This window comes from Pongo abelii, chromosome 3, assembly GCF_028885655.2.
Source record: "Pongo abelii isolate AG06213 chromosome 3, NHGRI_mPonAbe1-v2.0_pri, whole genome shotgun sequence".
In the NCBI taxonomy this organism is placed as follows: Eukaryota; Metazoa; Chordata; class Mammalia; order Primates; family Hominidae; genus Pongo; species Pongo abelii.
The window spans coordinates 144,985,960-145,562,675 of NC_071988.2; the positions used below are offsets into that span (position 1 = coordinate 144,985,960).

General features: G+C 37.8%; 1 protein-coding gene, 1 long non-coding RNA gene and 1 other non-coding gene across 3 annotated transcripts; 1 reads left to right on the plus strand and 2 right to left on the minus strand.

The window, feature by feature from the left end:
* Window positions 1-3,979: 3,979 nt before the first annotated feature.
* LOC134761297 (uncharacterized) lies at window positions 3,980-424,116 on the plus strand. The gene is made up of 11 exons (XR_010139778.1): window positions 3,980-4,198; window positions 6,997-7,495; window positions 52,992-53,568; window positions 207,727-207,844; window positions 216,712-216,792; window positions 280,749-280,792; window positions 372,408-372,571; window positions 374,710-374,802; window positions 397,208-397,296; window positions 400,852-400,924; window positions 423,108-424,116. It is a non-coding gene; the product is annotated as an uncharacterized LOC134761297 (long non-coding RNA).
* On the minus strand, window positions 65,280-65,351 carry TRNAC-GCA (transfer RNA cysteine (anticodon GCA)). The gene has a single exon. It is a non-coding gene; the product is annotated as a tRNA-Cys (tRNA).
* On the minus strand, window positions 290,143-291,210 carry LOC100451721 (large ribosomal subunit protein eL21-like). The gene is made up of 2 exons (XM_054554466.1): window positions 290,934-291,210; window positions 290,143-290,390 (listed from the first exon to the last, which is right to left on the minus strand). Exons 1-2 carry the CDS (start codon window positions 291,175-291,177, stop codon window positions 290,284-290,286), a joined length of 351 nt encoding a protein of 116 aa, XP_054410441.1. The 5' UTR covers window positions 291,178-291,210; the 3' UTR covers window positions 290,143-290,283.
* Window positions 424,117-576,716: the final 152,600 nt, after the last annotated feature.

Sequence of the window (576,716 nt, forward strand, 5' to 3'; positions counted from 1 at the left end):
TTTGTGCTTTACTAGTTAACTATATTTCTCTCAAAAAAATCAACATGAAACATGCCAAATTTTCTAAAAATAATTTTGAGAATACAGTGATAGGCCAGGCACGGTGGCTCTTGCCTGTAATCCCAGCACTTTGGGAGGCCAAGGCAAGTGGATCACCTGAGGTCGGGAGTTCGAGACCAGCCTGGCCAAGCAACATGGTGAAACCCCGTCTCTACTAAAAATACAAAAATTAGCCAGGTGTGGTGGCAGGCACCTGTAATCCCAGCTGCTTGGGAGGCTGAGGCAGGAGAATAACTTGAACCTGGGAAGTGGAGGTTGCAATGAGCCATTACACTCCAGCCTGGGTGACAAGAGCAAAACTCCGTCTCAAAAAAAAAAAAAAAATACAGTGATACATATATGTGTGTATATATATATGTGTATATATATGTGTATATATATGTGTATATATGTGTGTGTATATATATATATATATATATATATATACACATCTACATCCATGTATTTTAAAAGAGCAATGGATATTGTTGATCAATTATACTAACCGAGAAGGTAAAGAATTTGCCAGATAACTTGCTATTTAGTGGGTTTCCCTGGTTGAGCCTAGGAAATTGGGAAGTGATCAAGGGAAGATCAATGTTGAGAGATCACTGAGTGAAATGAAAACATGCCATTCAAGTGTTGATAGATTTCATTTGGTTTCAATCCATCTTCCTGTTAGCAGGGGCATGCTTCTTTATGTCTCTGTAGGGGTGTGGTGTTAATTTGAGTGGTAGCAACTGAGTTTTGGAAAAATGCCAAAATGGTTCGGAGTTCTTCTTCCACTTTTTTTTTTTTTTTTTTCAAACAAGGGAGTCCTTAGCTTTGGGACTGTTTTGAGAATCGGTCAGCCTGCATGGATGACGAGGGAGGACACTGGAAATCTCCTTTGGGGCTTTTGGGTGGGTAGCAATGAAAATATTGAATCTGTTTATCTTTGTGGCTTACAGACAATAGGAGACTGGGTCATAGCAGTGCCCCTCCCCTCCCTTTCCCTCCTCTCCCCTCCCCCCCCTTCCCCTCCCTTCTTTTTTTTTTTTTTTTTTTTTTTTTTTTGAGACAGGGTCTTTCCCTGTCACCCAGGCTGGAGTGGTGCAGTGGTCTGATTTCAGCCCACTACAGCCTCAGTCTCCCCAGCTCAAGCAATCCTTCTGCCTCAGCCTCCCAAGTAGCTGGGACTATAGGCATACACCACCACACCTGACTAATTTTATTTTTTGTACAGATGAGTTTTATTTTTTGTAGAGAATTTTATTTTTTATAGAGACGAGTTCTCACTATGTTGCCCAGGCGTGGTCTTGAACTCCTGAGCTCAAGCAATCCTCCCGCCTTGGCCTCTCAAAGTGCAGGGAGCTACTGAGCCCAACTTTGTTTTCCTTAAACTCCTCCTTTCTGAAAATGCTTCTCTTTTTATCTCATGGGAATATAGAATAGTAAATTTTTTATTAGAAGAATTTAGCTTATATATGAACTAAAAAAGAGTAGAGATAGGACTCTGGAGACCAAGATTCTTCTGTTGATCATTTCCAAAAGGGGCTAAAAACCTTCCCCTAATTTACTTGGTTGTTAAAGCAGTTAGTTGGATGTATTATATCATATTTCTGACCACCACCACCACCAACAAAAAAGACAACAAACATACAAACAAAAAACTATGTAGTTGTGATGCTCAAGTCAACAAACGTTAGCTTTTTATTAGCATATTAGTATAGCAATGCTATATAAAGTTTAAATATATGTTAAAAATGAAAATATATTCTTTTCTTGTCATGCCTAGGAAGCTAATTTTTCGCATACTTAAGATAGCAATGTCTACTTTTCACTTTTATAGGGAATGATATGTAAATACAAAACATCAAATTATTCTTTCACTGAAAAACATAATATAATAGTAAATTACTGATGAGGTTAATCTTAAAGAGAGCACAGAGGCATCGTAATAAAAGGTCACAAAACCAATTTGATGATTATTATGTATATAATCACAAAAGATAATTAGAGTAAGCCAAAGTAGATTTTTTTTTTCTTTTGGAGACAGTCTTGCTCTTTCTCCCAGGCTGGAGTACAGTTGCGTGATCTCGGCTCACCGTCACTCCTGCCTCCTGGGTTCAAGAAATTCTCCTGCCTCAACCCCTGGAGCAGCTGAGATTACAGGCACGTGCCAGCACGCTTGGCTAATTTTTGTATTTTTGGTAGAGAAGGAGTTTCACTGTGTTGGCCAGGCTGGTCTCAAACTCTTGGCCTCAAGTGATCCGCTCGCCTTGACATGCCAAAGAGTTGGGATTACATTACAGCCACAGCGCCTGGTCAGATTCTTTTAATTAGGAAGAACATTAAAATATTTTCTTAAAAATTTATTGAAAGTTGATTGGGTGTGGTGGCTCACACCTGTAATCCCAGTGCTTTTGGAGGCTGAGACGGGTGGATCACCTGAGGTCAGGAGTTCGAGACCAGCCTGGCCAACATGGCAAAACCCCATCTTTACTAAAACAACAAAATTAGCTGGGCGTGGTGGCACTTTCCTGTAATCCTAGCTGCTTGGGAGGCTGAGGTAGGAGAATCACTTGAACCCAATAGGTAGAGGAGTGAAACTCCGTCTCAAAATAATAATAATAAATAAAGCCATGGTAAACTATCATATGGCAATGGTTGTCTTCAGTCAGTTAACTGGATATTTGTTTTGTCATTAAATAAACAAGAAATTTGTTGAATTATTATATTTGCCAATATTTACTAATATTTAATTTCACCCATGCCACCCTAAAATTTGAGTTTAATTCCCTTGACTGAAATGCAGCTCTCTGAAGTTCTTGAAATTCTTTTGCTGGCACAATCTCAGATCTCTTGGTCTTCAGACATGTGACTCTGGTCTTACCAGCACCAGGGTCTCTGCCTCTTTATAGAACTCAGCTCACACATTCACAGGGGTCTTTCTTGAGCACTGTACTTTCTATAACCTGTTAATGCTGATGACTTCCAAGTCCTGGTCCTTGTCCTTTGTCGTTTTCCTCTGCTACCCCTCCTTTGTGGTATTCATGACTAAAATTCACTACCTTCTTAATTAAAATCATTAAAATGTCTTCCTTGCCTTGCCCCTCTGAGTGCCTTGTATCTAGCTCTGCAAGATGGTGCTGCTCAGATATTTTACTGGTGACTGAAAGAAAACATCCCTGAAATGAAAATTTATCTCCCATGAGAACCTATTCTTACCACTATCATTGTTCATTGAGTGACTTTGCTAAGGGTATTCAATAATTTGCTGGATAGAGGTAGAATTTTTAAAGAACGAACACAAACTTGTCAAATTGTTAATGAACCAGCCTCAAAAGATTGCGGTGGGCTTTGTAGGTGATAAAACCTAGGGATAGTGAAGGAAAGATAGCTCCTCTATGGAGCTTGTTCCAAGCTATGTCCTTTCATCGAATGGAAAGAACACAAGATGGGGGTTGGGGGAATCAGATTTACTTTGTTCAAGCTCTGGTTGGACCACTGACCTTGTAAAGTTCTCTGAATCTTAGTTTCCTGTTTGTCAAGGCTTTTACTTCCTAACTTTTGTGGTTAACATGAAAATGCCACGAAGTACTAAGCAGTATAAATAGAAGGTAATTATACTACAGTGATCATGTTGGGGATTTGTGGTTGCTATGATCACAATGAGAACATACATACCACGGTTGCAGTTAAGTGTTTATTTGCTTGTTCACTTGTTTATTGCCTTTCTCTCTCCTAAATTGTACATTCCATTAGGGTAATGACCATATTTGTTTTATTAATCATTGTAATCCTGTTATATATTAGTTTCTGACTCTGGGAGGCACTCTGTATGTAACTATTATTTGGATGGATGGATGGAATATGATTAATAGCTTTAAGAATACTGGCTTTGTGAAGACTAAAGGGCTATCAGAAAATCCATGTGCCATGGCTTATGAACATTAATATTTATAGAATTTCCCAAAGCTTCACTTCAACTCTAAGTTCACTTAGAGATAATTTTGTTTGTTTGTTTGTTTTAGAGACAGGGTCTTACTCTGTGGTCCAGGCTAGAGTGCAGTGATGAGACCATAGCTCACTGCAGCCTCAAATTCCTGGGCTCAAGGAATTTTCCTGCCTCAGCTTCTGAGTAGCTGGATCTACAAGGCCATGCCACCACACCTGGGTAATTTTATTGTTTTATAGAGATGGGGTCTTGCTGGGTTGCCCAGGCTGTTCTCAAACTCTTGGCCTCAAGTGATCCTCCCTCCTTATCCTCCCAAAGTTCTGGGATTATAGGCATGGGCCACTATGCCCAGCCTATTTTAGAGACAGTTTTAACACATCTGCCTATCTCCTATTTCAAGTTATATAAAACTGGAGACTGATAATTAGAAATCTGTAGGGAGGAACCCAAAGGAGGCACTGTTAGCTGCAAGCAGTGACTGCCAAACAACCTAAAAGCAAATTAGAACGTAGAAAAACTGCTGAAGAAACTAAAAAGTATGGCAGTCTGGAACCACTTAATACAAATTAAATGCACTGATGTGTTCATAACAGTTCTGTGAACTGTGTAATATCACATACATACATGGTGTTATGTAAGGGAAAAACAGTCTACCTGCTCTGGGTCCTGCAGCCATTGTAGTGAAATTGTGTAGGGATGGAGGCTCATGAGGAAATCTCTGAGTCATCAGGAAAATTAAATTATGTTCACTTTCCTTAACAAGGTAGGGAAGTGTGTAGCTTACTTTAGATTTAGATTTAGAAAGAGTTCTCTCAAAATATATAAAATTGAAATATCTTATTTCTGATACTACTAGATAAATGAGATACTATTTTATTCACTAAACCAATGACCTTTAAAGATATATCCAAATCAACCAAACTCGAAAAGTTAGGAAGTTACACTTGCTATATATTAAAACACCTTTAAGGTCTGCATATGTAGATGCTGAATAAATTAGAACAACAGTACTGTAGTAAAATAATGCACCATTGTACTTAGTCAAACTGGTAGGCTCCTTTATTGGCCTAAATTATTAAGATTTTATTTTTACCACAACACTATATTCCTTCGGTATCTGAGTTATGCCTTAAATAATAAATTAGGTATTTAAGATGTTAATATATTTTGGTGATGCTAGGTATTTGGGTTTCCGTTGTCACAGGGAGAATGAAGTTTTATTTTTGTTTTTTTAGTCTGCTATTCACAAGTGGCAAATTTTGAAAGCTTAAAGTTGATTTTAAATTTCATTTGGCCTGGTCATGGCTCACTCCTGTAATCCCAATACTTTGGGAGACCAAAGCGAGAGGATGGCTTGAGCTCAGGAATTTGAGACCAGCCTGGGCAATACAGTGACTACAAAAGAATTTTTAAATTAGCTCGGCATGGTGGTGCACACCTGTGGTCCCAGCTACTAGGGGGGCTGAGGTGGGAGGATCAGTTGAGCCCAGGAGATTGAGACTGCAGTGAGCCATGATGACACCACTGCACTCCAGCCTGGGTGACAGAGCAGTACCCTGTCTTCAAAAAAATTTTCATTTGATTTCAAAAAATATTTATTGACCATCCACTTTGAGTTAGGTGGTACTAGAGACAGATAATGAGTGAGACAATATCCCCTGTCTCAGGGAGCAAATAGTTTTGGTATTTTCAAATGGAGAAAAAAGCCTTGTCTGAATCGCTGGAACTTTAGTGATGTTTGGAGAAGGAAATGCCAGCGGCTACTATTAGTTATAGTGAACAAAGAGTAATTTTAAAATATTCAAAATTTAGAGGCGAAATAAATTAATTTAAACTGTATATCACATTAATAGTTAAACATGTTGGAGAAGTAACATTAATCTTTTAGAACATATTTCAGTTCTATTTGCTGGTGGATTTTTTCCTGATTCTTTTGAATTATAATTACTTTTTTTAAAAAGGAAGAAAAAATTCATAGTTCATAATTACTAAACTCTCCTAAATTAAAAAAAAAAATTAAAGAATCCATGTATAGTTCAGTGGGAAAAAACTCAGATGAAAGTAACTGTAGGAAAGAATTTTTATATATATTTACTTTGAATACTTAATTTTAATTTTCCTTTGTTTTAAATTTTCAAAGTAGGTACATTCAAAGTAGGTGAAACTTTTTTGAAGATCCTTAAGAGCAGGCAATTCTAAATCTTATCATGGGTTAGGTTTTGATGTCCTGGGTTATTCTAATCCATGAAGTCAACCAAGAACAAAATAAAACCATTCAGAATGGAACAAACTGTGTCTGATTAAATGATAATTTCCTAAATTAAAAGACGTTTTGCTACATCAGATAGTATTTGATATCCACACTACCTACTATTAGATAGAGGAACTCACACATGTGCCATTCTGGGAGACTTGCCAATGCTGCTGTCATCACTGGTAGCTAGAAAAAGGCATGATTAAAAGATTTGCTTGTAGTGTTGCTCATCATTAGTAATTTGTATATCTGGTGAGTAGACATAAACAGAAGCAACTCTTTCACTGGTATTTTCATCCTCCTCCATTCTCTCTGATCCCTTCATTTCTCTGGCTCTCCTCAGAGGTGGGCTGGTCTGTTGGAGTTTCTATTTCAGTCTTTGCAGTTGTTGTTATGCATTCTTGGATGTTTGATTTAACTACACATCATAAGCCCATCCAGCCCTCCACGACCATCTAAGCTAAAACAAACAAAAGCTTACTTCTAGCCTATATCACAATCTTCAATTGTCTCCACCTATAATTTATAATGTAATTTAGGTGTTACAGTGTTTTTCAGTCACAAGGCAGATGGAGTGAAAAAGATGACCACAGTGAGGTCAGGCCAGCTGATAGTGACAAACATCATCCTAGAGGAGAGTGTTGTGAATAATTGAAGGGGAGAGACTCACAAGAAGGAAAATGGCCTTATTAAACAATGAGAATGGAGAGATTGTGGTGACTTTAGAATGGCAAAAGTATAGAATGACTTTTTTTTTTTAAAGGCATCCAAATGAAACTGAAAGAAAAATTGAGGAAAAAAGAAGAAAAGTTAAATGAACACATTAAAGAAGGAATCCAGCTTACACACAGCTTAGAGGATGAGGAATGAGCTAATGAACCATTCATCGCTACATGTAAAATGCTGTGTGACGCACCAGGGAACTGCTGTTAGTCACAAAAGGGAAATTATGGTACATCTTTCAGGCTCTGAGGGTCCTGCTGGAGCCCATTAGCTGTGTGCCAGGCTCCCTTGTGGGAGGCAGGAGGCAAACCTATTTAGAATCTTTTTTTTTTTTTTTTTTTTTGGTTTGAGAAATTGGCCCCTGGGACAAGGAATCCCAGTTCCTCCTAGGCACCGTGAAGATGGACAAGAAGGCATTGCCTGGCAGTGCAGCACCTTGTGTACTTACTTCCAGTGTTGCTTTCTGACACAAAAGGCAATCGGGACACTTCTCTGAGTCCACCTAAAATCTAAGTTCATAAGAGGACATCTGAATGAAGGTAAATAAGTGTAAATTTAATAACAGTAGATTTGGTAGCTCAGTTTCCTTCCTCAGCAAAATAAGGCAACCAGTATAAGGAGGAGAACTGCTTTCTATATCTTCTTTTTTTTAACTTCAGAAAGCTCAAAGTCCTTTTCAGAATACTATAGCCCATTGTTTGAAACCATTGTACCTCTATAATCCACATAAATTAAAGTACTAAAGTTAGAAAGAATGGGCTTAGGATTGGACAAATACAGGTTCAATGAGGCAGGTCTCTAACACTGGCAGGGGACACAATCTACTTCCAGTATCGCCCTTAGACCTAGGCAACCAGGCCTTATCCTGGTACGCTGCCCCTCCCTGCTTTAGAGGACCCTGTGCCTCTCCTTCTCTGACTTCATCTTTCCTATGGGGCTGGGAGCCTGCAAGTCCAAGGAGATATGGCCCATCCTCCCAAGGCCTGTGCCTCCCCATGTTCTGGGGATTCTGGAATCCAGAATTTTGGACCCAAACAGCAGGGCCTACTTTCAGGGCCAGTATAGGACGGTTTCTCAGGTTTGTCTTCACAGGGTGGGCCATGGTGCCATAATGGTGCCACTGAGAGAAGGGGTCAGCAAACGAGGATGGAAATTAGATGGAGTAGAGCTGCGCTACAGCGTTCACTCCTGTGTGCGAGATGCCCGTGGCACTGGACAGCGCTGGGTGTGGGAACGGGACCTCCATTTGTGCAGTGGCTCCCGCCTGCAGATGTTAGACGCACACCTGTCCATCTAATGAAGTTACTGAGATGTTTAAATAAGCTAATGTTTGTAAAGTACTCAGCACAGAGATTGGTAGATTGTAGGCATTCTGCATATTTTTGTTCTGGGATGGCTTCTGTTTCAAATTAAATTTGACTTAGCCTCTTCTAAATTTTCATGAAAAACATGTACCCAGAGGCCCAAAATAAAATGAAATCTCTTTAGCAATACTGAAAAATAAGACTAATAGCCATCCTATTGCCAGAATCTGGGAGGAATTTACAAACACCACAAAACTTATAGAACAAAATAAGGAATCAAATTGTCATTTGGGGTCATTTTACATTGATAAAAAGTACTGCTTGTGCTATGGAAAAAGAATCTATAAACCTGCATAAACTGAATCATATAGGTATTATAATAATAGGAGTCAAACTCAATATAAAGTAAAAAATACTGGAAATGCATAGAGCAGTGGACACAAATAAATTATTATGGAATATAATACACCTTTTTTGAGCTTTTGACAAATCAAGTAGGTAATATATAGACATGGAAATTTTGCATGTAATTCAGTTGAGTTTACAGTTAATTGTTGAACTTTTTATAATCCAGAGAACACACTTTTTATATGCTTGTGAAATATTTTCAAAAATTGATTACATTGAGAAAAGAGAATCTCATTAAGTTCTTCCCAAGTAGAAGCTGAATAGACCAGATTGTCTAACCTCAATGCCATAAAATAAAAATGAAATACAAAACCTGAAACAAATGATTGCCTGGGTGTGGTGGCTCACACCTGTAATTTCAGCACTCTGGGAGGTTGAGGTGGGTAGATTACTTGAGCCTAGCAGTTCTGAGAACAGCCTGGGCAACATGGTGAAACACTGTCTCTACAATAAATGCAAAGTTAGCCGGATGTGGTGGTGTGTGCCTGTAGTCCCAGCTATGGGGAAGGCTGAAGTGGAAGGATTGTTTGAGCCCAGGAGAAGCCGAGATTGCATCACTGCACTCCAGTCTGGGCAACAGAGTGAGACCCTGCCTCAAAAAAAGAGAGAGAGAAAAAAGGATTAATTGTAATGGCAATAAATACCATTATCTGTGAAATGGATACACCTTTGATTTTCAGATGCATCTCAACTTCAGAGTTGCAAAATGTGCAAAATAGTGTGTTTGACAATTCATGAAATGCTTTAACTTCTAGGTAAAATGAAAATGAAAAATTTACCAATTATTAGAAAAAGAAACAAAACTGCTATCAGGATGATGGTATATGAACAAAGCTATATAATGAGGCATATTCATAATCTTAAATTGCTTTTGTTATAAACAAGAAAGAAAATAAATGAACTATAATAAATACTTTATTCGAGAATAGTTTTATTTTGTGGTGGAACCACGATTCCTTTTCCTCAGAGACTGTGATTAAATTCAGCCCCCATGCTTCCTCTTTGTAAGTTTCCTTTTTTTTTTGAGACGGAGTCTCAGTCTGTTGCTCGGGCCAGAGTGCAGTGGCGCCATCTCTGCTCACTGCAACCTCTGCCTCCTGGATTCAAATGACTCTCCTGCCTCAGCCTCCCAAGTAGCTGGGATTACAGGCACACGCCACCACGCCCGGCTAATTGTTGTATTTTTAGTAGAGGTGTGGTTTCACCACGTTGGTTAGGCTGGTCTCAATCTCCTGACCTCAGGTGATCTGCCCGCCTCAGCTTCCCGAAGTGCAGGGATTATGGACATGAGCCACCGTGCCTGGCCGAGTTTCTTTAATCTCAGGGCGCCTACTGTCTCTCCCTGAAATTGAGTTTCTGTTGTTTAACTTTTCCTCCTCCCAATCGAGTCCTTCAAGTATATTTGTATACGGTTAGCCTCAATTATATAAAAGGTTTAGTTTTTAAAATCAGATTTCTAGGCCTGATATAAAGCAAACAGTGAGGTTGGATACCATCATAGAATGAATACTGTTTAACACCACATAATGACTTTTCTGAGTTTTGGTCCTGAATCTGTCAGAAACCCTAAATGATGAAGAAAATCCATCCTAACTTAAAATCAAGATTGAGTTTAACAATAAACCACTGGGAAGAAAATCAGGAATAAGATAAGGATTGCATCCATAACTCACTATTTAGCATTATTTCGTCTGAAGTAGAAGTGGGAAGTATATAGAAAAGGAAAAGGCCAAATTATTATTTATGATAATAATTCTTATAATAATTATATTAGTTATTATTATAAGAAATAAGAATAATTTCTGGCTGGGCGCAGTGGCTTATGCCAATGATCCCAGCACTTTGGGAGGCTAATGTGGGCGGATTGCCTGAGCTCAGGAGCTTGAGACCAGCCTGGGCAACATGGCAAAACCGTGTCTCTACTAAAAACACAAAAAATTAGCCAGGCGTGGTGGTGCGTGCCTGTAATCCCAGCTACTTGGGAGGCTGAGGCATGAGAATTGCTTGAACCCAGGAGGTGGAGGTTGCAGTGAGTTAAGATCGTGCCACTGTACTCCAGCCTGGGCGATGGGGCGAGACTGTCTCAAAAAACAAAAAATAATAATTTCTTATAGGCCGGGCACAGTGGCTCATGCCTGTAATCCCAGCACTTTGGGAGGCCAAGGCAAGCAGATCACAAGGGCAAGAGATCGAGACCATCCTGGCTAACATGGTGAAACCCCATCTCTACTAAAATATACAAAAAATTAGTCGGGCGTGGTGGCGGGTGCCTGTAGTCCCAGCTACTTGGGAGGCTGAGGCAGGAGAATGGCATGAACCTGGGAGGCAGAGGTTGCAGTGAGCTGAGATCACGCCACTGCACTCCAGCCTGGGCAACAGAGCGAGACTCCATCTCAAAATAAATAAATAAATAAATAATAATAATAATAATAATAATAATTTTTTATATTTAGAAAAATACAGAGAATCAACTTAGAAATATTTAATTTAGGAAATTTTCATAAAGTGGCCAGGTAATGAATCAATCAAAAATCAATAGACTTTCTATTTTGCAGCAATAACCACCAAGGAGATATACTAGGGGAAAAGATTTAATCAATAATAATAATAAAAATATTTTCTAGAATGTTAGAGAAACATAAAGATGTACTTTACTTATGGACTGAAAGAATGAATATGATGAAATTGACAGTCATTTCCAAATTAGTTTATAGATCTAATGCATTCCTAATCACAGTGCCAACATAGTTTCCTTTAGGAACTTGACCAAATTATTCCAAAGTTTGTCTAGAAGACTAAACATGTGAAAATGTCATGACTTATTTTTTTTTTAAAAGAGTGACTAATGACTTTGTAATTCTCCAAAGAGGAGGGACAAAACTTAAACTGTTTGGTATTGAAATAAGAATAAATAAGCCAATAGTAAAGTAGAGAGCTCTGAAAAAGTTCTTCATATTTATAATGATAGTTCATAATTTAAAAAAAAAAAAGCCTTGGAGTCCAGGTGCGGTGGCTCACACCCGTAATTCCAGCACTTTGGGAGGCCGAGGTGGGTGGATCACCTGAGGGTCAGGAGTTCAAGACCAGCCTGACCAAGATGGTGAAACTCCGTCTCTACTAAAAATACAAAAATTAGCCAGGCACGGTGGCAGGCGCCTGTAATCTCAGCTACTTGGGAGGCTGAGGCAGGAGAATCGCTTCAACTCAGGAGGCTGAGGTTGCAGTGAGCCGGGATCACGCCATTACACTCCAGCCTGGGTGACAAGAGCGAAACTCCATCTCAGAAAAAAATAAAAAATGAAAAAGCCTTGGCTACAGTACAAGTTGGTTGAGAGACCTGACCAAGTAATTGGAGAAAAAAATAGTTTCATTCTTTTACTATACAGTGTAATAAATATTAGATTAAAATTATAAAAATTCCAGAGGAAAAATGTATGTGTTTAATTTTGAGATGGGGATGAACTTTCTTTTCTTTTCTTTTCCTTTTTTGAGATTGGGTCTTGTCTTGCTCTGTTGCCCAGGCTGAAATGCAGTGGCACAATCATGACTCACTGCAGCCTCAGTCTCCCAGGCTCAGGCAATCTTCTTGTCTCAGCCTCCTGAGTAGCTGGGACCACAGGTGCGCACCACCACATCCACCTAATTTTAAAAAATTATTTGAAGAGCTAGGGTCTCCCTATGTTGCCCAGGCTATCTTGAACTTCTAGGCTTAAACCATCCTCCTGCCGTGGCCTCCCAAAGTGTTGGGATTACAAATGTGAGCCACCTTGCCCAGCAAAGGATGAACTTTTTAAGCACGAAAGCAACGTAGTAAATGCAATGGAATAAATTATAGCGGAAATTTTGTTTAAAAAGCATAAGTAAAATGATGCAATAGGAAAAATATTTGCAAAAAACATACTGTCACAATGTTAGTTATAAAAAGAATATAAAGGGACATTATAGATCAATAAGAAAACCATGACTATGAAACCAATACAATATTTCAGTCTCAATAGTAATTAAACAGATTCAGATTAAAGCAAAAATTATGCCTTTAAAATATATAGATATATGATAGCTATACATTATATGTATCTAAGTATAAAATATCTAATAGGCATTATTAGTAAGAAATGAGGCAATATACATAGATAATACTTTTGGAAAGCAATTGCACTTTTGGTAGCAAAACACTAAAAATGTTTATATACTTTAACTCAGTAATTTCTCCTCCCAGAGGAATGATCAGAGATGGACTGGAAAGTGTATGGGAAGCAAGTAGGATGCACAATTATAGAAATAGTATAACCCCCTTGAAAAATGAGTATATTTATTTATTTCTATATGTGCACATATGCACGGTAAAAGCACTGAAAAAGTGGTTATTATATAGATAATTGGGATTTTAAGTTTTGTATTTTTCAAATTTTACATATTCAGCATGTTTTGCTTTTATAATTGGAAAAACAATTGAACATTATATTTAAAAGTTAAAAATATGGCTGGGCATGGTGGCTCATGCCTGTAATCCCAGTGCTTTGGGAAGCTGAGGCAGACCAATCACATGAGGTCAGGAGTTTCAGACCAGCCTGGCCAACATGGTAAAACCCCGTCTCGACTAAAAATGCCAAAATTAGCTGGGTGTGGTGGCATGTGCCTGTAATCCCAGCTACTCAGGACGCTGAGGCAGGAGAATCGCTTGAACCCAGGAAGCAGAGGTTGCAGTGAGCTGAGATCGCGCCACTGCACTCCAGCCTGTGCAGCAGAGCAAAACTCCGTCTTAAAAAAAAGTGAAAGGAATATTCCTTTCCCTTTCCTTGTAATTTAAGGGCTGTGATTAAGTGCTATGATCTTTCTTTTTCTGTTTTTTTCACCTTATCTCCCAAGACATGTGTTACATTTTCTCATAAAGTCCTATAGCGCTTCAGTTAAGAAAAAGAAATGATAATCATATAATTATGAATTTTTGCTTTAACTGCATTGTATAATATGATTATCAAGAGTTCTCGACTCACATTTCAGTTAAATATTGTGTCTTCAGCTAAACACTGAAGTGGTCCCAGAGATAATAGTCACATAAATACTTAGGTGAGATTATTTTGGCAAATATCCAAAATTAGTTATTGCTATTAGAATATTTTTAAAGGTAATTTACACAAATTCTTTTTCCAGACTGGTAAATCTCAATAATGGCAGCTAAGATGAAACTTACCAAAGTTCAGTTTAATCTAAAGTCAATTTCTCAGTTTCTTCCTGGTGTCCATTACAGTTAATATCCATAGAATCTGGATATCATGTAGTTAAAAAGATAGCAACTATGACCTTAAAACTGATCTTTAATAAAAGATATTTTCCTTTACAAGTTCTTGGATTTCATTAAGGATAAAGGAACAATTTAGATATCAGCCACGTGCTGCATAATGACATTTCAAGGTGGGACCACATATATGATGGTGGTCCCATACATAAGGTTGTGATGGAGCGGGAACCCATAGCTGAAGAAGAGGCAAGAGAAAAGAAAACTGCAGGAGAAGAAAAAGAAGAACCCACATGAAAATTCACAGTGAAGGCTTTAGCAGAAGCTTTTGCAGACTTCAACAAACTCCTTAAAGCATTTGAAAGTATAGACCCCCAATGCCGGAAGGTTTTCATTCATAGAGAAGAATGTTCATGGTGCATCATTATCTGTTTACAAGCAAATCTGTCATGAAAAAAGAAACAAACCAAACAAACCACCATGGATGTATTTCTGAAAAGAGTGACACCTCCTCAAGAAGAGCCTCAGGCAGGTCCTTCAGGTGGTATTCCAGAAGAAGGCATTGTTATCATAGGAGATGACAGCTCCATGTGTGTTATTGCCCCTGAAGACCTTCCAGTGGAACAGCATGTGGAGGTGGAAAATAGTGATATCGATGACCTTGTTCCTGTGTAGGCCTAGGCTAATGTGTATGTTTGTGTCTTCATTTTTGACAAAAAAGTTTAAAAAGGAAAAAAATCTTAATAGAAAAAAATATTATAGAATAAGGATAGAAAGAAAATATTTTATGCAACTGTACAATATGTTTGTGTTTTAAGCTAAGTGTCATTACAAAAAAATCAGAAATTTTAATAAGTTAAAAAGTTTATAAAGTAAAAAAGTTATGGTAAGCTAAGGTTAATTTATTATTAAAGAAAAAAAATTTAAATAAATTTAGTGTGGCCTAAGTGTACAGTGTTTGTAAAGTCTACAGTAGTGTACAGTAATGTCCTAGGCCTTCCCATTCACTCACCACTCACTGACTCACTCACAGCAACTTCCAGTCCTGCAAGTTCCATTCATGGTAACTGCCCTATACAAGTGTATCTATTTTTTTTTTTTTTTTTTTTGAGGCAGGCTGGAGTGCAATGACATGAGCTCGGCTCACTGCAACCTCTGCCTCTCAGGCTCAAACCTTCCCACCTCAGCAGCCTCTCGGGTAGCTGGGATTATAGGTGCCATCATGGCTGGCTAATTTTTGTATTTTTTGTAGAGGTGGGGTTTCACCATGTTGCCCGGGCTGGACTGGAATTCCTCAACTTTGGTAAGTTTCATCTTAGCTCAAGAGATCCACTTGCCTTGGCCTCCCAAAGTTGTGGGATTATAAGCATGAGCCACCTGGCCAAGTGTACCATTTTAGGCTTTTTTTTTTTTTTTGAGACGGAGTCTCGCTCTATCGCCAGGCTGGAGTGCGGTGGCGAGATCTCGGCTCACTGCAAGCTCCGCCTCCCGGTTCAAGTGATTCCCCTGCCTCAGCCTCTTGAGTAGCTGGGACTACAGGTGCACGCCACCACACCCAGCTAACTTTTTTGTATTTTTAGTAGAGACGGGGTTTCACCATGTTAGCCAGGATGGTCTCGATCTCCTGACCTCGTGATCTGCCCACCTCAGCCCCCCAAAGTGCTGGGATTACAGGTGTGAGCCACCACGGCACCCAGCCTGTTTTTTTGTTTTGCTTTTTTAAAAACATTGTATACTTTTATATTTATTTTTACTGTACCTTTTCTGTATTTAGTTACATTTAGATACACAAATACCATTGTGTTACAGCTGCCTACAGTCTTCAGTACAGTAATATGCTGTACGGGTGTGTAGCCTAGGAGCAGTAGCCTAGGTGTGTAGTAGGGCGTACACCCTCTAGGTTTTCATAAGAACACTTTGATGTTTATGCAACAACAAAACAGTCTCATGACACGTCTTTCCGGACATAACCCTGTTATAAGGCAATGCATGACTATATTACACTTAATTTGTGAGAATGGAATGTGGTGAAGCATGTTCTAGGCTCAGTGCAGCCAAACTTTGTGGTTGTTGCTTCTGTTTATAGAAGCTCTATCAGTTTGAGATATACGGTCCCTAGGTGCTTACTTAGGTATTTATGAGGGTCTTTGAATGTGTTGCAATAATTTCAAATAACTTAATGGAATCATATATTTCCCCAGGGGAGGGTTGCTTTTTTATTTTTCTCTACTTTTGATTTTGGTTAAAACTCAAAGTAATCTTATACCAGACACTCTGACAACTTGGTTGACTTGTGATTAATAAAATACTGCAAATTACGTCATTTCAATATGGTAGGCAGTTTTAAAACCTGTAGTCACTGGACGAGAGTGAAGTAGAATCTACTGCCCCTACCTCAAACCTCATGTCCCACCATACCATTTCAGGACAGTTCTTCACTTAGAGTTTTAGCTTCTCTAGGGTAGATTGTGATTTTTATTTTTTCCATAGTCAAACGTTCAACAATCTTTTTTTTTTTTTTTTTTTTTTTTTTTGAGACGGAGTCTCACTCAGTTGCCCAGGCTGGAGTGCAGTGGCGTGATCTCGGCTCACTACAAGCTCCGCCTCCCAGATTCATGTTATTCTCCTGCCTCAGCCTCCTGAGTAGCTGGGACTACAGGCGCCGCCACGCCCGGCTAATTTTTTGTATTTTTAGTAGAGATGGGGTTTCACCGTGTTAGCCAGGATGGTCTCGATCTCCTGACCTTGTGATCCACCCGCCTTGGCCTCCCAAAGTGCTGGGATTACAGGCGTGAGCCACTGTGCATGGCCAAGAATCTTAACAAACAATTTGTTTATAGATGAACTTCCCTTTATATATGTCTAATATATTAAAATTGGAATCTACACAGCAGATATGTTTTTCTTGGACTTCTTTGAATAACTGTATACATGCACACTTCTAGAATTTATTTACTCCTCTAAGAATTCTTTGTTTTGGGAATAAACCTGTGTTGGTCTGGCTTACTTTGGGAATGTTGTTAATAGACATACATGTCTCAGTTGTGCGAATGAAGGCGCAAAATTTTGGAGCTGGAAGGCTCATGAATTTTTAGAATCATGCAGTGGGTTCACGGGCAGTCTCCTTTTTGGTGGATGATGTGGAAATCTTCAAGAGGTACTGGTGGATATTGAAGCAGCTTGTAACAGATTTCCTCTTCTAGGTGCCTCCAAATTTTACTTTGGTATCAGATGATTTGGTCAGCTCCTTTAATTTTTAATTTTTATTTTTTTTGAGACAGGGTTTTGGTCTGTTGCCCAGGCTGGAGTTCAGTGGCACAATCATGGCTTGCTGCAGCCTTGACCTGCCAAGATCAAGCGATCCTCCCTCCTCAGCCTCCTGAGTAGCTGTGACCAAGGTGTACACCACAGTGCCTGGCTTTTTAATTTTTTTTTGTAGAGACAGGGTCTCACTTCTTTGGCTAGGTTGGTCTTGAACTCCTGGGCTCAAGAAATTCTCCAGCCTTGGCCTCCCAAAATGTTGGGATTACAAGTGTGAGCCACTGCACCTGGCCAGCTACTTTAATATGAAATGAAAAATTGGGAGATAAAATGTTATCATTATTCTATTATTATTCAGGAGACAGATGGGACAATTTGCAAGTAGAAATGGGGATGACAATGATTAGGGACTAAGTTTTTAAAAATAATGAGAATTTATATATATATGAAAATCAACATGTCCAGATCTTTATGTCACTTCCCCCATCAACTCCATCCTTGGTTTTCTTATGACAAAATAAGGAATGAACTCTTAAAAATAACAAACAACAGAAAACATTTCTCGTGAATTTTTGATGCATGTCTGTTGCTATTATTGTGCTCTATTTCCTATAGTTGCTTGTTTAAGCTTTTAAAAAAACAATTCATTGAAATTTATCATTTTTCTCTTAAACCAACTCAAAATTTCGTGTGTGTGTGTGTGTGTGTGTGTGTGTGTGTGTGTGTGTATGTGTGTGTGAAAAATGTCCCTAGGATCAGCTCTATTTGCATTGGTATTTCCAGTGGAAATGTCAAGTGTGACCTTTTTCTTGTTTCGGTGTCTAATCCTATTTTAAAGCCCTGTCACGCCCCTGCCGAGGGTCAGTGCCCTTGTGAATAGAACTTCAGCACCTGCTACCCCTTTCTTCTCCTCTTCTTCCCCTCTGAGTAGAACTGGAGGATGTTCCGGATGGCAAACAAAACTATACTATGCTTCAATGACTGCAGTGATAGAAAATAATTCCAGACTTGAGAATTTGGTAGAATAAGTTTTGAAACCATGAGAAAATAAACACAAAAATAAGCAAACCTGAAAAGAGGAAAAGAAAAAACGTGCAGGAACATTGCATTTCATTGCTGCAAATATTAAGACTAACACCCCCTTGAACTTTTAAACTGATGAGTTAGGGGCTCTGAAAAAAGACCAGCTCTAGCAAATACAGGCTGCTAAATCAGTGTCATCGACATTTCACCTTTGGAAAAAATTACTAACATAAAAAAATTGTGGGAAATATAATGGAGGAAATTCAGATTATTATAGTAACTGGGTTTGGTTTCTCCATTTCCTAAAGTAGAATTTTGAATAATGATGCTTAGCAGAGCTGAATTAAGCAGTAAATGAATGTAGACAATTTGAATAGCAAAGGGATTGTATGCTGATGCTTATTATCATTTAAAGATAATGTTCTATAAAAGCCAGCTCTGTCTGCCAGTGCTTCAGTTGAATTATAATTTCCCATCACAGAAATTATTAGGGAATTAAAGAATTTTGTGTTGGAACATAGCCATATTTAAATGTGTAGTTTCTCACTAAAGTTCGTTATCAACAGTTTTATCTGACAATATTTCACCACAAAATTCCTAAGGGAACAATCTTTTCTGGCCGCATTAATGTTCTCACTGTTTTTCCTAAAATCATGCTAATTCCCACTTTTTCATATGAAATAAAGCCTTAGTGATGTTTTCTCAGATTGAAATCTAAGTGTATTTTCTCTTTTACTTTGTACCATGCTCCGAAATCTGGTTTGGTACACAGCACTTCAATACACGTATCTCTGCTTTTCCCTCATCACCTTATATTCTGACCCTGCAATAGTTTCTTGTGTGCCACCACAAGAGTAACCATTCTAAGAGATCATATGACACTCTTCCTCAAATACCTCCAAACCCAAAATTAAATATAAAAGTGTAATTGATTTCACAAGGCATAATCAAACTAGTTTGAAGGAAAGTATGTAGAGATAGGGAGTGCCATGACCCAGAAAGCTTCAGAAAGCAATGGAAGTGGGAGTGACCTAGAATTGGGATGAGGTGGGGCTTGAAACAAGCCTTGAAGAAATGGGAGTGTTTGGTGAGAAGTGACAATGGAGCGTGTGTCCTCTTTTAGGGAACAGTGACCAAAGACATAAAAGCATTTTCGAGCATGGCTAATACAGCAGTTTGGCTAGCATGGCATGTCGTAGGAGATGAATCTAAAAAGTAGGTTAGGATTTGCTTGTGGCTGGCCATGATTATCAGTTTACACATCTTTGTCCTCTGGATTTTGGGAAGCCATGAAAGATGTTTGGGCAGGGTAGTGATATTATCATCTAGGAAGACTCACTCACTGGAAATGTACACGACAGACTGGCTGGGGATAGAATGCCTGAGGCAGAGAAACTGATTAGAAGACAGGGATAGAATGCCCGAGGCAGAGAAACTGGTTAGAAGACAGTTGCTGTAATCTAGGTGTGTGTATTAAGGTCCTGATTAGGGTGAAGGCAACGAGAAAAGTGGAGATATCGGGAAGAAATTACTTAGAGAATTAGGAAACTAAACAGGTATGAGGGAAGCATTAAAAACTTACTCTAGAATTTCAAGTTTGAAGAGTAGGAGAAAAAGAGCAGCCAGGAGAAGAATCTGAGGTTTTGTGAGTATGTGATTGGTTTTTACATATGGTGTTTGAAATAGCTGCAGTTCATTTCCTTGAAAACGTCACGTATGTAGTTTGGGATGCAGGATTGGAGTTCCAGAGACAGTCCTGGCTAGAAATGTACATTTGAGAGCCATGTTAATTGAGTGCTAGTTGAAGCCTTGGAAATGAATAAAATTACTCAACAATGACTAGATTTTGGCTAGTACTCTTATTTATGAGATGAGGGAGAAAAAGGAGAAAGCAAGGAAAGATGAGTAAGGTACAACCCAGGTGAGGATTGTTTTATAAAAGGAAAGGGAGACAGTGGCAGAAAGGAGGATGACACCAGCAAAGAACACAGATCTACAAAGAAGTTCACAGTAAAGCAAATGAAGCCTGAGAACAGTCTGCTGGGTTTGTAAAGTGAAAGACCATAGTTGGCTTTTGAAAGCGTGGGGCCTGATGCCACATTACAAGTTGTTGAGGAGAGAATGTGTCATGTGAAAGCAGAGGGGGATATAGTAAAAACTTGTGAATTTTTGTGCTAAATGGAAGGAGAAAAATGGGGGTGGGCAGGATACCCAGCTTGTGGGAAGGATATCAGGTGGGGCAGGCATGTTACCGTTAAAAGGCAGAGTATCAAAAGCCAGGAGAAGTGAAGGACTGAAAGCATTAGAGAAAGAGGCATGGGGTTCAGAAAGCAGGAATGAATAAACGACTGTTTCCTGCATATGAGTAACTGCATATGAGTTTCCTGCCTATGAGTTTGAGGTGACTATTGAAATTTGGCAGGACATGTCCTTGCAGGGGTGTATGTGTGTATATTTTAGTAAAAGCATATTAAATTCATATTAAATTCAAGCAAATTATTTTATTTGCTTGTTTTTTGAGACAGGGTCTCCCTCTGTTGCCCAAGCTGCAGTACAGTGGCGTGACCACATCTTCACTGCAGCGTTGACCTTCCAGACTCAAATGATCCTCCCACCTCAGCCCTCCAAGTAGCTGGGACTACAGGCATGTGCTACCATGCCCAGCTAATTTAAATTTCTTCTTCTTTTTTTGTAGAGACAGGGGTCTCCCTCTGTTGCCAGGGCTGGTCTCAAACTCCTGGCCTCAAGTGATCCTCCTGCCTCAGCCTCCCAAAGTGCTGGGATTATAGGCATGAGCCACCGGGCCTGGCCCAGGAACTTATTTTAAAATTCAACTGAGATGGTAGCACAAATCACTGTGGAATGTTTAGTGATAGGTGGAGCAGGTTTCCTAAGCTTTGAAGAGAGTTAAGACATCATTTGTGCCTACAGATGCCAGTTCTTAGTGCCTTGTGACAATGGCAAGTCTGATGTGTCCTTAGGCTGCAGACAGAATCTGAGTGAGTGGAGGACCCTCAAAGGCAAAAATTTCGTTTGAAGTGATTTTGTGTTTTGGGTGAGATAAGATGGAAGGACAGAACATCATGTTGAATCTCAGTTTGTTTTTTTGGTTCTCTTATGCTCCCCTACTTTCTTATGCGTACCTCACTGTGTGGTGATGGTCCATTTCCTTGCCAATCTGATCTCCCCCAAATAACTGTGAGCTCCTCAAAACCTAAGTCACTCATCTCTGAATCAGAATACCTTATATGTTCCTGGCACATAATAAGCAATCAATATTGCCTGCTAAGTAAATTAGGGAGGGAGTGTGTGTTTGGGGGTTAGCTCTGGAGAGGAGGCGAGCCCCGTCTTCTTGCAAGGCAGGAGAAGAGGGGGTTGTAGAGATATAATTTTAAAAACTCGAATCAAAGGAAGAGGCTATTCAGGCAGGATGATTTCTATTTCTTTAATAAAGTAGTATCCAAGCAGATTTTCTGAGCAGGAGAGATAGCAGGGCCTGAAGAAAGCTATTGAATGTCTTCTATGAGCAGGGTACTGAATAGGCACTTTGCATACACTTCCTTGAAACCCACAATGAAGCACTAGGAAGTTGTTATGATTATTCCCATTTTGCTGATAAGAAAACTGAGGCTGAAATACCTATACACTTATTTATAAGCCCATGTTAAAATTCAAGTCTCTTGACTACAAAACCTACTTCCTTCCATATGCCCCATTATTGGAGTAGTTGTAGGAAGTGTGTAGAGGATTTGAGAGATGAAGACAAATATTTAGCAGCAGCAAGTGTCAAGTGAAGGTGAGTGAGCTTCATCTTGCTTAAACCCGAGGTAGTGTGTTCTACAACTCTGAGAAGAATAGAGCAAGCAAAAACAGTGGAAATCCAGGCTTTGTGCCTGATAAGATAGAGGAAGATTAAGTGAGGAAGGTATAACCAAGGACAGTTGCATTGATGGGGATATTCATTAATTATTTCAGGTTGCTAAATCTAGTCTCTTTAACAAGATTGGAAGCCTCTCCTTGTGCCTTACAAAGTATTAAGGACTGATTCAACACTTAATGACTGCTTGTGAAATGGTCAACACAAAACAATGTGGGAACTGATATTAAAGTGGAGATTTGTGCTAACTAAATCCACCATTGTTTTGGTGTTGATGCACTTTACCTATTAAGATGCTATTAAGCCAAAGGAAGATTTAATTAATAATAATAATAATAATAATAATAATAATGATGATAATGGTAAGGCTCTTTGTGAAGGAAAATCTGGCTTAATAGAAATGCTTGGATCCAACCAACTGCAGGAAATCAAATAGCCAGTCTTTGGTGAAACAAGACTTTTGACTAATTTGCTCCCTTATATTGTGTTGCTCTAGGAAAGAAGATAATAATTATGAGTATTTTGGAGAACAGTACTTATTTGTGTCAGGCAGTGTTCTAAGTACTTCACATGCTCTAGTTCATTTAATCCTCATCAGGACCCTAGAAGTAAGTGCTGTATTGTCATGATTCCCGTTGTACAGATAAGGAACTGAGGACAAAAGAAGTTAAGTATTGTAGCATGCCCAAGAGCAACAGCAAATTAGTGGCAAATTTAGAATTTACACTTGATGGTCAGCTCGTAAGTCCACATTCCTAACTACTTTGCCATTCTCCAAATTCTGACATTTTTGATGTTATGGTATAGGTAGCTTCTTAGTGTTTGATGAGAAATATGAGTAACCCTTAACAAATCTGAAGTGCATCCATTCTTGGTGGTCAGATAAATTTCCTTTTATTCGACACCTGTCCTGTCAATTGTGTTCAGAAGGAAATCCTCTTTCTTACTCATTTGTGTGACATTTGTACTTCAGTGATTCTTTGGCAAAAATGTTCAAACCTAAAGAAAACTACGATGACAAAGGCCGCCTTCATATGTCTTTCCATAAACAACAGCGAGGCTAAGTCTGCGCATTGTCAGATTTCCCCTCTTTCAGCTTTGACCAGTTTCCCCTCATTTGGCTTTAGAAATGGCATTGGTGAAATCTTTTAAAAGAAATTTAATCTGCTGACCATTGTAAAATAATTCCTTATTGAAAGAATAATGAAGCATATCATGTTTACCTAGGACTTAAATTGGAAGAGATATTACAGTTGGATTATCTTCACATTTGTATACTCAAAGAACAGAAGACACGCTGGAGTAGTTCTGAAGGAGCGATACTGTCTCATGTTTAGTTTCTCACATCAATAAGTACAGACTAAGAAATAACTCTTGATGGCTTCTTCCTGTCTTAAGTGTATTATTCAGAGATGACTAAGAGAGACTTAGATTCAGTATGGAACATTAATGTAAAGTTTGTATTTTGTCATGATAATCTGTGAAAGTTTGCCTTTATAGACTGGACTGTAGGAGGCATAATATTAATAAATTTTTTGTTAAAGAATAATTCTCTAAGACTTTTAAAAGCTATGGCTTAAATTTTATCAAATGTTCTTAAATACCTAAGCCAGTGTTCAAAATTCAGTTCATTCTCATTTAAGGACACTAATTTTAATTGCTCACACTACCTTACAGAATGACTGATACATATGAAAACTTATTTCAATTGGAAGTTGCTTGTTGAGTTTCCAAACCAGAGCATTATGTCTGGCATATATAAGGATTTGGTCAGCTGTTATGTAGTTAAGAATTTATGCTGGGCCTGGTGGCTCATGCCTATAATTCCAGCACTTCAGGAGGCCAAGGTGGGCAGATCACTTGAGGCCAGGAGTTCTAGACCAGCCTGGCCAACATGGCAAGACTCCATCTCTACAAAAAAATTTTTTTTTAAATTGTTGGGCATAGTGGTGTGAGAGCGCCTGCAGTCCCAGCTACTTAGGAGGCTGAGGTGGGAGGATAGCTTGAGCCTGGGAGGTCAAGGCTGCAGTGAGCTATGATTATGCCACTGCACTCCAGCCTGGGTGACAGCAGTAAGACCCTGTCTCCAAAAAGAAAAAAAAAAAAAAAGAGAATTTATAATGCCCATAAAATTAAATCCTGTTGGCCAGATTATTGCCCAACAAAAAGTATCTTTTAAAGACCCTTTAACATCTCTTGTTTTGTATTGCTAAGTTTGTACCCTTCTAGAGGAATAGTATAGGACAGATCCTTTTAATGATACAAACATACCAGTCAGTAAGCCCACATGTGCACATATGTTGCTATACTTCCAGTAGGTAGATGTGCACATGCATAATTCTCTCATTCTACATTGTTAATGCATACATTTATCATTTTTATTTGCCCATGTACTTACAATCTCAAAGTAGAATCAATATACTACATCTACATGCTAAAGTTTTGTAATGAGCATTGTGAAGTTTAACATGTATTTAAAATTTTTACTTTAAAATTTCTAAAAAGACAAAATGTTTCAGAAATAGAGCTAGGTAATAGATGGATAAAATAAACATTGAGTTGCCTGACAAGTAAGAATTCCCCACCTCAAGTTTCTGAATTTTATACTAGAATTATTTTAAACATATGTGGTTATAAGCTTATCAGATTTCCAAAAATGAACCTTCTATAAAAATCACACTGGGCCCCTCAGCTGTGTTTTCTTCCATTATTTATAGACAAATTGAAAACAAATGTTTTTTTCAAAAAAATACAATGAACTGAAAACAGCTGTCAGGATGTACTTTTTCTCTAGAATTCATCTGTAATACAGAAGTGTAGTAAACCAGCACTTAAGTCTCCTGAAATCGTGCCATATTTAATGGTTGTTTTAGCATTAATTCAGATATATAAGTATTGACGCTTGCTGCAGCAAGACCTAAATGTCTCATTTAACTCCGTGAAGATTATGATTAAAGCAAGTGACATGGGGCCAAATGCAAATATTACATTCTGGAGCGTCTTAGTTGCAAATATATTTTACAAAGGAGACACTTTTTGAAAATTCATTTGAAGTGTTTTAATGAATATTATAGAGATGATTCTAGACATTTCTCTCCACAGCTACTGAAGCCTGGAGTGAATGCCTGACCACTATACAAGATCATAGAAAAGGCAATGAGCAGAAAAGCTCAGAAAATATGTGCCTCAGAAAATATATGCATAAAATGTAGCATGGCTTATCTATCTGTTGTAAACAAACATTTATTTTATTTAATAAAAACATTTCTCTTAATTTAGTAAAGGTATATTAAATTAACAAGAACTTATTTTAAAATTGAACATTTAGTCTACGAAGACACTATGAACTTTCTCTAACCTAAAATAAAATCATTATTTTTAAATGTGATACCTTAAGAAGGATGTAACATCACTTATGTAGAATTCTTGCCAGAAATGCATAATCTGAGTTCATAAGAAAATATCAGACAACTCTAAATGAGGAACAGTCCACTTAAAAAAGAAAGAAAGAGAGAATGAATTCTTCAAAAATGTTAATGTTGGTCAGGCGTGATGGCTCACATCTATAATCCTGGAGCTTTGAGAGGCTAAGGTCAGAGGATTGCTTGAACTCAGGAGTTTGAGATGAGCCTGGGCAACATAGGGAGACCTCATTTCTATAAAAAATACAAAAAATTAGCCAGGTGTGGTGGTGCACACATGTAGTTCCAACTACTCAGGAGGCTGAGGCAGGAGGATTGCTTGAGCCCAGGAGTTTGAACTGCAGTGAACTGTGATTGCACCACTGTACTCCAGCCTGCGCAACAGAGTGAGACTCTATTTTAAAAAGAAAAAAATAAGCTAATGTCATAAAAGACAAAGAAAAGCTAAGGGAATTTTCAAAATCAAAGGACATTAAAGAGACATGACAACAAAATGCAAGACCTGATCTTAGGCTAGATATAATTCTAAAGGAAAAAATATTATAAAAGATATTATTGGGGTAAAGAGACAAATCTGGAATACACATGATAGATTAGATAGAAGTATTGCATCAATGTTAAATTTACTGAAGTTGGTAACTGCACTGTGGTTATGTAAGGGAATATCCTTATTCTTAGGAAATATGCACTGAAGCTGGGGTAAAGAGCCATGATGAATGCAACTTAGTCTCAAATCTTACAGAATAATAAAGAAAATGAGGCAAAATGTTTACAAGATAATGTGGGTAAAAGGCATATGGGTGTTCTTTGTACTATTGCAACTTTTCTGTAAGTCTGAACTTATTTCCAAACAATAATAGGTCTGAATTTATTTTCCATTAAGTCTGAATTTGTTTCCAAATTTATTTCCGAATATAAAAATTAGCTTACTTGAGAAAGATTGATTTCTGGGGACCATAAACTCTTCTTAGATAAATGCTGTTATAGAAAAAATATGCTAAAACCACCAGGTGTTATTAAATAGCGGTTGAATGATCTCTGACTGAATGAAAGAATACAACTGGTGTGTTGAATTACTTTAGATTTTGGTTTCAAATTCCATGGTAATGGATATGAAAAAATAAGCAGGGTCACTGACTAAGTCTTTTAGTGACCAAGTTTATTGTACTGTACACCTCATTTTGTTGTGCTATGAGTTTCAAAGGATTTGTTTTGTGTGATTTTTTGTTGTTGTTGTTGTTGTTTGTTTTTTTGAGATGGTGTTTGGCTCTTGTCGCCCAGGCTGGAGTGCAGTGGTGCAGATCTCCGCTAACTGCAACCTCTACCTCCTGGGTTCAAGTGATTCTCCTGCCTCAGCCTCCCGAGTAGCTGGGATTACAGATGCCCGCCACTATGCCCAGCTAATTTTTGTATTTTTGGTAGAGACAGGGTTCACCATGTTGGCCAGGCTGGTCTTGAACTCCTGACCTCAGGTGATCCTCCCGCCTTGGCCTTCCAAAGTGCTGGGATTACAGGCGTAAGCCACTGTGCCTGGCTGGATTTTTCCTTTGAAGTCTCACTCAGTTGGTCATCAATCTTGAAAAAGCCTAGTAGCTCACAGATGTCTCTCCAGGGAAAATGGGTAATTTTTTCTTATGGTCACATCTTCTTTACAATTTTATTAAAGTTTTCACCTATAACGTATTTCATGAGAGCACATTTTAAGTATTTTAAATTACTTTGGAATTGCCAATTGAGGAACCCAAAGTCTTTTACTTTACTCTCTTCCCCTAAAAAATATACAGTGTTGTTCCTATTACAAGATGCAAGAAGCGAAGCTCTTCACCTAGCTTCCTTGTTTATCTTTGTTTTACCAATTGCTTCATGCTCAGCTATCTCCTCCCCATTTCTTTCCTATTTTTTTATTTGTGATAAAATTGCTTATAAAGATTCAAGTGCTTTAAACAATATTTTGTGCTTTTTATAAAATCAGCTTAAAATGAGTGATTAAAGGGCTATGAAATGGGAAAAAGTTGTTGGTCTTGACCATGCAATTTTATTTTATTTTTCTTGAATGGATGGGCAGATCATGATGACATGGTCTCTTCTAAAACTTGCTACACAAAATATGATCTATAGACTAGCAGTGTCAGCATCATCTGGGGCCTTTTCGAAGTGCAGAGTCTTAGGTCACAACCCAGATGTAGTGAACAGTAGGCCACAGTTTACCAAGAGCCCCATGTCTTCTGTATGCACATAAAAGTTGAGGAACATGGATTAAACTTCAAAGCTATTCTAAAACAGGTGTTCCTGAGGGCGCTAGAGGATCCGGTGACCTAAATTGCCATCAGCTGTCTCACTACTAGGATCAACTTTGAGAAAAATAAAAATAATGGCTGTTGTGCCTTGTAATACCTTACTTTCTGATTATTTGCTACAATTTTTTTCCATTTGAAGACTCCCCAGTCTTTTTAGTTCTTTTTTTTTCCCCCTTCATTGATTGTTTTTATTGTTTATCCTAATCTTGGTGTTGTTTTTTTCCTAGAAACACTTGTCTTGGATTTTCTCATTATCTGCCCACATAATTACCCAATTTTTCCCCGTTGTAGTCATGGAATATGTGCTTTAAGACTTAAATCCTTTGAAATTTATTGAGTCATATTTATGGCTCAGCATATGGCCTGTCTGGGTGACCATTCTATGTGCACTGGAAAACAAATATGTTTAACAGTTGTTGGGTGTGGCGTTTAGTAAACATCAATTAAGTTGATTTGATCAGTTGTATATTTAGATTGTTTTTATCTATCATGATTTTTTATACTTGTTCTATAAGTACACTGAGAGAGGGGTATGAATTTGTCCCCCTTTGAGTCTTTGCTTCATGAATTTTGATGTTCTGTTATTAGGTACAAACATTTAGGATTGGTGTCTTTCTGACAGATTTCTTCTTTTATTATTACATATAATGTCTTTATTTCTTATAATACTCTTTTAGTAGAAATCTACTTGGTCTGAAATTAACATAGCCACTCTAGCTGTTTTACACTCACTTTTGCATGGTATGTTTTTACCTCCTGTTGCTTCTAAGACATCTGTTTCTTTATATTTAATATGTGTCTTTTGTAGATAGCATAGAGTTGGATCTTGCATTTCTATTTGGTTTGACATCTGCTTTTAAATGGGGGTGCCCAGTCCATTTACATGTAATATGATTATTGACATGATTAGGGTTAAGTCTATCATCTTTCAATTTGTCCCTTCATTGTTATTCTGTTAGTCTTTTCCTACTTCTATTTGGTTAGCCAAAAATACCAAGTTTTACTTGCACTCCCTTTCTCTTCACCCACATCAGGAAATTTTCCTTAGTCAGAGAGCCGAGTGATCACAGGACTCATCCTGTAAGTTTCTGTCCCCTCAGAGATCACTGTCTTGGAATGCTTTTTGACCATTTCCTGAAAACAAATTTTGTTTAATTTTCAAATCGTGTTGATAGGAGGGAAGGCTAGTTTGGTTCCAGTTACTCCATCATGGCTGAAAGGTCCTGTAGTTTTTGTATTGAGGAGTAGAGAGAAAGAGACACTCCTATTTTTATGCTTATTTAAGGATGAGTGACCAAAAATCGGCTGAAGAAGTTTGTTCATTAAAACTCTTGTTTGATGCCTAGAGTTTAATATTAATAATTTTCTATTATTACATATTTGATATTTGTACTCAACTTAGGATATGAGCTTTTCAAAATAATTTTTTTTTTTTTTTTGAGATGGAGTCTCGCTCTGTCACCCAGGCTGGTGTGCAATGGCACGGTCTTGGCTCACTGCAACCTCTGCCTCCCAGGTTCCAGCGATTCTCCTGCCTCAGCCTCCCGAGTAGCTGGGATTACAGGTGCCCACCACCATGCCTGGCTAATTTTTGTATTTTCAGAGACGGGGTTTCACCATGTTGGTCAGGCTGGTCTCGAACTCCTGACCTCGTGATCCTCCCTCCTCGGTCTCCCAAAGTGCTGGCATTACAGGTGTGAGCCACCATGCCCGGCCTCAAAATAATTATTTTATTAGCATGTTGTTCTAATATAAATAATGCTCTATCTAGGTTATTTTTGCTGTTGTCCTCATTAATTTCCTTAGAAATATTATTTAAGAAAAAATAGTTAAATATTTTTGATTAAACAATATTTGCTTTCATTTATTGATACCAAAGAAAAATACCAAACTTTAATGAACTGTCATAGAATAATGTTAGAGGATAAAAAGAATGCTTGCAATTTGCATTTGTATTTTCTTTCTTTCTTTTCTTTTTTTTTTTTAAGAGACAGAGTTTCGCTCTGTCACCCAGGCTGGAATGCACCAGCATGGTCTTGGCTCACTGCAAGTTCCGTCTCCCGGGTTCATGCCATTCTCCTGCCTCAGCCTCCCGAGTAGCTGGGACTACAGGCGCCCACCACCACACCCGTCTTTTTCTATTTTTTTTTTAGCAGAGACGGGGTTTCACCGTGTTAGCCAGGATGGTCTCCATCTCCTGACCTTGTGATCCGCCCACCTCGGCCTCCCAAAGTGCTGAGATTACAGATGTGAGCCACCGCGCCCGGCCTGCATTTGTATTTTCTTGGGATGCTGCCAATGGCTCTGTGAAGTCTAAGGACGATGTTACAACTCATTTATGAATAAAGACGGGCTACAGTTGAATACATATATATTGCATAATGTTTGCAGTTGGGTAAGACATAGGATTTCTGATGCTAAAGTATCCTAAGAACTTCTCATCAAATTATTTTTCTTTTGTTTCTGGGAAAATTTGCAGCCTCACTGTAAAAAATGGATCTCATTGGTAGGCCATTTTTTCCCTTGCCCCTCAACTTTCCCCAGATGAGGGGGAGACTTCTTATTTTTCTAAAAAGAACTGAAAAATCTTGTGTTACGGACCTAGTATCAGGAGCTTTTAAATCTTAATAAAGTATGGCCTAACCTTGACTTGTAACAATTAGGTTTGAATTAGGACTATTGCCCAAGAGTCTCTTCAGAGACAGATGAAGTAGAAGCCTCTAGGGAAAGGCAGGCTCTTCCATTAGCTTTTCCAGGGCAAACCAGGTGTGGGAGATGAATCTATTGAAAAGATTTAGCTTCACTAGTAGTCAAAGATATGGACATTAAAACAACGATGGAATGCCATTTCCCTGTAAAACACAAGGGCAAAAAGCTTTTAAATGCTAATACTCAAACCAGCTGAGGGTAAAGTGAATTGGGTAGCTCTGATTGGAGTGCAACTTGGTATACATTTTCTGGCAAGCAATAGAGTTTCAAAAGTGTTTCTGTCTCAGGGTGTTCACCACACAGTTATTTACAGTAAAGAAAAATCGGAAACAACCAAATAACGTGGGAACATTATATTTTCAGAGAATTTTAAATAACATGGGAAAATGCTTTTGATAAAATACTGGCAAAAACCCAAAACTGTATATTTAGGATTAGAATTTTAATAAAAATTCAAAGTAACATTTTAGACTATTATGTCATATATAGATAGGCATAAATATGTAAAAGTAGATTTGTAGATACATATTTTTTTCAGCCTTAGAATTTTGAAAGTATTTGTTTGTTTAGTAAGAAATACTCCAAAATACGTAGGACAAATAATTATCCATTTGAAGATCTCCAGGGATGGAAATTCCAAAACTGTTAAGAACAGTGTTTTATTACTGTGGTGGCTGAGAATATTTTTTTTCTTAAGTTTAGTTGAAATCTTCCTAATTTAAATCCATGTCTTCTTGTCTGGTCTTTAAAGTTATGAATAAGAATATTTTTCAACACTCTTTTCCTTAGAGAAAAATATGGAGAAACTATTAAAATCACATTAGCCATCTCTTTTATAAGATTAATAACTTTATTTTACTCTTTTCTTATGATTTAACATTTTACTAATTTTTAAATGTTATTTTCTCCCTTGAAACTGTACTGGTAACTGTACCTTAAGAAGCATCAGGAGGAACCTGCAGCAGAAATTTCTGCTGTTTGTCATGAACTCCTTTCCCTTCTTATTCCCTCACATTTATTTCTCACCTTTGATGCAGTATTAAAGACTCTAAGGGGATCCCTGTAATAGCTGCAGTTTTTTTGTTTATCTTGGATGATTTAACTGTCAGAGAGAGATGGGACATATTTATATATGCCAGGAGCATGCCATGTGGTAGCACTGTCCAAGGTACTTGACGTGTGTTACTTCATAGAATTCTGCAAAAACCCTGCCAAGCGGTGATCATTGTTCCCATATTAAGAAAAGGACATTGAGACTTATACAAGTTAAAGAATTTGTCAAAGTCAAATAGTGTGTATACATTAGCTGGATTCAACTCCAGATCTCCCTGAGCTCTTTCTGCTACACAATGTAGTTTTGTTTTACTCTTCTGAAAGAATAAAAGCTCAATTGATTCTTTCTTAGCTTGATCAGGCATATTAGAATTAGCATTTTTATTATGTCATTAATGCTTTCACTTCAGCAGTATTTACTTTTCATTAACTCTCAGAGCAACGACAGTTTTCTGTTTGTATGTCATGGTGGTTACATAGAATTCTGAGGTTCACGTAGAGTAACCTACCTATGTTCACCTCTCGTGGCAAATGGAAAAATACTGATAAACCAGTAGGATCTGAAATATGACTTCTAAACAGCCTGACTGCTGATCTACCAGGAAAGTCATGACCAGTTTCAAGGTAGGGGTGTCACAGATACTAAAGCTATAGAATCCCCTAATTTTTCAGAAGGGGTCATGGTGGTGGGGATAGCAGTGAAGAGTGGGGTCCCTCCCAGGCCACAACACCTGTTCCTTTTCTCTTTTTAATAATTGAGGATGACACTAAAGCTGCAGAAAAAGTACCTTAAAAATTATGTTTTTAAAACTTATTGTGAAATGATTAGGCATATAGAAAAGCATAGATAATATAATAAATCAGGGGTATACAGTCTTTTGACTCCCCTGGGGCACACTGGAAGAAGAATTATCCTGGGCCACACATAAAATACACTAACACTAACAATAGCTGATGAGCTAAAAATCAAAACTTCACAAAAAAAACTCATAATGTTTTAAGAAAGTTTATGAATTTGTGTTTGGCCGCATTCAAAGCCATCCTGGGCTGCATGTGATCCACAGGCTATGGGTTGGACAAGTTTGCAATAAATATTGGCATTCCAGAATTTTGCTTAAGAAATGAAACATTAGAAATACAATGGAAACTCTTTCTATATCCACCCCAATCCTATTCTCATCTTCCCTCTTCCCCAGGGGTGATATGTATTTGAGATTTATGCATGTTAACAATCATGGCTTCAATTCATTTATTTTTACTTCTGTGTAGAATTCCACTATATGAATATAATGTAATTTATTTACCTACTTTCAAATTGATGTGCACTTAGGAGATGGGTGAGGTTGGTAGTGGAATGTGTGATTACATGTGAGTTATTTTCAGGTCCTGTTTTTGCTTTGGGAGAGAGGTACACAGATGCTTATTACATTTTTAAAAGTAAATTAATAATTAAATATAAGTTGAACATTCACAGCCCAATGGTAATATGTGCCATAAACCAATGATCATGATTAATCGAATTAATGCACAACAGATTGATACTAAAAATGGTAATTGTATTAGTTTGCTAGGACTGCTGTAACAAAGTACCACAGACTAGGTGGCTTAAACAACAGACATTTATTTTCTTATGATTCTGGAGGCTAGATGTCTGAGATCAAGATACTGGCAGGGTTGGTTTCTTCTGAGGCCTCTCATTGGCTTGTAGATGGCTATGTCTCTTCCATGCATCTTCCCGTGGTCTTTCCTCTATGCCTGTGTCCTAATCTCCTCTTCTTATAAGGACACCACTGATACTGGATTAGGGCCCACCCCAATCACCTCATTTTAACTTAATTACGTTTCAAAGGCCCTATCTCCAAGTAGAGCCACATTCTGATGTACTGGGAGCTGGGACTTCAACATACACATTTTTGGGGACCCATTTCAGCACGCAACTATTATAGACCATGCTTCAGTGACATCCCCGTAAAGGTCTCCTTGTGCAAATAAGGGAAAGTTCCCTGGATAATCCAGCTAAGTATGGAATTGTCAGGTCATATAACAAAATACTATTAAGTGAATGATGATGTTGATAATCACACAGTGAAAGTTTGAAGAAATAGCAATAGTAGTAGCTAGCACTTTTAAAGTGATGATAACTGATAGAGTTTGGATATCTCTTCCAAATTTCATGTTGAGATGTAATCCTCAGTGTTGAAGGTGGGGCCTGGTGGGGGGTGTTTGGATCATGGCAGCAGATCCCTCATGAATGGTCTGGACATCTCCTTGGTGATAAGTGAGCTCTGGCTCTCACAGCTGGTCATTTAGAGGTAAGTTGCACCCGCTCCCCCTCTTTCTTGCTCCTGCTTTCACCATGTGATATGCCTGCTCCCCCTTTGCCTTCTGCCATGATTGGAAGCTTCCTGAGGCCCCTGAAAGAAACATGCCACACTGCTTCCTGTACAGCCTGCAGAACCATGAGTCAATTAAACCTGTTTTCTTATATATTACCCAGTCTCAGGTATTTCTTTATAGCAATGCAAGAACGGCCTAATACAATAACTGTATATTATATAAAATTATATTTAAAGTCTATAACTTTTTTGAGGTAGGTGTTGCCATTATTTCCATTTTACCGATAAGAAAATTGAGGCTTAAGGAAGTTAAGTCATCTTTCCCAGGGCCCCGAGAAACCAGTGATGAAGCTGAGATTATAGCCTAGAACTGTTGGATTCCAAAACTCATGTTTTTATACACTATAGCAGCTTCTATAGTAGCTTTATTTGGAGAATGCATGCATGCATGTGTGCACGCACACACACATACACACATTCCCTATTTTTATAAAGTGCTGCCCTAGGGCACAATTAGCCACTAGTTGGAAAACTCACTCATCCAGCTGCACTAGATACTAGATGTGGCTGGAAGATGAATGATAACAGTATGTGAGTACAGCCTAGGAAAAAAGAAGGTCCAAATTCCCAGAAAAACAACTCTAAGAAAGGCAGCATCTGTGTTGACTTATAAAAATAGAAAAGTGGGGAAACCTTGTGGTTTAGAAGCAGAGACATGACATCCTGTGACGTGAAGAAGTGGTGGCTGACGTCCCTGTGAACAATGGCCACAGATGCCAGGCCACAGAGAGAACACTGCATGAGGGAAGAACCGTGTGTCACCAGCTGTGGGACGTGCACAGGAAGGAAGCACGGGGCCAACAACAGCCCGGCCTCTGAGGCTGCTGTGAGGAGTAAAGGATTTGATCAATGCAGGATGCATAAAGTGGCGCCTGCACGTAGGGAGCGCTCGGTACAGGTTGTTATTACTGTTGGTATTCTCTTCATGTGGACCATTTCTCCCAGACACACAAGACAGAAACAGTAGCCTTTTTGAAGGAGGAGGTAAGGATTAGATTAACAAGCCCTCCATTTATGGTGGAAGTGCCTGCTCCATTAATCCAATCAACTCAACCTTTAAATAACACTTGTGCAAATATATCCTGGATGACACTTGTGAGGAAAATGTGGTATTCTTTCTGGACTTTTATAACACAAAAAATTGGAATGCGTTTTATCATGCCAAAGCAAGCTGGAAAGGGTAATTTGGATTTCACTTGTGGCATGCTCCATAGTAATTTTCTGTAAACGAATATCCAATTTTTAGGGTGGGGGCAAATATACAAGGTCCAATGATTTGAAAAGATGTTTTATTATTTTTTTCTCCATGCCTTCCATCTTTTCAGCCCAATGGGAATTTCTTCCCTTGAACAGTTCTAAAGAATCACAGCATTAGAGATAGGAATTATTAGGTTATTTAAGCTATCTTTCTGCTGATGAGGAGCTATTCCTGTAGTACAATTTATAATGCTTTTCTGAGTGTGGCTTTGAACAATGTGACTTTTATCAGATGAAGTGTGGTGGAGATGGAGGCCTCTGTTTGTGTTTAGAACAGGTCTGGCCTAGGGAGGAACGAGGAAGACCTCTCAAAGGCACACCTCCGCACAGCAGGCCTGATCTGCTGGCTGGAACTCAGAAGGGCAAAAGGGGAGTGAGGCTCCACTTTGATGTGGTTCGCTTGCAGCCCCGTTGCTGTACTGTGGTGTGCATATGTTGGGGGCAGGGCAAAGGTAATACATACCAGGGACAGTTTTGCAATGCGTGCCTGTCAGCTGAGTGCTGGACAAACATTTTTACCACTGCCTATTTCCCTGAGGCTTCTGACAGTTTGTGCAACTTGTGTAAGACATTCCTGAAAGAGAGGAGCATTTGTTCAACTTATATAACTTCTTTTTACATCATAAGACTAAAGCAGTCCTTCCGGGCTCATGTCCTGTTGAATGTGATCCAATTGAAACTTCTTTCCTCTGCATACTCAGAAACCTGACTACCTGTGTAAATTCCTCCTGATAGCATAGCTTTCTGTTTGTCCTCAGTCCTTCTCTGGCCCTCGCAGACACCCAGGTTCATAATGACGTTCCTTCTTCCTCTTGTAATTCTATTGAATTGTTAAAAAAAAAAAAAAAAAGGAGTAATAGCTGTGATCGATTTCTACAACGTGTTCTTAAATTGTGTATGTGTGTGTGTAAAATGTATATATTTTTGCACTTGATCTTAGCCAAAAGGCTGAGAAGTGACCAAAGATGTGTATTTTTGAATTACTATATAGGAGCATAGGAACTGCTGTGTGATTCTGGAATTGTAACAGAGGAGTAGCTAATGGAGTTTTGAGAGATATTATGATGTGCATATAGCTGGGGAAACTGGGTGCTCCGGAGTATGAACTTTCATTCACTCACTTCCTGCTCCCAGTAGGAGATTAAGAAGGGATGTGCAACTTCTTATATTTGGTATAGCTTTTGTTTCCTGCCAACCTTTTTTTTTTTTTTTTTTGACAAAAATGCTGATTGGTTTTGCCTTGATTTATTTGTATTTAGAGGTTTTCAGAATGAGTTGGTTTAAGGCATTATGATTGAATACAAGTTAATCGATAATCACTATTCTACACCAGTTCTTCCTAATACTTTTTATCCTGTGGCCCTGTAAAATTTCCAATTCACCAAAGCAAGCTTGGTTGGTGAGGGAGTGACTTACACAAGATCTTTTTCGTTTAAGGGTTTGCAACTTACAGTGCACCTTCACATAGGTCTTCTCATTTGACTTGCGCAATAGCCCATGAGTAAGCAGCACAAGTGTTATTAGATTCAGCTGACGATGAGGCCACCACAAGGGCTCAGAGAGGTGAAGGGCTTTGGTCCAAGTCACAGCTAGTAAGTGGCATAGCAAGTCTACTTTCCTGCAAAAAGCATTTATTGCTTAATCATGCTAGTGTCTATTATTGTGGTTGGTTTTTGTGTTTGTTTGTTTTGCTTTCGGGGACAGGGTCTTGCTCTGTTGCCCAGGCTGGAATGCGGTGGCACAAATATGGCTCATTGCAGCCTTGATCTCCCCAGCTTAAGCAATCCACCTGCCTCAGCCTCCGAAATAGCTGGGACTAAAAGCGTGTGCCACCATGCCCAGATAATTTTTTTTTTATTTTTTAATTATTTTATTATTTATTTATTTATTTATTTATTTATTTATTTTTGAGATGATGTCTTGCTCTTGTTGCCCAGGCTGGAGTACAATGGCATAATCTCTGCTCACTGCAACCTCTGCCTCCCAGGTTTAAGTGATTCTCTTGCCTCAGCCTTCCAAGTAGCTGGGATTACAGGCACCCGCCACCACGCCTGGCTAATTTTTTGTATTTTTAGTAGAGATGGGGTTTCGTCATGTTGGCCAGGCTGGTCTCAAACTCCTGACCTCAGGTGATCCACCCACCTCAGCCTCCCAAAGTGCTGGGATTACAGGCATGAGCCACTGTGCCTGGCCCTTTTTTTTTTTTTTTTTTATAGAGACAGTGTCTCACTTTGTTGCCCAGGCTGGTCTTGAACACCTGGACTCAAGTGATCCTCACACTTTGGCCTCCCAAAGTACTGGGATTACAGGCATGAGCCACCGCACCCAGCTATTATAGTTGTTATCCCCATGTGCCAGCCACTGTGCTTGGTGATTTATGTACATGATCTCAATTAATATCCACCACAACTGCAAGAGTTGGCATTAATTACAACAGAAGAGGAAACTGAGACTTATGTCCCCCAGACAGAGTCTTCTCATTTGGAATTGGGTCATTTAATGTAACTCATGCTCCATATACTATACCACATTTAGGAACACCAACCTGCCTCTCTCACTAAATGTTAGATTCGTTTCCTTGTTCTCATATTGCCTGTTGGGGCTGAAATGGGCTCTGCTTGAGCATAATGGAGATGGAATAAAGTGAATAACTTGGGCATAACTCATCAGTGGTGGAGCCTTGGCTGTCACAGAGATGCTTGGTAAGGAGCTCTGAATCATATACATGTGGAAGAAACCACAGCAGAGCCTACGACAAGAAGGTGAGGAACACAGCAGCCGTCTGTTGTCATACAGCAGCTCCCTCGGAGAAGAGGCCAGTGTGGACTCCAGAAAAGCCAGGTTCTCATCGCTGCACTGTTGTGTGTTTATAACACCCTGGTGTTCTTGACATGCTGCCTGGAGAAGCCTACTTCTGATATCCATGATGGGAAGGCCACTCAGCTCTTAACTTGGGGTAATCTTTCTTTTTAAAAAATTGTTGTGGCCGGGCACGGTGGCTCACGCCTGTAATCCCAGCACTTTGGGAGGCCAAGACAGGCAGATTACCTGGGGTCAGGAGTTCAAGACCAGCTTGGCCAACATGGTGAAACTCCGTCTCTACTAAAAATACAAAAATTAGCCTGGCATGGTGGTGCATGCCTGTAGTCCCAGCTACTCAGGCAACTGAGGCAGGAGAATTGCTTGAACTTGGGAGATGGAGGTTGCAGTGAGCCGAGATCTTGCCACTGCACTCCAGCCTGGGAGACAGAGCAAGACTCCGTCTTAAAAAAAAATTGTTGCTACTGCTGCACCTTTCGCATTATCTGCGAGCAATCTTAGTGAACTTGGCAGAGATTAGGACCAGCGTGCATTGGAAAAAACCAGAAGTGGAAAATTTGAGTAAAAATCTTCAGGAAAATACAATAAAATGTTCCTGAAAGTTAAAATTAATCACTTGAATATGTGTGGCTTATATTTTTAAGTTTAAAGTTAAGTTTCAAGGTGTGGCCCCTTGTAACATTCATGAGACTGGCTATAAAAAAATGCCATTATTTTTGAAACTTTCTATTTCAAATGATGTTGGTTTTTAAATGTTATTCCAAAGTAAGGAATGTGATATATGAGACAGAGCTACTATTGGCTCTTACAAGTCTAAGCTTTTCCACCTATAAATGGGGGTAAAAACATACCTGCTAAGAGGTATCATTTTAAGTTATTGGAGATGCTCCAAAAAACTATCATCTTAAAATTAAAATGCATGATTTTCAAAAGTATAGAATGTTTACAAACTTATATCTTGAAGAATAGTTGGCTGAAAATCACTTGGGTCTCGTGAAAATAAAAAGTCATGGCCGGGCACGGTGGCTCATGCCAGTAATCCCAGCTACTTTGGGAGGCCAAGGCAGGCGAATCACTTGAGGTCAGGAGTTCAAGATCAGCCTGACCAACATGATGAAACCCCCTCTCTACTAAAAATACAAAAATTAGCCAGGTGTGGTGGCCTGTAGTCTCAGCTACTTGGGAGGCTGAGGCAGGAGAATTTCTTGAACCTAGAAGGTGGAGGTTGCAGTGAGCTAAGATTAAGCCACTGCACTTCAGCCTGGGTGACAGAGCGAGACTCCATTTCAAAAAAAACCAAAAAGTATTTCTCTATGTCCACTGGTTTCTTTTTGTACAAAAGGAAAGGTAATCTGAAATCACTCAAATGAATTGTCCCAGAGATACAGACTATTCAGGTGAGTGTGGTCAGATGTAGGGACAGGGTAAACTCACACTCCCTAAACGAGTGGACAAATCAGGGCTTGCTCAGGAATACAGAAGCCACTCTACGTATTCCAGATATAAAGAGTTTAATTGAGAATTAGGAATTTATGCAACCTTTGAATAGCTGGGAGGGAGGGCTGCACTGGTGCACAGGTCATAAAACTACCCCTGAAGGTCAGGGGAACAGCCCCAAAGGTCAGAGTGGTTGACACTGAAGCCCACAGCTCCAAACACTTGGAGTAATTTTCAAAAGCTTGTCTGCAAGCTGCTGCACCTCTTGAGAACCTCTGAGAAGTTCTCGCTGTCTCAGTCTGCTGTGCAAACTTGCCTGTGCATTTGTGTACAAATGCCTCCAGAGAATAGGCTTCACACTCCACATCTACCCCAAGTCCTCTCCCGTGAAGTGACTCTGCAAGACGATTGTGTGGAAGTTTCCACACTTAGGAGGAGGTGGTGGTGGTGCCAAGTTAGCAGCAGACTATCCAGCAACAAGGCCTGCTTCTCTAAACTCTCATAGAAAAATGAAACGTGATATAATCACTGAACAAAAATAGATCCCAACATGACTTCATTCCTTCACTCATTCATTCATTTAACAAAGTATCCTTTGAATAGCTGGGCTATGTGGTATGTACTGGGAAAACTATTGTGTAGAGATAGATTCATCCCTGCTTATTCTACCTGGGGAGACAGTGAATATACAAGTAACACCCACAAAAATAATTATAGCTTTTGATGATATGAAGGACACAGGGGCTATGGGGGGCATTTTGGATGGAGTGGCAGCTCTCTGGTAACTATTTTTCATAGTGCCTTGTATTAAACTTATCTGGATATATTCCTTTTTCTTTTTTTTTTGAGACAGAGTCTCGCTCTGTCACCCAGGCTGGAGTGCAATGGTGTGATCTCGGCTCACTGCAACCTGTGCCTCCCAGGTTCAAGCAATTCTCCTGCCTCAGCTTCCTGAGTTGCTGGGACTACAGGCGCCCACCACCACGCCTGGCTAATTTTTGTATTTTTAGTAGAGACGGGGTTTCACCATGTTGGTCAGGCTGGTCTCGAACTCCTGACCTCATGGTCCGCCGGCCTCGGCCTCCCAAAGTGCTGGGATTACAGGCATGAGCCGCCGCGCCCGGCCATCTGGATATATTTCTTTTCTTTTCTTTTCTTTTTGAGATGGAGTCTCACTCTGTTGCCCAGGCTGGAGTGCAGTGGCGCGATCTTGGCTCACTGCAAGCTCCACCTCCCGGGTCCACACCATTCTCCTGCCTCAGCCTCCCAAGTAGCTGGGACTACAGGCGCCTGTCACCACATCTGGCTAATTTTTTTTTTTTGTATTTTTAGTAGAGACAGGTGTTTCACCATGTTAGCCAGGATGGCCTCGATCTCCTGACCTTGTTATCCGCCTGCCTTAGCCTCCCAAAGTGCTAGGATTACAGGTGTAAGCCACCACCACCGTGCCTGGCCCCATCTGGATATATTTCTTATCTCCTCTGTGAGGTTTTAAGCTCTTGGAGAACAGGAAAGATAGATCACTTATAACTATATTTTTTATAAGTCTTGTACAGAGTAGGACAGTAGGCACCAAGTAACTATTAGTTGTACAGATGTGGCCCACGGTTCAGAATTCCAAACATAGGCAGGTGGTTTCATATGAGTCAGATGGCAGACTCTTTTAGTTTTGCATGTGATTCACTGCTCATGTAGACAAGGCTACATTGTAGGGACTGGGCACAGATTCCTCCGATTCTTTTGTCTGATAGCTGGGATCTAGGCCTTGACACTCTGGTTCTAAGAGTTCTGATAAAGCCGCCCTCCTTTGAGGGGATGGATTTCTCCAGTTTAACTGCCTGAAAAGGGCAGGGTCAGGGGTAACAGGACTATCAGAAGGGAAAACATGTCAATTAATATATGCAACTAGGATTACATTACACTTGGCATCCATCCAATCTCTACAGAAAGGTTATCTTCTCAGAGAGGTTTTCCCTGAGCAGCATGCTCCTCAAAAAAGATACATGTGGAAAATTAAACCTCATCACAAATTCCAGAGATACATATTTTAGTTTTTGAGTTATTCAAATTAAAGGTCTACATTGACTGCAGTAATCTATTAGTAGAGTAATTGTTTAACTTTCAGAAAATGACCCATAGGACAAAAGTGATGAATAGGACAAATATAGGTTTGTTCAAGGTTACCTTTTGGGGATGATGTTGAAAGTCCATATCTTCCCAAAAAGCGGATCATATAATGAATCATGCCAATCATGTCCTCTTCCTGGCTTAAGAATCTGTGCAGATGTAAATGGGATTTACAGTTCCTTACTCTTTTTTTGTATTTTATCAAAATTGAAACAATCGGAAGGGAAGCTATGCCAAGTGTTAAGTTTCTAGTCTTTTGGGTATCTCTCAATAGAAACCTATCCCAAATTGGCCAGGCGCAGTGGCTCATGCCTGTAATCCCAGCACTTTGGAAAGCTGAGGCAGGCGAATCACTTGAGGTCAGGAGTTAGAGACCGCCCTGGCCAACATGGTGAAACCCCATCTCTACTAATAAATACAAAAGTTAGCCAGGTGTGGTGGCGCACGCTTGTAATCCCAGCTACTCGGGAGGCAGAGGCAAGATAATTGCTTGAACCCAGGAGGCAGAGGTTGCAGTGAACAGAGATCGTGCGGCTGCCCTCCAGCCTGGACAGCAGAGTAAGACTCCATCTCAAAAAACAAAACAAAGCAAAGCAAAGCAAAACAAAACAAACAAGAAACCTATCCCAAATTATGTCTTCTCCCTGTGTTTGAGTCCCTTTGGTAAGAAACAGTCTTGGTGCCCAGATTGACAGGGGAGACTAGGTAGCAAATTTTACTGTTGCCTGTCAACATATAGTTAAATGTCGGTAGTTAGAAGCCAGCTAATTCTAAGGGACCTTTCTGTGTTTCACCATTTCCCCTTCCTACTTCCCACCTCCCCAAAGCTGTTAATGGCACATTTTGGCCCAGCCTGTGTTGCAGCCAGTGTTGAACAGATGGATCCCAGCGGCAGCCTGAAGATGGGAAATCTGTTTGGGCACAAAAGGGCTCAGATTCTTCCCCAGCTCCTGATTCCATCTTTATAAAGCCTGCTGAAAATTCAGGTCTTCTCATTGTAATCTAGAAGACATGTTCTTGGTTTTTTGCTCCTTTCTTCCACTGTGGCTGTAAATTATTTTCCCATCAGTGATTTATGTAGTGTCTTTAAAGAAGAAAAACCTGTCTCAGACTGAAGAGACAGTCTGGGAGAGCCACAAGAGCTTCCTCCATGCCACCAGGAGAGGGTCTTGGAGCATTAAACCATGGTTTTCTTTGATTTTTTGACTGTGAAAGAAAAAAAGCTTATTCCCTCTCCCACATCTTTCTCCCTACTTCAGTCCAAAGTGCATTTAATTACCTCTCAGTGTCATGTTAAGATGTGCTGATAATTATGCTGAAAAAGATCACCTTAGACACAAAAGCAGCAGTCACTCGAGTAGGCCCTTGCATCCCTGTGCTGCGTGTCTCATTGAGCCATGCTGAACTACGTAATCTATTCATTTGGCTTGACTTAATTTGTCTTACCAGGCATATGATGGGGGTAATATGGTAAGGACACATTCTGGGGAATTTTAATATCAAAAAATTATGGAGTACTGGTTTTATTGTTTGCTGTGATAACCAATTAATCAAAATATTTATCAGGCATCTACTCTAGGCAAAGCATACTGCCACATGCTATTGTGAAAACAGCACCAACCCCCAGAACCCTGAAATGGCAGCGATCATTTAGTTACCTAGTATATTCTTTCTTTTTTCTTTATGACATGTAAAAACTCACAGTCCCTGGCCTCCCAACTTTGGAACAGTGTCTAGCACATAGTTAGGAATTTTGATTGGAAAGTACCACACAAGATGAAGAAATAATCTTCCTTTATGTAGATTAATATGGGAAGCTGAGTTTCAAATCAGAAGGACAGTGAATAATCATGGAATTGGTATAAGGGGATTTATTTCTAAAATGGAAGGGCTCAAATGTGGCAAAGTAGAAGAGTAGCTTCCTGAAGAAGATCAAATGGTTGTCTATCAAGTGGCCTTACAGAATGGTCTTTACTTTCATGAATTCATAATAATCTGATCTTGTAGGATCAGAAACTTAAAATTTATCACTGGGTAAAATGGTTCCTTCTATAGGAGTTGACTCATTAGTCAAGATCGTACAGATTGATGTGTAACCACAATATCAGTTTATTAATTAACATTCAGAAATAATTGCTGCTGGGCACAGTGGCTCATGCCTGTAATCCCAGCACTTTGGGAGGCTTGAGATAGGAGAATCACTTGAGCCCAGGAGTTGGAGACCAGACTGGGCAATGTGGCAAAACCCCATCTCTACAAAAAATTTTTTAAAAAATTAGCTGTGCATGGTGGTACACACCTGTAGTTCCAACTACTTGGGAGGCTGAGGCAGGAGGATCCCTTGAGCTGGGAGTTTGAGGCTGCAGTGAGCCATGATTGCACCACTGTACTCCAGCCTGGGTAACAGAGTGAGACCCTTTTATTTTTTTGAGATGGAGTCTCACTCTGTCACCCAGGCTGGAGTGCAGTGGCATGATCTCGGCTCACTGCAAGCTCTGCCTCCTGGGTTCATGCCATTCTCCTGCCTCAGCCTCCAGAATAGCTGGGACTACAGGCGCCTGCCCCAACACCCGGCTAACTTTTTTGTGTTTTTAGTAGAGACAGGGTTTCACCATGTTAGCCAGGATGGTCTCAATCTCCTGACCTTGTGATCTGCCTGCCTCAGCCTCCCAAAGTGCTGGGATTACAGGTGTCAGCCACCGTGCCCGGCTGAGACCCTGTTTCTAAAGAAAAAAAAAAAAAGTAGAAAAAAAGAAATAATTAGCTGGGCATAGTGGCGTGTGCCTGTAGTCCTAGCTACTCAGGAGGCTGAGGCAGGAGGATTGCTTGGGCCCAGTAGTTTGAGGCTGCAGGGAGCCGTGATCACACCACTGTGCTCCAGCATGGGTGACAGAATGAGACCCTGTCTCTAAAAAATAAAATTCAATAAAAATAAAAGAAATAATAGGCAGGTAGAACAAATCCAATAATTGGCACGTAGAACAAATTCAGAAGGCAGGTAGAACAACAAATGCTACCTGGAAATATAAATATCCAAGTAGCATATTTTTATCTTTTCTCATTATAGGTGAATGTTCTTTTGTTATGTGATGCAAATAATACCCTATTGTTTAATCCATTGTAGATGATTTCTTTTCTTTGTTACTCTGTAGCTGAATATAATCCTAATATTTCTGTGTTATCTTTTGACTTAAAAATTTTTTCTTGGATCTTTGCTCTTCCATATGAATTTTAGTAACAGCTGAAGAAGTTATACACATGTACATCAAGGAAAAAAAAGAAAGAAATCTAGGTTTTTTTTTTTGAGAGGGAATCTCACTCTGTCACCAGGCTGGAGTGCAGTGGCACGATCTCAGCTCACTGCAACCTCCGCCTCCTGAGTTCAAGCGATTCCCCTGCCTCAGCCTCCTGAGAAGCTGGGACTACAGGCGCGCGCCACCACACCCAGCTAATTTTTGTATTTTTAGTAGAGTCGGGGTTTCACCATGTTGGCCAGGATGATCTGGATCTCCTGACCTCATGATCCACCTGCCTAGGCCTCCCAAAGTGCTGGGATTACAGGCATGAGCCGCCTGCGCCTGGCCCAAAAATTTATTTTTTTAATTGCATGAAATTTACAGATTATTCTGGGGAAAATTAATATTTTTCTGATGTTGGATAGTTCTGTCTATAGTAGACACACACACACACATAAACACACACACACACACACACAATTAGGTCTTAGTTTATGCCTTTTAATGAAGTTTTAAATTTTTCTCACAAAGGTCTTACTCATCTTTTATGACGTTTATTCCAAAGTCTCTTAAATTGTTTTAAGAAATTACATTTTTTTTTACTAGTTATTGCTGGTGAATAGGAATGAAATTGATTCTGGGATACTGTTACAAGTAACTTTGCTAGCATAGTACATTCTGTATCAGTTTAATAGAGTATAAATTCTCCTAAATTTTTTATATAGTCATATCATTTGCAAGCCATGACAATTTATTTTTTTCCCTTTCCAGTTGTGGCAGGAACATTCACAGCTCCCTGAATATTCCTGTGCTCCCTCACATTTCCAGTCCCTTTGCAGTTAAAGCCATGTGACTTCTTTGAGCCAGTAGAGTGAAAGTGGAAGAGAAGTATGTCACTGCAAGACTGAAGGAATAAAGAGCTGATGTGTCATCCTTCATTTATCCCTTGCCTCTGTACAATAACTGGGAGTTCCCATTTTGAGAAGCACAGCCACAAAGGACACTTCTTAGAACTGAGTCATCAGCAGCAAGATCTACAATGAACTTTGAGCAAAAGCAAACTTATGTCTTAAGCCACTGAATGTTGGGGTTTGTATGTTACCACTACTTAGCCTGACTGCTACAACCAATTTTTCACACTTTATGCACAATCTAGAAATCCTTCATAATTCTGAGTAAAAACAGTGATAGGGAGAATTATCTTGTTCTTAACTTTAAAGGGACTGCTTCAACTGCTTTGGCATTAAGAACCATGTTTGCTGTTGGGTTTTGTTAGATAGCCATCATTAGGTGAGGGACATTTCCTTGTCCTCCTAGTTTTGTGTGAGCTTCTGTCATGAATGAGGATTGATTTTTTTTTTTTTTTTTTTTTGAGACAGGATCTTACTCTGTCACTCAGGCTGGAGTACAGTGGCTTCATTATGGCTCACTGCAGCCTTGAACTTCCCAGACTTAAGTGATCCCCGAACCTCAGCCTCCTGAATAGCTGGAACCACAGGCATGTGTTACCATGTCTGGCTAATTTTTTGTTTGTTTGTTTGTAGAGACATGGTCTCCCTATGTTGTTTAGGCTGGTCTTGAACTCCTGGGTTCAAGTGATCCTCCTGCCTCAGCCTCCCAAAGTGTTGGGATTATAATCATGAGCCACTGTGCCTGGCAAGTGTTTAATTTTACCAAATGTTTTCCCTGAATCTATTGAGGTGATGATTTTTCTTCTTCTTTTTTGAGACGGAGTCTTGCTCTGTCGCTCAGGCTGGAGTGTACTCAGCCTCCTGAGTAGCTGGAACTACAGGCGCCCACCACCATGCCCGGCTAATTTTTTGTATTTTTAGTAGAGATGGGGTTTCGCCGTGTTAGCCAGGATGGTCTCGAACTCCTGATCTGAAGTGATCCGCCCGCCTTGGCCTCCCAAAGTGCTGAGATTACAGGCGTGAGCCACCGCGCCCGGCCCCCCTTTTTTTTTTTTTTTTTTTGAGATGGAGTCTCACTCTGTCGCCCGAGATGGAGTCTCACTCTGTCGCCCAAGCTGGAGTGCAGTGGCGCAGTCTCAGCTCACTGCAAGCTCCACCTCCCGGGTTCACGCCGTTTTCCTGCCTCAGCCTCCGGAGTAGCTGGAACTACAGGTGCCCGCTACCATGCCTGGCTAATTTTTTTGTATTTTCGTAGAGACTGGGTTTCACTGTGTTAGCTAGGATGGTCTTGATCTCCTGACCTCGTGATCTGCCTGCCTTGGCCTCCCAAAGTGTTGGGATTACAGGCGTGAGCCACCGCGCCCGGTCGATTTTTCTTCTTTAATCTGGTATGTGGTCCGGAGTTTTTAAATGTTAAACCAGTCTTGCAATGAACTGTACTTGTTAGCATTTCTTTTTAATTTCCTGCTAAATTCAATAGACTAGTATTTTATTTGGGATTTTGGAATCTAAGTTCACAAGTGAGACTGGCCTATAATTTTGTTTTCTTGTATTATCTTTGTCTGATTTTTGTATTGGGGTAATATTACCCTCATAAAATATTATGGGAAGTGATTCTTATTTTTCTTACTTCTGTCAACATTGGCATAAAGTTGGTCGAAATTGGAAAAGCTGGTATAATTTTTGAATAATTTTTTTTTTTTATTCTTTTGGTAAAACTGCCCTATAAATACATCTGAATGTGGTGGTATTCATTTTGTGTATGGATACTTAACTTGATTCAGTTTCTTTCATAGGTCTTACAAGATTTTCTCTTTCTTGTGGGGTCTGTTATGATAATTATCTATTTTGCCTAAGTTTTCAAATTGAGTTATTCATATTTTTTCCTTACCATTAAAAAATTCCCATTGTATCTGTGGTTATGTCCCCTTTTCATGTATTCCTAATATCAACATTTAAAACTAATTTGTCTTTTTAAGTACCTACCTCCGCTTATCCCATGTATTTTGATATAAATGACAGCACTTTTATTTTTCTGTCACTTCTAAGTATTTCCAAATTTACATTGTTATTTCTTCTTAAACGCATGATTTAGAAACATTTTAACATTTTCAGACATGAGTTTTAAAAATCATTTTTAACCTTTAATTAAATTATGTTCAGGAAATACAATCTACCAGATATCAATTCTTTCTTGTGGCATGATTGATCTCTGCTCACTGCAGTCGTGATCTCCTGGGCTCAATTGATCCTCTCACCTCAGCCTCCTGAGTAGCTGGGACTACAGGCACACACCATCATGCCTGGCTAATTTTTGTACTTTTTATAGAAATGGGGTTTCGCCATGTTGCCCAAGCTAATTCTTTCTTGTTAGTTGAGATTTACTTTGTGGTTTCATGTGAAGTCAAATTTTCTAAACATTTCATTTGTGCTTGAGTTGAATTTTTTTTTCCTAATTAGCAGATTCAGGATACTATATAGGCTCACAAGGTTTTCTATATCCTTTTAACACCTTTATTGAAGTGTAATTTATATATTATACAACTCTTCCATTTTAAATTGTACAATTTAAGGTTTTTAGTAAATTTACAAAGTTGTGCAATCATCACTACAGTACAGCTTCAGAATATTTTGCCTCAAAAAGGCAAGTACAAAAGGCAGGAAAAGTTATGGGAGAAGGAAAGGAAACCTTTCTGTTTATGGTAATCCTTGTTTCCATCTTTTTAATTGATTTTTGTATGCTTGACTCACCAGTTTCCGAGAGACATAAATATAAATATGCACCCACTATGATTGTGGTTTTGTTGATTTCTCTTTGTAATACTGTAATTTTTTGCTTTATATATTTTGTGGCTATTTTATTAAGTACATACAAGTTTTGAAATTATATTTTAGAGGCAAATTGTTCATTGCCTCATTAAAATGAGAAGGCTAAAAATTATTTTTCTCAATATGTGCAATCTATCTTTATATCTAAAAATGCCCTTGGTCTTTATTTCATTTGATATTAATTTCATTTATTACTTTATTTCATTTGGTATTAATCTAGTTACAGTAGCCTCCTTTAGGTTAATATTTACTTGATATATTTTTCTATCACATTACTTTAAGTTTCCATGTCTTTAAATTATATGTATTTCTGTTGAAATCAGTGTATAATTGGATTTGGTCTTTTGTTTAATCTGAAAATCTCTGTCCTTTAATAGATGAATTTAATCTATTTATATTCAATATGATTGTTGACATATCTGCCTTTATTTCTACCTATTATTTGGTGTTTTTTATTTACTATACTTTTTTTTTCTTTCCTTTCCTTCCCTTCTCCCATCACTTTTCCTGCCTTTTGTACTTGATTGAATTTCCCCCCCAATTCTCCACCAATTCTGGTTTGGAAATAATGCCTTCTGCCTTCTACATTCTCACACACACACACACACACACACACGTATTACATTTACATTAGCATTTTAGTTCTATAAGTTTTACTCTTATACTAACAAATGTTTTTAAGATTTACACACATATTTATCATTTCTTGGCATGAAATTATCTCTTGCATCTTATTTCTTCCTTCTGGGTTGAATATCTTCTTTCTGAAATACATATTTTAGAAGTTTTCCATTGAGAGTGTGTTAATATTAAGGTTCTGATTTTCTGTGTGTCTGAAAATGTCTTATCTTTACTGTTGAATAAAAATGTGTTTGGGAATAGAATTCTGAGTTATCTGGTATTTTTCTGTCACGTATTGAAATTATATTAAATTGTCAAGTCATTTCATTAATAAGGCTGAGATAAGTCTGTTTATCATTGTTCTTAGGCTTTTATCTTTACTTGCTTTTATGAGTTCCACTTCATCTAGATGTAAATTTATATTTATTTACACTGTTCAGACACCACATTCCTGAACCTGAAAATTCATGTCATTCATTCATTCTGGAAAAGCCTAAGCCGCTAGATCATCAAATGTTACTTCTCTCACATTCTGTTTATTTCTGGAATTCTTATGATGGGCTTTCTCATTCCACATTCTATGTCTCCTAGATGCTTTTTGATTTTTTAAAAATCTCTTTCTGTCTGTGTTGAATTCTGAGTAGTCTTCTATAAGGTGCTTTTAAATGTATTTAATCAATTTAAATATACTTATTTGATATTATCTTAGAGTTTATAATTGTTTTAATTTTCTGCTTAATTCTGTTGTTGGTTGTGTTTGCTAACTCTTAAATGTGGTAGATTCCTTATATAATTGTGAATTGTGTGAGACCATTTTCAGAAGGGCTGTATCTATGTGAAGTTTGTGCATCTTGAGTTGAAGGTCTATTACTCCACAGATTTTATATTTATCCTGCCAGAAGTTCAAGGGATTTAAAGTCAGGGGTCCAATTTGTATGTTAATTTCATGGTTTGAGTACTAAGACTATGTCAGTAGCATATAAATCCCAGTTTCTGGGTATGTGTGGTATACACCAACGGTATTAATACGTAGAATAGACCTTGATCCCAGGCTTAACTAGACAAGTATCTGCCAGTTGGAGAATTTTTCAGTCCACCCAGACATTTCTTTTTTTTTTTTTTTTTTTGAGACAGAGTCTTGCTCTGTTGCCCAGGTTGGAGTGCAATAGCACAATCTTGGCTCACTGCAACCTCCACCTCCTGGGTTCAATAGATTCTCCTGCCTCAGCCTCCTGAGTAGCTGGCATTACAAACATGCACCACCATACCCAGCTAATTTTTGTATTTTCAGTAGACATGGGGTTTCACCATGTTGGCCAGACTGGTCTTGAACTCCTGACCTCAAGTGATCCGTCTGCCTCAGCCTCCCAAAGTGCTAGGAATCCAGGCATAAGCCACTGCGCCCGGCCCAGCCCGCCCAGACTTTTTCAGCTACTTTTATTATCTTTTTTTTCTTTTTTTTTTTTTCATCCTAAAACACAAACCCCACACTCACTGCTTCTACCTGGAGGCAGAAATCCTTGTCTCTGTTGCCCACTCATCCTTGGCTATGTTGTCTGGATGGCCCACTGCAGTGCCCCAATTTGTCCATCACTGTGCAGGCTGATCCTTCTTCCTATACCTCCAAACAGGAGGCTGCTGTTTCATTCCAAAGTAGTAGCTCCCTGACCACATTCTGGCCTGTGTCTTCCTTCTTCTGTTCAATTTTGTGGCCTTCAGTTTCTGATTCACTGAGTTCCTTTGTGTTTTGTCTCTTGACTATGCATGTTTACGTTAAAATACATTTTATATGTTTTCTAGGGATTTGTTGTAGTTCTAGCCCATCAATATAAAACAGAGCCTAACTAAACACTGTTGTACAAAATCTTTGCCCACGTTTCTGACTCTTTCCCTGAGATAATATTACAGAGAGATAATTGTTTGGTCAAAAAGCTATAGGAAATGATCCACTGCTCATAATATATAGCAGCACACTATTTTCTGGAAGGTGATAATTTGAGTCCCACCAGTAAGTTCTTTTGATAAGTGATATATTTCAGACATAAATAGACTGGGAGCTAGGGAGTACCTTATTTGGACTCATTGGCATTGAGATAGAGGAAATTCTGTGTGATCTTTCAATAAAGGTTTCTCAGAAGAAATGATGCCCAAGTTGAGTCTTCAAAGATGAGTAGTAGCTAGCTACGCCAGGTGTGGGGGAGTCTTAGGGGAGAGGGAACAGATCCTAAGGAAGAAGGACCTTGCAACAAGGTGGTAAACATACATGATAATGATTCCCACCCAGTTATCATCCAAGGGGTCTATAATCACTTACCTGGAAGAACATACACTGAGGAAAGGGGAACATCCAACCTTTCAAGAGCTGTTTCAAGTTGACATTGATACTCAGAAATTTAAAGAGTCATTATGGCTTCCCTGTGAGACTGGAGGCACATGGAGACTCTATGGGGGATATCAGCTAATTGGACTTGGTGGTCAATAAGTGGCAAATGTGTTGGAAACCTTGATAAGAAAAATTTCCTCCAGGAGGTAGAAGATAAACACTCTGATAAATCAGGGGCCGGCCTTTATCAGTAACACTTTTAGGAATCCAGTGGTCTGGGACATGCTGAAACAACTTTCGGTTGTACCAACTACAAAGCAAAGGACAAATGACTGCACCTCACACCTCCTATCACAAAGAAGGAAGCACAAAACTAGGTAGAACTAATTGGGTTTGGAAGCATCATAGTCCACATCTGGCAATATTGCTCCTATTTGGGGTGATTCCAAATGCTTCCAGCTGTAAGTGGGATCTAGAGCAGAAAAGGGCTTTGCAGTGTGTCCAGGCTGCAAAGCAAGTGGCCTTCTCATCTGGGCAATATAGCCCAGCAGAACCTATAATATTGGAGGAATCTGTGGTGGGAAAATATGCTGTGAGGGGATGATAGGAAGTCCCAATAGGGGAATCACAATATAAACCTCTAGGATTCTGAAGCAAGGATTTTATAGCATTAGAAAATCAGCTGCTGACTGGCCACTAAGTCCTGGTAGAGACAGAACACCTGACCATGGGTCATCAAGTGACCATGAAGCCAGAATTACCTGTCATCAACTGAGTTCTGCAAGAGTTATGAGTCAGGCAAGACAAGCGATCCATTTAAGCAATCCATTTAAGACAGAAGTAGTACATTCAGGATCAGGCACATGAGGGCTGATGGGCACAAGGCAGCTTCATGAGCAGCTAGAAGAGAACCCCAGGTATCTACCGTGTTACACTAGTGTCCTTCTCTTGGCTCACAACTGTGAACCTACTGCCGTATTGGGGATCTATATGGCCAGCTGAAGGAGGATAGAACTCAAGCTTGGTTTACCTGAGTCACCCTGGAACGTGATGCAAACTGAAAATGTACAGTGGTTGCATTACAGCCAGAGGTGTGCTGAAGGTAGCTCACACAGGCTTCTGAGTGCTGAATGTATGCATCTCTACCCAACCCTGCAACAGAGATATCCCACTGGGAGCTTGTAATGGCCACATTGTCATTGTCACTACAGAAAGCAGCAAATGTTAGGAGTATTGTCACTACAGAAAGCAGCAAATGCTGTAAATCAGGACTCTTTTTTCCCCTGGAGAACTGGTTGTGGAATATTTTTCAGCAATCTACTGATGACAGCCCCATCCAACCAGACACTTTATTCAAACCAGAAGAGCTACCTAAAGGTTAGAGAGATCTAGAATATGAAGTAGAGGAGAGAGATGACGTGACCAGCTGCAGTGGTGGGGACTTTAGCTTGCACCGCTAACCTTCTTCTTACAATTTTGTCCCAGGAAAAGAGGCCACCATAGTCCTGGAGGAGTTACTTCCAGAAGGTATGTGAAGGCTGTGGATCCAAGCAATGCAAAGGGTATACTCTAATGGATGTTGTGATATGCCACCCAGATCCCCTGGTGAGTACGGAAGGACTTACTCCACCATCTGCTGGAAGTGCTGCCAGGTGTGTTGCTCAACTGTCAGCCCTGTCTGGAAATTACCTTTGCTCCAACTGAAGGTACCCAGCCCTCTTGATTCAACTCAGGACAATTCTCCAGGGCCATCCCAGTTTCATAGCTTCCCATGGGGTCAGCTGAGGCCTTTGATGAGACTAAGCTGCAGTCCTACTTTGCCCTCTGCACAATCTTACTGCCTTGCCTTCCTCCACAGGTGTTGATCCTGAGAGTGCTTTGTTAAAAAACATTCTCCATGCTGACCTCCGTTTTCGAGTCCGCTTCCTGGGGAAACCTGAAACGGGATTCGATGCTAGCAGCTGCCCAGAAGAACCAGATCAGCCACTGTCCTTGCCAGAAGATCTGATCTCCTGTGTATGGCCACCACCTAACACTGCTCACTTCTACATCTAAACCTCAGGTAGGTGTGTCTGTTTGGAAGAACTGTAGGTAAAGGGAGTCTTGGAAATTTAGCTTTTAGTTTTCCAACCTTTATAATAGAGGATGTTGTGCTAGAAGGGGGTTTGGATGGGTGCAAATTGGGTAAGACAACTTACAATATCTGCCACAGTCGTACCCTATATCATTTATTCTTTCCATACAAATAATAACAGAAAGAACAACATGTGCCTGACAAACATAATGCAACGAATCCTCCTACAAATACATTCTCACCCTCTCCCTAAAAAGGCAGTAAAAAAGTCAGTAACTGAATCTATCTCTGAGTGATGTTCATTTCTACTCCAATTTAGTCACAATCCCATCTTCTTAGCTTGTATCCTAGGGATTAAATGATAAAAGTAACACCAGCAATTCACCCTACTTAAGATAATGAAAATGGATTTAAAAAATGAGGAAGGAAATGATAAGCAGCTGTAACCAACCATCCTCTTGTTTTTGAACTGATCACAAGTTTATTGTGGACATTTATAGTTTCCTCTACTATCCATTCAATGCTTACTATGCCTTCATTCAACATCTCAGCTGGCCTGAGTTCTTTTCCTGGTGAAACAATCATCATTTTTGTGCCTGAGAGGTCTGAACTCTTGGCAACCCTACTAGTATGAGGTTTCTATCGTTTCTGGGGGGATTTATTTATTTTTTAATTGTGGTAAAACATACACAACATAAAATATACCATATTTGCCATTTGTAAGTGTATGATTCAGTAACTTTAAGCATATTCACAATGTTGTGTAACCATTACCATTATCTATTTCCAGAACTTTTTCATCATATCAAACAGAAATTCTGTACTTATTAAGCAATATCTCCCCCATTCCACCTCTCCCCACGCTAGTCCCTGGTAACCTCTATTCTACTTTCTGTCTCTATGAATTTGCATATTTTGGATTATTTATATAAGTGAAATTGTATAATATTTGCCCTTTTGTGTCTGGTTTATTTTACTTAGCATAAGGTTTCCAAGGTTCATTTATGTCGTAGCATGTATCAGAATTTCATTCCTTTTTAAAACTGAATAATATTCCATTCCAGGCATATACCACATTTTGTTTATCCATTCATCTGTTGATGGATGCTTAAGCTGTTTCCATCTTTGGGTTATTGTGAATGCTGCTATGAACCTGGCATACAAGTATCTCTTTGACCTTTGACTTCTTGCTTTCAGGTCTTTTGGATATATACACACACACACGTACACACACACACCCCCACACCCTTTTTGGATATATATACATATATATATATACACACACATATATACCTTTTGGAGATATATACACCTTTTGGATATATATACACACACACCTTTGGATATAAATATATATATATATAGGATATATCTTTTGAATATATATATATCTTTTGTGTATATATATCTATATATCTTTTGGATATAGATACTTGGATATATATATATATCTTTTGGATATATATATATCTTTTGGATATATATATATCTTTTGGATATATATATATCTTTTGGATATATATATATATCTTTTGGATATATATATATCTTTTGGATATATATATATATCTTTTGGATATATATATATATCTTTTGGATATATATATATATCTTTTGGATATATATATATATCTTTTGGATATATATATATCTTGGATATATATATCTTTTGGATATATATATATGTATATATATATATCTAAAGTGTCTTTCAGCCAGACTGTAATGAAGTCTTTAATAAGCCATTCCACAATTATTTTTGTCAGGTCAGCTATTTAGGGGTGGAGTAGATAATGAAACCAGTGAAGTCTCTGGGCATGTGACCATTGCCTTATGCTTATTTTTCAGTACATTTATCCTCTTGATTAGAAGCAATGATGTATGTAGTGGACCACGTTGGTGAATAAGGCATTCATTTGGCACAAGTAAATTACTGCATAAAGAAGCAATTGCAGTAGGGTGGTCAAATCCATATCCAAAACAAACATCTGTGAGGACAATAACTATTCCCTCTGTGATGAAAGGATGAAAGGATCCAATGTAAGTTACCTTACCTGATGACTGCCTAGTTCCTTCATGGTCAGGTTGCTCTATTAAAGGCTCAGCATTGATTTTCTGCTGCTTGCAGATTAGAAACTGCAGAAGATAGTTTAGCTGCGGTTGAGAAAAATCCATGTTGAGCCCATATATTACCCCATACCTACAGTCTCTTATTTCATAAGCCAACTAAACATAGCTAAGTAAAGAGAACAAACCAATATCTAGAAAACAGGCAATCTTAATAACCTGACTATTTAAAGCTTCCTTTGTAGAGGAATCTTCACTACTTACCTTCATTACTGACCTACAAAGGAGAGCCACCACTCCATTAAAAAAAATGTTGGTACTTATCCCTTGCCAATGTATTATGTAATGTCAAGGTTCAATGAGTGTCCTCTAGGCCCTCTTGGTAGATGTAGTTAGGAACTGGGTAAGCAGACTGCACATGAAAATATGTCTCAACCTAGCTATTTCTTTAAGTCTTTAGGTTCTTTCATATACATGGTATCAAGAAATTTCTGGCATCTGAACCACCTCTGAGTCTAGGTTTCAGAAAAGCAAGGGAACAAATGGAACAAGCGCCAATTGTTTAAGATGAAATCACTGATAACTGCAGCCATGTTGATTAATTCGACCTGATCTAAAATTACTTACCCTCTCTTTTGTTTAGAAACCTTAGAGTCTGTTCCAACACATATAATCTATGTTCTTGATGTTCCAAATTAGAGAAATGATACAATTGTGTTTGAGTCTTTCTTTGGTTTAATTTTATAATCTAGTGAATGCTGGAATATGACTGTAGTTATGTCTTGAGGCAATGAATGGGTAGGAGAGAAGGATAAGGAGAATTGGTACTCATTGCAAGTTATTTATGTGAAGTGAGATTGTTATGGACTCTTAAGAAAGATAGTTACAACTTCAACATACAGAAGAGGAGGGGCCGAGTAAGCTGAAGTAGTGCATTAGAGCTTGGCTGTTTAGATACTCATTGCAGCTAAATCCTCCCAGATATCTCCATTCCAGTTAAGGGTGGGGTTGGCAGTGTACCAAGCAATTCAAAGTTTCACATAAGAGACCTAATATGAATGTAAATTTATCTATGTCATAATTCAGGGACTCATGGGATCAGACTCTATATCTCAGTTTTGGCTATGTTGGACAAAAAATGTGGCTGACAAAAGATAAAATGTCTTTAGGGTAATTATAGTAATTCCTTGGTCTCTGATCATTTAAGTAATCTCTTGATTACTTAAACAAGAGACCAAGTAATTCCTTGGTCTCTTGTTTAAGGCCGTAAACAAGAACTTAGAACCTTGATGTTATCCTTTTCTTTCTTTAAGTGCTCCAGTACAATAGAAGTAGTCTGGCTTATGTCCCTCCATTCTGTTCTATAATGGTGGCCACTTGGTCTGTAAAACCTTGTCTTCACTAAGCAACCTGGTGGTCCCAGTGACTGTATTCTGGTGACTGCCAGTAAAGGTTTAGGCAACCTCCATCACTGTGCCCCTTCCCAATAGTAACCAGATCCTCAGTGCTTTCAAATCCAACCAAGTCAGACAACCAATCTCAGATTTCTATTTCCCTCACCTGATTCTATTTCCCTCACCTGAAGCACTTCTGTTACCAATTACTTTATGCAGCAGAATTCACTCTAATTGGTTCAAGCGGATACCAGATACGTGGTAGTTAAAGAAGGAGGCCAGAAAACTATGCCCAAGTGGTTGCTACAACAGCTAGGAATGGAGCAGCCCTGAGAAATTTGCTAAGTCCAACAAAGGACTGTTTTGAGCAAAACACTCCTGGCATTGCCTCCTGGTCACTTGGAACCTACAACTCTAGGAACTCAGCTTCAGAAACTCTGCCACAGCTGCCCAAGAAGAACTGGAGGTTTCTGCTTTCCTGGAGACTTGATCTCCTCACCTTGTTCACTTCCACCTTCGAGTTCTGTGTGGTCATGTTGGTTTGGCAGAAGCTAGATTTCATATGGACCTTCACTGCAAGGGAGTCTGGAAAGTGTGGAGTTCATCTTTTGGCCTGAGAAGCACAGGAAGTCAAGCTACAAGCTGAGGAACTTGCTGGGCATGGTGGCTCACGCCTGTAATCCCAGCACTTTGGGAGGCTAAGGTGGGTGGATGACCTGAGGTCAGGCATTCGAGACCAGCCTGGCCAACATGGTAAAATCCCATCTCTACTAAAAATACAAAAATTAGCTGGGCATGGTGGCGTGCATCTGTAGTCCCAGCTACTTGGGAGGCTGAGGCAGGAGAATTGCTTGAACTCGGGAAGCGGAGGTTGCAGCGAGCAGAGATCGTGCCGCTGCACTCCAGCTTGGGTAACAGAGTGAGACTCCGTCTCAAAAAAAAAAAAAAAAAGAAAAAAGAAAAAAAAAAGAAATGCTGAGGAACTTAACTCATTGTTCACTTTTACAGGAGCTGTCAAACCTCTGGTCCTATTCTCCATGTAATGAAACTTAACAGATAGTATACGCAGGTCATAGGTGGGAGTCAGAGAGGCCATTTTTAGCTGTGAGTGATTTCTACTTAAAGATGAGGAATTTCAAAGGAAGAGTGGAGCTATGGAAGAGGTACTTGTAATTATGATATAAAAATAGAAAGCAGATGTGTCAGATATTATAGCAAAAAAGGAAAAGAAGTCCGTATTTACAAAACAAAGAACTAATGGCATTTCTTTTCAATCTCCTAAGGTATGACAATGGTGCAGCCAAGAATAACAAAGAACAGGAACTAGAAAAAATGAATTGCAGTTTCTCTTAATTTTCATTCGTATCTAAATCCTCTGTTCTTGTATTTTTAAATAAAAACAGCAACAGGAACTTAGCTTTGGGCTAAAACTGGAAACAATTCAGGTTGTTATACTTTTTTGAAAACAAAATTTAAATTTTTCAGGTTCAGATAAATGCAATTCAAAGTAATGAAATGATAATCATGAATGATAAGTGAGGGGGGAGGACAACATGGTAAAGAGATGAGAAGATAGTAATTAATTTGGGGGAAAGTTCATATCTGCTATGTACAAAATGTTAGAATTATAAACTCAAGATGTAAAAATTAAAAGAAACCTAGAAACCAGTTGAACTTCTCCCTGCAGGCAGAATTTCTTCTGTATCCCTGACAAACGATTCATCTTCTGTCTTCCACTTGACTATCTCTGGGAACAAAGAACAAGCTGCCATCTTGGTCATCAAATGATAAATAAATGTAGTTTGGTATAACTCTTTCTTAGTAAAATTTTGCTGATATCCAATGATTACTGTTTTTTTTTTAAGTTCTTATAACCTATGTGATTTGTTCTTTTATTTACTAATATAGTTTCAGATTTATTAGATTGCTCAATAGATGTGAAAAGATTTTTTAAAAAAATTCCACTTACAATCAGAATTAAACATAGCAAGGGGATTAGTGCCTTGGGTAGTTTTCAACCTTTCTGTCTAAACATCCCATTCAGTACTCAAACTGTTTTCAACAATGGGCACTGCCAAGAGAAAACCGTTCAAACCACCAAAGAAAATAAAATTCATTTATATATTTTAATTTAATATATTATATATTGAAGACAAAAAGGCAGGGGAAATAGAATGGTTGTTTATAAAAGTTGACTTACACTGATTTACCTGTTACTGAAATAATTATCAAGTGCAGTGATATCAAACCCCAACATTAATTCAGTTACATACTTATGATTTACTGTGAGATTTACATTTTCCTACTGCAGCAACTGTATTGGTCAAAACTCTTTTGGATTGCAACTGACAGAAAAATCATTAAAATAGCTTATTTATTTTACTTTATTTATTTTTTTTTGAGAAGGAATCTCACTCTGTTGCTCAGGCTGGAGTGCAGTGGTGCAGTCTTAGCTCACTGCAACCTCTGCCTCCTAGGTTCAAGCGATTCTTCTGCTTCAGCCTCCTGAGTAGCTGGGACTACAGGTGTGTGCCACCACACCTGGCTAATTTTTGTATTTTTAGTAGAGACGGGGTTTCACCATATTGGTCAGGCTGGTCTTGAACTCCTGACCTCAGGTGATCCACCCACCTCAGCCTCCCAAAGTGCTGGGATTACAGGTGTGAGCCACTGTACCTGGCCTTAAAATGGCTTATTTAAAAGAAGGAATTTATTGGCTTACATCACTGAAAAGGTGATTGGTTTAGATATGGCTGTATCTAGGTGCTCATATGATATGGTTAATAATCTCTCACTCTCCTTCTCTTTCTTTCCTATGGATGACTGTTCCTCACTGATGACAGGATGGTAGAGTGCAGCCCCAAGTCTGTATGCTACCACTTATTCCAGCAGTCCCTAATCTTTTTGGCACCAGTGACTGGTTTTGTGGAAGACAATTTTTCCATGGACCTGGGAGTGGGGGATGATTTCTGGATGATTCAAGTGCATTACATTTATTGTGGACTTTATTTCTATTATTACATTATAATATATAATGAAATAACAATAAAATTCACCATAATGTAGTATCAGTGGGACCCCTGAGCTTGTTTTCCTGCAACCAGATGGGACCATCTGGGAGTGATGGGAGACAGTGACAGATCATCAGGCTTTAGATTCTCAGAAGCTGGCAATCTAGATCCCTTGCACGTGCAGTTCACAATAGGGTTCATTCTCCTATGAGAATCTAATGCCACAGCTGATCTGACAGGAGGCGGAGCTCAGGTGGTAATGTGAGCAATGGGGAGCAGTGTCCTGCTGTGTGGCCCAGTTCCTAGCAGGCCACGGACCAGTACCAGTATGTGGCCTGGGGGTTGGGAACCCCTGAGTTATTCAGTTCCACTAGAAAGCAAGAATGGCTTTATTCTAATAATTTCAGCAAAAGTTCCCTGGCTAACTATCATGAGATCAACTTGGTTCATATGCCTGTTCCTGAAACTTACCACTATAGACCGAATAGGCTGATGGCAGTCACATGTTTACTGCTGGAAATAGGAAGGACTGCATGTGATGTGAAGTGTACAAAGCCCCAGCTGACAAGGCAGTGCAGCCCTGGCTATTTTCTGGGCCAGCCTGGTGCTCTGGTGCTGGGCTTCATTTGCCTGAAGGAAGTGGTGCATTTTTCTAACTTGTGTGAAGACATCGTATGGACTAGCTGTGGCCCTGGAGCCATGTATGTGGATGGGGTCGGCCCCACTGAACCACTGAGACTGTGAGTGGGAGAGGGATAGACCTCTGAATGAAAATTAGGTTCACTTTCTATGAGGGAGAATGGATGCGCAAGCAGAACTATTGGATATACATTACAGAAAATAATGCCATTACTGTAATTCTGAATCTTGCCTTGTAGAGCAACTCGACTCTTCAAGTCTACTCAACTCAGCTCAACCCAATCCGACAATTATTTTTTATAGGCCAAAATGTGTGTGTGTGTGTGTGTGTTTGCATACACACCTGTGTGCTGGGTAGGGAGGTGCTACCAAAAGAAAAGAAAAGAAAAAGACCTACCTTCAAAAAGCATAAAGTATTCTGATTTTAAGCCATGCCAACTATGAAAGTTTTTCTTAATTTCGACTCTGTTATACCAAATAAATTAAAAATTATGCAAAATTAAAGACGGTAGCATGTTTCTTTAGTTGCTTTTTAGCAAAATAATCTGTGTATTTAAGTGAATTACACAACTATTAGATGTTCAAATATGATTATATTCTGGTAAACTTACGAAATTAGGAGTTGAAAAATTATTTACTTCATTATATTTGTTATAGTTATATCAGTCCTTATTTCCTAATAGTCTGAAATAGTAGCCAAATATAGCTCCTGTAGAAAGTCATCTTAGGTTTTCAGGTGACTTTTAACTACCACTTAGCTTCAGTTTTAAACTACTACTAGTAACTCATCGTTTAAAAAAATTGAATTAGCCTTTTATTTCTGTAAAGAAAACTCACCTTTACTCTCCCTTTAAAGTACTGCAGGAATTTTAACAGGACATGCATTAACTTTAGACCTTAGGGAAAGCACAAAATAAACAGCAAGCTGATAATATTATCTCGCCAAAGTAAAACAAGGGATGGAGGCATGGGGAGAGAGGGCGGGCAGTAACTAAGTGCCAAATGGGATTTGTTTTTAAACGTTTACAGAGCATCCGCGAGAACTTCTTTCTAAGCTAAATATGTCATCTAGCACCTGAAAAAATTTAAGTCTGGTTCTTTCTGGATAAAAGAGAGCGCACAGGATTTAAGTGAGTAAATACTTAAGGTTAAGTGAGTAAATACTTAAGGTTAAGTGAGTAAATTCTTAGAAAAAACAAAACCTAACTGCCACAATTGGACTTTGGAACTTTTTTCTCCCCTTAGCAGCAGGCTGAAATTTTCAGTTCCTCGGCCACTGATCAGGGAATTCTGTGCTTCAGGCTGTGTACACCCGCAAGTCTGGAAGGGTGATGATGATGATGTGATGATGAGTTAGGGCAATTAGAACCACGGCCAAAAAAAAAAGAGTTCGCAGGGACGGAGTGCTGCTGCCGCCGCCGCCGCCGAGGCCGCGACCACGGCCCGAGCCGGCCACCGCGCGTCAAAGGAGCCATTCAGGGCCCGGCGAGGCGCGGGGGTTGAGAAGTTAAGGAGCGGGAGGTGGCGCGCCCGGGCCGCGGCCGCGCCATTTGCATTTCAATGCGACCCGCTTGTTGACTCAGTGCCCGGCGCTTCCGCAGCTCCCACCAGAATCTGCCTTTGTTGGTTTTAGCTCCGGTCAAGTCCACTTCTTGCATCGGGGGAGCCGCGCCCATTGAGTTTGTGTAGTCAGGCAGAACGCTCGACAGGAAGGAAGGAGGAAGGGGCGCTCTGCGCGGCCATTGTCTGGGCAACCGGGCTTAAGCAGCCGAGTGACTATTTAATCTATAAGGTGCACTTGAATCCCTCGCAAATCCTCTCAGTGTGGAGCGGAGGCACCCAGACAGGGACAGATGGTGCAGAACCCCTTTGTTTAAGAATATGGAAATACGCTTTTTCCTTTACTTAAGGTGGTCCGCTCTTTTAACTGTTGCTATTCCCCCTTGCTGCATTGTCAAGGAGAGGGCATGAGAGACTCATGGGTCTGGTCAGCCCTGCCGAAGCGCCTCCGTATTAAGAAAAAGTAATAGCTGGAAGGGAGTCGCCTCTTTTGGTGAGCCATGAGTACAGTGGAGACCCCACGTACCCTTTTGGTGCCCTTTGCACTTAGGCAGAGAGTAGCCGAAAGAAGTGTGTTCAGAATTCTTGCAAGATTGTTTTTCATAGGCTCCCTCTCTGTCCTTTTTTCACATTAAACATCAAGTTCAGAGGTCTCGGGTTGCTTCCCGTGCAACTACGGGAAAAGGGAGACGTCTTGTCCTCAGGGGGCCCTGCTGCTTCGCAGTGACTTCTTGGGTTCCGAAGCAGAGAGGTTGATGGGCAGGATGGCAGCTGCAGCTGGGCCGCGCCTGTGCTTCTGCCTCCACAGCTGTAATTTATAGTGTGTTCAACGTCAGGCTGGGGAAAGGTACACATAAGTTTGGGGTATTGTAGAAAAGTGGAAGACTCTGCCCATAGAGCCCTGGAGCATGGTGACATTTCACAAGATAGGTTTTCTGATCTTCCTGACAACATGGAGGACTCCACTTGCATCGGGGCTGGGGATACACTAGGACCATCAGATCCCACCCCTAGTCAGTCTGAGATGAATTCAACCAACAGTCCACACATATAAGTCTCAGTTTTTGTTTTAAACATGCAGTCAGGCGAGGCGCAGTGGCTCACGCCTGTAATCCCAGCACTTCGGGAGGCCCAGGCGGGCGGATCACTTGAGGTCAGGCGTTCGAGACCAGCCTCGCCAAGATGGTGAAACACTGTCTCTACTAAAACACAAAAATTAGCCGGGCTTGGATCCCAGTTACCCAGGAGGCTGAGATGGGAGAATCGTTTGAACCCAGAAGACGGAGGTTGCAGTGAGCCCCGATTGTGCCACTGCACTCTGGCTTGGGCGACAGAGTGAGCTGTCTCAAAAAAACAATTAAAAAAATACAGTCATGGTCTTGCTGGGCTGTTCTAGCCATAGTAATACAAAACAAAGGAAAAATCTGAAGGGACAGCTGTCAGGTAAAAATCAAATTCGTTTCCATTTTCAGTACATATTAAACAGGAAGCAGGTAATTGTCTTGTGGTTTTGAAGGTAAAATAAAGAGGACACATTATAAAATAGATTGTTGAAGTATTTTAATCTAGGTGTTTCAGTGTTGGGCATGTTAATACATTTCTATAAAGAGGTAGATGTCTGTCTGGTCTCTAATGCAAACACTTGACTATGTGAAATGCTCACATCCATTTTTTATTTTTCTTAAAAGGCACTTTCTCTTCCCAATCACGTGGCTGCAGACTTCTTGCTCTCAAATTGTCCTGACATGCTCTGAGAGCACACGCAACATACATACAACACCTGGATCTGTGAATTAATTACTGCCTAGGCTACCACCAAGAAGCTTTCCAAGTGGCCAAGTGTAAGGATCTTCTGTTTCTTATCCAAGTACATTCTTTCATCACGGCCTCCGTCCGAGAATTGACCCTTAACTATGAATTCCTGTTTCATTTCCATTTCAGTCAGCCATTTTAGAGCAGGAAAAAGCCAGAAGCAGGTGTCAGTCAGCAGGTGTGGCTCATAATTCATATTTTCCACAGAAGCATCATTTAGAGGGGAAAAAAATCTGTCTAAGCTTGTTTCAAAGTTAACTTATTAGTATAAATTTTTTAAAAAAGGTAAGGCAGCCTGGGCAACAAAGTGAGACCCCTGTCTCTACAGGAAAAAAAAAAAAAAAAAAAAAAAAATTAGCTGGGTGTGGTGTTGCACACCTGTTGGCCCAACTACTCAGGAGGCTGAAGTGGGAGGATCACTAGAGCCCAGGAAATTGAGGCTACAGTGAGCTGTGATCAGGCCACTGCACTCCAGCCTGGGCAACAGACTAAGTCCCCATCTCTAAAGAAAAAAAATAAAAATAAAATAAAAAATTTGGGAGTGGGGAGGGTCAGTGTTTATTCTTATAATACACGCTCAGCCGGGCACGGTGGCTCACGCCTGTAATCCCAGCACTTTGGGAGGCTGAGGCGGGCGGATCACAAGGTCAGGAGATTGAGACCATCCTGGCTAACACGGTGAAACCCTGTCTCTACTAAAAATACAAAAAAAAAAAAAAAAAAAAAATTATCCGGGCGTGGTGGCTGGCGCCTGTAGTCCCAGCTACTTAGGAGGCTGAGGCAGGAGAATGGGGTGACCCCGGTAGGCGGAACTTGCAGTAAGCCGAGATGGTGCCACTGCACTCCAGCCTGGGCAACAGAGCAAGACTCAGTCTCAAAAAAAAAAAAGCTTGAGTGTTGCTTGGTAAACAATTTGCTTCAAAATCCAAATGTTAAACTGAGACAACTTTGCTTGCAGGTTTTTTTTTTTTTTTTTTTGAGACAGAGTCTCCCTCTGTTGCCCAGGCTGTAGTGCAGTGGCGCGATCTCGGCTCACTGCAAGCTCCGCCTCCCGGGTTCACGCCATTCTCCTGCCTCAGCCTCCCGAGTAGCTGGGACTACAGGCACCCGCCACCGCCATGGTCTCGATTTCCTGACCTCGTGATCCGCCACGGCCTCCCAAACCGCTGGGATTACAGGTGTGAGCCACCACGCCTGGCAAAACTCCACGGCACAGAGGGGGCACCCGGATTTGAACCGGGGACCTCTTGATCTGCAGTCAAATGCTCTACCACTGAGCTATACCCCCACCACTGCTTGTAGCTTTAAAATGTTACAGGTTTTTCCTTTTGCATAGTGAAAAATGGAATACAATGTTATTATTCCATGGACAGGTGTGAGCTTGAGCATATTATGTTCTTTGGCTTTCTTTTGATTTTATATAATGTGTCTTTTGTTGGACTTCATTACAGTGATGGCCTCCCCCTCTGTTTCTGATTAAACCGTGAAACCTCACACACTCACTGATATTTTTTACTTTGTTTTGGTTAGTAAGTAAGTTTTGGTGATGAGACTATGAAGCCACAAATTCCCTAAAGCACTGGAATTCAGTTAAAAGGAAACTACTCCATCCAGCAAAGAGTTTTGGTTTTAGTTGAATCCGGAGCTTCGTGTTCATTCATAGTTAATAAATAATGCCCATTCATCTAGCCCAAGGGGACGAGACTGGGGATGCTCACATTCTATTGGGTGAAGGATTCCTAGAGTGCCTAAGACCAGTGTGTTATGTGGGACCTCGATTAAAGGTCAGAGAATGAGACTATGTATTCCCATAGGGAAGGGATACTTCAGCAACTGACTACTTATAAGAGAGGGTTCGGCCAGCTGGGACATGAATTCAAAGGCTTTAATTATGAATCAGTTCCTATAAGACTTATTATGTCTGGATTGAAGGTGTTCAAATTGAACTGTAATTTTTAGTTTCTGCATTGCTTGCTTGGGTTTGAAATGGAAATAATTATGGTGATCCTCCATACCAGAAAGAAGATTATTTACAAGTGCACACCAAAATTTGCATTCAGGTGTGGAATTAGTTTAGGAAAGCTCTCCAAGTCAGAATCTGTTTTCCCCAAAGTCAGCACAGAGCCCCAGTTGCTGCCTCTGAAAGATTTCTGTCGCATCTTATCTGGTATCTGTGGTGGTTGCCAGTATCAACTGCTCCCTCTTTGGAAAGTTACTCCCTTATCTGTGGTGACAGGACACACTCGTGTTTTTCTCCTACCTCCATGGCCTGTCCTTCTTAGTCTTTTTTGGCTTTTCCCTTTGCCTATCCCTTACTTGTGCTCTCTGAGAAGTTTTCTCATTGCGAGAGAACTCTTTCCTACGTTCTCCCTTGGTGAGCTTTCTGGGAAATATTTCTTGAACACACTATCTACTCTCCTGCCTCAGGGCGTTTGTACATATGATTTTGTCTGCTTAGAATGTTCTTTCCTCACATATGGCGATATGTGGCTTACTTCGTTGTTTAGTTCTCCGGTGTCACCTTTAGATGAAGGCTTTCCTAGTTATCCATAAAAAATAGCGGGTATCTAGTCAGGGCTGGGACTAGGCGGAGGCAAGCAAGATACCCAGGGTACACAATTTAAGGAGGCACCCAGTCTCATGCAACGGCAGGGTGAGCACCTGAGAATGAGTGCCTCTCTACATTTAGTGTCCTGAGTACCTCGCTTGCCTAAGCCATCGGGCCCTGTACCCAGTCACTCTCTAGTCTCCTTATTTTTCTTCACAGATGTTATCACCCACTAACATATGTACATAATTGATTACTGTCTGTTTCCCCACCCTTGCCCTACCCACGCCATGACGGTGTGAGCCCTGTGGGAGCAGGCCGTTGTCTGTTTTAGTTTTTGCTGTATCCCTGGAGCCTAGAACAGCTCAGGACATAGTCAGTATTCAGTATATGTTTATATTTAATTAAATATAATGCATAAATGGCTACAATTCATATTATTGATAGCTCTCAAATTTGCAAAAACAAGGTTTGTAAATGGACCTCTCCCCTTGATGCCCCACAAGCTTTTTAAACTCAGCATATCCAAAATTGCATTTAATACCTTCTGCTGCCAAACCTACCTCCCATTTGAATTCTCTTTTCAGATGAATAGCACCTACATGCAGCTCAGATCAAAATGCTAGAGATGTAGTAACTCAGGCTTGTCAAGTTGCTCCGGAAATAACTCCTGCCCTGGTCATGTCCATCCCTAGGGTCCTGCCCTCTCATTCAGGCCCTCCTCCCCGCCTCCAGGGAAAACTGCCTTCACCTTTCAACTGATCTTGCAAATACTTTGCCTTTTGCTGTTGGAAACTTCTACCATGTTGCTGTGAAGGGAGCTCTCTAAACCACACATTTGATCATGCCACTTCTTTACCTTATCCTCCTTCCACATAGCCCCGTAGGTTTGAAGATCCAATCCAAATTTTGTAGATGAGAAGGCCCTTGTGATCTGCTGCTGAGCCTCCTGTGCCTACTTCCTCTCTTTTCCTGCCCCTGTGTTCTACCCTGCCTCCCCACCCAACACACAGTCTTTGTGCTCTCTTATGGAATACTTGGAATTGCTAGAAACATCTATCTTCTTTTTTTTTTTTTAAATTATACTTTAAGTTCTAGGGTACATGTGCACAACGTGCAAGTTTGTTACATATGTATACATGTGCCATGTTGGAGTGCTGCACCCATTAACTCGTCATTTACATTAGGTGTATCTCCTAATGCTATCCCTCCCCCTTCCCCCCACCCCATGACAGGCCCCAGTGTGTGATATTCCCCTTCCTGTGTCCAAGTGTTCTCATTGTTCAATTCCCACCTGTGAGTGAGAACATGTGGTGTTTGGTTTTTTGTCCTTATGATAGTTTGCTGAGAATGATGGTTTCCAGCTTCATCCAAGTCCCTACAAAGGACAAGAACGCATCCTTTTTTATGGCTGCATAGTATTCCATGGTTTATATGTGCCACATTTTCTTAATCCAGTCTATCATTGATGGACATTTGGGTTGGTTCCAAGTCTTTGCTATTGTGAATAGTGCCACAATAAACATACGTGTGCATGTGTCTTTATAGCAGCATGATTTATAGTCCTTTGGGTATATACCCAGTAATGGGATGGCTGGGTCAAATGGTATTTCTAGTTCTAGATCCTTGAGGAATCACCACATTGTCTTCCACAATGGTTGACCTAGTTTACAGTCCCACCAACAGTGTAAAAGTGTTCCTGTTTCTCCAAATGCCCTCCAGCACCTGTTGTTTCCTGACTTTTTAATGATCGCCATTCTAACTGGTACGCGATGATATCTCATTGTGGTTTTGATTTGCATTTCTCTGATGGCCAGTGATGATGAGCATTTTTTCATGTGTCTGTTGGCTGCATAAATGTCTTCTTTTGAGAAGTGTCTGTTCATATCCTTTGCCCACTTTTTGATGGGGTTGTTTGTTTTTTTCTTGTAAATTTGTTTGAGTTCATTGTAGATTCTGGATATAGCCCTTTGTCAGATGAGTAGATTGCAAAAATTTTCTGCCATTCTGTAGGTTGCCTCTTCACTCTGATGGTAGTTTCTTTTGCTCTGCAGAAGCTCTTTAGTTTAATTACATTCCATTTATCAATTTTGGCTTTTGTTGCCATTGCTTTTGGTGTTTTAGACATGAAGTCCTTGCCCATGCCTATGTCCTGAATGGTATTGCCTAGGTTTTCTTCTAGGGTTTTTATGGTTTTAGGTCTAACATTTAAGTCTTTAATCCATCTTGAATTAATTTTTGTATAAGGTGTAAGGAAGGGATCCAGTTTCAGCTTTGTACATATGGCTAGCCAGTTTTCCCAGCACCATTTAATAAATAGGGAATCCTTTCCCCATTGCTTGTTTTTCTCAGGGTTGTCAAAGATCAGATGGTTGTAGGTGTGTGGTATTATTTCTGAGGGCTCTGTTCTGTTCCATTGGTCTATATCTCTGTTTTGCTACCAGTACCATGCTGTTTTGGTTACTGTAGCCTTGTAGTATAGTTTGAAGTCAGGTAGCGTGATGCCTCCAGCTTTGTTCTTTTGGCTTAGGATTGACTTGGCGATGCGGGCTCTTTTTTGGTTCCATATGAACTTTAAAGTAGTTTTTTCCAATTCTGTGAAGAAAGACATTTGTAGCTTGATGGGGATGGCATTGAATCTATAAATTACCTTGGGCAGTATGGCCACTTTCATGATATTGATTCTTCCTATCCATGAGCATGGAATGTTCTTCCATTTGTTTGTAGCCTCTTTTATTTCGTTGAGCAGTGGTTTGTAGGTCTTCTTGAAGATGTCCTTCACATCCCTTGTAAGTTTGATTCCTAGTTATTTTATTCTCTTTGAAGCAATTGTGAATGGGAGTTCACTCATGATTTGGCTCTCGTTTGTCTGTTATTAGTGTATAAGAATGCTTGTGATTTTTGCACACTGGTTTTGTATCCTGAGACTTTGCTGAAGCTGCTTATCAGCTTAAGGAGATTTTGGGCTGAGACGATGGGGATTTTAAATATACAATCATGTCATCTGCAAACAGGGACAATTTGACTTCCTCTTTTCCTAATTGAATACTCTTTACTTCTTTCTCTTGCCTGATTGCCCTGGCCAGAACTTCCAACACTATGTTGAATAGGAGTGGTGAGAGAGGTCATCCCTGTCTTGTGCCAGTTTTCAAAGGGAGTGCTTCCAGTTTTTGCCCATTCAGTATGATATTGGATGTGAGTTTGTCATAAATAGCTCTTATTATTTTGAGATACGTCCCATCAATACCTAATTTATTGAGAGTTTTTAGCATGAAGGGCTGTTGAATTTTTTCAAAGGTCTTTTCTGCATCTATTGAGATAATCATGTGGTTTTTGTCTTTGGTTCTGTTTATATGCTGGATTACGTTTATTGATTTGCGTATGTTGAACCAGGCTACCAAGCAAATGGAAAACAAAAAAAGGCAGGGGTTGTAATCCTAGTCTCTGATAAAACAGACTTTAAACCAACAAAGATCAAAAGAGACAAAGAAGGCCATTACATAATGGTAAAGGGATCAATTCAACAAGAAGAGCTAACTATCCTAAATATATATGCACCCAATACAGGAGCACCCAGATTCATAAAGCAAGTCCTTAGAGATTTACAAAGAGACTTAGACTCCCACACAATAATAATGGGAGACTTTAACACCCCACTGTCAATATTAGACAGATCAACAAGACAAAGTTAAAAAGGATATCCAGGAATTGAACTCAGCTCTGCACCAAGCGGACCTAATAGACATCTACAGAACTCTCCACCACAAATCAACAGAATATACATTCTTCTCAGCACCACATAGCACTTATTCCAAAATTGAAAGCATAGTTGGAAGTAAAGCACACCTCAGCAAATGTAAAAGAACAGAAATTATAACAAACTGTCTCTCAGACCACAGTGCAATCAAACTAGAACTCAGGATTAAGAAACTCAGTCAAAACCGCTCAACTACCTGGAAACTGAACAACCTGCTCCTGAATGACTACTGGGCACATAACAAAATGAAGGCAGAAATAAAGATGTTCTTTGAAACCAGTGAGAACAAAGACACAACATACCGGAATCTCTGGGACACATTTGTGGCAGTGTGTAGAGGGAAATTTATAGCACTAAATGCCCACAAGAGAAAGCAGGAAAGATCTAAAATTGATACCCTAACATCACAATTGAAAGAACTAGAGAAGCAAGAGTAAACACATTGAAAAGCTAGCAGAAGGCAAGAAATAACTAAGGTCAGAGCCAAACTGAAGGATATAGAGACACAAAAAACCCTTCAAAAAAATCAGTGAATCCAGGAGCTGGTTTTTTTGAAAAGATCAACAAAATTGATAGACCGCTAGCAAGACTAATAAGAAAAGAGAGAAGAATCAAATAGATACAATAAAAAATGATAAAGGGGATATCACCACCAATCCCACAGAAATACAAACTACCATCAGAGAATACTATAAACACTTACATGCAGATAAACTAGAAAATCTAGAAGAAATGGATACATTCCTGGACACATACACCCTCCCTAGACTAAACCAGGAAGAAGTTGAATCCCTGAATAGACCAATAACAGGCTCTGAAATTGAGGCAATAATTAATAGCCTACCAACCAAAAAAAGTCCAGGACCAGGTGGATTCACAGCCGAATTCTACCAGAGGTACAAGGAGGAGCTGGTACCATTCCTTCTGAAACTATTCCAATCAATAGAAAAAGAGGGAATCCTCCCTAACTCATTTTATGAGGCCAGCATCATCCTGATATCAAAGCCTGGCAGAGACACAACAAAAGAAGAGAATATTAGACCAAGATCCCTGATGAACATCGATGCAAAAATCCTCAATAAAATACTGGCAAACCGAATCCAGCAGCACATCAAAAAGCTTATCCACCATGATCAAGTGGGAAACATCTATCTTCTTAAATGCAGCTGTACCTTACCATTGCCTGCTGAATTCTCCTTATGTGTTCAACCTCAGTGGAAGGAGCAATTTGAACTTCCTTGCCTATCAAACTGTTTTGTAATTTTCTGTTTACCTTTCTCCCCCATGCCACTGTGAGCACCTCTGAGGACCAAAACTGGGTCTTTCATTTTGCATACCCAGTATACAGTTGGCACTCCATGTTGTGTATAAACTCATCTAAATATTATTTTGTTATATAGGATAGAATACAGATCTTAAATGACTTTTTCTTTACTTGCCAACTATTTATTCCAACATCATTTAAAAAAATCCTTCTGACTGGGCAAGGTGGCTCATATCTGTAATCCCAGCATTTTGGGAGACTGAGGTGGGAGAGTTGCTTGAGTCCAGGAGGTTGAGGCTGCAGTAAGCCCTGACTGTGCCAGTGCACTCTAGCCTGGGCGACAGAGTGAGACCGTATCTCTCAAAAAAAAAAAAAAGAAGTCCTTTCTACACCCTTATGTGAAAAATTTACTTTGCCATATATTAAATTTTAACAAATAGTTGGATATAGTTCCTGTTTTCTATTTTGTTCTCTTGATTTACATATCCATTCCTGTACCAGTAACTCCCTCAGTTACACTCCCCCTCAACCCCCACTGCCCAGAATGTTCTCTGAGCTTTGTCCATGATTATTTTCCTAAATATATTTTGGTATTGAATGTTATGTTGATTTTTAATGTTAATAGAAAAATCCCTTTAAGAGTTTTAATTGGAGTAATTATGCAACACTGAACATTATCTTTGAAAAAGCAGAACATTTTTTAATTATAATTTTCACATCTTGAAGTTGGTTAGTTGCTAGTTTAAGAGTAACCAGATAATGGAGAAACCACATCAAAAGCTGATGTCAAGTGACAGTCATGTTTTTAAGCTAATCACTCTAGTTTCTCGGGACAGAATTCATAGCCTTATGTTTCTCACGCCTGATAAATTCTTCCCTTCCTATGCAAAGATAATCCATCTAACAAGCTAACATATTTGTCTTTTAAAACTCTCTAATGGAGATAGACAACATCTTTCATGTGCCATTTTAGCAGTAGATGGAATATTATGGGTGGAAAGTTCTTTCTTTTGTCCAACCCTAGTATTTAAACACAAATTCAACCTATTCTCTTGGTGGAGATGAAAAACAGCTGGCCACCATCCCTTTTCCACAAATTTTTCTTATACTTTCAACTGGTAATAGTGAAATACATCTTCGGCTCATTTTGACTAAAAATGTATTTTGTGGGGCCTTCTAAACATCCATAAATTTTGCACAAACCTTTCAAGCATTTTACATGATTAATCCCCTATGATTATCTAATACAAGATGTTGCACACTGCCTGAAGCTCAGATTATGAAGAGAGGCCTGTAACCTTGGGGGCGTCTGCATCGTGTTCACTGCATTATCAGCCTTTCCCATCCGTTGTTTGTATAATGGGATCAAAAACACAGATGTTTTGTTTTTTACCTTGTTTATTTTAAACCCTTAGTGTCTTTTGGCTGGGAATAGAGTCTAAACTTTCTAATTTAAGCAAAGGAGTTTATGAGCCACTGGGGCAAAGATTTCATTCCATAGCCCGGCAGTTGGAAGGAGGGAGATGATTTGGTTCATTGATTTCTCTTCTGAGTCCATTTATTTCCAGTTCTAGCCCCTGATCCCTATCTGCCAGGGGAGTAGTTAATCATTTTTCTCATATCCTCTGGCTCTCAATAAGTGCTCAGGTGATCTGATTTAAGGTATGCTTTAAGTTTGTACGAGCCACTTACATGAGCTCATAGTTACAATTTATTTCAGGTAAAGTTATTGATAGTATATAAGGATGATACAACTTGGTTTACATTATTATGAAATTTTAAAATCTGATTAATTTTACACAAATGGAGGTTTTTGTTGTTGTTGTTATTGTTGTTGTTTTCTTAATTGCTGAGAACCATAGCAATGGAAGTTCACTCCCACTCCTACTTTTAGGGAAGATTTTGTAAACAATTTCAGACAGCTCAGTTTTAGGCCACACTGTCAATCAAACAAAACAAAACAAAACAAAAAAACACTAACAAACTTATCCACTTGGATTACTGTTTACCTGCTTTTCCTCCATTTCTCTGACAAGAGCCTATGCAGAAACGTGAACAATACAGGTCAGCCTTTAAAACCAAACAACTTCATAAGAAGTGAGCACATTCAGGGAGTACGTCCCTGGGCTGCAGACGTTCAGCCCAGCACATGTGGTGCAGAGTTTGCAGAAGACATAAGGGAGTGGAATGTGTTCTTCCACAGGAGTGACTTTGGGAAGCTCTATACTTATTTCAGTGATGCTGCCAATACTGAAGATTCTTTTTGGAACTCCTCTTTAAGAAACACCTTCAGACTTTCTATCCCAAAATATTTCCTCAGTCTATCAGTTTTTTTTGGTCACCCCATGGCCAGTGCCCTAATTAAGATACTTAGCATCTCTTAATCCTGAATATGGAAACATTTTCTCACTTTTTTTTTGAGAGGGAGTCCCGCTCTGTCACCAGGCTGGAGTGCAGTGGTGCAATCTCGTCTCACTGCAACTTCTGCCTCCTGGGTTCAAGTGATTCTCCTGGCTCAGCCTCCTGAGTAGCTGGGATTATAGGTGCGTGCCACCACGCCCAGCTAATTTTTGTATTTTTCGTAGAGATGGGGTTTCACCATGTTGGTCAGGATGGTCTCGATCTCTTGACCTTGTGATCTGCCTGCCTCGGCCTCCCACAGTGCTGGGATTACAGGCGTGCCTGGCTTTCTCACTGGTTTTATGCCCAGTTTACACCCCTTCAGTTAATTTTTCTTGTTGCTAGAGGGATCTTTTTCCTGTGACCATATCCCTTAACGTGACGGTCAGCGCTTTTTACCATCTGGTCTTGTTGTATTTTCCAGGCTTTTCTTCTCCCTATCCCCTCCATATGAATAATACTGCTATGAACATTAGTGTGCAAGTCTTTGTGGGGCTGTATGTTTTTGTTTCTCTTGGGTATATGCCTAGGAGTGGAATTGCTTGGTCATATGGTAACTGTGTGTAACATTTTGAGGAACTGCCAAACTGTTTTCCAGAGCAGCTGCATCATTTTACATTCCCACCAGTAATGCATACGGGTTCCAATTTCTCCACATCCTTATTAACACTTGTTATTGTTGGTCTTTTTGATTATAGCCATCTCAGTGTGTGAAGTAGCATCTTACTGTGGTTTTGATTTGCATTTTACCAATAACTAGTGATGTTGAGCATCTTTTCATATGCTCATTATCCATTTACATATTTTTAAAGAGAGATGTTTATTTAAATCATTTGCCTATTTTTAAATTAGGCCATTTGTCTTTTCATTATTGAGTTTTAAAACTTCTTTACATATTGTGAGTACAAGTCCTTATTGGATATATGATTTGCAAACATTTTATTGCACTCTATGCGTTCTTTTCATTTTCTCAATAGTGTCATTTGAAGCACAAATATTTTTAATTTTGATTTAGCCTGACTTACCAGTCTCTTGGTAGCTTGTATTTTTGGTGTCATATATAAAAAATCATTGCCTAACCCAAGGTCACAAGGATTTACTCCTGAATTTTCTTCTAAGAGTTTTATAGTTTTAGATTTTTTATTTAGGTCTGTGATCCACTTTGAGTTAATTTTGTGTGTGGTGTGAAGTTAGGGGTCCAAATTCATGTTTGTCATGTGGATTTCCAGTTGTCTTAGCACCATTTGCTGAAAAGACTATTCTTCACCCATTAAATTGTCTTGTCCCTCTACCCCTATGTATTTTTATAGTTTAATGTCCTTATTTGTGTTATTACTTCGACTTAGAATTATTTTCTTTTCTATCATTCTTCTCTTCCTATTGACATTTAAGTATAACCTTCATCTAACTATATCAAGGTTATATTTAGTTTTACCATCTCAATAAAACTTCTCTAACCACCCAAGCTAAATTATTGGTCCCTCCTTTGTGTTCCCATAAATAGTATTTATTTTATATCTTGATTATGACCTGTGTCTTCTTGTACTCTAATTAGCCGTGTGCACATCTGTCTCTTCTACTGCACTGTGTGTTCCTTTTGGAAGGACTTACTCATGTATGTGTGCCTGTGGCAACTGGTAAGTATTCAGTAAGCAGTTGCTGATTAGGTGAATGAAGAAATGCATAAATGAACAAATAAATGAATGTCCTAAATAAGAATACATTTCTATACTATGGCAGTAGGTTCTGTTTTTTAAAACAACCAAGAATCTTAGGTGAATAAGGAAAATACTAAAATGAATAGTGGTGGGTATTACCATTTCAGACCAAAGGCAAACTCTGAAGATGGTTCCAAAGGACAAGACCCTCATTACTTAGTCCTAACATTTCCTTTCAAAGTTAGCTATCTTTCATCAGTGTAATATGAAGTATAACACCAGGAGTGGGATTATGATCTGGGGGATGGTACAAACCTCTGGTTAACCGACACCTCTCACATTCATTTAATGATTTGTCACAGTGCTTCCCTCTCCCACTCTATAGCCCCTAAGTACACGCTTAGTGTCAGTATTCCACATTATACTCCAGAAGCTGGACACCATTTCTAGAAGGTCACATTTCAAAAGCCAAGCCATGCCACCCACTCTGGGAAAGCACTTTCTGTTCAGGCTCTTCTGTGGCTATTAGTAAAGCCTAGTTGACTTTACTTGGCTATCATGAAGTAGGTTATACTGGAGGACAGGAGATGGGTTGACAGAGGCAAGAGCTTGTGGTGACAGAATCAGAGGTACTGCTAACAGATGTTGTGTCCTATTTGAATGTCATGGAAAAATACATTGCTCTTTTTCGGGCATATAGGGTCTTCTGGTGCGTAGCTATGAAGGCAAACCTAAAGAGCTAGTGGTCAGGAAAATCAGGCCCAGCTCTAAGCCTGTGCTTAACCAGGACTTCTAGTGTAAAACAACTAGTGCTGAGAGAGTGGAATCCCATTGTAACCCGTTGTCCAGAGATGAGAAAACACCCATATTATTGGCTTCCTGTGTCACAATGAGAGGGCTCACTTTACACCATCATGTACTTGGGGATATGATTTGATTTGCAACATGACTGAATCCATGAGAAAGCCAAATGTGGGACTCATGAATTTTTACTGTATTTCTTCCATGCGAAAGCAACAAAAATTCATAAGAATCTTTTGTGTATCATCAAAAAAAGAGTCAAAGCGTCAGCCCTGTATAAGCACGTTCTTCCCAACATATACATGTAGCCTCTGAACATCTGCAAAGCAGCATTGCCATTGAAGAGTTTGCTGGTGTTTTGGAAGAAGTGAATAGCAGCCAGACAGCATAAAGAGCAAGGAAAACTTTCAGCTTGTAGACTCACAGATGGGATTTCTGCTGAAATGATTAACAACTATGGTCAGATCTGCAAGTAGTGACCACAAAACACCTGCTCTCGTTTCATGTGTTTAAATTCACATTTATTAAAATGGGCTGGGTGCGGAGGCGCCTGCCTATAGTCCCAGCTACTTGGTGGGCTGAGGTGGGAGGATCGCTTGAGCCAAGGAGGTCGAAGATGCAGTGAGCCGAGATTGTGTCACTGCACTCCAGCCCAGGTGACAAAGTGAGACTTTTCTCAAAAAAAAGAAAAAAAAAACCATTTATTAAAATAAATAATAGTTCATTTATGTAACAAAAATGTAATTGTCAAAATAGTTTTCAGAATTCATACAAGGTTTAACATGGTCAAGAACTATATTCAGTTCTTAATGTAAACCTGTGTTAGAATTAAAGACCAAATACTAACGGTTATTCACAGGTGAGATGAATAACTGAAAAAGTCCCCAATTTTTTAGGTTTCTATTAGGCTAATTTACATAAGTTAGAATATCTAAATTGATTACAAGTGTGTGGTAAATGAAAGCTTGGATGATTTTCATGGATCTTGCTGTTTATCCAAGTATGGCATGCTTAGCAAATCCTAATAACAGATTTGCTTTGAAAATCAAGATAAAGGCCAGGCATGGTGGCTCACGCCTGTAATCCCAGCACTTTGGGAGGCTGAGGTGGGTGGATCACCTGAGGTCAGGAGTTCAAGACCAGCCTGGCCAAGAGACCAGCCTAGTCAATATGGTGAAACCCTGTCTCTACTAAAAATACAAAAATTAGCCAGGTATGGTGGCGGGCACCTGTAATCCCAGCTACTTGGGAGGCTGAGGCAGGAGAATTGCTTGAACCCGGGAGGTGGGGGCTGCAGTGAGCTGAAATTGTGCCATTGCACTCCAGCCTGGGTGACAGAGAGAGACTGACTCAAAAAAAAAAAAAAAAAAAAAAAGAAGATAAAACTGAAAGCAACTTATGTATTTCCTACTTATTTAATATTTTTCTATTTGTTTAGTCATAGGAAAAAGGCATATGCAGCCATTAGGCATATACATACATTACCGTGCACATTACTTTGTGAACCTCTATTATTTAGCAGCAGCCCAATATTATTTCACATTTGAAGCTGTCTGCCTGAGCCAACAGAGAATGGTGTATCAGTAACTGTATGAGGTGCCTATGTAAGATAGAAACTTAGACTAGATGAGTGAGTCTCAGATGTTGGGATACCACAGAATCACATGGGGAGCTTGTTAAAAATATAGATATCTTGGCTCAAGAGTATCTGTATTTTGACCAAGCTCACCTAGGTGGCTGGTGTGTACCAATATTTGTAAAATATTGAGTTTGGTGACCTATAAAATCTTTTTAAACTCTAAGATTATATGAGCCTACAAAACAGGTATATATGTGTCTTCAAAGACCTCATGATATCAAACTTAATTAAAAGAAAACTTCTTTTGAAAGTCTCTTATAAAGGAAACCAATGTTTTAGCCATTCTTCTTTGTTCCTAGTTGTTCCTCTAGTGAGTTTGTGTCACTCTTCACAGTCTATATTTCTCCTCCTTACATGTGATTCCCACATGTTCTACAGAGTCTAAAGGCATATGAGGTAAGCTTTATAAAACAGCTCAGTGTGTTACGGCTAAACGTGCCTCCCTTCCATTGTGTCAAATCACCACCTGAAAAGGGATGAGGCAGATCCACTGACAACTAATCAGAAGGTTTTTGTGAAATAAAGAGAAAGTGCTCCTTGCTTTAGAAAGTACTGGTTTTCTCTTGCTTAGTTCTAGTTACACCCAATAGCAATGGCAGAGGATTTGATTCAGAGACCCTAGGAGGTTGTGGGGCTAAGCCTGAGCAATTCCAGACTGTCCTGCCAAAGCCCATGGGGAAAGAGATATAGTTCCTCTATTTGCTCCTTCCCAGAAGGCTAGGACCTCTTTTCTGTATTAATGGAAATTAAATCCATAAGACATGGCAATGTAAAATAAAACTCAACAAGGGAGGGTCAAATGCTACTTAAGAAAATACTTTTTTTTTTTTCTAATTTAACTTTCTACTTCCCCAGCAATAAGAATATAACCCCAGTGAAGCTAATAATGCCTCTGGAATGACAGTCTTTTGTGAACTTTGAAGAAGAGAATATTCTGTTTTATAACGTTGACTGTAAAGGCTCGTGTCTTTGCCCCAGGAATAAGAATCACACAGCCTCGTTAGTAAGGAAGAGCTCTGTTGCTAGTTTTTTAATTACTGGACTACAGTAACTTATGAGAACTTGTTGGCACAGGAAGAGAAACAGTTGATTCTGAACAGGCTATGGCTTTAGCATCAAATTGCTCACATACTGTAAAACAATTATTTCACTAGTAGAACCAGAATATTATGCCTGCCTTTCTCCCCATCTCCATCACAGTTTATCGTTCACCTCTTATTGCATTTCTCTTAAGGCATTAGGGAATCTTTTATGGCAGAAACATTTTATGCAGAAAGGCAAGTTCCCAGAAAACAAAATCCTGTGTGTATATACTTGAGTACATGCAGTTCCGAAAGGGAGAAAAACATGACTGAAGTTTGCTAAAAGAGGATTATGCTAGCTAAGTTTATCATCTTAATTACTGCAGCTGACTATGTAATCAACAACTTGGACTGATTAAAGTTATAAGAACATTCATTATGGAAAGGAAATAAGTCTAGCCTGTGGCTGCTCAACTAATGAATAGTGAAAACAGGATAATTTCAAACTGGTGAAAGAAGAATGTATATAACAAGTATGCTAGACTATCGAAAAGACTCGAAGCCCTTACCACAGTCAGCCCATGTGACTGAAACATTACACTATTCTTTAATGGACTTGAATTGTAGGACATGAAGGTTTGAAATGAATGTGTGAGCATATTAAACCAAGCAAAATTTCATAGATTTAAATTAAGAAAGAACAACTTTGGCATGGAATAGTAAAACCTAACTTTTTTTTTTTTTAAAACCTGACTGTAAAAAAAAAAAAAGTTTTAATTATTCTTAACCAGACATGAAAGGGAACACATCAGACTGACTTTGGGGTCTTTTTTGAGTCTACAGTCCTCCACCCTCCACACCTGGTTTAAAATCACCGCCAGGTGAGCTGCTGGTGATGGGAGTGTGTCAAATCTGCATTTGGGTGGGGCAGGAAACAAGATTGGAAACTACTGGCCTAAACTGTGAGATTTTAAAACATCTTCCAGACAATTTTATTTTTATTATTCAACTACTTATATGTAGTATAAAAGTAAGCTTCAGTCAGCTGCTGAATAAAATGGTTATACATAACTGAATTTATAAGTAATGAGGGTTTATTTATTTATTTATTTATTTGAGATGGAGTCTGTCACCCAGGCTGGAGTGCAGACGCACCATCTTGGCTTACTGCAACCTCTGTCTCTCAGGTTGAAGTGATTCTCCTGCCTCAGTCTCCCAGGTAGCTGGGATTACAAGCGTACACCACCATGCCCAGCTAATTTTTGTACTTTTAGTAGAGACGGGGTTTCACCAGGTTGGCCAGGCTGGTCTCGAACTCCTGACCTCAGGTGATCCACCTGCCTCCGCCTCCCAAAGTGCTGAGATTATAGGTAAGTAATGAGGTTTCAGTTAAAAAATTTATTTTGTTTCAGAAGCATACATAGATATAATGTAGAAAATGCAGATGAATGAGGTAAAAGAAAATATATTCTATCCATAATCCCATGACTTATTGTCAGTGTCATTTTGGGTATACATAAGTGGTGGCTAGTCTGAGACTAATGGTCCCATTTGCCCAGGACAGAGTGGGGTTTCCTGGACATGGAACTTTCGATGCTAAAACCAGGAAAGTTCTCGGAAAAGTGGGAAGAGTTGATCACCCTATGGTAGTCTTCAAAAGAAGACGAACATGAGAACTGCTCATCTGAACCCAGTAACCCCAGGCAACTCACAGAAACATGAGATAAAATGGTTGTTTTCAGCTACTAAGTTTTGGGGTGGTTTGGTTCCCTCCCTGCCTCCCTTTCTCCCTTCCTCTTTCTTCCTTTCCTCCCTTCCTCCCTGCTTTCCTTCCTCTCTATTAAATTATACACATAGCTTTGTAACCTGATTTAAAAAATAACTGTATATTACAAACATGTTTGCATGTTTTAAAATATTTCTCTACAACATCAATTTTAATGGTTACATGGAATTCTCTTTTTTTTTTTTGAGACGGAGTCTTGTTCTGTTGCCCAGGCTGGAGTTCAGTGGTGTGACATCAGCCCATTGCAACCTCCGCCTCCCTGGTTCAAGCCATCGCAGGCCTCAGACTCCTGAGTAGCTGGGACTACAGGCACGCACCACCACACCTGGCTAATTTTTCTTACTTTTGTATTTTTAGCAGAGATGAGGTTTTGCCATATTGGCTAGGCTCTTCTTGAACTCCGGACCTCAGGTGATCCACCCGCTTAGGCCTCCCAAAGTGCTGGGATTACAGGCGTGAGCCACCGCGCCCGGCCTGGAATTCTACTGGAGTGTACCACAATCTGTTTAACAAGTCCCATGTTGTCAGATGACTATGTTGCTTCCCATTTTTTACTCTTATAAACAATGTCCTTATAGCTAAATCTTTACATACAAACTCCATGATGGCTTCTTTATGATTAATTCTTAGAAGTGAAATTGCTGAGTCAAAGACGATTATTTTGAAGGCTTTTAATGAGTATTGCCAAATTGCCCTTCTTACATGTGCTATTTTACAGACCTACTGACCATATATGAGAATACTCATTTTGCAAACACTGGGTTTGCAACAACAAAACAAATTCCCAAACTCTGTCACCTTGACAAGTTAATGAGACTTCCTTATATTCTACAGTCTGAGGCACACCACAGTGAAATCTCTCTGGTCAATTTACTATAGTGCCATGAGAATATGTTGTGAGCAGCAGCTCTTGATGTTTACATAAACCATTACTTAAGCCCTCAACACCATCAAATATTTATTTAACATCCACTGTGGGTTAAGAATCGCAACCCAGGGCCCCAAAGCAACTTAGAAGCTAAAGGAAGAAGTGGAGGCACAGTTCCTTGTCTTTGCCTTGGGAATATTTTTAGTAAGTTGCTTCTTTTCCTTTTCTCTCTAGAGCTTTGTAAAACCAAATTATGGGAAAATTATCATGCAATTTAAAAAATTAAACATTTTACATTGTAGAATATAAAATACTTTCATAAAAGAACATAATACGTATATATTCACATTAAAGAAGGAAACATTAATGGTCAGGCGTGGTGGCTCACGCCTGTAATCCCAGCACTTTGGGAAGCTGAGGCAGGTGGGTCATTTGAGGTCAGGAGTTTGAGACCAGCCTGGCCAACATGGTGAAACCCTGTCTCTACTAAAAATACAAAAATTAGCTGGGCGTGGTGGTGTGTGCCTATAATCCCTGCCACTCAGGAGGCTGAGGGAGAATAATCGCTTGAACCCAAGATGCAGAGGTTGCAGTGAGCTAAGATCGCGCCATTGTACTCCAGCCTGGGTGACAGAGCAAGACACCATCTCAAAAAAAAAAAAAAAAAAAAAAAGCCTTGAAAAAATGGACTTCTATGGGACCACCATCCAACTTAAGAAATAGAACATTGCCAGCACCTGAAAATCTCCACCCTTTCCCACCTATCCTTATGGAATTTCAATCTTATTCCTACCACAGAACGGTAACCATCATTATAACTTGAGGATGATCATTTCCTTCCTTTTCCCTCTTGTTCTACCATTGTTTAGTTTTGCCTGCTTTTAAATTTTATATCGATGAAATCACAATGAATTATTCTTCTGATTTGCTGTTTTTGCTCAATGTTATGTAAGATTCATCCATTTGGTTGCAGGTAGCTGTATAACATTTCACAAGATGAATGTACCACAAATTTTAATCCTTCTATTGTTGATGGATTTGGGTTATTACCAACTTTTGGCCTTTGAGCCAGTCTAGGATTCATGATGTAACCATGGAGCAGATGCTTTGAGGTAATAAACTTCAAATTAGATGCATAAATAAATCTAATCTTTTAAAGATATTAGTTCCTTTGTGACAGATATTTCCCCTTCAGTGCTTTCAGCTTTGATGACTGAATGGTAGTTTCGTTGTGAGAATCCTATTATCTTGAATCCTTGTCAGTGATAGTTGTTTAATGAGGGTTTTTTCTCTCCTCCTACCTGGCACTGTGTCTGTAAGTCATCTCACTCAGGAAACACCCACGTGGTGGGGATGGCCTTCACAGCAACTGTTGCGCTCTTTATTCTTGCCACACTTGCTGTTCTCAGTGAAAAACTGAGAGTTCCTGGAAAATGTATGGATTCAGAAATGGGATGGTACTGAGGCTAAACGACTTGGCCTGGGAAGGAAAAGAAGAAATATCATGTTTTAAAATATCATCTCTAACCAAATTAGAGATGGATTGAGATTATAACCACTGTGAAGGGTACAGATAAAACAATATTGGACATGGGTTGATAGTTTGTGAGAGGTTGGGTACTGGGTAGGGCAGGTACATTATGTCATTATCTTTAATTTTGTGTATGTTTAAAAATTTCCACAATAAGAAGTAAAAAGGGGGTTAACTAAGATAGTAAATTAAAAATGTTAACCCCATTTCTAGTACAAAATGGACTTAATAAGTGTTATCTGCTCACCTTCCCTTCCATCTAGGTGAATGACATTTCCAGCACTGAAGGACAGCGTAGACGCAGAAATACATTTTATGGCATGCCAGTGGGTGTGGTGGGTCTCAGGGATGCAAGGGTAGGTGAGACTCCCTGTCTATTCCTGAGGAGCTCTGGTGAGTGGGAAGGAGAAGGGAACACTCGAAGAGCATGGCAGCCTTAAAGAGGCAGTGGGCTGAGGAGGCTTGCTCTGTCTTCAGAAATTGGAACAGGGTTGTAGAAAGGATGCTGTGTGGCTGTTAAAGTAAACTCCACCCATTTTAGAATTTTCCTTGGAAGCGGCCTCAATGTCCAGAAAAGAGTGGGAAAAATGTTTCCCCTTTTCAAATTTGTTCTTTTTTGAGCCATGCAGCTTTAATTCTAAGAATAAAAAATTCATGCTTCTAGTCGTAGTTTCCTTGGACAGCTAAACTGTGGATTAAATAGGAGTTTGGGTGCTAACCCCAAAATCTAAATGCTACTGAAGGGGCTGTTATCTCTGCATGAATTCCTCATAAAACCGAAAAGCTACCCAGTAGGTGCTGAAAACAGGTCAAACACCATATTAGATGTCATGTTTGGGTAGCACACACACACATGGGAAAGCACAAAGACTGGCTTAGAGTGCCAAAGTAAGAAATGGATCACACTGGCTGGGCGCGGTGGCTCACGCCTGTAATCCCAGCACTTTGGGAGGCCGAGGCGGGTGGATCACGAGGTCAGGAGATCGAGATCGTCCTGGCTAATATGGTGAAACCCCTTCTCTACTAAAAATACAAAAAATTAGCTGGGCGTGGTGGCACATGCCTGTAGTCCCAGCTACTTGGGAGGCTGAGGCAGGGGAATGGCTTGAACCCGGAGGCGGAGGTTGCAGTGAGCCGAGATCACGCCACTGCACTCCAGCCTGGGTGACAGAGCAAGAATCCGTCTCATAAAAAAAAAAAAAATGGATCACACTTTCAGAATGCTAAGCGCTACTTTCAAAATGCTAAGCGCTAGCCAGATGAGTGGCAAACATGTACGTGAATGTTGTTGTATCTCTGTGTAGAAGAAACAACAGCAACTGGGAGGGCCAGTGGCATTCATTCAGACCCACAATCTCATGGTGTTAGGTCCCTTTTCAAGGCACTTGAGCAGCTCCAATCGTTTGGTTCTGGAATTCTGTAAGTCTTGTCCCTGCATTTAATTTGGTTTCTTCTGGCTTCCACTCACCATTAGCCATCTGCTCAGGTACCCACTGTGGGGTTAGAGGAGGTAGCCTTTTGCATCATATTGTAAATAGTGTCATCACCACATGGGGTACATTTTTGTGGTAAAGTAGTTTTTAACTACCCCTTCCAAAGATAGGGACAACAAAGACCAATTTTTGAATTGTATCTGATTCATTTTCGAATAGGATTCTGGATTTTTGATGGAAAAGTCTGTCACATGGGATCTACATTCAGTGATGAACTTGGCAGAAAGGCTGACATGAACCAGAGGCTGTTCCCATGAGCCTCACTAACCCTACTTCAGATGGCTTCCATTCTGTGGGGCGTGCCACTATAAGTCCTTGTAAAATGAGGAGAGCAATGTCTGTCTTATCGGAGGCTCAAAGGGCATGATATATGTAGCAGGTTTAGGACAGTGTCTCATACAAAAAGCAGCTTTTGTTGCTAATATATTGGGAATCTAATAATGTTACCTTTTTTGTTGTTGCTAAGAAGAGGTATGGCTTATAAATAACTATCAGACAAATCGCTGATAAAACTAAAACTAACTAGAAGTCTACACAAATGGTATACAGTGGGACAGTCATGCTGCTATTCTGCTGACTCTGTTTGGCCTGAATGGGCTCAATCTTGCCTGTAGGTCTTCCCAAATTGTTGCGCACCAAGAGCTGGGTTTCTCTTCCTTTTTATTCTTTTCTTTCAGTACTATTGCTGAGTGGTGCTAATGTCCAACAAGCCTATTTGATGTTAGCTCCAAGTTGTAGATGAATATCCTGTGTGTGTATAGTGTTTCCTATATGCATGTTGGTACATGAACTTGGTCTTTTTAGGTCTATATCCTGTCAGTCCAGAGTAATGTGCTGACTCCAAAAAAGCTGACACCTGAAATGTGCTTCCACAAAGTATATTTATCTCTGTACACTAAGTCCAAGTTTCTAAATGACACTTTCATGAATGTTAGACAACGTTTATAGCTGGAATTGCAACAGCTTTACAGTTCGACTTTTCTTATTGTGCCTTAGATTTTCAGGGAGGAGTAAACTTATTCGCTAAAGAACCAGATAATAAATACTTTGGGCTTTGCAGGTCACATACAGTCTCTGTCACATATTCTTCTTCTGTCCTCTAAACAATCATTTGAAAATGTAAAAGTAATTCACTGTGGGTGGGATAGGAGAGGTGGAGGGAGAAGGGTAGCTATAAAATTAGGTTGAGGCCATAGGCCCTCAGCTGTAATTTACCTACCCCTATAGGACATCATAGTGGGAGATCCAGAAAAAAACAATACAAATCAAAACAGTGATCCTCAGTGATCCTGCCACACAAACTTTGGGGAATCAGTTTGGAACTGACTGATTGATTTCCCATTCCTGACTCATTCTTTTGATAACGGGGAATTGAATCCATCAAGTCACAACCAACCCTCCTTTGTAGCCACATCATTGTGGAATAAACTTGAGAAGACTGTAAATTTCTGTTTTGGACTGAGCAGTAAGTACTTCATTAGTAAGTGTCATGAGTCCTGTGGTAACAATTTGTAAAGTCCTTTGAGGAGAAAGGCAAAATCATAAATATTAATTATTGCCATTGTTTTGATGAAAGGAGGATTACTGGAAGCACAGAAGCCTCTAAATCTACCTATTAAACCATACTCCAGCTCTTAAGTTCTCGAATGAAGGGGTTAATTATATTAGAAAAAATTCCATGGGATTCTTCTGTGGTCTGAGGTCTAATAAAAGGTTCACTTTTCATATGACATTATTTTAGAAGTGCCTTCCAAAGCTCAGAGTCATTTTCATGAGAAAAAATTTTAATAAAGAAACTTTAAACTCTTAGTGCATTTCATCAGGAATGCAATGCAGTAATAGAGTCAGGTTATTGGTGCAAAGCCCCAGACTTTAGTGTTAAAATGAACCCCATCTACAGGGTGAAATTTTTAAGGAGGTATAAAATACACTTAAGGCTTTTTGAAATAGTTATGAAAGAGAAAAAAACTTGAATAAACATATTTTTTCATATTTTATATGTGTTATATGTGTTACCATGGAGAAAATAATTAGAAAGTTACTTCTAAATGAGTGACTTCATTTAGATGAAAATGTTTCTTTTGTGAACTCCTACACTAGCTAAGAAGCCATAAACTATGCTGATGGAAGGTGTTGATAATTTACTATCCTTATAAATGTCATCTTTTAAAGTGCCGATGCTTGAAAAAGGAAAGGGATGATGTGTCACCGTGTTAAAGGAAACTTATTTAGAAAGAAAGGGGCATGGTAAAATTCAAATGAATGAGTGGGTGATTAAGTTTTAATTTGTACATAGGCCTGTAAAAAGATTAGGCCAAAGGCTTGGTTTTTAGCATTGTTTTTCTTATCATAGAAGTAAAAATTATAAAATATAAAAAATTATGTGTAATTCCACCATCCAGAAAAAAGCCATTAAAATTTTATTGTCTCTAGTTATTGAACTATTTTTAACAAAATTAGATAATACAATGAATATTGTCTTGTAACTGGCTTTTCTCACTTAATATATCAGATCATCTTTGCATACTATCTGTTCATGTAACTTTTATTGAAAACTATACTTTGGTAAGATCATTTTAATGGTCATACAATTTTGACTCTATGACTGTACCATAGCTTGCTTACCAATCCTGTTGGATATATAGGTGTATTGGTCAGAATGCATTCTGGTCTCAAATAAGTTTACCCTCAAAGGGGAATTGGGTGGCTGTTATAATAGGAGAGGAAGAGATGGGGTGGGCCTCTGAGTCATTTGGATACAGAGCTGGAAGCATCACGACTGTCTTTCCATTTCTCTGCCTTAAATCTTTCTTCCGTTGTTGTGATCACTCATTCTCCATCACTTCAAATGACTTCGTGAATGGAGATGGCCGTAGGCAGCTCCAAAATTACAAGGCAATTCCTGGGGGAAGGCTTAGCAATGCCAAAGGAAAGAAACCTCCTTTTTCCAGCTTCATTTGGGAAATCTCCAGAAAAGAAAGGCTCAGAAAGGCTTATCTTTAGGCAGGTGCTCACTCCTGGACCAATTGATAGAGCCATTGGGAGTTACTCCAATTACCTGGGCCTTGGTCATGGGCCTCCCTGTGGTCAAGGGGAGAACCAGAGCGGTAGAATACATAGACCCATCAAAATGCAGGGAAGCCCAGTTTTATTTTTCCTTATAGGAAGTGAGGGAGGCCAGTCCCAGAAGACTGGAAAATATGGTGCTGCGAAGGTAAATACAAGCCTTGTCCATTATGTAGGCTGTGACCAGTTTATGCAATTAAATTTAGCTTGTAGCTAAATTTTGGAGAAAAGTTTAAAAACAGAGGTCAAATCAATGTCAGTGAGATGGTCAACTATCACTCCCCTTCAAAAGATGGATTAAAACCATGAACAGACAACTACCTTTCAACCAGAATGACTAAGAGAGTGCTGGAGCACAGCAAGGGTGTGGCAGAAACCCTGCAGAGTGCAGAAACTCAAGATGGCCGCATCGAGAAGGGAGCAGAACACCTTTCCTCTGCCACACCATCTCTCTGGTTGGGATCAGCTCAGGACTTCAGCTCCATAGCCACTCTGAGCACTTGTGCTCTGGAACACAGCACTGCTGTGGCTGCCTGTGGCTCATGTCAGACCCAAGGCCAAGAGGGATCCTCTCAGCCAAGTCTCTCCACTATTGGGGAAAATAAGAACAGGAGGATCCCTTACCACCAGGAATTCACAAAATCTACCTTGCCATCACTGCTGCCACAAACTCCTGCAGCCTAGGCCTCTGAGGCACTCATGGTCATCACTGACATGGATTACACGTGAGACACTGTCTTTATAAGATAATAAATTAATTAAAAATTAAAAAGAAGAAAGATACCAAATAAACAGCCTAACATTATACCTTGAGAAGCTAGAAAAAGAACAAACTAAACTCAAAATGCCTACATTAGAAAAGAAGAAAGATCCCAAATAAATAGCCTGACATTATATTTGAAGAAGCTAGAAAAAAAAAAAAGCCCGAAGTTAGCAGAAAAAAATAATAAAGATCAGAACAGAAATAAATCAAATAAAGAACAGAAAAACCATAGAAAAAAATCAATAAAACCAAGAGTTGATTCTTTGAGGAAAAAACAAAATTGACAAACCCTTAATTAGACTAAGAAAAAAAGAGAGAAGACTCAAATAAAATTAGAAAAAAAAGGAGACATTACAACAGATGCCTCAGAAATAAAAAAAGATCATAAAGGACTATTATGAAAAATTATATGTCAACAATTTGGATAACCTAGAAGAGATGAATACATTCCTAGAAAAATATAAGCTACTAAAATTGACTCAAAAAGAAATAGAAAGCTCGAACAAACCAATAACGAAGATAATAAAGTAATTAAACACCTTCCAGCAGCAAAAAGCACTGAACCAGATGACTTCAGAGAATAATTTCACAAAACATTTAAAAAAGAATTATTACCAATACTTCTTAAACTCTTCCAAAAAAAAAAAAAAAATAGAGCTAGAGGGAAATACTTGCAAATATATTTCATGAGGCCAGCGTCACCTTGATATGTAAGCCAGACAAAGATACTTCAAGAAAAAAAAAAAACTACAGTCCAATAAGTCTTAAACTTTGATACTAAAATCTTCAATAAAATATTAGCAAACCAGATTCAACAACACATCAGGAAGGTTATACATCAGGACCAAGTGGGATTTACCTCTGGTGTACAAGTGGGATTTATGCATGGCATGCAAATGAATCAATGTAATACATCTATTAAAAGACTAAAAGAGAAAAACCACATGAACCTCTCAATTGATGCAGAAAAACTATTTGACAAAATTCAGTATCCTTTCTTGATACAAACTCTTAACAGTTTAGATATAGAAGGAAAGGTCCTCAAAATAATAGGGACCATTTATGAAAAGCTCACAGCTAAGATCATAATCAACAGGTACAAATGAAAACTTTTCTAATAAGATCAGTACAATACAGGGATGCCCCCTCTCACCAATTCTATTCAATGTAGTATTAGAAGTACTAGCAAGGGCAATCAGAGAAGAAAAAAAGGCATCTAAATTCAGAAAGATGAAGCAAAATTATCCCTATTTGCGATGATATTATCCTGTATGTAGAAGGCCTCAAAGATCCACAAAAAACGTTTAGAACCAAAAAAATGAATTTGGTAAAGTTGCAGGATACAAAAATCAGTAGCATTGGTGGGGCATGGTGGCTCACGCCTGTAATCTCAGCACTTTGGGAGGCCGACACAGGTGGATCACTTGAGGTCAGGAGTTCGAGACCAGCCTGACCAACAAGGTGAAACCCTGTCTCTACTAAAAATACAAAAATTGGCCAGGCATGGTGGCAGGCACCTGTAGTCCCAGCTACTTGGGAGGCTGAGACAGAATTGTTTGAACCCGGGAGCGGTAGGTTGCAGTGAGCCGAGATTGTGCCGGTGCACTCCAGCCTTGGCAATGCAGCAAGACTCCGCCTGAAAAAAAAATCAGTAGCATTTTTATACACAAATAATGTTCTAACCGAAAAAGTAATTAAGAAAACAATCATATTTATAATAGCAGAAAAAATTTAAATATCTAAGAATATATTTAACCAGGGGAGTGAAAGACTTGTATACTGAAAACTATAAAACCTTGATGAAAGAGATGGAAGAAGACACAAATAAATGGAAAATTATCCTGTGTTCACGGGTGGGAAAAATTCATCTGTTAAAATGTCCTTATTACCTATAGCAATATACAGATTTAACACAATCCCCATCAAAAGTCTAACGGCATTTTTCACAGAAATAGAAAAAACAATACTCAAATTCACAAGGAATCACAAAAAACTCTGACTAGTCAAAGAAATGCTGAGAAAGAAAAATAAAGTTGAAGGCATCACAATTTCGGAATCAAAATTATATTAGAAAGCTATAGTAATCAAAACAGTATGGTACTGGCATAAAAACAGAAATACAGACCAGTGGAACAGAATAGAGAGCACAGAAATAAACCCAAGCACATGTGGTCAACTGACTTTTGACAAGAGCACAGAAAGGACATAATGGGGAAAGAATAATTTCTTCAATAAACAGTGCTGGTAAAAACTGGATTTTAACATCAAAAGTATGAAATTGGACCCTTATCTTACACCATACATGAAAATAAATTCAAACTGAATAAAAGACCTAAACGTAAGACCTGAAACCATTAAACTCCTGAAAGAAAACATAGGGGAAAAACTCCTGAACATTGGTATTGGCAATGATATTTTGGATATCACACCAAAAGCTCAGGCAACAATAACAAAAATAAATAAATGGTACTACATCAAACCAAAAATCTTTTGCACAGCAAAGGAAACAATCAATAAAATGAAAAGGCAATCTATGGACTAGGAAAAATATTGCAAACCACATATCTGATAAGGGGTTAATATCAGAAATTTGTAAAGCACCCTTATAACTCAATAGCAGATAAAAAACAATTAAAAAATAAGCAAAGAACCTGAACAGACATTTCTCTAAAGAGACATAAAAATGGCCAAGAGGAATATGAAAAGATGTTCAACGTTACTAATCATCAGGGAAATGCAAATTAAAACTGCTATGTGATATCAACCTCACACCTGTAAGGATGGTTATTATAAAAAAGACAAGACATAACAAATGTTGGCAAGGAGGTAGAGAAATGGGAACCCTAGTACACTAATGTAGACTGGTATAGCCCTTATGCAAAACGGTGTGGAAGTTCCTAAATATATTAAAAATAGAATTATTATATGGCCTAGCAATCCCTCTTCTGGGTATATACCCAAAGAAGATGAAGTCACTACCTTGTAAAGATATCTGCTCTCCCACATTCATTGCAGCATTATTCACAATAGCTAAGATATGGAAACAACCTAAACGTTCATCAGTGGATAAATGGGTAATGAAAACATGGTATATATATATACACGTATATATATATGACTATTATTCAACCTTAAAAAGGCGATTCTGCCATTTACCACAATATGAATAGACCTGGAGGACATTATGCTAAGTGAAAGAAACCAGACACAGAAAGAAAAATATTGTATAATCTCACCTTTATGTGGAATATATATTTAAAAAGAGCTCAAGTACACAGATACAGAGAACAAAACAGTGGTTACCATGGGTGGGATGGGGGTGAGGATGTGGGGCAGGGCGGGAGGGAAAGGACATGGGGGCGATGTAGGTCAAATGATCAAAATAGCAGCATAAAGCAGTTTAGAGAGCCAATGTACAACATGAGTAATAAAGTTAGTAAAATTATACTGTATTGGAGATTTTTGTTAAATAAGTAGATTTTAGCTGTTCTTGTCACAAAAAAGTACCTATGTGAGATGATAGATATGTTAGCCTGCTTCACTGTAGTAACCATTTTACTACTATATGTATCCCGTAACATTATGTTGTAAACCTCAAAAATACATAATCAAATGCATTTAAAAAATAAAATAAAAGTGAGATCAAATTGGTTTCTCCAGATAGCTGTTGTATTTAAAAAAAAATTAATTCAGAGAATTATAGCAACATACTAGAGTGGTAGAAGAGTATAAAAACTGAAGAATTATAGCTCCCTAACTATTCTATTCCAAATCTTCTTTAAAATTGATAATACTCTAGCCATTAAGTACTTTGTGCTTTTCCCTTTATTTACTTAATAAATTTGTTTCAATTTCACCAACTTCTATTTCCTGAATGAAGAACTTCCTGCATTAAGAAGTTCATTATCTGAATTACAACTTGTTATAATCATTCCACATATAAGGCAGAAAAACTGTAAATTACCCTGGACTCTAAGCAAGACTTCTTTAATCTGTACTCCTGATAGAATCAGGTTTTCGTGTTGATTAAATGTATTGCACATTATTGATTTTGTCTCCTCCATATTACTAAGGGAAACATCTTTTAAGATAATGCAAAAGCCTATGAGGAAATTGGATGAGTCCGGGAGGTCTAGAAGAGTTGTACCTCAGGAGCAAAGCTTCATGTAATGAAGCATGCCTTCTTCTCTCTTTCACACCGCCGAAGAGCAACAGGAACCACAGGCTCTGACTTCTGCTTCTTGCCACCAAACCTCACGCAGGCAACTCTTTAAGCAGTAGCCATTCAAAAATAATTCTCTGCTTCCTCACTTTTTTGCCTAAAATCAGGGCAGAAATTTTCCTTTTGTAAAGGAAATTTACATTTGTAAATGAAATTTCTATTTATATAGACAATTTGTAAATCTCCCCTCATCTGGAGATGACTTTTATTACCTAAGAGGACTTCAAACTGCAAAATAAACCTTATTTACCATATATTTTATAATTACCTTCCACAACTTATCCCCACCTCAGAGGCCCAACACCATTCATTTGTCTAGTCTCTTCTCCACACTTCACCACTCTTTGTTAAGATAATACATAAGCTCCTGCATCTAACCACTTCTTCGGGGTTGGTAGTTTCAGGTAATATCCCAGATACAGCAGCAAAATGCCAAAACTGAATTCATTTGCAGGGTCTGTATTATCTAATTTGACCATTCACCTGCTAAAATTAAGTAAATGTTTTTGGATTTCCACTTAGTCTGGACATAACTGAGATCAAGATTGACTAAATGAAATAATTTTATCTCCTCAAAAATTATTTAGCATGTACTGTATGCAGCACACTGTAAGCTATGCATAGAGAAAGGAAAAAACTTTTCCTCTACCTTCTTAGGTTCAGTGACTGGAGCCTGTGAATTATACTTAAAAAGGACAGGTTAACAGGAGAAATAGTTTATTTCACATACACACAGGGGTGATAAGTGGGGGGCTCCCAGAAAAGAAGTGAAAATCCCGTTGATAATTTGACAAGGCAGGATATTGGCTTTGCTTCAAAATCATGGGGAGATAGAGCGTTACCCCATCCTCAGAGAGTAATGAAATGTGATTGGTTTTGGAAATTTATGCTAAGAATGGTACTTGGGAGAGATGTTGGGTTTACAAGAGGTGACAGCCAAAAGTCAGAAAAAAAGTAAGACTAAAACTTTAGATAAGGTTTTAGAGTAGGTTACAGTAGGAAGTTGTATGGGGAGCAGAGCTGGTAGGGGACTTGAAGCTTGACAGACGATGATGGGTTCGGAGATTGCACATGGAAGCTATGAAGCAGAGGCAGCTCATGATGACAGACCTGGGGCTCTGTGCCCAGGAAGATGAAAAAGGGAGTGGAATCCGGAAAGCCCCAGAGTTGGGATTTGGGTGGCTGGAAGGAATTTGGTTTTAATCAGAATCAAGGGGTAGGCCTGGAATTCAGGCACAAAGAGTTTTCCTTCCCTATCTGCCCTACCCTCACCCTTTGGGGCCATGAGAAGTAAGAGAACTATTAGTCCCTGAGAAGTCAATTTGAAGGTGAAACAGAAATAGGCATTGGACAGATCATTAACATTCTGATCGGTGTTCATCTAGGTCAAGCTCAAAAAGCCCAGGCACCTGGAGATTACCCCGTTTGTATCCTTTGATATCACCAGTGTTGAGAATTTACTCTAAGCAGAAACCACATATGCTACGTTTTAGGGGACATAAGACAGGGGTAAATACCCTACAGGAATAAAAATGTTTAAGGAGCATGGGTTTAAAAGAGAAGCCTCGGCTGGGCGCGGTGGCTCACGCCTGTAATCCCAGCACTTTGGGAGGCTGAGGCGGGCGGATCACGAGGTCAGGAGATCCAGACCATTCTGGCTAACACGGTGAAACCCCGTCTCTACTAAAAATACAAAAAAATTAGCCGGGCGTGGTGGCGGGCACCTGTAGTCCCAGCTACTAGGGAGGCTGAGGCAGGAAAATGGCGTGAACCCAGGAGGCGGAGGTTGTAGTGAGCCAAGATCGCGCCATTGCACTGCAGCCTGGGCGACAGAGCGAGACTCCGTCACAAAGAAAAAAAAAAAAAAAAAAGAGAAGCCTCAATTCTCCAATGGTAATGGCATAAAGTTACCTAAAAGTGGACATTCAGATCAGGGTTTCTTCCTCATAGAGGCTTTAAGGACTACACATACTATGGGTTTTGTTGTTCAGATAAACAGACTGTCAATTCTAGGGGAAAAAGGCTAAATTTACCTTGTTGAACAAGGCAGATTGAATATTGGAACAGTCTCTTTTAAGATTACTTGAACAGGACTTATGGACATTTCTGAGTGAGTGCAGAGGGTTTTGATTAGTTCTAAAAGAAAGGAGAAAACTTTTTATTATCTCTTAACAGAAGTAGGGAATAATGTTGATTGGCTCTTGGACCAAAGCTATGCTGCTTTAACCTACTCAGCTTAAAGCTGTTTCAGTTTGACTTGTAATCCCTGATAAGATTTAAAAAGGGTAGTTTTCTCAAGGTCCATGATTTTAAAGAATAAGGTTTCTTAATACTATGTCCTTGATGCTCACCAGTAGAAGCAGTTTTACAGTTTTGAGCATACACATTTAGTCAAACCAAGAAGTATAATAATTTAAATTATGGGGTTTGGCTGGGAGTGGTGGCTCACACCTGTAATCCCAGCAATTTGGGAGGCTGAGGCAGGTGGATCACGAGGTCAGGAGATCAAGACCATCCTGGCTAACACGGTGAAACCCCGTCACTACTAAATATACAAAAAATTAGCCGGGCATGGTGGCGGGCGCCTGTATTCCCAGCTACTCGGGAGGCTGAGGCAGGAGAATGGTGTGAACCTGGGAGGCAGAGGTTGCAGTGAGCCAAGATCGTGCCACTGCACTCCAGCCTGGGCGACAGAGCGAGACTCCGCCTAAAATAAATAAATAAATAAATAAAATAAAATAAAATAAAATTATGGAGTTTAACCATGTTTAGTGATTAAATTAACTGGAAAACAATTGAATCTCTCATTCATTTTGTATTATGGGGACTCAACTTTTAGCAAATCTTAATACTCTCTTGTGCATTAAGAATAAAGATTGTTGGCTGGGCACGGTGGCTCACACCTGTAATCCCAGCACTTTGGGAGTACAAGGTGGGCGGATCATGAGGTCAGGAGTTGGAGACCAGCCTGACCAACATGGTGAAAACCCATTTTTACTAAAAATACAAAAATCAGCCGGGCGTGGTTGTGCATGCCTGTAATCCCAGCTACTCAGGAGGCTGAGACAGGAGAATTACTTGAACCCAGGAGGCGGAGGTTGCAGTGAGCCGAGATCACGCCACTGCACTCCAGCCTGGGCGACAGAGCGAGACTCCGTCTCAAAAAAATAAAAAATAAAAAAAAGAAAGAATGAAGAGTCTAAAGTAGGCTGTGTATCCTAGGAGGAAAAACCATGGGCTATGCTGTTTTGGTACATTCCATTCCATTCCGTTTTGTTTCATGAACATTTATTAAGCACATGATAAAAGCATCATACCTACTGTTGTTAATATGCCAGTGGCCAGTTGTTTTATTGCTGATCCAAAACAATCCTGTGAGAAAGTAGGGGTGTTACTATTACTATTTTACATATGAGAAATCTGATGGTTAGGTTACCAGCTCAAGGAAATGCAAGTTGTAAAATGACTGAACCAGAAATTTAACAAAGGTCTCTCTGACTCCAGATTCCATGATTAAACCTCCAGACCTTCTTCATACCTATCTTACATTCCTTGCGGATCTATTATAGGTTAGTGTCAGAATTGCCATAAGTTTATTTTGATTAGTGCATTTTTGTACCAGGTAAGTAATTTACCAAGAAATTATCACTATCCATTTTAGGCCTCAAGTAGGGTGCATATTTTGTCTTCAGTATCCTAGTGGTGGGTTATGGGACAAAACCTTATCAACCAAATCACCAAGCATTATACAGCCACCTGTCCCCTGGGGTGGGAAAAACTGGAATTGTTTGGGATCAACCCGTGGACAGCGTGAAATATTGGCAACAAGGTCTCTTCCTATTATTATTTACTCTGACTTTTGTGTCCCTTTCTGACTATATTCTCAAGTTCACCAGAGTTTCTGATCTGCAAAAGAATCACCAGCTATAACAATTCTTATTAATGTATCAGTGACTAAGTGCATCACTAGTGTTTTGTCTTCTTTTCAAAAGAAAAAAAAATGATGAAAGGCACGGTGGCTCATGCCTGTAATCTTAGCACTTTGGGAGGCGAACGTGGGAGGATCACTTGAGTTAAGGAGTTCAAGACCACCCTGAGCAACATAGTGAGACCTCGTCTCCACAAAAAATTAAAAAATTAGCTGGATATGGTGGTGCGCACCTGTAGTCCCAGCTACTCGGGAGGCTGAGGTGGGAGATCTTTTGAACCTTGGAGGTTAAGGCTGCAGTGACATGTGATCAAGTCACTGCACTCTAGCCTGTCACTCAAAAAAAGAAAAAAAAAAAGAGAGAGAAATGAGAAGATAATGGTTACTACAGAGAAAGCAATACTTAGCAGCATAGATCTTGACAAAGATTATTTGCTTGATCAAATTTTAGTCAGGCTCCTGAAACTTCTCCTAGGCCCATCTGTGCACTTCCTTATAAAATCCAGTTTTAGCACGAAGCCTGCTAACTTTAGCATGAATCTCCCATCCTCCATGTCTGACCACCCTCCATGCCTAGATGGGTTCTTCATCCTCCACTGTCTTTCAGGTGATGTCTGATCACCCCGGCCTGCCTCAGCAAAATCCTGTTAGGTTAGTTTGGTCAGAATCTCCCCTTAGCCCTGATATTCCTCTTAGTAATTTTTTTATCCTCCAACCTCCAGTCTTCTTGGCTATAAATTCCTACTTCCTCATGCTGTATTAAGAATTGAGCATCGTTCTATACTGAGTTCTGTACTTTTTCCAGATTGCAATAGTCCTGAATAAAATCTCTTTTTACCATTTTACTTTTTAGCTCTGGTTTTCTTTGACAATCTTTATGCATTTATTAGTCATCAGTATCTAACCCTTTAATATACTTGGTATTGAGCTCAACCCTGGAAAGTAGTTGAGTAAAATCCACTTTCTGCCCTCAGAGAGTTTATATTCCAATGCAGGAGACAGATAAGTCAACACTATCACAATGCCTCATGAAAGGTGTCACTGGGATTACCCACAAAAGTCCTGTGAGCAAAAGGGAGGCTGTTGGGAGTGGCCAGGAGTGTTCAGGGAAGAGTAGCTTTTCTCTGCCTGGCCAATCACATTCTGTAAGGCTCACATTCGAACTGCGAGATGTGAGGGTAAACAGCTCTCCCAGCTTTCAATGATGTTGGGCAGCCTCAGTTCAAGCAGGTTGGTGAATCAGAATTTCTACGTAATCTTTAAGATGTTGTATGTCTTTTGGGGCAGGACGGGGGATGAAGAGAGTTGTTCTAAATGTACAGAGAATTATCAGTACCATAGTGGAGGTACTCCGAAGTTCCTACTAGTCCCAGAGTATGGCGGTAAGGGTAGAGACTTGATCTCTTTTAAAGAACTTTCTCATAAATTAGGATTTGGGGTTAAGATGAACCTAATTCTGGCTTCTAAATGGCCATGTTAAGGACTTGTATGGGATTTGGGGAAAAATGGGAATAGCTTTTGTCATCAGTTCTACCCTTTGTGAGGCACCCATTTCTTGTGGCTCAGGCAATCTACATATTCTGGTAGTGTTTATTTTTAATTATTTTGATGGTGTTTCTTTTGTTTATTTAGTCGATGGCTTTTAATTTCTTTTTCTTTCTTTTCTTTTTTTTTTTTTTTTCTGAGACGGAGTCTTGCTCTGTTGCCAGGCTGCAGTGCAGTGGCACAATCTTGGCTCACTGCAAACTCCACCTCCCGTGTTCAAGCGATTCTCCTGCCTCAGCCTCCCAAGTAGCTGGGACTACAGGTGCATGCCACCACACCCAGCTAATTTTTGTAGTTTTTTAGTAGAGACAGGGTTTCACCATGTTGGCCAGGATGGTCTCAATCTCTTGACCTCATGATGATGGCTTTTAATTTCTTTGAATATAGTTAGAAAGCCTTATTAATATGTAATTCCCTGCATTGTGCATAGTGAATGCAGAGATCCTAAAGATTCAGAATGCCATCTGTGTGTAAGATATTATCATTTTCAGGACCAGAATTTTAATCTGTCCCAAACATCTTCTTGCTATTCAAGAGTCATTCCTTTGAATCAAGTCGCCCACCCACCTAGTTATTTGTCTATTACTTGTGTTATTTGGCCAAAATAATACTAGTCCATTAAGACCCACGGCTAAATAATAGCAGATTATTATTTTTAAAGAAATCAAAGAGTTGGAGAGACAACTCAGAGGGAGCATGTGGTGAAGCGAAAATTGGAAGAAAGAAGTCTACCAAGGGCTTCTAGAAGCATTGGCCAATGCTTCATAAGGAACACCATGAAAAAATAACCAAGATTAGGGGACAAACTTGGCCCCTTTTGTGGGCAAAGGGTGAGCCTTTTAAGACTCCTATGGCAGATTATTTTATTTGGCTACTTAGGAAGATGCTCAAGTTACAGAAAATAGCTTTTAATTAAATGATGGTATAGTCAGAAAGTCAACTGTTTTTGGTATTATATTCAGTTTTAACACTTTTTTAATATTAAAAAATGAATCATGAAAAAATAATGCACTTAGAATATTTATCTTTCTTAATTGTATAGATAAACTTCTCTTAGAGCAGAAATGAACATATATTAAATTTCAAGTGCAAAAAATTATTCACTTTCACTTTCTATCTTTGGTCAAACCAAAAAACTCTACTGCTAACATAATTTAGAGCAACAGTTTCCACACCTGGCTGATGATGAGAACACCATGGAGAATTTAAAGTACACATTCCCAGGCACCTATCCTGGATCTACCGTATCAATTTCCAGAAGTGGAGCCCCAGAATCTGCATTTTAAAAAGAGCTGTTGAGGTGATGTAGATATTCTGGCAGATTTGAAAACCACTGCCATAAAACAAACAGGGATTTAAAGCCCTCAATTTTATCTTAGTCTCTCACTGAATATGCTCTTGTAATGGTTTAAGGTAATAATGACCTTGTTGTAGGCTATTTCCTGTTGATTAATGACCAGCTGGAAGAAGTTATCTCTAGGCTCTTTCAATTCAGCCTGCCAATAATTACTCAACTAAATCTGCGCTTGCAGTTCAAATGCGTAAAGTTTTCCTCTACAAGGAACATTGCACTGTTAGGTTGTCTTAAATGCATTCCTTTTCTAATTCATCTCTCAAATGCCACAGTTGCTCTAAAACAAAAAAACAAACAGGAGGATCAAAGTGTCTGTCTCCGTTGGAACAAACAGAAGCAGAGAGGCAGGGGAGAAGATTTAGCTCTTAGGTGGATTTTGCTGAAATGTTCTATTTGTTGAGCAGTGATTTGTACCAGCTAATGTGAACTAAGTTGCCCTCAGTCTCTTTACAGATTACACCCCATTTCCTTTACTGTGCTGCTAAGTAATTCTTAGGGAATTATTCCCCCTCCAACTTCTTTCTGCTAACAAAATGATCTGCCACATATGCTTCCACTTTATGTGCTGCAGGACAGCCATTGGCTTCATAAAGCTGCCTGCATTTCAAACTGTTCAGGCTGGAATTGTAATCTTTCCACCCACCCCTTTCCCGTCAGGTAAAGAAAATGTTCATACCTCAGGTTTTGTTACCAAGCAACAGAGGTCCATTTGCCAATTGCCACCATTTCCTTCTCATAGTATTACAGGCCTTATTATTAACATTTAGTTCAGAGAAATTGCTGTCATTATGTGAAGTAACTTCCTTTAGAGGTTATTCATTAACCTTAGGTATTTTACTGTGTAATTATAATTGCCAAGTGCCGCGGGCTTGGAAAACGTTTGAACTCCTGAAGGTACTAGGGGACGGCAGAAAGGATATTATCTGATTTTTCTTCCATTTCCAGTTAAGGATTAATCTTGAAGCTCCCCTATTTCCCCTGAAGAGTTATCTGCCTTCCCAAAAGGGTAAACTCTTCCCTTGCCTTAGTCCAGACTGTCCACAGTAAACTCAGAAGCAAACCATGGAGGAACTTGCCTGTTAGCCTGTGATTTTTCACAAATTCTGTAGGGCAGAGTGCAAATTGCTCCCCCTTTGTCTTAGGAAAAAATCGTGGGGATACTGAGAAGACTCGGTGGTTGGTAAATGGTGGGCAGGCGCACTTGTGCACACGTGGGGCTCTGTGAAGAACTTGCACAATGCCTGGAATTGTATATTGTGCACAACCTTGTTCTGACACAACGGAAGACCTTCATCCTCTTGCTCACTCGATGGCTCTGAGAGTAGTTTTTCACTCCCTAGCGTTGCAGGAGCCAGGTGTGCATTTTATAATACGCCTATTATACAGCCATTCTCAGTAGCCACTGCTTATACAATGACCCTTCTGATTTGTCCCACTACGGTGTGGGTGCCAATGACTTAGGTCCTCACCCAGTACAACTTCAGGTATGCATTTCACATATATTTACAGGCAAAAAATGCACCTCCCTCCTCTTCTCTCTTTGTTTCAAGACAAACAAAAGTAACTGGCATTTCACCCCGCCCTCCCCCCTCCAGCCCCCAACTACATGTGCCTGCAGCACAGGCGCCCTAGAAAGGGAAACCTGTTTTCCTCCTCCCAGGTTTCTGGTTTCTCCACCCAGTCTCCCCACAGTCCTCCACTCCCCGCACCCAGTCCTTCCGGCCTCTACCCAGACTCTGAGAAGTGGCCCGACATTCCAGGTAACCTGATTCCCCAGACGGGATAGGCGGCGGCCTGCTGCTGCGAAGGCGCGACCACGTGACCTTTCCTGCCTGCACCGGGGAAATGCATACCTTGTTCAGAAAACTAGGGGACAGGTGAGCCCAAGGTAGTGTTTTGAATCCGAATTAAAAACATGTATTTATTTAAAAGGTGCTTGCTTCTGCATCAGAGAGCTACCACTTTGATCATTCCAAATGAAAAGGCACGATTGGCCATGGGTTTTTATGGCGTGAACTGAGCTGCAAGACAAAGGAAGGACGATCTCCAGGAGGAAAAGGCGGAGCGGGTTTTATGGGAGCTGTGGCACAAGTCTGAACGCGGAGGCTGCACACGGGGAGGGCAAAGCCGCCCTGGCGGGAGCCCGAGCTGCAGGCCTCGGCTGGGAAGCCTGTCCCTCTGGTCCATTTGCCTGGCTCTCGCGGTCCCTCGTTTGTTCCTGACAGATTTCTTCTTTGATCTATGAAATGGTGAAAGTGGGGGACACTTTGATATACTTTAAGAGTGCAAGAATTTGCTGCTTTCTGCCCAAATAAAGGGCTTGTAGGGAGTTTCTTTGAGAACTGGAACATGCTGTCACATGTAATCTAAGGAGCTCAGTCTCCTCTTCCAGGGCCTATTAATCAATCAACCAACACTTTTAAAGCATCTAGTATGGATTCTGTGAACTGTGGGGAAGTAAGGGCATGGTGTCTGCTTTTAAGGTATTTATGGGTTATCTGGGGAAATGGATATATGAGTGTAAATCATGACAGTAGTTAGCATGTATTGGGGATGCACTGAGTACTTCCAGTGTGCCAGGCGCTATTCCTCCTAACAACCCCATCGGGTAGGTACTATATTATTATCTCCATTTCACAGACGTTTTAGAGAGGTCACTCTCCCCAGGTCACATAGTGTGCAGCAGTCAGGCTATGATGCAGATCTGTCAGACTCCAGAGGAACTAGCTGCCTGTGCATGCCCCAATCAGGTACTATTCATTGAAGGTGAGCGGCCCGTTTCATTCTGCCTCTGTTCTCCTTGCACTCTCTCTGAGAAGCAGGGATACTGCCGAGGGTCACATGTGAGAACTTTCATCAGCCACCATTGCCCCCAGGGACCCTACAGAAGTTCTGTTTCTTCCCCTTCCTCTGTTCTGTCCTCAACAACGCGCCCCATTTAATTTCTCTTTAGACAATGTTTATCTTGTGGCATACACTTTGTCCTCTCTTTTTTGGTTTTATAATCCAAGTGGAGAGAAGAGACCTAATTTGAAACAGATAAATATCAAAGCAGAACTTCACCTTGTTGAAATGGGTCTTGATCTTCTCTGAAATCCTTTCTTGAATGATTCACTGAAGAATGTGTCTTCAATGATACATTCATCCTCTGATTTACATAGAGTAGTGACTTTGCTTACATGCACTCAGGTAGAATCAAGGTTTTCCCAGTACCCTTTGGCGGGTCTGACGGCACAGGCGTCTTCAGCTCAACTTGCCACATATGGTTGTTGAACTCCCTCATGATGACTAAAGAATCAAACTTGCCTGGTTTTTCCAGGCAAGCCAACATTTTGATACTTCTTAATAGTGTGAACACCTGCCAATAGGATTTTATGAGTATCATGGGGAGACACATCCTCTGACCTGGCATATAATCTCACTTCTCTGGATGCTGGGCTAATTACATCAGCTCCGCTGGGCATGGGTCTAAATTGAAAATGTTCTGGTGTTTGGAAAATTCCAGATTGATAGGACTTAACCCCAAGATGCTTTATGATGTATCCCTAGTTACCCTAGTTGGCAGAAATTGAAAAGGCCTGGAAATCCCTATTTACTATAAGTCCCTCTTCTCTTAACTGGAAAGATGGGCATTGGAAGACTTGCTACTAAGTTTTACTTTGATTGAGCACTTCTCTTGGCATCATTTATTACTAAAAATAATGGAAAAGACAGAGTAGGTATTGGGAAGCCTGTTTTCTAGTTCTAGGCCTGCTACTAACCAGCCTTGGACCAATTATACCCACTTCCACCTGTGTGAGCCTCAGTTTCCTCACCTATAAGGAAATAAGATTTGGACCAGACCCGTGGTTTTAAAATCACAGCAGCCTGCTGTTTAAAAATCTTTTACATCTGGGGTTTTGTGTAAGGTTTTAGTTTACAGTTCACCGATAAAAACTGTCATAAAGCCCCTGCTCTAGAGGCTTGCCGAGGTCCTGTTCCTCTTCAGCTTGAAAGATCTGCAATTCTATTAACACAGTTGGTGATAGCCATGTGCCTTGGGAATCACAGTTGTTTCATTTGGCTAGATTATTAATTGCAAGAGGAAAAGGAGTGGAAGTCAAGATTGGAAATGAATTTTAAGTCCAGATTTGGGATTGCTATGGTGCTGAGACCAGGAATCTGGGCATTGTTTCATTGGAATTTGGGAGCTACCAATGATTTTTGAGAGCAAAATTTTGTCGGTTATGTTTTACATGCAGCTGTGAGTACAGGGACCTGAGAAATAGTGGCTGAAGTACAGATGAGTTATTCTCATGTAAAAGACTCTGGAGTTGGGCAGTTCAGAGCAGGTGTGTCAGCTCCATGCAGTTGTGCAGGGATCCAGGCTTCTCCTATTTTTCTGCTTTTCTGTTCTAGTAGAACAGGCTTTAATCTTCAGTTACCTCATGGTCTGAAATGACTGCTGGACCAACCCACCATGCTTGCATTGCAGGATAGAAGAAGGAGGAAGAAGGCCGGGCGTGGTGGCACATGCCTGTAGTCCCAGCTACTCAGGAGGCTGAGGCAGGAGAATCGCTTGAACCTGGGAGGCGGAGGTTGCGGTGAGCCGAGATTGCGCCATTGCACTCCAGCCTGGGCAACAAGAGTGAAATTTCGTCTCAAAATAAAAAAGTTATCATTATTATTATTTTTACATTTCATTGGCCAGAACGTGAATCACAATATAGATATTATTATTTATTTTATTTTATTTATTTATTTTTTGAGAGACAGAGTCTCGCTCTGTTGCCCAGGCTGGAGTACAATGGCACAATCTTGGCTCACTGCAAACTCCGCCTCCCGGGTTCCAGTGATTCTCCTGCCTCAGCCTCCCGAGTAGCTGGGATTACAGCCATGTGCCACCATGCCCAGCTAATTTTTGTATTTTTAGTAGAGACAAGGTTTCACCATATTGGCCTGGCTGGTCTAGAACTCCTGACCTCGGGCAATCTACCTGCCTCGGCCTCCCAGAGCGCCGGGATTACAGATGTGAGCCACCGCGCCTGGCCAATATAGACTTTATTATGAGCAGCAGTGTGACTCAGTTGAAAGTAAGAGTTCTGTTCTAGGGTCTCCCATACAGGTGTGAAATGATTGGAACTCAGCTCTGGATTCATTTATTCAGTGGCAGTAGATGGAAAACTATGGTCTACCTGGAGGGAATGAGGGCCTGAACTGGAGTGACCATGGGAACTTGGGTAGGTTACAGAAGGGAAAGCCAATGCAGAGGAGGGCTGACAGGATTCTCCAGGTGTGATGGGAGAGGGAGGATACAAAAATCACACCTAGCTTGGGAACCATGTGAAGGGGATGCTGGTGATGCCATGACTAAAGTAAGGACGTTGGAGTTTTAGGAAAGAAGGTAATGAATTAGGTTTTGGACATGTTGAATTTGTCCAACAAACTGCAGTTTATTTGCACCAGGACTGGAGCTTGGGGAAGTTTGTATTGTACATTTCTAAGTAAATATTAAGTTGACCTTTTTTTTATCTTAATGTCTCAGATGCTTTCTTGGGCTTCATAAGTTGTTACTTAGGGGACTCTGTTAATCATAATGGAGTAAGGCAATAGGTTTACCTTTTCTCTTCTCTGCTGGACCCAAACTCTAGAGAAATTCTTTCCCACCATTGGGCTTAAGGATCCTGAGAGTCATGACAAAGATGATGTTCCAGGAAAATGTCTATTTCTTAAAAGGACTTCTGCCCAGAATACCTACGTGTTCTTCCACCCCAATGAGCTCAAATGTGAACAAAGCAGAAAGCTCTTCAATTGTAGTCCAGAGGCATTTCTTAGTAGCAGATTCCCTTATTTCCTTTTTGCTCTGAGCCTCAACCTGGCTCCACTTGATCTTTCCTGTCTTGGACCCATTGTTTGAGTGCAACAGACTAAGTGAGGGCTGCCTCATGTATTAAAGAGGGATGTAAGTATAGAGTCATAGTCAGCATCCCTGGGTCCAGGAGAAGAGCTTATAATGGAAATATGGAAGTGAGGGCCAAATTGGGTGGGGCTTGGGGACACATAGCAAGGTTAATAGTAATGGTGTTCAAGAGACTAAGAATTAAGGCAAGGGCTCTTGAGTTCTGGCAGCAGACTGTAAGTCCATAACATGGGGCATTATGGAGAAAGCTTCTAGTGTATCTTGCCTAGGTACAAGCAGCTCCTTAAGTGAGAATGGGTCAGATAATCCCAAGGAAAGGCCTCAGAAAAGACATGTTCAGCAAGAGAAGACAGAGTAGTCTCTGCCCAGTCTGTGTGTAATGTATAGTGTTAGTTACTAGTATGCCTAGATAATAACACTATAGATACTAGATACTAACACTATAAATCCAATCTAGGTTGGATAGCCTTTTCCTTCAGATTTTTGAAGGCATTCAAATTTTGGTTGCCTGATGTTGTTCACTTGCCTGATGGCTCCAGTTATTGCTGCTGAGGGGTGGGATAGCAATCTGACTACTTGTCCTTTATTTGTGGTCTTTTTTCTCTTTCAGAAGCTTCAGGACCATCTCAATTTGACATGGAAGTGCTTTGCTGTAAATCTTTTATTATTCAGTATACTTTCCACCTAATGGACCCTCACTTATATCTCTTAGGTATGGGGAATTTTCTTTTCTTTGTTTTTTTTTTTTTTGAGACAGAGTCTTGCTCTGTCACCCAGGCTGGAGTGCAATGGTGCGATCTCGGCTCACTGCAACCTCTGCCTCCTGGGTTCAAGCAATTCTTCTGCCTCAGCTTCCCAAGTAGCTGGGATTATAGGCTTGTGCCACCACATCCAGCAAATTTTTGTATTTTTCGTAGAGACAGGGTTTGACCATGTTGGCCAGGCTGGTCTCGAACTTCTGACCTCAGGTGATCCACCCGCCTCGGCCTCCCAGAGTGCTGGGATTACAGGCATGAGCCACCGTGCCCGGCCTGATGGGGAATTTTCTCACATTATTTCTTTGATAATTTCTTCCATGATATTGTCTTTTCTCTCTTTCTGGAAATCCTATTAGTCACATGCTGCATCTCCTAGACATTTTTTTCTCTCCAAATTTTCATCCCTTTTCCTTTTATTCTGAGGATCTTAGTATTGCCTCCTCTATAAGGCAATTAATTTTTTTAAGTTGCCTTATAAATGCAATTTTTCCCCCTATTGTTATCAGGAGGATGGCTATGATCCCCCATGAGTGGAGATGGGAATTGGAAAGTTTGATTTGGAAGCATTCTGAATTTTCCCCTCACTTGTAGCTAGTCATCACCCACATGGTTCTAGTTTTCCATGTGATTTGACACAACTGAAGTTCAGTGGCTCCTTGGATTGCTGAAATGAAATGGAGGCCTTCTTTGCAACCTGAGCTCTTCTAGCTTTCTGTTTCTCTGTGTCTTAGAACAGAAGTTCATGTTTTGGGTCAGTAATGGAAGTAAGAAATTGAAGAAGTAGATGATTACAAACGAATAACCTGTTGTTAGTAGTGTACATAGGGTGGTTTTAGACCTATGTAGATCATGATGATTTGGTTGTGTGGCTTCGACAGCCAACCACCTAAATTACTTGAATGAAGCTTCTTTCCTGAAAGGAGCTTGGATTCATCTGAATTTCAGAGTACTTTCACTTGAACATCCTGTCAGCATAATTCAGATTGTAAAATGCTTGCCTGGGTATTGTATTTTTTAAATAGAATTTTAGCATTTAACAACATAAACCAAAATAATCTTCTCCTTCCACCTCTCTACTGAACCTGTAGAGAGTCAAAGCCTTGTCTGAGTCCTGTATTCTTGCCCTCCCTGTGGCTGCTGGTTCTAACCCAACTCCAGCCCCTTAGCAAGTGCTCTCCTCCTTTGAGCCTGCGCTGCTATTACACACCAGGCTCGCCCATTTCCTAGGGTGTCTCTTGCTGCCTTCCATCCCCCTCCACTTCACCCTAACCCTCTTCCTCTTTCTCGCACTCTCTCATTTGGTGTTTCTCAGTGGGGTTTGTGGATGTCCCGCATCAGAACCACTTGGGGTCTGGCCAGGCCGACTGGATCTGAAACTCTGGGGAAGGGGTGGGAGCTGCAGAGGGGTCTGTTTGTTGTTCAAGCCCTCCTGGAGATTCTCTCATTCACCAGAGTTCAAGAGGCACTGCTCTAATTTTTTTTTTCTTTTCTTCTTTTAGAGGCTGGGTCTCACTATGTTGCTTAGGCTGGTCTTGAACTCCTGGCCTCAAGCTATTGTCCGGCCTCAGTCTCCGAGTGGTTGGCTCTCACCACTGTGCCTGGCTGACACTGCTCTAATTCCTGATACCCACCCAGCTAAGTTCCTGATTCTGCTTTACACCCTTTGCCCTTTCTCTTAGGAAGTTCATACTCTCCAGCAGGCTTTGTTCTTCTGCTACCCAGAGGCCCCCCTCCAGCTCCCACCTCTTATCTAGCATCCAGCCTTCTATTTGCAGTTATTCCCAGGGAATCTCCTGCATGCTGGGTGTGACCACCCACACTTGTCATCTCTTGGAACAACATCCCCAGGAGGTAGGTATTTTTCTACCAGGTTATTTTGTAAATGAGGACATAGACTAAGAGGGATATATGTATGGTGATATTTGCTTTGTCAGAGGGAATAATAATAAATGTACATCGAATACTTGGATGAGAGAATGATTCACCTTGAATGTACTATCTTTGTAGACTTGATATGAAACTTGGGTTTGTTGTTCTTTCTTACATTACTTCTACCAGAACCACTGGGAGGCAGGAGAGGGGGAAAGAGATGAAAAATACTGTGCAAGAGTTCTGCATTAACAATGAGAATAAAAAACCTGTGGGAACCTCCCTCAAAAATGACAGGGCTAACCAGCAGTGCCCTAACTGCAACTTTGCCCAATAGCATTTCTTTTTTGAATTGTGTGGTGTTCATTGACTGTTGATTATTACAGAACTGGGTCAGTTGGAGGTCAGGGAGGCAGGGAAGGGGGAAGCTGTGGGCTGAGAGATGAAACAAGCAGTTCTACCAATCCATGTGAAACTTTTAGGGAGAATGTAGGGCTTTAAAAAACACATTTGGGAAATTTTCTTTATAAAATTATCAGAAGAGTAGATCACTGCCCTGTTTACACTTTGCATATGCAACAATACAAATGTAAAAAAATAACCCATTATGAGAAAGCAGTGAAAATAATTGCCCATTAAGAGAGTTAGGTCACTGCTGGCCAGATCTGGCTGCGATTTGCATCAGTTTTAGTTTTTGCGAAAGGAATGTTTGATCCAACAGAAAATGGGCTTTGAGTGTGCTGGAGCTCCTCTTTCTCCTCTTGCCCCCTCCTCTTCCCAGGTTGACGATGGATCCCCCAGGGCACTTGTTGCTTCCTCCAAAGGAGCTCCCCATTGCAGCTGGAAGACAGGCTTGTTTCTCCAGCTGTCTAACCTTTAGTTTTATCTGCCTCTTGTTGACCTCTTAGTTTTATAATGAGTCAGTTTATTTGCTTGTACAAATTGAGTTTTCTTAGAGAGAAATACAACAGAGTTAGAAAGAGGCCAATGTTTTGTTTCCCCTTATGAAGGAGAAGTAGCTATGGGACCGGGCACGGCTGGGGCTGTTCATTCCATGACAGTCCCTGTTGTTGGTTTATTTTAGTACCATGTAGTGAAGCCTTGTGGGCAGAGAAATATTGTCTCCCTTGTCAGAGGTAGAAATATCTGCATGGTTTACAAGCTAATTACTTCTCGATTCCCTGGGAGTTCTAAGAATTTGCTTAGCAACTGGCCTGACCAGTCCCTCCCGCTAGCTGCCCCCCAACATGACTACACTTATTGGTGGGGCTAATGGAGCAGTTTTCGAACTAAACAAGGATTAAGCATTTTGTGAAAGTGGTGCCAGTCTTTTCCTCGATGGGACCTGAGCCTGTAACCTAGTCCAACAAAACGAGGGAGAACAAGCCAAAAAAAACCTTTTTAAGAAACAACACAGGCAGTAGGAAATCATACTGGTCAGGGCTTGTTTTCCTGGCGCGGGGCCTCATTCCAACCTGTTGCAATCAGCTCTAGAGTGTCTATAGGGACACCCTGGTGCAGGGGCCCCGTGGAGGAAAGGAACTTTTACATTTCTGTTTGACTGGGCTGCTTGCCAGGGACTAAGTTCAAAGTGCAGTTTCCAGTAATTTGCTGAGACTTCTCTGTGGGTTTGATAGGCCAGGACAGAAGCCTGCAAGCCGAAGTAATATTTCCTGATTTCTGTCATTCCTTAAGAAGAGAAGGAAGGTTGTTGAGGGACTAGGGGTTGGAGACTTTTGTTGGCTCTGAGAGCAGATTGGACGCCCCTCTTCCCCCTGTCGACCCCAGCCCCTTCTCCTCAATCCCGTCCAGGGCCATTGACAGCCTAGCACTAGATGGAATCACACGGGCTCCCTCTCAGAGCAAACGTGAGGTGTGCATTCCATGAGCCAGCGAAAGCCTGCATTGATTTACTGCATGCTAGCATTATTTGGAGCTATAAAGTTGTCGAGTAATGGCAATATGTTCTTGTTTTCTCATATCTGTAGGATGAAAGTGAACATTTTTATAATCCTTCCCTCCTCACCACATTTAGTTCCTGGTGTTAAACATGTGGGCTTGATTAAAGGGGAAAAAGAACTACAAAAAGTTAGATTTTTACATTCCTCTCTTACAATGCCTCATTCCCTCAACCATCCCCTTCCCAGAACACTGATGGCAAGGCCCATATTCTTGTCATTTCCTCTTTGTCTCTCCCCTTCTCCCTGCCCTGTGTCTATCAGAGGACTCGATGCATAATAATTCAAAATGAATCTTTATTAAATGAAGGGGTAGGTAGTGGTGGAATCTCACTTCAAAGAAGGGTTGGGTAGAATGATACCGTTTCTGTGTCTGGTAGAGGCTCACAGGAATGGTGCTTTATTGATTTTGATTACAACTCCTTTTCTACAGCAAGAAATTGTGTTGCAAAAATGTTTGCTGTGGTCCCCATATCAGTCACTCTTTACATGGAAAGGACTCAGCTGAGCATGAAAGACATGAAGAATTGGGGAGAGAACAGAGAGGTAGTGGAGCACAGTTGAACTCTCCAAGATTCTTTAGCCCTGTCATCAAGTTGCAATCACCTTTGATTACTATCACTCACTACCTCAAACATCCGTATACACAAACCAAAGCAAACCCCAGGAATACACAAAGAGGGTGGGGTATAGGGGTAAATAGCCTGTAGGAGTTACTTCCTTTTTCCCCAGACAAAGTTCCTTGACCTACTTCCTTAGTTCTCCTGCAATATACTTTTCATTTGCTAACGTGCCTCTGAAAGACTGACTATATGTGCTGCTTTGCCTCTAGCCTGGAAACCGAATTATAGCAATTTAACATTATAACATAATTCTACTGCAGTAAAGCAATTTGGGGCTGGTGGTAGTGATGGAGTGGATGTTGGCGGCAGTGGGAGCAGATAATTTATTAGAAGGGAATTTTTCTGCATCTGTTTAAGAAATGCTAGGATAAAGCCATGTTAGTATGAAATCTTATTTAAATATTTTTATTTGAGGATTGGAACCATGTGGAACCATCTATATATGTATCTATCTGATGCCAAAAGAACTAGTTAAGGGTTTTAAAAGAGGAGGCGTTTTCATTATATGAACTTGTATTACACAAATAATGGTTTATGTACTTAATTGGCTTTTAAAAAACCTACGTGAATGAATCGACTATTTGCTTTTTACAATGTGAAGTTAAAAAGCGAGTCTCAGCTAGGTGCAGAGTGAGCCTGTAGTCCCAGCTACTTGGGAGGCTGAGACAGGAGGATTACTGGAGGCTAGGAGTTTGAGGCTGCTATGATCGTTCCTATAAATAGCTACTGCATGCCAGCTTGGGCAACATAGCAAGACCCTGTCTAAAAAAAGTCTCAAATATTTCAGTAATCTTTAGCTATGAAAAGAAAACTGTGACAAATTGTCTATAAAACCAAGCACCTAGCTGAAACCTGTAGGTAGGTTTCAGGGAAAAGGAGAGCAAAGAAAGATGAATTTAAAAATTTTCCTTGGCCGCTGATGGTCCACACCATGGTGTAATGAAATTGGGTAATTTAGGTTCTTGAGTAAAGACAATTTTCTCATCATCAGACAGGTCTCTTGAGGAAGGACATGGATTTCCCAACATATATCTGACTACTACACATCTCTGTTCAAAAGAATACAGACATCTATCTGCAAAAGATCGTGGCCTTAAAACTGGTTTAAAGCATGTATTACTTCCTGCCAGTTCTTGTATGTGCTCGTGATTGGGGGATAAGATTAACTGCATCCTGCCTCCTATATCTATAATGTTAGGCATTTGACATTTATGTAGATAACATTGGAAGCTTTATCTGTTCATAAGGCATCCTAAAGGTCCATCATATTATAATTTGCAATATCCATGGCGCCCAAAACTCTGAAATTTCATCTTGTGTGTGGGAGCAAGCCCTTGTGCAGTGAATAAACTACCCAGCCACCTTAGTGGTCACACCTCAGTGTGACTGTTGTTCTTCACACATCCTGATAGATGCAGCCAGTACTCTGCTGGAGTGATCAACATTTGGTTCCTTTGTGAAAAGTGGCCTCTAAACAAAGTCACTTGAGACTTTCTTTGATGGAAATGACAAATGAAGGCCTAAGATATGAAAGTTCTTAGTGAGAAAATATTTTTACACACTTTTAAATTCTGTATTTTAAATTTCATTAACTTATTAACAGGCCTAAGGCTGGGCACAGTGGCTCACACCTGTAATCCCAGTGCTTTGGGAGGCCAAAGCGGGAGGATCGCTTGAGCCCAGGAGGTTGAGACCAGCTTGGGCAACATAGTGAGACCCCATCTCTGCAAAAAATAAGATGTAGCCAGGCATGGTGGCAAGTGCCTGTAGTTTCAGCTACTTGAGAGGCTGAGGTGGGAGGATTGCTTGAGCCTAGAGTTCAAGGTTGTAGTGAGCTATGATTGCGCGGCTGCTGCACTCCAGCCTGGGTAACAGAGTGAGACTCTGTCTCTAAAAAAAAAAAAGAAAAAAAAAAAAAAAAAGCCTACAGGGTCACTTACACCTAGGCTTTTCAAATATACTTTCCTATAAGGAAGAGGATGTTATGTGATAGTGATATTTGAGAATTTGAAAATTTTTATGTTACATGAACTGCTTGGGGTCATACATTCAGTTTTTCTTTTTTGTTATGCTTAGGATATCATGGACCATATTTTTGAAACTATCATGTTGTAAAAAAATTAATAAATATTTTGACTTTTTTTGGGTAAGGACTGTCACTGACCTTTAACATTTAAATGATCAGTATTGAAGTGAGTGACATAAACAGTATATTTACAGTAGCGCAAAGCTACATGCAACAGGTAGTAAATGAATGGGTATGTCTTGATTAGAAAAACTCAGAAATGAAAAGCATTAGGAGCCAATTATTCATATTACTAAAGCATTTTCTCTCTGCAGCAGAGGGCTGGCTGCAGGTTATGTTTCAGGTATGGGTGGCATTTCTTTGGTTCTTTGTTCTGCCAAATCAGTACTGACCACTCCCAGGCAGCCCTTCATTTTTACCCCATATCCAACTCTTCTTTTTCTGTTGGGCTCCTTTCTTCCAATTCAGTGATCTCAAAGCCAGGCTAACAACTGGGTGGGAAGAAGGAGGGAGCCAAAATGAAATAAATGCCTTCCCTGTTTTACATATATGATCTCATTTCACCTTCATAAACACCTCTGAAGTGAGGTACTGGTAACACCCCATTTTGCAGATGAAGCTCAGGAATATTAGGTAACTTGCTCTAAGCCACACAGCAAGAATTTAGAGGGATTTACACCCTGGTTTGTGCAGCTATGAGGACGGAGCTCTTGCTCCTTCCCTGCAGCCTCCAACTAGGGGGAATTTAGCCTGTTTGTGATTTGGTGAAGGTCATTTTGTTGCCTTGTCCCTGTCCCCTTAAGGACTGACCACATTGCTTCATTTTTAGTGACTTTCCCTGATACATTGAAAATATGTTTGAATTAAGGACTATATCTATGGCATAAAGCAAGGAGCATCTGATTACTTTTTCCCTGTGACTATGAACGCTAGAGTTCAAGGATCACACAGTAAATGCACTTCCAGCAAAACTTTTTAATAACTGTCACCTTATTCTTTATTTTCAAAATAATCCTCAGATATTTTAGTCAAAAAGCTATACATGTAGGCTATAACTAAATTTATCACTATGCTCTTTGTGAAAATTTTTCAATTCAAAGTTTCATCCTCCTCTCCATCCTCAATAAATTTAATACGCCCATTACTTACTAACTGGGGATAAAAATAGCAAGTCATTATGATGTCTGTATTAACATCCAAAACACACTGGGTTTCTTCCAGGATTTCCATATCTATTATTCTTAAAACATATAACTTTTAAAACGCAAATGGTTTTCCCAAGCCAATTCTCTAATCACAGACATAAATTTCACTCCATTAAGGAAAGGAAACCAGGCAGTATGACTAAAGTTAGGAATATGATCAAATTTCAAGGGAGGAAAAACAAAGATTAGGCGTGGAATTCTTTCCATTGCTTTTGCTTGTGAAACATGGTTAAAATAAAACCCTGCCTTCCTGCACACAAAAAGCGTGCAGACCTTTAAAGTGAGAGGTTAGATTTAGATATGGATGCTGTCATCCCCTCTCTCTGGATTGGCAGGGTATTCTGCAGAGAAGCCAGGTCTGAGTGCTGCCTCCTTGCTTTTCCTTAGAATGGGTGGACGGGTTGGGAGACTGGTGACAGCCAGACAGACGCTTCTTCTGTCTCTTTCTTAGGGTGGTTAGAAGTTATTCAGTTGCATTTTCTCCCATGAAATACCTGTTGCATATTTACGAGTCCTTGAAATAATGACAGTCCCCTAAAACCGGTGATAACCAGGCAGGTCTATAAACAAGGAAAGGGGATGTGATGGGAAAGTCTAACTCCGTAGGCTATGGATGATAGATTTTGTGGTATTCTTTTGATGGCTACTCCTGAAAATACTTCAGCCTCTCAAGGGTTGTTTTTAATGTTTATCAAGATTTTTCTTTATAGGAGTCCCTTTCAACTTATTAGACTTGCTTCCTTGCTGTTTTCTAAAAATTAAATGTGATCAACTATCTTTAAGAAATGTTAACTTTTCCACTGCCTGTACTAAGAACATGAGACAAGACCATTCTCTACCCCCCCGACTTATCAACAAACAGCAAGCGCATACATTTCTTTGAGAGTGTTCAGTGAGATGCACATTCTTGATTTCATATATATATATATATAGAAAAGTATAGAAAATGAGATTTACCTTGTAGCTGATACACATTTATGTTGAATTTGAAATAGGTCAGTATAGTTATTGAGAAGGAAGACTCTTTTCAAGTTCTCTTAGTATCGTAGAAGGAAGACAAAAAAAGTTTATCTAAAAAAATCTGTATTTCTGGCCAGGCGCCATGGCTCATACTTGTAATCCTAGCACTTTGGGAGGCTGAGGCGGGTGGTTTGCCTGCGCTCAGGAGTTTGAGATCAGCCTGGTGAACATGGTGAAACCCCATCTCTTCTAAAATACAAAAAATTAATGGAGGGTGGTGGCACATGCCTGTAGTCCCAGCTACTTGGGAGGCTGAGGCAAGAGAATCACTTGAGCCTAGGAGGTGGAGGTTGCAGTGAGCTGAGATTGTGCTACTACATTCCAGTCTGGGCAACAGAGCAAGACTCTGTGTCCAAAAAGAAAAAGAAATAATAAAATCTGTATTTTTATTGTTGGTAGAAATGAGAATTATTAAGCCTTTTGGAAAGCAAAGTAACAATAATTATTAAAAACTAAAAATACATATATCCTTTCAACCTAGCAATCTCATATTTGGAGGTCTGTATCATATTAAAAATATCTATAGTTATTACCAAGTGGCTGCTTATATTGCATTACCCTATTTTAACTCTCTGTATATGACTCACCATTATCTCCTATTTTTCATATTCTTCATTTATTCCCTCATTTGTTGATTGATTGATTCATTTATTGTCTTCCCACCAGAATGTGAGCTCTGTGAAAACAAGGACCTCATCTGTCTCATTCATCACTGGAACTCCAGCATCCAGAATAGTCCCTGGCACTGATGAGGCATTCAGTAAATATTAGTTGAATGAAAGAAATAAAAACACCCATAGATCAGGATGTATGACCAAGGATATTTATTGCAGCAGTATTATGGTGGCAAAAATCCAGAATCAAAGAGAATGTCCAATAGTGAGGGGCTGATTAGGACCTCCACCACTACTGGGCTAAGCAGTGTGGCACAATGGTTAATGGTATGGCTTTAGTGTCAGATGCCTGGGCTTTAATCCATTTCCGTGTTCATCTTAAACATACAACGAATGGTCCTGGGAAATGTGTTTAGCCCCTGTGTCTTAGTTTTCTCATCTATAAAACGAGGACAATAATGACACCAATCTCATAAGGTTTTGTGAGAATCAAATTAAATGATATAGGTAACATATGTGGGAACAGTGCCTGGCACATTGTAACTCAATAAATAATAGTTATTCTTACTTCATGAAATAGTAAAGAGAATGACTTAAAAATCACTTGGAGGCATTTTCATGGTGCATAACTTAGTGGCCAACACACAATGCAAAGCACATGTAATGCATGTTGCTTTTGTAAATCTGACAATGATAATAAAATAATCTCATATATATGTATATGATTACTGTGTTTATAAGAGCATAAATTTATGGAAGATATATATTAGGTATATCAATGTGGGTGTGGGAAGAGAGTTTGCAGCAAATCTCATGTCTGTTACCTCAATCTTCTCCTGTTTTGGAAAGATGAACTCGAATCTGAGGGATTATATGAACCAAAGGTGCTGCAAACATAGGCAAATGGACCACAAAATTCTTGAAAATTGGAGAGAAGGGAATATAAATACCTATATCCACAGATGATTTGGCCATAGGAGACTATATGGACCCCAAATCTAGAAAAAGTTTTAAAATACCACTTTATGGCTGGGAGAGGTGGCTCACACCTGTAATCCCAGCACTTTGGCAGGCTGAGGCCGGTGGATCACTTGAGTTCACGAGTTTGAGGCCAGCCTGGCCAACATGGTGAAACCCCATCTCTACTAAAAATACAAAAAAATACTAAAAATACAAAAAAATTATTTGGGGGTGGTGGCAGCCACCTGTAATCCCAGCTACTCAGGAGGCTGAGGCAGGAGAATCGCTTGAACCTGGGCAGCGGAAGTTGCAGTGATCCAAGATTGAGCCATTGCACTCCAGCCTGGGCAACAAGAGTGAAACTCCATCTCAAAAAAAATTAAAAAATAAAAAATAAAATAAAATACCACTTTACTCATGTCAAAGCATTGTTCAAAAACCGCTATTCCATATCACTTATAAAGTCGAAATTCTTTAGGGTGGTCTTCAAGAGTCTCAATACCTGTGCTGACTCTCCCACAATTTCTTTAAACCAGCTCTGCCTTGGCAGTGTAGACCTCCCATTGTCAACTAAAAATCTATCTTCACCTTTGTTCATGCCTTTCTCCCTCCTTTTTTGGAATCTTACTCATCCCTTAATCCTTGGCTTAAGTCCATCTCCTCTGAAAGGGTGTTTGAATCACCCTAGTCCTCAGGGATTTCTTTACCTACGTGCCTGTGTTCTACTAAATGTATCATTATGGATAGACGCTGTGCCTGGTCACTTAGCACTTATCATGTGCTCTCTTAAACAGCCATTCATCCCTGTATGCAAATTTTCCTCCTTTCTTCAACTGGCAGACTTCTTGAGGATGAGGCTCATGAGTTTTCCTTCCTTGTATTTCCACAGCTCCCAACATGTTCCTTGGATATAGCTGGAATATTTGTTGATAGATAGATATTTATAGCTGTTTTCTTGAAAACTGGAAGTATATCGTTATCCCATGATTAATGGATGGGTTGGAGCCCTTTAGTAGAAACCAATTTATTTGCATACAAGCTTATCTATCTAGATAAGAATGCTCTGCCTAAATATGGAAAAAACTTCAAGAGCATTTCAAATCCTCAAAAATGTGTGTGCACTCAGTGATATGAATCCACATTTGCCATAAGCAGGATGAATGAAAAATGAAACTAAATGAGATATTTACATTTTTGAGAACTGGAAACAGTGAAATATTCATAAAGTTCATAGTAGTTAACACTTACTTGACTTTTATTATAAGCTATCTAAATACTTTATATATATTAACTCATTTAATCCTTAAAAAACCTTTAATTTTTAAAAAATTAAAAAAATTAGCCTACATTCAATGACCTATCTATTTTTAAAATGTTTTTGAGATAGGGTCTCACTCTGTCACCCAGGTTGGTGTGCAGTGGCACAGTCATGACTCACTGCAGCCTTGACCTCCTGGGCCCAACCGATCTTCCTACCTCAGTTTCCCAAGTAGCTGGTACCACAGGTGTATGCCACCATGCCTGGCTTATTACATTTTCTTTTTTGTAGAGACTTGGTTTCCCTATGTTGCCCAGGCTGGTCTCCAAATCCTGAGCTCAACTTATCCTCCCACCTCAGCCTCCCAAAGCATAGGGATTACAAGTGTGAGCCACTGTGCCCGGCCGTAGAGACACTATTATTAGTTCCATTTCACACAGGGTGCAACACAACTGACCTAGCTCCTACTTGTACCTATGAGTTTCTTTAAGCTGTTTAATTGAAATACAAATAATTTGATGATTTTTGATTTGTAATTTAACCTATATAACTACATCTACACAAAGGACAAAACCTATACATCCAAGTGTTTTGTAAATGAAAGACTATGATTCTGCTCAATGTGAGATTTAAAACTAATGAACTTGGTTTAAAGAAAAAGTAATAAACATCACCCCCCAAAAGTTTTCTGCAGACATCTTCTAAAGAAACTATTTACATTTATCTGAGAATTCTGTTACTGCCTTTCTTTTAGAATGTTTTAAAAAGTCAGTCTATGCTTCTTAAAATAAATTCAGTCTCCCTTAATAATAGTTACATCTGGTTTTAAACCAGAGGCAGCTTTATTGTGCATTTCATTCAAATGATCTTGTCTGTGAGTATGATTTTACCCTCAAAGGCTGAAGACTTAGCCGTTAGCAAAAGGTGCTCCAAAGAATTTTCTAATGGTCTCTAAAGAGAATTTTAAGACAAGAGTTCCAAAAATGTTGTCAACATTATGTTATCTAAATTCTGGGAAGACCAAGCGATTCTTCAAGGTCATACAACGATTCAGGAACAAAGACAGTATAAGAATCTAGCTAGGGCTTTTGACTCCTGTCCACTGTGTTTTCTGCTAACCTACACAACCACTAGAGGTTTCAGCAAGATACTTATGGGCTGCCCTCTAAAGGTGGTGGTAAGAGAAGAAACCCAGCCGTCTCATGGGGAGTGCAGATAAGAATGTGACATTGACTTGAAGCCTCTTCCGGGAGCAGCAGAGAGTGTCAAAATGTTGAGCATTGAAAGATTGACCAGTCTTTGTGGTCTTATTTAGCTGTTGTGTGTGAGAGAAGGAAGTTGTTGGATTTATATTGTGCTCCTCATTGAGAAGTAATAATGATTTCTCATGAGCCAGTCTTATGGGTTTGAATGCCCAGAAATTCTAAGTCAGGGTTTCAACCAATTTTGTGGACCCTGAACACTATAATAGCTAGCATTTAAGCGTCTACTATATGTCAGGAATTGTTTTAAGTATCTTACGTATATTACTTGACTTAATCGTCATAACAACCCATTGAAGTAATGACTTTGTATCACTCCTATTTTATAGATAGGGAAGCTGAGTTACAGAAAGGTTACACAACTTGCTTTAATTTGCTCAAGGTTATATGGTTATTAAATAGTTGAATTGGGATTCAAACCCAGGCAGTTTGGCTTCAAAGCCTAATCAATTAAAAATTTATTATTAGTAATAAAAATTTCAAAGATACATAAAGGTAGGAGAATAGTACAGTGAACCCCCCCCCCCCATTTACCCGTCTCCCACACTGACAGCAATCATTAACTCATGGCCAATCTTATTTTATCTATATTTCTACCTACTTCCCTGGTTGCCCAGCCCCTTTCCTGGATTATCACACACACACACACACACACACACACACACACACTCCTTTTTTTTTGTGGTTATTTCAATAATTTTGGGGCTACAGGTAGTTTTTAGTTACATGAGTAAGTTATTTAGTGGCAATTTCTGAGATTTTGGTGCACCCGTCACCCGGGCTGCGAACACTGTACCCAATTTGTAGTCTTTTATCACTCACCTCCGTCCCTCTCTTGCCCTCAAGTCTCCAGAATCCATTATATCATTCTTACGCCTTTGCATCCTCATAGCTTAGCTCCCGTTTATAAGTGAGAACATACAATATTTGTTTTTCCATTCCTGAGTTACTTCACTTAGAATAATGGTCTCCAACTCCATCCAGGTTGCTGTGAATGCCATTGTTTCATTAATTTTTTTATGGCTGAGTAGTATTCCATTATCTATCTATCTATCTATCTATCTATCTATCTATCTTACATTCTATTTATCCACTGGGTGGTTGATGGGCATTTAGACTAGTTCCATATTTTTGCATTTGCAAATTGTGCTGCTATAAACATAAATGTGCGATTGTCTTTTTCATATAATGACTTCTTTTCTTCTAGGCAGATACCCAGTAGTGGGATTGAGGGATCAAATGGTATTTCTACTTTTAGGTCTTTAAGGAATCTCCGTACTGTTTTTCACAGTGGTTATACTAGTTTACATTCCCACCAGCAGTGTAAAAGTGTTCCCATTTCATCACATTCACACCAACATGTATTATTTTTTGATTTTTAAATTATGGCCATTCTTGCAGGAGTAGGATGGTATCTCATTGTGGTTTTAATTTGGATTTCCCTGATAATTGGTGATGTTAAACATTTTTTCATATGTTTGTTGGCCATTTATATATCTTCTTTTGAGAATTGTCTAGTCTAAACCTTTGCCCACTTTTTGATGGGATTATTATTATTTTTTTCTTGCTGCAGATTCTGGATATTAGTCCTTTGTCAGCTTCATAGTTTACAAATATTTTCTCCCATTCTGTGGGTTGTGTGTTTACTTTGCTCGTTATTTATCTTGCTATGCAGAAGCTTTTCAGTTTAATTAGGTCCCAATTATTTATTTTTGTTTTTGTTGCATTTGGCTTTTGGGTTCTGGGTAATGAACTCTTTGCCTAAGCTAGTGTGTAGAATAGCTTTTCCAATGTTGTCTTCTAGGATTTTTACAGTTGCAGGTCTTAGATTCAAGTCTTTGGTCCATCTTGAGTTGATTTTTGTATAAGGCAAGAGGTGAGGATTCAGTTTCCTTCTTCTGCTTGTGGCTTGCCAATTATGTCAGCACCACTTTTTCAATAGGGTGTCCTTTCCCCACTTTATGTTTTTGTTTGCTTTGTCAAAGATCAGTTGACTATAAGTATTTGGCTTTATTTCTGGGTTCTCTATTCTGTTCCATTGGTCTATGTGTCTATTTTTATACCAGTACCATGCTGTTTTGGTAACTATAGCCTTGTAGTATAGTTTGAAGCTGGGTAAAGTGATGCTTCCAGATTTGTTCTTTTTGCTTAGTATTGCTTTGGCTATGTGGGCTTTTTTTTGTTGTTGTTGTTCTATATGAATTTTAGAATTGTTTTTTCTAGTTCTGTGAATGATGATGATGGTATTTTGATGGGAATTGCATTGAATCTGTAGATTGCTTTTGTCAGTATGGCCATTTTCACAATATTGAGTCTACTCATCCATGAGCATGGGATGTGTTTCCATTTGTTTGTGTCATTGATAATTTCTTTCACCAGTGTTTTGAAGACTTCCTTGTAGAGATCTTTTACCTCCTTGGTTAGGAATATTCCTAAGTATTTTATTTTATTTTGCAGCTGTTGTAAAATGAATTGAGTTCTTGATTTGTTTCTCAGCTTGCTCGTTGTTTGTGTATAGCAGTGCTACTTATTTGTGTACATTGATTTTGTATCCTGAAACTTTACTAAATTCATTAATCAGATCTAGGACCTTTTTGGGTGAGTCTTTAGGGTATTCTAGGTATGCAATCATATCATTGGTGAACAGTGACAGTTTGACTTCCTCTTTAGTGGTTTGGGTGCCCTTTATTTCTTTCTCTAGTGTGATTGATCTGGGTAGGACTTCCAGTACTATGTTGAATAGAAGTGGTGAAAGTGGGCATTGTTGTCTTGTTCCAGTTCTCAGGGGGAATGCTTTCAACTTTTCCCTATTCTGTATAATGTTGGCTGTGGGTTTATCATAGATGACTTTTATTACCTTGAGGTATCTCCCTTCTATGCCAATTTTGCTGAGGGTTTTAATCATAATGGGGTGCTCGATTTTGTCAAATGCTTTTTCTGCATCTATTGACATGATCATATTATTTTTGTTTTAAATTCTGTTTATGTGATGTATCACATTTATTGACTTGCATGTGTTAAACCATCTCTGCATTCCTGGTATGAAACCCACTTGATCATGGTGTATTATCTTTTTGATATGCTGTTGGATTCAGTTAGCAGGTATTTTGTTGAGGATTTTTATATTTATGTTCATCAGGGATATTAGCCTGTAGTTTTCTTTTTTGTTATGTCATTTCCTCACAACACAGATATTCTGTCATATTATTCATAAATATTTATGTAAATACTACTAAAAAGACTTAAAAAGAATCACACTCTTCTTCATAGAATGCACATAATATCTGTTTTTCTCCATTTTGTGACATTAGTAGCTTTGATGATTATTATCTAGATTAGTGGTATTCCATTTTATCATTTCTTCTTCATTTATTTGCTGGAATACTTTCTATTATATTAGCTGTTTGATTATCCTGAGGGACAGCTTGCTTAGGGAAGGCCAGATGGATGCTAGATCTATATTGACCCCCAGCTCCCTTTTCTTTTTTTTTTTTTTGAGATGGAGTCTCGCTCTGTTGCCCAGGCTGGAGTGCACTGGCGCGATCTCGGCTCACTGCAAGCTCCGCCTCCCAGGTTCACGCCATTCTCCCACCTCAGCCTCCCGAGTAGATGGGACTACAGGCGCCCGCCACCACGCCTGGCTAATTTTTTGTATTTTTAGTAGAGATGGGGTTTCACTGTGTTAGCCAGGATTATCTCGATCTCCTGACCTCATGATCCACCCACCTCGGCCTCCCAAAGTGCTGGGATTACAGGCATGAGCCACCACGCCCGGCCACCAACTCCCTTTTTTAAAACTAGTTTCAGTGAGTTGGTTTCTTAACATTGGCCAAGTCAATCACTTAGTTTTTAAATGTCATAATGAAGTTATGAATGTTTAAACCTATTTAAATTGATCTGATGCATCTTTTAAAAAATCCATGCTCAAATATCTCCAAGCAGCCAGTGGGAGCCTCTTCAAGTTAGGCTTATAAATCTTTCAGTCATCTTCAATAGCTCTCTAATTTTCTGGTATGACAGGATGTTCTAGGCTCATCTTGTACATTTCTGGCCCTAAACAAGAAATTAGCTATTTTTCCAAGGAGCTTGAGTTTCCTTATGGGAAATGGTATTTTTTAGAAACCACAACCTAGATATGACGACTGCTCATTGATACTGAATTGGTTTATGTTTGAGCCTGCCTCCATTCTTTTCTCACTTCCTCTGTTCCTTCCTCTCTTCCTTCTTTTTCTTTCATTTTAAAGAGAAAATAAATGATGAGTTCTTACTGAGAATTACTTACTTGTTTTATCTTTCTGTATAAATTTGTGTCTAATTAATAATAGTTTTAGAATAATATAAAATATTATTAAAATACAATTGTAAAACAGCAGTTTGAATTTATTTTGCAGTTCTTTTTATCTTTAGAGTATATACCAATAGGGATGTAGAAATCATTCTTTTAAAGTCACTTGAAAGAAATAGATAGTTAAATTTATTTGCTTCATTTTGCTTTAGAGTTGTAGTGTAGTTATTTTAGATTTATTTAATTTTGTTTTTAAAAATTTAAACATTTTTTAGAATTGACAAGTAAAAATCGTATGTATTTATGGTGTACAATATGATGTATATATATATACACACACATATATATGTATATGCATTGTGGAATGACTAAGCGATTTTAAATAAGCATTACTTCACATACTTATTTTTTGTGGTGAGAACACTTAAAATCTACTTTTAGTAATTTTCAAATATACAACATATTGTTGTTAGCTGTAGTCACCATGACATACGATAGATCTCTTGAACTTATTCCTTCTGTCTAAGTGAAATTTTGTTTCCTTTGACCAGCATCTCCCCAATTTCTCCACCCCTCGGCCTCACTCCTGTTTATATGACTGATTTTTTACCCTCTACATGTAAGTGAGGTCATGTGGTATTTGTCTTTCTGTGCCTGGTTTATTTCATTTATCATAATGTCCTCCAGTTTCATCTATGTTGTTGCAAATGAGAAAATTTTCTTTTTTTATAAGGCTGAATGGTATTCCATTGTTTACACATACCGTATTTTCTTTTTTTTTTTTTTTTTTGAGATGGAGTCTTGCTCTGTCACCCAGGCTGGAGCGCAGTGGCACCATCTCAGCTCACTGCAAGCTCCGCCTCCTGGGTTCACGCCATTCTCCTGCCTCAGCCTCCCAAGTAGCTGGGACTACAGGCGCCAGCCACCATGCCTGGCTAATTTTTTGTATTTTTAGTAGAGACGGGGTTTAACCATGTTGGCCAGGCTGGTCTCGATCTCCTGACCTCGTGATCCACCCGCCTCGGCCTCCCAAAGTGCTGGGATTACAGGCGTGAGCCACTGCATCCAGCCACACATACCATATTTTCTTTAGCCATTCACTCTCTGATGCACACTTAGTATGATTCCATGTCTTGGCTATTGTGAATAAGACCATAATGAACAGGGGGTGAAGACATCTCTTCGATATAGTGATTTTATGTTGTTTAGATATATACCCCAGTAGTGGCTTGTTGGATCATATGGTAGCTCTATTTTTAATTTTTTTAGGGACCTCCATACTGTTTGTGTATAATGGCTATATTTATTTTTATTCCCAACAACAGTACAAAATGGTTCCCTTTTCTCCACATCCTCACCAATACTTAATCTTTCATCATTTTGATAATAGCCCTACTTTTGTTTTAAAGTTATATAAAACAAAGTATATTCAGAGAAGTTGGCCTCCAATCTCTGTCTCCCCTCTCCCATAGGTAATTTTTAAAAACTTCATGGTTTATCTTTCAATTTTATTTTACAGGAGCAAATATGTATAGATACTTGCATCTCGTTCACATCTACTTTCTTAGATAAATGTGAGTTTACTATACACATTTTCCTCCACTTTATCTTTTTTAACTATACAATTTATCTCAGCATTCACTGCTTAGCAGCAGGTGCAGCTATCTCTCATCCCTTTTAAGTTGTGTAGTTTATTCAACCAGTCCCCAAGTGATGGACATTTGAGCTGTTTCAAGTCTCACTTAAAGATTTCTGTATATACTGATCAAAGCCCAAAGACATTTACATTGGATAAAAGTCTAATTCCAGCAAGGGGGCAAAATTAGATAAAATGACTTCTACAGTTTGGGTTGTATTCTCTTATTCATCATAGCATGTATAAAATAAGAGAATCTTCTTTGTTCAATAATACCAGGCTTAGGAAACAATAGTAGGAGAATCAAGGCTATGTGGTTTTTTAACTATCCAGGTGGTTCTTAGTCCTGAATACTCAGATTGGTGTGTTTCCCTGACCTTAACTTTTCATGTGTAGATGGTAATGTGCTAGGAGTAGCTAAATTTTCAAAAGCTCATATGCTTAAATGACACAAATATTACCAATGGACAGCTGGCCTTTCATATCTTCTGGTTCTGCATCCACAAATTCAATCAAATGCAGATTAACGTATTTCCAAAAAAAAGACCAAATAAAAAATACAAAACATAATACAAATTTTAAAAAATATGCTTAACAACAACAATTTACATAGCATTTACATTGTATTAAGTATTATAAGTAACCTAGAGATGATTTAAATTATGTGGAACAATGGAACAGAACAGAACCCAGAAGAAAAGCCATACCCCTATAGCCATCTGTTCTTCGACAAAGTTGACAAATATAAGCAATGGGGAAAGGACTCCCTGTTCAATAAATGGTGCTGGGATAGCTGGCTAGCCATATGCAGAAGAATGAAACTGGACCCCTAATTTTCACCATAAACAAAAGTTAACTCAAGATGGATTAAATATTTAAATGTAAGCCCTCAAACTATAAGAATCCTAGAAGAAAACCTAGGAAACACCATTCTGGACACTGGCCTTGGGAAAGAATTTATGACTAAGTCCTCAAATGCAATCGCAACAAAACCAAAAATTGACAAGTGGGACCTAATTAGACTAAAAAGCTTCTGCACAGCAAAATAAACTATCAATAGAATAAATAGACAACCTACAGAATGGGAGAAAATATTTGCAAACAATGCATCTGACAAGTCTGCTATCCAGAATCTGTAAGGAACTTAAATAATGGGACAAGCAAAAACCAAAGAATCCCATGAAAAAGTATGCAAAAGACATGAACAGAGGACACACAAATGGCCAACAAACATGAAAAAATGTTCCACATCATGAATTATCAGAGAAATGCAAATCAAAACCACAATGAGATACCATCTCGTATGTCAGAACAGAAATTATTAAAAAGTCAAAAAATAACAGATGCTGGCGAGGCTGTGGAGAAAAGGGAGCATTTATACCCTGTTGAGTGGGAATGTAAATTAGTTCAGCCACTGTGAAAATAAGTTTGGGGATTTCTCAGGGAACTTAAAATAGAACTAGCATTTGACCCAACAATCCCATTACTGGGTATATATATTTTAAAAAATTGTTTTACCAAAAAGACACATGCACTCATATGTTCATTGCAGGACCATTCACAATAGCAAAACATGGAATCAACCTAGGTGCGCATCAGCAGTGGACTGGATAAAGAAAATACAGTATATATACACTGTGGAATACTATGCAACCATAAAAAAGAACAAAATCATGTTCTTTGCAGCAATGTGCAGCTGGAGCCCATTACCTCAAGCAATTGAATGCAGGAAGAGAAAACCAAATACCACATATTCTTATTTATAAGTAGAAGGCTAAACATTGGGTAAACATGAACATAAAGATGGCAATAATATATATTGGGGACTCCTAGAGGGAGGAGGCAGAGAGAGGGGCAAGGGTTGAAAAACCATTGACTACTATGTTCACTACCCGGGTGATGGCATCATTTGTACCCCAAACCTCAGCATTACCATTTGGGATCATTTGTACCCCAAACCTCACCAATATACCCATGTAACAAACCTGCACAGGTACCCCCTGAATCTAAAATAAAAGTTGCAATTATAAAAAAAAAAAGTAGATGTGAGGATGTGCATAGGTAATGTGAAAATACCGCCTCATTTTACATAAGGGACTTGGGCAGATTTTGGTATCTGTTGGGGTCCTGGAACCAATTCCCCAGAGATACATAGGGAGGACTGTACTATTCTTGGCCCCTCTGTTTATTTATCTATTATCTTTTAAATATTTATCTTTTTAAATGTTTATTATCTTTTTAATAAAAATGTCTTTATTTTCTTTTAAAGAATGAATCTACCTTTGTGCATTCAAATATCACTTACATGCAAATGACTTCAAAATAATCATCTTCAGCTCAGGGATATCTCCAGGCACCTCCAGCCCAAGGCATCTAAAATTAAATGCGTCATCTTGTATATTTTGCATACAATGTGAAAACATCTGCCCTATTGTCTATTCCTATTTTCAATAATGGAACCATTCTCCCAGGTTTAAAGCCACTGGTGAGATATCCTTATTTATTTATTTAGCCTTTGTACTATCTAATTTGACCAAGTCTCGTAGGTTAGATATTGATTTACCTGGGCCACATGAAAACTTGGTCATGACAATCATACCCCAAAGACACCTTTTGGAAAAAAATCTGTAATAGCAGCAATCTGTCTTTGCCCTTTTCCCATGGATCACTGTGTCAGATGAAGATATTAAAGGCATAGGGTCAAATGTGACTATTTGGAAGAAATACTGAATATGTGGAATAAAGGAATAAGAAAAAGGATTTCAAAAGCTGGCATTAATGAGGTCCACTTAAACAAACGAAACTGATTAAATATCCCATGTGCTTTTATGAGAGAGAGTGCCCGGATGTGAGAGGGCTTGAAGCCACACCCAGCAGAAACACTTAAGGGCCAGGTGTGACGGCCAGCAGGAATGAGTTCTGCTATGAGAAATCAACCTCCAGTCCTCGAAAGACTGTCATTAGAAGGACTAGAATCGTCAATCTTGGGAGGTTGTAGGAAGCAGAACCAGCACTAGTAGGTGATAGAGATGTGTCATCCAGGTTCGGCAGGGAAGCAGTGCCACTCTGAGTGTGGGCTGACATATTTATTATAGGAATTAAACCTTACTCAATTGTGGGAGGATCAGGGAAAAGGAAGGCCCAGAAAGGGGAGTTGGAGGATCAGAGTGGGAATCATTCATTTCAGACATGACTGAAGCATTGGCCTGGGTGGGCAAGCTGGAGCTTACAGGAAAATCTGAGAAGATGAACCCATCCAGCTGCTGACGTGGGACTGTGAAGAGGGAATCGGTGCAGTGTCTTTGGGAAGCTGTTGCCTCAGGGGAGCTACTGAGAATCTGTAGCCTCAGGGGAGCTACTGAGAATCTGTACCCAAGTGACTGGTAGTGGACAGCTGCTAGTCAGCAGGGCTAATAATTGGAAAGCACTAAATATGGGTCTGAGGAGAGAGAGGACCACGTGGATCCTGCCACACTCCTCTGCATCTTTCTGTCATTATGTCTGAGAATGAAGTCTTCACTTCTGTCTCAAATCTTGCCTGAGTTCCTTTTCTGCAACTCTTGTTTTTTGAGACAGAGTCATACTCTGTCACCCAGGCTGGAGTACAGTGGCGCAAGCATGGCTCACTGCAGCATCGAGCTGCTGCTCTCAAGCAGTCCTCCCACCTCAGCCTCCCAAGTAGCTTGGGACTACAGGCAAATGACGCTGTGCCTGACTAATTTAAAACATTTTTTGTAGAGGTGAGGTTTCACTATGTTGTCCAGGATGGTTTTGAACTTCTGTACTTCAGAGATCCTCCCACCTTGGTCTCATAAATTGCCAGGATTACAGGCATGAGCTACTGTGCCCGGCCTGGCTACTCTTGACACAATCCTAGAGGGAAAGGAATTATGAGAGATGTCCTTACCAGACTAACCAACTTGACTACAGCATACCCAGCACAAAACAAAGGGAGACTTTTACACGATGAAAGAGAAAGAAAAAGATGGTTTTGAATCTGTCCAAGTGTGAGGTACCTCTAGAGATAATGAGGGAGTGACCACATGGCAGGGCAGATGTAGATGGACTCAAGCGCTGGGAATTTACTTTGCCTAAAGTTAAAAAAGAACTTCTACATGCTGTTACCATCAAATGTACTCATTTACCTACATCTGTGGCTGTGCACTCAACTTTCTGTTTCTCTATCCCCCTCTATTTTCTGTGAACTGGTAGTTAGATTTAGAGACTTGATCCCCTTCAGGATAGATTATTTATTTTAGCAAGAAAAATCCAAAAGTGGTGCTTAGTGTCTGTGGTCTTTCTGTTTGTGATGTTAATGGCTACTTAATGCTCATTTCTTCATCTGGGGAAAGTCAGATCTCTTACGCTCTTTGCCATTGCCTTTCCTTTGAAGAGTAAGTAAGACTTCATAATGCTGGCCGGAATGGGTGTCGCCTAGACAAAAAGGCTTCTGCACACATGTTCTTATGAGCATGTATGTATCCACATATGTGCATTCCCACTACATGTTCTTGTGAAGATGAACTTTATTTTTGTGCTATTGCAAGAGACAGCCTGGGTTAACTTCTTAATCAGCACCATTGGACGCCAGCTCAGAGAGACCAGGTAAGAGGAAGAGCAGGACCTGCTATGAGCAGTGTATTGTAAACATTTTTATGCCCAAGAGTAAGCATATTATCCTGCATACTTTATTTTTATACTGTGTCTTTGTACTGTGCCTCCTGGGGGATCAAACCAAATCCCTTCATTTACACTTCCCAGCTAGGTGAGGACGCACTGATTGGAGAACAGCGAGGCCCTGTGAATTAAGGGATCAGGCATTTGCTTTCATTGGCCCTCGTGCCAGCCCAGCCTGGGGACCTAGGTGAAGCGTCTTTGATGCTTTCACTTTATGGAAGTCCATAAATACAATTTGGTGGAGATCATACAGGACCAAACTAGTTTGGAAGCTAAATCACCTGTAATGTCTTGGTGGAGATTTTCTTCAGCAGAGATAGAACTGACTCCTTTGCTGAGGTAGAAGAGTCAGGTATTATACGGTCTTAAATTGTTTATACTTGGAACACATTTTTATTGCCTTCACAAGTTAAAAGGTCCTGTTCCCCGCCACCCCCCCCCCCCCCGCCTCTTTGTTTCCTATGGATTTGGAGTTATCCACTGAAAGAAGGCTGCATTTTTCTGCTTTATAGTTTCTCCGACACAAAACTTCCCAAAGCAGTTACAGGATTGACATGGGACGTATAGCCATAGGGTTGGGAAGGAACCTGTAGACATCTTTCAGGAAAACATCAAAACCCCTAAAGAGAGAAAGAGTCCTGCTTAAAGACATCTGAATATACCAGAAAACCTTGGGATTGTTTATTAGCTTGATACATATGAAATTGTTATTTTCATATGTTAAAAAATGGTTAACTATTGGCTATTAGTTAGCCATATGAAATATGGAGGTTGAATCATATGAAATAGCCCATAGTTAACCATTTGAAGATACGTTACAATTTAAAATACATTTAGCAGCTGTCCTTGTCATTAATGGATCAAGCTTTCTTGAGTGTGAAATTAAGAGTGAATACAGTTAAGTAACATTGTTATAAGGGGATGAGAAAATGCACTCTATTGGACAAGAAAATTAGAGTATCCTGATTTAGATCACAATCCAAAGTCTCCTAGCATTTACTCCCTCACTGAGAGTGTTTTAAGTCATACACACTCCTCAAGTTTCTTAGGATGTTTGTTAGAAGGTGATTTTTGTCCCTTTGTGCATGAATGTGGCCCTGCAAACAGAAAGAGCATTAGATTCCACAGGGTACCTTGACAATGCCAAGGGAAGCAAGGAAGTTGAGGCTGGCCTTCTGTCTGGTGGTGGTGCTTAGACTTCTGTGCTTTGCAGCAGCAAAGCTGCAGTTTTGAGTCTGTGCTGTGCTTTAGTGAAGGTCATCATTGGGCAGATACGGATATTTGGTTTTATTATTTCCTCCAGAGATAATGGGACAGGGGCATATGAATCTTAATATTTTTTAAGAGACTAGATGTTACTTTAAAAAAAGCCACTGTATGAATTTACTATGCAAAATCTACCTCTTTATGAATCAAATGTTTGGGTTAGCTGGCTAGGGCATTTCTCTTTGAGGAACTGACTTAGAATAGAACTATAGTAAATACGATTTGAGTAAGCTTCAATAGATGGTCTTAAAAGTATATTTTCTTTTATTTGTGCTATTCTCTGGAATCATTTTTCTCCACTAAAAAGAAATACTTTTCAAACAGGCAATCTGTTTTAATTAGCCCCAAGGGAGGTTTAAGAGGGTTCCTTTTATTGACAGTGTCAGCAAAACACGACTACATTTCTTTCTTTTCTCTTTTTTCTCTCTCTCTTATTTTTAAGGTTCATCCTCTCTCTTTTATACTTAAAGTTCATCTGCTTACATCATTATAGCACCAAACGATTTCATTTCAACATACTTCATATGTTACACTTCTCTAAAAATGCAGATGTAGCAAGCAGTAAATTCCCTGAAGGCAAGAGCGGTATATCAGGCAGTCAGGGTGTACTGGAAGAGGTATGGGATTTGGGGTAGAGAGTCCTGGGTTCAAATTGTGGCTTAATTTGACCATAATCTGTGTGCATGTGTGTGATCTAGAAGAATTGCTTAATTACTCTGACCCTCAGTTTCTTAATCTGTAAACAGATGAATAACTAACTCAAGGTTTCCTGGGGATTGAGTAATATGGTAGAAGTGAAAGCATTTTTGGCTGAATACCTGGTACCAGGTGCTCAACACAGGTTGACTTCTTTGCCTTGTCTTGTCTGATCTTCTTTGTAAGGCACTATACACAGTAAGCACTGGGTAGATTGTCTTGTTTTAGGTGGCCTTTTTCTTGATAATATAGACAAAACTCTTCACGTTGGTGGCAAATTATTTCCAAATCACATTGCAGAACAGATTGCTATTGGAAAATTGTCTTGTAAATTAGCACCTTTAAATCTTTTGCCTGTAGCAGCTACAATGAGAGTGAGAGAGAGAGACAGAGAAACAGAGAGAGAGAGAAAAAGAAAAACTCACTTATTTTTCTGAGGAGGGCAGTGGTTGTTATATTGTCATTATTGGGAAGTTTTATGGACATAAAAATCACAGTAGTTCTCGCTGAGACTCTCTTTGCCTCCTCAGTGTTGAGTGGCTCAGCAGTTGATGGTTAATTCCAACCATCTTCTGTGGATTTTGGTTAGTTAACCTTAGAGGATGGCCGTTTGCATGTAGCCTCTGTTTGAGGGTTTCTTTTGTGAGCTTGTAGTACTTCATGTATTGAGTCAACCACTCAGTGCTAGCATACTTTTAAATGGTTGGAGCCAATGAAAGCTTTGGAAAATAAATCTGTCTTGGGCAATATATGGCAACTTCTCTTTGAGTAAAGTGAAAAATCTGACTTTACTTTTTCTTGCTTATGGATTCTTTGCCCACATTTTATAAAGCTAAGAAATTTTAATTTTTTTAAAGCCCTTGTGAAGATAAAAGATAAAACATAGTATGTGCTTGCAATTGCTTTACCAAGGTTTCAAAAGAAATAAAAACAAAACGAAACAATTAAGAAGTCTCTGTCAAAGGTCTGGAAAATACGACTTTTGGATAGATTTTTCAGGAGACCTGCTTTGCATTAAAATACCAAATAAAACAAAATGATGGATTGTTTTGGCACCATTTAGATTGAGCTTATGTGATGAGAACTGTACATAAAAGACAGCCAGTTATTGTCATAGTTGACAGACTTTTGGGTACTGTCTAGTTGACTATAGTAAAGTCCCAGGGGTCAGAAGCTTTTCCAAAATTCTTATGCCAGGAACGACACAAACTTTTGCTGTAACAGAGACTGACATTTTCTTCCTACTTTACAGATATCTATAAGTTGTGGTCTTTCCTGGCACATCAAATTAGTTCCTGTGACTTTCTGTGTAATACATTATTGTTCCTGATGTGACTTCATTTGTACATGCAAAAATGTTTGAAATTTGCCTTAAAGTATTGGTCATATTTTAATGGAGATAGGTGCAGAGGTTTTCAAGTGGAGCAGACAGCTTAGGCAAGAAGAAAATGAGGCAGAGCGTGTCCTAGGAAAAGCAAGATGATGAGTCTGGTTGGAGTCAAGGTTATATCTAGGGGTTCTCTGAGAAATAATATTGGAAAGGTGTTTTGGGGACCTATTTGGAAGGCTTTGAGTTCCTGGTTTTTAATTTTTAGGCAATGTGGATCCATTTTCATCTGATAAAACACATGTTCAAGAAATTTCTAAGAAGGCCCCTGGAGTGATCTAGAGGAGAGGTGATAAGGTTTGAATAGGGTAACAGTGACACCAGGAAGCACATAATGACAGATTATCTTAATTTTGCCACGTTATACTTTATATACTTGTGATACAAGGTGACATATGTCACTGAAAGATCCTATTAATAAATTAACCTATTAATAGAAATAACACAGGCCTTACATTAAGTCCAAGGCTAAGAGAGAAATGTGCTCAAGAAATATTCATGTTTGTTAGGTGGGTGTGAGGAGAAGTTGCTACCACAAATTCACAGATCTGGGTTAGAGATTTAATTGAAAGATGATTATTGAAGCCAACAAAGCCTAATAACACTCTATTCAGCACATCACAGTTTTTAACATTTATCCCCCACTTTTTAAAAATGGAATTTAATCTTTACAGTAGTTCTATAAGGTAGCTCTTAGAATCCTCATTTTATAGAAACTGAGGCAAAAAGAGGTTAAGTAATTTTCCCAGAGCATACCGGTGACAGAAACCAGACCCTGAATCTCTGCTTACAGGGGCCCTGTCCACAGCCTGCTTCCTCAACTGTACTTGATGACCCATTAATTAGCAAAAAAATGAATTTGTTTACTAATGTGGCCTGTTCACCATTTTCTTCAAGGCTATATTAATCATCCACCAAACCTTTTTGTTTTCTATTTCTTCTAATGACAGTGAGAATTGCATCATAAATTACTTGCTTATTGTTGTTGGCATTGAGTTAAGAAGAGAATGTAGGCATGTTTAGATTAAACATATTTGAATGAACCCCTGTAGCATTTCCAATGACAGGTCAGAACCTTTAAATGCTGAATAAATGTTAGTTGAACAGTGTTCCTGGGAATAAGAGGATGCTTAGGAATGTGCCTAAAATGGAACATTAAATGGTCCCCTAGTGACTTGAGAATCACTGTGCTTTTATAAGTGCCTCATTTATGGCAAAGCCTGGGGGAGACTTTAGCTCCTTGAGTTTTATCGTTTGTAATATTTGATATGTTATTTGAAGCAAATTGAAAGCATTCCTTGAATCGCTTCTTTCTAGTGTCTCCCATCTTTTTTCTTAATATGTAGTTCCAAGTTTAACTTACAGCTTAATTCCTGACTTTCAACTGAACTCACAGAAACAGGATTTAAGGTTTGTCAGTCAGTTGCTTGTAGGAAACATCTGATAAGGATCTAATTTGGATGATGAGATCCTGGACTTCTATCCAGAGTCTAAGCCAGAGCTAGATGCCATAATGACAGGTCTTGGGAGAGAGTGAGTCTATGTTTCAGGTGGGAGGAATGTTAGTAATCTGTGGCCAGAGGGAGGACTGTGGCAATTTTAAAACATGGCTACAGATTGATTAAGAGATGGGTGGTCTTGTCCTCTGTCCTTGAATCTGGGAAGGCTTATGACTACTTTAAAAAGTAGAGTATGACAGAAATGATGCTGTGTGACTTCCAAGATAAGGTCATTGAAGACTGAGTGTTTTGTGCTTTGTTCATTGCAATACTTGCTCTGGAACCTTGCACCGTCATAGAAGAGGTGACCACCATGAGGCCATCATCCTGGAGAGGCCTCCAGTAAGTGTTCTGGTCAATAGTTCCTGCTGAGTTTAGTCTTCCAGCCATCCCTGCCGAGGTGCAAGGCATGGAAGTGAAGCTGTTGTGGACTCTTCAGACATGTCCAGTTACTAGTTGAATATCAATAAATAACCTGCACTGATGCCACAGGAAACAGAAGAATCACCCAGCTGAGCCCTGCCCAAATTATAGATCCACAAAATTGTGAGATAATAAAATGGCGCAAAGTTTGGAGGTAGTTTGTTGCACAAACTGGAAATGGGTAAGTTGAACAGAATTTCGTACTAGAAGTAGAAAAAATTTCACACCGAAGGCTGAGGTGGGGGAAGGCCACCCATGCGAGAACAGGGATAACCGCCTTCACATCCCTGTGCCACACCCTAAATTGGGACTGCCACTGGCCGCCTGCTGGTTTACCTGGGACATGGTGAGTGGCCAGCTAAGTCTGAAGCTCACAGCCGGCAGCTGGTCAACCCCAGAGGCCCGACTGAGAAGCATCCGCTTGGGGTCCGGCTCATCCTCATGGGAGGCCTAGCTGCCTGCTGAGCCGTGCCTCCCTGCCAGAAGTCTTTATGCATTAATGGTTAAGTAGTACCTGAGTGATGTCTAGGTGCACAGAGAAATGTCTCCACTGATCTGAAAAAACTTGAAGAAGTGCATGTATGTGTGTGTGTGTGTATAGCAGTAGTAGTAGCAGTAGTAGTAGTAGTTATATAGTTCTTAAAGACAAGCTCTAGAGTGAATTATTATACATTGTCTTCTTTACTTCTTACTTTCCAGAAGATAATACTCTAAATCCCTGCTATTCAGAGTACGTGTGGTCTGAGTACCAGCAGCACTGGTATTACCTGGGAGTTTGTTAGCAAAATAATATCTTAGGTCCCACCCCAGATGTTGAATCAGAACATGCATTTTAGCAAGATCCTAAGAGATACCAATGAACATTAATGTTGGAGGAATGCTGATCTCAGCATTGCTGATCACTATTATTACTGCTTCTATTACTGTCACTACCACTCAAAACCAGAGGGGAACTCCCACTTGTTGTACCATGTGCTAGTGACTTAAATACATTGCCACATGTAACTCCATTTTCATGATAAGATTGCAATATAGATAATATCATCCCCATTATATACATGAGGGAACTGAGGCTTAGACTTTAAGAAATGTATCCAAGGCTGCACAGCTAATAAGCAGCAATGACAGGAGTAGAACCTAAGCCTTTCTGTTTCCAAGACCTGTACACAATCAGCCTCAAGGATTTGAGTATGGTTTATTTGAGGGTGACCTCAGAAGATACTGGTAGGAGAGTGCAGATATGAAATACAGGAGAACAGGAGCAATAACGGGTACATTGTTGAGCCGGTTTCCATTCTGGGCATCTGCAGCCTAATCCCAGAAGACTCTGGGACATGATTTAAAATACATTTCAGGGTTATTCCCCTAAGCAATGAGGGAACTTGGGTATCGATACTGTCATAGGTAAAGGGCTGCTTCTGGGGATACTAATTTCCTGGTATTTCTGGGCAGCTGCACATGTGGAAAAAGTGGGCTTAGGCAGTCAGAGAAAGCCTGTAGGCAAAGAAATGCAGGTGCCGGCCATTAGAAATCTGGCCAGGATTAGGGTGAGAGAATATGGCTGGACATCAACAGTATCTACTGCACTATGCTTGCCTTGCCTTATAGAAATATTATTTAGAAGGACATTTTTCTCTTTATTTTTATTTATTGGACCAAATATTGTTATGGAATTAAAGGATCTGTATTCACAAAGTCCTTCTTCTTAGGGATATTGGCATGTTTTTTAGATATTAAAAGAAAATTTAAATAATGAAAAAGATCATATCAAATCATTTTACCTTAACAAGTAAGAAGCTTTCATTTCACTGTGTTCTCTAACAGTGCTCATCTATATACACGCCTTATTATATTCTTTTGTTTAAACTTAATGTATCATTGCCACTTTCTATGTGGCTACCTAAGCAGGTAATTATGCATGGCTGAGAAACATCCCATTGTGTGGCTGTCACAATGCATTGAACAAGTCCTTTATTGCTGCATATTTAGGCTAAGAAACATAAGTGGCACAAATACAGGAATAGATACTTTTTTTTCAGCTTGTGAGTGCAATTTAGTTTATTTCACAGTGACTGAGGCACTTCCACAGGCTTTGTTTCATTCAAGAAATATGTGTTGAGGAGCTGCTACATGCCCAGCTCTGTGTTGGGTATAGTGGTACGATACAGATAAAGACAGTCTTTGTCCTCCAGGAGACAAGTTTATTGTGAGGCAATTGGTGAAAAGTTAAATAGCAAACAAAACATTAAGTACCATAAGAAGAAATGTGATGTGCTAATGGGTGCTAAACCTGGGCTATATTTTTATGAGCTTAGAAATGTGGGTTATATAAAAGGTCATTGATTTTTACCTTGTTATCTTATAATTCTGTAACTCAGAGGCAGAAAATCCATATATATATATATATATATATATATATTTTTTTTTTTTTTTTTTTAAACAGGGTGTTATTCTGTTGCCCAGGCTGGAGAGCAGTGGTGTGATCACAGCTCACTGTACCCTCTGCCTCCTGGGCTCCAGTGATCCTCCCATCTCAGCCGCTTAGGTAGCTGGGACTATGGATGAGCAACGTCCGGCTAACTTTTGTATTTTTTTGTAGAGACAGAGTTTTGCCATGTTGCTTAGGCTGGTCTCGAACTCTTGGGCTCCAGATATCTGCCCACCTTGGCCTCTCGAAGTGCTTCCGTATTGATTCTAATGAGACTTAGGAAAGGACCTTGGACCCTAGAATGCACACTCAACAAGCACATATTTATTGGCAATGGGTGAGGAAGGTATGGAAGTGTATGGTGTGATCATATAGTTGGCTGAGGGCCTCAGATTTCCCTGTAGATTTGCTTTCACATGGAGCTGGGGTTTGAGCCCAGGGTTATCAGATTCCAGAACCATGCCCTGACTCCTATGCTACATTACCTGCTAAGAAAAGTGAGGATAGGATGCTAACTGATGTATTATACCAGGATATGAGGCTTGATAAAGAGGTTCTTACTATAAACAGCAATACCTATTACTAGTCTAAAATAAATTTTAGCTGATTTAAGCAGAAAAGAAACATTAAAAATATACTAGATGGCTCATAGAATTTCCAGGAAGATTTGGGACTTGGAGGTCATGTATCCAGGAATAATGCCCCATATTACAGGGCAAAACAGACCCAGTGAAGATATTTCTGTGCTGTTGACTATACCACGGGCCCCTATGACATGGGTCCTGCTTCTTGAGCACCTGCCTTGGCTGCCTCTGGGATGAAGATCCAGCAATCCACGGTTCACACGCATGCTGCATGCTCCTTGCTTCTTCCCGACATGGCACTGGACATTGATTTCAAGTCTAGGGCAGGTGATTCCAATTGGTAGAACCTAGGTCATGTGTTAGACTAATTGTCAGGGAGACTTAGAATGCAAATATCTGGTATCTTAGTTCCCACAATGGACAAGGGCATTAGATTATCCAGGAGGCCAAAGAGTGACAAATTCCACAACTGTTCTTTTGGTTCTTTCAAATTTTTCTTCTCACTCTCTTCTGTTAAGCAAAATCTACCCACCCTTTAAGGTTCAGTTTATATCCCATTTCATCTGTGGAATTTTCTCTGACTTTGCTAGTCTTTCATTTTATCCCTCCTCTGAGCATTACTTACAGCCAGAATGAGTTGTGAAAACATAATATTCAGAAGTTGACTTCATATCATTAGCCCTGATCCTTATTGTGCCCATAAACTGTTGTAGCTAACATTATATTTGGTGGCATTTTTGGATAGTTAATAGAGAAATAGCCTACAAGACAGAAATCAGTGAGTATTTATAGCTTCCTCTTTTTCCATCCAACCTGTCCTTCTTGTTATGTCTTTGGTTTTTATGTGATAGTCAATACTGTGTTGTGGCTATTATTTTGTATTTTCTTGTCTCTTTAACAGAAGGAATTCCTGAGGAAGGTAGCAACCATATCTAGTACTTCTTCTGTGATGTTTATAAAATGGTGCCAACAGTACATATTCATTGATTGGTTGAGAATAAGTGTGCCTAAAAAATGCAACATTTGGTATATTTGGATCCTTTGATCCAAGCTGGTGTTCACTTGAAGTCAGGATACCTCATTTGTAGAAACAGTAACAAAACTTTCTCCCTTCCTGTAAAATCTTGCTTTCAATAGGATTGACAATGAAACACTTTATTATGGAACTGAAGATCCTCTTAGGAATGTTAGGTTCACAGTCTACATAGTAAAGAACCTTCTTCGAATGTCCACACTCAAAGGCTGACTGCATAATCCTTTAATATGCTTTTCACAGACTTAATTCAATGGGAGTCAGGAGGAGGCTTTCAGTACTGAACAGTTTACCTGTCAGATTTGTCTTGGTAAATATACATACCTATTCTAATAACTGCTATCTATCATAAGAATGATTTGGGCTGGGTGTGGTGGCTCACGCCTGTAATCCCAGCACTTTGGGAGGCTGAGGCAGGCAGATCACCTGAGATCAGGAGTTCGAGACCAGCCTGGCTAACATGGTGAAACCCCGTTTCTACTAAAAATGCAAAAAATTAGCCAGGTGTGGTGGCGCACACATGTAATCCCAGCCTGTAATCCCAGCTACTCAGGAGGCTGAGGCAGGAGAATTGGTTCAACATGGGAGGCAGAGTTTGCAGTGAGCTGAGATCGCACCATTGTACTCCAGCTTGGGAAATAAGAGCAAAACTCTGTCTCGAAAACAAAAAACAACAACAAAACTCAATGATTTGAAAGACTAATATCTGATTTTCCCATTAAAATGTATGTAACACATATTTTCTATTATGGTTTTCTTTAAAAAAAGTTTTTAAATGATAATTTTTTAAAGCAATCTGAGAAATGTGCATACCCTCTAAAACAAATCTCCCTGTGTGCTGCACTTAAATAATTTCCAAGTAGTAGGTTTAGATTTGCTATTACCATTTTTTTATTACCTTATTCTAAGCATCTTGCATACTCATTTGTAGATGTGAAGGTATAAATCTGCATCATTTGTACATTTAAATCTCATAAACCCTTTTCAAAAGAACTATTTTTTTCTACTTTTTTAATTTAAGAATATTTATTAAGCAGATTGGGAGAAATATTTGTAATTCACATATCTGGTGGAGGAGGCATGTCCAGACTGTACAAAAAAACTTTTAAAACTCCAAGAAAACAAACAACCCCTCCAAAATGAATAAAATATTTGAGTAGACATTTTGCTAAAGAAGTATGGATGGCAAATAGACACACTAAAATGTGCTCAACATCATTAATTTCTAGGGAGATGCAAATTAAAATTACATCTATTAGAATGGCTAAAATACAAAGAAACTGATTATGTTACATGTTGGTGAGGATGTAGAGAAACTAGAATTCATAGATAGCTGCTGGGAATGTGAAAGGAAATATAGCCTCTGGCAAACGTTAAGCAGGTTCTTATGAAGTTAAACTTGTACTTACTATGACCCAGTAATCCTATTCCTAGTTATTTATCCAAATGAAATAAAAACGTGTATTCACATAAAAAGCTGAATGTGATTATTTATAGCTACTTTATTCACTATCTCCTCAAACTGGAAACAACTCAAATGTCTCTCAACTGGGAATGGGTATAATTACTGTGGCAGATTTATAAATGGAATACTTCTTAGCAATAAAAAGGAATGAACTACTGCTACAGTAGTAACAGTAATAATTTGGATGGATCTCAAATTCATTATATTAAGTGACAGGAGCCATACTCCAAAGACTGCAGACTGAATGCTTTCATATATATATAACATGCAGGACCATAGGAACAGAAAACATGGATGCCAGGGACTGGGGCTGAGGGGAAGGGGTTAGCTACAATAGGATGGGATATGTTTTGGGGCAATGGAACTGGTCTATATCTTGATTGTGGTGGTGGTTGTTACATGACTGCATGTATTTATCAAATTTCACAGAACTGTACGTGAAAAAGGGAGAATTTGACAAATGTAAATCATACTTTAGTACAAAAAAATTACTAATTAAGTTTATTTTAGGACTGAACTAACTGGTAAGCCCTGAGAATACAGAGATCAATAAGAAGGTCAATCTAGCTGAAGAAGTAAATGTGAAGGGACATAGGTAAATATAATACAAATCAGCCCATGGTATTTTATAATAGAGATATAATACAGTACTAGGGTAGCCTAAAGAAGGTTGCAATAAGCGGAGCACAGTGGCTTGCACCTGTAATCCCAGCACTTTGGGAGGCCAAGGCAGGCAGATTGCTTGAGCCCAGGAGTTCAAGACCAGCCAGGACAACATGGTGAAACTCCGTCTTTACTAAAACTACAAAAATTAGCTGGGCATGGTGGCACACACCTGTAATCTCAGCTACCCAGGAGGCCAAGGCGGAAGGATCACTTGAGCCTAAGAGGTCAAGGCTGCAGTGAGCTATGATCGTGCCACTGCACTCCAGCCTGGGTGACAAAGCAAGAGCCTGTCTCAAAAACAAAAAAATATTGCAGTAAACTCTAATATCGTCTGTATGTGTGTGCTCATGTTCTGGGGGCGGGTGGGTGGGGGGCAGCTGTGTAACAGAGCCTCACAAGGTAGTGACATTCAATGAATGGAAAACAATTCCTCTTTAAGTTAGGTTGAGTGAGGAACAGAGAGCAGGCACATCCAAATCACAGTGACTAAGGAGAATAGAGTAAATGAAGAGTTCTAAAAAAAAAAAAAAAGAAAGAAAGAAAGAAAAAGGCGAGCATGAGTTTTTATTTTTATTTATTTATTTATTTACTTTTTTTTTTTTTTTTTTTGAGACCGAGTCTCACTCTGTCGCCCAGGCTGGAGTGCAATGGCATGATCTCAGCTCACTGCAACCTCCGTCTCTGGGGTTCAAGCAATTCTCTTGCCTCAGCCTCCCAAGGAACTGGGATTACAAGCACATGCTGCCACGTGCAGCTAATTTTTTTGTATTTTAGTAGAGATGGGGGGTCTCACCATGTTGCTCAGGCTGATCTCAAACTACTGAGCTCAGGCAATCCACCCGCCTGGGCCTCTCAAAGTGCTAGGATTACAGGCGTGAGTCACCGTGCCCAGCTTCTGAGTTTTTAATAAACCAGTTAAAATTTGTTTATCCAAAGGAGAAGAAATACAAACAATACTGGACACATGCAAGATGTGTTTTTTCTTAGCGGCAGCTGCTAACCATCCTGGCTTCCTGGCAGGGAGCAGGTTATCTATCCTGTGACTACGAGGGCACACCCTGCGTTAGCCCTGAGGCAAAGAGATAATAATAGCATGCTAGACTGGCAGCCTACACTCTGAAAGGGTTTATGAGGAGGAAGTCCGCAATTACATATTTCTGGGCAAACATTAACCAAGATTGAAACCCAGATTTGAAGAAAAATAGCAGGCTGGAATCTTCAGACAGATTCTGTAGCTGTTTTGTGGATTGAAACAGTAGTCAGACACTCTGCTGACTCCAAAAGCTAAGGTAAAAGATTGAGATGGCAGTATATAAAACTTGGTAAGAAACCTTTTCCACACCTGCCCACAGAATGTGTTCTGTAACACACAGAACATTGTCCACATATGAATGATGAGAAACTATTTACATTCATGACAACAGAACCAAAGCCACAACATAGGGTCTATTGTTCACCTCATAGCGGTGACCGAATCTATTTATCCATGTGGTCTGGGAGCTCACCACTGTGCATTGAAGGGCCTCCTCTTGGCAACATCACCAAGAGCATTTCAATCACTGTTACTACAATCTGAACAATTTGGGTTCCACGCTGTGGTTTTGTAATTTCTATTTTTAAAACTTGAACCATGGTGTGTCCACTCTTGGTTGGGCATACTTAAAATGAAACTGTTGAGCTAAAATTAGCTTGACATCAAGACGTTGCATGTTCATTTTCCTTATATTTATAGCTGACCACAGTCATTATACAGAAGGCATCTAGTCTTTACTGTGCACTCTAGGGAACAGGAGGGGCAGTGGGAGTAACCAAAAAAAGAACTACAAGTTTTTCCAAAGGCAGATGATCGTAACTACTGCCTGAGCAGAGCGGTGCCTGCGTCTTAGTGAGGTCAGCCCGCGTGGGACTGACCTCACTAAGATGAGGACTTTCCTTTGAACAGCTGTTTACTCTTCAGTTCTTCTGCAGTTAATCAACAGTGATGGGACCTTTTCTAAAAGTTTTGCTTAGGGCCTCAGAATTTAACTTAAATCACCACGAAGGAAGTATATACAACAAAGCTTCCTCTTAGTATTTCTTCACCAAGTAATTATCTACTGACATATCCAACAGGTGAAGATAAATGGACTCATCATGGTGTAAAAAAGAATTTTTGACTAAGAGTCAGAGGATCTTAGTTTTAGTTCAGTTTTTCTTCTGGTTAGGTATGTGGTTTGGGCCTCAATTTCATCCAATAAAATTCAAAGGTTTGAACTAAGATCCTTCCAGTTCAAAATTCTGATATTTCTCAACTCCTTGGAAGGAAGAAAGATAAATTGCATCATTCTAATCATATGTCAAATGAAACAACAACTACAGAGTAAAGAAGACCCATATAATCAATATTTTAATTGTTTTTTAAATTCCAGAATATCATGTGGAAAATCGTCGTGCTTTAGGGATAATATTTCATGTGAGACACTATACATTATCCTTGACCTTGTCTAGCATTTTACTTTGAAATGATAAGCAATATATTTTTGGCTGTTTCATGTTATTTCAGTTTCACTATCATTCATTTGACTGGGATATGTTAGTTAAGGCAGAGGTGCAAACCTTTTTGATAATAAGCTGTGCTATATATCATATTTCTTTTTTGAGTTTACTGGCTCAACTTTCCAAGTAACAGCCTTCGGGTATGTCACTGAGGGATGCTTTATGGGTTATGTCAAATACCCCAACTAAAATGACAATGAGAGATTGCTTACAATCCCTGCTGTTGACTTCTGAATGCATTGTTAGAGTCTTTATCACGTCTTTCTCTGATTATTCTTTTTTGTGTGTTTACTAAAGAAGAAGAATCAATGGTAGTAGATGCCCCAGTTATCTTGTGAATAATTGCAGATATGGAGAAATGGCAAATAAGAAAGAAATCAGGGCCTCAGTCACAGGGGAGGGTTGATGATGAGATTGGTGGGTTTATAAGACGACAGCAAATTCTGAAGAATATTTGTTACACATGAAAACTTTGTGACAATTACCACTTACTTAATGACTCCTTAGGGATCTTCTAAATGAGGAGTTGTCAAACTTTTCCTGTAATGGAACAGATAGTAAATGTGTTATGTTTTGTGAGTCATGTGGTTTTATCCCAACTACCCAACTCTGCTTTTTTTTTTTTGAGATGGAGTCTCACACTGTCACCCAGGCTGAAGTGCAGTGGTGTGATCTCCGCTCACTGCAACCTCTGCCTCCTGGGTTCAAGCGATTCTCCTGCCTCAGCCTCCAGAGTAGCTGGGATTACAGGCGCCTGCCACCACACCCAGCTAATTCTTAGTATTTTTAGTAGAGATGGGGTTTCACTATGTTGGCCAGGCTGTTCTCAAACTCCTGACCTCATGATCCGCCCTCCTCAGTCTCCCAAAGTGTCGGGATTACAGGTGTGAGCCACCATGCCTGGCCTCAACTCTGCTTTTATAGCATGTAAGCGACATGCAAATGAATGGATATGCTGTGTTCAATGAAACTTTATTTACTAGAACAGGCAGTGGGTCGGATTTGGCCTGTTAGGCCTTAGTTTGTTGAACCCTGGTCTATTTTGATCATCCACATCATCATCATCATCATCATTATTATTATTATTTTTTGAGATGGAGTCTTGCTCTGCCACCCAGGCTGGAGTGCAGTGGTGTGATCTCAGCTCACTGCAACCTCTGCCTCCTGGGTTTAAGCGATTCTCTTGCCCCAGCCTCCCAAGTAGCTGGGACTACAAGTGCATGCCACCATACCCAGCTAAGTTTTGTATTTTTAGGAGAGATGGGGTTTTACCATTTTGGCCAGGCTGGTCTCGAACTCCTGACCTTATGATCTGCCCACCTCGCCCTCCCAAAGCGTTGGGATTACAGGTGTGAGCCACTGTGCCTGGCCCATCCACATCATTATTAACATCAATAAGAAATATTTATTAGACCCCTGTGATTTTTGGTGGAGTTGGGATCAGTGTTAATGTTAAGAAGACAAGGATGTGAACTTGAGCACCTGTGGGCCACAAATCAGCATCAACTTTACCTATCAAATAAAGAGCAGTTTTTAAAAGAGAAAACCAGTACCATATAGTATGACGCTCAAGACAGATTCTCTTTTTATTCTTCAAGTGTACTCTTCAGTTGTAACCCAAATTTTTAAGTGTTCACAGGTATATGTTTCTTTTTAATTATCACATGCCTTTTCTTATTGTACCACTCTATGACAGACAAATTTCTGAAATTAAAATCAAACTCCTCTATTTAAACTCTCTTTTGGGAATATCTTGTTGGTCCTATAGAATGCTTTAGAAATCCCAAGATGTTGAGTGACATCAACATTCTAAGTGACATTCTAAGCTAAGCCATGGCTTTTCTTATGGTTTATGTGTGTTTGAATAAGCAAATATTGGTGAAAATGAGGGTATAGGTATAACTTCTTTCTGTAGTATCATAGGATTGACCCCACCTAAGATGAGGTAAGACTAATTTTATCAGATCCATTTGTCCTATTTCTACTTTCAAGACGAACATCTAGTTTTCCCTGGTAATCACTGACAAAATCCAACTCACATTGTTTTAGAAAATTTAGGAGGTGGGTGGTCTTGTCGTCTTGCTATAACTGCTCATTTTTAGCTTTGTTTTTGACTTCTCAATTGTCCTTCCTAGTAGAAAGCTAAGTAAAAGTGTGGTTCATGAATTTGATTATTGACATTTTAGCTTCTAGCGAGGCTCTAATTTTAGGAGTGAGAGATAGACTCACACATAGGCAGATATGTAGGGGTGCTAAAAGCATCTATTGTGTAATATTATCCTTTTTCTTTAGTGTTTGGAAAACCTGCTTCTTTGCCTTTGGGCCTATTAAAATAAATGTATTTTATATGATAGAGGGGTATTATCAGCCATTAACTTCTCATCACACATTTGTTGATATCATGGCTAGTAGAGACAGGGTCTTAAGGGAATGAGGCCCCAGAAAGATACTTTTAAAGAGAAGGAAAAAGAGGCGGTTTGTTTTCCCTCTTATGATCTCATTTTCTCCCTCTATCTTGATAACACCAAATATACAAAGCTTCTGCAGCAAACTCAGTGTGTGTTCTCTGGAACATGCTGCTCAAATAAAAAATATTAAGTTAAAAATAATCAATTGCCTTATTTTATCAAATTTTGTGTTTAGCATGTGTAATCTTGATGCAGAGAAACTTCAGCAATGTGAATGGCAGACTTTACACTTACTGGAGAAAAGTTCTTTTCTGATGGCCAATCAAAACATACCAAGAAAATAGGAATGATTGGAAAGGTTACATGAACTTTATTTGACCTTTTTATGTAGTGTATTTAAAGATAAAACAGTTTTGCAGTAAGAAACCATGTCAGTAGTTCTCAGGTCTGATTCATTTTTTTTTTTCTCATTCCCTAAGCTCTCCTGTATTGAGGAAATTGCTGTGGCAACTGAGATGTAGATATTGAGATTGTTTTGCTGGCAAACCCTGGGATATGTGCAAATTGACATGTACTCAAGGGCGAATTCCCACTGCAAGGAGTGTTTGCCAGACCACTTTAGTTTTCCCCAGAAGTTAAGAGTGTACTCTGGCTAATACTAAGAATGGTCAGCCAGGCAATAGGGTGATTCAAAGAGACAAAGTCCATGAATTTGTCTCATGCTGATCCTGAGAAAAGGGTCCATTGCAGACCCTGAGAGAGAAGACTATGAAGTATCACCAAGTTTATATGTATGGAACATTTTGTTTTTAATTTTAGAAAATTATTTAGACAAAGGTAATATGGGTAAAGATTCTCGAAGAAAGGGATTCAGAGATACTCTGTTGCCAGAGAAGCCTGTCCATGGAGCAAAGGTAGAAAACTACCAATATTCTTGGATATCACTGCGAAGTCACAGTTCACGGATAGCAAAGTGGTTTCATGGAAAATGTGTTGGGAAGGATTCTGGAGATGTTTGTCCTCAGGGAAAAGAGTACTTTGATGAATTAGTGATGTCTGCTATAGGTGTGCGAGGGGGAAGTCATTGTGCATGCCCAGTAAATTTGCTTAGTTCTGGTTGAGGTACAATCTTACAGCAAGTTTTTTGATATCTAATCCTTAATTTCTTTATCTGTAATGAAGACAATGATACCTGGCCTACTTACGTGGAGACCTGTTGTGAGAATGGAATGAGAGAGTAACTGTGAAAGCATTTTGAGGACCATAAAATGTTGGAGAGGAAAAAAAAAAAAACTTTTCCCCTATCATCTTAGGTTCAAGACGTGGGGACCTGTGAATTAAACTAACAAAAGACAGATTAACAGGAAAAAGACACACAATTTTTATTAATATTCACATGCCTGGGAATTCATAAAAAAGAGGTGAAACTCAAAGAAGTAGTTAGACTTAGAGGTTTATATACCTTTTTAACAAAGGAAAGAGCATTTGGGATTCAAGGGGTGATAAATTGTGGGAAGTGACTAGGAAATAGATGGGAGAATGAATGGAAGATAAGGGATATTTTAGTAAGATCTGTTTATGCAGACTCATTTTGATGTTGACTCTCCATCACAATGATAAGAGCTGTGCTTCCTTTCCTGGTAAGGGTGGTGGTGGTGGTGGTAATGGTGCACCCTCATAAGGGGAAATCTTGGCCCTGATTTTAGGCTTATGAGAGGAGAGCAGAGAACTCTTCTTATGTCTATTGATTCCCAATTGCCTTCAGATAAAAATAATTCTTATGCTAAAGTGGCATATTTTGAGATGGCATATCTTGATCCCCTTCAAAAGCATTCTACACGTGTGAAGGTTTATTCTTGTATTGTAGGTTGCATATTCTTTCCTCAAATTAAAATCTCAGTTTCTTATAAATTCACGATGATGAAATTGACCCCATTGAAAAAAATGCAATGGAGATGACAGAAACAAAAACATCCTTATGTATCCTTCCAAAAATGTACTTATCCTTTCACTGTCAGCCAAGAAAGATAGGAATGGAACTAATTATCTGCAAATATTCCTTGACTCCCTCACTTCCCATCTGAGATTAATTATTAAAAAAGAGACCCTGATGGATTCCTGCCTTCAGGTGTAATTACCTCCAAATTGACTGACATTTAAAGCACATATGACACTTTTTAGATTTAATTAGAGTAAATTGGTGAAATTTACTTGACTGGTAGTTTTGGGGATGGTTGGAGGCGTGAGAGTATACTTAACATGATAATTTCCTGCTGATGCTAAGATTTAGCCCCTATTGGAAGGTTCCATATTCAGAATAAAATCGCTTAAGAAATGAAGCCCCAGTGACTGTTTTGGCCATGAAATAATGAGCCCAGTCACTGAGAGATGCCCTGAGAACAAAAAAATTGCCACCGACAACAGTGGAAATCCAAAATCTATAGATGTTTTAGTTAAACAGTCGTGAAGATTTTCATGATTTAACAACGTTAAAATTCACTTGCTTTGCTATAACATTTTTTGACATTGATATTATGAACAGCAAAAAGAAATGGAGTATTTTAGATCAACTCCAAAAATTATGGATGGAAACATATTTATCTGAGTGTCTCTAATGATTGTTTTAAATTCCTCCATGTTTGTGGCTATTTCTTTTTTATAATTGTGTTAATGTTCTTCTTTGTCTGGACTAAGCCTGCTACTGGTTTATTTTATTAATTATTTCAATAAATCAGTTTTTGTATTAATCACTAATACTTTTTTGTATTTTAGTATAATTAACTGATTTTATTTTTCTAATTCATAGTATTTGTTCTTCCTTTTCCTTCCACTTTATCTAATTTTATTTTGTTTTTTTCCTAATGTATTGACTTGAATGTTAATTTATTTTTTTCTTTCTTATCTTAATAATGTGTTCATGATTATGAGTTTAACTCAAAGTAGTTTTTCAGCCTGGCCCATATTTTAAAATATGTAATGCATTTCATTATTATTTTGTAGATATTCTGAAACTTTAGTTTTGATATTTTATTTGATCCAAGTATTGATTAAAAGCAAGTTTCTTAATATTTATGTGGTTGATTTTCTTCTTCATGTCCTTCTCTTCCTTCTTGACTTCTCTTCCTTCTCCTCCTCTTCTTCATCTATAGTTTGTCAATGGGGTTATAGTCAATAAAGTGTTCCATGCATTTCTAGTTTGTTATTATTTTGTTTTGGTTTGATTTATAGTCAAAATTTTATACAGGTACCACAAATTCTTGTAAAGTAGGTGAATTATTTTTATTAGGATAGCAATTCTACATATCTATTATGTTAATAGTAATCAATTATAGAATTGATACCAAACATTCTTATTTTTTCTCTAATTGATTTTTCCATGGACTAAAATTATGATTTAGAGTCTCCTAATCTTATGTTGTAGTCTATTTTCCCTTGCATTCCCTATAGTCTATGCATTATGAAATTAATATAACTTTTGTGCACCAAGAAATTTATAATCTCATTGTGGATTATATTCTATATCATAAAGTTTATTATTTGTTTTGTTTAACACTTTTGCTTGAATTTAGCCTTGTCCAATATTAATACTGTGACCTGAATTTATGATAGTATTACAAATGTAATAATTATAAATTAGATGAGTAAAGAAAATGTAGCTTCTATATTTTTTACATCAGGGCTAATTTTCTTCCTAAGACTTTACCTTGTTAGAAAGAAAGAAAACTGGCAAGGCGCAGTGGCTCACGCCTGTAATCCCAGCACTTTGGGAGGCTGAGGCAGGCAGATCATGAGGTCATGAGATCGAGACCATCCTGGCCAACACGGTGAAACCCCCTCTCTACTAAAAATACAAAAATTAGCTGGGCGTGGTGGTGCGTGCCTGTAGCCCCAGCTACTTGGGAGGCTGAGGCAGGAGAATCACTTGAATCCAGGAGGTGGAGGTGGCAGTGAGCCGAGATGGCACCACTGCACTCCAGCATGAGCGACAGAGTGAGACTCTGTCAAAAAAAAAAAAAAAAAAAAAAAAAGAAAGAGACAGAAAGAAAGGAAGGAAGAAAGAAAAAGAAAGAAAGAAAGACAAACTGAAGCTTGCCAAGTAATGGTATCTGTATCCTTTGGATTATTTATTCTCTTTTCGAGAGAGGTTTTTTGAATTCCTTCTCCTCTCCCTGCATCTCCTCAAGATGACATTGTAGTGTATGAGGTTGGTTAAAGTAACACGGCAGGATCTGACACCATTCTCCTGTTCCTTATTGGTCTCTGTTGTACCGTGTCTGTTGAGGTAGAATGGATCCTATCTGGGCTTTCAGGTGTTCTGGCATGGGGTTGAGAAATACTCATATTCTGTGGTCATTATTTTTTCTGATGTCAGGTCTGTGTTATTCCACCAGGTTGTCTTGCTCATTGGGGTCCACTGCTATGGCACATATGACCTTCTGGGTCCCTTGCAAACTGCACATGGGCTATGGGGAACCACTTACTAGCCCAGGTTCGTGAGCCTAGCTCCTCCCCTCTGTCAGTTCATATTGCCTATTTTTTTTTTTTCATATCATACTGATATGGCACTAAGCAGTGAGAAGGATTTTCCCTAGCGGCTTGCAGCCTTCTGCAGACTATGTGGAGGAAGAGGCCTACTAGCCCTGATGTTTTCAGGTTTCCTCCATACTTATTGGAAAGTTTTTATAGTCCTATCCCTTTTTATGTCCATTTTAGAACTTTTAACTTTTATAAGTCATTTTATGCCTTAAATTAGAGCTAAATCTAAAGCACAGTACAGTCATATGCCACATAATGACATATGAGTCAACATTGAACTGCATATGCGACAGTGGTCCTATAGGATTATAATACCATATTTTGACTGTATCTTACCTATGTTTGGATATGTTTGGGTATACAAATAATCATCTTGTGTTACAATTGCCTGCTGTCTTCAGAACAGTGACGTTCCTTACAGGTTTGCAGCCCAGGACACACAAGCGATACCAGCTTAGGTGTGTAGTAGGTTATACCATCTAGGTTTGGGTAAGCACACTTCATCATGTTTGTACAACAACAAAACTGCCCAACACTGCATTTCTCAGAATGCATCCTTGTCATTACGTGACGCATGACTGCATTAAAAAAGGTGCAGCATCATCTGAACATCTTTTTCCCTTAGAAAGCATATTTACCTCAATTACCTATCTTGTTGATCCATCAGCACATCCTGTTGATTTTATCTTCAAAACCTACCCCAACTCCACCTACTTTTTGTCTCCACCACTCCCATCCTAATATAAGCTACCTATTCTTTTTGTTTGTTTTGTTTTGGTTGGATTACTGTAAGAGCCTCCAAGTTTATCTCCTTGATTGCAATCTACATAGCAGCCAGAGTGATTATTTAAAAATATAAATGAGATCATGTAAATTTGCAAGACCCAACAAAAGTAACTCCTTATACTTGAAATACATTTAAATTCTCTCTCAGGTTCTAGGTGTTTATATTTTCTAGCCAATGCCTACCTCTCTGGCATCATTTCCTATCCCTCTCTTCCTTGCTGACTACACTCCAGCCAAACCACACTGACATTCTTTCTGCTGTGGAACAAGACAAGCTCCTTCCTGCCTTAAGGCTTTTGGGTAGTTTTCTCTGTCTATGGAATGCTCTTTCTTCATGACTTCTTAAGGCTGGCTTTTTCCTGGTTTTACCTTCAATCGTCATATCCTTTGAGAGACCTTCTCTGACCATCCAATCTAAAGTAGTCTTTCAGTCACACTTTGTCACAGTACCCTTTCCTATGTCAATCACAGCACATATTATTACCTGATTAATTTTATTGATATATTTATTAATTTGCCTCAAGCAGTGATACATAAGCTGTATGAGAGTAGGAACATGCCAGCCAGTTATCGCCAATAATAATAATAGCAAAATAATACAGTATTAACTATGATTCCTCAGTCTGACTCTGTTCTAAGCCCTTTCCATGTATTAGGATCTCTAATCTTCACTGAAATCTCATGAGGTTGTTATTATTATCATCCTTATTTTTACAGATAAAGAACTGAGGTATAGAGAATTTCAGTGACTTAGCCATAGTCACAAATCTATTAAATGGTAAAGTTGGGATTTGAACACAGGCAAAGTGGCTTCGGACACCACGGTGTGTTAGTTACAGAAGTTACAGATCTGAAAGAGAGGAGTGATACTCCTTTCAAATACTCAACAGTTGGGAAGACAGGCAAGTGAAAGGAAAATCACAACAACACCTAAGTTACATATTACAGGCATCGGAGGAGGGCCACTGCTGGGTCATCTGCATTTGCTTATATAGGAGTAGAAATTGTAGAAATGTGGAAGTAGCAAATGAAACATTTTCCAGTTTAAAGTATATTGAGTAACTGAAGTCTGTAAGACTGAATTCTTTTTCTGAAATGATTTTGATATTGATTTCCCATTCATTTGCCCTGGCAAAGAGAGAGATTATTTCATGAATGAAAGGTGATGTGAGGAGACTGAAAGAAGGTGAACCCCAACCATCAGGAGAAAACCATTCTTTGCCTACTTTGAATAAATCATTTTGAAATAACGAGACATAATTAATGTCAGTGCTTTGGATTATACGAACGTTTGCAAAGATATCCAGTGCAATTCTAATGGCCAGAAATGGCAGTCTGATTACAGTTATGCCAAATAGCCATTCCATGCCTTACAGAATGCAGCAGTAAAATGAAATTAACTGTTGGCATCAAGTAATAAGACTATGATTACAACTAATAGTGGCCAGTCTTTATTTAGTGCCATGAGCTAGTTCTGAGGGCCTTGTAGGAATTAGCTCACTTGATCCTCACAGCAAACCTGTTGAGATAGGTATTACTGTGGAGCCCCATTTTACTGTGGAGGAAATTGAAGCCCAGAAAGGTTAAGAAACGTGCCTAAAATTACACAGCAATAAAGTGGCAGAGCTGGAATTTAAACCCAACCATAGGATTGTATAAATAAAGCAAGCAAATAATAACCACTATTCAGTGACTATGTTTGCCTGGTGCTGTGTTAGTCACTTTCATGTAAAGGTGATGTGAGGAGACTGAAAGAAGGTGAACCTTTTCATGTATTGTCTCGTTTACTCCTAAAACCCTGCTTGGTGGGTGTTAAACTCATGTTACAGATAAAGAAACCTAGACGCAGATAGGATTAGGAAATTTTCCCAAGGTTATGTAAAACCAGGCCTGTCTGACTCCAAAGTCTATAGAAACTAGTAATTCATTAAACTCTTTCTAGTAGCAAGTGGGATACTGTTCTTCCTTCTCAGTAGTTACCTTTATCACCTCAAGTTCCTTCCCTCTGGTACTTTTCTTTCATTCTTTGTGCTTTTATGATACACAGCTCAATAAAGCATAATATACAACCTGCTAGCATTTTCAGAGCCCAGATTGTGTGCTGGGCATTGTGCTAAATTGTTTTCCATTAATTACCTCATTTAATCCTTCCAGCAACCATACATCATAGGTACTATTATTAGCACCTTTTTATATATGAGGCAACTGAAGTTGAGAAAGACATTCTTGGCAGAGGTTTGATGAAGAGTCTGGTGATGCAATTTTTCTGGAGAGAAAATGCAGCATTTCAAAGCCTCATTGCCTTCTGTACTTCTCTGTACTGAGAATAAATGAACCCAGATTCAGAAGTTTTAACATTTTTGAACATTAAAAAATATGCAATATTACTTTAGAGTGCTTTTCTTTTGGGAATCAGGGTGGCTTGGAGTTGTGTTCTTTGTGGTGTATTTCTTGAAAAGATCCGTTGGGCTAATCTGGCTAATTCAGGACACTTCCTCTTCCTCTCCTCTTTTTGTGGCTCTCTCTTCTGTTCTCAGGGCAGCCACCATTAGCATGTGTCTGCTGAAGGAACAAGTGTGGTGGGGAACAGGGTGTTGGGTCTCTGGGAAACTTATTTGCATACTTCTTGTTACAAAGGCCAGCCACATCCTGGTTAAGACAATGTGCTGTCTGATAAACAGACTGCATCCCCCAGTGTCTGCCTGGAGCTCAGCCAGCGTGTGGCCCGCCTTTGTCACAAGGTGCTGTTTATTCTGCCTGGAAGTCCAAGGACAGAACAAACCAGCTAAATGAACCTTTTATTTCTCCCATTCTCTGACAGAAATTCCTTGAGTCAAAAACATGTATTAATATTAGGTTAAGGGAAAAGCATCAGAATTCTCCAAAGATGCCTTCCTAATCCTGTGGGAAACATATAAAAAGCTTTGGTTTTCCTCTCTAGCTACAAATTCTTTGGGGTTTGAGAAAACTAGGAAACTTGGAGAATACAGTGCAAGGGCGATATAAAAGTCATGGTTTGCCAAGACTTTTTGTTGATAAATATTTCTTTCCACATCTGTTTTCTATGTGTTCCCTTTCTCTTTTCCTCCCTCCCACCCCAGCACACACAGACAAAAGGAAGTGGAGGCTTAAACAATTAACTGGTGACTGCAGGACCCATTGTTTAGGAATCTGGATAATTGAGTCCTAATTTCTCTGACTCCCTTCACTTTGGTAAATTATAGAAAGAAAAAGATTTTGAGACTCAGTCTCATTTTTGGCAGTTAAGGTAAGAAATCCATCTATGCTTCCCTTTTACTGTTTTTTTTTTCTTTTTCTCTCTCAAAACAATTCAACATTTCCTTCTCTGCTTATTTCAAATCTAAATGTGGTACATATTTTAAGACATATTTTAACCACAAATTTTATTGGTGGCTGCAATCACTGAAAGGAAGGTGCTCTGTGAACACAGAAATTGTTTTAATGTTTTTAATCAATAATTCCTAAAAACAAATTTTGTCTTGAGGAAATAGAATATGCAGCTATTTCCTTTCTGCATTTACAGTGACCTCTGAAATATATTACAACCACTCATCTGTATCTAATCCCACATGTGTGGTGAATACTTTCAGTAACGTATTGACTAGAATCCTTCTGGAGGTATCTGTGGAGGATGATGATAGAGATGATGTTACAGAACAGTTTGAAAAAGACGCCAATTGGCATTTTGAAGGATTACCAACATTTCTAATAAAGTCTCTGAAGAGATTTCTAGCTGCTTAAGAACAATAATATGATAGAGATTGATTATTTTGAGGTTTCGAAGTTAAATACTTGCATGTGGTGAATACTGAGGCTTATTGTGAAAATGAAAATTAGACCTATGTAGAAATCCTTGTGGAGAATGAGACGGTCAGGCCTTTATCAACGCTGCTCTTTATACAACTGCCTCTTTGGAGAAGAAGTCGGTTCACTGTCCTTGTTAAATTTCAACTGCGGCCGATTCCGAATCTTGAGGACCATTATGATGTGAAAAAAGAAAAAAAACACTCACTAAAGGTTAATGATCTTCCCCTAATCTTTCAGAAAAGCTGATACTGACTGGTAGATAGTAATGCTCTGTCAGAATTGTAGAATGAATGAATCAAGCTGATATAATTCACTAACCATCTACCCAAGCCAGGGTCTGTTAGAGCTTTAGAGGCACACCTCGTTTTATTGTGATTCACAGGTGCTGTGTTTTCTGCAAATTGAAGGTTTGTGGCAACCTTGCATTGAGCAAGTCTATCAGCCCTATTCTTCCCAACAGCATGTGCTCACTTAGTGGTCTCTGTGTCACACTGTGGTAATTTTCACAATATTTCAAACTTTTTCATTATTATTATATATATTTTTAAATTTTACTTTAAGTTCTGGGATACATGTGCTGAACGTGCAGATTTGTTACATAGGTATACATGTGCCATGGTGGTTTGCTGCAATTATTATTATATCTGTTATAGTGATCTGTAACCATGATCTTTGATGTCACTATTGTAATTTTGGTGGGGGCACCATGAACCGCTCCCATACAAGATGGTGTGTTCTGACTGCTCCACATACCAACGGTTTTCTGGTCTCTCTGGGGCCTCCCTATTCCCTCAGACACACGACATTGAAATGGGGCCAACGAATAACCCTTCAATGGCTTCTAAGTGTTCAAGTGAAAGGAAGAGTTACAAGTCTCTCACTTTGAATCAAATTTAGAAATGAATAAGCTTAGTGAGGAACGCATGTTAAAGTCAAGATAGGCCAAAAGGTAGGCCTCTTGTGCCAAACAGCCAAGTTGTGAGTGCAAAGGAAAAGTTCTTGAAGAAATTAAAAGTACTATTCCAATGAACACATTAATGATAAGAAAGCACAACAGAGGCCGGGAATGGTGGCTCACTCTTCTAATCCCAGCACTTTGGGAGGCCAAGGCAGGAGGATAACTTGAGCCCGGGAGTTCGAGACCAGCCTGGGCAACATAGTGAGACCCTGTCTCTATTTAAAAAGAAAAGAAGGGAAAAGAAAGTGCAACAGCCTTATGTTGATATGGAGAAAGTTTAAGTGGTCTGGATAAAAGATCAAACCAGCCACAGCATTCCCATAAGCCAAAGCCACAGAGCAAGATTCTAACTCTCTCCATTTTATGAAGGTCTGAGAGAGGTGAGGAAGCTGTATAAGAAAAATTGGAAGCTAGCAGAGGTTGGTTCCTGAGGTTTAAGGAAAGAAGACCTCTCCCTAACATAAAAGTGCAAAGTAAAGCAGTAAGTGCTGATGTAGAAGTCATCCAGAAGGACTAGCTAATTGATAAAAGTGACCACACTAAACAATAGGCTTTCACTATAGACAAAACAGCCTTCAGTTGGAAGAAGATACCACCTAGGACTTTCACAGTGTTACAGTAGGTAGTCAGGCAGACATGAGCAGGGCAGGAGAGGGCCCCCTTCCCAGCAGGAATGTCAGGCTACCATCAGGTGATGGTCAGGTGGTTGTTAACAGTCTCTCTAAAATAATAATTGATTGCAGCCAGCGCCAGGGAAAGGCAGTCTCCCAATAGATAGAAATATCTGAAACTGGTGATCAGCAGCTTCCTGATAAAATCTAGGGGCTGGGTGAGTGGGCTCAAGCATGTGCTTGAGCAAAATATTGGAGTTTAACTGGTATTTGACCTTCTAGGAACATTTGACTGGTAAGGGAAGAATGCCTCAAGTGAGCACGCATACATACAACTCCAGTAAACCACTGTGCATGCAGTCCCTCACAAGTGCTGGCAGCCACTGTGCATACGGACAGCCCGCCCAAGGGAAGAAACGGGAGATGAAATGCAGTCTTGGAAGCATGCCAACATATGAGACCCCAAATCAAAGGTCAAACCATGTACTTGATTTTCTTAAGTTGCCCACTTGGCCCTCTTCCAAGCGTACTTCCTTTCATTCCTGCCCTAAAACTTTTATTTTCTTTCCTTCTATTTTTTTTTTTTTTTGAGATGGAGTCACACTCTGTCACCCAGGCTGGAGTGCAATGGCACAATCTTGGCTCACTGCAACCTCAGGCTCCTGGGTTCAAGCGATTCTCCTGCCTCAGTCTCCTGAGTGCTGGGAGTACAAGCGTACACCACATGCCCAGCTAATTTTTGTATTTTTACTAGAGACAGTGTTTTCGCCATGTTGGCCATGCTGGTCTCGAACTCCTGAGCTCAAGTGATCTGCCTGCCTTGGCCTCCCAAAGTGCTGGGATTATAGGTGTGAGCCACCGCGCCTGGTCCCTAAAACTTTTAAACAAACTTTCACTCCTGCTCTAAAACTCGACTTAGTCTCTCACTCCGTGTTTTGACTTTTGGTCGAATTCTTTCTTCTGAGGATGTGAGAGTTGAGGTTGCTGCAGACCCAAATGGATTTGCAGCTGCTAACATAGCTACAGAGGAAAAGTCAATGTTTGGCTTCAAAGCTTCAAAGGACAGGCTGACTCTCTTGTTAGGGGCTAATGCAGCTGGTGACTTTAAGTTGAAGCCAATGCTCACTTACCATCTGAAAATCCTAGGGCCCCTAAGAATTATGTTAAATCTACTCTGCCTGTGCTCTATAAGTGGGGCAGCAAAGCCTGGATGACAGCACATCTATTTACAGCATGGTTTACTAAATATTTTATGTATACTGATGATCTACTGCTCAGAAAAAAAGATTCCCTTCAAAATATTACTGTTCGTTAACAATGGACCTGATCACCCAAAAGCACTGATAGAGATGTACAAGGACATTAATGTTGTTTTCATGCCTGCTGATAGAACACCCATTCTGCGGCCCAGGTATCAAGAAGTAATTTAGACTTTCATGTTTTATGATTTAAGAAATACATTTTGTAAGGCAATAGTTGCCATAGACAGTGAATCCTCTGATGGAATCTGGATGGATCTGGGCAAAGTCAGTTGAAAACCTTCTGGAAAAGATTCGTGACTTTAGATGCCATTTAAAGCACTCGTGATTCAGAGGAGGACATCAAAATATCATGAACAGGAATTGGGAAGAAGTTGATTCCAACATCATGGATGACTTTGAGGGGCTAAAGACTTGGGTGGAGCAAGTAACTGTAGGTGGAATGAAAATAGCAAGAGCACTAGAGTTAGACATGGTGCCTGATAATATGATTGAATTACTACAATCTCATATTAAACTTTAATGGATGAGGAGTTGCTTCTTGTGGATGGATGAGCAAAGAAAGTGGTTTCTTGAGATGGAATCTACTCCTGGTGAAAAATCTGTGAACATTGTTGAAATGACAACAAAAGATTTAGAATATTGTATAAACTTAGTTGATAAAGCAGTAGCAGGGTTTGAGAAGAGTGACTTCAATTTTTAAAGAATTTCAACTGCGCTAAAATGCTATCAAACAGCATTTCATGTTATGAGGAATCTTTCATGAGAGGATGAGTTAATTGATTTGGCAACCTTTATTATTGTCTTAAAGAAATTGCCAAAACTGGCCGGGCGTGGTGGCTCACTCCCAGCATTTTGGGAGGCCAAGGCGGGCGGATCATGAGGTCAGGAGATCGAGACCAGCCTGGCTAACATGGTGAAACCCCGTCTACTAAAAATACAAAAAACTTAGCTGGGTGTGGTGTCGGGTGCCTGTAGTCCCAACTACTCGGGAGGCTTAGGCAGGAGAATGGCATGAACCTGGGAGGTGGAGCTTGCAGTGAGCCGAGATCGCACCACTGCATTCCAGCCTGGGTGACAGAGTGAGACTCTGTCTCAAGAAAAAAAAAAGAAATTGCCAAAACCACCCCAACCTTCAGTAGTCACCACCCTATACAATGAACAGCTATCAACATCAAGGCAAGACCTTCTACCAGCAAAAAAGATCATGACTCGCTGAAGGCTCAGATGATTGCTAAAATTTTTTAGCAATAAAATATTTTTAAAATTAAGATATGTACTTTTTTTTTAGATATAATGCAATTGCACACTTAGACTATAGTGTAGTGTAAATGTAACTTTTATATTCACTGGGAAAATTCCTGTTACTCACTTTATTGCAATATTTACTCTATTGCAGTGGTCTGAAACTAAACCCCCACTATTTCTTAGGTATGCTCATATTTACATTATTTTATTTATTATGATATACATCAAGTAAAAATGTTCTTTGTATACTTTAGAAAAATAGATGTATGAAAGGAATTGCAACAAAAGCAAAAATTGACAAGTGGGATCTAATTAAATCGAAGAGCTTCTGCACAGCAAAGAAACTCATCTGAGTGAACAGCCAACCTACAGAGCAGGAGAAAATTTTTGCAATTCATCCATCTGACAGAGGTCTAACATTAAGCATCTTCAAGGAACTTGAATTTGTAAGAAAAAACAATAAACCCCATTAAAAAGTGGGCAAAGGACATGAATAGACACTTTTCAAAAGGAGACATACAGGTGGCCAAAAAACATGAAAAAAAGCTGAACGTCACTGATCATTAGAGAAATGCAAATCAAAACCACAGTGAAATATCATCTCATACCAGTCAGAATGGCTATTATTAAAACGTCATAAAACAACAGATGCTGGCAAGGTTGTGGAGAAAAAGAAATGCTTTTACACTGTTGGTGGGAGTGTGAATTAGTTCAACCATTGTAGAAGACAGTGTGGCAATTCCTTAAAGACTTAGAGGTAGAAATACCCTTTGACCCAACAATCACATTACTGGTTGTATACCCAAAGGAATATAAATCATTCTATTATAAAGACACATGCATGTGTATGTTCATTGCCACACTATTCACAATAGCAAAGACATGGAACCAACCTAAATGCCCATCAACGACAGACTTGATAAAGAAAATATGGTACATATACAGTGGAATACTAGGCAGCTATAAGAAGGAATGAGATTATGTCCTTTGCAGGGATGATGAAGCTGAGAGCCATTATCCTCAGCAAACTAACACAGGAACAGAAAACCAAATACCGCATGTTTTCACTTATAAGTGGGAGCTGAATGATGAGATCACATGGACACATTGGGAGAAACAACACACACTGAGGCCTGTTGGAGCGTGGGGAGTAGGAGGAGGGAGAGCCTCAGGAAGAATGGCTAATGGATGCTGGGCTTAATACCGGGGTGATGGGATGATCTGTGCAGCAAACCACCATGGCACACATTTACCTGTGTAAACCTGCACATTCTGCACACGTACCCCTGAACTTAAAAGTTGAAAAAAAGAAAAAAATGAAAAATAGATGTAAAAAGTCTGTTCATTATCAGATTTTTTCACTCTGTTTCTCCAGCTTTCCACGTTTCCATATCCTCTGCTCCAGGGTACTTTGATGAAATGTGTCCTGCCATGGCTGCTTTATGATCTGGTATTGAAAAGGACTGTAGTCATTTAGAATGCATATATTTTATTGTCTTTAGATATCCAGTACTACAACATAATGTTTTCCACAAAGTGTTTCGAGTCCTGCTATAGCTGTAGCTTAGCTCTTCTTGTGGGAACCTGTGTGTCTTATGTTCTCTGCTTCCTCCAGGAGCCCCAGTTATCTCTTCAGGATCGAAGGGAGATCAACATGGCTGCCTCTTGGATATTTGACTGCTCAATATCATTTCTACCAGACGGTGCAAGAGGGAAATCAAAAAACGCTGCAACTCAAACCAGTTTGAGTTTTAGCAATTTTGCTACTTGGTTCTAGGTCTGGTAAATGACTGGACCACAGAAGGAAGTTGAAGTTGTAGGTTTTTCATAGCCATTTGGCTCATTTCCCAGAGGTTTTGCTGGCCAGGGTGTTTGAAGATAGGAAGTGGCTAGAGTGTGTTTTCAGATCTGGGGCTTGTCTCTCTCATGAGAGAAAATGGGATAAAATTTAAAGGTCATTCCTATATTTGAAAAAATGATTGACCAGGCTTATACATGAGATTATTTCTATAACACCATGTGGAGGGTGTGTATGCCAATCATGTGGCTCTGTAAGGTGGAAGGAGGCATGATGTTCAGTTATGGTTGTTTTTATCTCAAGTTCTTTGACATTCAGGGCATGAGACAAAAGTATATAGTTTTGGTTTGGCATTCTGTGACAATCCAGCTGAGTTTGTTTTCTTCCTCTTCTTTTATGAGGTATTTTAAGGTTTAGATGTTCTTTTTACCGTGAAATCTAATTTAATTGTGGTTATTTTATTTTTCTGTATATGTGCCCAGAGATTTTTGGTTTATTGGTAAACTTTAAAAAATACCACAGTGAGTGTAAACATATATAATTTAAGAACCAGTCATGATTGAGGCCTATGATATCCTTTGGAACATTCTTACTTGGAAGCAATTCTAATTAACAAGATATTTTCTGGTTTCCTTCTTGTATGCTTTATTAATAATAATGCTGTTAGTTAGCTAGAAATCTTTAGTCGTACGGTTGACTTTTTCCCCATTCCCTTTCCTAGTAACCAATTCTATTGTAGTTACTTTTCATAAAAAATATGGCAAACTTGTGATAACAACCAACCAATATGATAGTGATAAGAATAGTCAAACTCTTAAAAGTCAGAATTTTGCAGATGTTCTTTTATTTTATTTTATTTTTTTGAGACAGAGTCTCACTCTGTTGCCCAGGCTGGAGCGCCGTGGTGTGATCTCGGCTCACTGAAACCTCCGCTTCCTGGGTTCAAGCGATTCTCCCTCCTCAGCCTCCTGAAGTAGCTGGGACTACAAGCGTGTGCCCCCACACCCGGCTAATTTTTGTATTTTAGTAGAGATGGGGTATCACCACATTGGCCAGGCTGGTCTCAAACTCCTGACCTTAAGTGATCTGCCCGCCTTGGTCTCCGAAAGTGCTGGGATTACAGGGGTGAGCCACTGTGCCCGGCCAGATGTTCTTTTATAATAAACTCAGTGAAAGTGAATTACAAGGAAACCTCATTAAATTACAATTGGTTTATTCGAAAGAATCTTACTTTTTAAAAAACATACTCTTCCCCCAGTTAACTAGATTTTCTATTTTTTTTAAATAAGGATACTGAATAACTTGTTTGGCTATTCAGAATTATATTGTTTTTCCTGTCATTTAAATTCTAGGTTGAGACAGTTTAATTCTTTTAAGGAGTGAAGAGACTAATGTCTTAGAGAAACACTGATAGATTTTTTTTTTTTTTTTTTTTTTTTTTGGAGGCAGAGTCTCACTGTCGCCCAGGCTGGACTGCAGTGGCATGATCTCAGCTCACTGCAACCTCCACCTCCCAGGTTCAAGCGATTCTCCTGCCTCAGCCTTCCATGTAGCTGAGACTACAGGTGCCTGCAACCATGCCTGGCTATTTTTTTGTATTTTTAGTAGAGATGGGGTTTCACCATATTGGCCTGGCTGGTCTCGAACTCCTGACCTCAAGTGATCCGCCTACCTTGGCCTCCCAAAGTGCTGGGATTACAGGCGTGAGCCACCATGCCCGGCCACAATGATAGAATTTACTGTGTTTTTAACTATGCTTTGGACCACAGTGAACAAGAGTGATTAGGCTGTGAAATTTTCATATTCAAAAGATACAGTATCCTGATTCTTATTCTTGAGCATGTCAAGGTTTAGTGAAGCAAAGGTTGTTATGTTTAGGAAAGATCAGATTGCAGGTCAGTTCTAATATGTAAGGTGCACATGATGCATTTCTGAATGCATGTACCATAACTGTTCATTGACCATTTTCACTTTTGGCATGAGGATCCTTTGGAGGAAAAAGAATTGTGTAGATAAAATACATATTTACCAAATTATTCACCTCTTGATGCCAATTGATGGCTCAAATATGAATGAAGTTTGTAGTATTTCTTGGGAGCTACTTTACACTATAGCCCTAAACTAAAAGCTGAGAAGTTCTCATGGCTTTAAGAAAGTTATACTTGATACAACAAAGCAATATACACCGCTGGCTTCATCATAATTTCTAGAATTCTCTCCTACATTGTCACAGAATTTTAAAATACATCTATTTTGTAAGAGCTAAAAGTAGTTTCTTTTTTTTTGTTTTGAAACAGAGTTTTGCTCTTGTTGCCCAAGCTGGAGTGCACTGGCGTGATCTCAGGTCACTGCAACCTCCGCCTCCTGGGTTCAAGTGATTCTCCTGCCTCAGCCTCCCAAGTAGCTGGGATTACAGATGTGTGCCACCACACCCTGCTAATTTTTTGCATTTTTGGTAGAAATGGGGTTTCACCATGTTAGCCAGGCTGATCTAGAACTCCTGACCTCATATGATCTGCCCGCCTCGGCCTCCCAAAGTGTTGGGATTACAGGCATGAGCCACCATGCCTGGCCTAAAAGTAGTTTCTAAAACATGTATAACAACTATTTATTGATGTTATTATGTGTAATACAAAATGCACAGGAACACAAAATATTTATAATGTATATTTACTTAGTATTTAGTACATATAAACTTGGATTCTGTCTTTAGTAAATGAGCTTTAGTGTCTTCCTGGATAGGTATATTTCTACTGTTGAAAGACTATGTTCGCCAGGTACCACATCCTTGGAAAGAGGCTTTGTTTGTGATTACATTGCTGTTGGATTAGAGGGTGAGCCAGGATTGATATGCTGTAGCCACTATTCTTTTAAATGTTTCTCTGTCCAACTTTATGTTTGTCAGGGTTGGGGAAGGAGCAAACAGTAACAGAGGTTATGGTAAATATAAGAGAGATAGCTATCTTCGACAAATGAATGCGGTTAGTCTTGAATGAGTAGCTGAAGGAAACTATGGAAATTCCATCATCTTCTCCTAAATCTTCATTCTGCTCTTGATGATTAATATTTGTTCGGTATGGAGTGTCTGCTAAACTGGGGGAAAGGCTTAAAGTCACTTTATGGTTCTTAATTCAGCTCTTTCAATGTCACCCAGGGAGCAGGTTTAAAAAATTTTAAAGTACAGATAGTCACATAATTTAATGGTAAGTTATTTTGGAAAAGATATGTTGAGAAAAATAAGAAAATGTATTTACAATGTATTTTAGCTAATTTAGGATTTATAAATACACACTGGGTGTACTCAGGGATTATTAAACAACATTGTATAATATGTATCTCCATCTAGTTTGGAATGCTAATGGAAGAAACTGATGTTTCTTGGGTGCCCTCTGTGAACTAGGCACTTTGCAAATTTCTTAATATACACTGGAACACTTAATCCTTTGAGGTTGATGAAGGAACTGAGATTTTGAAAGACTTAACCAACTTTCCCAAGGTCACACAGGTAGTAAGTGGTAAGCCAGTCTTATTTGAAAGTCTGTGCTCTTCTGACCACACCACTACTGTCTATTTTTTCTAGCATCGCTAGGTCTTTGCTGATAGTGAAATGTATGACATTTGCCAAATTTATAGTATCCGATATTTAAGCAAACTCCTCACACACAGTTGTAAAGCAGCATTCTATTACTCTTAACGTAGATATTTACATGTCCATCACCATTGGCCTGTCCCCTATCAATCAGCTAACCTGGTCCTGGAATTCTTCCTTTATGAGATATGATAGATTCATCTTCTCCTGTCTGCTGTATGGGCTAAATTGCAATTCATGACCTTAAAATTTTTCACTTGAGGCCGGGTGCAGTGGCTTATGCCTGTAATCCCAGCACTTTGGGAGGCTGAGGCAGGTGGATTACAAGGTCAGGAGATCGAGACCAACCTGGCTAATATGGTGAAACCCCATCCCTACTAAAAATAAAAAATTAGCTGGGCAAGGTGGCATATGCCTGTAATCCCAGTGTGTCCGGAATTGGTGGGTTCTTGGTCTCACTGACTTCAAGAATGAAGCTGCGGACCCTCGCGGTGAGTGTTACAGCTCTTAAGGTGATGCGTCTGGAGTTTGTTCCTTCTGATGTTTGGATGTGTTCGGAGTTTCTTCCTTCTGGTGGGTTCGTGGTCTCGCTGGCTCAGGAGTGAAGCTGCAGACCTTCGCGGTGACTGTTACATCTCTTAAGGCAGCACGTCTAGAGTTGTTCGTTCCTCCTGGTGGGCTTGTGGTCTCGCTGGCTTCAGGAGTGAAGCTGCAGATCTTTGCGGTGAGTGTTACAGCTCATAAAAGCAGTGTGAACCCAAAGAATGAGCAGTAGCAAGATTTATTGCAAAGAGCAAAAGAACAAAGCTTCTACAGTGTGCAAGGCGACCAGAGCAGGTTGCCACTGCTGGCTCCAGCAGCCTGCTTTTATTCTCTTATCTGACCCCACCCACATCCTGCTGATTGGTGGAGCCCAGTGGTCTGTTTTGACAGGGCACTGATTGGTGCGTTTACAATGCCTGAGTTAGTTACAAAGGTTCTCCAAGTCCCCATCAGATTAGTTAGATACAGAGTGTGGACACAAAGGTTCTCCAAAGCCCCACCAGAGCAGCTAGATACAGAGTGTCCATTGGTGCACTCACAAACCCTGAGCTAAACACAGGGTGCTGATTGGTGTGTTTACAAACCTTGAGCTTGAGCTAGATACAGAGTGCCCATTGGTGTATTTACAATCCCTGAGCTAGACATAAAGGTTCTCCAAGGCCCCACCAGAGCAGCTAGATACAGAGTGTCGACTGGTGCACTCACAAACCCTGAGCTAGACACAGGGTGCTGATTGGTATGTTTACAAACCTTGAGCTAGATACAGAGTACCAGTTGGTGTATTTATAATCCCTGAGCTAGACATAAAGGTTCTCCAAGGCCCCACCAGAGCAGCTAGATACAGTGTGTCGACTGGTGCACTCACAAACCCTGAGCTAGACACAGGGTGCTGATTGGTGTGTTTACAAACCGTGAGCTAGATACAGAGTGCAGATTCTATTTACAATCCCTGAGCTAGACATAAAGATTCTCCACGTCCTCACCAGACTCAGGAGCCCAGCTGGCTTCACCCAGTGGCTCCCGCACCAGGGCTGCAGGTGGAGCTGCCTGCCAGTCCCGCGCCATGTGCTCGCACTCCTCAGTCCTTGGGTGGTTGATGGGACTGGGCGCCGTGGAGCAGGCGGCGGCGCTCGTTGGGGAGGCTGGGGCTGCACAGGAACGCAAGGAGGCGGGGGAAGGCAGGCATGGCGGGCTGCAGTCCTAAGGCCTGCCCCGCGGGAAGGCAGCTAAGGCCCCGCGAGAAATCGAGCGCAGCGCCGGTGGGCTGGCACTGCCGGGGGACCCAGTACCTCCTCCGCAGCCGCTGGCCCGGGTGCTAAGTCCCTCATTGCCCAGGGCCAGCAGGGTCGGCCGGCTGCTCCGAGTGCGGGGCCCGCCAAGCCCACGCCCACCCGGAACTCCAGCTGGCCCGCGAGCGCCCCACGCAGCCCCGGTTCCCGCTGGCGCCTCTCCCTCCACACCTCCCTGCAAGCTGAGCGAGTGGGCTCCGGCCTTGGCCAGCCCAGAAAGGGGCTCCCACAGTGCAGCGGCGGGCTGAAGGGCTCAAGTGCCGCCAAAGTGGGAGCCCAGGCAGAGGAGGCGCCGAGAGCGAGTGAGGGCTGTGAGGACTGCCAGCACGCTGTCACCTCTCACCAGATACTGGGGAGGCTGAGGTAGGAGAATCTCTTGAACCAGGGAGTTGGAGGTTGCGGTGAGCTGAGATTGTGCCACAGCACTCTTTTTTTTTTTGAGACTCTGTCTCAAAAAAAAAAAAAAAAAAATTATCACTTGAACTGTTAACTGGTCCTTGTCGAGTCTGGACCGTTTGGAGAGAGGTGGCTAAATGAATATATCTAATCACAATTTTCATTGTCATCCGGTCTTTCAGTTGCCTATAGGTAAGTTAAAATGTCAAAATGTCTAAGGATGGCACTCAAGAATGTATACAAACTGTACCCAACCGTCTTTTTTAGAATCACCTGCCACTACTCCCCTATCTGACCCTGGGTCCAGTGTTCTCTATCTCCACCTGTGCATGATGCTATTTCTTCTGCCTGTTTGGAACTTAACAAATCTGACCATCATGAGCTCAATGCTGATGTTAGCTCTTCTCTGAAAGCCACTCCTATTAGCTCTGAGGTGAAGAGATCTCTCCCATTTAGGCCACTTCTTATTATCTAATCCAATTGCTTGCCATAACCATTTACTGCAAAGAATCATGAAAAGAGAGCAGGTCTGAACTCCTTACCTATGATCTGTGTGACTTTAAGCAGGTCACTTTACATATAAGACTCAGTTTCCTGAAGTAGAAAATGGGTAAGATATATAACTATCCCCTTTGAGTTACCACAGACAAGCTTCTTTTCTTCTTTATGGCTCAATTTCTTTTTTTTTTTTGAGACCGATTCTCGCTCCGTCGCCCAAGCTGGAGTGCAGTGGCGCGATCTTGGCTCACTGCAAACACCACCTCCCAGGTTCAAGCGATTCTCCTGTCTCGCCCTCCTGAGTAGCTGGGACTACAGGCGTGTGCCACCACACCCGGCTGATTTTTTTTTTTTTGTATTTTTAGTAGAGAGGGGGTTTCACCATGTTAGCCAGGATGGTCTCCATCTCCTGACCTCGTGATCTGCCCGCCTCAGCCTCCCAAAGTGCTGGGATTACAGGCATGAGCCACCGCACCCGGCAGCTCAATTTCTTAAGTTGTAAAATGGAGATAATAAAAGTAACTAATATAGAATTGGTGTAAGAATTAACTATGTATTAATCAAGATGGCTTGGGTTATGATCCAGTAAAAATTAACCCCAAATCTTAGTACCTTAAAACTACAAATCTTTATTTCTTGCACGTCCATCTCAGGCTGGCAGGAACTCTGCTTCATATTGTCCATATTCAGGGTCCTTGTCTGCCAGAGCTTTCACTGTCTGGAATAATGCAGGTCACTGTGGCAGGAGAAGGGGGTTGTAGTGAATTGTGTTGGTTCTTAAAGCTTCTGCTTAAAAGTGATGCACATCACTTCTCACATTTCATTAGCCAAGCAAATTACATGGCTACAGCTAACTTCAAAGGGGCAGGGAAGAACAATCCTACCACATACTCCAAAGAACAAGGCCCAGAAACATCAGGGAATGGTGCTAATGGTGACCATATCACAACTTGTGTTCTTTGGCAACTTTCTTGTGGTACATTTCCAGTTTTATCTGTCCTTCTACAGCATAGCCTCCTCGGAGTCAGAGTGAGTTCACTACGCTGTCTGCCACGTAGTGATCAGGACAGGTCCTCAGTAAATGTTTTGCTACATAAGGTGAGCAGAGTACTACCCCAAGTGGCTTTTCCCCAAGTGTTGGAGAGGAACTTAGGTTTCTACCCCCAGGATATATATAATTTTTGTATCCAGCAAAGTCTTTAGTAGAATATATAAAATGTAACTCAAAATCAAGGTGAGGGAGGTCTTGCAAAGGACCTTATCATCTCCTGCTGTCTTTTTGCTTGAGCCCATATGGAAATGTCAACTGTGAACCTGGAGGTATTAAGAGAGCCTACTCTTTAAATGCTTCGTTTTTCCTCTTCTAAAGAACCATAGTCAAAGGCCAGGATCGATTTCTGATTTGTTTTAAGCAAAAATATGGCTCAGGAAGAGGTGAGCACATTGTATCAGAACTTGGGCTTGATCAGCCTCAGAAATATGCTTGAAATCAATTTATCTGGATCTGCAGGAACGGCTGGAAAAAAAGAAAGTTTTTGGTGTTAAGTGATTTTCAGTTGAAAATCACCTACTGAATAGTCTGAAGTCATATATCAACATCTTACTTGCTTTTTCTTTTCTAATTATGTAAGACATTTATATTGTTTTTATAGAAAAGTCAGCAAATACAGATGAACGAAAAGAAAAAAAAAAGCACCTTAAAAGGAGAAATTACCTATAAGAAAAACATCTTAATTCCTGTCTTGGGTTAATGTCTTTTAAACGAAATATCATCTACTCTTTCGCTGTTGTACTGAATGTTTCTCACAGCACTGATCAATTAACATACTGTGTTATAGTTTCTGTCACTACATTGTAAATTTACAGACAGTAAATTTACATCATAAGCTTGGCCTGATGTTTTCAAAGAAATTCCTTTTTATTAAACACATTTTAAACAATACATAACAACTGTCTTTCTCCGACTTAGAATTACAAATTCCAGATGCAGGCATGGCTTTTTAAAAGTCACGAAAACAATCTTTAAGTAAACAAAATGAAGTGGCCACAAGTAAGCCATTCCATGAGTTTATGGCTTGACGTGCAACAAGGATGAGAGAGGTGTTATGGAAAATCAAGATATTTTGAAAGAAATAGGCAAAGGGGGAGGATCTCCCCTATTGTTTAGGAGCTAGACAGAGTATCAAGTTTGGAAAATGAGTCATTTTTGTTGCTGTCAGAGCCATTCCAGGAGCCTGAGAAACTGGTGTCTGGTAGCAGGTACCCCTTTACCTTTCACGCATTTAATCAGACTTCTCAAGAAGTAGGTTGGAGAGCTGGCAGCCATGGGGAGAGGGCGCCAGTGGGCATTCCCTTTGATCTGACTCCTCGACGCTATCCTCCTCTTGGCCACACATGGATGAGAATGTAAAGGGGTAAATGATGGGATCTCTTTTGGGGACTGACTCAATCTGGAGATAACCCTGCTTATGACTCAACATCTCTCCTGCCTCTGGGCAGTGGGAGAGAATTTACGTCTTCAACTCCTCTGTTGATCTTTAAAAAAAGACATGGTTGTGACCTGGATTGGCGGTATCTAATCTCCCCAAATAGACATCACAACTTGAGACCAAATAAATCAACATAGAAATGGTATATGAAATGAAATTAAAATGTAAACGGAGGGAGCTGAGCAAGATGACAACTAATAATTTGTGTAAAGCATCATACATTAGTGTCATTATTACTATCTCCATTTTACAAGGAAATTGAGGCAAGAAGTGTCTTGCCCCAAATCACATGAAAATGATGTTTAAATTTCCTTATAACTCAACATTACATGTTTAGTGATCCATATTTTCTTTCCTATATATCCAAATAATGATATTTCTTGCCTTGCTGTCCACCATTTCTCTCCTTCGGACCCTATTTTCACCTCCAATCCCTCTATCTCTTCAAGATCCTCTGAATATGCTGTGGACGTTATTATCTGGGCCTCTTTGGCTACACCTTCGCCCTTCTGTTTTACTCTTTTTTATATGCTTAAATCCTACTTGTCTTCTCAGGAGGACCTCAGTTCCCACTCCTCTGTGGAGTCTTTCCTGGTCTGTCTATCTCACAGAGATCTCTGTCACAGGAACATCTCTTCTTGCATTTGTTAGCTGTGGTGCTTACCCAGTGCTTAGTAGTGGTAATTATTTTTGTAAAAGTTTATGTGTTAAACCCCAATCTAGAGTGTAAGTTCCTACAAGGCAGAACAGCCTTGCGTATAGCAAGCTTTAAGGAACACTGGTACTTATACTTCATTATGTACCTTTCCTCATATATAAATATATAAAAAGTACTGTATACTCTTCAACCTCTAAAAGGAATGACCACATGATTATCTCATTGTTCATATTGATATAGTTCATGCAGAAAGCTAAATCAGAACTTTCAGCCTGGGAAATATTTACCCAAGCTTAATTTTATTTAGTATTTTTTCCATTAAATGGCACATATCATGCTTTGTAACTCTCGTATACTTTATTTTGTGCCATGTACTTAAGCATCAGTAAGTTAAAATCACAGATCAGAAAGATACATTGCCGACCACGCAAGATAACATTCTATTTCTTCGAAGTCAGGCTTCTCCCTTGGAGTTGAGCTACTATTTGATGCTATCTCTAGTTGGTTTTATCAAAGACTTCTTCAGTCCTTTTTTAGAGTCAAAATAAAGATCTGGATAAAGCCCAGCTATCTGAAACTTAGTCCTATTTATTTCAAAACCTTTCACACAAAAGGAAAATAAGGCCCCGTAACTTTAGGGCACATATGTTCTGCATATATTCTCTCCAAAGACACAGGGTCCCAAGCCTGTGTTTGCAACTTTGATAATAAAGGGTGTTTGGTGTTTCACACAGCATTTGATATTTATGGATTAATTTATCTCTAAATCTGCCTTGAGGAGAGCCCAGATTTGGTAAATACATGATTAGACCAATTTTATGGGAAAGGACTGGAGTTTTGCCTTAAATGGGATCTTTCATAGACCAGAACCTCCAATTTGGCAACATACATTGATAAAAATAAATGAATAATTTCTTAATCTCCATTTCCCTTTGGTCTATGTCTTAATATTAGTTAATTGCCAGCAAGCAAATGATTAAAAGATGCTGTGAGCGTTTAAATTCACTAGTGAGAGGCACAAGAGGCAGGCTCAGGGCCTGAAGCGACAGATAGATTTTTTTTTTTCTGAAGAATACATAATTGATTCTTTTTTTTTGGCTTTCTTCCTTCAAACCTACCCATTCACAGGATAATCATAATCACAGCAGTTTACATTTGCATAATGCCTTACCATTTTCTTTAACAGATTTTATTCCCACTTGATCAGAGGGTGTCTGCATTGTGCTGAGTACCTAATCTTGAAATAAATAATTTACTATATGAGGATTTAAACAGGTCTTTTTGATAAAAAGTGCATTACATATTTATGAGCACTGATTTCAAGAATCGCTTTGAAAGAACTATTGATGTTGCTTTATATTAGAGATCTGAACTTAATCTCGTTTGATTCATCCTTGATTTTATTTTTCTGAGGTTCCAAATCATGTTTGTAAATCCCTGAGGGTCTTTTTCCTCCCTGTGAGAGGAAAAATGTTTAGGCACATGTCAGGAATTTAAGAACCTTCTGCCACTATTCTCAGTACATTGGGAAAACCAATTTTCTGAAATTAAAATGGCAGTCCATTTATTTTGCAAGGCAATAATAATGGTGATGATGTTGATAATAAAACTTAGGGGTTCTAACTCAGTACAGCAGGAGAGAGGAGATTTCAATCTATTAAAACAGAGTCCTTTGATGTCTGCTGTGAAGAGGGATCTCATAAATGGTTATTATTTACTTTTAAAATCCATTGTTGCTTGAGCATCTGTGATTTACTTTTTTATTTTTGTTGTTTATAAAGGTTATTGCCTTTAAACTAGTTCTTCTTGCATAACCAAACCCCAAACAAACTAGGAGAAAATAAAAGACAATTGCAAGTAACTGAAATTATTTTTCAAACTCCTGGGAAGAGAAAGACTAGAATAAACATTGTTTCCTGATTGCTACAGTTCAAATTCACTAAAAGATTTTGCTTGCTTAAATAAAAAAATGAAATTGTGAGGGGAAAGCTTTTTTTCCCTCTTTAAGAAGGGAGAGAAAAAAAAAAAAAACCATGAAAGCAGGGGGAGCTTTGCAAGGCTACTGGTGCCTGAGTAGAATCACTAACTGGTTCCCTCGCTCTGTGCTAGGCCGTCTGTATTCACTGTATCACAAGCCTGAAACCAGACCTCATTTGACGGAGCCAAAAAATGGTCCTTTTGTTGCTGTTTTTTTTCCCTAGTGTCATCTCTCATGGTTGCCTGGGCAACCAGTGTGTATCCTTTCAGCATAGGTTACTGGGCCCCAGGAAGGAAGTGCTCCAGCGCTGGCCTGCTATTTTTATAGAACCGTTACATAATACAATCTATTAAAGCTTCCTCTTGGTGTTTTATTGCACAAAGGGGAAATTAAGTTTGATGACTCCTAAATGTTGGATGGAGGATGTCAGGTGACTCTAGGATTGTTTGGCTCAGGTCACATAGCAACAGTATTCCCATATGCAATTCCAGAAGAATCCATATACAATCATGCCCTTGGCAATGTTCGCCTGCCTGGGGATCATTAGAGGAAACTGAGCTCTCAGCTGCTCAGGGGTGTAAGTTTTGTCCGACTACACAATGCTCCCTCTCTGGTAGGATGGCAGCAGACAATGAAACACTATTCACAGTTAAGGGCAAAGAGAATTTTAAAGGTGTAGCACATATGCTTTTAATAGGTGGGGTGATTACTGGCAAAGAGAATTGGATTGAAAGACAGAGGACCAGGGTCTCTCTCAAGTCGGCCACTGCAGCATTGCATGAATGTTGTGGTCAGTTTTGCTTCTGAGTAACTCTCAAGTGGTCCAGGGCAGGGAGGCATTGGGAGAGGGGGGGGTGTAATAGGTAAATGGCTTTGAAGTGGAGACCTAAGACCTCTGTAACACAACTTCAGGGATTCTCCACTTGCCAAAGGAACCAATGGGGAATAAAAGCTCTTAGCTCCCTTTATTCCCACCTTACCAGTTACAGTTTGCCACCAGTCTGAAATAAAGAAGGTGCAAGTGTGCCGTTGGATCAGAAGCCCTGTCCTGGACCATAAATGAACCCCTGTACCCCCAGGGAGATGTAAGGCCACAAGAATTTCCTAGACTAGAGGGGTGTGAGCTGACCACATGTGCTTCTGTTTTTACATTTTCACTCTGCTGTCCTATGCACCCCCATCATCTCAGCTAAATCCTGAGGCCTCTGATTCTCAAATCTATGTCTCCAGCCTGCTTTTCTTCTGGGCTCAACTGTCCTGTGTTTCCAGCTGCCTGCTGGAGAGCTCTTTCTGGATGTCTCATTTTGCTTCAAACTCAACAGATTCAAATGAAAAACTCCTGTTTCTGCTTTTATACTCTTTCAACACTTCTAACACCAAATGAATGGGGGTTTTTCCCCCCACACTAACCAATTCTCCAATTCTCAGTGGACACCAACTAGGTATCCTAAAATTTAACTTGACTCTGATCCTAATTGCCCCAGGTTAGCACGGAAGCCGCAGATTAAGAGCTCAGTCCCACAAAACCGTCTCCCACTTCAGACACCAATCACGAGTGGTGGGTCCCCAGGTTACCCACGACTTCTGTCTGACTTGGCTACAAATCAGAGGTTCCTATACTCCTTTCCTTAGGTTTAATAATTTACTACAACAGCTCACAGATCCCAGGGACAAGTTTACTTATGCTTACAGATTTATTACAATGAATATTTTAAAGGATATAAATGAATAGTGAGATGAAGAGATATGTAAGGTGAGGTTTGCCAGGGTCCCAAGCACAGGAGCTTCTGTCCTCATGATGCACCAGCCTCTCGACAAATGGATTTGTTCTTATTCACCAACCTGGAAATTCTCTGAATCCCTTCAGTTAGGGGTTTTATGGAGGCTTCGTTACATAAGCATGACTGATGAAATCATTGGCCATTGTTGATCAGCACAACCTTCAGCTCCTCTCCCTTTCCCAGAGGTCAGGTGGTAGGGCTGAAAGTTGCAACTCTCTAATCACTTGGTTAGTTCCTCTGGCAAACAGCTTCCCCCACACCCGTTATGGACTTCCCAAAAGTTACTTTATTAACATAAACTCAGGTGTGATTAAAAGGGGCTTGTTCTGAAAAACAAAAGATGCTACTTTCACCTTAATGAGCTCCAGAGCTGTTTCAGGAGCCAGAAACAAGACATATATATATATATATTTCTTATTATGTTACAATTTCACAATATCCAGCATGAAACACATTTTTTTCCCCCAATCAAAGGCTCTTGCTGACTGCCTGGTTTCCATGAATACCCATATTCAGAGAATGCTCAATTTTGGTGATCATCTGGTCTACCCTTTTCATTTTATAGATGAAGAAAGTGAGGCTAAAGAGGTTAAGGGATTTATTTAAGGTCACTCAAAGAGTTGGGAGCTGAAGGACCCTGCTTTATGGTGGGGCCCTCTCCATTCTTCTCTGCCCATTTCACCTGGGCTTGATATCCCTAGGAATTGTGAGCACTTCTCCTGCACCTAGTCTTATCAATCCTCCTTTCATGATCTCTCATAATCGAGTCTTTCCCATTTCCACTCTTATCTCAATAACTGAGCCTTACTTCCATAAAGCCTAGACTATTTAGTTTCCAAATCGGTTGCTCTACCCCTTGAATCAGTATTGAATTTTACTTCTGGAATAATCTCCAACTTTATCATGTCATTTTATTATGCAAATACTTTTGATTGTTTATACTGTATTCAAGTCCAAATTTAACTCTCCATAATCTGATTCCCTCTCACCCTTTCAACTTGCCTTTCTAGATTTAGTGTCCAGCAAAATCAGTGGCTGTTTATTTGGTAAAGTTTATTTTATTTACTGTTCTCTTTTTTACAGGTCAGAGATTTATTGACCGCTTTCCTTTTTTAATTTTATTGCTTCAGATGGTATGATTTCTGATGAAATACCTCCAATCTTCATTCTGTAGGGCTTCCAGAAAATAAAAAATAATATGGAGTTGATAGAATGGTAATGAACATTTGGTGCACATCTTTAAAATTTTTTTTAATTTTAATTTTTGTTTTTACAGATTTTAGCAGTACCAGTGCAGTTTTGGTACATGGGTATATTGTGCAGTGGTGAAGTCTGGGCTTTTAGTGTACCCATCACCCAAATAGTGAACATTGTACCCAATAAGTAATCTTTCAACAAATCTTTAGTCACTCATTCAAAACATTTCCTTGAGTATTTACATTATGCTCAAGTGGTGACCAAGAAGGATATGGCTCCTACTATCTTGAATGTATAAACATAGAAGGGAGGCATTACATAAAAGTCACATAGCCATTAAATATATGATTATACAAAGAATGAATTTACCACAAAATGAGAGTTTTAAGGGCCATGAAACACAAGTTAGAGTGCATGAGAACAAATAATGGCGAGGAGTGGAGTAAGAGTGGGCTTTAAAATGTCGACTGGAAATTCAGGGAAGAATTTCTCAAGCAAGAATTTCCATTTCCACCAAAACATGAAGAATGAGATCAAGTTGGAGAAGCAAAGAGAGTGGATGAGGGAAGAAGGAGGGTTGATTCAGGCAGAGGGATTAGTGTGGTGAAAGGAAGAAAGGATCTAGAAGTTTTGCAGCAACTGAGAAGAGGGTGGAATGCTGAGCCTGGAGACGGTGGGGGAAATTATAGAGTATTGTATATAAAAAGCTTTGAGAAAGTACACCCTGACAGCACCTCATCTCTCTGCAGAATTTCCAGTCTATAATAAGTCAAAGCTTTTGTTTTTAGGGAAACCCTTCTATTTTGTAAAATTTCTACTTAGAGAAGAATATACAAATAATTGTGTATTAATAACAGTGTTTACTTTATTTGTTTTAGAGATGTAATGAATTAGTGGATTGGGGATTGGGTCTGAGCATTCCTCAAGCCACTGGCTTTTTTAGTAAAGTTAAATTTATTATGGTTTCTTATTCTAGGAATTTGACCTTATTTTCCCTATGGGAAGAAGTGGGTTCTTTTGTGTGTGTTTTAGTTTTTTTAAGTGCAAGCTCAATCTCAAGAAATAGCTGGCTCACCCGGGAATAGTGGACGAAGGGAACTTCTAATTATTTAACTTTGATCCATTTAAAGAAGACAACATGACTTCTTAGATTAGGTGATTAAAACAGTCTTTTATTTCTATAAATTCATTTGAGGTAATGGAAGAAAGTAGAAGATATATAAAAGGTGGGGGTTTAAAACTTGAAGATATAATTAAAATTCTTTTTCTTAAAAACTTTGACCTAAAAAAGCTACCCTATGCAGCAGAGGAAAAATAATGTAGCTGGAATGAGGTATGTGACTCTGTTCTATTCCTGTCAACAGGAAGGATGGAGAACATTTTTTCTTTTTCTCCCTTTGGCAAGCTTTCCTCCCAGCTTCCTATGGTTGGAAATGGGCAATAAATGGCAGGGTATCCAGTGACCTCTTTGTAGGCCTCCTGGTTACTAGCATTGGCAAGGACACTACTCTCCTTTTCTTTCTTCTTATTTTTAGAATGTTCTCTTTTTTTTCCTTTATTTCCTTTTCAGGCTTGTGGGGAAAGCAAGGGCCTGTCATTATCAGGGAGTGAGGTGAACCACAGGGGTTGGTTTCCCAAGAATCCGGACCCAGCTGCCAACCTAGTGGGTCAGAGTCATCATCTTTATTACTGAGGGCGGTTTTCCTGTGAAAGTGAGACTTCCTTTCAATTAATACTCAGATGGTCACGGGAACTGTTACATTTCTCCCTCTATCAGTTAATGAGAAAATAGACTATTCATCCTTATTCCCTTCTGCAAATAATGCCCTATGGTTTAACTGCAGAGCAAAGTGCTAATTAGTTTCTGAAGATGAGAAGTCATTACATTTTCTCTGGTGTTTTATAGTGATTTACCAAATACTTTTTGGTGGATTTCGCTAAGAGCAGGATTTTCCCCCTTCTGCTAATGAACAGAAGAAGTAATCTATCATTTAAAAAGGCTTTAGAATTCCTGAAAGAGAAATTTGTTGCAACTTGTAGGTTTGGGTCAGACTGAGTTTATTTGGAGAGGCTAAAAGAGGGAGAAACAACAAGGATAATAATAGTTTTCTAGTTGATGACAATCTACTTTAATACATATTAAATGCAATCAATATATAATCAGTTGCTATAAGAATTCCTGCAGCCATCTACCCTCCCTGGCCGGGCATGGTGGCTCACACCTGTAATCCCAGCACTTTGGGAGGCCGAGGCAGGTAGATCACCTGAGCTCAAGAGTTCAAGAGCAGCCTGGCTAACGTGGCAAAGCGCCGTCTCTACAAAAAATACAAAAATTAGCCAGGTGTGATGGTGTGCGTTGGTTGTTACAGCTACTTGGGAGGCTGAGATGGGAGGATTGCTTGAGTCCAGGAGGTAGAGGCTGCAGTGAGCCAAGATCACACCACTGCACTCCAGCCTGGGTGATAGGGAGAGAGTCTGTCTCAAAAAAAAAAAAAAAGAAAGAAAAAAGAAAAGAAAAAAAATACCCAAAATAAGAAGTAACTTTATCTTTGGGGGACACTCTTTATAGGGGGGGACCAATTTCCTCAGGGCAAACTAAACAGAATCCACTCACCCATTTTATTTTATATTAAAATGCAATGACCCCTTTTCAGTGACTGTGGATTCTGTAACTGTGAACCTACAGGGCCTGAATACTTGAGTTTGATTTTCCCACTTTCTTGGCTGGAGGTGCATTGCTTCCTCTAAAGAGTTATGTCTCCTATCTATTGTTCCAGTCTTGTGAAGTATTTGAACATCATTTGAAAGACTGTGGTAGAGAGCTGTGAAAAATTAAATAATTGATGTTCTGACTAGCCCAAGGGTGAAGAAAGTGTTTTTCTGTCCAAGTATAAATATGATAATTTTGTATTTAGGTGACAGGATATTGTGCCTCTACCTCCTGGTGGCTGGAAGGATGTAGTTTAATAGGTGTCTGGTATTATGTTTTAAAATACTGTTGTCATATGAGTCCCTTGGTTTTAAAAATGTATGCCTTCTCATAAGAGAAACTGTGTAAATTGCGTCACTGAATTCATGACTGTTTGGGGACAGGTGCTCATACATATTAGACCCCTGAGGTTTTTTTTTGTTTGTTTGTTTTGTTTTTTTTGTTGTGAGACAGAGTCTCACTCTGTCACCCAGGCTGGAGTGCAGTGGCATGATTTTGACTCAGTGCAACCTCCACCTCCTGGGTTCAAGCGATTCTCCTGCCTCGGCCTTCTGAGCAGCTGGGATTACAGGCGCGCACCACCGTGCCTGGCTAGTTTTTGATATTTTTGGTAGAGACGGGGTTTCATCATGTTGGCCAGGCTGGTCTCGAACTCCTGACCTCAAGTGATCCACCTACCTTGGCCTCCCAAAGTGCTGGGATTACAGGTATGAGCCACCGCGCCTGGCCTAGGTCCCCCAGTTTTACTTCATGTATGATTCTGTCCCTCTAGAGGATATGGTGAGAGTGACATATACTTTCTCTATGGCTACTTCTTTGTAGTCTGCTTGTTTGGACAAATGAAAACCATACAATTTTATAGAATCTTTGCTTTATTGTCCACTGGTGACATGAATAGTTGTCTGAGATTGACAAAAATTTCTAAGACCAGCAACTAACTTTCCTAAGGCTCACGCTTTTTCAGACCTCTCTGTTTGGTGCAATATGATTATCAGTGCTTTTGGGTGTTAGCCAACCAAGATGGGGCAAGAATTTTAACCATCTTTAATTCCATTATTAGGAATAAATCTAAAGTCTGAGAAGTTCAGACCTGAAAGGTACTTTAAAGATGTTGTCTAATTTCTTATTATGCAGATAAGAAAAGAGAAAGGTGAAGGGTCTCAGATAAAGCCACATAGTGTGAATGCCAGGTTGCAGGCTAGCTGACATATTGGGACCTGCATTGTACTATGTGACAGTGTCTATGTAAAGAAGCTTCCACCTCACAGAAGCCTGGTACTTGGCCAGATGTTTTATAAATGAGATGACGTTGACAGAGTCCCAGTTTGAATCCTTGTGCTACCTCTTAATAGCAATGTGACTTTGCAAGTCTATTGAACCTCTTTAAGCTTTATTATTTTCTCAGTTGTAAAAGTATGATAATAATAATCTCTACCTCTTAGGATCATTGTGGAGATTAGATCAGGCAATTGATGTAAAAAATTTAGCCCATAGTAAGTACTCTCAAAATGTTAGTTATTATTGGGCTCAATTTCATTAATCATTTAATCTGTTTTAAAACCATTATGTTATAAATTCTAACTATCAACCTAGTAAGCTCTTAGGATTTCGCCCCATTCATCCGATATTTTTATTAAACATCTAATATGTGTAAGACACTGTGCTGAATCCTTGACAAAATAGAAATATGAATAAGAAGTAATTCTGGCCCTCAGACTGTGTGTGTGTGTGTGTGTGTGTGTGTGTGTGTATGTAACATGCGATGGGGATAAAAGAAGTGGTAGAAGTAGAGTTTGATGATTTTTACTAATGATTATTACCTTGCTCTGTCTCTGCGCTTCCTGCTAGTGGCATGTAATTTACCATTTGTCCTTTAAGAGTTTCTCTCCCAGCAACTTCACTGAATTTTGAAAATTTCCAATGACCTCTTACAACTCTTGGTCATCCTCTAACAGAGGTTCATCCCCCACCTATTTTCAGGGAGCCTGTTAAGACCATCAATTACTCCTCCTTCCTCCATCTGAACTGTCTTCTGCTTTCTACCTGCACACAGGAGCAAGACTACCTAGTGGACGTTATCAATTATAATAATTTCTGAGAATGTAAGTACCCAAGGAAAAGGGCAGATTGTTTTCACTGGAAGTTTCTGTCAAACATTTTTCTTAAAGTTTCTGCACCATGAAGTCACAGAGCAGAAATACCCCCACTCCTGGGGAATCTTCAGTCATCCAGCAGTATTTCCACTCATTCTAGGGCTGTGAGTTCTTGTTAGGTGGGGGTTATCCTGTCCCCTGTAAGCAGATACTGTGTTCTCACCCTTTTCTCTTTGGTACTATTTGCTGCTCTATTACTGATTTTTTTTTGTTGCTGTTAAAAATACCTATGTCTCTTTCTTTCTTTAAGAAAGTACCAAGTGGTCTCCACTCCCATTTATTTATAATGTCATCTCATTAACAAAGAAAAAGAAGCATCTTTATCTTCTTTTTAAGGATAAACTCATGGAACATGTATATACATTTTTATACCCATATTTCCTTACCCACTGCTCCCCCATCCCCTGTCAGCCTCAGCCTTGCAATTGCCATTTGACAGTAACCACTTATACCAAGGTCTGTACCCAGTGTTTTTGCTTTTGATTTTGCCCTCCGAAACATTGGTCATTTATGGCCTCAGTGTCAGTGATGGCAGAGCTTCTTGGTTATCCTCATGTCACTGGCTTCTTTCTGTTTTCTAGCAGTGAGTATCCCTGACAGTCCTCCTCTTTGCTACCCTTGGAAATGTAACCTCTGACATGGTTCCATGTTATCAGCCCTGTCTAGATAACATATAACTCTTAAATCCATATATACAGCTCTTAGTGTAACAGACACATGTCTGACATAACACTTATCAGAAGCCTCTCCACTTGAATATCCCAAAACCTTAGGTTGTGTCATATGAAATTATTGATTTAATGGGTAAAAATGGTTAAATGGCAATTGTATATGATACAACCTAATATTTATGTTCCCAAACTTAAGTCGGTTGTTTTTCTCCAAACCTGCATTTTCCCCAACTAGCCTATTATTATCATTGACAACTCTGGACACTTGTTTACCAGGCTTATGATATTGGAGTCATCTGTAACATCTTCCTCCTTCGTTCATACCTCCATTTCTCCTGTAAGTGAGAAGCCTATTAACTGATCTCTGATTTTTTTTCTTCTTCCTAACCATGCTATCCCTGGATTGCCGTAATGAAGCTTGCATGCCCGTTTTTATATTCTGATGTATGCTCTGAAGCAGCGATTCTTAGGTAGTACTGGTTTGTTTATTGTCCTTTCCTTGAAGACTCTTTTGTCATCTCTTGTTTGAAGTTAAAATGCTTGTGATTAGATTATTTTCTTACTTGATTTTTTGGCCTATATCTCCTATTGTACCCTCAGTTTATTATTCTAGTTCAATAAGCCACAGTTTAATTTTGGTAAGCTCTGGTTTTTAAATCTGTAAATTGGTACTAATAATATTAACAATCTTATAAGATTGTGGTTAGGATTAATTTAATACCTACAAATCACTTAGAATAGTGTCTGGGACATAGTAAGCCCTTATTAATTGTTAATAATGTTGAAAAAAATGAGAAGATTCATTATCATCTTGTGATGAGGTCAAATTTCTTTTATTGTTTTCTATATTTTTGCCAAAAAATAAAAACACCTCAAAACCCACAGCTTTTAAAAGATTTATGTTTAATTCTGGGTCTGCGAAAAACTTTTGGTTAATTCTTACTCGTCTTGATTTAATTTCATCCTCCTTAATTGTAGTGTTCTTGAATGATTATTTTAAAAAAGAAACATAAGAAACCATGTATTTTTTTAGAAGGTGTTGAATATTAAGTATTCTAATAAAGGGTTGCTATGAAGAAAATCTTTTGGTAAAGGTGATTCTGAAACTTTAGTTTGCTGAAGTGGCCCAAGAAATATAGTCAGGGATTTGAACTGCGGTAATGTCTTTGAAGTCTAGTCGCCTGCCTTTAATTTTGCAGTAAGCGCCTAATCTCATTAGATTTCATACACTCTGTGTTTGCACTTGCACAAAAGCTGTCCAAACAAAGCCAAAATGTTGACACCACCGTCCTCTGATGGCATTTAGAATGAATATATTAAACACACTTGCACTAGCATTGCATTAAGCTAAGAAATAAATTTTGAACTTTGAACTCAGCAGGATAAAAAAGCTTTACTTGATAGCCGAGAAATTGTGTTGCGGTATCGTGTAGGGAATTCATTGTGTTGTTCAGAGAATCCAAACATGCAAACATTCTCTACATACAGTAGGTACCGCACAAGTAAAGAATTAAAGTAAAGAGCAGTCCTCAAATCCCGTTGTTAGGGACCTAAATGGAAGGTAAAGTGGGCTGGTGGATTTGCTTTGAAATTCATTGAATAAACTTTGATTAAATTCACTTCAGAGAAGGGCTCACAATGAAAGAATATCTCCTAGTTACCGTGTGAATGAGAGTATGTCTTCTCTTCAATTCACTTCGCTAATTTACGAATTTAGAAATTCTCTTTGTAAACTGGCAGTCATCTTTTTATTGAAGGTTTGGAATCTGACGATTATAACAAGAGTTCAAATGATAACTTCTTTGTCCCTTCTCATAAAATGAAGATAGCAACGAGACTGGAATTGAGGACTAACTAAATCTAGTGGCTAGGAGTATTTAATGTTTTCTAAATGGATAGTAACTAAAAGAGATAGACTTATCCATAAAATATGTATACATGTTTATAAACCTACATATCTGGAATATAGCCACCAATTAGGAATTTATATGCCAACAGCCTTCCATCAAGGAAAATAGTGACTACACAGCCCATATAATGAAGTTTGTGCATGTTACTTACTAAAAGTCTCTTAGTTCCTTACTATGCTTGCTTTTTAAAGATGTTATTTGCTTGGGTTTTTGCTTTTGGCTTTAATAGCAATTTCATAACAACCACTATTTGGAATGTATTACATTAGCTATTGTCAGAATGCCATTGAAGACATTATTCTATCCTATATTACCCTTCTTTATGAATACGATGAAAAAATTCTCTTAGGTCTTAATGTTAAGAGTGGTAGTACTTTTTCTGAATAGCTGGTTTGTTTTTATTTTCTGAGCATTGTGAACTTGTAACTAATGGATTGCCTTTTTATCTTTGCTTTGGCTTCCAGGAAATCCAGAGCTCTATTTGCTACCTAGCACTAGCAATTACAGAGAGGTACAGAGCATGCAGTCTGTGTGTGTTACCTACCTTGGCTTTATTATTTATCTTATTCTTTAATATATTCTTATTTTCCTTTTGTTCAAATTCCTTCAAAAATTATTTTTTATAATTGCATAATTTTAAAAAGCTGCCATACATCCTTTGTGGAAAGGGATAAGTGTATATACATTTATAAATATATGCATAAGTACATTTATAGATTCATACTTATGGCATGAGTGGTTTTCCAAACTATAGCAAATTAGAAGCCACAAATTAGGAGAGGGATGATTGCTAGAGAAAGGGCATTAAGAACGTCAACAGATGTGACAACTGATAAACTCCATTGAGGACACCAGAAGACTATCATTAAAAAGACAAATGTGGGAACTCAAAAAGCACAGCTACCTAAGACCATATATACAAGGCCAAAAAACTCTACATGTCTCTCTGATCCAAGAAGTAGCAAGGTGCTATGACTGCTGTCTTAAAATGACCTCAACAGTAAAATAAGATTATACTATACTCCACATACTCTAACAGGACAGTGTTCTGTTTATTATCAGTTAGAAATATGTCCCCTTCCCTATCCCCAAAATGGTTCTCTTTAAAAGACTGAACTTTAGGTATTCAAAAAACTAACTTAACAGAAAGAAAACCCTTACTTGTTCTTTTAAAAGCACCACATGTAAAGCATCTGTTGCATGACTAGGTTAGAAATCATTACTTTGCTTCCCTACAAACCAATATTGCATCACCTGAACTGATCTGTCTTCAAAGTTAACTGAAGCCCATTGAGGGTGAGACTAAGAATGATTCATTATTCATGGAGGAGAGGTTTAGTTACCAAGGACTGAGTGGGAATTTGGCTCAGATGTAAGTGATAATATAATATAATAATATAGTAATAGCAATAATGGCGGCTAACGTGCCTCTCTTTGGCTCAACTACTTTTTTTTTTGTCTCATTCTGTTGCGTGGGCTGGAGTGCAGTGGCATGATTTCACCTCACTGCAGTCTTGACCTCCTGGACTCAAGCAATCCTCCCGCCTCAGCCTCTTGAGTAGCTGGAACTACAGGCACACACCACCATGCCCGGCTAATTTTTTTGTATTTTTTGTTAAGACAGAATTTCACCATGTTGCCCAGGCTGGTCTTGAACTCCTGGGCTCAAGCTGTTATCCTGCCTCAGCCTCCCATTGTGCTGGGATTACAGATATGAGACACTGCACCCAGCTACTTTTCTTTTAATGAGGTGATAGAAAGTCCGTGGCTCCCTGGCCTGCATGAGGAGAGGTGCACGTGGCAGTGAGAAACAGATATTTGATTCTCAACTTGTGAGTGAATGAAGTCAATAGAACTATTACCTGAGTGTGGCATAGTGCCTAAAAGCATGGACTCTGGAGCAGAAATTCAGGGTTTAAATCTTGGCTTCACTACTTGCTGGCTGTGTGATCTTAGACAAGTTACTTAACTTCCCTGTGTCTTAGTTTTGCCAGCTTTAAAATGGAGACAGCAATACTTCATACCACAAAGGGCTGTGAGAGTTAGATGAGTTACCATAAATGAAGTGCTTAAAACAATGCCTGGCTATATTAAACATTATTTAAATGATGTTATTTTTATCATTAAATATTACCACTAAGGTCAGAAGAAGGAAGAATTTGTTTTGAGTTCTAAGGTAATATAAACATCCCCTTTCTTTTCACATTGCATTATATTTATCTTTATATGACGTTAAATTTGCAAATATGTGAATATCCTTATCCTATTCTATTCATATGCCTCTGAAAAAGGGGCAGCGTTCTGGTGAAATAGATTTGGGTCTTGGCAATAAACGTTTGGGGGTCTATTAAGAATAATTCCATATATCAAACCACAGATCTCACTTTTTAAAAAGTTAAATTTAATTTAAATGTGGTTTTAATCTTATTATAAAAGTAACCTAATCACATTACAAAAATTTGTCTGTTCTTTATCTAGTTCAATCCCATGAACAAAACCAAACCACCATTATGGAATAAATGATACTATGTGTTTGTATGTAGTGGGTTTTTTTTTTTTTAATGGTATATGGGTGTGTATGGATAGGTGTATGTGTTTATTACAGTGATTCTCACACTTTCTTTTTCCTGCCACACTTAAACATGCTTAAAATATTCCCATAAACATTTTCTAGCATCAAACTGTATTTTAGCTCTTCACTAAAATATAAGTAAAATCATTGCAAATTTGAACATCTTAGCAGATGACTTGCAACTCGGCATCAACACCTTAATGCATTACTAGTTAATGGTCATAGTAATGTTGAATGGACAAGCTTATATTCTGCCTTTTCACTTAATATTTTTCATAAGCATTTTTTATGTAATTATTATTATAAAAATCTTTCAAATATACACACAAAAAGGGAAACTATAATGGCCCTACATACACCTCACCCAGATTAAACAATTATCCACATTTTACATTTACTTCATCCCTCTCTTTCTCTCTCTTTGGTAGAAGCTTTTTTTTTTTTTTTTTTGAGACACAGTGTTCCTCTGTTGCCTAGGCTGGAATGCAGTGGTGTGATCTCGGCTCACTGCAACCTCTGCCTCCTAGGTTCAAGCGATCCTCTCACCTCAGCCTCCCAAGTAGCTGGGATTACAGGTGCCTGCCACCACACCCAGCTAATTTTGGTATTTTTAGTAAACATGGGGTTTCCCCATGTTGGCCAGGCTGGTCTTGAACTCGTGACCTCAAGTGATCCACCTGCCTTAGCCTCCCAGAGTGCTGGGATTACAGGTGTGAGCTACCATGCCTGGAGGTAGAACCATCTTAAAGCAAATCCCAGGCATTGTGACATTTTGACATTCTATCTCTAAACATTTCAGCATGAGTCTCTAAAAAATCAGTTAAGTTTATGGCATAACCACGACAATACCTTTATTACAATAAACAGAATTAACATCTAACTCAGCCTGTATTCAAATTTCCCTGAAAGACTCAGACAGGTCTTTCCAAGTCTGTTTGCTTCAGAATCCAACAAAATCTACACATTGCATATAGTTGTGTGTCTCTTAAATCTTTTAAATCTAGAACTGTGTCATCCAATATGGTAGCCACTGGCCAAAAGTGGATTTTTAAATTTAAATTATTAAAATGAAATGAAATTAAGAAAGTCAGACCATAAGTCACACTAGCCACATTTCAAGTGCTCCATAGTGACTGCCTTATTTGGACAGCACAGATATGGAACATTTCCGTTATTGCTGAACGTTCAATGAAACGGAACTCTTTGAGAGATGAACTCCTCCTTCCTTTCCCCTAGATCACCAAATTATTAAAGAAGCTAAATCAATTGTCCATAGTTCTTGAGTTGCTTACTTATGGACAGTTTGGCTTGTTCCTTTCAATCTGGGTTTTCCTATAAATTAGAAGTTTCATTGAAAAGCTAGACTAAAGTTTTACTGTTTTATGGGAGTTGTGGGGAGGCAGGAATACTTCATAGGTGGTACTGTGTATTTCAATAATCAGGATTTTTGTGATAGATTTTTATTTCATTGAGTGAATGTACAAGCATATTTTACTAAAGTTTTCTTTTATTATTGGATATTTAGCTTGTTACTGTTTTTTCACTTCATATCAAGTGTTGTCACGAATATTTCTGTGAATAGAGATTTTTTAATATTTAGAGTATTTCTATAGGATAGATGACCAGAAAAGAAAATTCTACATTAAAGCTATTAACAGTTTTATGGCTTTGGATTTGTATTGTATTGTTTAATTATTTTTCAAAAGGATTATACCAACTGATGCTACTCCCAGTAATATGTGGGTGCCAGTTTTACCACATCTTCACTAGTATCAAGTATTATCATGGAAATAACAGAGTTTTAAAAAATTTAATAGTGTCCTGAAATTCAAATGAGTTTTTCTTCAGTTCTTTTTTATTCCCTAATGTCTTAGGCAGACTTTACCAATGAGGTGCTTCTTCCAACAAGGAACGGTTTCCAACATCTTAGACTTGAAGACAGGATGCACCAGGAAGCTTTGCCCTGAGCCCTTCCTGCCTAGATCCTTTTGGCTAATAATCCTTTTTCTCTCTTTATGATTCATTCTGAGAAGGCTTAGTGGTTAATCTTCTATTTCCAGTTTTATGCTCTGTTCCTCCCCCTCGCCTAGATCTGAAACATCCTTTCCTTCAACAATTCAAATGTCTTGGCTATTCATTTTCCCCTTTGGTTCAGAAAGCTTTAGTTGTCAATTCTATTCCCTTGTCAGCAACAATTTTTATTCTTACTGGCTTAGTCAGGCTGTCTGCCCTGGCTTTCTTTATAAGTGTTTTTGTGTAGAATTTTTGCCTCCTAGGAAGCCCACTGTAGCATAACATAATTAAGTGACAATATACGAGGTGCCAGGACTTTACAAGCAGTTAATGACTGGTCAGAAGATTTATAAGCAAGAGGTGAAATCAAAGTGAACCAAACGCTCAAGTTCTATATAAATAAAAAATAAATAAAATTAATGTGGTTCAAATTGTTGTTTAACAGTTATTTGAAAAGAAGTACATGAAAACATGCATATGAAGAAATCTTGAAATGCAATTGCGTATTCACTAACACAACTCCATCTGTGCCTCGTATTTCCTTTTCCGGCTCCCCTATTTGTGGGCCTCCCATAACTGTCTCCCTCAGCATTTGCTTTCCAACCTGCTCACCTCTGGCACTACTTTGATTCTTCATTACTCCCCCTTACATTTTCAGTAAAAATAAAATGAAGTTAGAATCTGACTCTTTATACAAAGCTACACATGTAAGATGCTAACCAGCACAGAAAATATCTATCATGGGAAAGTTAAAATTGCAATGAGAAACTTAACCTTGGAATTTCCTGCTGCTCTGTCTCTTGAGTTAATGTTTTAATTTGATGTTCTTATTTGGCTCTAAATGAAAAGTTAGAGCAGAGGTAGAAAAGAACAAATAAACAAACAAACACAAAAGACCTACATGCAACTTATTATGGTTGTGATGTAATTAAGACCACACAACAGCACGTAACTCTCAGATGGTTGTGCTGAGTGTTTGTAGAATCTTATAACCTCGACCAGACTATCTGACTGAATACTTCCAAGGATTGCGCTGCATAGATACAAAGTGATTTTTGGATTCCTGATAGTTGTATCATAGCTTCAAATCTTATTTTCCATTTTTTCAGGAGCTCAAAAACAGGCACGTGGAAAGTTCTACTTAAAAAAAATTGTTCAGATGAATTGGTACTCTATACAAGGAACTATCTTAACTAAATTTTCAATCCAAGAAAATATCCCTACCCCACTCCAAATAAAGTTAAAGTGGTTGAATGTCTCACATTGGGTTGGAAAAAGAGTATAGTGATTTTATAATGAACTGTTTCCTTCTAAAGGCATCACCTGGCACAAAGGTATTAATTGTAAGTATGTGATTAGTGAGAATGTAGTGAGGATTACTGGAAGATGGACATCTTATCTATACTATTCTAGCATTCGTTCTTTTCTATATTTCATGATTTTTTTTATTATACTTTAAGTTCTGGGACATGTGCAGAATGTGCAGGTTTGTTACATAGGTATACGTGCGCCATGGTGGTTTGCTGCACCTGTCAACCTATAATCTACATTAGATATTTCTCCTAATGCTATCCCTCCCCTTGCACCCCACCCCACAACAGGCCCCGGTGTGTGATGTTCCCCTCCCTGTGCCCATATGTTCTCATTGTTCAACTCCCACTTATGAGTTCAACACATGTGGTGTTTGGTTTTCTGTTCCTGTGTTAGTTTGCTGAGAATGATGGTTTCCAGCTTCATCCATGTCCCTGCAAAGGACATGAACTCATTCTTAATTATGGCTGCTTGGTATTCCGTGGTGTATATGTGCCACATTTTCTTTATCCAGTCTATCATTCATGGGCATTTGGGTTAGTTCCAAGTCTTTGCTATTGTGAATAGTGCTGCAATAAACATATGTGTGCATGTATCTCTACAGTAAAATGATTTACAATCCTTTAGGTATATACTCAGTAATGGGATTGCTGGGTCAAATGGTATTTCTGGTTCTAGATCCTTGAGGAATCGCCACACTGTTTTCCACAATGGTTGAACTAATTTACACTCCCACCAACAGTATAAAAGCGTACTTATTTCTTCACAGCCTCGCCAGCATCTGTTGTTTCCTGACTTTTTAATGATCGCCATTCTAACTGGTGTGAGATGGTATCTCATTTTGGTTTTGATTTGCGTTTCTCTAATGACCAGTGATGATGAGCTTTTTTTCATATGTTTGTTGGCTGCATAAATGTCTTCTTTTGAGAAGTGTCTGTTCATATCCTTCACCCACTTTTTGATGGGGTTATTTGCTTTTTCTTGTAAATTTGTTTAAGTTCCTTGTAGATTCTGGATATTAGACCTTTGTCAGATGGATGGACTGTAAACATTTTCTCCCATTTTGTAGTTTGCCTGTTCACTCTGATGATAGTTTCTTTTGCTGTGCAGAAGCTCTTTAGTTTGATTAGACCCCATTTGTCAATTTTGGCTTTTGTTGCCATTGCTTTTGGTTTTTTAGTCATGAAGTCTTTGTCCATGCTTATGACCTGAATGGTATTGCCTAGGTTTTCTTCTAGGGTTTTTATGGTTTTAGGTTATACACTTAAGTCTTTAATCCATCTTGAGTTAATTTTTGTATAAGGTGTAAGAAAGGGGTCCAGTTTCAGTTTTCTGCATATGGCTAGCCAGTTTTCCCAACACCATTTATTAAATAGGGAATCATTTCCCCATTTCTTGTTTTTGTCAGGTTTGTTGAAGATCAGATGGTTTTAGATGTGTGGTGTTATTTCTGAGGCCTCTGTTCTGTTCCATTGGTCTATATATCTGTTTTGGTAGCAGTACCATTCTGTTTTGGTTACTGTAGCCTTGTAGTATAGTTTGAAGTCAGGTAGTGTGATGCCTCCAGCTTTGTTCTTTTTGCTTAGGATTGTCTTGGCTATATGGGCTCTTTTTTGGTTCCATATGAAATTTAAAGTAGTTTTTTCTAATTCTGTGAAGAAAGTCAGTGGTAGTTTGATGGCAATAGCGTTGACTCTATAAATTACTTTGGGCAGTATGGGCATTTTCACGATGTTGATTCTTCCTATCCATGAGCATGGAATGTTTTTCCATTTGTTTGTGTCCTCTCTTTTTTCCTTGAGCAGTGGTTTGTAGTTCTCCTTGAAGAGGTCCTTCATGTTCCTTGTAAGTTGTATTCCTAGGTATTTTATTTTCTTTGTAGCAATTGTGAATGGGAGTTCACTCATGATTTGGCTCTCTGTTTGTCTATTATTGGTGTATAGGAATGCTTGCGATTTTTGCACATTGATTTTGTATCCTGAGACTTTGCTGAAGTTGCTTATCAGGTTAAGGAGTTTTTGAGCTGAGATGATGGGGTTTTCTAAATATACAATCAAGTCATCTGCAAACAGAGACAATTCGACTTCCTCTCTTCCTATTTGAATACCTTTATTTGTTTCTCTTGCCTGATTGCCCTGGCCAGAACTTCCAATACTATGTTGAATCAAGTGGTGAGAGAGGGTATCCTTGTCTTGTGCCTGTTTTCAAAGGGAATGCTTCCAGATTTTGCCCATTCAGTATGATATTGTCTGTGGGTTTTTCATAAATAGCTCTTATCATTTTGAGATATGTTCCACCAGTACCTAGCTTCTTGAGTGTTTTCAGCATGAAGAGGTGTTGAATTTTATCAAAGGCCTTTTCTGCATCTATTGGGATAATCGTGTGGTTTTTGTCATTGGTTCTGTTTATGTGATGGATTATGTTTATTGATCTGCATATGTTGAACCAGCCTTGCATCCCAGGGATGAAGTGGACTTGATCATGGTGGATAAGCTTTTTGATGTGCTGCTGGATTTGGTTTGCCAGTATTTTATTGAGGATTTTTGTATCGATGTTCATCAGAGATATTGGTCTGAAATTTTCTTGTTTTGTTCTGTCTCTGCCAGCAAAGATTTGGTATCAGGATGCTGCTGGCCTCATAGAATGAGTTAGGGATGAGTCCCTCTTTTTCTATTGTTTGGGGTAGTTTCAGAAGTAATGGTGCCAGCCCCTCTTTGTATCTCTGGTAGAATTTGGCTGTGAATCCATCTGGTCCTGGGCTTTTTTTGGTTGGTAGGCTATTAATTACTGCCTCAATTTCAGAACTTGCGATTGGTCTATTCAGGGATTTAACTTCTTCCTGGTTTAGTCTTGGGAGGGTGTATGTGTCCAGGAATTTATGCACTTCTCCAACATTTTGTAGTGTATTTGTGTAGAGATGTTTAAAGTATTCTCTGATGGTAATTTGTATTTCTATAGGATTGATGGTGATATCACCTTTATCATTTTTTGTTGTGTCTATTTGATTCTTCTCTCTTCTCTTCTTTATTAGTCTGGCTAGTGGTCTATTTTGTTAATCTTTTCAAAAAACCAGCTCTTGGATTCGTTGATTTTTTTTTGAAGGTTTTTCATGTCTCTATCTCCTTCAGTTCTGCTCTGATCTTAGTTATTTCTTGTCTTCTGCTAGCTTTTGAATTTGTTTGCTCTTGCTTCTCTAGTTCTTTTAGTTGTGATGTTAGGGTATCAATTTCAGAAGTTTCTCGCTTTCTCATGTGGGCATTTAGTACTATAAATTTCCCTCTAAACACTGCTTTAGCTGTGTCCCAGGGGTTCTGGTACTTTGTGTCCTTGTTCTCTTTGGTTTCAAATAACTTATTTATTTCTGCCTTAATTTCGTTATTTACTCAGTAGTCATTCAGGAGCAGATTATTCAGTTTCCATGTAGTTGTGTGGTTTTGAGTGAGTGTCTTAATCATGTGTTCTAATTTGATTGCACTGTGGTCTGAGAGACAGTTAGGATTTCCATTCTTTTGCATTTGCTGAGGAGTATTTTAGTTCCAGTTATGTAGTCGATTTTAGAACAAGTGCTACATGGTGCTAAGAAGAATGTATATTCTGTTGATTTGTGGTGGAGAGTTCTGTAGATGTCTAGTAGGTCCGCTTGGTTCAGAGCTGAGTTCAACTCTTGAATATCCTTATTAATTTTCTGTCTTGTTGATCTGTCCAATATTGACAGTGGGGTGTGAAAGTCTCCCACTGTTATTGTGTGGGAGTCTAAGTCTCTTTGTACATCTCTAAGAACTTGCTTTATGAATCTAGGTGCTCCTATATTGGGTGTATACATGTTTAGGATGATTAGCTCTTCTTGTTGCATTGATCCCTTTACCATTATGTAATGCCCTTCTTTGTCTTTTTTGATCTTTGTTGGCTTAAAGCCTGTTTTATCAGAGACTAGGATTGCAACCCCTGCTTTTTTTTTGCTTTCCATTTGCTTGGTAAATCTTCCTCCATCTCTTTATTTTGTGCCTATGTGTGTCTTTGCACCTGAGATGTGTCTCCTGAATACAGCACACCGATGAGTCTTGACTCTTTATCCAATTTGCCAGTCTGTGCCTTTTAATTGGGGGCATTTAGCCACTTTACATTTAAGGTTAATATTATTATGTGTGAATTTGATCCTGTCATTATGATGCTAGTTGGTTATCTTGCCCATTAGTTGATGTAGTTTCTTCATAGTGTTGATGGTCTTTATATTTTGGTTTGTTTTTACAGTGGCTGGTACCAGTTTTTCCTTTCCAGATTTAGTGCTTCCTTCAGGAGCTCTTATATGGCAGGCCTGGTGGTGACAAAATCTCTTAGCATTTGTTTATCTGTAAAGGATTTCATTTCTTCTTCACTTATGAAGCTTAGTTAGGCTAGATATGAAATTTTGGGTTGAAAATTCTTTTCTTTAAGAATGTTGAATATTGGCCTCCACTTTCTTCTGGCTTGTAGGGTTTTTGCAGAGAGATCCGCTGTTAGTCTGATAGGCTTCCATTTGTGGGTAACCCAACCTTTCTCTCTGGCTGCCCTTAACATTTTTTCCTTCATTTCAACATTGGCGAATCTGACATTTATGTGTCTTGGGGTTGCCCTTCTCAAGAAGTATTTTTGGGTGTTCTCTGTATTTCCTGAATTTGAATGTTGGCCTGTCTTGCTTGGTTGGGGAAGTTCTTCTGGATAATATCCTGAAGTGTGTTTTCCAACTTGGTTCCATTCTCCCCATCACTTTCAAGTACACTAATCAAACGTAGGTTTGGTCTTTTAACATAGTCTCATATTTTTTGAAGGCTTTATTCATTCCTTTTCATTCTTTTTTCTCTAATCTTATCTCCATGCTTTATTTCATTAAATTGATCTTCAATCACTTCGACTTGATTGATTCGCCTATTGAAACTTGTGTATGCTTTACGAAGTTCTCGTGCTGTATTTTTCAGCTCCATCAGGTCATTTATGTTCTTCTCTAAACTAGTTATTCTAGTTTGCAATTCCTCTAACCTTTTATCACGGTTTTTAGCTTCCTTGCATTGGGTTAGAACATGCTCCTTTAGCTTGGAGGAGTTTGTTATTACCCACCTTCCGAAGCCTACTTCTGTCAATTTGTGAAACTCATTCTCCTTCCATTTTTGTTCCCTTGCTGATGAGGAGTTACGATCTTTTGGAAGAGAAGAGGCTTTCTGGCTTTTTGAATTTTCAGCCTTTTTGCATTTCTTTTCCTCATCTCAGTGGAGTTATCTACATTTGGTCTTTGCTGTTGGTGACCTTCTGATGGAGTTTTTGCATGGTCGTCCTCTTTGTTGATGTTGATGCTATTGCTTTCTGTTTGTTAATTTTCCTTCTAACAGTCAGGCCCCTCTTCTGCAGGTCTGTTGGAGTTTTCTGGAGGTTTACTCCAGACCCTGATTGCCTGGTATCACCATCGGATGCTGCAAAGATTGCTGCCTGTTCCTTCCTCTGGAAGCTTCACCCCAGAGGGGCACCTGCCAGATGCTAGCGGGAGCTCTGCTGTATGAGGTGTCTGTTGACCCCTGCTGGGAGGTGTCTCCCTGTCAGGAGTCACTGGGGTCAGGGACCCACTTGAGGAGGCAGTCTGTCCCTTAGCAGACTTTGAGCACTGTGCTGGGGGATCCACTGCTCTCTTCAGAGATGGCAGGTAGGAACATTTAAGTGTGCTGAAGCTGCACCCACAGCTGCCCCTTCCCCCAGGTGCTCTGTTTTAGGGAGATGGGAGTTTTATCTATAAGCTGCTGATCGGGGCTGCTGCCTTTGTTTCAGAGATGCCCTGCCCAGAGAAGAGGAATCTAGAGAGGCAGTCTGGCTATGGTGGCTTTGTGGTGCTCCAGTGAGCTCTGCCCAGTCTGAACTTTCCGGGAGGCTTTGTTTACACCGTGAGGGAAAACTACCTCCTCTCTGGGCAGGGCATCTCTGAAATAAAGGCAGCAGCCCCAGTCAGGGGCTTATAGGTAAAACTGTACTTTCGAGGTGGTGTTCCAGGAGGCTCCACTTACCTTTCCTTTCCAAAAACATCTTAGGAAAAAGGATCTGTTGTGAAGTACCAGTAAGCCTGACTGCTGAGACAGATGTGGGTCATTTTAGTATTCATCTTCACAGATGTTTCTCGCTCTGGGGGATTTGATCATAGTCACTGACTTTACTAGGGATTTAGTGAAAAATCAAAATCTCATTTTTTAATGTATAAGTGGAGACACATCTGACCCTGGGACACGTCTTGCCTCTGACAAGGTTAGGACTGAGCTAGAACCAAAGCATTTGGGTTTTTCAGGGGAAATTTCTGTTAACCCATAATAGCCTCATGATTATCCTTCTCACCATGGACATTCCCGGTACAGAGGTAGGAAAAATCCTGTAGGCGCAGAAATACCTTTTAGTTAGTGTTAAGGATGTTGACGCTTTCTTTCTATGAATCAGTCTATTTTTTTCAAATATTGAGTCATGAAAATTTCCTTCTATTAAAACATTGCCTCATCAGTAGCACATGTACAATTGAGCACATACACTGGCCCATTGAAAGTGGATTAGACAGGTCAGTGGGGTAGGTGTGGTGAGGGCACCTGGCTGCAGAGCCATCTGTGTTCACCTCCTTGGGAAGTCCCCAAGTCTCAGATAGAGGTGGGCTCAAATTTTGTCACTTGAAAGTACAGCAATTAATCCAGAAGTGTTAGGGGACAATTATCAAGCAGGACTTTCCCAGGGCCCACAAGCTAGAGCACCTAGATGATATTTGGGTTTCGTATCTTGGGTATAGATTTATCAGTCTCAAACTCCAGTGTGCAAAAAGTAAAAAAGAATGAAAAGGGGGAGGAAGAAAAGAAGGAAGGAAGGAAAGAAAGAGGGATGGAGGGAAGGAAGGGAGGCAGGGAGGGAGGGAGGGAAGGAAGGAGGGAGGGAGGGAAGGAAGGAAGGAGGGAGGGAGGGAAGGAAGGAAGGAGGGAGGGAGGGAAGGAAGGCAGGAAGGAAGGAGGGAGGGAGGGAAGGAAGGCAGGAAGGAAGGAGGGAGGGAGGGAGGGAAGGAAGGAGGGAGGGAGGGAAGGAGGGAAGGAAGGAAGGAGGGAGGGAAGGAAGGAGGGAGGGAAGGAAGGAGGGAGGGAAGGAAGGAAGGAAGAAAAGGAATAATATTAATTTTTCTATAACTCAACCTGGATTTATCTGGGTCTTTATTTTGAATGGTAAATTTGATCTTTTTCTGGTACACTGTCAATTCCGTAACATCCAGCATTCCAGGGAGTAAGCATAGTTGAGGCTCCCCACCTCCCTATCTTTTATTTTTGTGTTGAACACTGGAAGCTGTGCCATGACACTAGCGGGCAACAGACTTCCAGCCCACTCTGTTCTCAGACCTCTAACGGGTTTCTTTTGATTTGTTCACAGCCCTCCTGCTGTGACGCCCAGTCACCAGGCCTTCTTAAGTTACTCTGTAGCCCCCTTTTCTGGATCACAAGACTCTGTTGGGCCTCCCTACTCTTTCTCAGAAACTCATCTCTGGCAGCCCAAAGGCTACCTCTGCTCCCCACTTCCAGATGGGCTTAGACTGGCCCAGCCACCCTAGCTCCGTGGTTATTGTTTTCTGTGTGCTGGATTCCTTAGTGTTTCCTCCAGCTTTCCTGGGGAGTTAGGCCCACATTTCCTCTTTCTTTAGAGTCCCTTAAACGTCTTTAGGCTTTTCATTACCTCCCTTCTCCCAGGGGTACAGCACAGGGTCAGATAAAGTGATTATTTTTTTTTCTTAGAGATTCACCAGTGCTGTTCACTCAGTTGCTCAGGACAAAAGCTTCACACTCACACTTGAATCCTCTCTTAAATCCCATATCAATAGAATCAACTGCTCCTGTTCTCTTTATAAATTACATATTTTAAATTCTGTCTGTTTTCCTCACTTGAGTTTTCCTTACTTTTACTCTTTTAAAAGTAAAGAACTTTTAAAATTTACTATTGTATTTTCAGAAGACTGTGATGTGGTATATGTGCAAAGAATTTGTTTAATGAATGCCTGAACAAATTTCCTATTGTTAAAAGTATTAATATAAGTTGTTTTCTTTTAGAATTATTTTTATAAACTACTTTTTTTTTTGAGACGGAGTCTCTCTCTGTTGTCCAGGCTGGAGTGCAGTGGCATGAGCTCTGCTCACTGCAACCTCTGACTCCCAGGTTCAAGTGATTCTCCCACCTCAGCTTTCTGAGTAGCTGGGACTACTGGCGCGTGCCGCCACACCTGGCTAATTTTTGTATTTTCAGTAGAGACAGAGTTTTGCTCTGTTGCTCAGGTTGGTCTTGAACTCCTGGATTCAAGCAATCCGCCTGCCTTGGCCTCCCAGAGTGCTGGGATTGTAGGCGTGAGCCACTGCACCTGGCCATTATAAACTACCTTTTATGGACATCTTTTGAATTATCCCTCAGTATCCAAATTTGCTAAGAGTTAATTCCTAGCAATTAAATTTCTAGATTAAATAATGTGCACATTAAAAAATATTGATGTATATTGACAAATTTCCTCCCAAAAATTTACATCAAATTATACTTCTACTAATAGTATGTGGAAATGCTGTTCTTTCTGGCTCCTCAGCAGTACTGGGCATGATCCTTCAAAATCTTTACCAATTTGTTAGTTGAAAGAAACACACAATCTGATTGCTTTAATTTAGGTATACAAATTTTTGGTATTCTTAATTCAGAGTAAAATGTTCTGATTCTGTTGCCAGATTCTTCTGGGTGGATTGGGATAATACCACTTAGTACAGAATAGCAGAAGACTTCATTATTACGTACTACTTAAATTACAAAATAAAATAATAAAAGTTTTGCCTTTCAAACTAAAACTTCATCGCTTTAGACCTGGAAACTGCCCCCAAATGATCCCATACTTCTGTGTATCGATTTCATTAGATTTGGAGAAGTTTTTGTAGAGGTGTCTGAGCTTTACTCACTCAGTCCTTCACGCTTATGTTTCATATCAATAAATAATAAAGATATATGTATTTTTCTATAAGATGCTCTACATATGAGAGTCTAATGGTTCAATTTGGAGGAAAGGGAACAATTATTTTATAAAGAGTTCCTGCACAAAGTAACATGCCTCTTGAGGGAAAAAATAAGGTTACAATTTTTTTTTAGTTGTAATGAATATAAGGAGGTGAACCTGGCCTTATGCTATGTGTGGTAGCTTTTCTTCTAGCATACTGAAAGACAGTGTGTTTTGTAATGGAACAGAAGCATTCCAAGCCACCCTTCTGTGTCTCTTGCTTAGCAGATTTATGTACTCTTGGCTAATAAGTCCGTCCATATAAACCAATGGACTCTTTCCATTCTCTATGCCTCGTAGCTCTGAAGAGACGACCCCTGTCTTTAGCTCTATGAGCCCTAAAACCTTTGAAGCAAACAGTAATATATTACTTTCCTCTTTGTGTTTTACTGCTTTCTCTAAAATGTGAAAAATAGCTAGAAGGGTATGTGTATACATATTTATGTGTTTCTAAGCTTTAGTTTGGAAAGGCTGAAGTTTCAAATTAAAAAAAGTACAGCATTTCAATCACATTGCATGGCTTATATGACCTCTATTACTTAGAATACTGGAAATATCTATTAAATATCTTCTTTTTTGCCTACAAGCATTCACACATTTTCTTGGTTTTATTTGACCAAAGAATATTTCAGCATCAGACTAACTTGCACCAGTATCTGTTCATATATTTTCAAATTAATAGTTCTTGAAAGAAAGAACAGGTCATATTGCTCTCATTTACCTTTTTTGGCTTGTACGTGGATTTTCATAGACTGCAATGGAAATACTGTGGACAAGGATTATCTCTTCAGACTTAGGTGTAAACACTAGAACTTACTATAATAACTTGGATCATGCACCATCCTAGGAACTAGGGTTATTTCCTTGAGACACTTGAGTGAATGGATCAGTTGCCAAGCAACTTGCATTCTTATGGGGCTAGGCTGGGGAACAAAAGGGCGCCAGGTGGTAATACATAAAAGGAAAATGACAAAGACACGTGGAAAAATAAAGCCTTCATCTGGGAATTGTAGTGTATGACTGTTCAGAAATTTGGAATATGCTCTTCCTTATTCAATTCATTTCAACAGCTATCAATCTATGATAACATCTTTAATATCCATGGCTATCCATCCATCACCCACGCATTCATTCACTCATCCATCCATCTGGACAGATGTTTAGAAATTACAGATAGTAAGCTAGAACTGTATGTCTCTTATATTAACTACTTTGCCAATAATTATTGTTCATTAATTTTTTACCCTTTCTCATAATTTCATCTATTCCTCTTACACCTCTATGTCTTATATATATTTTTACTTTTAACCTTCTTCTGGTACATGCTTTCTTTTTCTCTCAGAAGTGATTTTAGACAGTGAGGCCACTAGATGGGAGGGAGGAGGGCAAAGTTTAAAAAACTAACTGTTGGGTACTATGCTCACGATCAGTTGTACCCTAAACCTCAGCATCATGCAGTATACCCATGTAATGAATCTACACATGTGCCCTGAATCTAAAATAAAAGTTGAAATTATAAAAATAAAATAAAATCCTATATTCCATCTAAAAACAAAACAAAATAAAAAAGAAGTGATTTTATTGCTTCAGTGTTACTTGGTGCTTAGGCCCTCAATCTAGGTGGGAACATAGATTCCTACAGAAGATTGTCAGGCCAGACCTTATGCCCCCACTCTATATGAGACTTCATTCCTTGACAGCCGTATGCTGAAACCTAACATCCTTGAGTCCAAGTGGAAAACAATGATGATAGTCTAACATGTCAGAAGTTTGGACACACAGTTATACATGTAATCAGCTTTATATATTTTAAACCATAGGTCAGTTCTATTTGTTCAAATACACCATAAAAATAAACTTTTGCTCATATAGAAGCTAAAACTAAAAAAAACTACGAGTTCTTTTTGAGAGCTCTGCCAGCATCATGTTAGATTGTCTTAATAAGGATCTGTACTTTTTAATAGACTGCCCCTAGTACCATGTAACAATTGGAATCCAGTTATTCTCAAGAATTTCAGGAAAAAAAAGTACAATCCAGTTCAGAAACATGTCTCAAGGAACAAGAAACTATTATTTATTTAGTGCCTATTATATGCCTGACGTTGTGCTAGGCATTTCTTGATAGATTTTAAAACTTAATCTTCAAAAAATCCTTGTATAGTGAGTATTATTACCCACATTAACAAATATGAAACTAAGCCTTGGAGAAATTAAATAACTTGCACAAAGTTACTCAGCTCCTAGAAGCCATGCTTTTTGCCCTCAGTATATTTAATTCTACTAAGTTACACTATTGAGGGTCTCGCTGGTGATTGTAGAGACATTAGAGACAGTGTCTCACTCTGTCACCCAGGCTGGAGTGCAGTGGCACAATCATAGCTCACTGCAGCCTTGGGCTTCTGGGCTTAAGCAATCCTCCTAAGTAGCTAGGACAGTCCTAGCTACACCTGGCTAATTAAAAAAATTTTTTTTTGTAGGGATAGGGTTTCACTATGTTGCCTATCCTCCTCTCAAACTCCTGGCTATATATATATATATATATATATATAGCTTATCTGAAACCTAGGAACTTGAACTTCGAACTTTCTGAGACATACTAATACTGATTTCTTTTGCATCGTTTAAAAATTACTATCATTCCTCTTTGCAATATGTCTGATTTACTCAGGAGTGAGATACGTTTATCAAGATATTCCTGAGCTAGAAATGGAAAAGTTGAGTGTCAGGCTGGCTTCCCAAAAGTGAGTCCTTTTAGATGATAATTCTTATGCAGGTAACTAATTAAGGACCTGTCTCCAGGAGAACCCAATGATTTAATGAGAGAAGCCAGGGAAAGAAAGAGAATAAGCCATGCAAAAGTGCTTTTTTTTTCTTGAGACAGGGTGTCGCTCTGTCACCAGGCTTATATATATGTGTACATATATATGTATACACACATATATAATATTTAGGCTTTTATATGTGTGTATATGTTATAATATATAATATATATGTATGCCTAAATATTAGAAGCTTAAATCAGAAGCTGGTAATTTTCACTGGAAACAACAGAGGGTTTAGTCCAGGTATTCTGCCCCCAAAATGACTCTTTGCTCTCCTGGGAGAGGAAAAGGGGAGTTGGTACTGAGGGGGATGCTGAAAGGGCTTCCTATGTGGGAAGCGATTGCCCTTGTCTCCCACTTCCTCTTAGGGCAGTGGTTTTCAAGGTGTGCCTATCTTAATCATAGGAGAATATTTCTCTTTATTTTCAAAATACACAAACATGTGCGCCTCTACTTCAAATCTTTTGAATCATAACCATGTGGGCCAGTGGAGAGGTGTAGATAAAAGTAATATTAGCTTGTGCAAAGTTACTTTTTCCCATCTTTCTATTGTGAAAATATTTAAACACACAAAAGAAGTTTAAAAAGGTAGTACACTGACACCCATATATCTACACCTACATAACTAATCTACATAACTGAGATTAAGAAACCCTCAGGTGATTCTGATGATGATTAATTACTCTAGGTCTTGAAACCTGCATCCAATCAACTTCCTCTTGGGCTGGCTCAGGGATAGAGAATGGCCTTGCATCGACCCACATCTCCCCAGTCATAAGTGCGTCTTGGGATTATCTTTCTAGATGAGCCTGAGGACCAGCAACCTCTAGTGACTTCCTTTTAGCCTGTTAGATATGTCTCTGGAATAGTCATGGAGAGGTTGTTGGGTTGGAGCTGGCAACCGAACAAAAGTCATTTGCCCGTATTTGCCTTATTGATATTTCAAGAGCACATGTTGTTATGATCTTGAAATAGGTAATTAAACACAAATGTTGGATTATAAACCAATTTTTAAAAAGTATGTGGAATGAAGAAACTGAAGCTTGGCCTATTACGGAAAAAAAAAAAAGTCCAAGTCAACTTTTTGAAAGATTCCAGAGCAATGGACTACTTTAGAATCATCTGTCTGAGTGCCTGTATCCTTTTTTTTGGGTCACAGAGCCCTTTAAAAATCTGATGAAAGTGCTAGATGTTCTCATTAGTGATTTGTATATAAACCATATAGTTTATTTTGTATGTAAATTCAGGATGGATACTAAGAGAAATTTTTCAGGAATCTGCCAGGTTAAAAAACACATTTCTATACCTTCCTTCAGTAGAGGAAGGTCCTGGTCTGTTGTGGGACCCAAAATATGAATGAGGTAAAAAGATAGAATTAGTTAACGATGTAGTATCAAGCTTTGGACTAAGACATAAGTCTTTCCCCAAATCATCCAGTTCAATCCTCTGGAAAACTGAGAGATGTAAAATATGGCAGAAATATTTTATCTAATTTAAGTAGCCATTAAGAGCCCTGTGCAGCATTAGCTTTACCACAAACAGAATGCTTTTAGTTTGTTAATTTAGAATTGTTTTCTTACCCAACAAGTCCCTTCTTAAATGTCATTCAGGGAAGAAGTTTTTAAGCACTCAATATCTAAAGATAGTCTATATCATTCTCATCATAATGTCTTAATTTCCTTTTTAGCAAATTTGACACCAGCATTTGTATTACTTGTTGATTTATTTGCATTTGACTGTCTCCCCATAGAATTTAACCTCAATCAGGATGAAGACCTTGTTTACCTTATATATTACTGTATCCTTAGTGTAGTGTACAGTCCCATACACAGTTAAAGGCTAAGAAATACATGATGAATGAATGAATGATGAATTTACAGAGTTTGTGGTAAGACCCAAGCTTATGTAATTTTCTTGAGAGCACTTAGGAAAGATATCTGGGAAATTATGTTTGTAATAAGTTCTTCTCTTGATGATAATGATGAAGACCATTGTGATGAAGATGATAACATCAGCTGCCTTTGCAGCTGCTGTGTGGTAAACTGAAGTGAGCAGACCAAAAGAAATAAAAAGACACCAAAAGTACAACTTTAAATGATATCCTTTAATCTCTGGCTGCTGGGAAGAGCAGCCGCAGATAATCTAGTTTGTGTGCCAGGATCCCAAAAGAGCTGACAAACTATGAGCAAGATTAACTCTTAAGAAAAAAAAAGGTAAAGTCTCTGATAGCAACAGGTATTGTAAACAGTGGTCCCTGTTGCTAATGAGAGAATGGGCTTGGTGTGTATCTGGGCCCCAAAGACCTGCGCCTCTCCCAGGCTTCCCAGTGAGTCTTGTGAAGCAGCCCTGTCAATACTGGTCTTTTCCAAGGGGAAAATCCAGGAGGTCACACTCACCCATTTCTAGCTATTTTCTTATATAGCTCTAGTTTACTAAGAAAGACATACAGAGACATTTAGTGTAATTATTGTTACCACCTTTTCTGCCATTAAAAATTATTTTATATGACTTAAAAGTGTATAATGTGTAAAGAAAACTTTTTTCCACATGTCTACGGTACCTGGCAAATCTCAGTTCATTATTTGTTGAAATGTTCACCTTAAGCATTAGGAAATCTGCATATTTCTTGCTATTTATCCTTAAAACAGAACAAAACCTCAATTTAAAAAAAAAATTAGCTGGGTGTGGTATCTCATGCCTGTAATCCCAGGCTGAGGTAGGCATATCACTTGAACCCAGGAGTTCTAGACCAGCCTGGGCAACATAGTGAGACCCTGTCTCTACAAAAAAATACAAAAAATTACCCAGGCATGGTGGCATTTGCCTGTAATCCTAGTTACCTGGGAGATTGAGATGGGAGGATCACTTGAGCCTGGGAGGTTGAGGCAGCAGTGAGCCAAGATCGCACTGCCAAAGGGTGACCCTATCTCAAAGAAACTGAAAAGGGTTTAGACGTGTGAAGTTCATTCTACAATTCGGTGTGACACTTTTATAACCAAATAAGTACCAATACCCTTATGAACACATATATATAAAGAAAAGAAAAGAAAGAAAGAAAAACAAGAAAAAGAAATGTGGTTAGAACTCCTTGTTTCATTTTACTCTGACTTTGTTATTTCCCAGGCCCAAATCTAGAACTGGAAGGTGGTGGCTTATTGTATCAGAGGTTAAGCTTGTGGCTTTTATTTCCTGCTCCATCTAGAACCAAGATGTCCAAAGAGTATGTTTGGAAGGACTTTTATTTTTATTTTTTAAATGATTTCTAGCTCTGTGTCTAGTCAGAGAATATGGAAGAGTTTGGGCCAACTCCAGAAAACAACTTCAGTGTAGAAAACCATGGAGCGCAAGGTCCTGCTTCCACATACTTATTTTCGTGGAGTAGGTGGCAAGTTCTCAAAATAATTTTGTCTGTGAGATACAGATATTTCTGGGACATTTTCATAACCAGCTTCCTGCAGTAATTAGCCTCAGAGCTGGAGTATGCTAGAAACTACTGGGCCCTGAGCAGTGGTTAAATTAGGTGTGAACGTAAGCTGGGCTGATCTCCATTGTGTAGTTAAAAACCAAAGGTGGGCACAGAGAGTATTTGTTCTGCCCTTTCTTCACCCACTGCATTTTCATTTCCCCTTTCTCTACTCCAGAGGTCTAATAAAGGACTCTAATGTACGATACTCAACACAGCTTTAAAACATCCACACAGAGTACAAAACTGTAGTAGGAATTTGGGTTTTGTTTTTCTTTTGAGTTTAATATGACTTCCTAGGTTCAGCATACTTTGTAATATATTTCTTAAACCGCAGGATCATGAGGGCAAATTCCCTTGGGGGAAAGTGGCTCTGTGAGTTGATTAGCACCGTTTGCCTGCTTCCTAACCGTCTTCTGCTCAGGTATTAGTTGTTCAGACAGCTGAGCTTCAGCTCAGCTCTCCAGGTTCCGCGCTCCATTTTAATGCAAGCCAGTGATGCAAAGTCCCCGGCTTGGCCTGTCAGAACTTGATAGCTCTGTAAACACTGAAATCCTTGTTGCCATAACACCAGGAAAAATAATATGGGCTCCTGCATATAAATATAACGAAGGCCTTGGGGAATGGGAGCATTTCTAAATGACTTGAAGCTCTGTCACGGCATAATCTCTTATAAATAAATGTCAGTGTAGTCACTGAATGCAGACTGGATTTTTGCCTGACTACGGTGCTCAGCCTTCTAGACAATAGTTATGCTAAGGGATTATCTTTTAACATTGTGCAGTTATCTTCTTTGTTTGTTTTCTTTTTTCATTATTCACATAAGCCAAGGGAAATGAAAAGCATCTTATTTCAGGCAAAAAGGCCTGTGAATGATTAACTCTGGTTCCATGCATTGGGACTTTGCGTAGCAACCCCTTGGCTTGCAACGACAAAAAAGCTCAAGGCAGGAACAGCAGCCCAGGGACCTGAGACCAACGTTCTCAAATGAAGGTGGTGAGAAACAGATTAAGTATAAGCATTGTGTTTATGGGTAGAATTCTCTGTAGCTGGCCCATTTAATTTGGCATTGGTTTTACTGCACTTTTCTTGGTGAAGATGTGTTTTGCTGACCTTTACTCTTGCTTTTTGAATACATTTGAGAATTCAAGTGAAACTTGGCCATGATTATGGCATAATGTGGTTTATGTCACCATATTTTATGGGTTCTCCCTAATACTATCCCAAACTGGGCTAACTCTGGCTAATTTTATATTTAAAAATGGAAATAACAGATAGCTTCATAATAGCATGAAGGTTTAATTTTAGCTCAACTAAAACTTTGTTGGTTAATTTTGGCACTCTTGAAATTATATATATAACAGAAAGTATTATATGAAATAAAGATAAATGGTGTGATTATATCATTCCAATTAAAAGCATATAAGTATGTAAAGAACCCAGATTGTACAAATCTGAAATCTGAAATCAATATCAATTCCATATCCTTTTATAGACATTTGGTGCTTAAACATTTATACAACAAGGTCCATTTAAAGATTCGAGTTAAAAGAGTTAGAAGAAAATGAAATATAAGCTAAGGACAGAAGAAACATTTGAGAATTTAGAAAAAAGCAGTATAGTTATAAATGAGCCAAAATAGTTAGGACACTTAAATTTAGAGTGCAAGTCAATCCAGATGTCTATTTATTAATGTTAATAATGTTTCCAGTGTTGTTATAGAATGCTAAATCCCAGGGGTTCTGCCTCTAAGTTTAAAGACAAATGCAATGATCTTTATTCTTTTCCAGCTCTGTTTTAATTTTAGGAGCTTTTCTATAGCCATGATTTTCCCATAAATGTGTTTGCAAAATCTTGAGCAGCTCCTGATGTCTTGCAGAAAGTCTGAGTGAAACACTGCTCTAGCAAAGCTTTCCACGTTCTGCATTGCTCTTCTTGCTTCCATGGCAATAAAGAGAGAAACTTGGCATAAGAATATAATCTGTTCCTGCCTGTTTCTCATCTGAAGTCATAAACCTCTGTCATCCCACCCAAGACTAGAATTTCAGCTGGCATGAAACGGCTGTCTGCTTACAGGTTTATTCCGGTAGTAACCAAAGACAAAACTATTTTAATTGAAGGCCCTAGGCTGTTCTCCAAACCCTCACAATCTCTGGGTCATCCCCAGGAAGAAACCATTGAGGAAAAGGTACAAGTTACATTCTTTCTTATAGTTTTTGACACACTGTGTATTTATGAAGTTGAGAACATTTTACCCTTCTAATTTGACTACATTGGATGCCATGGAGAAAAGGAGGGTCACAAACTCAAAAGCCCTGAGGGTTCAGGCACACAAGCTAAGTCAGCAGAGAGCAGGCTGCAGTGCACGGCTGGAGTGTCCTGTCCGAAGGGGCATCTGCTCCTCTGCTTCACTTATTGCCACCATGTGGGAATGTGGAGGCCCAAGTTGCTAGATATTCTGATTTGTCAATAGAAGTTCTCAGTCCTGCTTTTTATGGGAATTCTGCATAGTTTTAAATGTTGGCAATTATTTTGAATAAAAATCAAAACATTATGAATGTTAACCCAAACATGGCTCTGGATTGGATGTCTGGGGCTGCTTGGGCTCAACCCCTAGACTTTGCTCTTGATTCACTACCGGTAGACTTTGCATTTATCATTTGCTTAGGTTCTATAACTGTCAAGTGGCGTAATTTATTTACACATTTTCCTTCTTACTCTGGTTAGTACTGCATAAAGAACACAAGTTTTGGAGTCGGGGAGAGACGTAGATTTTACTAGTTCCAGATTTTACCAAATTGTGACTTGCAGCCTCTTAATCCCTTGAAAGCCTCTCTTATGCCATACAGAAATGAAAACCTATTTTACAGAAAGTTTGGAGGATTAAATAAACTAATATGTAAAATACTTAGCCCAGCCCTACAGGTGCTCTTTGCTTAGTGTTACCATTCTGATCATTACTATTAAGAACAAACAATAGCATAAAGTGATCCACTTTAGAAGACACAAGGACTCCATCAGAAAGAGTTTCTCTCAGTATAGGGAGAAGAGCCTCTTTGTAGATCTAACATGCAATATAATACAAAAAAATTGTATCAAGAGCCATCTTCATGTTCTTAAAGAATTTTGGGATTTTGTTGCTAGAGAAGACCTTGAGGAAACAGAAACTCTTGACAACTAGAAATGACAGAAACATCAATTTCATCAGAGACATTAATATTTGGAACCATGACAAATAATGCTTTCCTTGAAATGCACTGTGACATATTAAGAACGTAACTTGTTATGAAAATAAAACCAAAGACTATATCTGGAACTATGTTGTAAAGTAAAAAAATGTAGGCTAAATTTTTTTCCTATCCATTTCTGTGGGTTTATTTACTTTGGAAATAAATGGATGAAAGTCACTTAGAACATTTCCTGTTTTTTTTTTTTTTTTTTTTTTTTGGTACCCAGGCACAGATCTGCTGTTAGAGGAGAATTCTTCTGTCCTTGCTGTGTCTCTGTGATCTGTGGACGAGGGTAGGAAAGGACCACTCAATCAATTGGGGTGTACAAAATGGAGTTTGAGAAGGTAAGTGATGTTTTCTCCATGCTTTCTGTTCAAAATTAAGCGCAATTAAATCTTTTTTTTTTTTTTTTTTGAGATGGTTTTACCGTGTTGCCCAGGCTGGAGTGCAATGTGCAATGGTGCGATCTTGGCTCACTGCAACCTCCGCCTCCCAGGTTCAAATGATTCTCCTGCCTCAGCCTCCCGAGTAGCTGGGATTACAGGCACCCGCCACCACACCCAGCTAATTTTTGTATTTTTAGTAGAGAAGGGGTTTCACCATGTTGGCCAGGCTGGTCTCAAACTTCTGACCTCGTGATCCACCCACCTCGTTCTCCCAAAGTGCTGGGATTGCAAGCGTGAGCCACTGTGCCCAGCCGCAATTAAATCTTTAACATTCAAAGGAAGAGACTTTCTTCCTTCTTTCCTTTTCCTGGAACAATGGAAAGTAATAACAGAAAATAAATCAGTCTAACAAATTGTCCAGTGGTAAAAACAAAACAGGGTACTGATGTAATATGGTTCAGTGTATCTTGGGTCTTTCACATGACATGTCCTCTTGCTTAATAAGAGTTCTTTGACAGTATGATATTGAGTGGTGAGATTGTGTAATGGATTATTTGAAGTGTTCATCTATAAGCCATTCATATATTTACTGACAAAACTCTTTTATTTTTAAAGCTTAATGGCAGTTAGTGGTGGTTATATAGGAGTCTGCCATAAACTCCATATCTGTATGTGGGAGTTTATTTAGTATTAACTCACACGATCACAAGGTCCCACCATAGGCTGTCTGCCAGCTGAGGAGCAAGGAGAGCCAGTCCAAGTTCCAAAACTGAAGAACATGGAGTCTGATATTCAAGGGCAGGAAGTATCCAGCATGGGAGAAAGATGTAGGCTGGGAGGCTAGGCCAGGCTCTCTTTTCACATTTTTCTTCCTGCTTTATACTCAAGCCACACTGGCAGCTAATTAGATTGTGCTCACTAGATTAAGGGTGGGTCTGCCTTTCCCAGCCCACTGACTCAAATATTAATCTCCTTTGGCAACACCCTCACAGACATGCCCAGGATCAATACTTTGTATCCTTCAATCCAATCAAGTTGACACTCAGTATTAACCATTGCAGTAATGAATAATAATATCTCCATCTACCATAAGTTAGGAACTATACTAGGCACTTAAAGGACATTGCTTATAATACTCATCACCCTTTATGTGGTGATATGGTTTGGCTCTGTGTCCCCATCCATATCTCATCTTGAACTGTACTGCCATAATTCCCACATGTTTTAGGAGGAACCCAGTGGGAGATAACTGAATCATGGGGACAGTTTTCCCCACACTGTTCTCCTGGTAGTGAGTAAGTCACATGAGATCTGTTGGTTTTAGCAGTTTCCACTTTTGCCTGTTCCTCATTTTCTCCTTGACTGCTGCCATCCATGCAAGATGGGACTTGCTCCTTCTTGCCTTCCACCGTGATGGTGATGCTTCCCCATCCATGTGGAACTGTAAGTCCAGTTAAAGCTCTTTCTTTTGTAAATTGCCCAGTCTCGGATATGTCTTTATCAGCAGCGTGATAACGGACAATAATACATATAGGTCTTTATGTCCATTATATAGAGGGGGTAAATGGAGTCTCAGGTATAAATGACTTCCCTCAGGGCATGTAGATAATTACAGGAGGCTAGAATTGAGCCAGATTTGTTGTTCTAGGCTCCTCTACTGTATACTTTCTCAAGTATTTTAGGGAATAATTTGTCCCACTTGTGGGACAAATGAATTACTTAGAAATCATCAGCAGTGTCTGACAGACAGGAATCCAACAGCAAAAACAGAGGTAGAACAAGATCAGTTAACACATATCAGAGGGAAAATTATTCAAGAACCCTTGCTATTTCTTAGCAGAGAAGGAAAGGTATTCTTCCCCTCTTGCTGACTGCATACGTGACATGAAAGAAAATGGAAAAGAATTGAAAATAAAATGGCAATGATAAGGTATAGAATAAAGAGAGAATGGGATTGACAAAAGCATAAAGAAACTAGCTTCCCCCTCTCCTTTTCTCTCATGAGCTCAGGCTCTTAAAAATGAATTAAGGGGGCTGGGCATGGTGGCTCACGCCTGTAATCCCAGCACTTTGGGAGGCCAAGGTGGGCGGATCATGAGGTCAGGAGTTCGAGACCAGCCTGACCAACATGCTGAAACCCCGTCTCTACTAAAAATACAAAAAAAAAAAAAAAAAAAAAATTAGCTGGGCGTGGCAGTGCATGTCTGTAATCCCAGCTACTCAGGAAGCTGAGGCAGGAGAATTGCTTGAACCTGGGAGGCGGAGGTTGCAGTGAGCAGAGATCAGGCCATTACACTCCAGCCTGGGTGACAGAGGGAGACTCCGTCTCAAAAAAAAAAAGAATTAAGGGCCACTAAATTTGATTGTAGAAAATGTCACCTAACAGCACCTGGCATTCACTAGACAAGACATGGTCATTCAATAAATGTGTGAGCAAGTAAGATCTTTGGTAACTTTGTTTCCATTCTTTCTAAAGACTCTTTACTCCAAATACTTTTTTCAATCCTGGTTCAGATGTCCCCATGTTATGAAGAATATTAGATGATAAATAAATTGAAGGGCCATCCTGAGTGCAGAAAGAAATTCTCATACCTCATTGCAGATAAATTAGCATGACAAAATGCTCCACTCTTTCTTTTCCTTTGGAAAAAGATTTTGAGTTGTTTACTCATATGTCCATGTATTAGTCTGTTCTCATGTTGCTATGAAGAAATACCCAAGACTGGATAATTTATAAAAGAAAGAGGTTTAATTGACTCACAGTTCCACATGGCTGGGGAGGCCTCAGGAAACTTACAATTATGGCAGAAGGTACCTCTTGACAGGGTGGCAGGAAAGAGAATGAGTGCTGAGCGAAGGGGGAGGCTCCTTATAAAACCATCAGATCTTGCGAGAACTCACTCACTATCATGAGAACAGCATGAGCAGCATGATGGTTAAATTACCTCCCACTGGGTCCCTCCCGTGACACATGGAGATTATGGGAACTACAATTCAAGATGAGATTTGGGTGGGAACACAGCCAAACCATATCATTCTGCCACTGGCTCCTCTCAAATCTCATGTTCTCATATTTCAAAACACAATCATGCCTTTCCAACAGTTCCCCAAAGTATTCCAGCATTAACTCAAAAGTCCAAGTCCAGAGTCTCATCTAAGACAAGGCAAGTCCCTTCCACCTATGAGCCTGTAAAATTAGGAGCAAGTTAGTTACTTCCTAGATACAATGGGGTACAGGCACTGGGTAAATACACCCATTCCAAATAGGAGAAATTGTCCAAAACAGAGGGGCTACAGGTCCCATGCAATTCCAAAATCCAACAGGGCAGTCATTAAGCCTTAAAATTCCAAAATGACCTCCTTTGACTCCATGTCTCATATCTAGGGCATCCCGATGCAAGAGGTGGGCTCCCATGGCCTTGGGCAGCTCTGCTCCTGTGCCTTTACAGGGTACAGCCCTCCTTCCAGCTGCTTTCACAGGCTGGCAATGATTGCCTGTGGCTTTTCCAGGTACATGCTGTAAGCTGTTGGTGGATCTACCAGTCTGGGGTCTGGAGGACGGTGTCTCTCTTGTCACAGCTCCACTAGGCAGTGGCCCAGTGGGGACTGTGTATGGGGGCTCTAACCTCACATTTTCTTTCCGCACTGCTCTAGCAGAGGTTCTCCATGAGGGCTCCATCCCTGCAGCAAACTTCTGTCTGGACATCCAGGTGTTTCCATGCGTCTTCTGGAATCTAGGTGGAGATTCCCAAACCTCAATTCTTGACTTCTGTGGACCTGCAGGCTCAACACCATGTGGAAGCTGCCAAGGCTTGGGGCTTGCACCTTCTGAAGCCACAGTCTGAGCTATACCTTGACCCCTTTTAGCCATAGCTGGTACTGAAGCAGCCAGGATGCAAGGCATCAAGTCCCTAGGCTGCACACAGCAGGGGGGCCCTGGGCCTGGCCCATGAAACCATTTTTTTCTCCTAGGCCTCTGGGCCTGTGATGGGAGGGGCTGCCATGAAGGTCCCTGACATGCCCTGGAGACATTTTCTCCATTGTCTTAACATTCAGCTCCTTGTTACTTACGCAAATTTCTGCAACAGGCTTGAATTTCTCCCCAGAAAATGTTTTTTTTTTTTTTATTGCATCATCAGACTGCAAATTTTCCAAACTTTTATGCTCTTCTTCCTCTTGAATGCTTTGCCACTTAGAAGTTTCTTCTGCCAGATGCCCTAAATCATCTCTCTCAATCTCAAAGTTCCACACATCTCTAGGGCAGAGGCAAAATGCTGACAGTCTCTTTGCTAAAGCATAACAAGAGTTACCTTAGCTCCAGTTTTCAACAAATTCCTCATCTCCATTTGAGACCACCTCAGCCTGGACTTTATTGTCCATATTACTGTCAGCATTTTGGTTAAAGCCATTCAACAAGTCTCTAGGAAGTTCCAAACTTTCCTACATCTTCCTATCTTCTGAGCCCTCCAAGTCTCTAGGAAGTTCCCAATTTTCCCACATTTTTCTGTCTTCTTCTGAGCCCTCCAAACTGTTCCATCCTCTGCCTATTACCCAGTTCCAAAGTTGCTTCCACATTTTTGGGTATCTTTATAACAGCACTTCACTATCTGTGGTACCAATTTACTGTATTAGTCTGTTCTCACACTGCTATAAAGAACTGCTCAAGACTGGGTAGCTAATAAAGGAAAGAGGTTTAATTGACTCACAGTTCTGCATGGCTGGGGAGGCCTCAGGAAACTTAGAATTATGGCAGAAGGCACCTCTTCACAGGGTGGCAGGAGAAAGAATGAGTGCTGAGTTAAAGGGGAAGTCCCTTTTAAAACCATCAGATCTCATGAGAACTCACTCACTATCAGGAGAACAGCATGACAAGCATGAGGGTAACCACCCCCATGATTAAGTTACCTCCCTCCGGATCCCTTCCATGACACATGGGGATCATGGAAACTATAATTCAAGATGAGATTTGGGTGGGGACACAGCTAAACTATATCAGTCCATGTAAACAATTATTTTTGTTGTTACTTTAGAACATCCAGATGGGGCTCTTAAGAGTGAGGAAATCATATAAAGTTTGGTTCTATGAAGAGAAGCAAAGAAGGCAAGGTGAACTTACAGAAGGCCAAGTTTATTACTTATATTAGTTCACAGAGATGAAGTCCCAGGCACCGTACCTTCCTTGTGGCTATAGATGTCACTATCTCAAGAATCATGTAGATGAGTAGTTCTGAGTTTCCCATCAAGTTCCTGAATCAGAATTGCTCAGGGGAGGGAGAGGCATATCTTTTTCACTTTATGAAGGTTCCACAGGTGGTTCTGATGTACAACCTAGGTCATATAGCTGACTTAGACCCTTTAGGTAATTCACTCCAGATTTTTTCCTCATTCATTCCAAATGAACATACACTACTGCATGATTTTTACATCAGGTACTCAGATCACAACAATGAGAATACAGCAAAGGGATTCTAAATAAAATAATACAAAATTCATCAAAATATGCTTCCCTCCAAAACATTGTGATTTTTGAACTAGATGTGATAAAATGGAAACAGAATCTTGAAAGTGCACATGTAATTAAGGTCAAAAGAACCACGTTAGTACAGTCAGATCCCTGATCAAAATTCCAGAGAGTGGGATGTTTGAAAGTTCACCAAACTGATGTGCCTGATTTGACCTTCATGATTTTTCACCTAAGAGGTTAGGGATGCTGGCAGCAGAGTTGCAAATAAGCTTGAAGCTTTAGGAAAAATAAAATTTCAGAGGGGGAAGGATGAGGAGGGGAAGAGAGAGAGGGAGGGAGAAGAGGCACTTTACAACATGAACTGATGTAAAGTGAAGAATGTCCTGGGGAAATAAAAGGAAGACCTCTATTGAAAAGAAGAGCCAAGAACATTAGAGTAACTAAGAATGAACCAATAAATGTGGGATGCTCCTGAGATGCTGGGGGCATATGATCGAAAGGCAGTTATGATAGAAGCTGAGCAAGTGACAGTAAGGCCAAGGCAGAGGACCCAACAGTTCCAGAGAGTGGATTGAGAACTCAATCTGCAGCAGTAAGTGAAAATAGAAGAAACCAGTGAAGATAGATGCCCCCAAGGGTCAAGGTTGGGAGAGTTGCCTGTGATAAGAAATGATATTAACCCAGAGAGGGCTTGGAGGAGGCTGATGCTCAACCCTCAAAAAGCCAAGTAACAGGACATTATATCCTTGTAACTCCACTCATCATTTTAGGATACAGTTTTTGTCTTAAATGTCCTTTTTTATTGTAGTAAAAATAGTGGTCCTCTTGGAAAAACTATGCATTCAGCTCCCCGTAGATGCTCTGAGTATGATGAATGGTCAGAAGGAAGAAAGGGGAAAGGTCAGGGGGCATGGTCTTTGGGAGAGAAAACCACCCCCTTTTGTCATCAGATAGCTACTGGAACTTTGCAGGGGAAGGATTATCTGGGATGTAAGTCAGAGGTCGTGTATCAGAGATGGAAACCTCCAGGTCCAGAGTTCAGAGGACAGAATTGTGGGAAGATAAGAGGGCGTATACATGACATTTGGAGAGGATAGGCATGAAAGAACCTGATAGAGATAATCCACAGTGGGAGGGCTGCAGTACCTCCAGAGCAAGGGTAGACTATAAACAGAAAACAGGAAGAGGAGCCTGGGGAAAACAGAATCCAGAAGGCACACTGGAGAAAAGAAAACTCAATATAAGGCTTAATGCCTGGAAGCGAACTAAACACTCATCAGAAACTTCTTGAAAGGACACCTCAGGAAGATGCCAGCTGAGGTGGTGGCTGAGGAGGCATCCAGTTGCTCTGCCACTCTTTTGACCTGAAGTGAAATAGAAGGTCTGGTGTTATGCAGGTAAAGATCCCTTACACATCCTGGAATCTCAGAGTGAGTATCAGCCTAGACCTGGGGAAGGAGGGAGGTGAGACTAGGTCAGAATTCTAAGAAGTGAAGCCTCTTTGGGATACAAAATAAAAGTAGTACAAGGGAGCCCCTTGTGGAACTTTTTAAATACCCAAGACTGTTGAGAAGTTGGGACAATTCTGTGATCTCATAAGATAGGAAGTTTATGTTTACATTTAGCTAACTTGATGTGTTGGACTGTGGCTGGGGTGAAGGAGGGGATGACACTTGGGAAGACCAGGAAGAGATGAAAGGCCATAACTCAAAAGGTGTAAGTCCAGGAAGAAGAATTTTCCCCTTACTGGTCGTGAGAGGACCATGTAAATGACCCCAGGCTTAGTGAAGTGGGAGCACCATAAGATAAGTCTCTTCTGTGGTGTTCTGGTCTTGACAACAAAAATATTTTAAATAAATTGGTTAAAGAGCATAAGAAATTGTGTAAGCATTAAGGAAAAAGTATAACTAGCTTCTATTTAGCTTCATATAAGGATATAACATAAAATATTTTTCAAAAACTAGTACAAAATACATTGAAGTACTATTTGAATATCATTGGTGTTTTCCGGTGGAAAGAGAAATTTATATTGAAAATGCCAACTTTACAAAATAAAGAAGTGTTTAGAACTGTTCATCATTACAGGTAGGCATGCTCTATCAGATAGTATACCTTGAGCAAGAAGACTTTATGGTGATTTGAATCAACAAAACACCATATCTTGTTCAAAAAAGGTGCTTAACATGTGTTTGAGTGAATAAAATGAGTATAAGTTGAGTAAACAAATTAAAGAATAAATTAAAGACATAGTTGTATATTCCGCTTGGGAAGTCTTTCTCCAGGGATGGGTTAGCTGCCCTTCCAGGGGCTCCCATTCTACCAGGGGTATCTCCTCTCCTCTCCTCTCCTCTCCTGTCCTGTCCTGTCCTGTCCTGTCCTGTCCTGTCCTGTCCTGTCCTGTCCTGTCCTATCCTACTTTATGCTATGTTCTCTAATAAACTGTAAGCTACTTGAGGTTAGGAACTAGTTCTTATTCTTCATGATAACTGTAGCCCTGACCATAGTGCCCTGCACATGGTAGATATTCAAGAAATAGTTGTATAAATGAATGGCATTTAAGCTTAAGTCAAATGCTAAATTAACATTATACCTGGGAGATTAAGAGGGGTTAATTTTTTAGGGGTTAATACTTGAATGTTTTTTAGAAAGTCCATTAAGGGGTTATGATAAGAGAGAAGCAGAGGAACAATGTGGACAGTTTTATTATTTTAATTTGACCATATATTTGGAATGGAAGATGGATTGTAATGATTCAGAGCAAAGAATTCCTTTCTTGGAAATGAAAGGCTGGAAAATGAAGCATGGAGACATACTTCTTACTGAAAACACAGCAGGGGAGTGTTCTTCCCCCTAAAATCATTCAGACTGTCAGATTAAACATATATTATTTCTTAAAAAAATATTCCCAGAGGAAATCCAGCATCTATCTCCCCCTACTGGTGTCATATTAAGAGTGATGTCTGACTGTTTTCCCTTGAAATGAGGAATGTTCTAATTAAGATGAACATTTTAATTTGTTATTTGGACAAAAAAATCTTGTATAAAACTTAAGCATTCTACAATGGACATTTGTGTTGTAATGAGCTTTAGCAATATTTGAGATATACATTGTTTCGTGACACATAAAGAATGGTTAAATATTCTTGCTAGTTCATCTGCCATTAACAGATTTATATGACAATGGATTGTAATTGATTGATACAATGAAAGTTTACTACAGAAAATTTCGAACATATACAAAATGTAAAGAATAATATAATTCTTTACATATACATACATATAATGGGAACTTCCATGTACCATTATCTAGCTCCAACAAACAAGTCATAACTAATCTTGTTTCATTTATTACTTCCCCAAGGTCTCACATCCAGGTCGTTTTGAAGCAAAGTCCAAGCACTGTATCACTTGATCTGCAAATATTTCAGTAAGTACCCAAAAGGTAAGGATGCTTAAAATATCCTCATGATATCATTATTATGCCTAACAGTTTTTTATCATCAATTATCTAGTCAGTGTTTACGTTTCCACAATTGTTTTAAAATTTGTCATTATTTATTTTATAGTTTGTTAGAAACAGGCTTTTAATAAGAGCTATAGATTATAATTGTTTGATATGTTTCTTAAATCTCATGGAATTGTAAATTCTTCCTCTATCAATTTTTTCTTTAAAAAAATACAATTATTTTTATTTTTAAAATAGATTTAGGGAATATAACTTTTTTCTTGCATTTTTTTTGTTGCTAAAACTGCATCATTTGTGTTCTGTATTGTGTCTTATATAGTGTGCCACAATCTGGAATTTGCTGCCTGGATCCCCATGGCATCGTATAAGACATTCCTCTATCCCTTGTATTTCTTGTAAATTGGTAGTTAGATCCAGAGGCTTAAATTTATTCAGGTTTGATTTTTTTTTTTTTTGCAAGAAGCTGTTATGCACTTTCATCACTCAAAGTTTGGCAGCAATTGAAGTTCATCATGTACTCCAGACTCTCTAGAGCAGCACTCCCTAATAGAAATTTCTATGGTGATGGAAGTATTCTATATCTCTTCTATCTAATATGGTAGCCACTAGCCACACATGGCTACTAAGCACTTGAATTGTGGCTAGTGTGGCTGAGAAATTGGCTTTTAATTTAAAAACTTTTAATTACTTTTAATTTAAATAGTCACATGTGGCTAATGATTACCATAGTGGATAATATAGCTCTTGACTCATTAATTCATTAATGGCTAAAAAATAATAATCTTATTATTTGATAATTTTTTATTTATTAATTAAAATATTTTTATAAAGAGAAACTTCCTCTTATCAACTGAATTGTTGCCATGAGATTCGGTTCATACAATACAGGCAGAAAAGTAGTTTAATTTTTCACCATATTTATCAGTTATCAAATAATGAGTTGGTTCCCTAGTATTCTCCAAAGGTGACCCAAGGAGATTTTTTTTTGTTATGAAGTCGTAATTTGTATTTCAATTCATTGTAATTATTCTTATTGATGCTCAAATTGATCTAACCTTGGCCAGAGAGAACCTATTTCTTTTGAGTGCTCTTCATATGATCCTGTGAATATCAGTGTCCTGACTTCATCTATGTTGTTCCAGGGTCATCTTATACATGGCCTGTCTCATGTCTAAAATTAGCCATTTGTCCAAGAAGTCCTGGTTCCAGTTAGTAGTCTATTTCAAGAACATATCTGGACACTTGGGGTGATCATTGCTATTGGGTTGGTAATTGTTCTAGCTTGATAAAAACACAGCTAGAAATATATTTTTTTGAAAGATAAACTATATCATAAATTTATCTTGATACATTCAACTTAAAGTCAGGCAATCGGATTGTCTTTGATTTTAACATTTTTTTTGTTTTTATGATGAAAACCTGGAGTTTTAATAACATTAATATAGTTACCCATTTTCTTTATGCCACAATATATGCACAGTAATTTCAGAATAAACAATACCAACAATGCCAGCAACAAAATTATTATTGAGAAAGTATAAGTTTTTTATTTTTGATTTTGCATAATTTTTGTCCTTAGGGTCCTTCTCACGGACAACATTTTATTGTATTTTAGGTTTATTTGAAGTAGTTCATCATTGTGTGGTTTTGCCACAAACTGGATACACTTTTATATTTCTTTCATTTTATTTTTAGATAAATAAGATATCTTTTTAAGAAATGTAGTTTAATTTTATAATTATGTAAGATATTTATAAATGTGGTTTGAGAGTAAAATCTATAAAACAAAGTATTCAAAGATGTTTAGATTCTCTATCTCCTTAACTCAATTTCCTCACTCCAAGGATTCATTTAAAAACATTTATGATTTAATTCTTCATTTATTGTTATTAGCAAAGATGTGTATATATTTTTATTCTTCTTATATTAACCATAATGTACTATACAAAATTTCTCCCCTACTCTTTGTAAAAACTAAATGTATCCTGGAGATCACTGAACAATAATATGTAGAGATTGGTCTCATTTCTTTTTACAGCTGCGTGTGTTCTATATTTCATTCAATAATTGCCTCCCCCCAGCAACCCTTTTTTTAAGAGACAGAGTCTTGCTCTGTCACCCAGGCTGGAGTGCAGTGGTGTGATCATAGCTCACTGCAACCTTGAACTCCTGGGCTCAGGTGATCTACCTGTTTCCAAGTTGCTTGACTACAGGTGCTCACCACTGTGCCTGGCATTTTTGCATTGTTTGTAGAGACAGGGTCCTGCTATTTTGCCTAGGCTGGTCTTGCACTCTTGGCCTTGAGTGATCCTCCCACCTTGGCCTCCCAAAGTGCTGGGATTATAGGTGTGAGCTACCACTCGTGGCTAATAATCCCCTTATTAATGAGCAGTTACGTTGTGGAAAGTTTTTTTTTTTTTTTCCAAATGATAGCTGCAGTAGCAGCAGCAGCAGCAGCATCAAATATGTTACCTTTCTCCATAATCTTCGCTTATTCACTAGGTTTATGTAGGTATTCATAAAAATTTTAAACATAAATACATTATATTAATGACCCAAGACAAGTGTTGGTAAGAAATTAAGGTACATTAATGGAAACTTATAGGTCTTGGTATCCTCAAACTCAAATAAAATATTTTAATTTTCATTAATTATCCCATTAGGGGACTGATTAGTATTTTTCTGATTTTCAGACTTCCTAGGATAGAGCTTGGAAAGTTGGAAAAGTAAGGATGATTGAACTTGAAAGGTGTGAATGAAGGAAGAATTATCTTTTGGGATGGAGAATAGTAGCTGTTTTCAAAGATTTTATTTTATCTTTCATTTTTGGCCTATAAGTTTTGCAGAGAATCCGTGATTAGAGTATTTAATAAAGTACAAGGCAATTATTGTTCTGTTATTTGGACACATGTTTAAACTAGAATTTTGAAGATAGCAATTGGCAATAATTATGTATGTTCTAGCCACTTTATTCATTCTACCTCTTTTACCATATACTTTAAAGATATCTATATGGTAAAAGGTAAGTAGCAACTGAATAATCACAAATACATCAACAAGTAAAGAGATGCTTTGTTTTATTGAGTGCATTCTTATCTTTTCTCTTTTGCTGGAATAAGAAGTGGGGTTTTAAACTGATCTGTTCTAATATTGTTTTTCCTCATTTTCTCTCTATTTAGAGGCTTTCAGTAGGTTTTCACACATTCTCACTTATTAGTTAGAAGCTGTTGTAATTTTTATAATAATACTCTAGTTCTAGTTATTCCATCATAAGCTGATTCTATTTATACAACAAATAAATACTAATTAAAACTACTCTATAACCTTGAACTGTACATTAGGGAAGTTATACCTATGGTCGATGACTGAAAAGAGAGTCTAGGATAAACTGATACATCTAATTCCACATAGTAGCCTTCGAATCAAGACTCTCAAATAGTAAAATGCACTAAGCCAATATGGATGGGAATAGCCTCCTGGTGTTTTCCCAACTATTTGAATGTTTAATATCTTCTCTTATAGCTATATGCTTCTGGTTAATTTATGCTAGCGGTGTTATCAGTGAATGTATTTTTAGATTCTGTATTCCATATTTTGGATTCTGTATTCCATATTTAATGAACTTTTATTTATAGGAAAGAAAGAATGGGTATGCATAAGGACCTAATCAAAGAGGCCTCTGACACCTGTTGAGCAGTTGTGTGAGTGTGTGATTATCCATGGAAAAGAAGATCAGAGGGAAATGGTATTTAAAGCCCTTGATTAGTTAGCAGAGAGAATGAAGCAAGCCAAGTGCTTTGCACAAAGTGACAGAAATGAAGGTAGAAGAAACAGTTACAAAAGGTGGTGGTGCCAGAAGTAAGCCTCCCATAACTTCTACTCCGAACTTCAAGAAGGCTATGGCTTTGTGGATATTCTTCCTTTGGCAATCTGCTAAATTAGAAGAACTGGAATATTAATAGTATTGAATTCTAGCTCTTCAAAAATAACACCAAAACAATCTGTTGTTTATAAAAGCTGAGTTTATTCTTACCGTCGTAAGGAAAAGAACTGCCTTGACAGTCTTACTAGTCTTGGAATGAGGATGGCAAAGTTGGGATTCTTAGGAGGTTTGGGGTCTAGTATGAGGTGAGTTTTCATTGTGGAGGCTTGATCAAGGTTGAGTAAGGTGGGTGTAAACAGCAAGGCTAGGGCATTGAGGTGAGGAAATTCAGAGTCTTGGGAGGTAAACTATAATTTCATACTATGTATGGAAGAGTTGAACAATGCGATATTAATTTAATGAGGTTCTTGGAAAGTTCCTGGGAAGATTAGTAATTTGCAACTTTTATCTTACTGGGCTATAGTTTCTTGGAATAGTAAGGTAATGATAAAACAAATACTATATGTGGTTATTAGCCAAATTAATCAAGTTTATGATTTCTTTGGTTGCTTCTCAGATTTTTTTTAAAGATTCCAGAGAAATCTACTGGGATGTGAGCACAACAGTCTTAACCTAAAACAGCATATGTTCACCCTTTGTAGCTTGACATTCTGTGTAGAGCAATGATCCCCAACCTTTTTGGCACCAGGAGCTGGTTTCGTGGAAGACAGTTTTTCCATGGACAGCGGTGGTGAGGGATGATTTTGGGATGAATTTGTTCCACCTCAGATCATCAGGCATTAGATTCTCATAAGGCATGTGCAACCTAGATCCCTCACATGCACAGTTTCACAATAGGGTTTGCGCTCCTATGAGAATCTAATGCTGCTGGAGGAGGAGGTGGAGATCAGGCGGTAGTGCCCCCTTGCCTGCTGTTCACCTCCTGCTGTGTGGCCTGGTTCCTAACAGGCCACAGACCAGTGCTGGTCCACGGCCTGGGGACTGGAGATCCTGGTCTACAGTGTCTCTGTTCTGAACAACTGCCTGTCCGATTTCATGAATCTCTCATGTAAGGAATTCTATAGACTTGGTGGCATTGTTTAACTCTCTCCCTTGAACTGTGGCCTGTAGGATTCTGCCTGCTTTCTAGTCCTTTTGTAAAGCATCAAGAGAAGAGGTTTGAGGAGACAAGGAATTAATTCAGAAATCTCCCTGAATATAGTTAGGTTCAGTTTTTCTTCCTCTTAAATTAAGTTTTCTAATGATCTCTTTTTTCTTGAGGGGAAACTCATGGGGCAAAATGGACTCTAGGTGATGTCAGAGATCATGCTAAAGGTAGGAATCCATTTACCAAGATAACAATCCTTGTTTAATTTTTAGTAGGAGCCTATTGATTTTTGTTCAATAAATCCAATACTAGTGACTGGGGACTACCCAGTGATTTGATTTTGGTCCGTATGTGGTTATCAAATACTCCCATGTGGTTATCAAATAGTGTTTTAACATTTGGTGCTCCTCATCAAGAATGATGTTTCCCCAGGCAATGATATTTGTATTGTTCAAATTATTTGGTAGATATAAAGCAAAAGTGAAGTATGTTTATTTATATGATATGTGAAAATGATACAGCCTCCAAATACATACCATCTGTTTTCTAGTTCTCTTTTAATTTCTATTTCTGTGAACATTTGGATATAAAAGCTTTTACCCTCAAAAGGTTCTAGAATATTCTTTTGGTGGAGACAGGAATCTTCTTTTCTAGGTATGATGTGATGCTGTGGGTAAGATTACCATCTGGCTGACCTGTTGTGCATTTTCTAGCTAAAAAAAATAACCTAAGAGTTGAATCCAGTTACCCAAGAAACTAACTGATTCACTACAGGGAACTGGTACCAAGGGAAGCTAGATGACTCTCAAGTGAAAATGTGCAAACTCCATGTTGATTTTCCAGCTAATGAGTAAATTGTAGTCACATATTGGACTTATACCATAAAATGACTAAGCATGTGAAAAACAACATTGAGAATAGCAGCCCTAAAGATAATATAGAAGTAACATAGTGGCTGGGCACGGTGGCTCACGCCTGTAATCCCAGCACTTTGGGAGGCTGAGGCGGGTGGATCACGAGGTCAGGAGATCGAGACCATCCTGGCTAACACGGTGAAACCCCATCTCTACTGAAAATACAAAAAATTAGCTGGGTATGGTGGTGGGCGCCTGTAGTCCCAGCTACTCGGGAGGCTGAGTCAAGAGAATGGCGTGAACCTGGGAGGCGGAGCTTGCAGTGAGCCGAGATTGCGCCACTGCACTCCAGCCTGGGCGACAGAGTGGGACTTCGTCACAAAAAAAAAAAAAAAAAGAAATAACATAGTAAAAGATAACTTTAGATGAACAAAAGAGGAAAGAAAGTGGCTAGGAAACAAAGAAAATAAACGAATGCAGATTACAGCATAACAATCTGTGGAATTATTTCATAAATACGGGATGGAAGTGGCCACATCTCTTGCAGTCATCTTGGTCTGAAATTTTTGGGTCTTGGGTCTCCTTTGATGACCATTTGTTCCTGTATGGTTCCTAAAAATACTCACATTTTTCCAGTAAAACCTGTCTTCTAGATTATATATTCCTTTTGAGTTCATTATTATGAAACCCAGAGTTTTGCTGTTATGTTGGTTCTTAACAGAACCTGATGGGATCTCGTCCACCAGGGTTCAAGACTGTCTTTCTCTGATCTCACATCCAAAAAACCAGGTCTCTAGATTTCAGACCACAGGAGGATGTTGAAGAAAGTTTGCTTGTGTGGTTGATGATAACACTGAGTTTATTTTGTGAATGCTGTGGAGTATTTGGCCATGGCTGCTTGCAATAATATATGGAGTCCAGAATTGGATGATAGTCCTAGATGAATGCACTGACCTATTACTAAGTAGAGTTTGTAAGGGGGAAGTGATGAACCCCAGATGAGTTGGTCTTATTGTCATTAAGGTGAATGACCTTAGACCAAGGATTGGTCAACTTTTTCTGTAAGGGGCCAGGTAGGAGATATTTTAGACTTAGCAGGCCATGTGGTGTTTGTAGCAATTACTCAACATGAAAGCAGATATAGACAATATAAAAACAACTTGGCTGAATATGTTCCTGTAAAACATGATTTACAAAATACAAACATTGGGCTGAATTTGGTCCAAGGATCTTATTTCCCTACCTTAGATCACTTTGGCCTTATGCTTGCTTTTAGCTTTCTGATGTGCCCTAGGTATTGGGAGGACCAGAAGCAAACAGCCATTGGGAGGATCTATACAAGCAAGCAGTTTTGTGCTGCTAAATTTGGATTTTGGGGGAAAGACAACTATCTTTGTTTACTAAGATACCAAGGATGCTCAGTTATTCATTCATTAATTCCATTATATGAAGCCTACTGTGTGACAAGTCCTGGAGATACAAAGATGAAAGGTGAAGGCCCTGGTCTCAAAGGAGCTTTCTTTCCTTAAGATTTTATAAATAAATACTCACAGCATGATAGGATATGGTGAGAAACAATGTGCTAATTTGTTGTCAATAAAGTGAACTCAGAATCTAAGCCAGGTGTGCATGTGTGTGTGAGTATGTGTGTGGATAAGGCCAAGTCTCTGCAAAAAAAGTGTTATTTTGGCCAGGCGTGGTGACTCACGCCTGTAATCTCAGCACTTTGGGAGGCTGAGGCGGGCAGATCACGAGGTTAAGAGATTGAGATCATCCTGGCCAACATGGTGAAACCCCGTCTCTATTAAAATGCAAAAAATTAGCTGGACATGGTGGTGTGCGCCTCTAGTCCCAGCTACTCAGGATGCTGAGGCAGGGGAAGTGCTTGAACCCAGGAGGCGGAGGTTGCAGTGAGCCGAGATCATGCCACTGCACTCCAGCCTGACAAAAGAGCAAAACTCCATCTCAAAACAAAAAAAACAAAAAAAAAACAGTGTTGTCTTCCCTTCCTTTTCTTCTTTTTCTCATTTCTTATGTATAATATAATAATGCTGTGTTTTGAAGGCAAACTTTCAAATGCCTTTGGATAGTTGTGGGGATTTTGCATCCCTTTGCTACAAAACATGTCTTTTAAAAGATATTGAAGACAAATCCTTCTTTAAAGCCCATTCGTCTATGGGCATCATTGATAAGATAACCAAGGTAATTTAAATAAGTAAAAAGTTATTTTAGTTGGGGCCTTGCATATGTAGAGGGGAAATGAAGAAAGTGTTCTCAAGAACTTTAAATCTCAAATCTCACAAATTCCCCACTCTTCCAATTTGAACTGGACACATCTGTATGTTAGGCCCTAGATTTTACAACTTTATTGCCTTTTCTTTGGACCGGTTTTATGGGAATGGTCTGTGAAACAGCACCTATGCATAGTAGGGAAAGCTAACTCAAGATAGAGGCAAAACCAGAGAAATCAGGTGTTTACAAGGAGTCAAGAAAGTATTTACCTTTTAAGAAAGGCAAGAAATTGTGGTGAAAATATACTTCAATATATTGAATCTATATTTACCTTTCTAAGCAGATTATACTTCTCAGTATATAAACATTTAGTGGAAACCAAGGGGTTCCAATCTGCATTTTCTTTTTTTTCCCCTTTTATTTTATTTTATTTATTTATTTATTTTTATTTTTTGAGATAGAGTCTCACTCTGTTGCCCTGGCTGGAGTGCAGTGGCACAATCTCGGCTCACAGCAACCTTTGCTTGGACTACGGGTGTGCGCCACCATGCCCGGCTAATTTTTGTATTTTTAGTAGAAATGGGTTTTCATCATGTTGGCCAGGCTGGTCTCAAACTCCTGACCTCAGGTAATCCACCTGGCTTGGCCTCCCAAAGCGTTAGGATTACAGGTGTGAGCCACCATGCCCGACCCAGTCTGCATTTCAAAGATTTGTCTATGAAATGGAACGGTCACACTAAACATACTGCAGTCATACCAACGAGAAGGCAAAATAAATAAATAAAGAAAGAATTAAAAAATACCCCCCCCCGAAAAAAACACCAAAAAAACAAAAAACAAACAAATGAAAAACATAAAACAAAAACCAACACAAAAACCCAAGAACTAGTTGGTGGATTTGTCATTCTTTTATTAAAAAACTTTTTTTTTTCATACATTTCTACTTGCCTACAGTGATGGCTTTCCTGCTTTGGGTTTTTATAGTATTAGGCTTTTTGTGAGATCCGTATGTTTAAAATAAAATTTAATATCTATTAAATATTAAAGCTACTTGCTGGCTAGTAGTTTCAAGAATTTATTATGTATATCTTGTACAATGTCCTAGTTTCTTATTTTTTGTTTTTCTTAGAGTCTCGTAGAGCTTAGATTAGAGTGAGCTGAGTGAGGCACTCAGCTTGGAGACACCATTTAAGGGTTTTCAAATACCTCAATAATGAAATTTTAATGAAATATTAAAAAAATCAAAATTAATGCAAAAAATCCATGATGAACATCTCATCAAAATTTTAAATAAAGACAAGACCTGCTCTGCACTTGAACAATTCTGTCTCATTCACCTCACCCTAATCCTGGCGCTGGTTCCAGTGAAACTTAGTTTAAAAACAAGCATCTAGCCCCCGGGGCATAGTTTATTGATTAGAAACAAAATCACATTAAGCTCTTATTGATTACTGCATTTTCTGGCACCCCTTAATATTTTGCATCCTAGTCCTGGTCCTGCCTCTCAGCTACCCTTAGAGTTGATTACTGCATTTTCTGGCACCCCTTAATATTTTGCATCCTAGTCCTGGTCCTGCCTCTCAGCTACCCTTAGAGTTGATGATTACTGCATTTTCTGGCACCCCTTAATATTTTGCACCCTAGTCCTGGTCCTGCCTCTCGGCTACCCTTAGAGTTGATTAAATACCACTGTATTACTTCTATAGGTAAAGTTTACGTGAAAGCTCACAGAGGTGATAGGACTAGCCCAGGCTGAACAGACAAGGAATAATAGGGTTGAAACTTACCATGGTTTTATGTCCTCTATCTTCCCAATTAAATTCCTTGAGGATAAGATTTTTGGTTCTTATTTCTTTCTGTCATACAGTGCCATGTGTAGAGCAGTCTCTCCGACCCCTGTACTTGTGATTGTTCTGCTCTCTGCCTACCATCAGTTATTTGTGTGACCTTAAAGGAGCTGCGTAGTTCTTATTGTCTACATGGCATCCCAATTCTGGGTAAATTCAATGAAATAGAAAAGAAAAGAGTAGAAAGCAAAACAAAACCTTTCCCTGAAACTAAAATCCACTTTCATCTCACTTACGTAGACAACATAGCTGAGTCAGTATTTGAAATTTTTTTTAATCAACTGGTTTGTAGTGATGTACAGATGCAAGCAGAGTTCCCTAATACTTAAGACAGATTCATCTCCTTAGTAGAAATTAGTAGAATTAATAAATAATAATTGAATGCTGTCCACAAAGGACAATGTTTGAGTTGGTAATTATTAGACCAGGTGGCTAGTGTTTCTTCATTTTCTCAAGAGGTGGGAAAAATATAAGAATTTTCAGTCTAATAACAATTATATAAAATAGCACAAGGTACGGGCAGGGGTGTGTGTGATGGCGGGAAAGCAGTGGGGAGGGAGGAGTTGGGAAAGAGGAAAGCACAGTCATCTTATATGGTTTTTTGGTTAAAACTATGAGAGATTTGTGGGTTTCACATCAGGCAACTTTCGTTATTCTTGTTCCCATCTTCTCTGATTCACATGGTTTCAGTTTCTTTTGAGATGTCTTTGGTTCAAAACTGTATGGCCATGAAACAGAGCAGTTTAAAATTGACAAAAAGTTTTGCAAGCAATCAGTGAGCTTTGCACAACTTTACTAGCAGTTATTTTTAGTGTGAAAAATGGTGCTATTCTATGATAAACATGGGTTAGGAATGTTTATGTCATTATTATGTAGCTACTTAGAGAAATAAGACCACGGTGTTACATATGTTTGTTGGAAATGGAACTTATTGGAAAGTTAAAAGGTGGAGATTATAATATATATATATAATATGTGAGAAATATATTTTTTGTATATGAGGAATATATTACATGGAGGCATAATTTCATTGTGTTGAAAACAGCATTTGCTTAAACTGGAGAAGAGGTAGCTATTTTGCATTCTACAAATTGTATTTAATATTACATTTAAAAAATAATAACTTTCAACACTTTGAGATCTCTTTTGAAGCCCAGATATAATTTTCATTGTGACAAAATAGGATGAAACAGGAAAGTTATTGGAAGATAGCATTGATTTAAAAAAGAGGTAAAAAGTATATTTTCTTGTGGAATTAATTTTATATGGATGGCATAAATTTAATCCTTTGACTTATTTGTCTGCTAATCCTGTGATACATAATAAATTCATAGTTCAATTAATTGGATATATTGTATATAGTGACTCATTTAAGGGAAATGCGCTATCATCATCCAGAAGTATTTATGGGGTGACTAAAAGTTCAAGGTGCTGGCTTTACAACATCAGTAAACAGACTTTATACTTCTAGGAACTTAGATCTAAAATCAAAAAGAGAAAAAAAAGGAAGATGACATCAGAAGAAGGTTAAGCAATCAAAAAGTAATCATGCAAGACACATACCGGATGCAATGGAAACTAGATAATCACTCATTTCACAGTTCATTAATAAATATCTACTGGAGAGAGGAAAAGAAAGAAAATGTTTTGAGTACCAACTATTACCAGGCACTGTAATAAATACTTTATATTCTCTCAATTATGGTGAAATGGAGGGCATAAGGCTGAGGCATCCGAGAGAAATCTGAACATATGAGGAAGAACATTAGCTTTCATTCAGGAGGAAAACACATGAAAAATAGGGAGTAGGTGACTGGGCAGAAGTGGAAGGTTTTTAAAAGGTAATTTTGGAAAGTTGGCTACCTGGGACTGTATTGTGGAGGGCTCTTTAGCACAAGCTCAGGCATGCTCATCTTTATGTAGGTAAGGGAACCTGAAGTGTTTTTGAGCAGAGAGAATGTAAATGGCAGACACGATGGAGCCTGGTGACCCATGGGGCCACGTGGAGATAGGGGGAGAGGAGAGTGGGCTTGACTTTGAAGACAGCGTTCTTACACGGCTCTATAGAAGTAAGTTTTCTTTGAATAGCCCTGACTAGTAGTGATTTTATTCATTTAATTATCAATCATTCAGAGCCACAAATATTTTCTCTGGCTTGCTGTCTATCTAAAATCATCTGATTGTGAGAAGTAAATGTCGAATAAAATGTTAAATGTTTAGGATAGGCTAATGTTTAGAGTCAGTTGGTGGTGATGTTCAAGGAAAGGTACACAAGAGTGTTCCTCTTCTCTTCCTCCTATTAAAAACAATTTCTTGAGAGAAGTAGGAAGCAGGAGGTTCCTGAACTGAGGAAGGGCAGACACCTGTGACAACTTGGCAAGCGTGAAGATATTTGCACCCTCCATTTCTGGTACCCATAAATGCTCTTCAATCACTGCAGGCACGTCTGCCTCCTCCCCTCCACTCACACCACTCTTCTGAAGCTCCCTCATAAAACCCTCCTTTCTTTTTCCTTATCCTTCTTAACATCTTGTGGCTTTTTATGCAATTGTTCACCTCCTCTCGCCTCTCCAGCCAGATTTCTCTTAATCATCTCACATCTTAGCAGGGGTGATTCTCAGTCATCAACCGTCAGTGTGATTCTTATATCATTAACATTCTTGAGAGTTAAATAGTTCCAGGAGATTGAGATCACTTAACTTTGCTAAGACCTCAAAAGCATACTATTTTATCCATAGAATACAGTTTTTGGACTGACTGAAGCATTTGCCAAAATAATTAATGAATTATTTCCATGTAGATTACAAGTCTTAGTTTCAGTGTCATCCATTCGGGTAGGTGCTCTCTGACCTTTAGGACAATGTCAGGCCACTTAGTGACATTAAGATGTCTTTTAGTAAGGCACCTTTTACTTCTTTTATAATAGTCATCTCATTTGATATTTGTTTGTACCTCGTTGAGGATATAAACTGTGTCTTAGGTATTGACAACTGTCTCTCCAAGATTTAGCCCAGGTATGTGTTAAGAACTCAAAGAATACTTTTTTTTTTTTGGTTAATTGATCAAATGCTGTGGACCTGTTCAAGTTCAAGAGATGCGCTTTACCTAATATTTAATCTACGGAGCATCCTTTTTAGATATTCTTGCTTTTGCTTTATTTCCTCATTCATACATCTAATTCACTTTCTCTTCTAGGCCATTTTTCTTTATAAACATTTTTTAAAAATATCACTCTATGAGCATTACTATGTGCAGCGAAGGAACAGACAAAAAAAAATCTGTGCTGAGCTATGCATGTAAGGCTTGAGGCTTGGCTCACAGGACAGTTAATCTTTCGGTCTTAGCAAAATTTCAAATCACCAGGCATCTTGGGCCTTCAAATTTACTCACAAATTATTGGTACTACAATCTTTAATCTTATACTTCTCATATTAAATGCACTCTCTTCAGGTTTTTTTTTCTCCTGGGAAAGTCAGTGGCTGCAATTTTCACCTGTGTATCTCTAAACTTACACCGCTAAGCCTATTCTTTCATGTGAATCCAGCCCCACATCTGATGGCAGCAAGATATTGGCTTTGGTTTGTCAAACTTAACACCTAAGGATTGTAGCATAATGTGGACATGGTATAGGGAGATGGGAGAACTGGCTTCTAGACCTGGTGGGGCCATTAACACTCTAAGTGAATTTGGACAATTGACTTCACCAGGCATTCGGAGAAACCCTGAAAACTCCCCGCAACCCAGTTTTCTAACCAGCCTGCTGAAATAATTCTGAACTCTGCTTAGTGTTTTGAATTGCTTTGTTTCTATTTGTACCAATCTGACATGGTAGTAAAACAAGGTGTAGAAGAAGCTTTGGCCCTGACAGAACCAAGCAAAACTGAGATATGTCTCAAGTTTACAAAAGTCGGTGCTGCTGCCGGGAGCCTTCATATTTTACTTTTCTTCAACTCAAGCCTCTTGAGAGAATGGCCTAGTTAGAATAATATTAATCTAACACAAGTAAAAGAAAAATGAAACCAACTGCTTTTCTTTCTAAGCCCACAAAGAAACAGTAACTGGGCTTCTCTGGAGAAACGTAAAGTCAACCTCAGATGTGCTCACAGGCTGGATGAAGCCTAGGGGAAGCTAGGGGCTTAAGTGGTCACTCGAGGGGTATTCTTTTGAAAATTGTGTGGCTGAACTTACTTAAGCCTCTCTTATAGGAACAGCCACCCAGGAGAGTTTGTAACATAAGGGCAACCATACCATATTGGGAGACAAAATAACTATTTTCTTGATGAAGTACACAGAGCAGAAAGGTTTGTGCACTAGTCAACTTTCTTTTTTCATGCTTAAAGGGAAAATCAGTATTTCATATTCATGGTTTCTGATGTAACATTTTGCTAGGATAGTCAGAAGGGATTAATTCTATTTGTTGTAAAATATCAACAGTGTTATTTTTATAAGGATAACCAGAGTGAGGATGATATTCTTAGGTTCCACCTGGTTTTCACACTTTTGGTGAAGTAAAATTTAATTGAGTTTTCAAAGGTAGGAAAATATTCTGTTGCTGGGAAATATAGCATAAAGGATTTCTGCATGCTTCCTCTGGGTTTTTCCTGTGAGCTTTAAATTAGGATTTTCTGCCAATTTTCTGGCAGAAGCGGAGGAGACATAGCAGTTTTGCTGATGGTTTTGATTATGAATTGTCTATATGGCATCAATAAAAATAACTAGAACTAGGTCTGATGGGCACTGAACTTGCTTAAAATGCTAATAAAAATTATAAGAGAAGGGAACGAATCTTAAATTTTAGATATTTTTTCTTATAGTCCATATGGAAAGACCATTTCTGTTAAAAGTACAATAACTAGAGAAGAATATGTTCTCTTCAAAGTGCCAATAAAAATTCAAAATGTCATTTTCCAGTGCAATTCGGCCTGAAATCAACCTGTTTTATGGTAATTATGGGCTCTGGCACCAGAACATAGCAGAGCTTTAGAAACATTGAATGAGTGATTGAGTCCAACCTCCATAAATGTGAAACATATGAAATGATTTGCGTAAAGTAAAAACCAGAGAGCGTTGTCACCCTCCCTACACTGAGCTATGCATAAAGCTGCGTTAATGTAGTGGAGTAGTCATATCAGAATGAGGGAGAGGGTGAGAAAAATATTTTCAGAACAATAGAAATAGCATTTGAAAAGCATCTTATGTGGTAGAGGGGAATTTTCTTGTAAAGGTATAAAGTGTGAGAAAGAGATGATGATGCCCAATGTGGGCAAAAATTCCTTTCATTGGCAAGATACGGGTATATCACTATGAAAAGAAAACCGTATATATTTCTTGTAACCACTGCAGTGGCAGGCATAAGGACCCAGTAATGCATCATCATATGCCGCATGGCAGCTTATCAGGAGTGGCTACTGGAGCCAAGAGAAACGTGGCAACACTTCTCACTTGCTTCTCTTTTGCAAGCGTAACCTGAGCCCCTTGTGATACAGGTGTCTTGGCAAAAGGATTGCCTTAGATTAGTTTCAGTCTGTAAAACGGGAGAAAAATAAAAGCATTTAAATCTTATAGTGTTCAGATGTCCCAAATTATGGACCCAAATAGAGTAGTGGCTGAATCTTCTTAAGTATTATTTATTTTTAATCAAATGTTTGAATAGTAATATAACCATTAAAGATATTGAACCAGTAGCAAAAAAAAAAAAATTCTTCCTACAAAGAAACCTCAAGGATCACATTTGTTTTTTAACTGAAGAGTTTTCCTAAACTCCTAAAACAGTAGTAATTAAAATATTCTGCAAATTATTCCAAAGCATATAAAAAAGGGGAAATCAGTTACTCATTTGTTGATTCTAGCATAACCCTCATACAAAAACCTGACAAAGAGAATATAAGGAATGAGACTGACTGATTAGTCTCATTCATAAACATAGATGCCAGATTCTTAAACAAAATATTAGTAAACCAAATGTAACATTGTATTTGAAAAAACTTCATGACCAAGTTGAGATTTTTTTTTTTTTTGTAAATGTAAGTTGGGTTTAGCATTAGGAACTCAATTAGTGCAATTCCCCATACTAACAGATTAAAAAGTCAGATAACCATTTCGATGAGAAAGAAAACGCATTTGACAAAATTCAACATCCAATTGTGGCAAAAATTCTTAGCAAATTGGGAATTGAAGGCATATTCCTGATAAAGGGTATCTGGAAGAAAACTGTTCTAAATGTAATTCTGGATGGTGAAATATTGAAAACATTCTGCATATGATTGGGAATAAAACAAGGGTATTTTGACATTGTACTGGAATCTGAGGTTAGTGAGGCAAGAAAAATAAATACATTTTATAAGGATAGGAAAGAAAAAAGACAACTGCTGTTATTTGAAGATGATTTAACTGTGTATCTAGAAAAATTCCCCCTAATTCAAAGCTAAATTGTCAGAGTTTATAAGATAGCATTTAAAGATTGCTGGGTATAAAATCAGTTAAACATAAATTGTTTTTCTATAAATCAACAACAAACAGTTAATAAGTGAAATTTAAAATGCCATTTACAATCATGGGAAAAATATCAAGCACCTGGAAATAAGCCTTACAAACTTCAGGCAAGATCTTTATGGAAAAAAATATGAAATTACATTGAAAGACATAAAAGATCTTAATAAAATGAGGCATTTGTCATGTTCAAGGATTGGAAGAATCAATAGGTTTTGTTGTTGTTGAAATTTCACAAGCTGATTCTAATATTTATGTGGAAGTGCCAAGATGCAGATTAGCTAAGATTTTTTGATGAATAGTTTGTGATCACAGTAGTTAAGTCAGTGTGGTATGGTGATGGAAATAAACAAATCGATCAGTGAATGAAAAAAAGAACTCAGGAATAAACCCATACATATATGGGTACTTGATTAAAAGAGAGGATTAATGACCACTTAGTAGGGAAAGGATATATTTTTCAGAGTTGTGCCGAGATGATGGGTATGAAAAATGAAATTGGAATATTACTTCATGCCATGCACAAAAAACATTTCCAGGTAGATTAAAGACCTGAATCTTTAAAACATTTAGAAGAAAATATCGGGGAATTCTATGTCTCTCTCTTATTTTTCTTTTTCTCATCTTTCTGAAAGGAGATTTCGTATTGGTAGAGAATTCTGTGTTGGTGGTCTTTTCTTTCAGAATTTTGAATTTATTCCATTGTTTCTGTTGAGATTTCAGTTTTCATTCTTACTGTTTTTTGAAGGTTCTGTCTTTTTTCTTTGCTTTAAAAATGTTCCTGCCCTTTTTGGCTTTCAGGAGTTTAATAAATTGTGCTCCAGTGTGCATATATTTCTTTGTACTTACCCTACTTGGGGTTTATGCTGCCTTCTAAATCAGCATATTAATTTTTAAAAATGAATTTTGAAAGTTTCCAGATATTGCTTCTTCAAATATTTCTTCTGCCTCATTCTTTCTCTCATCTCCTTCTGGGAATTTGATTATTCCTATTTCAGGCTTTCTGATAATATCCTATGTCTCCTGCCTTCTTCTGAAATTTCCATTATTTATCCCTCCGTGTGTGTGTGTGTTTTGATATTTCTTTCTGATATATCTTCCAAATTCTCTTTTAAGCTTTGTCTAATCTGCTATTAAAACTTCTCCATTAAATTTTAAATTTGGGTTATTCTGTTTTTCAGGTTTATGTTTCCATTTGGTTCTTTTCATAGATTTCAGTTTTCTCCTGAAATGTTCAATTCTGTTCTTGATCTGCTTGGGAAAAAGAAGTATAGTTATTTGCAAGTTCGTGTTTGATATTGCTGATATAAGAAGTTCCTGTGGGAATGTTTCTCTACTCCGCTGTTTCTGCCGGTTTTCATTCATATGTCTTATATCCTGTATGTTTTGAAAAAATTATTTACTAGACATTATAATTATAAAGTATTTTTTCTAGAAACAATTCTAGGCCAAGGAGAATGTTATTTTTCTCTATAAAGTTTTCTTCTCCTAGGCATCTGGGGCCACTGTTATTCTAGGATCTTCTCAATTCAATTTCGGAAACTGAAATGATTTGACGGTTAACCTTAGTTTCCACAAGGCACTGTTTCCTATTTACCCATCCTAATTCTGAGAATGCAGCCCTTCAGCATCCCAGTCAAGAAGAGGGATTCATTGGAATCCTTCCCCCTTTGATCACTAAGAATTATGATCTCTGTCTTCTTAGCCTTTCACACTGTCAGAACTAGTCCCAGGCTCAGTATTCTGATTACTTATTTTAAATATAACTGAGTATGGTTTTGCCACTTATTGTTGTATACCTCACATATTTGTCTTAAAAACATTTTTTCTTCCAATTATGACACTCAGACACATTCTTTTGTGTTTCCTGTTACTACTTTTGTAAATTTGGGCATTAAAATTTTAAAACTAACTAGAGCTCTTTCTTTCCAAATTTGTCAGTTTTGCCATTTCTATTTTTCTTATTGAATTATTAGAGCTTTTTTTTCTATGTTTTGGAAAAAGAGAGGTTTTGTTGTTGTTTTTTACAATAAAAATTGGTTTATACTGTGTACATTAATCTGTAACTTGTTTTCCTTTTTAAAAATGTTATGGATGTACCTCTACAGTAGTCATTAATATAGTCATTTTTAGTAGCTATGTAGATTTTTCACAATATATTCAACGCTTTTCCTAGTTCTTAGACATTCTGATTACATAATAAGAAAATAATTAATAGTAAATAAAATGATAAAGTACTAATTAATTATTGTATAATACATAACCTAAAGTGGGATTTTGGGGGTAAAAAAGTATATTTTATGTTTTGATTGATAAATATTGCCACATTACTTAAAATTTATTTTATCTGTCCAGGCGCGGTGCCTCACGCCTGCAATCCCAGCACTTTGGGAGGCCGAGGGGGGTGGATCACCTAAGGTCAGGGGTTCAAGACCAGCCTAGCCAATATGGTGAAACCCCATCTCTACTAAAAATACAAAAATTAGCCAAGCATGGTTGCACACGCTTGTAATCCCAGCTACTCTTCTCAGGAGGCTGAGGCAGGATAATTGCTTGAACCCAGGAGGCAGAGGTGGCAGTGACCCGAGATCACGCCACGGCCCTCCAGCCTGGGCAACACAGCAATATGCCCTTTCAAAAAAAATTATTTTATTTTATTTTTAATTGACAAATAATAGTTGTATATATTTATGGAGGCAACATTACTTTAGAAAAAGTATATAGTAATTCATACTCCTCTCAGCAATGTATGAAGGTCATATCTTGGTTATTTCTGTAATTTTTTTTCATATTAACCTCAAAAACATTTTTTCAGGTTTCTCTACATTCCCCAATAACCTTGAGAATTTGTTTGGAATCCCACTAAATTGAAACATTATCATAGGCAGAATTAATCTCTAATCAACTTATTTTGCAATATTAAATCTTTCAAGAGAATACTGTCATGAAGGACATGACCTTGTTCACTGCTGTACCACTTATGCCTAGAATATTTTCAAGCATATAGAAGGTAAATATTTGTCAAATAAATAAAGTTTTTATTTTTCACATGTGTTAATTATATATATAGATCTTCACATTTCTGTTTACATTTTTAAAAGATATTTTGTAGTTTTGTTGCTATTATGAATAGGGATATCCATTTGATTTACACTTAAGGTATATTTTTTCAAAACTTTTAAATTTATTATTTAGTACAAGATGCAGAAATTTAGAAAATAGAGAAGATTAAGAAGAAAATAAAAATCACCAATTATCCTATCATTGTTAATATTTTTCTGTATTTTCCTCCAGTTCTACACATACACACACTCATATATGTATGTATAATATATACACATATAATGTGTATATATTATATATTATTATAATATGTATTATATATAATACATATATGTATACATATGTATACAATATCATATATAATACAAATATACAGTTTAATGAGCATTATACATATCATTAAACTTATATATTATATACCTATATGTATATATATTATGTAATCAGGATAATTTATAATGTATAATGTATACACATATATAACATGTGTATATATTTTGTTAAACCTATGTTCAGTGTTTTGGGGGCCTTTTTTACATAACAAAGTTTCATCAGCATTATACGTATCATTAAACTTATTTGAAACATAATTGCCTTAATGGTTATATGCAATTCCATTATTTAGCTATCTTATTATCTAACTCAGGAGTGTGCAATCTTTTGGCTTCCCTGGGCCACAATGGAAGAAGAATTGTCTTGGGCTCCACATAAAATGTACTAACACTAATGACAGCTGATGAGCTAAGAAAAAAAAAATTGGAAAAAAGTCTCATAATGTTTTAAGAAAGTTTACAAATTTGTGTTGGGCCGCATGAGGTCCATGGGCTGCAGGTTGAACACACTTGATTTAACTATTCTCTGATAATCAGACATTTGCAATGATAAGTTCCTCATTTTTCATAAAATAAATAAGTACTACTGTAGTATTACTATATTACACTGAAAATTTTAAGTAAAAATATTGTGTATCTCTATTATCTTTTCTAATAGACTCAGAAGTATAATTACTGGGTTAAAGTCTATGGGAAAAAAATATTTTTGAGACATAGTCTCACTCTGTCACCCAGGCAGGAGTGCAGTGGTGCAATCGTAGCTCATGGCAGCCTTGACCTTCCAGGTTCAAGCAGTCCTTCTGCCTTGGCCTCCTGAGGAGTTGGGACTACAGGCATGCACCACCACACCAGGCTGATTTTTTTATTTGTTGTTACCCGGGCTGGTCTGTGAATATTTTTAAAAATCGTAATTCACATTGTCAGTTAGCTTTTTTTTTTTTTGGAGATGGAGTTTCGCTCTTGTCACTCAGGATGGAGTGCAATGGCGTGATATTGTCTCACTGCAACCTCCTCCTCCCGGGTTCTAGCAATTTTCCTGCCTCAGCTTCTCGAGTAGCTGGGATTACAGGCATGTGCCACCACGCCTAGCTAATTTTTATATTTTTAGTAGAGACGGGGTTTCACCATGTTGGTCAGACTGGTCTCGAACTCCTGACATCAGGTGATCCACACTCCTCGGCCTCCCAAAGTGCTTGGATTACAGGTGTAAGCCACCACACCCGGCCTGTCAGTTTGCTTTCTAGGAAGCTCTTGCCAACTTGCAATCTGGCCCAGCAAAGCATGGGAGTTTCAGTCTTCCAGCACATGTACCAGCCTTCGAAAAAGTTTGGCAAATCTGAAGGGCTCCCAAAGGCCTCTTGTTTTCATAATAATTTGACTTTCTTTGATGATTAATGAGGTTGAATTTTTTTCATAACTTTATTATTTGAATTTTCCCTCATGTGCATTCCCTTTTTGTCCTTTGCTCTTTTTGTTTTGTTTCCATTATAATGTTCGTGTTTTTTATGTTCTGATTTTCTAATGGGGATTATAGCTACCAGATGAGTTCTTACTGGCACATTTTCCCTACTCTAATGAATAAACATATTTCATTAATGGCAGGATACCAGCTTTAGGGAAAACTAGTTATTATTTTTACTTCCACTGCCATTGGTCCTAGGAATTTTTTTTTGCATTACAATACTTTCTAGTTATGCTGTACTACTTACTGTAAAGCTAAGTATAGGCTATTATATTCTTTAGCCACATTATCATTTGGGTAGTGTCCTAGCTGAAATGGGATCTAAGGAAATGATATTTGCAATATGTTTTGCTGTTATGAATTGAAAAAGAATGCCTATATATGCAGTGAATACTTATTTTGTAAGTTTCCAGTTTTCGAAAATTTAATTGAGTTGTAATTTACTTAGTGACCTCTTCCTACCTTAAATATACCATTTAATCAGTTTTAACAAATACTTATTAAGACACTAAATATTTCTACTTTTTTGCATTCTGGTGAAGTCTGATGGAGATGCATTGTTGAAACCTTTGTCTTTATTTCATCCTCATTTTTGATGGATATTTTCACTGAACATAAAATTCTGGTTTGATAATTTTTACTTCCTTCATTACCTTTTGATATGGTTTGGCTCTGTGTCCCAACCCAAATCTCATCTTGAGTTGTGATCCCCATGTGTCAAGGGAGAGACTTGGTGGGAGGTGATTGGATCATGGGGGCAGTTTTCCCCATGCTGTTCTCGTGATAGTGAGTGAGTTCTCATGAGATCTGACAGTTTAAAAGTATGGCACTTACCCCTTCCTCCTGCCACCATATATGACACGCCTTGCTTCCCCTTCACCTTCCGCCATGATTGTAACTTTCCTGAGGGTTTGTCAGCCATGTGGAACTGAGAGCCAATTAAACCTGTTTTCTGCATAAATTACACAGTCTCGGGTAGTTCTTTATAGCAGTGTGAGAACAGACTAATATACCTTTAATGATATTACTCTATCGTTGTGGCTTTTATTGTTTCTGACAAGAGGAAGGTTTAATTCTTATTTTTGGCCCCTGTATAAATATTTCCTTTTTCTCAGGCTGATGGAAGATTTTCTCTTTGTCCTCAATTTTTAGCAATTTAGTAGTAATTCCCTAGATCTGTATTTCTTGGTATTTTTCTGCTTGAGGGCATCTGAGATTCTTGAATCTGTGGTTTGTGGTGTTTCATGAATTTTGGGAAGTTCTTGAGCATTATATCTTCAAATATTTCTTGTGCTCCATTTTCTCTCTCTTCTCCTTCAGAAACTGTAATAAGACATGTGTTTGAATACAAAGTTGCCAATAATTCAAGGCCAATTATTCTATCTACCGTAGCTATTAACTTAAGGTAGAATATATGGCCATCCCTTAATCTTTCCATATTTAAATGTCTTTGTCTATAAAAGAGAAAAATGCCATATCTATCTCATAGGGTTATGAAAATTAAATGAAACAATGTATTTAAAGCACTTAACCTACAGTCCAAGCCAAGATACATGGGTATTTTAAAAATTAGTGTCACACACTATTGGTCTATGGCTGAATCAGTAGTGTCAGTAAATAATGTTCTCTGGTCAGGAAAAGCCCCTATAAGAAGTGATATGTGTGTAGAGACTTGAGGGAGGTGTGTCAGAAGGCCATGTAGAGACCTGTGCTAAACCATTCATGAGAAATTTCCCCCATGATCCAATCACATCCCACCAGGCCCCACCTCCAACACTGGGAATCACAATTGAACATGTGATTTGAGTGGGGACACAGATATAAATCATATCATTCTGTCTCTGGTTCTTCCCAAATCTCAAGTTCTTCTCACACTGCAAAATACAATCATACCTTCCCAATAATCCACAGCATGTTAACTCGTTCCACCATTAACTCAAAAGCCCCAAATCCGAAGTTATCTGAGACAAGGAAATCGCTTCCACCTATGAGCCTGTAAAACAAAAAACAATTTAGTTACTTCTAAGATATGACGGGGATATTGGCACTGGATAAATACTCCCATTACAAAAGAGAAATAAGCCAAAAGAAAGGGGCTACAGGCCTCATGAAAATCCACAACCCAACAGGGCAGTCATTAAGTCTTAAAGCTCCAAAATAATCTCCTTTGACTCCATGTTTCACATCCGGGCACACTGATGCAAGGGGTGGGCTCCCAAGGCCTTGTGCAGCACTGCTTCTGTGACTTTGCAGGGTTTAGCCCCCGTGGCTACTCTCATGGACCGGCATTGAGTACCTGTGGCTTTTCCAGGCACAGGGTATAAACTGTTGGTGGATCTACAATTCTGGGGTCTGGAGGATGATGCCCCTCTTCTAACAGCTTCACTAGGCAATGCCCCAGTGGGGAATCTGTGTGGAAGCTCCAACCCATATTTTCCATCTGCACTGCCCTAGTAGAGTTTCTCCATAAGGGCTTCACCCCTGAAGCAGACATCTGCCTGGACACCCAGGCTTTTCCATACATCTTCTGAAATCTAGGCAGAGGCTCCCAAGCCTCTGTGCACCTCCTGTACCACCTGTACTCTGTGCACCTACAGACTTAACACCATCTGGAAGCTGCCAAGACTTATGGCTTGCACCCTCTAAAGCAGCTAGCTGCCTGAGCTGTACCTGGGCCCCTTTGAGCCTGGCTAGAGTTGAGTGGCTGGAATGTAGGGACCAATGTCCTGAGGCTGTGCAGGGCAGTGGGGCCCCAGGCCTGGCCCATGAAACCATTCAGTCATCCTAGGCCTCTGCACCTATGATGGGAGGGGCTGCTGTGAAAGTTTCTAAAATGCCTTCAAGGCCTTTTTCCTATTGTCTTGGCTATTAGCACTTGGCTCCCTTTTACTTATGTAAATTTCTGCTGACTGCTTGAATTTCTCCCCTGAAAAATGGGCTTTTTTTTTCTACTACATGGCCAGGCTGCAAGTTTCCCAAACTTTTACACTGTACTTCCCTTTTAAATACAAGTTTCAACTTTAGGTCATTTCTTTTCTCACATATATGAGCATAGGTTGTTAGAATCAGCCAGGATACATCTTGAATGCTTTGTTTCTTAGACATTTCTTCTGCCAGATAGCTAAATCATTACTCTCAAGTTCAAAGTTCCACAGGTCCCTGGGAAGGGGCACAATGCAGCCAAGTTCTTTGCTAAGGCATAACAAAAGTGACCTTTGCTCTAGTTCCCAATAAGTTTCTCATCTCCATGACACCTTCTCTGCTGGACCTTCACAGTTCATATCACTATCAGCATTTTGGTAAAAACCGTTCGACCAGTCTCTAGGAAGTTCCAAACTTTCCCTTATCTTCCTGCCTTCTGAGCTCTCCACACTCTTCCAGCTTTTGCCTATTACCCAGTTCCAAAGTTGCTTCCACATTTTCAGGTATCTTTATAGCAATACCCCACTCTTGGTACAAATTTTCTATATTAGTCCATTCTCACATTGCTATAAAGAACTACCTGAGACTGGGTAATTTATAGAGAAAAGAGGTATAATTGGCTCATGGTTCTGCAGGCTGTACTAGAAGCATAGTGGCTTCTGCTTCTGGGAAGGCCTCAGGAAGTTTCCAATCATGGCAGAAGGCAGAGGGGGAGCAAGGTGTGTCACATGGTGGGAGCAGGAGCAAGAGAGAGTGAGCGGGGAGGTGCCACACACTTTTAAACAACTAGACCTCATAAGAACTCACCCACTATCACAAGAACAGTATCAAGGAGCTGGTGCTATACCATTCATAAGAAAGCGCCACCATGATTCAACCACCTCCCACCAGGCCCCACCTCTAACACTAGAAATCACAGTTGAACATGAGATTTGGTTGGAAACACAGATCCAAACCATATCACGTAGCAATACAGCAGCTTACTTGTTTAGTTCAAATGCAAATATTATTTCTAATTAGTTTTTCCTTTTTGGTAATACAGTTTTTTTTAAGAAGCAAGAACTTAAAATCGTTTGTTAGTTTATAAGAGGCTCAAAAACAATCAAATTTCAGTTATCTGTGCAATCACTAGACTTACATAGACCTATCTTATGAATACATACACATACAGCAAGGTCTTTAACGTTTTTATGTATAGTTATTCAAAACATTTCCCAACAGACTAAGTTTTGTTGGCTGGATCAGCTCCTAGGATCTCTGAGTTTTGGGAAAAGTAGAAGGAAAAAAAAAATTTTTTTTTTTTTTTGAGATGGAGTCTCACTCTGTTGCCCAGGTTGGAGTGCAGTGGCGTGATCTTGGCTCACTGCAAGCTCCTCCTTCCGGGTTCATGCCATTCTCCTGCGTCAGCCTCCCAAGTAGCTGGGACTACAGGTACCCGCCACCACACCCAGCTAATTTTTTGTATTTTTAGTAGAGACAAGGTTTCACCGTGTTAGCCAGGATGGTCTTGATCTCCTGACCTCGTGATCCATCCACCTCGGCCTCCCAAAGTGCTGGGATTACAGGCGTGAGCCACCACGCCCGGCCGGAAAATTTTTTTTAAAAAAGCCTAAGTTGATCTATTTAATAAACAGGAAAGGTTGAGGAGAAGTTCTTGAGATCTGTTTTTGACAGTTGGTTGTTGATAGTAAAAGATTAGGAGAACAATTGCAAAGTATGTATAAAATATTAAGAAAAGCAAAAATGGGGCAGATGTTTTTGAAGGATTTCTGTGTAAAAAGAATACAATATTAAAGAAATAAAGCATTTTAAAATTTTGGTTGCTGGACTGTGTTTTCAGCAAGATGATATGTATTGAGACACCATATGATGCCCTAGGTTTATTGGGGTAACACATGTGTAAGCTTGGACAAGATGATTGCTAAGATTGTTTCATCTTCTAAAGTCCCATGGAAGTGTGATGATCTTTAGATACACATCTTGGAGCCTCAAACTTGCTTACTCATTGCTACTCAAGTATAGGAATCCATACTGTGTTAGCATTAGTAATGACATTTTATTTTTTATATCTGAGGTGTATGTGCTGTTAGTTCATTGGCATGGGCTCCTATTATATCTTCTTCAAGGTTTCAGTAATGGCTTCATATTTCCAAGATCCTAAACCGGGCTTTAGTTAGGTTTATGTCAAAATTTGTCAATTCTGGCTGGCTTTGATTATATATCAGATGCAATTTAATTACATAATCTGGGATAAACTAATGGAATGAGTGGTTAAATAGTCAGTATAACAGAACTGCTCAGAACTGGCCTCTTTCTGTAATAGGTTGATATAAGAATGTAAGGGCTGAGCAGTGGTCAAATGTGGGCATGCACGCAGGTGAATTGTGGTGGTAGTGGTGGTGAGCTTGCACAGATTGTAGAAAGCAGTGGGGTTCCTATTTGGCCTGTCCACCATACACAGTGAGAAACCCTCAGACTGCCTCTGGCATACCATGAACCAGGTCTCTCTTTAAGGCCACACCTTTGACATCTGGTCTCTATGTAGTCAGCTCTGCTACTGGAATTTTGCTTGATAGGATTGAAAGAGATAGGAAGCCTAAGACTCTTATTGGCCTATTTAACTTAAAGATTGCAATTGTAGTGGTTCTGGAGTTGCACTTGGTGTTGTAGCATCTGATCACCATTTCATTAGTGTTGATAGGTAGTTGCTGAAGCATCCTGATTTCCCAAGTCAGCACCATGGTAAGCTTTTAAATTCAGTATTTCTAAGAGCAGACTTCTAACTCCTGATGTTCCAGACTTCTCAATGATTTTGAAAGCACCTTATTCCCTAAATTAAATATTTTACAGTTTGTAATAGCTAGAACATTTTTAGTTTCTTGGGTTGAAACTTCACAGATACAATATTTAATAATAGGAGTAGGGTAATGGCAATAAATTTAAAATAGGAAATTGGGATCAGTTATCTGACCTCGTTGGATTTGAATGCAGTTACAGTTTGGCTGCCATTAGAAAAGGAGACACCGATACTTCACAGCATGTAGTGGCCAGTTACTTAAAGTATCACTTGTGATATCTTGAGCCAGGTGCTCTATTAAATGTATGTTTTGTCAGATCAAGTGGCTATTTTTCTGTTAGACCATTATGGTAGTAAATGAAAAATTCAAGGTGAGGTATAGTAACTGCTTCAGGGTGTGCTGGATAATTTAAGGACAACAATGACAAATTCAAGATACTGGGTCCAGGGAGCTTCTTGCTCTAAATGAATCCCTTCTTTTGTAGTCAAAAATATAATGTAGCTGAAAAAAGGAGTCTGTGCCTGTGGGTTCCAAAATAAGATGAATTCACAATCTTTCCAGGTCTCTTATAAGAATATACAATATTGTTAGGGAAAAGTAGGACCTGAGAATGGAAATGTGGCCATTCGGGTGGATTTGGAATGAATCTGAATACCCTGACCCACCAAATCACTCTATCAGTGCCAGTCAATCCTTACCTGTCTCATGAGGTTAGTGGTGCCTCATCCAAGGGAGTTAGCTCATAAAGGGTTGGCCATTCTCCCCACACACTACCTCGGTCACCCTCGGGGCCTCTTTATACCTACAAATAGCAACATGCCCTAGAGATATTAGTACAGATATGACCAGGAATGAGATATTTATATAACACGATCATTCCCAGATTTAGCTAGTTTATATCAGTAGAAATCTGAAGACTATGCATGAATGTAGAATATAATGATGCTACACCAGAAAGGAAGGAACATAATTTTCAGGCTCATTTCATTGCTGTGGGCACACTTACTCGAAATTCTGAATTCGATACAAGTTTAGGAAGTTGAAGCTGGTTCTAACCATGTGCCAGTTAGTTGGTTTAAAAACCCGAATGACCCCCTAAACTATATGAAATCAAGATGCCAGAAATTCCCTGGTAAAATATTAATGAAGGAATCCAAAAATTTAGAAGTAGATTTATAATGTCTGACCCACTTGCCCACTTCATAACTATACAGTTGGCCGTCTATGTCCTTGAATTCCACATTTGTGAATTCAACCAACCACAGATCAAAAATATTTTGAAAAGAATGACAATACAACAATAAAAATTAATACAAATAAAAATACAGTGTAACAACTATTTTTATAAGTGTTTACATTGCATTAGGTGTTATAAGTAATCTGGAGATGATTTAAAGTATATAAGAGAATGTGCATGGGTTATATGCAAATACCACACTGTCTTATATAAGAGACTTGAGCATCCTCAGATTTTAGTATCCTGGGGAGCTCCTGGAACCAATCTCCCTTGGATACTGAGGGATGAGGGACAATTGTGTGTCCTAAAAGGGCCCAGACTATACTAAGTTTACCAAGAAATTGGAAAGTTATGGTGACGGTTCATCATTGTAGTGATTGTTGTCCTGTATAGGCCAGGAAGTGAGATGCTGTCATGGAAATAGTTAGTCCATGTGATTTCAGTGGGAATGCATGATGAAAGCAGGGTGGTAAAGGCCGTGAGACAGTGTGGTTACCACAATAAGCAGCAGGCTTGGAGTAGTTAATGGGATGGTTTCATCGGCAGGCATCTTTGGCATTAGTTAATTGATCCTGATACCTCCAGTATTGGGATAGATAAACCCCATACTAAAGTCCAACTTGATTTGTAGGACCATGTTCATCATAATATACCATAATTGAAAGTCATGGCTGTTCACTTATTTCCTTGCCTGAAACAATCTGCACTGAGCCAATTTGTCCAGAACCTCCTTGTGTTAGTCTGTTCTCACACTGCTATGAAGAAATACTTGAGACTGGGTAATTTATAAAGAAAAAAGGTTTAATTGACTTATATTCTGCATGGCTTGGGAGGCCTCAGGAAACTTACAATCATGGCAGAAGGCAAAGGAGAAGCAGGCACAGGGCAGCAGGATGGAGTGAGTGCAAGCAGGGGGAATGCTAGACGCTTATAAAACCGTTAGGTCTCCTGAAGACTCACTCACTATCGTTGAGAACAGCATGGGGGAACCACCCCTATTATCCAATTACCTCTACCTGGTCCCGCCCTTGACACATGGGTATTATAGGGATTATGGGGATTACAATTCAAGATGAGATTATGGGTGGGGACACAGCCAAACCATATCACTCCTTGAATGAAAAGTGGGTGAGATATTCTTGAAGAAAATTCCTTGATTGATTGTTTTGCATATACAAAATTGTTTGTTTATTGTCTTTATCCTTGAATGACTTTGGGGTAAAAAAAATCATGGGGTTATTTTCTTTCCTTGAAAATTTTCTGGAAGTAGCTACCCTATCTTCCAGATGTAGTATAGTTACATCTACACTATCTTCCACTGCAAACAAGCTTCATTATCTTTTAGCTTTATCTTGCTTTTGAGAAATACTCCAGATTGACATTTTCTCCTTATAAGTTCCTTAATATTTTTGCCTGGCTTTCCAATGCCTACTTTCTTTCTAGTTTAATTTTTACTAGGAGCTGTTTACTTGTTGACAGTTATGGGTCCATTTTTCTTGGGGTGCATAATCTACTTTAGTATATAGATCCAAATCTTTTATTTCAGAAAGGTTTCTTGAATTATATTTAAGTATATGTTTTGTTCTATTATTTTCGTTTTGTTTCCTGGGTCATGAAAATTTTGTTTTTTCTCTAACCATCATTTCCTTTGTTTGTTTTTTTTTTTGGAGACAGAGTCTTGCTCTGTCACCCAGGCTGGAGTGCAGTGGCACGATCTCAGTTCACTGCAACCTCCACCTCCTGGGTTCAAGCGATTCTTCTGCCTCAGCCTCCTGATTAGCTGGGATTACAGGTGTCTGTCACCACGCTCAGCTGATTTTTTTGTATTTTTAGTAGAGACAGGGTTTCCCCTTGTTGCCCAGGCTGGTCACGAACTCCTGAGTTTCAGGCAATCTGCCCACCTCAACCTCCCAAAGTGCTAGGATTACAAGCATGAGCCACCACATCCTTTTTTTTTTTTTTTTTCTTTGAGACAGGGTCTTGCTCTGTCTCCCAGGCTGGAGTGCAGTGGCATGATCATGACACACTGTAGCCTCAACCTCCCTGGCCCAAGTGATCCTCCCACCTCAGCCTCCCAAGTAACTGGGATCATGGGCATAAGCCACCATGCCCGCATAATTTTAAGAAAATTTTTGTAGAGACAGTGTCTCCTTAAGTTGCCTAGGCTAGTCTTGAACTGCTGGGCTCAAGTGATCCTCCTGGCTTGGCCTCCCAAAGTGCTAGGATTACAGGCATGAGCCACCATGCCCAGCTCATCATTTCCTTTTCTAATCCTTTTCATCTTTTTATTTCCATTTTTGCTTGCTCTTTTTCTTTTTATCCTTTATGTACTTTGGCAGTGGCTATTTTCTCTCATACACCTTCTTATTTCAGCTTCATTTCTATGATAATCTTATTTTTCCTTCTATCCCTTCCCTGACCTATAAGTTCATATTTCATCTCCTCCAAGAGTCCTAATTTTTTCTTGAGTTCTTGCATCTTGTAGGTACAGCTTTATGTTTTAGTGTCACAGAAACCATTACCTCATTGAGATTATTAAATTAATGGCAAAAGCGTGTAGTCACTCTATTCGTCTTCTCAGTGGCAACATTTTTCTGGAGACTAATCTGGGTCTGTCATTTGTATTTCCTGTTCCTTGACTCCTTTTATGTGTAATACCTTTGATTTGATATTGTGTATGTTCTTTCTTGATAAACTATTTTTGGATAAGGTGAGTTTTTCTGCAATTTGTAGGAGGCTCACTTGAGGGAGGGGTCAGTGCTGGTTTCAGAAAAATTAAAAGTTTTATGTAACTCAGGCTTTTGTGTATAACTTGGCTAGCCTTTACTTTTCCTATGGATATTGACAGCCATTTTGGGAGGTTCTTTTTTGTTATGCTACTTTACAGTGCAAAGTTTTATTTTTTTCCTCTCTTCATGATCCCTGAAAATATGGCTTGTGTGGCTTCTCACTGATGCTTTCTCCTTTTTTTCTTGGAATCAAACCATGCACAGGGACATTCCTGAGACTAGACAGAACATACTCTTCCAGCTCTTGCAGATAAAGGGATTTAACTGAGGTTTTGCACAGGGTGTGTTCCTTACCTCTGAAAAGCAGAAGTCACTTTGGCAGCTCTTTCTGTAGCCTTAAAGTCCTTTCATCACTTTGTTCCTCACCTTCCCTTGTTGCACTCCCGTGCTTTTGGGGATCCTTTTACATGTTTTGTGATGGACTTTAACTATCTCCTAGTGATACTGAAAATGGAATTTGTAATTTGGGTTTTGTTCTCTGAAACTCAGTTTTATGTCCTAGCTTAATTCAACTAGGAATCATTAAGCATTCATTGGCTATTTCCAGCTACTACACATTAGGGGCTCTAGAGACAAATTTCTTGTTTTTGAGGACTTCTTAATATAGTGGAGCATGAAAAATAAGCAACGATGACCAACATTCCCCTCCCCCACCAAGCCAAAAAAACCCCAAATACCAAAAGGGGCAGAATATGCTAAATGTCAAAGCAGAGGTTGAAAGTGGTGGCTGAGAACAAACCTGAGTGGTTAGGAAAGGGTGGCAGTTAATGGCACCTAGAGATTAGCACAATACTCTTCAGATGGGAGGTGCTCAATCAGTGTTTAGGGGATCTAGAAGAAGATTTGTTTTCAATTGAGAGAAATGAGATTCATAATATTCTCGCTTTAAGTGTAATTTTAGGAGGAAATTCTACCCACAATTTTGAAATATACTGGTGTATGTAATGATTGCTTTCTTTCTTCAGTTAGATCTATTTCCAGAACAAGGTCGCCTGCCTCTTACTTTATATTCTATTTCTTAACCTTGGTGCCTTTGAGGTAGACTTTGGAGAGTGGGTCTAATGTTGACAGATGGATAGATTCTATGAAAGACAAAGGACGAGGCCAAAACCACATGCATGGGAAATCAGAGCATCTCTGGGCATTATAGGAAAAAAGAATTTTGTACAGGGCTACATTATTAAAGGCCTGAGATGTTAATCCTAAACATCATTTAGTTTTCTGACTAAGAAATTGTGTTTCAAATAGTATCAAAGAAAACTAGATGAATTTCCCATCAAATTCTCTATTTTCTTTTTCTATCTCGAAAGATAACAAGATGCTAATTATCTCAATCTATTCTTCAAAAAATTAACAATGCGGTTTAGTTTTATAAAGTGCTTATTCTCTAATAAATAGAAGTGGAATAATTAGTCATTAATTATTGGTAATACATGTTGTTTATTCTCTTATTCTTTTAGTTTTAACCAACTATCATTGATTGAAAATATTATTTGATTCATGTTACTGTAATAAGCTTTAACATACTTCTGTTCCTTCCCCATACCCTCTTCCCCTGCCCTCCTCTCTACCTCGCTTGTCTCCTCTTTTCTATTCTCAATCAACTAATTATTCGTGGGAGCATGTACTAGGGGCAACATTACTTTTTTTTTTTAATGAAGTATCTGGGTCTTCACCATTTTCGACACAATGCTATATTTTTCATACCGTATGTTTTTTGAAACGCTTATAATGCTCTCTTTTGGTGAAGAGGATTTGTTTATGGATGTCATAAAGTCAAACACTACTCATGTCTCATGATAGTAATCACCACCAATACCACCGTTAATAGTAGTAATCTTTGGGTTGAATGGGCCAATCAAATTTATAATCTGCTATACTTGTCTTCTGATCTTCACTAGTGTGGCTTTTATGTGCTTATGGAAAAAACAGGGAATAAAAGCTTGGTGGTTTACATGCTGTTAAAATTAAGAAATCATGATTTAGTATTAAAAGAGGTAATGATTTAATTTTGGAGTTGCTGAGTTGAGCTCTGGTGGTCTGGGAAGCTCGGGGGAAAATTTAGATATTGCAGTAACAGAATATTTTGTGACTGCAATAGCAGATGCACTTATAGAAGGCTTTACAAATCCAAATGTTGCTTCATATGACCTTGGGACATGATGGATTTCCCAAGGCTCCAGATTTGACAATAAGTTTTCTGTTTAGCCAAAACATGAAAATTATTCTCCTTCACACATTATTTAAAGAAAAGTGCTTAAAATTACATGGTATTTAAAATTTGCTTAGTTGTAAAACCTATTAACAGAATATAAATATATGGTTTTTAAATCAGTACAATTAATTTGCAGGCTTTAGGGAGCTTAGATTAAGGTAAATATCTTTTATGGTAATTTTCCTGGAACTGTAAATATGACTTATGTGTCTCCATATCTTTGTTTCCACTGAAGACTTTGAAATAGCAATAATTGGGCCTTTTTGAGGACTTCTTGGGCCTTTTCAGGACTTCTACCAATTTGTTGAAAGTATGCACTTTGGAAATTTTCAAGGATTCACCCAGACTTTAATAGTCACGGTTAATATATTCAAATGGTTTGAAAATTTGTGCTTGTAATATGATGATTCGAATTCTTGATACTGGGGCACTTTTGATTATCTTTGCACAGTGTGCATTTGCTTGTAATTTTTTTTACTTTGATGCACAGCTAATAGATAATATACCGCACATTCTATGGATATGTGCTAGTTGACCCAATCAGAATAAATGTACAGGAACTCTGCTACATGATACATATAATTAAATACCATGAAAATGTCTTATTAACTTCTATAATCTTTAAAAGTATGCAATAAATCATATTACTTGAAAAAACCTTATTTTTCAACCTATGATACTGTTTAAGGCCCTGTTCAAGGATGCATTTAAAAAACATGACAATTCTAAAAAATAAAATAAAATAGAAATTTTAACTGTTTGAATAATGGAAGGTGCACATTGACAGTAACTATTCATACTTTGTACCAAGATCTTAGTTTGACATACTTTTTTCAGCCTTGTTTGGATTTACAGTTAACCCTAAAAACATTAGTAAATGGTACCCACACTTTTAAATCATAAAAAGAAACCTAGATTTGTTTGCAGTTTTTTAATCTGTTGTTAATAAACTTGAAAGAACACAGCCCTGTCTAATAAACACATCAAACTAATGGGTACCAGAGCAGTTCAGAAGAGTGTTTGTTGTTTGGTGTTTAGGTTTCAGTCAGAATTAATCAACAATGGATGGGGCCTGCTGTATTTATTAGCAACTCAAATCCCTGTGATTTAATGCCAGGTCCTTTGACTCATTCCAGTGAACGCTGGCAAGTTTACAGCACTGATACATACTTACATCCTCGGGTCTTTAAAAGAAAGGGAAAAATAGAGCCTAAAATCAGACCACAGGATTGGCAAGAATTTCCCGAGAGCCATTTTGAATTTAGCCCTATACAGTGAGCCTGTGAATAGGAAGCAATTGATTCAGGAACAGTGGAGCCTTTTTTTGCCTGAAGAAGCCTTCAGCTGTGCAGATGGCTTGCTGGCATAATCCAGTCTGCTTTTGTCTTTTATTTTATATATTAGGCTACTTTCTTCTCACACTTTATATTGCTTGTATTTTCTCTCTGTGCTCTAAGCCTCCAAATTTCAGGGGCAGGGAGAGGTTGCAAGAGTTTAGTGAGGGTGGCAGGACTATATGTGGAGTATTTCCCACAGATTTATGAGTTGCTAGTAAATCGCTGGCAATGCTGCCTGCTTGTCACAGTCAGCACTAGGGTGTTCTTTGTACAAAAGTGTCAACTTTTGAATGAGGACTCTGGAAACAGATATAAAGATTAATCTTGAGAATGCATTTTTCTGAGGCCCTGAAAACGTGCCTACTTGTGCAATAGCCCTGGTTCTAGACATGTATTTTTCAAAGTGATCTCATTCCTCAGTTACAAAGACTTACATTCTTCACTGTTCATGTTCAGAAAATTCCACAGCCCTTAGCCATTCCTCCTGCTTCTCATGTCTGGGGGCTGCCTTTCGAGAGCAGATTATTTGTGGAAAGACATTATTTATCTGGAAACTCTTCAGTGAAAACTTGATGGAGTTGTTGTTACTCTAGGGACCGTCTATCTCCCTCGGAAGATAAGATTTGCCAATGCTTCCCCGCTACAACTTCCTATGGGAAGATAGCTGACTTTTGGCCTGATAAATAGTTTCACATTGGATGGGTTGTTGCCATCTCATGCATTCTTTTCCATCCTTCCCAGATATGCAATTTTCTCTCTTACTATCTTGCTTTCGGTTGTATTGTCCTTTATCCCCCCCTCATACGGAAGTAAATTTTGAAGAAGAAATATATGCTAAAATGGGTATTTGTTCAAGTTTTTCAATGTTAAATATTAGGATATGTCTCAAAGTGTTCTGAAATAAATCTGTGTATATAAAAAAACATCGAGCATGTTAATCACATACCTCTGTTTTTCCTCTAGTTTTCTTCTACACAATGACATATTTTCTTTCAGCAAATAGAAAACTTTGTGGGAATGATATAGACCATGGGTTTTTTTTTGTATTGTAAATGTTCCACAAACAGAAAATAAATACCACAGAATCCACCATTTTGGAATGATTGTTTGTGAGTCAATTGTCCTTGTTTCCCCTCCTTAAAAATTATGTCTTCCATTTATATGGGAAACACATGTAGATATTTCCTCTTTTCTTATCTTTAAACAAGATTTATAATACATTTCAGCTGAGGATTAAAAAGATCTGGTCCTCTAAACATTTGTATAAGATTAGCAAATGTACTAACATACAGACTTTTTCACTGTTGTAATCATTTCCTATATACTCAGCACTTTTGTTTGTGAGGAACATTTATTTTGGTACTGCCATACTTTATTTTCTCATTGCACCTCTTTTAAATTGCATTTCTGAAGGGCATTATATGTAATGAGGAACTTGGCTTTCAAATGAAAAATGTTTAAATTTAGGACCAAATGCAGATTTTTGACTAGAGATGGCAGAAGAATTGTGTTTATATCCTAGTTTATTTCCTGAACTAATAAACAACAATAACAATGATGAAAAACAGATAACAAAGGCCATCTGCAATAATACTGGGCAATAATTACACATACAAACCATAACAACAAAGTATAGGTGCTCAAAACAATGAAATTGAGACCAAACTCAGAAAAGGCTTAGTGTACTGGCACATACATCCACGATCTCTGCAATAAGTATGGTGCTTCACAGTTTGGGGGTCAATCCTGAAAGGCCCAATCAAGGCTCTCTCTCTGGAATGCCAGAGTCTGGGAGTTTGGATAGGTCAGAGGAAGATCACTGAATTCAAGTTTACTCCACCGAGGAGAAGCAGGGTCAGGGTGGAAATTCAGAAGTGCTCAGATATACCATTTTTATCACAAGCGGGCTGACCACTAGGAAGGGAGAAGATAGAAGGTGAAGATTTGTTAGGGAATTGCAGAGAGCTGAAGACTCATATGCTGTAGATGGCTCATACCTGCTCTCTAGAGCCAATGGGTACATTTCCAAAGTTTGCAAATCAATTGTTAAACACAGCCATTATTAAAAATTACATTACAAACTTACAATAAATTACTTGAGAAACAAAGGCAATAAGTACTACAACTCATCACACCTTAATAACGATACATTATTATTGTCCATGCTCTTGAGGTTATTCCCATCGATTGTATCTGTCTGGTGAAAGTATGATCTGAAAGTGAACTACTGCGCATCTCTTTCCAACCCTGTATTTGGTAATATATCACATTGGTAGCTTGAAAACAGCCATGGTGGGAGGATTTATACCATGAAAATCTGCAAATGCTGCATATAAATACTTGACTTATTGTTTTGTTTATTAATTAGAATTGAAGTGATGAAGAAAATGTTAATGATGCAGATTAAGAGTGTTGTGCCATGGCACAAAAAACTGTGGAAGTATTCTTCTAGTATTTGAAACTGTTGTCTGAAAGTTACTCAAGTCATTGATGAAAGAATGAAGTTCTGAGATGCGCATCTTTTTTGTATCACTTTCATTTCACTTAGTAACATAAATGAAAGTATCACCAAACATTCATGTCAGAACACTTATTCATTGCAACCATAGTTTGGGTATGAGTTTGGTAAAATTCAAGAAAAGCATTCTGTGATAATCAATTGGCTGTATAGACTTTATAATCAATATTTTATATGTTGTAAATTGTGTGCTATATATGCTTTATATTAGCAAAATGTATTATGTCTATGTAGAAAATCGCAAGTATACAAAAATGTATGTGCATGTGTACATAAAAATGCATATATTATTTTTAGGATAGTCAGTTAAGCAATTACCAGCACCCTACAGATGCCTTGCAGTGCATTGGGGAGATATCCTTTGCACTCCGTGTTGAGGGATGTAGATGGAAAGAATGGAGGTTTAGTAACTCAAATGCATGGATCATGTAGCTGAAGATACACCCAAGCCTCAGAATTAGTAAGAAAATATTTTGAAACAGTCTATTTGAATTCAAGATTTTTGCAGTACCAGTTTTCTGTCATTGTTATGCACTAAATTGTGTCACCACCTTAAACCATATGTTGAAACCCTGACCCCCAATATGACTGTATTTGGAGGCAGGACTGTTCAAGAGGTAATTAAGGTTAAATGAGGTCATAAATGTAGGGCCCTAATCCAATAGGATTGGTATTCTTGTATGAAGAGGAAGAGATGCCAGAGCTTTCTCTCCCTTTGTATGTGCACAGTGGAAAAGCCACTTCAGGTCATTGTGAGAAGGTGACTGTATGTAAGCCTGGAGAGACCTCACCAGAAACCAACCCTACTGGCACCTTGATCTTGGACTTCCAGCCTCCACAATTGGAGAAATGGATGGCTTAAAATGTATTTCTGCTGTGGCTTAAACTTCGTTTCAGTTGTTTAAGCCACCCAGTCTGTAGTATTTTTATCGTATTTATTATAGTATTAAAGTATTATGATATTAAATTATTATGGTATTTATTTTGATGGTATTTACTATGGCAGCTCCAGTAGACTAATACAGTCACAATTTGAAAAGAATGAGCATGGGACATACAAATGGATAGTAAGACAAAAGAAAGAAATAGGAACTCATCCATGTAAAGTGGCATATAGAAAGTGCTCAATAATAATTATTATTATATAAGATAGATGAATAAGTCATATCAGACTAATGGTTATGCCGGGAAGTAGAAGAAACATTTTAAACATAAAATCTTCCATGTTACTAGAAAAATTAAAGACAATGTTATTTTTGAAATGAGAGGTCATAGAAGAAAGAAAATGAAGAAGAGAAAGGTTGTGAAGGAAGGAAACTTACCAGAGAATTTGACAAATTTGGACCAAGTCAAGCTATTTAAGTGTAAAGGACACAGACAGATAATCTCCGACACAAAAGAATTCAGTGAATAGAAGAACCAAGCATCTTTCTTGAAAAATATACATAATAAAATCTAAACAATATTGAAAAAATTCCTTGACTTGAAATCAGAAAATACAGTCCCATTTTTAACATGTTTGGAATATTAAAACCCAAGAACATATTTTTGGATACAAAGAAAACTGCAATACATTCTATAAACGAGAAAGATTGTGTAATATGGTAATTGATGACAACACACTGAAACTAGAAATTTAGTATAAAATAAAATAACAACAAAATCCCAACCACCTAGAATTATCAACAATAATAGCAAAAAATAACTCAATGTTTAGCTCAAAGAGAAAAGTCAGAACTGAAATTGTGGAGCAATAGAAAATAACACTATTATAAAAATATTACATATTAGAACTTATACAGCTGAAACCATGCTCAGGAGAAAATTTATGTCCTTGACACCAAATGAAATGATCTCTTAACATAAGAAGTTAGGAAAAAACCAGAAAAATTATTTTTAAGAAAGTAGAAAGCTGGGCATGGTGGTGCACACCTGTTGTCCTAGCTACTTAGCAGGATGAGGCAGGACAATCCTTTGAGCCCACGAGTTCAGGTGCAGCCTGGGCAACATAGCAAGACCTTGTCTCTTTGAAAAAAAAAAAAAAGAAAAGAAAAAGAAAGCAGAAATAAGGTTTCATAAAGATAACAGCAAAATCAATGCATTAGAATATAAGAAAACAATAGAACTAATAAGTAAATGAAAGAACCCCCTAGTAACAAGATAATCACTAGCTAACCTAATTTAACAAGAAAAAGGAGATAACATAAATACATGAAGCTGGAAACCAAAAGAAAAAACAATCAGATACAGAGGGGATTACAAGAAATGTTTAGGAATTTTTTCATAAATATATTTGAAAACCTGGATACATAGATGATTTTCCAGGAAAGTGCGTATAACCAAAATTGATCTCAGATGTAAAGGAAATCTCCAAACAGAATAATTACAAGGAAGACAAGAAAAGAAAAATACATTACGAAAGCACTACCCTTAAAAAAAAAAAAGGGTCAGGCTGTGGAGGTATCAAAGCTCTTCCAATTGATTTTTACAACACTACCACAACACTGAAACCAAATTCTGAAAAAAGAAAGCTTCACACCTAGCTTACTAAACTGGAAACACCCCAACGTTAAGTGACTGGCTATATAAGTTTGTACAATGGAATGTCATGCAGCTACTAAAATAAAAAAAAACAAAAAGAACTATGTTTATGTTCATGTGGAAAGAACTTTAAAATATATTATTAAATACAAATAAAGATTCAGAACAATGTATATATGTATCAATTTGAATAAAAATATGTATAGATTTATGAATTGGGAATTTGATGAAGAAACTGTTGATGGTGGTAATTGACGTTAGGACTGGGAGGAAGAATCAGGTTTTATTGTATCTCTCTTTCTTACTGGGTTTGTAGACATGTATCTGTATTATTTTCATTAAATCATTCATCAGATCCTTAGCAATAAAATAGAATTTGCATAGTCAGTAAATTTCCCCGCAGCTATGTAACTGATCTAGAATTGTGTGCATGACATGACATTTATCATTGTGTTTTCACAAGGTGGTATATCAAATAAGGCAGTTTTCCCTTTCATTCTTTTATCCGATGGAATTTCCAAGTGGAATTGCTGTTTGATATTCTATGGAAAACTTGAACTTTTTTTCCAGCTCATAGAATATGAAAGAATACTAATACGGTTTCATCAGAATGTCCTTTACTTTTTTTTTTTTTTTTTTTTTTTGAGACGGAGTCTCACTCCGTCGCCTGGGCTGGAGTGCTGTGGCGCGATCTCAGCTTATGACAACCTCTTGCCTCCTGGGTTCAAGTGATTCTCCTTCCTCAGCCTCTTGAGCAGCTGGGATTACAGGCGCCAGCCACTACACCCAGCAAATGTTTTGTATTTTAGTAAGGATGGGGTTTCACCGTGTTGGCCAGGCTGGTCTCGAACTCCTGACCTCATGATTTGCCCCCCCCGGCCTCCCAAAGTGCTGGGATTACAGGTGTGAGCCACTGCGCCTGGCCTGTCCTTTACTTTAAAAGAATATTAGTCATTTCATTTTCATCGTTTATTTCCGCTTTTCTTTTTTTTTAAATTTATTTTTTATTTCAATAGGTTTTTAGGGAGTAGGTGGTGTTTGGTTACATGAATAAATTCTTTAGCAGTGACTTTTGAGATTCTGGTGCACCTATTACCAGAGCAGTGCATACTGTACCCAATGTAGTCTTATTTTCACTTTTCTTTTTAGCTCCATAAAAAGAGCATACTCTACTCTAGAACAAAACAGGATTAAGAAGTGTCACTTTTCCCCCCACAATATGTTAGAATTTTTGGCCTTCCTTTAACATTCAAACAACACTTACAAAGTTTCTGAAAATCTTAGTTGTCTGGCAACTGAACAGTTTATGTTAACTTTCTAGGTGGGCATATTTATTCGGTCTGATGGGCACTATATGAGATACATTTTTAAAAATTTATAGAATGGGTCCAACTCTCTTGCACTATGCCATGTGAGTAGATACCATGTACAAATAATGGAATCTCCTTAGGGAGTTGATTTTGCTTTTTGTGAGGAAGGAGTGTTTTGAACTCTTGTATGAGAATATCAGTGGCTGCAATGTGCCAGGTGCTGTACTCTGAGTTACCAGATTAAATGGTATACAAGCAACAGGAATTCTAATAATGTAGAAAGTGAAAGAGACCAAGAAGTTAAGTCTGAGGTTGGGGACAAAATTTCATTATCAGTCAAGAATTTTGGAGACATATGTCACCAACGTGCTCCAAAACTGGATGCCTATTTTAGTGTATTTTAAAAGGAAGATTTGGATATATGATATCTGGGTGTTAAAATGTGTTCTACCTTGCTATATTTGTCTAGCTGACATCAACTCGAGAACTCAGACATATATTACTTTTGAGAGTGACTGACCATTGTGGTATCTACAAAAGTGGTAAGAAAAGTGGAGGAATCTTTGTAGTTTCAGACTGGGGATGCTTCCTTCATCCAGGAATGCTTTCCAGCATTCTTGAGTTCTGGCTAATGAGGTGCTAATGGGGTGTTATTACTGGCTACTAGACCAAGGCATCAGAGAGACTGGCTGGTAAACACCCTTTGAAGTATGTGCCTAATTCTTTGAAGTGTGTTTCTAATGGGAAGATAAGCACATTTCCTGTCTTAGAGATCTGAAGTTTTGTGTCCTAACCCTATGTTATCAATTCTAGGGCATATTTACTCTTTTTCAGGTAGTACTTAGTCAAGAAATTGCATTAGAGGGGTGGTTCCAGGGCTTGATCTTCTCATGTTGGATTTGGCTAATGGCGCCTCATATATGAAACCTGCTTAGTGATTTTCTTATATTCTGCCCCCTAAGAGACAAATAGAAATATAGGTCAAACTAGGGGAATAAAAGCCAAAATGTCTCTCTAAATAAACTTTTCTTTGACTTCTCTGAGAAAAGTTTATTTGGAGAGACGTTCTCTTCTTTGACACTGTTTTCTGCAACACTCTAATTAAGTAAGGTCAAAAACTGTCTCTTATTGGTCCCTTAATTCCAAGTTCCCAGTACAGTGGTTTGAACAGTGAGTATAGAATCTTTTAAGTAGTGCACATGTATGATGTGATGTGGATTAAAACTCTGATGCTCTACCACATGATTCTTAAAACCCAAAAGTTCTCAACTTAGCAGAAAGCCAGATACAGGACAATATAATACTTTCTAAGCCTTTTAGTGTTTAAAGTATTTACAACTTATTTACCTCAAATTACATTCAGTGGAGATTCCCCAGACCAAATTTTAGAGGGTCAGGGTCAGATGGGAAGGGGACAGAAGATTTTCTAGTTTCTAGGTATGGACTCAGATTACATTCTAATTCAGTTAAGTGACAATTTATTTGTTAATACAACAAATGTATTTGCATCCATCCCGTCAGCAAATATGTCTTGAATATAGCATTCCCCACCTTATTCATGGGGTAAATATTCCATGACCTGCAGTGGAGGCCTGAAGCCGTGGATAGTACTGAACCTTCTATATACTATGATTTTTTTCCTGTACATACAGACTTAAGATAATGTGTATAAATTAAGTGCAGTGGGAAATTAATAACAACAACTAATAATAAAATAGAACAATAATAACACTATTCCATAATAAAAGTTAAGTGAATGTGGTCTGTCTTGCTCAATATATCTTATTTCATGTAATATTTTCAGATTGCAGTTGACTATGGATAGTTGAGACTGAGGAAAGCGAAATCACACATAAGGGGGGAACTACTATATTTTATTAAGGGAAACAATCTGTTCCCATAAATCAAACCTCAGCTAGCAGAAGTAAAGGTAAACTTGAGGAGTTAGGGATCATCATGGCGATGGGAAGAAGGACTAGAATGCAGCTCTACACAGAGCAGCACACGGAGGCTTGCATGGTGAATTTTAGGTCCAGATTGACTGCAAGAACAAATCAGCAATCCTGAGAGGACCCACAGACCCTCTGAAGGAAGCAGACTACTCCTGCAGGACCTGGGAGACACCCCAAATACTGTGAGTGCCCCACCTGTGGAAGTGGGAAAGGGAGACCATCCCCTCCTGAACACACACCCTCACTGGAGAAACTGAAGGTCTGTTTGTGGGAGAAGTTTCCAATTTTACCTACAGTTGAGTCAATTTAGGGAACCAAGGGAAATACAGGGGTAGAAGAAGCTGCAGAAAGGCCCTGGGAGCTCACTGGGTCCCCTAGCAGGCCATTCCTGCCTGGCACCACAGGGATCCATTAGGAGGGTGGCCAGAGAAGCAGGGGGTAAAACTATACAGGGAGAAGGACTTCTCTAGCTGAACTCTGAAACAATTTGAATGGGGCAAGAAGCCTGCTGGTCAGAACTCAGGGGAGAGCTCAAAGTCAGTGTGAAGACTCCACAGGTGGAGGAAATAACAAGACCTTTCTTTTGCAGCTGGGAGGCAGGTAGCCTGGGGCAAGTTTTCAAGCCCCTCTCGCCCTCTGTCTGGAAACAGACTTGGGTCTGTTGTGGGGGACATGGTGGGAGTGAGACCAGCCCTTCAATTTGCATGGGAGCTGAGTGAAGCCTGTGACTGCCGGCTTTCTCCCTGTTCCCTGACAACCTGCATGACTCAGCAGAGGCAGCCATAATCCTCCTAGGTACACAACTCCATTGACCTGGGAATCTCACCGCCATCCCCCACAGCAGCAGTAGAAAGACCTGCCCAAGGAGAGTCTGAGCCCAGACACACCTAGCCCTGCTCCCACCTGATTGTCCTTCCCTACCCACCCTGGTCGCAGAAGACAAAGGGCATATAATCTTGGGAGCTCTAGGGTCCCGCCCACTGCCGGTTCCTTTCTGCACTACTACAGCTGATGCTTTCTGGGAAGCGTCACCTTCCAGAAGGGGGCCAACCAGCATAAAAATAGAGCATTAAACCACCAAAGCTGAGAACCCTCACAGAGTCCATTGCACCCCACTGCCACCTCCACCAGAACAGGCACTGATACCCACGGCTGAGAGATCCATGGAGTGTTCACATCACAGGACAATGTGCAGACAACTCCCAGTACCAGCCCAGAGCCAGGCAGACTCATTGGGTGGCTAGACCCAGAGGAGAGACAACAATCACTGCAGTTTGGCTCACAGGAAGCTACTTCCTTAGGAAAAGGGGGAGAGTACTACATCAAGGGAATACCACAGGGGACAAAAGAATCTGAACCACAGCCTTCAGCCCTAGACCTTCCCTCTGACAGAGCCTACCCAAATGAGAAGGAAATAGAAAACCAATGCTGGTAATATGATAAAACAAGGCTTTTTAACACCCCCCCCAAATCACACCAGTTTACCAGCAGTGGATCCAAACCAGGAAGAAATCCCTGATTTATTTACCTGAAAAAGAAGTCAGGAGGTTAGTTATTAAGCCAATCAGGGAGGAACCAGAGAAAGGCAAAGCCCAATGCAAGGAAATCCAAAAAATGATAAAAGAAGTGAAGGGAGACATATTCAAGGAAATAGATAGCTTAAAGAAAAAAACAAAAAATTCAGGGGCTGGGCGTGGTGGCTCATGCCTGTAAACCCAGCACTTTGGGAGGCCAAAGCAGGCAGATCATGAGGTCAGGAGATCGAGACCATCCTGGCTAACACGGTGAAACCCTGTCTCTACTAAAAATACAAAAAATTAGCCGGGTGTGGTGGTGGGTGCCTGTAGTCCCAGCTATTCAGCAGGCTGAGGCAGGAGAATGGCGTGAACCCAGGAGGCGGAGCTTGCAGTGAGCCGAGATTGCACCACTGCACTCCAGCCTGGGTGACAGAGTGAGACTCCATCTCAAAAAAAAAAAAAAATAAATAAATAAAATAAAATAAAATAAAAAATAAAAATTCAGGAAACTTTGGACACACTTTAAGAAATGCAAAATGCTCTGGAAAGTCTTAGCAATAGAATTGAACAAGGAGAGGAAAGAAATTCAGAGCTCGAAGACAAGGTCTTCAAATTAACCAAATGCAATAGAGACAAAGAAAAAAGAATATGAAAATATGAACAAAGCTTCCAAGAAGTCTAGGATTACGTTAAACAACCAAACCTAAGAATAATTGGTGTTCCTGAGGAAGAAGAGAATTCTAAAAGCTTGTAAAACATATTTGGGGAACTAATAGGGGAAAACTTCCCTGGCTTTGCTAGATACCTAGACATGCGAATACGAGGAGCACAAAGAACACATGGGAAATTCATCGCAAAAAGATTATCACCTAGGCACATTGTCATCAAGTTTTCCAAAGTTAAGATGAAGGAAAGAATTTTAAGATCTGTGAGACAAAAGCACCAAGTAACCTATAAAGGAAAACCTATCAGATTAACAGCCGATTTCTCAGCAGAATCCTTACAAGCCAGAAGGGATTGGGGCCCTATCTTCAGCCCCCTCAAACAAAACAATTATCAGCCAAGAATTTTGTATCCAGTGAAAATAAGCATCATATATGAAGGAAAGATACAGTCTTTTTCAGACAAACAAATGCTGAGAGAATTAGCTGTTACCAAGCCACCACTACAAGAACTGCTAAAAGGTGTTCTAAATTTTGAAGCGAATCCTGGAAACACATCAAAACAGAACCTCTTTAAAGCAAAAATCACACAGGACCTATAAAACAAAAATACATGTTAAAAAGCAAAAACAAAAAAACCAAAGCAGACAGGCAACAAAGAGCATGATGAATGCAATGGCACCTCACATTTCAATACTAACATTGAATGTAAATGGCCTAAACGCTCCACTTAAAAGACACAACTGCAGAATGGATAAGAACTCACCAACCAACTATCTGCTGCCTTCAGGAGACTCATCTAACACATAAGGACTCACATAAACTAAAAGTTAAGGGATGGAAAAAGGCATTTCCTGTAAATGGGCACCAAAAAACGAGCAGGGTTAGCTATTCTTATTCAGACAAAACAAACTTTAAAGCAACAGCAGTTAAAAGAGACAAAGAGAGACATTATAAAATGGTAAAAGGCCTTGTGCAACAGGAAAATATCACAATCCAAACATATATGCATCTAACACTGGAGCTCCCAAATTTATTAAAAAATTACTAATAGACTCAAGAAATGAGATAGACAGCAACACAATAATAGTGGGGGACTTGAATACTCCACTGACAGCACTAGACAGGTCATCAAGACAGAAAGTCAACAAAGAAACAATGAATTTAAACCTTACCTTGGAATGAATGGATTTAACAGATGTATACAGAACATTTTTTTTTTTTTGCGATTGAGTCTAGCTCTGTCACCCAGGCTGGAGTGCAGTGGCACAATTTTGGCTCACTGCCACCTCCGCCTCCCAGGTTCAAGTGATTCTCCTGCCTCAGCCTCCTGAGTAGATGGGATTACAGGCACCTGCCACCATGCCCAGCTAATTTTTGTATTTTTAGTAGAGATGGGGTTTCACTGTGTTGGCCAGGCTGGTCTCAAACTCCTGATTTCATGATCCACCTGCCTCAGCCTCCCGAAGTGCTGGAATTACAAGCACGAGCCACCTCACCTGGCCGTATACAGAACATTTTATTCAACAACCACAGAATACACATTCTATACAAAAGCGCGTGGAACTTTCTTTAAGATAGACCATGTGATAGGCCATAAAACAAGCCTTAATATATTTAAGAAAATTTAAATTATATCTAGCACTGTCTCAGACTACAGTAGAATAAAACTGGAAATCAGCCCTGAAAGGAACCTTCAAAACCATGCAAATACATGGAAATGAAATAACCTGCTCTTGAATGAGCATTGGGTCAAAAACAAAATCAAGTTGGAAATTAAAACATTTTTCAACTGAATGACAATAATGACACAACCTACCAAAACCTTTGGGATACAGCAAAGGCAATGCTAAGGGGAAAGTCCATACCCCTAAATGCCCACATCTAAAGGACTGAAAGAGCACAAACTGACCTTCTAAGGTCACACCTCAAGGAACTAGAGAAAGAAGAACAAATCAAACTCAAACCCATCAGAAGAAAGGAAATAACCAAGATCTAGATTCTAAATGAAATTGAAACATAAAAAACAATAAAAATGATAAATGAAACAAAAGCCTGGTTCTTTGAAAAGATAAATAAAATCGATAGGCCATTACCAAGGTTAACCAAGGAAAGAAGAGAGAAAATCCAAATAACCTCAGTAAGAAACAAAACAGGAAATACTGCAACTGACACCACAGAAATACAAAAGATGATTCCAGGCTACTATGAATACCTTTATGCACATAAACTAGAAAACCTAGAAGAGATGGATAAATTCCTGGAAAAATACAACCTTCCTAGCTTAAATTAGGAATAATTAGATATCCTGAACAGACCAGTAACAAGCAGTGAGATTGAAATGCTAATTAAAAAATTACCAACAAAAAAAGTCCAGGATCAGATCAGCAGAATTCTACCAGATATCCAAGGAATTGGTACCAAAACTTTTAACACTATTCCACAAGATAGAGAAAGAAGGAATCCTCCCTAATTAATTCTATGAAGCCAGTATCACCTTAATACCTAAACCAGGAAAGAACAAAACCAAAAAAGAAAACTAAAAGAACAAAACCGAAAAAGAAAACTACAGATCAATATACTTGATGAACATAGATGCTAAAATCCTTAACAAAATACTAGCTGACCAAATCCAACAACATATCAAAAAGATAATCCACCATGATCAAGTGGGTTTCATACCAGGGATGCGGGGATGGTTTAAAATATGCAAGTCAATAAATGTGATACAGCACATAAACAGAATTGAAAACAAAAATCACATGATTGGAGTGTTGGCAAGATGGCTGAATAGGAACAGCTCTGGTCTGCAGCTCCCAGCGAGACCAATGCAGAAGGTGGATGATTTCTGCATTTCCAGCTGAGGTACCTGGCTCATCACACTGAGACTGGTTAGACAGTGGGTGCAGCCTATGGAGAGCAAGTAGAAGCAGGGTAGGGCGTTGCCTCACCCAGGAAGTGTAAGGGGGTGGGGAACTCCCTCCCCTAGTCAAGGGAAGCCATGAGGGACTGTGCTGTGAGGGACTGTGCTATCTGGCCCAGATACTATGATTTTCCCACAGTTTTCACAACCCACAGACCAGAAGATTCCCTTGGGTGCCTACACCATGAGGGTCCTGGGTTTCAAGCACAAAACTGGGCGGCCATTTGGGCAGACACCGAGGTAGCCGCAGGAGTTATTTTTCTTACCTCAGTGGCGCCTGGAACCCCAGCAAGACAAAACTGCTCATTCCCCTGGAAAGGGGGCTGAAGCCAGGGATCCAAGTGGTCTAACTCAGTGGCTCCCACTTCCATGGAACCCAGAAATCTAAGAACCACTGGGTTGAAATTCTTGCTGCCAGCACAGCAGTCTGAAGTCAACCTAGGATGCTCCAGCTTGGTGGGGGGAGGGGCATTCGCCATTACTGAGGCTTGAGTAGGCGTTTTCCCCTCACAATGTAAAGAAAGCCATGCGGGAAGTTTGAACTGGGCAGAACCCATTGTGGTGTGGCAAAGCCACTGTAGCCAGTCTGCCTTTCTAGATTCATCTTCTCTGGGCAGGCATCATAAAGGTACATAAATCCATGAAGATGAGGAAAACCCAGGGCAAAAAGGCTGAAAATTCCCCAAACCAGAATCCCTCTTCTCCTCCAAAGGATCACACTCCTCACCAGCAAGGGAACAAAACTGGATGGAGAATGAGTTTGATGAATTGACAGAAGTAGGCTTCAGAAGGTGGGTAATAACAAACTCCTTTGAGCTAGAGGAGCATGTTCTAACCCAGTGCAAGGAAGCTAAGAACCTTGATAAAAGGTTACATGAACTGCTAACTAGAATAACCAGTTTAGAGAAGAATGTAAATGACATCATGGAGCTGAAAAACACAGCATGAGAACTTCTTGAAGCATACACACGTATCAGTAGCCAAATCGACCAAGCAGAAGAAAGGATATGAGAGATTGAAGATGAACTTAATGAAATAAAGTGTGAAGACTAGATGAGAGAAAAAAAAATGAAAAGGAACAAACAAAGCCTCTAAGAAATATGGGACTATGTGAAAAGACCAAACATACATTTGAAGTGTACCTGAAAGTGATGGGGAGGATGGAACCAAGTTGGAAAACACACTTCAGTATATTATCCAGGAGAACTTCCCCAACCTAGCAAGATAGGCCAATATTCAAATTCAGGAAATACACAGAACACCACTAAGATACTCCAAAAGAAGAGCAACAACAAGACACAGAATTGTCAGATTCACCAAGGTTGAAATGAAGGAAAAAATGTTAAGGGCAGCCAGAGAGAAAGGTCGGGTTACCCACAAAGGGAAGCCCATCAGACTAACAGCGGATCTCTCTGCAGAAACCCTACAAGCCAGAAGAGAGTTGAGGCCAACATTCAACATTCTTAAAGAAAAGAATTTTCAACCCAGAGTTTCATATCTAGCCTAACTAAGCTTCATAAGTAAAGGAGAAATAAAACCCTTTACAGATAAGCAAATGCTGAGAGATTCTGTCACCTCCAGGCCTGCCTTATAAGAGCTCCTGAAGGAAGCACTGAATATGGAAGGGAAAACTGGTACCAGTCACTGCAAAAACATACCAAAATCTAAAGACCATCGTCACTTTGAAGAAACTACATCAACTAACAGGCAAAATAACCAGCTAGCATCATAATGACAAGATCAAATTCACACATAACAATATTAACCTTAAATGTAAAGGGGCTAAATGCCCCAATTAAAAGACACAGACTGGCAAATTGGATAAAGAGTCAAAACCCATCAGTGTGCTGTATTCAGGAGACCCATCTCACGTGCAAAGACACACGTAGGCTCAAAATAAAGGGATGGAGGAATATTTACTAAGCAAATGGATAGCAAAAAAAAAAAAAAAAAAAGCAGGTGTTACAATCTTAGACTCAAAACAGGCTTTAAACCAACAAAGATCAAAAAAGATGAAGAAGAGTATTACGTAATGGTAAAGGGATCAATGCAACAAGAAGAGCTAACTATCCTAAATATATATGCACTCAATAGAGGAGCATCCAGATTCATAAAGCAAGTTCTTGGAGACCTATAAAGAGACTTAGACTCCCACACAATAATAGCAGGAGACTTTAACCACCCCACTGTTAGTGTTAGACAGATCAATGAGACAGAAAATTAACAAGGTTATTTAGGACTTGAACTCAGCTCTGGACCAAGCAGACCTAATAGACATCTACAGAACTCTCCACCACAAATCAACAGAATATACATTCTTCCCAGCATCACACAGCAGTTATTCTAAAATTCATCACATAATTGGAAGTAAAACACCCTCAGCAAATGCAAAAGAATGGAAATCATGACAAACACTCTCTCAGACCACAGTGCAATCAATTAGCACTCAGGATTAAGAAACTCACTCAAAACTGCACAACTACATGGAAACTGAACAACCTGCTCCTGAATGACTGCTGGGTAAATAATGAAATTAAGGCAGAAATAAATAAGTTCTTTGAAACCAATGAGAACAAGAACAAAGACACAACATCTCAGAATCTCTGGTACACAGCTAAAGCAGTGTTTGGAGGTACATTTATAGCACTACATGCCCACATGAGAAAGCAGGAAAGATCTAAAATCGACACCCTAACATCAAAATTAAAAGAACTAGAGAAGCAAGAGCAAACAAATCCAAAAGCTAGCAGAAGACAAGAAATAACTAAGATCAGAGCAGAACTGAAGGAGATAGAGACATGAAAAACCCTTCAAAAAAATCAATGAATCCAGGAGATAGTTTTTTGAAAAGATTAACAAAATAGATAGACCACTAGCCAGACTAATAAAAAAGAGAGAAGAATCAAATAGACACAATAAAAAATGATAAAGGGGAGATCACCACTAATCCCACAGAAATACAAACTACCATCAGAGAATACTATAAACACCTCTATGCAAATAAACTAGAAAATTTAGAAGAAATGGATAAATTCCTGGACACATACACCCTCCCAAGACTAAACCAGGAAGAAGTTGAACCTCTTAATAGACCAATAACAGGTTCTGAAATTGAGGCAGTAATTAATAGCCTACCAACCAAAAAAAGCCCAGGACCAGAAGTATTCACAGGCTAATTCTACCAGAAGTACAAAGAGCAGCTGGTACCATTCCTTCTGAAACTATTCCAAACAATAGAAAAAGAGGGACTCCTTCCTAACTCATTTTATGAAGCCAGCATCATCCTGATACCAAGACCTGTCAGAGACACAACAACAACAAAAAAATTTGAGACCAATATCCCTGATGAACATCGATGTGAAGATCCTCAATAAAATTCTGGCAAACTGAATCCAGCAGCACATCAAAAAGCTTATCCACCACTATGAAGTCAGCTTCATCCCTGGATGCAAGCCTGGTACCACGTGCACAAATCAATAAATGTAATCCATCACATAAACAGAACCAATAACTAAAGCCACAGGAGTATCTCAATAGATGCAGAAAAGTCCTTTGATAAAATTCAACACCCCTTAACGCCAAACACACTCAAGAAACTAGGTGCTGATGGAACATATCTCAAAATAATAAGAGCTATTTATGACAAACCCTCAGCCAATATCCTACTGAATGAGCAAAATCTGGAAGCATTCCCTTTGAAAACCAGCACAAGACAAGGATGCTCTCTATCACCACTCTGATTCAACATAGTATTGGAAATTCTGGCCAGGGCAATCAAGCAAGTGAAAGAAATAAAGGGTAATTGAATAGGAAGAGAGGAAGTCAAATTATCTCTGTTTGCAGACATGATTGTTTATTTAGAAAACCCCATCATCTCAGCCCAAAAACTCCTTGAGCTGATAAGCAACTTCAGCAAATTTCAGGATACAAAATCAATGTGCAAAAATCACAAGCATTCCTGTACACCAATAATAGACAAATGGAAAACCAAATCATGAGTGAACTCCCATTCACAATTGCTACAAAGAGAAGAAAATACCTAGGAATACAACTTGCAAGAGATGTGAAGGACATCTTCAAAGAGAACTACAAAACACTGCTCAAGGAAATCAAAGAGGACACAAACAAATGTAAAAACATTCCATGCTCATGGATAGGAGAATCAATATCATGAAAATGGCCATACTGCCCAAAGTTATTTAGAGATTCAATGCTATTCCCATCAAGTTACCATTGACTTTCTTCACAGAATTAGAAAAAACTGCTTTAAATTTCATATGGAACCAAAAAACAGCCTGTATAGCCAAGACAATCCTAAGCAAAAAGAACAAAGCTGGAGGCATCACACTACCTGACTTCAAACTGTACTACAAGACTACAGTACCCAAAACAGCATGATACTGGTACCAAAACAGATATATAGACCAATGGAACAGAGCAGAGGCCTCAGAAATAACACCACACATCTACAACCATCTGATCTTTGAACAAACCTGACAAAAACAAGCCGTGGGGAAGGATTCCCTATTTAATAAATGGTGTTGGGAAAACTGGCTAGCCACATGCAGAAAACTGAAACCACACTCCTTCCCTACACCTTATATAAAAGTTAACACAAGGTGGATTAAAGACTTAAACCTAAGACCCAAAACCATAAAAACCCTAGCAGAAAACCTAGGCAATACCATTCAGGACATAGGCATGGGCAAAGACTTCATGACTAAAACACCAAAAGCAATTACAGCAAGATCCAAAATTGACAAAGGGGCTCTAATTAAACTAAAGAACTTCTGCACAGCAAAAGAAACTATCATCAGAGTGAATGGGCAACATACAGAGTGAGAGAAAATTTTTGCGATCTGTCCATCTGATAAATGGCTAATATCCAGAATCTGCAAGGAACTTAAAACAAATTTACAGGAAAAAACAAACAACTCAATCAAAAAGTGGGTGAAGGATATGAACAGACACTTTTCAAAAGAAGACATTTATGCAGCCAACAAACATGAAAAAGAAGCTCAGCATCACTGGTCATTAGAGAAATGCAAATCAAAACCACAATGAGATACCATCTCACACCAGTTAGAATGGCAATCATTAAAAAGTCAGGAAACAACAGATGTTGGAGATGATGTGGAGAAATAGGAACACTTTTACACTGTTGGTGGGAATATAAATTAGTTCAACAATTGTGGAAGGCAGTGTGGCAATTCCTCAAGGATCTAGAACCAGAAATACCATTTGACCCAGCAATCCCATTACTGGGTATATACCCAAAGGATTATAAATAAGTTTACTATAAAGACACATGCACACATATGTTTATTGCAGCATTATTCACAATAGCAAGACTTGGAACCAACCCAAAAGCCCATCGATGTTAGACTGGATAAAGAAAATGTGGCACATATACACTGTGGAATACTATGCAGCCATAAAAAAGGATGAGTTCATGTCCTTTGCAGGGACATTGATGAAGCTGGAAATCATCATTCTCAGCAAACTAACACAGGAACAGAAAACCAAACACTGCATGTTCTCACTCATAAGTGGGAGTTGAATAATGAGTACACATGGACACAGGGAGGGGAACATCAGACACCAGGGCCTGTTGGGGGTTGGGGGCAGGGGAAGGGATAGCATTAGGAGAAATAGCTAATGTAGATGATGGGTTGATGGGTGCAGCAAACAACCATGGCACATGTATACCTATGTAACAAACCTGCATGTTCAGCACATGTATCCCAGAACTTAAAGAACTAAAGGAAACAAAAGAACTAAAGGAAACAAAACAAAACAAAAACAAAACAAAACAAAAAACAATAAGAACAAGAAAAATCACATGATCATCTCAATAGAAAATGCATTAGACAAAATTCAGCTTCCCTTTATGATTAAAACTCTCAGCAAAATTGGCATACAGGTGACATTCCTTCATGTAATAAAAGCCATCTATGACAAACTCACAGCCAACATAATATGGAATGCGGAAAAATTGAAAGTATTCCCTGTGAGAACTGGAGCAAGACAAAGATGCCCACTCTCAGTACTCCTCTTCAGCATAGCACTGGAAGTCCTAGCCAGAACAATCAGACAAGAGAAAGAAATAAAAGGCACACAAATTAGTAACGAGGAAGTCAAACTCTCACTGCTGATGATATGATTGTTTATCTTGAAAACCTTAAAGACTCCTCCAGAAAGTTCCTACAACTGATAAAAGAATTCAGTAATGTTTCCTGATACAAGATTAATGTATGCAAATCAGTAGGTCTTCTATGCACCAACAGCAACCAAGTTGAGAATGAAATCAAGAACCCAACCCCTTTTACAATAGCTGAAAAAAAACCAAAACAAACCAAAACAAACAAACAAAAAAACTTAGGAATATTCCTAACCAAGGAATTGAAGGACTTCTACAAGGAAAACTACAAAACACTGCTGAAAGAAAGGTGACACAAACAAATGGAAACACATTCCATGCTCAAGAATGGGTAGAATCAATATTGTGAAAATGACCATACTGACAAAAACAATCTACAAATTCAATGCAATCTCCATCAAAATACCACCATCATTCTTCACAAAATTAGAAAAAACAATTCTGAAATTCATTTGGAACCAAAAAAGAGCCCGCATAGCCAAAGCAAGACTAAGCAAAAAGAATGAATCTGGCGGTATCACACTACCTCATTTCGAACTGTGCTATAAGGCCGTTGTCACCAAACCGTATGGTACTGGTATAAAAATAGCACATAGACCAATGGAACAGAACAGAGAACCCAGAAATCATCCTAAATACCTACAGCCAACTGATTTTCAACAAAGCAAACAAAAGCATAAAGTGGGGAAATGACAACCTTTTCAACAAATGGTGCTGGGATAATTGGCAAACCACATGTAGGAGAATGAAACTGGATCTTCATCTCTTACCTTATACGAAAATCAACTCAAGATGGATTAAAGACTTAAACCTAAGACCTGAAACTATAAAAGTTCTAGAAAATAACATTGGAAAAACCCTCCTAGACATTGGCTTAGACAAGGATTTCGTGACCAGGAACCCAAAAGCAAATGCAATAAAAACAAAGATAAATAGCCGGGTCCTAATTAAACTAAAGAGCTTTTGCACGGCTGAAGGAACAGTCAGCAGAGTAAACAGACAACCCGCAGAGTGGGAGAAAATCTTCACAATCTATACATCTGACAAGGGACTGTATTCAGAATCTACAAAGAACTCAAACAAATCGGTAAGAAAAAACAACCTCATCAAAAAGTGGACTAAGGACATAAATAGACAGTTCTCAAAAGAAGATATACAAATGGGAAACAAACATGAAAAAAATACTCAACATCACTAATGGTCAGGGAAATGCAAATGAAAACCACAATGAGATACCATGTTCCTCCTGCAAGAATGGCCATTATCAAAAAATCAAAAAACAGTAGATGTCAGCGTGGATGTGGTAATCAGGGAATACTTCTACATTGCTGGTACAGCCAGCAGTGTACTGTACACTAGTACAGCCACTATGGAAACGAGTGTGGAGATTCCTTAAAGAACTAAAAGTAGAACTACCATTTGATAGTGGCATTAAATCAGCATTTGATCCAGCAATTCCACTGCTGGGTATCTACCCAGAAGAAAAGAAGTCATTATTTGAAAAAGATACTTGCACATGCATGTTTAGAGCAGCACAATTCACAACTGCAAAAATGGAACCAACCCGAATGCCCATCAATCAATGAGTGGATAAAGAAACTGTGGTATATATATATACGATGGAATACTACTCAGCCAAAAAAAGGAATGAATTAACAGCATTTGCCATGACCTGGATGAGACTGGACACTATTATTCTAAGTGAAGTAACTCAGGAATGGAAAACCAAACATCGTATGTTCTCACTGACATGTGGGAGCTAAGCTATGAATGCGAAGGCATAAGAATGATAAAATGGACTTAGGGTGCTTGGGTGGAAGAGTGGGATGGGAACAAGGGATAAAAGACTACAAACATGGTGCAGTGTATACAGCTCAGGTGATGGGTGCACCAAAATCTCACAAATCACCACTAAAGAACTTACTCATGTAACCAAATACCATCTGTACCCCAATAACTTATGGAAAAATAAAAGTAAATAAATAAATAGATAAAATTACATTTAAAAAGGTAACGCTTGAATGTTTACTTTTTAAGTATCTTGTTTTTAAAAATAGACTTCATTTTTTAGAGCAGTTTTAGATTCACAGCAAAATTGGACAAAGGTATAGAGATTTCCCATATCTCCCTCTCTTCACATTCATACAGCCTTCCCCACTATCAAAATCCTGCACCAGAGTGGTACATTTGTTAATTAATGAATTTACATTGACACACTGTACACATTATTGTATTAGGGTTAATTGTGTCTCCATAGAATGAATCCTTAGGAAGTACTTGCTCTGCTTCTATTTTCTGAAAGAGATTGTAGAAAATTGGTATAATTTCTTTCTTAAATGTTTGGTAGAATTCACCAGTAAATCTATCTGGCCCAAGTGATTTCTGTTTTGAAGGCTATTAATTACTGATTGAATTTCTTTAATATAGTGCTGTTCAAATTACGTATTTCTCCTTGTGTGACCTGTGGTAGACTGTGTTTTTTAAGGAATTGGTTCATTTCATCTAGGTTACCAAATTTGTGAGCAAAGAGTTGTTTAAAATGTTCCTTTATTTTCTTTTTAATGTTCACGCGATCTGTAGCGATGTCACCTCTTATTTCTCATGTTAGTAATACGTGTCTTCTTTCTGTTTTTCGTAGCCTGTCTAGAGGCTCATTAATTTATTGCTCTTTTCAAATAAGTAGCTTTTGGTTTCATTTATTTCTCTATTTCCTTTTGTAAGTTTCATTGATTTCTGCTTTAATTTTTTTGTTTCATTTTTTTGTGCTTACTTGTGATTTAATATGCTCTTCCCTGCCCCCAACCCCCCCGTTTCCTAAGGTAGAAGTTTAGATGATCAATTTTAGATCTTTCTTTTCTCTAATATATGCATTCAGTGCTATAAATTTTGTCTAAGCACTGCTTTTACTGTATCCCACAAATTTTGTTGTGTTTTCATTTTTATTGAGTTCAAAATATTTTAAAAATTTTCCTGAGATTTCTTTTTGCTCTGTATGTTATTTAGAAATGTGTTGTTTAATCTCTAAGTATTTTGAGATTTTCCAGCTATCTTTCTGTTGAATGTTTATTTTAGTCTAAGATAAAATCAACCTGAATTCTTTTCTCTGCTTTTCCCATATATCTTTGTGTGGGGAGCAGGATGTTGTCTTAAATTTTCTCAATTAACTTCTGGATGAATCAATTTGAATTGCTAATGGGTGACTCATAGTTAATAAGCTTCAATCACCTTGTTTTCTTTTGCCTTAAACAGCTCTACTTTTATTATGCTCAGCATAACTGTTTTTTAAGGAGAGAGATTTCCTTTTTAAAATATTTTATTTTTTAATTTTAGGTTCAGGGGGTACATGTGCAGATTTATTACATGAGTATATTGCGTGAAGCTTAGGTCTGGGCTTCTAATGATCCTGTCACCCAAATAGTGAACATAATACCTGATAGGTAGTTTTTCAACCCTTGTATCCCCCACTTTTCCATTATGGAGTCCTCAGTGTCTATTATTCCCATCTTTGTGTCTGGATGTACCCAAAGTTAAGCTCCCACTTATAAGTGAGAACATGGGGTATTTCATTTTCTGTTTCTGCATTAATTCATTTATGATAATGGCCTCCAGCTGCATCCAAGTTCCTGCAAAAAACATGATTCTGTTCTTCTTTATGGTTGTGTAGTATTCCATGGTGTATAGGTACCATGTTTTCTTTATCCAATTCACTATTGATGGGAACCTAGGTTGATTCCTTGTCTTTGCTATTTTGAATAGTCCTGTAGGGAACATACAAGTGCATGTATCTTTTTGATAGAACAATTTATTTTCCTTTGAGTGTATACCCAGAAATGGGATTGCTGGGTCAAATGGTAATTCTATTTTTAGTTCTTTGAGAAAACTCCAAACTGCTTGCCACCAGGACTGAACTAATTTGCATTCCCACCAACAGTGTATAAGCATTCCCTCTCTGCATTCCCTCTCACCAACATCTGTTATTTTTTGACTTTTTTATAATAGCCATTCTCACTGGTGTGAGATGGTGTTCATGGTGGTTTTGATTTGCATTTATTTATCTGATGATTAATCAGGATGAGCATTTTTTCATATGTTTGTTAGCCTCTTGTATGTCTTCTTTTGAGAAGTGTCTACTTTTTAATGGTGTTATTTGTTTTTTCTTGTTGATTTAAGTTTCTTATAGATTCTGGATATTAAACCTTTGTCAGATGCATAATTTGCAAATATTTTCTCCCATTCTGTCGGTTGTCTCTTTACTCTTTGATGGTTTCTTTTGCTGTGCAGAAGCTCTTTAGTTTAATTGAGTCCCATTTGTCTATTTTTTTCTTTTGTTGCATTTGGTTTTGGAGTCTTCATCATAAATTCTTTGCCTAGGACAATAAGAGTATTTCCTAGCTTTTCTTCTAGGATTATTATAGTTTGAGGTCTTTGATTTAAGTCTTTAATCCATTTCGACTCAATTTTTGTATATGGTAAGAGATCAGAGTCCAGTTTCATTCTTCTGCATATGGTTAGCCAGTTTTTACAGCACAATTTATTGAATAGAATATCCTTTCCCCATTGTTATTTCTGTTGACTTTGCTAAAGAGGAATGGATTGTAGGTGTGTGGCTTTATTTTTGGGTTCTGCATTCTGTTTTATTGGTTTGTCTGTCTAATTTTATACCATTACCATGCTGTTTTGTTTACTGTAGCCTTATAGCACAGTTTGAAATTGGGTAATGTGATGCTACTGGCTTTTTTGTTTTTACTTAGGATTGCCTTGGCTATTTGGGCTCTTTTTTGGTTCCATATGAATTTTAGAATAGTTTTTTCTAAATCTGTGGAAAGTGACATTGGTAATTTGATAGGAATAGTATTTAATCTGTAGATTGGTTTGGGCGGTATGGACATTTTAATGATATTGATTCTTCCAACCCATGAGCATAGAATAGTTTTCCATTTGTTTGTGTCATCTACATATCTCATTTTTTTCTTAAGTATTTTATTTTTTTGTGGCTATTGTAAATGAATTAGCATTCTTGATTTGGTTCTCAAGTTTGGTGTATAGAAATGCTGGTGATTGGCCAGGCGCGGTGGCTCACGCCTGAAATTCCAGCACTTTGGGAGGCCAAGGCAGGCAGATCATGAGGTCAGGAGATCAAGACCATCCTGGCCAATATGGTGAAAGCCTGTCTCTACTAAAAACACAAAAATTAGCCAGGCATGGCGGCGTGTGCCTGTAGTCCCAGCTACTTGGGAGGCTGAGACAGGAGAATTGCTTGAGCTTGGGAGGAGGAGGCTGCAGTAAGCCAAGACTGCACCACTGCACTCCAGCCTTGGAGACAGAGCAAGACTCCATCTCAAAGAAAAAAAAAAAAAAATAAATAAATAAATAAATGCTGCTGATTTTTGTGTGTTGATTTTGTATCCTGAGACTTTGTTGAAGTTGTTTATCAGGTCTACAAGTCTTTTGGCAGAATCTTTAGGGTTTTCTAGGTCTAGAATCATGTTGTCAGTGATTACAGATGACTTCCTCTTTTCTTATTTGGCTGCCTTTTATTTCTTTCTGTCATCTGATTGCTCTGGCTAGGACTTCTAGTACTATATTGAATAGCAGTGGTGACAGTGGACATCCTTGTCTTGTTTCACTTCTCAAGGGGAATGCTTCCAGCATTTACCCATTCATTGTGATGTTAGTTGTGAATTTGTCATAGATGGCTCTTATCAATCCCTAGTTTGTTAAGGGTTTTTATTATGAATGGTTGTTGGATTTGATGCAAAGCTTTTTCTTCATCTATTGAGATGATCATTTGGTTTTTGTTTTTAATTCTGTTTGTGTGATGAATCACATTTCTTAATCTGTGTCTGTTAAACCATCCTTGCATCACAGGAATAAAGCCCACTTGATCATGGTGAACTAATGTGCTGCTGGATTCAGTTTGCTAGTATTTTGTTGAACATTTTTGCATCTATGTTCTTCAGGGATATTGGCCTGTAGTTTTCTTTTTTTGTTGTATGCCCTTGCCAGATTTTGGTATCAGGATGACACTGTTTTGTAGAATGAATTAGGGAAGGGTCCTTTCTCCTCAATTTTTTGGAATAGTTTCAGTAGGATTGGTACCAGCTCTTTGTACATCTGGGAGAATTTGGCTGTGAATCTATCTGGTCCGGAGCTTTTTTGTGGTTGGTTTTTTTTTCTTTTTATTACTGATTCATTTTCATTACTTGCTATTGGTGTGTTCAATATTTCTGTTACATCCTGGTTCAATCTTGAGAGGTTGTGTGTTTCCAAGAATTTATCCATTTCCTCTAGATTTTCTAGTTTGTGTGCATAGAGGTGTTCATAGTAGTTTATAAGGATCTTTTGTATTTCTGTGGGATCAGTTCTAACATCACCCTTGTTATTTCTGATTGTGTTATTTGGATCTCTCTTTTTTTCTTGGTTATTCTAGCTATCAGTCTATCAACCTTGATAATCCTTTCAAAGAACCAATTGTTCATTGATCCTTTGTATTTTTTTTGGGGATCTCAATTTCTTTTAATTCTGCTGTGATTTTATATATTTTTCTTCTCCTAGCTTTAGGTTTAGTTTGTTCTTGTTCTACTTCTGTTAGGTGCAAGATTAGGTTGTTTTATGTATTCTTTATGAAGGCATTTAGCAGTATAAACTTTCCTCTTAATACTGCTTTTCCCAGATCCCAGATATTTTGGTGTGCTGTGTCTATTTTCATTTGTTTTAAAAAGTTTTTTGATTTCTGCCTTAATTTTGTTTTTTACCCAAAAGTCATTTAGGGGCAAGTTGTTTAATTTCCATGTATTTATATGGTTTTGAGAGTTCCTCTTAGTATTGATTTCTATTTTTATTCCACTGTGGTCTGAGAAGCTACATGGTATAAATTTGATATTTTTGAATTTATTAAGCAGTGTAAATGCTCCACTTAAAAGACATAGAGTGGTAAATTGAGCAACAAAAAAAGACCCATCCTTCTGCTGTCCTCAAGAGATTCATCTTACATTTAATGATGACCAAAGGCTCAAAGTAAAGGGATGGAGAAAGACCTATTATGCAAATGGTAAACTTTAAAATAGACTTTTTAAACCTACAACAGTAAAAAAAAGGACATAGAAGGGCATTACATAATGATAAGGGGTTCAATTAAACAAGAAGAGTTAACTATTCTAATATACATGTCCAATATTGGTAAAGCAATTGGTAAAGCAAATTATTGTTGAAGGGGGTGCAGAATTGTTATTAAGGTATATTGAGATTTGATTTATGTCCAAGCATGTGGTCAATCTTAGAGGAGGTTCTGTGTGCAGAACAATTATTGAAACAAATGAAAATAGATACACAATATACCAAAACCTCTGGGATGCAGCAAAAGTAGCGTTAAGAGGAAAGTTTATACTGCTAAATGCCTTTATAAAGAAGACATAAAACAACCTAACGTTTTACCTAGCAGAAGTAAATTGGTAAAGCAATTACTCCTAGACCAAAGAAAAGACTTTGACATCCACAGAATAATGGAGGAGACCTCAACACCCTACTGACAGCATTAGACAGATTATCAAGGCAGAAAACCAATGAAGAAATTATGAACTTAAATTTGATATTTTGCTGATTGGGCCAAATAGTCATCTACAGAGTACTCCAACCAACAACCACAGAATATGCATTCTTCTCATCTGCATGCAGAACATTCTCTAAGATTAATGACATGCTTGGACATAAATCAAGTCTCAATATACCTTAATGGAAATTCTGCAGCCCCTTCTCCAAGTCAGAAACCTAGAGGCCCTCCTAAATTTTTCTCAGTGCCTCAGCTGCACTTATGTAACTGGTAACCAAACTTATCAATTAAGGCTGGGCATTCGGCTCAAGCCTGTAATCCCAGCTTTGGGGGGCTGAGTCAGGAGGATTGCTTGAAGCAAGGTGTTCAAGACCAGCCTGGGCAACATATGAGATCCTGTCTCTACCAAAAAAAATTAAAAAAATTAGTTGGGTGTGGTAGCATGTGTCTGTTGTCCCAGATACTTAGGAGGCTGAGGTGGCAGGACCCCTTGAGTCCAGGAGGTTGAGGTTGCAGTGAGCCATGATTGTACCACTGAACTCCAGCCTGAGTAATAGAGCAAGACCTTGACCCAAACCAAAACCAAAAACAAAAACTTATCAATTATACATTTGAAGTAGTTCTCTGTGTCTTTCTCTTAATCCCAATTTTCACTAAGTTCAAATCTTCTTCATCTCTCACCTTAACTATTAGAGTAGTCTCTTAGTTCATTTTACTGCTTTTAGCTTTATTTCTCTTATTACGTACATATGTATTTATTTATTTACTTAATTTATTGAGACAGGGTCTCGTTTTGTCACCCAGGCTGGAGTGCAATGGTATGATCATGGCTCACTGTAGCCTCCTTCTCCTGGGCTCAGGTGATCCTCCCACCTCAGCCTCCCAAGTAGCTGGGACTACAGGTGCATGCCACCACACCTGGCTAATTTTTTTTTTTGTACTTTTTGTAGAGATGGTGTTTTGCCATGTTGCCCAGGTTGGTCTTGAACTCCTGGCCTCAAGCGATCTACGTGCCTTCAGACCTCCTAAAGTACTGGGATTACAGGCATGAGCCACTATGCTTGGCTCATAATATAGTGTCAATTATATTATCAGAACAATAATTTTAACATTAGTATAACAGTAGCTCTTTACATGTATAACATATATATAACATACATATTGTATATATCAAACATAATATATATATATTCATTCTGTTTAACAGTCTTTAGTAATGCAAAAGACAGACAAACCCAAATGTTGGCAAGGATGTGGAGAAAAGAGAACCCTCTTTCTCTCTTGATGGGAATGTAAATTAGTACAACCACTATGGAGAACAGTTTGGAGTTTCCTCGAAAAGCTAGAAATAGAACTACCATATGATCCAGCAATCCCACTGCTAGGTATATACCCCAAAGAAAGGAAATCAGTATATCAAAAAGATATTTGCATCCCCATGTTTATTGCAGCACTATTCACAATAAGCAAGATTTGGATGCAACATCATTGTCTATCAACAGATGAATAGATAAAGAAAATGTGGTATATGTACACAATGGAGTACTATTCAGCCATAAAAAAGAATGAGATCCTGTCATGTGCAGCAACATGGATGGAACTAGAGGTCATTATGGCATTTGAAATACACTAGGCACAGAAAAACAAACTTCACATGTTTTCATTTATCTGTGGGAGAAAAAACATAAAACAATTGAATTCATGGAGATAGAGAGTAGAATGATAGTTATCAGCGGTTGGGACGGGTCATGGATAAGGGGGAAGTGGTGATGGTTAATGCATACAAAAATATAGTTAGAATGAGTCAGATCTAGTATTTGATAACACAACTGGGTGACTACTGTCAACAGTAATTTATTATACATTAAATGTAACTAAAAGAGTATAATTGGATTATTTGTAACAAAAAGAAAAAATAAATGCTTGAGGTGATGGATTAAAACAAAAGTTCTAAGTAGCTTAAAGTTCTTCCTAATGCCTAGAGGATGGGTGCAGACCCCTTAACAGAGCATACTTCACCCTTTTTAAATCTTCTCCTTTAAACTCTGACTCTTGCTTTCATTCCCAGAAATTTGGTTACCATCCTGTAGGCAAAAGAGTGAGCATACTTCTGCATGCTCCTCAAGGTCTCTTTGCTGTTAAGTCTTCCTAGAACGTTCTTTTCCTTCTCTTTGCCAATTTACTTGCCCCTCTCTTGTTTGTCCCCAGCTCCTTACTTACAAATCTTTCAGTGTTTCTCATATTTTGTTTCAGGTAGCTGTTTATATGCATGATCTCCTGCTGTGAGCGCCTTAAATGTAAGAACTATGTTTTATTCATCTTCGTTTCCCTTAGCTAAGAGTCTTGCAGGTAATAGGTGCTCAGCAAATGTTTGTTGAATGAACATTGAATGTGGAAAAGCCATATACTAATGTGGCGAAGGCATCACTGTGGCTTCATTAAACCTGAACCATGCAGACCAAAGGAATTTTGTCTGAGGGAGACTGGCAAGGATTAGTGGGGATTCTTGAGAATGGAATGGAAATAAGCTAAAGAGGAGTTCCGGTCTCACCCAGGTCCGTGGAGACACATAGTTGATGCCTTAAGATTAGTAAGGTTTAAAACTTGTCTTATGAATCTTTATTTTATTTCTCAGGGATTTCCCCCAAACTGTAAACATTGAGATTTTGTTAGGCAGATCCTTATTCCAAAAAAGAATACCAATTTGTGTTTTAATGATTTGGAATTGTGGTCCCTCTTTATTTTATTTCAGTAATTTTTGTGCTTTTTGATGTTTTCATTTAGCTGAATCTCAAAACATCAATAAAATCTTTTCTTGCCAAGGTCAACAACTCCCCCAAGAATCTTGTGAGCCTTACTCTCTTCCTGACATTCCCATTCCCTCTGCCTTTCCCCTCCTCTATTCTAGCACTTCAGTAGCTTTTCCCTGTAATAGAGCTATGTAGGCTGGCATGGACCTCCTCTAGACTGAGTTACCAGAGGGCAGGCAGGTGCCAATTTCATAAAGTTCTCTCCTGCAGGGCCTAGTAAAGTGATTTGCATAATAGAGACGTTTAGAAAGTGTTGGGTGAATAAATAACTTAATAATGACAATGGCCCAATAAAGGCAGTGCAGAGGGAAACATAATGACCTCAGGAGTAATTCAGAGATATTCTTGCTTGAAAAGGTTTAAGTAGGTTATTTGGTTTAAACGTTGTATCATCTGAAAACTCAATTTCCTATAGCAACGAGTACCAGCTTGAGACGACATTTTGTGCTGTTCAGCAATGTGAGGGAAGCTGCCTCTGGAAAGGCGAAAGGAACCAGTGTTTGGAGGGAGGCCGTGGAACAAGATAGAAAATCCTCAAAGGCAGCTAGCTGTCCATTTGCACTCCTAGAAAGAGTCAGGGAATGGAGGGAGGGCAAGGCTACTGTTGCAAAGCCACTCACAGAGCCAGCCACAGTGTTTGTTTAGGGAGGGTAATTTCCGATAAAAATAGAGAAAAACTTTTTTTTTTTTTTAAACGTTAAGCACTTTAAAAGCAACTGTGGGAAGTTTTAATCATAGAGTGGCTCTTTCTTTCTGAAAGAAGAAAGAGGCATTTCAATTTTAAATTCAGTGGGTTGAAATGATTGTGTCATTTCAGCTAGAGGGGAGCACGTCAGCAAGTGGAAATGTTTTATCGTGGAAAATATGACTTGAAGATGTCACATTTAAAATTTTAAAAAAGTAAATAATTTCTGTAGTTGGTTTTCTTCCTCCACAAGAACATTTAGAACTTTGCTGCATTTAGAAAGAAAAAGTAAAAATTTCAGGCATCATATTCACCATTGACCTAGAAACAGAAGTCTTACTAAATGGGCTGGGTTTCTTAATATGGTTAAGGTATGCAGAAAATAGAACAAAGATCGCCCCTTAGGAGATAAACTTTGCTTAGAGGTACTGGGGAAGATTAGCCTGTGAGTTTATTTAAGTATTTATGCTTTGATTATGGGAGTTATTAGATAAAAAGAGATGCTGACTAAATTGTAAGGCCCTTGGTTTCCGACTCCCTGTCTTACTTATCACTAAAACATCCTCTATAGTTCATTGACCTGTTAGACATTTGATACAAATTTGCTGAATCAATGAATTTTAGGATGTTTGGAATGTAAGTCTGCATTGATCATTTAAAGATGTCATCAGCCACCAGTAAGTATTAATAATGATGATAAAGGCACTATTTTAAAAAAGATTAATATAGAAATTAGAGGTACAAAATGATGACTTTATGGACTGTCTTCTTGAAGCTGGCATTATTATATGTTTGAACTAACCTGTAGTTTATGGAATATAACGATTTTCAGGACAGTGTCCTTTTACAGAGCAATCAGACCCAATAGTCAGATTAACTCTGCCCGAATATGAAGAAATATTCAGAATCATGAAGCTCTCAAGGTTATTAGGTATGACTAAAATATTGAATAAAGAAACTCCTAGTCAGAGTAATTAGTTGCTCTCTTTATTTAGCTAATTGAAAGATACAGCTAATTAGAAATTTATTTTGCTGACAAGAGACCTTTTCTAAAGTGATTTTTTTCACTTCCACTGTCAGAACTTTAGGCAAATCCCTTTCTTTTGTAGCCAGGACTTACGTGCATGGCAATTTTTTTTTTCGCTTTAGGAGAATATGTGTATGCGTATCAAGTAAGGCATATTGTTCATAGTTTCTTTCTAGATGTGTGACATTGTTTTTTCCCTACAGAATTTTCATTTATAATCCAAGATTCTTCGTTAGTAGTAACAAGTTACTGTGCCTCATAATGGTCTATACTTGGAGCATGTTGGAAAAAGAGTACAGATGTTAATTTTTTATCACAGACATTCTGGAGACAATTAAACTAGTTTTGTTTGTTTGTTTGTTTGTTTTGAGACAGAGTCTCGTTCTGTCACCCAGGCTGGAGTGCAGTCGTGCAATCTCAGCTCACAGCAACCTCCGCCTCCCAGGTTCAAGCAATTCTCCTGCCTCAGTGTCCCGAGTACCTGAGATTACAGGCGCCCGCCACCATGCCCAGCTACTTTTTGTATTTTTAGTAGAGATGGGGTTTCACCATGTTGGCCAGGCTGGTCTTGAACTCCTGACCTCAAGTGATCCGCCTGCCTCGGCCTCCAAAAGTGCTGGGATTACAGGCGTGAGCCACCACCCCCAGCCTAGTTTCTTCTTTTTTCATGACATTTCTGCACAAGGAAGTCTGTTTTTGTTGTTGTTGGGGTTTTGTTTGTTTTTTGCTTGTATTGCCTCACTAAATGCATTGTTAATAGTTGGAGTTATTCTCTTTACTAGGGCAATCTCTTCCCACTTAGGGGGTTTGGATTCTGACTGCCTGGATTCCAGTTCCAGTCCTGCCATTTATTACCTGCATGGCCTCAGTTTAGCATCTTTACTGCTCAAACCCTCTAAGTTTCAGTTTCCTTACTTGTAACATGGGGAAAATAATAGTCGGTCTGTTGAGAATTAAATGAGATGCACTGAAGGCCCTTAGCTGCCCATAGTAGCACATAGTAAGCATTCTATAATTACTGTTATCACTGTAATTGTTTATGTCTCTTCTCCTTTGTCCAGCCTTCCTTCTTCCTATGTTTTTTTTTCTCGCTCAGATCAACTCTCTCACTCAATATTTCCAATATATATTTTTTTCTGGTTAATTTCATTTGTTATGTGAATATAGACCATGACATAAAGTAGGGACTGATTTCCATGTGAAGATTTTAGAATAGATACCATCATATACCTTCTACAATATGTATAGGAATAACTTATTTGAGCATCAAAACACTGTTTCACATGTGAAACAAACCTAGGCATACTCTCTTGCGATGATTTACACGCTTTCCAGTGTGTTCCTGGATATTCAGCTCTCATCCTTGCATGTATTTTCCCACACCTCTACATGTGCCATCTCCTTTGCTCATGCTTCGCCTTCCTTCTCTGATTTCTGGCTATTGATTTTTTTTTTCTCTTGCCATGCATTAGAATTAACATCTTTTTCTAATATTGCTTCCTTGTGAAGCTTATTACCCTTCTATTCTGTGTCCCAGATACTCTATGTTCAATCCAATGGGGCCGCACAGGGAGAATTCACAGTAATTCAGGATGGCAGCAGGCTGGTCCTGCTCCTCCACTCCCCTGTTTCCAATGGGGGTAACTTCCCTGCTGTCCTATGTGCTGGTGACAAGGGAGAAACATGAAGGAATTGGAGTTCTGTTTTCCAGGTGCTTCCCAATACCCACTGGATAACATCCAAGCTCCTGAACATGGTACACATATTCCCTAAGATCTGTGCTCTTGCAGCCTTGTCTTCCCACTTTAAAATTTGTACCCTGGTGATACTGTCTTTCAGTGCCCAGCACATCACATCCTGCTTTGAATTTATGTGTTGGTGCTTCTTGTGTAATGTTTGTCTGCCCATCTTTACCTTGCCGACTCCAAGTCTCCAATCCATTCTTCCAAGCTCAGCACAGAGCTTGTCTCCTCTGGGAAGCCTTCCATGAGGCTTTTGCCTTCTTCCTACTGAGCCAAGTACCCTCCTTTCCTTTGGATTCAACTGCTCGCTGGGAATAGCTCTGTCATTATAGACCGTGTTACTTTGGAATGGCCTGTTTATGGGTCTGTTTTTTTCTGATGGAATAAATTCTGTGACAGCAGGGACCACATATTATTCATTTCTGTATCCCCACCATCTAGCATGCTATGTGGTTCAGTGTACACCAACCAGGGTTATTTGTAGAACTCTTAAATTGACCTCACTGGGATCCGTGGGGATGAAGGCAGTGACAAAGGAATTCTTACTTCCTTTCGTAGGGCTTGCCTGATAGTGGACTGACTTTAAATTTCTTTCAGACAACTTAACTGGACAGATAATTTAGCTCTTCTCCAATTTGCAGTCTTATTCCAGAAGGGACTATATTTTAAAAGGTGGAATTCATATGTTTACATTATTTGTAGATTTTTTTCTTATGTCATAGTATAGCTTGTTTGCCAACCACATGTATTTCCCATTTACTCATTTCTTCTACAGAATACATATTAAGATAATGGACTTTCTAAACGCATGAGACAAATACCTACAAAAATGCCTGAAACAAAATGGCCCATCAGCAGATTTTCTCATAGAAGAAACCCGTAGGCACATAATAGAATGCCTCTCAGTATAAAAACAAACAAGCAATTACCTATGCTGCTTCCTGTGGGAAACTCAGCATCCTACCACCCATGGTGATGACTTCTGTGATTTTTTTTTGGAGGGGTTACATCATTCTAAGGAAATTCACTCATATGTTTGTCAACAAATGCACATTTTATTTTCTTGGACAGAAAACAAAGTATGTTTTCATTCAAGTTTATTTTCCTCTTTCTTTTGTTTTGTTTTTTTAACATAAACATTCAACATGCAATTTAGAATAATAGTACAAAAGGCTGAATGGTGGTCCTCACAGGCTGATAGTGGGGAGGGAACTGTGTGTTCAAGAAACATCTGGAATATTTGTGATGTGGTAGTTGCCTAGAGTGTCTTCCTCTGGGCTTTGACATTAAACAATGCCTTCTAGAATTTAACTGAGTCAAGATATATTTAAATTGCAGATGTGTATTGTTGTTAGTCTGATAAAAATCGTATTTGATGAATCTGCTCTTAATTTCCTTCTCTGTATTGTAAAAGCTCTTCCTTTCTTATGTTAATCTGACATTTTCAAGAATAGTATAAGAATGGAGACTTGAAATAAATCATATTGGGAAACACCAGTGAGAAAAGGTTTTGAAAATCCAAAAGGTGAAAAATATATCTAGCCCCAGTAGATAAATGTCTATGGTGAGAATTGGTAAGTCAATATAATTTTTATTTTTTTATTTTTCATTATAAATTGTCAATTTATAACTGTATAAATTTATGGGGTACAAAGTGACATTACAGAGGATGGGAAGATGATGATCAAAGGGTTCAAAATCTCACTGAGGCATGAGGAATATATATGTGTGTATATAGATATGTATATATATATACACACACAGATATGTATTTAGTTCTATTGCACAGTGTGGCATATATTGTTAAAAATATTGTATAGTTTAGCATAATTTTGAGAGTAGTAAGAGTCCTGATTTTGTATTTTTCTACTTAATATTAGATAAAATATTGGTCATCTCAATTTGTATCTTCAAATTTTGGCATCATCTTCTTTAGGTGTGTAGAGTCATCATCAATTTATCTAGAGCTTTTTGTAGAAAATTATCTATTTGAATTAAAAAAATCCTCAAGTTTTACTTAAACCTGAAAATTGCTATATTTGTTCTTTCAGTAATGATAGTTTAAACAAAACAGCTTTATGAAATTTGAAGTTTAACAAGAAATTGCTAATTTTGAAAAGTATATTTTAGATATATGGACTAGAGAGAAATTGTGAGGTATTTTGTACTTTCTATTCTGAAATCACTATAAGATTTTAATAGAGAGTCTTTAAAGTTTCATTTCATAAGTAACATTTTTTCAAGTATCTACAGAAACTATCTGCTAATGCTGAGAAGAAAACACTTTAAGGAGTCCATGATTATTAATTTATTCTTCTTGATTATATGGTTTGCTCCTCATACCCTCTGGATGCCCAGTCGTAGAAAAAAATGTGATCCTTTAACTATGGGGTTAGAACAAAGGCCCATTTTCTGCCCACTGCTTATAGAAATTAAGAGACAAAATTTCACTTAGAGAGCTGTGGTCTGATGGAAATGCGGGTGTTCAGAAGTAGCTTCTGAATTTAAAGTTGCATTTAAAGTTGGCATTTCTGTCCAATCTGGTTGAGAATCTGAAAGCAGTTCCACATTTCTTCATCAGGAAGTCAGGCTGACTTGTGATGAAAGATGATGAAGACAAATCCTAAACAGGGCTTCCTGTTTGTTTAAACCCCCAACCCAGGAGAAAATCGCTTCCAAGTTTCCCTGTACAATCATTGTAATACATTTTCTTTTCAGATTGTTAGCAGACTGCTCAGTTTGTGCTTGGCATTTCAATTATAGTGAAAAAGGTGAAACCCAGAAGACTCAAGGAATTCTCATTAGGAGTCTGAAATTTGATAGACTTTAAAATTAACCTCTGCTTCTTGTTCTGTCTTTAGTAGGCACATTATTCATTAAATCATATGTATTGATTATCTGCTTTATGAACAGTTTTGAATGGGTTACTGTGATGGATAGAAAAGAAGAAAATATGGCTTTTGTCCTCAGAACTCTCTCTTACTAAAAAAAAAAAAAAAAATCAGATTGAAATACAGAGAAAAATTTCAATTTAAAGATGGCAACCACTTTTAAGGAAGGACTAGATTGTTTCCCTAACATGAGTGCTTGTGCAAAGTGAGATGTTTTGTTTTGTGAATGACTTTTTAGATATTAAACAGTAGGAAACAGAGGCAAAGGAATCAGGGAAGAGTGACAACTTTGGAAAAAGACTTAGATGCTTTTCCTAGAATGCTGGGACATCTAAACCATGTTTGCACAGAGTTAATTAATGTAATCTTAATGTTAATTATACTTAATGTTATATATGTTAATATATATAGCTAACATATACTAAGCATGTACTTCACATTGACTACTGAGCTAAATGCTGTACTGGCATTTCCTCGTGTTCCCCTGGGAATAGCCTTATGATATAGGTGGGATGCATTTTCTAGAAGAAGAAATTGGGATGAAGGTGAAACAATTTTTAAATAATTGACACTAGTGTCCCTGTTTTAAACTTCTGCTCAAGGCTTTGCTTTTAAAGAACATTTTTATTTCTTCCTTGCTTTTCACATTTTCACCTGCTTTCATTTATTTTTTCCTTTTCTCATCTCTATAATCTAATTTTCTCCCTTGATTTCTTAACCCTTCTCATACTTTCTCATAATATGTTGCTGGTCTGTCAAAATTTTCTTCTTTGACTGATGGTTCACTGAATACTTCCGTTGCTGTTGTATTCAAAACTATATACATTGATGATTGCTTTTTTTTTTTTACTTTTACAGTCTAATGTAGATATGAATATGCTGAATACATGTACTTTGATTAGAAATGGAAGTAAATATCAACTAAAGCCTAACATAATCTTCTTCATAAAAGGGGCAAAGAGGATATGAAGGAATAAGACATTTATTGCTAAAAGCATTTGCACACACACACACACACACCTGTTTTTTCTGGAGAACAAATGGTAGAGTTTCTGCCCATAAAGGATGGGCAGCATGTGTGTTCATATTTTAAAGCTGTCCAGCAAATTCTACCTACCACAAGTTAACTGTCTATTAGAACACAAGGATTCCATGTTCCTGTCCATCAGCTTCTGTCAATCTAGTGTGGCAGAAATCTTCTGAAGCTTTAGCCTATTGAGATATACACAAATTCTATCAAGAAACTCTCTATAGAACATGGCACTATCTTTACGATTTGGAGTGCCAGTGGAACTTGGTCATAATCAGTTAGACCCTTAAACTAAAATGCTCTGTAGGGGACCCACTGTCCTTTATCATGCACATTATTTTCAAATGAAACCATGATCAGGATGAAGGCCAGGCTGCCACTGGAGATAATATTCTGAGTAACAGTTTCAATGGGAAATGATGCTTTGCATGGCTGTAGAAGTAATTCAAAAGATGGATTGCCTTGATCAGGCCAAAAACCCCTCAAACTGTTCTATTTATCTCTTAAGTGCTTCAAAAGCCTTGTAATTTCAATGATTACATAACAATTTGGCATATGTGAGTTCTCTGACAAGATCCAGAATCTCAAATTGTAAAAATTAGTTTAACACAGAGTCCAGAATGAAACAGATTGGCAGAGCAAGTGTTTTTGCATCATTCATGACCCTTACCAGCTAGTCATTAATGATTTTGCCCAATACAGAATTCTAAGACTATTTCCCTTCTGGCTGTTTGAATAATTTACCTAACAAGGTTAAAAAAATGTACAAGAATATCTTTAATTGAACAGCAGGGAACCTGTAATACCATGTGTTCCTGAGAAATGTTTCAGGGGAAGTATTTTTTGACCTGTGTTCTGCTGTCTTCCCTGAGAAGTTTATGTATCAAGGGAAGAGATGGGCCTGCACAGGTCTGATTTGTATATACTAGAATCCACATACAATGTTGTTGAAAAAGTAATCTTACTGCTGAAATTATTTAAAAATTCACTGGAGGAAATGAATATTTGCTACCATTGAAAAGTGTCCATTTTATATAACCTAGGAAAAAGCAGACTATAAAACTAAAAGAACAAAACCAGTCCTGTAAAAATAAAGTAAAAAAAAGCCAAAGCAAAACAAAGACCAACCCCAAAAACCAAAAAGGCTGAATGTATTTACAAGATTTTGTGTGTGTGGGTGTAAGCTTAAAAACTGAAACAAAATAGACACCAAGACGTGAACTGTTTGTTTTGCTCCATTTGGCTAAGTTCTTAAAGGTTACAGGAAGATAGTGTACTTATTGCTTAAGATGATGATAATTTATATGAAAAAATAAATACAGGCATGTGAGCAGGAAGGGGAAATTGCTTCATTAATTACCTGATTATCTTATCAGGCCTCTAATTTTTTTTGTTTTCTGGAATGCAGAGCAGGCTTCATGAGGAGTACTGAATTGCTTTGGCAGCAGCTAGCCATGCTGAGTGATTTGCAACACTCTTTGTTCACTCTGCATTTATGTTTCATAATGTGAGCGTCTGCCTGGGTGTGTTGGTGCCACTCCGTGTACATCCCTTCTCTCAGCCAGAGGTCCAAGGAAGGGCCAAACTGCCTCCCTCTGAACTTTCAGTTAGCAAACAGCACACAGTCGATGTTGCCCGATCCTCTGTGGTCAGCGCAGTTCCTGATTCTAACCCCCCACTCTGTAAGGCAAGCTCTAGAAACCAGGGTTCCTGAAAAGAAGCAAGAAAAAGGTGATACCAGGTGAAACCATCAAAAGTTGTTTGTGGTAACATAAGCCCTATGGGTTCAAGCGCCCTTCTTTCAGTTTATGCAGTCATGCAGTGGTTACTTCTTGCTGGGTGACTTTATTCTTTTATCCTTTGTAGAAATGTTGTAATTCTGGCAAAAAGCCCACAGAATCTATGTTTAAAAAGAGAAACAAATAATGCTAAAATGCAATGTAGCGTATGTAATTAAAAATATCTTTCCTTGAACTTGGACAAAATAAATTATTGTGTAAAAATTATTTATTTCCCTAATTTAACTGCAGATTTGAACCTTAATCTTATTATTACTTTTTTCCCCTGGAATCTCTATGTTCAAAACCACTTCTTGATCTTCCAAAGCTGTGATATTTGTGAACTCAATTTGCACGATCTCTAAACGATGCTACTGGTAGCCCAAATTAATATGATAAATTATAGTTATTTCCATGCATTGTAAATCATCTCTTGATTTTTTTTCAGTCCAGAGGTCTTTTATTTTTTTAATACCTATTATGACATAAGGAAGAGGTTCCAGCACTCCAGGCTCCTTCCCATTGGTTCTCACGCAGTGTGCTTCTCTGGGTGGAGCACACTGGCGCTTCAGTTGAACCCAGGTAGTTTTCTCTTTGGCTTCCGTCTCTTTCTGATCATTTTCCTTCACGTGTTTCAGGAAACTATCTTGGCTCCTAGAGTGCTTAATGTGCTCCTCAGTGCGCACATGAATTCTCTTGGCAAGAATCTTGCCCTTCATTGTTTGTTCACAACAATGCCAACAGCATTCTGGGTAACCTTCTAGACTCTTCCAGTTTTGCTATGGCAACATTTGTGGGGCGTTCCTTTTTGAACAGTACCCATTCCCTGGATGTCAACAATATCACCTTTTTTTTTTTTTTTTTTTTTTTTTTTAACTGTTCCACATGCATGTGACCAAAGGAACAACTCCATGTTTCCTAAAAGGTCAAAAGAACGTATATGGGGTGCCTCTCCTCTTCCCCTTTGTGTTTCCCATTTTGATGGATCACTGGAAGATGGCAGTTTTAGCTAAAGGAAGACTGTCTCTTGATTTTAAAGGATGAGGCTTTATAATATCTAGGCAAATGGCCTGAGTGGAAAATGATCTGTACATCACAATAATAATGCTAAACATAATAATAAAAATAGTAATAATAATATTAAAGTACTCCACATTTTGTGTTTTTATGAAAAGAAAATATAGGGGAGGAAGTATATGTTTCCTCCTCTTCCCCCTCATATGATTTTCATAAAAATATATATCTCAAATGTGATCCAGACACAGCCAACCTGTGCCAATATGTCAATACAAAATGACAATTGCAATCAGATATCCCCCACAGGCATTACGTGGGATTACCTGCATTTTCTAAGATAACTGTGTTTTAGAAAATTGACACAAAACTGACATAAGACAATCCTGGTAAGTAGGATTGGTGATCCATTTAATAGAAATCTACAGTGGAGGAATGGTTTACACTGGATGGCTTCTTGATGTTGCTGACCGTTTAAGTGGGAGAGATTGCCAGCTAAGAGTAAATGTTACACACATATATATTTCTTCTTCTTCTTTTTTTAATAATAGAGACAGGGTCTCACTATGTTGCCCAGGCTGGTTTTGAACTCCCGAGCTTAAGCAATCCTCCTGCCTTGGCCTCCCAAAGTGCTGGGATTACAGGTGTGGGCTACTGTGCCTAGCCTTAAATGTTATATATTTTAAAGTAACATTTTATATGGTTTTATATGCATTACTCCTTTTTAGTCACATATAAACCCTGTGAGACAGATGGGGCAGAAATTACATATTTTTATACAATAGGTTAGGCGATTTGATTACAATCAGTACTGGTATGTGTAACCTAGAGCTAGGATTAGGACTAGGCTCTCAGACTTTGATCAGCACATCACACTGCCAGGCTTCTTTCAGCTGAGCTGGTGGGGCTCCTCTGCTTCCTCCTTTCCTTGCTTTCAATCGCTGTGCTGTCATCAGCAGCTAGGAGCAGCAGTGCATTCTTTTCTTCCCTCTCGAACAGTCCCACGTTTAGTAGGAATTAATAAGAAGCTCCCCTCCATAAAAAAGTTAGAAATCCATTTCTTTTCCAAGACTCTTCTACTTCAGTTAAAGAAACTGAGATCTAGATGCAAAAGGAGGCCTGGGCTACAGACTCAGTGCCCTTTCTGCTCTATCACATTAGCTGACATCAGTGTTGCTATAAGAAACAAAAAGAATCTATTTAAAAACACAACTGATTACAGCTATTTCTGCCCCTAGGGGAGGAAAGCTCCTATGGCTGGAGATGATGGCTTTTTATTTAGAAAGCTTCCTTGTTACTGCCTTTGAATAAAAAAGGTTAGCCTTCCATTCCCTCCTCCCCTGCATATGGTGGTGCTGGAAGGTCTAAGCAGCAGGACAGCAGGCAAAGGGTTTCTAGAGATGTCCCAGCCAATGAGAAAGCCATGTGGGCTGGGGTGGCAGAGTACTTTTAAGAAGAAGCCTCAAAATGAATATTAATGTAAAGGGCTCTGATGCCACCTCCCTTGTTGAAAAAACTTCAGTATAATCTGCTAAATAGATACTCCAATGCCTTCACTGAGTATTGTTTGTAGGGCAGAGGAAAGAGGGGACACAGGTACATCAGAGTCCTCATTGGAAGAGTGAAAATAACAGCTGCTTGAGGCTAAAGTCTAGATTTCAGTGGGTACAGAAAACTTGATGTAGACTGTAGGGCATATGCCACACAGATCTGCAGAGATTTTGAGAAGAGCAACAGCCTTCTTATTAGATGTGCATTTGCTGATTTGATGGAAATCTCAAGGTCATTGTAACTTCAGTTGACTTCTCCCTTACAAAAAGAAGAGGCTAAAAGCCCTTATTGATTACTCTCAAGAAATCGGAGAAGAGGCCATGGCCACTCAAGTATCCTAAAAAGGCTTTTGGATTTATGGAACTGTGGAAACTAAGAGTCTTTAAATATCAACTGGTTCAACCTTTCTCTACTTCCTTCTCCTTCTCATCCTTTTTGCAATAAAGGAATCGAAGACTTAGATTCAATATCCAATGTACACAAGGCCGTTGAGTAATCACAGATGCAAGACTAGAATCTGACGGTGGATTCAGAGTCAGAAGCCCTGGGTTCTGGTCCCTGCTGCATTTTCTTATTTTCTGTACCTTCTTGAACCTCAGGTCCCTCTCTGTAAAAAGAGGAAAGTAAAATCACATCTCACAGGGTTTTTGGAGGACCCTATGAGTTAATGTGGGATTTGAAAACTGTAGGAATGTTAAAACGTTTTATTGGTATTATTTATGAGGTTATGTGGGTGCCAACAATTATAAGAAGAGGATTATTTTGGCTTTCCTGAAAATGTAGTAGTGCTGTAGTTGAAGTGACTTCACTGTTCTGCATGTCTGTGTGTGCACATGTGCAGATCCAGGCCAGGGATAGGCAGTGAAGTTTATAGATTGTCTTTTGGGATAATGAGTTTTGGGCTCTTGGTAGGCCTTCTAAATAATACATTGTTTTCTTCTTTCTTTTCTTTTCACAGGAATTAGAATAATAGCTAAAATTTCTCATTTTTTCTTAAGGAAGTTAGGAATACATCTTAATAAATCAAGAAGTTCAAACACATCATCGATAGCAGTTTGAAGTAGACTCCTATTCTGTTTAACCATGCCTTTTGAGAGTCAAAATCCAGGGATGCTCCCTACAGCCAGTCTTGAAGAACAGAAGGGGAACTACATGCCACCAGGCTATGGGAGCTGTTTCAGCAGCAGATCATCACCTAATCTCTTCCTGTCTCCCCGGTAGAGCTGAACAGAGCCTGTGAGAGAAAATTCCGGATGTCAAGGGGAGGAGAAAGAGGTATAGGTGTAGGGACTAAAAGTTGATGTGGTATCATTCCTATGAAAAAAAAATCAGATTTATTTTTATATTTCCTAAGCACTCTTATATTTGGTGAAAAAAAAAATGAGCATGTTAGAGACATTATTTATGATGGTCATGCCTCAAATCTTGTCTTTATTTACAATTTCTGTTTCCAAAACTCTCTTCAAGCTTCCAGTCTTTTTAAGCCTGAGTATTTTAATAGAAGTAAAGTCTCTCCTGTCAGAGTGCTATTCCCTAGATATGTTTGCCTCCAGGATCTGAAAAGAAAGGAGTCCATTTTACACCCTGAAGCAGAGAGTATCCCTCTGTTCTCTTCAGACAGTATAGGGAAGGATGTACCCCTTTAATCTCAAGAGGCAAGAAAATATCGAAACAGATGACTTTGGCAGGTTTGCTGAAGGCTGGCGGCAGGTTGGCCGGGCCGCAATCAGTGGCCTTCAGAGTTCAGCGTGACAGGAAGCAGGGGCTGCTGCTCTGCCTGGTCATTAGTGAGGAGCAAGAGAGCCTGATGATTTGTCCTTGCAGCACTGGAGAATGTTCCCATATCTGGCCCAGGGGACAGAGAGGTCCCAAAACATCCCAGACATTTGGTCGTCAGCCCTTTCATTCTCTCATCACTCAGGAAGTTAGAGAGAAAATAAAAACCAATTAAAGAATTTTTTTTTTAAAGCACTCAAGTTGTTTCTTACATTTTCCATTTCCTTTTACAACACAATTTTTAAACCTTGTGATGAAATGCTAAGTCACAGATGTAAAGGTGTCAAGAACTATAATTGCACGTTCCACACACAACCTTAGCTCCTCTGAGCACGCAAAAAAACCAGGAATTAAATTACTTGCTGATTCAACTTTGGCAATACAATGAATCATATTAACAAAATGTTAATGAATTAGTGAACTTCCCCAAAAGGTGAAGAGCAGCCATGACCATCAGCATTATCTTGAGATGATAGGGAGAAAGGGTGGTGGGAGGGCTTGGGAGGTAGCAGCAGCACCAGCACAGAAACAAGGGCCAGGAAACAGGCCTCCTGCAGGGGCAGCCACTTCCTCCTCCTGCCTGCTTAGCCCTGCTCTGCAGACACACAATAATCACCCCAGCGGGTCTAGGGATCAAATGACGGCACTGCTGAAGGATTAAGAGCAACTCTATCCTCTTGGCTTGGACTTTGGAATTTTCATTAAAATGACCTTGGGTGTGGTGAGAAAGGAATTCAGACAACAGGGATCAAGTCTTAAACATCTCACCTGGGAAAACAACCGAAGGGCCCCTTCAGAGAGAGCTTTCTTTCTGGGACTCAGGCAGAGTTGTCACACTTGTTGTCCTAAGTGTTTCTCACATGGGATTAGCCTCCAGATATGTGAAAAGTGAGGAGTTGAAGGTCTGAGGTAGGCAGAATGAGGCAAAAAATAAACTACAATGTGCTAGTGCAGGCTGGACTTCTTAACGTTCTCAAAGCTGTGTAATGTTTGACTTGTTGAGAGATTGCCCTCTTCCCCTCCTCATCTCATTGCTCTCAATGGAAGGAGCTGGGGCTCCATCTGCAATTCATGGTGGGTTATTGTAAAAAGCACTGTAGAGACTGGGTTGGCCTTATGTAGGCAGCAGCCTGTAGTCCAGCAGACGTGGATAGATGGCTGCAGGCTTGAGACGTAGGTAATTGGAGGCCGGGCACAGTGGCTCACGCCTGTAATCCCAGCACTTTGGGAGGCTGAGGTGGGCAGATCACGAGGTCAAGAGATCAAGACCATGCTGGCCAACATGGTGAAACCCCGTCTCTACTAAAAATACAAAAATTAGCTGGGTGTGGTGGCGCATGACTGTAGTCCCAAGTGTTCAGGAAGCTGAGGCAGGAGAATGGCTTGAACCTGAGAGGTGGAGGTTGCAGTGAGCTGAGATTCTGCCACTAGACTCCAGCCTGGCGACAGAGTGAGACTGTGACTCAAAAAAAAAAAAAAAAAAAAAAAAAAAAGGTAACTGGAGGAAGGGTACAGGCCTCAGAAATTTAATATCAGAAATGGGAGGACTTGGGAGAAAAAGTAATCTGCTGATGACTACCACAAAGTATGTAAAAAGAAAATAGGTTTCTCAGTGTGGCTCCTATGTCTGTGGGCTCCTAAAGTGGGCTTAGCTGAAGTAGGAAAAGTCATAGAAAGGTCCTCTTATAGCATCACTAACGAAATCAACAGATGCAGGCTAGGAAATGGCAATGATTAGACGTCAGAAAAAGGTTAGACAGTGAAGGTTCTGCTGAGACAGAATTGCAAGGAAGTTTTGTTGGTCTTTGTCCATGCCCAGCAAGGTGTGGATCCTGATGTCTATCACATCTAGGATTGGCCATGCTTGGTTCTTAAACCAGTGGGGTCCAGTGTGATCATGTAAAGATCCTCTTCTCCCATCAGTGCTTGGAGTAGTGAGGAGATGGGACCTGGTTCTGATGCTTGTGATCAGAGTGCCGGCAATTAAATTTGGCCCTTGAGATTTGTAAATTATTACATAAAGCTGCAAGTTTCCAGTCTAACCACTGTCATCATCATCATCATCACCATCATCATCATCATTATAGCTACCTATCAGAGGATAAACTCCATTAGACATGGTATATACTGTTTGTAATCTTTTCTGATTTGGGAGACCAAGGAAATGAGTATCCTTATAATGTCTGATGCTCTAAAGTCTAGAGCTCAACAGTTTTTTGAGGTCAGATTTTTAGTGATGTGTACCAGAGAGCTAGAGAAAGCACTTTATAGAGTGTGAGAGAGAAGAAAGGAAAATTATATAGATAGGCAATGGGGGTGGCTAGAGAGTTATGAGGGTTTTGGTTGTTCTTAAGCCACAGACTCCATTTTATTCATAGGTTCTACAAAACTTTTTTTTTTTATAATAAAATTTTCTTTTTGCTGAAACTATGTAGGTTTATGTCACTTGCATAAGATAGTCTGAACTAGTAAATGTTAGTAAAGCCTACTCTTCTTGTAAAGAAAAAGTTACAAAGAAAGAATAAAATGATAGTAAAGGTTAATAAAAGGATATAGGAAAATAATGGCTTACCATTCCATTCTTGCCTAGAGCAGAGCTCCATAACCTGTGTTAGGAGGAGATAATTTTATCTCCAATTGCAAACCAAATTAAAAATACCATATATTGATACCTAAAGAATTGTTCTCCGTAATGTCTCTGATTCATAAGGCTAAGTGGTGTGTATTCCAAAGACTATAAGTATGCCTTCTTGCTTTTTTAAAATTTGTGAATGTCTAAAGCTCTCTATCTTTTTTGGTTTTGTAAGTTTGGAAGAGGAAGGAAGTATTTAACTCTTCTTTTTAAACTATATTTCACACCATGTTTACGTGATAACGGATAGAAAATTGTAGCTTAATGAAATCATTACATTCTTCTGTTTCAATATGGGGAAAGAGTTCACAAATTTATGTTGAAAGAAAGTCAATGGCTACATGATGTATACTTAGAAAATCTAAAAGAATCTACATGTACACTATTATAAGTGAATTTAACAAGTTCACTGGATGTAGTATCAATGTATAAAAATCCATTGTATTCATATATGCCAGTAAAAATGAATAGTTAATAAAAATTTTAAAAGATACTGTTCAGAATATAGTTAATATAGAGCACCTGTGAATGCTTATCTCTAGAATGGCCTACTTGCCAGGTTGGCCCTTAGCTAGCATATGGGAACTTGGATTTCTAGAGGGTTCTCATGACCCCAGCTGATAAGAGTTTTTCACTGTATCTATACTGTGTGCAAAGAATGTGGTATATTTTGAACATCTGTTTCCTCCTGGGAGTCTGGAATTTTGGTACAGTGGGCACTGAATCTCCAGTGAGTTTTCCTGGTAGACAACATTCTATACATCACAACTTATTGCTGGGGGAATTAAGCTTATCCTGTGAGATTCTCCTAGGAGAGAACTTTTTGAAGCGTGTACTTGGTGTAATCTAGACTTCACCCAATGCTCCCTTTCCTTTTGTTGATATTGCTTTGTATCTGTTTGTAGCTCTAAATCATATTCATGAATATAACCATATTGGTCCTTTGGGTCCACCTAGCAAATCATCAAACCTAAAGATGCTCTTGGGGACCTTAGATAGAAATATCGTTTACTGTGATAGTAAGAAACATAAAAAACTGGAAACAAGTATGGTAAAAGATATACAATATCATTACATCTAAAACTTTAAAATATTATTGAGAACAATTAAAGAAGACCTAAGTAAATACCATGTTCATGGATTGGAAGATTCAATACTGCTAATATTTCAATTCTTTCCAAATTAATTGATAAAGTTAATGTAATAAAAATAATAATTCTAGCAGATTTTTAAAGAAAGTTAAATTTGATAAGCTGATTCTAAAATTTACGTGAAAAGACAAAGGGCTAAGAATAACCAGGACAAACTTGAAGCAGAATAAAGCTACCTAATGTCAAGATTTATTCTAAAGATATAGTAGGTAATTGAGAGAATTTGACATTGGCATAAGAGTGGACAAACTGACCATTGGAATGAGATAGGAAGTCCAGAGACAGACCTACACATATATGGTCAAATGGCTTATGATAGAAGTATAGAGGGGAAAGGATTATCTGTTTAGTAAATAGTGCTGCATTTATCAGATAGCCACATGGCAAAAAACATATCATGTACACAAAAGTCAATTCCAGATGGACTGTAGATCTAAATGTGAAAGACAAAATTATAAAACATTTAGAATAAACATAGATGAACATCTTTCTGACTTTGGAGTAGGCAAACTTGTTAAAATAGGAATCAAATACCCTCACATGCAAGAAAATAGTGATACAATAGAGTAAATAAAAGCAGGACCTTCTCTTTCTCAAAAGACTGAATTATAGAGTGGAAAAAGTACTTGCAGTACACTTGTCTAACAAAGGACTTATCTCCATAATATGTTAGCAAAAATTTCACAATCAGTAAGAAAAATCAACAACAACCCAATAGGAGAGTGGGCAAAAACTTCACAAAAGAGACAATCAAGTGTATAATAAACATATGAAAAGGTGCTCAATTGTATTAAACTTAAACAATTCTGTAAACTAAAACCACAGTGGGATACCACCAAAATGGCTACATCAAAATGATGGAAACTATCAAGTATTGGTGAGGGAACTGGCCCTCTTATACAGGACAGATCAAAGGAAAAATTTGTTACAAACTAGTTTAGCAGTATCTACTAAAGGGGAGCATATGCATATCCTATAACTAGGTAATTCTCCTCTTAGGTATATACCCAGCAAAAATTCATTCATATAATCAAAAGATGTGTGCTAGAATGTCACTGCAGTCCATTGATAATAGCCAAAAAATTGGAAAATAAGCAGTGTTCATCAACAGCAGAATGGATAAGTAAATTGTACTGTCTTCAAATAATGGGTTACTATATAACAATAACAGTGAATGGTCTGCAATACATGCAACAATGTAAGTGAGTCTCATAATGCTGAATGAAGAAACCTACAGAAGACTACATACTGGATGGTTCCTTTTACAAAGTAGGAAAAATGTAAAATCAATCTACCATGTTAGAAGTCAGGCTCAGTACGTTAGAATGAACAGTCATGGGGAAGAGAGTGCAGGAGTGGTAGAGATTTTTGTGATACTGGTGAGGTTTGAGGGCTACTTTACAGGGTTGTGTTTAGTTTCTAAAAATTCAGCAAGCTGTACACATATGATATAGAAACTTTTCTTTCAATGTGTGTTTTTTTTTTTTTGTCAAAAAGCTAAAAAGACAGTATTGGTGCTTTTAAAGTGCTCTGTTTTGGTTTGAGAATTCTGATGTAGTCATTTGATTAAACTGTTTGTTTAAGGATTATATTTGAGGAATTTTATGACTTATCATTAAACTATTAGTCCCACGGTGAAAATCTGATGTAATACAGAGGAGATATGTTCCAAGTGCTTCAGGAGGACCGAGAATGAAATGACTAATGTGCAGGAGTGGGAGTAGGAATTCGAGGAGAGCTTCATGGAGAGTATGATGTTTAAGGAGAGCTTTGAGAAGAAGGAATTGGAATAAGCCAGTGCCTTTTCTACTTTGTCCTTTGATATCATTACGTTTTAACTTTGGCTGCACATTAAAATAACCTGTGCAGCTTTAATAAATTGAAGCTAGAAATCCATCTTCAGAAATTCTGATTTAATTGATCTGCAGCTGGGAGCTGGGCAGCCATAAATTTTCATAGTTTTCAAGTCATTTTGATGTGCAACCAGGGCTGCGAATTACTGATTTAGGCAGACAGTGAGAAAGTCAGTCAAGGAGTAGAAAGGAGTGCAGGACAGTGGCAGGAAACTGTAAATGACTTAGCAAGGCTGCATCACAGGAAGTTAGCAAGGCAGGTTAGGAAGGGTCTGAATGGAGAGCCAATCTAAGGAGTATGGCTCTTCAGTAGGCAAAAGGGAGACAGTGGAGTATTGTAGGCTGATGGCTGAAAGGATCAGATTTTCAATGAGCTCTTTAGAAAGATCACACTGGCTGGAGTCTGAAGAATGAACTGGAAGGAACAAGACTGCTGGCAAGAAAATCAGACTTTAATTAGCCTTCTGTACACTTTTTTATTATTATTATTTTTTAACCAACAGGGGCTTGCTCTGCAACCCAGGCTGGAGTGTAGTGGCGCAATCCTAGCTCACTGCACCCTTGAACTCTTGGGCTCCAAGGACCCTCTCAGCTCAGCCTCTGTAGTAGCTGGGACTGTAGGCACCCAGCATGGTGCTTGGCTAGTTAAAATTTTTTTTTTTTTTTGTTAAAATAGAGATGGGGTATCGCTTTGTTGCCCAGGCTGGTCTCAAACTCCTGGCTTCAAGTGATTCTCCCACCTTGGCTTCCCACAGTGTTGGGATTACAGGTGTGAGCCACTGCATCTGGCCCCTAATGCTATTTTACAAGTTTCTGGGTCCTTATAATTGTTCCTAGTTATAAATCCATTTCCTTTCCTTTGGTGAACATGCACGTCCCTCACCCAGGAATGCTCTCGCCTGCCCTTTTAGACTGCTTGCTTGTCTTCTAATCTTAGTTTAAACATCATCTTCTTTGGAAAACCTTCCTTACCTCTTCTAAGAAAAATTTTTCAACACATAGAAATGAGGCAAAACAGAGGTGATATCAATGGCATTATTTGTCTATATCATTCATGGATTATTTACTTCTTTAGAAGATTGCACTTATGTTAATTTTGTTATTTACTAGTTGATTAAAGTTTAGACATCATGAAGTTACGTGGTAACTGTGTAGTATAAATGATAACCCAAAGATTATAATTTTATTGCTTTCTGGGACATTAATCAGTTTTGTATCTAACTAACAATCATATTCTAAATTCATCTTTTAGAGATGTCCATGAATTCCCAATTCTTCAAATGACCTTTGAGCCAGCTTTATCTCTTACTGATTCCCTCATTAATGAGCTAAATAAGACTTTGACACCAATTCACATAATTATATGAGAATCCTGGGTTAGCTTTTTGAAAATTTTACTTTGTCATCCTCTAAGATTGAGTTAGGTCTTGTTTCCCACAGACTGTTCAGCCCCATTATAGCTTGAACTTACTGCCTTCGGGCACCAGGGCCATTTTGACCACTCCTAACCCTCTTGACCCACCTTTGTTTCTCAGGGTGTCAGGTTGTAGAATCATGTATGTTTTAAAATTTAAAAAAAACATGAAAATATCCACTTTTTTGAAGTCTAGGACAGTAACCTGAATATGCCTTATGTTTCTTTCCCTGGATTTTATGAACACTAAAGGTGACAAGGTTTCTCTTTAACTTTGCATAATAGTTTTCATCATTGATTAGAATTTTGTCGAGGGTAATGATTGTTTTTGTTGACACTCAACTCTATAAATTTAACATAAGAACTGGCTTTCAAAAAATTTATGATAATTGACAAGTGCATTGTTAAACTCTCTGCTGATTAAGTTTCTTTATGAATAAAACTTGGATGTGATTCATCTTGATAACACATAAATATTTCAGCGAAAAAAATCACACATGCTTATTAGAAAAGGGGATGGAGGGGAAAAAAAGAATCTACCATAGTTTTTTTTTTTTCAACCTAAAGGAAACCATTGGTCAAAATTTAAATGTCATTTTGGCGATTTTTTTCTAAGTATAATTTTTCAAAAAGTAGTTGTAATTTTTCAAATTTTTTCTATGTATAATTTTGCAAAAAGTAGTTGTAATATTTCAAATAGGTGTAATATTTCAAAATATTTATTTTATTATTTATTTATTTTTTCTGAGATGGAGTCTCATTCTGTCACTCAAGCTGGAGTGGAGTGGCATGATCTTGGCTCACTGCAACCTTCGCCTCTCAGGTTCAAGTGATTCTCCTGCCTCAGCCTCCCGAGTGGCTGGGATTACAAGCATTCTCCACCACACCTGGCTAATTTTGTGTATTTTTTTTAGTAGAGCCGGAATTTCACCATGTTGGGTAGGCTGGTCTTGAGCTACTAATCTCAAGTGATCCACCCACCTTGGCCTCCCAAAGTGCTGGGATTATAGGAGTGAACCACAGCCTATATCATACATTTTAAAACTTAATTTTGCATTATGTCCCTTTTCCATATTATTATACTCTTATGGATACATTTTTTAAATAGCAAAATTCATAACCCTCAAGTAAATTAAACAAGGTTCTTAATTATTGCTCTTTCTTGAATTTGTTTGATTTTAGTCACTTATGAAACCAGCATATTGTCATTCAAAAGCACAGTGAAAAATTCCTTCAATTTGTATGAAACATTTAATGGCTAAAGTGTAAATTCAGTGCCACTAATAAAAATTAGAAATTTTGGATATCTTCTGCAATATTCCACTACTGTGATGTTCTTCTTCTTATTCTGGGTGAGTAGGTTGACTCCTTCCTTTCACATGGTCTCAGGCACTGCAGGGGTCAAGGAAGAATTATAACCAATATAATTGAGAGTGGATGAAAGTTATGTCACATTTCCAGTCTTCTTTCTCCTATTCTATGTGTTTCTTTATTCTTGAAGTGTTAATTCCCAGATTCATTATTATTCTTGTCTTAACTGTCACCAGGGCCAAGATTAGGTTCAGGCCAGAGAGGTGCCTAGGGTGCAAAATGTAAGGAAGCACTCACTCTCAGGGTCGCACAAGTGCAGGGTCAATACCTCAGAGTGAGTGTCTCCTCAAATTTTGCTTACAAGTGATCTGACTTTCCTCAACCTAGTCCTAGCCAATATCTACTGTATTCAGAGAGGTGACATTGCTGGAAAATAAGGCATGATGTTAGTTTGAACTTATCATAAGTAATTATCCATCTGAATTCTACACTTTTGCTCCTCCAAGTGTGGAGTGTGGATCAGCAGTACTACCTGGGAGCTTGTTAGAAATACAAAATCTATAGCCTCATTCACAAATAAAACTGCATTTTAAGAAGATCTTTTGGTAATGATTCTTATACATGTTATATTTTGAAAAGCATTGCTCTGGGGAATTCTCATTGTCACAGAGATTGCTGCCTCAGGTCTGGTTATTAGAGCATCATGGGTTTTTTTGGGAGGTAGTCATTGTGATGAGGGCAGGTTCCAAAGAGTTTAGAATATTTGCACATTTTACTACAGGCTCATGTATGTTCTTCATGGAAACAAAAACTTTAGATTGTAGGCTCCTTTTCAACATTAAGTATTCTTTGCTTTGGAAATGTCTCAATTTACCTAAGGTATTTTTTTTTTTTTTTCTGACCGTACTATTAGCTTCAATAGTTGCATTGTTTTTTCTCAAAATATATTTTAGTTTTCTGCCTTCACATGTTTGGAAATATCTTAAAAATCATGCTTATTTTTACATGTAATTGTAAGCTAAAATGAAGGTGGTTAGATTCCCTTCCACCACAAAGATGGATGCTGTGTTCTTTTCACAATTTTGCATGAGAATACACACACACACACACGCGTGTGCGTGCACACACACAGTATAATTCCAGTTTTGTTTATAACTATTAAGGAAAGATTCACAGAGTCAAGGCGGAAAACCTGACTTAAATAAGGATGCAGAATTCCAAGTGAGATTTAGCTAGTCCCAGTGTTAACAGTTTTACCTTCCCACTGTTTTTGTTTCCACATTGATTTATAATGAAATAAATAATACAGTTTTAGTTAGACTGTTAATCCTGTCTCCTGCAAAGTAGATTATATTGGGTTGTTTCACCCATTTTGTAGATGGCAGATAGGAAATTTCCTTTTCCTTGGATCATCCTTTATTTCCACTTTTTATAATGCGAATTCATTTATAATTACTTTTATGATGTTTTAAGTAACAGTGGAGTTAAGTTCCTGTCCCTGTGATGGCAGAGTAGTTCGTGTCAGACTAACTCTTCTGGAGATAACAATCATAGACTCTGCAAAATACACGAAAGGAAACCATTATTATTTGAAGACACTAGAGAGTTACCCAAAGCAAGCAGAAACTGAAAGGAATTTATCCCTTGAAAGACAGGCAGTTTGCTGGGTGAGATTTACATTTTTATAATGTTTTTTTGTTCCTGAGTGGATAACCCAATCTATGGAGTATTGTCTAGGACAACTAGTACCCAAGGAGAAAGCTGCTGTCTTATTGACTTGATGTATAAGGGTATAGAGTTTGGGACTGCAAGAGTGATTAGAAATTTAGAGGGGAAATCTTATGAAGGAGGGAGCACTAAATTCTATGAATAAAGTCTCTCAAATCCTTGGCAGATACTTGATCTTGATATGCACAGAGGAGGCTTCAAGGATTCCAGCAGAAAGCAACAGTGGAAAGGCTGAAGGAGCTGAAGAGACATTTGAACAGACTTCCACCAAAGAGGAGGTAGTTTAGAGTCCTGCTTATTTGGAAAGGCTTGATATGTGCCTTCGTGCCTTGGGCTTTCTACTGAAACCCCAAGAGGGCCACACTTTAGAAGTAAAGACAAAGTTCTAAGACTAGAGAATTTTCCCTAGTAAGAAGGCTAAATTTAAAAAGACATGCACTAACAAACTCCCCACGTCTATGGAAGTTCTATTTTAAAAAGCCTCTTCAAAATCAAGTTGATCAACCAGTAATTAAACTGCATGCTAGAACAAAAATCAACACTCTTCAGAGTATATAACAGAATCAAGTGTCTCTTAAATGTATTATTCTCACTATCATATGCAGTAAAAATGTTTATACATGTGAACAAACAGGAATATACAACCTGTAGTCATGGGAAAAGGCAAATTACAGAAACAGATGGACTTGACATAAATGTTGAAATAAGTAGACAAGGACTTTAAAATAGCTTTATATGTTCAAAGACTTAAAGAAAAGGATATTCATAATGAGAAAACAAATGGGGATTCTCAGGAGAGGAATGAAACCTACAAAAAAGAAGCAAATATAAATTCTAAAATAGAGAAATGCAATAACTGAAAAGAAATATTCAATGGCTAGGCTTAACAGATTGAAGACAGCAGAAGAAAGAGTCACTGAACTTGCATACAGATTAATAGAACTTATCCATTTTGAAGAACATAGGGAAAAATTACTGAAAAGTGAGTGAATGGAGTCCTAGTGACTTATGGTGCAAAGGCCAGAAAGACTTCCCATTGATTATGTAAGATTCAAAATCCCTAAATTTGAAGTTTTTCTTCTGTATCACAACCAACTGCATGCAAGCCTATCACCTGGTCTTCTTTACATCACTATCAGGGAATTAGGTTTTAGGGAACAAGCACAAATGCTAATACTCTTGCTACTATTACTGTTGTGAGTAATTGTCCTTTATTTCTGATCTAGGAGTCTTGTGTCTTCTGCCAGCATCAGTAAATTTGTGTCAGGTTAACTTATTAGCTTGCAAGTGAAGTAAATTCTCAAGCCCCTCTCAATCTTTGATAGTTCTCTGATCACAATGGAATTAAACTGGAATCAATAACAATATAATCAGAAAAATCCATGAATAGTTGAAAATTAAAAAAAAGACACTTCTATGTAACTCACGAGTTGAAGAAGTCACAAGCTAAATTAGAGAATGTGGTTAACTAATGAATGCATATCAAAATATTTGGGGATAGAGATAAATATTGTATGGAGGCAAATTGATAGCTTTAATATTAGCAAAGAAAAAAATGTTTACAATCAATGAGCCCTATTTTACTTTAAGCTAAAAGAAGAAGAGCAAATCAAGGCCAAAGTAATTAAAAGGAAGGAAATAAAAAGATAACATTAGCAATCAATAAAATATAGAACAGAGGCCAGGCGCGGTGGCTCATGCCTGTAATCCCAGCACTTTGGGAGGCCGAGGCGGGTGGATCACGAGGTCAGGAGATCGAGACCATCCTGGCTAACACGGTGAAACCCTGTCTCTACTAAACATACAAAAAATTAGCCGGGCGTGGTGGCGGGCACCTGTAGTCCCAGCTACTAGGGAGGCTGAGGCAGAATGGCATGAACCTGTGAGGCAGAGCTTGCAGTGAGCTAAGATCATACCACTGCACTCCAGCCTGGGCAACAGAGCGAGACTCTGTCTCAAAAAAAAAAAAAATTATATATATATAATGTAGGGAGTTTGTTAGTGCATGTCTTTTTAAATTTAGCCTTCTTACTAGGGAAAATTCTCTAGTCTTAGAACTTTGTCTTTACTTCTAAAGTGTGGCCCTCTTGGGGTTTCAGTAGAAAGCCCAAGGCACCAAGGCACGTATGAATATATATCATATCACACATATCACATATATCTATATATATAACAGAATAGCAAAAGGGACTTGACAGCTATGATTAAATTAAGGGTCTTGCGATATGGAGATTATCCTAGATAATCTGAGTGGGTCCTGAATGTAACCACAGTTGTTCTTAAAAGTGAGAGGCAGAGGGATATTTGATGACAGAAGAGGAGAAGGGAGTGTGATAAGTCAAGCAGAGATTGCTATATGTGGCCAGAAGCAAGGAATGTTGGCACCCACCAGAAGTTGGAAGAGGCAAGGAACAGATTCTCCCTTGAAGCCTCCAGAAGAAGCCAGCCATACTGACTTTGGATTTTAGACCTGTAAGACTCTTTTTGGACTTATGGCTTCTAGAACTTAGAGAATAAATTTCTGTTGTTTTAAACACTATGATTGTGGCATTTGGTTATAACAGCAATGAGAAACTAATACAAATCCCCAGCAAGACCGATTAAAAAAGAACGAATACATAAATTACCAATATCAGAATTAAAAGAGAGTAAATGCAGATTTTGTAGATCGTGAAAGAAGAGTAAAAGGATATTTGAAATAATGTATGCTTGTCAATTCAAGAACTAAGTTGAAATGGACAAATTCCTTGAAAAATAATAAGTACCAAACTGAGTTGAGAAAGAGAAATAGAAAAGCTAAGTAGCCCTATACCTATTTTAGGAATTGAGATATTGAAAAAAATGAAATTCAACACCCTATTATGATAAAATTTCTCACAAACTTAGAATAGGAGGGAACTTGCTCAATTTGTGACAAGACTTTAGGAAATATCTTACTTAACATCATACTTACATTTTGAAAGCTTCTCCCCAAAGATTTAGAAAAGACTAAGAAGTTTGCTGTGGGCACTTCTATTTAACATTGTTTTAGAAGTCCTAGCTTGCAAAAATGCAAGAAGATGACAAACAAATAAGAAAGGAAGAAATAAAACTGTCTACTTACAGGCAGCAAGTTTTTACACAGAAATTCTAAGACACCTACAAAATCACTACTAGAACTGAAAAGTAAATTTATCAGGATTGCCAGATATTAAAAATATCAATAACAATTGTTTATCATTGTTGTAAACAATTAGAGAATATGTTTTTAAAAATTAAAGTAGCACTAAAAACATATGGGGAAAAATAAAATGGAACTTTACCGTATATCAAGCATAAGCATTTATTAAATATGGATCATAGACAGAAATATAAAAGTTAAAATTATAAACTTTATAGAAAAACACACTGAAGAATATCTTCAGTATTAGTACCCACACAAGATTTTTAGAGTTCTACAAAGCAGTAACCGAAAAAGAAAATATAATTATAACAACATTAAAAATTTCTGTTCATCAAAAAACATCATAAGAAAATGAGGTCAAGTGACAGACTGATTGTCAATAAATATGTTTTACAGTGGACTTGGAATTGGTATTTATAAAATAATAATAAAGAGAAAATTCAATTAAAAATGCCCAAAAGACTTGAACAGTAACTTTTTAACAGATGTATGAATGTTCAAATACTGCTCAAGATCAAGTCAACAGGAAAATGTAAATAAAACCACAGTGAGATATCAAAATGATATGACATTTTATTTCCTGTAGAATAGACACAATTTAAAACAACACCAAATGTTTGCAAGTACGTGGAGTAACTGGAACTCTAACCCTGGAGGATATATAAGAGGGTACAATCACTTTGTACAATTATTTGGCACCTTCTTGTAAAGGTAAACATATATCTGCCTAAGACACAGCAATTCCACTAATAAATATTTATGCAAGAGAAATGAATATTTGTCCCCAAAATTTGTCAATAAAGATGCTATAGCAGCTTTATTCATAATATACAAGTTATGGCATAGACATACAATAGTATGTTACTCAGCAATATAAAAAACTACTAGTGCATACAACATCATAGATTTATGTATATATTTAGATTCCATTTATATGAAATTCCAAGCCCAGCCTGGTAAATCTATTCTATCGTGATCAGAATCAGAACAGTTTTTACCTATGTGGGATACAGATTGACTGGATGGGGGCACAAGAACACTTTTGGGAAAGAGGGGAATAATTAGTATCCTGATTTGGGTGGTCTTATTTGGGTATATATATTTCTCTAGACTCATTGAATTGCACGTTCAAGATATGTGCATTTCACTCTATGTAAATTTTATCTCAATTTTAAAAAATGGGAAAAATTGAGCACTTAAAAAATATATTTTCTTTAAAAATTTAAATTATGTTATTACTTTTAGTCAAAAATACATCAAGTCCTAAATGAACATTTTATCTTTATGCCACACTGTCAAACTGAGAAAGTATGCTTTAAAACATTTTTTTAAATTTCCATAGGTTATTGGTGAACAGGTGGTGTTTGGTTACATGAGTATGTTCCTTAGTGGTGATTTGTGAGATTTTTGGTGCACCCATCACCCGAACAGTATACACTGCACTCTGTCTGTAGTCTTTTATCCCTCACCCCCTTCCCACCCTTTCCCCCTGAGTCCCCAAAGTCCACTGTGTTATTCTTATGTCTTTGCATCTTCATAGCTTAGCTTCCACTTATGAGTGAGAACAGACAATGTTTGTTTTTCCATTCCTGAGTTACTTCACTTAGAATGATAGTGTTCAGTCTCATCCAGGTTGCTGCAAGTGCCATTAATTCATTCCTTTTTGTGACTGAGTAGTATTCCACACACCACAGTTTCTTTATCCACTCATTGATTGATGGGCATTTGGGTTGGTTCCACGTTTTTGCAATTGTGAGTTGTGCTGCTGTAAATATGCATGTGAGAGTTTTTTTTTTTTTTTTTTTTTTGTATAATGACTTCTTTTCTTCTGGATAAGATACCCAGTAGTGGGATTGCTGGATCAAATGGTAGTCCTACTTTTAGTTTTTTAAGGAATCGCCACACTGTTTTCCATAATGGTTATACTAGTTTACATTCCCACCAGCAGTGTTGAAGTGTTTCCTGATCACTGCATCCATGCCAGCATCTACTATTTACTGATTTTGGCCATTCTTGCAGGAGTAAGGTGGTATCACATTGTGGTTTTGGTTTGCATTTCCCTGATTACTAGTGATGTTGAACATTTTTTCATATGCTTGTTGGCCATTTGTATATCTTCTTTTGAGAATTGTCTGTTCATGTCTATGATTTCTTTCAGCAGTGTTTTGTAGTTTTCCTTGTAGAGGTCTTTCACCTCCTTGGTTACATATATTCCTAAGTTTTTTTTGTTTGTTTGTGTGTTTGTTTTTTACACCTTTTTTTTTTTAATGGGATTGTTGTTCTTTTGTTTTGTTTTGTTTTTTTCTTGCTGATTTGTTTGAGTTACTTATAGATTCTGGATATTAGTTGTTTGTCAGATGTACAGATTGTGAAGATTTTCTCCTGCACTGTGGGTTGTCTGTTTACTCTGCTGATAGTTCCTTTTGCCACGGAAAAACTCTTTAGTTTAATTAAGTCCCAGCTATTTATCTTTGTTTTTATTGCATTTGCTTTTGGGTTCTTGGTCATGAAATCCTTGCCTAGGCCAATGTCTAGAAGAGTTTTTCCAATGTTATCTTCTAGAATTTTTATAGTTTCAGATCTTAGATTTAAGCCTTAATCCATCTTGAGTTGATTTTTGTATAAGGTGAGAGATGAGGATCCAATTTCATCCTCTTACATGTGGCTAGCCAATTATCCCAGCACCATTTGTTGAAAAGGGTGTGCTTTCCCCACCTTATGTTTTTGTTTGCTTTGTCAAAGATCAGTTGGCTCTAAGTATTTGGCTTTATTTCTGGGTTCTCTATTCTGTTCCATTGGTCTATGTGCCTATTTTTATACCAGTACCATGCTGTTTTGGTGACTATGGCCTTATACTATATTTTGAAATCAGGTAATGTTATGCCTCCAGATTTATTGTTTTGGCTTAGTCTTGCTTTGCCTATGTGGGCTCTTTTTTGGTTCCATATGAATTTTAGAATTGTTTTTTCTAGTTCTTTGAAGAACGAAGGTGGTATTTTGATGGGAATTGCATTTAATTTGTAGATTTGTAGATTGCTTTTGTCAGTATGGTCATTTTCACAATAATGATTCTACCCATCCATGAGCATGGGATGTGTTTCCATCTTTTGTGTGGTCTGTGATTTCTTTCAGCAGTGTCTTGTAGTTTTCCTTGTAGAGGTCTTTCACCTCCTTGGTTAGGTATATTCCTAAGTATTTTTTATTTTATTTTTGCAACTATTGTAAAAGGAGTTGAGTTCTTGATTTTATTCTCAGCTCAGTTGCTGTTGGTGTATAGAAGAGCTACTGTTTTGTGTACATTGATTTTGTATCTGGAAACTTTGCTGAATTCTTTTATCAGTTTTAGGAGCTTTCTGGAAGAGTCTTTAGGGTTTTCTAGGTAAAGAATCATACCATCAGCAAACAGCGACAGTTTTACTTCCTCTTTACCAATTTGGATGCCCTTTATTTCTTTCTCTTGTCTGATTGCTCTGGCAGGACTTCCAGTACTATGTTGAAGAGGAGTGGTAAGAGAGGGTATCCTTGTCTTGTTCCAGTTCTCAGAGGGAATGCTTTCAACTTTTCTCCATTCAGTATTATATTGGCTGTGGGTTTGTCATAGATGGCTTTTATTACATTGAGGTATGTCCCTTGTATGCTGATTTTGCTGAGTTTTAATAATAAACATCTCAGGTTCCCAGGCTAATTGTAGAATGCTAGTTCATTGAGTAGAGTCCAAGTTTAGTGTAAAAAGATGTAGGGTATAACGTTTAGGAGAAGGCAAGAATAAAAGCAATCAAATTCAATTATAAGAAGGATTTTTTTTTCTAACTGGTATTGGGATAAAAAAATAACCTTTTCTCCTTTTGCTTTACTAACTTTCTAGGGTAGTCTGGGTCTGCCTCTATATTGCTGGATCATTTTTCACAAGTTCTAAATTTTTTTCAGCTGTTACAGTCTCATCTCAAAAATCAGTGCCAAAGCACTACTTATTTCAAAAGTACAATGTGGAGAATAAAATAAAACCAAGACTTTTATGAAATCATGGGGTTAATTTTAAAAGGTTGTAAACTGGGATAATAGTAAGTGATTCTTTACTTTTATTTAAGGAGGAATTTGAGTAATTAGCCCAGGTGAGATTTTTATATTTGTCAGGAAAAAGACTGATTTGACAGACGGTCTGGGTAACTTCAGGACTTAAAAATTCTAAAGATTTTTAATCTTTAGATTAAATAATGGTGTCTTATTCTCTGTAAACTTTGGGATACTCTGAGAATCTTTGTAAAGGTCTGTGTTCATGTGGCCTTATGTGGAGAACAGACATGATTGTCATGATAAATATTACATGAATGGATTGATTTGAGCAGTCCTAATTTTATTTTATTTTATTTTTATTTTTTTAAATTAATTTTGTTTTACTTTAATTTCTGGGAAACATGTGCAGGAGGTGCTGGTTTGTTACATAGGTAAATGTGTGCCATGGTAGTCTGCTGCACCTGTCAACCCCATCACCTAGGTATTAAGCCCCACATATATTAGCTATTTATCCTGATACTCTCTCTCCCCTGCCACTTGACAGGCCCCAGTGTGTGTTGTTCCTCTCCCTGTGTCCATGTGTTCTCATTGTTCAGCTCCCACTTATAAGTGAGAACATGCAGTGTTTGGTTTTCTGTTCCTGTTTTAGTTTGCTGAAGATAATGGCTTCCAGCTCCATCCATTTTCCTGCAAAGGAAATGATCTTGTTCCTTTTTATGGCAAGCAGTCCTAATTTTATAATGATCATTTTTACTATCAGTTTTTTTTCAAATTATCTCTTTGCATGCAAAGAGATGGCAATATATTTATAGACTTTTATGTGGTACATATACACCATGGAATACTACACAGCCATAAAAAGACATATCCTTCGCAGCAACGTGGATGGAACTGGAAGTCATCATCCTCAGTGAACTAACACAGGAACAGAAAACCGGACACCACATGTTCTCACTTATAAGTGGAAGCTAAACATTGAGTACACGTGGACATAAAGAAGGGAACAGCAGACACCTGAGCCTACTTGAGGGTAGAGGGTGTGAGGAGGGTGAGGACTGGAAAACGACCTATTGGGTATTGCACTTATTACCTGGGTGATGAAATAATCTGTACACCAAACCCCCATGATGCACAATTTACCTATATAACAAACCTGCACATGTAGCCCTGAAGCTAAAATAAAAGTTAAAAAAAAAGTATAGAATTTTTAAAAAGGAAAGATTCCTCAAGTATTATTGATTCAAATTCTCCAATTTCACATTTGACTCGGGGAGGTGAAGTTACTTGCTCAGGATTACACGGTTTAGGGGTTACAGAAAAATGTAAACAATTACTTAGCCGTATTTTTTTAAAATGTATGCAGCTGAAAAGTGATGGTGACTTCACTGACTCACCAGAACAATTGTGACTCCATAAACTGTAATGTCCTTTCTTGTTCTAAGGTTATAAATTTGAAAGCTATAAAGGGAAAAGTATTTGAATACGATATTTGTGTTTCTATCTGTATTTTGGAAAGGACATATCAGCAGTGAGTTGAAGAAAGGGTACTTCTGCACTGAGGGTCTTGGAAGATGGCCTGAGGAAAGACAAAGAACAAGGAAAAGAGTTAGAATGAGGATTGCAAAAGCGTTGCTCACTAGAGATAAGAATCGTTTTAAGCATGTGGGTTTTCATAACTAAACTCCATGGTAGATTTCTTCTGAATGCAGTGACAATGGTCTCTTTGTGCTTGCGTATTTGCATATGAGAAGTTTGTGATACGACATAATTTTTTTTAACCAAGAATGGTAAATGAGAATGTGAAAATCACCTATATTTTCTTGCTTACAGGTGTCTGTGGAGATCATGCAATTAATACTACCTTCACAGTTTTGTATAGTTATGACAAAAAGTCTCTAAAAATAGAACAGCAAACATTGGCTCCTTTACTGGTCATGAATCCGGGTGTAATGGATGTTAAGAAAGGGTGTTACAATGGATCAACTCAGGATAAGAAATGCTAAGAGTAAAGCATGTTTTGAATTCAAGATGAAAAGTAGAGAAGAAAACTTCACTATAGAATCATAGAATGTTACAGTTTTAAATAACTTTAAAGATAATCTTGGCAGGGTGACGTGGCTCACACCTGTAATCCCAGCACTTTGGGAGGCTGAGGCAGGCAGATCTCTTGAGGTCAAGAGTTCGAGACCAGCCTGGCCAACATGGTGAAACCCCGTCTCTACTAAAAATACAAAAGTTAGCCAGGCGTGGTGGCAGGTGCCTATAATTCCAGCTACTAGGGAGGCTGAGGCAGGAGAATCACTTGAACCCTGAGGTGGAGGTTGCAGTGTGCTGAGATCATGCCACTGCACTCCAGCCTGGGTGACAGAGAGAGACCGTGTCTCAAAAAAAAAAAAAAATTAATTCCTCATTCTAAAGATGAGAAAACTCAGGCACAGAGAAAATAAATGACTTGCCCAAAGTCATATAATGGCAGAACACAGGTGAAAAGCCAGGTCTTTGGACACTTGTATCCAGATTTCCTCTTGATAATGTCACACTTGGTGCACATTCCACAGCCATCATCAGGCATTGTTTTTGTGCTAGGTACTGTGTCATGCACTAGGGATATCCTGCTTTCTACAGGTACTCAGAGAAGTCATATTGACAATTACAACAGCAGGTAAATGGGTACCAAAATAAACAGAATATTAAGGCAGTGCACATGCAACTCAGCCAAGAGAGTTTGGGAAATTTCTCAGAAGTATTGACATACGTGATGAGTTTTCATGTTAAACAGGCGAGAGATGAGAAAGAGAAAGGAGAGCATTTTAGAAAAAGGAAACAGCATGGCCATGGGTGGGCAAAACTCCACTCTCTCTCTCAGATTTACTGTCATTTTGCTTTCCAACATTAACCTCATTTCATTATTCTTCTTGGTTCCATGCATAGACACTCATAATAACCTCATAGATGCTTTGCTTTGTAGTGCTTTTGGGCATCACTGAGTAATACTGAACACTTTTTTTCCACTTGGATGTGTTTTGTTACTTGCTTTCTGGCTCCAAGCACCTGCTGCCCATCCCAGCATTGGGCTCAAGTGATGTGCCCACCTTGGCCTCCCAAAGTGCTGGGATTACAGGCATGAGCCACCACACCTGGCCTGAAGTTTTTCTTTTTTAATGAGTAAATGCAAGCTAAGAATTTGTCTTTGAGAGGCACTAAACCTACAAAGCTGTTTGAAATCTTCTTCATGTATGTAGGTTCTTAGAATTGCTTCCCGAACTTGTAAGTAAAGACACAGGATGATTGATCGCTACCAGGGTAATTTATTTTTTTGTCCAAGATGAACTTGGGTATCGACTCAGGTTTTTTTTTTTTTTTTTTTTTTTGACAGAATCTTGCTCTGTCACCCAGGCTGGAGTGCAGTGGTGCGATCTTGGCTCACTGCAACCTCTGCCTACTGGGTTCAAGTGATTCTCCTGCCTCAGCCTCCCGAGTAGCTGGGATTACGGGGGTGCACCACCACACCTGGCTAATTTTTGTATTTTTAGTAGAGACAGTGTTTCACCATGTTGGCCAGGGTGGTCTCCAACTCCGGACCTCAGGTGATCTGCCCGCCTCAGCCTCTCAAAGTGTTGGGATTACAGGCATGAGCCACTGCGCCCAGCCTTGACTGAGGTTTTTATTGCTTAGTTTAATATCTCTACTTCTTTGTTCTATCTATATGCTTTTAAATTTTTGAGTCTTTATTTAGAAAAGTTTAGTGCATGTTTTATAGGTATCATTTTCATTTGGAAGAGTAGTTTTAAGAATGAAATACTGGGCTTTTGTAGTTTCCTGATGTAATTTTTATTATGTTGTTAACGGTAAAAGAACAAGGAAAACTGAAGTCTTTCTAATGATAATATTAAAACAGTTTTCCTTTACAGACAATTTTTTTTTTTTTTGAGACGGAGTCTCCCTCTGTTGCCCAGGCTGGAGTGCAGTGGCACGATCTCGGCTCACTGCAAGCTCCGCCTCCCGGGTTCACGCCATTCTCCTGCCTCAGCCTCCCGAGTAGCTGGGACTACAGGCGCCCGCCACCACGCCTGGCTAATTTTTTGTATTTTTAGTAGAGACGGGGTTTCACCGTGTTAGCCAGGATGGTCTCGATCTCCTGACCTCGTGATCCGCCCGCCTCAGCCTCCCAAAGTGCTGGGATTACACGCGTGAGCCACCGCGCCTGGCCACAGACAAATTTTAAAGTTGAACCATTTATCTTAGATAATTTTTAGTTCTATGGGCACCCTCATCGCTGAAAACAAAGCTAAAAAAAAAAAATCCCATAGGCACAAAGCCAACTTTGAAAGTGAGAACCTACTGAGCTTCAACCAAACCCACTGACAATGCACCACAGGTGGACACCACATGGGAGGATGAAAAAATGTGATTGTGAAGGTCATGTTGACAGTTCCATTTCCATAATCTATTCTTCTTAAATTGATCTGTGCATCTGGTATATGTTTATGCATGTATTTGTGCTATAGGAGCTTAGAGTTCTTTAAGTAGGTCAGGGTTATCTGTGCTATGAAACCTCCTGCTGGGAAGAGATGGTGAGGTGGTATGAGTGGGCTGGCAAATGCTAGTGGCCTTGGATTACACAGGGCCCTATTAGAGTAGGTTTTGAGGTTGTTTGAGGTTGTTTGGGGATCTCTGCATCTGAGAAGAGGATTAGTAGGAACTATACTTCAAAGAGGACCAGGAATGCACCATTTCCTATAACCTGTAAGAGCCAAGGAAAATTCTGCTGCTGCAGATTCAGTTCAGGACAAGAGTTGAAAACCATAGTTAGTGCCAAGCCAATGATCCTCTGCTACTATTGCTTATAATATGCTGAGAATAAATAATTTGATAATGGAAGATTAGGAGACACATAAAATGGATACCTACATGGCTTACAGCGTAGATGAAGGTCTGTTTAAGGGCACATGATCACCTTTCTGAGCACATTTCAGGTTGGTGTCTTAGTCTGTTTAAATTACCTTTCAACAAATGTAACATCTTATTAACTTCTCAAAGCATGATTAACATAGATATCTATCCAAGTTATCATCTTTATGAATGGTGAAATAGCCCCTTATGGAGAGCTACTATGTTTCTTATATTTTCTAGTAGAAAGTTTGGTTTAGAGTCTTATGTCAGGAGGCATGGCTTGGTTTTAGCAAGTGTGACCCAAGCAAGAGTTCATAGTGGTTCTTCCACTCAGATTGGACCACTGTCTGAATGTCAAGAAGTAGCTGATTGGATTGTTTCAACAGCTTCAGCGGTCCTTTCTTTATGCTGAGTCCTTTCACCATCCTGCTGACATCATCTGGTTACATTGATGGGAGTCTGCTTTGTGTTAAAATATATCACATGTCATTTTTCTTAATTTATTTCTTTATTCTCCCTTCCTTCTTTCCTTCCTTACTTCTTTTCTTCCTTCATTCCTTTCTTCATTCCTTTGTTCCTTCCTTCTTTCCCTCTGATAAACTTTCTAAAGTTGTAATTTTGTGGTTTTTCTTAATGCCATTTGTTACTCACCCAGATCTGCCATTTGGTAAACGTTCAATATTGGGCCACTTACTAACCATTTTGTGCCTCAGTTTTGTCATCTAAAACGTGGGAAAAATAAATGCCTTGTAATGTTGTTCTGGGTATTAAATGAGCTAATATAGGTAAAACTTTTAGAACAGTACCTAACATACAGCAAGTGCTGAATAGGTGTTAGCTCTCATTTCTCCTCATATTGAACAGAGATGAGCAACTGAAAATCTGTGCTGGAATTTTGTGTCAACAAATTTATTCTTCTTCTTCTACCATTTCACCAGTGTTTTGGTTTTATTGCCTTTGAACACACAGGCTCAAGAGCAGATATAATCTCAAGCCATTAAAAGCATTTATTAGACATCCGTTATCCATATTATATAACAAAGGGGTTCTAAACTGTGGCCTGGTTTAGAAGGGGGGTGGTGAGTATGACCTCCCAGTAGGTGTGTTTCCCTGGCTCTACACACGCACGGGGGCACTCAGGGCTATTTCCAGATAAAATTTACATCTATGTGCCCAATGGTCCCAGGTGGACATATGAAGATGAATGTGTTGAATGAGTCTCCTGGTTTCTGGAGCTTGAAAGCTCCCTGTTAGAAGGGACTGATGATTCTTTCCATCCCACCTTGTGGAATGTGAGCCTCACCCAGACCTAAATGAATGTCAGTGCTCTGTGAGCACCACCATTATCAAGCTGTGGAGTGACGTTGGCAGTGGAGGGCATGCACCTGACATAGTGAGAGAAATTTACACCCCTGGCGTAATCCTGGAGGTAACGGCGCTTCCAGAGTCACATAGTCCCTAAAGCGACACTAGAGGGCGCAGTATGGACATAGCTGTGAATTGCGCTCTGGACTTGTGAGTGACTTAGCCAATCCAAGGCTGGGCTCGATAGCTCTTTGAGGAGGTGAGAGAACTGAAGAAAAGCAAGAGGGACTGGGGAATCCAGAAAGGAGCGTTCTTTGAGAGAAATAATAGTGATGATAGCTACCATTTATTGAGCAATTATTAAAGGTATGATTTAAGTACATTGTCTCATTTGATCTTCACAATTATTCAATGCAGGGCTATACTGTCTTCATAAAACAGAGGAGAAGGCCTGGCGCGATGGCTCACACCTGTAATCTCAGCACTTTGGGAGGCCGAGGGAGTCGGTTCACAAGGTCAGGAGTTCAAGACCAGCCTGGCCAACATAGTGAAACCCAGTCTTTACTAAAAATACAATAAAAATTAGCCGAGCGTGGTGGCAGGCCCCTGTAGTCTTAGCTGTTTGGGAGGCTGTTACAGGAGAATTGCTTGAACCCGGGAGGTGGAGGTTGCAGTGAGCCGAGATCGCGCCACTGCACTCCAGCCTGGGTGATAGAGTGAGACTCCGTCTCAAAACAACAACAACAAAACAAAAACAAAAAACTGAGGAGGATATGGAGGCTTAGAGGAACTCACCCAAGGTCACACAGCTTTTAAGTGGAGGAACTGATGTTTAATCCAGAGCTATCTGAATTCAAAGACTTTATCTGTATTCTTAAATCTTAACCCTAATATTCTCAGTGAGGAAGGACTGAGGTTATCTCTGAAAAAGAGCAACAAATAACAGCTTCAGGGCTGCTGAGGTGGGTTTCAAAAGTTATGCAACTCTGAAGTATATTTCAGACCTCCTGTTCTTGGTGATTTCAGCAAAAGGTTTATTGCAAATTATTATCCAGTAACTGTGTTTGTAGACTGAGAAATGTGTTTCTGTGAAACAGCATTCACCCAGAAAAGAGGTTTTTTTCTGCAAGAAAGAAGTTAAAACAAAAACCTGGGGGAATTTGACTCTCTGATTTTTTTATCACTGAGTTTTCATAGATTCTGGTAGCATTGGATGTGCATATGTTGGTGAGTACAATTCCAGACTTGCGATAATAGAAGTTGTATCATACATGTTCACCCAAGAGCCATTGCTTGACAGAGGCATCTCCAGGTTGAGATCTTAGGGGAGAGGCCTTCACCCATGGCTGTGAGAGTTGCCATGGTTGAGAACACCAGAATTCTCTCATTGTGTTGCTTGCCTGCCATGAAGCCTCTGGAAGGATATGGTGGCTGAAATAAGGCATGAGGCACAGATACAGATTTCCTGACTCAACTTCTGGTGCAGATAACATTGTTACAGTACACAGATTTATAATGCCCTTTTGGCCAAGTTTTCATAGAGATGATTTTCATTTTTTACCGATGCCATTAAGCTCAGTTAAGACTATCGGCAACCTTTCTCATCCTCCTCTCCGTCAATATTCAGTAACAATGGTAAGCTACAACAACCTAAAATATTAAGTAAGACTCTACAAATGACATAAACAGAATCTTCACAAAGCAAAAATAGAATTTGTTTTCTTAACAGATGGGCAGTGATTAAAAAGATGAATAACATCCAATGCCAGTAAAGGTATGGGGAAATGGACACTAGAATTCTAAAATCAACACCTTTTGGAAGAGTGCTTTTGTATTATCTATTAAAATTAAAATACTAATTTCCTGTATCTCAGTTATTCCACTTCCAGAAATTAACCTTTTATTTCTTCCTTTACTTGTTCCTGATTTTAACGGAATACTTTTATGTTTCACCATTAAATAACTTTTGTTGAAGTTTCCTTTTCTTCTTCTTCTTTTTTTTTTTTTAGGTACTCATCATCTCTTTAAGGAAATATCTTTCCTTTATTAGTTTTTATTATGAATCAGATTTGAATTTTATTGATGCTTTTTCTCTTTCTGTTGAGATGGTCACACCTTTTTCCTCCTTAAATTTGTTAAAGTAATTCATTTCATTGATAGAATTGCTAGTGAAAATCATTCTAGCAGTTCTGGAGTACACTAAATTTGGTATAGCATATTATTTTTATTAATTTCTGGATTTGGCTTGTTTAATATTTGATTCAGCATTTTGCATCAGTGTTCATGTCTGAGATTAGCTTTCAGTGTTCCTTACTTACACTGTCCTTTAGTTTTGGTATCAAAATGAGATGAAAATTTTTGTCCTTTGATATTTTCTCAAAGAGTGTGTATAAAATTTGAATATTCTGTTTCTTGAATGTTTTGGTAGAATTTACCTCTAAAATTATCTGATCTCAGTGATGTTATTTTTCCCTCATGATAATTTTTTACTTATTGTTTTGCTCAGTTTCTTTAATGTTATAGAACTATTTAAATTTCCTTTTTACATAAGGCAATTTTTGTATAGTTTTTTAAAATAAAATTGTCCATTTTTTCCAAATGATAGGCTTTTCTTAGTATTCCCTCTTTAATTTCTATTGTATATGTAGTAATGTCATCCACTTCTCATTCTTAATGTTGTATATTTGTGGTTCTCTCTCTTTATCTCTCTTTTATCTTTTTCAGTATTACCAAATACATTTCAGGGCTGCCCCTAATATTTGTGGGGCAAAAGTATGAATGGAAGTTCATGTAGTGTATTATTTCTAAATACTTAAAAATTATAAGCCAAACTCATAAAAGCTTAAGTAAAATCTATTGTTTCCTTCTGCTTTGACAAATACACCTTTATAATGACTGGGAAAGCATATTTGAGTTTTAAATCCTTGGAATCCTTGAAGTTCCATTCAGGAAAGTGGAAGCACAGGGACGTCTGGCCCCTAGCCCATAGCCTATTCTTGTTCTCCTTCTTCTCTTCCAATCCCAACTCTGTTCCACACCATGATAGGCATCACACCATGTCAGTGAACTTACTAGCCTGTGCTTCAAACTCCATTCTTGCTCTGCAAATATATCCTTCTTGACTATTTCTCAGGAGGGTCAAGCCTTGGGTCCATTGGTTGGGAATCCCAGGGAACTGAGTTGTGGCCTAGTTGAGAAGGGGGCTGGTGAGTGTGAGCTTGTAATTTATTTAATCTCTGTTCTGTCAATAATCTGTAAACTCTATAAGGGTAGGGACTTTTTTGCTTTCCTTACTATTCTATCCCAAGTACGTTGTACAGTGCAGGGACTGGGGGTATGCAAAGATAGAGCTGTTTAGTAAATGAATGAATGAATGAATAGGCAAGAATGACTCTTAGGTTTCTAGCTGGAGACTCTGGGTAAATGCTGTGCCATTCACTACATAGAAAATGTAGGATGATTGTAGCCTTATGAGGGATGGAGATTTGAATATCTTAAGTTTGAAGAGTTTGTGTTCATGCGGGTGCAATTTCTGGCAGGCACTGCACAAAGGGAACTGAAACTTATGAGAAAGATCTAAGCTGAAGACATTGCTCTAACACATACTGGTATGTAGGTGTAGCTAAAGTTTTGAGAGTAAGGAACAGCAGATGTGATGAGAGAGAGAGAGAGAGAGAGAGAGAGAGAGAGAGAGACTGGACAGGAACCTTGGGGATAATCAACATTTAAAAGGCAGAGAGGAGCCTTGAAGAAAACTTTCAAGGTGCTTCCTGAGAGGTAGAGGAAAAGTAATCCTACCAAGACAGAAGACAGCAAGGGAGTCAAAAGCTGCCAAGAAGTCTATTGAGATGTGAACAAAAAGTGTTCATTAGATTTGTCAACTCACATCTTGGCAAAAACAATTTTAATTATTTGAGCAAAAGCCAGATTTTCCTGAGTTGAGGAGAAAGGTAGGGAGAGGAAATGGTGAGTGTAGATGGCATTTTTGTGGACATTCCTCTGTGAAATTACAGGGACTGTGAATGTGGTACTATGAGGATATATATGTTGAAGGCAGAGTACTTGTTGAAGATTTTACAGCTAAATTATGCATCAACTACCCCTGCTAAAGGGAGATTATGAAGTGATGTTGAGTACTACTTCCAGTGTAAGACTTCGTGATTTACAAAGAAGAGTTTGGGAATGATTCTGAGGAGAATCACACAGATGGTGATATGATCATAAAATAAGACCTTGGAGATATTAAGTAGGATGACTACCTTCAGCTATGAGGGATACGGTTTCTCAGAAGACAGTGACTATAATATGCTTGATCTCCCCAAAGGGGACAACATGGAAAAGGACCTCAGTTGTACCAGGAGGAATTTAATTTAGAAAGCAAGATTTCCTGACATTGTGATTGAATGTTTAAACAGGTTACAAAAATTGTTATGAAATCTCAGAGGTCTCAAAAATGTAACATTAACAGTTTTGAAATAAGACCTTGAAGAACAAATGTTGATGACTTTGATTAATCCTTTTTGAGAGAGAATAGTTGGTCAATGGCTCTGGTAGCTAAGGGACTGGCAATGCAACTCCGTACAGCTGCACAGTCAGTCTCTTGCCAGCTACATTGAGCTAATTTGACACAAAGTGGTTGTTTGTAAGCCCTAGAGAGCCTTTCCACATCTCAAACCCTGGAGCTGCTCAAAATACTTCCTGTGGGCTTCAAGCTTAGACCTAAATAAACTTGAAAAATCCATCTGGTGTGGGCTGATTCTAGAATTCTGGAATGTAAGATAATTTGGACAAAGAAGCCAAGTGGAACTCTCAGAGCACTGTATGTCCTTGTAAAGGTTGGAGGCCTAAAATCCTATTTATTTTTCTCTTAAATTGAACTGAATGGATGAATAGCTCAGTGTGGATGGTTTATGTACTGTTAGCCATCTTGCAGCATTGAGAACCTCTGCTTACTCTTACCTCCAGTTGTATTTTTTTGGTGGAAAAACAATATAAATCAACCATGCTATTTTCATTCAAGCACCCATTTATTCTCTTAAAAATGTATCCTTGTGTTAGAAACATTTTGTTACTTTTTTAAATGAACGAGTTTATGAAATGTCTTTACAAGGTCATTTGTATCATATTTAAAGCTTTCATTGGTATTATTATTCTTGCATCTATAAAGATCTGTGTGAAAATGTACATATTGTTAAACTTAAATACCTATAAAAACAGAAAAAAGGAGAGGGAATTTTAGTTAATATAAGCTTTGGTTTCATGATGGTCCCTAAGTTTAAAATTGTGGTAAGTTTAGAAGGGTGTTGATTTTTCCTTTACCTAATATAAACTGTTATTTAATTAGTAATAAATAGGATAAGTAGCTATTTCCATGGATACTTTTGTTTATATGTTTATCTTTGTATATGTTTTCTATTACATCTCCCATTTTAGATTGACCATGTGTTTAAATTCGTTACCTTAGGACTTATTAGTGACAATACACCAGTCATAGGGTAGAGATATTGGTTTCTGCTGAATTTAATAATGAGTTATTATTCTAGATTCATTAATTCATGGCATATTTACTCAACTCATTCATTCTATCACTTATTTATTTACGTGGCCACTCTGTGCCACAAATCATGTTAAGGACTGTGGATAAGTAAAAGATGTCCCCTGTTGATATAGTTCGGATATTTTCCCCCACGCAAATCTCATGTTGAATTGTAATCCCCAATGCTGGAGTTGGGGCCTGGTGGGAGGTGTTTGGATCATGGGGCAGATCCCTCATGGCTTGCTGCTGTCTTTGGAATAGTGAGTTCTTGTAAGATCTGCTCATTTAAAAGTGTGTGGCACCCCCACCCCAATCTCTCTCTTCCTTGTTCCTGTTCTTGCTATGTGCCTGCTTCCCCTTTGTCTTCTGCCATAATTGTAAGCTTCCTGCACCCTCCCTAGAAGCTGAGCAGATGCTAGCACCATGTTTCCTCTAAAGCCTGCAGAACCATGAGCCAACTAAACCTCTTTTCTTTATAAATTACCCAGTCTCAGGAATTTTTTATAGCAATGCAAGAACAGCCTAATACAACTGCATCCCAGAAGCTTGCAATTGGTGAAAGGGGAATCGGTGTATGAAAAAAATGAGGGCAATTATATGAGTTAGAACTCTTTGAATTGCATGTGACTGAGACCCAACTTCGACTAGTTTAAGAAAAATAGGGAATTTATTGGCTCATAGAATCCAGTGATGTTCTGAACAAAGCAAGCATTAAAAGAGAGGGATACAGCCAAGCTTTATGGACAACCAGCAACAGTAATTTGCCTTAGGCCTAACTTTCTCTCTTTTACCTCTGTATTTCTCCTAGAATGACACCTTTTTTTGTCCCTCACTACAGATAGGATTTATTGTCTGTGGTGGTGAACTCACTACTGCAAAGCATTGACTACCAAGCCTATGCTTTCCACAAGGGAGAGGAACCAACTCATGTTAGAAGCTTTAGTTTAAGAAATTCTTTTCTTTAAAATTATGGTTTAAATGCTAGGATACATGTGCAGAAAGTGAAGGTTTGTTGCACAGGTATACATGTGCCGTGGTGGTTTGCTGCACCCATCAATCCATCGTCTAGGTTTTAAGCCCTGCATACAGTAGGTATTTGTCCTAATGCTCTCCCTCTCCTTGCCCCTCACCCCGCGACAGGCCCCGATGTGTGATGTTCCCCTCCCTGTGTCCATGTGTTCTCGTTGTTCAACTCCCACTTACCAGTGAGAACATGTGGTGTTTGGTTTTCTGTTCCTGTGTCAGTTTGCTGAGAATGATGGTTTCCAGCTTCATCCATGTCCCTGCAAAGGACATGAACTCATTCTTTTTTATGGCTGCATAGTATTTCGTGGTGTATATATGCCACATTTTCTTTACTCAGTCTATTATTGATGGGCATTTGGGTTGGTTCCAAGTCTTTGCTATTGTGAATAGTGCTGTAATAAACATACGTGTGCATGTGTCTTTATAGTAAAATGGTATATAATCCTTTGGGTATATACCCAGTAATGGGATTGCTGGGTCAAATGGTATATCTGGTTCTAGATCCTTGAGGAATCGCCACCCTGTCTTCCACAATGGTTGAACTAATTTACACTCCCACCAACAGTGTAAAAGCATTCCTATTTCTTCACAGCATCACCCGCATCTGTTGTTTCCTGACTTTTTAATGATCGCCATTCTAACTGGTGTGAGATGGTATCCCAATTTGGTTTTGATTCGCATTTCCCTAATGACCAATGATGATGAGCTTTTTCTCATATGTTGTTGGCCACATAAATGTCTTCTTTTGAGAAGTATCTGTTCATATCCTTCACTCACTTTTTGATGAGGTTATTTGTTTTTTTCTTGTAAATTTGTTTGAGTTCTTTGTAGATTCTGGATATTAGCCCTTTGTCAGGTGGATGGATTGCAAAAATTTTCTCCCATTCTGTAGGTTGCCTGTTCACTGTGATGATAGTTTCTTTTGCTGTGCAGAAGCTCTTTAGTTTGATTAGACCCCATTTGTCAATTTTGGCTTTTGTTGCCATTGCTTTGGTTTTTTAGTCATGAAGTCTTTGCCCATGCTTATGTCCTGAATGGTATTGCCTAGGTTTTCTTCTAGGGTTTTTATGGTTTTAGGTTTTACACTTAAGTATTTAATCCACCTTGAGTTAATTTTTGTATAAGGTATAAGAAAGGGGCCCAGTTTCAGTTTTCTGCATATGGCTAGCAAGTTTTCCCAGCACCATTTATTAAATAGGGAATCCTTTCCCCATTGCTTGTTTTTGTCAGGTTTGTCGAAAATCAGGTGGTTGCAGATGTGTGGTATTATTTCTGAGGCCTCAGTTCTGTTCTATTTGTCTATATATCTGTTTTGGTACCAGTACCATGCTGTTTTGGTTTTTGCATTGCTAGTCCCTTAGCTACCAGAGCCATTGATCAACTATTCTCTCTCAAAAAGGATTAATCAAAATAATCAATATTTGCTATTCAAGATCTTATTTCAAAACTGTTAATGTTATATTTTTGAGACCTCTAAGAAGAGATTTCATAACAATTTTTGTAACCTGTTTGAACCTTCAATCACAATGTCAGGAAATCTTGCTTTCTAAATTAAATTCCTCCTGGTATAACTGAAGTCCTTTTCCACGTTGTCTCTTTTGGGGAGATCAAGCATATTATAGTCACTCTCTTCTGAGAGAGTATAGCCTTGTATAGTTTGAAGTCAGGTAGTGTGATGCCTCCAGCTTTGTTCTTTTTGCTTAGGATTGTCTTGGCTATATGGGCTCTTTTTGCTTCCATATGAAATTTAAAGTAGTTTTTTCTAGTTCTGTGAAGAAAGTCAATAGTAGCTTGATGGGAATAACATTGAATCTATAAATTACTTTGGACAGTATGGGCATTTTTGCAATATTGATTCTTCCTGTTCATGAGCATGGAATGTTTTTTCCATTTGTTTGTGTCCTCTTTTATTTCCTTGAGCAGTGGTTTGTAGTTCTCCTTGAAGAGGTCCTTCACATCCCTTGTAAGTTGTATTCCTAGGCATTTTATTCTCTTCGTAGCAATTGTGAATGGGAGTTCACTTATGATTTGGCTCTCTGTTTGTCTATTATTGGTGTATAGGAGTGCTTATGATTTTCGCACATTGATTTTGTATCCTGAGACTTTGCTGAAGTTGCTTATCAGCTTAAGAAGATTTTGGGCTGAGACGATGGGGTTTCTAAATATACAATCATGTCATTTGCAAACAGAGACAATTAGACTTCCTCTCTTCCTATTTGAATACCCTTTATTTCTTTCTCTTGCCTGATTGCCCTGGCCAGAACTCCCAATACTATGTTGAAGTCTGGCATTTTGAAAGCAGGCTTATGCATGTGTATGTAAAAGAAATGTGTATGAATTTCTAAGTTATAAATTACATTTGCCGATGTACTTTGTAATGTTGGCCTGTACTATTAAAGATGTTAGAATTTTGCCTTGACACTAGAGTCTGATCTTTGGGAGGAGGAAGGACTTAAGGAGTGTACCAGAAGGTTGGGAAGGCAAGAGCTAGATCAAGAGGGGGATTTGAAAAGTAGGGCTGAAGATAAAGATCCAGTTTTAACTTGGAAGTGGAAACTACTTCCAGGAAGAAGTGATTCTAGGTAAAAGAAAAACTTGTTCTATATGTGGGTAGAAATTTTGAGTGGTGACAATAAGGCTTGGAGTGCTTCTAAACATATGAATTAGTTTCAGAATTATATTATTTGAACAAATTGAACTTGAGAATTAGAATTGGTAGACATATTAAATCATTGCATTTTTATTAAGCTTTTTGACTTGAGGTTTCCGAATATTAGCAACTGCTTAGTTAATTAGGCAGTAATCATGATGACGGGGGCTGTCTTTTATGTCTTTCAATGTGTCTGGCTCAGTGTTGAACATATAGAAACATGACTACTGATTTCTAATAATTTGACAAGTACATTATATAGTATTTAGTAGATATGTACTTAGGTAAAATACATTTAAATTGACCAATTTCTCCACTGGAAAACTAAATTTATGTAATCAGGATTTTCTCTAAGTAGTGGGCTGATTCCTTACCTTTATGGTCAGTGCAGTGGACCAAGACCAATAACATGGTGTATGATAAGATATTTGCTTTTGGGTGGGGAAGATTTGCTTAAAGTGGAGAAGATTTCAGGATGACAAAACAAATTTCCCCGCAAGTTTGGTATCAAGCTTTGGTTTTGTTATACTTGATTATGTACTTTGGCTGAATAATCCAAACACACATTCCAATCCAGTTTAGTCCCTGCTTAGAGTGGCTCTTCTTATTAGTCCAAGAGTTTCAGAACTATTTTTTTTCCACTTCTTCTGAGCATTCAGCCTTTACGTATTTCAAGGACAACAGACTCCAGAGATTTGGGTTTTATTCATGACTTCTTCAAGAAGTGGGCCATGCTATTTCAGTCATTTTTAATGGGGGGCAAGTTGGATGCTGAATATTTCAAAGGAGAAAATAAAATAACCTAGTAGATATGTTTCCTGGCATAGACGATAGAAGAGTCACTTAGACTCCTATATGCCATAGTTTAATCAAAATGTATCCAATTCACTGTCTGTCCTTCCATTAATATCACAACTTAATGTACAAGTCTTTAGCATATCCTATACTTTGCCTAAGAGAAAAATGTATTTAACATCTCAGTGTATATACTTATTTAATGCAGCTCATAGATTCATATGTTTGACAAAGATAGTGAGAAATTTTAGGTAAAAATGATTTTCACAGAAGAGAATTGCATTATATGTTAAATTTATAAAACTATTTCCAAGAATCATGGAATCATAAAAGTGAGACAACAAACTCAATTCTTTTGCGTGAATTCTTTTGGCATTTGTTTAATGATTTTCTCAGTCCTCCTGTTAGTTATATGAATCACAGGATTCCCAATGATTTGATAAATGTGAGTATGAAGTTTAACATACTTAGACTGGAAAAAGCTATCCAACAAGTGAGTCACAAGTGAGAAATACCCAACACAAATGTGTTATTTCCCCTAAATTCTGATTAATAAAAAAATAAATGTGTGTTTAATGTTTTTTTCTCAATTATTTTAAGAATCCATAACACACCAATTGAACGTTAAAGTTGAACAGAAAGTTCCTAGAAATGACCTGGTCTAAGCTCTTAGTTGTCAGATGAGAAACACAGGCCTGGAGAGTTGGCCTGATGCATGCTTATTTATCTATGCAAGGACCTCAGCCAATGAGGTCCCAGATGGGCCCTGTGACCACCTACCATGAGAACTTGTAACCATTACCATAACCATCACCATTTGTACACTTGCATACTAGCCAGAGAGTATACTAGTGTTTTATTTAATTCCTTCAATAATTCAGTGAGGTACTTAATGTTAACATCCCTATTTAACAGGAAAAAAAAAGAGGGGTAAAGTCACTTATTCAACTAGTCTTGAAGGAACTCTGAACCCAGTTTTTCCTGACTTCAAAACCCAAACTCTTTTCAACTATTCTGCCATTAAATAATGGTACTGTGGTGGGCTGATTGCCAAGTATGGAGGGTTTAGAGCAAGTGCATGACAATACCAAAGCAGAGTTCTTTTAGGATAATCAAATGCTGCCAACTGGGTGTGTGATTCTGAGGGAGACAGCCTATTTTCATGTCTGATAGAGTTTCTTTGAATGGAGAATATGGAAGATCCTGTACTTTATTAGGTGGCCCACTCTACTTTAATTATCCTGATGCCTGTCCTCTGAGTCTTTCTCATTCTCCTCCCTTGTCTTAATCCTGATTTAAAAGGAGGATAAAAGACAGAAGCAGATGAATAAAAATAGCAGCCCAGGAAGCTTTGCATTGATTTATTCTACAAATAGTTATTAAATAAATACATGTGCCAGACACTATTCCTGATCTTTTAAAACTTGCATTCTTTGTGTGTGTGTGTGTGTGTGTGTGTGTGTGTGTGATGCACATAAATAACAAACTATTTGATCATCAATAACTTTTCACAGTAGTATCTTCTCACACTAGTGAACATTTTTGGGGTAGTTTTGGTAAAGGCATTTAGGTTGATTTTTTTTTCCTTACAAAGTTCCTAGTAAGTTTGGAGGCTGGGAATTTGATTGTAGAAGGTATTATTAGTGCCTGTCTCTTAATTGATCAGAGGCTTTGCTATACTAAAATGACCGTTCTTAAAAAAGTGTTTCCGAAGATCTCTCAAGCTTTATAAACACTTCATTTTTGTACATGTTGTAACTGTTTGCTGAAAAATTCATTCTGTAGGTGGCTGAAACCTCCAGGGGGCTATGCACTGGGTGAGAGAAGTGAAATAGGATGTGGTAGGAGAGTAAATGGCAAAACAAGGGAGAGGAAAAAACTTCCTAGTTTTCTTCTGCCTGGAAATAAACATGCGGGAAGCTTTAATATCAGTAGCAGCTGTAGATTTTTTTTTAAGTTAAAAGCTTTGGAGATAGTTGGAAAAACAAAAACAAAAACAAACCACATCTGGAAACATTTCAAGCAAAGGCAATATAAAAAATGTGTTGGATGATATATTAGGAGAAGAGCTGGTTGCAAGTAACACTAAAATTTAAAATGAGATCACTTATTTCTCTTTTATTTTATGCCTGGAGGAAAGAAATACAATGTAAGTGATCAAGGCTTTGTGGAGCAAAGCCTCAAGGATCTAGGTGCCTCCTGGCTTGGGGTTTTACTACATAAGGCCTCTATTTTTAAGATAACGTCAAAGTCCAAGAAGGCTGCTTCAGCTCTAGCCATCACATCACTTTCCTGGTGGCAGGAAGAAGAAAGATGATGAGCCTACTCTCTCCCTTTAAGGTTATTTGGCATAGGTTGCATGTATTACTTCAATTTGTATCCAGAATTTAGACAAATAGTCACAACTAGGTGCAAAGTGGCTAGGAAATAAGAGTATTTCAAATACCCAACTAAAGTTCAGGGATTCTATTACTATAGAAAATGAAAAAATAATTAGTGACAACTATTACAGTTTCTGCCACAGATAACTTTCACTTTTCTCTCTGTCCCAAGTCTTACAAGTCTATAATTTTAAATCCAGTCTGAGCATGTTTTCAGTGAAACCTGTTCTTTCCAATTTGTTTCTGAGTTGCAAAAACACTTTCTAATGCCCTGAGACACATTGCAGGTGAAGAATAGAATTAGGAAAAAAAAGAATGGCAAATGGATTTTCAACTTGCTCTGGGCATCACTAAAATTCCACAGAAACAGTAGCATCATTTCAGCACGACCAGTTCCCCTCATTCACAATGACTTTAATGTTGCAAAACAATTCAGATTCCTCAGGCACCTAGAAGCTGCGTGCCTGACTCAGTCTTTCAAATTGAGACACAGTTGGGACCTCAACTCCTGCTGCCTGACCTGCAGAGCATTTTCCTCTCCGTAGTTTTAGGAGGTGTCATCAGCCCAGTAGGGGAAACTCTTGGCAAACCTAAGGCGTTTTCCTTCCAGAAACTCACTGATCCTGCCTCTATGAAAGGGCCAAATTTGTCAGTGGGAAAAGAATTTTAAGAAGTATCATGAAATAAACTGTGTTGCCATGCTCTGAATATTGACCCTTAGTAATAAAAGTTTCTTACATTTTCAAACATGGTGTTGGAATCATCTCTTTAAATAATTAGCAAGAAGGGAGACAAGATGTAGGAGTTCACTTAGCTCTTTGAAAAGGAAAACTTTAAAGTCAGGTACGTTGGAAAAAAGTGAATCAAAACAGAGGTACCTATAATCTTTCATAGTAAAATATTGGGGTTATTTTTTCTAAGATCCTACCTGTGAACAAAAGAGGAGTGCCACAGTCTTGTATATGCCTATATAGATGATATTTATTCTTAGGCATTTTTTAAGTTAAATATTTATTACTACTAGAGAGTTGCCCTATTCTTCAATTATTTTTTTTTCTTGGTCTCTTCCCTCACACAATTTAAAAATGATCCAAATGTTCCACTCCCTGAGTGTGGGAAGACATAGAACAGAAGGAGGGGAAGAATGACAGAAACTCAGTGAAGGCCATCAGAACCCTTTGCCAAGAAACGTTTTGGAGAGGTTAATGATACTTGAACACTAATGCTGTTCAGTTGCTTTTACCTTGAAGACATCCAGCTACTGTGTGTAGTTTAAACTACCTATCAACAAGCAGCAATTCTAATTATCATTGTCTCTTCTTATACCCAGAAATATTTGGCTGGATCAAGTTAGTTCTCAGACGTTGGTCAGTTTTCTGAGTTTTAAAAAGCGTTACTCATTACACCATTTGGAGCCTCCGTTCTTTGTCCTTTACGGACATGGTAATATCAGTTTCCAAATTCAGAACTGTGACAGCATTCCAGTGGAGTATCCAAACTTGTTTTTATAGTCTTCGACAGAGAAGAAAAGAAAACATACTGGATAAAGTATGAGGAGTTTTTCCTTCTGCTAAACTCCCCCCACCTCCCGAACTCAGCCAGAAAGAAACAAAATTAAAAACAAAGGAACCAGAAAATAAATGTGTGTCTGGGAATCTGATGGATTAGTTTCCTCCTAATATACCTGCTTCAGTAAATGCTTGCAGGAGAAATGTTTGCCTGTTCCTCAAATGTCATAGCTTTCCTTTGGTCTCTCTGGGTGGATCCAATTTCTCGGCAGTGTGATGTATTCCTTGTTGTTTCCAGTATTTTCAATGGACAGGAATCATCTGGTATATAATCCATGGCTGGGCTGAAGGCTGAGTGCAGCTGGCCACAGCTGTGCTAGAGTAGCCTGAGAACAGAACTGCTCATATAAGGTGGTTTAAGAAGGTATTTGCAAGTGGAGCAGACAATGGGCTCGGTGCCAATCTCAGTCAGTGACGCGGGTTAACCTTCTGTAGGCATTACGTGGTCATTGGTGGCCACAGAAATGGACTTGAAAAGAAAGTGGAGTGTTCACTACCCGATGGCCTGTCTCACAGCTGAGTTTCAACCTCTCTGTGGCCAGATGAGCCTAATATAGTAAAAACTTTTTCATTCATTCTCGCCTTTTAAAGCTTTTCACTACAAATTTGTCTTTGGAGAAGTCTTAGCAGTGACACCACTTTTCCATTAATATTGGAGTGTGTATTTACATGGACTCTTTACATAATTTATGTCTGATTGATTCTGAAAAGCATGCAATGTCTTTTGTGTGGGAAGAGCTAGTTCTCATAGAGTGCAAATTCATGGCATGCCGATGCTCTGGGGCAGCAGGAGAGCAGGAATGATTAAGACAAAAAGAACAAAGAGGATGAATTGGCAGAAAGGGCTTGGAGGGTATGTTTGGCTTTAGACAGACTAAAGGAAGGACACTGAATTCATAGAGTAAGGTGGTGTTGGGTGTCATTAGTTAGAAAGGAAAAGGTCAAGTCCCTACAAAAAGCTATGCACTAGCAAGAATTCTCCAGTACTAAGGAATTAAAACAGGCGAGGCCTGGACTTAAGAAGATGTAGGGGTCCCTGGATGGAGGAGACACTGAGACAATCTTTTGGCAAAACCGAGGATGTTTTCATTTTTTCCTTTTTTGTACTGATGACTGTGTGTAGGTGCTTGCTGCCAAAGGAAGAATCGTGGGCTGTCCCCTCCTGACTTAGCAATGCCAGAGGTAGTCAACCTTCTGGGAAGAACTTATACACATCTACTGTGAAGTTGGTAGTGGCTCTGTGATTCTCTTATTTTGAAAATTCACTGCTGGGTGAGTTTTAGAAGTTCTTTAGTACTTTACTTAATTTTTTTTCCCCAAATTAGCAGGGAATAATTCAAAATCATTTTCAAATTTCAGAGAAGTGGTTAAAGATTGTTTACCCTACCCACTGCTTTTCTTGCAACTGAATAAGACAGCTTATTAGGAAAAATGAAGCATCAGAATTGAACAGCACTTTCTAGGAAGTTCAGTGTCTTCTGTGGTATTGTAGTGTAAATTTTCCTGAGAAGGCTAAATGAACCAAGCCCAACTGGCATGCGTAATAAAACAAAAAAATGATATTGTAGTTAAGGAAAAAGCTATGAAGATAAAGGCGGCTTGAGATAGAAATTTCTTGATGGCAGTAACAAAGGTAGTATAGCTTGAGCTAAGTCTCTTAAACTATATTGGTAAGTAGTGTGGGAGGCAGGGGCTATTCCCTCTATCTACTGCTCTCTTTTTCTCTCTGTCTGTATCTCTCTCCATATTTTCAGAGTAGTTGACAAGTGCGTATGATGAGTACAGGTGGAAATTTGCCTGCAAGCCCAGTGAGAGGGTCAGCACCTTCCCTGATTAGGTCAAAGCCAACAAGGATAAGGGGCAGGACAAGTTCTTCCCTCTTGATGGGTGCCCCGAAGGTCCAGGACCTCAAGCAACTCAGGCCAAGAATTTGCTTTCAGTATCCTTCATACAAATAAATACAGTTAAATTAGATGGGCTGGTCATACTGTTCATTGAGCAATAGCATTTCTACTCCTTTACACACACTTAACCCTCTGTCTTCATATAGAGAACTTCCTTTTAAATTCATGCCTTAAAAAATTATGAGAGTTTCATGCATCTTTCAAAAATGAGTGCTCATTGACTGCTTTTGTGTACACTTTACCAAACTCTTAACTTATGCAGTAGGAAAAATTTAAAAGACATAATTCTTGCCCAGTGAATGTCTTAACACATATAGTAACCTAAGGTATGTATTCCAGTATAAGAGCTATAGAAAAAGTAACTATGGGCTAGAGTTAGGGGAATTAGAAAGACAAATTTTTATGAAAACCAAACATTATATATACCACGTTTTCATGGGCTCTGGTGTCTGATGATTTTTCTGTGCACCTTTCTTGATATTGTTAGCTGTAGATACTTAGGCATGGGTTGATAGATACATGTACAGGTTGAAAGTTGATACACATTCTTATTTCTTTCCCACAGCTGTTTTCTCTTAATTTAATGAGGCCAGCAAAACCAGTGGGGAAAAGCCAATGTGGAAATTTATGAAAAAAATCCCACATATAATATTCACATTTTGAATGAGAAAACCCAGAGGAAAAAAAGGTGCTCAATACATGGGGAATGATGGAAAAATATTTTATTATGATATGGCCTTGACCAGGCTACTATTTTTGCTGGACTAGAATGTGTTTTGTTATAATTTTTTATTTTATTTTATTTTATTTTATTTTACTTTAAGTTCTGGGATACATGTGCTGAACATGCAGGATTGTTACATAGGTATATGTGTGCCATGGTGGTTTGCTGCACCTATCAACCTGCCATGTAGGTTTTAAGCCCCACATGCGTTAGATATTTGTCCTAATGCTCCCCCTCCCCTTGCCCTCCACCCCTTGACAGGCCCTGGTGTGTGATGTTCCCCTCCCTGTGTCCATGTGTTCTCATTGTTCAACTCCTACTGATGAGTAAGAACATGCGGTGTTTGGTTTTCTGTTCCTGTGTTAGTTTGCTGAGAATGATGGCTTCCAGCTTCATCCATGTCCCCGCAAAGGACATAAACTCATTCTTTTTTATGGCTGCATAGTATTCCGTGGTGTATATGTGAAACATTTTCTTTATCCAGTCTATTACTGATGGGCTTTTGGGTTGGTTCCAAGTCTTTGCTATTGTAAATTGTGCTGCAGTAAACATATGTGTGCATGTGTCTTTATAGTAGAATGATTTATAATCCTTTGGATATATACCCAGTAACGGGATTGCAGGGTCAAATAGTATTTCTGGTTCTAGACCCTTGAGGAATTGCCACATTGTCTTCCACAATGGTTGAGTGTTGTTATAATTTTAAATCTCTTGATCTCCCTTATAACTCCACTATGACACCTTTTCTGGTCTTTAAAAATCATGCAGAAATACATACTGCATGCTATTCTGTATTTAGGTTGGCTGGGAGAGTTTTAGGCAGAAAACTTGCAATTTTTCCACTAGGTTTTGCTGTTGGAATTACAGAAATTCTCTTCCTTTGTTACTAAATATGAGCCAGAAGGCTAGAACCCTGGCTGATGGCATGGCATCAGCTTTCATGGGGCTACATAACCACTAGAATTTAATGAATTGCATTCCTGTGGACACGAACCAAACAGGATACTTAATTTGATTACTTATCAATTGTCACAATTCTTTCATTCTAGGTGATATGGCTGGCTTATAGGTATCACCAATACATTCATTCTACACCTCTATCCTCTTTTTTACATCCCAAAGTATAAAATAAACATGAAAAAATGATCGGACAGTTGCTATGGAGAAAAAGATCTTTCTATATGTCTTTGCAATAGAAATGCCCAGTAAAGAATTGTGCCTGGGCATTTTTTCATTTGGAGCAATTATATGGAACATCCCTTAGGTTTGGTTTTGTGTTTGTATCATAATGCATAGCCAAGGTGTTGATACTGTGCCTATGTGGAGTCCACATATCGTTCTGCTGTTAATGACTATAACATGATGTGAAGGTTGAAACCAGAAAGTTCACTTTTGCAGTCTGAAAGCAGCTGCCAACAGATGAGGGTAACAGAGCAAAGCTTGCCTCCAGCCTCCATTATTTCTGCTGCCAGAACATTCTTCTTCCATTACTTCATATGGACCAGATAGGACCAAAGGTGCTCTGAAGATATCCCCATGTTTCCTACTAATAAAAAGAGCAGGATATCAGCTTACACGTTTAGTGCAACCACATATAGTATGTGCTAAAAACTTGCTAGGGATGTTTAGCTTTGTAAATTACAGCAGCTTCTCAAACTTTACTGCATCTGCAAATCCTTGGAGATTTAATGGATCTGAGGTGGCACACAGATATTCTGCACATCTAACAAGCTCCCAGGAGATGCTGATGCTGCTGGTCTGTGCATCAAACTTGTCTAGCAAGGAACTGAAGCATAATACTGAAGTGACCCTGATGCCAGGTCTAATAACAATACCAACAATTTATCTCTGACCCATAGAATTGACTACATTCTGTGTCTTGTTAACCTCCTAAATATTTGCTGTTGGCCAGGGGAAGGACCTGATGGTGACAGGGGAATGACTGGACTTGGTCTAGAGGGTATGTAGAATGGTATTGGGATAGCCCCTATACTCCCATAATTCCTTAAGCTGTATCAGTTCATGAAGTCATTTGTATTAATAGTCAATTTAAAATTTTAGCTCTTAGATTAAATTAGTTTAGCTAGATGGTTTGTTCAAAACAGGAAATTGCTGATAGGAGAGAGAAGCGTGGGATGAGACTAAGAGTTTAAGAACTGGAGAAAATGAGGAAAGATATTTTGGAGTATACGGCATTTCAGAGAATAAACAACTTGCAAGGGACAAAGGACAGTTCAGTGGAGAATGAGAGTGAGGTTTGGCTGGCCCAGTGGGGAATAGGGTATATAGGCAGCCAGGTTGGAGAAGTTAGTCCTGGTACAGATGAATAACATCACTGATGACCAGCTCAGAATGCACATTCCATTGGTGGTGACCCAACTGCAACAGCATAATTAGAAAAAACAAAACAAAACAAACAAACAAAAAACTAACGAAACATTATTTCTTTTCTGGTGGATCTCTTCTGGTTTAGCAAGGAAGAAAATATTTCGCAGGGTTTATACCTGCTTGCAAGTTGGGAATTCTAGAAATCTCTTACTTTCTAGACCAGTGCAGTACCCTATTTTGGAAAGACAGAGAGATTAATTTTTAAATTTATGTGTTTACACTGGTTTGATTTCAGTGGCACCAGGGTGACTTGAATAATTGAAAAGAAATAGTGTTCCTAGAAACTTTTGGAAGGCAAAAAACATTAAAAAAATGTTTTGACCATTGTGTAGCTGGAATTCTTGACCTTAGTAGATCTGGTGCAGTTAATGGGCATGGAATTATTATAAATCATTGTTTTCCACTTCAAATAGATTTTTTTAAAAACTATTTTTATTTCCTAATTATTTTAAGTTCATTAAATGTCTAGCCTTCTCTATAAATCTATAATCACATAATCCTAGAATGAATGTTTTTAAATTTTATTTTTATTTCAATGGTTTTGGGGGAACAGGTGGTTTTTGGATGCATGGAAAAGTTCTTTAGTGGTGATTTCTGAGATTTTGGTGCACCCATCACCTGAGCAGTGTCCACTGTACCCAATGTATAGTCTTTTATCTCTCACCCCCCTTCCACCCTTCCCCCTGAGTTCCCAAAGTCCACTATATCATTCTTATGTCTTTGCATTCTCATAGCTTAGCTCCTGCTTATAATTGAGAACATACTATGTTTGGTTTTCCATTCTCGAGTTACTTCACTTACAATAATGGTCTACATCCAGGTTGCTGCAAATGCTATTATTTCATTCCTTTTTATGGCTGAGTAGTATTACATGGTATGTATATACCACATTTTCTTTATCCACTGGTTGGTTGATGGGCATTTAGGATGGTTCCATATTTTGCAATTGCGAATTGTGCTGCTATAAACATACGTATGCAATTGGCTTTTTCATATAATGACTTCTTTTCCTCTGGGCAGATACCCAGTAATGGGATTCGTGGATCAAATAGTAGTTCCACTTTTACTTGTTTAAGGAATCTCCACATTGTTTTCCATAATGACTATACTAGTTTACATTCCCACCACCAGTGTAGAAGTGTCCCCTTTTCACCACATTCATACCAACATCTGTTATTTTTTGATTTTTAACTTATGGTCATTCTTGCAGGAGTAAGGTGGTGTCTCATTGTGTTTTTGATTTGCATTTCCCTGATAATTAGTGATAATGAGCATTTTTTCATATGTTTGTTGGCTGTTGGGATATCCTCTTTTAAGAATTGTCTGTTAATATCCGTTGCCCAGTTTTGATAGGATTATTATTATCTTTTTCTTGCTGATCTGTTTGAATTCCTTGTAGATTCTGGATATTAGTACTTAGATGCATAGTTTACAAACATTTTCTACCACTCTGTGGCTTGTCTCTTTACTCTGCTGATTATTTCTTTTGCTGTGCAGAAGCTTTTTCATTTAATTAGGTCCCATCTATTTATCTTTGTTTCTGTTACAATTGCTTTCGGGTTCTTTGTCATGAACTCTGCCTAAGCCAATGTGTAGAAGAGTTTTTCTGATGTTATCTTCTAGAATTTTTATAATTTCAGGTCTTTGATTTAAGTTTTTCATCCATCTTGAGCTGATTTTTACATAAGGTAAGAGATGAAGATCCAGCTTCATTCCTTTCCATGTGGCTTGCCAATTATCTCAGCACCATTTGTTGAATAGGGCGTCCTTTCTCCGCTTTATGTTTTTGTTTGCTTTGTCAAAGATGAGTTGGCTGTAAGTATTTGGCATTATTTCTGGGTTCTCTATTCTGTTCCATTGTTCTACATGCCTATTTTTATACCAGTATCATGCTGTTTTGGTAACTATAGCCTTGTAGTATAGTTTGATGTTGGGTACTGTGATGCCTCCAGATTTGTTCTTTTTGCTTAGTCTTGCTTTGGCTATGCAGGCTCTTTTTTTGGTTCCATATGAATTTTAGGATAACTTTTTCTAGTTCTATGAAGAACGATGGTGGTATTTTGTTGGGAATTGTATTGAATTTGTAGCTTGCTTTTGGCAGTATGGTCATTTTTAATGACATCTATGACAGTATTGATTCTACCCACCCATGAGCATGGGATGTGTTTCCCTTTGTTTGTGTCATCTATGATTTCTTTCAGCAGTGTTTTTTAGTCTTCCTTGTAGAGATCTTTCACCTTCTTGGTTAGGTATATTCCTAAGTGTTTTCTTTTATTTTTGCAGCTGTTGTAAAAGGTTTTGAGTTCTTTATTTGCTTCTCAGCTTGGTTGCTTTTGGTGTAGAGTAGTACTACTGATTTGTGTACATTGATTTTGTATCCTGAAACTTTACTGAATTCATTTCTCACATCGAGGAGCTTTTTTGGATGAGTCTTTAGGGTTTTCTAGGTATACAATCATATCATCGGCAAACAGTGACAGTTTAACTTCCTCTTTATTGATTTGGATGCTCTTTATTTCTTTTCTGTCTGATTGCTCTGGCTAGACCTTCCAGTGCTATGTTGAATAGAGGGGGCAAAAGTGGGCATCCTTGTCTTGTTCCAGTTCTCGGGGGAATGCTTTCAACTTTTCCCTGTTCAATATTATGTTGGCTGTGTGTTTGTCATAGATTTTATTTTATTTTTTGAGATGGAGTCTTGCTCTGTCGCCCAGGCTGGAGTGCAGTGGCACGATCTCGGCTCACTGCAAGCTCCGCCTCCTGGATTCATGCCATTCTTCTGCCTCAGTCTCCCTAGTAGCTGGGACTACAGGCGCCCACCACCACGCCCAGCTAATTTTGTTTTTATATTTTTAGTAGAGACGGGGTTTCACCGTGTTAGCCAGGATGGTCTTGATCTCCTGACTTCGTGATTCACCTGCCTTGGCCTCCCAAAGTGCTGGGATTACAGACATGAACCACCGCGCCCGGCCAGATGGTTTTTAATACATTGAGATATGTCCCTTCTATGCCAATTCTTCTGAGGGTTTTAATCATAAAGCGGTGTTGGATTTTGTGAAATGCTTTTCCTGCATCTATTGAGATGATCGTAAGATTTTTGTTTTTAATTTTGTTTTTGTGATGTATTACATTTATTGGCTTGTGTATGTTAAACCATCCCTGCATCCCTGGCATGAAGCCCACTTGATCAGCATATCTTTTTGATATGCTGTTGGATTTGGTTAGCTAGTATTTTGTTGAGAATGTTTGCATCTATATTCATCAGAGATATTGGTCTGTAGTTTTCGTTTTTGGTGATGTTCTTTCCTGCTTTTGGTATTATGATGATACTGGCTTCATATAATGATATAGGGAGGATTCTTTCTTTCCCTATCTTTTGGGATAGTTTCAGTTAGATTGGTGCCAATTCTTCTCTGAATGCCTGATAGAATTCAGCTGTGAATCCATCTGGTACCGGACTTTTTTTTGTTGGCATTTAAAAAATTTCTGTTTCAATGTCACTACTTGTTATTGGTCTATCAGAGTTTCTGTTTCTTCCTGATTTAATCTAAAAGGGTGTATATTTCCAGGAATGTATCCATCCCCTGTAAATTTTCTAGTTTGTGTGTATAAAGGTGTTCGTAGTAGGCTTGAATGATCTTTTATATTTCTGTGGTATCAGTTGTAGTATCTCCTGTTTCATTTCTAATTCAGCTTATTTGTATCTTTTCTTTTCTTGGTAAATCTTGCTAGTGTACTATCAATTTTATTTATCTTTTCAAAAAATGAGACTTTTGTTTTATTTATATTTTACATTTTTTAAAATTTTATTTAATTCTGCTCTGATCTGTGTTATTTCTTTTTTTCTGCTGATTTTAGTTTTGGTTTGTTCTTCTTTCTCTAGTTCCTTGAGGTGTGACCTTAGATTGTCTATTTGTACTCTTTCAGACTTTTTGATGTAGGCATTTAATGCCATGAACTTTCCTCTTAGTAACACTTTTACTGTGTCACAGAGGTTTTGATAAGTCATGTCACTATTATCGTTAAACTCAATGAATTATTTAATTTCCATCTTGATTTCACGGTTGACCCAAAGATCATTCAGGAGCATATTATTTAATTTCCATCTACTTGAATAGTTCTGAGGGTTCCTTTTGGAGTTAATTTCCAATTTTATTCCACTGTGGTCTAAGAGGGTACTTGATATAATTTCAATTTTCTTAAATTTATTGAGACTTATTTTGTGGCCTATCATATATCTTAGAGAATATTACATGTGCTGATGAAAAGAATGTATATTCTGCAGTTATTGGGTGAATGTTCTCCAAATATCTGTTAAGTTCATTTGTTCTAGGGTATAGTTTAAGTCCACAGTTTCTTTGTTGACTTTCTCTCTTGATGACCTGTCTAGTGCTGTCAGTGGAGTACTGAAGTCCTCCACTATTATTGTGTCGTTGTCTATCTCATTTCTTAGGTCTTGTAATAATTGTTTTATAAATTTTGGAGCTCTGGTGTTAGGTGCATATATATTTAAGATTGTGATATTTTCCTGCTGGGCTGATCCTTTTATCATTATACAATGTCCCTCTTTGTTTTTTTAAACTGTTGTTGCTTTAAAGTCTGTTTTGCCTGATATAAGAATAGCTATTCCTACTTGCTTTTGATTTCCATTGCATGGAATATCTTTTTCTACTCCTTTACCTTAAGTTTATGTGAGTCCTTATGCATTAGGTGAGTCTCTTGAAGACAGCAGATACTTGGTTGGTGGATTGTTATTTATTCTGCCATTCTGTATCTTTTAAGTGGAGTATTTAGGCCATTTACATTCAATGTTAGTATTCAGATGTGAGGTACTGTTTTATTCATTGCGCTAGTTGTTGCCTGAATAGAATACCTTTTTTTTTCATTCTGTTATTGTTTTATAGGCCCTGTGAGATTTATGCTTTACGGAGGTTCTGTTTTGGTGTGTTTTAGGTTTTGTTTCAAGATTTAGAACTCATTTTAGCATTTCTTGTAGTGCTGGCTTGGTAGTGGTGAATTCTCTCAGCATCTGTTTGTCTGAAATAGACTTTATCTCTCCTTCATTTGTGAAGTTTAGTTTTGCTGGAGACACAATTCTTGGCTGGCAATTATTTCACTTGAGAAGGCTGAAGATAGGACCCTACTCCCTTCTGGATTGTAGGGTTTCTGCTGAGAAATCTGATGTTAATGTTATAGGTTTTCCTTTAGAGGTTACCTGATGCTTTTGCCTCACAGCTCTTAAGAGCCTTTCCTTTGTCTTGACTTTAGATAACCTGATGACTATGTGCCTGGGTGATGATCTTTTTGTGATAAATTTCCCAGGTGTTCTTTGAGCTTCTTGTATTTGGATGTCTAGATTTCTAGTGAGGCCAGGGAAGTTTTCCTCAAGTATTCCCTCAAATATGTCTTCCAAACTTTTAGATATCTCTTCTTGCTCAGGAGCACAATTATTCTTATGTTTGGGGGATTAACACAATCCCACATTTGCTGGAGGCTTTGTTCATTTTTTAAATTTTTCTTTCTTTGTCTTTGTCTGATTAGGTTTATTTGAAAACCTTGTCTTTGAGCTCTGAAGTTCTTTCTTCGTTTGATTCTATTGTTGGAACTTTCCAGTGCATTTTGTATTTCTCTAGGTGTGTTTTTCATTTCCAGAGGTTGTGATTGTTTTCTCTTTATGATATCTGTTCCTCTGGAGCATTTTTCACCCATGTCGTATATTGTTTTTTAAATTTCTTTAAGTTGGCTTTCACCTTTCTCTGGCATCTCCTTGAGTAAGTTAATAATCAACCTCTGAATTCCTTATCTGGCAATTCAGAGATTTCTTCTTGTTTTGAAGCCACTTTTGGGAAGCTAGTGTGGTCTTTTGGGGGTATTATAGAACCTTGTTTTGTCATATTACCAGAATTACTTTTTGATTCCTTCTCATTTGGGTAGACTATTTCAGTGGAAAAGTCTGGAACTCAAGGGCTGCTTTTCAGATTTTTTTGTCTCATGGGGTGATCCCTTGATATGGTGTACTTCCCCTTCCCCTAGGGATGCAGCTTCCTGCAAGCCAGACTGCAGTGATTATTATTAATCTTTTGGGTCTAGCCACCCAGTGGGGCTACCTGGTTCTGGGCCAGTGCTGGAGAATGTCTACAAAGAGTCCTCTGATGCGGTCTGTCTTCAGGTCTCCCAGCTGTGGACCCTAGTAATGGGATTGCTGGGTCGAATGATATTTCTGTCTTTAGGTCTTTGAGGAATCATCACACTTTCTTCCCCAATGGTTGAACTAATACACCAACAGTGTATAAGTGTTCCTTTTTCTCCACAACCTTGCCAGTATCTGTTATTTTTTGCCTTTTTAATGATAATCATTATAACTGGTTTTGATGGTATCTCATTGTGATTTTGATTTGCATTTCTCTAATGATCAGTGATATTGAGCACTTTTTCATATGATTGTTGGCCACATGTATGCCTTCTTTTGAAAAGTATATGTTTGTGTCCTTTGCCCACTTTTTTATGGGTTTCATTGTTTTTTTCTTGTAAATTTGTTTAAGTCCTTTATAGATGCTAGATATTAGACCTTTGTTGGATGCATAGCTTGCAAAATTTTTCTCCCATTTTGTAGGTTGTCTGTTTACTCTGTTGATAGTTGCTTTTGCTGTGCAGAAGCCCTTTAGTTTAATTAGATCCCACTTGTCAATTTTTGCTTTTGTTGCAATTGCTTTTGATGTCTTTGTCATGAAATTTTTGCCTGTGCCTATGTCCTGAGTGGTATTGCCTAGGTTGTCGTCCAGGGTTTTTATAGTTTTTGTTTTTACATTTAAGTCTTTAATACATCTTGAGTGAATTTTTACATATGGTGTAAGGAAGGGGTCCAGTTTCAGTCTTCTGGATACAGCTAGCCAGTTATCACAACACCATTTATTGAATATGTAATCCTTTCCCCATTGCTTGTTTTTGTCAGGTTTGTCAAAGATCAGATAATTGTAGGTGTGCAGTCTTATTTTTGGGTTCTCTCTTCTGTTCCATTGGTCTATGTTTCTATTTTTGTACAAGTACTTTGCTGTTTTGATTACTGTAATTCTGCAGTATGGTTTGAAGTCAGGTAGCATGATGCCTTCAGCTTTGTTCTTTTTGCTTAGGAATGCCTTGGCTATTCAGGCTCTTTTTTGGTTCCATATGAATTTTAAATAGTTTTCTCTAGTTCTGTGAAAAATGTCCATGGTAGTTTAATGGGGGACAGCATTGAATCTATAAATTGCTTTGGGCAGTATGGCCATTTTAATGATATTGATTCTTCTTATTAAAAAGCATGGAATGTTTTTCCATTTGTTCTTGTTATCTCTGATTTATTTAAGCAGTGGTTTGTAGTGGTTTGAAGATCTCTACAAGGAGTAGAGATTGTCACCTCCCTAGTTAGCTGTATTTTTAGGTATTTTATTCTTTTTGTCAACAGTTTTCTTTTGCATATTTCCTGTTTCTGTTTTTCCTGTAGGCATAAGCTTTTCCCTCTCAGTGTTGTACTTTCCTTTCTTAATTTTGTTTTTTAACAAAATTTGTTCAAGTTGTGTTGGCTTAGGTCTTCTGGTCGTTGACTTACCCTTGATACTGCCTTTGGTTCACATTGTGGGGCCCTTTGATCATCATGTAATTATAAAATGGAAGGCAATATCTCGGCATGGTTTAGGTTTGCATTTCTCTGATGACTAGTGATGTCGAACATTTTTTCATATATCTGTTGGCTATTTGTGTTTCTTCTTTGGAGAAATGTCTATTTAAGTCTCTTGTATAATTGCTCTGGCTAGGAGTTCTAGTACTATGTTGAAGATAAGTGGCAACAGTGGGTATCCTTGCCTTGTTCCTAATCTTAGAGGAAATGCTTTCAGTTTTTACCATTGAGTATAATATTAGCTGTGGCTTTTTTTGTATGTGGTCTTTATTATGTTGAAGTAATTTCCCTTTATTCCTACCCAGTTGAAGGTTTTTATAACAAAAAGGTGTGCAATTTTATCTAATGTTTCTTCTGCATTTATTGAGATGATAATGTGGATTTTATCCTTCATTCTCTTAATGTGGTATATAATATTAATTGGTTTTCACATATGAAAAACCCTTGCATCTCAGGAGCAATTATCATGGGTTAGAGTGTACAATCCTTTTAATGTGCCATTGAATTTGGTTTGCTAGTGTTTTATTGAAGATTTTTTCATCTATTTTCATTAGAGAGATTGGCCTGTATTCTTTTTTTGTGGTGTCTTTGTCTGGCTTTAGTATCAAGGTAATGCTGGCCTTGTAAAATGAATTTGGAGGTATTCCTTCCTCTTTAATTTTTTTTGGAAGAGTTTTAAGGATTGTAATTAATTCTTTATGTATTTGATATAATTTACCAAGAATGTCATCTGGTCTTGGGCTTTTGTTTTTTTTGATGGGAGGTTTTTAATGACTAATTCAATCTGCTTACTAGTCACAGATCTTTTCGGATTTTCTATTTCTGCATGATTTAGTCTTGGTAAGTTGTATGTTTCTAGGAATTTATCCATTTCTTGTTATCCAGATGGTTGGCATATAATTGTTCACAGTAGTCCTTTATAATATTATTTCTATGAAATCAGTTGCAATGATTCCTTTTTTATTTCTAATGTTAATTTTATAAGTCTAATATAAAGGTTTATATTAGAGAAGATAATCTGTATGATTTGAGTCTTCTTAAATTTGTTAAGACTTATTTTATAAGCTAAAGGTTTTTCATTTTTTTCTCAAAAAAGTCAACTTTTGTGATTTTAAAACTTGTTTATTTATTCTCTATTTTAAAAATTTTTTGCTACAATTATCTTTCTTTTCTTCCTTCTTCTAACTTTGGGTTGAGTTTGACCCTCTTTTCCTAGTTCCCGGAGGTATAATGTTAGGTTCTTTATTTGAGATCTTATTTTTTAATGTAGGTGTTTATTGCTATACACTTTCCTCTTAGTATTGCTTTCGCTGAATCCCACAAGTTTTGTATGTTTGTTATTTTTTTTCGTCTCTAGATGTTTTCTCATTTCTCTTTTGATTTCTTTTAACCATTGGTTGCTCAGAGGTGTGTGTTTAATTTCCACATATTTTTTAATTTTTTAGTTTTCATTCTTTTCTTGATTTCTAGTTTTATTCTATTGTGGTCAGAGAAGATAATCAGTATGATTTCAGTCTTCTTAAATTTGTTAAGACTTATTTTATAAGGTAACATGTGAGCTATCCTGGAGAATGTTTCATGTACAGGAAAATTCAAATCAAAACCACAGTGTGATATCACCTTATATTAGTTAGGTTCTCTTGTTTGTTTATTGAAAAAAACCCAAAAGACAACAAATGTTGGTGATAATTTGGAGAAACTGCACATTATTAGTGGGAAAACAAAATGGTAGGGCCCCTGTGGAAAACAATATGGGGGTTCCTTAAAAATTATTAATAGAACGACCCTGTGATCCAACAATCTCACTTCTGGGTATTTATCCAAAGGAATTGAATTCAGGATCTTGAAGAAATATCAGTACTTTCATGTTAATTGCAGTACTTTTTGCAATAGTCAAGATGTAGAAACAATCTAAAGTTCCATGAACAGATAAATGAATTAAAAAGTTGTAGTATACACATACAAAGGAATATTATTCAGCCTTAAAAAGAAAGAAATCCTTCACTATGCAACAACATAGATGAAACTTGAGGAAATTATTTTCAGTGAAATAAACCAGTCACAGAAGGACAAATATTGCATGATTCAATGTATATGGGGATATTTAAAACAGCCAAACTCATAGAAGCAAATAACAGAATCATGGTTGCCAGAGAATGGGGGGTAGGGAAAAATGGGGGGTTACTAACCAGTTGGTATGCAATTTCACTTATGCAAGATGAATAAGTTTTAGCAATCTACTTTACAACATTGTGCCTATAGATAAAATTTTGTATACTTAAAAATCTGTTATGGGCTGAGCAAGGTGGCTCACTCCTGTAATCCCAACACTTTGGGAGGCCGAGGCGGGTGGATTATTTCAGACCAGGAGTTCGAGACTAGCCTGACAACATGGAGAAACCCCGTCTCTACTAAAAATACAAAAATTAGCTGGTCGTGGTGGCAGGCACCTGTAATCCTAGCTACTTGGGAGACTGAGGCAGGAGAATCGCTTGAACCCAGGAGGCGGAGTTTGCAGTGAGCCGAGATTGTGCCACTGTACTCTAACCTGGGCAACAGAGCAAGACTCCATCTCAAAAATAAATAAATAAATAAATAAAAATCTGTTATGAGCATAGATCTCATGTTAAGAGCTCTTTATATATATATATATATATATATTTTAATGAGAGGCTTGATTGTCCCTTTCTATTACACTCCTAACATCCTCAGACATAACCAACCACAATACATTCAATATCGAGGAGGATCAGTATTCTACAACAGTACTGTCCCGGGTGCAGCTGTCATTGTGTCAAGAACTTAATCCAGTAACAGCTCCACATGACTAACTTTTGCTGCCACATACTCCATTTCATGGCCAAGAATATAAAACACAATGACTGACAAGACAGATTATGAAATCTGTAATGAAAATTAAACATTCTTCTATTGGGAGCAAAGATTTTTGAGCCAAAAAGAACTGGATTTGTATCCTAACTCACCATCTGCTGTTTCTATGACCTTGGGCGAGTTACTTACCCATCTGAGTCCCAGTTTCCTCACTTGTAAATTGGAGATAACAATAATGTTTATTTCACTGGGTTGTTGTGCATGCAGAGGGTAAGCGCCAAGAGCTCGTGGTACATAAAATGCATGGCACACAAAGAGAACCCATGATAATTCATTACATGTTCATTCTCCCTACATACTTCTCCTTGCTCTCTATGGTACAGCTGAGGAACATGAACAGCAGCATGCACACACGAACGGGTATGTGCACATGCAGACGACTTCTCCAGGGTTTGGCTGCCTTTAGAGTTTCCATTCCATTTCTGGTTTTCTCTGAGACTGTTTTCCTTGTCTTCCTCCCCTTTCCACACCATTCTTCTCTCCTCCGTCTTCCTTCCTCTTCTTCCCCCTTTCCCTTTCTCTTCCCAACACCTTCCTTTCCCTCTTCCTCTTTTTTTTCTCCCATTCCTCCTCCAGGGATTTTCAGATGTTTTAACAGCAGCTACTGTGGGAAATGCACGCACACACAGTGACAACTAGGATTAAATTCAGTGCTTAATTACATTGTTGAAAACACCTAACTTGGTCCTAACAGCACACTGGCTGTAAGTAACACAAAACAGAGCTCTCCTTCCCCCACCAAAGTTGCCATTCTACAGGAGGATGATGTCATGTTATTACTATGAGTGGAAAGACTCAAACTATCCCTTGTATGGCTGCACGCTGGACTGTTTTCAGAAATAGTATAGTCATTGATTACTTTGATTGGGTTATTATTTTTATTTTGCCACAAAGCTAAGGATAGCATAATCTCAATTTTAGGAGAATAAGGCAAATTTTCAGAAATATTTCTATCATCTGATTATTCTGAAGGGTTTCATGATCCTCATTTCATTCCTTTAGTTAATTTTTGATTACAAAACAAGTACCCCTCAGAACCTCCAAAATTAAGTCAATAAAGGAGATTACAGGTTAGGGAGAGGACATTAGAGAAAGTACCATGCATAGAAGGGCAGGAGGTCCAGGGCAAGGGGTTTCATTTATGAGGTGACCAGCTGACCCATATCTGAGGTGGCAACAGGCCCTAGGCACCCTTAGCCAGAATCTCTGCTTGGCTTTTAAAATCACTGATATATTCTGAGCTCACAGAATTCCACAATTTACTTATCAGAAAAATTTTTAGTTCAGAAGGGCTCAAGTTATTCTCCAGTCTTCTGAACTGCTGCAATATGAACTCTGGCTAGAAGCTGCTGCTATAGGAGTTGTAGAAGTTTCCTAGGTCTTCAAAAAGTATGTACTGGATGTTTGATGAGGGCTGAAGTGATGGTGCCTGCCTCTTGGTGCATACATCAAAATTTTAAAATGCTATAAAGTGTTAGATGCAGTACTGCTCTCCAGGACCCTTGAAAGTATGTAAATAGAGAAATTAAGATCACTTGGATGAACAAATATGTAAAAGAAATACACTTGTAAAGTAACTAACCTTGCATCCAGGAAAAGTTATAAGTGCTTTCAATAACTGGTGAATGCAAAGGGAGAAAGTGCATGTTTAGCTGAGATAGGGAAAATAGTAAATTGCCTGGGTGTGGTGCTTCCAATGCTAAAAGGCCAAGAGGTAGAAACTTCTCCCAGAACAGAAGGAGGGTATGGGGACATAGTTAGTGTCTTGGGAAAAGACCCGAAACAAGTGGGTACTCTGGCTAGTGTGAGAGGGGATTGATGCTGGGAAGGCAAGAGGTAAGGGAACTTTGCTTTTCTGATATCATTTGCTACGCCCTGTGTGATGCATATGGAGATTGGATGCCCAGACCCCCATCAACTAAGGTTTGTTGCCCAGCCACTGGAAGAGCTGTTCATAGGAATTTTCTCTTCCATGAGCCACCTTGCCTGAAGGTCAAACGCTTTGGAGTGTGGCCCAGATCCAGTGACTGATCAAGGAGTAAATATGAAAGGTTAGCTATTTTGGCCTAAGGAGAAAATTCTGATGGCCCATTTTAGTTCTGAAGCTCCCTGTGGGGTCAGTTATGGCTGTCATCAGGCTTGCATCAAAGCTCAATCTTCCCTCTGACTAATCCTTTTTCCTTCCTTAACCTTTCACTGGTGCTGATCCTAAGAGCACTCTCTAATAAACACTCCGCATTCTAACTCCACTTCAGAGTTTGCTTCCTAGAGAACCCATCTGGGGCACTGTTTCAATATATTATGTTATTTAATCTTCATAGTAACTCCTTCAGATTGATATTATTGGCTCCATTCCATTATATAGGTGAAAGATCAAGACTTTGAGAAGTTACATAATTTGCCAGAAGTCACAAACACTGGCATCTTCACTGTGGTCTGTTTGACCACAATATCCATGATCTTTTTATTATACCATGCTGCCTACTAAGAGGATTAGCAATACACAGTTTCATGCATGTATAGTAATGATTGGATAATCACTTGTATTCCCTCCTTCAGTCAACAGCTATTTACTAAACATTCACCAGTGTACCAGAAATGTTATAGTTATAGAAGAAAGAAATGTAAGATGTGAGAGAGATTTTCTATCTATATGAAGGCTGGGTAGACATGGAAAAAAATCTTATTTTTGCCTGATAATGCCATTCTATAAGACTAAGGTCAATTTTGACAGTATCTTTAGAGAAAGACCTAGTCCAGATGTATTTTTCTTTTGAAATTATATAGTCTAATTGGAGAAATTAATGGGATATAAGTGCAAAACAAACAAAAAAAGTGTTACTTTGAAGACTTGCTAAAGACAGACACTAACAAAATTGCTGCTGAATTAGTTGAGACCAAGACAAACTGTAAAATACTGTAAGAAATTATAAGCATCTAGGAAAGGTATATACTTGGATTGCTTCTCAAATATATTTAAGTCTTGTCTTTAAACAGTGCAAATGGAAATCTTAAACATTGCATTTTGAGTATAGTTCATGCTAGAAAAATAAAGGATGGATTCCTTTATCTTATTTTAAACTAAAAAAATACTTTGGCCCAACATTAAAAGATATGCAACTGAGTGTACATTTATATGTTTTGAGTTAGAACAAAATATTTAATGTATGTCTGCATTATTTTGTAGGATTCCCTGCTTTCTCTGTTGGCCACAACTGCTGTTAAACCAAGGTCCTCTACCATGTTTAAGATCATGTGTTCTACAAACAGTATATTTCATAAAGAATATATCCAATACAAGTTTATTCTATGAATGAATCATCCCAAATGTATGATATGAAAATTGTTTTGTGTAATATGTCATATACATTATATGCAAGCACCACTTGTAGATTTCTGTACAATATTTTGTTCCGTTAGGGACAGTATTCAACCTTTTTTCTTCTGGAAGAAAGACCATTTACAAGCTTTCTTTGTTAATGAAGTTCTGAATGAATTTTGCTTTCTTTTATTGTATTAATTTTCGGTAAAACATTTTAAATAGTTACATGATGAGGCAACACATTTGAAAAAAGTTAGCTAAAATAACAGCAGAAACTTCCTATTTCTAAGCTAAAATTAATCAAAATCAGAACAGAAACCCTCTTAATTTCATACAAAACTGCACTGTTTAATGTTTTCTATAAGAATACTGACCTTTAATCTCCAGTGACTTGCCGTTTTATCCTGTCTCTTTTATCTTTGACTTTTCTCCCAAATCTCTGAATAGTAATAAATTTCATTTTCATTGTGAGCTCATCATACTTTCCCACACATGTAATATCTACTTTTAGAATTACTCCTTTATAAACACACAACAACATAAAAACAGTATGCTAAGTGGGCTCGCCCTAGGTTTGTATGAATTTCCCACATGCAGTGGAGTGAGAAAACAGACACAGAATCAAAGAACTGTTTTCATCTGGGTGACTAAATAGCTTGGGCTAAGATCATTGGTTAGAATTCCTACATAGATCTAAAATCCTAGAATTTTGCCATGTTTGGTGAGAAAAATAAGAGTGACACAGGTAGTAGGCAGTATTTCTTATTGGAAAGAAATACTGCAGATTTCTTTCGTAAAAAAAATACAGGCAGATTTTTAAAATGACAATTACAGTATAAATATAAAGACTGTAAATTTTGACTACTTTGTTTTATACCTAAATCAAGATAAAAATGAATCAAATGTAAATAAATAAAATTATTTAGAAATATATTGTTACTGTCCTCACTAAACATCAATATTTGGGATCATTATTTATCATTGTAGAGCTAAGTTAAAAACTGCCTTAATTATCCTGAATCTTTTCTTAGGTCAAATTTTTCATGGCTTATGTTTTGCTCTTAGTTTGTAATGGAAGAGCTTAAGGTTTCAGAATAACTTAATTTCTTTTCAAAGCTTTTCAATCTGGCTTTTGAATATTTGTGTTGTCTAACTTACTGCAGCCACCACAGATGCTAAAAGTATGTGGTTGCATGCAGTAGCAAAAGCTCCTTCATACCTATTTACATTATCAGAGAGAAGACAATTTCCTTAAAGCAAATCCACAGATAGTTTCTGAGTTAATGTTATGTGTTGGTACTGTGTCAGATGCTATAAGGTAAATGAAGATATGGAGATGCGATCGAGGAGTTAATCTAGTTAAAGAGACAAAATATATCAAAATGCTCATGTTTTAAATAACAAAAGAAATATTTAAAAGTCAAATTAATTGTTCTACAGGTACAGTTAAAGAAGGCCCTTCAGACCCCAATGATTAAGGGAGGTTAGGTTTAGCTGAGTCTCAGGGGACAGATAGGATTTGAGTGGGTGAGAAGAGGGGTATTAGCATTTCAGATTGGCCATGGGGGGCAGGCAAAAGGGTGAGGGGCTGGGTAGAAAAAGTTGAATGTAGGAATTACAGAATCTATTCAGAAAACAATTAATAAATAAGCTTGGCAGAGATTTTATGAAGGAAAATAGATAAGATGATGCAATAATGGAGGTTTTGCACAGATTGGAGGGTTGAGGCAAAGACTGTTGGGTTTCAGACTAGGCAGTTTTGGCTTCAGTACGTGCACCTGGTTTTTTCAAATTGTGTCCCATGGAACATCAATTTTGAAAGGTATGAAGACATGTACTATGAGGGAGCCAAAAAACAGTTCTAGAGGCAATCATTTGGCAGACATTGAGTTAAATAAAGTCACGTTTATTTTCTTTAGGAATTATTAGTCTTTAAATAGCAACATGTTTTGTAAATTTCCAAGAAGGTGAGGGGTATAGTATATAGTGTTTTCTAAACTTATGGAAATGAAGAAGAAGGCTCATAGAATAAATATCTTGAATTGATGTGATTTGGTGAATGATTAAGCATATGAAGTAAGAAAGAGTATAAAGAAAGATAAAAGATGTTGCAGTTGAGAGATTATTGAAAAATCATGTTTTAATCATTGCTATCATTTGTTAAACTGCTATTACATACCAAGTACTGCAGATGAGGGACTGGGACTCAGAAGTTTAAGTAATTTGTCTAGGTCATATAGATAATGTGGGCTTGTCACAATAGTGCAATCACAGAATAGTGAAATGATTGATGGAGAGGCACCAAAGACATAAGTGAAAGGATGTGAAGTTTCTTTAATCACAAAGGATGTGGAAGCTTATGGTACCAATTACACAAAGTAGGAGGCAGTTTAGCTGACTCCCAGATGGAGGTACAGGTGCACTCAATGCATGCTACACAGTGTGATGATTCTGATTCTGCCAGATGAGCTCTTTTTTTTTTTTTTTTTAAAATCAGTGTGACCATTTGCAAGTCACTGGTACAAAATAACCTCAGCATATTTTTGAGTGCTTGTTGTGGGACTGGGTGAATCAAAGGTCAGTTTCCAAGGAATGGTATCTCTTACAAGGCTTAGGCCTATCTGAGGTTCATTCTTATAGTAACTGTTAGAGGCTGGATTTAAATCAAGGTCTATTTTGTTTCAAAGCCTACATCTGTCCTGTATACTTGACTGCTGATTTTGTGGTATCAATTTAAGAATGGTAGAGCCATGGGAGTGCCATCACCTGTGATATTCCCTATCCAGGTCTACTGAAGAGTTTGATTTCCTTTGTTCCATAGTGAGGGAATCAAACTGTCCCTTTGGCTTCACTTACTTTTTCTACATTTTCCACGCAAAAGAAAATCAGTATATGTTCAGATGGGTTCACTGGGTATCACATCCTGGTTGGTTTGTTTAAAGGAGGGGCTACTCTGTAGCTGTGAATCTTTGTCTCGAGTTCCTAAGACTATGATGTTGTAACATCCACAGCATACACTTTGCCAGGACAAGTCCACCAGGAGGAAGATTCTCAAGATGGCTTTTGACAGGCAGTTCTCTAAATCCTTATAAACTCTTCCTCATTATCCTCTTAGCAATCAGTGAGGTAAATGCTATAATTGTCCCCAGTTTTTAAATGTAAGTAATATAGAGGATAAGTAATTTTCCTAAGTTCACATAGTCACTGAATGAGGGAGGTGACCTTCTTAAACCTAGAGGGTCAGACTTCAGTCTCAATATTGCTAACTCCTACTCTATTGTGACCGTGAAAATCATGCTACGATACAGGTGTTTGTTTTGATTCAGTCTCATCCTTGCCCTTTTCTGTTGATGCACCTGCTGTTTTCTCTTAGAAGTCTTATGGGGCTGTTTCTGCAGTCACTCCCAACCTCATTATGAGACTTCCCCACTTTTTCCCCTCACATTTAACCTTTATGTCCTTCTTTTGATGACAAAGTCTATTCTTAGGGATCCTTTGGTCAACACCCTTATGTGAATGAAGGAGTATACTCCTGTACAGTGTTGATGCTCTTGCCTTTTTTCTGTCTCTTTTTAAAAACTGTGCCTTTGCCATTCCAACTTTTTAAAACAAATATTCTCCTTCCTTCTGTTGAGAAACTTAGACATGTTCTATTAAGAGATAGGAGTATTTGGTAGATGTTCAAGTTTGTATGAAATCCTTTCTCTATTAATAATTTTTATTATAAATATTTTTCTGAACTCTCTAAATTGCACCTTCTTTTTCTCTTACAAAACCAACACTTACTGATCTCTTGTTATATGCTAGGCACTATGCTAGCAACATAAAGGTAAATAAGAAAAAGTCCTGGTCTTCAGGTGCTCTGTGTCTCAGAGATGAATGTACCCAAATAAATGACTGTGTGTTGTAAGGTAAAAAGTGCAATGCTAAAAGAATGTTAAAAGTACCTGGAGACAGGGTGTGGTGGCTCACACCTGTAATCCCAGCACTTTGGGAGGCTGAAGCAGCGGATCACCTGAGGTCAGGAGTTCCAGACCAGCCTGGCCAACATGGTGAAACCCCATCTCTACTAAAAATGCAAAAATTAGCCCAGCATGCTGGCACGTGCCTGTAGTTCCATCTACTCGGGAGGCTGAGGTAGGACAACTGCTTGAACCCAGGAGACACAGGTTGCAGTGAGCTGAGATTACACCATTGCACTCCAGCCTGGGCAACAAGAGCAAGACTGCATCTCACAAGAAAAAAAAAAAAAAAAGTACCTGGAAAATGGTGAAACAATAGATAAAGGAAATAATATTTGGTTTGGTGCGTTGAGAGATGAACAGGAATTCACTAGCTGGAAAGGGAGCAAAAGGCAAATGAGGCAGAGTGAACCGTATGTGCAAATGCATGGACTTATGGAATGCACATGGTACACTGGAGGAATAAATTGACTTCTGATGTGTGTGAAGCACAGAATGCATGTACAAGAATGGAGAGAAGTGATGATAGACTAGCTTTATATGCTATGCTAGAATTTGAGCTTAAGGCAATGAGAACTCCCTTTTCCTTTGTAATAATGCTTTAATCTCCCCCACGTCCTCCCTTAACTCTTGTTCAGGTATAAAATTGATGGTAAAGCTGGGTAGGCTCCACAGCCAAGGAAGTTTCTGACTTCAAAAAAATATTAGAAAAAATGCTCAGCCTTTACCAAACAAAACAGTAGTGGTTATGGTAACATTTGCTAGGCCGGGCCAGTTTCCCTATCAATTATACTGCATGGCTTTCGGGATCAGGCTGCCTTCCACACATGGACTGCTGGTTTGGTGAAGGGGAGGGCTTATTGACTGCTGCCCTTTTATATGTGAGAGTCTTTCTAGGTGACATTTGAATGCAGTTCACTTCATGTGTGTTTCAATTGTTGGGACCATCCTTCTCCTCCTCCAAATTATCAAGTGTCTATCTGGGTAGAAAACTGCCCCTTCCCAGAAACAGTGTGCATTTCCTGGAAAGTTGGTCATTTCTGCCCCAAATTTATGAGTAAACATTTCTGTCATTTTTTCTTCAAACTTTTTCTTGATAATGTCTTTATAGATTCATTTCATTGCCTGCCCTACTCACATCCTTTTAAAGGAAAAATTATCACACCATACTCTCTGGCAAAGCAACACGACCCCATGACTTCTTCCCCAGTCACTGGATGAACACTGGACCCAAGAACAGCTACTCCCTTTGCCAATCAGTGACAAATTAAAATCTCCGTTTTGAGTTTTTTTTTTTAATTAACATAGATAAAGACTGTAGATAACATGCATGTTGATGCTTCTCATTCATTCTTACACTGGAAAAATTTTCCTAAAATTTCCTCCACTTTAGCTATTTTGGACTTAATTGAATAGAGAACACCCCCCACCCCCCAACACACACACTAGTATGTCTTCCTGATGTCTATTCAAGAATTTAACAGATAGTTGTTTTCTGTTTTCAGTGTACATAGTGCTCAATTTATTGTCATAAACCCTAATCGTCTATAACATAGCATAGGTGGTTTCTAAACAACCTTTGAAAAATGTCTCTACACATTTTTTTCAATGTTGTAGCAAAAGGGCAGATTAAATACTTCCTATATCAATGATATTTACCATGTTATTAATATGTTGACTCCCTATTGTCTGTCTCAAATCAGACATGACTGTTAGCTTTGTATAATGACAATGAATGGTAAAGTTGGCTTTCTGCCAGGCAGAAGGGTTATATGCAACACACACACACACACACACGACACTCTGTTTTTTTTTATTTACATAATTCCAAGAAATTAAGTGAACATAGAAAGTTGCTAATGCTTTAAGGTCTTGTTTTATGTAAACAAGGAACCACAATAGGAGTGAGTCAATTTATATCCTTCTTAGTGTTCAAATAAACTGCAGCTGAAATGATTACACAGCAAATTTTACCAATTTTGCTCATGATTATAGTCTGCTCATTTCTCATTTATAGACAGCTAAAACTTATTCTTTGTATAGTTGAAGGAGAGGCTTAGGATACCCCATATATATATGGGGGCTCTTTATTTTTATTTTTGCCAAACAGAAGCAAACGTTAGAGTGTTCCACTGAGCAACAACTTAAGAGTTGTTCCTGGTTTTGCTTGAGAGTACAATTGGCTCACTTTCACTTCAGCTTTTTAAACCTTTTTGTTCCTTTTGATTTATGAGTCTTTTCCTTCTATTTCAGAGATTCACTTAGCAGGGACGTGCCAGACCCTCAAGTCCCTCGGTTTATGGTGTGGATCTAGCCGACAGCCCTGTACCATGCCCTGCCCCATGGCAAGCTTGCAGTGTAAAACAGCACCAATTGCGTGAGACGACATACAAGACCACATAATAGAGGGGATTATAAGAGAACAAACATTTCTTTGCTTCATTTATAGTATCATTGTGGAAGGATGAAATGCTATAAGTCTGCTTTGCCCGGGTGTGGACTTGTAATCCACCCAAAACTTTGATTGTTCCCTTCACTTTGCTTTGTAAAAGCTTCTGTGGCTTTTGTGGATTATTACTTCATAATATTTGGACAAACATCAATTAACATACATCAAAACGTTTCCACTTGTGTCCCTCTATGAATGGAGGAGACCCAAAAGACACATGGGGTTGGAAACACTCACATGGAGATGACAGGAGGCCAGGCTGTGCAGACAACACAGGTGTGCTGCTAGATATGTGTTGGGAATGGGGCATTTCTTAATGGAGCTTGGAGTAATTATCTAACCAGTACTCTAAAGAGTGGCTTTATTGGAAACCTTAGCTATTATAAGGACTTTTTCTTTAAACCTAGGAAATTAGTGGTTGAAAATCAGATGAAGTTTGTGAACCTGGCTGTTGAAATTGGAAGCAGCAGAAATTATGTTAGTTTTCATAGTCATTTGAGAACTTCTTAATCTTTAACAAAATTTCTTGAGAGAAATTTGAATTCATAAATATTGAAAATATTTATGTAATAATGTCCAACAAAAATATTCCCAAGGCCATATTATATTATGGAGTTTTAAATATATGCCATCTTTTGGTGTTTGGCTTATTGTTGTAGGGATATTTTCTTTCTATGAGGCCAATACTGTGAGTAGCTGGAACAAATTCATGGCCAAACCTTTACTGGTCTGTATTGTCAGTTATAAAACATTGACAACAAATTCTTGTCCAGTTGAGAGTACTACAGCTCCAAATATCTCTCATTATGTGTTTATCTGATAATAATGTCTGTATTTATGTGGCAAATCCTTAGAACATCTTAATGTTGTTATTAAAGACTGTGTCTAATTTGTAAAGGCACTATAAAATAACTCAAGAATGACTTCATTTTTTGGATTATTTTGTATATTATTATCATCAAGGCCTAGTTCCTGGAGAATTTCATTAATAAGTTTCAATAATCACATCAGGCTAATTTGCTGTATTTACAAGTCCACTTTATTAGAGTGGTATTAAAATATACTCATTTTCCTAGATTGTCATAAACCAAACTGAAGGGTTGCCTTTAGTATTAATTTCTTTTGCAAATAATTGTTTTAGCAAAAATTGCAATAATGTTCTTGTGTTAAGGAAATAATAGTAACTGAGTTCTGCTCAATAAGAGATATAAAAACTCTTTGTCTATTAAGAGGACTTGTTAAAATGCAAGAATCATTCATTTGGTCTATTAAGGTAGGTAAATTGAGTGTTAAGTGGCCCACCTCAAGCACAGGGAGAAATCTTCGTGCTCTAGGGGGACAGAAACATAAACAGAGCTACCTATGGTTCATATTAAAATAAAGGTGGATCTGACCTTATGGACACACCTGATTTTGAGATGGAGTAGCATAAAACTGGCATTTTTCACTTTCAGCTGACATTCTTTAGGTCCTTGCATGGGTAAAGGTAACATTGTATCCTCCTTCAATCTTAGGTTGCCATTTGAGATGGAAGCCTGAAGCAAAGGCCTCACTTGGGGCTGCTTGTTTACCTGCTCTGTCCTCTCCACATTAAAATTTCTGCTTTTCTTTTATGTACATAACTGCAACCACAGGCAATCTTTCAATATGATCTTTAAAGCCAATTATCTTCTATTATCTGTGTGGAGGGACAATCCTATTCTATAAAATCATTGAATTGTATTTGTGTTGAGGACAACAGAACTTTAAGAGATATATGCTTCAAATATGCAAGAAAACAAATGCCTGTTCTTTAGCCTATTTTGCTTACTTGAATTTGTTACTTGATTCAGGTTTTAAATCTACTTGGAATAAAGAATATTTATTCAAAAAAAAAACAAATATGCGAGAAATTGTCTTCTGCTTTTGGCTCTGTGGACTGTGCAAAGCTGTTTTGCTTACTCAGTTTAGCTGAACATCGCAACCCTGTACGCTTTTGGAGTTCCAATATGGGCTCTGAAGAAAGGAAATTTAATCTGGTGGAAAAAACATGGGCTTTGAAGTCTGAGAGACCTGGTTTTTGATGCTGTCTCTGCTATTTGTATCACAAGCTTATTAGTGACAAGGAGGATTAGTGACAATGTAGGACATGTCCAGCACCTTTTTTGGGCATTTGATAGATTAAAATAGAATAAGAGAAAGCTATCTTACTTGGAAAAAAGTCCCATTTCTTCCATTTCAGCTCCCTAATTCTGCAGTTTTAGCTTCATTTTATTCAGAAGTATGAGGTGACATGATGTCTCCCACTTGTATAATTTTACTGTGGATGTAGAGGGGGACAGGCTGGGGAGACAATAATAAGAATGAGGAAAAATATAGAGAACCAACGAGATATTACGGAATCATAGCCATTTATTTGTAGGATTCCTTTTAGACCCGTCACAATAGGAAAGTGGATTTAATTTAGCCCAAGAAGCAGTTGCATTTTTCTACATTTAATACCCTGGTTCATGGATAAGGGGTCACTTTGATGATCACAAGCTCAAGTGAAACTTTCCTATGTGGCTTTGAGGAGAGATTCCCTGACCTGTTTAAGTTTAATCTATTTTGGTAAAAATACTTATTAAAAATGATATTAGACTTCCAAGGTCTTTTCCTACCAACTTGCTTTTGTTGGTTGCCTATCACTTGGCTATCATTTTTAGACACTAAATGAAAAGCATGCGTAGCAAAGCACAGAAATGCACTTCTATTCCGTATTACCATGGGTAATGTCCAATATGAAATATGGGTTTTCTTGAAGTAGAACACACTACTTTAATTATTACATCCAGTTTGGAAACATGAATATTTATACAATTAGAAACTTGGAGGCATAGCACAAATTCTTTCTAGTGGGACTCTGACCTAGTCATTTCTCCCTTTGCCCCAAATCTGGCCTAAAAATGCAGCCCCAAGGATGAAACACCATGGTAGCCTGACATTCATTGATTCTAGAGGAAAATGCTAAAAAAAAAGTGGTCACACAAAATAACATTTTTTGTTAGTACTGAGCCCCAAAGTCGCTTAGATTATTTTTTTCCATTGTCTGTTTTCATGTGAGTGATGGTAGGTGCTTTTACTATTCATAACTTTTCTTCAGTTCTACATGATGAGAATGAAATCACACAAAGGAAGTATGTGGCTTATGAGAATATTTGAATAGTGCACTTAAGGTTGTAAGTCAGGTCTTATTATAATCCCTTCTTAATTGTTTTTTCATATTTTTGCCTTTGGATTCTAACTTTTCAGTGCCAAGATAGATATTATTATACATTTCCAAAAATTAATTGTACTCATGTGGAAATGAATAAAACCTATGCTCTTCATAGAAAACACACGCACATATCAAACACAAGCACACACACAACTGCAATTCAAAGCATAAATCATTCTTAGACTTTTGAGAGCATGCCTCTAGCTAGTTGTCCTAATGAAGAATTGTGAGCCTGCTAAAAAAGTTTCATTTCTAAATTTTCTAGATAAAAGTAGTTAAGGTTTTGACCATCTGCTAGCTTTATTGTTTTATTTGTTGTTTATTTATTGATGTGAAAATAAATTTACTTGAGTTCCTATAATATAAGCTGTTGGGCTCTGTATAAATTGTTATACTAGGCTTTAAGATTTATAATGAGTTTTAAACTAACAGTAATTCTATTTCTGATTGAGTATCAGATTAGTAATATTTAATAAGAAAAAAACTCATGTAGGTGTAAGTAAATTGTAAGAGCCAGAGAGCTCCTGATAATCTGCATTTAGTGGTAGTAGTTATAATTGACCCTCACTAGCCAAACAGCATCTTTTTATTAGTCTTTTCTCTTTCTATATGAGAAACTTGTTAAAGACTTATTTTTTTTTTTTCATTTAGGGAACACTTTTTAGTAATTGGCTTCCACCAGACACATTTCTGCTAGATTTGTTTCCTACCTTAATTTGGTCAGGTAACATGGGGGAAGAAATGGTCAGGGTACCTAAATAGAATTTGTAACTGAAGTTAGAACTGGGAATCTTTTGAATTATTTTGTTGAAAATATATGTGACTTTTTATAATATTTGTCACTGTTTTCATTGAGCCAATGAGAATAAAAAAGAGGAAGCTGTAAAAAATACATTGAACTTTGGTCTTGTTCATCATTGTGTCACTGGATTTGTTGAGTAAATGGGTATGCTTTCCTGGGAAAAGACATCACCATTTGTTATGCTCGAAGTGGGCAGTGATATCAAGATATGTTATCACTGTCTATACAACTTGACAAAGATGTAGAGGAAAAACTTACAATGGATCCCAGAACCTCAAATTGAATACAACATATTAAGCACTCTTTTGTGAATAAGGCCCGAAATCACTAGTTTTTAGGGGCAGTTTGGGGTGGTGAGTCAGTAAAGGAAAACAATCATTTGGTTTGCTTCCTAATTGGGATTATCAGTGGCTGCAAATACTGAAGTCAGATAGGATGATCTGAATACCATCTATCCCCCTTCACTTTCAACTTTTCTGTACTCATATTGATACTTGCCAGTATCAGCAAAGGGAAAAGAAGCCCAGGGCTGTGAATAAAGTTTATGCAATAAGTTGGTGAGCTTATGCAGCTCAATAAAAACTGATGACCCAATGTTATTTCAAGGACATGTTATTCTAAATCTGAAAGGAATGTTGCAACCTAATCCTTACCGTCTTCACTCACCTGCTTCCAATCAGGACTGCTACTGACGATGAGCTTAAAAAGGCAGGAAGAGGAATTTAGATTTGAGCCTATACACAACAACACAACCAGGCATGTGTTCCCTTAAAAATCTTGTCTTCCTGAGTGTGTATCCCAATATTATGGAAAATTATATATGTGTTTCATCCACACTGATATGTTTTTGTTTTTGACTTAAGACATTAAGGAAATCTGACACCCTTTTGAGGCTTCTTAATCAAATGCTTTAAAAATATTTCAGAGACAATGGATTAAAATAATTGCTGTAGAGGATGAGTGGTGGCTTGGGAGAGTTTTCACAAAGTTTTGTAGTCATAGAGATTTTTTTTACACGAAGAACTTATAAGGAGAACCATGAGGAAAGAGATAGAAGAGGCTGAACATTGAAAGTGGGAGGTTAACTGCTACACGCGTCGGTACGATGGAGGGTATGTTGGCCTGGAGGAGGATTTCTTGATGCTGAGCTTGAGTCCTTCTTCCCTTACCTATGTTTGTTGGGAATGTAGAACAGTTGCTCACCACCCATATGATTCCATTATTAATCTGCTGGCTTTTTTCTGGGAATGAAATAATCCTGATTCCTTTAAGCTTTCATCATGGTATCTGTTTCTCTGCCTTATAATCATTTTCACCAAGTTCTTCTCCAACTCTCCTCATCACAATTACAACTGGGAGCTTCAGAAGCAAATAACGCTGCTGAATGTAATGGGAACATGACTAAAACTGTTTTCAAAAGCATCCTCCATTGGCACAGATAAATTACTGTACAGGTTTACTTCATTATGTGGTCTGATTTCAGTAACTGGGTTTAGAGGAGACATTGCCCAAAGAAAGGGAAGTCACCAGTTTCAATTATTTTTTTTTAATTTCTGAAAGGGGAAATTTCAGTAGTATTCTGTATTTGTCCTTCATTTCCCTCAGATTTTTTTCTACGTGTTAATCTGATCTTTATGGACAAACACATTGTATTCTGCTTATTTTAATTGCAATTAAAAGTATACTAATGGCTTCTGTTGGTGATGACATTCATTTATTCATCCATTTATGCACTCAAGCCATATGTTTGAACTGCTAGCAAGAGCAAAGCTATATTCTAGGTGATAGGGTTAAAATAGTGAATAAAGATATGTATAGTACCTACAGTTTTGTGGTGGAGAAAGGTATTATACAAATGCTTATGTAGTTGAAAATTGAAATATAAGAGATAAAAGAAAGAGCAAAGTTGTATGAGAATATAAAATAAAGGAAACTCACTGGGGACAAGTTAAGGCTTCTCTTGGGAAAACAAAGGCACTGGAGCTGACATTTGGTGGATGAGTTAATTGGACGAAGAGGCAAATGTGTTGGAGAACTGCATTCTTTGTAGAGGGAACAGCATATTCAAAAAGTTTTATATATTTTTTATATAAGAGACTTAAATTTCCTTAAATTTGTGTTGTCTCCTTTAATTACTTTAGTTTGAATTACCTGTTTTCCCTTCATTTTGTCATAAGGTGTCCCTCATTTGAGTTTCTATTGTATGCTGATCCTGTGTTAAGGGATTTGAATTTTTCCTGATTAAATAACAAAATTTTGTGTTGTGCTATACCATTCCTTAGGGCTCCACTTTGAATAAAAAACAGCCAATGGCTTTCACTTTTCATCCTAGACTTTGTTTAGTGCAACACTTACTGAACCCTCCATAAATCCCTGTAGTCATGTCTGTGTAGACATACATTGTTACAGAGGCACTCTGTCCTTTTTTCTGCTTTTGGAGAATAGGTGCTAAATTTTCCCAAATTCTAAGACAATTTCACTGAATAGGACAGCCTCCTTATAAAATGGAGATAAGCATATATGACCCCCCTACATATCCCAGGAGCTGTATAGTTCTGCTTTGAGCTGCCTGATTAATTGACTCCCTAAGTCCCTCCCTAAATTCTTGATTAGTTAAGATTCCCCACATTCCTGACTTTTCCTTGAATTCTGTAGTCCCTCAAATTTGACTTACCCGTCCTGACTGTTGGCTACTCTTTAAATATCTTAGTTTGGAGCCCTGATTGACTGTCCCTGCATGGTTGTTCTTCAAGCACATATTGAACGTTACATTCTCATGTGCCCTAGAACTATGGGTTTGATTGGTGTCTTTTAAATCATTCATAAAGAAAAAATGCAGGAAACTCAAACAAGATAGACAATATAATATAAAACAATGTTTAGAATATGGTCTTTCTTGGCTGGGCGTGGTGGATCACACCTGTAATCCCAGCACTTTGGGAGGCTGAGGAGGGCGGGTCACAAGGTCAAAAGATCGAGACCATCCTGGCCAACATGGTGAAACCCCATCTCTACTAAAACTACAAAAATTAGCTGGGCGTGGTGGCGCACCTGTAGTCCCAGCTACTCAGGGGGCTGAGGCAGGAGAATCACTTGAACCCGGGAGGTGGAGGTTGCAGTGAGCTGAGATCGCGCCACTGCACTCCAGCCCTGGCGACAGAGCAAGACTCCGTCTCAAAAGAAAAAAAAAAGAATATGGTCCTTCCTTTCAAAAGAAGGACTTACAGTAAAAGGATTTCCATTTCCAGTGGCAATACCTTTGATTATTAAGGATGTTCATCACTTCCCTTTGTGAGGCAGGAAGAATGGCTTATCCAAAATCATTCATTTTGTTGTGAAAAGAATATTTTATTCATTTCAAGTGGGCACATTCATTCTTCCACACTGAGTTCTGTGGACTCCTAGATCATATGAGGATACTAACTAGATCTAGATAACTCCTAATTCTCTAGTATCCGTCTCTTTGCCCTCCTGCTCTCAGGCTTACCAAATTATGGACATGACTCATTTCTCTCCATATTCTATTACTCATACAACTTGACAAATATTCAAATAATATGGCAAAGATTGAGCAGCACTTTCTCTTTTTCTTAACTCTAAAACTTCTTGATGGTCTGTTATCTTCTGGGCTCCCCTTCTTCATCCACCTGTTTCTCTTATTTGCTTTTGAGCTTCATTAGATCTCCCATTATGATAGTTTTCTTCTCTACAAAAGTGCAAAAGAGAAATGAAACATAAATGCTATCTCCTCTAAGTAGTTGTAAAGAGTTTGCCAAATTGTAACATCAGAGGGAACAGTCCCCACAAGAGTGCCCTCACCTTTGGACAGCAATTGCAAGTGCAGAGACTTCCCAAAACCACACTCAGTTTTGATAACCTGCTATTATGACTCACAGAACTCAGGAAAGTGCTATATTTGTGATTAGTTTTCTATTGAAAGGAGGCAAATTAGAACTGGCCAAAGAAAGAGACACACTGGGCAAATTCTGGGAGGCAAAGTTTCTGGTCGTCTCCCCGTGGAATCCTGGATGGCATTACCTCCTCCAGGCTACCATGTGAGACAATACTTAACGAGTACTGCCTAGGAGGGAGCCTCACTTGATTTTCAGTATCTGAAGTTTTCATGGGAGCTTCATTATGTGGGAATAATTGACTGAATCATTGCCATGTTTCCAGCTCTCCTCCCTCCCTGGAGGTTGGGTTGACACCAAGGGGTTCACCATAAATCACCTCATTAGCATAAACTGTTCAGGTGTGCTTGAGGGTGCGTTATGAATAACAAATACACTCTTACCGCGAGGAAGTTCCAAGGGTGTAGAGATCACCTCCTGAAAGCCAGGAGCAAAGGCCAGAATTCATTCTTACACAGTAGTTAATTAAGAAAATCTGTCACTCTTTTAACTAACATATTTTTATAATATATTAATATGTATTATATATCTAAACATAACATATTCTATTTATAGTAAATAAATATGTATGATATGAGATAGAGATATCTGTGTCACTCTTTTAACTAACATATTTTTATAATATATTAATATGTGTTATATATCTAAACATAACATATTCTATTTATAGTAAATAAATATGTATGATATGAGATAGAGATATCTGTGAAAATGATCCGTTGCTTGGATTATAAACTCCCAATGATATTTTCTTTTGAAGGATCTTTTATGCAGCCATGGGACAAAGTAAAGTAAGTCACCATTAGAGGTATCATTATATATACAGTATTAGCACACCTACCTTAACGTCATTTTGTGGGAAGATGCCTCCAAATCTTTCATTTATTTATTAATTGGAATTATTTCATTCCTTTACAATTTAAAATGTATTAATTGAGAATCTAGGGTGGGTCAAGCACTATGTTATAAATTTTGTGATGAGAACGACATAGTTCCTGTCTTTGATGAGCTACCATTCTATTGCAGGAGGCAGTGAGAAAAATTGTAATACAATACCATAAATGCTATACTAGTCATGAACCAGGTACTGTGGGAACTAAATGTGAGTACTTTCATTGAATTTGTGGGTGAGAAGTATCATCCTGGAAACAAGTTTCTTATGTCTGTCACATTGTATGTATAGTACTGGATAAATTCCAGTGTTAAAGTTTAATTAGGTAATTGGCATAAAGTTTTCATCTGTGTAGCCACTAAAATAGAAGTTGCTATTATATTTAATAGCTCCTTTTAAAAGCACCAAACTGTTTTATTTATCAAAAAAATCAATGAACATATTTTTTCATCAACTGCCAACAAAGTCTTCTGTTTGTATCATATTTCCAAGAAATTTCATCTTCTTACTAAGTCTGTTTTGAGGGCTAATTTTGTCCTTACTATATTCTCAAGAGGAGAAAAATCACAGTTCTCCTTTCTGGTTATCTATGAAATCTAGTATCTTGTTAGCTTCGTAATCATGTCTCATTAACTTCCCCAAGTACGTGCAAAATACTCTGAGAAACTGTACATTTCAGAGCTATATAAGAAGAGAATCATGTATTTTGATCTTTAACTAAATGTGGTTAACATTGATTATACAATATTGTATTCTTTTATTATTTCATGTATTAAACCTTTAACAGTTTCAAGTCTTAGCAATAAGATAAAAATCCTTGAAGAAAATTATCATGTAACATTATAGACATAGTAGTTACTCAGATATTATTGAATATAGGAATATGAATGTACTTTGCTAAAAATATATTCTCCTAGAAGACTTTCCAAACAAATTATATCAGGATAATGTAAGAGAATGACAGGGAATATTGGAGAAGGTGCTCTTCCAAGGGCTTTGCATGTAATAACTTTTTTAATTCTCTTAACAATGAGATAGCTATTAGTCTTATAAATGCTTTCTTAGCAAGATCTCTAAAATATATGCTTTTTCCTCTACTTTTGACTCAACTTCAGTGCCAAATAATAAGAAAATGTTATTATCCAAAACCTGGAAGTATGGGAAAAGATAACTGTGTGACTTACATTGTTAAGTGATGGCATTGTCTAACAAGCTCACCTAAAGGTCTTCTGTCTTAAGAATGTAACTTTCCTTGCTATTTACTGGTATCCATGGCAACATTTTATAGCTTTGTAAGCACAGATCTTAACTTGCAGAAAGCCAAGGGGGTGCATGTGTTTATTTTTCTGGTAGTAATGCAAATGGTTTCAGCCCAGTAAAAAAGATCACCTCACAGTTCATGTCTCTGGCCCTGTCAGACAATACTCTGTTTTTTTGTTGTTGTTATTCTAATTTAGCAATCCCATTCCAAATTTCTTCTTTTCTTTCAGTGACTCTATAAACATACATCAGTATGTTTTAGTATAATGACAAGCAAAATAATGCCCTTTACATCTTGCTGATTCCCTTAACAAATTTAATAAAACTTCGACTATGCATCTACATGAGAATTATGTTGTCTTAAGATTTTGAAAATTATGTTTGACAACAAATGACCACTTTCTTGAATTCTTACTGCATTAATCCATTTAGGCTGCTATAACAAATACTAGTAAACTAGGTGGCTTGTAAACAACAAAGGTTCATTTTTACAGTTCTGAAGGCTGGGAAGTCCAAGACCAAGGTGCTGGCAGATTAGTGTCTGGTAAAAACCCATTCCTCATAGACAGTGCCTAGCTGTGCCCTCACATGGTGGATGGGGCTAGCTAGCTTTTGGAGGTCTCTTTTATAAGAGCACTAATCCAATCATGAGAGCTCCACTCTTGTGACTTTATCAACTACCAAAAGGTCCCACATCCTAATTCCACTACCTTTGGGGTTAGGATTTCAATAAATAAATTTTGAGGAGACAAATGTTCAGATCACAGCACCTGTTAACAGGTTAACTCTCCTATAATCTCTGACCCAACTTGCTATCAATCTTGTATTTCACTTTTTTTTTTTTTTGGAGATGGAGTCTCACTCTGTTGCCCAGGCTTTATGGAGTGCAGTGGCATGATCTCTGCTAACTGCAACCTCCGCCTCCCAGGCTCAAGTGATTCTCCTGCCTCAGCCTCCTGAGTAGCTGGGATTACAGGCACCTGCCACCACACCCAGTTAATTTTTGTATTTTTAGTAGAGAAGAGGTTTCATCATGTTGGCCAGGCTGGTCTCGAACTCCTGACCTCTGGTGATCTGCCCACCTTGGCCTTCCAAAGTGCTGGAATTACAGGCATGAGCCACTGTGCCTGGCCTTATATTTCACTTTTAACCCAGCTCCAAAACAAAATAAAACCATTGCCCACCAGGGCAAGCCAGGATTCAATGTGAAACTCCAGACACTGTGCTAGATTTTCAGGACTGCCATAACAAACTGTCACAAACTTGGTTTCTTAATACAATGGAAAAATGGAAACTTATTCTTTCACACTTCTGGAGGACAGAAGTCCAAAATCAAGAAATCAAGTTCTTGGTAATTCCATATTCCCTCCGTGGGCTCTAAGGAAGAATTTTTTTTTTTTTTTTTTTTTTTTGCCTCTTTCAGCTTCCGAGAGCTATTAGTATTACTTAACTTGTGGAGGCAAAATTCCAGTTTCTGCATCCATCTGCACAGTGTCTCCTCCTCTTCTGTGTTTTCTCCTCCCTGTCTGTCAAATATCCTCCTGCCTTACTCTTATGACATCTGTCATGGCATGTAGGTCCACCCAGACAATCAAGGATGATCTTTAAATCTCAAGATCTTTAACTTAGTTACATCTGCAAAGATTCTTTCCCCAAATAGCTAACATTCAGAAGTTCTGGGAATTAGGATATATTCATATCTTTTTGGGGACTACCATTCAACCCACTATACTGCCATATCCAGCCCCAGTTCAGCTCTTTATGCTTACCTCCCAGTGTTTCTTGATAAGTATTTCTGTTTATTTCTTGATCCCTCTCCTATCCCTAACCCACAGACTTTACTCTTTACAGCTTGTTGATTTTGTTGACCATATAGTTTCTCTGCCTAGTACAGCTTCCCCCTCCTTTTATGTATCTAGTGTCCAATCTTCCTTCAAGCAGGCTTCCCCTACCCCCATCCCCAGTTTCCCCAATTCCAGGCTGAGTCTGGTGCTTTCTCGGCTGCTCTCACTGCACAGTGAACATACTCTTATTCTGTTGCTTCCTGAATTTCACTGGCTGTACCCTTCTGTATTTATCTGTATCCTCTATCAATCTTTTTCTCAAAGAGCACAAACTATGCACAACCTCACTCAGTGTCTGTCAATAACAGGCATTTACTAAGGGTTGTTAGGTCAGTCTCTAACTTAAAACTTACTTGTTCTTAAAATTTAGCCCACAACTTTCTTTACGTTTAAACAAATCTAGCACGTGAATTATAATTTATTTTGTGTTCTGGTATTCCTCAGTTATATTTCTTATGCTTGGTTGGTTCACCTAAGTTATTAACTTTGGAGGATAAAATTCATGTGTTCTCTGGTAGATGTATTGGGAACATAGAAATAGCTCGCTAGATTTGTTCACTTAATCCCCAGTGGAAATATCAAAAATATACCTTAGGAGGAAGATAACCTGGCTTAAATTTATCTTTTACTTTTCTCCTCATTAGAGAAAGTCAGACTTTACTTCTTAACAGTTGACTAATGCTTTAGAACTAAGAAAAGTTGTGTTCCAATTGGAATTTCTAGTTTCTGGGTTTTAACAAACTGTCAGCTTTCATAAAGCAAGTTTGTAGAATTTAATTTTCCTTCCCTATTTTATATCTTAATCATAACCACAGTACAAATAATTTGTTGTTTCAAAATCTCCATTCACTCATACATTTTATTCTTGTTGACCTTGGCTTATGCAATTTGGGTGGAAAGAATCACTAACTAGGAGAGGAATATTTGAACTTTGATTTTATGTTTCAGACAAAGTCTTAACTGAGACTTCAGCCACATGAAAGCATGAAATTATTATCTGCCTACTTTGGGAAAACCACCAGTTTAAAACATAAAAGAATTGTATTGTGTGATAGCTTACTCTAAGAAACTTTATTTTCTATTCTTAAGTATTAAATGAATATTTGGGCAATGGAAAATTTTTGTTTTCTATAGCCTTATGAATATTAGTCTTAAAATCATTTTAAAAAATTCAGCTGGTGTCAGGTATCATTAAAAACTCCATATTTGTGCCAGATTAACTGAAAACTTTGGCCCCAGATAAATTGGTGGATTTTGGCCAAGTTTTAGGCAAACTTGGGTCTTTCTTTATTTCAGGTAGAAAGTACATAAAGCTCTATGGATTCTTGCCCTCTGACCTAAACCAACTAAAATTCAACAATTTGGCTATGATTTCCTTAGAGGTTTCATATATTTTTTTGGCTATAAAATGTGAACCCAGGTCAAGAGGCATATACTGAAGCCTCAATTTTAGCAAGAAAAATATATATGAACTAAAAGTGGAAATTCTACAGAAACTTGGCTGAGGAGAAAACTTTAAAACTGGAACAATTAACTTAGACTATTTGGGAAAAGTGAATCTTTCATGTAATTTGCTCTCTTTTTCTGTTCTCATAATTTTAAAGAGTTTTGTGCTAACAGGCTTCTATGCTGCATTACAATCTTTTGATAGGTTCTGTAAAGCAACTTCTCTTATTTTTTCCCTTTGCCTTTAATGTTTTGACTCTTTAATTCGAATCACTCTTTTATTTCTTTTTAATGCTTTTCTATTATGAGGAACTTAGTAAATTTCCCTCAAGGACTGAATCAGAGGGAACAGTGAATTAATCCAGGCAATATTGCACTCCATGTTATGCTCCCTTGTGATCCTTGTGTTGTCCACTTTTCTCTGGACAAGGACGCAGCTCTGTAACATACCATGACTCAAGATGAGTTTCTTTTGTTGTGTGGAAACACTCCCCAAGAGGTGAGGAGGTGACTTCTATCCCTCCCCTTTGTCTAGACATCTCAGTCCTGGAGCTCACAATTATTCTAAAGAGTTTCTAGCTGTTCTCACCAGGAGTGTGTTGAGCCCTTATGCAAATAAAACTTCAAGAGGCACACCTAAACTTGTCTGAAAAGTCTCCTGAAGATCCTTCAAACAACTTTTCTCTCCTTTCTTTTTTTCTCAGTAATCTCTTTACTCCTTTCCACGAAGATTTCCATGCCTCAGAACAAAGTTGACCTTATCTGGAAGAGAGGATAGAGGGGAGATAATGTCTGTCAACATCTGTCACAAAATGTTGCTCCACTTACTGATGAATTAATAAAAAGTCATCTGTACTCTCTTCTGATGCCCATCATCTGCTCTTGTAAGCCTTATTTCCCACTGTTCTTCTGTATAGTGTATGCTCTAGTCAAAAATTTGACTCTTGCTATCATTCATTAATTCCTTCAATCAGTGAGTGTTTTTGAGTGTCTGCTATGTGCCAGACACTATTCTGGCCTCCAAAGATCCACTAAAACAAGCAAAACAAAAACCAGACACATTTCATGGTCTCATGGACCCCACATTCTAGTATAGCCTGTCCATTCCAGCTTTGTGTCTTTCTCTTCTTTAATGGTCCCTCCTTAAGTATTGCCAGTCCTAACTTTCAACTGGTCCCTATGTTTCAAAGTTGTCTTGAATCCACAAAGTGCCTTATTAAGAGTAAGTAAATAGACTTACTCTTAACACTTGCAAGGTTGTGAGGCCTAGGATTGAAGTATGAATGAAATCTACATACTATTTGTATAAATATTTAAAAGATACAAGTTTAGCTAAAAACTCTGATAGCTATATAATTTCAAAATTTTAAAAATGTGTAAGGCTATGGTGTTTATTTGTCTAAAAGTTGGCAAAGTATCCAAGATTACTGCATGTATTTTTGAGCATATTTGGCTATTCTGTGTTGTTTAGCTCTTAAAAATTTTAAATGTTTAATATTGCAGACTGTTGCTCAGCTTCTATGTGCACCTATTGCAAATGTACTAATTTACTAAAGTATGAATGTGTCCACATGCCACACCTGGAATCTGTGGAGAACAGCTCAGCAACAGCTGGGAAAAATGCTTCATTATGAAGAATCCTTTGCACCCGTACTGAAAAGAACTGTGTAAGTTAATTAATTTGTGTTTTCTCTTACCTAACTCTTCTGCTGCTCACATCTTTCCCATATAACAAAGTAGTATCATCTCTGAAGTCAGCAGCAGCTGGCCTCATGACATTTCATACCATTCTTATGCAGTCATCTTTTGTTCTGGGGACAAATGACAAGAGGTTTGAAGAGTTGATCATTTGGGACTTGAAGGAGGTTTGACATGAGAATCTGCATTTAAAACCACAGATTAGGCTCTGCTTGCTGGACCCCAGGTGACGATATATCCACGTATTCTGTTATAAATTTGGGTTTGTATGTTCATAATGTGTGGCACTCTCTAAAGCGTGAGGCCCAAAGGAGGATATTCTTACACAGGCCCGAAGGCAGTACTTTCTGAAGGAAACTTTACTTGGACTAGGAGTGATCTATAATTCTGAAATCTCTAAACACTGCATTTTTTTGTAATGCCTGGAAAAATGTGAGAAATACTGTAATACTTTGCCCATATGTCATATCTCCTCATAGAAAAAAAGTAGTATTTTATGAGTACGAAAGATATTTATTTGTTTTTCAACCACCATCTGTGCACAATAGATTCAAGATTATAGAGTTATTTTAAAAAAAATTGAACAACTAAACTAAGTACAAAAATGCAAATAACTGTAATTCATAATCCTTGTTTTTTTAAACTTAAGAATAAGTTTTATACATCTCTGTGACGGGGTAATTAACAACTACCACCGCCAAATGGCAAATGTGAATTGCAGTGTGGGTGGGAGAGGAGTGAGGGAAGGAAGAAGAATAAGAATCAGTTTGGTTTAAGAGGAAATTAGGAAATACCAATGGGAAAGTTCAGAAGGAAATAAGAGATACAGGATTAGAGGGCAAGGCAGAGATTAGGGTTAGTGAATGATTTTTGCATTGTGGTTCAGAAATTATAATAACGATATTTGCCTCTGTGGTGATAATCAATACATTTCATAAGTGTTTCCTATGTGTCAATGATTCTATTGAATATTTTACACGTACCAGCTCATTTAGTCCTTAGAACCACATGAGGTTGCTGTTACCATAATCCTTCTCTTTGAGATCATATAAATAAGACTTTGAGATGGTTACTTGCTAACAGAGCCAAGAAGTGAACCCAGGTGTATCTGACTGCAAAGCTTCCTTTTAATCACAAGGACATTTGAAGTCATTGGATAGGATTCAGGCTCCTTGGAATAAGGCAAAGAAAAATAAAAGAAGAAAAGGACAGTTAGAGAATGGTAACATCTGGGAGAAGAAAAAGAAGCTTTATTAATTTGGCTAACTTATAAGTGAACAAAATCCCACTTGAACTGATTTAAGCAAAAGAGGGGATTTTAATGGAAGGCTAAGCTATGAAAGAATGGGACAACCATGATTGGAGAAAGGTCAATATCTTTTATAGTATTGGGAACCAAACTCCAGCATCAAGCTTCTTTCCCTGTCTCTTAGCCATGCTTCTTTTCTCCGTATGCCAAGCTCATTCTTATCTCTTTCTAAAGAGTTTTTTCCATGTGGCAAGAACTCAGGTAACCAAAATTTCCAAAATTTTATAGCTTATGATTTCAGTCAACAGAGGTGCATTGGCATGACTCTTTGGCTCTTGAGTCCAAAAATCAGGACGAGGTACTAATTGTTCCTGCCTAGGTCAAGACATACCAATAGTATTAGGATGCTTTTTGCTGCACAACAAAAAACATGAATAAACTCTTATTGTATATTTTTCTTACATAAAAAGAAGTTTAGAGGGAGGGGTTCTAGAGTTGGTCAGGGCTAAATGATGTCAAGGGGCAGATTATCTAGGATTCTTTTAGCATTCTGTGTGGGTAGAAGCATTAATGTTGTTGTTGTCATAACCATATCCTTATGGTAGCATATGAAGCAGAAAAGAGGCAGGAAAAATAACTCTCCTTATGTGACATTCTTTTTTTATTTGGAGAGAAATAACTGCATTTCAGGGTTAATGGGATCTGAACCTAATACAATTTTGGGATCTTCTTTAAGAAAACCAGAAAAATATTAAAATTAAAACTGGGGCACAGGGCTTTGACTGGAGTCATTACGAGTGTTGGCCTCTAAACTTCCTGGTAAATCAAGTCTCTGTTGAATTTCCTCTCTTGTTTCAGTGGATGGACTGAGTCCCATGAAGCCAGATCACTTCTGACTGCAAGGAGCTTGGAAAAGCAAGTATCTGAATCTTTTACCAGCTAAATTTGGAGGTAAGTATCTACCAGACTAGGGAAGAAGAGAAGAAGAATGGCTGTTGAGTGCAGATCAATTTGTTTCCACTGAAGTCTATGGATGAAATATTTATGCATAGCCAAGATATAGAATTGTGCTGTAAAATGTGGTTGATTTGGTGGTAACTATGTGGATAGGTGTGGTAGGTTGAAGTGTCCCCTGCAAATTTATGTCTACCTGGGATCTCAGAATGTGACTTTAATTGGAAATAGGGTCTTGCTGATGCAATTAGTTAAGAATTTTGAGATGAGTCATACTGGATTTTTGGTGGTTGCTAAATCCAATGGCTGGCATCCTTATAGGAAGAGAGGACACACAGACACACAGAAGAGAAGGCCATTGAAAGATGGAGGCAGAGCTTGGGGTTATGCTGACAGGAGCCAAGGAATGCCGGGGGGACATTAGAAGCTGAAAGAAGCAGGGAAGGATTTTCCTCTATAGGTTCAGAGGATGCATGGCCCTGCTGACACCTTGATTTCTGGCTTCCAGCCTTTAGAACTGAGAGAGAATTAATTTTTGCTGTAATAAATCACCCAGTTTGTGGTCATTTACTGTGGCAAGCTTAGGAAACTAAAGCGATAGGGTAAAGGGCAGTTATCAGAATAAGGGGATGTGGTGCTGGTAGACAATCCCAAAGGTGTCCACTGTAGAATTTATAAAAGGAGCTTAGCAGTAGGTGGAGTCATAGCTACAGAATGAGAGCCAGGTTAGTGTGTTGCCTTGATGTTATGACAAGGCATGAGAATGTCAGTGCCAGGAAGAGTGAGCACTGAGAAGTTGAGAAAAGAGGGAAGGCATGATGAGACAGGAGGACAAGCACCTAGCCTTTCATCTAGACAAGCTAATTCCTAAGCATTTCTACCTCCTTCCTGAATCTGCCTGTGAACGTCCTTCATGTGAAATGCTCGTCACCCCAGTCTGCTTGACTAATTCACTGCCCTTCCCTTTGTGAAACTGACATTGAAGGTACACTCCTTCAGTGTTCATGTCGTTGGTGTGGTGTACGTGTGTGTGTGTGTGTGTGTATAGAGTGATACTTTCACAATTTTTTAGATTTCTTTTTGTGATAGGATATTCTTTTTTTTTTTTTTTTTTTTTTTGAGACAGTGTCTCACTCTGTCACCCAACCTGGAGTGCAATGGCATGATCTCAGCTCACTGCAACCTCCACCTCCCAGGTTCAAACAATTCTCCTGCCTCAGCCTTCTGAGTAGCTGGGATTACAGGCGCACGCCATCACACCCAGCTGATTTTTTGTATTTTTAGTAGAGACGGGGTTTCACCATGTTGGACAGGCTGGTCTCGAACTCCTTACCTCAAGTGATCCCTCCACCTCGGCTTCCCAAAGTGCTGAGATTACAGATGTGAGCCACCATGCCTGGCTGTGGTAGGATACTCTTGAAGTTATTTAGGATGTGTTTAATTAAAGACAATGGCATGCAATGTGTATCTTGTGGAGTCTGAGCAAAAAAAAAAAAAAAAAGAGACACTGATATTAAATTTTCATGTATAAGTCTTCTGTATTTAAATACAGTGATTTAATAAAATCTGTTATTTGGAGACAAAGAAGTATTTCATGTATTTTCATTTTAGACATAAAGGAAATCAACTCCTTTGAAGTACCAAAATTTATAACTTAAATTGTTTTGATATAAATATACCTAAAACATATTGTATAGTTCCCTGGATTCTTATACAGAATGCATCTTCTCCCTGATGACCCAATGTCAACATTAGACACATCCATTATTGTTCTGTGTGATATTATAATGTTCTAGGGCCTCTTTCCTAAATACCCTGACAATCGTGCTGCTCTTTTCTCTTGCTGTGAGCTGACCAGCGGTGCCCCTGGCTGTTGCCAGCACACTCCCCTCTCCTAGATCCCTGTCTTCCTCTAGTGCAGTTTTTAATTCATCGTGGCCTGGGAATCCAGATAACATAGCTAATTAGAAATGATCTAAATGTAAGAGTGAATGCCCCTGAGGGAGCATCTGTGGCCTTCTCTGTGAGTTTCTGTGGGAATCTCTCCTTTGCGTTAGATGCTGTAAGTGTTAGTGTATGGATGGCAGACCTGTTTTTCCTTTGCTTCTCAACACTCAATTAGATCCAAGTAGCTAATGAAGTTCATGACAGCATGCAGCAAAATTCTGTATAGGAAGGTTTTTTTTCCTTCTTTACATAGTTTCCCATGTTCTAAATTAGTTGTTTTAGTGTTATCTATGTGTTTTTGTTTCATTTTAGGGTATCAGTGGGATAATACTAACTGCCAAAATAATTCATTTTGTCTAACTGCCAAAATAATTCATTAGTTGTAAAGCTCCATCCTGGGGAGTTATCTTGGCTAAACTGTGGATAATGTGCCTCTTAGTTTAGACTGCTGAAAAGTCATTATGGTCAATGACTGACCCACAGCCACCATGTAAAAAACCTGGGATTAACTAGAAAGTAAAAACTGCTGGAACAACCTGATTGTGCCAAGAGGTAGTATGTTAAATCTATGTAGAAGTAACAGAAGTTACAGGAAAAAAGCCAGTGATTACCAGGATGTCACATCATTTATGAATCAGGTTGCTGAGTCTTTGAATCTTGAGATGATATTTAAGTCAAAATTTCAAGAGTAGGTATTCTGAGGTCAGAATCAATAGTGGAGTTGGGTATTAGTCATTTGAATAAAAAGCCGGCTTTTGAGCTTGACCCCTTTTCTCTCAGTTCCTATTCCTAATTATCCTACTTTTCTTAAAAATGTCACTCACAAACTCTTTTGCTGTGAGAGTTAATGGTGAGGTGCATAAAATACACATAAAAGTTTCAAAAGTGAAGTATAAATAGCCACAGCCTTTCAAAGTATTATTCAGGTTTAGGAAAACAAGTGCCTTTACATATCGTTCGAGCACCTGAGGATGATTCTATCTGCAGATGGGCCTTTAAATAAGTGTGAGTTTGCTGCTGCTTCTCAACTCCCAGTTGGATACTGAAAAAAAAAGATCTTTCTCAATTTCCTGTTCTTGTGCCTTATTAAAATCCTTCTGTTGCCCCCACCGCCACCCCTGCCTCTTTCTTCTTTTCCCATCTTTTTGTGTGGAGGATGTAATCCACAGTTCCCAGCAGTGATGATGCATTTGAGTCAGGAGGATGAGATTGTGACCCAGATACAGTGCATGAGAAATGAGTGATGGGAAGAGAGAGAATGACGGGGGGGTGGGGGGGGGGTAAGAGAGAGAGAGAGAGAGTGAGCAGTGGTGAAGGGTTATGAGTTGTACAGTTATTTCTAGCTTTGAATGGTTTCCAAATCTCATACATTCACAGACAACCTCGCCAAAGCCCACAGCTGTCATGCATTTTCAACAGATTCCACAGGGCCTAGATGAGGTTTGAAGGCATTCCTTTGCTCTTACACATTAGCTAAAAGGAATTACCGTAACATCTGATATTGTGGAAGTGGGACATTTGCCATCCTGACCTTGCCCAAAGCAGTCCGGAAATAGGGGTCTAAGAATGTATTATCTCATATGGCCCCTAAAGGTCACCAGGGGCCTGTCAGTGGCATTCTGAGAAAATCCAAGCACCTAATATGCTCTGCATTTGGAGAAACTGGGCTGCTTTATATGGACACAGTGGGCAGACACATGTTCCCATTGCTCGTTGGATGTTTGTCATTGGAAAGGCATGTTCCACTGGAGAAATTCCCAACTGTCAGTAATGTGCTGATATACCACAGCCAATCATCAGAGGATGAGCCAAATAAACAGGATGTTCACAATGTGTGTGATTGCATGAGTGTGTAACAAAACTTCTGCCCATTTCACAGCCTCATAATGGGATTGACATGCATTGCTTAATGCATCTGTCTGTTCAGGACAGAAAGGCATAAACACCATGGAAACCATGTGTAAGAAAGCCCTTTCTTTGGCTAGATGGGCTGTTGATATGACGGGATGAAATCTGGTATAAATTGGGAAAGAACATTGCTTTAATATTATGAGTTTACTTGCTGGGAAGTGCCTTGAATTCATCCAAACACAGATGAGAAGGAATAATCAGTTAATCAGTAGCTATTGTGAGTTAACAAAAGGGGCTGAGTCGATATGAATATTTTTACATACCAGTGGCGTCATCTTCATTCTTTCTTCTTGTAAGACACTCATTAGTTGAATTATTTATATAAATGTACAGAAACGAGTCAAAGTTAGGTCATTGCCCTTTTTGTTTGGTATGCTGCTACTGTTAACAATTAGTTTCTAAATATATTCCCGAGGCAGCAATTTGGGAAGGGGGAGTAGTGGTTCCTTCAACACTCATGTGTAGATAGGTTCTTGGAAAAATAACATCAGGTATCCTGTTAAGTGTCAGACCTTTTACTTCTCTGAGAATTCAAATCCCCTTTGCTCAAGGTGGCACATCCATTCATGATAATAACAGTAATAAATAAGATTTATTATACATTTCCTGTTTGATGGTACTGAGCTAAGCCTTTAACATGCATTAACTCTTTTCTCACAAAACATATAAGATTGATACTATTATTATTACTATCATAATGATAAGAAAACCAGCAGTCAGAGAAGATAGTAGGCTTTTAAGAAGGTAGAGTTAGTGACAGAGCAAGCTGGAACATGTATTTGAGTACTGAATCCATGAATTTAACCATTTCACTATGTTACCATTGTGTGTCCCTGCTCTATGTGAAATTTGATTCTATTACAGTCTCTGGTGTTAATTACTTTATTGCATTGAAATGTGATTTGTATTTCCTTGAACAGGACTAATGCACAAATATAATTTTGGTATCCTAGGGTCCATCTGTATAGAATATTTCACCAACCTAGTACAGTTGAGGAACGTGCCATGAAGTCTTTATAATGATTTTTCTCTGTTGTTAAGTTTTGGTCTTTTAATTGTGGTTATGATGTGCTGCTTTTCAAACATTGCCCAAGATGAACTGATTTAGGAAAAAATCATATGTGCCAGGATGCTACCTCCTAATAATGTCAACACTTTCAATAGGTTTTATGTGATAAACACAGCAGGAAAGAAAAGGAGTTCTGAGTGTACAGAATCTGTGTGTTTATATTGGTTTATGAGATTGTTAGAGACTTGTACTGTATCATCTGGTAGAAAGCAGTACCACATAATGGTTAGGACTTGGGCTCTGGAGTTTCACTACTTAATGATCTGTGTGACCCTGAGCCATTTCATTCATGTCTCTGAGCCCATTTCTTTCATCTGTACGGTAGGTATAAGATAATAATTTTTTATAAGATTATTGTTAGGATGAAATGAGAGAATCCCTGTAAAATTCATGGCTCCTAATAGGTATTTTAAAGAATGCTCCGAAATGCCTTTCAGCACTCTTCATTGCCTACCCTTGTACTGTTTCTCTTTGAGTCCTTATCACAGTTAGACATGCTGTATTACACTTGTTAAATGTCATCTCCCTAAACTAGAATATAAACTCCCCAAACTCAGGTATATGTCCTTCTCTCCCATGCCCTCATTGCCTAGAACAGCACCTGACACAAGCCTAGGCCCTTATGAATATTTGCAGATAAATAAATGACAGCTATTTTATTATCATCATGATTATCACTATCACTACGGCTCTTATTACCATGTGTTTCAGACTCAGATACCATGCTTAAGAAAATCCTAAAAATACTGTTTAGATTTGAATAGTTACCAAAAGGCTTACGAAATATTTGATTTCTGATCATAGAAGTTTATAGGAACATCAGAGCACATTGAGTTTAACCTCTTCAATTTATAAAAGACTTAGAATACTCCAAGGCCAAGTGATGTTAACTGGTCTTACCTTAATCAAGAATTACCAAGTGGCCGCCGGGCGCGGTGGCTCACGCCTGTAATCCCAGCACTTTGGGAGGCCGAGGCAGGTGATCACGAGGTCAGGAGATCGAGACCATCCTGGCTAACGAGACCATCCTGGCTATCACGGTGAAACCCCGTCTCTACTAAAAATACAAAAAATTAGCCGGGAGCGGTGGTGGGCGCCTGTTGTCCCAACTACTCGGGAGGCTGAGGCAGGAGAATGGCGTGAACCCGGGAGGCGGAGCTTGCAGTGAGCCGAGAGCGCTACTGCACTCCAGCCTGGGCAAAAGAGCGAGACTCTGTCACAAAAAACAAAAAAATACAAAAAAAACCAAAAAAAATTACCAAGTGGCAAGTAAGAGCTGGGATCCAGGCTCCACCCACAGTCCAGTACGTGCTCTTTCTACTGTGCTCTACTGACATCTAACTTGGATACCAATATGGCTGTCCGCTCTTCAGCAGACCAGGCCTCAATGAAACCATGGCCCTACTTTATCATTGCATTTTACTCCAAACTTCTTGTCCCCTTTTGTTGAATAGTCATGGCTGTATCTTCCAGGTTTTTCACAGGAATGGATTTTCTTTTTGATGATAAAATGTGCACTAGTGACAAGTCATACATGGAAATGGCTGAGAACTGCAAGACACTGCTTGGGGCCAGGTAGAGATGCCCCTCTCCAGATAACTCAGTGAAAATTGGATACCTTTTGTCAACTCTATTTGGAGTCTTTTACTGGATTTGGGATCTCCAAAGCATTTCATACTGAGAGAGAATCAAAACAAATAATAGCTATAAAGTTTATTACTCCTCTGGCTTAGAGCTGTCTAGGAAGAAAAATGTATGAATTCATTCAATCAACACTTATCAACAGATAGTAAGAAATGGATGTGTGTGGATGGAATTTACAAATATTTTCAAGTTGCATCATTTTCCCTCAAGGCGTTTACAGTCTAGCAAAAAACAGATTTTTCCATATTAATCTTAGTGGTACATAACATGATAGTGAGAACATGGAGAGAGGAAATGAAAATAAAATTTTGAGGGAGCTTGGAGGAGGATGAGATTACTTCCAGATGGTGAATTGAGATGTTCATGAAAGAGGCAGCATTATAACTAGAATGATGGATCAGCAGTATTCTTCAAATTGCATGCATCTTAGATCACATATATTTTAAAGGTGATTTCTTAGGAAGTTTGTTTACTTCCTGACATTTTATATTCTTATGTATGCCATATAACAGATTCAAATGTATATAATGTAATGTAAGCGCCATAGCTTATTTCTCACAAGGAGGCATTTATTAGAGACATTATTATGTATTTTTTGCATAGCCACAATTATAAATATTTACATGAGTTTATAAATAATAGCGTACCAAAAGAAAAAGAAATTGTATCTGGTTCTTACACGCATACAGTATTTGGAGGCTCTACACATAGCTAAGATTATTTTTGGACATTTCTGATTTGACTTACATAACTGTTTATGCTTAAGCCACAAAAGATTTTCAAACTAAAGTCCATTATGATAATAGTGTGATGTATCAAAGGCATCCATGAGCTGAGCTCATGTTCTTATACTAAAAGTCTTGCAAAACATTTACAATGTTTACAATGCCTTCACACACTTTTTTCTCCTTATGGATGTATCTGTCTACTTAAAATAGCTGCATTTATTTTAGTAGTTGATCTCTTTCCTGGAAATTATTTTCAAAAGTAAATACAATGTTAGTTAAATAAATTTTAAGTTTTGCTTCACATTTTCAATGTATTAAGCACTACCTGGTAACTAGAAAATTGAAAGTTTTTATTAATTTGATTAATGTAAGCCATATTTTACATTCAGCAACCCCAAATTAAATAAAAACAATCATAGAGGAATTATAGAGAATGTGATTTACATCAGTTTAGTGCCGGGATGACTTTTCATTTTCTAATCTTCCCTTACCATTTCGACTTTGCCCTGTTCCTGGTCAGCTGGGAAGTTATCTGCTGTGGGGTTTCCTGTTTGCCTGTTGCTTTTCTACCTCGGGGTGCTCTAGCTACCCATTTGGCTTGCTCGCTCCTAAAGCTATGACTGCAGCCATATAGTCTTTCGTGTTTCACTTGAAACATGCTGACAGATGTGCTGACAGAACATTTTAACCAGTACACTTATTCTGGCTTCTTCTGAAGCTGATTAAGCTACCAAAACAATTCTATGTTCCTCTGCTGATTAAGCTACCAAAACAATTCTGTGTTCCTCTGAAGAACAAAGAAAGGGCAAAACCAAAAACATGAATCAAATAGAGCCAATATGGAAGATGTACAGCTTTAACAGAACATAAGAACTGTGGTGTTCAGTGGCTTTTAGAGGCCACATTCTTTCATGTGGAGAGAACATGGAATGGCTTACTGTCTTGCTATAGTTTGCTTTTACATTAGTACTAGATCTTACACTGGATTAGTCATTACTATTTGTAATAAGTCAATAAAACTTAAAAAATATCTTGGGACAGATATTTTTCTAAGTTCAGGAAAATATGAATATAGCTAGGAGAATGATTTATTTCCAGTTATTTATTGAGCTGCTATTATGTGATGAAGACTTATTTAAAGAGTAAATATTTTCTCAAGACATAGTCCCTGTCCAGGGGAACTGGTACACCATTGCTGAAACTGGTGTACCATTGCTGAAACTGGTGTGGGGTCTTCCATGGTTGAAGGAAGTCAAAGCTCTAAGCCAAATTAAGGATTTTCTGGTTGCTGATAGAATATCAGAACTGAAAGGTCTTTCAGATATCATCTACTCCTCTAATTTTATTTTATGAATATGGTAACTATAATTGTTACTTGTCAAAGATCACCCAGAAATTTTGCAAGAAAGTCATATATGAGCATATTTTTCTTTCCTCTAAATCTGATTTTTTTTCATGATATGACATATATGTTTATATTAATTTAAATGGGTCAAATGTAATTTAATTTTACTTTTATTAGTTTAGTGTATGTATGTATATGTATATGTATATATAAAACAGTAGTTCTCTCTGGAGATTGGCATTGTACATATACATGTATATATATATATACACACACACACACACATGTTCTTTGCAATAAAAATGAGATCACATTTAACCTACCATTTTGTACCTCACTTTTTCATCTAACTATTGCATGAATATTTTCAATGTGAATGAATATGTTAAGAATATTACTTTTATTGGGACTGCAAAATAGTCTATTCATCTTGTATTTTACAACATTTTACTTTGATGTAACTTTTAAAACGTTATTTGAGGTTAATATTTCCCTTTGTAAATCATTCTGCAATGAAGATCCACATAATTATATATTTATTCTCCGTTCTTTCCTTTATATTTCCAGACCTAGAGTTTCTGGGTCAAAGGAAACACATACATGCAAGACTTTTGATCCACAGTGGGCCCACCAACAACACTTTCCACTCCCAATTTCAAAATCCATAGTTTATATTCAGTGCTGCAGGACTGTAAAATCTGGCAAGGGTTAACAGGTCTATAAAAAAATCCAAACAAAACTTCTCCAGCCAGAAATATAAAGTCACAATGGCTTAGTATCCACCCAGCAGGGCTGTCATTTCCTGAAATGTATTAGATGGACAGGTGGCATCGATTAAGCTCACAGAAGAAAAGTGTTTGTGATGGAGTCTCCCCATTTCCAACCTTCAAAGGCAAGAGGATGATGATCTTAGATTTAGCAGTGGCCTCAGGAGGTGGCTTTTGTCACATCCTCATACATCTCTGATTCACATTTGCTAAAGCTGGAATGTAAAATGCATATATGAATTTATAACAACTTAGAAGTCTTCAGATGTTAATTAGAGAGCAAATATATTTACTACCTAGGGGTCATTGTGAGTCTCCTACCTCTTGTTTGAGTTTGCTTGCTGTGTGTGATTGCTTATCAATATAAGAGTAAATAAGAGTTATAATTTAATGGTTTACTGAAAGCTGCTAGATGTTTGTAATGAAAATACTAAATTCAGTGAGGTTTGCATCTATCTTTTAAAAGTAAGAATAAACATTCTAATATTTAAAAAAATGTCAAAGAGAAAAATGCACATGTACTTTTTTCAATTTTAACCTCTGGCATTTTGCTGCCTTATGTAGTACGTGCTCTTTGTTTTTCTCGGATAAGAAATAGCTGTAGATGGTTTTTCAAGCATATTGTTTTTAGGTAATGCTTTGAGATTATGCTCCTTCATGATAATTGTTGTAGACAGTTTCAAGCATGATGTTTGAGCACAGAAATTAACCTCTATTTGTGTTTCTGAAGCAGTCTGGAAATTCAAGGAAAATTGTTTTGCATTTGATTGTTTTATACCATCTGTAATTTAAATTTTTCATGTAGTAAATTATTAAATGCTATCTCTAAAGGTAAGATATTTTTTCCAGTTAAATATTTCATTATCTAAGTAAATGCTAATAGAATTTCAGATTAAATTAATATTTAAAATAAATATATATGCAATTATTTTACCATCTTTATTTTATCTCTCAAGTATAAGCTAGTTCATATTTATAAAGGAAAACTGTCCATTCAGGACATAGGCATGGGCAAGGACTTCATGTCTAAAACACCAAAAGCAATGGCAACAAAAGCCAAAATTGACAAATGGGATCTAATTAAACTAAAGAGCTTCTGCACAGCAAAGGAAACTACCATCAGAGTGAACAGGCAACCTACAAAATGGGAGAAAATTTTCGCAACCTACTCATCTGACAAAGGGCTAATATCCAGAATCTACAATGAACTCCAACAAATTTACAAGAAAAAAACAAACAACCCCATCAAAAAGTGGGCGAAGGACATGAACAGACACTTCTCAAAAGAAGACATTTATGCAGCCAAAAAACACATGAAAAAATGCTCACCATCACTGGCCATCAGAGAAATGCAAATCAAAACCACAATGAGATACCATCTCACACCACTTAGAATGGCAATCATTAAAAAGTCAGGAAACAACAGGTGCTGGAGAGGATGTGGAGAAATAGGAACACTTTTACACTGTTGGTGGGACTGTAAACTAGTTCAACCCTTGTGGAAGTCAGTGTGGCGATTCCTCAGGGATCTAGAACTAGAAATTCCATTCGACCCAGCCATCCCATTACTGGGTATATACCCAAAGGACTATAAATCATGCTGCTATAAAGACACATGCACACGTATGTTTATTGCAGCATTATTCACAATAGCAAAGACTTGGAACCAACCCAAATGTCCAACAATGATAGACTGGATTAAGAAAATGTGGCACATATACACCATGGAATACTATGCAGCCATAAAAAATGATGAGTTCATGTCCTTTGTAGGGACATGGATGAAATTGGAAACCATCATTCTCAGTAAACTATCGCAAGAACAAAAAACCAAACACCACATATTCTCACTCATAGGTGGGAATTGAACAATGAGAACACATGGACACAGGAAGGGGAACATCACACTTCGGGGACTGTTGTGGGGTGGGGGGAGGGGGGAGGGATAGCATTGGGAGATATACCTAATGCCAGATGACGAGTTGGTGGGTGCAGCGCACCAGCATGGCACGTGTATACATATGTAACTTACCTGCACGTTGCGCACATGTACCATAGAGCCTAAAGTATAATAATAATAATAGTAATAATAATAATAATAATAATAAAAAGAAAGAAAAAAAGGAAAACTGTCAATTTTAAATTTTCATTTTTGTTTACAAATTGATTTTTTTCTGATTATTGGATTCTAGGATAGCTCCAAGAAAGCTTATTAAAATTTTTATTACAGCTTGTTTTTGGATAATATAGATTTGTACTTGGTAAAGACATTCATATTAGTAAATATTATCATTTTAGATGAGCCTAGTCTACTTCAAAAATGAAGAAGAGTATATTGCTGTACTTAAATACAGGAAAGGTACATTTGCATGGAATGGAGAGATGTGAGGAAAATAAAAAAGCCCACATAGCATGGATAACTTCTGGCTCAGGGAAGACTCAGGCAGTAACTATGTGACTATTCTGGGTGATCACTAGGTAGTATGAGGGTCTTAGCCACCTGTCTGGGTGGGGTATGCCCAAGTTAAGAGTTGTGTTCAACTTGCCCTTGATAACTCCCTGTCAACCCAAATGTTTGCTCTAGAGAACAGCTTCCCTCTGTTTCATCAGATCCCTTTTCTTCTCAAATTATAGTAGAAGGCCCACTTCTTTCAGGACAGTTTCTCTAATTAACATCCAATGACCTCCAAACCATCGACATATTAATAATTCCGGATCCTTTCATTTACTCCTCACTTTTGTAATCATTATAGCTCTCATTTTTGTAAATGGGATTGTGTCTGCATTGCTTCCCTTATTAAACTAGAATCATGAATCTGGGATCATGGCTAATCTTGACTGTGTTCCCTGGAACAATAAACAAAATAGTTATAAATCTGAGCATTTCTAAATATATGCAGTCCCTAAGGGGAATTTTATACCAATTTCTTAAACATTATGTGGAAAATATGTTTATTCATTGGATTAAAAGGAGAGGAAGAAAAAGAGATGGGTCTGAGCACTGAAAGATTTATCAAAGGTTTGCTTCATGCTGTACAGTGTACTGAAACTTTGTGACATGTTACCTCACATAATCCTTGCCACTGCTCACATGGAGATACTGTTAAATCCACTTACAGATGAGGAAATGGGGAGGTTTTTTTCTAAGTTTTAGGAAGTTCAGAGACTTGGTCTAGGAAACATCATTAGTAAATGGAAGCATTGGGAGAAGATCTCAAAAAATATGTGACAGGAAAAACTCCTTCTCTTTGTCAATTCTAACATCTTCCTATTCATTTTCTACTGGGCTTATCTTAATGAAGTGAAGTAATGCTTTAAAACCCCTTTTTACATTTTAAACTTGTAAAGCTTTGGTGCTTGAGGTTTATAGTTCAGTAATTGATTCTACTTTATGGACTAAGAATTCTAGGGTGGATCATTCCACAGTAGATTCCTTAGTCACCTTATCTATAAATATAGGACCATTGAATTTTTAATCTGGAAAGGACTCTAGGGATCACTTCATTCTGTACAACCATTATAGAGATTCTCTGGTTCTTAACAAAAATATCCAATTAAAACCTGTTGTGAAAATAAAAAGACAATGATTTTTCATTGCAGTGTAGGGCTGAAAATATCATTTTATTATTATTAGTAGTGTAGTATTATATTGGCTTGGTAGGCATGCCAGCTCACATGGTTAGTTACTTGGTCATCATATCTTACTTGAGGGAATAGTGACTATTCTAAGTTATATTCTTTTTTGGTTACTATGTCATATTTGTTTTCAAATGAAATGTAATTCAGACTGCCAATTCTTGTCAAGTAACGCCTAAATTGTAATACTTTACAGTGTTAAACACAACTTTCTACCAGCATAGTACAGAATATATTTTATTAATAAAATATTAATAAAATGCAAACTGTAGAGAAAGAAATTGACAATTGCAGAAAGATGTCCCCAGAAAGCAGATCAAGTTAATTATTAATTACACAATAATTCCCCTCCAAATATGAATATCTTTGGCTTAAAAGAAAGATCTGCTTTATGATGTTATAAACATATCCTTCCCTGGAGCAGTATTGATAATTAATGCCACATACTGTTGGTTAGAATTATATATGAGTTTGGTCATAAATGTTCTCATGCACTTTAAATGTCAATAAAATAAATAGGCTTTATTATTTCAAAATGATTACTTGCTCCCAGACACTGCTACTTTGCAGGAGAGGATGGCTGCCTTGGCACATAATGAAGTATTACAGAGACATGCCGTAAACATTTGGAAGACACACTCTTAGCTCTCAGGCAATGCAGCACGGGGAGCATATAAGGGCATAAGGAATATGCTTGAAGAAACCCAATCCCTGTCCTTGCTTCCACTTGTGCTCTCATAAATCAGCTTGTTAATATCTTAAGCTTAGAAATAATTTTTAAAAAGGACAATGTTCCTCTTTTGTGGCTTGCAGGGCCAAGTGCTTTGTTTCTGGTCACTCTTACTTTCTAGATACAGCCTTTGTTATTGTTTTCGATTTGAAACAGGGAGTGTCTTGCTCTGTTGCCCAGGCTGGAGTGCAGTGATGTGATCTCAGTGATCCTCCCACGTTAGCCTTCTGAGTAGCTGGGATTACAGGCACATGCCACCATTCCCAGCTAATTTTTTTTTCCACTTTTTTCTAGAAACAAGGTTTTGCCATGTTGCCCAGGCTGGTCTTGAACTCCTGTCCTCAAGTGATCTTCCTGCCTTGGCCTCCCAAAGTGCTCAGATTATAGGTATGAGCCACTGTGCCAGATTCTTTTATTTTTAAGAAAATCCCCAAATGTTTAACTTCTGTAGGCAATTTTATCCCACATCAAGAGAGAAGGACTTGTATATATTCTTATTTCATGACATATTAAAAACGTGAGATCGACACATAGGTAATGAATAAGAGGAGTTAGTCCTTGCCATAGGAAGAATTATCAATTGAATAAAAAACTGAAAATAGGACTTCCAGTTTCAGCTTTAGCATATAAAGAGCTTGGAAGTTGTTATGTCTGTCTTCACAAGAAAAAGCTAATCAAATTGTGAACCAATGATTTTTCTTGAATCCATCAGGGAATAGACATTGCAAGGCAAATTTCCACCCTAAATTTCAGAAAGACAGGTGAATCCAGAGTCGTAGCTGAGCTCTGCTTACCTGGAGCAGAAGCTGCTTGCATTATAATACAGTAAGAACACCTAAATGTTAATTTTGAAGAAATGCTGGAGGCTAAGTGTGAACTAGAGGAGAGTGAAAAACTTGTGGGGGTTGCAATTTTATGGGGCCCTCTTGCTTTTATGAGCTTTTACTCCAGGAACTTCACTGAATTCTCACAGTGAAGATCCAAGATTCTCTTGTGGCTCTATCATGGGGGGCAAAAGAGTAATTCTTGCTAGATACTCCAAGACAGTTCTCCATAACAAAGACTTATGCTGGAGGAGAAAAAAGTTGACTAGAGTATATTCGAGCTGGGGGAAGGGCATTCTCAATCCAGTTACCTCTAGCCTTCAGGTCTCACCCGAGGGGGAAATATTATACCACTGAGGAAGCACTTGTGAAGGTCACAGCCCAGAGGCACAGGATCACTAAGCACACAGAGTTATGCGTAAAATTATAGAATGCCTGACTTTCCCCATAGCTTAGCATCACACCAACAGGGGTTCAGTATAACAACAGTGTATTACAGTGGAAAGAACTGTAAAATGCAGAGTCTCTGAAGAAGAGTCTTAAGGAAGCCCAAAGTCAACAATGAAGATAAAAACAAGGACACTAGAGAAATTTGAGTCCTGTGGCACTTAGAGTTACAGCAAACATTAATAAAACATGTCTGGGTTTTAAAAATTTATAAAGCATGCCAGAAGTCAAGAAAAACACAGTCTGAAGGGAGAAAGTAAGAATCAGACTCAGACCTTGATATAACACAGATGTTGGAATTATCAGACAGGAAACTTAAGATGACTATGATTAACGTGTTAAAGGTCCTAATGGAAAGAATAGGCAACATGCAAGAACAGATGGGTAATGTAATCTGAGAGATAAACACAACAAAAATAAAAAATGAAAAAAAATAAAAGAAGTGCTAGAAATCAAAGACAGAAATGAAGACTCTATTTATCAGTAGAGTGGGCATGCCAGAGGAAAAACCTAGTGAGATTGAAGATAGGCCAACAAGAACTTTCCAAACTGAAAGGCAAAGAAAAAGAAACAAAGAAAGAAAGAAAGAAAGAAGGAAGGAAAGAAAGAAGGGAGGGAGGGAGGGAGGAAGGAAGGAAGGAAGAGAAAAAATCAGAATACCCAAGAACTGTGGGGCAACTGTAATAAGTATAAGTTATGCATAATTGGAATACCAGAAGGAGAAAAGGGAACACAGCAAAATAAATATTTGACATAATAATGGCTGAGAACTTTCCAAAATTAATCACAGACATGCAGCACAGTTCCAGAAAGCCCAGAAAACACCAAGAAAGAGAAAAAACAAACAACAAACAACTGAACAAAACAGCAACAAAAAACACCATGAAACTATACCTAAGCATATTATATTCAAGCAACAGAAAAGCAAAGACAAAGAAATCTTGAAAGAAGCCAGAGGAAAAATAATACATCTTATTTGTAGATAAAGAAGGGATAAGAATTATAGTGGTTTTCTCATCAGAAACCACGTAAGAAGAGAGTGGAGGAAAATGTTTAAAGTTTGGAAGAAAAACAACCCCTATCTAGAATTCTATATCCAGTGAAATTATTCTTCAGAAGTAAAAGAGAAATAAAGACTTTCCCAGACAAAAACTGAGGGACCCGATCACCAACGAATCTGCCCTGAAATAAATGTTAAAAGAAGTTCTTTAGGAAGAAGAAAAATGATACAGTTCAGAAACTAGTGAAATGAGTTTGTTCCCTTGACCCCTTCATGGGACTTGTGAAGGGGGTGGCTCATTTACTCAGCTTGTAGCTCTCAACCCCTCATGGGAGGGGGAACATGTAGGTGAGTGGGTGCAGTGGCCAGGATGAGCACTTGTGGGGAACTGGCAGGAGCAGAACTCCATGTGGCCCACAGCGGCGTCTAGGGGTTGCCTGTGACTCCCAGATCCCCACAGGGTGTGTATTACAGTGTGCTCTTTTTGCTTTGCCAACCGTGGATGTCTAAGTGTTAAACAGCTCAGTGGAGGGTAAATATGACGGCCTCTTGCACTGTACCCAGGTCCTGTCTGGCATCCAGGAGGAATGAGGTCACAAATCACATGAACAAATTGGAGTGTAGTGAATGCGGAGGATTTTATTGCCAATGAAAAGTGGCTCTCAGTGGGAAGGGGGACTGGAAAGGGGATGGAGTGGGAAGGTGGTCCTCCTCTGGAATTTGGGTGTCCTGCCATCAAGCTGTCCCTCTGAAGCCAAGCTGCTTCTCTCTGATGTCCAGCTGCTGGTTCTCTTCTCTCCTTCTCTGCCACACTGCTCTGCTGGTAGGGCCTGGGGTTTTTATGGGTACAGGATGGGGGCTGGGGCAGGCCAGGGTGGATTTGGAAAAGGCAACCTTTAGGTTGGGAAAACAGGAATGCATGCTCTCACTTTAAGCTGCAGGTCGAGGCTTGAGGGTGTGGGCCTCACCGGGGACCACTCTCTTCTACCCAGTATTTCCCTGCCTCCTGTCTGTATCACTAGGGTTTACATGAAGAAAGGAAGTGTGTTGAAGAAGTAATGGATCAAAGTAAAATTAAATCTTTTACTTTTCTCATTTTCAATTGCATTAAAAGATAACTCTTGAGAGCAATAATTGTAACAAAGTATGGAGTTATAGTATATAGGTAAGTGAAGTGAATAACAGCAATGCATACGGGATGGGAATAGGGAATAGTCTATTATAAGGTATTTGTATTGCCCATGAAGCAGTATAGAGTTATTTGAAGGTGAAATTAGATTGATTTAAAATGTGTACTTGAAAATCTAAGCCAACTACTGGAAATATTTTTAAAGAAATATAATTGATAAGCTAAGAGAGGAAGATAAATACAACCACGTAATATAGTCAACTGAACCAGAGAAGGCAGAAAAGGAGGAGAATAAAAAGACACAAAGAACAAATGCAATAATTAGAATAATTAAAACATGATAGATATTGATTCAACTATATCATTAGTCACTATGTGGTTTATATAGATTAATTAAAGGAACATAGATCATCAGAGTGAATTAAAAGTAAATACAGAGTTGTATTAAGTTAATGCTGGCTACTATAACAACTAGTCTTCACAATTTCAGTAGCTTAACACAATACAAGTTTATTTCTTGCTCATATTAAAGATGGTCAGATATCCTAGGCAGTGGGCAGCTCCTGCTACACAGTGTCAGGGACCAAGGTCTTTCTATCTCATGGCTTCACCATCCCTAGGGCTTCATGAATTCTGCATCTAGGTGCTGCAAAAGTGAGAGAGAACAAAGGGGAAAAAGTCACACATGTTTAATTCATAAATTTTTATACAAAATATCTTTGATAATCACAACTTAATTTTATGATACTTATGCATTTTAAAGGGAAGGTGTAAATCATTAGGGCTAAGAGCAAGGAGTTCTTATGAACATCAATTTAGGTTACTCTGGTCCATGAATTTTTATAAACTATTATCTCTAAAACAAAGATGTAGTATTTTGACTAAGTTTGCCAAAATACTTTGAAATTTAAAGAAATGTAAGAAAATTTTAACCAGGTTAAAAAATTATTTGGAAAATTTTTGGAAACCAATTTTGATAAATTGTTTTGTTTATTTTGGCAAAAAGTTATATTTTGAATATTACAATAAATGGTCCAATTTGGTAAATGTCTAAAGTTAAACTGGTTTAAACAAAAAATGCTGGCCTAAAAAACTTGCCTGTCTCCTAAATTTATGACCCTTGTTTCCATTCATTTACAACAGATTTCCATTTGGATGATTTAGTAGATAATTAAATACATATGTCCAAAATTAAAAAAAAACCAACAAAAAAAATAAGGATCTTCACTGAAAGAACATTCATTATTGAAAAGACAGAATAAAGATAATTCAATTAATTCATGAGAAGCTAGGAAATAAGAAGAAAATAAAAAGCACAATGCGACACAAAATGGAAGAGAGGAATACAAATATATAAAACTATCTCAATAAATGCAAACTGATTAAACACAGATCAAAATACAGAGATTTTTATTGTTTTTAAAAAATGTATGTACTTTTTATAGGAAACAGAACAAAACAATGACATAGAAAGGTTAAAAGTAAGTAAATGGAAAATGTATCAGAAAAATACTATGTTAATTTAAGCCAAATTGATTTGAAACCAAAAAATTTTACTGAAGTTATTTTATGATGATAAATCTATTTTCCAAGAAGATGTAGCAGTCTTGAATCTGTATGTAACTAAAAGCATATCCTCAAACACACGAGTCAAAATTGAAATAAGTTCAACAAAAAAGAAACAAATCTACGTAGCAGGTTGCAACACAACTCTGTGATGTATTGGTAGATCAAGCATTCAACTTTTGTTGCATATACAGACAAATGGAATAACACAATTAATACTGGTCTAATGTGTATATATATATATAAAATACTTTATCCAACAATTAGACAAGTTAGAGATTGTTTTTCACACACTCTTGAAACTTTTAGAAAATTTGACCACATACCAGGTCACAAAACACATCTTAACAAATATCAATGAAGCCATATAATGTTGTCTGATCACAGGAAATAAGATTACATAACAATATTTTAAAATAGACCACCAAAATCATATGTTTTGAATTTTAAAGCAACACTCTCCAAAATATTCCATGCATTTAATAATGATGATGTTTATAAGAATGACATTGAGGATAATGGCAGCCAATTTCAATAGTTGCTTACTATGGGTCATGTACTGTGATATGTGCATTACATATACCTCATAAAACCCTAGGGGTAAGTTCTACTTCTATTGTTATTATTTTGCTGATGAGGAAACTAAATCACAGATCTAATGAATGATGGAGCTAAGATTCACAGTCCAGATAATTTGATTCCAGATGCTGTGCTTTAAATCACTACATTGTGATGAAATCAAAATGAAAGAATGAAACAGCAATGAAATTCTACATATCAAAACTTGTGAAAAGCAATTAAAATAGTTTTAAAACACGAGTTTTATCCTAAGTTCATTATAATAGTGTAGAAGATACACTAAAATTAATGTTCTAAATGTCAACACCAAAACTTAAAAGGAGAAAAGCAAAGTAAACTCCAAGATAGTAGGCAGAGGAAAATCGTAAAGATGGAACAAAAATTAATTAAGTCTAAAACAAGGAAACATAAATCTTGTAGATGTAAAATCTCTTTTTCATTTCACTTCATTTCATTTATTTCATTTCATTTTATTTTATTTCAATTTCATTATTTCTTTCTTTGTTTTTCTTTTTTAGACAGGACCTTCCTCTGTCACCCAGGCTGGAGTGCAGGGGCACCATCATAGCTCACTACAGTCTCGAACTCTGGGGCTCAAGCAATCCTCCTGCCTCAGCCTTCTGAGGAGCTGAGACTACAGGCATCCCCACATGCCTGGCTAATTTTTTTTTTTTTATAGAGACAGGGTCTTGCTATGTTGCCCAGGCTGGTCTCCAACTCCTAGCCTCAAGTAATCTTCCCACCCTGGCCTCCCAAAGTGTTGGAATTACAGGCATGAGCCACTGTGCCCAGTTAAAACCTATTTTTGTTTTAATGAAGACATTTATCTGACAAAACTGGTCAAGAAAAAAGAAGGCAATAAAAAATATAAATTTTTAAAACCCCAACGTGACTGTATGTAGAACAGAGATATTAAAACTCAATGTCAAGTTCCATAAGGGACCTTTATACAAATACCAGGGTGAACTGACCAACTTTCTAAAAAAGTGTACACTACCAAAATTGATAGAAGAAGAAATTAAAAATAAACCATGAATTAATCTAAAACCATCATAATCACTTAGCTGGTAGTCTAGAGCCTACCCACAAAATGGACACAAAATGAGATATGTTTGTTTACCAGTTTTACCGAACCCTCAAAAAATAGATAACATCTATTTTGGGTACTCTTTCAAAAATTGAGGAATAGAGAAGATTGCTAACTCACCAAAATCAGACAGAGAGTACAAGAAAAAAAATTATGGGCCAATTTCATTATAAGCATAGATGCAAAACTTCTAAGATATTAACAAATTCAACATATTATATGTTTCTATGAGATATATAACATTTAATTTTCAAAGTACGTAGATGAGTGTTTTATAATTGACATAGCAAAATTGTTTTCAGTAACAAAGTTGCATAATGATGAAAACATTGCCAAACATCTGGTTTCAAAATCCTGTCTTGATAGCAGGAATTATTTTCCAAAACAATCATTTTCTCACTTCTTATTAAAAGTGCCTCTTTTACGTTGGGACATATTAAGGATGGGTGTGTGTTTAAATACTGCTAAGCAGGCATTTTTCATCACAGAAAAGGTCAGAAATTTGGAATAGCTTTTTTTGTGTGTGTGTGGAAGAAAAACATGTAACTCTTCTTCAAATTCCCCAACTTTTAAGGACTTTACCATGAGACAACCAGAAAATCATTTTATGACATAGGATTTTCATGTCAGTTCCCTATTTTAATACAATACCAGTCAATATTCTGGTCCAAGGATAATTCTTAAAATATATACTGAAGTGTTAGATTTACAGAGGCTTTTCTTTAACTTGAAATGTTTCTAGACACAGAAATGTATTATATTAATTCTAACCAATTTGAATTTCAATGATGGCATTCATGATGAAAGATATGCTGTTATCATTGTAGGGCCACATTTTAAATAGCAAGGCTGAAATACTACTTAAGGAGATTACGTTTTTAAATTTCTAGTTCTAGCTCAGTTCTAGTTGAAGCACCATAATTTCAATAAACACTAATAGAAATTTCAGCTGCTATAACATCAAGCCCTCAAAAGACTTTTTGAAAGAAATATCCTTTTCTAACAGTGGAGCTAGACTCTCTAAGAGCATGTTATATGTTAGAATATCAATTACTTTTATTTGCATTCATTGGAACTGGTATTGCAAACAATTTGTCTGAGTGGAATGAAAGAAGAGACTGAAGTCCTTCAGTAACCCCTCTCATTAATTCTTTGTGCAAACAAACTCTAGTTTGGTATAAAGCAAGATAACCTAATGGATGTTTTGTAGAGGATGTGCAGCCACTTTGTTTACCAGTTAAGTTTTATCAAATAAGATGGACCAAGAAAAGCCAAGAAAAGTTTGCAGCTCTATAAATCTCAAGCTATATTTTGAACATTCCTGAAACACCCAATCTGCAGACTTCAGCTTTGAGTAGATTTATAAGAGTCAAAAGTCACAGTTCTTGCAAACAGAGGAAACAGCACATAGAGTTTTTGTTTATTTTCTGTCTCTTAAAAAAATCAAATATGGCCATCAAGGATGTAAAACACCAATAATCAACTACTGGTAGCAGAAATAAGGCCTGCGGCTGTTTTTGTCACCTTGGTTTCCACATGTAAAAAAGGCAGGTGAAGAATCTTTCAGGTTTTTTATATTTTGTTTTAACCAACTTTTTAATAAATTTGTATTGAACAATAGAGGAATTCCATGAAACATTGCAAGGAGAAGACAAAACAGTTCACTTGCTAATGGACTTAAGAATATGGACAAAATGAATGCAGTTTGCTGCAACAGAAAGATTTCTTCATCCTCATGTTGGAAGGCATTGAGTTTTAGTTCTAAAACTTTTATTTATTAGGTCTTGGAACTTTGGACAAGTTATTCAAGTCTGCTTTTTATTTCTCGTCTGTAAAATAATTGATCTCTCTGCTACATGGTGTTATTGAGAGGATTATGAGAAATCATTGATAAGAAAACTTTTTTATTTTGGTTATTTTTGTTTCTTAAAGAATCATACAAATTTAAGATATCACAATAATATTTTGTGGCTGTGCATTCTTCTGTTCCTAGAATTGACTCACAGAGGTCCTTGCTCTGGGATCGCTTACCTGCTTTGGCTGGGGAGCAATGAAATCCAAGCACAGTGGCATCAAGATGAGGTACTATTGTTTTATTAGCAGTATTTATCAGAATTAATTTTCCATTTTCTTTACATTTCATTTTAGAAGACCCTACCCAGTGGCAGCAGCAATTTTCCGTGGTCTTATTGGGTAGATGTATTTATAATGACAGCTGAACTACTGCTAAACATTTAGCTTTTCAAATGAATCAAAGGTAGAAAATAAAAGACCATCTCTGTTCCCTACCCATAATAAATATAAAGAGTTTAACCTCCCTGGACTTAGAAAAATTAATTTTGCTTTTTTTTTAATTTTTTGAGATGGAGTCTCTCTGTCACGTGGGCTGGGTGCGGTGGTGTGATCTCAGCTCACTGCAACCTCTGCCTCCTGAGTTCAAGTGATTCTCCTGCCTCAGCCTCCCGAGTAGCTGGGATTACAGGTGTGCGCCACCACACCCAGCTAATTTTTGTATTTTTAGTAGAGACGGGGTTTCCCCATGTTGATCAGGTTGGTCTCGAACTCTTGACCTCGTGATCCACTGCCTCGGCCTCCCAGAGTGCTGGGATTACAGGCGTGAGCCACCATGTCAGGCCTTAATTTTACTTTTAAGTTCTAAATTCATTGGAAAATATCCTTTCTAATTTTTCCTAGTAAGTCATTGATTCCCAAATGTTGCTTGTGAGTAATGTTTATGTATGAATAAATTTTTCACGCATTAGAGTAAGAGTAATTGATCTTAGGCCCTTGTAGTAAAATTCTATTTGTAAATCAGAATATTAGTATATGCCAAGGCTTCTGTCTAGAGCTGATCCAAGTTTTGGTTATGGAAGACTTGTGGTAATGTCCTGCTTTATCTTTAGTCTCCCATTGCCCATTTCTTTTTAAAGCAATGATTATAAATTATTTCTGTTATTAGGAGCCTTAATTAGGGAGCCCTAAGTACCTTTATTCTATTTCCTTTAAGTTCTAGTTGATTGCCAACCAGCCTGGAAGATAGAGGTTTAGAAAGACTGGGCTCTGATGCAGACTGTCCCAGGCTGCAAAAATCCTGCTCACTTTGTTTAAAGATATGCACTGCTTTAGGCTTGAGGTCCTCGAGCAGATTTCTAAGCCTGTAGCCAAACGCTTAAAACACTGAGTGAGTCATGGAATGATTTTAATCTTTCTGAACTGGAAGTTTCCCAGGGTTAGACAAGCTCTTATGCTGAAAACATAGCACAAAGTCCATTGATGACTACTGATATGGTTTGAGTCTGTGTCCTCACCCAAATCTCATGTCAAATTGTAATTCCAGTGTTGGACGTGGGGCCTGGTGGGAGGTGACTGGATCATGGGGGTGGATTTCCCCTTTGGTGCTATTCTCATGATAGTGAGTGAGTTATCATGAAATCTGATTGCTTAAAAGTGTGTAGCTCCTTCCCCTTCATCCCTTATCCTCCTGTTGCTGCCATGTGAGACGTGTTGGCTTCCTCTTTGCCTTCCGCCGTGATTGTAAGTTTCCTGAGGCCTTTCCAGCCATGCTTCCTGTACAGCCTATGGAACCATGAGTCAATTAAACCCTTATTCTCTATAAATTACTCAGTCTCAGGCATTTCTTTATAGCAGTGCAAAAATGGACTAATACAAGTACTTTCTCTGAGATTACCTCCTATGCTGTTTTAGTTAGATAATTTCCCAGTTACACCCTGATTATGGACCACCTAAGTTGGTATTGTCTCTTGGCTGTGATCTTCTCAATAACACCTTGAGATATATCAATGCTTCCTGATTTCTGTAGCTTGAGTAGTAAAGATTAATGTGTTCATGTAACATTGGATTTAGCACTTAACTGAATTTAAATAATATAATGACATCAACCATCAACTTCTCTTCTTAGGGCATTAGTAAAATGAATGTTAATTTTGGGAAAGGTCCTGAGTTTCTTAAAATTAATAAATTTTACAGAAATGAAGGACCAGCAAAGGGTGAGGACTACTCTAAAAAGCTCCTAATTTGTTGGTGGGATACCTTGATCCCATAGGAGAAGTCTTCCTAAAATGAGAATTGGTTCTCCAAAAGCCAGACATAGTTCTGATTGGAGAGGATTCACTTCTGGCCCCAGAGGACATACCACAAAACTAAGGGAATTCTAGTCTCTGACCAAGAGACCAATTCTTCATATGGTTTACAACAATTTTTGTTTTATGTGCTAAAGAATAGAAAGCTGAATAAGAAATGATTCTTGCTCTAAATAGTTTTTAAATTTTGTGGAGGCCGCAAGGCACTAATCTTACCCTTGGAAATTTCTTTTGGATACCCAGATAGCCATGGCAATGGTGTAATGTATGGGGAAATTTTCCTCTGTCATTCAAGTGATGCTTGTTTTTGGGGGGCAGTCAGCTATATATATGGTTATATTCTTAGAATCTGCATACAAAAAAGATGTCCATTCAATAATGAAGAAAAATATTTTTAAACTCTGGTCCAAGTCATTCTTTCAGGCCCAGGGTATACTTCACTCTTACTATGAATTCCTCCTCATCCCTTAGATTCTGTACTTGAGAAGTTTTCAAACGCCTTTGTTATAGCACTCATCGGTTATGATTTATGCATACATTTTTTACATTAGACTCTGAACTCCTCAGGGATAGAGACTATCTATTATTTGTCTTTTAAAATTTTGAACTAGTTTTATTTTGTTGTCAAATACAAACAAAGAATTGAATATTTGTAACAAAAAAGTTTGAATTTCTCTCTAGTAATAATTTCTAAGAGGAAACTGTCATTTTTTATTCCTTCTCCAGATGTAATTATTGACAGGTTATTAAGTAAAGTAGCATTTTCTTAGCAGTGACAGGTATGACTTTTGTCTTTTGAGGCTGTCTATAATATTAATATCTTATAATGTGAGCACATGAATCCATAATTGTCCAAATGAAGAATTCAAGAATAAATTATTTGATTTAGAAAGATTCAGAAGAGCTTGAGTCTCTGGAACTAAAGTCCACCTCAGATTTACATTTTGCATCATAATCTTGGCTTTTAGAATGCATTTAATGCGTGAGAATAATTACTGGGTACCAGTCACTGCTTTGCTTAGATTATTTTATGTACTTTGTGCATTAGATAGTTTTAATATTAGTTGTATGAGTGAGGGAGCTTTGAGGGATTATGTAATGAGCTTTAGATAATATAGGTGGTAAGCGGTCCTACCACTTTCCTTAAACAAGGAACTGTGCTCCCTTGCCTCCTTTTCTACCCCTGAGCTTCTCTCATCACTCCCTGCACCCTGTCCCCAATTTATTGACCTCAAATATTATTCTACCTTGTTGCAGACTGAAGTGAAGGTCTTAGCAGATTTTGGGACACATGGAGTTCAGCAGAGGTTATCATCGCACACTGTATTTATAGCTTCACTCAGCCGGGGGTTTTTGGCAGTTTTCAGGACCATAGAGGCCTCCTTTCAACACAGGAGCCAGTGTAAATACACAACAAAGAGACCACACCTGAGGAGGTTTTTCTGTCTATTTTAGTGACCTTGTTCGTGGCTGTGGGCCACTGGCGATCCTTCTCATCAGTCAAATATTAAACTTCTCTTTCTGAAACTTCCCTTAGGCCTGTCTGAAGATTTTTGGTTCCCATGTTTTATGAGGTGATAAAGATTTTGAGCTTTTCAAAGACAAAGCTGGTATGTATTTTTTAGATGACACTGTCATCATGATTATATTTGCTGTGTAAATTAATTTTTATTTTTTTAAAGAGTAAGTTACCACTGAAGTTCCTCTTCTACTTGATAGTTGTCAGAAGACAAGATAAGCGCTTAGGTTTTGACATTCACAATCTATGTGACAGGAGGCTGGTCAAAAGTTGGATTTCTGATACCCGATGAAAGCCATATGGTAGGGCTGGGCTAAATCAGATTGAACAAAGATCTTTCCTTCCTGTTTCTACTGAGGCATGAATACTAATAAGTTAATGTGTTTTGGGTGCCCACCAAATACCCATTTTAGAAGACCTTTAAAGAATATAAGAAATGAGTGACAAGACCCATGCACATGAGGAACTTAATTATTGAGAAAAGATTCTAACAAACTCTGGATCATTAATAGTTTGAAGGCACAGTTTTGCTTTTGTAAACTGAATATGAAAAGATGATAGGAAATAAATGGTTGAAATGTGTAATAAGAGGGTGGTATTTGAAAAGAGGAAAGCTTGGAACATTTTTGGTTTGGTACACCGACAAATGTTGAGGGGCCTAGCAGATTTGCAAAAATTGAATCTGGAAATTTGGTTCCTAGTGTGTGAGCAGTATGGTCTGAGGGTCTGAGATAATTAGCAGAAATTAATCTTAACTTGCTGGCTGTAGTTTCCAAAGAGGCTGCTGACATGACTTGGTGCTATGCAAGACAAAGTTGACATGTAATGCAAGAGATGTTAATTCTATCTGCCAAAACATTAAAAATATGCTTATTAAATAGAAATAAATAATCGCTACATATGTATCTAAAATAACCACAATGAATTTTTACAAGTATTGGATATAAATGAAAAAGTGAAAATTTCATACATCCTGCTTAGATATAGATGAAGCTGTTTTGCATGATTCTCTTTCTTCAGTATTTAATTAGGAGATTTATCTACCTTATTGTGTAACTTGATTTTATATTTTACATGTAAGAAGGTGAATCAACTTTTCTGTATTGCGACAATCTTCGTTAACATTTTCAACATGTACTTTCACTTTAGCTGATTTATAATTGCAGCTTCACTGCTTTATTGTCGTGTTTTATTCCTAATACAATGTGCTTCTGTATTTAAGGATGATATGGTGCACAAATGTTGTTAAGCATACAAATTGATGGCATAATTTGCCCTTGACCTTGGATCTTGGTAGTTGCTAGGACACTGAGGAGAGAGCTTTTTTTTGGCCATGTGGGAGACTACCAAAGGCATCAATTTTAAAACTAGACTGGAGCAATTACCATTACATTTATGTTAGAGGTTAACATTTGTGTTATTTCCTCTTATTGCCTGGCTTTACAGAATGTTATGCCCCACTGCTTTTATTAAATCCAGGTAATAGAGGAAATAACAGTGTTATTAACCTCTAACACTGATGAAAAATTAGTCTTAAGTAAAACATGGTTTAAAATCAGAACCATTGAGCCAGTACTTTAGCTGGTTCCCTGACCAAGCACAGAAAGGCTTTGTATACTCGTTGTGACCATATTCATTATGATAAAAGTAAAACAAAGTATAACACGAAATAAATCTGTGGGGGAAAAGGGATTTGATTTTAATATGTACTGTATTCTTACTAGTAAATGTTATAGGTTTGCATGACATTATATAAATAAATATTGATCAGGAGAGTACCACTTTTCTATGATTCAAAGAGGAATTCGTTTTGATAACTTGATTACTTTCACAGAAAAGCACTTAGAAATTTAATACATAATAATTGACCTCATCAGAAGTCTCTAGTTAGGTGCTTCCAAACACAACTATTGTTAAGTTGAGGATTACTTTAGAAAATTTCCCTTTTCTATTCTTGTTTGCATTTAAAACAATAATTTTTCAAAGTGATTTTTGGGATTTAGGCAGAGTTTGCTTCCCTGGTTATACAATGGTTATACATGGTTTTGTTGGGATGTTTATTCTAATTGAGACCACAAAGTTGTGAGTGAATTTATACATTTTAGGCAAATTAGGAAACACAGACTTAGTCAATAAAATTAGAATGATAATTTGTTATAGGAAAATAAGATCTTGGTATCATAGTCTATTGATTATGTAGTTTAAATAACCCTAAATGTATTTTGTATGCTTTGATTAATAAATATTTTATTTAAATTTAATATTAAAGGAGCACATTTCTATTAAGCAATGCATATGTGTATCTAAGTAACTCTAAAGGTTTTTCAATTGTCTGATTTTTAAATAAATCTCTCTGCCTAACATTTATTAGTGAATTGCCAAATTATTTAAAGGTATTTTTCTTTTGTGGAATAAAATATACTTCTTAATATAAGCATATTGGTTTCTAAATTACTCAATATATTTACAATGATTTTGTAAATAATGCAGTAGTAAAAGATTTCCTTTTAATCTATTATTTTAAATATAGAATTAATATAATTGATTAGAATAAATATCATTGAGAGAGAACATTGTATCTTATGTATTTATTCAAAGGATGGTGTTGGGTAACACTAGATTTAAGAGCTTTTGTGTGAATTAAATAAAACCACACATATAGAAGTGTCTTGTAATTATGTAAACATTAAGTATTATGTTATTCTCATGAGTTACAGTGGGGAAGATGTATATAAACTTCATAGTATTCGTGGCATTTCTATAGTATAAGTTGTTTAATAGAAAATAACAAAGTAGGCATTGTACTTCTTAATCTTTAGGTAAATATACATTCCAGTTGCATGAACAGTCCTATGTAAAGGCTCAACAATCCGTTTACTTTTTAAATTAACAACCACTTCAATGGTTAATTGAGTATTTCTAAGCCAATAAATTACCCTTCAACATTACTGACTGGAAGCTTAGTTAGTATCCAAAACAAGCCTGGCATTAATGAACTCATTCTCCAACAAAAGGAAAAGGAAGCATCAAATCTGAACTTTGGATGTGTTGGGTCCTTATTCTAAACACATTAGTACACTGTATTTTCCCACTTAGAGAAGCTTTTGTACACTGAGCATGTGGCTGTTTAAATGCCCCAGCGGGACATCCAGAGGCTGCAAAAAAGGGAAAAATTATTTGGAACAATTTGCTTTCGTTCAAGGGCAACCATTTTACAGCTGGTTTATTGCTATTCTTGTGCTGTTTAAGCTGTCTTTCATGTCAAAAGTCCTTTCCTGCTTACAGATCATCAGGAAGCATTCTGCTGCGTGCTGTTTGCCTAAGTTCCTCCAGGGCTCCGGGCCTTTGATCACGGATACCATTTGCAATCTGGTTAAAAATAGGAGGCTGCTGAGATAAGCTTGGGTCCTGGCAGTGAGGAAAAGGCCCTTTCCTTTTTGTTTTTTTCTTTTTTTTAAACTTTGTTATTTTGCTTTTTAGCATGGGAACACATAATTGAAGCGAAGAGGAATAGTGCTTAGAAATTATAGCATGCTTAGAGGTGTAAAAAGTTTGTGTGAAAAAAGGTTATTGGTTATTAAAAAGTTCAGTTTTTTGAAACCAGTGTCATTATTGTAGTAAGTTAAAGTTTTGAACATAATGAGTACATTCTTTTCTTTGAGGTTGACACAAACAATATTTGCTCTCTTACATTTAAAATACACTACTGGTAGCACAGCTTTCAAGCTTGTACTCCTAAGGATGGCATTTAAACCAGAAGCGTATTTTTTTTTTTAGTGAGGAAAAATGTATTATTGTTGTTAGCAAACCTAATATAAAAGAACAATAATATATTTAATATTGCTATTAGATAACAAGCATTGTAAGGATAAAGTCAGAATAAAAGACTCATATTTTTTATAATTTTTTTTGCTTATCATTTTCTAGTGCTTTCTTAAATTTGTCAACTTATTGAAAACAAAAGCATGAAGATATACATGATTTTTAAATTATAGTTTCTTTCAGAATTTTGATTAATATGATTGTATCAATATTATGTTGTAGGAGGATGGTGACTTTCATTATTGTTTGCTTAAGCAACAAGTCAAATATACCACAAGCCAGGAAATTAGAGAATTAATTGGAAATGAAACATAACCTAGATGGTAAAATTGGATACTAGAATATCAACATGATACTCAACGTAGAATATGTACTGTGAAATAAAATGTACTAGAAGGGATCTTGGGAGTTTAATGAATTTTCCTACCAGTGGGTAAGATCATTTATTTGTTAATTTACTCAAATAAAGATCTGTGCAAAGCCAAAACCTGTAAAGTAAAGCAGAATAAAAGAGTGCCATTCGAGGCTAAAAACATGTTTACTGTATTGCCACATGCATTCTTGGCAGTTTGGGGTCCTGTGTATATTTTGGAGAGATAAAGAAGAATTAGCCAAAGGAAAGATTGTGGGAATAAATCTGTAGAATGGAGGGGACGTGAGGGATTAGAGATGAAGGAATCAGTTTATATGGATTTCAGCATGAAAGAGAGTTTAGAAAGAGAGTTCCTGAAGCTGCAATTGATGCAGTTATGCCGGGCTGGAACAACTTGGGATGGGAAGTGTGGTGGGGAGGCAGAGTGGACTGAACTAAGCTGGCTGGAAGTGAAGCCTGGGATGAAGTTTACAGTGCTAGGCAGGGTCGGATTATGGAAGAACATGTGCTGTGTACACTGAGTTGTATTAATTGTTATATATATATTTTTAATCAATAGTGTACTAACTTGTGCTGCTGAGTTTACTGAATTCATATTTTTAAAAACTCTAATTTGCCTAACTTTCAAAATAAAGCATCTAAAGCTTATTAAGCATATAGAACAGGAAACTTGGTAAGTTATTCTTGTGTTTGTGTTTAAATATTACCAAGTATATAATAGCTCACATTCCAGCAGACACAATACTGTGGCTTAGTCAGACCATGTTTTATATTACAAATAGTTTTACGTAAAATGAATGTTCCAATCTATGTCTCCAGAATGGAGACAGTCCTCTCTAAAAGGGGCTCCTTCATCCTGAAAACTAGCTCAGAGGTTTTTTTGAGCTTCCTGTCCTGTTTATCACTTCTTTGAGTGCCTTAACCTGCAGTATAGTTACCCTTGCCACACTGCAATATCATAAAATGAGCATCTTGTATCTCTGTCTCAAGGTGGTAATGGAGTTGAAATGTATATCAGGGAAAAGATCAGGATTTCATTGAAAAGATGGAATATACATTTTGCACTAATGTCTGAAAAATCAGCTTGCTCGTAAGTTATTAAAGGACCACAGGCGCAAGCAGTGCAATTTTTGCAATTCCCTTTCCTGATATATTCTAGCAAGGTCATTTGCCCCTAAGCCTCAGAAGGTTAACTGGATCTCATAATAAGTGAATGCACCCAATCACTCATGATTTGGGAAATTTTAAAATTGTTGTGGTTTAGGCATTAACATTGGAATATCAAATTTGACTTTCTTTTTATTGAGTGGAATTGTTCTAACTTGCTGGTTTTATGGCTTTTGTAATGAAAAGTATTAAAAAAGAACACTAAAGGCCAACTTAAATAAAAACTACCTGTGTTGCTCAAATAAGTTTTTTACCTACATGTCTAGCAAATAGATTTATGGAAATTTAAATCTGCTTTGAGCTCTTTGGGACAAGTGTAATAGTCCTAAATCAAGTATTCAACATGCACCAGAGGTGGTCACTGTGTGGTAATTTTGTTGGTCAATGGAGTGACTTTTACTAACAAGGAAGAAATAGGAAAAGCAGGGAGTCGAGAAGGCAAGGCTGGACACCATTGTGTGATTAAAGTAGAAAGTGTTTTTCTAATACAGTTCTGTGCCTTATTTGTCTCTCTTCTTTTTTTTTTTTTTTTTTTTTTTTACATCTTTTTGTTCTACAGTTTTGCTTTCTTTTTTCACCTGTTCTCTTTTGCTGAGATGTTAAGTTGTAGGCTCTATTCTGGGTTTAAGTTGATCGTACAAGTATCAGAGATAATGACATTTTGAATTTGTTAAAAAGCTTTTATCTGAAAATTGTCAGGGTATTTTTGTAAAACCAGCAGAAAACATGAGAGGGGCAATGAAAAAATATTTAGCCTTAAGACCCATAGATTTTTCTATTAGATCCATACAACTCAATAGAGAATGTCATGAAAATTCATCCATGAGTGAGAAAACTGGCTGCATGATATCTACCACGTAACTCCACATCAAGAGGGGCATCACCGTTTCATTCACTCTAGGCTCTCATTAAGTTCACTACACTAGAGTGAGAGACCTGCCTGTGCTCTTAAAACAAAGGGCAGGGGTCGGATGTGGTGGCTTACACCTATAATCCCAGCACTTTGGGAGGCCGAGGCGGGCGGATCACCTGTGGTCGGGAGTTCAAGAGCAGCCTGACCAACACGGAGAAACCCCATCTCTACTAAAAATACAAAATTAGCCAGGCATGGTGGCGCATGCCTATAATCCCAGCTACTTGGGATGCTGAGGCAGGAGAATCACTTGAACCCAGGAGGCAGAGGTTGCAGTCAGCCGAGAGTGTGCCATTGCACTTCAGCCTGGGCAACAAGAGCAAAACTTCGTCTCAAAACAAAAAAAGAAAAAAAGAAAAAGAAAGAGTGGTGAGCTTACCTAGATGACAGGTTGATAGGTGCAGCAAACCACCATGGCACATGTATACCTATGTAACAAACCTGCACGTTCAGCACATGTACTCCAGAACTTAAAAAAAAAAAAAAATGCTCTATGTATCTTTAATGTATTTACCTTGACTAATTTTATAGAATATCTTGTCTAAATACACTAGAACTATCAACTCCATATTTGTTATAGTGTAGTTAATATGTAATATCTCATCCATAAGTAAACATATTTAATATTTATTTTAAAACTCAACAAACATCATATATAATTTTACTTAATGGAGTAGCATATTATCTTCTCTAATGGCTTATCGATCAAGAAAAATTTATTTCAAAGAGGACCATTATACAGATATATCAGGAATTAGTGTTATCTTAGGTGGTATCTTCACAAGGAAGAGACATAAAGATATTTCTTATTATTGCAGCATATCTATATGTAAAAGCATGTTCTCTTAAGGGATCATATCTTTGGCAAAACGAAAGATATAAAAGGATTCTAAAAGTGGCTATGATATTCAATTCCACAGTACCAGAAGATTAATCTGCCATAATTTCTTTTGCTTTAATCACTATATGTCTTAGGTTTTCTCTTCTTTTTGGGTGCTCCCTTTCTTAATGGTAGTTGAATTCTCAGAGTTTAGCATATTGTACTTCTGGGGGAGTGGAGAGCTCTAGAGAAACTCAAATATTTTTTTTCCAAGATGTACATTTGTTTTATTCATAATTTGTCATGTTCCGGAATACAAAAAGTAATTATAATGATGGTTGAATTTAACAAAAAAATTTTAACTTCAACTTAAAACATGGACTGATTAATCTCATTCAATGGCAATATTCAATGCTTAAAGGAACATAAAAACAAACATGTACACAATTGTGCAGTTTTCGTAAGGGTTTATTTTATAACTGGTGGATAGCACATTTAACAGTTAAATACATTTAAATAATGTATGGGTGACTACACAATTGCAGCACTGGTAACTAGATAGATAACCAATTCAACTAAAAACCAGCTAATGAGTAACTGTCAATATTTAAAAAACAGCTCTTGTTTGAGTCATCTTTTGTTTTGAACACCTTCTTAGGGGGGCAAAAGCCTGCTGGTCACAATGGAAATATATTAAGGCCAAATCTTCTGATATCCATTCTCAGAGGCTACTTTCAGCTGGATTAAGTCTCTGCTTCTAGGGCAAGCACCAATTTGTGGCCTCCAGTATCAATGCTCTTCCTGTCTACCAAAGCAGACAATGTAAGCTTTACACTAGGCCTCAGAATCTGAGGGTAGCCTGCTCCAGTCAATAGAGAGTTGTTGACTTTTGCATTGAACAGTTTATTGTAAAGGATGAACAGCCAGATAAAGCAATACATAGGGTGAGGTCTGGAAAAGTCCTGAGCATGGGGGCGTCTGTCCCTGTGGAGTTGGTGTGCGCCACTCTCCCAGTATGTGGATGTGTTCTTGTTCACCTCCCTGGAAGCCCTGAACTGCTCAAATACTTCTAATAAGAAGCGTTACGCAGTAGTTTGGGGAGAGACCATTGGATCACCATTGGAAGGTGATCTCCCATTTAGGAGATGAACTTTCATACTGGAAAGGACTGGCCTTTCAGATATTTAATAGAGAGCTACATGAAACATTTATGATGGTCCTGAGACCTAGACCATCGGGGTAGTCACACCATTGAGGATAGGAACACTTCACACAGACTTCTAGATGTGAAACTTTGTATAACTTTGAGGAGGAGGCCCAGAATTTAAAATACCAAGATTTTATGAGTACACAGGCCCTGGGAATTGTAGGTACTCAAGATAGTTCTCTGAGGGAAAAGTCCATTGTGGCATTCATTCTCAAGGAGTCAGATCCCACTAAAAATAGGAATATATCAAACCCCAAAAATCTCAAATGAATCTCAGTCTTAAGGGAAGAGGATTGTGTAGGCAGATTTTCCCAGTGTGGGGAGAAACAGTACATAGAAGCTTTTCAGTCCAGAGCAGTTTTTATTTTTATTTTTGAAATCCCCATGTGAGAGGTACTGAGAAAGAGAAATATTTTGGTCTTTGCAAATTTAGGAGACTTTACAATTAAAAATCATAAGATAACAGTCAGAGATAGCTCATGAGGAAAACTGCTACAAATATTCAATGTACAAAATTCCTAAACATTAGGCATTCACAGATATCGGAGAGTTCATGTAGGAGAGAAACCTTATAAATGTGATGAAACTTCATCTAGGACTAAATGACACATTTGTGCACGTTGGAGCATGTTGCCCCTTCCTCTGAGCAGACATAGCCTTGCACCAGGGCTTCTGGCTTGGTGAGCAGAGGATCACCTCATATTTTCCCCTTGTTCAGTGTATTGCTAGTGCAATCCTATCAGTCGCCCTTATTGTACTGAGTTTCCTGGCAGTTAGCAGGCCTGATGATATTCTACCTGGTTTTGTTAGTATTTTTTGAAAGCATACTGCATGTATCTTTTGGATTCATAAGCAATATATCAAAGTGATAGATTGGGGTGATTATTTTCACTTTGGAAGTTTATTTGCTTTACAAAAGAGTATAGGATGATTTATTTAAAAATCATTTCTTCTATGATTTAATTTATGAAAGATTAAGAATGCATCTAATAGTTAAAATAAATTTCACTCTTAAAATTTTTTGTTGTAAGTCAAGCAAAAATTATACAGATGGTGAGTCTTTGCAACATAATTATCTCCCCTAATCAGAATGATTACAATATGGAATGTCTACTCTTTTTTTTCTTAGTTTAAGGAAGTTTCAGACATACTTACACACAAATATTTATGGTAGATTGTATTATTGTTCTAAATTATTTGCTCACTCCTTACCCCTGAGAAGACAACGCATTCTTACACTGTTGATTTCAGGCTTGGTGTTGTGACCTGCTTAAACCAAGAGATATGCCACATCTGAGCAGTTCTTTTCCTTGTGGCCCCTGCCATGAGAGCAGCGTGTACAAGGTGGATGCTGCTGCTTTAGCATGGATCCTGGGATGAGAAGACTCAGGGAGCAGGCTCTGCCAACCCGCAGTCTGCAGCAGAGCCGCAGCCAGCAGTAGTCCTCATTCAACAGGAGGTGGAAAAAACTGCTCGTCATCCTTAGCTCTGAGATTTGGGGGTTGTTTGTTATCACAGAAGATACTGTCTCATAGAAGTTTTTAATATGACTGCTACTACAACAACTATTGCTATAATGTTTACAGCAATCATTGCTACTTTACATTCCAAAAGTATTATTGCCTGCAAGCTGCTATCAAATAGATGATCTTGTTGGAAACTCACAGCTACAAGGGCAGGTGAGGAAGCTGAAGTAATGAGTAAGAGAAGTTAATGAATTATCCCAAGGTCAAAGTACTAGAAACTAGAAGGAGAGGATTTGAACTCAGATTTTCTTATTTCAAGTTGTCGTTTTTCTGGACCTTAGTTTACTAGTCTCCAATACATTTTACAGATTTCTCAAGTCATCTTAAGTGTAGCATGCGATCTCAATTGTCCATCACTTCACCTATAGAGACCCTGTCTCTATAGGTACTTCATTATACAATTCCCTCACTGGCATTTCCAAGGCCTTCTAGTAGGCTCAAGGGAAAGATGAAAATCCTTAACATGTTTGACACAATTCTGACTTGTGTAAGTTCTGCACATCTCCCAAGCCTCAAATTCCTCCTTAGTTGCCTCCTGGATTGCTCTCTGGCCTCCAGCTGTACTAACGTTTTTTGGAAGCCCATGGGGAAGTCATGCCTTTTTCAGCCACAGGACTTTGTGCGTATAATAATTTTTTTCTGCCAAAATGTCACCTCTGTACCCTAAATTCTTACCATGTACCATCCTTGTTCTCCTCACCATCTATTCTGGATCTCTACTCAATAGTCAATGGGCGGGAGACCTCCCCTGACTTTCTGATCAAGTCAATCCCCATACTTAAAGGGCATTCACCTCTGCCTCAGTGGTGGTTAATGTGGTTCTCTTTGTGTAATGTCTCTTTTTCCTTTATTATTCTATTTATAATTGCTTGTTTATTCATTTTGCTCACCCTAGTACCTAGCACACTGCCTGCTACATAGGAGGTATTCCGCAAACATTTCTTAAATCTCTGAATACTCAGATATAATGCTGAATGCTAAATATTCAGCTGCAGTGCTGTAGCTGAGCTGTCAGAAATGGGGTAGAAGTGTCTTGAGTTTTGATAAGGAGAGGGATCTGCTTGTTACATGAACTGGAAATAGTGATGAGATGGAAATTTGGTGTGAAGAAGCCAAGAGGTCATTTGTGGTCATTGTAACATCACCAGGTAATGATCAGAGAGGCAATAGAGAGCATCCCTCAGTGGCTGTGTCTACACAAGACTCACCACTTTGAAGAAGCACATGCCAAGAACTCACATCCCGTTAGTGGCTTAAGTCTTTGAACTTTCTTTCCAGTTTCATAAAAGTTTTGTTTACAGACTTGACCAGCAGTAAAGCTAAGACGTTTGCATGTGTTTTACCAGCCCTATCATTTTAGTAGGCCTTGATTTCTGGAAGATTATTTTTCTCTGCAGATTTTATTCTTTTTTCCCCTTTGTTTTAATAAATAGCATCTTTCAGGCCAAGTAGAAAAGAGGATGAAGTATATCCTGCAAATCTAAGGATGGCACAATGGCAACCACTGTTATGGAGCACTAACTGCTTTCTTGTATTATTGTTTAGTTATGAGGGCAACCTAGGTTTTTCATGTCTATATTTTCAAATGTCTTTTCATTTTCTATCCTTTTATTTTTAGTAGAGATCTGTTAAGAATTTTCACTCTCTTTCATTGGGCTGCTTTTCAATCTTATTTCACAGGTAGCAATATTAGATTTCTACTAAAAAATAAAAACTAAAAAATGCAAGTTTTCTGACAAATTTAGGCATGTGTGGGGGTATTGGACTTAGGCTTTTAAGAATAGTAGGTTAGTTTATGATGACAAAAAGAGAGAAGTGGTACAGGAATAGAGAAAAGTAGCAATTGTTTGCCTGCAAGGATCCAATTTGAGAAGACGAGAGTGGCATGAATATAGTAGGTGCTGCAATCTAGTGTTTAAGTTAATGATGGACCACATATATGATGGTGGTTTCTTAAGATTATAATGGAGCTGAAAAATTCCTATCACCTATTGATGGTGTAGGCATCATAACATCATAACGTTGCACATAACCTTTTCTATGCTTAGATATGTTTAGACACACAAATGCTTGCCATTATGTTACAATTGCCTACAGTGTTCAGTACAGCAACATGCCGTACAGGTTTGTAGCCTAGGAGCAATAGGCTATACCATATAGCCTAGGTGGGTAGTAGGCTGTACCATCAGATTTTTGTAAGTACACTCTATGATGTTCACACAAGAACAAAATCACTGAATGACATATTTCTTACAACATATTCCTGTGGCTAAGCAACATATGACAGTAATGATGTGGTCAGGGCGCAATGGACCATGAACAGGAACACCCAAGCGATGGGCTAGCCTGGAAAATATCTCAATGTGAGCTACAGGGAAAGATAAGACCTCATCGCATTGCTAGGGTGACTGCATCAGGATGTGCTCAAATCCCAATATACACGTAAATTTCCCAACCTGGATCCTCCGTTTCAGTCTAGAGTATACTCAAGTCATCTCTGATGTAGGTGTTGCTGCATGGCCCAGAGCCCCATAATTTCTTTAATTGTATAAAGGTTCCCAGTCTTTGGGGAGTTTGTGGTCTGGTTAAGAAGACTTAAACTTTTTCTTTTAAAAATGACACACAAACTGATATAGTTTGGATATTTGTCCCTCCCAAATCCCATGTTGAATTGTCATCCCCAGTGCTGGAAGTGGGGCTGGGTGGGAGGTGTTTGGGTCATGGGAGAGGATACCTCATGGCTTGGTCCTATTTTCGTGATAGTGCGTGGGTTCTTGGAAGATCTAGTTGTTAGAAGTGTGTGGCACCTCCCCCTTCACTCTTTCTCTCACTTGTTCCTGCTTTCGCCATGTGATGTGCGGGCCCCCTGCTGTGCCTTCTGCCATGACTGTAAGCTACCTTAGACCTTGCTAGAAGCCAAGCAGATGCCAGCACCATACTTCCTGTAAAGGCTGCAAAACCATGAGCCAGTTAAATCTCTTTTCTTTATAAATTACCCAGCCACAGGCATTTCTTTATAGCAATGCAAGAATGACCTAATACGCATACCTTCTTTGCTTCCATGATATCTACAAAAGGTTACATCTAGTTAGCTGAATACAGTCTAGAAACAATCCTACAGCTGCCAAAATACGTGATGGCACAGGCTTAGTTATGTAAAATAATAAGATTTGCTGATGTTTGCTATCAGTTGCCATTAGTCCAAGTAAGTTCTTCTGTTTGGTCTCTGAATCAACACAGTAACAAAAGGTGATTCCATGACTCATTCTGTCACCAAGTGGCAATGTCCCTGATCTGTCTTCCCTTTGCTTGGCCATGCCTATTTTCGGATCTTCTGGCAGAAGTCTAATACGTATATTCCAAAACTTTTAATTTTTTATCTTCTGTCTTCAATTTGCTCTATCACTTTTCATCTTTGATCTTTTCACAGTTCCTTTATCTCTTTATTCTGTTCTCCTTTTCTCTACCATTCTTCATATAATTTACCCATCTTCGCCATCAGTTTCCTGGTCATCCTCAGCCAGGATGTGAGGGTACTTCCTTACAACATATTCTTCATTGTAACGTAAAATGTTACAGCAATTCAACAAAATTCATATATTTTTCTTTACTTAAAAATACTTATGACATTACACTTACTTTTTTATATGAGTAGGTCTGTCCTCTGTGATGTCTTCTCATCTTGCTTAGGAGTTTATCATAGAGATTTTTCCTATGCCTAAATACCACAGAACCTAGGCCTTTACATGTGGGAATAATAAGAAACACCTTCTGTGTAACAGCTTCATTTCTGAATAGGGACCAAAGGTGTCCCAGGCTGGAATCCTTATATAATTTTCTTATAAATATAGAAAAATGATAATTTAAATAGGATTTTCATCATTATAGGTTCTGGGTGTATCTGCAATGCCAGTGCCAAATGGTTTCATTTCTCTCTTTTTCTATGTAGCTTCCATTGAATTATTCTGATGTCCTCTGAAAAATCAGAAAAAACAATTTTTCTCTGTTTCTGGCAACGAAGAAGAAGAAAGATTCTTTAGGAATATTTCCTACTGTCCCCTTTTCTCTTTGATACCAAAGGAATGGGATGATTACTTCATTAATTATAATATGGAATTATATAACCAAGTAAAATGATTGTATATGATCCAGCAATTTCATTTCTGGACATATACCTAAATGAAATAAAAGCAGGAATTTAAAGAGATACTCTACATCAATATTCATAGCAGCATTTTTCACAACAGCAAAAAGGTGGAAGCAACCTAAGTGTCCACTGAAGGTTGAATGAATATACCAAATGTGGTTTGTACACACAATGGAATATTACTCAGCCTTGAAAAGGAAGAAAATTCTGACACATGCCACAACATGGATAAAACTTGACATTATGCAAAGTGAAATAAGCCCATCATGAAAGGAGAAAAATACTCTATGATTCCACTTATATGAGGTACCTAGAAATCAAATTCATAGCAACAGAAAGTAGATGGTGGTTGCCAAGGCCTAGAGGAAGGGGTGAATAGGAAATTATTGTTTAGTGTGTACAGAGTTTCTGTTGGGCAAGATGAAAATAGTTCAGTGGTGGTGATGATTGCACAACAATGTGAATGTACTTAATGCCACTTAATGGTACACTTAAAAAGGGTTCAAAAAGTAAATGTTATGTTATGCATATTTTATCACGATTAAAACAATAATAATTTTAGATTGCACCTCTAACGCGTGAAACTAATTGTAAGTTGCCTACTTTGTGCCAGATAGTGCACTGGGTACTTTACGTACATTATTCCTGATAAATATGATTCTCATTTGATAAGTGAGGAAACAGAAGTACATAGAAGCAGCCAGGCATGGTGGCTCATGTCTAATCCCAGCACTTTGGGAGGCCGAGGTGGGTGCATCACATGAGGTTAGGAGCTTGAGACCAGCCTGGCCAACATGATGAAACTCCATCTCTACTAAAAATACAAAAATTAGCTGGATGTGGTGCCACATGCCTGTAATCCCAGCTACTTGGGAGGCTGAGACAGGAGAATCACTTGAACCTGGGAGGCGGAGGTTGCAGTGAGCTGAGATCATGTCACTGCACTCCAGCCTGAGTGACAGAGCAAGACTCCATCTCAAAAAAAAAAAAAAAGAAGTAAATAGAGGCTAAAATGCTTTCATGAAGTTAAGCAATTCAGCAGCAGAAATGTGATCTGAATCCAGGTCTGTGTAGTCTCTCCATTAACCCACATCTCTGCTCTGCTGCTACTCATGGGGAACTCACATATGTGTGCAGGCATGCATATATGTTTCTGTATTTTTCTCTATATGTTTTATTCCCTAGCTTATAATTGATTTTGTTAGTTACTATAAATACAAATGTTGAGGATAACCACTTAATTAATATCACAAAGTTAATCCACATAATTGCCTTATAGTATGTGGCATGTACCAATTCTCATTGCCAAACGAATCTGTGAGGAAGAACTGCCCAAATAAAAACAGCTTTATTGGATGCCTCGGGAAGCAGGGAATTAGAGTGATTGCTTAGGCTTCAGGCTTTGCAATTACAACCTGACATTTTGGTAACAGCAATTTAAAATTTAAGTTCCAAAAAGGCTTAAGACCAAGTCTGTCATTTGACACTTTTTTCCCCCCACATTTTTGGGAAAAGAATGAATTACTTAGAAATGGACCTTGTGGAACTGCTAGAAATTTTTTCTGAGTGTTTTTGGTCTCTGAAATGAGCTTACGTAATGTGTGTTCATTGTGTAAAAGAAGCAATCTGTCTGGTATAGACAGGACTTGGATCCCCATGGTAAACAAAATTGCCTCAGCCTTGCTGGAGCATGTATTTTCTAAGTAGTGGGCACAGAGGCAGTGTAATTGGCTACCTCCTGGTTGTAAGTATAGGTATGTTAAATGTGGGCCTGAGGGGAACCTCCATTTTGGGTTGTAGTTTATTATTAGGTGAGGAAATTACCGGACACCTCCAGCTGCCATTAATCAGCCACAGAGTCAGACTGGAGCCAAGGGAGAAGCCTGTGGGTGGATTCTGCCCAGTGCTGTGGAAATACAAGAAGACAGAGACAAATGTTTTCCAGCCTAGCAGCTCTAAACTCTGCCCTTTCACAGTCCTTAACATGCATGTTCAAATTGATTTAGTCCATTTACCCCCTCAACCTAACCATCTATTTTCCTTGAAGACTGACAGTTTTATGTGTTGCTACCATGTTATTATGTGTTGCTGCTCTGCCGGTAGCTATAGTATTTCAGAAACATTTACTTCCAGACATAAAGGATGAATGAGGAGTGGGGGGAGTGTAGAGAAAGGGAGGTGAGGTTGAGTCATTTTAATTCCTTTTTTATAGGGTGCAAAACATGCCCATCGTGGCACTGACTTTCTCTCTCTCTCTCGTTTTTTTCTTTATTCCTTTTCTCTGTCAATGATTTCCATGAAAAAACCTTGAATAACATTTCCCACTTGAGAAACGCATCTGTCAGGTGATGTCAACGCCTGGCTTACTCCTCTTCCTGTTGGGTTGCAAACACGGCCTTCTCTCATGGTCCTGGAATGCTGACATGGTCGGGCAGCCAGAGCCTAACACAGGTAGGGTCAAGCTGAAAACATGGGCAAGCCCTGCTGTCGTCAGCCTGGCTTTGGAGGGAATGGGAAGAGTCTAGACACAATTTATTGTCTTTGCTGTTATGTAAATTCAGAAAAGGGAAACGGTGGAGGTAAAAGCAAGACCGCAAATAGCCTCTTGTCAGCTGCAGGGACGTCAGTCAAGACATTCCAAGTATTTGTCCAGTGAGAGATATTTGCCTCAGGGTAAGTGGGGATTCAAATCTGACCCCCACCCTCAACATTTTTGGAACTAGATGAAAGTGCCTTATCTGAACATGTAAGAATATTTCTGGCACTGAAGGCCAAAGACTAAAACTCTGAGTTAAAATAAATACTCAGAGAAGGAAAGGAAACAGTGAGGTGAAAGGTTTGATCAGATATGAACCTCTGAACTCACTGACTACCATACCGTTGTTTTATTCTATCCGGTTTTCATGTACGAATCTATGCAAAGGCAAACAGAGAGACTCTCCTTTTACTTCTCCTGCTTTTGTGTGGACAAGTAGAAAATGAAAATTCTATTGATTTATGCTACACAAATAAAAATAAAACACAGAAAATAAAATAAGGCAATTTGAAGTGTGTAACCAGATATGAGAATTTTCTGTTATTTCCTGTGGATCAGGTCTCAATTATGCACAGAATCTGATTCTATTGAGTAGTCATGATGATTACCTAGTAATAGAAAAAGGTTTTAAAATAGTACCTTGAGAGCAAATTATTTTATAATGAAATAGAATCTGAGGAACATTGAATGAGACAGACATGCTTATATGGACATACACACACATAAACCTATGTATGTAATTTCTTTAAGGAAAAAACTTTATAACTCTAGCATAAATTAAACTTATGGTTCAGGGTTGTAGTCACCCAGTGACTTTCAACATGGGTCCACTTTGGGCTGCTGGAGGTTTCTGGGAGGAGTCCTTGAGTGGGTGTTGAGAGGGTGTTTGTGGTGATCTTTACATCATCATCATTTAGATGACAGTCCTCGTTTTCCCCGCAGTTCTCAGGGTTTGCATGGTTGACTGTTCCTAATCAGAGGTCACCTCAGCGATGCACTGAGTTCCTCTGAAGCAGGGCACCCATATGCCCCTAGGGAAATGAAGCATGTGGCTCCTTCAGCCATTCAGTCTCCGTTTGATGACTGTGGAATGACTGAGAAAGCCTCACAGACATTCACAGGCTTTTCTTCACCCTTGTGCTCAAGCACTGTTGTTGGTTTGGTGCTGGGAGCTTTGATGCAGACTGCCTTGCAAGGTCGAGGGTGGCCAAATGAATTACCCGTATTGCTTTCCGCAACAACTGAATTTTCTTTGATGGGATTCCATGAGAACACCATTTGACAACACAAACCTCGTTCAGTTTGAAGAGCTGATGGATTGTAAAACTACTATAGGGAATCTTTTCCTCTTACAATGAACTTTAACAGTTACTTAAAATATCTTTTTAAAGGGCATGGGAGCATGTGTCCATAAAGTACTTAATCATTTAGAAAGTTACCTTTGTTTCTGGCACTGTAATACAGAAGCTTTCGACACTATTGGCAAGTGGGAGATTGTCTGACTGTTTGTTCTGAATCCAAAATTGGGATATATGTTGTAAAACATTATGACCGTCTTTATGGGAACCACAGAACAGTCTGTTTAAAATTGAGAATTTTTCAGAAAATTGGAACTAACGATTGCCACAGTAATAGCTTAAATAATTAATATTTTGGCATCCTTCAGTCATATTTTACCTTTATAAAACTTTTCCCTAACAAAGTATGATAAAAATTAACCAGTAAAAGCATTTCTATTTGAATTATCTAAGGAATTCTCTCAAGAGTCAGAGAGGAATCTAGATAGAGAAAGCACTCGTGATAAAATTGGTTGCCTTAACCTGCCACTTTCTTCATGCTGGCAGAAAGTTAGTAACCCAGTATGGCTTTCTGATGCAGAAACGCAGCTTGAGAATGATTAGCAAGGTATGAACAACCTGTAATTAAAGACTTAGAAATTTTCTGTATTGTCTTTATCTTTTAAATAAGCATACCTCTTCAACTGTAAATGAAACCTCTCAGTGACAGTTTTTATCTGAATAAAATTCAGTATTTGATAACTGTTTTTAAACATGCAAGTTTTGGTGTACAATAAATAATGACTTTTTTTCCAGCTATGGCCCTGTTATGAAGTATTCCTTAAAAAGACCTGAATCCATAAAAAATATGAGATGGTAATAAGTGACCATAGTTTGTACTAAATAAGGATTTATGCTTCACAGGGAAGATGAAAAGTAATAAAAGAGGCAGACTAAATCTTATTCCAAAGTGTAAATTGTCATAGTAAATAAAGCTCATCTCTTATATTCTTTCTGCCATATCATATTCATGGAAAGGGCCAGTCTTTTGCCTTTTCTCCTTTTCTGTAATTCTGCAGGACACTATTAGATATAACATATTGGATTATATATATATACATATATATATATGTATATATATATATATATAAAACTGCTACTTTTGACCAAAGGAAATGGCCCTGGTCATCCTTTAGGTTCAGTGAATTCAGGGAGCTAATTGTAAGGTCAGGGTGTGTACTTTGACCCCCTAAGGGGGACGCCCTTTTAGTTGTACAGCAGTATACTTCATCGTGGTAATACGGCATTACAGCATAGAAACAAAAGAAAGGGGATCAGGATGAAGACGCCACAGAGAAAGGACACACAATCACCTGGATACTTAATTCTTTTTAGTTAAATACTTGTGATTGAGTTATGTTTAGGCTACAAGAGGAGGCAAATGAGTTTGGAAGACTCAGTACAGACACCCATTACCAGTTTTGTCAAACAGTGTCTGAGGTAGCATCAACACACTGGAAGAATACAGGTTACTTTCCAGAATTCTAGAAAATACAATCCAGTTAGAATAAGTAGCAGTGATTTCTTTTAGCTGGTTTGTAATCTTAAATCGTTCTACTCCACATACTTCAACACGGGGGTTGGACAAATACTAGAGCTGGCCACCATCATTTCATCTCATCATTTTGTTCAAACTATAGATAATTTTATTCCATATTCATTTTTATTTTTAATCAGAGCGTACCTGCCTTTCTACTCCCATTAATGGCAGAAGCCACAATTACTTTTGCGCAGACTTCATAGATATTTGTTCTTAGGGTACTTTGGTAAAATTCAGGAGCCTGGAAAGTAAACAGAGCATTTTGTTGTTGGACAAAAGGGAAACAGCAGAAGTGCTATGACAATCATGTGTCCAAGTTGCCTTGCACTACAGGTGTACATACTGTTCCAGGGCATTTAAAAATACAGAGAAAATTTCACCTAGAAATTTGCATTTTGATTTGAACTTCTCCTTGTGGGTGATCATCGAATTTACCCAAGAAATTTAAAATACTACATGGTTTTTCTTAATTATGTCTGTGACTAGACTTCATTTCTCTCTCCCAATTCTGATATTTTATTATTTTGTGATTAAAGACACTGGATCTAGCTGCTTGCTGTGTAAGGAGCACAATGCCTAAAGAATAAGTAACATTCTCCTTACTCCTGTTCCTATTCTATTTTTTGATGACTGGTGAATTTCATAGAACTTAGCCCCATGTATGTTAAAGACAGTTTCAGAAATTTTGTGAACCTTTTAATAAGTTATTACCTTGGTGCTCAACTTTGATTTAGTGATCATTATATTAATTAATGCTTTCAAAACTGCTGAGTTTTGGTTAAGTCTAGATTATAACAGCTTGAATTATGACATGTTTTATCTTATATTTTAGTTATCAAAACCATACTGGATTAGCCCTCAGGAAATCTGGCCAGTTTTCATGATTAATTGACTCAGCCTTGTAATGCATAATTCAGTCGCACAGCTGTGTAGTCTGGTGTGTTCTCTGAGGGATGTAGTTTTACTTGTAGGTTTACATCCAGAAAATCTACTCCAATAAGTTTGATTTATACCCCAGAAACATAAAAATTTGCATACTGATTTAACATAAATCCAAGTTATATACTTTTTAATAAACACTGAATATATTTTTTCTTAAAACTCACATGCCAAGTTTTAAAGAAAGGTAGAAAATTTTGTGAAAGTTTTTTCACCTCATTCTAGTAATGGGTCCCTCATTTAGAAAAATCTTGTTTTTTTTCTGGTTATAGTTCCAATAAAAATGTTTTTTAGTAGTAATTTAAAATAGGTGTTGAATTTTTTATTATGAAGAGGCTATTGGGCATAGTGGCTAAGAATATGAGTATTGAAATCATAGACTGGAAGTATTCCTTTTCTGTTTTCAAAATTGTGGAATGCCATTAACAATTATATTGCCGTTAACCAATATATGCGAATGTATGCTTTCTTTCATCCCCATCTGTGATTGAGATAAGGACAACAGGGAAATGTAGAAATCCACCTAGTATGGATTCAATCCCCAATGAAGTTATAGTCCTGGTTACACTTAGGAAAGGTAGGATTCCATGGACCTTATTAAAATGACACCTCTTAGCCGTGAACAGCTCCAGGCATTGTATAAACTGTAAAAGTCCTGCAGTGATATCATTTCAATGTAGAGAATATCTCATTCACAGTCATTGACATAAAATATCTACATCAAACTTTAGCAATGTGTAGTTTTGAAGGTCTTAGGAGGGAGGCAAGAGAGTTTTTCTGAATGTTTGAAAAATAATTGTTTTAGGCAGAATGTTTAGAAAATGAATTTTTACTTTGGTTGTGCTTACCTTTGAGGAAGTTCAGAAATTTCAACTTAAGCAGTGGAAGAAATTCAATTTCAGGTGAGCCTTTTTTTTTTTTTTTTTTAATTTCTTCTTTTAAAAGACTTAAGCAGTGGAAGAAATTCGATTTCAAGTAAGCATTTTTTTTAACTTCTTCTTTTAAAGGATTGGTGGCATAGACATACCCTTCTTAACCAGAGGTTCATTTCAAAGACTGTGTTGAACACAGTGGGCAAGCTAGTTGATATGCCTGTAATCCCAGCACTTTGGGAGGCCAAGGCGAGTGGATCACTTGAGGTCAGGAGTTCGTGACCAGCCTGGCCAACAGGGTAAAACCACGTCTCTACTAAAAATACAAAAAAATTAGCCAGGCGTGGTGGCGTGCACCTGTAATCCCAGCTACTCCAGAGGCTGAGGTATAAGAATCCCTTGAACCTGGGAGGTGCAGGTTGCAGTGAGCTAAGATCGTGCCACTGCACTCCAGCCTGGGCGACAGATCAAGACCTTGTCTCAAAAAAAAAAAAAATTCCTAACATTTTACTTCCACTTGACTGTGATTTTCATGGCCGTTGTCATTATTCCTAATTGTCAAAAATATTAAATAGAGATGAAGATGAAATTAATACTCTATTTTTATTCTTTATTAAAATGTTTAAATGATTATTTGATGGAGATAAATTTGTATAACTTAAATGTCAAGTATTCTTTTTATGATTTTATGTACATGCTTACTATTACATAATCCAATTTTGTGAATAGGAACAAGGTAAGTTTGTTGTATAAATACCAAGTAATGATTATATTAAATACTTATTTTTTATGCATTTAACAATATTATGAACTGATAGCTAAAATCTGAATATCGTGTGCTTAGGATAGTCTTTAAGGGTCACGATATCATTAGAATACAATCTTTGACCTATACAGTATAGCTAAATTTTGACAATACTTCAAAATTTTTAGGCAGTTTAATTTATGGATTCGTGGTTGTTATATTTATCTAGTATGATTTTAAAATATAGATAATTTACTAAAGCATATTTGATAATGTAAAGTAAACTCTATTTCAAGCAATTTGGTCTCTACTTTCTGTTTCCCCAAATAGTCTAAGACAGAAGAAAACTGCAGAAGATTGCTACCCATTCAAGTAGAAAAACTCAAGCTGGAAAATTAACAGCACAGCTGGAAAGGCTAATGAACTTAGCATTTAAAAATGCTTGTAGAGCCACGGGATCTACCCCTCAATCCCAGAGGTAGCTGTTTTTTGACATAATCAACCCAATCATGAAACTTCAGAACCATTTAAATATCACAGTGGTGAAATAGATTTGTTTGTACCACAACCTTCACAATTTTTCTCACGATTGTCTTTCACCACCCATCATTTGCTCCTGACAAAGTGCCATTTCTTATTTTCTCTTTAAATAGACAAGTGGCAAATTGACCAGCAAGGTAGCTGGCCAGGGTTAGAACTCTGTTATTGAATTCCTATGGTGGGAGTGAAAACAAAAATACTGATGGATACCCATGTTATGCCTACAATTAACAGAGTAAACATCTTAATAGGCATAGAAGACACAAACAGATGTTCTAATTGCATGTCTGTGAGAAACTGATGTTTACTAGTTCCACTCTGGCTTGGCCTTTGAGACTTCAGGAAGTTTCTCTCCCAGTGGGGATTTCAGTGATTTATTGATTTCAGTACAATGAATATTTCAGAAACTCGCAGGACTTTTAAGAGGTTAAATACATCCTTACAAAGGTTAGCATTATTCACTCTTGAAGGGAATGCTTACTCTACTTTAACCAGGGTAGCTATGGCCACATTTGCCACATTCTTGCCTAAGTGGGAGAGAAGATGGATGGGGTAATGGAAGGGACTTTCTAATAGAAAATGTAGAAATAAAACATTGGCACAGAATTTTCTTTTCTTTTCTTTTCTTTTTTTTGCCTTGAGCTGAACAAAAAATGAGGGAGGTATAAATAACAGCAAACTCCTAAACATTCCTGTTTGAAACACTGAGTAGTCTTGTTCCAAACAGTAAAGATATTTTTTGGCTCATATTTGAAATACTCAGGACCAAATAAAAATAATAATGCTTGGAAACTTGGAAGTTTTTTAAATGCTTAAGAAATGCTTAATTTATCACTCACATTCTGTATTGGTTTTCCAAGTTCATTCTCTTGTAATTATTGTTTTTTTTTTTTTTTTTTTTTCCCCAGAAAGCACCTAAAAAGTAACGGATGGGTACTTAGTACTCTTATGCTTTTTTCTTCTTAGTCACACTCATGGATATTGATAAACTGATGTGTTCTCATTGGTATTAATAATGATACTCAATCTTTATCCAAAATGTACTTCATACCAGGTACTGTGTAAGTGCTTTAAACAAGTCATCTCAATAAAATAATATCATTATGTAAGATAAACAGGTATGAAATTATTTACAGACTATTTTGTAATAAACATAGACAGTATTTTACCTTAGCTACTCTTTCAAATTGTGCTCGATTATTGGTTATTTGCAATAAGGTTTGGCTAACTTTTTTCTTCTTAAGATTAAAAATAAATAGTAGATAAGAATTTTGTGGTTGGCCAGGCCTCCCTGCTTGTGTATTTTATGGCTCTAGGCCAGCACTGTTGAATACAGTAGCTGCTGGCTAGGGGCAGCCGTTGAATGCCTGAAGCATAGTTGGTCTGAATTAAAGATTTAAATATTTTCACTTAGACAATATTTAAAACAGCATTTAATATTTTTGTATTGATTAGATGTGGAAGTGGTAATATTTGGATATACTGGATTCAATTAAATAGATTATTAATATTAATTTTACCTGCTTTTATTGGGGGAAAGTAGCCCCTATTCAATGCGTGGTACAGGGACAGCTGGCTAGCCATATATAGAAGAATGAAACTGGACCCCTACATTTCACCATATAGAAAAGTTAACTGAAGATGGATTAAAGATTTAGATGTAAGACCTCAAACTATAAGAATCCTAGAAGAAAACCTAGAAAATACCATTCCGCACATTGGCCTTAAGAATGAATTTATGACTAAGTCCTCAAAAGCAATTGTAACAACAACAAAAAAATTGACAAGTGGGACCTAATTAAACTAAAGAGCTTCTGCTCAGCAAAAGAAATGATCAACAGAGTAAACGGACAACCTACAGAATGGGAGAAAATATTTGCAAATTATGCATCTGACAAAGGTCCCTATAAGGAATTTTTACAATTGAACAAGCAAAAAACAAATAACTCCATTTAAAAATGAGCAAAAGACATGAACAGACACTTCTCTAAAGAAGAATATTAAAAAAATGCTCAATCTCACTAATCATCAGAGAAATACTAATGAAAACCACAATGAGATACCATGTCACACCAGTCAAAATGGTGATTATTAAAAAGTCAAAAAGCAACAGATGCTTGTGAGTCTGCAGAGAAGGGGAATGCTTACACACTGTTGATGGGAATGTAAATTAGTTCAGCCACTGTGGAAAGCAGTTTGTAGATTTCTGAAAGAACATAAACCAGAATGATCATTCAACCCAGCAATCCCATTATGGAGTTTATATGCAAAAGAAAATAAATCATTCTACGAAAAGGGCACATGCACTCGAATGTTCATTGCAGCCCTATTATCAAAAGCAGAGACATGGGATTGAAACCACCTTTGCAAAAATCATAACAAAAAATTATTACAATGAAAGAGATCTTACCTAACCAACCCCATCTTGCTTCTAAGCTCCAAGCTGTCCTTGGGGTAGGCCAAACTAACTTTGGGAGGAAGTTAGTTTATAGTTTAGCTTTGAAACAAAGATGAAAACAGCCCTTTCCCAAAACAAACCCCTTTCCTGCCTGGGGACTAGCCTGCCTTTGCAGGACTGAAAAATTAGCCACAAGATTAGAAATTATGGTTTAGGAGTCATGCAGCTGGAGGCTGCAAAATTCTAAACCTCATCAAATTGCTCCTGGGGATAACATCACTATTGTAAAACCTAAGATCCCTGCTTAAGATAGTTTGCAGACCCTGCACTGGATGGATCAGCTGGCACCACGCAGATGAATAAACTGGCTCATCTGATCTTGTGGCCTTCACCCAGGAACTGACTCAGCACAAGACAGCTTCGACGCCCTATGATTTCATCTCCGACCCAACCATCAGCATTCCCGACTCACGAGTCCCCTACCCATCAAATTATCCTTAAAAACTCCTAACCCCAAGTTCTCCAGGAAACTAATTTGAGTAATAATAATGCCCATCAATGGTGGATTGGATAAAGAAAAGAAATGTGACACACACACACACACACGTGTGTGTGTATATATATATATACACACACATATATATGGATATATATATTGGATAAAGAAAAGGAATGTATCCATATATATATGGATATATATTGGATAAACAAAAGAAATGTGACGCACACACACATATGTGTGTGTGTATATGTGTATATATATATACACACACACACATATATATATACATGTATGCTATGGAATACTACACAACCATAAAAAAGAATGAAATCATGTCCTTTGAAGCAACATGAATGCAGTTGGAAGCCTTATTCTAAGTGAATTAATGCAGAAACAGAAAACCAAACACTGCATATTCTCACTTATAAGTGGAACTTAAACAGTGGATACTCATGGACATAAAAATGGCAATAGTAGACACTGGGGACTACTGGAAGGGGTAGGGAGGGAGAGGCACAGGGTTGAAAAGCTGTAGGGTACTATGGTCAGTACTTGGCTGATGGGATCAGTTGTACCCAAACCTCACATCATGAAATATACCTGGGTAACAAACCTGCATATTTACCCTCTGAATCTAAAAAGTTGAAATTATTAATTTTTTTACCTGCTTCTTTTTACTTTTTAAAATGTGACTACTCAAAAGTTTAAATTTTCATAACTAGAATTATATGTTGAGCAGCAGTTTCTCAAACCTTGGAACCAGATTGGACACTGACAGCTTAATTTCCTATTCCACACTTATTATTGCATTTTACTGGCTTTTATTGCAGCAACCATAGAAAATCCAGCTCCACAAAGGTGTGGCATCATAAAAAATGTAGCATAACTTGGAACACAGTTTGGGAACCACAGATATATACTATTAAAAACTCGACAATTTTTAGTTTTGTTACATATGCCATCTCTCAGTGAAATGATGAATTCTATGATGTTATCAGAATACGTATCTCATTCACCTTTGTACTCATTCATCTGTTCATTCAGTCATTTAGCTATTCATATTTATTTCTAAAATGTGCAAAACATGAGTGCTGTGTGCTGGTGATACAGTGGTGAGAAACGATGACAAAAATCCCTATCTTGTGGAGTTTGCATTCTAGTATATGGAAACAAAAAAAGAGAGAGAGAAACCTGAAGTGAACAGGAAAACAAGGTAATTGCAAGTCATGATAGGTGCTATGGAAGAGAGACGCCATGGAGCACTGCAGGGGTGGGGTGGGATGGCCCCTTGGATGGGGGAGCCAGAGAAGGCCTCTGAAATGACGTTTGAATGGACACCAACAAAGGGAACAGTCAACCTGGAAAAGCATCTGAAAAGAGCATTCTGAAAGATTAGCAACAGCAAAGACCTTAAGAATGGAAATAACTTGGGGTGTTTGCACAACAGAAACAAGACTGCTGTAGTTGAGGAAGGGGAAGCCTGATATGACAAGCTGTAGAGCTTGGCAGGAGCCTCCGTGCAAGACATTGTATGCTACAATCAGCAGTTTCAGTTTTTATTTTCCAAAAGCAAGGCTTAAGCTACCTAGTGCAATGCTTTTCCTATAACAGGCACCAAGTAAATGTTTGTTGAATTAATGTAGATAGCCAAATAATGGGTGCCTAAAATGAATACAAGATCCAGCTTTTTAAAATAAGTCTTAAGTTTTTTTTTTTCTGATCAATTTAATCTTTTATTCTTTCAGAAATAGACTTGTTTTATTGCAGGAAAAATAAATGACTAATTATTAATGTCTTCATTTGCAATTAACCACGTTTTTTATATATGAGTTTGTCAGGAGTAGGAAGCTGTGATGGTTAATATTGAATGTCAACTTGATTGGATTGAGGGATGCAAAGTATTGTTCTTGGGTGTGTCTGTGAGCGTGTTGCCAAAGGAGATTAACATTTGAGTCAGTGGGCTGGAAGAGGGAGACCCACCCTCAATCTGTATGGGCACCATCTAATCAGCTGCCAGCGTGGCTAGGATGAAAGCAAGCAGAGGAACGTGGAAGGACTAGACTGGCTTAGTCTTCCAGCCTACATCTTTCTCCCATGCTGGATGCTTCTGGCCCTTGAACATCACACTCCAAGTTCTTCAGCTTTTGGACTCTTGGACCTTTGACCAAGACTGAAGGAGGCACTGTTGGCTTCCCTTTTGAGGTTTTGGGACTCGGACTGGCTTCCTTGCCCTTCAGGTTGCAGATGGCCTATTGTGGGACTTCACCTTGTGATTGTGTGAGTCATTACTCCTTAGTAAACCCCCTTTTATATATACGTCTATCCTATTAGCTCTGTCCCTCTAGAGAACCCTGACTAATACAGAGGTTCTGTATAGGGACTAACGAAGACTGAAATCTTTGGGGAATTACCTTAATTCAGTGGTAGCTTCCAGGTGTGCTACCAGGCAGGTAATCCAGAGCTCATGAAACAGAAAGACTGTCAGACCAAATAAAGATGCTTGGATAGTGAATTTATTAAATAAATCATAAACATACAGGAATAGCAAGGGCAAAGAGACTGAGTAGACTGACATACTTGGAAGATGGAGCAAGTGGCACGGAAGGCAAGTCCTAAATTATGCCATTCTTACATGCTCAGGATTTTCCTGCTGACAATGTGGCTACAAGAATCAAGTGAAGGTGTGGTAGCCAGAATAATGGTCCTTGAAATGGCTCACACTTTAATCCTCAGAATCTGGAAATATTGGTGATTCCCTGAGTCAGCGTCTATGCAAATGTCACTTTAAAGAGATCTTCTCTGGCCAACCTATCTCAGCTATCTTACATGGCTAAAGGGATTTTTTAGATGTGATTATGTTAAGGACCTTAGGAGGGGGGTTTTCCTAGATTATCCAGATGGACCTAATCTGATCACACAAGTTCTTAAAAACTGGACAATATTTCCTGGGCTCCAGTCGGAGAGAAATGTGAGGACGGATGGAGAGTCAAAAGAATGTGATGCTGCTGCCGTTGAAAATGAAGGAAGATGTCCACCAGCTAAGGAATGTGGGTGGCCTCTAGAGGCTGGAAAAAGCAAGGAAGTGGATTGTCCCCATCAAGCCTCCAGAAAAAAATGCAGCTCAGCTGACATCTTGATTTTGTCCAGTGAAATTTATGCCAGACTTCTGTAGAAGATAAGTCTGTGTTTTAAGCCACTATGTTTGTGGCAATTTGTTATGGCAGCAATAGGAAAGTAATTCAGAAAGTGAAGCAGCGGGGCTGGGCAGGTGAGAGGGGCCTTAAGCCAACGCTTGCTCTATGAGAGCTGCAGGGGCAAGACGCCGGCCATGGCCTGGCCACAGGTGTAGTTCTCTCTGCAGCTATAGCCTTTGCCTGAATTTTGCAAGCAGAGCACATTTGGGGAATGAGTTGGTGGCTGCATCCAAGACATCTTAAGCTGTCAATTTGAGGTGGCATAAGCTGTGTCTTATAAATATTTAACATTTGTTTGGTCTTTCCATCATTTTCTACCTAAATTAAAACTCTCATTTGTTTCATTAAAAAAAAACTATATTAAAAATACCATAAATTCCATCTATTCAACGTGGTTTTTTTTTTTTTTTTCTCACTCTGTCACCCAGGTTGGAGTGCAGTGGCATGATCTCAGCTCACTGCAACCTCTGCATCCCGGGTTCAAACACTTCTCCTGCTTCAGCCTCCCGAGTAGCTGGGACTACAGGCGCCCACCACCACGCCTGACTAATTTTTGTATTTTTAGTAGAGATGGGGTTTCACCTTTTTGGCCAGACTGGTCTCAAACTCCTGACCTCAGGTTATCTTCCCACCTCGGCCTCCCAAAGTGCTGGGATTACAGGCATGAGCCACTGTGCCCGGCCTCAACCTGTTTTTAACATGCTTTGCTGACTTACTCTTTGACATTGCTGTTAGGGTCTGAATGTTTTATGTTCCCCTATCCCCAAAATTCATATGTTGAAATCTTGATCCCCAAGATGATGGTGTTACGAGGTAGGGCCTTTGGGAGGTGATTAGATCATAGGGGAAGAATCCTTATGAATGGAATGAGTGCTCTTGTATAAGAGGCCCAAGAGAGACCCTTTGCCCCTTCCACCATGTAAGAACCCAGTAAGAAGGCACCCTTTATGAACCAGAAAGTGGGCCCTCGCCAGACACCGAATCCACCAACACCTTGATCTTGGACTCCCTAGCTCCAAGATCTGTGAGACCTAATACTTTCTACTGTTTATAAGCCACTCAGTTTATGGTATTTTGTTATAGCACCCCAAATGGGTTAAGACATTTATGATATTTGTACATTTCTTTTTCCCCCCCTTGCACACTGTTAAGTGGGAATATAGATTGGTGTAGCCACTATAGAAAACAGTATGAAGGTGCCTTAACATTAAAAACAGAACTATCATATGATCTGGCAATCCCACTTCTGAGTCTATATTCAAAGGAAATAAAATCAATATGTCAAAAAGATATCTACACCCGCATATTCATGGCAGCATTGTTCACAATAGCCAAGTTATAGAAGCAATTAAATGTCCATCCAGAGATGAATGGATACAGAAAAGGTCATACAAACACACACAGGAATATTAATTCGACCTTAAAAAAGAAGAAAATCCTGCCACTTGTGACAACGTGGATGAACCTGGAGGACATTATACTAAGTGAGGGAAGCCACGCACAGAAAAACAAATACTAAACTACTTATGTGATGAATCTAAAAGAGTCAAACTAAAAGAAGCAGAGAGTGGAATAATGGTTTCCAGGGGCTGGGATGAGGCAGAAACAGGAGGTACAAAGTTTTAGTTACACAAGATACTAGAGATCTATTGTAACAATAATGTATTGTATACTTGAAAATATGCTAAGAAGATAGATCCTATATTAAGCATTCTTATCATACACACACAAAATTATAATAAATATGAAGGTAAGAATAAATTTTTGGAGGCAATGGATAGGTTTATCGCAGATTGTGGTAATGGTTTCATGGGTCTATACTTATCTCCAAACTCATTGTGTATATTAAATATGTACAGCTTTGTGTATGGTAATAATACCTCAATAAAGTGGTTAGAATAAAGAATCCCACAAAAGGCAATCCTCCACGGGTGTAAATAAGTTGAGTGTGTTCAGTGTGCCCCTTCTTTTGCCATACACCTCCCATGGAACTGAGGAGGATATTTTGAGGATTTTCCAGTACTTCAGGCTGTCTGACAGACTCTCAGTAGATGTGCAAACTTTTCCAGGTGCTGTGAACTGTACATTCTGTTTATAGTCTGAAATTGAAGTACATTATTTGGTTATGTCAATACCTTGGTGAACACAATAATCTATGTGCAAGGACAAATTATAACTGTAAACATTTGTTACACATGTAACATTCAGAGAGGTGAAATCAACTTGCACACTTGAATAATTACATATTATGATAATTGTAAGAGAAGTAAAGGTAATTTAAAAACTATATTTGGCTTTTGTTCAAGTTTTAAATATTAAAAAACCAGCCACTAGACCATTATATTTTCAGTGTAATATCAGATCAAGGAGGCTGATAATGGCGTGGCTGTGTCCCCACCCAAATTTCATGTCGAATAGTAATTTCCACAGTTCCCACCTGTCATGGGAGAAACCCAGTGGGAGGTGATGAATTATGGGGGCAGGTCTTTCCTGCACTGTTCTCGTGATAGTGAATGAATCTCACGAGATCGGATGGTTTTAAAAAATGAGAGTTTCCCTGCACAAGCTCTCACTTTGCCAGCTGCCATCCACGTAAGATGTGACTTGCTCCTCCTTGCCTTCCCCCATGATTGTGAGGCCTCCCCAGCCATGTGAAACTGTATGTCCATTAAACCTAATTTTCTTCGAGTCTCGTAGATGTCTTTATCAGCACTGTAAAAATGGACTAATACAGAGGCTGTTGTCTACTTAACTTGTTCAGAAAAATGTAGCTTTTGATAAAATTTTGAACTAAAAATTAGAGATTAGGCTACTTCAATTATTTTTCAAAAACACCACTAATACATGATTGGGTGGTTGGAGATGGTCTGAGAGATGGATTTTTCCTAACATAGAAAATCAGCTAATATTCTCTTGAATCATACCTATATAGGTGAAGCCAGATTTCTCGTTTAAATAGTCTTTGGTTAGTGTGAGGTGCAGCCCATTTCTGAAAGGTTAGGAGTCAGCTTTTGTTAGCTGAGCTTAGTTCATTGATTCCATACTTTCATTTAGAAGTTCCTTTTCTTCTCAATTTGTATTTTAGGAATGAGAGACCATCCTGGGTAACATAGAGAGACCCTGTATCTACCAAAAAAAAAAAAGTATTAGCCAGGCATTTTGGTGCATGCCTGCAGTCTCAGCTACTCTGGAGGCTGAGGAGGGAGGATTGCTTAAGCCCAGGAATTCAAGGCTGCAGTAAACCATGATCTCACCACTGCATTTAAGCCTGGGCAACAGAGTAAGGCCTTGCCTTTAAAAAACGGAATGTGAAAACATTATTAATATTTACTTATCTTAGCAAGGTTTTCTATCCTAATGCAGAAGTCAATATTATGTTAGCCTCTCTTCAATTACAAAAGAACTATTAAATAAGCCAAAATTGTCTGAAAGTCAATCTCCACTTAGTAGTTTTCTTAAAGAATTGATTAATGGCTGATATAATAAACCCTTTTTCTTTTGGCTGGAAAAATACTGTTAAACCGTTCAATTTCATACCAATAAAGCAGTTTTTAGACAAATGTTATAATTGAACTGGATAACTATTAATTTGATTCAGACTTGCTAGGATCAGCCAAGCAACCAGTATTTGCTAGTCTGTTACAATAAAGGCTTAACGTTAAGTTTTCTGTTCATGTTGTCACCAGGTTATAATTTCCTCAGAGATCAGTCCTTGGAGAATTAAATAAAAGCCATTTAGCAATTAGTCCATGAAGGTGTTAAAATTGTCTTATAGTTCATTAGTTACACTTTGATGTTGCCAGCTTCTACTAAATAAATCAAGGTTTAGGCAGTAGGGAAGGAAGAATGTTTTAATGGAGACTTTATTGCAACTGATAATTACAAAAAATGAAGAAAAGTTTAAGCTTATTTAATAATGGTAATAACATAAAGTCTGTTATTCAAATGTCATTTAAACACTTTTCATTAAGAGATGATATGGGAAATAGGAAGGAATACATTGACCCATGGAAAATTAATGATGCGGCATGCACACAGACACATCCCCACTTCTGATAAATGACACTCATCACCAAATACAGTGCACATATGTAGAGACATCATTATTAAGTTAGAGATTAGATACAGCCTTTTTTTTTGGAGTATGAGTACCTTAATAATAGGCCTCACATTTATAATTCTAAAATCTAGAATTTACAGCTAGCTCTTTCATTTGAAAAATAGTCAGAAAACTTAACCTTATTTGGGGTCACTGTAGCTCAAGCTGATTTCTGTAGAATTCAAAATAAGGGGCTGCAAATATGGCTCTTACCTTGGGAATAGTGAGGATGACTGCCAGCAGTCCCCATGGCTTTTTCCTCTCACTTTACTTTGAGAGGATTGGGGGAGGTAGGAATCAGGGGAGGCTCTGGAGTCTTAGGTGGAGAGTGGAAAGACAGACAAATCAAGTCATAGAACTTCTAAACCCTGCTGTCTCTTGCACTTGTCCTATGCTTCTCGTCCAAGTTGTATGGACTGATTCAATAGCACCCCAAATCATCTTGCATATGAGAATGGGAAGATTTAGGAGGAGCATAAACTGGGCTTAGCAATAGTTAGTAGTGCTTACTATTGGGAAGTCATTAAGAATAGTGCCTTAGCTGTTCAGAGAATTGACAGCTTACCTGCTTTCTTGAAATTGTCTTTGAATTTCTATTTTCAGAAAGAGGAGAAAACAAATATGCCTGCACTATGTATGCCTGCACTATGACAGGACTATTTTTTTTTTTTTAAGAAACACCAGATACATAAACTTTGCAGTGGAGGATAAACCGTGTTCAAAAAGAAACAAACTCAGAAAGGAAGAGGGAAGGGACATATGTATAGAATATGAAAGTGTATTTAATCAAATGTATATAAAGAATTGTCCAAATGGCTAGCCAGATAAATACGTCTCATAGTTTACAGTTCTGGTGTGATGAAAAGATGTTCTTTTACTACCTTGATAATCACACTTATGACACATAAGAAAAAAAATACAAAGTCAACCAAAAATAAATTTCTAGTTTTGAAGTCTGATGGTGAACAGAAATATCCAGCCTTTGATAAGGTTTCTGATTTAATTATGTACTTCTATACATCATAGAAAATATTTTGGTTATCATTGTTCTTTACGGAATTAAAAAGTGTTAATAGATGTCTAAAAACTTGGTACTTTAAAGAACTGTGTAAGAACATTTGGGAAAAAGGTTTAGAAACCCAGGCAACTTTACAAAGAGATAACTAATAATAATTATCCTAGAATCATGGAAATAAAAGACACTATAAGGTCCATCCTTTTGTTTTTGTTCCACCTTTGTCTTCCCAGAACATTTTGTATTCTGTCCTATCAGGTAGTGTTCTTTCCAGGGTAATACATTGTGATTTAAAAATGTAGCAAAATATGTATAAAAGCATTTTATATAGATAAATAGGAAGCAATTCACTCTTTAAAGAAAACTTGTAAAACGAGTTGCTAATGCCAAAAGGAGTAGAAAAGCTGTGATTTGTGTTAACTCTGTTTGCAGGTTGAGACAGGGCTGGAGTGAGCGTGGAGCAAGTTCTTCAACTGCAATTGCCTGTCTTAGGTAACAGGATAATTCTCTTTCCTTAGTGACTGCCTCCATCATTCACATGAGCAGCCAGTACTTACTGGGGTGAAGATGGAGGTGAAATAGGGGGATCCTTAGGGTGTCTTCCTTCCAACCCATCTCAGTTGAGCATATTTGTTGTAAAAATCAAAGAAACTCTTCAGTTTTGCAATATAATTCTTTGCCATTTCTGAACGTAGTGGAGAAGCTTTAGGAAATCTTAATGTCTCCGAAGCTTTCAAATAGAGAAAACAGAGCTCATATATGTCCTTCACACTGTGGAAACAGGCTGTTTGTTGAACAGTCTTTTATGAGACTTGTCTTATTCTGTAATGTGACATTAGTCATTCTTGACCAATCATCTTGATGTCTCCATTAGGTTCTGAATGACTGGACCCTTCTAGGCACTGTTGTGTATCCAAAGTCTTAATCAGTAGTGTAAGTAATTTCTAAATTAGCAGGCCTTAGAAAACATTAATGTACCAAGCCTTACCTCAGTTTAGGTTTACAAGATATTTTACATTATAAAGCTCGTTAACATTACTCATACTTATCTATTTATAACAAAATACTCAATATTACTCACTCTCACTCTACAGACCATATCCACAAGGATGGACATCTGATATCCAATTTGTTACTGTAAACATTTGTTGAACATTTTATTTGACCCCATGTTAATCCCAGGGATGTAAAGAAAACTAAAACAATAAAGAAGGCAGACATCTATAGGAAAACAAAAGAACCAAAGTAAAATAAAGCCCAATTGACTTTAAATATAGGGGTAAGGGGTTCCAGTCATATCATTAGACCTTGAAGTCAGTATTATATTTTTAACACAATAGTTTCCGAGGCTATCAGGAAAACTATAATGTTTAAATGCACATTCTGTTTAAGAAGGCATGGAACACAGGTATATACCTATGGAAACATTCATCAAGCTATATACGTAAGATCTGTGTACTTTTGGTATGTAAATTATAACAATTAAAAGAAAGAACATATGAAAGTATAGATTATATCCAGCATCACTAAGAAAAGAGAGGCTCCTTTGGCCAGTCTCTTAGCTATTTCACTCACTTATTTGGAATATTTGTTCTGTACAGCTCAGGATTATTGTGTTCTAATGTGTAGTGTGCATTAGTATAATATTAAATTCTTTATCTCATCATTACTTTTGGTGAATAATTTTACTTCTTATACAGGATTTTTAAGTACCTGCTTATTTGTCTAATGCTTAAAATATGCATACAATATAATTTTCATACTATATTAGTATCACATTCTTCAGTCTCATGTGAGAGACTAAATGCTATAATTATGAAAAGAAGTTCATGTTGTGTCATGATTTGGGGATTTTCTAGAACACTGGGTTAGGCCAGATACATTTTCCACAGTGGCCACAGATCTAGAACAAATATTCTCGTGCCCTGAAGCCCTGGCAGCACCCCAGAACCCCAGACTGTGGGGTTACAGGTCTTTATTCTGAACATTATGAAACTTCCTCCTAAACAATAGATAAATTGATTTTGTGGTCAGAAAGCCCGTGCTTAGATATAAGACAGGCTACAAATGTGAATTTATGCAGTTTGGAGAAGGCATAGAGATAATGTCAACTTTAATTCCTGTTTTTTCCCAAACACAGAGAATAGGCCAAAGGTCATGTGTGGAAATTAAAAAAAAATGGAAAACAGATGTTAGGAAGCTCACTATAGTAATGGAAACACAAGCAGCACTGAAAATTATTTAAAAGCAAAGCAAAACAAACCTTTGCTTAAAAAAAAATCTAGAAAGTGATTATTTTATGAAGGTTCTATTTTCATAATGATTTGTTTAACATAGTTTGACTTTTTACTATTTTTCTGAAGTTTAATTTTATATAATCTTTATATATATAAAAGTTTAATTTTATATAATCTCTTCCTTACATCTAGAGACGGAATTTGGGAGCAAAACAAGATTTTAGAATCTTCCCATTATAAATTCCTAAAAAGATGATGCCTGGAGAATAGCCTCTTCTCAACAACCAAAATACAACCATCATCCTAAAAAGATGATGTCTGGAGAATAGCCTGTTCTTGAGAACCAAAATACAGTCACTTTTTCTCTCAAATAATCAAACTTTAACTTAAAAAATGTTTGTCTTTCAATTGACAGTGGTGTTACTTTTCAAAATGCTTATTATTCTTAAATTTTCATTCCATTAAGACACATTAATACATTTCGTTGACATTAGTAAGAGCCATGCAGATTTATTGTGGTGAAAATAGACAGGTATAATTTCATGTTAGATTATAAAATACACCCTAATGACTCTCAAGTGGATTGTCAATTCTTTTGTGCTTAAAGAAGATCTATGTGTTTGACATGCTTTGACTTTTTATATATGATCTTCAGCCAAATAAAAGAAGATATTGCAAGATCAATGAAATGTATGGATGATGATCTGAAACTTTATAAACAAACACACAGTGGACCTCTAGACTCCTTATCTTGAAACTTTTCTCTGTGTTGTGTTTTAAAAATCCAGATAAGATTCATAAAAATGAAAGAAATGTAATATGATTAAGAAGCAATTTCTAAAATTTTAATAAAACTGAAATTAAGAGGAATTATTAAAAATACATATTCCTATTGCTGTTGTAATCTTTGTGTAGCAATGCAGAATAAGCTTACTCAATGTTTTCTTAAATTAAATAGTTATTAATCTTCCAGGTATTACCATTTGTTGGAATTCAAGAGTTATGAATGGCCCTCACCATACCAATGCTTTCTGACTGAACTCCTCTCTATGCTAAATGCAAGAGACCCAATAGTTAAGCAGGTATAACTTCACCCCTATTCAGCCTGAAGAAGTTACAGAAGACTAATCGTCATCCCTCTGAAACCCCTAGGATTAAGGGTTCTCTTATAAAAGGGAGGAGGGAAATGTCAGAGGCATTAGAACCAGAGCAACTCCATTTTGAATAGGGGCTGAGTAAAATAAGGCTGAGACCTGCTGGGCTGCATTTCCAGGAGGCTAAGGCATCCTAAGTCACAGGATGAAATAGGAGGTCAGCACAAGATACAGGTCATAAAGACCTTGCTGATAAAACAAGTTGCAGTAAAGAGGCCAGCTAAAACCTACCCAAACCAAGATGGCAATGAGAGTGTCCTCTGGTCGCCCTTACGGCTACACTCCCCCAGTACCATGACAATTTGCAAATGCCATGGCAATGTCAGGAAGTTACCTATATGGTTCAAAAATGGGAGGCACAAATAATACACCCCTGTTTAGCATATAATCAAGAAATAACCATACAAATGGGCAACCAGCAGCCCTTGGGGCTGCTCTGCCTATGGAGTAGCCATTATTTTATTCCTTTACTTTCCTATTAAACTTGCTTTGGCTTTAAAAAATAAAAATGAAAAATACATATTTCTCAGCTTATCTTTCTATTCAAAACCTCCCACTGATGGCTTTCTTGTGTGTCTATGTATTTGTTTGGTTTAGTATTAACCAATTGACTTAAATGATGACAAAGGAGAGTTGGCATGCATTTGCAGTCGGTGTGTAATTAAGAGGATGTAATTAAGGATTATTGCTGGATGTATTTACATTAGGGCTGTAATTAGGAAGAAAGAAGAGTCAGTGCAATAGTCAAGGAATGGATGCCAATATGTGCTTGGAAACTCAGACACTGAAATGTATTTCTTTGTAGGAGGAACTTCCGTGGTCATCCCAGTCATGTGCTGTAAGGGCAATGAGAGCAGTGGAATAAGGAGGAGTCTGGGAGCCACTGTGCCCAGAACCATCAGCCTCAAGCAAATCATCTTCCCTTGTCCTCTTGCTCTCATCTTACCCTTCCAGACAAAATCCATGGTATACTATTTTTATGTGTGTTCTTATTTTCTCATGAGTAGACACATTAACGTGATGAGTTTAACCATAGGTCATTTTATTTATGAGTCTCTGGTTAAATGTTAATAGCCTGAAGTCAAGTATCAAACCAGAATTTAGAGCTAAAGATCTTGCAAGTTGTACTTACTGCCTATCCAACAACGTTAGGATCCAGCCAATCCTGTTTCTTTATGTTTTAATGTTATCAAGAGTGAACACTTACTATGCTTTTTAAATGCCAATAACTGTTCTGAGCATCCTGGATATGTTGACTCATTTAATCCTCCTGATGTGCACATGAGACAGCTACTATTATTATAATTTCTATTTTAAGGATGAGGAAACTAAGTCAATAGAGAGGTTAAGTAATTCACCCAAAGTCACATAGCTGGTGAGAGGCAAAGCTAGCTATGACTGCAGAATCTGTGCTATTAACCACCATACCACCATCTGTGCCTTTTTACAGTTGCTAGATAAATCTTTTGTGATCATCTCTTATCATAAGAGGGGTAAAAATTATTGGATTGGACGTATGCTGGATTGTTCATATTGCATAGACAGTGATGGAGAGTTTTCTCCAACTGTGTAAGTCTGTTTTATGTTCTGAATATGCAGCTTGCACCAGTACAATATCACTTGACATACTCTCTAATATCACCATACAGATTCATCATCATCCTGTCTATAGTGTGAATAACTCGTAGCCTCAAGATTAGCACAATAAAAAGATTCTTAATAAAACAACATGAGATTCTACTCAAAGACTTGAAGGAAGCTGATCTCATGTCCATTAAACTGCTAGTTGGATCTGTTGGAAAAACTTCCAAAGGGTTAGTATATGTATTTCAGTGCAGTGTAATGAAAATTCAGGACTGGTGGGGGATTTAGTAAAACTGCAAAGAAAAGAGAAGTTAAAATCTGAAGCAAAGCAGACTTTTCAGAAACAATTTCTCGCTCCTCAGTTATACGGAGCCTTCATATGTAGAGAAAGCTTAACCTTAGATAGAGCTTGCCCTGCATATCAGTAATCTTTATTAATGAGACACAACAACTTTATTTCATAATCATTTTCTTCCGGCCAACCAGCTGTGATTACTCAAGGAAGATTAACTAAAACCTGATGGATTTCAGCCCCTATTCAGCAATGCCAGCCAAATACTATAATTACACAGGATGCAGGCTGAGATAATGTCGACCTTGTACTTAGAGATTGTCCTAGATAAGTTGAACGGTCAGATTTGCAGGTCAGATTTTTCAATCACTGCGGCTTATCTGTAAAGGGAAAGAGACAGGAAAAGGGGAAGAAAAGCAAGCAAAAAACCTCTCATCATTTTAGCCATCCTGAAAGAAAGCATTTAATAAAGACAAAGACTTCAACAGATAGGAGTGGGTTCACCAGTGCAGATTTTAGAGGCTGTGTGGAGGATGTATAGTTCCTAAAGTAAATGTAATTTCTGCCCCTCCTGAGTCCATGTATTATGTGGATGGGGCGTGTGGGAGCCTTTCCATTTGGCAGTTTGCATGGCACGCTGCTGATGTTATGAAATTTACATTAAGTTGGAAAAACAGTCTTTGTCATACCTTGTCCTTTTGGAGGAAATGGATTTCCTTAACAAGAGCACCACTTTATTTCCCCTATGAATTCAGATACGGAACACATTCCTGCATGGCGTTCTACCAAATAGAAAGGCTGCTAAGGAAGGGCTTATTATTCTAAAAATTTTAATGACCCAGAAGCAAAATATTTTTGGTCCTTATATTGTAGACATAAATGCTTAAGTTCAGATTTCAAGTGCCAAGACCTCTGAGATATTACTGTTGGAACTCAACCAAAGATGAGGGATGCAGGAGGTATTTGTTAATGATTAATGAATAATTCCCTAAATCATTTGGTTATTAACTAGTTCAAAATGCCTCACCTCTAGGTCTTTGTAATTTTATTAAACTACGTAAAAGTTTCCCTGCTTTAATAAACTTTAAGTTAAATGTGAAAATATTTTACATATATCAAATGTGCTTTCCTTTTAGTTTAATGATTTCTGAAATGCTGCATATTCAGACCTTTGTGCCTTTGCCCACGGGCCTTCTTTTTTAAGGGATAGCTTTGTTCCTACTCATTTTCTCCTAGTGAACTCCTATTCATTTTTCAAAGCCTACATCAGGACAATATGTTTTTGTTATTTTTATTACCATGTGTCTTTTTCTTTCTTCTAGTAATTAATTGCCCCTTCCCCTTTGGGTTCATGGTATAATATTCCTTCCTCCATTATACTGTGTATCACGTTTTATTACTATTATTATTATTAGTTAATTGGCCATTTCTCCACCTAGAGCTCTTTAAGGACATTGATGGTGGCTTATTTTTCTTTGATCACTAGCATAAAAGAACCAGGAACATGATAGGCATTGAATAAATGTTTTTTTGAATGCATGATTGCATAAGTAAATAGTGAAACAGGTTATTCTAAAGAAACAGGTTAGTTTTTAGTATAGCTGCTAAATTTTTGATCTTTCAAAATATCAAAGAAGATTGTGTTTTTAATATGTAAGGCCAATTGTAGACTCGGAAGCTACTGAAAGATGGCATTGCTCTTTTATTTTATTTTATTTTATTTTTTTTGAGATGGAGTCTTGCTCTGTCACCCAGGCTGGAGTGCAGTGGCGCAATCTTGGCTTACTGCAAGCTCTGCCTCCTGGGTTCAGGCCATTCTCCTGCCTCAGCCTCCCAAGTAGCTGGGACTACAGGCGCCCGCCACTGCGCCCAGCTAATTTGACATTGCTCTTAAAAGTATGTTAGAACACTTCCTTATTCTTCATTTATCCATAGAGAAAAGGAAAAGCCTTCTTAACTGTCCAGAAGAATTAATAAGAGGAGCATTTCTAACTTCTTTCCACCCACTCACTCTCTCCTTCCACTGACCATTGAAAATGGGGGAAGAAAAAAGGTACGGTTGGCTCAAGGTTTTCTGGATCCTCCCCAAATTTCTTTGGCTCTGCTCTTTACCTTCTGGCAGTCTCAACAGAGGAAACCAGCATCTTTAGATGAGTGGGTGCTATGGATTGAATGTGTCCTCTCAAATTATTGTGTTGGAAACTTAATTGCCAATGCAATAGGGTAGGGCCTGATGGGAGGTTTATAGGTGGAAGGGACTAATGCTGCTATGAAAAGGTCTTGAGGGACTGAGTTATATCTCTTCAGCTTTTCTGCCATGTGAAGACACAGAGTTTGTCTCTCTCTTGCTCTTCCTTCTTCTGCTGTGTTAGGATGCAGCAAAGAAACCCTAATCAGATACTGGCATCTAGATCTTGGACTTTGCAGCCTCTAGAACTGTGAAAATACAGTTCTAGGGGCCTGGTGTGGTGGCTGACACCTGTAATACCAGCACTTTGGGAGGCCGAGGTGGGCAGATCATGAGGTCAGGAGTTCAAGACCATCCTGGCCAACATGGTGAAACCCTGTCTCTACTAAAAATACAAAAAATTAGCCTGGTGTGGTGGTGGGCACCTGTATCCCAGCTACTTGGGAGGTTAAAGCAGGAGAATTGCTTGAACCCAGGAAGCAGAGGTTGCAGTGAGCCAAGAAGAGGCCATTGCACTCCAGCCTGGGCGACAGAGCGAGACTCTGTCTGGAAAAAAAAAAAAAAAAAGAAAAGAAAATACAGTTCTGTTCTTTATAAATTACCCAGTGCATGGTATTCTGCTCTAGCAGCACAAAAGCAACTAAGGCAATCGGTATTTTCCATGTAGGGTATATTATTAGGCCTGCATAAGAATGTGGCTTTATCAGTAACCTAAAGCTGTTCATTTTTATTGATAACAAAGGTAATACTTGACCTTAATTTATCTAACTCCTATGTTCATCTTACTAAGTATCCAATCTCAGGTAGGGGAAAGGAGGTATTAATTATTGTTCCCTGCTACTACCAAATAAATCCAAAATAATGTCTCTAGTTGTACATTCCCAGAATATTGTGGAATTATAAAATTTTAGTGAACTCTTACTATGAATACACTGTAATTAATTCAAATTTAATATTTAAATTACACAGTTGAGGCAGAGATACCAAACAATCTTATTTACTAAAAAAATTATTTGAGAATCACTTAATTGTCAGCCTTTTCAGAGAATGACATCAGGCACGTAGGACTTGTAGAGGTCTAAACCCTCATCTAATACAAGTGTTGAATAGAGACCACATTCTGGTTGAAGATATTAAGCCATCTTATTTCAGCATGAATCTAGTAATTGGAAGCTCACTAACTCTTGATGCTTCCTGCTTGCTAGTTAGATAACGCCAAAGATTAGAGAGTACGTTATTTTATTGAGTAATTTTTTTCTTTGTAAATTTTTCTAATTTTACTCTCTGGTGGAATATAAGCAAATTTATTTTATATTTTTTCCACTATAAATCTTTAGACTGTAATGTTATTTCTTTGAAATCAGGGACCATGTATCTTTCATATGCATATCCTTTCTCTGCTTAATATTAATATAAAAAACATCTTTTGAGCACTAGGCACTGTGCCTGGTGTTTGTCATAAAAATGAATAAGATATGATTCCTTTCCTCAGGAAGGATATACAAAAAAAGGCTATACAAAGTATATACAAAGAAATGCATACAAGCTGTGGTATAAATTGCTGTAATGGAAGCATGTACAAAATGCTAAAGGAAGCTGACAAAGAGAGCATCTAATATGGCTTAGGAAAAGAGGCTGACCTAGCCATGGAGAAATTTTTTGGGTGAGTCTTAAAAAAGAAATTTTCCTGGCAGAAAAAGAGGGGAAGAATTTTGGAGTCAGTGAAATCAGCATGTCCAAAGGCACAGAGGAAAGAAAGTTTGCAGCACACATAGTAAACATCAGTGTTCAAGGTTGCTGAAGTGAGTGAGCGTGTGGAGGGTGGCAGAAGAGCCGAGAAATGAAGGTGCTCAGAGCATGAATGGCTTCCTATAACTTGCTAGGGATGTGGGTATTGACTTAAGGAAAGAAAAACCACTTTAAGATGTAGAATAGGCAAGTGGCTATGTTACATATATTAGAAAAATCACATAAGCAGTAGTACAATGGAAATGTGATGAAATTAAAAGCAGGAAGATCATTTAGAAAGTTCTTGTTTGCTTGTTTGTTTCTCTTTGGATTTTTGCAATCATACAGATGACTGCTGAATAAGGGACAGTGGGAATGGAGATTACAAATAAAACATGGACACGAAGGATATTTAGCATGTAGAGTATATAGGATTTGTGGTTGGATAAAGGTGAGATGAGGGACAAAAGAGATTTAGGAAATAAAAGAAGTTTGTACAGGTTTGTTTCTTTGGGGGTGTTCAGGTGAAAAAAAGTTCAGAATAATACAAGCCGTAAAGGCATGAATCTTGGAAGAGAGTTCCGAGACTGATAATATTATAGAATTGGGAACCTCTAATATATGAGTAGTACTTGAACCATAGAAGTGTGCAATGCAAGAATATGCCATGATGAAGACCCTGGGGAACATTAGCACTTCGGAGCCTATTACAAGAGAAGGGCAGCAAAGCAGACTTAGAAGAATTGCTCAGAGAGGTAAGAGGAAAACCAAGAGAAATTAGGACTATGGAGGCCAAGAATGAAGAGATTTTTCTGGAAGTAGGGAGAAGTCATCATTGTCAGAGGACATCATTTCATGCCTGTGAAATTCCTTGTGGAAAGATACAGGTAAAATTTAAAGAAAAAAAGAGACACCATCTAAAAAGTTTAAAATACCAGTCTAATAGATTGATACAACTTTAAAAGCAATTAATGAAAAGAATAAAAAGATAAAAAGGTCATGTTAAACAAGGACTGATACATTTCTGGTGGTTTTCTTGATGAAGTCATTATCGACACCCTTACACAAGAGTGATTTGAGTGAGTTGAAATGGTGAAATAAAGAGCAGAGATGCTGTATTACAGATAGTGGCTGAGCTAGAAGATATTATATCAATGAATATATAAAGACTATAAAAAGAATTGAGCTTCTTAGGGTCCTTTATTTGTCTATTTTATTTAATATTTTGCCTTTTCTAATTTTGAAAAAAATTACACCAAGCAGATTTTAATACCGTACTACATATTAAGATAGGAATATTTGAATCAAATACCCACAGTAGATTTATTTTATGGATATGTTTTAAAAATCTCTTTTCACTGATTCTGGGGAACCAAGTAAAATTTACCACTGTCTCAGTCATAATAGAGTCAATGTGGCCAAGCTTGTTCACTGCCTATGGGAGGATGCATGAAGACCATTATTATTTCCAATCTTGCTCCATGGTTTGCCTGAGCAGCCATCACACTTAAAAGGTTTCCAAGATTTGCTACATATTTATGTATGTAGTTTTCCATATTTGCTACATATTTATATACCTTTCTTGAATATAAAATCCATAACATAAAGTGTGTTATTGAACTGAAAGTTCCCAAATGTCTTGTGGAAAGGTATAGGTAAAATTTAAAGAAGAAAAAAAAAGACACTATCTAAAAAGTTTAAAATACCAGTCTAATAGATTGATGCAACTTTAAAAGCAATTAATGAAAAGAATAAAAAGATTAAGTGAGAAATATCTATTCTGTATTTATAGAATTATTAGGAAGTGCCTATTAATGGATTAATAATGGTAATAGAAATTTCTGAAAATTAATTGTGTTTGGAGAAAACGGATTTTTTTTCAAATTACTAAGTAATGCTCAATTTAATGCTCAATTTTTTATTTTGGGCTTTGTCAGTTGGAAAAGAAAGAAGTTAAATTTCCTGGAAATTATGTTTGATAACACAGTAATTTAATTATCTTATCATTGTGTAGACTGATATTCAAGAAAATGATGTGCAATGGTAGATGTTTTGCTGACTTACTCTACAACTCAATTACAGCAGTATTTAAGGGCAAAGAGAAAATGGCTAGAAGTTACATTAATTTCATTGCAACTTTGACTTGTAGTTATTTTCAGTCTGATTTGGTAGGAGTTGGCTGGAGCTATTTCATGGAAATGATTCTTATTTTTCTTTTTTAACCCTATGACCTCTTCTTGAAAATAAATCTCTTCATTGACAGGCTCATTCAGAGTTGGTCTCAAATATTTTCCCCATCTCTCAGGTCTTCAATTGGAAACCTGCCTGAATGGCCCTAGGGAATAACAAGTTCTGACTGCATTACATGATCACTTCTTTGGAAATATATTTTGGTATCCATAGTTTTGATTTTCTATTAAGCAGTTGATTTTGCCATTAAGTTACATGTCTATTATGAGTAGATGCTATTTCACTTGGTAGAAAATCCCCAAAGCAGGGCTTCAACAGGATAGGCATTCATTTCTTTGTTATGGAAATGAAATCTGAGGGTACTTATTTCAGGTGCGGATGGCACTGCGTGGTGTCAGAGACTAAGGCTCCTTTGGTCTGGCTGCTCCACCACCCTCAGCACATAATTTCTATTCCAAATTTCAAGAAAGCTCTTCTTGCTGTTGCCCCTTTGTCAGCATTCCAGCCAGCAAGGGGTAGGAAGGGTAGAGGAAAGGCAGGTCTCTCTCACTAAGGACATTTCTAGCAAATGGCACACAATGTTTTAATTTACATTCTATCAGCTAAAACGTAAGCACAGGCCCATACCTGGCAGAAATGGAGTCCAGGAAGTGTAGTCTTGACTCCAGGTGGCCACATACCCAACTAAGCCTGAGCGTTTTATAACTAAGGGAAGAGGGGAGACTGGATCCTGGAGAAAAAACAGTTATCTCTGCCACAGTTTTCTTCTCCCTGCTCAGCCTGTCACATCATCCCTGCCATTAAATCTCAGTTTCTGGTCTTCCTACTCAACTAAAGCTTTTTTGGATATTAGCCACTCTTTTTCTTCAGCTTTTGGAAAAATGATTTATCTGTTCTTGTCTTTATATACTGTATTTGTATTTGTGTTCATCATGTTTTTCTCATCTATTAAATAGTATTCCTTAAGGAAAAAAGTCTTATGTATTCCAAGCCTAGTTGCAGATATGCACCCGGAGGAAATTCAGTAGTACCATGACTAAAAGTCAGAGGTACCTAAATTGGAGATACAAATAAATATTAGTGCTCTTCTTGCCAGAACAAGGTTTCTTTAGAAATATCATAAAATTGGTCCGGGTGTGGTGGCTCACGCCTGTAATCCCAGCACTTTGGGAGGCCGAGGCAGGTGGATCACCTGAGGTCGGGAGTTCAAGACCAGCCTGACCAATATGGTGAAGCCCTGTCTCTGCTAAAAATACAAAAAATTAGCCAGGCATAATGGTGGGCACCTGTAATCCCAGCTACTTGGGAGGCTGAGGCAGGAGGATTGCTTTAACCCGGGAGGTGGAGATTGCAGTGAGTCGAGATCATGCCACTGTTCTCCATTCTGTGTGACAGAGTAAGACTACATCTAAAAAAAAAAAAAAAAGGAAAAGAAATATCATAAAATCTACTATGTGTTCCTAGCAGGCTGCTCTGCTCCATTTTAAGTTTTTTTGTTTGATGGACTTCTGAGCTCTGCTGTCAACGGCACTGTGGTTTTCCATTCATGAGTGACGTCTGAACAGTTGTGTCCTGTAGCCTGGAAGGTGAGATCCAAGAGACAATGTCCTCAGATATAAACCGGGAGAATCCCTGAAAATATCCATTTTCCACAGCAACAATGAAACCAACACTCTATGATTGAATAGTTCTTTATTCTCTCAAAGTACTAGGAAGAGATGTGAGAATGAGAATAAATATAAATGAATTGGTGCATACTTATTGATTGAGGTTTCCTAAATCAAGCTATGACTGTTTTATGGACAGGTTAAAAGCCAATGTGTGGTAAACCAGCTTGATAATAATAATAAGCCACTTGAGATTCAAGGTAAAATACATGACAGCCAGTTAAATTTGGAGTTAGATAAAGAGTGGATTTTTAAAAGTTATATATATGCCCTATGCAATATTTGGGATATATTTACACTCAAAAAGTTTCTATTTTTCTAAAATTCAAATGTAACTATGTTTCCTGTATTTTTATTTGCTAAATGTGATTTATATTTTACTCTATCCATGGCACTTTATAAGGCTCTTCTGTCAAAAGGTGGAGAGTATTTCTCTACTCTGCTGAACAGGGGCTGGCCTTAGACTTTCTTTGGCCAATAATATGTGGCCCAAGAAACACTGCAAATTGGGGTACCCAGGGTTAGGTTGCACTAGTAGACCCCCCAAATGAATGAAGTTTCTCAGGGGAGCCTGGATGAGCCTGCAGATGGGCCACTCAGCCAAACCACAGAATCCTGTGAAAGAGTGCATAGCTATAGTTTTAACCCGTTGTATTTTGGGGTAGCTTGCTAGGCAGCAATAGATACCTGATGTAATTCTGACTAGAATGAGTATTTTTGACCTCCTTTGAAATGATGGCAGTGAATGGACCAGGTCAAAACCAGGCTGGAAACGGAGTAGGACAAGCTCCCAGCTTCATCCTCCCCAGGCTGTTATATAAATGTCCCATGAATCCAGACATCATTCTGAGGATGAGGAGGGAGGGACAGGCAATCTTAGCAGCAATGGATTTGAACATGGATCATTGAACTGACTGAATATAAATCCTAAATTAACTGAGCACAGACTCAACATATATCTGGTATCAAACTGGAAGTGACTGAGTTGCTTTGAGGGGACAAGAGTAATTATTTTCTGCTTTATGATGTTAATAAAACAAGTTAAGTCTGGGCACGGTGGCTCACACCTGTAATCCCAGCACTTTGGAGGCCGAGATCACGAAGTCAAGAGATTAAGACCATCCTGGCCAACATGGTGAAACCCTGTCTCTACTAAAAAATACAAAAATTACCTGGGTATGGTGGCACGTGCCTGTAGTCCCAGCTCCTGGGGAGGCTGAGGCAGGAGAATTGCTTAAACCTGGGACACGAAGGTTGCAGTGAGCCGAGATCATGCCACTGCACTCCAGCCTGGTGACAGAGCGAGACTCCGTCTCAAAAAAAAAAAAAAAAAGTTAAAAGTTAAATCAGCTAATATAGTGAGTTAAATGAATCAATGTAAGGAATTACCGTAGTGCTTTATCTGTACTAAATACTCAGAGATATTACTATTGCCATTGGTGCAAATCTGGACTCTAAAAAAAACTGAGTTCAATTTATGAAATGAAAGACTGCCATTTAGGTTTATTTCAGTCATATTATATAAAGTAAACTCACTACAGTTGTGAAAAAGATATATAACGATAATGACTCAGAAATGATACCTTATGCTCGAAATCAAAATAACCAATATTTCTACTATTAAATCCAACATTGATGGTTTAATTTCAAGATAACATCATCCATCACATGTAATTCATTCTATTAGTTTCAATTGTATTATTTTTGCAATTTTTGAATTTAATTCATACGTATGCTATGATTATATAGTTTTACAAGCTGTATTCTCTGATTTAGTTTTTTTCTATATTTAAGTATTACCATTAAATAGTTAACACTAGTGGTCCTTAAAACATGTTCTCCTATAAGGAGGGTTCCTTGCAATTCAAGCATTCAACAAATATATAGTTTATTAAGCAGTATATTATGTAGTGAATACACAGAGGTGAATTAAATAGATGTAGTCCTTTCTCTTATGAGGCACAGAATTTATGAACAAGATGACAATAGACAAAAATGTAGAACCTAGAAAGAAGTAAGACAAAAGTAATAAAATCAACAGGATAGTGCAGTACACTTTTATGAGAGGTTTTTAAGTTCCAAGAATAAATCAATGAATCATAAGAAAAAGACAGAATTTTTCTTTCACATTTGTCTTTAGCTCACCTGAATTTTTACTTTTTATGATGTGAAGAAGAGATGCAGTATCATTTTTTTTTTCCTCCCATGGGAATAGACTATTATCCCAGGATGATTTTTAATGAGTTCTCTGTCAAATATAAAGTTTTATAAATATCTGGATCTGGGTTATGGGTTTAGTTCCATCATTTCAGCAATACCATATTGACTTAAATGCTGTTTATCATAAGGTTTATAATAAGACTCAATTTCTGGTAAGGCCGGTAGCTCACTGGGTTCTGGACAAGAGGAGCCCTTACCTTAGTCCGTGCTTTAGCTGACCCAAAGAAGTATTTTGTTTGGATTTGTTTGCATCTTGGTGTTCATAATTTTTTTTTTAGCAATCAATTGAGCAAAAGAGAATTATGAGAGGGATTCATGACAACTAAAGCCCCTAAGGCTAGAGGATAAAGGGGCTGAAAGTCACATACATACATGAGGAAAGGAGAAAAATCAGTTTTGTCCTTGATATAGTTTGGATTTGTGTCCCTGCCAAAATCTCATATTGAATTGGAGGAGGTCCTTGGTGGGAGGTGATAGGATCATGGGAGTGGCCTTCTCCATTGTGGTTCTCATGATAGTGAGTGAGTTCTTATGAGATCTAGTTGTTTGAAAGTGTGTGACACTTCCCTCTTTGTTCTCTCTCTTTCCGGCTCTGCCATGGTAAGACATGCTTGCTTCCCCTTCACCTTCCATCATGATTGTAAGTTTCCTCAGGCTTCTCAGTCATGCATCCTGTTAAAACGATGGAACTGTGAGTCAACTAAATCTCTTTTCCTCATAAATTATCCAGTCTTAGATAGTTCTTTATAGCAGTGTGAGAAAAGACTAATACTGAAAATTGGTACTGGAAGTGGGGCACTGCTATAAAGATACCTGAAAATGTGGAAGGGACTTTGAAACTGGGTAATGGGTAGAGGTTGAAACAGTTTGGAGAGCTCAGAAGAAGAGAGGAAGATGTGGGAAAGTTTGGAACTTCCTAGAGACTTGTTGAATGGTTTTGACCAAAATGCTGATAGTGATAAGGACAATGAAGTCCCAGCTGAGGTGGTCTCAGATGGAGATGAGGAAGTTATTGGGAACTGGAGTAAAGGTCACTCTTGCTATGCTTTAGCAAAGAGACTGGTGGCATTTTGCCCCTGCCATAGACTTCTGTGAAACTTTGAACTTGAAAGAGATGACTTAGGGTATCTGGCAGAAGAAATTTCTAAGCCCCAAAGCATGCAAGAGGTGACCTAGCTGTTTTTAAAAGTGTATGCTTGTATGTGTAAACAAAGAAATGGTCTAAAATTGGAACTTATATTTAAAAGAAAAGCACAGTATAAAAGTTTGGAAAATTTGCTGCCTGGCTATGTGGTAGAAAAGAAGAACCCATTTTCTGGTGAGAAATTCAAGTTGGCTGCAGAAATTTGCATAAGTAAAAAGAGCTGAATGTTAATAGCCAAGGCAATGGGGAAAATGTCTCCAGGGCATTTCAGAGACCTTCATGGAAGCCCCTCCCATCACAGGCCTGGATGCCCAGGAAGAAACAATGGTTTCCTGGACCAGCCCCAGGGCCCAGCTGCTCTGTGCAGCCTTAGAACATGATGCTGTGCATTCCAGCTGCTCCAGCTCCAGCCATAGCTAAAAGGGGCCAAGGTACAGCTCTGGCCATGGCTTCAGAGTGTGGAAGTCCCAAGCATTGGTGGCTTTCACTTGGTGTTGGGCTTGTAGATATGCAGAAGGCAAGAGTTGAGATTTGGGAACCTCCACCTGGATTCCAGAGGATCTATGGAAATGCCTGGATGTTCAGGCAGATGTCTGCTGCAGGGGTGCAGACCTCACGGAGAACTTCTGCTAGGGCAGGGCAGAGTGGAAATGTGGGGTTGGAGTCCCCACACAGAGTCCCCACTGGGGCACTGCCTAGTGGAGCTATAAGAAGAGGGCCACCATCCTCCAGATCCCAGAATGGTAGATCCACCGACAGCTTGCACTGTGTGCCTGGAAAAGCTGCAGACATTCAGTGCCAACCTGTGAAAGCAGCTGGGGGGGGCTCTACCATATGCAGCCAAAGGGGTGGAGCTGCCCAAGGCCTTGGGAGCCCTCTTCTTGCATCAGCATACCCTGGATGTGAGACATGAAGTCAAAGGAGATTATTTTGGAGGTTTAAGATTTAATGACCGTACTGCTGGGTTTCAGACTTGCATGGGGCCTGTAGCCCTTTGTTTTGGCCAATTTCTCCCTTTTGGAATGACAGCATTTTCCCAATGCCTGTACCCCCATTGTATGTTGGAAGTAACTAACTTGTTTTTGATTTTACAGGCTCATAAGCAGAAGGGACTTACTTTGTCTTAGATGAGACTTTGGACTGTGGACTTTTGAGTTAATGCTGAAATGAGTTAAGACTGGGTGACTGTTAAGAAAGGATAATTGTATTTTGCAATGTGTGAAGGACCTGAGATTTGGGAGGGGACAGGGATGGAATAATATGGTTTGGATTTATGTCTCCACCCAAATCTCATGTCGAATTGGTGGAGCCTGGTGGGAGGTGATTGGATCATGGGGGCAGATTTCCTCCACACTGTTCTCTTAATAGTGAATGAGTTCTCATGAGATCTGATGGTTTAAAAGTGTGTGGCACTTCCCCTTTTACTCTCTCACCCTCTCTCTCTCTTCTGCTCCACCATGGAAAGATGTGCTTTGCTTCCCCTCTGCATTTTGCTGTGATTGTCAGTTTTCTGAGGCCTCTCCAGTCATGAGGAACTTAAGTCAATTAAATCTCTTTTCTTCATAAACTATTATTTTCAGATAGTTATTTATAGCAGTATGAGACTAATACAGTCCTAAAATCCACAACAAAGTTTTACTTTGTATTTAAAGTTGTGTGCTCTAAATGAGTCAAAACAGTGTCCAAGAAGACTGGGTGCCCCAACTAGCTGTACTTGTTCCTTCCCATTTGCTTGGGAAGTAGTTTTGGGAGGCATTAGAACTGCCTGTAAAGATTCAAGTTAGACTTCAGAAAGAAATCTGTTCACCTTGTGGGACAGAGTAAAAGACTGATCATTTCTCTAAGATCTGACCTCTAGAATTTTGTTCTAAAATGTATCCACCACTTTTTATAATCAGGTATGGTAAGGCACACAGACATGGAAATGAAGAAGTTTATATTCCCAGTTTGCTAGAAACAGGAGGCAGGGCATGCCACACAGGTCCATGTGGGGAAACCCCAGGGTCGTTTAGGCAGCAAAGAGAGTGAGGGGAAAGCATGGGAAGAGCCTTTATTGTGGCTTTCTTGGAAAGGAATGGGCAGGCTAGGAGATCAGCTGAGCAGCTTTGGGGTTGGATGGTTTGAATAATCTCAGTAAACTTCAGGGTATAAGGCCTGCCCTTACTTTCCTGGAAGCTGGCCCTGAAGGAATATTAGGGCAGGGAGATAGACAGCTTGTCAGAGGAGGTAGTAGGGCATATGGACCATGGGTTGGTTGGTTCACATACGAAAGGCATGGCCTCAGGACAGTAGTTAGCTTTGTTTAGGAATTAGCTAGCCCTGGAAAGGGAAGTCTCTCCAGGATCAGTAAGATCCAAATTTCAGAGCATTATAAAATATAAACAATTAAAAAAACAAAACCACTATAATACAAATCTGTATATCATTTTTTCTCTTGACAAAACCTGACTCTTAGATTAAAACCATATGTTTTATAATTCTTGTACCTAAAGTGGGCATCAACAGATGATCTTGAAAGTTTGAAACCAAACAAACAATTGCTCTTTTTTTGGATGAGTCTGGCCCTCCCCATGAAGCTTGCCTCCACCTCAGTCAGGGGAGAGCTGTGAGAATGATTGTGAATGACAAACACAATGGATAGTTTTTCAAAATACTATTCCATAATAAAGTAGTTTTAAGCCATTGATTAAAGTAACAGCTAATGACAAATTATTCATTGCATGGTTATGCCTTTATTTTTTGCTACTGAAGAGCAAGTTAATATGCATAAAGATTGAATCCATGCAAGTAATTCACCAGCATATTGACTATCATACTAAATGCAAGTTTAATATGGTACAGATAATTTTGTCTTTGGCATGCTTATAATTCTATCTACCTCTAGGAAACTGATCATTGAGAAATATTACTATAAATTTGGTAATACAGCAGAAGATATTAAAGGTCATGATCAGATTCACTTTTTAGAACTACAATCCTACAGCAGAAGTCTGAAAAGTAGACTTAATGGGCCAATCTGGCATGACATCTGTTTTTGTAGATAAAGTTTTATTGGAATACAGCCATGCCAATTTAATTTATGTATTGTATATCTCAGTTTTTATACTACATCAGTAGAATTGAGTAGTTGAAATAGAGACCGCTGGCCTGCAAAACTTAAAATACTCTCTAGACCTTTATGAAAAAAGTTTGCTGACTCCTACTCTAGAAGATAGACTGAAATGAAGGTGAAAATATTTGAAAATAAAATACAATGAAAATGAATAAAGAAGTTATTGCTATGGTAAGACAGATTATAAATTGAGCTAAGGAAGTAGCAACAGGAATAGAGAGCAATCAGATTATATAGAATTTGGTGACTGACTGGATAGATCATGAAGGCAAGAAGAAAACCAAGATGAGTCTTGTGAGAGTGGAAGTTGGTGCCATTAACTGAGGTAAGAACCATATGATAAACAGTAAATGAGTGTGGGTGTATGTATGCATGGCTATATTTTAAAATAAGGATTGGGCAGTGGCTATGTATAAGAGTACAATGAAAATCATGAAGATTTGGAATAACCATCCTATGTCCAAGTGAGACCTTTAAAAACATGTTTATCTCACTTGGACATAGAATCATGCATTTAAAGCCCAAGTGATGAACCAAGACTCTACTTGAATAGGATATCAATGAGCTCATAATATAAGGCTATTTAATTTGGTTTTTCTTTATTATTGTATTTAAGTATTTTTTTCTTCTTTTTCAAAAACATTTAAAAAATATCAAGGATAAAGAGTAATTCCAGCATTTCTAATAAAAGTAGAAGCACTTTTTTTTCCTATTCAGTGATGTAAACTTCCAAAAAAAAAAAAAGAATCTGGAAGAAAAAGAGCAAATTCAATACAGGAATACAGGGAGTAAGTAGAAGAGAGGAAATAAATATGAAGGCAGAAATCAATTAAACAGGAATAAAGAACAAAGATTAGAGAAATCAAAGAAACTAAAAGTTTGTTCTTGAAAATTTATAAAAACCTAGCTAGACTGTTGAAAAAAAAGAGAACATAATTTGCAATAATTTGAACATATTAAAGGAGAAAATTTCTGTTTGGGGTGATGAAAACACTTTAGAAATAGGTGTTGGTGATGTTGTACAACATAGTAAATGTAGTTAATGCCACTGAATTGTATACATAAAATGATTAAAAAGTAAATTTTATGTTTATATATGTTACCACAATAAAAAGGTTTTCTAAAAAGAAGAAAATATAATTGAATTACTTTTAGTTAAGCTTAAATAATGGGCATTACAGCCATAGCTTGGATTTCTGAATGTAATAAAATTCTAAATGAAAAATAATAATTAGATCTTGTTATTGCATTTCCATTTGGCAAGTAATTTTTGTGTTCCTTTTTCAGTGCTAGTGTAGCATCATAGAGTTCCATGGAGACACTCATCATACGAGTGTTAAAGAATAGAAGAAAACATATAAATGCTATGTCTTCTTTTCTTTGTCAGACTCCTTCCCCAGTGGTCTGGCTCTGTTCAGAACTGCCCCAAGTTGACTTGTTAAGCAGGTTCCTATTATGAAATGAATTACTGATTCATGTCTTCTTCTCTTCAGGCTTAGAGTCTGCAATTTTGCACATTTTGATTGTTTGATATATTTACCCATCCACCTATGAATATGAAGAAAATGTTCTTATATTCCTTTACTACCAGTGGAATCAATTAAGGTCACTAAATCCATTTCTTTATCTGTGATTAAAAGAGGGAGGCATTTAGAAGGAGCTAGGAAGGGAATTCTCTCACACCAGTGGCCCTCCTAGGAAACCATCAAAATGACGAATATCTGGCCCTGAAAACTGACATCATAATCACATGTTATGGTTACTTTTTCTGTCGGACAAACACCCTTAATTTAGCAATGTAAGAAAACAACCATTTTATCATGCTTATGGATTCTGTGGCTCAGGAATTTGGAAGGGGACAGCATTGAAGGCTTGCCTCTCCTCTATAATGTCTGAGTTCTCAGCCCGGAAGATTCAAAGGGTAGGGCAACCTTGAGGACTAGAGGCTAGAATCATCTGAAGGCTCATTCGTTCAAATATCTGGTTCCTGGGCAAGGAGAACTCAAAAACCAAGATTGTCAAAAGCAGTGCCTACATTTGGTCTTGCCATGTGGCTTGGCCTACTGATAGTGTGGCAGCCTCAGAGTACATGGTAGCTCAGCACTCCTAGTGCAAGTGCTCCAACTGACAAGTTAGAAGCTTCACTGCTCTTTCTGACCTAGCCTTGGAAGTCATGCAGCTTCTGTTGGTTGCAAATGAGTCATAAGCCCACCCGTATTCAAGGAGGGGATTCATAGAAAAACACTTTTTGATAAGGGTAGAGAGCATGTCATAAATGAGAATGTGAGATAGGACATATTTTTGCCTCCACTTTGGAAAATTTAGTCTGCCATACTATATGATTTCTAGCTATCTTCCTGTTCAGTTATTCAGTTTCCGTAATTCAGTATGACTAAAAACTACTTGAAATAGAATTTGAGCATTCAACCTTCTCCTTTACTTTCATCTTCATTTCAGCCTGGCCTCTATTGCTTTAGTATTCTGTGGTTGTAAGGCTAAGCACTAAGCAGAAGGTCAACTTTTATAATGGTATAGCATTTTGTTTTTTGTGGATGTGTTTATTTTTTATGACTTTCCAGGTCTGAAGAAGGAAATGTACTGTTATGACTATAAAGACGTCCTGCTGAATGTCCTGATGCTTGGGAAAGTAAAACTCAATATAGAAAAAGCATCACTAATCAAATCTACAAGTAAGATATACTTTGATGAGGAATTTGATGCTCAAGAAATGTTTTCTCCCTTTTATTGTAAATTTATAATCCTGAATTAGATTTCAGTGAAAACAGGAGCCATCATAAGCCACTCTTTAAAAATAAATCATGTATTGTTATGATTTTATTTCAGGATGTGAATTTCAGTTGTAAATTAATTCATTCTGCTAACGTTGGTTATGTACCACTTTCCCTTCAGACACTATGCTAGATAGGAGTCTGCAATGGTGAATGAAACCCAGCGTTCTCTAATGGAGCTTCTAGTCTAGCTGACAGGAGGGGTGGGGATGGGTAATGAGAATCATTACATGGGTAAACATGTAAGTTAATATACTGTTCCAAATTGTGGTCAGTAAAGTGAAAGGAAAGGATAGAGTCCAACCGGAGAGAAGAAAAAGAAAAGCTCATTTGTCCCAGTACTTTGGGAGGCCGAGGCGGGCGGATCACGAGGTCAGGAGATCGAGACCATCCTGGCTAACATGGTGAAACTCCGTCTCTACTAAAAATACAAAAAAAATTAGACGGGCATGGTGCCTGTAGTCCCAGCAACTCAGGAGGCTGGGGCAGGAGAATGGCATGAACCCGGGAGGCGGAGCTTGCAGTGAGCAGAGATCGCGCCACTGCACTCCAGCCTGGGGGACAGAGCGAGACTCCATCTCATACACACACACACAAAAAAAAAAAAAGAAAAAGAAAAGAAAAGCTCATTTGGATTGGGTGGTCAGGGAAAAAATATCTGAGAAACTGATACTTAGGCTGATACTTGATAATGATAATCATAACAAGTTAGATGAATTTATTGTGAAAATTTATTTAGGTAGAGGGAAGAACTTTCTCAGAGGCCCAAAGTCAGGTAAAACTTTGTATTATTTTATTTTATTTCAGGAACTGTAAAATGAGAAAAGATTGATGAATATTAAGTAGAAGAGTGAGATGGTCATCTTTGCATTTAAAAAAGATCATTCACTGTTGCTGTATGGAAAATGAATTGGAGCAGGGTAAGAATGGAGCTGGTTCTTGCTAATGTTTGTGGAGATGGAAAATAACTAGGGAAATAATTTTCTAAGAAGAAGAAATAAAAGACCTTCTGAAATTTCATAATTACTACATAGAATTTGTAATGTAGTACTACTCATTACTACACTCAACCCATAATTAGTATGCTCAACCCATAATCTCACCTGAGGGGTACAAAGGATAGTAAGGGTCTATACTCATACAATATCACAACTAGAAACTTTTCCATGCAACGTCTTGCATGCCTCTTGTGTTCTTCTCTTTTGCCTCTGCAGGTAACTTTTTCTGGAGAAAGCCCTCCTCTCTTTAATCGTCTGTTGAAATCATAACCATCTTTCAAATCCCAATTTTAGTGCTCCCTCCTCCACAAAAGGTTGATTCTTGCTAACCAAATATTTTCTCTTTCTTGACTTTAGCTCTACTGCACTTAATGTTAAATGTTTCTTATGCCATTTTTCTGTTGAGTGCAGGCCTGAATTTACCTGTGTAATGCACCATTCCAGATTCCATTCACCATTGTAGACCCAGGGCCTGGCAGTGTCTGAAGGAGAGGTGGTGCACAACAAACATTGGTGAAATGAATTAATTTCCAACTGCAATTCCAGTCCTGAAACATAATCATCAAAGTACATGGGTGGCTTATTATAACTCCTTTTTTTCATAAGCCATTTTTCTATAATCAACTCCCCAGCGTATATCTTCAATGGTGTCTTGATAAGTATTTATTAAATTACATTTGACTTTCAATTTAAATGACATTTTAAATTTATTTTGAAGGTGGTTAACTAGGATTTACTCATTTACTTGGATAATATGCACTCTTACTGCCATTCTGAAAGAAAATGTGCACAGATAAAACTATGTTAAAAATAGCACAAATCCATTAAAACAAAAATATTTAAATATTATTTTCCATCCTTAGATATAATCTAGTTAAGTATCAGTTAAATTGGTGCCCTTTTGTGAATTTATCATTTTATCACTCTTAATGCCTTTAAACCTGTTTTTATTAAAGTAAGCAGTTCAACCGAGTCATTAGGAGGGATTACATGCAAATATAGTTATGTAGTGTTGTCTAATGTTACTTGATGTTTAGGATGAAATCAATACACGTTTAAGAAATTAAAAAAGAATGAACAATCAATTGTACAAAAGAAACAATATAAAATATGTTGTATTTAAAATAAAATAATTTTTTTAATTCAGGAAGTTGTGATCAAATACTTGCTACAAGCGTTTCATATTAGTTCATAAGGAGCTACAGCTAAGTGACACATCAATAGAAAAACCTTTTTGATGGTTTGTTCAGGTTTTGTTCAGTCTAATCTAAGCACCACAAAACTTCCCACAAAAAACTGCCCTGAAGTCCACTTTGATAAGATTATCAATGAAACTTACAGTATATTTCCAGTTCTCACATTTTCCTTAAAATTTGTTAAACTTAAAAAAGAAAAGAGATAGTGCTCTTATTTATTCAGTGATAAGTAAGCAAACAAATAACAGGCTAATTTAGATCTCTTTAGAATTTCTTTTGCATAAGTAGTATTTGTAACAAATAGTTGTCCATTTCATAATTTCTAGTTATAACAGTTTTCACCATTCAACTTTGTGATTTTATAATGCCTAAAACATAGCAGTACTCAGTAAGGTATAAAAAGAACCAGTTATTTAGTGGAATGAGCGTTGAAAAAAGCAATGTATTAAGTCACATGATTCAAATCTGTTCTTGGTTCCCTCACTCGCAGTTATGTAATCGTGAACCATTTTTTCCCCTAATAACATGACTTAGGAAGACTTGTTTTCTTCTTTTGCCAGTAATCATACTGATGGATCAATTAACCATATTGTTTTGTTTTGTCCTCCCTTTCCCCAGATTGCTTCTAAGTATTAAAAAAAAAATCACAGAATCAGCATTCCACTTGGTAGCTAGCAAAGGCTTAAAACATGTCAGTGAACTTATTTTTGCTTTAAAATATGGTTATCACTAAGCTTTATTTTTATCTAGGCTGATTGCAGATAGGCATATTTGGAGAAAGGATTAAATATTTTACCTGCTTGCATTGGAAGTATGTAAAGAGAACTCCTGGATGATATCAGGTGATAGATAATTAGTTTGGCACCTTACCAGAATGAGGTCCAGCCATGAATATTTTATTACTTACTAACAAAAGTGAGCATTCAGCTTTTGGGTCAACTCAGATACCTAAAAAACAGCTATTCTGGCACATTTACAACTTGGTGAGCAAATTTATGCAATTTTAGGTCCCTCTGCTGATTTACCTGGAAAGGCCATTATGTAAGATAATGAATTCAACAGATGAAAATCAGTGAATGCATTTGCACAATGTCATTTTATATTATAAGGAAAGATCTGGCATTTCCTCACTGAGGCATGTCCATCTTCATGTGATCTACATATTAGAGATGTGGCCCCTACTTTGGAATTTAAAACTTCTCCTGATTAATTTTTCCTTGAATATTGCACATATTTAACTTGGGTATTTTAAAACTGAGTCAAGTGCATGTATTAGCCAGATATCATCAAATATTCAGGCTAACATGGTAGTTAACGATGAAAACACAGAAAATATTTCTTTTTCCCATTATTTGCACTTCAAAAGCTAGATGAATCTCTAATCCAAGCATTTCTTATTTGGGGTAAGGGCTGCAACTGGGGTTGGAGTGAAGAAGGAAAGTGGCAAATAGAGTATCTTTTCTTCTTTTAATGTCTACATTTTCAGGAATGATGACCCAGATTATTCATTCAAATATTCTAATATTCATCAGTAAAAGGAAGTTAACTAAGCAGTTTGTGAGAGGGAGAAAATTGAAAAAAAAAACATAGACAAGACTAACAAATAAACTGAAATGAGTCAACTAATAAAATATTCAGAAGAAAACATAGCAGTTACATCAACAGAAATTGAAAATCACCAAATCCAAGAAGATAATTAAGAGTAGGAACATAGAAGAGATTTGAAACAGACACTTGAAGACCCCCTTGTAAAAGTCTAGAAAGAATAGAGTGAAAGGAAAAGAAAGAATGAGACAAAAAGTTGAAATTTTAAGAAGATGGGTTCAAATTATTTTATTAAAGAGTGGTTTTATTTGCAACATGTGTTGGTGTGACCGATCATCCTATGATAGTCTTAGCCACCTTGTTGATATAAAAAAATCAGATTTATAAACACTTGGATATCTTTTATATTAAAATCATCTCTGAATGGCATTCCTGATTTTATTATTTTCAAATCATTATAAAGTAAACAGTAAGAGTGAGCAGTCAAGAAGACAAACTGGGATTTAAATCTTGGCTTTGACACTTAGCATCTCAAGATACTTATCTTCCTGTGAGTCAGTTTTCTCACCTGAAAAGTAGGTATAGTAATATCACCTGTCTCTTAGATTTATTGTGTACTTTATTTTTATTTTTATTTTTATTTTTTTTCAGACAGTTTCGCTCTTGTCACCCAGGCTGGAGTACAATGGTAAGATCTCAGCTCACTGCAACCTTTGCCTCCTGGGTTCAAGTGATTCTCCTGCCTCAGCCTCCCCAGTAGCTGGGATTACAGGCACCTGCCACCATGCCTGGCTAATTTTTTTTGTATTTTTAGTAGAGATGTGGTTTCACCATGTTGGCCAGGCTGGTCTCGAACTCTTGTTCTCAGGTGATCCACCCACCTCAGCCTCCCAAAGTGCTGGGATTACAGGTGTAAACCACCGCACCTGGCCCCTATCGTGTACTTTAAATACATTAACACATGTGAAGGTCTTGAAAGCAAGTGCTCTGATATTATAAGTGTTATCTAAGTCTTAGGATTATTGTGTTTGGAGAAAGTCTTACAATACAGTATACATTATTGTTTTCTTCTCTAGAATCAAATAAATTATTTTTTCTTTGTAAGACATTTCAAGGAATTTACAAGTTGTAAGGTATTTTCTTGATTTTCCATCATGTTTATGTTTTGAACTGAGGGGCGGATGGTTTCAAAAATTGTTTAAATGATAGGGATGATGGGGCAATCATTTTGAGGAGTTTTATTGGATATAACTAGAACAAAGGAGATGGTTTGGGGTTGTCAGCATACAATCTTCATCTGTTAAACTCTCCGAGCTCAATTTTCTTTACTTTAAATCTCCTTCCCTCCCTGGTCAGGGAGGAAGCTGGGATTGAGTTTGATTAGAAATTGAAATAAATCTGCTGAAAATGTAAAATTTGTGTTGGTTGATCACATTTCTTCTATAATCTAACGTTCCTTGAGGAGTGATACTGGATGATTAGGATTGCTGGTTTATAGAAACAGCTGGTATGGGTTTAACAGTTTAAAACTGCACTGAGAGCAGAAACCAACCTCACATATGTTTTAGCTTAATCACATATGAGTTAGCTTAATCTCCTGATAGGAGTTCAATTGATTTGGAAAGAGTTAATCAGAAGTCACGATGCATTCTTGTGTGCAGCAGTGATTGGCCATAGCACCAACAGACAAAGAGAAGCGCATTACTGAGAAAGTTTGCTGTATGCAGTTTTTGTTTCTGGAATTCTACATGTGACTGGCAATAAAAAGGTTTTGCCTTTTTCTCACAACAATAGTAAAAACAGCATGACTGTTTACACTACTCTCTTTGCTACTACTGCTTTCACCCAACCAAGACTAGAACATAATAGCCTTGGTTGGTTAAGTGGATACTATGACAGACTTATGTTAAGTGCATTTAAAATACAATTTCACATAATCCTCACAAAAACTCTGAGGTAGTCACTAACAAGCTAGATTTATAAAATTAATGATCAAAGCTATTAAATTATTAATCCAAGATTATCCCAAAAGTAAGAAATAGAGTTGGGATTTGAACCCAGCCTTGTATGATGACCAAACCATATGCCCTTTCTATTGTAGTTGCCCCTTGTTTTGTTCCCATATTTTCTATTCTTTATAATTTCCAATATTGGAATCATTTATAGGCCTGAGTCAGGATATTTCTAAAAAGCAACACATACAACCTCAGAATAAAATGAATATAATTAGTTTTGTTTGTTTGTTTGTTTTGAGACTCTCACTTCATTGCCCAGGCTGGAGTGCAGTGGTATGATCTCAGCTCACTGCAACCTCCACCTCCCAGATTCAAGTGATTCTTGTACCTCAGCCTCCTGAGTAGCTGGGACTACAGGTATCTGCCACCACACAGGGCTGATTTTTGTATTTTTAGTAGAGACTGGGTTTCACCAAGTTGGGCAGGCTGGTCTCGAACTTCTGACCTCAGGTGATCCACCTGCCTCGGCCTTCCACAGTGCTGGGATTACAGGCGAGAGCCACTGTGCCTGGCCCTGAATATACTTATTTTTTAATTTCTTTATATACTAATATAATTGAATGTGTTTAGCCTTATGAAAACTCATTACATTGTCCTTAAGATTCCAAATAAGAAACAATTCTTATTTGTATATGCACAGAGGAAAACGTCTAGATTGGCATCAGCCTAATGATTTCACATTTGGGAACCATCACATGACACCACCGTGACTTAGTTGCTTCTTGCTCTAGGTTAAATCCTTGTTTTTTATTAGAGGAGTTACTGAAAAAAAGATATGTGTAAACTGACTATGCCTATGTTAGACTACACTCTCTCATTTGTTTCTATCATAAGTTGAGAAATGTACTTCTGTGGGAAATAATTTGGCTCTAACTCATAATACACATTATTCCTAAAAAGCCTAGAATCCTTGTGATTTTCATAACAGGGGGTTGATAGGTATGATAAAATTTTTTAAAAATAAAAATCTGGCTAAATTTTAAAAAGGTGAGACAATTTAAACAATAAGTAGCTTTCTCTGTTCCAGGTATTGTTCTAAAAACATATACCTTGAATTCCCATAGAAATGCTAAAAGGAGGCACTATAATGATTCCCATTTTATAAATGAGGAAACAGAGGCCCAGAGAAGTTGAGTAACTTGTACCAGGTCATGTAGCTAGCCAGTGACGAAGCTGCAGTTTGAACTGAAGCAGCCTAGCTTTAAGACTCCATGCTTTTAATTAATATGCCACTCCTTGTGTTTCGTGTGCTTGTTTGCTTGCTTTTCTCTATGCTATGCTGTGCTCTGCCATGTGACAAAGGGTTAGTAATACTTCTTTATACTTTTTTTCTGAACATATTCTGTTTAGCATCAGCGTCTTGATACTATCTTTTTCTATAATGCTATTTCAATTTTAAAAATGTTTCTTTGTGTTACTTTTTATTTTAAATATTACATAGGGCCATTTATCCTTCTTTTTCTATTCATTACCCACTCCTCATAAATTATTGATTGATAATAAATATTGAATGGAAAAGCCACCCCTAATATGGAGATGAAACAGGGGAATATGGAAAAGGACTTTGAATATTCTACTCTCATTGGCAAAACTCTACCGTGAGTTAGATATCTCACAGCATCTTCCCCTGTTGTTATTTAGTGTTAGATTTTAGAACTGTCTTTGTTTTGATTTGATGATAGTCACTTGTCATTTTCTGGCTTTCCATTTAGGAAGGTCAGGTCAGGTTATGTTGCTTTCTGCCTAGAGAAAGAGGATGCTGTGTAGACATTGAGGTATTCCAGTTCATGTTGCAGTTACTTATCATTATAAATTAATTAAAAACCTACCCGGTTATGATATGAATTTCCAAGTAGATGTGACTAATAACAAAAATAATAACAGTAACCAACTCATGGGTTGTTGTGAGAACAGAATGAGCTAATCTGTATGAGGCACTAGAGCAGTATGCAACATAGTGAGCTCTCAATAAATGGTGGCTGTCATTTTTATCACCACTGTTGTTTTGGGAAGTGGGGCTGATCCAGTGACCGATTATGTTGTTGCCTATGACAGCTTTTCAAAAATTTTAACAATGAAATAGATACCTTAGAATTCTGGATTAAATATACATACATACATATATGTATATTTAAAAATAGCACTTAATTTTCATAATAGCGTATAAGCTTATGCTCCACATAGGTTAATGAAGACTTGCTAAGAACTGAGCATTGCCATTACAGGCCATTTAATAACAGTGAGGGAAGTGATAACAAACTCACATGAACAATAAACACAGCATGAAAGCGTATATAATTAAATTCTGTATGGTATGGTCTAAGTATTGTGTGGTGTTCAGAACAGAAAAAGCTCAACCAAGGTTGAAGTATTCAGAAAGAATCTAGTCATGGAAGTGCTGGGACATGAGGTTTCCTTTAAAGAAAAGGGTCTGTCTAGTAGAGAAGGAAAAATATAAGCATGCATCTCTACACAGAAATAAGCACGGTATACTTGTGGAATAACTAGTAAATTATCATTGCTCTGTATGCCTTTCTTATTGCTTATCATAGGCACTGAGGAAAACTTTTTCCCAAGAATGAGAACAAAATAATTTTCAAACAAATCCCAGATCATTGTTTCTGTCAAAGTCAATGTTAATTTCTAAGTAAATGCTGAAACTAATGGCTTTATAATGACATTTCTACAGACTTTACTTATTTAAATAATCTCATGGCTATTAAATTACTACATTGGATCTGGCAGATGAAAGTATCTGTGTTTTGCTTTACAAACTTGTTCATATCAAAAACTGCCTCTTCAAAAAAGGATAATGACCTTAGGGTGTAGTGATTATGTCATCCCATTCTAAATAGATCTGTGTTTCTCACTTATAAATTGAAAGAGCAGTGTGGTAAACCTGACTGCAGAATAAGTCATATTTCATTCTGAAATATCCAGGCTGGCATTCATTTGAGGACAGGAAAGAAAACACAGAGAAACATTCACAAACAAGAAGAAAGATTACAAAGGGTGGAGTAGGTTGGTAAAGATAGACACCTTTCTTTCTCTCTCCCCTCCTCTTCTTCCTCCTTGCCACCTCCTCTCCTTCCCTCTTATCTTTCTTCTTTGTGTCTAATATGAGTTAGTATTACTCACACACATACCAGCTTTATTATCAGATGTTAATCCCCACAAAACATTCCCTAGGTAGATACGAGAATTCCTCAGGTTGTGCCTTAACCTGTGCTCAAAAACAAACTCCCAGCCTGCTCTGCTTCTGCGTCTTGCCTTGCTGTTTTTTAGGGAGAAGACTATTCCCACTCGTGAATCCGGCATTTTTCTTGGAAAGCTGTCTTTCATCATTAGTCACCAGAGTGATCACCACCTTGATCTTGGAGAAAGAAACATTGCTATCCCTTGGGATAGTCCCGTTTTCTGTAAGTTCCCACACATTGAGACCAGTTTTAATTTTTAACAGGGTTTATGGAAGGTTAAGGAATAATGGAAAGAAGCTACATCAAGAGCGTTACTCACAGCTATGGCCAGGCTCAGATCCATGTCTTGCTAACCACACTGTCTCCCTGTAACACTGTCTCCCATACAGGAGTGCTACCACACTGTCTCCTGTATGGTAGGTGAGAAGGGCTGCTCACCTCCCATATCTGAGACTATTTCGACTGTCTATAGGCCAAACTATTTTAAGTTCTTTTTCAGTTTAAGATTTGCTGCTTAGATCTTCATTTTCTGTCATAAGATTGATATCTTTCCAGGATTTTTGACAACAGGAATTTCATTCTCTTACATTGATAGGCCTTCCTTTGGGATGAGGGTATGTATCTGGGATAGTTGTAGGAACTTCATCCCACTCAAGGAAACATGCTCTGCCTTTCTACTTCTTATAAAGCAACCTTGCTGTAGTCCAAGACTACGATGTTTTTGAGTTAGCTGGTCTAATAAAAACGACAGGTGGCAAATAATTGTGTCCAGATTAGCCCACACTAAGCTGAGTCCAGTCTCTCTTCCATCAGCCCTTTCCAAAGATTAAAACAATCTTGGTGTCTAGACTCAGGTTACTTGATACATATATTCATATATTTTATTTATTTTTTATATTTCTTTTATTATTATTATTTTTAATAGAAACAGGGTTTTATCGTGTTGCCCAGGCTGGTCTCAAACTCCTGAGATCTGCCTGCCTCAGCCTCCCAAAGTGCTGGGATTATGAGCATGAGCCACCGTACAAGGCCTATATTTGTATATTTTAAATAATTATTAATCTACTTTTAATTGAAAAGTAAAGATTGTATATATTTATTGTGTACAACATGTTTTGAAATATGTATGCATTGTGAAATGATTACTAGAGCTAATTGACATATGCATTACCTCACATAATGGTCATTTTTTGTAATAAGAACACAAAATCAAATCTTTCAGCAATTCTTCAGAATACAATACGTTGTTACTAACTACAGTTATCATGTTGTACGATGTATCTCTTAAACTTATTCCTCCTATCTAACAAACTTTGTATTCTTTGACTAACATCTGCCCATTTCCCCCCTACCCCAACCTCTGGTAACCACCATTCTACTCTCTTCCTACAAAATACACTTTTTCATTTTAATTTAATTTTATTCTATTTTGAGACAGGGTCTCACTCTGTCACTGAGACTGAAGCAAGTGGTGCAATCTAAGCTCACCGCAGCCTTGACCTCCTGTGCTCAGGTGATCCTTCCCCTTCAGCCTCCGAGTAGCTGAGATTACAGGTGCATGCCACCGCATTTGGCTTTAAATTTTTTTTTTTCCATACAGATGGGGTTTTGCCATGTTGCCCAGGCTGATCTCAATCTCCTAGGTTCAAGTCATCCTCCTCCCAAAGTCTTGGCCTCCCAAAGTGCTGAGATTACAGGTGTGAGCCACTACACTTGGCCTGGTTTGATTCCACATCTACTTACTATGATAGAATACTGCACACTGGGAAATTTATAAACAAGAGAAGTTTATTTGGCTCATGATTCTGCAGGCTAGAAAGTTCAGGATCGAGGGGCTGAATCTGGTGAAGGGCTTCTTGCTGCATCATCCATGGCAGAAAGACAAAGAGAGTGAGAGAGAGACAGCCAGAGATTAAATTTACAGCCCCAAGCCCTTTTATAATTGGTTTTAATCCATTCATGAGAATGTAGCCTTCATTATCTAAACACTTCTTATTAGGCTGCACTGCCAAACATTGTTGCACTGGGGGATTAAGCTTCCAGCACGTGCTTTTTGGAGGACATATTCACACCGTAGCATACAGATAAGTGAAATCATCTGTATTTGTCTTTCTGTGCCTGGCTTATTTCACTTGGCATAATGCCTTCCAGGTTCACCCATGTTGTTGAAATGACAGGATTTTCTTCTTCTTCTTCTTTTTTTTTTTAGACTAAATCGTATTCCACTGTGTATATATACTATATTTCCCTTATCTAATTATCTGTTGATGGACACTTCGGTTGATTCCATATCTTGGCTATTGTGATAATGCTGCAGTGAATATGGGAGTGTAGATATGTCTTTGAAATACTAATTTCATTTCCTTTGGATATATATATATGTGTGTGTGTATATATATATATATACACACACACATACATATGTATGTATATAAGATTGCTGGATCAAGTAATTTTTTGAGGAACCTCCATACTGTTTTATGTAATGACTATCTTAATTCATATTCCTATCAACAGTGTGAAAGTGTTTCCTTTTCCCCACATCGTCACCAACTCTTGTTATCTTTCCTCTTTTTGATAATAGCCATTCTAACAAGTGTAAGGTAATATCTCATTATGGTTTTAATTTGTATTTCTCTGATAAGTAGTAAAGATTTACTGAATTCATTTTTTAATTCTAGCAGTTTTTTGGTGGAGTCTTTAGGGTTTTCTTATATATAGAAAACCTATATATAGGAGTGGAATTGCTGGGGACGCATATGCTTAGTTTCAGTATAGATTCCCAAATTTCCAAAGTCACTGCATCCTTTTCCACTTTTCACCGCAGTTTCTGAGAGTTCTCGTTGCTCTGGAACATTTTGCCCTTGTGCTTTTTAACTGGAAATTGTTAATAAAATAGAAAGCTGTATTTTTTTCCTGTATGTTCATTTTATGTATTTTGCTAAGTATCTTATTTTTTTTAAAAATGCTCTAAAACCGTGGTAATACCTCCACCTTTATTTCTAATTTTGTATATTTATACATTATTTATTACACTAAAAGTTTGTCTGTTATTGGTTTAATTTCCAGCAAAATATCTATGAAAATTATTTATTCTATTGTTTCAAAAATTAATATTTTCTTATTTCATACTTATTCATTTTTAGCTTTCCTTAAGCTTATTTTTCAATCTTCATTAGCAGAATGCTTACCTAATTGATTATTGTTTAATACTAAATTGTTTCTGCTGATGGAGTGACCAACATAAATCCAGGGGAAATCTACTGGAGAGATATTGAGTATAAAATATTTTTTCATTCAGAGAGAGAGACAGAGACACACAGGGAGAGAAATAAGGAGTTAATTATCCACTTCCTTCCCCAGGACTTTGCCATGTCTGCATGTGTGGATGAAGAGTGTGATTTTAATCTTATAACCAGGAAGGGAGTTAGTCATAGGGAAAATTACAGAGCAGATGATTAAAGATATGTAGGTCTTTTCTGATATCACAAAGGCACAGCCTTTCATCCAACTTCCTCTTATTAAAGACCAAAAACATTACAAATAAAAAAAGGAAAAAGGAAATAAATATTTTTCCCAATTTTTAAACTTCTGTTTTCTATTATTGGCCAAGGCATTCTAACTGATTCACTACCCATATCTTTCTTCATTTTTGTTTTGCTTGATATAACAGGGACAGAGAGCTATGAAAGTATCCTCCTACTGTTGTTTTCTTTTTTTTGAAAAAACTAGTTTTTGATTACATGATCCTGTATTTTATTATTATTCAGCTTGAAGATTCATGAGTTACAATTTTGTGTCATAAACTTATTTTGTTCTTTCCCATCATATTATTAAAAAAATATACAATCTACAATTTTTTACCCAGCTCCTTAAAGTATTATTTTATTACTATGTGAGGATTAATTTACTTTTCTTTCAAATAGTGTTAAAATGTACTTTCTGATACAATATTGTTAAACAATTTCCTTATACCCAATGCTATATTTACATATCTTCGAGACTCACTTCTACTGTTCTTATGCTGTAATTTCCCCTTTTATATGTACAGATAAACCTTAATAGAATACTTTCTTGATTTTTTTTCAGGACAAATAAATAGATAATATTCTTTCAGTTACTGTTACACATGAAACAAAACTTCAGTGAACATAGAGCATCTGGCTTAAAATTTGTTCCCCTGATGTATTTGTAGCCGTTTTTCCCATGTTCTGGCATTTGGTGTGGTGCAGAAGAGGTCCTGCCTCAGTGTAATTGTTCTCCCATGCTAGGTTACATTTTTTCCCACCTTTAGGCTGGTTGTCTTTCACTTCTCAACAGGGTATATGTGGGTTGATTTTTACTCTTCAGATGTAACCTCTTTAAATCTTTAGATTCAATTCAAATTTTTTTCTATTAATACTTTTTTTCAGTATATTTTCTGTTCTATTTTTCAGAATTATTGATCAAATTTGGATCTCTGTTTGCTGTCCTCCAATTTAATACTTTCTTTGTTGCTGTTTTATTTTCTTTCTTCTGGAACCTGGCAAAGTGCGTCAAGGTGGGTCACCAGATGTCTGACTCAATCTTCTATATTAATAGATTTTCTCTGTATTGTTAAAATTAATTTTAAATTGATTTTGTAAAATTTATGATTATAGGATTTTTTCATGTTCAGCTCCATTTAAATTTTTTCCTGTTTGCCCATTCTTTTTTCTTATCACTTTGAACATACTGATCTCACACTGAAAAGATGCATTGATAGAAACGAATTTTTGAACTGAGTCCAAAGATTTAAAGAGGTTATGTATAAATTGTAAAACACCTACATCTGGTTGTACCCTGATGAAAAAAGAAAGAAGACAATCTCTTTATCATGTCTGTCTTTTGTTTTGAAGTTGTTACTTAAATTTTGTTAAAATAAATTGTGGTTTATTGCATTATTTTCCTCATTTCTTCACCTCTTCTTGCGTCTGTTCCGTTGCTATGGCCTCGTCATCACAGATGGCATGTATTCATTTCATCTTGTCTCTGGGCTTGGCTATGTGACTTGCTTTGGCTGATGACACATGAGCAAAAGTCACAGTTTGTATTCTAAGTGCAAGCCTTGAAGACCTCACATGTTCTTGCTTGTTTTCTTTTCTTTCTGGCAGATCATGGAAATAACCGTGGGTAGCCTGCTGGTCAGCAGAGCCACCCTAGGTAATTAACAGACGTGCAGTGACAAAAAGAGCTTCCCAGTTGAGCCAAGCCTATGTCAATCAGATTCTAGTAGATTCACAGATGCATGAGCAGTAAGAAAAGTTTACACTTATTGGAGTGATTTGTTATGTAGCAATAAGTAACCAATACAATATGTTTTAAAATATTTTCTCTGGTAAGTCATTTTCAAAAGTAATTCTTTCCGTGCTTCTTGCTTAATAAAATTTTTTTGTAAATCTTACTTTTAAAACTTTATTCTTTTTTGCCTTGAATTCCTCACTGAAAAAAGATTCATAGATTTTTTTTTTTTTTTCTAATTCATCTGTCTAAATAGCGATGAGGCTTCCTCTTTGAAGATCACAGGTGAGAAGATTAGGTGCTTTCTCAGAAGCCCAGCAACCTGATGGGAGTGTAGAGTGAGCAAGACCCAAATCGGAGCTTCATCCCTGCATGGTTTATTTTGCTTATTTGGCAAACTTGCCCTGCAGGTAAGCAGATCCAGTGTGACAATATCTTCCTGTGCCAGCTGTTCATGTTTTCAAAGAAGAGATTCTTTGGGGTTTTGTTTTGTGCCTTGAACCCTTCAAAAGCAAATGTCCCAATTCTGACTGGCTTACTACTTGTCCTGCTTCCTGCTCTTCTAAAGAAGATATCTGCTGCTTTGGGGAAAATTGTCAGCATGGTCAAGGCATTTTATTTGCTTGATATCCTTGAAAGAGACTAGCCAGCTGCTCACAAATCTCACTTCATCTCCCTCTTAGATATTCGGCTAACTTATATTTTTGTTTCCTCTGCCTGTGGCCATGTGATTGATTTCTTAGGAATATAATGTGAATAGAAGTGATTGTTATTTCCAGGTCTGGCTCATAAAAACTTCCTATGAACAATTCCCAGCTTTCCAACAGAGGCTAAAGAAAATGGAGAAAGTTCAATAACCAAGGATTGCATCTGACCCACTGCAGTACACAATAAACTTTAATAATTGCTGAAAAAGCAGAGATTTTGTAAGATTCTTCAGTTAAACAAAGTAACTATACTTGTTGTAAAGATCAAATTCAGAAGGATCTAGACTACAGCAAAAAGTATCACTCACCTTTACTATTAAATCAGACTGTATGTTAGGTCTTTCAACATGACCATCCTTGAATTTAACCTAAATATCTCCATTTTCTGCTAACTGCTACAGCAAGGCAGTGTCCAGTCATTTTTATGTAGTACTCTTCCCACTTACACACCCTGTTTAGTTCAGATTCCGGTGTCTCTGGATCAATTACTGTGATAGGAAGGTGGCAGAAGTAGGATGGGGCAAAGGAAGTACAACTGTGATGCACCAAAATGGAAGGGTGCTCTGGAGTGAGTACTGACATACAGAGCCAGGGCCCCATTTTGGGCCCAAATGGCTGAGTTTTTGTCCTCTGCAGGGCTGAAAATCAGTTCTTGATATACCTGCCTTGCTCAGCCACCACAGTGGCCACTCCCACATGGATGTGATCTTAACTAGATCTCTACAGTTGAAGATGGCCATTTGGGACCAACTTGGGGAGCTATGTACTGACTGACCATACTCCTAGTGACTGGGCAGTGACTTCTACCGAATTCTAGTTAATCTTACATTTCCTCTCACACACTATTTTTTTTCTCCCATTTTTTAATAATATGCTGTTTTTTCCTCCATGAAAATGTTTGGTATGACTCCTAACAGTTCTCTCTATTTTTTTTTTAATTAAAAGAAATTGGCAGTGCTCATTGTCTGTGCAGAGTAGAAGAGGCACCTTGAGACAAATTACTTTTGATCACCAAATAGTTACTTAAAGGGCTGTTGGTTTCTTTCAGTTATCAAATTTTATTGGTGTACCTAATGTATTTGACACCTGAAGTAAATCATTTTTAAATATCTTCCCTCTATTCTAGAAAATTATTTTAGTAAATTTCATAAAATGAAATAAATAATAGTAATGGACAGATTTTTAATATGCTTTATATGTATAATCATATAGCTTAGAAATATAAAACAAATTTTAAAAAACCAATTAAAACAAAAATAAATAAAACAAGAATGAAAAAAGAAAAAACAGAAGGAAAAATAAATAAAGTAATTAGAATGGTATAAAAAGAACAAAGTACAATTAATTCAATAATTTTGATAGCTACATAGCAATTGAAACTTTGAAGTTTTCATTACAGTCTGATATAATAAGTCATCTATAAAACTGGTAATTAATAAATGAATTATAAGAGAAGCAAAATGTCTATAAAGGCTAAAATTTAGGCAACTGGGTCATAGCCCTGATGTAACATTTTATTATTATGATTTGTTTATTATTTTAAAAACAAGATAGTTTCTTAAAAAGTTAACCATGAATTTACCATCTGACACAGCAATTTCACTATGAGGTATTTATGCAAGAATAAATGAAAACATATGTCCATTCAAAGACCTGTGCACCAATCTTCATAGCAGCCTTTTTACTAATAGCCAAAAAGTGAAAACAGTTTAATGCCCATCAATTGGTAAAGGAATCAACAAATGTGGTATATCTATATGTGGAATATTATTTGGCAATAAGACAAGGTTTATCCATATCATGGATAAACCTCAAAAACATCATGCTAAGTGAAAGAAGTCAGATGCATAATATTACATAGTGTATAATTCCCCTTACTTGAAAAGTCCAAAAAGGGCAAATCTGTAAAGTTGGAATGCAGATCAATGATTGCCCCTGGTTGGGGGTAGGAATGAAGATTGATTGAAGAAGGGCACAAGAGATCTTTTAGGGCTGGTGGAAATGCTCTAAAACTAGGTTGTGTTGATGGTTTCACAACTCTAAATTTGTGAAAAATCATTGTATTCTTAAAATGGATGATTCTTTTGCTGTGCAAATTGTACCTCAATAAAGTTGTTAAAAAAGCAAACATATAGCAATTAAAATGAATAAAGTGGAAAGACATTAAAACTCAGTAAAAATTTTATTCATTTGTACTAACAAATATTAGTTTTGGTGTTTTAATTTTTAAACACAAAAATACTAAGTGTTCACATAGAATGACATAATTGAAGTAATTCAAAGTTTTTTTTTCATTTTCACTTCACTAATTATTATTTATTTTGAATCTGCTGTTGAGACAAGGAAATATGCAGCCAAGGAATTGGAGACACAAACAGGTAGCTGAAAGTGACATGGAAGATTCTGGGCTGTTTGAACTTACACTCAAATGAGTACACAATGCTGAAGCTGCCTGTGTTGGCAGACTTTATAACTGACTTTTTCATGAATTAGCTTTATGGTAGAACATAATAATTATTAAATGACAAGTAATTAAAATATTCTCATTTAAACTTCACATGTATATTATTAAAACACAACTGTTTCCACAGCAAGTGTTTACAACTTATAGTATATCCTATCAATAGAACAGAAGTGAAAGAAAACATTTCAGTAGATGTAAAAAGTATCATTTTTATTAACACTTATTAGTAAATATTAGCTTATTCACAACCCGATTTAAATGTAATATAATAAGAATGGATGGACATGGTTTTAACATACTAAAAACAGTTTTTCCTCAAAGGAAAGCTAATATTTTGCTTAGTGTTCATTCATTAAAGAGCATATTTTAACTTGTGTGATGATACTTGGCAATACAATTAGAAAAAAGCAGAATAAAAAAGAGTATAAGATGTAAGATACATATGCATGAAGTCCAGATTGTAAGATTAGATTGTTAACCCAGAAAATCTAAAAGAATGAATTTAAAAAATTTGGGGAGAGGGGGCCAAGGTAGCTGACTAGAAGTGGCTAGTGTGCATTGCTCTCATGGAGAGGAGAGAGTAGTGCATAAACACTAGCTCCTCAACTGGATGGTCCCAGTGGACACATTGGGATTCTTAAAGGAAGTAAGGCAATCCACGGAGAACAAAGAAGAGTGAGTCAGGACAGCCGCCCAACTGGGACTGGCATGGCGTGAGGGGAAGACTCCCCACTGTGGGGAAACTCTGAGTGAGTGAGACCCCCCTCCCTGCCCAGGACACAACTTCTGCCACAGACCTTTGTAACCATAGTCTCAGGAGATTCCCTCATGATGTCACCCACTGGGGCCTGCACACTGACAGAGAGCTACTTAGAGTCTGAGCAGAGCTGCTGCTCAGGCACATGTGGAATCTCAGGGGCCTTGGATCCCTGGGTACCCGGCACCAGCACCTGCAGCTTTGGCAATGGGGGAGGCCAAAGTCCCTTGCATACGTCCAGGATAGGGGCTGAATCCACAAGACTGAGGAGTGAATTGACTGCAGGCCTCACCTCCACCGCACCTCACTGGACAAGGGCCTAGGACTCTAGCGTGGCCAGGTCAGCCCTGCCTGAGCTCACTGGCTGGTAGCAGCCTGGCACTTTCCTGGGGTGAAGCTCCCAGAGGGAGCGGGCAGACCTGCTCTGCATCTCCTGCCCCTACTGCCCTCAGGCTCCAGAGGGACTGAAGTGATTAAGGACTAATTCAGGCCCCCAGCACAGAGCAGCTGCCTTACAGAAAAGTGGTCAAACTGTTTTCCACATGGGTCCCTGCCCCTCAGTGAGCAGGCCCTCAGCACAACCACCCTATCCCATCCCGAACACTTGAGTTGGTGGCAGCTCTGTGTTTCTTTGGGGAGGAAATCCCAGAGACAAACCACAGCCCCTTGGCCATTGCAGCTGCAGTGGTACCATTCTTACCACTCATGGGCTGAGCAAAGAACAAACTGCCTGGTCCTGTCACTGCTACCTCTAGCATACTGCAGCCACCATACAGAGAGAAGCCCAGGCCCTCTTCTCTGTGAACCTCCACCCACTACTCTTCACCAGATAGAGCCCCCAAATCAGAACTGCAGAGCAGCCACTTCACCCCCGACTGAGCATTCCCACTGGTAGTGGCTCTATATTTCCCTGGAGTAGAGCTTCCAGAGACAACTGACAGTCCCTCTGCCACTACCACTGCAGCAGTTCTACCCTTGCTGACCTAAACTGGGGAAAGAATAAAGAGCCTGAGATCTTTACTTGTGCCTCCAGCATGCCACAGCCGCCATACACAGAGGAGTTCAGTCTGTCTTCCCTGTGAGTCTCTGACTCCCCACTCTTCATCAGGCAGGGCCCCCAGCTTGGGTCAGGAGTGCAGCCACTCCACAGCCCCTAGCTGAACATTCCCATCAACAGCAGCTCTGTGTTTCTTGGGTGGATCTCACGGAGGCAAATGAAGGCCTCTCTGCCACTGCCACTGTGCTGGTACTGCCCTTGCTGCCCTTGGGCTGGGGAAGGAGCAAAGACTCTGGTTGCTTTACTCACACCTCCATCCCACCACAGCCATCCTAAGAAGAAGAGACCAATCTGTCTTGCCTGTGAGCCCCCACCTCCCCTGCTTGTCACCAGGCAGGGTCCTATAGCTTGGGCCACAGTGTATTCACTCCACCCAAGGCTGATTGATCTGATTGGTAGCGGCTCTGCATTTCTCTGGGGTGGAAAACTAGGAGATAAGTGAAAGGCCCTCTGCCATTGACACTGCCCAGTTTCCTTCTCCTCTGCCCGCAAGCTAGGAAGGGAACATAAAACCTGAGCTTACCTTAGGACTGTGGTGTGTAGCCCAGGAATGCCAAGCCAAAATCTGCAGCCAGCACTTGAGTGCGAGAGGAGGCCACACTCTCAGAGCACTGAGAGGGAGCATGGCTACAAACATGAGGAAATACAGAGGAGCCAAGTGGCTGAGCAGCAGCTTACCTATTGGCTGGTGCACCTGAGCACAACTTACTGGATCACAGCCAAAAAATCAGGGCCAAAAAATCAGCCCCCAAATTATTTTGCTAATATTATTCCCTCATCCCATGAAGCCAAGGACAAGAATTCAGCTGCAAATAAAGTTGCAGCACAAAACCTTGTCCTTCTAAAAACATCCAGAAGCAAAGTCAACAAAGATCATACTAAAATTACTCCACAGTTGAAGGAACATTAGCCTACACAGATGAGAATGAATGAGTGCAAGAACTCTGGAAACTCAAAAAGCTAGAGTGTCTTCTTTCCTGAAAATTACCACACTAGTTTCCTAGCGGTGGTTCTTAACCCAGCTAAAATGGCTGGAATGACAAAATTTAGAATATGGATAGGAATGGAGATAATTAAGACGTAGGAGAAAGTTGAAACCCAATCCAAAGAATCTAAGGACTACAATAAAATGATTTAGGAGCTGAAAGACAAAATAGCCATTTTAAGAAAGAATCACACTGATGTGATAGAGCTGGAAACACACTACAAGAATTTCATAATACAATTTGCAAATATTAACAGCAGAACATACCAAGCTGAGGAACGATTCTCAGAGCTCAAAGCCTGCTTCTCTGAACTAAATCAGTCAGACAAAAATAAAGAAAAAATAAAAAAGAATGAACAACATCTCTGAAAAATATGAGACTATGAAGAAAAGCAAATCTAAGACTCACTGGTATCCCTGAAAGAGGGAGCGAAAGCAAGCAACTTGAAAAACATATTTGAAGATATCAATGAAAATTTCCCCAACCTCACTGGAGAGGCCAACATTCAAATACAGGAAGTGCAGAGAACCCCTGTGAGATACTATACAAGATGACCATCCCCAAGACACATAGTCATCAGATTCTCCAAGGTCAAAATGGAAGAAAAAATGTTGAAGGCAGCTAGAGAGAAGGGGCAAGTCACCTACAAAGGGAAGCCCATCAGACTAACAATGGACCTTTTAGCATAAACCATACACGCCAAAAGAGATTAGAGCCTATATTTAGCATGCTTAAACAGAAGAAACTCCAACTAATAATTAATATCCAGCCAAACTAAGTTTTATCAGAGAAACAGAAGTAAAATTCTTTTCAGACAAGCAAATGCTAAGGAATTCATTACCATCAGACCTATTTTACAAGAGATCCTTAATGGAGTGCTAAACATGGAAACGAAAGAACATTATTGGCCTCCACAAAAACACAGTTAGGTACCTATACCGTTGACATTATAAAGCAACTGCACAATTAAGTCTGCATCATAACCAAGTAACATCATGATGACAGAATCAAATCTGCACTATCAATATTAACCTTGAAGGTAACTGGGCTAAATGCTGCAAATAAATGACACAGAGTAGTAAGTTGGATAAAGAAACATGACCCAATGCTATGCAGTCTTCAAGACACCCATCTCACATTCAGTGACACCCATAGGTTCAAAGTAAAGAAATGAAGAAAATCTAACAAGCAAACAGAAAACAAAACAAAACAAAAAGCAGGAGTTGCTGTTTTAATTTTAGACAAAACAGACTTTAAACCAACAACAATAAAAAAAGACGAAGGGCATTACATGATGGTAAATGTTTCAATTCAACAAGATTTAACTATCCTAAATATATATGCACCCAATACAGGAGCACCTAGATTTATAAAACAAGTTCTTAGAGACTACAAAGAGACTTGAGTGTGGAGGGTGAGAGGAGGCTGAGGATCAAAACACTACCTGTTGGATACTATGGATATCACCTGGTTTACAAAATAATATGTACACCAAACCTATACAACATGCAATTTATCTATAGAGCCAACCTGCATATGTACTCCTGAAACTTAAAAAAAAAAAAGTTAGAAAAAAATTAGATGCTAGGAAAATTCAGAGTCACAGCTCTTTTTAAAAATTTTAATAAGGAAAATTTTTTTCCATATATAAACAATAGCTTATTAGAAAACATAAATGAAAAGAATTTTTTCTTTACAGTTCCAGTTCCAAACACAAAATATCTAGAAATATACTTCATAAAAGGTGTGTAATACCTACATAAAGAAAGAGTAAAAACATTTCTGAGGAACATAAAAGATGACTGAAGAAAATACAAAGATACTCTACATTCTTGGAAAAGAAGAATCAGTATTGTAAAGATATCAATGTACCTAAGTTGATCTGGAAATCCAATATGATATCAATTATTAAAATAACAGATTCATTAGAATAATGAATCTGTTTTATTTCTACTAACAATATAATATAAAACTCATCTGGAGGAATTAACATAAAATAATATTCTGAGGAATCCTGAAAAAGAAAATTATTAATGAGGAACTAGCCTTAGTGTTTCTGAAAATACATGTAATAAAGCAACAAAAATTAAAATTCTTTAGTCCTTATGAATAAATAGACAGCAACAGAACACAATCTAGGAACAGTCCCAAACACACGAAAATTTAATTTATAACAAAGTGACTAAATATTTAGAACAAAATTAAGTAAACTTGGGTCTTTATCTTGCTCCTTACACCAAATATTTAAACATTAAAAAAAACCCACATAAATTCTAGGAAAAAATAATAATAACTTTATTTATTATTTTAGACCAAGAGAGGACTTCTTAAGTGACCTAAACTCAGAATTGAGAAAGTGTCTATGAGAACCAAAGCAAACCATCCATCCAAACAAAATAAACTTCTGTCTGGTGAAAAGAATCATTAACCAAGTAAACACAACTGATTTTTTTTTGGGAAAAATTGCAATACTTCTGGCAGAAAATGTCCTTGATTTGTAAAAAGGTCAAACAATATCATGGCAGTCAAAATCAGATCATTTAAATGAGGAAAAAATTAGGGATATACATTCAACAAAACAGTCATAGACCATGGAAACAGAAGGTCCCTAAAAATGTTAATAATGTTGATTTTTATTGTTTTACCCTTTGTTTTCCATTTTATGCACCCAAGATTTTCCTTTGCACCTTAGAATGCTTTCTTTAAAATGTCCTTGCTCTCTTAATTTTCTGAGTTGCTACTTTCTCATTTTCCTTGCTGATTATAAAACAACTGAAGGATAAGAAACACATGTTTTTCTATAATTGTTTTTAATTAAATGTTTGGTAAAACTGAGATGATTGTAATTACTCTTTTGTTATCTTCAAGAATCTACTCAAGCTTCCTCAGTTTCTCAGATCATTCTTGGGCAACAAACGAACAAGAAAGAGGATGTCTTATTATCTGGTGTCTGGCTAACTGATTTAATAACCTAGAAGACAGTGTTTGAAGAACACAAACTCTAAAGTCCTTCACTTTAAAAAAAAAAAATCTTTCCCAAATTGCTTACCATTTGGGAAAAATTGCCTTACCTTCTTCAGTCATCTCTGACGTTGTCACCCTCAGAGTAAGAAGTACGCATTCATAAGGAACCATAACGTCTTTCAGGAAATCCAGTACACCCTACAATTTTACCTAAAACTTTGATGTTTTTTCTGTCCATTTTACCCTCTAGGGAAATGGATCTCATGCTGTTTATCGGTTTCTGAAAGTTGTTGTTAATTTCCCCTCATCCCAAAATTGAAGAACTTTGCTTAAATCTTAGAATCAGAACTTTGGCTCCAGTAATAAAGACTTTTCAATATCTTTGTCTGACATTGAGTCTTACCTAATGAAATAGAGCCTCCAAAGTGGGAATTTGAAATGTTTTAGAATCTTTTTTTTCTTTTTACATAGTAATTGGTGGGATGCTACCTACAGGCAGTTAGTGGTTAGGGTCCAGAAATGCCAGACATCTTGCAGTGAGAGGGATAGTCTGTACAAGGAAGAATTCTCACATGTTCTGACTAACATTGGATACTATTACAGGTGAAAACATTGGAATCATGTTGTGAACCTCAACCTGTGTTTTACATATGTATACATGAAGTGAGTTTTGTATGCTTTATTTTTTCACTGTTTGAAAATTGTAACTGCTTATTTTCTATTGTTGTGTAACAAATCACTATGCACTTAGCAGCTTAAAAAAAACATGTTATTTATTATCTCACAGTTTGTGGGTCATAGGCCACTAGTTTGGACACACTTAGCTGAGTCCTCTGCTCAAGGTCTCACACAGCTGCTATTAAGATATTGACCAGAGATATGGCCTCATCTAAAGGTTAGGTTCTCTTCTGAGTTCACGTGGTTGGTGGTGGAATTCATATCCTTGCAGCTGTAGAACTCATAGCAACTTGCTTCTTCAAGGCCAGCAATAGAGATAACTCTGCTACTTCCAGTCTCTCTGATCTCTAGACTCTCATTTAAAGGGCTGGCCTGATGAGGCCAGGTCAAGTCAAGATCATATCTTTCTTAATGAACTCAAAATCAACTTTGAGAAACCCTAATGACATTTATTAAATCCCTTCATTTTTGCCACCTGGTGTGCAATAATCACTGGATTGATATTCTCATCAAGTTTGTCATAGTCTATTGGTTAGAAGCAAGCCACAGGCTTCATCTACACTCAAGGGGAGGGGACTGTAAAAGAGCTATAACTAATTGGGAGTCATACTTGAGTGTGTCTGTGGTAACAACCATTGGATAAATCAAGGAAACATTGAATTCTGCTTTGTATAAACTCTACTTAAGTTGTTCACTTAAGTTGTTCTTCATTTTGAAGAATGAGTTTACCAGCAGCACTTCTCATAATAGTCTACACTTACAGATGCTCTAGTCACCATGATTCCACATGGAAGTGCAAACATCTGACTACTTCACTATGTCTTCTAGAGTACAGAGCTTTACATAGAGAAAAGTTTAGTTTTATATAAATGACTCCTTATTTTCTTTATATTATACTTAATACATTGCATTTGAAATCACATGCATAGGTAGTTTATGTTACCTACAGATTTAATTTCCAAACAATAAATGCAGAATTATAAAATATCTGTTGGTCTAGTTGGGTTGAAACCATTATGATAGGTAGATAGAGTGGGCTAAAGACATGAATAGACAATTCTCAAAATAAAATATACAAGTGGCCAACCAACACATGAAAAAATGCTCAACATCGTTAATGATCAGGGAAATGCAAATCAAAACCACAATGTGATACCATCTTACTACTGTAAGAATGGCCATAATTGAAAAATCAAAAACAGTAGATGTTGGTGTGGATGTGGTGATCAGGGAACACCTCTACACTGCTGTTAGGAATGTAAACTAGTACAGCCACTATAGAAAACAGTGTGGAGATTCTTTAAAGAACTTAAAGTAGAACTACCATTCGATCCAGCAATCCCACTACTGGGTATCTACCCAGGGGAAAAGAAGTCATTATACAAAAAAGATACTTGCACACGCATGTTTATAGAAGCACAATTCACAATTGCAAAATCATGGAACTAACCCAAATGCCCATCAATCAATGAGTGGATAAAGAAACTGGTATATATATACGATGGACTGCTACTCAGCCATAAGAAGGAATGAATTAACAGCATTTGCAGTGACTTAAATGAGATTGGAGATTATTATTCTAAGTGAAGTAACTCAGGAATGGAAAACCAAACATTGTATGTTCTCACTGATAAGTGGGAGCTAAGCTGTGAGGACACAAAGGCATAAGAATGATACAATAGACTTGGGAGACTCTGGGGGAAGGTTGCGGGGAGGGGGGTGAGGGATAAAAGACTACAAATATGGTGCAGTCTATACTGCTCAGGTGATGGGTGCATCAAAATCTCACAAATCACCACTAAAGAACTCACAAATACCACCTGTACCCCAATAACTTATGGAAAAATAAAAATAAAAATTAAACAATTTTGCCTTTTTTACATAAAGAAACTGAGAATCTTTTAGCCATAATCCCAACCCATTATCACAGATTAATTTATCAGATTAATTTGAAAGCATGGGAGGCCTGAACTTGAATGAATTAAATAAAATAGCTAAATTGTGAAACAGGCTAGAGAAGAGGCTATACACAACTAGGTTAGCAAAACAAGAGAACTTATGAGTTATCTGTCAGCTATGGGCTTCTCACTCAAACAAGATCAAGGAACCTGGGAAGTGGATACCCAATGTGGGAGTTGCCAGCAGATATGGAGGACTTGTAAAAGACACAGTCGTGGACTTCACTCTTGGCTTAGGGTGACCCTAATTATAAAAAGACTAATTCTGCAACATGAGATGTTTTATTTATTGACTTTCTTAAGATAACCAATTTATTCTGAAACTAAACCAATAATTTGTATACCGATGCTAATTGACTGGGATTATTAAAAGGCTATTTTTCCCCAAATTAAAAAAAAAACTTTTTAGTATGTTCCTCTCCCTCTTTCATTCCCTCTCTGTTTTTCTCTCTTTCTCTTTCTTTCTCCCTTTCTATCCCCTCTTCTCTCTTTGGAAGGGTCAACAGAATATTACTAACAAGTTAACACTCAGGCCACATTAGGTACAATACACTGATTGCATAACAAGGCTGTCAAAGGTTTGCCCATTGGGCAGACAGAGTAACTAGGGATGTCTTTCTGAAAGAAGCAATTGCTCATTAATGCAATGTTTTAGTGCCCATTGCCATCTGCCCAAAGTTCCAGGGCACCTGCGCAAGTGGCCCGTTTTCACCCCCTTGAGACATCCCTGTTCCTACACAGTGGTATTGTCTACCTTACTCTTTGAAGATGCTGGATATTTGTAGGGCCAAACATTGGGAATTCGTATGTGGAGAACGGGGTTCAGTACTTGAAGAAATAATTTCATACACTGCAGGACCAAGGCAATGGTTGGGAAAGGCTTCACAATAAGAGAAAGTACTGTGGAATTTTCAGTCACAAATTTTCATATTTAACTTGAATAAACCTCAGCAAGGGTGATAAGATCATTGTAAGCTTTAATAATAGACATTCAAATATCATTTCTTGAGATTTGGGTAGCTCATCACTTAATAGTTAATATTGTAGTGAACAGAGTAGCTGAATATGGCCATGACACATGGCCTATTGGGTAAAGGATTTTGATCTGAAATAGCCTTGTTAATCGCATTCTGTATCAGTTTAAAAGGCTACCAAATTTCTGTAAAGCCAAACATTCTAGTCACTTTCCAAATGTAAGCTTAAGTTCTGAATACGAATTTATAGATTCTTTAAACCTAGGAAAGAGAATGCAAAGCAATTACATTTGACATAGTCATTTTTGCTTCTGTGCAATTTTCACACTTGAAAAATGCATTGCAGCTGTGCATGAATGTCATTCTAACCCCCAGCTTTTTCTAACAGCCACTGGGTGTTTTTCTTTTTCTCTGCCTCTTATCTTCCTACTGAGGATAATTTGGAAGGTAAAGAAGAGACACATATGTTGCAGGAGCAACATATGATAATGACGATTTTTCTTTCTGTCTTGAAACAATGATAATGGTGATTTTTGGCCTTGTTTATGATTGTCTGCATGTGGTATCAAGTACCATTAGGGGATGGCCTCTAACAATACAATTCTGACCATGTCACTTCTTTATTCAAAGGCATCCAATGGCATTACACGTCAGCCAGAAAAAAAGCTCTTAAGGGATCAGGTGCCTCATTTCACCCATGGGCTGCTCCAGCATTTCCAGCCTCCTCACTCCTGACACACACAGGCACGTGCTCTCTGTGGTCTTTGCACTTCTGCTTTCCCTCCTGAAATGCTCTTCCCCTGGGTGTCTTCATCCTACCCCCCTCAACTCTTTCATCTTGTTTAAAAAATGTCATTTTCTCAGTGAGACCTTCCTTGTCTTATTCAGTTAGGGCTTCTCTAATAAAGATACTATAGACTGAGTGGCTTAAACAGCAGAAATTTATTTCCCACAGTTCTAGAGGCTGGGAAGTCTGAGATCAGGGTACCAGCCTGGTTGGATTCTCAGTTTAGAGACAGCTGTTTTCTCATTGTATCTCACCTGGCGGAGAGCAGAGAGGGAGGAAGCAAGTCTCTCACGTCTCTTCTTATAAGGACGCGAATCCCATTCATGATGGCTCCATCCTCATGACCAAAGGCCTTGCCTCCAAATATCATCACATTGGGAATTTGGCTTCAACATTTGATTTTGGGGATGGGGGACAAAAAATTTAGTCCACAGCATTCCCAAGTGATTTGTTTAAATTTTCTACTTAATCTCTTCTGTGCTTAAATTTATCTCTTTAGTATTGTCCTTTATCTATTGCCAATGTAACCCATCTATGTACCTCTCTATTTATCACCTATGTATGTATGTATGTATGTACTATGAATGTGTGTGTATGTATGTAGTTATGTATGTATCTACCTGTCTAGTTTATCTAACTTGCTTCAGAAACAGGAAACTCTTTGAAGAGCAGTGTTGTTTTTCTTTTTAGTTGTTCATTTATGTATAACCATGGCACTAAAAAGTAAGAAGGCAAAAAGATTCTTTGCATATACATTTATTGAAGTACATACTAATTGAATAAAAGTATTTTATATCTACCACCTTGGCCACCTATATGTTTTAATGTCTACAGAAGGAATTAAAAAAATATACAGTGCAACAAAACCATGGCTTTGAGTTCTTATTTCTTCTTCATGGTATGAAGTATGCAAGGGGAAAGCCATGGCAATTGTCAGTCTTGTAAATGGGAATTGTGGCATTTGAGATCAAGGTTTACTTTATTTAAACATGCTTTCTACAATAAAAATTACGTTTCCAGACTCTTATAATTGTATTTTCTGGAAAGAAAAGAGAGTGATAATAATTCCCGTGGTCTTAACTCTGTTCTTTTATTAGATTAAAAATTTTCTTTAAATGTCCTAAGAAAAAATTGGATTCAATTTTGAACTAGAATGAATGTGGGAAGAACTACAAATTTAGGTGGAAAATTGACCATTCCAAATTATAAAAGTCAATATTTATAAATCAATCTGAAAACAATTGCAGCAACAATGTGTTTAAACAGAGCTATCCTTGTCACATAGTCATTCTAGGTAAAAAGGGGTCTCTTCTTCATTGAAATCCAAACCACAAGAATTCCCAGTTCCAAATTCTTTCTTTTTTGTGTGTGGCTAATACCGATTGAAGAAGTCCAAGGAATGCTGAAAGTGCTTTTCCTGAATCAGCTTCTTTTTTATTTTAAAGAAATATTTTTTGATGTAGACACATTGCCAAAAGATCTTAATAAAGAGTTTTAAAAACTGATTATCCACAGAAAATGCAACTTTTTCCCTCTAGTTTCAGACATAAGATGTAGATGAATGACACACAAATAAAGTATTATTAAATTCAAGGATGTGTTCATTGGACATCTTTTGAAAAATTGTTCTTTACTTAAGTTTTTATATAGGACTTATAAATGTGAAAATGTTCACATCACAATGCACATAGGTTTGCATTTGCTTTCTTTTCTGCTTAACTTGGAATTTTCTGTGCTTGACTATGTAATATAATAACATGAAAAGACACTGTTCTTTCTTCCTTCATGTTTGGGATGCAATTAATGAATATCTAACTCATGGCCATTCTCAAGAGATCTTAGTTTCATTAAGAAAAGGTTGAATCTCATAACTGTATTAATATCTTGTGAATGTGCCTTATCGTATTTGTTGGGTTTTCGCTATTCATTTCCTTGTGATAAAATTCCTGGGCAGAGCAAGTCTTCGGAAGTAAGCCCACAGGGCTGCCTGGCAAGTTTATTTTGGGAAGGAAATAATCAATTTAGAGCTATTACTGCAGGAGCCCTTATCAAGCTCATTTCCTCATCTAATGCTTCACAAGCTAATATTACATGTTTAGCAGCAACTTCAAAGAAACAGTACTGTGCTTTGTAGGTTTTATTAATGAGGAATTTCTCTGAGGGCACCAAGTGTTTACCATTAACATGACTACAATCCACAGACTTGCAAACATAGGTCATAAAAGCCTTAGCTGCCATAGCCCAAGACACTATTAATGTGATTCTGTGTTAACTGCTGAATTACAAGGGCTGGGGCAGAGGCTGGGGGCTGGAGGGAGGGCAGATTGAGCTAGGAAGCAGTATTATGCCTACAGTCTTGATTTGTCTGCACTATCTCTTCTCCATTATAGTCCAATGTATTGAAAATAGTGATTTAGCCTAACAGCAATATAGTCAAAACAATGTAGAGAGAGTGTCAGTCCATACTCAGGTAACAATAAGAGGATTGTTTTTTCTGTATGGCACATTTAAATCCAGACCCTTATCTATACAGAGAAGCATTTAATGTTCTAAATTAGAATAGCAGAATAGCAAACATGTAGGCATGGAACGTAAGAGATTTGAAGTAAGGAAAGATCAGGGTTAGCTTCAAGGCAAGAGCCTTGATAATCTTGAAAGTTCTTAATTAGAAAGATGAGTGATATTTATATCTTCCAAATCAAGATACCTTGGTGTTCATTTCAAGACTTTGCAGTATGATTGTTTTCTGACCTTAAATACTAGAATATTATTTTCATTTGCTATATATTAGATTAGACTCGTGGGGCAGGCTGTTCTCTTTGTCAGCTAATAGCAAGCCTCTGTTGGACACAAGTAAGGAGATAATTTTAATTAAGTGTTATCTATACATGTCTCATATAATTTCCCACTTGAACACTATTTCATTTCCATTTTAAGCTGCTACCATTCTGTTCAATAAAAACCACCTTAGGAGGGCTTCTTTTTCATATACAGATTAAACCAGTTCAGGAAAAGTCAGAGAGGAGGAGTGCCCATGCGCAGGGTCTGCTAGGCTTCACGGACACCCCTGCTGCAAATGAGCTGCAGCTGCACACTAGGAACGGCTCTAATGTCCAGAGTGAGAAAACCAAAACATCCCCTGGAATTTGGCGAGACTTTAGGAAAAATTGGATAAAAATACGGAAATTATAGGAAAATCATTAGTAGTTGTTTGGTTATTTTTCTGTGTCAGTAGACTTTTGTTTAATATATTAGATATTTGAGCAGCACTGTAAGGGCTTTTGTTTAGTTTCTTTCAAATTAAAAATAGCCAGTTGAGCAGCCAGCTTTACAGAGTAGGGTTATAAATTAAGAAAAGAAGAAAGGAGAAAATGATATGGAACTTCTAAGTTAAAATAAACCTTCCTATCCAATTTAAAGTCTGTAAACTAGTTCAACCCTTGTGGAAGTCAGTGTGGCGATTCCTCAGGGATCTAGAACTAGAAATTCCATTCGACCCAGCCATCCCATTACTGGGTATATACCCAAAGGACTATAAATCATGCTGCTATAAAGACACATGCACACGTATGTTTATTGTGGCATTATTCACAATAGCAAAGACTTGGAACCAACCCAAATGTCCAACAATGATAGACTGGATTAAGAAAATGTGGCACATATACACCATGGAATACTATGCAGCCATAAAAAATGATGAGTTCACGTCCTTTGTAGGGACATGGATGAAATTGGAAATCATCATTCTCAGTAAACTATCGCAAGAACAAAAAACCAAACACCGCATATTCTCACTCATAGGTGGGAATTGAACAATGAGAACACATGGACACAGGAAGGGGAACATCACACTCTGGGGCCTGTTGTGGGGTGGGGGGAGGGGGGAGGGATAGCATTGGGAGATATACCTAATGCTAGATGACGAGTTGGTGGGTGCAGCGCACCAGCATGGCACATGTACACATATGTAACTTACCTGCACATTGCGCACATGTACCATAAAACCTAAAGTATAATAATAATAATAATAATAAAAGAAAAAAAATTAAAAAAAAATAAATAAAGTTTATAAAGGGGAGAGATACATCCGAAGGACCCCTTTTCTTATGTCTTAGAGTTAGCTATCAAACTACCTGTATGATGACTAGTATTTGTTTAGAACTCAATTCTTGTTGAAAGGGGAATATTTATGGATGGGGATCTTTCTTTCCAATTAAAACAAAAATTGCAAAACCCTAAATAAAATTTTGACAGGAAATTAAAGATAGGACATCAATTTTTTTTGTTTTCTTTAAGCAAATTATTATTTTATATTTTCATACAATCCTTTGAAAGAGGTGGAATAGTTTGGAATAGTTATTTTGAAATTCAGTTGCCATAAAACTCAAGTGTTTCATAAACCAGGTCAAGTTATTTTACCATGAAAGTCAAATGATGGCAATTTTTGAAGAGAAAATATATAAAATGGACCTATTTTTTCAATTTTTCTTTTTTTTAATAACTAAAAACATTTTCCTACACCCAAATATAATGAAGTATTTGATTTGGCACAGACATACATTTAGTTTATTTGAATTGAATAATTATTTGTTTTAATAATTCCACATTTCATGGTGTTCTATAAAATGGCTCACAGCATCCAGGTGCTCTTCTACCTGAACAAAACTGGGAAATAAGTACCTATGTCTGTCTTTCAGGCTATTTCTTGAACTCTAATTTATTTGAACTTCATGGGGCTTATAAAAAAATAATAGCCTTAAATAACAAGCCCCAGTCTCCCCTAAGAACAGGCAGAGAACAGTTTGAAAGGAATCACTGCACACAACATTTAGGTTTCATCCTGTGTCCTCGACTGTTTCAAAGTTTTTGGCTTCCTTTTGGGTTTCCTTTAAAATCGGTATCACTCATGAGTGCTTCCTTGCCTATATTTATAAAAATATGTATATATTTAAGATGCAGTTATTTTTCAGAGCATCATTTCCTCTGATTTTCTTGCTTCCTTCTCCCCTTTAAAAATTTTTTATTTCTAAGTTAGTAAAATTACTGTTAACTTTTATCATATCTTAGTATGACAGATTTATCCCTATCTAGTGCCTCCCTGGTTGCTGGGTACGGGAATGATGATACACAATTTCCACCAAAAATTGAAATAACAAGATGTATAATTTTAGAAGTGGGTATGCATGTCATTTTCTAAATTTGTAAAATCTACTGCAGGATATATTAGGATACTATCGAAATTGTCATTTTTGTAGATAAAAATAGTCAAATACTGCCAGTTTCAGGAGGTTCATTAATTATAATGTCACTCCTGCATTTGTTAGACATGTTATATTGATTTCCATTGTTTTTACTTCAATACACTACAAAAATATAACATCTATTTTGAAACAAATAGAATCTTCCTCATCCCAGCTTCCTGAGGACACCACCCTAAATATAATTAACATTGTTTTAGATGTCTAATTCCCTGATGTACCATTTCACAATTGCACATGCTTTTTCTAAAACTTCGATTACTTTCAGTTGTTGCCCCAAATGAACGGAAATGCATAACATCACTTGCTGACTTTAGCTGGAATTAAACTACCAATAATACTCTTTAAAAAACTAAATATTTTACAATGAGATAGCTGCGAATACTTTAGCACTATAGACTGGGCTATATGATGATGTCACTTTCAGCAACTTAATGAGCAATATCCAGTTTTCTCACCCATGGTTTTGATGATTCATCTGTCCTTTCGTGCCTCTGGATCAAGACCATATTTTACCAGGAGTCCTGTTACATCCTCCCTTGTTCAGTAGAGAATTGCTCCCGCCAATGTTCTTTTTTCCTGTTAACACCTGTACCAAGCTGTTGAGGAAATAGTTTCAAAGCAACCCTTGAAAATGAGACTCTTGTCTCTACTTTAAAGGAGGAAACATTTCTTCCAAATAGGAGAGAGATTGTTGTAAAGCCAAAATTACTCGTAGTCGCATCTAAATATTTAATTTTACTTTGTTACTAAGGTTACTTACTATAGCAAAAATTTTTCATGGGCATGCCACACTGAAAATTGAACCTATGGTTCAATATATCACATATCTTGTTTCTGTGTTATTACACTATATTAATAAGTCCATATATTTTCCAGACTTAAATGAGAAGAAAATTTATAATATTTTCTGTATTGAAACTCAATATGTGAAGTTGCCAAATTATGAATAACCTCATTTTTGATAATAGTCAAAATTAGTTTGTGAATGCATACTGAATCCATCCATCCATCCATCTGTTTTTCAGTCCATCCATCCATCCATTCATCCATCCATCCATCCATCCGTCCATCCATCCATCCATCCATCCATCCATCCATCCATCCATCCATCCATCTGTCCTGTTCATCTATCATTCATCCTTTATTTTGGATACTCTCTATGTAGAGGTGGTTTGAGGATTTGTGGAGAACACAATACCTTTTCTGTAGTGTTGAAGAAAAGGCATAGAGGTTGGCCTTAAACTTGGAAATGAAGGTTGAGGCATAATTCTACATTGGTTTCTTGAAGAATGTGGTCATTCAAACTCAGGAAAGGAAAAACGGAATAAAACACATCCTTTGTTGGAAGAAAGTCATTTAAAAACAAAAATAATTGCAATTTTACATTTATAAACAGATGTGAAATGCATTACAAAGGTACTCAATAATTATTTCCCTGAGGAAATAGCTGGTATGCAATGCACAGAAGCCTTCCAACATCTGTCTCTGCTTTTCTGATTGGAGATAAACCTTGGTGACAGCTGAGAGATAAAATCGTGATCTTGAGACCAGGCACCCAAATTAAGGTCTATAGAATTAAAAAATAAATAAGAGAATTAGAAGCTCCTTTAGATAAAAAAGGAGAAAGAGAAGACAGATGGAAAAAGCAACACACATTAAAAATGACAATAAATATGAGATTGATTCAAGAAGGAAAAATGTGGTATTTGGACTTAAACAGGACTGGGTTAAAATCTCTAGCTGTTTTCTTTTGCAAATTCAGGTAAATTGTTTCAATGTATCCCAATATACATTTTCTTAATTATCAAATGAACTCAAACATTTTCTTGAAAATTAAATGAGATAATATATGAAAAGCTATTAGGATTTTGTCTGCACTATAAGAGGTACTCAATATTTGATAGATGTCTTGCCTGCATTACTTTTGGCATGAATCTCAGGACTTCTAGTAAGCTTTTGTCCACATGATTGGACACACAATAGACTTTTAAGAACACTTAATAGAATTCCTGAATTATTAGGTTTGGATTAAGTTCATACTTCTAAATTCAGATACACCAATAACTTTCTTTCTCAACTTCTTTCCCCAATCAGTTTTTCTAATCCAGTGTTTGAATGTTTATGTCATGTGACATGAGGGAGTGGGTGGGAATACCAGCTATTTTCTCTTCTTGACAATGATCTGTATTCCATGCATGATTCAGAGTGCAAAAGAGAGGCAGGAGGAGAAATTCAAAAGAATCCTTGTCTGAAACCTCAAACAGAGGCTGGCTGAGGAAGGGGTGAAACTTTTATGTCTTTCCTTTAACTCTTGGCCCTTGAGCCGAATCAGAGAGGGAAGGATAAAAGGTTTAGAACCCTTGGTATTTTGGTACCTCCTCACTTTCCCTTTACTTCAAGTTCCAGTTCATTTCTGGCTGTAAACTGTGATACTTTCCCTGATCACACAAAGGGACATTTCTCTGTCTTTTCCTAACTTAGATACTATTGACTACTGCAATACATACATATTGCTTTAATAATAACTTGAAGTATTATGTTTCATATGTATGCAAATTATTTTCCTAAATGAGCAGAAAGATATCTTCCCAGCCTGTATCTACATGGTGACTATCACAGTATTGATAGCGGCAGGAGACAGACAAATTCCTAGGCAGACAAGGGCGAGTCCTCAGTGAAACCCCACCTTCAAGCCAAAGACAACCTGAGGCCTGAAAACCGGGCTGCCAGTTCCAGGTAGAGTTCATGACCACAGTGAGGACTTACTCAATGCTGGTTAGCCAATTGAATGGTGCTTTTTCCAGGCCCACCCATGGACCAATCAGCATGCACTCCCCCATTCTGAACCCATAAAAACGCTGGACTCAGACACACGTGGAGACTACCTGCCTTTGGGCCCCCTCTCACATAGAGGACTGCCCACTTTGGGTCCCGTCTCATGTCGAGAGTTGCTCTATTGCTCAATAAAGCCGTTCTTCTCCTTGCTTACTCTCTGGTGTCCGCATAACCTCGTTCTTCTTTGACACGGGACAAGAACGCGGGACCTGCCAAATGGCAGGTGTGAAAGGAGCTGTAACACTATAGCCCTCCCACCCCCTGCCAGCACTGGGCTGCCCTCTCACATGATGGGAAGCAGCAGAGGGCAGAGCCAGGTCTGTCCAGGAGCTGCTGGCCAGAGAGGGTGGCAGGAACAAATAAGCTGTGAGGTGTCCCCCATTTGCCAAAGCCTGCAGGAATAAAGAAGCTCTAATATGCCCCCGCCCCCAACCCCGTTTGCTGCTCTGTAGGTGGTGGAAGCAAATGTAAGCTGTAACACAATTGCTGTAACGCGCTGTCCCTGCCCTGTTTCCTGCACTGAAGGCGGCACGAAGGAGAGAGAGCTATAACAGTCCTTGGGGGCTCAGGTCTCGGGACTCCCTGGGTGGGAGCCGTAACACCCCTTGGGGCTCCATGGTTGCTGGCATCTCTGGGTTGGGTGCCACCACATTCTCCTTGTCCAGATGCTGGTGCCCAAGGCAGAGGACAGTTCCAGCATGCCCAGATCAGCACAGAGCCATGGCAGGTGTGGAATCCAAGGTGGTAGTGCCAGTGGAGTGCAGCCTACTGGCCCGAGTGGTAGAGTGAGCCCCGTGGTGAGCCTGGAGCCCAGCGAGGCTCAGGCAGGGCACTGCTGGCTGTGGAGATTTCTGGCTGGTGAAGCGGCATGGAAAGAATCTTGTGTCAGTATTCTGTATATTATAGTGTGAAAATATAAATATTATATGCATAGTCTATTCATTCTAACTTGATAATATATGTACATATTTCTTATTTTCAGATTTATTTGGTTTTTCCTTTTTTCACTCAATTTGTCAGCATATGCATTTTATTAACTTAGTTTTAAGAATTAACATTTTGGATTTTTATGTATTTCTGCTTTCTAATTTGTCAATATTTCCTTTAATTTTATTGTTTCTGTTCTTCTCTGAAGACTGCTCATTGTTGCTTATAAAATTCCTAAAGTTGGGCCAGGCGCGGTGGCTCATGCCTGTAATCCCAGCACTTTGGGAGGCCAAGGCGGGCGGATCACGAAGTCAGGAGATCGAGACCATCCTGGCTAACACAGTGAAACCCTGGTCTCTACTAAAAATAAAAAAATTAGCCGGGCGTGGTGGCAGGCGCCTGTAGTCCCAGCTACTCAGGAGACTGAGGCAGGAGAATGGTGTGAACCCGGGAGGCGCAGGTTGCAGTGAGCTGAGATTACGCCACTGCACTCCTGCCTGGGCCACAGAGCGAAGACTCCATCTCAAAAAAAAAAAAAAAAAAATTCTAAAGTTAATGCTAATTTACTTATGGCCATTCTTTCTCATTTAATCATGAAACATTTTAAAACTGTGACTTTGTATCTAAGCTGTAATACTAGCTAAGCCCTGCCTACTTAAATTTTATAAAAGTGTTTTTACTTTCCTTATGTTTTAGTTTGGTTTTATCTTTTAAGCCATTGTGTCAAGAGGAGGAAGCCTGGACATATTTCATTTTAGGTCATTTATTTGAGGGTTCTTTTTTGTCCTATACATTTATTTGCTCTCTGTTGCATAACATTTTTATTATTCATCAGATTCTTGGCATACTCGTATTTAATATTTATGATATTAACATTTATGAGTTACCCTGAAGTTACCTACATATAATATTTTTCCATTTTTCTGAGGTTCAAACTGGAAGTTAATGTGTTATAAAACTAGAGAACAAGAAAGGGATAATTAGCAAGTCAATAGATCTAGTTGTCCATTGAATATTCCTACTTCAATATAGTTGGTGGCTATCTCAGGGATGTCAGGTCCACCACAATTCTCCTTAATTGTTGAGTTACAAAATATTCTCAGTTATGCAATATTATAGTTGGTCAAGTAAATTATATTAGACAGTTTTTTTCTGAGTTTAGAGAATGAAAATATTCTTGGAATTGTGTTGTATGTGTAACAAATCTTATCAATTTATTACAAAAACAAGTTTATATTCAACTTATTTACTTGCTACACAGTGCTTTAGGTCTTTAAATCTGTATCAACCATGGTCTTAATGTCAATTTTTTCTTATTTTCAAACCCTTTTTGTTTCATGGATAAAGACCTGTACAATCCAAAAGTTCACACATATAGTGTTTTGTTACTCAATACATTGTTTCTCCATTCACAGTTTCCTTGGGGATTATACCATTTAACAATGTGAAATAACTGTCTTTTATTCTTGATTATTAAACTTGGCCTTGAATTTTTACCTTGTTTAATTTACTACTCCTTGGTTTCCTTACTTTTTACCTCATAAATGCAATACTGTACTTTTATTTGTAACTATTGTGTATATTTTTAAGGTCTGAGTATTTTAAGCAATTAATAGTTGGATTTTGCTTTAAACACTAACCTGAGTGTTATGTGTTTTTTAAAAATTTGACTTAATATTTTAAATAAGAAATTTGAATAAATGGCTTAAAATCTGAACGATACAAAATGACATATAGTAAAGAACCTTTTTCATATAACTTTCTCCTGGATCCGTTTTTTCCCTTCCAGAAGAAACTACTGTTATCAATTTCCTGTGTATCCTTTCAGCAGTAATTTATGGCTATATAATTGAGTGAATAAATACACACATTTTATGTGTGTGCACGTGTTTGTGCGTGCACACACACACACCTAAAGAGTTCCTGCATCTTGCCTTTTCTTCTTAACAATTAACCGTAAAGATTGTTCCATATGAGCACATAATGTGTTTCTTCTTTTTAAATGGCTGCATAGGATTCCATTTTGTATGTGGACTCAATTTATTTCATTATTCTCTTGATGTATGGTTAGGATCTTTTCAATCTTCTGATATTAAAATTTTTCAGTGAATAATCTTATGCATACCCCATTCATTTTTCACATTTTTAATATATCTATAAAATCTTAGAACTGGAGATGCAAGATCAGGGGCATTTGTAATTTCCTTTTTAGAGAATGTATTTTAATTTTTTCAGTTCTTGAATAGATAATGCACCGCATATTATAAAATCAAAGAAGACAAGAGAGTAGGGGCAGGCTAATGCCCCTTTTCCCCATCTCAGCCAAAGCTGTTAATATTCTAATTCCTAGAACTTGTGAGTATGTCACATTACATGGAAAAAGGACCTTGCACGTACTTGGCAGATGCTTATTAAGGTTAAGTTCCCTGGAATGGAGAGATTATCCCGGATTATTTGGTGGACTGATCTAATCACACAAATCCTTAAATTGGAGAACACTTCCTGGCTGCAGTTACAGAGAGATGTGAGAATAGATGCAAAGTCAGAGAGACGTGATCTTCTGGTTTTAAAGATGAAGGAAAGGGGCCACAAGCCAAGGTATATGGGTGGTCTTTAGAAGCTGCAAAGGGCAAGGAGACGGATTTTCCCTTAAAGCCTTCAGGAAGATATGCAGCCCTCCTGACACCTTGATCTAGCTCAGGGAGACCCTTGTCAGACTTCTGACCTCCAGAAATTTAAGGTAATAATCCTGTGTTGCTTTGAACCCCAAAGTTTGTGGTAATTTGTTACAGCAGCATACACAATGAATAAAGGGGGGGAATAGGGAAGAGTAAATCTCCATATACCCCTTGCCAAAGTAAACTGATGTCTCTCACCAGATGTAGCCGTTCACCAGTTTTCTATGCCTGCTTTCAGATATATTCTATGCCTTTACAAACACTTACATATCATGTATCATGGATTCTAGGGAGCTTATTTTTTCCTTTTTCAACAGCCGTGAAATTTGGATGCACCTTACAATCAAGAGTTCTTAGACTTGAGTTCTCCTTGAGGGGATTTGCATTTGCTTTTGTCAGTCACTAGAAATACTACCAACCTGAGATTATTCTTAATTAAATTATCTGCTTGAGCACTCTCTAAATTAATTTATGTAGGTTAAAAATCTGTTGTTTTTTTGAGCCTCATTGATAAGGTAAATTCATGCCACAAACCCAGGTGAATAATGGTTTGTGCTTCAAATTCTTGAGGGAGATTCTTTTTCTCTCCAAGTAGTGTCAGTGTCAAGTTTGAGACCAGCCAGTTTTCCTGCTATCTCTCTGCATGACGGGTTTGGTTTTCATTTGCCCTTTTTTGAGAATGTAGCCATTTGGTGGCTCAGCTGTATGTATGGGTAATTAATTAGATTCCCAAGTTTATCCTTGGAATAAATTGCAAATATAAATTGCAAATTAAAATGAAAAGCTCTTACCTTTGATGACATATGCTATATAAGGGAATTTCCTTCGATGGGAAGATTTGTGTATTCTCTGTTGCAGTCTATGGAGATCAAAGTGTTTTCTCAAGTTGTCAGAAAGATATCAAACATCGCTGCAATCATTCATGTTAGGAACATTCTTTTTTATTCTTCTACTTTGTAGTCTCAGTCATAAGCTATCACCAATATTAATTGCATCAATAACAATGAGGTCTCCATCTACTCTCACTGTTCCTGAATGTTGGCACGTATGAAAAGGAAAGAGGCTTTGCCATGCAATCCAGACTTTTTGCTCCCTTCACAGTCAAGGGAATTCCCTTCCTTTCTCTCTCTTCTTGTGTTAGACCCAATTTTCTATCTCTCATCTATTCTATTTTGGGGTCAAGCTCCTTGTTTTGTTAGAGCACCCCACAGGTGCTTCTGGGGAGAGAGAGGTGAGAGATTAACTTTTCAAAGATAATTTATATCTAAAATGTGTTTATTCTAATCTTCTATTTGACTGGCATTTTGTGTGAGTATAGGAATCTAGGTTGGAAATAAGTTTCCTTCTGTGTTTTGAAGGCATTTTTATATCATTTTGTTAATTTCTTGTGGTGATGTTAGTGAATGAAAGCAATTCTGATTCCCAGCAATTTGCATGTAACCAGCTTTTCTCTTTGTTGGTTTGTTTTTTCATTTTTCTCTAGAAGCTATTAAAATCCCCTCTTTGCATGTTTATGAAATTTTACATTAATGTGCTTTGCTGTGGATCTACTCTTGACATTGTGTTGGGAACTAAGTATACCCTTCCATTTTAGAAACTCATGTCCTTCAATCTTGTGATACTATCTTGAATTATTTTATTAATAATTTCTCCCTCCTATCATCTCATTTTCTATATTTCTTTTTCCTCTTTGAAATTCTTATTATTCTGATGGTGAACCTCCTAGAATGGACTTCCAAGTTTCTTACCTTTCTCTCTTAATCTATGTGTTCTTTTGTTCTATATTCTAGGATAATTTCCATAACTTTATGTTTTATATGCTTTTAAATTTACTTTTACATTTTAAAACATGTTTTATTTTATTGTATTTATTTTGTTTCCTTTAAATATCTTATTTTTAAATATTTAATTTTTTTCTTTCTTTTTTTTTTTACATTTTAAGAGCTACTTTTTGTTCTCGACATATTTCTTTTCTTGGAGGATGCCCATCTGGCTTCAGGGCTGCAATTTGTTTTCTTATCTTCTGTTGATATCTTTTTTTTAATAACTACCTTTAAAAAATATCTCTGCATAGTTTCTACTTCTTCCAAATTTCTTTTATTCTTTTTGGTTTGTTTAGTCTCTATCTTATATGGAAGAAGCTTTTCTCAGATGACAATTCTGGGATCTCTGCTAATGATTAAGGATGGGGGAGTAACAAGTGATTGGAAGCATTGACATGTGGATGAGATTGACGACCTTGACTTCATTTCAGGGTGATCAGGAAGGGCTAATGATGGCATACATGTCATGTCATTTCCTATTTTCATTAGGTACTCAGTTGTTTAACTGTGCCTGGAATCCTTTTGTCCAGACAATATCCCTTTTACCTTCTTCAGACATTAGGATTTCTTCAAGGATGCAGAAAAAAGTAGCCACCTAAAGTCATGAAGCAGGAGAAGGCATCTAGGGCCTTAAGGATCTAATGACTCCTTAAACATCTTCTCTTCATGTTTCACTTTATTGTAGCATGACATCCTTCACTCCAATTATAAATTTCCCAATGCAACTGCATCCTGAGCATTTTAAAGATTGTCCTGTTTAAACTGGGTTGCCTCCCCTCTGTGCCCTCTACAATCTTAGATCCCTTTACTAAAAAGCTGAAGCCTAAGGGTTTTAAACAGTTTGCCAGTGGATACCACCCCAAGATAATTCAGGGAATGTCTCATATAGTTCTAAGGGGAAAGTCAGGGGGCTTGGTTTATGGGCCATGTAGACAGAAATGTTGAAAAATTATCATTTCTCTTTCTCCTTTTCACCTTTAGTCTGCTGTTCAACCAGTATAGTGAAATCACTTTAAGTAAAATCCTGTTTTGCTCAAAGCACTATGAATCTTCCAGTGTAACTCCAGTTCCCAAATTCTTACTTGAGCTTTAATATATCATTTGTGGAAGAAAGTCAACACTAATTTATCCAAATTTCCCTTTGAATAAACTTTAAAGTAGCCAGAGCAAACTTAACTATAATTTTACTATTAATCAATAATAGAAATTAGCTAAAAGGAAGATCTGAAAATCAATACACCCAGCTTGTTTGTGTGTTGGTTGATTTTGGTCATCAGACCATATGCCCACCATTTTCAAGTTTTAGAATTAATAATTGACTTCTTTTATGGGAGAGGGAAGAAAAAAGAAGAGGAAGAGCAATTAGATTGCGCGACTTATGGAGAGAGGATAGAATAAAAAAATACCAGAGAACCGAATTGAAAAGCAGAAGTTTTAGCATTTTTGTTGATATTGTTTGCTTACTTTAACCTTAAGGCCATTTGATTTGGGTGAGGAAGTTTGCAGCTTTGAATGACCAAATAATAAATTCAGTAATATAATTTTTAAGTGAAGTCATTTAACTCTTCATCTTTTCCTCTCATATGCTATATTCTAAGACGTCCAAATACTTAAGGCTTTGTTTATAAAGTTGCTCAGAAATCTATGGGATAAACAGGTCAAAATTTGATTCTGTTACATTCATAGTTCTTAATTAAAATACACATTTGTAAATTCAGTTTTACAATCATATATCTTCATGGAGTACCACCTCATCATATGGCCTATGTACTTTGCTAGGCATATAAATTTGGCTAATTACGTAGCTCCTATCCCTAGCAAATTTATAGTGCAGGTGGGGAGAAAACAGCTGAACAGGTATTTCAGAATAATGTGATCCATGTAGACATTTATCAGTTACAACTACAATTGTGTATCACAGAAAGTGGCTTAAGTACAAAATGGCATTTATTGGCTCATATAAATGAAACATTCAGGGGTATGCCTCCTTTTCTGTGAGGCACTAATGCATTCACATAAAGTCACTATCTTCAGGCCCCACAGAGGAGCCCTGGCTTTGCCAGGCTCACATTGTTAGCCCAGCAAATGTTTAAGAAAATGGATTCTAGCTTTCTCTCTAATCCAAACTGGAATTGAATCTCATCATCTTGAATCAGTCTTATTTGTCTTGTTAACATCTGCCTTAACCTACTACTTTTATTGCTGTGACCAAGCATACTGGAGTATTGCAATAATACTGAAGTGGCTTGAATGAGTTGTATCTGTGCTGAGTATAGAATATCTTCAGCCTTCAGAGTGGGCAAGCAGAGCCTGAGGTAGCCAGAGGCCCCTGACTAGCCACCTCTGGCCATCAGCAGCTTCATGTGACATTCTAATTAGTATCAATTTTTACGTGGACCATGCTAAGGATAAGATTGGGAAGTGCTGTCTTAACCAATTTTTATCACTAGAGAGATACAGTACTTTGACTGGTCATCCTTGAAATGGGCTGATATCAATTATATGTGAATTCTATGAATGGAGAGTCAGTGAAAGGGTATAATTGCTCTAAAATGCATTTGGTAGGTTGTTAGCAGAGTGAAGGAGTTTAAAACAAATGGTCACTCAACACAGTGGTGAAGGTCTGATTCTGTATTTTATTGTCAGAAAATTGGAGCTCTTCTCATGCCCTAGAAATAAAATATCACAGAGCTTTATGTTTGAAATGTTTCTCAATGCATACATTGACAAAATATTTGTAAGAATGCTACCTTTTTTCTAACTTTACATTAAAATTAAATTTTTGAGTATTTACACCAAGCAATTTGTATTAGTTAAAAATAACAAGAAAAAAATAAGGAGAGGAAGAACTTGAAGTGAAAATTTTCAATGAAAGTTCACCCCTGTGTGAAAGCCTCCACTTCATGGGCATGACAAATACCCCTTGATGTAGGCACCACCCTTATTTATAGGCCTGGAGCACGCTTTTAACAGTCTGGAAAACCCCCAGGGAAATTGGTTTCTTAGGATTATTGCAAATAAGATCTGATTAGTTAATTATTCCTTTGTCTGAAAGAGCCCATTAAATTTGATGAAGGAATCTGTCAATGCATTAAAAGGTACAACTGAGTGAAAGGTGAGGACAAATGCTGACAAGTATGGTAAACATAAGACACACCTGACAAGACACAGGACAAGTTAAGCAAATGGCTCATAAAACTGATTTAGCAGGAGGACAGTAAAATCCTTCCTTTCAAGGGATTTACCTTTTTACTAAGCATTTATTTGGAGACAGGATCTGCTAAGGAAGGTGGACTGCATGGTTTTTACTAGAATTTACAGACATCAATCTTGTATAATAATTCCTTATAATGGCACTAAATCTATTAAGTTCTTACAGACATTTTTCGTTTACATAAACATTTTCTTTGACTAAAGTCAGACATTCACTCTTTCTTGGCCATAATAATTATTTTTGACAGGTACTCTTCTATATCTCTTTTAAACGTCATACAGAATTGGGTTTCTGTTGTGGTGAAAGCTGCCATAAGGTAATGATTTAGAAATAATTACAATGAGAAATTGGCCTAGGGAAGACCCAAAACACTTCACCCTCTGCTAAGAAATTGTATAGCTACTGCTTCATCCTCCTCTAGTTATAGATTATTTCATCCAATAACCACTATGATAATAGTTATTAGTCACATAAAGGCCTTTAAAAGGATGGAGATTTATTTTGTTTTTAAATAAGCACCCAGGCAATTGAAAGTTTATTCAAAACATATCTGAACCTCAATGGTCTGGAAAATGCTTAAATTCATGAACAGTTGCAAAATTTGTAGCTTTGGAAGACAATGAAACCAGACTTCTTGGTAACATTTTATAGTAGTCTGAGATTTTCTCATTGTACTGTCTAATGAGATATCTACATGTCTATTGTTTTTTAAGGCTGTGGTGAATGTCGAGTTATGCCTGTGCTTTGGCCATCATTGCTACTGGGCAAAGTCTGTTCTCTAAGTTATACTCCTTCATTAACAACAATGTAATGCTAGATGCTGAAACAAATAAACCCCAAATTCCTTGTGGCTTAACATAATGTAAATTTATTTCTCACTCATATCAAGCTGAAGTGGCAGCTGGGGCTCTACTCTCTGCAGCTCATAGGGACCCAGTTTTATGAAACACTCAGTGTCCAAAATCACTCAGCCTCGAAATCCAGCCTGCCAATGGGAATAGAGAAAGAGTGGAAATCTCATGGGAAAATATTTTTAAAATATCACTTCTCTCCACTTTCCATTCTCCAGGATTTAGTCTCATGTCTCTACCCAGATGTAAGTGGTCTTGGAAAATGTTCCTTCCTAGGGGAGGGGAAGAGGCTGCTTCTCAGCAACTAATGCATGCTGGGAAAGAAAAGTAGAGATATTTGGTGGCCAGCTAGCAGTTTCTGTCGCAGCCTCTGCATAACACTTTGCTAGAGCTACAGTTGCTTATGACATGTGTGTCTGAATGATAAGCTGCTGTGGAAATAAGTCTCCAATCTTCAGTGGGCTTTCCATTTTAGGCAGCAAGGAGAGGTCCAAAAACATTTTGTTAACTCCCAGTGTTTCAGGGACAGTGAAAAGAAAATCTTCAAATTCCCAATAGTCTAATGGCTTTGGAGATCCCTATAACCTCTGAGCACATTCTGCCTTCAGCATTGGCCAGGCCTGGAGGCAGTGACCAGAGTTCCGGCCTTCAAGTATGGCAGTATGGCAGACCTATAGTTTGAGGGTGCTGTCTGGTTTTTCAGTGACCTTAAGGTATCCCCGAATTCGCCCTTGGCTGGCATGGGCTGAAGATTTATGTTAAAGTACTTAGTTTTGACAAATTAAACTGATATTATAAATTTTAAAAACTGAAAATGTTTCTATGGAAGGAAGTTGATGTTTTAAGTAAACCATATGACTCTTTTCTCAGTTCACTCAGTAATAAAATTATTAATAGAAATAGTGCAACTGCTTAGATAGGGCCCTGCTCAAAGCATTTTAGAGGTATTACCAATTAAATCTTCACAATTACCTTGTGAGGTAGCATTATTACCTCCATTTTATAAATGAGCACATTGAGGTTCGGAAATTTGCTCAGTGTCAGAGCTCCAGGAAAGGGTACACCCAGCATTCTGAACCCAGGGAGTATGACTTACTGGGTTAAGCAACCAGAGAGTTAACCACCACACCAGGTGTCTCTTCCTTGGCTCCTTGATAAGCTGGTAAGATGAAACCCATTGTTACAGTGACTTTACGTTTTCTATTTGATGAGAAAAACCAGTGTGCTAAACTGGTTCTCATGAGTAGTAAAGTGCACTAATGTTTCTAATTGTGGGGCCTAGATAGGGCTTATTTCTAATTGTGGGGCCCAGATAGGGCCTAGATAAAAGGTGTGGTGAGGATGCAGGAATGGGAGGTACTAATCATGAGATAGTTGAGTAGCAGACATTAAAGACATTTGATGAGAGATAGGCGAGATGAGGTCAGTTTACTATGGAGAAGAGCCACCTGAAATTTGCATATATGTGCATACACAATATAAAACAAAGAACTGCTGGCAGGATGCTACATTCCTTTATGTGGAGATACGGCTAAAAATGCATGCTTGTCTTCCCTCCGACACCGGCAGTGGAATAGCTTGTTTTCTGCTACTCCTTTCCAATCTAGCACCTTCACAAAGCATGTTAGTCCATTTTGGTGTATCTTTCTGTGGACTACCTCTGTGATTTATTTAGAAATTATTAATCAGATGTTGTCTTCTTAAAAATATAAGTGCTCATGTAATTTCTCTCAAACAAGATTGTAAATGCACTGAAGGTAGAAAGAAACATCTTTTGCTTCCTTTTTATCTCTCTATATCAGTTAGTGGGATACTTAATTTTCATTAAGTCTATTTACAGAGAACCATGTGGAATGGAAAACCATAGCCAAATTAGAGCCTTATAGTCAGTCAATTCTTTCTAAATTTGTGCCCACTGTGTTATAGTTTGCTTTGATTCCACATTATCAGTGTCCTTCTTGGATGCTTGAACCTAGAAAACACATACCTCAGACAAAAAAGTTTTCTGGACAAATTGCAGCCACGATGTGTACTTTGTTGGCTGGAAAATCTTCTGATTCAACCACGAGGGCATCTCTAATTGTCACAGTGGGTAGAAGCAGAATAAATGAATAAGATCAAGATGCTTGGATTTTTTGCTGGATCACAGAAAAATCAGGACACAGCAGAGTGGTGCCTGAGTGACCACATGTGTGCTGGAGATGGCTTGGGCACTCCCTGCCACACTGCAAGTGATGTGACCAAGTAATTGTTCACAGCTTTGTCCTCACTTCAAACTTGGCATGGGATTCAAACACTTGTTTAAAATTATAGTTGACTGTCCTATTTAAATTTATTTTTATACTGACATTTTATAACGTAATTTGACATGCAAAGTAGCTATACAATATTTTAAGTCAATTGAACAAACAAAAAAGGGTACAACACTCTGGCAAAGAAATAAACATCTGTGAGTGCATTTTTCCCACTGGATGGTTACAGAACACAATTCCAATTACTTGTTGCAGCAATTATCCAGAAAATCTTTTGGAAATATAATTTTAAGATGTTACCAGAAAGGGGTCCCATTTCAGACCCCAAGAGAGGGTTCTTGAATCTCCTGCAAGAAAGAATCGAAGAGAGTCCATAGAGTAAAGTGAAAGCAAGTTTATTAAGAAAGTGAAGGAATAAAAGAATGGCTACTCCATAGGCAGAGCAGCAGCTTGGGCTCCTGGACAAAGGATACTTATAGTTATTTCTTGATTATATGCTAAACAAAGGGTGGATTATTCATGGGTGTTCTGGGAAAGGGGTGGGCAATTCCTAGAACTGAGGGTTTCTCCCCTTTTTAGACCATACAGGGTAACTTCCTGACATTGCCATGGCATTTGTAAACCGTCATGGCACTGCTGGGAGTGTCTTTTAGCATGCTAATGCATTGTAATTAGCATATAATCAGCAGTGAGAACGACCAGAGGTCACTTTTGCCACCATCTTGGTTTTGGTGGGTTTTGGACGGCTTCTTTACTGCAATCTGTCTTATCAGCAAGGTTTTTACAATCTGTATTTTGTGCTGACTTCCTATCTCGTCCTGTGACTTAGAATGTTTAACCTCCTAGAAATGCAGTCCAGTAAGTCTCAGTCTTATTTTCCTCAGCACCTATTCAAGATGGAGTTGCTCTGGTTCAAATAAATGCCTCTGACAGATGGAGTCAATTACTCATCAACTACAAATCTAGGACTTATCAGGTAACAATTATTTTTGGAAACTTGGGACAGTATTTTGAGGATTTGTCACTTGACATGTTATTTACATCTTTTCTTATACACACCCAAACGACCTTTCTCTGTTCTTGATAGCATAGGATTCTGACAGGACTACTTACTGGCAAATATCACAGTTCCTTAAGAATACTTCATCTTCTTCCACAAGTGTTATTTTTGTAGTTAGATTCAAATTAAAGAATTATATATGTTGATGATGTGCATTTGTAGGAACTTTCTGTGAATTTTTTTTGTGTTTCTATTTACAAAATTATCTGCAATTCCGTAAATCATAAAGACAGACAAGAGATATTTATTTGTCCAATAAAAGTTCAAATTGCTTAAAGCTCTAAGGTCATGTTTCCTTTTTCCCCCAAAGAATATGCTTTTCACATATATTTATTCATTCAACAAATATTTATCAAGTGCCTCTCATGTGTCGGGAAGTGTTCAGGTTACATGAAGTACATTATTGGGAAAACAAAAGCCTCAGCTTTTATTGAGGTTATGTAGTAGCATGGAAGGGATGACTATAAACAATAAACATAATAAATAAGCAAGTCATACAGTCAGTTAGAGGGTGATAGGTGCTGTGGAAAAAACATTAAGCAGAGCATGTAAACGGAATCAAAACAGTGAATAGCTGGGTGGGCAGTGTTGTAATTTGAATAGGCTGATTTGGATAAGTGTACTTGAAAAGTTGGCATTTGAGCAAAGACTTGAAAGAGGTGAGAGGGTTGGCCATGTGGATAGTTTGAGAAGTGTTGTAGGCAGAGATAACAGCAGTGAAATAGTTTTAAGTAACAACTTGCCTGAAATGTACAAAGGGTAGCAAGAAGGCCAGTGTGGCTGGGACCAAGGGCAGAGAGGAGGAGGAGGAGAAGAGGTTGGCAGATTAACAGTGTGGAGGAGAGGGCAGCTCAGGGAGAGGGAGGGACTTGTCAGCCATTCTGAGGACCCACTTCTAATAGAGGCAGAAGACAGAGAAATCCTAGGCAGACAGGGGCAGTTCCCTGGTGAAACCCCACTTTCAAGCCCAAAACCCTGAAACCTGCAGACCAGAGTGAGAACTTCTATTCCTGTTTACTCGCTCTCTCCCGATTGGTTCTTTCTGAATAACACCTTTTAACTAGTTGAATGTTGCCTTTTTCAATACTACCTGTGGCCCAGTCTACCCCCACCCTGTGCCTGTAAAGACCCAGACTCAGTTGGTAGAATGGTGATGGTCTGATGGGAAGGAGATGGCCTGACTTCAGGGAAGAGACCTCCTGACTTCAGGGGAAGATGACCTGCCTTTCCCATTCCCTCTCCAGCTCCCCTCTCTGCTGAGAGCTGTTTTCATCACTCAGCAAAATTATCTGCCCTCACCATTCTTCAGTAATCAAGTGTGACCTCATTCTTCTTGGATGCTGGACAAGAGTTCGGGACCCACCAAGTATGAGTACTCAGAAAGGCTGTCACACTAGCCCTTTGCCTTTGCTGGTGGAGGGCGGCCACCTCACGCAACAGGATCGGGGCTGACTGAGCTGCTAACGTGCCGCTGTTCGTTGGGCTGTGGACAGTGGAACTAAAAGAGCTAATCAGCAGACTAACACCCCCTCTGGGGCTTTGGGGTCACGGGCACACTTGCCTGAGTGCCACTGTGTTCCCCTCAAGATGAAATGCCTGGTCTGGCTACAGGCCCTGCTTGGAGTTTGCTCCTGTGTCAGCTGAGTGGCCGGCTGAATCCACACTCACTCATGTGCTTCCTCCTGAAGAGGCTGAATATGATGGGCCAAGTAGGCAGGGCACCCTTGCTGGGAGTCCAGAAAAGGGGCTGAGAAAAATCCTGCATCACTTCTACTCTGAATGAAATGAGCAGCCAAAGGCAGTTCTCATAGCAGGTTCACACAGCTACCTAGTGTAGGTGAATAAAATATTATCACTCCATTTTGTGGATGAAGAAATGAAGAGATGCTGAAAATTGAGGGGGCATGCAAAATAATCTGCTTTCAATTATTTCTTATGAAAAATAAAGGAAAATATTTGTAGAATGTCACTTTTTGACAGATATTCCTCTTGGGGCCTGCCACTGTTAGCATTTTAATTTCTTTTTATTGTTACAAATAATCATATAAAACAGATATGTATCCAATTCAATAAATGAGAAAATGAAGGTTTAGAGAAGGTATAAAATTTGTAAAAGTTTACACATATAGTGAATATAGAGTCACAATTAAGTCTCTCTCACTTCAAATAACAAAACATTTTGTAAGGTTATATTGAAATAGTTTTAAATTTCAGACTAGGAATCATTTCAAACCCAGGAAATAAGACAAAATATAAAAGCATCCAAAATATATACCTCGAAATACATAAGCATTCAATATAGACCTCCAAGTTTAAAAGATATTAACTTTTTGCCATATTTGCTATAGGTCATTGGTTTTCTTTTTGCCTTTATAATATAAGATATATTTTTTCTCATTTGATGGAAATGGGAATACTATGCTGTCATTATGTTCACTTGGAATGTCTTTGATTATTGCTGAGGTTGAAAATCTTTACATGTTTTTAACCATTTAGTTTACCTATTTTGTGACTTGTCTGTTCATGTTCTCAGCCTATTTTTCTATTGATTGTCATTTCCTCACTCACGTACAAGAGCTCTCTATATTCTAGTTAATATTCATTTGTTTGTTATAGTCGTTGCAAATACTTTTTTTTTTCTTTTTTTAGACAGAGTCTCACTCTGTCGCCCAGTCTGGAGTGCAGTGGCACAATCTTGGCTCACTGCAACCTCCACCTCCCAGGTTCAAGCGATTCCCCTGCCTCAGCCTCCCGAATAGCTGGGACTACAGGGGCATGCCACCACATTCGGCTAATTTTTTTGTATTTTTAGTAGAGATGGGGTTTCACCATACTATCCAGGATGGTCTTATCTCCTGACCTCGTAAGCCACCTGCCTCAGCCTTCCGAAGTGCTGGGATTACAGGCGTGAGTCACTGAGCTGGCCACAAATACTTTCATCTAGTCTATGGCTGGTATATTTTTTCACCATTTATTATGTAATGTGCATGTAAAATCTTGGATAAAACATACATTTTTGTTTCAGTCATCTTTCTGATCACAAAAGCAACACTTCAATTTTTCCTCATTAAAGTAAATTATCTTTATGTTTCTCACAAATACTATGTATTATGATAAATTTCTAAAAGTGAATGTTAAATATTATCAAATATATTTTCTGCATTCATGAGATGATAATATAATATTTTCTCTTAAATATATTAATATAGTGAATTTCACTAATAGAAATCAAGAAGTTCTTGGAAACCAATGAGAACAAAGAGACAAAGTTCTAGAATCTCTGAGACACAGCTAAAGCTGTGTTAAGAGGGAAATTAAGAGTACTAAATGCCTACATCGAAAAGCTAGAAATATCTCAAATCAGCACCCTAACATCACAACTAAAAGGACTAGAGAACCAAAAGAAAGCAAACAATAAAGCTAGTAGAAGACAAGAAATAACAAAGATCAGAATGAAATTGACACAAAAACCCCTTTCAAAAAAAATCAATGAATCCAGGCTTTTTTTTGAAAAAATAAAATAAAATAAAATGACTGTTAGCTAGACAAATAAAGAAGAAAAGAGAGAAGAATCAAATAGATACAATACAGTATGTTAAAGGAAATACCACCACTGACCCCACAGAAATACAAACAACCATCAGAGACTACTATAAAAAACTCTATGCAAATGAACTAGAAAATCTACAAGAAATGGATAAATTCCTGGACACATACACCCTCCCAAGACTGAAATAGAAAGAGTTGAATCCCTGATTCAACTACAATACTGATCAATACTGTTATTGATCAACTACTGATCAATAACAAGCTCTGAAATTGAGGCAGTAATAAATAGCCTACCAACCAAAAAAAGCCCAGGACCAATGGATTTACAGCTGAATTCTATCAAAGGTACAAAGAGGAGTTGGTACCATTTCTTCTGTGACTATTCCAAACAATTGAAAATAAGGGACTTCTCCCTAACTCATTTTATGAAGCTAGCATCATCTGATACCAAAACCTGGCAGAGATACATCAAAAAAAGAAAACTTCAGACCAATATCCCTGATGAACATTGATGCAAAAATCCTCAATAAAAAACTGGGAAACCAAATCCAGCAGCACATCAAAAAGCTTATCCACCACGATCAAGTTGGCTTCAATCCTGGGATGCAAGGCTGGTTCAACATATGCAAATCAATGAAAATAATTCATTACATAAACAGAACTAAAGACAAAAACTACATGATTATCTCAATAGGCAGAGAAAAGGCCTTCAATAAAATTCAACATCCCTTCATGTTAAAAACTCTCAATAAACTCGGTATTGATGGAACATACCTCAAAACAGTAAGAGCTATTTATGACAAACCCACAGCCAATATCATGCTAAATGAACAAAAGCTGGAAGCATTCCTCTTGAAATCTGGCACCACTCCTGTTCAACATAGTATTGGAAGTTCTGGCCAGGGCCATCAGTCAAGATAAAGAAAGAAATCGTATTCAAATAGGAAGAGAGAAAGTCAAACTGTTTCTGTTTGTAGGTGACATGACCCTATATCTAGAAAACCCCATTGTCTCAGCCAAAAGCTTCTTAAGCTGATAAGCATCTGCAGCAAAGTCTCAGGATATAAAATCAGTGTGCAAAAATCACAACCATTCATATATACCAACAACAGACAAGCAGGGAGCGAAATTATGAATCAACTTCTATTCACAATTGCTACAAAGAGAATAAAATACCTACAGCTAACAAGGGAAGTGAAGGACCTCTTTGAGGAGAACTACAAACCACTGCTGAAGGAAATCAGGGAGGACACAAACAAATGGAAACACATTCCATGACCATGGATAGGAAGAATGAATATCGTGAAAATGGCCATACTGCCCAAAGTACTTTATAGATTCGATGCTATTCCCATTAAACTACCATTGACATTCTTCACAAATTAGAAAACAATTACTTTAAAATTAATATGGGGCCAGGCATGATGGCTCACATCTGTAATCCCAGCACTTTGGGAGGCTAAGGTGGGAGGATCACCTGAGGTCAGGAGTTCGAGACCTGCCTGGCCAACATGGTGAAACCCTGTCTCTACTAAAAATACAAAAATTAGCTGGACATGGTGGTGGGCACCTGTAATTCCAGCTACTCAGGGTGCTGAGGCAGGAGAATAGCTTGAACCTGGGAGGTGGAGTTTGCGGTGAGCCAAGATTGCACCATTGCACTCCATCCTGGGTGACAGAGTGAGACTTTGTCTCAAAAAAAAAAAAAATTCATATGGAACCAAAATAGAGGTCATATAGCCAAGGCAATCCTAAACAAAAAGAACAAACTGAAGGCATCACTCTACCTGACTTCAAACTGTACTACAAGTCTTCAGTAACCAAAACACCATGGTACTGGTACAAAAACAGACACATGGGCCAATGGAACAGAATAGAGATCTCAGAAATAAGGCTACACATCTACAACCATCTGATCTTTGACAAACCTGACAAAAACAAGCAATGGGGAAAGGATTCCCTATTTAATAAATGGTGCTGGGAAAACTGGCTAGCCACATGCGGAAAATTGAAACTGGGCCCCTCCCTTAAACCTTACACAAAAATTAACTCAAGATGGATTAAAAACTTAAATGTAAAACCCAAAACTATAAAAACCCCAGAAGAAAATCTAGGCAATACCATTGAGGACCTAGGCACAGGAATGTATTTCATGACGAAAACGTCAAAAGCAAATGTGACAAAAGCAAAAATTGACAAACGGGATCTAATTAAACTGAAGAGCTTCTGCACAGCAAAAGAAACTATCATCAGAGTGAACAGACAGCCTAAGAACAGGAGAAGATTTTTGCAATCTATCCATCTGACAAAGATCTAATATCTGGTATCTACAAGAAACTTAAACAAATTTTCAAGAAAAAACAAACAACCCCATTAAAAAGTAGGCAAAGGACATGAACAGACACTTCTTTAAAGAAGAAATTTATGTGGCCAACAAGCATATGAAAAAATGCTTAATATTACCGATCATTAGAGAAATTTCTTAATTTCCAAACTTATAGAATATTTCCAGTTTCTTAAATTGATTTCTCATTTCTAGTCATAGAAAATGGTCTATGTGATTTAGCTTCTTTAAAAATTGTTAAATTTACTTTTTAGCCCAGGATATAGTAAGTTTTTATAAATACGCACATTGTAAAAGAACACGAATTCTGTAGTTGTTGAATGGAGTAGTTTATAGAAGTCTTCTAGGTCAATTTTTAAATTGTGCTATTCAAGTTTTTTACATCTTTATTGTTTTCTCCTTCTATATATCCTTACAGAGAAAAATCTCTGACTCTGATGTTTTATGTATATTTTTATCCTTCTGGTTTTATCAATATTTGCTATTTTACTAAATACATTAAAAACTTAAAAACAAAAGTAATTGGTGATCAGTTGTCTATTTCATCTTTATTCATTATGAAATGACCCTGTTGAAATACAATAATACTTTTTGCTGTAACATCTCTCTCTTTGATATTGCTATAACTAAAACTCTATTTTTAAGGAGAAAGTGTTAACATTTATGAGGCAAATCTATTTCCAATTTTAAATTTATAATCTCTGTATTCTTATTTTAATATGCATTATTAATAAAAAGTGTTTGTTGGGTGTTTGCATTTTCATCTACCTGTGCCTTTTAATTACAACATATGGCCCATTTATGTTTAATGTAATTTTTGATATATTTTGGCTTAAATTCTACTAACATTTTTGCTCTATTTGTATGACCTGTTCTATATTTTTTTTCTTATTTTTGTCTGCCCTTTTTTGTGTTTGTGTTAGTTATTGTCATTGTGTATTCTTCTATCCTCTAGTTGAAATTCATAACTTTTTATTCTTTAGTAGGTATGCTACAAAATACATGACACTTAATTTATCAAATCCAAAGTTATTTAAGACATTTTTCTGAAGGGGATTTAGAATTAAAGCCTAGATGGTAAACCTCCAGAGTTTATTCTTTTAACACCTGTTTCCATTTTCATGGCAGATTGAGAAATTAAGGTCACATCATATAAGTGAAGTTGAACAACACTTTTCTAATACCCTATGTCAGGTATGTTCCTAAATAAACTGGAACTTACCTCAGAAGCCTCAGAAAATTAGGAAAATAAAATGCATTACTTTGTATATTAAGAAGCTCAAAATCCCATATTTGATTCACTACTTCAGAAACTCATATGTTGTTTTTGTTTAAGCAAAACCTGTCCCATATTAAAACTTACCTACTGCTGTGTTGTCTATTTGCTTTTCTCTTTTTTAATGCCCTTTTGAGAAATGCTGCAAAAATTTTGTCCTGACATGTGGGGGCCCAATTGTTGCCTGCTATACTCAGCTTGGAGGACATAGCCTCTAGGTTATACTCTTTTGAAATTGTCCTGTTGAAGTGCATGTTTTGATTTTGGGATTTTCCAGATGCTCCATAAGTAGGTCCCATATGTTAAAACTTGTGGAAATTCAGCATGTTTCTCAATGTGAGGCATCTACGTAGTTCACAAATTTAAGGCAATTAGTCTATTACTGGGATAAGAAGATTAATTCTATTATATTCCATTGTTTACATATTACTTATTTAATCTATTTCCTATTCTATGCTTTATTTTTTCATTTGTCTGAATTATTAAAAGTCACTACAATTTAACATTTTGAGCAATTTAATTTTTATATGTAATTATATCCTTTGGCTATTTAAACTGAAGACACATTACATATGTAAATCAAATTAAGAAAAATAAATGGAGAGTGTGGTCACTTACAACAGGAGGCTATCGCTGTGCTAAAACTTTCTGCTTCTTTTGAATCTCAGAATTGTGGAATCACATAATATTTAAAAAAATTAGAAAGAACTTTAAATACCATGTCCACAGACTTTCTCACTTTTCCAATGAGAAAACTGAGACCAAGAACGTTTAACAGACAGGTAATGCCTGAATTAGTCCTAGAATCCAGATTTCCTTATTATTTACATGAAGTCCAGAAACATACCATATGTATTAAATATAATGGTTTCAAACATTAATGAAGTTTGATTCTGAAATGTGGGAGGGTTCATATAAGTCTAAAATTTTAGTCTGCTTAGGTATCCAAGTTTCTTGTTGTCTTAAAATTTCTTATTGGGGGAAGCCACTTTTCAATCACTTTGATAGGCACAAAGGATTTCGTGGTGAGGAAAACTGACATCATCATAAAAATAATTATGAAATTACAAATGTTGATTTGTAAATACTCATTCCCTTTTACCAACTCATTGCAGGTACCTCTTACAGATCTTTTAAACCTCAGACCAAATCTCCTTTCTTAGAACACCTTCAGACTAGGCCAGGTCTCTGGCCATGCACCCTTGTGTTATCGTACATGTTCTTACTCATCATTATGGGATGCCACAAGCTATGTTTGAAGTGTATACTCCAGATCATGGAGAGCCTTATAGGTCATAGTAAGGACTTGGGTTTTTATCTTTAAATAACCAAAAGCCAATTGAAAGGTTTTAATACTATCTGTGTTTTTAAAAAATTGCCTGGGTGCCTTCTTGTAAGACAGTAAGCATGGTTGAGGGAAATCCTGTTAGAAGACTGTTGCAGTAGCACAATGGGAGACCATGAAAGCTTCTTCTAGGAAGTCACCCTGGAGGGAGAAGTGGATGAATCTGATAGACATTTAGGCAGAAAATGGTAAGAACACAGATGGGAAAATATTGTGGATGTGGTGGATGGCAAAATGGTGACAATATTTGCAGGTCCTCTGAGTTAGAGGTGAAGCCTTTCATTGCCCTATTGACTGGGGGCTGGCCTTGTGACCAGCTTTGGTCAACAGGACAGCAGAAGGTTGAGGCCTGAAAAGCATTTGCACACTGGGGATCTCTCTCATTGAGCTTAAAACAGCACTCTGTGAACAACCAGGCTGGCCTGCCGGAGAATGAGAAACCATGTGGAGAAAAGCTTTCACTGGTACAGCTATGCTAGCCAAGACCCCTGAAAGAGCTTTGCCGAGAACAGCCATCACAGACCATATCAGAAGGCCTGCCAGGCTGAAAACAGCCCAAACTGTTGACCTCCTGCATTTTGAGCTAAATGGTTGTTGCCTAACTACATTATATTGTGGAGTGGTTTGTTACTCAGCAAATGCTAACTGATACCATGAGTCAAAGAGAGAGAAGTCTATGAAATAAATATGATTGATATTTAAATGTGTATGCACATACAAACACATACACACACACACATATATGCTCACATTACATGAAGAGCCGCAAAGTATAAGCTCTGTCTCCTCTCATTGCTGTTTAAATAATTCACATTTAACTCTATCTAGTTAACAGTCCATTTTGTAAACATCAATTCCTTTATCCTAAGAAGCTTTTCTTTCAAAGGTTTATTTTCAAATTCACCTTTTGTGTGTTGCAATTTATTGTCATAAATACAGGGGTTTTTTTGTATTCTTAGCATTAAATAAACGATGTAAATATTAGTGATTGGGAATTTGGAAAATGCATTTGAAATGTGAACAATATATGTGTTTAAGTAGCTAGGGAAAGATTTCATTGTGGAAAAGATTTGATGTGAGGATCCTTGATGCAAATGATCCACTGTTGTTATTAAAAACATTCACTTGTAAATGTGAACATTGTAATACAACTACTTCACATGATGGAAACTTCTGAAAATGTAAGGGATGCTTTATTTATCTGAATTCAAGAAAAGGCTTTGTGTTTATATTAAGTTAATTTTAGATCACATAGAAATAAAAGAGAAAATTTGGTCTTCTGAAATCTATTTCTTGTAGATCTAGGATCATATCAGTCAGTTGCTGTGATTAGGATAAGTGAATATTTTACTATCCAATGAAATTTAGCTGAAGAAATATTAGACACAGATATGGGTATATATTTAAAAATATATAGTTGTCACTTTTGTGGTAGGTAAAAACGTTTTCTTTATCATCCATAGAAAGCCAACCTGGTTATTTTAGGACACATCACGAAGTTATCAAACTGCTATTTCTTTTTGTGATGTGCAGATTTTTCAGCCTTTCACACAATACAAGCACTTTACATTTAGAAAGGGAACTGAGTATCAGATGCTCTGAAACTTCTTTGTGATTTCATAAGGTCACAGATATTGAACTCATTGATAGATAGTCTCACACTATTAAAATCTTATTGACAAATCTATTAAAGGCAGTCTTTTAAACAAAATATCAATAAGAATTATGGAGAGTAATAGCCATAATTGCACAATTATGATTGAATTATGATTGCTGTAAATTGTTCGAAATGAAAACAAAAGATATATTTTAAAAATTTAGTTAGCTCTTAATATCAGTATTATTGAGAGAGGAAAGTTGTGTCATCAGGTTGAACTTGCCCAACTTCAGAGCACTGAGTTTTCCTTTTGAATGAAAAAGGGAGATGAGCTTTAACATTTCTATTCTCTGTGAGTTCTCTTTGTAAAATACTTTTCTTTCTTTAGACTACTCTTTCAAAAAACTCAATATTTGATGGCTTTTTTTAGGGAAAATATTGTTGCATCGTGTTCCTTTTAAAAATATTTTATTAAACTTTCTTTTCAGGGCTTTTTCATACAAAATGAAATGAATGTTCCATTCACAAAAATGATTTGTTCTAACTAGAAGTTCTAACCTCTGGGAATGATGGCTCACTAATAATTTCTCCCATCCCTTTCCATTATTCACTTCTGTCTTTGTTAGCTTTTTGTGCATCACCTTTCACCAACACCTTTTCTCCAACCACCACCATTAAAACTGAGATGCCCAATTTTGGGTAAAATTTATGGAGCAGGAAATTAGAAAATAATAACCACTGTCACCATCAGCCAACTAAACTGGCAGAGAACATGTAATTGCAGATCATAAAAATACATTGTGTGATGAAATATACAATATTTTAAAAATATTGCATGCAAATGTTAAAGTTTACTGTGCTGAAATTTTCTTTAGGTTGTAAATGAAAATAAATACTGAGCATAATATGTATAAATAAGGCAGAAACTATATCTATATGGATATATAAAGGTAAGTGTATAGAGATTTTCAGATTGGTTTATGGATATATTATCAGGAGTCTGAAGACTTTCTCTAGGAATTTCTACAGTTTGCTTTCTAATTTAAGAGCATTCACTTAAAAATGAATATAAATGTATTCTTGTTCATCCAAATACTAAAAAAAATTTTAGCTTCCACATAAAGGTGGAAAGACATATTCTTCATTGGAAATTAATATTTTAAGGTAGTTCAAATAGAGTAAAAAGGTGGAAAACTTAAGTCTATAGCAGGTAATTCAGGCCCACTATCTCAGAAACATCTGTTTCATAGCAGTTGTGCTATTAGCATGGGTGAATCTTGAGTGGATTCCTTTTTGTTGTTGATACCAACTTCAATTTTCTTTGATTGTGATAGTAACACTAAATAGGCAGTGTATAATTTTCCTTATCAATGCAGAAGTGGTTAAGCTAGCTATGCACTTATGGATTTCAATAATGTTACAATATTTACCTTATCTTGAAGTTTTTAAGACAACTTAAGAATGTCACTTTTGGCCAGGTGTGGTGGCTCACGCCTGTAATCCCAGCACTTTGGGAGGCCGAGGCGGGCAGATCACCTGAGGTCTGGAGTTCAAGACCAGCCTGGCCAACATGGTGAAACCCTGTCTCTACTAAAAATACAAAAGGTAGCTGGGCATGGTGGTGGGCACCTGTAATCCCAGCTACTCAGGAGGCTGAGGTAGGAGAATAGCTTGAACCTGGGAGGCGGAGGTTGCAGTGAACTGAGATTGTGCCATTGCACTCCAGCCTGGGGGACAAGAGTGAGACTTCGTCTAAAAAAAAAACACACACACACTTTTATTAAAATTGATTTTAAAACGGCTAACAGGAAGAGTTTCAATTACATATGAGGGCTGGTTATTCCATTCAAAAATGCTCCATACCTATATTTTCATTTAAATCACATGCATCACATTAAAGTAAGTAAACTTTGAATTTTGGTGGTTATTTGGTTTTGAAAACAAATAATAAGGAGAACAATAGCTATCATTTACTGAGTGTTATGTGGTATGTATTATTATATATATACTTCATATACTTGCATGATGACTTAGTAACCTGTCTGACGTGACATGGCTAGTGAGCAGTGAAGGTGGGACCGCACCAAGGTATCATGACACCAGTCTCTGCCTTCACCAGGAAGAATGAAAACTAGAGGCATGAGAAGCTTGCATCTTGTTTTATGGTTGTACATATTTAAGTAACACTATGACAAAAGCAGTTTAAATCAACATGGAGGGAGGCTAAGCTTAAGTCACTTTTTTCCTTTAAAAACACTCATTACTCAGCTTTGATATACACTGTACTGGTCCCATCTAAGTTCGTGTTCTATGATTTTGTGATTCCATTGGCTGTGGGCTTTGGTCTTTTAGGAACCATTTCAAATGACCTCAGTGGATGTTGTGTAATCCCACTGTACTGGGAAAGATTTAGGCTCTTTATACGCTGGGGACTGCATCTATTAAACCCGTCCACACCCTGTGGTGTGTTTTTATGCACATTCCTTTTGTCTTCTAAATGAAGTTTCTGCATATGGGAGAAGAGTGTGAAAGAAAACAAAATTCTGGACTCTGCCTGTACAGTGATTACAATTCAGACACAAAAACATCTGCTGGGTTAAAGGCACCAGCTGTTGGTTATGTACAAAAATTGCATACAATGCTGTTGGTCAGGAAATTAAGAAAACTATCGTGTCAGTGGATCAAACTGTGAAGAATTTTGGAAAGTTTGTTCCCCACACTGACATTTAACCAACACAGAGCACTAAATAGAGTACACTTATTTAAAGATAATTTCCTGTCCATCCCCTCTGTTTGGAAAAATCACTGATTTTAAAAAAATAATTTTGAGCCATTTTCAGAAAGGAATGAACTTAATGATGTGAAAAAAAAAACTAGTCCTGCAATGAAAGAGGAAGGAGTTTTATATCTTTAATTCACCTGTGATTTTCTTATAATCTCCAAAGAAACTTTACTGAGAAAAAACACTTGTGGAACTGATTTAGCTTTTAACTCAAAACTATTGATCATTTCTTCCAACTTTCCCTTTACCTATAGCCCTGATTTATGACAATACGAAGTCTAAACTTTAAAAAACATATGCATCTATCTATTTTTAGGATTTGACAACAGTAGTTTTGTAAAATCAGTGGGCTGTTTTTGTATTGCTGGGATACCTATGCCACTAAAGTGTTGTTCCGAAATGTGTCATCATGGTAAATCACATTAAATTGATGACTTAGAGTAAAGCAAGTCTTAGAATTCATTGAAAGGTGGAAAGCTTAAATTTTATAAAACAAAGGAATTGCTATTTTATTTGATACATTCTTTGTATTTAAGTGCAAATAGCTATAGCAGAGAAAACTATTATAGTTGAATAAATATACTTAGCTTGAAGATTTTCCAAAGTTCTGGAAAAAACGAAAGTATAATATTTACACGACTAATTCCTTATAAGAAGCAAAGAAATACTTTTTAATAGGTCTTAAGTGTTTGGATCGAAATGCTTAACTCTGATGCCTAATGTTTCAATCTGTTTGGAGGGACACACATTGGTGAAGCACTCTCAGTCCCTTACTACCGCAAGAGAGGTAAAAGGAATTGCCTGTCTTTACTAATCTGCCATTAGGTGCATCTGACATTGTAATATTGCTTCTCAGTTGGATTGGACTAATTTATCAGATTCTCATGAATGGGGATTGGGTCTCTTGTTTCTCCTCTCTCCACCAGGTCCAGAGAGCCAATGACCTGGGTAAGTGTTTGCAAATTCAAAATCTTCTTTGGGTAACTTTTTCAAGACCAAAGCAAAAAGTTGGGAGCTAGTTCTACCTCAAAAAGCCATCTTAACATTTATAAAATATTAGTTTGAGTCTCCATTGGCTGATTCTTGTCTTATTTTCCAATTGGTACAGGACCTATGTCGTTGAGAAGGGTAATATTTATTAGGTCCCTTCATGCTCATCTTGAGATATTTGGTTCATTTATTGAGAACCTTGTTAATTAGAAGACAGAGCATATAATTTTAGAGAAAAATATGCATGAAGAAACTCGGGGGTGGGGTTAGGGCTTTCAACCATGGATTTTAGTAGGTGGATTCATACCTTTACCTTGGACAGTGTGTTATGACCTATGTGGTGGAATGTGGCTGGGTTTGCATGTGGCTTTAGGATTTAGGCATAAGCCTTGTGGGATTTTCACCTAGACAGATCATTGCAGTTTATGGTAATGATTACAGGCAAGTATCAATTTCTGTAGAGGCAGTGAACCTTAAGCAAAGAAGCAAGTCTTATTAAAGGTGGGTCTTAAAAGCTTCAGCACCTAAAACTGAGAGGGCTAGGACAGCCTTAGAAAGTGGGCAAGGAGCTAATAGACCTTAGCCAAGATGTCAGCTTGCTTTCAAATGCTACCTATGTGGCTGTCCATGAGCAGTCATGGGCTTCATAAAGAGAATTGTTATGCACAGACATTAAGGGACAGAGCCACCATTGGCTGTGTTTGCCATGTTTTTGGGCACATCTTCAGGACACTCTTAGTGTCAACTCTAGGAAGGAAACACTGTTTACCATTGCCTTCTCTGTCTTTGGAGCCAAGAAAGAAAATGGGAAAAGCATACCCTGGAATTTATGAGGCCTTTGCTGCTCCATGTATCACTTCCTACTACCGGTAAGGTTCCACATTGCTCCAGATTAGTTCATGACATAAACTTTAACCATGACGTGAGATATTTCATGACACAAATTATAACTTATAAAACTGGTAAACTTGATTAATAAGTTATTAAAACTTTGTTAATATCTTTTTTGAGTAATACAGTCAAGGCTCCTATTTCTTTCATTGATTGTTAATAAAATCTTGACTATGATTTCGTTACTGAAGTGATTTGATCAATTTTAGAGCTTCTTAGCAGCAACATCTTTACCAGCCACCAGAGGTTCTGGAGGACATTCAAAGGAATGGGGCTGGACATTAGGGAGAGGTTTCAGAAAGATGGAATGCCCTACTCTCAAGATTTACCCGTAGTATTTAACTTTCTTATAGTTTATTAATAATTATGTAAAAGCATCAGCTGTTTTTATACTTTAAACAAAAGCATCAGTTTGGTGAACACATTGCATAATACAATTAACAGCTTATAAATCCTTGTTCTTTTTTTTTCATTTACATCTTTTTTTATTGTAATTTTTTTCTTTTCTTTTTTTTTGTTATACTTTAAGTTCTAGGGTACATGTGCACAATGTGCAGGTTAGTTACATATGTATACATGTGCCATGTTGGTGTGCTGCACCCATTAACTCGTCATTTACATTAGGTATATCTCCTAATGCTATCCCTCCCCCTCCCCCCACCCCACAACCGGCCCCGGGGTGTGATGTTCCCCTTCCTGTGTCCATGTGTTCTCATTGTTCAATTCCCACCTATGAGTGAGAACATGAGGTGTTTGGTTTTTTGTCTTTGCGATAGTTTGCTGAGAATGATGGTTTCCAGCTTCATCCATGTTCCTACAAAGGACATGAACTCATCATTTTTTTGGCTGCATAGTATTCCATGGTGTATATGTGCCACATTTTCTTAATCCAGTCTATCATTGTTGTACATTTGGGCTGGTTCCAAGTCTTTGCTATTGTGAATAGTGCCACAATAAACATATGTGTGCATGTGTCTTTATAGCAGCATGATTTATACTCCTTTGGGTATATACCCAGTAATGGGATGGCTGGTTCAAATGGTATTTCTAGTTCTAGATCCCTGAGAAATCACCACACCGACTTCCACAATGGTTGAACTTGTTTACAGTCCCGCCAATGGTGTAAAAGTGTTCCTATTTCTCCACATCCTCTCCAGCACCTGTTTTTCCTGACTTTTTAACGATTGCCATTCTAACTGGTGAGAGATGGTATCTCATTGTGGTTTTGATTTGCATTTCTCTGATGGCCGGTGATGATGAGCATTTTTTCATGTGTCTTTTGGCTGCATAAATGTCTTCTTTTGAGAAGTGTCTGTTCATATCCTTTACCCACTTTTTGATGGGGTTGTTTTTTTTTTTTTCTTGTAAATTTGTTTGAGTTCTTTGTAGATTCTGGATATTAACCCTTTGTCAGATGAGTAGATTGCAAAAGGGCCATTCTCTAGGTTGCCTGTTCACTCTGATGGTAGTTTCTTTTGCTGTGCAGAAGCTTTTTAGTTTAATTAGATCCCATTTGTCAATTTTGGCTTTTGTTGCCATTGCTTTTGGTGTTTTAGACATGAAGTCCTTGCCCATGCCTATGTCCTGAATGGTATTGCCTAGGTTTTCTTCTAGGGTTTTTATGGTTTTAGGTCTAACATTTAAGTCTTTAATCCATCTAAAATTAATTTTTGTATAAGGTGTAAGGAAGGGATCCAGTTTCAGCTTTCTACATATGGTTAGCCAGTTTTCTCAGCACCATTTATTAAATATGGAATCCTTTCCCCATTTCTTGTTTTTGTCAGGTTTGTCAAAGATCAGATAGTTGTAGATGTGTGACATTATTTCTGAGGACTCTATTCTGTTCCATTGGCCCATGTGTCTGTTTTTGTACCAGTACCATGCTATTTTGGTTACTGTAGCCTTGTAGTATAGTTTGAAGTCAGGTAGCGTGATGCCTCCAGCTTTGTTCTTTTGGCTTAGGATTGACTTGGCAATGTGGGCTCTTTTTTGGTTCCATATGAACTTTAAAGTAGTTTTTTCCAATTCTGTGAAGAAAGTCATTGGTAGCTTGAGGGGGAAGGCATTGAATCTATAAATTACCTTGGGCAGTTTGGCCATTTTCACAATACTGATTCTTCCTATCCTTGTTCTTTTAATATTATTACTGTGTCCCCTTTATTTAGAAAGAGACCCACGTTACATTGCTCTTTCCAGTTATGGGTTGAGTCTTGATTTACAGTTCAGAGGGAAGTGTGTATTAACATTTGGAACTGTGTTGTTTCTTTTGTGATGTGACTGAATTCATCCCATGTCTGCAAACAATAACTTAATTAAGTCTCCGAAGTCCCTTAGGGTAAAAGAGGACAAGACTTAACAAATTTTGAAGCATTGCAGAATAACAAAAGAATTTTAAGGCATTGTTCCCCAGCAATGAGGAGGGCTTTTTAGTGTATTGTGCTTTGAGGGGCTCTAACAATAGCGGTGCTATTCCAGTTGTGGGTTTCTTTGGCGGGGATGCCAGAGCCAAAAGGCACTAATGACCTGTGCCATCTGGCTTGTCAGCAACCAGTTTCAGTGGAGTAATTAAGAAATGTAGTCATTATTTATGTGTTTTGGCTCTATCTGTTATTCATTCTAATATATATTTCCCAATGTTTCCACTGATTAGTCAAGATCAAGATCCTGCCTGTGTCTTCTTGAGCATGTCATTTCTGAGAAGGTTTTTCTTAAGATAATTTTGCAGTTAATTTGAGTAGAAAATTCTTTTCATAAGAAACGAATGGATGCCTTTTCTGCAATTTGGTAAGCTATTTAAAGATGCATTACTTAACACATTTTATAAAGTCTCATTATTAGGTATATGTTTGGATTAAAAATCAGAAATATTTGGAAGCATGAATAGTGTATAATAATAAAATGACATATTTGTAATTTATTCTTTCTAAATTGTACTCAAATTTTAAGGTGCTTTGGATTGATGTTCACTTTCATCTAATATCTAAAAGTATGAGAATGCATCCTTGTTCTGAAAATTATTCTCATTCTCACCAATTGTAGAGCTTGAATGAATCTAACAGAAAGTAGAACCTTGAGAAGTCAAGTGACTTTTCTCAACATCATTCAGTTCTTTAGAAATAGACTGATACTCGTGCCATGGTTTTCAGCTCCATCAGGTCATTTAAGGACTTCTCTACACTGATTATTCTAGTTAGCCATTCGTCTAATCTTTTTTCAAGGTTTTTAGCTTCTTTGCGATGGGTTTGAACTTCTTCCTTTAGCTTCGAGAAGTTTGATCGTCTGAAGCTTTCTTCTGTCAACTTGTCAAAGTCATTCTCCGTCCAGGTTTGTTCCGTTGTTGGCGAGGAGCTGCGTTCCTTTGGAGGGGGAAGAGGCGCTCTGATTTTTAGAATTTTCAGCTTTTCTGCTCTGTTTTTTCCCCATCTTTGTGGTTTTATCTACCTTTGGTCTTTGATGATGGTGAAGTACAGATGGGGTTTTGGTGTGTATGTCCTTTCTGTTTGTTAGTTTTCCTTCTAACAGTCAGGACCCTCAGCTGCATGTCTGTTGGAATTTGCTGGAGGTCCACTCCAGACCCTGTTTGCTTGGGTATCAGCAGCGGAGGCTGCAGAGCAGCAAATATTGCTGAACAGCAAATCTTGCTGCCTGATCGTTCCTCTGGAAGCTTCATCTCAGAGGGGTACTCCACTGTGTGGGCTGTCAGTCTGTCCCTACTGGGGGGTGCCTCCCAGTTATGCTACTCAGGGGTCAGGGACCCACTTGAAGAGGCAGTCTTTCCACACTTAGACACAGGAAGGGGAACACCACACACCAGGGCCTGTCGTGGAGTCGGGGGAGTGGGGAGGGATAGCATTAGGAGATATACCTAATGTAAATGAAGAGTTAATGGGTGCAGCACAGCAACATGGCACATGTATACATATGTAACAAACCTGCACGTTGTGCACATGTACCCTATAACTTATATATTAAAAAAAGAAATAGACTGATTCAAAGATTATCTTTGACTCCTCTTTGATTTCCTTTGCTGAACTTTCATTTACTAATCTGTCTTTAAATTTGGGCTCCTCAAGGGGCTAGATTTTCATTTCACATATGAAGAAATAGAGATACAGGGAGGGTAAGCCACTTGGCCAAATTCACGCAGCTCATAGGTGGCAGAAGTGAGATTTGAATTGAATCTCGACCAGGGTCCAGAGTCTTTGTTGACATAATTTCCCTGAACAGGCCTTTACCTTCTTGAAAGATTCTGATTCAGCAAGTCTGAGTGGGGCTAGGGAATCTACTTTTTGAAACAAATAGGGAAGATGAGGGAATTTTCCTCAGCAGGAAAGTTTGGAAAAATTGCCCCAGAGAATAAATGTACAATGTCTGTCCTGAAAATAGCAAAATTTAACAATTTTTTTTGTATTGTTTAGAAATGAGAATACATCCATGCAAACCTGAAATTGTATATTTTCTTTTCTGGGTTCCAGCTATTCTTATATAGCTCTCTTTCTGATGAGTAAGGGGGAAAAGGTTTTCTTTGTAATTATTCAGGAAAATAACTTGAGTACTAATAAAAATGGACCTAAACGAATTGAGCAGCAGATCTGAAAAATTGGCTATGGGTTGCTTTGTAGGAAATCATTGAAAAAGGGACCAGCCAAGTTATGATGATAGACATTTTCCCCTTTGTTTAGAAGCGTCTGTGATCTGCTGAGCCAAGCCAAGAACAAGAAATATGAAAGTCTGTGTTTTCTTCCAGGACTCTTTTTGGCCTACTGGATGTACAGGAAGTGGTAAAAGCTGTATGGTGGCTCCTTAGGAATTGAAAGGCCTTGGGCAAATCAATCAGGTCCTGGCTTTCCACATCAGCAAGTCAAGATAATCATGTTGGCTAAACTTATTTGAATACCATCTGGATTCATTTACTGGCAAGTGTAAAGTGTTTTCAGAATACCAAATATTATATAGGGCATCCAAGCAGCTTAAATTTCAGTGCCCTCCATTCCTTCCCTTCCTGCACTTCAGTGTACTGCTGAATGCAATGAGATATAATAAAACCAAGATCTCAGGGCTCCTAGCCCTTTACCTGAAACTGCTCTTTTGTGCTGCTCATACTGGCTGCTATAGGCTGAATGTTTGTGTCCCTGCCCCCTACCCCAATTCATATGTTAAATCTTAATTCGCAATGTGATGGTATGAGGAAATGAGGTCTTTGGATGTGCTTAGGTCATGAGGGCAAAGCCCCTATGAATAGAGCTAGTGCCTTTATATAAAATTAGTGAAGACAGCTCCCTGGCTCCTTCCACCACGTGAGGACACATTGAAAAGATGGCCATCCATCTATGAACCAGGACGTGATCTCTCACCAGACACTGAAACTGCTGGTGGCTTGATCTTGGACTTGGCAGCATCCAAAACTGTGAGAAATAAATTTTTCGTGGTTTATGAGCCACTTAGTCCATAGTATTAGCATAGCAGCCCAAACAGATGAAGACATTGACCAAGACCTGCATGGAATGCACATACTCTCTATTAGCCTGCAATAACAATTTTGGCAACACTGAAGGAATTTTTTTGTTTTTATTCTTATTGGTGTCAGAAAAACACATGAGTGCTTATAATTGTTACAGAAAATTGATAACTTTCCCAGCACATATTTTTGGAAAACATGTTTACTAACAAATTCCAGACCTATGAGACCATGCTCATTTACATACCCAAATAATACATGTCCCTCTTCTGTTTTAACTTTGTGGGCATTACACATCACATAACTAATCTCAGCTCCCTCTTTGAATTGGCTGCTAGAAAACTCAGGGCCACATCAGGGCTTCATCTTATGTTTTCTTCTTTGCTTTTCCTTTTGTTCTGTTTTTCTCATCCAATTAATATTAACAATGTGTTTTAATGTGTCTGTCTTCAAGTTGCCCTAAACTCTTCCTGGAATAAAAAGAAGGGCTGAAAGAGAATTCATTTTAAAAATCTCTTGGCAAATTCTTATATTCAACTTCCAGAACTTCGGATACATAAAAATATTTAAAAATTATCTATCTCTACTGTGCTTGCCATGCATATTTTTTTTTACTTTATACCACAAAAACCATTATCTCTCTACTGTTTCTGAATATGTAGCATATCCAGAAAAAGCAACCTCATCTGTAATACGTTTTCTCAGATTTTGTCTTTTTTGGGAAATCTAAAACCTTTAGCATGGACTTTTTCATGTTGATAGACTCAAAATTCCATTTGATTTTTATTTTCTGGGAGTACTTCTCTAAAGCAGAAAAGCAAAGATAAAGAAACAGTCAATTAAAAAACAAGCAAAAATGCAAGTGAATACAGGTTGAGGAAAATTCTACTTTACAAAGTCCCTCCATCTTATTGCCTCATTCTCAGACCTATTCAGTACTTGGAAAAATTCATAACCTGGCAAAATAAAAGCATTCATACTTCTCTAGGCTACAAGCCAAATCAAACCATTCTTTTTAATTACAGGTGAATAATAACACCCTTAAATTTCTTACAAATAACGTCAGCCTCCTTTTGCTTTTTGACTGATGGAAGGTGATGAATGAAGACCTTTTAATTCAGCACAGCTGGATGTCTTTTGTTGCACTTCCTCTCAAAAGTTGCTGTGCAGATCTGGCCTATTTTGTCAGATGTGCTGAAAACAACATGCCTGACTGGAAGTGGAAACAGCCTTCAAACAGAAGACATTTGCATGATTGAATACCCTGTCGGGAGAGCAGCTGTGGCAGTCAAGACATAAGGTGGAAGATATGCCATTTGTTAGAGTATCTCTCTCTCTCTGTGTGTGTGTCTGCGTGTGTGTGCACATGTGAGTGTGTTTTGATTTGATTGTTCTGGGAAGACTGGAGGAGGCCTCTCTAGTAAATCTTTGAGGGTGGTATAAAAGTGACTTTAGTATTGCTGGCAATTTTGAGGCTGTCCTGTAAAATAGTGGGTGTATTGTCTGGACCCTTCTTTTTTCATGGGTTTCAGAATACCCGGTAAGCCAGGACTTTCCTGAGCAAATCAGGTTTGTGAGCTGCAGGCCTCAAAGACTTCTGGATAAAGAGTTCACTCACTGAAGGTTACTAAACCAGTCTTTTCCAAGATGAATTCACTGCACCTCCCCGGGAAGATAGTAAGTGTTGCAGCCACCATTTATTTCCCTTACTCACTGTAGGCATAATTAAAATGAGTAATCTGTGACAGACTGCATCTGTGTCTCCAGGGGCACAAATGTTGTCACCTGTAGTAGATAGCTCAGCACAGATGCCAATTTACTGGGGATATATTCCTTATCCACAGAGGCCATCACAGAGTTGACGCATCAGTTTCTCAAGATAGAATAAAGCTTTGGAGTAGCTAAACACCTTATTTGTGCTCGATTTGGTGCAAAGTGTTTCTCAACCACCTGAGATCAGTATTACCTATATTTTATCGATTAAAAAACTATAGTAATGAGACTTGAAGGAGGTCTGGGAGGACAGTAATCACAAATTTAGGAAGTGGTGAATACTGAGATTCACACCCAAGTGTAGCTTGAAATCCTGTGTTCTTTGCCAAAGTTGGCTTTATTATCATTTTAACAGTGTGCTTTATAAAGCTTGAAAAGGTCCTTTGAAAATGGAAACCAGACATTGTACTTTAAGAAATGCGTGGTAATTTTATCTGAAGGGATTTGAATTATTAGGATTTATTTAATAGGCAAATATAATTGTACTTGAATTATTTTTTAACCTCTTTCTCTCATACTTCTAAACAAAGATAACCCAACAATGATTACTTTGATGGTATTTGCATGCCAGGAGAAACAAAGGGAAAAGAAAACAGCTGGTAGTGGAGACTCCCTTGTTTGGAGCTCTGACTTTTTTCCAGTGGCCTTTAAATCCCTCACGTGGAATCACACAACATGATTAATTCACTTCACAAACTCAATGACTCATCATCAGCTAATAAGTACTTCAAATGAGCTTAGAGAGTTTAGCTCTTTAGGTTTGAATTCAAATGTTGTATCTGGAGGGACTTTGGAACTTTGAACATGTTTAACAAATGTCCTTAATTAGCTGTAAGTAAGTAAACTGGACTTAGAGCTATATGTTTAAATTTCATTGTTTTGTCAATACAGACATTTTGCAGAAGATAATTCTTTGTTTGGGGGACTGTCCTATACATCGTAATACTTTTGGCAGCACTCTTGGCCTCTACCCATTAGTTGTCAGCAGCACCCCACCCCCTTCGATCAAAAATGTCTCTAGAGATTGCCAAATTTCTCCCAGAGGGCAAAATTGGCCCTGGTTGAGAACAACTGTTTATTTATTTATGTACTTTTTAAGGACATGTGATGGTTTTTATTAAATATTCAAACAATATAAGCATATAAAGTAAAAAGTGACAATTTCTTACATAATTGTAACCCCAAATAAAGCTATTGATAATGGATGTTATTCACTGCACATCAAGTAAACACATGAATACATAGAAACATTAAAATATATACTATTTATGCTAGGGAACAACTTTTAATAAGAAGTGTGATCACATTAAAAAAATTAAAACCCAGTAGGCTGGGTCTTATACACATACACATGCACACACACACACACACATGCACACACATATATATTATCTACATATGCATGTATATATCAAGAAAGCATAGAGAATATGGGGTAGTAAACTGAATTACATTGTTAAAGATTCCTATATATTTTATATAAAGTAGTACTCTACGTATATTGTTAGTACTTAAAAATAGGTATTGTAATTTTTAGAGCATCTGCCAAAAATGCAGAGATATATTGAAAAGTCAATAAAGAAATCAAAATAGAATTCAAAAAGTAATTGATTAACCCAAAAGAAGTCAGGAAAGGAGAAATGAATAAGCAACAACAATAACAGATTTAAAAAAAAAGAAAAAAATAAACAAAAAATGGCAGGCCTAAATTCAACCACAGCAATCAGTTCATTAAATGTAAATGGACAAAATTTTTCAATAAAAAGGCAAACAGTGTTAATCTGTATAAAACAGTAAGACTAAGGTAAATATGCTGTCTCCAAAAGATACATTTTTAACTAAAAAGGCACAAATAGCTTGAAAGTAAAAAGGATAAAAAATGCTATACTTTGCAAATACTATTTATAATAAAACTAAATAGCTATATGCTATAAGTAACAATAGTGACTGCATTAAAAAGACTTCATTTAAAGTGAATGTGCCTAAAACAGTTGTAAGATACATGAAACAACAACTGATAGATAAAACAACAACTGATAGATTAAAAAAGAAGACATAGAAAAATCCACAATCATATTTTGAGATATTAACACACATCTCCGAGTAATGGATAGTAAAATTAAGAATAAAGCAAGAGAAGTGAAAATATAAATAATACTGTCAACCATTTTTTACCTCACAGACACTTATTGAGCCCCCCATATAAGTGCAGAATATACATTCTTTTGAAGTGCACGGGAACTGTGAACCAGGATAGATTATGCTGGACCATAAAACAAGTCTCAGTGAATTTCAAAGGACTAGATAGTACTAGTAATTACCCTCTGTGACCATAAAAAATTAAATTTTACATCAATAAGATATGTAGAAAAGTTCTAACATTTGAAAATTAACAAATCAGCTTCTGAATAACCAATAAATAAATGAAGAAATCACTAAGAAATTAGAAAGAATTTTGAACTGAAGGCTGATAAAAAAACAGTATATCAAAACTTGTGGTATGCAGCTAACGTGGTACTTAGAATGACATTTATAGCTTTAAATGATTTTATCAGAAGCAAAGGAAGCCTCAAGATTAATGATCTAATTTTCTACTGTAATAAGCCATTGTAATTACACTAAGATAATCATAAGAATTTTTAAGAAATTGACAAAAGGTAAGAAAGTTAAACCTAATAGATAGAAGTAATAATGATAACAGCAGAAATAAAAGAAGTAGAAAAGAGACATGATTGAAAATGTTTGCAAAACCAAGAGGTGACTTTTGAAAAGGTTAATAAAATTTATAAACTGTAGCAAGACAGATGAAGATAAGAAGAAAGAAATCACAAAAATCTAATATCAGGGTTGAAAGATGGGATATTACTCTAGATCTTAGAAAAATCAAAAGGATTTTGAAGAGATATTTTGAACAGTTTTATGTGTATGACTCTGCCAACATAGACGAAATGATCAAATTCCTTGAAACACACAACTTACCAAATCTGATACCTGGTGAAACACAAAATTCAAATGCCTTATGTATCAGAAATGTTGAATTTTGGCCAGGTGCGGTGGCTCCTGCCTGTAATCCCAGCACTTTGGGAGGCTGAGGTGGACAGGTCACCTGAGGTCAGGAGTTTGAGACCATCCTGGCCAAACTGGCGAAACCCCATCTCTACTAAAAATACAAAAAATTAGCTGGGCGTGGTGGTGCACGCCTGTAATCCCAACTACTCAGGAGGGTGAGGCAAGAGTATTGCCCGAACCCAGGAGGTGGAGGTTGCAGTGAGCTGAGATCATGCCATTGCACTCCAGCTTGGGCGACAAGAGTGAAACTTTATCTCAAAAAAAGAAAAGAAAAAAGAAATGTTGAATTTCTTTCAGAAAACTTTACACCAAGAAAATTCTAGGCCTACATCATTTTCATAGTAAATTACCTCAAGTCTAAGAAGATATTGTACGAATCATATAATTTTTTTTTCAAAAAAATGGAAAAAGGAATCACACTTTCCAACTCATCTTGTGAAGGCAGTGTAACTGTGATACTTGATAAAAACATTGCAAGAAAGGAAAATTGTAGACTGATTTATTTCATAAAATTCCTAACAAAATAGTAGCATGTCAAATCCCACAATAAAAGCATAATACAAAATGATCAAGCAGGATCAATATGAATTATGTAGGCTTATGGAAGACTTACTTCATGGAAACAGTTTAAATTAATGCTTAGTCTTTTACTGTTTCAAATTACCATTGTCAGGTGCCTGCTACAGACTTATCTGTCATTTCCAGTAATTCATGGTGTTACCTGTTGTTCTTTTTATCCCTTTTGATCCAGTGTAGGACATCTGTTTTTTGTATGAGACCAAATTCTGGGAAAATAAAAATGTTTACCAAATTCATTTTTTTTAATTCACTCCAGGAAATGCCTACTCTTCCACCATGTAGACTATTTTATTCGATAAAAAAATCCAGCGAGAAAACTGGCAAGGCTTTCAGATATCATCATGTATTCAGGCATTGAGAATAAAAATATGAACACAACTTCCTGCTATTCATCCCTCGCATTCCTGAGATGCAGTTTAGGTGATAAAATGAATATTCCCATTTTGCCCTTGACGCTTCCTTTTGAGACAGGCATTATTTTTATCCACATTATATGAATAAGAAAATGAGGCTCAGAATAAGGAAAAAGTGGATCAAAGAGGGTTACAACTAAAACAAATGACATATATGTTGAGGATGTATTTTATATTCAGAACTGCTGTAATCCTTGTGGGTACAGATAGCAATAAGATGCATGGAACCATGCTGAATTTCCATTTCCTTTCTTACTTATTGATGGTAAGATCGCATAAGATCACATAATGAGTTTTCCTTCAAGATCACCATGACTTTATTTCATTAGTCAGAATAAACCCACATTCATAGTAACTGTCAACCAAAAAAGTAAAAATGTTGTTTGATTCAAAGGAGGAAATGAAGTTAGTAAAAAAAATGTGGACCATGTATAATCTTATACTCAAATAAATGCAGCTTAATGCTAATTTTGGAAACTAGTAGATAGTCCACAGACGTTGATTAGATTAACAAAGAAGCAGAACAACAGTGAGACAACATTTTTGCCTTTCAAATGGGCAGAAATATGGACAGATAAAGAATATAAAGATAGCCAGACAGAGGCAACATGACCTACTGCTCCTTAGGTTATGTAGAAATTGGCATTTCTGTTGGTTGCTTTTGGCATTGTAAATTCAAGCAATCTTTTTGAATTTATACAAAGAGTGGTAATGATGTCATATGCTTTCAACAAGTTAGTTTTATTGTGGATAATATATCAAAAAGTAACCATCCAAAATATGGGAAAAATATATGTTCATAAAGAAGTGTTCAGAATAGCACAACTTATATAGATAAAAACAGTAAACCAAGTATATATTCAGCAGTAGAAAGAGGTTAAAGAATTTATGTCACATCCATTTAGTTTAATATTATACTACCTTAAAAACAGTATTATAAAAATAATGATTATTAAAATCATGATTTGTTAAGCCATATTTATTAAAAATCATTAACAGAGTGTTCTTGGATCTTAGATACAAAGGGTTAAGTTAATCACCCTGTTTATTCCATACTATCATTGATTTTCTCACTTTACTGAAAGTTTATTCCTTTTTATTCCTATATTCCACTTCCACTTTCATAGTATCCCCACTACATGCACTACAAATATAAAAACCATTTGTCTTAACATTCAATTTTATGTAATGTACATTTTTGATTCTATGTATTTTTATAAAATGTGTGCTCCTTTCCGAGTATTTTTAATTTATGTAAATGAGTTGTTATATTTTATCTACATTTTATAAACAGCATATTAAATATCTGTTTCTTTTTCATCACACATTGTTTAAATATTTACCCATATTACTATGTACACATCTATTCACTGTTTCTATTTACTAGGTAAAACATGTAGCAAATTACATGAAAGAGCAGAGTATGAATATATATCATGATATATAGTATATATATAGAATATGTATTACAATATATATATATCCCATGATTGCAGCAGAGGACATGAGTTACAATTAATGCTCTTTTAGCAGTTGCCATCTGCAGGTGGCTAAGTGTTAACCAGCTCAGCGGAGAGTCAGGGTGACAATCTTTTACACTCATCCCTCTTGGTACTGGGGTCCCTGTCTGGCATCTGGGAAGAATCAGGTGACATGGACTTGAAGGACGGTGAATGTGGAGGTTTTATTGAGTGTGGAGGTGGCTCTCAGCAGGATGGGGAGCCGGAAAAGGGATGGAGTGGGAAGATTATCCTCCCCTGTAGTTCAGCTGTCCCCAGTCAAACTCCTCTCCAGCAGTCCAGCTGCCTCTTCAACATTCAGATGTTTCTTCCTTTCTCTCCTCTACCACACAGCTCTGCTCCTCTGCCAGTGGACTTTGGGGTTTCTGAGGGTACACGATGCAGGGGCGTGGTGGGCCAGGGTGATTATGAAAAAAGCAACATTTGGGCACGAAAACAGGGATAACTGTTCTCATTTAGGGCCACAGTTTCCAGGCTTGAGGGTGGCGGCATTGCTGGGGAACCTCCCTCTCTACCTAGTGTTTCCTTGCCTCCTGTCTGTATCAGTACTATTAAAAAACCGGAAATAATTCACCAGATTTTCTGGTTGACTTGGTATCAGATGAGTTTCTGAGTATCTTTATACTGAAAACATCAACAACATTAAGCATATCTCATGCTTTCCTGAGAGCAGAATGAGACTTTTGGCAGAGGTGTCAGTATTTAAGTTCCTAAATTATCTTGTCTCTGTGAAAATTCTGCATTATACATAGTTGTCAATCTGATTGGACAGGATATATGCTAATAAAAATTTCACTTTTAAAAATTATCACCCAAATGTTTTCTGTGGTGTGGATATCCACTCAATTATATGTTTTCTAGGCATAGAGTACTTCTTCCTACTCTTTCAATCCTATTTGTTTATTTAAAAAAAGTATAGTCTTTCAGAAAAATATTCTAGTCTCTAAATATTTTAGAGAAATATGATCTGATTGTTATCACCAAATTCATTGTATTTAATACTTTACATTAAAATATCAAGGTTTTTTTTCTTCTTATCAATACATTTTACATTGGTATATCAACAAAAAACACATATAGTTATTTTGTATTATTTCATATTATTTTCTTTTGAGAATTATTATATGTCCTTCACTTTATTCACTTTATTTCACACCTATAAGTTAACTTCTTTCTTTTTAAATTTAATTGAAAGCTTTGAGTTCAGGCAGGTTGAAGATTCCTCAGTCCAACATGATCTTCATAGGTCTTATGAGATGATTATGATTCCCAGCTAGGAACTCACTGCCCAAGTTTGTAAAAGCATTGTCCAGAAATCCAATGGTCGCTTTTCAGAGTCAGTTATTGACTTTCTGTATCTTTACTTTCTTTCCAAGGAAGCCAATGTCAAGTGGATAAGAGAGAGAGAACACCCTGTCTCTTTCCCTAACTCTTCCATTTTCTTACCCAGTTTTTCAAAGATGCTAGAGATAAATTCCAACTTTCTTTTTTGGCTCAAAAGCAATATTGTATGTGTTATAATGATGGTGTATATAAAAAGAATAGTGATGCCAGGAAGCAAATCTAAATCAGTAAAATATAAAAAACCCATTTGTCTTAACTAAAGAAACCATAGAAGCCTTTTCCCCCTCCTTTTTCCTACTAGGTTAGGTACATAAACCCTTAATTCTAACCATCCTTCTAAGTTACTCATCATTGAGCACCCCATGTATGTATGTTGTATATGCAAATAAATATTTTCTTCTGCTTCTGAAATCATGCCCATAGTCCATGCAGAAATAAGTAGGAAGGATGAAGGGCAAAGGATTTATGCCAACAATTCACTCAACAAATTAACAACAACAAAAAAAATGAATCTTTTTAAAAATTAAGCAAATGATAGCTTTCCAGAGACTTCATCTAGTAGTCTTCTGCTTTCATCTGATGGGCCAGAAATCTGCCTCGAGACTATCTCAACGTGCTGAAGTGCCTGGGGAAGTGATTAGTTTGAACTGGGCACATAACCATGTTGAAAAAAATCAGCTTTGCTAGAAAGAAAGAGGGAGAAAAAGATGTTGGCTTGCACCAAGTAGTGTTACCACAACTGCCTCCCTGGGATAGATATAATGAAAATACTTACAGCACAGAGAAAATAAAAGCTTTCCAGCTCTATTTTATGAGAAAATAACTCGGAAAAAATGGCAGTGAAAAAATTTCAACCACTGTTTCAAAATATTGGAATGAGTAAATTTAAGAAAGTATTTTAAACTTTGAGATAAGCACTAATTAGACATCTTTTTTTTAAATTTCTCTACCTCCCCCCTCCCTTCCTTACTTCTTTTCTGCTTGTAAAATTATAAATGGGTCCAGAGTCTTTTCGTTGCCTAGCACATTGTTTATCAAACTGTGCTCAGGAGCATCAGCAGCAGCTGCCGCAGGGAAGCAGGGCCCACATGGGGCTTTGATAGCCACTCCCCTTCAAACACAGCAGCTCTGCTGTTGGAGCATTTCTGTCAGGGCACTTCGAAGGGTGGTTGCTCCAAAAGAATTGGAAAGCCACCATATTAAGTCTAATTCTCTAATTTTACAGAAAAAGAAGCCAAATAGAAGTTAAGAAAATTGACCCAAGGCCCAAAGGAACACCAGGGACTAAGCCTTGCTTTTATTTATTTTATATTTTAGTATTTCCGCCAGTCATCTTCTAACTCAGCTTCAACACACTGTTACTAAGTTATCACTGTGATGGTTATCTAAAGAAATTAGCAAATTAAGAGGCTTGGAATAGAAATTCACCTTCTGAATTTTAGCCCAATTAATTGCTATATAATACATGTCTAGTGAAAAATACGTTTTGACATCAGACTCATGGTTTTTTTCAGATAGAGATTTTGGCTATGCAAAAAGATTACTATGAGATAACATAGCAATTTTTTCTGCAATAATCCTACATATTCAAATTAAGGGTGAATGGTTTATCCATGTGACAAGATATATTGTAAAACAATATTACCCAACACTATATTAGGCACTTGTGGCTCCTGCTTTAGGGATCTCAGAAACTTTCTGTGCCTGGAGGGTATAGTGCCAAATACCAGCCCTATATATATTCAGAAAACACTTTTCTGCATTTCCATTACCTTTCTTCAGTGTTTTCGGCAGAAGTGGTGAAGATTTTGTTACTAGGCACTGTAATAATGATGGCACTGGTGCCAATATTTTCCTCTAAGAAGAAAATAATAATTGCATTCACTGTATTTAACCTGCCTGGCCAAAATAATTTCTGCTTAAAACCACAACGATGAAGCTAGGAAGTGTGACATTTTTGGTTTTCCTACCAAAATCAGTTAAAAATCTTGTTTTGAATTTGATACAGGTTATTATGATGAAATTCTTATTGGCTTTCATTTATTTGGTTTATGATTTCAATTATGTATTCATTTTTATAACAGCTTGCAGCTGATTAGTATTTTGTCAGGATGGCAAGCAAGGATATGTGTATTCCTTAATATTTGCTCTGAATTATTTGTTTATTATTCTTAATAACTTCTTGAAAAATCTTAATCAGAAAGAAGTTATAGAACAAAGAACTCCAGCCTTGGTCATAACATGAGGAAATAATTTTAGCATTCTGAAAATATGCTGAAGGATGAGACCAGCAAAAATAGGGCAGGGCTTCAACAGCTTTCTTTCTGTACAAACAACAGCTGGATGTGCCTGTTGCCACTGGTGGGGATGGTAATGATGGAAAAAAAACAATGTTTTTTTTTTAGTGTTGGAAAGTTTTCAGTGAAATCATGATGTCACCAGGATATGTTTTGTCTGTGACTATAATTTGCATAAGTTCCTTCCCATGGAACTATGTAAAATACAAAGGAATGTTTTACAGTACATTTTGCCTCCGTGATGCCAATGCTCTTAACAGTCTGTGAAGTAGACATCATGAACAAATAATTTCTTTTGTACATTCTCTCAAAGTAAGAACTAATGAAAAAGGAAAGAAAAAGGCTATGCAAAGACTATAACTTTCACATTGTACTCACAGAAACAACGAGATTGTTTTGCATTCCTGATCTTTGACTAATATTTTAACTTTGTACTACATATTTTTGAGACCAGGATCCACATTCCTTTGTACTCATAGTTTGAGATGTGTACTCATTTTATTGTTCTTCCTGTTATAATTACCTTGTGCGTTTTTTCAAATTCCTGTCTTTGAAAGATTTCAGTCATCAATCAAAATGTATTTGAGACAAATTTTAGAGGTTTGGTTTGATATGAAATAAAGAAATCTCTTGATGTAGAGTAGAGGTGTTTGAGTATCCAATAAAATGTCTGGAAATCAAGAGCCATCGAGTGCTTACCCAGGAATTTTAATTTCAAAAATACTATTTGAACTTTGTGGACATGTTCAAGTCGGCTCATGAGTCTCCATGTCAATCAGATGATATAAATAAAATAATGAGGGGCATGGTCAGGTGAAGTGGTGTAAACATCAATGTGCCAGAGACATCCATCCCTAACTTCCACAATACTTTTGCAAATGTAATAGTTGAAAATAATTATTTTACATTTACTGATGACTGTTATTTCTGGTAATATATCTGATTAGGTTATCTGAATCAACATTCCCATTGGAAACAAATAAAAAATACTGGGTAAAAGTTTTCAAAAAATTATTGAAAGCACCAAATAACTGGGAACATTAAAAGGCTTCACTGGACAACTTCTAACAAAAAGAGGGAACCTGGAGCAGTAAGGCAATTACTGAAGCCACTTTTATCCTGAAAGCCTTTGTTGAACTCGGTAAACTTGACCTTCAGTTTTGAGGTCTCCACCAGAACATAAAGTTCTGAAGTCAAGGCTCAGGGTCTGCCCAGGGCGAGGAGTCAAGTAGCAGCTCTTCCCTGAAAGCTGAAGTAGCAAAAAGCTATATCCTCAGGATAAAGGTGAACAGGAATTAAACTATCCCCATCCCTCTCACCCCAGAAGAGTGCAAAGAAATTGGCCTCAACCCTGAGCCAAGCTAGAGGAAAAAACACCTTCCTGAGATGTCGTAATGACTGCCAGCTGTCTCATGGATTTATAACAACAATTAACACTAACTGTATTAATCACGCAGTGTAAACTGTGATTTAATTTTAAGAAATTCTTTATTTAAGTGATTGGTAGTGTTTCCAGGTACCTGGCAGAAACAAACGTGAATGTTTTTTGGAGGAATCTGCCTTAACCTAAGGCTTCAAAATTTGTTACAAATAAGTAACCCCCAACACCTTGAAAAAATAATCAAAGCATACAAAGGGAAAAAAAACCACAAGAGCAGAACAAGAAGAAAGAACAAACAACACAAAGATACCTGCAAAAAATTTCTCCTATTTTTGAAGCAAATATGAGAAAACAAAGTCCTTTGAATATTCAAAGCCCCACCCTCCTTATACCCTCTGACGGAATATAATCGACTGTGTTATTTCTCCTTTCCACCATGATTTTTGTTTACTCACTTCTTGTTTACAAATAAATCCTCCTGTACTGAAAGAATAATGTAGGGCCTCATGCTGTAGGGCCTCATTCAAAGTCTCTTTGAAGAAAACAGTGAGACCAGAACAGATACAGGAGATTTTCACGTTTAACATACAGAAATTTAAATTGCCATTTTGCCAAGGTTAACACATTGAACATCAGCAATTTTATATGCTTCAACATAGTATATTAGTTGAGCTAAGCTGCTGTTTCAAGGAGACATTAAATACACAGAATCAAACAGTATAGTTTAGTTATCTTTCAAGTAATAGTCCAGATGTGATTAGCTCATGGCTTATGAAGCAACTCTCTTATCCTCAACATAAGACTTTCAAAGTTTCTCTAATTTTTCCCATTTTATAGCCATCTAGCAGAGTGAAAGATGAAGCCCAGGGCAAACACATTTCTCTAAAAAGAGTTAAGAGAAAACTTGAACACATTTCATTTGTTTATATCCCAGTGGCCCCAAATTAGTTAAATGTGGTTGTCCCTAATTTCAAAATCTGTGCTCTCAATAATTTCTCATCTTATTTTCTCCTTTATTGAGGTTTCTGTTCTACTTATTATTATTTTTGTTTGGTTAGAATCCTTTATCTAGCAATTATCTCCAATGGAGTATACTCTTTTAAAAACATTTTTGAATCCTTGGATATCGATACATATCTTTTGTTTTCATGTTGCCAAATGTTCAATTCTCTTCTCATTTCCTGTATTGCAGATAAGGTCAATGTGAAATGTTATTTTCTGTATTCCTTTGTAAATAACCTCTTCTTTATGTTTGGAGAAGTATTACGATGTTTCCTTGGAATTCAGGGTTTTATCAGGATATATGCAACATTAACATGTGTCTTTTTTTTTCAGAGACCTTCCTGGAACTCAGTGAGCCTTTCTAATTTGAAAATTCAAGTCATCCGTCTTGTTAAATAACTAAATTTGGCCTAAAGCTGCTTTTGTAATGTGACCTGAAACCTAACCTAGTATGCAAACAAACTGCAACCTAACTTGAGTATATTCTTATAACAAATAGTTTAGTCCCAGCCAATCACAGCAGCTGAGCTTCAGCCAATCATAGGCTACCAGCTGGTTAGATCATGTCCATATCAGACAAATGCCTCATCACACCATGCCCAAATAAGACAAACACGGAGCTATAACCAATCAGTCTGTTTCTTTACGTCACTTCCTTTGTCTGTCTATAAATACTGCCTGTCCATGTTCTTTAGTGGAGCTCTCTGAAGCTCTCTTGGTTCTAAGCAGTGCTTGAGTCATGAATTGTTCTTTGCTCAAGTAAATTCTTAAATTTAATTTGTCTAAAGTTTTTAAGAGGCTACTCAAAGGAATTTTAAAATGTTATATTTTCAATGATTTCCTCTCCAACATCTGTCATTTTTCCTTCTTCTGGAACTCCTATATTCCTATTTTATTTCTCATTGCAAGATAAGCCCTATAGCAAGAAGGTAATTGAATCAAGCTGTGTTAGGCTGTGGAGCTTGCGCCTGATGCATGACAAGCTCTTTATTGTGCCCTAGCAATCATACTGTGCATTGCATACCTCAAGACTGATGGCATACACTTGGCCTAGGTGAGAGTTCCCCAGCAGTTTTCCAGACAAGATACCATCCTGGAGTGTTCTAGGCTTATGTACACATAAGGCCGACTTAAAAGGGGACAGGTATGATCTTTGACAATGAATGTGATTTACTTGGAGGCCTTTAGAGGCCAGAAGATTTGCACCTCCCTTGGAGAGTGTAATTGATCTTGCTGCTGCGTATTTGAATTCTTCTGCCTTTTTTCTGAACACTTTAGATGGAAACAACTTGTTTGATTTACCCAAGCAGTTTTGGCTTCTGTGCCTTATCTTTCTGTCAATCATACCAGTTGTGGGTATTTATCAATAGTCTCTATGACCTCCTGAATCTGTACTACAATTCTAATACGTTTTTGGTATGTTTGCCATTTATTTATATTTCTTATTCTGTATTACCAGACCTTTGAACTACCTGATCATTCAGTTTCATTGTAATCCCTTCCTCTTCAATACACCATGATTTCTTTTTAATTTAAAAAGATTCTTATTTTTTTAAGTTTAGAAAAGTTGTAACGTGTATGTGTGTGTGTATGCACGTGCTATCATGAACTTCTGAATTTTTGTTATTATTTCATGGGCCCCTTGTCTTCTCTTTCCTCTAACAGTGCTGTTTCACTGTGAGGCGCCTATTCTGGGTCTGGTGCTTGTTCTTCCTTTTGCTAAGTACTTTGTCCCTTTAGGGTCATTACAGTTATTCTGTACATATTCATTGGGCTTAGTCCTGGAAGCAGAAGAGGCAGCCACCTTGTGGATAGTGATAAAGGTGTCAGTCTTTTCTATTGGGGAAGGTGATGTATTGGTCAAGAAGTAGTCAGTATCCTGTTGAGGTCCCTTGAGGATGTCTCTGTGTTCCTTGTTCACCACAACTTCAAGTGCTAGCACTCTCCTGGCCTCAATCAACCTACCCAGACCCCTAGTGAAAGAATCTGTGGAGTCAGAGATAAGGGCCGATTCTTTAAAAAAAAAAAAAAACTCTCATGAGCAACAGCATGCCCTCTTCTTTTCATGGGAACATAGTTCCCCTCAGAGCATCTTTTTCCAGGATACACTCTGTTCTGATCCTCACCTCAAGTCTGCTTTGGCTGCTCCCAAGAAGGGGAAAGAATACAATGGTTTCTGAAATTTCCTCATGTGCATTAGCTGGAGTGTACTGAACCATCCTGGAAACTGAGGCAATAATATTCAATAATAGTGATCATTCCTTCATTTCAAAATTTTATTATTTTGTTCATCATGGATTTTTCATTAATTTTGATTTTTTAAAATATTGCATTAAAATATTATTTATCCTACTTACTGAGATTTGTGGCACCACTTAACTTTTGTGTCCAAGGGGAGTTCCCCACTTGCCTCATCCTTGTCCCAGCCCTTTCCTCCAGATCCTTCCTGCTGTGGCCACTCTGGGGACTCTCCTAACTCAGGGGAATAACTAGGGTTTGGATTGGAGGCAGGAGAACAGGGCAGACGTTTCCAAGCACTATCTTTGGAAATATAAAAAGTAAAAAGAAAAAAGAAAAGAAAACATGTGTACATAATTCTTCATCTCATCTTTAATGTTCCCATTCATATTGTTTTCAAATTTATATAAAATCAACTTTAAAATTTAATCCTGTTTGTGGACTAAAAATATCAAACTGTACAAAAGGATACAAGTAAAAACTAATATTTTCCCCTCACTCAAGCTTCCTTCCTCAGAGGTAAACATCTAAAAGTTTTAGTGTAAGACGGGTTATCCTCTTCAGTTTTGGAAAATTTCATTATGTTTTTTCTTTTGTCAAGCCACTTCTTCCCAATTTTTTTCTTTTCCCTCTTTCAGGAAGACTTAATTGTTAGGTTTTGGGTCTTCTGAGTTGAATTGTCTTATGTTTGTGTTTCTGTCTTGTCTTTTTGTCCTTTGTTGGAAGGGAGTTTCTCAAATGATATCTTCTAGCTCTTGTTTTTACTTTTAAGGCTTGGCAAGTGTAGTTTTAATTTCCATCAATTCCTTTTTCCCTGCTCCTTTTTAAATAGCAACCTACTTTTACTTAATATATCAGGAATCAAAATAAATAAAATATATTACAAATAATAGTAAGAAAATATATAAAATTAGGAATTGATATCGTTTGGGAGGTAATGATACGGACAAGAGGCAGGGAAATACTGGGTAGAAGAGGGAGGTCCCTGGCGAGGGCCACACCGTCAAGCCTGGACTCATGGCCCAAAGTGAGAACGTACATTCTTTTTTCCTGCTCAAAAGTTGCTTTTTCCAAAACCACCCCTGGCCTGCCCCACCCTGGATCCTGTACCCATAAAAACCCCAGTCCCCACCAGCAGAGCGGCAGAATGGTCAAGAAGGAGAGAAGAAGCAGCTGGATATTGGAGAGAAGCAGGCTGAATTCAGAGGGATGGCTTGATGGTGGGACCTTGGAGAAGAGTTTGGCCAGGGGTGGCCAAAGTCCATGGAAGACCACCTTCTCACTCCATCCCCTTTCCAGCTCCCTATCCCACTGAGAGCCACTTCTACCACTCAATAAACTCTTCCACATTTACCACCCTTCAACTTCTTTGCATGACCTGATTCATCCTGGATGCCAGATGAAGACTTGAGTGTGAGTTCAAGAGGTTGTCACAGTGACCCTCCACTGAGTTAACACTTAAGCCATCCATGGATGGCAAAGCTAAAAGAACACACTATAACACATACCCTCTGGGGTTCCAGGGGTCCCTGACAACCCCAAGATGCTGCCATGGGCCTGCACAGAGTTCTCCTGCCAGAAGTGCTCATTCTGGCCTCTGCACCTGCTCACCTGCATGCTCCCCCTCCCACAAGGGGTTGAGAGCTTTGAGCTGAGTACATGAGCCAACTCCTTTGCAGGGGTCAAGGGAACTATCACATTTCAGCAGGACAGGCTTCCTTGAGAAAATGACATTTGAGCAGAAATCTAACCGATGCTAAGGAATTAGTTATAATGATGAAAAATGACCTAGTCAAGGAGGAGGAGGGAGTAAGAGCAGTTCAAAAATAGGATTATAGTTGCCTGTTCAAAGGCTTCTTTAATGGCCAACACATTTACAGTTACGATTTCTTCTCTGCCCATGGCTTCAGGGCAACCCATAGGTTTGATATGTAGCACTCTAATCTGAGTGTGTAAATGTTCTTTAGCTGCAATTTTACGTACCTCACTGGCACAAAAGTAAGTTAGGGGCTATTTTCCAGTCTATGTATGTTGGCTCTTATGTTGTTGTTGTGGATATTTTATGTTTAACTTTTTGATTTTTTTCAGTATTACTTGAAAATGTAGTATATATATTTTCAACATTTAAGCATTAATTGAAATCTTTTATGACAAAATAACATTTGTAAATATACCATAGGACCTCAGTAAATAGTTTACTCAATTTGGAATGTACTAAATCCTATGCATATCTGTTATTAAGCTATCTTAATTAGATTATAAAGAGATCTATATTTTCATTTATTTTGGGCCTATGTAGGTCATAAAAGTATTTAAATATATGTCAAAGTTCCCATCACAATATTAGTAGATATATTCATGTTTTAACAGTTTTGACTTTGTATGTCTCTATAAAATATTATCCTGCTAATAAAGTTTCATAGCTGTTATTTCTTATCAATATTAGATAACTTTTTTCTTTTTAATGAGTTTTTTTTACCTTGAAATCACTTTTGTCTGAATTGCTATTATAACCTTTGCCTTTGCTTAATAAATCTCTCTCTAGCTTGCATTTTTAACCACTCTATAACCTTTGAGGAATCTGTGTTGTAAAAAATTAATGTTAGACTCTTTCATGTAACATGAAAAATATTACTATTTTAAATTCAGATGAATACACTAAACTATTAAATTTGGAATTACGTATTTTCTTCAACTTTTAAAAAACTTTGCCTTTAGTTTTGTAGCTAGATTTACAGTTGTTTAGTTTTAACAGTATGGTTAACTGTTTTCAATTAAATTATGTCATCCGCATCCTTCAGTTCTTAATTTTTATTCGTCTCTAGGTCCTCATGTTTTGAAAGACCACCTGTGCCATATGTTTTATGACTAGGTAGTCATTGCTCCATCCATTTGTTTTTCAGTATTGTGTGTATGGTTTTTTTGGGGGGGGCGGGGGACGGAGTTTCACTCTTGTTGCCCAGGCTGGAATGCAATGGCATGATCTTGGCTCACTGCAACCTCCGCCTACTGGGTCCAAGCGATTCTCCTGCCTCAGACTCCTGAATAGCTGGTATTACAGGCATGTGCCTGTAATACCATGCCCAGCAAATTTTGTATTTTGTATTTTTAGTGGAGACTGGGTTTCTCCATGTTGGTCAGGCTCGTCTTGAACTCCCGACCTCAGGTGATCCGCCTGCCTTGGCCTCCCAAAATGCTGGGATTACAGGTGTGAGCCACTGTGCCTGGTCAGTATTTTGTGTTTTATAGAAGATGTCTTAGACAGCTTGATATTTTTACTTTATAATCAATCAGCTAGCTCTGCTGGATGCTTTTAATACTTTTATGTGTAATAATACAAAAATCTGGCCTATTTCTAGGTGTAAATATTTATTTCTAGAGTCCATGGAAAGCTCTTTCAATATACATGCATAAAATAGTATATAGTCATTAAGGACATATTGTTTTCTGTCATACAATCCTAGGAACAGTTTAACAAGTACTTAACCATTCTAAGGCTCAGTTTTCTCCTCTCTAAGTGAGACTAATACATACTAGCTCAGAGGATTATTTAAGAAGTTAAATGAGATAATTCAGGATGCCTGGTAAGAGCACATATTAAAAGCCTATGTTTTTTCATTCAGATAAGCTTTCCTTCATTATTTTTTATTTCTTCTGTTCAAATTATTCTCATTTCTCCACTCAGGAATAGCTATAATTCTCAGTTTTCTCTCCATTCTTTTGCCATTTAGGTTTATCATCTATTTCAACCTTTTCTACTTCATCTTTCCTAACATGTTGGGGAAGTTTCTCAAACTTGCCTTCAAATTCAATGATTTTATTTTCAGTTGTATTCATTTTGCTCTTCACTACCTTCACTGTGTATTGTAATTCTATTTTATTTTTATTTTCTTGAGTCCTTTCTTATTTAATGTATACTCCTGTTAAACCCACCCTGTTAGTATTCTCTAAAGGTTAGTATTCTTATTTTACAGAGGTTGCTGGCTCAAATGCCATTTTCTTAGAATACTTTCCGTATCCCGAAGTAAATAATTATTTATGTTTCTTAGTTATCTCAAGATGATTTCCTTTTCCTTTCTTTCAGTTTTATTTGTAAGTTCTTGATGAGTACTTTCTTCCTTACTCACTTCAAACATGCCAGATAAGCCATACTTGATGCTTGCTAGTGGGCAATGAATGAATCGCACCCATTTCTCTCTGTCAATTTGGGAAATCGTTCTATTTTCTTCAGAGATGCAGTGCTAGCTCAGCCCTCCCTCCAGAAGGAATTATTCCTGAGGAATGGTTCCCAAGCTTTGTTTTCCCCCCAAACATTCTTCTTTTGTAAGATGATAATAAAACAGGTTTTAAAAGGCGGGGAAGGGAGCAGTCCATTGAGAAGTAATTTTAGTAATCACTGTGACAAACTGACTTGAACAAGTTTCTTTACCTCAAACATCTTAGAGTTGACATATGCTAATGTGTATTGTGAATTCAGAACTTTTATTTTCCTTATAGAGCACCTAATAATATCTTGTGGGAAATTAATGCTCCATAGAATAAAGTTGAGAAACAGAAATATCAAACATGCTTGCTCTATTGAGGTAGAATACGCCTCACCAAACCCCCTGCCTGGCCTGATTCTCTGATACTCCGAATTAATAAACACTTGATGAACTACATTATATAGCATATTCTATTACCAATGCTATTTCTATGTCCACTTGCCTGAAGTGTTTTGTTTGTGAGTCTAAACTGGTCTGAAGGTGTCAATGCTGTCAGGGTCCACCATGAGAACTTGATGTCTATGCTGAGGGAACTGTGTTCTCATGGGGCTGAGTCTCACCTCCATTGCTGCTATTGGGGAAGCAGAACCTTGGGTGCACTAAGCCCCTACTTATTGCCAAAGCCACCCATGCATTGACACTGTGATACTTTCTATGCAGAGTTGGGGAAAATGCCTCCTTCTCCATAATTGAAAATATGTTGTACCTATTTCTCTGAAACCACCACTTAATCTCCAAATATTTTACAAGAATTTCTTATGTTTTTTTCTGTTTGTTTGTTTGTTTTTTGATCAGTTTTTCACACATAGCCCATTGTTTTGTTAGGATTTAGATGTAAGGTCATGGGAGACTCAGGATATACTTAGAACCTGCCTCCTCTGACAAATGAGAGATGATTCATCCTGGGTCAGATGCCTCATTCTCCCCTCTCGTAGGAGGAATTCTTTCTGGAAAGATTCCTTGGTTGTGCATGCAGAAGCATTTTAGTGGCTTTGCCTCACCAAATTCTCAGGCAGGCTCATCTTCTTGAACCAAGGTGGAGGCCTCTCCCACCTGTTCCTTGACAGCATAGACCTCGTTCCACCAACAAGCATTGTATTGGGTCTTTCTCCTATGTGGAAAACACTAAAAATAAGTTTTTACAGATTCACACTACAATCTTAGAAGCTTGTCAATGGACAGTGAAGAACATTCAAAGAGGTAAAGTGACGTCTCTAATGTCATATAATCAGTACTAATTGTATTGGGACTAGAATTTAATTTTTTTTAACTCTAGATCTCACTTAAAAAAAAAAGAAAAAGAATTACAAACCACACTGCTTCTTTCCTCTTTTTTCTGTTGACTAATAATCTAATTAATCCAAATAATACCCATACCTTATCCTAACTTGCAGACATGACTCTGCAAGTTAGAATATTTTAACAAAAATAGTATTTTTTTCTGGACCTAATGAATAAAATCAACATGTTCAGAGTTTAGACTGTACAAACTAAATTGACCATAATAGAAATTCAAAATAGATGACTAAACTACAATGACTTATTTCTAAAAAATTACTAAAAATGTTAACAATAAAATTCTAGTGACAAATAATTTTTACACTAATGCACGGAATGTCCAAGTCAGCAATGGTAAAAAGATTTATGACCATGACAACATCATTTATTAGAAGACTGTTCACAGCAATATATCTGATGAGGAATTAAGGGTGGGTAAAGTTGCATTCAGTGAAGGAGTGTTTCTTTGGCTCACTGTTACTTTCATGATAAATGTCTTATGCTATTCAGACATAGAATATTTTAAACAGTATTTCACTGCCCTATAATCCTTCTTCATTTAGCCTTGTTTTCAAGGTACTTAAAAGGAAGTGACAACACAAATCTCATTCCTGTCTCTAGCTGAATATCCTTTTCATTCTTTTCTTTCTGTGCATAAAATATCTTAGGTAAATATAACCCAGAGGAAATAGGTGCATCAAAGGAGACTAATTCTGCTAGTTTGGGGCCTTTTGCAAAACAGGATTGCTCTCTTTGAAAACAGAATATCTGGAAGACAAGAGGCCTTAGGCAGGCCACCTGCTGGGCAGGACACACAGGGCACAGCCGGACAGTTTCCCATTGCCACTGGCAACCAGAAAAAACATTTTCTACCCAGCTGCTCTCCCTTTGTTACAGCAGTTTAAATGGTGGCACAGCCTTGCTTTCAATAATGGCCAAGGCTTTAAAGATTACGAGAAATTGTGATGAAGGCTAGTTTAATCTAAGTCAATTATTTTAATTAGACACAAATAATTTCCTGGTAACCACATTTTTATGCCATAGGTCATCTGTGTAATGATAAGTGTCAAAACTTCTATCCAAAGTAAAGAGTGATGACAAGACAGAGAATCTAAACCCTAAAACTGGGAGCCCATTTTTCAAGAAGTTTACCCTACCAACCAATTTTTTCTTACTAAATCCAAATTTATTTTTTATTTTTTATTTTGGTGGATGTCTTAGTTTGCTGAGGTTGCCACAACAAAATACCACAGACTGGGTGGCTTAGACAATGGAAATGTATTTTTTCACAGTTTTAGAGGGTGGAAGTTCAAGATCAAGGTGTCGGCAGGTTTGGTTTCTTTTGAGGTCTTGCTCCTTGACTTGCAAATGGCCACCATCTCACTGTGTCCTCACATGGCCTTTCCTCTATGCACGTACATCCCTTGTGTCTCTTCCTCTTTTTATAAGAACAAAAGTCACAGGATTAAGACACCACCCTTATGACCTCATTTAACTTTTAATTGACTCTTAAGTAGCAGGAAATGTGATTTTGCTGGGGCACTATCTGACTTTGGCCTGATATCTAAATTGCCCAAGTGTCCTATAATTTGAATTCTTACGAGGTTGAAAAATCCAGCTGTTTTTGTACCCTAAGCTGAAGCAATTACAAACGATGACTATAAAACTGAAGAAATAAAAGTAAGCAGTAAGCAATTTATGGGGAGAGATGAAACTAACTGTGTTGCCTCCCCACTCAAAACCATTGTTTCAGAAAGTCTTAAGTCAGCAGTCAGTACACTGAACAGCTGGCAGAATGAGAGGACAGTGTCCATTAAGTAAAAGACAAGTGTCTTCATGCTTTAAATCTATTTCTAGAAAGATCCTTGGCTGTGAGTATTTAAACATGAAACTGACTTGATGCAATTGAACAAGAAATGTACTGCATTTTGGAGATAATTTTAGTGCCCCTCTCAAATCAACCCCCCAAACAAATCATTCAGAAAAAATATAATAATCATAAAAAAATAAAAACAAGCCTGGAGCCTGATGAGGAGTAGCTGGGCTTTAATTTACAGCTGCAGAAGGTAGGCTTCAAGAAATGAGCAGCAGTCATATGCCCAGTTTACTTAATGCATGCCTCAGATGTGGACAAGCAAGAATCTTCCTTAGGGCAGAGCCAGGAGGCTCGGTCTCAGGGATAATCGAAAAGGAGAGTATATTAATTTTCAGTGCTGTTTAATACAATACTGAAAACTTAATGGCTTAAGCAACAAACATTCATTAGCACACATTTTCTTTGGGTCAGGAGACCATGGATGGCTTAACTGGGCCACAATCAAGGTGTAGGCTGGGCTGCATTCTCATCTATAGATTTGACTTGGAATGAATCTGTTTCTGATCTCCCTCAGGTTGTTGGCAGGATTTGTTTCTCTATGGCTGCAGGACTGACAGTTTTAGTTATTTCTAGGGTCTGCCTTCATCTCCTAGAGGCTGCTTACAATTCCTTGACATATGGGTTTCTTCAACATGGCCATTTCATGACAGCTTGCAACAGAGAGGGAGGACACCTTCGCTAACAAAAGCAGAGCTTATAAAATGTAGTGTAATCACAGAAGTGACATTATTCCATCACATTTGCTATACCTATCCTTTTGGCTAGAAGCAAGTTGCAGATCCTTCCCACATTCAAAGGAAGAGGATCATAAAATAGTGTGACCACTAAGAGGCAGGGATCACTGGGACAGCTTTACCGCCTATCTGCTATAGAGAGCCTTTCCACAAAAAGTAACAGGGCTTTCAGATGATCTAAGATGTTTCCTTCACCATTAAGGTGTGCAGTCTTTGCTTTTCCTGCTTAGCAAAATTTGATAATTGCTATGGATCAGAGACTATTGTATGCTTTCTAGTAGGCAAAACTGCAATTACTTTTGCACCAAACTGATATTTATTCCTTTATCGAATTGAGAAAGTAGCTTTATTAACATCATTTTGTTTTTTCTCTACTGTTTTGTATTGGGTACATTGAAGGAAAATACCTTGCATTTTAGTTTATAAATCATCAAACCATTAGAAGCAACTCTAGAGATCCTAGAATTGGAGCTGGACACAGTATTGGATAGACTTCAGGGTTGCATCTTGGGCATGGAGTGGATATGTTCCATGAATGGATAAAATATGAATGTCTGTCTGGGTAGCCAAAGAGGCAACTATGTCAAAGAATATAGTTTTATGCCACCAGATCCATTCTCATCAACCTCTCCTCTGATTTTTAGCTTGGCCCATAGAATTTATCATGAAGTCAATGAATAGCCATTACAAGTTATTAATCAGGATTGCTAGATGTCCTGTAATGCACAGGGCCATCCTGCACAACAAAAGATTGTCCCATATTCCTCATGACTTTTGAAATGTTTCCTCCTATATTCATGTGTGTGAAAAACCTGTTTAGAATTATCTGAGCTTAATATCTAACCCTGGGTTAAAAATAATTTCAAATATTTTTGTGTGGTTTTAATATGCATTGTGTTATCCAAAAATGCAACTACCATGTACATTAAGAGATGATTGGGTTTGGGTCTTTACCAAGAGTAGGTTATCATGTCAGAAAATCACATCACTGATACTAATGCTCCTTGTATATTTAACTTGCTGGTTCTTCTTTAGTCTGTATTTCTGTCACTTTCATGATATTCCAAGCATAGAAATAAGTATTTGACTGTTTCATTATGTCTTACAGTGTAGTCATGATCATATGGAAATCCATAATACAGACTTTCATCTTTACATTATAGATTACATTGAAATGTATTTGTGAAGATAGATTATGTTATCTAGAAAGTTAATCTCAAGATAAAAAAGTATTATAAAGTATTTTTTAGAAAAAGTAGAAGCATTGGGCATGACAGGGTTGAAGCATACTGATTTAAGTAAAAGGCTAAACTAAATGTTTGTGGCATTTGGTGGGTAGAAGTTAGGGATGCTTTCTTAAAATGAATATATTAGTCATACAAAATAAAAAATTGTTTCATATCCTGCACCACTTCAAAATGTATCATCTTACATTCCTGTAGATAAAAATTCTGTTCATAATTGTGTGATAAAATAAGGGAAGTCTTTATCTTCATAATTTTCTGAGAAAAAAATTATCTTTTATAAATGCTAAAGGCAGAGTTACTATCAACAAAACAAAAGCAGTCATGTATTTTGGTGCAAGCTTTGTATCAGACAATCTGCTTTACACACTGCATCTTAAGTAATCCTTATCCCAATATTGTTAGTAGGTATATAGCAGTGGACTATTAATCAAATGATGCTGTAAGGACTTCTATCACTTACTAGGTCATTTGATTAGTAGCTAGTACTGCTTGGGCAAATCAATTATCTTGCTTTCTAATCCTCAATTTTCTTATTAATCAATAAAATGGAGGAAAATAATAAATGTAATTCAGAGGATTGATATAATTATTAAATAAAACACAATTTTGAAGATAGTATAGTGTAGTAATACTTTGCTAATAATTAGAAAGTGAATTTTGAAGATTTAATTCATTTTCAATATTATATCTTTAATTATAAATTTATATAATTTATAATTTAATAATGTAACTATAATTTAATATATAACTTTAAGATTATTTAACCAATTTTTGTAGTATTCACAATGTAATGACAATGGACAAAACACACTTAGGTTTACACTACATTATCAGCTTTTTCTTCCTCACTTTCTTAAGTATAGACAATCAACAAAACAATAAATCTAGCCTTGATTTGTAGCATTTGCTTATTTTCATGGTGCAAATACTTCCAGCATAAGAGTTTAAGCTATCAATGTTACATCATTAAGCTAGAATAGGGAAGAAATGGACAGTATGCTATTGCACAGTATTTCCATAAGACAGACAAAATAGAGGTAGAGCACAGGTGACATGCTCAAGAGCAGAGGTAAAAGTAAAATGTAATAAAATATTTAGGAAATGATGGGTTTTTAATATTTAATTATTTCATTTTTAGTATGATCTCTTTAATTATGTTTATATAATTTAAAATTTAATAATGTCAGTATTTAAAAACTGGCTAGCAGAATTCCTGAAAATTTAATAATCAGCTTTCATGAATTGGTACAAGGTGACTCCAGCATGACACTGGTTTTGTCTTATGAATAAAAGATTTATATAACATGGAAAATTGAACAATATAATATGTTAACAGAATTAAAAAGAAAAACCATATAGCAATCTTATTAAATGACTAATTTGATACAACTAATTATTCATTTATAATAGAAACTCTCAGAAATCCAACATTAAAAGACAGCCTTCTCGATTTGACAAATAGTGTCTATAAAAATCCTATAGCTAATATCACAGTTAATTGTGGAAAATGATGATGAGATACTGTTAGGGCATGAGTAAGTTTGCAATAATGTTAACAGATCAAGCCAAAATAGTATAAGGGCAGAACAACGAGTTAGTTGATGCCAGCCATACAAAAATTAGAAGTTCTAGCAAGACCGTGGGAATCTCAAGCTTCATAAAATTAAAATTTATTTGAAAGACATGGACTTAGAAATCCCATGAGGTAGCACTGGAGACTTACATATAAAACAAGATGCTGGTTGGGAGCAGTGGCTCACACCTGTAATCCTAGCACATTGGGAAGCAGGTGGATCACTTGAGGTCAAGAGTTTGAGACCAGCCTGATGAACATGGAGAAACCCCATCTCTACTAAAAAAAAATTACAAAATTAGCTGAGCGTGGTCGCACACACCTGTAATACCAGCTACTTTGGAAGCTGAGGCAGGAGAATTGCTTGAATCCAGGAAGTAGAGGTTGCAGTGAGTTGAGATCCTGCCATTACATTTTTCAAGAATTTGATTAAGTAGTTTTGCAAACAATAGGAAAATCTAACTTGTTATATCCATAATTTTTTATTTGATAATTGCGTAAGCATTGTGGCTATTTAGAGGAATGCTACTTGTTTAATGATAAACAAATGTTAATGTTTCATTAACAAGATAAATGTATTAAATAAGGAAGGTAGTCATGAATATTCATGTACATGCAAAAAACTTAATCAGATATTGATAATTCCATCAAGAATATGGACAATATTTAAATTGAAGGACACTCATCCAGAAGTATTCATAATAGTAAATAATGCTTAGAGATCTAATTTAGGACTCTGGTTGAACAGATTATCACATGACCATTGAATTCTAGTAATATAATTTGTAGAAATTATATGCAAAATACTGAGCATAAAGAACTAAGCAAGAAGGGCATAGGACAAAACAGCGTGTATAATATAGTATTAAAAACGTTATTATATATAGATGTTTGAATGCATTTTTGTTTGTCAGTTTAAATTTAAAAAGTCTATCAGCTAAATATGCATCTTTTGTAAGAGTCTTTTCAAAGATTGTCGAATAGGCTACAACAATCTAATAATACAAATATTTTAATTTGCAATTTTAAAAATCCTGTGTTTGTGACAGAAGTGTCACACTGGAAATGATTAAGAAGTGCAAAATTTATTTCTTAGAATTCTGTTTAACTTAGAGACATTGTTTTATGGTACAAACCATCGAAAAATCTAAAAAATTCTTATAATAATATGTTATATATGTGTGCATAGACATATATGTATGCATGTACACTATATGTATGTATATGCATATGTGCATGCATACAATATTTGAAGATCATATGCCAAGATAGTAATAGTAATTACTTTGGATTCCAGGGATATATACAATTTAAATATTTTCATTAATGTCTTAAATTTTTCCTTCAGTTGAAATTTTTCTTCTGTAATTTAAAAAAATACCAAAAAAGCTATAATATTTTTGCAATTTTACTTAAGTATGGAAATTTGTCTAAGTGTAGAAAAACATTGGAAAAAATCTTAAAGTCCAGCAATAGAGAAATGATTTAATACATTTTGATATAATTTTATTAAAGCTGTTCAATCACTAAAATGTTAATAACTAAGTGATAATAATACTCGAGTGAAAAATGATGAAAACATCATTATAAATATTTCATAATTTTAATTTTATTTTCAAGCAATCTGTGTTATTATCTTAAATTGCATGCATTATCCAGAAGATGTATGAATATTTTAGTTTCAGTGATTTTTAAGATTTTCACAGTATAACTTTGTATTAACCTCAAATATTTTTCTTGTTTTTCTCTGAAAGAGTTATCTTTCTGCTTACTTCAGACTCTCCAGCAACTGGTCAAAATGTACTTGTGTGATCACAGGTGTAAGATTTTATTAGCATAAATTGTGTTCATCTATATTGCTATACAATAAACATAAAGATAATACATGACTAGACCTTGGAAAATGTACTTATTAATATTCAATAATACATTATTTGAATTTCAGTAAGAACCGCTGGGCAAAATGATAAATATTTCAGTGGGAATTATCACATCACATGTCTAATCCTTGGGTGGAAAATGAGAGGACTTTTGAACAGAGGGAGGAAGGAACTTTTTCTGGCATGTGAAGGTCTAAGTTCCAAGGCATGAGGGTCACTTAGATTTCTAGGACTCAACACTCTTAACTCTAAATTGAGAGAAGCCATATTAAACAATCTGTAACATCCATTATCTCCTCAAACTCTCCAACACTTTTCTATATAGATTGAAAATTGAAGGGATAAAAACAGTAACATATCATCTTCACAACAATTATGTTAGCTTACTCTTCATCAATATGCATGGTTACTATGGATATTACAAGGCAGTTGAAAATAGCCTTATTATATTGAATGTGCCATTGCAATTACATCTTTTAATGTGATTTTTCTCTTTTCCTTCTTTTTTTTGAAACATCCTATCTTGACTTTGGACTACTTTTAAGCAAGATAGCACATGTTCTGTACTAAGAATACAGGCATAATGTGGATATGGCTCCAGACCATTGCACAAAAGCAAATATCACAATAAAACAATCACATGAACTTTTTGGTTTCACAGGGCATATAAAAGTTATGTTTACACTACACTGTAGTCTCTTAAGTGTGTAATAGCATTATGTCTAAAAAACAATGTACATGACTTAATTTAAAGATACTTTATTACTAAAAAATGCTAACAGTAATCTTAGCCTTCAGCAAGATTTTTGCTGGTGGAGGGTTTTGCCTCCATGTTGATGGCTGCTGACTGATTAAGGTAAGGTGGTGGTTGCTGAAGTTTGAAGTTTGGGTGGCTATGGCCGTTTCTTAAAATAAGACAACAATGAAGTTTGCTGCATTGACTGACTCTTCCTTTCATGAAACATTTCTCTGCAGCATGTGACATTGTTTGATAGCATTTTACCCACAGTAGAAGTTCTTTCAAAACTGGAGTCAGTCCTCTCAAACCCCACCACTGCTTTATCAATTAAGTTGATGTAATAGTCTAAATCCTTTGTTGTCATTTCAACAAAGTTCACTGCATCTTCACCAGTAGTGGATTCCATCTCAAGAAGCTATGTTATTTGCTCATCCATAAGAAGCAACCCTTCATCTGTTCAAGTTTAGTACATTATAGCAATTCAGTTATATCTTCAGGCTCCACTTCTAATTCTAGTTCTCTTTCTATTTCCATCTCCTCTTCAGTTACTTCCTCCACTGAAGTCTTGAATCCCTCAAAGTCACCCATGAGGGTTGGAAAAAACTTCTTCTAAGCGCCTGTGAATGTGTATATTTTGACTTCCTCCCGTAAATCATGAGTGTACTTAATTGGAATCTAGAATCATGAATCTTTTCCACAAGGTTTTCTATTTACATTGCCCAAATACATCAGAGGAATACCTACCTATGGCAGCTATAGCCTTACAAAATATATTTCTTCAATCACAAGACTTAAAAGTTGAAATTGTTCCTTGATTTATAGGCTGCAAAATAAATGTTATTAGTAAGCATAAAAACAACATTAATTCTCCTTGTACATTTCCATTGGAGCTCTTGGGTGGCCAGGTACATGATCAATGAGCAGTGATATTTTAAAAGGAATATTTCTGAACAGTGGTTTTCAACAGCGGGCTTAAAATATTCAGCTAACTACACTGTAAACAGATGTACGGTCAGCCAGGGTTTGTTATTCTATATATAGAGCACAGGCAGAGTAGATTAAGCATAATTCTGAAGGGCCCTAGTATTTTCCAAATGGTAAACGAGCATTAGTTTCAACATAAAGTGGCCAGTTGCATTAGCCCCTAACAAGAGAGTCAGTCTGTCATTAGAAGCTTTGAAGCCCGTCACTGACTTCTCCTCTCTAGCTATGAAAGTCCTAGATGGCGTCTTCTTCCAACAGAATGCTGTTTTGTCTACACTGAAAATCTGTTGTTTACTGTAGCCACCATCACCAGTGATCTTACCTAGATCTTCTGGATAACTTGCTGCAGTTTCTACATCAGCACTTGCTTCACCTTGCATCTTTATATGGCTTCTTTCATTAAGCCTCATGAACCAAACTCTGCTACCTTTCAACTTTTCTTCTGCAGATTTTTCATCTCTCTCAGCCTTCACAGAATTGAAGAGAGTTACGGCCTTGCTCTGGATTAGGCCTTGGTTAAAGGGAAAGTTGTGGCTGGTTTGATCTTCTGTCCAGGCTGCTTATACTTTCTCTGTGTCAGCAATAAGCCTGTTTGCTTTCTTATTATTTGTATGCTCATGGCAATAGCAATTTTAATTTCCTTCAAGATCTTTCCCTTCGCATTCATAACTTGGCTAACTGTTTGGTGCAAGAGGCCTAGCTTTTACCCCATCTCACCTTTCAACATGCCTTCCTCACTAAGCTTAACCATTTCTAGCTTTCAGTCTAAAGTGGGAGATGAGCAGCTCTTCTTGTCACTTGAATACTTAGAGGCCTTTGTAGGCACATTCCCTGGCCTAATTTCAATAACATTGTGTCTCAGGGAATAGGGATGCCCAAAGAGAGGGAGAGAGACAGGGTAATGGCCAGTTAGAGGAGCAGTCAGGGCACACATAACATTGATCAATCAAGTTTGCCATCTTATATGTATGATTGTTTGGAGCACCCCAATACAATTACAATAGTAACATCAAAGATTACTGATCACAGATTACCATAACAGTTATAATAATAATGAAAAGTTTAAAATATTGCGAGACTTATCAAAATGCGACAGAGACAGAAAGTGAGCACATGCTGTTGGACAATGGCGCCAACAGACTTGCTTGATCCAGGGTTGTCACAAACCTTTGTAAAAAACATATCTAAAAGCTTCATAAATCAAAGCACAATAAAATAAGGAATATTTGTGTTTGTATGGACTCTAAAAGATCTTCTTAAATAAATGTTGCATGTATCACTTATTTAGAGACGGATACTTCTGCAATGCATACAGAATTTTTGAAATTAAAATTATGTATTATGGTTTAAATATTTGCATCCTTGGCCATCATATTATTTGTATTATTAGGTCATTGTAGTCTTTTCTCTGACATGAGAAAATTCTTGCAGTAAGTACCTATTTTAGGCTTTGTGTTCTTTGATTTAAACCATTGAATAACAATCTGCTTGAAAATCTGGTTTGTCTGTGAATCGATTACTCAGTGAGCAACAAGAGCTCTCCTTCTTTAGTTCAGATATATGAGTTATAAAAATCCTGGCACTTTAGAATTTTTCATTTTACTTATTTTAACTGATACCTGAAGTATTTTAACCTTTGGTATGGGTTTTATTTTCTAAAACCTGGATGAATTACAAAGAATCTAAGAAAGTCTAGGGAGGAAAAATAAGGGCAATTAAAAATAAGGCTTTCCGTCTCCTCTATTTGTCATATATTCATGTCCTTTCAGACATAATAAACCAACCTTTTCTAAAATTGCTCCTATCTGGCAACATATTACATATGATTGGCTTGTTCATTAGTTGCGTGTCAATTCCCCCATTTAATCTGTAAGCTGCATGAGCGCAGAAATTTTTCACATAGCGCTGTATAGACTGTACCTAGCATAGTGCCTGGCACATAATAAGGAAGTAATTAATAACTGTTGAATCAATGAAAGAAAACATGAACCTATTAGACAAGCATCTTTTTCAAGAAATGGGAAAGGAATTTTTGTTATATTGACTGAAAAAGGCTGAAGGAAGTCATTATAATTTTGAGATATTCAATATATTTTTAGCTAAATTTTGGGCTGCTATAATTTATCTTATTTAATTGTTACAAAGATCTCTAAAAGTTCAGTTTCGTTGTTTCTATTTTGTAGATTAGAAAACCACAACTGATGGAATTTAATAACTTGCCTGAAATCACTTAGCTAGTAAGAATTTGAATCCAGATTTGTCTGACTACAGAGGTGTTAGGAACTGAATTGTGTTCCCCAAAATTCATGAGTTGAATTCCTGCCCCACAATATGACTATATTTGGAGACAGAGAAACTGAAGAGGTAATTAAAGGTGTAGCCCTAATCCAACAGGAAGATCAATTTCTGTTCTTTAAGCCACTTCGTCTGTGGGATTTTGTTATGACAGCCTGAGCAGACTAGCACAAGTGTAGAAAAAGAAAAAAAAATAGCAAAAAAAGAAAGAAATAAAGAAAAAAGAAATAAAGAAAGAATAGAATGTAACATAATAGCAAAAAATTTATTTATATGACTTTGGAGAAGAAAATTGTGGAATCTCTTTCTTTGGACAATTTTAAGAATGGGCTGGGCTATTAGATTTAGATTTTATTCTAAAGAAATCTAAATCTGTTCTAGATAAATCTAAATCTATTCTAAATAAAATCTAAATCTAAATCTGTGTGATTTAGATTTTATTCTTCTTGGAGGCAGTGGTATGAATTAGATCATCTATTAAAATAACTGCTGATCTATGTTTCCAGGGACTAAAATACATTTTAAAAGATGACTCTAATGAGAGTCAGAGCTTAATATTAAAGGGAAGACCATTTATTTTCTTTCCATTTTTTCTTTTTCACTCTTAGGCTCCTCCTCTTTCTTTTTCTTTTTTTTGTTATTATACTTTAAATTCTAGGGTACATGTGCACAACGTGCAGGTTTGTTACATATGTATACATGTGCCATGTTGGTTTGCTGAACCCATCAACTCATCATTTATATTAGGTATTTCTCCTAATGCTATCCTTCCCCCAGGCCCCCATACCCAGACAAGCCCTGATGTGTGATGTTCCCTGCCCTGTGTCCAAGTGTTCTCATTGTTCGATTCCCACCTATGAGTAAGAATATGTAGTGTTTGGTTTTCTGTCCTTGTGATAGTTTGCTGAGAATGATGGTTTCCAGCTTTATCTATGTCCCTGCAAAGGACATGAACTTATCCTTGTTTATGGCTGCATAGTATTCCATGGTGTATATGTGCCATATTTTCTTAATCCAGTCTATCATTGATGGACATTTGGGTTGGTTCCAAGTCTTTGCTATTGTGAATAGTGCTGCACTAAACATAGGTGTGCATGTGTCTTTATAGTACCATGATTTATAATCCTTTGGGTATATACCCAGGAATAGGATGGCAGGGTCAAATGGTATTTCTAGTTCTATATCCTTGAGGAATTTCCACACTGTCTTCTACAATGGTTGAACTAATTTATACTCCCACCAACAGTGTAAAAGCGTTCCTATTTCTCCACATCCTCTCCAGCATCTGTTGTTTCCTGACTTTTTAATGAACGCCATTCTAACTGGCGTGAGTTGGTATCTCATTGTGGTTTTGATTTGCATTTCTCTGATGACCAGTGATGATGAACACTTTTTTCATGTGTCTGTTGGCTGCATAAATGTCTTCTTTTGAAAAGTGTCTGTTCCTATCCTTTGCCCACTTTTTGATGGGGTTGTTTGTTTTTTTCTTGTAAATTTGTTTAAGTTCATTGTAGATTCTGGATATTAGCCCTTTGTCAGATGGGTAGATTGCAAAAATTTTCTCCCATTCTGTAGGTTGCCTGTTCACTCTGATGGTAGTTTATTTTGCTGTGCAGAAGCTTTTTAGTTTAATTAGATCCCACTTGTCTATTTTGGCTTTTGTTGCCATTGCTTTTGGTGTTTTAGTCATGAAGTCTTTGCCCATGCCTATGTCCTGAATGGTATTACCTAGGTTTTCTTCTAGGGTTTTTATGGTTTTAGGTCTAATATTTAAGTCTTTAATCCATCGTGAATTAATTTTTGTATAAGGTGTAAGGAAGGGATCCAGTTTCAGCTTTCTACATATAGCTAGCCAGTTTTCCCAGCACCACTTATTAAATAGAGAATCCTTTCCCCATTCCTTGTTTTTCTCAGGTTTGTCAAAGATCACGTGGTTGTAGATGTGTGGTGTTATTTCTGAGGCCTCTTTTCTGTTCCATTGGTCTGTATCTTGTTTTGGTACCAGTACCATGCTGTTTTGGTTAGTGTAGGCTTGTACTGTAGTTTGAAGTCAGGTAGCGTGATGCCCCCAGCTTTATTTTTTTTGCTTAGGATTGTCTTGGCAATGCATGTTTTTTTTTTTGGTTCCATATGAACTTTAAAGTAGTTTTTTTCAATTCTGTGAAGGAAGTCATCAGTAGCTTGATGGGGATGGCATTGAATCTGTAAATTACCTTGGGCAGTATTCTTCCTATCCATGAACATGGAATGTTCTTCCATTTGTTTGTGTCCTCTTTTATTTCACTGAGCAGTGGTTCGTAGTTGTCCTTGAAGAGGTCCTTCACATCCCTTGTAAGTTGGATTCCTAGGTATTTTCTTCTCTTTGTAGCAATTGTGAATGGGAGTTCCCTCATGATTTGGCTCTCTGTTTGTCTGTTATTGGTGTATAGGAATGCTTGTGATTTTTGCACATTGATTTTGTATCCTGAGACTTTGCTGAAGTTGCTTATCAGCTTAAGGAGATTTGGGGCTGAGACAATGGGGTTTTCTAAATATACAACCGTGACACTTGCAAACAGAGACAATTTGACTTCCTCTTTTCCTAATTGAGTACTCTTTATTTTTTTCTCTTGCCTGATTGCCTTGGCCAGAACTTCCAATACTATGTTGAATAAGAGTGGTGAGAGAGGGCATCCCTGTCTTGTGCCAGTTTTCAAAGGGAATACTTTCAGTTATTGCCCATTCAGTATGATATTGGCTGTGGGTTTGTCATAAATAGCTCTTATTTTTTTGAGATACATTCCATCAATATCTAGTTTATTGAGAGTTTTTAGCATGAAGGTCTGTTGAATTTTGTCAAAGGCCTTTTCTGCATCTATTGAGATAATCAAGTGTTTTTTGTCGTTGGTTCTGTTTATGTGATGGTTTATGTTTATTGATTTGGGTATGTTGAACCAACCTTGCATTCCAGGGATGAAGCCGACTTGATCATGGTGGATAAGCTTTTTGGTGTGCTGCTGGATTTTGTTTACCAGTATTTTATTGAGGATTTTTGCATCAATGTTCATCAGGGATATTGGTCTAAAATTCTCTTTTTTGTTGTTTCTCTGCCAGGCTTTTGTATCAGGATGATGCTGGCCTCATAAAATGAGTTAGGCAGGATTCCTTCTATTTCTATTGATTGGAATAGTTTCAGAAGAAATGGTATCAGCTCCTCTTTGTACCTCTGGTACAATTCAGCTGTGAATCCATCTGGTCCTGGACTTTTTTTGGTTGGTAGGCTATTAATTATTGCCTCAATTTCAGAGCCTGTTATTGGTCTATTCAGTGATTCAACTTCTTCCTGGTTTAGTCTTGGGAGGGTGTATGCGTCCAGGAATTTATTTGTTTCTTCTAGATTTTCTAGTTTATTTGCATAGAAGTGATTATAGTATTCTCTGATGGTAGTTTGTATTTCTGTGAGATCGGTGGTGATATCCCCTTTATCATTTTTTATTGCATCTATTTGATTCTTCTCTCTTTTCTTCTTTATTAGTCTTGCTAGTGGTCTATCCATTTTGTTGATCTTTTCAAAAAACCAGCTCCGGGATTCATTGATTTTTTAAAGGGTTTTTTGTGTCTCTATCTTCTTCAGTTCTGCTCTGATCTTAGTTATTTCTTGCCTTCTGCTAGCTTTTGAATTTGTTTGCTCTTACTTCTCTAGTTCTTTTAATTGTGATGTTAGGGTGTCGATTTTAGATCTTTCCTGCTTTCTCTTGTGGGCATTTAGTGCTATAAAATTTCCTCTACACACTGCTTTAAATGTGTCCCAGAGATTCTGGTACGTTGTGTCATTGTTCTCATCAGTTTTAAAGAACATCTTTATTTCTGCCTTCATTTCGTTATGTACCCAGTAGTCATTCAGGAGCAGGTTGTTCAGTTTCCATGTAGTTGTGCGGTTTTGAATGAGTTTCTTAATCCTGGGTTCTAATTTGATTGCACTGTGGTCTGAGATACAGTTTGTTTTGATTTTCTGTTCTTTTACATTTGCTGAGGAGTGCTTTACTTCCAACTATGTGCCAATTTTAGAATAAGTGTGATGTGGTGCTGAGAAGAAGGTATATTCTGTTGATTTGGGGTGGGTGGAGAGTTCTGTAGATGTCTATTAGATCTGCTTGGTGCAGAGCTGAGCTCAAGTCCTGGATATCCTTGTTAACCTTCTGTCTCGTTGATCTGTCTAATACTGACAGTGGGGTGTTAAAGTGTCCCATTTTTATTGTGTGGAGTCTAAGTCTCTTTGTAAGTCTCTTAGGACTTGCTTTATGAATCTGGGTGCTCCTGTATTGGATGCATATACATTTAGGATAGTTGGCTCTTCTTGTTGAATTGATCCCTTTACCATTATGTCATGGTCTTCTTTATCTCTTTTGATCTTTGTTGGTTTAAAGTCTGTTTTATCAGAGACTAGGATTGCAACACCTGCTTTGTTTTCCTTTTCATTTGCTTGGTAGATCTTCTTTCATCCCTTTATTTTGAGCCTATGTGTGTCTCTGCACGTGAGATGGGTCTCTTGAATACAGCATTTAGCCCATTTACATTTAAGGTTAATATTGTTATGTTTGAATTTGATCCTGTCATTATGATGTTAGCTGGTTATTTTGCCTGTTAGTTGATGCGGTTTCTTCCTAGTATCGATGGTCTTTACAATTTGGCATGTTTTTGCAGTGGCTGGTACCAGTTGTTCCTTTCCATGTTTAGTGCTTCCTTCAGGAGCTCTTGTAAGGCAGGCCTTGTGGTGACAAAATCTCTTAGCATTTGCTTGTCTGTAAAGGATTTTATTTCTCCTTCACTTATGAAGCTTAGTTTGGCTGGATATGAAATTCTAGGTTGAAAATTCTTTTCTATAAGAATGTTGAATATTGGCCCCCACTCTCTTCTGGCTTGTAGGGTTTCTGCTGAGAGATCTGCTGTTAGTCTGATAGGCTTCTCTTTGTGGGTAACCTGACCTTTCTCTCTGGCTGCACTTAACATTTTTTCCTTCATTTCAACCTTGGTGAATCTGACAATTATGTGTCTTGGGGTTGCTCCTCTTGAGGAATATCTTTGTAGTGTTCTCTGTGTTTCCTGAATTTGAATGTTGGCTCACTTTGCTAGGTTGGGGAAGTTCTCCTGGATAATATCCTGAAGAGTGTTTTCTAACTTGGTTCCATTCTCCCCATCACTTTCAGGTACACCAATCAATCATAGATTTAGTCTTTTGACATAGTCCCATATTTCTTGGAGGCTTTTTTCTTTTCTTTTTACTCTTTTTTCTCTAACTTTGTCTTCTCACTTTATTTCATTAATTTGATCTTCAATCACTGATATACTTTCTTCCACTAGATCAATTGGCTATTGAAGCTTGTGCATATGTCACGAAGTTCTCGTGTCATGGTTTTCTGCTTGTGCATATGTCATGAAGTTCTCGTGCCATGGTTTTCTGCTCTACCAGGTCATTTAAGGTCTTCTTTACACTGTTTATTCTAGTTAGTCATTCATCTAACCTTTTTTCAAGGCTTTTAGCTTCCTTGCAATGGGTTAAAACATGCTCCTTTAGCTCTGAGAAGTTTATTACAGACTTTCTGAAGCCTACTTCTATCAACTTGTGAAAGTCCTTCTCCATCCAGCTTTGCTCCATTGCTGGCAAGGAGCTGCGATCCTTTGGAGGAGAAGAGGTGCTCTCGTTTTTAGAATTTTCAGCTTTTCTGCCCTGGTTTCTCCCCATCTTTGTGGTTTTATCTACCTTTTGTCTTTGATGTTGGTGACCTACAGATGAGGTTTTGGTGTAGATGTCCTTTTTGTTGATGTTGATGCTATTCCTTTCTGTTTGTTAGTTTTCCTCCTAACAGTGAGGTCTCTCAGCTGCAGGTCTGTTGGAGTTTGCTGGAGGTCCACTCCAGACCTGTTTGCCTGGGTATCACCAGCAGAGGCTGCAGAACAGCAAATATTGCAGAACAGCAAATATTGCTGCCTGATCCTTCCTCTGAAAGCTTCGTCCCAGAGGGTCACCCGTCTATATGAGGTGTCTGTCAGTTCCTACTGGGGGGTGTCTCCCAGTTAGGCTACATGGGGGTCAGGGACCCACTTGAGGAGGCAGTCTGTCCATTCTCAGAGCTCAAATGCAATGCTGGGAGAACCACTGCTCTCTTCAGAGCTGTCAGACAGGGACGTTTAAGTCTGCAGAAGTTGTTTGCTGCCTTTTGTTCAGCTATGCCCTGGTTACAGAGGTGGAGTCTATAGAGGAAATAGGCCTTGCTGAGCTGTGGTGGGCTCTGCCCAGTTCAAGCTTCCCGGCCACTTTGTTTACCTACTGAAGCCCCAGCAATGGCGGACACCCCTCCCCCAGCCAGGCTGCCACTTCTCAGTTCGATCTCAGACTGCTGCACTGGCAGTGAGCAAGGCTCTGTGGGCCTGTGCCCCACCAAGCCAGGCATGGGAGAGAATCTCCTTGTCTGCCAGTTGCTAAGACCTTGGGAAAAGAGCAGTATTTGGGCAGAATGTCCTGTTTTTCCAGGTACAGTCTGTCACAGCTTCCCTTTGCTAGGAAAGGGAAATCCCCTGTCTCCTTGGGCTTCCCGGGTGAGGTGACACCCCGCCCTGCTTTGGCTCACCCTCCATGGGCTGCACCCACTGTCCAACCAGTCTCAATGAGATGAACCAGGTACCTCAGTTGGAAATGCAGAAATCACCTGTCTTCTGCATCAATCATGCTGGGAGCTGCAGACTGGAGCTATTCCTATTTGGCCATCTTGGAATGGTCCCCTCCTCTTTCTAAAACTTGTCTTGGTGATGAGCCTCTGCCACAGAAAAACCAGCTAGAGAAAATTTTGCTGAGTGAAAAATATTTCATGAGAATAAAAAATGTTTGCAATGAAGGAAAGGAGAAGTAGGTATTTCAAATGTAGGCAGTGTGAAAGGATAATAATAATTTATTAAATGCTGCAGCCCAACTTGATTCTCGAGGAAGTGTTTTGAGTCCCCAGATTGGCCCTGGAAAGCATGGTCTTATGGAGGCTCCATTACTTGCAGCCCCAGCAACTCTTGGGAATATGGAAATTTTGGAGTTTTACTGTGGTGCAATGATTATCTTAATTAGTCTGAGGATCTAGGATCAGGCCCATCAGGCATCAGGAGGCAGTGGGAGAGTTGAGAGGATTAAGCTTCTTCCAGCTCCTTTTTGTTTTCTTCATTCTTAATCAGCAAACTAACTTGAGCATAAAGGAAAAATGGTTTTGGCAATATGGTGAACTCACCTCTCTGGCCATAAGTAGAAAAAAGTATACAAAAAGAAAGCTATGCATATCCAGCAGTTGTTGCTCAGTGTTTACATTAACTAGCTTAGATCAGTATTCATGTGATATTTAAATTTCCTTCTGGAAGCAACAATAAGTAGCAAATTTATTCCTTCACAAATTCTTCTATTTTCTCATTTATTTAACAAATATATTTAGCACACCTACTATGTATTAGACATGTACTGCTAGTGGGAATACAGTGGAAATACAATGATTAATTACCAAGAAGACATAATATGTGCCTTCATTTAGTCAGTAAAATGAGACTAACACAGTAAAATAAGTGTCCTTACCATTTCACTCTTAAGTATAATATTTTATGCTGGCTTTTGATAACTACTCATTAAAAGTTAAGTGAACTTGTTGGGCTAGCTTGGTAAATGTTATAATTTTTATTATTTTCTACAGAGAAAATATTTTCTAATTTATGTTGGAGCTATTTGTGCAGTGGTTTCTCTAGAGTTGTACCTAAATGTTTTACTATAAAATGAACTAATGTATAAAATACTACTCTGTACCATAATAAACATAGCAATACTTTGAAAAAAAAACCCAGAAAACTGACCTGCTAAAAGTCTTTTTCATGCTAGCTTACTATGGGTCTGTGATGAGGAATAAATACTACATTTTACTGTCATTTCAGCATCCATTGATAAGTTTTGTTTTCCATGAATCTAACCATTCTTACATATTATTATCAGTTGTTGCTTAGTGCATTAAAACTCATTAATGTTCTTCTTTCAGATAGATTGTGTCTTGTGACATTCTAAAGACATAGATTGATAGATTGATTGATGCCTTGACTTTGACCATATCAGGGTGTGGTGGCAGCCCTCTTGCTCTAGGTACATGAATCCCCATGTGGATTTCCCCCAGCTATTGAGTGGAGGTAGGGATGTATGGACAGGTGAACCTGAGTTTGCATTGCATAAGCAGGAAACAAGATGACTATGCGATGACCCTTTCAATTGAGAAATAGAAAAAGGTTTATCCTGGAGACAAAACAGGTTCAGAGAATTTTACTGCTCTGCAGAGCTTTTTTCTGTTTTTATTTTTTTAAAAAAACACTTAATCCATAACAGTAGCCTAGATAATATTGCTACTTTTCTCTCTGGCCTTATGCGGAGAATCTTCATGGTGGTTCTCCCACTCTACTTTGAAATCTTTCTTTTCTTGAAGTTGACACTGTGGCTGGATGTTTCACATTTGTTGATGTTGGTACAAAACTCATTATATTATGGAACCAACAGCCCCATGGCCTTCACCCATTTCCAGCCTCTGCTTGTTTGCATTTGGATTTTCCTTACAGGACTGAAATAGAAAAAATTATGATGCTCTCTCTCTCTCTTGAAGTTTCTGTTGATCAGAAGATCTTTATTCCAGGTGTTTTTTTTTAATTATTAATTTGATTCCATTTGATTCATAACTTCCATAAATTTCACTAATAAATCCCTTCCTGTTTTCTAACACTAATATTATTTTACTCTTATTTTTCTATTTTCACCTGATACTAGGAGGAAACTTAGGTAAACATGGGCTCCATCATTCATCTTGGACTCTTTCTTATTTTTATTTTTACTTTGTTTGGCCCTTAAGTGCAGAGAGGTAAGTTAATCACACTCATCATTTCAAGGCCAGCTATCATCATTTTCTATGCAAGGCCTTTTAGATTTTATTTTTTGGTATTATTGATATGCGAGTGTTGTTTTCTTCTTTATGCAAATGCCCGCTCCCATTTTATGCTGCACTGCTGGCACCCACCAGAGTTGTCTTTTTTCTTTTCTCTTTTCATTTATTTTCATAATTCATTAACCTCTAGCTTGCATTTCTCACTTTCTTAAGGTTAGATCTTAGGGAAGAGGCCATACTATTTTGTCATTTTGTCAGAAACACAAGGTGAGAAAAACAGATCTATCAACATAAATAGCTACGTAGCTTAAGTTTGAGCCCAAGGTTGCTATGGTGCTGTGACCCCAGTGAGGTAGTTTACTCAAAAGTGTGTCTCCAGACATGCTGAAGAAAATTTTATTCCTTATTAGACTGATATTTATTTGATATGTGCTGAAGAAGGATCTAGAAAACAAATTTTAATAACTTTGATCTAGCTTCTGAAAGAGAACATTCAAAGGAATTACAGCTTGATGATTCTTAGGGAACAGCATTGTTCAAGCCTCTCACCATTCTGAATGTCCCCGTAGGACAGAAGCTGTTTGGAAGCCTCATTGATGTTTGTGATTTTAGACACTCTGTGCTTTCCAAAAAAATGTATAGAGCAGACACGATTTGACACGAACTTAAAACTCACACATGGTGTTGGCACTGTGGCTTTATAAGCTCACAGGTATCCAGGGACGATTACATGAAGGATGCTTACGATAACTCTATTCTTAATGAGCCAAGCAGGCTAACTACTCAGTGCTTCACATGAGGCATTACATTATGAAAGACTACAGCAGCAATTTACTAAACAGTACATTAGGGACCTAAGTTCGTGCATCTCTCTAGTGACTAATTTGCTACTCCAAAATAAACGAAACTCTGACCGTACCAGGCAAATACTACATGTGTGGGGCCCTGAAATGACTTGTTTGATTCTGCTATCTACAGAGCTAGAGAATTATTCATTAGCATGTATTTGTTAGCTTTGGTTAGAAATGTAAAAAAAAACCTGAAAATTTTATTAACAACTGTGATAAGTTATTTTAGAATTTCTGTTTGAAATAAAGACTATTTCCCTAGCTATACATGATCTTTATTCCAATAGAATTTCTAGAAACTTTGTGGTTTTTTTTTCCTGGATTGGGTTGAAAAATGAGTTTATTTAAATGTTATATTATGAATTCACAAGTTTTATAAGCATATCAATCATATCTATTGACCTTAGATATCAGGCAGAAAAACAACTCTATCCCCAGAACGGTAACATGTTTTTCTTCTCAGTAATGGGATTACTTTTCTTATCATTTTGTGGCACTTTCACAGTAACAACAACAAAGATCTCCTTTGAGTATATTAATAAGCAAAATCATTGGTCTGAATCATTATAGTTAGTTCACCTTTGAGATTTCTTAGTTCCCTTCCCTTCCCTTCCGTTTCCTTCCCTTCCCTTCCCTCTCCTCTCTTCCCCTCCCCTCTTTCCTTCCCTTCTCTTCCTTCTTTACTTCCCTTATGTCTTTCCTTCCCTCTTTCCTTTCTTACCTCTTCCCTTCCCTTTCCTTTTTTTCCTTCCCTCTTTCCTTCCCTTTCCATTTCCTTCCCTGTTTTCTTCCTTTTTTTTTCTGTTTTCTTCCTGTGCATTTTTCCCTTCTTCCTCCCTCCCTCCCTCTTTCCCTTTCTTCCTTTATTCTTTCCCTATTTCATCTTTTCCTTTCTTTCTGTTTTTTTTCTTAAAGAAAAAGTCCCAAGCCAAGCCGGATCTGCCATGATGCAGGTTCTGGCATGGGCATCCCCACTGCCCTCACTGCATTGCTTAGGGAAAGGCTGACATTCTTCCCGATCTGGATACGCCTGGGATCCCAGTTACTGGAGGCTGGAGCTCCTGGGCCAAAGGGCATTCTGGGGTTTGGAACCAAATCAGCAGTTCACGGAATGGCCTGAGCCTGGTGGTGACCTCACAGTTTCAGAGAGAAACTGGGAGGAACTGTGCTGTCAACAACAGGAAGTTGATGAAAAATGAAAGAAGCCCTTGGGGAGTGAAATGAAGAACAGATGGCTTTAATTGTTAGCCTTGCTGTGACAACTGACAAGAGAAATTCTGCTCTCTTGACATTTAAAAGATACCAGAAATACCAGTGACCACATTCCATAGCTTCTTGAAGGTTTCCATGTCAAGGAGTTCAAACTCCTCTCTATTTTCATTATTGAACAGTCCATAAAAACTGCAGGTGATAAGATCCCTGATGGGTTAGCACTCTAAGAGTTTGATAAGGCACTGAGTGCACGCAGTGTAAGGGAGTGGGAAGTCACGGTGAAGGGAGGCGCCTATGTAGGGAAGTTCTGAGTGATTTATAATCTAGGCTGCTGCAAGGAAAACAAGCTCAGGTGGAAATCAAGAAATGTCTCTATAAGCTCAGTGGATTTTCTTTTATTCCTATGACTATAGAAATCCAGTTTAAATCTGTAGTTTTCATATTGTGGAAGAGTCCTTTGTTAAAAAAAAAGATATCTATGAAATCTTTAAAGAAATGAAGTAAAAGAGAAATGAATGTTAACACAGAGATATGCTGCCTTATTTGCACAGTCAACTCATTTGTAAGAATTAGAATCCTGAACTATAGAAGGTGGCAAGTGCAGATCCTGTGTATGGAGCATCTTAAGGAACCAGAAAAAAACACATACACACTTCATGCTGAGAGGTGGATACTCTGTATTACATCAATATGTAATTATTCGGTTGAATGTTTCTGATGCATTCTAAGTATTAACCAAATCTTTTTCCTCTCTGGTGATATAAAATAGAAACATTTCCCCATTATTGAAATCTTAACTAGGGCTACTAAATTAAGACTCAAATGTGAAAGATGAGTTTTGTTCTTTAGCCAGATCCTATAGCATCTCTATGACAATTACCACTACGTTTTCTAGTTTTTCATTGTGACTCTCATATAGAAATCTCCTAGCTCCCTCACCCCTGGGTGAGATAATTCTGAATATGTTCTGCACTGGCTCCCCCAGAGCTCCCCGGCAGGACTGACTGAGCTCCAGTTACCCACACTGATAACTTGCTGGAAAATTAATCCTTCATTGGCCGCCCTCTCTCTCCCTACTCAATTTCCTATTACTCTAGTTGTATTTATTCATCTCACCTTTTATTTGAAATGAAATCTTTGAGTTGGCTTCTGGAAGAACCTAACATAAAACCCCTTTCCTGATGTACACACCCATTCCATGCAGTGCTTTTATACTGTGTTCCTGCATGGAGTTCTCATCACACACTATTTTAAGCATTTGTTTATTTGCTCTCATTTTTCATTACACTATGTACTTTTTGAAGTTAAGAAGTGTGATTTAACTCTCCGTATTTGGATCCAAACAATGGATGGCATCCAGATGGTGCTTATAAATGTTGAAGGGGTGGACATTTTTCTGTCTCTGTTGTCCTTCTGACCCACTCAGTCACAGGTTTTGGCATTTCTTTCATTTTTCCTGCCCAAGCTTTCCTCTCCTCTCACCATTACCCTGGCTCAGGCCCTTACCATTTTGTGAATAAACTACTATAATAGTTTCCTATTTGCTGTCCTAGACTCCGATCTCAGGTGTCTATTTACACCAGACTCCAAACCACAGGACAACTATCCCTCCAAAAACACCAGTTTCATTTTCTCTCTCCCTTCCTTAAAATGTCCAGTATAAACACACACACACACACACACAAATATATATGTATACATATACATATATGTATTTTTATTTTAGTCTAGCCTGCATTTTATCATAGTCTAGCATTTTGTTAACATTTTTATCCATAGTGTTTTCTTTGTAGCTAGACAAAAGTTACATATTGCAGATGAGGTATATTATTGTGGTAAATGTCAGAGGCCTGAGACACAGACTGCCTGTTTAATCCTAGGTTTACCCTGTGTTGAGTTGAGTGATGGCCCTCAAAAGACAGAAGGTTGTAATCCCTGGAAACCAGTGAAGTTATCTTATAAAGTTTTCACAGAGGTGATTAAATTACGGCTGTTGAGTTGAGGGGATTATTCTGGATTATCCTATCAGGTGCTTTTATAGGCTGAATTGTGTTCCCCCAGATTCATATGGTAAAATCCTAATCTTCGTCCTTCAGATTATGACTGTATTTGGACAGAAGGCCTTTAAGAAGATAACTAAGTTTAAATGAGGCTGTTGGGTTGGCACCTAACCTAATATAACTAATGTCCTCATAAGAAGAGAAGATTGGCACACATAAAGAGACACCAGGGATGGGTTTAGGCAGAGGAAAGATCTTGTGAGGATAAAGCAAGAAGACAGCCTTCTGCAAGCCAAGAAGAGAGGCCTCAGAAGAAATCAAACCTTTCCACATCTTGAGCTTGGACTTCCAGCCTCCAGAGCTGAGAAAATAAATATCAGTTGTCTAAACTACCAAGTTTGGCATTTTATTATGGCTACCTTAACAAACTAATGTAGGCCATCAAGAGTGTCTTTATAAGAGAGAGACAGAGACAGATTAGATACACACATCGCAGAGAAGGTGCTATGAAGATAAATGTATTAGTCTGTTCTCGAGCTGCTAATGAAGAGATACTGGAGACTGGGCAATTTATAAAGGAAAGAGGTTTAACTGACTCACAGTTCAGCATGGCTGAGGAGGCCTCAGAAAACTTTCAATCATGGCGGAAAGGAAAGCAAATATTTCCTTCTTCACATGGTGGCAGAAAGGAGAAGAAGAATGAGTGCCAAGCCAAGGGGGAAGCCCCCTATAAAACCATCAGATCTTCTGAGAACTCACTCGCTATTGTGAGAACAGCATGCGGAAACTGCTTCCATGATCTAATTACCTCCCACCAGGTCCCTCCCATGACATCTGGGGATTATGGGAACTACAGTTCAAAATGAGATTTGGATGGGGACACAGCCAAACCCTTTCAATTAAGTAATGAGAAATTTGAAGATGCTGGCCTTGAAGATGAGAGTAATGTGTCCACAAACCAAAAAATACTAGCAACCATCAAAAACTGGAAGAGGCAGGCATCGGAATCTCTCCTAGAGCCTCTGGAGATAGGGCGGCCCTGTCACCCCTTGATTTTGGCACAGCAATAGTGTTTTCAGAGTCTGGGCCTCCAACAATTGAAGAAAATAAATTTCTGTTTTTGTAATCCACCAAGTTTGTGTTAATTTGTTACAGCAGCTACAAGTAATTAATATAGACTCCTTACTAGGTGTAATCTGGGGCAATTATATTAATCCCTCCAAGCCTCAGTTTTTTCATCCGTAAAGTGTTTCCTTATCTCACAGCGTTATCTAAAGACTAGATGATTTAATGTTTGCAGAATCCTTAGAATATGTTTGGCACATCCTGAACATTCAATAAAAGTTACTTTATTCTTTATTTTGAAGAAGATCAATGACTTCTACATATACTTTAATACTGCATAACATATCTCTGTATTACATACTTTATGATTAGAATGTCAATTTAATAATTATTTACTGTGGGCCAGGTGCAGTGGTTCATGTCTATAATCCCAACATTTTAGGAGGCCGAGACGGGCAGATCACTGAAGGTTGGGAGTTCAAGACCAGCCTGGCCAACATGTGAAACCCCATCTCTACTAAAAATACAAAAAAGTTAGCTGGGCATGGTGGCGGGTGCCTGTAATCTCAGCTACTCAGGAGGCTGAGGCAGGAGAACTGCTTGAACCTGGGAGGCGGATGTTAGAGTATCACGCCACTGCATTCTGACCTGGGTGACAGAGAAAGATTCCATCTTGAAAAAACAAAATATTATCATTATTATTTATTGTGCACCATCTACTTATCTACTTATAGACTAGTTCTATAATCTGAATGTATTCTTCAGCATTTATGTGTTAAAATTTAATTGCTAATGTAATAGTGTTAAGAGGTAGAGCCTGTAGGAAGTGATAAAGTCATGAGAGCAGATCCTGAGATGCGATTAGGGCCTTCATTAAAGGGCATCAGAAAATGGGTGCATTCACTTTTGCTCTTCCACCATGTGCGGACACAGCAACAAAGCATCACCTTGAAACAGAGATAGCAGCCTTCACCAGACACCAAATCTGTTGGCACCTTGATCTTGGACTTCACAGCCTTCTTAACTGTGAGAAATACATTTCTACTGTTTAGAAAGTACCCAGTCTGTGGTATTTTATTATAGCAGCAGGAATAGACTAAAACAATTAGGTTCCAGACAGAATAAAAAATGTTGACTGACCTCAATGACTATATAACACTACAGTCATTTTTAACTTATTTAGGGTGAAAGAAAAAAAAACAGTTATTTTTTTTTCAGGTTTCAGAACTTGAATACTTAACTATATAATATATGGTATATATAGATATTTCTTTGTAAGAATCCATGAGTTGACCAAATGTGTGCCTTTGAAATATTTTCATCTTGCTCAAAGTAAAACAAATATTCCTATTTAGCCTTCCTTTATTTGTGGCAATTTTGCAAGAGGGAGGGATATGGAAGATCAGGTTCTTTTATGAATGATTTTGTAGTTTCCTGGTTAGTTGCCTGTGTCCACCATTGAAGGTGAGTTGTGGAGATTTATGCTGATCTGAGCCCAGTGTAGACTCACTCTAGCATTCAATATTCATTGAATACGTGAACAATGCTCTCAAGTACCTCTGGGTGAGTGTGCATGCTGCAACCTCTCAGACCCTGGTCAAAGAATAGCCAGGGCAGATGCAGTTGTCTCAAGAGGATTTTAATAAAATCATGCTTTCCTATTTATTGTTTGGTGGGACTTTAATACGATATGCAAACTTCAAAAATAATAGCTGAAGAAAGTCAAGTAGAGGATTCCAGTTCTGATACAGAAACACTATGCCCTGGCATTCCTAAAGTTTAAAGTTGGTGACTATCAGGAAAGCAAATATTTCATGCAAGGGTAAGCCCTCTAATTGCGTTTGTGTTGAATGCTTGCCAGATCCGCACGTAGAGGGTTCCACAGGCATATTTCTGATCTCACCTTCCCATCGGAGGCCATTTCAAAAGTGCCTGTGGGTGGAAGGAAAGAGGAGAAAGTCAAAAAAGCACAGGAGGAAAGGCAAGAGGTAGAGGGAATGAGGCAAGAAAAGGAACAAGTGAAACCCTCTTGGGAAGGGAAGCTGTGTTTCATTTTAGTTGCTTGGTTTGGACAGAAGCCTATAAGAGATTGAATAACATAAGAAAACATACTGCTGCCCTGTCTTCTCATTCTCTCTGAATGTATGTAGAATTGCACTAGTGAAACCCAGAATGAAAACTCTCAGGAAAGAGTATTCTTTAATACTATGTTAATTATTTAAAACCTGTGCATAAAAATTAATTTTAAAATCCATACAATTTTATCTCTGAAAAATGTAATAATAAATTGCTTTTAATTTTTTAGCAAAGATTAATTTGTTAGTTGTTTGCTAGTAATTTTTCTTTCTTATTTTTTGCCAGGATTTGTAAAAAACACATTCTCATAAAAAACAAGAATATTGTTTATGTGTTTGCTAAGTTACCATTACTATAAGATATAATAACATAAAACACTCAGAAAATATTTTAACACATAAACAGTTTTAAATGAGGTCTCAAGACTTGCTTCATAATAGGCTTATTTTTAACACAATTATATGCTCAGCTTCATTTTTCTAATTGCCAAAGTGGGAGTAAAAATTGTACTTATTTCATAAGGTTTTTATGAGTATTAAGTGTACATGACTCAGAATGGTGGCACATAGTAAGTACACAATATGTAAATATTAGCATCATTCATATCTTTGAAAATGTTGCACTCTGATTAGAAAAAAAAAGAAATAAAAAGCAAAGGTAAACAGTAAATATTGTAGAATTAATTATCCATATGAACTTTTTGCAGAATCGATGGACAAGCAACATGGTTTTGATATAGATGTTTCATTCATTCATTCATTCAATAAATTCATTCAACATTTATTGAGCAGCTACTATGTGCTGAGCATTGTTCTAGGTGCTAGAGTTCCAGCAAGAGATAAAATGGAAACATTTTCACTTCCACAGAGCTAATATTTCAGTGCCAGAACACAGACAATAACCTAGTAAAAACTGAATAAACAGTTATGCCAGACAGTATGATAAGTGCAAAGAAGGCAAAGTAGGATAAGGGAATAGTTGAGAGAGTTGTAGGATAGCCAGATTTAGTAAAGAAAAAAATACAAGATGTCAAATTAAATTTGATTTTCCAATAAATAACATTTTTAGCATGAGTATGGCCCAAATATTGCATGGGACAAAGTATACTAAAAATCCATTATTGTTTATATAAAATTCAAATATATCTGGAGAGCCTATATTTTACCTGGCAACCCTATATGGGATGAAGACCTGAAGATGAGGTATTTTAACACAGATCTGCCTTTTATCCTGTTTTTAGTGGTAAGACTTGGGGGAGTGCACATCAGCTCTCATAATTTCCTCTTGCTTGCATCTAAGGAAATTCATGCTGTGCCATAGTCACACAAATCCAGTCCTATTTGTCATTGGGCCATTGGGTCTATTCCAGGTGTCAGTGTATGAGGCCCGTCTGTGCCTTCTCTGATGTTTAGTACTGAGAGGTTATGGGGTTCAAAACTCACTGAAATTACATACTGAGTTGACTGAAGGAAGATGACCAGAGTCCAGAACTCAATGCCAGGCTGACATTGTATACATTTTGTTACAAGGTAGTTTAATTCTTGAGCGAGAGAAACACCTGACTTAAATACACCAAAGATAATACTTCTAAAAGTCTATTGTGATAAAATAAAAGTCTATTGTGATCAACAATGACTCCAATATAAGCTACTTCCATACAAATGATGTTACCTGGAAAATTAAAAAATAAATCTTCATAGAAATCTTTGCACTGAACATTTAAAAATCATTTAATAGATTTTTCCTTCAGTAGCATGGTGTACTTTTCAGTGTAAGCAGATATGATCCCTGCATTTATTGCTTGACAATACACAAATTTCCTTTACACTTCAGCTATGATATTAGAAAAGAAAGAAGAAGAAGAAGAAAAATCCCAGAAGCCTGAAATCTATGTTTCTGAGTGGTGAGAAACAGCAAACTGAGGAGGCTGGCAGTCAGGAGAGCCGGGATCAAACTGGCAACTATGGGAGTTTGAGTCTGTATTTTTGTTTTCTTTTCCTTTTCTTATATTTCCAAGAGAAGCATTACAAAAAGAATGTCTTTGGCTTGAGGAAATCCAGGCTGTTTTGGCTGGCTGGACCTTTTCTAGGCTATAGGAGGTGGGAGAGGGAAAGAGATAGATTAGGAAGGGCAGGAAGGAAAAAGAGAGGAGGAGGAAACGAAAGAAGGCATGAATGGAGAGAACTGAAAATAGTGGAAGAAGGAAGAAAAAAGGTGAGCAACAATAAATTACCTATGTTGGCTACATTAAAATATTGACAACTAGACCATTCCAGATTTCACCATCTTTATTCATTCTCGTCATCACCATCATCCAGCCTTATTCTCAAGACTCCGCCGGATGCAGGACACTATGTGAGACGACACGCCATGGAGATCTTGGGCAAGAAGCTGAGTGGATGATGGATCGTACCATCATTTAGGTACGATCCACTTCCTCTTCGGTAGTGGAGCTTTATAGTATGTTTCTCAGGCTGACCATGTGCAGACAGAACTGGCCAGTTGTTGTTGCTGTTACCATGTAGAAACTGTCTTTCTCTGCCCCAGGCTAGGATCTCAAAGTTGACTTCAGAACTCTTTACGACATCACGGCTTAGTGACA

Bases quoted from the DNA above. Each gene is read 5' to 3' on its own strand.
- LOC100451721 (XM_054554466.1), bottom strand. From the start codon at position 291,177: ATGAAGGGCAAGATTCTTGCCAAGAGAATTCATGTGCGCACTGAGGAG. The intron at 290,391-290,933 runs GTATTAAAAAAA...GCTTCTTTTCAG, and splicing joins TCTTCCTTATGTCATAATAG to GAACCCTGGTTTCTAGAGCT.